The sequence below is a fragment of the Myodes glareolus genome, chromosome 10 (genome assembly GCF_982192425.1).
Source record: "Myodes glareolus chromosome 10, mMyoGla1.1, whole genome shotgun sequence".
Lineage (NCBI taxonomy): Eukaryota > Metazoa > Chordata > Mammalia > Rodentia > Cricetidae > Myodes > Myodes glareolus.
The window spans coordinates 42,163,065-42,593,388 of NC_142035.1; the positions used below are offsets into that span (position 1 = coordinate 42,163,065).

The window sequence follows — 430,324 nt, forward strand, 5'->3', positions numbered from 1 at the left end:
TTGGTGCAGTTCTGTGGTTTCTGCTATGAGTGATAAGACATGTCACCAAGGATTGCCAACTTCATCTGCATAATATGAGGTACATGACTTTGTAAATGTGGTCTGCCACATGATTATAGGGATTCTCTAAATTTGGCAGATAGACTGGAGAATATACTGCAATACCTGAAAGAAGAACCTATGGGATGGAACTGAAAGCAGGCTATGGGGATAGTTTCATGGTCTTTGCTGAAACAACTGAGATTCAGCTATATCCCTAGAAAATATTCACACAAGTAAGAAAAATAATTGCAACAGGAAAAATACATGTGGATGCTGCCCTCTGCCTTAGGTTCCGATTTGGTAGGAAGAGTAAGGATAAATAGGAGGGAGTTGGAAGCTCGCCATTTCCTACAGCTGGTGGAGTGTAAGAGATAAAGATTACTAAAGAGACCTATGCAATGATGATGAGCCCTTCCTGGAACCCAAAAATGTAGGTTACATATGAGTAATTAGTGAAGGAGGAGAGAGCGAGCTAGAAGTGACACCCTACACATCTGATTTTTAAGGAAAGTCTATGATAACCAGCATACGGGGGATACGGGGGATACTCAGCATCCAAATTGCTTTAATTAGGCTAGATTTTTGAATGAGAAATAAAAGAGCCTCTCACAGACTGGCTCACGAGGTTGTGGTACAAAGAAAGAAGCTGAGTGATAAACCTCTTTGAAATGATCAATACAATTTGATTTATTGTATATCAATATAATTTGAGACAGTACGCAAGGAGTCAGTCTTATAGACTGGGCTTTAACAAACCATTGGGGACACTTGGCTATCACCACCTGAAGCCTGTGAACATCAGGTACTGGAAAATGATAGAAAAAGGACAAGCATTGCTGAAGCAGGCACACAGGGAACGGTAATTGACACTTACTTATTGCACCATGTTTGACAAGATCGTGATGTTCCCAGGGAACTTAACCGTAGTAGTACTTTCTCATCAGGACCACCAGCCCCCAAATAATGACATGGAGACTTCCTATGAATTATAAAAGCTTGGCTATTAGCTTAGGCTTGTTTCCAATTTGCTCTTATAACTTAAATTAACCCATTTTTTTTATACTATGTTTTCTCATGTGACTTGTTATCTTGTCTCCATACTGTACATCCTGCTTCCCCAGGATCTTGCTGGAGAATCTGCCTTTCTTCTTCTCAGAGTCCTCTCTACCTGGAAGTCCTTCCTGTTCTCTCTTGCATAGCTATTGACCATTCAGCTCTTTATTACATCCATCACAGCAACACATCCTCACACGGTGTACAAATATCCCACAACCCCTAACGAATGTCAGCAAGGACCTTGAGGCTGCTATGGGGATTTAGCTGAGTCCCGTGGTGGAATGTGATCTTCCGGAGGTAGAGAGGCTTGGATGTAAATTGGGCTAATTAGTTGCCAAAGTATTCAAAGGGGGGAAGGAAAGATGTGGGGGAAAACTTATGATGAGTTCTCTTTGTGTTGCTCAAAAATAAATGTGAGGCAATTTCTGTTGAGCTAGTGTTCCTAATGAAAAATTGACACTAGACCAAATGTAGTGGTAATAGGCCTGAGTAATAGTTCACCCAAGGAGTGTTAAAGGGCATGAGTTACAGATAGTTACAGAGGGATATAGGTAAAAAGATCAAGTTTGCCGTTTGGAGAAGCAGTTGTCCTCCTAACAGATGATGTGTGCAGAGTCACAAGAAAGCATATGGGCAATAGAAATCAGCCACCCATCCTAGGGTCCTTGCAGCAGCCAGATGCAACCAGTGGAGAGGTAAGAGCCACTGCTCACCTCACCTAAATTCTATAAATAACCTCCATAAATTCATATGACTCATCAAGGTGTCCTTTTCTCTGTCACTGGTACCATATCATTTGCCCTATGAGCCAATCTTTCAGAATCACATCTTAGTAGGGAAGGATATTTTGTTTGGTTGGTTTTATTTTGTTTGTTTGTTGTTTGTTTGAGGCAGGATCCCTCTATGGAGTCCTGGTTTTCTGGAACTGGCAATATAGACCAGGCTGGACTTGAACTTACAGAGATCCTCTTGCCTCTGCCTCCCAAGTGCTGAAATTAACGATATGTGCCACCATGCTCAGCCTGTTCTACATATTATTCTGAAACATCAAACAACACAATATCATAAAGGTTGGATGAATAGCGTACCATTGTGGACACTGTTCTCAATCTCTTTGAAGAGTTGATAAACACCCTGAAATTGTCCTTTAGTGATGGAAGTGTCAGGGTACTTATTCACCATTTTCAATCCCTTGTTGATTGACATTTATCCCTGAAGTATAAATGTCCATTCAAGTTTACTCTGTACAGCTGTTCAGGAAAGGTGCAAGAAGCTGATGGAATTGTCAACAAATGACCCCCAGGAAAGATGAAGGAACACTGATGAGGTTCTGACAGTCTTTACTTCTTAAATAGTTCTAATTAAGCACAAAACACAGACTTGAGGAAGTCTGTGGATTGCTGATATCTGAATGAAAGTATGCAGAGGTCCCGTATTCTGAAAGGTTGGCTCATGGGACAAGTGCTTTGGTAGGTATGCCCATTATTAAAAGAACTTTTCTATCTTTATTTTTACGATCCTCTCAGGATTGTATTTATTTATTTATTTAATATAGTTAAATTATTAATTTTTTAGAAATTTCACATCATGCACCCTATCTCTGCTCACTTCCTAGTCCCCCTGTATCTTCCCCTCACCCCTGCACTACACTCCACCAAAAGAAAACTTAAAAAAAAATGACACCGAACCAAGACAAAGCAAGCAAGTAAACAAACAAACAAAAACATGGACAAAACAAGTCTCCCCCCCCCAAAAAAAATCTCTTCACTTTTCCTTCTTCCCCACCTCTTCAACACCTCTTCATTTATCCTGATGCCTTTGGGAGCAGTGTGCCACATAGTGTACCCTTTTGTCAAATCGTATTTACTAGCAAATATTCATTACAATGAGTCACTGGTCTGATTAAGGCTCCTGGTTTCTGGTATACCATCATCACTGGATCCTCATGGAAACTCCTCTAAGATATCCAGTCACTGCTCCCAATCTTGAAGATCCTGCAAGTAAAGTTCCACAGGACCAGTCCCTTCACAAGTTCCAGCAGCTCCTAGATGGAGTAAATGTTAGAGTGGGCAAACCCAAGGCCCATCTGTTGGCCTGGGTGGTAGATGAACTGGTCAGACAAACAATGTTTACATGTGCATGTTGACCACATGGAGCTGGAGTTACAGGCAATTGTATGATGTCTGATGTGGGTACAGGGAACCAAACTTGGGTCTTCTGCAAAAACAGTATATGCTCTTAATTTCTGAGCCATCTCTTTACTCCCAGCTACCATAATTCCAAAGTAATTAATATAAGTTAATATATTAATAATATAAGTATTTTAATAAGTTAATAATGAAGTATTTTAAGGTATCATCAACATATAATGATTTCTGTTTATGACAGATTATAAATCCTACAGTTGTTTGAAATCTGTATTCATAACTGAATTATATCTCTCTTTGAGATTAGTAAATATTGGAGAATATCTAATTTATAGACTATCCAAATTTATAGGCTTGGACATTTCCCGTCACTGAAAAAATACAACCCCCTGATCAGTTTTCTGGGCTAAGGAAAACCTTTACATAGGAACATAATATGAATTCAGAATAAGCTGACAGAGAAAAATTTTGAATGCCTGTTTTAAAAGTTATGTTAGTTTTGCGAAATATTTGATTACCCCGTGTAAAGATATGCCAGTATGTTTAATACAAAGCTGAATGACCAATAGCTAGGCAGGACATATAAGAAGGACTTCTGAACACCGGGAGTTCTGGGAAGAAGAAAGGGGGAGTCATTAACTGAACTCAAAGGAATCAGGACATTTGGAGGAGACATAAGAGGAAATAGCCAACAGGGGTGGAAATTGGAATATGAGGGGTTGGGTTGGGAACAGGATGGAGGGGGAGTGTATTGAAAGAGATGTCTTGAGAGGGGTGTCGTACTGTGGCTCATATGTAAAACAAATGAAAAAAATAATTAATAAAAAAGAAAGAAAGGTAGCATGGAGCTGAAACAGATTGTGGAAAATAAAATTAATTGTTGAAGAAATATATGAAATCCTGTCCATCTTCACTGTTAATAAGAGTACAATTTTTAAATAAAGTTTTCTCATTAATAAAAGGTTTTTTAAAGAGCCACCAGCCACATGACAACACATAGATGAAAAGGAATGTAACGGTATCCTGACTGTCCAGCTCTTCAAGGCCACCTTCTGGGTTCAAGGAAGAAGTCCACACCAAAGTGATGCTGAGCTTAAGGTTTTTTTGTCTGAGGGGTAAAGATTCACATACATGAACTGAAGGTCATGCTTTTTATTGTTTTGTTAACTTTAATTCCACCTCTACGGCTTCTGCTTCTCCTTCATTTCAATTCTCTGTTCCAGTTCTCCCCTGCTTCTCTGTTCACGTAGCTTAAATACATTTTTTATAGGAGGTTGAAGGCAAAAAAGAAAAAAGTTACAAGAGTTACATCTCAATGGTCATAGCACATTCCTTGGGTAAGTGATAATAAGCCAAGCCATTTACCATGGAAATGCAAAGTTTCAAAGGTTCCAGGTTTAAGACTGTGACCAAAGGCTGTGAGCACAGTCCCTGAGAGAGACAAGCGGCAGAAAGATCTGTACACAGTCAGGTCTTGTCAGGCAGACTTGGCAAGCGAAGAATTGGCCTGATTTTTAGGTTGCTTTGTGTTAATAACCTTAGTTAAACATCTGCAACTCCGACTTTGTGCATATCTGTAAAGGTTTTAACTTATGATCCCTTATAGAAACATTTAGTTTAGTTTGAGATGAAATGAGCTAATTCTATGTACTTTGAGTAAAATAAAAAATAGGCTTCTAAGTGTCTTACATTCTTTGTGAGACAATAGATCTAGTTATGAATATGAAACATATCCTAGTATATTTTCTATATATCAAAATCATGCAGATTAATGAGAAGTCATCTTCCTGACCTTCCATGGATTTATGTGCCCATAAGATTGAGATGTAATCATGAGATTATACATATATACATATAAATATATATCAAATAAGATTACACACCACATCAAATAAGATATATATATATATATATACACATCAAATAAGATTACAAATAAGATTGTATTAGGGAAACACCAAAGCTGCTTTTGCACATGTGAAACTACAGAGAGGAACAATAGTTTCCCAGAGTTAGTGGTGTCACAGGCCCTTCCTAAATGAGATTCTCCCTCCCCATCAAAGAATCACTCCACATCTGAACACTAGTTATCACCTGCTGTATACTTCCACAGCCCTCAACAAAACAAATGGGTTAATTTAAGATATAAGAGCTAGTTATAAACAAGTCTAAGCTAAAACCAAGCTTTCATAATTAATTAGAAGTCTCCATTATAACTGACTTGGGGGTCATCCGTCAGCAGCAGGGTATATAGAAAAACCCATGAATGTGGTGAGGGCTAGACTTCTTAGGAAATATTTTTTCTCTTTATTTGGGCTAAACTGTTCCATCTGAGGGGAAAAATAAAGAAACATAGACACTTTCTGATGGCAACTTTCTCTTTACTTTATCTTGAAAAATTCTCTCTGAAAAGTCTCTCCTGCTTCTCTAGACAGCTTACTAATTAGCTCTACATCTCTCCTCTCATTTCTCTACCCAGCAGCTTCTAATTAACTATACCTCACTCTTCTACATTGCCACATCTCTCATGACTGCCACTCCTCTCTTCATGGCTGATCCTTCACATACTCTCTCTGTGTACCACCATTCCTGTCACAGTCAAACTCTAGATAATTATAAGTTGCATTTTCAGGACCCTATCCAATCTCATAACACAAAATAAGACATGAAGTTTCTCTTAAACTAGGAATGTCATCCTGACCAGCCAGTGGGCATCACCTGACCATACATATAGCTCAAATGGTTAGGGTTCCAAGATGGAAAATGACATTGGAATTCAAGACTTAACAATAACAATTAATTATGTGGACCTTGAGTGGTAGGGAATATGTGCAGACTAAAGTTTCTTCAAGCAACTTCAAGGCTTGAATCAGCAACAAACAACACCTTGGAAAATAACCTCATGTATTTGTCTCTAGGGGCAACCAGATATACATTTCCCGGGCAAGTAGCCTGCTTTGAATTTGTTCTGAGGTCTAAAGTAAAGTAAAGTCTGTGTAAAAGTGATGATGGAAGTTACAAAATAATGCCACACTAGCTCAGAATTGAGTATGATAAAGGATTATGCATTTAGGGGTAGACTCGCAGTTCACAGTCCTCTTCACAAATGGGGAACAGGAACTGAACCCAGCAGCAGGAAGAAAGAGCGAGCACACACTTTACATCAACTTTTATAGTATAAGAGGCCACACCCAAGTGGGCTGGTATCTTAAAGGCTACTGACTGAAGGAGTTCCTACGACATAAAAGTCTGTCTTTGTTACTGAGAATCCCAGTTTAGTCTGAGTAATGCAAAATATCCTAGTATTATGTCTATTCATGAAAGCTACACAGCCTAAGCATAAATCGTCTTCCTGACCATCAACAATGGCATCCACTGTGCCCAATAGATGGAATCTTCAGATGAGATAAGCATGCAGGCAGCGGGAACACACCCAAAGCTGTTCTTGGGGAAGAAATGAAGTGACTCAGAAGAGAAATTACAGACAAGAACTACCAGTTTCCACAGTAACTCCACAGGCTTACCAGGTGGGGCTGCCCACCAGGGAATCAGATGTCTTGTGTGTTGATCTGCTGAACACTAGTTGTCACCTGCTGTATACCCCATTGACTCTCTGCATTCTGTGTCATTATTTGGGAACTGGTCGGACAGAGAAACACTTGCTACACATTAATCCCTTTTGATCATGAATTTTTGTTTGGTAAACAGTATCGCAGTTAAGATGTTAAGGAATGTGCTAGAAATAAATGTCATTAATCACCCCCTTTATGGAGCAACTCCATCATGTCAGTACTGAGCTAAAGTACTCAAGTAACTCAAGTGACTTTGCTAGGATGGAGGAGGGAACTCCGTTTTCAAATGAGCAAATGTACACATGCAGGCAAAATAGCTTGAATAATTTTGCATACTTACTAATAATAGCATCTTTGTAAGTCAATATCTTCACATTTCTGCATCAAAATTACCTGGGAAGCCACATAGAGGGTTTTGTTGAGGTTCCCTTGATGACTCCTTAGAGCTGATTTTTTTCAATGCTCTTCTTGGTTTCAATCTACACTATGAGATGAATTAAAATTGTTTGTCTGGACGAGGTTGTTTAGTATTTGCAATGGTTAGAAAGGAGATTTTGAGGAGAAAAACTGTATTTTCCAGTTGATAATTTTAGTATAATGGTTGTGTCTAATGGTAATGTGGACTGTCTCTGTAAGAAATATCCCCATGCAAAAAGTACACTGCTGCCTGCCAGAGGTTCCCAATACAGATAGGCATCTTAGTATCTTTCCTCTTATTTCTCCATACATATTTCTCTGCAGTGTTCCACCATCATGAAGCTATTCTAAGCTTTGACAATAAGTATACACAGTTTGGAGAACTTTCTCAGACTTTTGATGGAAAATAGCTGTCCCCTATCCTTCAGCACAGTTTCACTGGAAACTGTTTGTTGCAAGGAAGAGAATTCTGAAAAAAAAATGTTCATAATTTAAAACAAAGTCACTCTCAGGGCTCTGAAGATAGATAACTTGCTAAGAGCACTTGCTGTATACACATGAAGACCCAAGTTCATTTAATGCCCCGGGCCTGCTTTTTAAAACATTCTATATGGCCACAAACATGTATAACCCCAGTGTTGAAGTGGGTAGTCAGAGACTAGAAGATTCTAGGAACTCCCTTGCTAGCCAGTCTAGCAAAAATAGCAAACTTCAAGTTTAGTGAGAATCTACAACCTTCCTCAAGGAAACAGGGTAGATAACAACATAGGAAGATATCTAATGTCTTCCTCTAGCCTTGGTGTGAGTGCCTATTGGAAAGTATATTTCCATACACGTGTACATTCATGGAACATACAACTTTAAAAGAAAAATCATTCTACTCTTAAAGAAATCTATGTATATATTATCTTGTCTGGCATGTTCAGATAGGCAGACCCATTATCCTTTTGTGCCCAGAGGCATCTAAGTTTCAATACCCAGCAAAAAAGAAAGACGACAGTTAAATGGGTAATTGAGCATCTGTGGTTTATCTGTTTGTTTTGCTTTCTTTCCTTTCTCTAAGAAATGGGAACAGATGAGCCACTGCTTCTATTTCTGCTCCAATAGCATCTACAGAATGTAAGATGACAACAAGAATGGAAGTGGCTCAGCGTTGGTTCAAGCAATAAACTCATTGAGGCTTTAGAATAGAAATGCTCGGCTCTGCTCCCTGTGGCTCCTCTTGGTTTTGTTCAGTTCATACTAAAGATGGGGACACAGCTATAGGGACTAAGGCTATGTTCGAAATAACTTATGCTGAGTTTAAAATATGATTATAGGATAGTTTGGCAAAGATGGCATGGTGACAAATGGTTGTGATAGCAACACTAATAGTGAATAGCAATAATGACTTTGTATTTATTTCATGTGTTCCAGTTTTTAAAAAAGATACCTCTTAATCTTGAGAACTCAAAATTTTAGAATCCAGAAGCACTTAGTCAGTTCAGACATAGGGATTCAACTATTGCTTTCAAGTAACACATTTACATGTATTTGGATTCCTGACAGTCCATTCCCTACAAAGTCTAAATTGTCAAGATTATACATTGTACCCAGCATTACTGTTTGACCCAGTGGGTGCTCAAAATGATTATAGGTATTCAAACTCACTGGTTTTTGATGCATGAAAAGATGCCATTTCTAAACTAATAGTGATCATATGTTTGACGAATACCAGTTGGAAAAAATGAAATGGAATATTTAGAAGTGCAAATACTTTGTTTGTTTATGTTTGTTATCTCTGAGGAGGCTACCAAAAAGAATAGTTGAAGTATCTTCCTCCCTCGCCAAATAAAACAGCAAGCCTTATTAATTTAAAAAGAGTTTCTGGGGTAGGGAGAGGTGCTTGACTATAAGAGGTCAAACACCAGGACATGAACTAATAAACTGCTTTCATGAGGGAGGCAAAGCATTCTTGCTTCAAAGCCAGAGAAAAGGGGTTCTTCTGCCTCTACTGTGTTTTAAAAATGATAACTTATGAAATAGATATAATTCAAAACACATACATTTCTCTAAGAAATTTTACTAAATTATATTTTTTGGCAATACAATTCAATATGGACTACTCTACCCTATTCAAATTTTCATCAAAAGCAAGTGATAAATCCAAGAGCAAGATCAGCAGCAGCAGAGGTGTCATTGTGAAAGCTGTCTATGTCTGCCAAGAAAAACCCTCGCCGCCGGGCAGTGGTGGTGCACGCCTTTAATCCCAGCACTCGGGAGGCAGAGGCAGGCGGATCTCTGTGAGTTCGAGGCCAGCCTGGTCTACAAGAGCGAGTTCCAGGACAGGCACCAAAAACTACAGAGAAACCCTGTCTCAAAAATCAAAAAAAAAAAAACCCTCGCCTTTTCACCTGGAGAAGCTATTTTTCTGGATATTATAGGGTTTCTATCTTAAAAGTTTCTCAAAGACCTGTTAAAGAAATGGTCCTAGTCTACAGTGCTACGGAAAAGATGGTAGAACTTTAGAGAGGTAGAGTCTAGTCAAAGAATATCATTTGAAAATACATATGTATATATTATTATGCATTTTATGTTGCTTATATGGTCTTTGCTGTGGGCAATAAGTCATACATCCAAGGCTCTCCCCAGGGGTAAGAAAAATTTGTACATACAAGGAAAAAATTACAACAGAAAAAATACATGTGGATGCCGCCGTCTGCTTTAGGTTCTGATTTGGTAGGAAAAATAAGAAAAATAAAAGGATGAAATGAAGGTGGATGTTTGCATTTCCTACAGCTGGCAGGCTATAATAGATAAAGAGTACTAAAAAGTACCATGCTGATGACCCCAAAATTTAGGAATCAATGAAGGAGGAGAGAGCAAGGTGGAAAGTGACAGAAGTCACCACGCAGATCTGATTTTTAAGGGAAATCAATGATAATCAGGGGATACTCAACGTTCAAACTACTTTAATTAGGAAAGGCTTTTGAACAAAACACCAAAGAAACTCTTATACCTGGCTCCACCCCTGCCTGGGCCCCTCTACTTGCTTTCCAACCATATGAGATGAACAGACATCCTCTGCTCTAGGTTCATACGGTGCCATCATGGCTCCATAGTAACCAAGAACTGAAACCCTTCACAACTGAGCCAAAACAAATCTTTCCTAAAACATGCTTGTATTTAAGTATTTATCAAGGCTATTGTGGAAATTTGAACAAGACTGGCCCCCATAGGCTCATATATTTGAATGATTAGGGGGCAGGATTAGGAGGTGTAGCCTGTTGGAGTAGGTGTGGCCTTGTTGGAGAAAGTATGTCACTGGGCCTAGGTGTTAAGGTTTTGAATGATCAAGCCAGACCTGATGTCATTTTTTTCTCTTTCTGTTTATGGATCCAGAACTTTCAGTTCCTTCTCCAGCACCATGTTGATTTCCTACCCTGATGACAATGGTGTTGCAGAATATTTGTTTAACTACGCAAAGATGTACTGCAATTGTTTAACTATTTAAAGTTGTGTTGTATTTGTTTAATTATGTAAAGTTGTGTTGTTGTTTTACCTTGTTGGTCTAAGGAACCTGATTGATCTAACAAAAAGCTGAATGGCCAATAGTGAGGGAGGGATATAGCTGGGGGCATAAAGAATAAGTAGGAAGAGGAATTTAGACTTGGGGAGGAAAGAAAAAGGGACACTAGGATCCATCCAGCCAGACGCAGAGGAAGCAGTAAAAGTAAGACATATACAATGAAAGAAAGGTAAAAAGTCCCAAGGTAAAATGTAGGTAAATGGAATCACATTAAAATAACATTAAAAGGCTATTTGGACAAGCCTAATTTAAGACCAAGCATTCATAATTAATAGTAAGTCTATGTGCTTTTATTTGGGAGGCAGTTGGTGGCCCAAAGAAAAAATTACAACTATAAATAGCACCCAACTTAGGGTCCAAATTTCCTCATAGGGCATGAGAAAACTGAAAAACAAAAATGCAAACAAATGGATATGGCTCCTTTAAGAGGAGCTGCTAGGTAGCTGATGTGCCAATTTGAGCAGCTGGCACACTAAGTAGAAAATAGCAAGCTAAGTAAAAATGCCTGCCACAGTGCAGACATAAACTTTGTAGAGCTGGGCCTGTTAAATACAGTTCTTGGTCAAATGCAGTTCTCAGTTAACTCAGCTCTTGGTCAGGCTCAGCTCTCATGGACCCAAGGAGGGAGCAGAGCCAAGTGCCAGAGCCCCATGATGGAGGGCCTAGCTGCTGCTTAGTTGTTCAAAGTTTGGCTCACATGGTCAGAGAATGCTACAGGTACACAGTAAAATAAGTCCAGGCTAACAAAACTTTTTAAAAGGCTGCAGTGTACATATGTCCTTAAGGAAGAAAAAAGATGGATATAGATAATCATAGGAAAAAATAGTTTAAAAATAATTAAGTAGAGTCTTTTAAAAAAAAAGAGTAAAGTAATATAAAAAGAATAAGCCACGTAAATATTGGAAATGCCCAGGGAGTCTAAATCTTGTATGGTGCTTTATTGACTTTGAGTTTTTGAATGCTGATGAGTGAATGTCAGCTACTTAGGGGCGTGGGCTTGTAAAAAGAATTGCTGAATTAAGCCTAGATACTTTATCAATGTCTTAATTTCAAAATGGAAGTCAGAAAATTTATTGTATTGGAGTAGAGGTTATGCTTTTATTTCCACAGGAAAGGAAAGATTGTGGATTACTTCAAAATTAATAGAGATCAGGTTTGATTGGGGAAGACCCTCTGAAAATTTTGGCTACATACATAAAGAAAAGAAACTAGAAAAACTGCAAGATAGGTCATATATGCTAATTTCTTGACTTGAGAACAGCTGTGAGACTGAATAAGATATGATAAATCTTGTTGGTTACAGAGTCTTCATGACTTATCATTACATGCCATTTTTTTATGTGCCATGGGTAGAGGTTTGATTATACAGTCAAAATATACTTATAAAGTTGACAGATGACTTTTACCTGCTCAAAAATAAAAAAAAAATTATCTTTGACTTGTGTACAACGTATAGTCCATATTCGTGTTAATGCAGATATGTATGTTACTTTTGAAAGGTTGGTGTTTTCAGAGTAAGGAGACCAGACACCACAGGTGATCCAGCCTTTCAGATTGCCTCTGTTGCAGTTTTCTCAGAGATAGGCATTCAGAACAACTTCAAGGATGCTAGCTGAGACAATTCAGTCTTACAGACTCTTCTAGCCAGGACTTCAGATAAGTCTTGTACTTTCCCATTGTACAGAGACTAGACAATAAATATTATAGCTGGTTTTCTTAGAATTTGAGTTGAAGGTGAGATAGTTGTAGTTATAGTTTTTCTAGTTACCAAAATCAGAAAACAAACTTATATAAAAGATATAAATTTTATAAGATTAAAGAACATAAAAGTTTAAAATGTTTATCTAAGAAAATGATTTTGTGTCTAAAAAGATAATTTTGGATTGGTAATACAAGTTAGGATAGAAAATAATTAGATACACAACATAGGACTCACCAAGACAGGATAGCTGATAGAATATTTTCTCTGAATTTGCCAAATGCAAATGAACTGGACATTGTAAATTTAATTCTTACTTGATAATTGTTATTATTATATATAGTCTTACTATGTTAAAACTAAAACTTTTATTTTTATTTAGACAAAAAGGTGGGAATATTATAAAATATTTGTTTAACTATGCAAAGATTTGTTGCAATTGTTTAACTATGTAAAGATGTGTTACATTTGCTTAATTATGTAAAGATGTGTTGCTGTTCTACCTTGCCTGCCTAAGACACCTGATTGGTATAATAAAAAACTGAAAAGCCAATAGCAAAGGGAAAAAAATAGGTGGGACTTCTGGACAATGAGAGTAAGTGGGACGAAGATTTAGGCTGAGGGAAGAAAGAAAAAGAGATGCCAGGGAACCACCAGGGGCTGGTCAGATAGACATGTAGGAAGCAGACAACTAGGGCATACAGAATAAAATAAAGGTAAAAATGCCCAAGGCAAAATGTAGATGAATAGAAGCATATTAAATTAAGTTGAAATAGCTAGTGATACAAACCTAAGCTAAGGTTGAGCATTCATTATTAATAAGAAGTCTCCATGTATCTATTTGGGAGCTGGTTGGTGGCCCGGCCCAAAGGAAAAAGAAATCCAACTAGCCAATAGACTAAACCTCTTAACTGTAAGCCAGCCACAATTAAGTGTTTTCTTATAAGAGTTGCCATGATCATGGTGTCACTTCACAGCAATAGAAATCCTAAGACCACTATGGAAATCCAACATTCTTCTCATTTCATCCCTGCTCCATCTTTGTTTTTTCTCTTGCAAAAAAAAATGAGATGAATTTTGAGCCAGGCATGGTGGTGAACGCCTTTAATCCCAGCACTCAGGGACAGAGGCAGGTGGATCTCTGTGAGTTCAGGCCAGTCTGGCCTTCAGAGTGGGTTCTAGGACAGAGTTCCAGGACAGCCATGGCTACCTAAAGAACCCTGCCTCGAAAAGCAATAAATAAATAAATAAATAAATAAATAAATAAAGACAATGAATCCAATCTTCTCCGGTTACTAAAGAAACAACTGTAGGATTTTTTTTTTCTTATTTCAAAAAAGAAGACAGCCTAAGGCCAGAATATAGTGTTTTTTTAATTCATTTTCAAAAGCAAACTCACATATACTGATTCTTTAGGTCCCCACACTTGGACCTGACATATTATAATTCCAAACAACTGTGCATAGTGACATTAAACGGGTTCTTGTGCTGCAAAGTCACTGGGCGCAGGTAGCAGTGAAACATTCCCAAAACAATCACTAGACATGCAGAATGCCAGCCAGAAGCATGGATCACTTTCAGGGGTCTTGCTGCAGGGAGCATGAGGTTGTATTTTGTGTGCATTGAAAACCGTGTAAGTCCAAACCAGCCTCCCAACCTTCGGCCTACAACTTGTCCTGCCTACGAGGAGTGCTGTGACAAAGGCGGAGCGTGACCAACAATGTCCAGTCCAGCTTGATACCCATGCCACAAGAAGGAGCCCACCCCTGACATTGCCTGGAGGACCAGGAACAAGAGGCTGGGTAGCCTAGACACCTAGGATAGAAAGAACCAGACATGATGGGCCAAAAAAAGTCAATGAAATGATTTCTAATAATATTCTGCTATACTTATAGATAGGAGACTAGCATAAACATCATTAGAGAGGCTTCGTCCAGCAACTGATGGAAACAGATGCAGAGAACCAGAGCCAAACATTAGGTGGGGCTTGTGGGATCCTGCAGAACAGGGGCAGGAAAAATTGTAGGAGCCAACGGGATCAAGGACACCATAAGAAAACCCACAGAAACAACTAACCTGGTCCCATAGGGGCTCACAGAGCTTGAACCAACAATCAGGGAACCTGTATGGGTCTGACCTAAGCCCTCTGCATATGTGTTATAGTTGTATAGCTTGGTCTTCTTGTGGAACCCTTAACAGTGGGAGTTGGGAGCTTGCTCTGACATTTTTGCCTGCTTTTACGACCCTTTTTCTCCCAGGGGGTTGCCTAGTCCAGTTATAATATGAGGGGAGGTGCCAAGTCTTATTGCAACTGGATATACCATGTTCTTTGATATCCCTGGGAGGCCTGCCATTTTATGAAGGAGGGCCGAAGCAGTAGAGGAGTGGATGAAAGGAGAGGAGGGAGGGGAAATTGCAGTCAGGATGTAATATATAAGGGGAAAAAAAATAAATTTTTTCAGCATATTAAATTAAAAAAGATAGTTTAAAAGATAGAAAAGAAAACCATGTAAGTAAGAAAGCTGAGGCCAAGGGAGCAAAGAGAAATCTCCCAAAGAAAGTTTTTCCAGTTTCTAAATGTAAGGGCCACATCTTCCTTTCTGAGTGCTGTAGACTTACAAAGTCGGAGAGTCAAAGCTAAGCCATGATGAACATGAACATCCATGATGAACATGGATGCTGTCTATTACCCTACCCACCCACCCTTATTCCCCACTATGGAAACAACAGCCACCATTCAATTCTCAAATCCCAAGACCTGCCTGAAATCCCTGGGTTTAAGCATGGACACAGGCCAGGCAAGACTCAGGTGCCTGGGCCTGTGAGAGTGTAGCTATGTTGGTGTATCCTGTATACAGGTGAAAAGTGCCATTGTCGTTCTAATTGATCCAGTTTGGGGGCAGGACCTGGAGGCTGTCTGCCTAATGGTCCTTAGCCCATGTGCTTATACTGGGATCGGTCTCTGGGGATCTGCACTTGGTTGGCAGTCATTTTATGGTGGATGTGGTAAATCACAAGGGTTATCACAATGACAAGGCCCAAGATGAGACCCAGAATCAGGGGCAAGGTCTCTTCCAGCTGCTCTCGCTCATCCACTGGACATTTGTGCTCTGAAATGAGAAAGAAGAAAAGCAATGAGCTCTAGTGAAATACTCCAAATCCTAGGCCCTCCTAGCAGAAGATAGGAGCAGAGATGAAACAATCTCTCAGGAAAGTCTTTGTAGATTGACAGGTCCTTTTTTTTCTTTCAGTTAGTCTTAATATTTCTACATAATATAAACTAAGTATATACCAATTTACTATGACAATATTCTGTTATTGGATTCCTGGCAGCCATCAAAACATCCGGGTAATTTATTTAATTTAAAAATGTCCTTGACATTTTTATTTAAATTTATAATGCTTGGAGATTAGATATAGCCACTATGATTTTAATTTCCACTTTTAACTTCTAACTAAAAGTCTAGCATACCCAGGATTACTTATGAACACAAAGTGCCTGAGAAGACTGAAAATAGCAAGCGCTGGCAATGACTAGAACATTTGGAGCTCAGCACATGCTGAAAACACACTGTTAAGTCGGCAAAGCGTTAAACTACCTGGTCAAACTGAGAAACTGCTAACGTGTTAGACAGTCTGGGGCTTCCTAGCAAAGACAAATGAACCCAACACTGCCTTCCCTATACCAGCCCCGACAAGTGAAAACACATGGGCATGATGAGACTGAAATGAAGCCTTAGAACTCAGCATTACCTTCCCTCGACCAACATAGAAAATGAAACTAGGTGAACATGCTGAGATTGAAATGAAAATATCTGTAGAAACTCCTGAGAATGGTTACGCTTGGTCATAACCAAAATGCGCATCAAAATGGAATAAACCACAAGTCATAAAGCAGAATATTAGTCAACAATAAAGAGGAATAAAAGATGGCTGAAAAGTACAAAAATGAGTGAATTTCAGATTTCTTATTTTGAATAAAATTTGACACAAAAAAGTACAGATTGTATTATCCTTGTTTCTATGAAGTTCTTGAACAGGTAAAATGAAGTCCATGGTCCTAGAAACCAGAAAAATGTTCACAAACAGGAAGAGGAAGTCAAGAGAACTTTAAGCTCTCATGAGCATTAGTTTGTATCTTTAATCAATGTCTGGGTTTCAAGTATATGTAAAAATGCATTGAATTATGTACTTTCAAATGTTCACTTTAAACATGACACTTGAAACTGCATATACATTTTAAAAGTTAAATATTTAATATATTCATATTAGACTATAATTTTAAATAAAGTACATCTGATAAATATTTACACATGCACAACCCATGTAGCTGGCATTTAGACTGAGAGAGACCTCATCAGTAATATTTCACAACTGGTCATGTTTTCCCTCTCCTTAAAATCCAAAATAATGCAATAGCTTTGTGCATCCAATGCTACCTAGAACAAAGGGTAGGAAACATGAGAGGGGAGGAGAGGAGGGGAAGAGAGAGATAAAGGGAAGGAGGGGAATGGGAAGTTTTGACTCTCTGATGGTCACACCTTGTAGATAACGAGACATTCTTTCACCATATTTATGCGGAGAAATTATGCTTTTAATATCTCTTTCAAAGAACTGCGGTTTCAAGTCAAGATGTGCCAGCAGGAATTTACTGAGTTTCTTCTCTGTGCTAGGCTCTTCTGGAATCTTTTCACCATGCAAACGACAAGCAAGGAGAGCAGAGAAGGCTCCTGAGCCCCAGAAATTATTTCTCTCTAACAAGAATAAATAGGAACGTACACTCCAGTATATAGCTTTTAAAAACTAGCCCTGACTCCTAAGTTTTTCCCTTTCTTTTTTAGAGAGTCTCACTTGATATGTCAGGCTGTCCTTGAACTCAGTTATCCTCTTGTCTCAACCACCTGGAACTAAAGGTGTGCATTGGCATGCCTAGATGATGACCCTTAACTTACCACTCTGTTTTAAACACAAAAGTTATCTCTCATCTAGTGATACAACAACTCCTCAAGGAAAATATCATTATTGTACTTTCTATACATGTAGTAATGGAAGCACCAAGGGACGAAGTACAGTACTCAGGGATAAAGGAAGCCCCATTGGAAAGAAATAGACTGACTCACAGTGTAACTGCAGCATCTTTAGAGGAGAGGGAAAGGAGAGAGGCTGGAATGCTGTTGCAGATTCTCAAAAATTTGTTTTTTGGGGTTTTTTGGGGTTTTTTTTGTTTGTTTGTTTTGTTTTTTTACTTTAGGAAAAACCTGAACTAAAGCCACAAGAAAGAGGAATATGAGACATTATTAAACTATAGAGATACATCATGGAAGGGCCAGCATGGTGGTTAAGACATGCAATCCCAGCCCTTGGGAGGCAAAGGCAAAAGAATGCCTGCAAGTCTGGGACCAGCCTGTGCTACATAGTGAGATCGTGTCTTGAAATCGTAGATTATCTCAGCTATTTTGTTTCAGTAATGAAATGCTAACACATAACAATCACCTCTGTTCTCATCACTCAAAATAATGGTGTTTATGACCCAGTAAAGGCTGTCTGATAAAACTGTGGGCGCCTATTCAGAACAGTGCTTAAGAACACAAAAAAAAAAATCATAGAAAGCTGTGAAGACAATCAAAATTCATCTGTTAAAGGATTTTTTTTATTAATTTGAGATTCAGGAGCGAATGTGTTTCTTCACTGATACATGCATGCTGGCTGTGCTGGACACATGCATGCTGGCTGTGATGATAAAGTTGTGAAAATTATCAGTGTTATTCTCCAAGACCTATGCAGACTTCTATGAGCAGAAAACCAATGGTTTCCATTGGTGACCAAGTCAAAACTACTGAAAATAGCGCTTTTTTTTAACCTTCATTTATAATCAAAAGAAATGTGTATTGCTCTAAATACTGATCGTGGGTTAATAAAAGAGATACAACTTTTCTATTGAATTTTACACAGAGACAAGCAGAAACTCGCTATTTACAAATTCTGTGCAGTAATCTAAATATTAATTTACAGATTACATTACAAGATTGTAATGTAATTATCTTGTAATTACAGATTACAAGATAGGCCCCAGCTCCCTCACAAAGGAAGAGAACATCCTTGGCTTAGCCCAAATCACAGCTGACTCCACGTGGACCCTGCATCTCTGTCCACCTCACAGGGTTTGGAATCCCTTATACTCGGACTGAGCTTGGTTTTAGAGCATACAAAATTCAGGCCTGGGTGTGTGGCACAGGGCAGGGGAAGGTGAGCAGCAGCTCGGTGACTTGGGAAACAGATCAGACAGCACAGATGCCAGCTGCAACAGTCTACTAGACTTCCCTCGACTTAACAATGGCCTCTTGTTGCATTGCATTTTAAATCTGTATCCACTTCCTGAGAACATGGTACTCTTCACTGTTCCCCAATTGAGCAGTAGTAGGAAAGGTAAAATGCCAAACTGTCTGCCTGGGGCTCTCCTAACTTCCAGGCTGTTCCTGAACAGGTAGCTGGGTTGACTTTGGGTAGCTGAGTATCCCTTTGTTGCCTGACAGTCATTAGAGATGAGACTTGATCCTCTTGTATGATGTGTGGGGGCTTCCTCTGCACTCCAGTTTTGTTCACTAAGGAACTATTAGCTTGAATCATAGGTTCATCAAGGTTTATGTGTTATGGATATAGAATAATGAAAGTCTGATTGATCATTAGTTGGATTCGTGTGCTGGGAACACGGCATGCACTGCATATTTCCATCTCTCACTAGACTGTGTGCTTCTCCCATGGCAGGGAAGGTGAATAAATTCCATCTCCAAGAAGAGCAGCCATGCACATGGTCCATCCATTCTCCCCTTGGCCTTCACTACGTCCAATGGGCTTTAGCTACAAGGCAGGCCATAAACCCCAGAGAAAAGATGTTTCTTAATGTAGCTGTCAGTAATAGATGGCATTGGTGGGTAAATGCCAGATTTCCTCCACCCCCTTAGGACTCTATGGCATGCCCCAACTTAGCTCCAGAGGACAATGCCTAGAACATAGAATTCTATGACAGATTGTATGAACCCATGCATGAGCTCCACACAGAAACCCTTAACACAGTTCTCAGTGGTGTTATCTGGAATCACCTCCCTTTGATTGCTTACTCTGGAGGTACTGACAAGCCCATGAAAGCAAGGCCACATTGGGAAACAATACATCAAACACAAGTCTAAAACATCTTCAATTTGCAGACCATCACAGTGCTTATGAGAAGGTATTTTATCAAGGCTTTCTTTGGGGAGGGTGATATAGAGAAAAGAGAAAGGTGTCATCTCCAATATAGCCTTAGCCCCCATGGGTAGCGTCCTCTGGTCTAGCAGTTAGGGAAATGATAAAAATCTCAGAGGATCAGTGGCTCAGAGTTCCAGGACAGAGCATTTGTCTAACATGTCTCTGGGATCAATTGTCAGCACACAAATTTGAAAATAAATAAACAAGCAAAAACCAAAGTGTAAATGCTTGTGGATTCAGGGTTCTCTGGACCTCTGATACTCTGTGTACATGGAGACATTAATATCTTTTGTTTGACTGTTTTCCCCTGAAAAGTAAGAAGGACCCAGATTACTTGTGATCTGTTTTAAATATCTACAAATTTGAGTCTCTAATAAAGGAGACCAGAGACAAGCTTCATGTTCTCTAATGTTTTCCTGACATTACATGTCCAATTTCCCTTTCATTCAAACCATTAAAATACTCAGGATGATTCCTGCCATCCCAGTGAAGAATCTCCTATCCCATCAGCCAGAAATACCCCACACCCTCAAGGGGTTATACTATGAATTAATTGCAGAAGGACAAGTTAATTAACCCCAACTGAGAAACATGGGGTGCTCAGAACAGCAGGCGACAGCGCCATACAAAGTGTGTTTGGTATACAAATGAGCAGAGGTACCCTCTCCCTCAGCTGTTTACTTCTTCACTGCAGGCTGAGACGCTTTAGCTCAGAAGCCTGCTGGCACCAAACTCAAGTTTTTACAAACCCAATTATTTTTTTTAAACAACCCATGTAGGCAAATGTTTAGCCATTTAGAGCCTGCTTGCTTTGTACAGTCCTCAAAACCTCACCCCACAGTTGCTGCCCATTGATAAGGGAGGGCCATGTACGTATACATCCCCAAGCCACAGCAGCCTCTACAGGATGTCACACAGAGGCACCCCAAACTCTTCTCACTCCTGCTTTTTGTTGCTTACTGTTATTTTTTTTCACTAAGACACATAAGTTACTATTCCTTTAGTCCCACAGAAATACCAATCAGTGAAAGCATGATCAATCCCTTTTTAGAAGACAATTATGCATTTAATCACATATTATTGGTTAATAGTTGAGGAATTTGAGTAGCAAAACTATAACATATTGAAATGAGTGGGCCATAATAAATTGTAATTAAATATATAAGCAGCAATAAAATAGGTTACTAATCTACAATGTTCTCCAATATAATCAGAAAATACTCTTGATACTGTTTAAACATCAGAACTTCACCAGCATTAAAATAAGTTCAGAAACTATTTAACTCCACATTGCAAACTTTTTAAATTACAAAAAAATCCATCAAAATTTGTTTTGTACATCATTTCTAACGTATTACCAATATTACTGATACCATTTTGTAGTCCATGTTACCAGTGCATCTCACAGTGTGACATCTACCACCCAGAATGGATTAAAACTGATCTCACTGCTTTAAATAGCAGTAAAAGTTGGCTTTGGTTTTGGCATTCATGAACTTCAATGCATCACATTTTTCTCCTTTAACTAAAGCTTTTTTTCTTTTTTTTTTCTTTTTCTTTTTCTTTTTTTTTTTTTTTTTTTTTTTTTTTTTTTTTTTTTTTTTTTTTTTTTTTGCCTATATCCCCTCATACGGCCAGTCACTGCTGAGCAGGTACTGTTCCTACACTGCTGTCACTGGACACATGACCATGTAAGTTTCTTTCCTCCAGGAAATATCACCCTCCCCTGTCCTCTCTTTCCCTCCCCATCCTTCTCCCTCCCCTCCCCTGTCCTCTCCTCTCTTCCCCACCCACTGAAGCTTATTTTACAGTCTTGATCTCTAGTCCTTCAAACCCTCTACAGGATTCTGTAAATCAGCACCATCACCGTGGGGCCCCACCCCATGGCCTATAAAAGCAGATTCTGCTTACGAATATCACAACTATGTTCATTCCGGTGTGCATTAAAATTAGACTATGTTGGTAATTAAGATCGTTTCTGTAGCTAAGTCCAGTGCACCTAAAGGGACATGAGTGATGAAGATGTCAACCCTCATCTGATTGCTCTCAGCCCCAGTGACTGTCCACTTACCTATTTTACTGATCCTTCTTCCCTTATCTCATACAGTAGGCTAAACAGGAAGTTGTGAAGACCATCAGGTAAAAACCTTCTGACACAGGAATGGACTTTTCACAACAAACCCCTGGCCATTTACACACACACACACACACACACACACACACACACACACACACACACACTTGAAAGTGCATACAACAACCAGCGTGTGGTTGTGTAGATATATGCCCAAATATCCTCTGGCAGATACAGTTCACTTACAAACACATAGACAACATATACAACATGCTGGAAACCCCTAAAAGTCCAGTGCTCGAACCTGAAAGGGCAATCCAAAAGGAATCCTTCCAATTCCCTTAAATGGAATACAGCAATCTTTTCCAATAGGCAGGAGGAGCCAGGAACAAAAGAATGTCGTTTACACAAAGGTGCAAGATCCAGTGAGTGATTCTGATGCCTGCCTCCTCCCGGGAGCACTAAAGCCTGGGGTGCTACACAGGCGAAAACATCCCAATTACTAGCCTGAAATGCCTGGGTAATACTGCAAATTGCCTATGCCTATTCTGTCTGGATTTAGGAAATTATGTGTCCTTAAAGCCTTTAGTAATCTTTCCCATCTGCAACCTTGAAATGGATAATAATTGTTTTCAAATAAAGTATGTAACTAATTCTATGTGATGAATTTTGCTGATTTATAGTGAAGAGCTCTATTCTTTGTTCAGTAGTTGTTTGTTCTTTGTATAAACAAATTTAAATATACATCTGGTATGACTTCTTATCCATAGATAACTATCAACAATCTAAAAATAACTCAGGATGGATGCAACTGGGATAGTGGTGAGAAACGAGTAAAATCAACAATTATAACACCAGAAGTGCCAAGAAACAAAGAAGAGCTAATAACAGCTGACAAGCAGATATCAAAAGCCACTAAAAGTTCCTGCTTGACCTCAGATGTGCTTGTGGTGACAACCCTACAAGACCTAGTATTCTCATAAAGAGTTCATGAGTCATCAACAACCATAATATGTCACATTACATATACTATTTCATCTTAAGAAGGACACTCACTACTACATTTTATAAATATTCCTATAATAAGTAAATATTGGGATTCTGACCTCTCGATCTTTGTTTCCACTTCTAAAAGGCACACATGTGCAAGTCTATGTCAACTGAATATCAGCACATCTATTTAGTCAATTACCTGGACATCTAATTATCTAGCACTGTGTTAGATGTTAATAAGGTCAAAATGAATAATAGCCAATGCCAAAATGAATAACTGGCCTGGGACCTAAAATGCAACACAATGGAAAAGCATTAAGATGAGGGTCTGAATTCTATCCAAGAGCACCACAGAAAGACAGAAGGCTACAGAAAGTAAAAGAGCAGGTGGGGTGAGGTAGGGAGAGAAAAGAAAGAGATAAGGAGGAGGTACCCAAAAGAATCAGGTCTTTCTCTCAAGGAGAATTTATCTCAGATGCTCTAGGAATAATTATTCAGGGGTGGTTGAGGCATTCTGTCAGGTATAGGTTGAGAGAAAGCCTCAATTGGGTGAATGAGAACTAACTTGGGAAATGGTAGTGGGTGACTCAGATGGAGACCTTCCAATATTAAGAACATTTAAATAATTCATTGTGTTCACTTGGTAATCCCCAACCCAGTGGAAAGTACAAACAAAGTAATTAACATCTGCCTATGGGTAATAAGCAGAGTATCAAATTGCCTTGAAATAATTCCTCCCTTAGGAGTGAGAGAATAAGGAAGTGAGAGAGAGTAGGCAGGGCGTGTGTTGTAGAAAGCTGCCCCATTCACTTCCTAACCTCTAAATCTTGTGGAAATTGCCTTTGCAGCCTAGGAGGAATGCAAGCAAAAACATCTGGGAGCCCTGTAAGTCCCTCTTCTCACCCATCTTAAAAGTCAGCCCCATCTCCCTTTCCGAGGACCAACCTAACCTACCTTCACTGAAGACGAAATCGGAGATGATGTCAAAGGGTTGGATGTGTACTGCAGACAGAATCATAGTGACCGTTTTCTGAGGATCACTGGAGGCCAGAGAAATGGACTGCTGAGCCTGACATTCATAGGACATCCCAGCTGGGGTTACCAAGGCAGCGAGGTGATGAGAGTTGGCCGTGTGCTTTCCAGCTGAGGGAGAACCAAAGCATCAATTGGGTTGGATGTGCCCTTGCTGCTTCTAGTCCAGGGAGATCTCTGCTAAGCCCAGAACCTATGCTTTCTATTGGTGCTGTAGTCCTAGAGCTGGAGCTCCAGCAAAGACACCAAGTGGGGATGAAGGACCAAGTGCCCCATTCCTTCTGAGACCTTCCTCATTAGGTAGTAATTTGGGATTTTATTTTGGAAGAGTGTGCTGCCTGAAAATACAACCCTTTTGACTAAAGCCTCAATCGGCAATTCCAAAGGCAGAACAGTGCACACAGCTCTCCACAGCTCGCATCCCATTTTTCTCTTTTTCTGGCTCACACTTGCTATTCTTTCTCTTTCCTTTTCTTTCTCTTCTTATCTTACGGAAAATGCTTGATTGTTTTGGCGAAAGAAAAGAAAAATAATTGTTTTTTCACAATTATCAAAATATAAAGAGGAAGAGATGTTGCAGCATTATTTTGCATCTTCAGAAAAAAAAGAAAACAAAAAACCTCTTTCCAGCATAGAGCCTGATAAGCAAGATAGTGAATTTTGCTTTTGTTTTAAAATACATTTAAATGTATTTCTGGTCTTTAACAGTGCTTGCAGATAGGTACGTTGCTATTTAAGGTGTAGGAGCTCTTCTTCAGATGTTTTTGGAAGACCAGGGTGAGACTGGGTGGAGAAAACTAATGAATTAAGATATAGGATACAAAACCTGTCCTGACATGGCTGTGGTTAAAGCCAACGGTTAATGCCGTTGTGCACAGAAAGACCCTGAAGCCCATTCAACCCTGTCACAGTGTCTTCTTGCATTTTTTTTTAATACATTGGAGCAAAACAGTCTATGATGTAGAAAGAAAATCGCAAAACTCATTGGTGGCCCTTCCCTGACAATGTCACATTTCAGCTGAGTCTGAAGGACTCAAGCTTTCCTGAGGACACCTAGACACTCCCATCTCTTTGACCCTGGAGAGCAAGCAGGCCCCAGCTAGGTTTGATCTCAGAGCACAAATTCCAGAGCTGTTTCCAAGACCCAGAGACGTCTCTGACTTCGCAAGCTTTCCCATCCCCATTGGACTACTTACCACTCACTGGGTCTTTAAAGTGAGTTTTCTCTAAGGTGTCATAGACAAACTGCACCTTGCTCAGCCTCCAAGTCGCCTCCGATCCTTTGGAAGTGTTGTGACTTTCCTGCCAAGATAGAAAGGTTCCTGTGGACAGCTCCAACAGCTTTATAATGGACAACCCCAGAGGCCACTACCACGCTCACCCACGCGGACTTCACCATCCCTCTGAGTTCCCCCTCCCACGCACCGTATTACCTTTACAAATAGCATTTTGAGTGTGTAGGCGCGATCTACCCAGAACACCTGCAGCTCCGATTCGTTGTGACCACAGCGGCCATTCACCTCAGCTCCCCGGGTCAAGGCGATCTCAGCCTGCTCTGTGATCAGCTGGGAACACACACGCCCCGCGCCCCCTCAGCGCGTGGGGCCCTGGCGCGGATCGGGAAGGGTTGCGCTTCCAAACTCTAGCTTGCAGGTTTGGGCGCTCCTGTGCACGCGCGCTCCGGGGGTCCAGGAACATGCAGGTAGATTCTTACGTGCACACCCCTCCAGGAGGGGAGCAGAAAGGGGGTTTACTTTTAAAGCAGGCAGGGCGAGCAGAAGGCGTTGCAAGCTGGAACCCCCATGCAGCATTCGGGAACAGCCTGCAGGGATTGGGGGGAAGAGGCGGGCAACTGAGGTCTTGGCAGGGCCTGAAGGGAGGGTGCCCATCGGCCCTGCAGCCCTAGGGGCAAGCCGGGGAGGAAAAGGTTCCTTACATCCACGTAATTGTTGGCCCACACATCATAAGGTACAATAAATTTGGCTGCAAACTCTGCCATGAGACACGTTGTCCCATTTTCCCGCACCACAAATATGTCTTTCCCAGGGCTCGTGGAAAGGCCCGAAAGATTTTCCACTTCTTGTTCTGCCACGGTTTGGGCTATTGCATCTGAGGAGCAAGCAAAGCAATCTCATCGATTTCAGGCTCAGGTAGCCCGCGGCTTTAGGACACTGGATACAGTTCTCTGCAGGCTTTGGAGTGGCAAAGTTCCCAGCTCGAAGCTATGTGCTCCCGCTACCAAATCCAGATTCACTGCCTCTGATTTATAATGAAAACAGAATCTAAAACAAAATTAAATTCTTACTTACAGTACGACTGTGCTTTAAAAACACACTTGGGGAATAAAAGCTAAACCTTTCTTGCCAGTGCCGTGCCCTCCCCTTTCCTATCGTGAGTATGGACTGTCTAGCGCGCTCTGTCTGGGTGATGCCACACAGGTGTGTGGCTCGCGGGGAGTTCTCTGAAACCGATGGGGGCTATCCCCCACCGTCAGCCCCCAAATACTCACAACGCATAAGGACCCATTTTAAACCTAAAGCTACTGGCTTTTCTCTGTGGATTGGATTCTCTGCAGAGTACACCCCGCACTCCTGGTCCCCAAACGCTACTCACGGAAGAACATCAGGAGAAGCCGAAGTCTGTCTCCGCTGAGAAGGGCTTTTCCTAGGAGATCCATGCTCGCAGTTGCCGCCAACCAGGCAGACGTGTTGCTGCTGCAAAGGCCGCCCCGGGAGGAAATCCCTCAAAGTGGCCGGTAGAGTGAGCTAAGGGAGGAGGGAAGGGGTGCGGACTGGGAGGAGGGAGCGCTAGAGGTCCAGTCGCGTGCTGCACCGGGCGCTGTGGCTCTCGCGCCACGCCGCGCCGCACACTGCAGAGGACGCGCCCAAGGTGCAGGAGCTGTCCACGCTTAGAGTGCTGAAAATGACGAGGTTGTGTTCCAGAACTTGTAATTTGGCTGTCTAGAGGGCCAATGGGATTGGGATGGTGTGTGGGAGGAAATGTCTCCCTAGGTCTGTTTTCTATTCTGCAGTGGTATCCGCAAAGATGAGTCTGTCCTAGGAAACTTAATGCCACCCTCGGACTTACTAAGCCCTCCCACCAGGTACAGTCAGTACTTAGTGTGGATATAACACCACTGGAACCCTGGATCCTGGAGAGACGTCTGCTCCTGAAAGAAAGCGACAGAGCTCAGACTGTTCCTGCTTTGGAGAAAGGGGTAGGCAGGAACAGAGAAGGAAAATGCTATGGCAACAGTTTCTGGCTTTCAGAGACATCTTCTCTATCTGCTCAAGAGTTTCTAAGTTTAAAACGACACCTCCTCAAAAAGGGGAACCAAACAATGCAGCATATCCTTGTGGACCCAGTGGGCTATGAGTCCTGCCCTTTGAGTGCATGTAGCCTGAGTTAGCCTCGCTCATTAAACTGTGATCACTCTGTTAAGAGCGTTGCACATGAACCGAAAGCTTGTGAGCACACAGGGTTATCTGGGGTCTGGTAGGACAGAAATTTTAGAACTGTTCTGTAGGTGAAGACCCAGCGTTATGTAACAGAAACATGCGGGTATTACTCTAAAGCTTCTAGGGGAGCTGAAAGACAAACACCGCTGGATAATTCCTTTATTTGCATTTGGTAGTTCGCTGAATTATTTTAATTACTGCTCTATAAATCAGAATGCACCTCTTTTGGGAGTAGACATGGTGCCCTCATTAACTGTAATGATGTCCAAATATTTCTTTTATTAGAGGATACTGTGTGCGGTCAATAAATAATAATTGCCTTAAACACATGTCATAGCCAATGTCATGTTAAAGGGCAAGCTACAAAGTGTTTTTACCTATATTGTCAGTTTGAATCTCAATGCGATTTTAGAAGCTGAGCAGGGGAAAATATAGGTTATTGTTATACCTTCCCCAGTGTAAGACACTGAGAAATTAAATGACCTTCTGAAATGTCATACGGTTAGTTAGAATTAAAATAGAAAAATCACATGTTTTAACTTTACAGGGATCGTATTTGTTTCTCTTTATATAACATTTTGACTCCAGAACACAGCACATTATGACTACCATTACAAAGCTTTATTAAATGACAAACAGTCTGAAACCTAAAAATATTAGTAATCTAGATTCTTGATATGAATAAAGTGCCGATTTAAGTATAGACATTCTAACACAGTATTTGCTTCAAACTGCCAATACACTTAATTGAATTCATTTCTTTTAAAAAAACATATTAAGAAATAGATCACTAGCAACTCAAATTATAAAGTAACACTTGAATTAATACTGAAGTTCAATATCTTTTGGTATATATCTGCATCTTAGTATTTCATCAAAAAATTTACAAGTCTTGTATAAATGACTACATACACAAAAATGGAGGCAAATGTGACTAATAAGATTTCAGCTCTTAAAAACATAAAATATAGACCTTTTAGCAATACTTTTAAGTAACATTTATTTTCCTGTTGTTCTGTAAGATTTATAAAGCAAGGAAGAATTCATCCTCTGTGTGTATGTGTGTGTGTGTGTGTGTGTGTGTCTGTCTGTCTGTCTGTCTGTCTGTCTGTGTCTATGTTGATCTCTCTCTCTCTCCCTCTCACCCTCTCTCCTTCTACTTCTTTAATAAGGAAAGAAAAGATAGATTTACCATTAGGATGTATGACTTACATTTGTGACCTTCTACAGGATTGAGTTTTTCTTATTTAAAAAATTATAACATTTAAGGCAGTGGTTCTCAACCTTCCTAATGCTGCGACCTTTTAATACAGTTCTTCATGTTGTGGTGACCCCCAAGCATAAAATTATTTTTGTTACTATTTCATAATTATAATTTTGCTACTGTTCTGAACCATAATGCAAATATCTGTGTTTTCGGATGGTCTCAGGTGACCCCTATGGAAGGGTCTTTCGACCTTTGAATGGTCGTGACCTACAGGTTGAAAACCACTGATTTAAGGGATGACTGGCTAGGTTTCTTGAGCAACCAAATTTAAAAACTATTCAAAATAAAATACAGATTGAAACCATCCATATACTTTAACTGAGTACTAACCATTTGCATTGTGTATAGTGAGATAAACAAATAGCAACATAAAAGCAGGAGAGTTGCCTGTAAAAGATTATAGTGATCTCTTTTATGGTGCATTATTGCAGATATTATGACCTTATGCATTATTAAACAATAAACTAAATTCATTCATGATGGTCTGCTTTCATAATAAGATGGTAGATGGGGAAAATTCTTGCCAATGGTCTTAACCATTCTGCATGATTTGTACAATGTGGTTCTTTGGTAATTATTTCTTTACATTTCTTTTTATTCCTGATAGAAATGATTTTTTGTTGACACCAAAGAGTATTTAAACAAGTTGAAAGGGAAAAAATGGAAGGAACAGTTTTAATTTTTTCCTCCTGGGAGTATCATTTTCAAAAAGCAATAATGCAATGTGTATGTGCTTGTGTGTGTGTGTTTGATCTTAGACATGGCTTACACATATGAATATCTATTAAATCAGTTAGCTTATCACTGATGACTCTTATTTGCAATATAAGCTGCATTATTAAATTTTTAATTTGCATCTATATTTAATTTAACAACTGTCTAATTGTCTTGAAGAAGATATATTTGGGTCTTTACCATAACCAGAAAAGTGATAAAAGAAAATTTAGCAATAAATCATACTTGGAGATATTGACAAATCAGGCTAGAAAGGCAGCTTAGTGGTTAAGAACATTGGCTGTTCTTCCAGAGGACCCAGTTCAACTCCCAGCACTCACATGGCAGCTTACAACCACCTTTGATTCCAGTCCCAAGGGACAGGATGCCATTTTCTCACTTTCGTGGCATATACATGGCACATAGACATTCGTGCAGACGAAACATCTATACCCATAAAGATATTAACAAAGGTCTCCAGAATAAATCTGATCCATTGCTCACACCTGGAGTGTGAAAAGGTAGGAGAAATGGTGTTAGTGTGTGCATTTGTATAGATGAGGGATGGGTCTATCTTCAAAATCACAGCTACTGCTAGACGGTATCAAATGCCAGGTGTAAACATAACTCAGACACACTAGTTTGTGAGTTCCAGTAGGTCCTCTGGGCCCTTCAATGGATTCATTCCAATCTATGTACTCATTCATACGAGTTTTTGTGACTCTCCTGCCCTCTGATGATCCCCGCATCATACATGTAGTGAAAGTGTATTTTCAGTTTTGGTGGGGGAAAGTAAGACCACATGTAAAAATATGAATAGCATTAGTGTGTGTGTAGTAACATTTTTGATGCAAAAGGAGGAAGGGTTGTAAATGACAAAAAAAGGAGGCCCTTGGGAAAGAAGGGTCTTGACAGAAGTATCAAATTCACTGAGATGGGAGACAAGGCAATGCAGACAAAAATACATCTTCATGCAAGCAGACAATGCAATGATGGAACTCTTCATATTTTCATGTTTATGAATTTGCAATAAAAAGAAACTAGGACCCAGATCCATCTTGTTTTGTGTACCATAACTCTCTGTATGATTTCTCTGACAATTTATGTACACACACATATGCAAAACAATGGCATCCACAAAACTTCTTCCAAATGAAATAAAACTTTTCAAGTTGGTGCGTCTCTAAAATTGACTGGTGTAGAATCATGACAAAATTCTGAAAATTGATTTACATTACTTCTTAGAAAATGATGCTTATGTGCTTCATAAAGAAAAGGCTGTTCTTTGTTCCAACTGAAATTTGGTGTTGAGATTTCTACCCACCTTAGAGTGAAGTATAAAAATGATACTGCTGTACAACACCAATGACACGTCAGCCACAGTGCACACAGAAATGCAACACAAATCAAAGAGGCAGGATAATTCAGCTAAACTAAACTCACACACTTATTGAGCCAGAAATGGTCTCACATAGCCTTTCCTTTGTTTAGCTCATCACAGAACAATTATCTCATTACACCAATCATCACAGACCTCAAATCCTTTCTAGAACAGAAAGCAACTGGAGATAAGAACTGAAATATAAGTTTTCATCAGAATATTCTGTTCATCTGTTGTCAAACACCATCATATTTAGAAAGGATTTGAAATTGAGATTGGGTTTCCTTATGCACTCAACTTTCCTGGTCTTGATATGATTGCCTTCATTCAACAATTTCTTTGGTCCATCCCACATTTATGTCAAAAGGAGCTGTTTGTCCAAGGAGGGCAATCATCGAAAGAAACAACCAGAAGAATGGCCCTTTCATTGGCTGGGTTTTTAGAAAGACCTGAAGAAATGTCATGTATGAATTCAGTTAAAACAAATGGTTTCACCACAGAGGGTGAAAGAGACATGGGCATGCCAAGCCTAGCAGTGCACTGAAGCAAAGGAACGATTTTCATCTTTGTGCCAGTCATTCTGTCAATGTTCTGGCTAGATTTTAGTTGATTAGGTGGGGCTTCGGGTACCACCAGTGTAAGTCTTAGCCCATGGAGCAAAGTCTACCCTGCTTCAGTGTGTAAGGTCTTAGGCCAAGGATCATAGTCTCACTACTTCTTAATGGCAGGTAAAATTTTGCTAAATTGGGGCAACGTTAAAGCAAGACTTATAGGAGTTTGTGATTTTTGTTGCTTCATCCTTTAATCTATCTCTCCAAGAAATAACTCCACTATGGACCTATGTAAGATTAGGCAATCGGAGATTCATGAAAAATAATTTGTTACCTGGCTTCTGAGATCATTTAAGTGCTTAAAAATCTCCCTCAGGAGGTATCAGTCCCTAGTGAATTTAGTCACTTTAGTTACTCTTAATTGTCTATCTGAAATTATTTTCAAATTACCTTGAAGCTAGGCTAGGGTCGATAAGGAAGGGAGAGAGGATGAGAGTGGAGACACAGCCTTTTGTTCTCTGGTAGAAGCCATTCAAGCCCAGCAACTGGGGGGATATACAGCTTTACAATAATATATTTTACTTTATAACAATATATGACAATAATTTATAATAACATATATTAGTAATAATGTTATTGCAATATATATATTACTACGCCTGTAGTTTGATGCTTTCACCCTAAGCTGATGAAGTTCAGAGCCTAGGAAAGACCTTGTCTCCTAGCACCATGTTGTTGGCTTCCCTACAATCCTTTATACCCCAGAAGACTTGCCAAACTAATAGAGCTGGGAGAATAAGGAATGAATCTGCTTAGATATCTGCTCTCTGGTTTCTGGGTCTCTCCATTCCCTGTTCTGTCTTGAGTAGGTGGACTGGAGCTAGAGTAAGCCTTAAATTGTTGAAGGAGAGAGATCAAGTTACAAAGATTTCACTTCTTCTTTCCTCCCCCACCTGAAACCACCAGCTCTCTGCATCCTTACCTCTAGGAAAGTGCCCCAGCCATTCAGGTCCAGGTAAGAACTCCAAAGGGGTTCCTGAGGTCCTGGCGGAGCTTGGATTTTTGTAGCATTCCGGGCTCCAAGTAAGGGTTTCAATACAGACAATGGATTTTGCTCAAAGACGTGGCAGCAAAGAGGGCCAAAAAGCGCGCTGGGAACTAGGGTGGGGGTGGGGCCTGGAGTCAGGTGGCCCGACGTTAGGTTTTGTTCGCCTTCACTTTTTTTTCTCAGTATCTGGGGACAAGGTTGGAGTGTGGGGCATTCCAGCTAGAATAAAAATCCAGTCTTCCACTTTAAGGAGCGTGTCCAGGGACAAACCAGGGCCCTGCCTTTAATCAAAAAGTCTTCAGCTCAGAGGCAGCTCCTGAGCTCAGAGACTGCAGAGCCCAGAGGGCTCCCAGCAGCCGGTCTCACCCAGTTCTATCGATGTGCCCAGTGCTACTGCAGGACCTGGGAGCTGCGTTGCTGCAGACCCGCCAAAGAGCAACCTGTCCATCCAGACTCGCCCCTTCTTCACTGGATGGAACAGATTACAACTCTGGGCTCTCATAATTTATACAAACCAAAGAGTCATTCGCCATATACCTTTAAATTTTTACATATAAATTCGTATACATGGTTATGAAAACATCGCGTTTTGGATTTGGTTTTCCCTATGTGTTTATTTTTAGCTTGATTTTTTTTTTAATTTAAAAGCGAAGTTAATAATTTCTCAGGCTTGCCCCAAATTGTAAGACTCCCGAGGCACCTCAGAGACCCGAGTCCCTCAGAGTTTTCTTCAGCTCTCCAGTTCAAGATGGGCACCTGTCAGTGCAATTTCCACGCCCAAATCTGTTTTCTTCCCGGGATTTCTCGCGCCTGCCACCCTTCTGTTGAAAAGCCTAACTGTGAATGTTCGGTAGCTGTTCACAGCCCTGTCTCAACCGAAGTCAAAGCGCCCTTGAATCCCAGACCAAGGAAACCAGAGCCAGCTATGCACACCGACGCAGGTCACCCAGAGGTCCGGAGCCCTGCAGCTCTGCTATTCCCTTTGACTAAGCGCACAGATGGGGCACGCCTCCTGCCTGGCGCTCCCAGTCAGCAACACTCCTGGGAGATGCAGGCTGATGGATCACCTCATTTCCCAATTTGATGGGCCGGAACCTGGCTGGGGAGGTTGGGTCTGCAAGCTGGAGGCGGTCTCGGGAACTCTCAGTGCTGATTTTATCTGGGAGAACAGAGCTAAAGAGAGAGCTGGAGCCCACAAAAATTAGGCTTCAGTTTCCGTTCTCTCGGTACCGGTAAGGCGCATGTGGTGTCTGCAAGGAAACTAGAGTGTGGTAGATGTTGCCAGGGAGCCTCCGCATAGGCATCCACTGGTTCTTTCAGGCTCTAGGCTGTGAAAGGCAAGTCCTGGCCCTTCTGATGTCGGGGAAAGAGGCGTAGGCGGAGTGAAATTAGCAAAAATCAAAGTAGAACAAAGATCTGGTCTACACGGGAACTTGGTTCATCCCAGGCCCAGGCAAGACAGGACAAGGATCCTGTGTGTGGCACCATGCACATACCGCAACACCCCGGTTTTAAGGAAGGCAGCCTGAGGGACCTGTGTTGAGTCCAAGTAGCAGTAGAGTATCATGAAAGGCAAGAAGAATCCCTTGTTCGACTCTCCGAGGAATCCAGAAAGTTGCGCCCAGGGGACAGGGTAAGGCCGCTTATTGTTCCAGCACCAGGATGGCAGCTCTAACAGGAGTTGTAAAGGGTGACTTCTAAGATTTCCATCCCCATGACTGAGCTTAAGGGAGAGGAAAGCGCTAGGTTGGAGAAGAAATCAAGCCATTAGAGACTTATGTGTCTGGAGTCTGACTGTAGAATTGTGCTGTTTGGTTTTCTGTACGTTTTGGGGAATCTTCCTCCAGAACTCTGGAGCTCCAATTCCTACAAGGTCTTTATCCTAAATCCACAGCTTTTGTTCTAAAGGGGAGCTTGGAGGACGCCAAGGGAATTAGCTTGGATTCTCCAGGATTCCCTAATTCGTGGACACACAACAGAATAAACTGTCCAGCCAGACCACACAGTTGGGAAAAGCTGCAACTCATTTAGGCCCCTGGACCTCACCTAGCTCAGGGAATTTAGATGAAAGACTGCTCAGAGTCTGGTTCTGGGACTGACATCGTGTTTCCTGGGAGGCTGCTGCAAAGCAGGGTCCTTCCAGGGGGGATTACCTCGGAATCTGCCTTTTTCAAATGCTAACCAAGGAACCTCTGCATATTGCAGTGGGGAAAGCCAGGACTTCACTGAGCCTGAGTTTAGCTGTTGCCAGCTTGTTCAGGAGTTTCCCAGGATTCTCTTCATCTGTCAACTGGGAATTGTTTTGAAAGCCCTGGCGCTTCTATGCACACCAAGACAACATGTGGAACTAATGAAATTGAGATCCATAGCTAGTGATACTCAGGCAGGAGTGTGATTTTAAGTGTCCTGGGTAATTTTCATGGAAGCCAGAAATGGCTACAGTGGAAATAATCTAGATTACTTATGTAATGGTGATTACAGATGCCATGCAAGACAATGTGTACCACATTTAAGATTTGTGCCCTTGACACCCTGACTCATTCTGATATCAGTAGCATGACCTTGAACTAACTAATTCACCTTCATAAGAGTTTCTATCACAAAGGATATTGGGAGGAAAGAGAAACAACCTCAATAAATGTTAAGGCTACGTTTCTCAGTTGCTCTGCTGTACGTGTGTGTGCTGTGGTGTACTACATGGGTGAGCACTGGCCAGGGAAAGATATAGGTGTCTTCTTATGTCACTCTAGGCCTTATTTGTCAGAGTCAGGGTCTCTATCTGAATCTTGAGCATGTGTGCTTCAGCCAGGCTTGTTGCTCTCCAACCACAGCAATCCTGACTTTGCCCCTGGCAAGTCCTGGGGTTCTGAGGATGCAGGAAACCACCCTAACTTTATGAGAGTGCTGGGGTTCCAACTGAAGCCCTTATGGTTCCATAATAATCACTCTGAGCCACAGAGAGCCATTTCTTCAGACCTTCTGCTATGGTTGTGGTATGGTTTGCCATACCAAAAAAAGCTTGGTAGAAACTCAAGCTTGTGTAGAGGCATGGTCACCATTGTAAAGGCAGTGAAAAGTGGTGGGGCATTTAAGAGGATTTGAAATCATGAGAGATTCATACACATGAAGGGACTACTGCTCTTTCCATAAGGGAATAAAAGAGCCTGTCACTGCCCCTTGTTTTGCCTTGCATGTGCACCGTTTCCCATGGGTCTACTTCCTTCTTCTGTTTTCCCATTAGGTGTTGAGCTCCATGTGGCTCTGCAGAAGCTGAACACCATGTTTTTGAACCCCCACAACTGTGAGTTCTATAAACATCTATTTTCATAAACCACTCAGATTCAGTCATTTGCTTATACCAACAAAATAGATCAAGACACTAATTTTAAACCAAAATGGTTGAGGGGGGCTGATATTCTCATCCTTCAAGCAGTCCTCTTCCAGAATACAGTTTCTTGTTTTTGCTGACGATTGACAGCATTCCTGTCCATCAGTTCCAGAATACTGATGTGGAGTATTTTCACAGCTTAGGAAGGCCATTCCTAGAATTACGGTTTGGGTGGAACTGTTTGTATATCTAACATGTACTCAGATGCTTCCGGTCAGAAGGTCCCAAACCCAACAAACACATTGCCAAATGAATAAGGACAGGATGCAACTATAACCAGAGTGCTTGAGAGACAGGGGAGACAGGTAGATCCCTGGAACTCACTGCTCAGTCAGCCAGGCAGCCCAGTGAGCCCCAGTTTCAGAGATGATGCATCCAAGATGGAGAATAATTGAAGAACAAATCTGAAGTCAACCTCTGGTCTCCGTGTACACCCACATGGATATGTGCCTGCACCCACATGCACATGTGCATATGCCCATATGGATACTTACCTGCAACCACACACACACACACACACACACACACACACACACACACAAATTAGAAATAAACATTAATCAACAGTAGTTCTGCCCAGTACAAATGGAATGCATACTACATACACAATGTAAAATATTCCGATAGGCTTAAAATAAAAAGAAAACCATATTATTAACTTCAATAACATACATTAACACAAAATAATATTCAAAAATTAATATTCTGATATCTAATGTAACAAATATGATGAATTTTTTGCTTGAAGTCTTTGAGATCTGGCCTCTCTAATATGGCTCAGCACATTTGAAATGCAGAAAAGTCACAAGTGTCTAGGCCTTGAAATGCCTTCAACTGGAAAGGCACATTGAATTTCCTTGTTCCCTTGGAAACTGGAAATGCACATAAGCCAGAATGTCTAAAACCTTGACTGTAAGTAGTTATGCAAAGATCAAATGTCCACATGGCTGGGTTCTACAGAAGGTTCTTCCTAGCTTCTTGAAGAAGCCACTGGTTGCCTTTGGAGTGTGTTCTCACATAAACAAAGATGAAGCTTTGGTCTCTCCCCACCCCCTTTTCTCTCTCAGAACAGTTCTTTCTATCCACATGGCATCATCTGCATGGAACTCTCATCTCTTTAAGACTCACCTAAATACCACTGCCCCGAGGCTAGGCCTTCATCGGAATTGCAGGTTTGGAGATATTATCCCCACATGTTTTTTGTTTTCATGTGAAAGACAAGAGAGATGTGGGAAACGAAAGGACGCCACTGGTAAGGTTATGTCAGTCATGTGGGATACAGACCAAAGCCTCACATGTTTCTCATATCTTGATCAGCTGGATTTATGTTTGGGAAGGAAGTTTAGTTGCATCTTTTGTTTTGTTCTTGCTCCAACATAAACATCCACTGCCGCTTCCCTTAACTGTGACCTCTTCCTGCAGTGGATTGTTACCCTAAACTCTTGTTTCATGAAATTCTGATAATATTAAACATGTAATTGATTCTTGTTTTAGGGATCGATTCTTGTTGCTAAGATGAAGGATAAGACATTTCTCAGTCTATTAGAAGGTGTTCTTGCTCTTATTTGGACTTGGTGAAGAGAATGTTGAGGTCTGGAGCTGTTAGAAGATGACAGCTCGAAGTAAGAGAGAATAAAAATGGCAGATGGGTATTAACCATTGTGCTACATTCCCAGACTCCATTATTACTTTGAAAATAACTATTGTAAAATACAAAACATTTAAGATAGAGCACTGTGCTGAGTGATTTTTTGTCAACTTTACACAACCTATAGTCATCTGAGAGGCAGAAACCTCAATTAAGAAAATGACTCCATAAGATTCAGCAGTAGGCAGGCCTCTAGAGCGTTTTCTCAATTAGCAACAGACGTGGGAGAGCTCAGCCCAATGTGGCTGGCGCCACTATATGCTGGTGGTTCTGGCTTCTATAAGAAAGCAGACTGAGCAAGCCTCGAGAGGCAAATTAGTAATCAGTACTTCTCCATGACCTCTGCATCAGTTCCTGCCTTCAGGTTCCTGCTCAGTTTGAGTTCTTGTGTTGGCTTTCCTCGATGGATAAAGCCAAATAAACCCTTTCCTTCCCATGATACTTTTGGTCATGGTGTGTCACCACAGTGTTGCAGTAATCTTTCTGCACTCCTGCACCAATGAGAGTGAAAGAAATATTCCTCCAGTGGGCCAAAGTCACAATGGTTCCTTAAGAGCCTCAACATAGAGTCCAGTTTTCATTATTACATTGAATACTTTAAAATCACAAGGTGGGGCCGACAAGCAAGTAAGATTTTACAGATGCCTTCTTGACAGTCAATGGGTTATTAATGACAACAACCCATTATTTCAGCTATTTCTCCAGGTCATTCTGTTCCAGGAACTTGGCAAGTAAGCAGTACAAGCAGTGCTTTAAGCAAATCACTAAATAAACCAGTAAATCAGTTCTAATAACTGGCCTTTTCTCTCTTCTTCTACTTCAACATTCATAATAACCCTAACTCAAACAAGCCAATTTGGGGGAATGTTATTTCTTTAACATGTCCTGTGAACCACCTGCAATCCAAGGTGCTTTGAAAATCAGAGGTCAGAGTTAAACAAATCTACTCTCTGACAACTGGATGCACTTGCTTCTCACAGCCAATCATTCAACCCAATCATTCAGTCCAAGAGAATAAAGTGTGAACTCGACCTTCGCAGGAGTCTCAGCGAGCAAAGCTAATGCTCCTTGTATGAGCAATACACTCTGCACTTACCTGACCACCATTGTACCAACACCATTGTGTTGTGGTTATTTTCCTATTTTCTTTGCTAGTTAAGAACTTTTTGAGGGAAAGGACTGTATTTAGTCCATCTGTATCCTCAGTACTTGTAAGAAGATCTAGAATATAACAAACTAATTTGTAAAAATAGTAAAAAAATTTTTAATCTACACTTCTCTATGAAATCCTTTTATTGCTTTCATAAGCTATGTTAAATCAGCATGGGCATGAGGTAAAAATACTATGCAACCATGATTCTAAAAGTATCTGGTGCATTACCAATGGGTGAGGTCTTATATAATCACTTGTGAGTATTTATCAGAGATTGTCTTTTTTTTAATAAAAAGAAATTCAGTCAGAGGTGGTACACAGTCTTAATCCAAGCACTTAGGAGACAGAATCAGGGGAATCTCTGTGAGTTTGAGGCCAGCCTGGTCTACAATATGAGTTGTAGGACAGTCAGAGTTGTTACAAAGAGAAACTCCATCCTGAAAACCATAAATAAATAAATAGAAAATATTTTGATTTGTGTATTAAGGCTACACAACTTTAAGGCTAAAAGTTGATGTCAAAACACACAAAAAGTTAGAAAATAAATAGATAATTATTGTTGAATTCAATCTCCCTTTATTATTTTAGAACATTTCTAGCATGTTCCCATTTGAATCTGAAAGTATGACGTGTCATGGTGACAGAATTATAGTTTCCCACCATCTGTCCTCATTGTCATTCTTGTCTTTATTTTTCTCTGGACAAGGAGCTTCTCGACTGTTCTTGGCTCTTCCTCGGAAAGTGACTCTTCCTTATGTGTTTGTTTTTATGCCATTTGTTTTTCCTCTTTACAGATGACAGCTATTCTATTATCTGTTCCAACTCCTATACTTTAGTTTTGATTTTAATCTTGGCTCTCTTTTCTGTCTTTTCAGTAAGTTCATCCTCTTTATCTGTCCCTTCTATTTTGAGTTTTTTAGAACAAGTGGAGCCACCAGAGGGGTTGTTAAGTTTTCACTTCGCTTCTGTGTTCCTACTTCTCGACTTTTTCTACTGTCTTTCCTAGTCCGCTTATTTTTCTTGTCCCAGAGACCATCTTGAGTTCTTTTAGGTTGATCAACAAAATACTCGGTATTGCCTTTGCCCTTGGGCCTTTGTCTTTGCTCCTTCCTCACCTGGAAAGCTCTTTCCACACTATTTCATACCCCATAGCTACACCACACCCCTTTCCCATGTGTCTTCAAATGCTACATTCTCACTGAGCTTTTTCCTTGGTATCCATCTACTTAAATAGCACTGCTCTCTTCCCATAGTTACATGTTCCATTCTTCTTCCAGGTTTTCCCCTTTCTTGTCTCCTTCTGCACTTCTTATTAAAAGGATCTGTACTGTTATAAGATACACTATTGATCAAAATCAATACTATAAAAAAGGAAACATGCCATTAGCTAAGCTGTGGCAGGCCATTGATTAGGACTCATTCAGATTGAATAAAGAGGAGAAATTGTGGCTCACAATCAATGAAACGTGTTCATTTATAGCATCCATTATTATCTCATTTGGAAAAAATGACGATTTTATCTTTTTAACTACTTCTCCAGTGTGTTGAAAAAAAAGAGAGAGATTTAAGTTTTGGTTTTTAAAATGATTTTTAACATTTGAAAATATTAACATTTAATTCTTTGTTAAATGTGAGAAAATAAAAAATTCCTATGTTTGGAAAGAAGATCAGAACGAAGTAAACCATTAGAAAATAATACAGCAAATATTTCAATAGAGGATTGCATGAAACGCTCTTTGAAAGCAGAAAAAGGTATCATTCCCAAAGCCAGACTGCAGAAGGCCTCTGAGGGAGGTGCTGACCAAGCTGGTCTAGCGGATATTTTAGACATCTGTCTGTATCTGTAGGCTTTTAAGCACCAGAAAGAACTGCATAGAAGATTAGGAATGCAAGAGTAAGGTCAAAAGAGTAGGAGTGATTCCACATGAAAAACTGCATTGTGTCTGAGAATGTACCAACCTAAAGCAGCAGTTCTCAGTCTTGAGTGGGCATTAGAACCTGGAGTACTTGCCAGACTGGATTCTGTGGTCCTTGTTCCAGAGAATCTGATCTAGAAGGATGGGTCACGACAGCAATAGACTCTATGTGTTCTAACTGCTACCCAACTAATGTGGAGAGAACATGAGTCTCTAACAAAGACATGGTCTTGGTTGCTCACTCTCCAAAGCTTTGCCTTACTTTTCCACTTTATTCTGATTTTAAAAAGCCTAGAAGATGCTATCATGTGACCTCTGCTGCTTCTGCCTCCGTCCCTCCTGTGACCTCTTTACTTTACTCACATGTAGATACTCTCTTGCCCCAGGCCCTGTGGTCTTGCTCGTCTTTTGGCTGGAAATGCCCATCAGTAAAGACTGGGGTTGGCTCTAAAAGATAGAAAACTCAGTTACTGTGGCTTATATCAGTGTATATCTCCCAAAGAAATACATTCAGATGTTTGTTTTGTTGTTCCAGGGTGGCTCCCCATTCCCAGAGACCCTAGCTTCCCCAAACTGGCAAGTTGTTCATTCTCCAAAATTTCATGTGGCTCAACCAGCACAAGAATTACACAAGGCAGAGTAAGAGAATGATCAAGGCAGATGCCTTCAGGCATGCACGTGTGTGTGTGTGTGTGTGTGTGATATTTGTTATAAAACCCAGGGCTGTGTACATGATAGATAAGTATTTGTTCACTTATTCACTGAGCTAAAACTTTATTCCTTGGTTCTTTGAGAACAGGTATTGCAATGCCATCTGGACTGGCCTCAGACTCACAGTTTTCTTGCCCCTGCCTCCTCAATGCTCAGCTGCGGTCTGTTAAGGAAATATCACTAAAGATTCCACTGGGCTCTTTCCAGGATATTCTATTGCTCAGGAAGTAGTCATTTGATTATAACTGATTTCTAGAGTGTCTGGCAAATCTAGTATTTATTCAGGAAACCTACACAGCCACCTGCAGTTCTATGAGCAGATGGCTGCTGAGGGGGTGTTAGTAGACTTCATCACAATAGCAGCTTTTAAGACAGCAAAGATGCCCAGTGTGGCCCACAATGGGGCTCATGAGAAGCAGATTGGCTTCAAATTAATGTAGGATTATTGTATGTGGAAATTATTTCTGGAGATTGATGCCAATGGGTCTCTTCCTTTGCTGTACCTTATCGTCCCTTCCATAATCAAGAAGAATGATGGGAGAATTTTATTTCTTGATCACACAAAGACCAGAACAGGGATTGAGATGGATTCTCCCTCCTGGACTCTGCTCTAGGCAGTGACTCCAGGATCCATGATGTTCTGTCTTATAGTTCTGCTATCTTGTGACTTCAGTGTTGTATGACTAGTGTCATACATTGCTGTAGGAATTCCTACCATCAGTAGCCTTTAAGTTACCCACCCACTTGGGCGTGGCCTCTTATACTATTTAGGCAGATGTAAAGCGCACATCCAGTCTTTTTTCCAGCTGCGGGATTCAGTTGCTATTCCCCATTCCAAAAGAGTACTGTGATCTGTGAGTCTACCCCTAAATAAATAACCTTTTATTCCACTCAATTCTGAGCTAGTTTCTGAGGTTTCTTTTTTAGTGTATTCCTTCTTCAATACATGGTCAGTAGTTTTCAAGTTTCTGAGTATTTGGTTCCCTGTCTTGGCCTGTACTGAAAGATTGCAAGAACCCAAGCCTGAATGGTGCTGCAATGTGAACTCTTATGCCACCGACCTGCAACCCCTTCATTCTGCTCACATCTGGACATTATCCTGCCTCAGGCGGGTCATCATAATGGGGCATGTGTAGCAGAGCAAAACTGTTCACCTCATTAGAGCCAGGGGAAGATGGAGGGAGGAAAAGAAGAGGAGGAGAGAAAGGGGAGAGGGTGAGGAAGGGAAGAGGAAGAGGGAAAGAAGTCTCTTTCCCTCTGAAGGATCTTTCTGCTTCAGACTTGACAGACTGTGTGAGTATATTTGATCAATAGGATATGGTAGGCATGTATTATAATAGCATTATCATAGAAGCTTCCTGTTTTTATATTTAACTTCCAGACCCCCCCCCACAAAAAAAGAGACTTGAACTTGACCTCTAAGAGCTAGGAGGCCATGTGGAGAGGCAATGCCTACGCAGCCACTCCAACCACAGCTGACACATAGTGTTGTAGTGCACATTATTGCCCCAGCTGGGTTTGCAACCAAATGTAGTCATGTAATTGAATGCAGTCCTGTGGATGAGCCCAACCAAATGAGGCAGAAGACCTGGCCAGATGAGTCCAGCCATGGTATCAGGAGAAATCATACATTTTTGTTGTTTTAAGTTCTAAACTTTGGGATATGTTGTTATGTTTACAATGATTAATGAAGCAGCAGAGGATTTTATTCTTAATACAGAAGGATCATTGCAGAGATTTGAGCATATTAGTAATATAATCTAATTTATTCTCTATGAGAACCACTCTGCTATTGTATATGAGGTGACCACAAGCACCAGAACATATGAGTACTTGTTAGATACACAAACAGTCCCACATAAACCCTGTCTGCAACTCGGGCAGTTGCAGAGCGTCAGCGTTCTTTAACTGATGGGAAGGAATAGCATGAATCCCCAGGGAAAGTTAAATTCTGTGCTCCACCCAGGGCACTGCCCTGCCAGTCCTGGGAAGAGGATCCAGTCTGGACATATTTTGGAGGAAGAGCTTACATTATTGGCTATGCCAAGTATGTGAGAAGTGCTTAGAAATTTAACCCTAGTCTGGAAATACGATTATAACATTATTGGCTGTAATATGGAACTAGGGGCAAGACCATACCCCCAAATTCCATTCTGGATTAATTTGAGATGGCTATAATAGATCAATGACAGTTATGTGTATGTGAAGGTCAGTGAGTAGGGTGCCACAGCCTATACATGCTGGTGAGTCCGATAATTAAAGATATTTCTTGCTACTTTGGAGTGAGCCTGCGTTGCTTTGCTCTGCTCCAGTTTTGCAAACAAATGGAAGATATTAGTGAACTCAAATGTTATAATTCCACATTGAGAATTAAATTTAGAAAAGCACATTGTCTGTGAGACAAAGCCCCGTGGCTTTCTTGGCACCCAGCATGCTTAACTAGTGGACTTGGGGTGATTAATGGGCAAGATTGCTCATGACCCACTTATGGGCTGTTTCTTCCATTATAAACCTGGAAGGCTAGCCGGATTCCATCTCAACTGGAAATGCAAGCATCGGCATTAACAAGTTATAAATGAACATAAGCAGAAGTCACAAGCCTCTCACCTCTAGGGGGCGTATTGTTGCTAGAGTGTGCCACACATTGTGGCACCTGCCTGTGTGGCTTTATTTTGTATCCTATTTCCTAAAATCTTCACAATGAAAAGTACATTTCTAGGGTAGATCTGATGGTTTTGGTGATCAGTGTTCATCTCTTGAAAGCCAGTTACCTTGGAGTATTAAGGACTTGTATTGACTTTTTACAGTTCTTGCCAATATAATTAATCCTTGTCATAGGATAGACAGTGAAGGATTTTTGCCCTAATTTGATTTTTTCTGTGATTGTGAAATACAGACCAAAAGTGACCTGGGAGAGGTAAGGGTTTGCTTGACTGATAGGTTACAGCTCATCATCAAGGGAAGTCAGGGAAGGAACTCAGACAGTATGCTGGCCACAGACATAAAGCAAAACCCATGTATGAACACTGCACACTGCCTTAGGAATCGTGGCTTCCTTAGCCCGTTTTTATACAATCCTAGAACTGTCTGCCCAGAGGTGGCATCCCACAGTGGGCTGGACTTTCCATCTTAATCATTAGTCAAGAAAATACATCCATAGTCTTGCCCCAGGCAAATATGGAGGCAATTCTCTCTCTCTCTCTCTCTCTCTCTCTCTCTCTCTCTCTCTCTCTCTCTCTCTCACACACACACACACACACACACACACACACACGTATATGTCGGTGTGTTACAGTTCTGGAGGGAAAAGTATCTGACCTTTGGAAGTCAAGCTATACCTACATCTCTGAAGGGAACGTTCTCCTGGCCATCAGAAGCCAAGCAATACATACAGTTCTGTTCTGGTGGGGGATGGTTTCCTCATAGGAATGTAGTCTCCTGCTCCTCTCCAAGAGAGCTGTTACAGAGCATCTCTGCCCCACTCTGCTAAGGGGGTTTTTCAGCAGAGATGTCCATTACTTCTCTGCCCCACTCTGCTAAGTAGGCTTCACTGCAGAGATGTAGCAATTCCTCCCCTGCTCAGGCAAAAGTTGTTACTTCTCTGTTCCTCTCTGCTGAGTTTTGGGCCCAGGCATTGGCTGGTTTTCCTGCTCAGGGACTGGTTGGATTTCACAGTGAATTGGTCAAGGGCAGAGTATGTTTCTCTCCTTTCAGGGCCAATGTGTGTTCCTTTTATTGACCCTTTTTAACCTTTTCACTTTGGTTTCAGGGCCAGGGTGTGTTTCTTTCACTGGCTCTGGTTTCAGAGACAAAGAGTGGTTTCTTTGTCTATGGTTTCAGGGCCAAAGTGTGTTTCTTTCACTGGTTCTGGCTTCAGCATCAGGGTGTATTTCTTTAGCTGGCCCTCTTGCTTTATGTAGTTGTGTTGGTTGTGTGTGTCTTCTGTCGACTTGAGACAAGATGGAGTTATCTGAAAGGAGGGAACCTCACCTGAGAAAATGCCTACATAAAATCCAGCTATAAGACATTTTCTTAGTGATTGATGGGGGAAGGTCTAGCCCACTGTGGGTGGTGCTATCCTTGAGATGGTGGCTTTTGTTCTACAAGAGAGCAGTGTGAGCAAGCCATGGAGCGCAAGCCAATGGGCAGCACCCCTGTATGGCCTTTGCATCAGCTACTGCCTCCAGGTTTCAGCACTGCTTGGGTTCCTGTCCTGACTTTCTTTAATGATGAACTATTAACCCTTTCTTCCCGAACTTGCTCTTGATCGTGGTGTTTCTTTCATCACAGAAATAAAAACTCTAACTAAGACAAATGTATAAGATAAAACAAAAGTTATCACATTGAAGTTGGGCAAGAAAAAAATTCACAGAAGGACTCTTCAGTTGAGGTTCCTTTTTTCAAGTTGATTCTGTTTGTTTCAAGTTGACAAGTGCTAACGAGCACAATATTATCAGGGAACTACTGATATTTCCCCACTAAATAATCAACTCTAAAACTTTCAGAATTTCTCTTTCAAGTGTATTTTTAAAAATTTCCATACAATGTATTTTGTTCACATTCTTTCAACTTCTCCCAGACACTCCCATCATCTTTGTGGTGTAGCTTGGTTGTCAACTTGACCGCACCTAGAATTAACTAAAACCCAAAAATGGAGGCACACCCTTGAGAGATTTCTGTTTAATTTGGGGTTGAAAGATCTACTCTTAAACTGGATCTTTGAAGTAAGAAGACACATCTTTAATCCAGATCTAATCTGGGTCACCCCTTCTGCTGCAAGTCTATCTAAGGACATGGAAGAAGGAAGACTGTTCTTTGCCTACCTGCTCTCACCCTGCTGGCAAGCTTATTTCTTCACTGGCACTAGAACCTATTTGTTTTTCAGGATTCCAGAGTACACTGAGGACCACTTAGACATTCAGTCTCATGGATCTAGCAACTACTGGATTCTGGGACTTTCTGCTCATAACCAGTTATTGTGAGATTATCCAGACGACAACCTGTGTATCATTCTAATAACTCTGCTTTCTATAAATATATAGACACTCATTCTATAAATTCTAGTAATCTATGGAACCCTAATACAATCCTTAAGTAAAAAAAAAACCTTTGCATTATTTCTTTTTCTTTCTTTTTCAAAAATGAAAAAAAAGAAGGAAAAAAACCACCAAACAAAAAATTTCAAGAAGTACATAAAAACATGGAGACTATTTTGTGTTGGTAACCATTCCTGTGCATAATGCCTTCCCTGGAGTGTCGTTGATATACCCAGAGTCATTCCATTAGAGAAATCTGATGTACCCTCTCCCAGCAGATAACAAGTGCAAACAGTTTCTTGGTTGGGAATGGAACTTTGTGCCCACTTCCTCTTCTCTGAGCCAGCATTTTGAGCTTGAGCTTGTGCAGGCTTTGTGCAGGCTGTCACAGTCTGTGTCTTGCAGGCAGATTGCTATTTCGGTTTGTATGGTTATTAATTGAATGCAATTTATGAATAACATGCTCTTTTTGTTTTTTGAGATAGGGTTCCTCTGTTTAACATTCCTGGCTGTTCTGGAACTCACTTTGTAGACCAGGCTGACCTTGAACTTACTAAGTTCTGCCTGCATCTGACTCCCAAGTGCTAGGAATACCATGCTCTTATGATAGCAAGTATAGTCCTTCCACCACTGTGAATGCTAGCCAGTAGGGGTAAGGCTTCTATTATGTTTGATGACATAAGTATGTGGTGTCTTCAGCAATAGAGTCTTACATCAGGTTGTAGAATGCAACAAATAGCATTGGCAATAGGCTGTAATGGTTTTTTTAAATTGATTTTTATTGATCTCTACGTTTTTCTCTGCTCCTCTCCCTGCCTCTCCTCTTCAACCCTCTTTCATGGTCTCCATGCTCCCAATTTACTCAGGAGATTTTGTCTTTTTCTACTTCCCATGTAGATTAGATACATGTGTGTCTCTCTTAGGGTCCTCATTGTTGTCTAGGTTCTCTGGGATTGTGATTTGTGGTCTGGTTTTCTTTGCTTTATGTTTAAAACCACTTATGAGTGAATAAATATGATAATTGTCTTTCTGTGTCTGGGTTACCTCACTCAATATGATGTTTTCTAACTCCATCCATTTTAGGCTGTAATGTTTGAGAGGGGGTTCTGTGGGACTTCTTTGGCCAATGATTCAAAATGATACAACTCATTCCTAGTATGGGAGAGTTTTATTTAGTAGCAAGTGGTGTTTAATTAGGGCATTGTTTCCCTCATTATATAATAACTCCATTTAAATTTGTGTCATATATGAATATATTTTAGGAATCGTCTACATTAGTAGGTTTCCATATGACTTTTTAAAAGGCCTTCAGCATTAGTTATCCCTTCCGATATTCCCTTCTTTACCCTACCCTTTCACACACCCCATTTAATCCTCCTATACTAGTTTCCCCATAATTTCGCCATAACACTATGTTCTGTTTTCCTTTCCTTGAATTATCTCCACCTACCTTGTCCCTTGCTAACCTTGATGACTATTCCAAACGAAACACACATGTCTAAAGCTTAACACTTAACATCTACATATAAAAGATGTAATGCTTCTCTCTGGGTTGAGTTACCTAACTTGGTACAATTGTTACTAGCTCCATCCATTTACCTGCAAATTTCTTAATTTTATTTTATGACAGCTAAATACCACTCAATTGTGCAAAGATATCACATTTTCATTATGCATTTATAAGTTGATGGGCATCTAGGCTATTACGAATAAAATAGCAATGAACATGGATGAGCAAGTAAATCTGTAGTAGGATGTAGCATCTTTTGGGTATATACCCAAAAGGGATGTTGGATTTTTGTCAAAGGTCTTTTCTGTATCTAACATCACTTGGCTTTTTTCTTCAAGTGTGTTTATGTAGTGGATTATATTTATTACTTTATATATATTGAACATTTCTTAATCTCTGGGATGAAGTCAACAATTATGGTAAATGATCTTTTTTGACATCTTCTTGATTTATTCATCTTGCAAGTATTTCACTGAGTTTTTAAAATCTTAATGCATAAAGGATATTGTTCTATAATTTTATTTATTTTCTTTCTTCCTTCTTTCTTTTTTCCTTTCTTTTTTTTTGAGACTCTATGTGGTTTGAGTATTATGGCAATAGCAACTTTGGAAAAGGAAGTAGGCAATGTTCGTTCAGTTTCTATTCAGTAAAATAATTTGAGGGGTCCCTGTATTAGTTTTCCTTTGAAGGTCTGGCAGAACTCATCTCTCCTTGGGCTTCTTTTGGTTGGGAGAGTTTTAATTACTGATTTGGTTTCACGAGGTGTTATGGATGATATGTATCAAGAATTCTCCATTTCCTTCAGGTTTTCCTGTAATCGGAGACCACGTGTTTGTTTCCTGGCTGTCCAGACCCACATACTCACACAAAAACTATATTAATTACAACACTGTTTGACCTGTGGCTTAGGCTTATTCCTAGCTAACTCTTAAATCTCAAATTAACCCATTTGTATTAGTTCATGTTTTATCACAAGACTTGTTTCTTACCTACTGCTTCTTTCTCCTTCAGCAGCTACATGGTGTCTGCCTGACACTGCCTTCTTTTCCTCTATCTCTGCTTGGATTTTCCACCTTGTTATAGTCTGCCCTGCCATAGGTCTAAATAACTTCTTTATTAACCAATGGTAATAAAACATATTCATAGCATACAGAGGGAAATTCCATATCATCTCCCATTTTCTGTCTAAATAAGAAGAAAGGTTTTAACTTTAACATAGGAAAATAACATATAACAAAACAGGTATCAAGCAAGAATTATAATATTTAGTATATTTACATTTAGCAAATTAAAGGAAATACACTATTATCTATCATATTGTTGTGAGTCTAAAGTTTTATATCTAATTTATCTTTTATCATAACTAAGGAAATCTATAACTATCTGTCTTCAACTTCATCAAAGACCCCAGAAGGATATATCACCTAAGTAAGCAGTAAGTGTATTATAAGTAACTTTCAAAACTCTAGAATTGACAGAGACATCTTGCTGCATGAACAGTCACCCAAAATTCTATAATGTGGGGGCATCTATCTTCAGCCAACAGGTCCATAGTTTTTGGCAGGAAATTTGAAAGACTTTTGTCATAAGTGGTCACTTGTTTGTTCGTTCCCAGATGCTCAGCTCCAAAATGACCACATAGAAACTGTATTAATTAAATCACTGATTGACCCATTAGCTCTAGTTTTCTATTGGCTAACTCTAACATCTTAAATTAGCCCATCTCCATTAATCTCTGTAACACCACGAGGCTGTGGCTTACCCGGTAAAGTTCCCGCATCTGTCTCTGGTGGGGCTTCATGGCTTCTCACTGATGCCATCTTTCTCCCAGCATTCAGCTTTGTTTTCCCCACCTAGCTTTACTCTGTCCCATCAGGCCAAGCCAGTTTCTTTATTAACCAATGATATTTACAGCATATAGAGGTGAATCCTACATCTGACAGTTTTGGCTATATTATCAGTTTGTCCTTCATTTTCTTCTGTGTTCTGCAGAATGGCAGACTCTTTCAGGAAGCAGAAACCCTGAAGGACTGTCTCACTTTCTTTAGGCAAGTTCAACAATAACTTTTTCAGGGAGTCCCAAATGTTTAGTTTATTCAGAATACCATCAAGTAGTCCAGGCAATGTTAGCAAACTCCATAAGTAGCCACTTTGATGCTTATCATCCTCTTGAAGTAGATTTTTAGGGTTCATGGATACCTTTTGGGTGTTCTTCTTCCATCAAACCTACATTAGCCTGGAATGAATCCAGAAGTTTTCATCTTCTGTGGAAACAAAAGCAGAACCTCTTTTCCAAAGGAACATAGCCTTACACTCAAATTTTGAAGTCAAAATACCTTTAAAATATATATGTTGTTTTGGCTTAACAATCCCTATAATCAAATGTTTTTCAGCAGTTAATTTATTAACAGTCAAAAAATCCAAAGAAAACACAATAATACACATAATTCAGATTCTCTGTACATATTCCATCTTTATGTGTGGCTTATTTTTTTTTACTCTATTATTTTATTATTTATTTTATTATCTTTATTCCTTTAATCTATGACTGTCTATACTTTTTCTTCTCTCTCTTCTAGGCCTATGTATATTTATCTAACATTGTGACCCATTCATAGGTCTTTTTTCATCTGAATCTGTCTTTACTGTGTATCTGTAATGCTTTTTTTGGCCAGGAGCACTTTTTAAAATGCTAAGCAGCGTGGCTAGGACTAACACTGCAACTTTGCCTTTTGGTCCCACCCAGTCCAATATGGTGGAGCTATGTTCACTGTCAGTTTTGTGGGCCACACTCACCACCCCAGCTCCTGGGTTACAGCAGGTCTGTGATGTCATTAAGCAACTGTAGCACTATGCTTACAAACTCCATTTAAGTGCTCTATAACAGGACTTTCAGAAAGAGCCAGAGTCATTCTGCAGCCAATATGAACCAGGAAGACATTTCTTAAAGGAACCTCACAGTTTTTGCTGCTAACGCTGAGTCAGGAAGCCTTCTCTTAAAGGAGGCATGCCTCTAATTACTGCTAGCAAACAGAGCCCATCTGTAAATACGTGACTACCAAGAAGCTAAAATTGACTCCTGTTTTTGTGGGTTTAGAAACACTTTTTAAAGCTTTCTTAGGCTTTATATGGATATTTTAACCAAGCGTTTGGACACCATTTGTAAACAGAGATTGCATCTTTGTTTCCTGGCTGCCAAGACCCAAATAATCACACAAAACTATATTATTTGGCCAATGGCTTCTTCCTAGCTAGTTCTTATATCTTAAATTAACCAATTTCTATTATTTTATATTTTACCAAGAGGCTTGTTATTTCTTACCTCTTGCTTCTTGGGCAGCTACCTGGTATCTTTCTCCTACAGTAGCTACATGGCATCTACCTGACTTCACCGTCTTTTCTCTCCTATCTCTGTTTGGATTTCCCACCTTGTTATATTCTGCCCTGCCATAGGACAAAGTAGCTTTTTTGTTAACCAATGGTAATAAAAACATATTCATAGCATAGAGAGGGGAAACCCATATTACTTTCCAGTTTGGTAGAGTATAGACTTTTAAATATAGCATTATGGTTCCCTGAACTTCCTTGGTGTCTATTGTAGTATTGTCCTTTTCATTTCAATTTTCACTATCTTTGGTTTAATTTGTCTAAAAATTTGACAGTCTTGTAGATTCTTTTAAACGCTCAACTCTTTGTTTTATTGATTATTTGTATTTTGTTTGTTTCTATTTTATCAATTTAAGCCCTGAGTTTGATTATTTCTACTCATCTACTCTTTTTGGGTGTTCATTATTCTTGTTTTTTAAGCTTTCAAAAGTATTGATGCTTTTAATATGAGCTCTCTCTGTTTTGTTTACTTAATGTAGGCACACAGTGTTATAGACTTTTCTCTTAGAGCTGCCTTCATTATGTCCCATAAATTTTGGTATGTTGTGTTTATATTCTCCTTTGATTATAAAAAGCTTTTAGCTTTATTCTTAATTTCTGTCTTGACCCAATTTTTATTGAGTAATGAGTTGTTTAATTCTTAAGAGTTTGTGTTCTCTCCATCATTTCCATTGCTGTTGATATTCATCCTTGATTATGGTGGTCAGGTAGGATACAGGATGCAATTTCAATTTTTTTATGTAGGCTAAGAATTGCCTTGTGTCTTAATTGTGGTCAGTTTTAAAGAGAGTTCCATGCACTTTTGAGAAGAAGTTATATTATTTAGTGTTTTGTTGAAATATTCTGTAGATGTCAGACTTATGTTTTTGCATGGTATTAAGGAGTCTGCCATCCCAGAGTAAAGTTAAGACACAGGTTCAGATAGATGATATAATCTGGAATATGGAAATACAATTTCTACATTTTAAAAGCATAATAAATCTCAATTTTTCTCTACTCCAATGTCACAAATTCTTCATGTTTGAGGAGAGTAAAATTTGGCAGTCAATCTTGATACCCTTTTCATATTCCCATTTTGTCTCCTCTGCATCAGTGTACTATTATGGTTGTGGAAGTGACTTTCTAGAGGGTTTCTCTGAGCCCACAAACTTGTTTTCCCCTCAGAAGTGTTGGGTAGTCACTACCCTGAAGAGCAACTTTCACCCATGTGAAGATATAGGTGGAGGATAAATATCTGTTCTTTACCCTGGATGGAACAATTCTGAGATGAATACATGTTGTGGCTCACTGGATCCTTAATGGGACTGAACTCTCAGTGGTAATAACTTCCATCATTAAATTTTTGTCTTTTGATTTCCATGTGTCACCATCTCATCATGCTTCCTCCCTAACAAAACACTTGTTCTCGAATTTTTGTTTGAGAGTCAGATCTGAAGAGCACGCACTGACACACCTGGAGCCACCGATTTGTCTTCTTCAAAACCATAAGTGTTATTTAAATCAAAACTAATTTATGTTGGGAGTGCATTGGTCATGTTCGAATGTATCCTCAGGAAATAAACTCTCCAAGGACAGGCATAATTTTATGTGCATTTTCCTCATGTAGTAGTTGGCACAAATTAATTTATGATAATATGAAAAGCAGGAAGAATATTGGTTTTTTTTGTTGTGCCAAGTGCTCTATTGTAGAACCTACTCAATCATTTTCTCATCTGAAAAAGAAATAACAAAAACCTAGACCAATATGTTGCCATGACAACTAAATGATATCATGTTCTTAGCAAGTGTTCATTGTTGATTATAACTACAAAATGTCAGGTGGCATTTGTAATCATGGTTTTAAAACAATTTTTAAATTGAGATTTTCACATGTGCATATAATGTGTTTTGAGCAGAGTCATCCTCAATTCCCTCCTCTCTTGTTCCTCCCCTATTTCCCCAAAACACCTTGCCCTCTGACTGTCATCTGTATGTCCCCTCCTCCTCTGAGTCCACTAAATACTGCCTGCAAGTGCATAAGTATATAATTATCTATCGGAGCATGGATAGACATTTAGAGACTTCATCCATGAAAAATATTGTTCTTCTCCTTCCAAAAACTATCAGTTACCTTGGGCTAGGACTTCATCTGTCCTGTCCTGCCCTGTCCATGGTGGAATTTTGGCTAGCTTGATCTAATGAATTCAGTCACAGATGACATAAGTTCAAGCGTAAGATGGCCATGTAATGTCCAACAAATAATATGTTGCCACTGATGTCATTGTATCTGGCTCTTATAATTTTCCTGTTCATTTCTTCTGAGATTATATCTGATCCTGGGGTATGATATAAACTTTTCATTTAGAGTTGAGTACTCCACAGTCTCTTATTCTCTGCACACAGCAGTTGTGAGTTTCTTGGTTAGTTCCCAATTACTGGAAAAAAGCTTTCTCTGATGAGGATTGAGCAATGCATTAATCTATGAAAATAAAGACAAGAATCAAGGATACAATTTCATTCTGTGCCCACTTAGCAGGATAATAGTCACAGATTCTCCCCTAGGGCCCAAGACCCAGCCAGTCATAAGTTTTAGGTCCAACTAAACATACAAGGAATGAGTTCTATCTTGTAAAGTGGCCTTTGAACCTAGTCATAAAGTGATTAGCAACATTTGTGCTACTGTGACACCATTGGGCATATCTTTCCAGGCTAGTTATTAGTGGAGTCTGTGAGATGACTGAACCCTCTTCTTGGAAGTGTGTATACAATTTCTGGCACTATGAATGGTAGCCATTGTAGACAGAACTTGCATACCTCTACTCTTCCATGTGCTATGACTCAAGTATGTGTTGTCCTGAGCAACAAAATCTTACCATCAGGTTCTTGAAGGTAACCAAGAGGAATGGTAACAGGCTGCAATATTTAAGAAGAATCTATGGGAACCCATTGACTAACAATACCAAAATAGCTCATCCATTCTAGGCACTGGGAATTTTATTGGATTGCCTGTGATGTCTGGGAAAGACATTGACCCTTTACAATAGGGTAACTCCTTCCAAACTCCTTTTGTATATGATGTGTATGTATATGTATAATGTGTATGCATATATTTTGGGAAGTTTATTCAGTATTAGATGACATTTTCAAAAGCTTTCACTCTTCAGGTCCTTATACACATGCCTTCCTCACCCTACTGTCCCATTAACACAGCAATTAAACCTTCGTGTTCCATTATTACTTTTCCCTCTTCACACCACCAGCATTCCATCTTCCTTTTGAAATCCTCTCATTGCCCATAAAGAGCTTCCTGACTTCTGTGATGTCAGGGTCCTCTAAAGGAACAGAACAGATGATAGAAATATATGTATGTATATCTGATTTAACAGAGTGGCTTATAGGCTGGGATCTGAATAGTTCAACAATGCCCATCTTCCAGTGAATAGGCTGAGAATCTGGCCATTGTTTGGTTCATAAAATTGAATGGCTGAGAAATTCCAATCTGGTACTGGAGCTGTAAAGAATTCCTAAAAAGCCTCCAGTCTTCAGTTTACATTGGAATCCAAAAGGTCTGTTCTAATACTAGCAAAAGAACAGCACAGCAACAAGACAGATGAACATTCCAGCAAGAATGAGAGCAAACAGGCAAAAAAAGAAAAGCTTTCAACTTCTATGTCTTTTTATGTGGGCTGCCATCAGAAGGTGTAGGTCAGATTTATAATAGATCTTCTAACCTCAAATGATTCAGATTTGGGGAGGGTCTTCCCACATCAAATGATCCAATCAAGAAAATTCTCATAGGGTTGTCAAACTGCTCAGTTCTTAGTTGGTTCTAGATGGTGTCAAGATGACAACCAAGATCAACCACCACTGTAGAAATTAGTTCATTTCAGGAAATAACCAGGCTAGCTAAAAGATAAGGCAATTATATTTTTATTTATTATAAGGGAAAAACTCACAAAACAGGAACAAGAAGTCCAAGCTCAACTGTATTATGGGGGAACCACAGAGATAAGGCACCTGGACCATGTGCCTGTTTTTCTCTGGGTCCTAGTAAGCCACACCCTAACTTGGTCCCACCTCTTGAAGATAGTTGGTTAACAAAAGTTTCCCATAACCTCCCTGTTTGTCTAAACAAGAGTAATCCAAACCTAGCACAAAACTATATACACTAGAAACAGATATCAAGTATAAAATTACAAACAACATAAACAATATTAAGCAAGGAACACACAATAAATGTTTTAATCGACAGTCTATTCCAAAGATTCTAAATCTTGCATTGGAAATAGGCTTGGTTAAATCCTAAGAGGAAGGTAACTACTACTATCTAATCTTCAACCCCATCGAAGGCCTGAGAAGGGAGATAATATTCCTTGTGTCAAGCAGCATATGACAGAAACAGTTAACTACCTGATCATCTCATTAGGTGCAGAAAAGGCATTTGACAAAAATACAACACTAGGGCTACAAGGAATATATCTCAAAATAAGAGAGTCAATTTACAATAAGCCCACAGAAAACATCCATCTGCTTGGAGACAAGTTCAAAGTATTGCCACTAAAATCGGGAGCAAGCAAAAGAAGGTTGTCTACTCTCTTCATACAGATTTAGTATCATACTAGAAGTCTTAGCTAGAGAAATAAGACAGCTGAAGATCAAAAAAGGATACAAATAGGAGAGGAAGAGGTCAATGTATTCTTTACTTGCAGATAAGATGATTATAAATATAAACAACCCTAAAGAGTCTACAATGAAACCCCCACAGCTGATGGACACTTTCAGCACAGTAGCAGGATACAAAATTAACATCCAAAAATCAGTAGCTTTCCTATATAGATTATGAATGGCAAATATATTGATAAGCAAATAAAAATAATTATGTGCCTTAGGTATAAGGTAGAATAGTCTCTGACACAATATTGTGTTCCTGTATATATTTGGAGACTAGAGAATGAATGTGGTCTATCCTTTCATCTCTACTATGCTATTGTGTGACCTTAGATTACACCTCTATAGGGTGATGACAGTGTTTTTGATTTGTCTATAAAATGGTAATTAAATGACTATGCTATAAACACGTTAGATTTATCTATAAAACTTAGTATCTCAGCTAGGAATGTGTGTGCATAATCAAAAAATTATGAATAAGGCCCCTTGTATATAATCTAGTACATATAGTCTGCATAAGATAGTAAGTGTACCCAGAGAGTGAATAAGTTTATGTCTTTGAATAGCTGATGTTACCTGACAAAACTGGAGGAATTTTAGATATGATTTTAGCCCCAAGATAGTTTAACTTTGAATTAATCAAAAAGGAGGTTATCTTGAGTGATCCAAACCTAATTAAATGAGACCTTAAAGTGGACTGATCAAAGGAAGTGAGGGAAAAGAGAATTCAGGTTCTAGCCTTGAAGAAACAAGATGCAGGAACACAAAGGTGACGTATAGTGCCTTTAAAAGGCCAGCCTTATCGACAGAGTAAGTTTCAGGATGGGCTCCAAAGTTACAGAGAAACTCTGTCTCAAAAAAACTAAAAAACAAAAAAACCCCAAACAAACGAAAGTCATGTAACACAGAACCAAAGCAAGCTTAGATACTAACAATGACCCCTGACCAGTAGCCAGCAGAGAAGTGTAAGCTGGAGTTCTGCAAGGGCAATAACTGAATTCTTACCAATTATTGAGGTTTAAGATTATGAGTGTTGGGATCTCATAGTCCAGATGATTCATAATATTCTTGTAAGAGTCTGAGTCGAGAATGATTCATGTTATGATGCCTACACTCTAAACTACAGAATTGCAAGCTAGTATATAGTTTTGCAATAAGTCTGTGGTCCTTCATTATACAGCAGTGGAAGACAAATACAATATGAACTTATTCATATGGATGATGAAAGTTGCTATACAAAATAATAAAAGATAAAAGTTTTATAAATTATAATTTCTAAAAGATGTGATCTGTTTGTTGGTACATTCTGCATCACATTCTGTGAAGGACCAAATTAGGTATCAGAACAGGGGTTTTCTGGATTATGGATTTGAAGTCTACCTTTCCTAATAAAAGGAAGTGTCCTTGGAAAAGCAGTACCTGCATGGCTGAAATATAGAAATATGTTTTCTTATAATGTAAATCTAAAAAGCAATGGCCGGGTGTGTTAGACACGAATGAGAGGTTTAGAAAAGAATGAATTTTGTGACATTATTCCCATCAACTCACCTTAGAGAACCAATGCCAGAACAAAGTAAGGATACTACCCAAATCCAACATGATAAGCTAATGAATTTTACTGAGGTTCTTACAGGAATGTGGGTGAGAAGGTACTTATAAAAGCATAAATAATTCAGACAACTGTGTCACCAAAGTCACTCCAGGATGTGTGCTGGCTCTTGAAAACTGGAAACTGTACAGCCTGAAGGCAAATTGTAGAGTGTCCTTTCCAGGTAGCTCAGTGGATCTGAGACTCTTCCAAACAACTTTAGTTTGTCTCTGTTTCTTCTAGTCAGCTCATTGTTCCCTCCTTCTGGTAGGCAGCTCAGTTGGTCTCAACTTGTCTCTCAGCATCATTGATAGTTATATATTCTGGAGTTGGAAAGATCTAGTGAATCTGGTCAGTTTCATGGACTTCCTGAAGCTATGGATTATTAAAAAGCTTTTCTGTAAGTTGGAATGGTTTACCTCCTCCTATGATATCTGGTATCTTTTGTCTTAAGAAGTGTTATGGTTAAGTTTCTCTGGATGTAACCAAGAGAAACTTGGAGAAGAAAGGGCTTCTATCACCTTAAAGTTGTAGTACATCATGAGAGAAAGTCAGGGCAGGGATTCAAGCAGGAACCTGTAAGAAGAAACTGAAGTATGAACCATGGAGGAATGCTGCTTACTGGCTTGCTATCCATGTTGTGCTCAGCCTGCTTTCTTATCAAACCCCCAAACAACCTACCCAGGTGTGGCACTGTCCACAGGGAGATAAGCCCTTCTATTTTAACTTTTAGTTAAGAAAATATATTCGTAGACTTGCCTACAAGCCAATCTAGTGGAGCTTTTTTCTCAATTGACATTCTTTCTTTCCAGATGATCCAGGCTAGTGTCAAAGCAACAGAAAATTAAGCAGTACAAGGAGCTCCCTTTCAGGACAGAATGGAAGGTAGCTTGAATGAGAATAACAATGGCTCCTATAGGCTCAGATGTTTGAATACTTGGTCCACAGTTGATGGAACTGTTTGGGAAGGATTGGGTATGGCCTAGTTGGAGGAAATGCTTCACTGGAAACAAGTTTCAATGTTTCAAATGATTCACAAAGTTCCCAGTGTGATTTTCTGTCTCCTTCTTATGGATCAAGATGTGAGTTCTCAATTGCTGTTCCAACCACCTGTCACCATTTATTTTCTCCACTAACCCTCTGGATTGTATGCACATTTAAATGCATTGTTTTTCTGTTTCCTTGGTCATGGTGTTTTATCATAACAATAGAAAAAAAAGTACAATTAATGCATCTTTAAAATAATTAAGACAAAATGTTTTATATTCCTTTTAACCTCCTGTGTCTTGTGTTTCTTTGGCAGAAAATATATTGAGACTGGACTGATACAGGAAAGATTAGCCTGAATCCTGTGTAAAGATGACATAGCCATTCATGAAGCTTTCCATAATTTTTTTCTCAGAGTTTTGGAGATTTCAAATTCGCTTGTAACAGATTGTGAAATGATACCATGTATTATAAAGACTAGATATATGAAGTTAGTTTTCAATAAATGTTAATAGTCACACAGACATACATCAAACAAAAAATGCTTTATCTTGGGGAGAATTGCTATATAACAGTCTGTAGATTTGGCTGGTTGAAGGTCATCGGTATCCTGAGCAGTGTGCAGGACACATATGGGAGCTTTACAGTAATCATAGGTTCTCGCTTTACAGTACACTGACATCTTACAACAGTGTTAGAATGATTCAATAGAGAAACATAGTCTTTTTAAGATTGATGGTGGGACAGCTATCTATACCTATGCTAACCAATGGAACTGAATTCTCTTATTACATACAATTAGAATTAAGAACAGATCACTGGGACTGGCAAGATGGCCAAGCATGGAAAAGCACTTGCCTCTAAGCCTCACAACCTAAGTTTCATCCCTGATACCTACATGGTGGAAGGAGATAATGGACTCAGAAAGGTTTCTTGTGACCTACACATGTGTGCCACAGAGCACATGCCTACCCACCCAAACCCCATGTAGACAAACTAATAAACAAAAAAAAGCTCTTAGAAGAAAATAGTCAATTTAGTAATGTTTAACTAAGCAATGATTGCTTAGATATGACCAACTCCAGAAGCACAAAAAATCAGCAAAAAAACCCAAATTAAATGCCATTAATAAAACTCACAATATTTTTTTTCTTTTATTTTTGCAATTAGGTCTATGTAGCCTTGGCTGGCTTGGAATTCACTATGTAGACCAGACTGACCTCAAATTGGCAAAGATCTACTTGACTCTGCTTCCCAAGTTCTGGGATTAAAGGCATGAGCTGCCATGCTTGGCATAACTTTTGTCATTTAAAAGACACGACATTAAGAAAATGAAAAGGAAGTAGACAAGGCACAGAATGAGGAAATCATGTTTTTAAGTCACGCATCTACGAAGGGACTCAACCTGAAATGTATAAAGAACATGTACAACTCGCCCATAAAATGACAGTCAACCAATTTTAAAAAGGCAAAGGCTCAGAAAAGATATTTCCAAATTTAAAAAAAGAAGAAAAAAATGGAAGACATAAAGCTATACAGGTATTAATTAGATATGCCCACTGAAGATGTATATATACCAGTAGCCACCAGGGTAATGCCCTCTCTCTCTCTCTCTCTCTCTCTCTCTCTCTCTCACACACACACACACACACACACACACACACCCAGGGACAGTTATTACAATATGGAAGTGGTATTCTTTGTCACACTGATGTCTGAATAATTACATCTGTCCCAGCGTACAGGCTTTCCCCTTTCCTCTCTACTGTTTCCGTTACTGCACAGCCCCCTTAGGACTGCTTATGTCCAATCTCTTTACTCCTCAGTTTTTATTTAGCTGACATCTGTCACCTTTATCAAGTAGTTATGTCTGCTTGTTCCTGAATGTCATGTTTTGATTCCTTTTCGATCTCTCTTAGTTCTTCTTGGATTGGTTCAAATCATTTTCCATTGCTAACTTTGAGACGTAAGCATGGGAAACACTGGAACAAAAGCATTCTTTCTGTAGCAAATTCCATGGCCCAAAACAACTTCCAGAGAAAAGATTTATTTGAACTGACAACTCCAGGTCACAGTCCACCATTGAGGGAAGTCAAGGAAAGAACTGAAGCAGGAACTAGGGAGGAATACTGCTTGCCAGCTTGCTTGCTTATTTTCTTGAACAGCCCAGAAGCACCTACTTGCCCAGGAATTGTGGGGCAATTAGCAATCAAGACAATGCCCCATAGACACATGCCCACAGGCCAAGCTGATTTAGGTAATTCCTCAAAAGAGATTTTTCCCTCCACCAAGTGACTCTAGGTTGTGTCAAAGTGGCAATAAACTAACCAGCAACAAGGAGAATAAAGAGAAAATGCTCCGTTTTAGACCCTCCCCACTTTCTCCCTACACCCCCACCACCCCGGCATCTCTTAACTAAGAAATTCCTTCTCTTCCTAAAAAAAAGGTGTGGACTAACCTCTCCGTAAAGAAACAAAGATTTAGGTTTGTGCTCCAAACTCTTAGATAACTACACCTCTTAGCTGGTGCCCCCTTAGCATCAGGCTTCAAGGAAGTTTTGTTATTTTTGGCATAATTCCTAATAATCTTCAGAAAATGTGCATTTATTTCTGTATAATGAATGATATTCTAATTCATCCCATTTATGTTGCATCATAAATATACCTATTTTCCTATGTGTATTTTAAAGAGTTTTGGACTATGTACATGTAGCGAGGCACATGAATCTTAAGTTCACACCCAGGTCAGTGTTATGTCCACACAACCTTCACACAAGTCAAATCAGAATTTAACAGCTCTTAAAATCTTTAGTTTGGGACTCTTTCACATGTTTATAGTTTGAAGAAATTTGAGGTTTTGTATATGTGACTCATGTCTGTAAATATAACTCTTGGAAATTAAAACAGTAATTTTGAAATATTTTACCAGTCCAATAAAAGTAACAATCAATCTATGACCTGTTAGCATATTGACTAATATGCTAATTAACTAATACTACATATTAACTAATATGTGACTACTTTTAATGAAAGAATGACAATACTAGGCATTGGTAGATTACTGCTTACTGTTTACGACATCTCACGTCTTTCAATGTCTAGCTTCACAGAAATCACATGCATCTGGTGATTTTCATTTTAATCTGTTGCTGTGTCATTTTCGTTTGAATGTACACACACACACACACACACACACACGCACACGCACACACACACACACACACACACACACACACACACACCTCAGCTTTCCACAAAGATGAACTGAACTGGAAGCTAGAGACACTCGCAGGTCCTCATGCAGGCTGCTGAGAACCCAGGATGATCCAAGGGGTCTCTGTCACACATTCTGAGAACCACTTTTCCACACCATTCTCATCACCCCACATCACTTCTTAGGGAACCTGCTCTGACCCACCCCAAGATATTCCACGAGTAGACTTCCATGGAGTCCACATGTGTTGATACAACTAGTTTCTAGTTTAATATGAAGAATTAAGAACATGCACCTTAGTGAACTCGCAGACTCATTTCTTTTGGGATGAAATTTCTTGGGACACAAGATAAGCAGCTGTTGAGCAAGACAGACTTTTGAGCCTTGGAAATATTCTCATCTGCCGAAGCTTATTCCCATTGCATTGTGATGGAGTCTAAAAATGTCCAGTACGAAGCAGCTCAGGGGCTGCACCCCACCACTTATTTCTAAGAAAGTCAGTCAAGGAGAGGAAAGCAGAAGGGGCATTGCCTCCTTTATTGTTACAGGTGCATTGTTTTCTTTTTATGCAGAAACAATGATGTTGCCATTTAAAACTATCTTCTGTTCCTTCTCCTTAATAGAGAGGCAGATTGCTTTTCAGGAAACATTGAAGACAAAGGCTCACAAATATTCATGCCAGATACATCACCTCAGATTTAGGATACTAAAGGTGCAATCACTAAAGTGGGCCTGGGATTCTCCAAACCTTTGAGTTACCACAGAAAAGTTCAAAGAAATATGGCCCTCTGCCAGACGTACAGAAGTGACTTCAAAGGAGAAGCTATTTCTGGTTTGAAACGGTGTGTCCTTAAACAGCACCAACAGTAAAATGAGAATCCCCTCTTTCTTCCACAGCTCTCCTAATGTCAATGGAGTCAGTTGTTATGTTCCTCGTAGCTTTTAGGTAGTTGGCCATTTTATTTTTTGCATTGTTAAGGATCATTGCACATCCTAGGTGCGTGCTCTGTCCCTGGGCTACTTACCCAGCTCTGCACTACTTTGAAAGGGGACTAACAGAACTGATGTAGTTGTGTTTTGTGGAATTGAGAAGATAAACTTAAAAAAAAATCAAAACCAAAAAAACACCTTATTTTAAGATTTTCATACAATTGTAAGTTGTATATTTCACCTTACAGAAAATACTTTAAATAATCCTATAATGGTTAAGAACTACATATTTTTTGAAAATCAAAGGCAACTTTGAGGAGGTGGCATTTGGGGAGGACAGAACATTGTGTAGTGGGCTAGAGAAGATGTGCTACTTGTCTGTGGACAAAGAAAGCTAAACTGAAATGGGTTATGCGAGTGAAGAAATGAAGATGAATTGGAATGCTGTTTCCAGTGATCTGAGTATTATCCTGTAGCTTCTGAGCAGGAATGCTTTACGTCTGAACGGAGCGAGATCTGACAGGACCACCATTTGGCAAAAAGATTCTGTATATGTGAAAGAGATCTGAAGGGAAAAGCTCAAACCTCTGGATGTCAAGGAAGCAGAGAAGCTCCAAGGGAGGAGCGAGAAGCTTCTCACAAAGGGAGGCATGATTTATAGATGTATCAGCAGCTGGGGATGGGATCTGATGAGGTCAAGCAGAACAAGATTGCCCCAAGGTTCAGCACCGGCTATGGATTGCTGAAACAAATGGGCAGGACAGATGGAGAACTGAGCCCTATATTTTATTAATTACGCACATTGTGAACACTGTCTGTTTAACTCTTGACATCTATAAGGAGGAAACCACATAGAGGAGGAAAGAGCAAAGCTCACCTCACAGAGGTAAGAGTCATTACACAAGCAAAATTAAAGGCATGTGATTGGATGAAGCCACTAAGGGAAACCAGATTTCTTAACCTGTGATCAATTATAGATTTACTTCCTGTTTTGAATTACTTTTCCTGGAAGCTCACTGCTGAACCTCAAACCCAGGTGTTGACAGTTCTATATACTTTCTGAAGGATTCTCTTGTGCCCTATATTTGAAATTTCCCTCCTCCTTTAAGGCCTGGGGTTTGAAGATTATGTACAAAACATTTGAAATACTTTGATTCATAAGTTCTCACATGCACATATTCACATGTTATCATCTGTTGAATCAAGAAATGTCTTAATGATCATTGGGTGGTATGTCATATGACTGACAGAATATTTTCATTCTTTGAGATCTGTAAATATGTCCCACGTTGACATGGGGTCATTCTTTATGTTCCTGTAGTTTGGCAAGCTTCTTTCCCATAATGCTGTTCTTCAGCTTTCTAAAACGAAAAACAAACCTACATAGAGAAGTATAACACTGTGTGGGTATTCCTGTTTATCAAGAATGTCCTCTACCCCACCAGAAACTCTGAGTGGAGATACATTTTAGCAGGATACAAACTCAACACATATTCAAGCTTTCTAAATACCAAGAGCAAATGTGCTGAAAAAAAAACATACCATAAAAGCCAATCATAAGCGCCTCAATGAATAATCTAGGAATAAACCCAACCAACAAAGTAAGAGAATTCTTCAATGTAAACTTTAAGACACTGAAGAAACTAAAGAAGATACTAGACGGTAGATCTACCATGCTAAAGGCTGAGCCCAATGAATACTAAGAAATGGCTATCTTACCGAAAGTCACTTCCAGATTCAATGTGATCTGCATTAACACTCTAAATGGAATAGAACAAACACTTCTAAAATGCATACAGAAACACACACGGTGAGGGGGGGTTTGGATAAATGAGAATCAATGGAATCCTGAGTGAAAGACTACAACTGTCACAGTGTCTGATTTTTAAATTATATTGCAAAGTCATAGTAACACAAAGAGTACGGTACTTTACAAAAACAGACACAAGGATCAAGGCAACAGAACAAACAACACAGACATACATCCTTAGACCTACAACCACTTGATTTCTGACAAAGAGGCACCCTTTCCAAAGAAGAATCAAGTGTGAAGTTTTCAGAGCCCTAAATTGGAAGTACATATCCTAGGTACAGAAGAAGCAAGAAACGGTAGAGAACCGGGCACGTCTTGGGGTTTAGCAGAACCAGGATCACTTTGTATGTCTTAGGGCAATAGTTCCAAAAGCTTCAAGTCTCCTGGATTTGTGAAGCTCCACTGTATGAGAACCACATGGTACTGTAGTGACACCTGGTCAAAACTGATGTTGTGGTGAATGAATCTGAAGTTAACAGCGAAGATTCAGCAGGTCTCCATATCCCAGAAGGATGCCAAAATGAACAGCAAAATGAATGACCCTCCCACACAGCGGAAGACAAGGAGCTTCCTTTGTAGCCAGAGCCTAGGGAAGGAGGTTCTAGGAGACCCTAGAAGGCAGAGTTCTCTGAATGGGGATCAGACACTAGAGCAGCATGCCCCGAAACACAGCAGTGCTCTTAATGTTAGAGGAGAATGAGCCACTTTAATTAGGAAGGGTTTCTTTGTTTTTGTTTAATAATTATAGGATTAGGGAGTAATATAAACTTTAAAAGGTGTCTCTTCCTTAACTATGTTCATAGCAAGCCGGGCGGTGGTGGCGCACGCCTTTAATCCCAGCACTCAGGAGGCAGAGCCAGGTGGATCCCTGTGAGTTCAAGGCCAGCCTGGTCTACAAGAGCTAGTTCCAGGACAGGCACCAAAAACTACGGAGAAACCCTGTCTCGAAAATCAAAAAAAAAAAAAAAAAACAAAACAAAAAAACAAAAACTATGTTCATAGCAGCATTATTATAATAGCCAGAACCTGGAAACAGCCTAGATACCCCTCAATCAAAGGATGGATAAGGAAAATGTGGTATATTTACATAGCGGAGTATTACTTAGCTGTAAAATTAATGACCTCATGATATTTGCAGGCAAATGGATGGAAACAAAGTCATTTTGAGGGAGGTAACCCAGACCCAAAAAGACAAACATGGTAGGTACTCACTCATAAGTGGATATTAGATGTAATGCAAAGAATAACCAGGTACAATCCACAGCCCCAGAGAAATTAGGTAACAAGGAGGACCCTAAGAGGGACGCATGGATTTTCCTGGGAAGAGGAGTTAGAAGAGATCTCCTGAGTAAACTGAGGGCAGGATGCGGGAGATGGGTTTGGTGGCTGGGCTGGGTGCTGGAAGCAGGTTGGGGGTGGGACTGAAGGGGAGGGTAACAAAAAGGAGATCTTGATAGGAGGGTGCCATTTCCAGGTTAGGGAGAAACTTGGTGCCAGGAAACTCAGAAACCTACAAGGATGACCCCAGCTAAGACTCCTAGCAATAGTGGAGAAGGTGCCTGAACTGGCCATGTCCTGTAGTCTGATCAGTGACTGCCCTAAGGTCATCAGAGAGCCTTTACCCAGTAACTGATGGAAGCAGATGCAGAGATCCACAGACAAGCACTGGACCGACCTCTGGGAGTACACCTGAAGTGAGGGGAGGGAAGTCAAGGTCATGACAAAGGAACCCCCACAGAGACAGTTGACCTGAGCTCCTGGGAGCTCAAACTCTGGACCAACAGTTAGGGAGACTGCATGGGACCGAAGCAGGCCCTCCATACGTGTGTGCGGCAGCTGTGTAGCATGGTCTCTTTGTAAGACTCCTAGCAGTGATTAGGACCTGTCCCTGGCATTTAGCTGGCTTTTGGAAACCTGTTCCCTATGCTGGATTACCTCCCCCAGGCTTTATGCAGGGGGAGAAGCTTGGTCCTACCTCAACTCGATGTGCCATGTTTTGTTCAAGCCCATGGGAGGCCTGTCCCTGTCTGAATGGATAAACAGGAAAGGATGGGGCGGAGGGTAAATGGGAGTTGAGTGGAGGGAATGAGAGGAGAGGAAAGAGAGGACACTGCGGTTGGTATGTAAAATAAATGGGGAAAAGGTCAATGAAATAAAATAAAAATTTTTAAAAATGTATTCATGTCTATGCGAATGTCTGTCACATGTTTGTGGGTACCAAAAGAGGCAAGAAGGGATCGGATTTTGTAGAGCTGGAGTTACAGGTAGTTGTACGCCTGGCACGGATGTTGAGAACCAAACTCTGGTCGCCTGCAAAAATAGAAAGCACTCTTAAATGCTGAGCTACCTCTGCAGCCCTGAGCAATATATATTTAAAAACAAAAAGTCATAATTTTGCTATGTTATCTTAGCTGTGTTTACGTTAATATTGTTTCAATAGATCAGTGGGTAAATATGTTTCAAATACTGAAAGCAATCTCGGTTAAAAAAAAACTGCTTCAGACTCTAAAACTGCAAGATAGAAAGATTAACTATGGTATAGAATGATGGAAACACAGGGGAGGCATGGTCAGAATAATGATAAACTAGGAGCCTTTTTAAATTTTATTTAACATCCTGATCTCAGTTTCTTCTCCTTCCATTCTCCCCCCACTTACCTAGACCACCACCTTCCCTTCACCCCCTCTCACCCCCACCCCCACCACCAACCCCGCGATCCACTTCTCTTCTGGGATGCCCAACAATGGGAGCCTTAAAAGCAGAAGCAATGGCAAATGGCGGCTGCAGTGCTGGAGACAGAGGGACAGTCGAACGGGGCTCTTGGGAGGAACCACCAGCCTTGAGGAAGAGAAGTGATCAAAATCTTTGAAAACTGGCAAGCCAATTGCGAAGAAAACCTTTTACTAAATGGGATGTTGGTGCTAAAAACACGCAGGCTGATTCCATTGTTTCACAAATAAGAAAACCAGGAATTTGATGGTGTGTGAAAGCTACTCAAATCATAATTATTGGGGAGGGTGGACAAAAGAATCCATGACTTCTCTATGTAGAATCTATGTGTTTTGTGTCGGGAAAATCATAACGAAGATATGAAATAAAGCCTCTTTAGAAAATTATGAAGAGATCTTATATGAGAAAGCAAAGGGTTTCTAGAAAGCATTGAGGACACAAATACTCAGATATAACATGTGTTTTCATTTTTTATTAGAGAAGTTGTAAGTTGAATTTCAGCCTTCATGTTATCATAATTTTCTCTTTCCTCTTCAGAGGAACACACAGAATCAGTTTGTACAATCATATACAACAATTAAGTTGGCATTTTACATCCCAAAAGCAGGACTCTGATTCGGTCAAGGCTACCAGGTCTCTGTGCGCTCCTCTGGGCTTGGGTAGCATGACTGGATCCCAGCATAACACTTGAGGCGCCACCTGCAAGGCAACTACAGCAGGCGAGAAGACCATGCAGATTAACACGGTAGCAAATCGTTTGGATATTTAACAGACATAAAAAGGTTATTTCCTGATATGAAAGTCTGAAAATCTGCATAAATATTTTTGTGTAAAATTAAATTAGTTATGTTTTTTTTTCAAACTAGAACTTGAAGTATCAAGAATGCCCACATAATTCATATACACATATATATAGACTTTTTTTTATTATGCTAAAAGTCTTGATAGTCAAATAATATTTTGTGCCATACATTTACTTAACCAGTATTTATTTGGTGTTAGAGTAACTGTGTTGGAACGGGTTAGTCATAACTGGTGCTTGTGCATCATGCAAAACATTAGGTCTATGATTCCTGGTGACTAGTCTTGTCACGTGGTAATGTTTAGATGATTTCGCGCTATAACCGTGAGAATTAAGGAGTATAAATACTTTGTACATGGTCACATTTACAAACCTTTGCCAATAACCACCTCACAACCCTTCTAGTGTATAGTGAACTGTAACACCTGGAACCTGCAGAAGCCGTCCCTACAGAGCAGCGTCAGCTGTAAACTTTCTAAAACGAGCCTGCCGAGTCCCCCTTGAAGCACTGATGAGCTTGGCACAGGTACACGCTTCTGTGTCTCTATTAGTCTAACAGTTTCTGCAACATTTACAGGAAATTAGCATCTTATGGCATGGTAAAGACATGGCACTTACTGATGAGGTAACTTAGGTATAGAAAATTCTGCAAAGTGATTTGGATAGCAGACCGCCACTTCTGCTAATGAACTGTAGACAGAGTTGCTTCTTCTAGTGCATGCGCTTACTATTAAGGTACTAATGCACTATTTTTTGCAGCAGCTCAAACATGTCCTAATGCATCACAAAGCAGAGCTGTTAACACCAAGCCCACTGACTTGTGATGCTGTCTTTTAGCAAACATGTTTAAGTTGTGTAGCACGGTTCGACTCTGCCTGTCAGGAATAGGAGATTCTTTGTTATTGTTGTTGTGGATACATAGCTATTTTCGGTTGGCCAAAGAAATTCAATAGTCAATTGCTAAACAGAAGAACATTTGGTTATCCCCAGTCTGTGTGGTTTCAGATAACACCGTGTTTGTACATAAAAAAGAAAATCCAACAGAAAACAGCTTTTGTCCGTGGAGTCTGACTTTAGAAGCTGGGCATGATCTCCCGATGGTCCATGTTTTTCCAGCCTCAGTTTGCACTCTGGAGTTTCATACTACTGTTGCTGGTCTGCGGTCCATCTCGGCCTCCAATTTCACCATCTGCTGCATCTCCTTCGCCTACAACACCAGAAACATGGCCTTACACATGGAAATCCCCTTCTGAAGGACCCCACTGGCTCTTGTCTGTTTCCTCTAGGTCTGTCCTCTTTACACCCATGTGACAAGTAGACCGACACCCTCGGAACTTCCTGGGGTATTCTCGGAAATGCAGAATCTTGGAGTTTACTTAAGATCCTTTGAATCTATCCAACAAGATCATTCAGGAAAGTTTAATGTACATAAAAGTCTGAGAAAAACTGGCCTACAAATTTCTGGGGAAGATCTCATGTAAAGAAGTTGGGCCAGCTACTTAGGTGATCAAACTGTTTGACTTAGTGCAGCTAGTACCTTGTGTAGAAAATTCTATAATTTTCCGAATAGCATTGTTTGTGTACAACTAATTTCTCAAACAGTCTAAAATTTAATTAAAAGTAATTAAGACTTGAGTTTTCTGATGGGGATAGATAAGGTAAAAGCAGATACATTACACTGCTTTGTCTGGAGTCCTATCAACATACCATAACATGAGCATGGAGGATTCCAGAAATCTTACTATCCAAACTCTGGAGCTCTTGCTTCTCTGGAATAATTTACTTTTTATGGAACACCAGGATATAAGCCAGGATGAATTTAATATCATGAATTAAGATAGTCACTAAAGCAAGCAGCTTATTCAAGAGGGTCGGCAGAAGCAGGCTCCAGTAACAAGTAATTACTTGGGAACATGGGGAAACCGAGTGATTCACTTCAACTTTGACTTTCCAACCGAAAGCCTAGATACCCAACCCACATGCTTGCACCTTTTGGTGTGGTAGGGAAACAGCCCCTCTTCCCTTTTCAGTGACAGGTCACTGAAACAAAAGACAGGTAAGGATGGAAACATGAGAAAAATCTATAAAGGTACATTGTGGAAGGAAGATTCTGAAGTGCCCTGATGCTACTGTTTATGTCTTTTTTGATATTCCAGCTAAACCAAGAGTCAGAGGGAGGGGCTGGTCAATTCTAGAGCATACTAGAAGTATCTAAGTATCCCAAATGAAGTTCCATAACAAAACCAGTTTCTCACAGACAATGAAGTGTTTTAACATTATGGCTTTCACCTTCATTTTAGTGAGGGTTGATACAACATCGCCACAGAATTTTAGATCTGCGTAAACTTGGGGCTCATGATTCCCTCTACCCATATAATTTCCAAAGCCTGACATATAGTAATACAGGAAAATGAAGAAATGGAGAAAAATATACAAACATGAAAGAATGACACAAACAGTATTATAAGAGATGGCCGTGAGACATTGTCAGCACTGGAAATTAAATGACTTGATGTTCACTGGACAGTAATAAAATTCCCTATATTTTGGCCCCTTTGCATTTAAGGATTCTGTTGAACATAGTATAGAATGCATAATTAAATGCCATTAAAAGACTGGCCTGAGAGCTCAATTCTTACATGAGCAGGGTGACTATCTACTTCTATTGCCTGGGACAACTTAGCTGAGGTCTGGCTATTAAGAACAGACATCTTTCTCCAAAATATTTTGTTTCTGCTTAAAATAGTCAATTATATAGTCACCTTACAAGGGGTGACTAGTCATAAGTGGACCAGACTTAACAGAGAACATAGCAAAAGTCACTATAGTATAACATTTCTGCACATAGACCACAATACTACATCACTGAAAAGCACCAACAGACATCATATATAAATAGTGTTTTTATGTCTGGGTTTTCTTCAAGATAACAACCTGATTCCCAGATTTACAACTGGAAATGTTGGCTAAAACACTACCACAAACAAATGTGACAGCATTTCAGATTAAGTAGGATGAGGAATTCAAGCATGAAATAGCCAGGGCTTTAAGTCTAACCCCTTAAGATATTAGTTAGTTATGACCAGATGGGAGTCATAAATGGAAATCAAATCAAGAATACTGATGTAGCCAGAGAAAAGCAAGGTCTTGCTTATCATCAAAATTTCAGTCCTACCTTGTGTTTGGGACACTGCATGACAGGATTTCAAAAGCTGTTTGTACAAAAATAGTAATGTCAAAATTGAGTCATACATAGAAAACAAAATAAATGAATACTGAAGTGATTTTGAGAAATGAATGCAAAACCATATACAGAAAAGCAAAAAAAGCTAAGAATAAAACACGTACACACCCATTAGCAACAACTTTCCCCAAGCTGACTCAACAAAGGAATAAAAATAACCAAACAAACAACCAATGCCTATTAGTCCCACGTGTGCCTCTCTCCTGTAAGGGAGTAGGTTGTCTGAGCATTAGCTGAGCCCTTTACCTCACTTTATTGAATGATGGTGTCGATGACAGATATTAATTTTTAAGAGCTGAATGTGGCAGTAATGACACTGTTACATGTCTGAAATGGTATATGTCAAGACAGATGAAACACTGGATAGTTGGAGAACTATGGGGAAAACTAAGTCACAAAAAAAAAAAATGCCCTGGCCCTTGGAACAACTGGCTGATGAAGGAAACAAGGCTAACAGGTGATTTTCAACGGCCACAGGATCCAGCATCGAGAACGAACTGTGTGACTCTGTTAGCTGCTACTCCCAGTGCCTCTGACGGTAGTCTAGTGACATAGATCCACCAGGCTTTGTTTTGGGGTTGGTAGGGCATGGCTGGGAATTCTACAAGACTAGGGAAAAATAAACTAGAGAGGGCTATGTTGTATGGGTGTTTAAATTAAATCATCTTTGATCTACACACAGGGAAGAAATTTGGGGCTTAGCAGCACCTGGAAGATTAATTTAAAAGTTTGGGGTTTCGTGAAGATGCCGACTGTTTTGCTGAAGGATCACTTGTTTGACTCTGGGTGGAGTCCTGTTACATGGCTCCAGCCTTTGTCGTCATGAGGAAACAAGTGGATACAGTGGCCCCCTGCACTGTGCCTAGGAGAGTGTTGGAGCAGACAAACTGTGAGTCCAGCACTTCTTGGCCCTGTGTTTAAAAGCACACTACAAAAACCTAGTGTTTAATTTGTTGTGGAGCAAGTGATATTTGCAAATTGAACCTTAATGTAGGACTTCATTCCCAATTCTATGTCTGCAGGAAGTTGCTATTTGACATAGTGAATGCGCTTTCCTTGAATATCATTACAGTTTTACATCTGGATATTTTTCACGTTGGGTGCTTTTGTAAGTTTCTGTGACTCAAAGCCTGAGTTGTGGGTGGTAGATGATCTTATGACACATTAATAGGCATTATGTGAAGTTTAAGAACAAAAAGCCAGCATCTTTACAACATGATTCAATCAATACAACTATCAGGAACCTCATATTTTAATGCAATCTGATGTGGTTTGAATTATCCATGACTTAGTTTAATGCTCATAGTGATTTCTTTATTATGCTTTAAAAGTAGCAACACCTGAAAACTGTATTCTGTAGCTCTGATCTACACCACTATGTAGTGATGAGCAATTTTTAGCACATTTACATTCTTTAGTCAAACCTGTTGCTAAGCGACATGGTAATTTCTAAATAGTTTCCTAATTTAGATAGTTAAAACCTAACTGTGCCTTGCCTTTCATCATGCCCTTCTTTTAAAGCAGATTTTAAACTCTCTCAAAGATATCCTCACCCTCTACTTTCCTTGAACCCCTGAAGTGAGTTATGAAGGTTTGGGAGATGGTAGCTTTACCCTTTCTTACAGTCTTGTATTGTCAGGGACACATTCTAGAATATGCTTTAAAAACGGAAAACATAATGTGTACCAGAATATGATGAATTCTGATGGAGTCAAATGAACTGGACATCTAGGACCAAACACATGTCCAGTTTCTCTTGGGGATCAGGGCTAAGACCAGAATTAAGACACTTCATCCAGAACCATGAGAGGACCAAGTTCTGTCCAACAGAGCATGAGGACTTGAGTCAGAAGCTAGGTTTGTTACCAAAGCTCCAACACAAAAATGACTATGGTTTTGTGTTCTTTTCAAGGGCCTTTTAAAATGTAATTCCTTCTGAAGTATTCTTCAGGGTGAGCTATTTACTCTGAAAAAAAAAATCTTACATGGGATTGCTTTCTAGAGGGGAAGAAATAGAAAAGAAAAATGCATTATTATTTCATCCAAAGCTCTTTGCAGTTTCTAAATGGATGTAAATCATCAACAAAGTACAATGTCCGAACCAAGAATGAAACGGGACCAAGTAAGACAGAAATGTCCACTTTGCTAGAGCTGCAGAGGTTGTAAGGAAGGCCCATGTGGTAGAGAGCCTGCTATACTGCACTGTGGGGAAGCAGATGTGCCCTGGTGCAGGTAACTGGGCAAGTGAAGTCTACTAACCACCGTGTGTAAGCTTCAACTTCTCTATTCAGTGTTTTTCTTTTCTTTTCTTTCTTTCTTTTAGTTTTGAGAAAAAAAAAAACAGTGAGAAGATGCTAAGCTGTTGGGCTGCTTGTTGAGTTATGGAGGCAAACTCAGACCCCACTGTGACACACCGGGGAGAATTCACACATACACTTTTTTAGATTGACACTGGAGAGAGATGGTTCTTTTGGTTGACTTTCTTACGCTAACACCTACCAACTTCAAGCTGCAAAGCTTTAAATGAAAATGGAGGCGTAATTAGCAACCTGTTTGCTCATATCCTCCTTCTTGAAACCCAGCCCTATGACTGATCCAAACGACAGCTCTGCACTCTTCACGCCCCACACCCACGTTCTTCTCCCACTCCACAAAAGGTACTTCTGGCTTGTTTGGATGCAAAAGAGAAAGGACAGCAAGCGCCCAGCAAGGCTCTCTACCTCCTCACCCCCTGTACTCTGGGCCACAGTCCTTCCCAGAGGGCTCCTGGGGGCCACGGTACCACCACCCTGAAGCTGATGGGCTGCCGATGTCTGCTACATGCATGGGGTGAAATACCTGCTCATTCTGCTTCTCTAGGAATTCTAGGTGCTCGAGTTGGACTTTTTTCAGTTGATCCATTTCTTTCGACTGTTTCATCGCCAGCTGAAAAAAAAATATGATCAGTTTCAAGTTGTAGTCTCAATATTACAAACGATGGATGGCTTATTAAACTCATCATTTAACTGAGGGTGACCATACTTTTTTTAAAAAAAGGAATGAAAAATACCACAAAAACTGTTAGGAATTTAAATTCATAAATCATATTGGGCATATCTTCTCCTTTCCTAAATCTTAGCAAATAACTGAACACTTCTGCATGACTGAAATTTGGCTTTATAGCCTACATAAAATGCTGTCACATCATTTCCATAGTGACAGCAGTAAGAGATTGCTTTGGCTTTGGGGGAGGGGCAATGTTGGAATATTTAAGGTACAGAAAAATAAAGAAATTAGGCACCCAGCTTGAAAGGTTTGAAGGCAAGCACAAGTTAGCATTCACAGATCTTTTTCTTCAAAGAGGAGTGCCGAGAAAAGCATAAAATACTCACTCTCTTTCTTTCTTCTAGAAACTTTTTAGTGTTGCTGCTGTTCAGCTCCCTGACTCGCCTAAAAACAATAGAGACAGATAATAGCGTGACACCATACGGGATTCACACACAGCCAGAAGAACCAGCCTTCCCGCACCACATTTTCCGGATTAGATTATTGCTTCCTTTTCCCTTAATCTTTATTGTAGCATTTTCTAAACACACAAAATACTTAGGAAAGCATAAAAACCAACCATGTACAGATCACTCGGGTTAACCAATAATGTTTCTTTATGGTCTCCGGCTTTAAAGATCTTTGTATCTTGTTCAAGTAAATGCACATTTGCCTGCACAAGCTCCTTTGCACCCTGCATGTGCAGGAGCCCTCTGTGGACAACGGAAGTGCTGGATCCTCTGGTACTGGCGTTACAGGCAGTTGTGAACTGCCATGTGGGTGCTGGCAGGCGAACTGAGGTCCTCTGCAAGAACAGTAGGCACTCCTGACCACACAGCCATCTGTCCATAAGTAAAAGGGAATGCTCCATATGAAATTTAAACTTCTTCTGCACTCCTTCAGATTCTATTTTCCCTTCTTCCTCTCATTGGAGGAAGTACTGGGGCTGGCATAGGCTTACTTAGCCATATTTTAATAATTTTAGCTATATATGGATGTGTCCATGAGAAATACCTCTAAGTGTTCAAACTTTCCTGCGCATAAATCACCCAGAGGATCACCAAAGAGAGACTGCTGTGCTCTCCGCCCCAGAGTCAGACTCAAAAGGGCTGAGGGGCCCGGGTTTCAGTGTCTCTAATGAGATCCCACATAGCACTGATGAATACTGCTGGCATACTAACATCATTCTGTGTGTTTTAAGGACTTAGTAGGGTATTTTTGGCTTCCTTCACAAGCCCAGGCTTGCAGACTTGCTTGCTGGTAGGATATGGACAACCTCCTCTTCATCCTATGACTCTGTCTTAAACCCTAATTTGCATTTTTGTACACCAGAGCATGGGACTGCTTTCCCCAGACAGCTGCCCAACCTTGATTTACGAGATGCTGACAGTTCCGCCCCTTTGTGGGTGCATCATGCTGTTAAAACTGTGTCCCTGATTGTAGGTGGGGTGCTTTTCACGACCTCACAGCATCCAAATGGGTGGGCTTCTCTAATGACGATGTCTTTCCAGGCTTTTCCGTTTGCAGTCACTTCATGTGTGTTTTCCGTTTCTCTTTTAAAATAATAATTATCCTTTGAAAATTTATATGTGTATACAATGTCAGTTTCCTGCTACCTTTCTCCAACATCCCACAGTGCCCTCAACTAGTTTCCCTCCAACATCCTTTTTTTATTATTAACATTATTAATAACCTCCAAATTCAATCAGCGCTGTTTGTGTTAATATGGATGTGGGCTGTCCACAGGGGCACGTGCATTTTTCTAAGTAATTCTCCACTCTGCGCCCATTTTCAAATGTACCATTAGCATTATAGAAGCCTTTCAAAATTATTTTCCTCTTTTATTTTTTTTTCCCACACACCACTAATTTGTGCTTCTTCTCTCTTTCTGATCGTTCATGCTGACAGTCTAGTGAGGATCTCATCTGCTCTCACAATTTTCACAAAATTACTTTCTGGATGCTTTTTCTTGCTCCCCCCCCCATTCTAGTACTTTGTGCATTTTGTTATTCATTTTGAACTGGGATCTTGGTACAAACTCTGGTTTCTACCTTTATATCTCCTTTGAGGGTCCACAACATTAATTTTGACATCTTTTAGGAAATATGCTTTTCATGTAAACATCACTGCAGTTTCCATCCATGATCAACAGTGCTTGCGTTTTCATTTTGTTATAAAGATCATATAATTTCTGTTCAAAAGTCTTTCCTGACCCAGGAATGGAATAACATTTTAGTTTCTATTGGTCTTGCTAAGTCTTATGATAAACCTTTAGTCCTCAGCAGTATGATAAAACTGAAATCACAACCATATACATGAGTTGCTTAAGGGGTGGTTGACTTGTTGGCACAGAGATTATTATCATTATTTTAGAAACAGCTACTTGTTGATGTTTTATGATCAGATAATGATAGATAAAAAGTTTCAGTCAACAGATATACATCAAAATAAAGATTTTTTTTTTTAGACATGGTTTCTCCCTGTAGCCTCAGCTGTCCTGGACAAGGCTGGCCTTAAACTCAGAGATCCACCTGCCTCTGCCACCTGTCCCTCTTTCCGGTGCTGGGATTAAAGGCATGTGCCACTACACCCAGCTATAAGACAATATTTTTAAAGCCTGGATAATGACATTAGCAACACCTTAGAGTTTTGAGTGATTTGAAAGTTGAGTACGGTAGCTACCCTACTCATCCCAGAGCTCAATATTCTGAGACAGGAGGATCTTAGTGAGTTCCAGGCTGGCCTCAGAAACACAATAAGACATTGCGTTGCAAAAAAAGAAAAGAAAAATTTGAACTCAGATGAACTTAAGTCTACTTTCTAATATATTTGATAAAATACAATAAAGGATGATTTAATGGCCCAGTCTTCATGGTGAATTTTAGATTTCACTTTGTACAGCCCAAATTTAACAACACTGTTGAAAACAATTCAAGTTAAAGATTATTTCAGTTTTAGTATTTTTAGCATATTTGAGGGTTTCGAACTGAAGAAGATATATTTATTTCTATGTATATAACAGAGTTCCTTATCTGAGAAAGTGTCCAGAGACTGGCACCTCTGAAAAGTTAACAAGAGTCAGAGAGACAGGACAATGTCACACTACAAACAACCGCTGGACGGATGACTAATGACCTTCCTGGAACCTTCTTCCCGGGAGGCACAGACGGCACTCATCTCCAGGTCAAATGACTGTGGAGGGCCACTAAGATGGCTCGGTGGAAAAAAGAACCTGCAACCAAGTCTGAGAAGCTGAGTGTGATTCTGGGGACCCACAGGAGTCAACTGACCCCTGACAGTTGTCATCTGACCTCCACGTGAGCACTTTGTACAACTGTGGGTGCTCCTGTGTGCACTCTCTTGCGCTCTCTCTCTCTCTCTCTCTCTCTCTCTCTCTCTCTCTCTCTCTGTCAGTCTCTGTCTCGCTCTCTTTCACACACCATGCTCACATAAAGTAAATAAATAAATATAATAAAAAGATAGACTACTATGGAATTCCATTTCCCTTTGGTGGAGTATTATATTTAAATGGCATTTAGCAAAACTTCACTATAAAAGATGAGTTAATTGGTAGGATGTTTTGTATTTTGTCATATTTTGATTTACTATTACCTAGCATCATTCAATAGCTGAAAAGAAAAAAAAGCAACTGAGGCAGTTCTGCTCGAAACATCAGCACCCACTGAGTATCCTAGTAGGCTGGGGAGCCGAGTTAAAGCGCAGAGAGCCCACTTCTGTGCTGTCAAGTCTTCTAGGAGTCCTTGGTTCATGGAGTGACACGCGAGCCTGAAAGGCCACACTCCTTTTCCTCTTTGGTCCCCAAGGGCTAATCTGTATTCAGTGTTTTGTGGAGCAGAAAACAGCCTTTCAGTGGCCCCGGCCTTCAGAGAGAAAGCCATCTCACCAGCTTTCATCCATCCATGAGCAGGACCCTTGTTGTCCACGGCTCCCACAGTTCTGGCCTGGTCTTTTGTCTGTGAAACTGAAGGCTTCTGGATACTCAGAGATGGATGATGGGTAGTGAAGTGACTGTTATCTGTGTTCCCTGGCTACACCCCGCTATGGGTAACACAGTTACTGAAAACCACCTCTCATTCCCTTTAACAACTGTAGTGAAGGTTTGCATATAATACCTGGTACCACAGCCTTAATCAGGTCTCGCCCCACCCCATCTGATCTTCCCATCTTCTTTGAGGAAGACCCCTTGCTTGCTAAGTCACATCCACCCAGATTCCTGCCTCAATCTCTCCTTCCAGACAGCTCACCTAACTCATAGTCAAACAGGAAAATCTATGTGGAAGCTTTATACACAATCCCTGATGTCAAAAAACATAAATCAGAGTGAGAAGAAGCCTTCCTGACACCCAGAACCATCGCATCCAGACTTGTTGACACGGGAACTAGAGAGAGATTAGCATGACGGTTTGGCAGAATGCAGGAAGAATGCTATTGAAGTAAATCGATTATTGTCAGGTTTTATATATGTTGTGTGAATATAAATGTAATTTACCAGTGGCAATTACCAGGAAAATATTGGGAACTACTATACTATTGCAGTAATAATTTTCTTCCATAGAAATTGTACTAACAGGACTCTTAGGACACTCCAGTGCTATAGTTCAGATCCATGTTGAGTTTACACAGTCTAATGCTGTTGACACTATCCCAGTAACCCAGACTGTCCCAGTGAGCATCTTCACACTTACCTTTCCCTTTCTGCCTTATTCTTGATAGATTTATCTTGACTGATGGCTTTACTATTTTCCATAGAAATCTTAGCCTGGTGGGCTCGCATCTCCTTGCTTTCCCTATGAAATAAAAATAAGAAACAAATGAATGGAGAGGCATATGATGGCGATTAAGAGCTCCATAAGGCTACAACTGAAGGTTAGTGAGCGCACAGATGGAGTCCTGCTGCTTACCATAAAGTATCATACGCCTTAAAAGGATGCCTTTATGATATATAACAGGAAAAACAACAGACACAAAGACAATGTGTAACAATAGGGCCCAGTTCAAATTTTTTACATGTCTGAGATCCTGGAGTTGCTTTGTCCTTTGGCAAAGGAAGGAAGGAACCCTAGCTCAGGAAGGAGAGCAATGGCTGAGGAGAGCATTGCCACCTAGTGGAGGCATGTGTTGTGACTGATATATTTGAGCAAAGATGCTGTATTTACTCAAAAGAGAGAGAGAGAGAGAGAGAGACAGAGACAGAGACACACAGAGAGAGAGACAGACAGAGACAGAGAGAAATACACAGATGTTCAACTTTACCATGCTCTGTTTGGGACCCAGTGAGATGGAAGAGACAGGATGCTCTAACCTTCACACGAGACCTTCCTGCCGACCAGCAGTCCACGGGAATGAAAGGGACTAAATAGTCACAAGTATAGGAAAGAACAGAGCAGACCTGTATTGACAGCCGACTAGTGACTGTGTAAGTACACACGTGTGTATGACAGACATGTCTATTTTGGATCACTCTTGTGTATAATAAAGGCATATAGTTTAGAAGACTAAAATGGATGTGATTACAAATAATTTTTCACTTATTAGTGATCTCCTTAGGTGTTTGCGCAGAATGTACAGGCAAGGACACTGGTTACCTAGGTCTGGTGGTTTGTTCTACATCAAGAGGGATGGGCAAGGCTAAAATGGGGTTTTAGTCAGCCACCTTGTATCCCATCAGCAGGACAATGAGAGGAACTCTGGACCCAATGCAAATGCTCTCAGAGTTTCTCACAACTTGTTAGTAAAGTGATCTTTCCAGACACCCATTCTTCCTTCCTTTCCTTTGCTTATAAATGACCAAATGTTGCTAACAAACATTCAGTAAATGAGAACAATCACAAAGCAAAAAAGAAATGATACACCAGGAAATGGAGATTTAAAAAAAAAAACCCTAGTACTGCTGCTACTGTGAGGAGGAATGCTCTCACCACAGACTTAATTTTAAGATAAATTAGCAACTGGGTTTGCATGTGTGTGTGCGTGTGTGTGTGGGGGGGTGTGCACGCACGCACTTAAACGACTTTCTAAGCAATGAAAAATTAAAGTTTTTATTTCTTTCAGGTAATATCTAACTTTGAGGCTTATAATTTTTCTCTATGTGGTTACAGACATGATTCGGAAGTGCCTCGTACTCTAACACCTTTAGAAATAGGAGGAGATGCCTACAAGCTGCCACTGTCGCAGCACTCAAAGCAGGGAAGGGATGCTGCTACAGGGACTTGAGGCAAAGCACACATGCAACCAGAAGTGCTCCTGAAGAAAGAAGACAAGACACCCTCTAACCCGTGAAAGCAGATGCGAACTCAGAACTCCACTGGGCGCAGCACACTTCATGACAAAACCAGATCATGCCAGGCACCATTCGACTGTCTCATGGGAGAACTGGAAACTATGGCAAAACCACTTTATTTTCTATGTCAGGATATCTCACCAAAAGTAAGGCTGGAAGTTTTTGCATACAACCATATGATTTATGCGGTTGCCATTTTTTTTAAAGAAGAACCTTTTGCTTTGTTGGTATAAAGTTTGTTTTGTATTGTTTCATTTATATCAGCATACCCCCGACTATGGCATACAGTAAGTACTTAATGAAGAGCAAGCAAGATACAAGCAAACTGGGATGAAAGACGCAAGAAAAAAAAAAAAGACATATTCTATTGCCCAGGGAGAAGTCCAGCTCAGCCCAGGCAGTAGTTCAAGTGCAATATGCCCGTTGCTGAAGTGGGGATAAGCAAATGAACTGATGGGTCTTTGCTACCTCTTGGGCGAGTCTGTCCTCCTCAAGTGCAGTCCCAGCAATGTACAGAAAGGAAGGAGGCTCTCTAGAATGCGTTGCCACTGTGGAATGAAAGCCACCCTAGGAGCTCCACTGGCCTGGACTTCTTATGTCTTACCTTCCTAAGAGAATTTAGCTGATTTTCACCTCTAGCCCTAATTTACTGTTGAGCCCCAAAATTCTTAGAGGAGGAAGACCATTAGTATGCATTATATACAATGTGCAATGTGCAATCTGAGCTAACTTTACATGATTGTGTGTCTTCCTAACACATGCAAGCCATTGGCAGACACTACTTTGTATAAATCGGCTTCCTCACACTAAGTATACAAGATACATTGTACTCGTTTTTGTTCTTACACACACACACACACACACACACACACACAGACACACACAGACATACACACAGTGGGTGTTTGACTCTCCCACCTGTCATGGGAGAGTTTCAGCTGCTGGGTCTGTTGCTCATGAGCGTTGATGAGCAGCTTTCTCAGCAGTTCACACTGCTGGTTCAAGTGCAGATCCCGGATCTCTTGCTCCTCGGCACTATGTGTGTTGATCATTTCTGACCACTCCTTTGTGTGCTGGGCCACAATCTCTTTGACCTGTGTGGGGAAGATGGGATGGGTCACCTGGGACCTTTTGGGTCAGCTATGCACTGATAGCACACGCGATTCATGCAGGCCAGTTTGCTTCGTGGCTCAATGGACATCTATAACCCACACAAGCAACAGGCACTAATGACTGTTTTATTGAGATCAACCTGTCACCCTGGCTGCTAAGTCTCTTACATTGTCCTGTTATTTCACTGCCTGTCTCCTCCTTGGGTGTGTCTGGGTCTTGGTCAGTTCCAGCACATTTCCTCATCTCGTGCCTCACTTCTACTAGACCACAGGTCTGAAGAGAGACCTGAGTGCCCTCTTATTCCTAGATTATAGCTTACTTCATTACCCTTAATAGACACTAGGGCAGAAAGTCCTCCACTTCTCAAGGCCACACTTTGTGCAACGTGGTTTTTCAGTCCCCTTGTAAATGGCGAGAGGCTGTTTCTCCAAATCCTGAAATCTGCCTGTCTCTGCGACTTGTTCTAGCCAATGAGACAACAGCAAGTGTGCCTAAAGCAGAGGTATACAAACAAGATCTTTTCCTTTTTCTATGGCTGGTGCCCTGCAAATGAGCCCAGACTGCCCTGCTGGAGACTGGAAGTCATGCAAGGCACACAACCATCCTGCAGGTAGCAACCCATCAGATATACAAGTGAGGATAGCAGCCCTCAGCTAACTATAGATGCTTGAGTGAGCCCCACAAAATCAGAGCTGTCAACCATTTGAATATAGTCCAAATTTGTGGCCCTCAGAATGATGAGCAAATAAATAATAGTTGTTTAAAGGCATTGCATTTTGACAGCTTAGTACACAGCCAAAGTAAATGGATACCATTGTCAAGACTTCTGATCTACATGAGGAAAGTATCTAAAACTCATGGCATAGTGTATAAAGCACTAATTCTCATATCCAAAGCTAAAAAGAGGCAGAGAGAATGGAGAATGATGCATAGTCCCTGCCATGCAAAATAAATAGCACTGAGGAGGACTCCATCCAGAACAGTGTGACTGGTCTATGCATGTGTTAGAGCCGTAGAGCTGGATGATAAAGCCTTACATCACCATATAAAGCTGCTGTTTTGAGCATGTGCTATAGTTGAGAGCTTTAACAATAATTTAAAATGTATTGTTGTTGAAATAATGTTTGTGTTCTTCCTGAGTCTTAGCATTGAGGTCCTCTCCAAAGGCTCACAGCTTTACTTAAAATCTTTCGAAATCCTAGTTTTATTTGACTTGGGGAAATTGCCAGTAGTTAGGTTCAACTCTTAAAATGTTTTTATCACCCTGAAAGTCCTAGCAAAGATACAGTAAAATGCAAGCAAGTGTTCAGTCCACAGCCTGGTTGCTTGTGTCGTGTTTGGTGTTCCCTCTGTAGGGAAGCATAGTCTGTATTTTCAGCACCTGTGAGGCTTCCTTCCAGCCCCTTTGCTCACTGTTTCACTTGATACATCAGGATCATCAACATAAGTATCGTCAGTCTATTTCTACACACAAGATAAAAAGATGTTCCAGGAAGGGGCTTTTCTCAAAGATGGTAAAGCTGCCTCAAGCACAAGCCTCTGACCCCATCTTCCAAGTCCAACTACCCGCTACTGCTTCTGATACCAGATCAATCCTAGGTTGCTCCTTCTAAAATAAACTATAAAATACCTTCTTCAAGTCACGGTGTAAAAAACAATGGGTGTTCTCTTACCTTAGATTTGTGATCTGATGTCAGGGTCTGAATTTTAATTTCTGTTTCTTTTTTCATTTCAAGACAATTACTTCCCCTGAAAATGGAGAAGTGAAAATGCATGCGAGAGATTAGATATCTTTCAGTCCCCTTGGGCCTCTGTGACAACATTTTCTGATGAAGACAATATAGTCATCAAATGTGAGATGCCATGGCTCATTGGGCGGCATCCGTTCTTCCAGGAATAGATTTATACCTTAGAAATTTATCCGTACCGTGATTACTCAATTCAACCACACACAGAAATACTTCAGACCTAGCAATTATTTTCTTGTTATGGTCTGTTGTCAGAGTTTCCATTTTGGTTCCTGCTTCTCTTTTTTGCTGTTTTGTATTTATTCCATAAAATATTATTAGGAATGAAAACAGTCTTGAAGTGAATTTCTAATTCCCTCATTTTGGCCATAAAGCCAGATTTTTGCCTTTTAAACATGCCAGCAAGGAAGAAAATAGCATTTATTGGCACTACATAGCAGGGAGGGGGTGGCTTATTCTCTTCTGAGTAGGAAATATATACCAGGCGATTGCCCAGAAGCCATTACTGCTGATTCCAGTGCTGGTACTTTCTTCTCCACATTATTGCAGAAACCAGAACAGGACCTGGGCTTCTGTCTTCAGCACGTATGCTCTGGCTTATGATAGCCCAGCTCACAGTGCTTCATTTTATGAACCAAGCGTCCTCGGAAAGCAACACTCTCCCCTGCAAATGGGCTTGCTTGTCACACCCGCTGCTTCTCAGTGACTGGTACTCAGGGTGTTTCTTCTCCAGGCTGTTATTCAGCAAGCTGAAATGTTCCTCTGGCTTCATTCCAGACAAACTTCCACAGTAAATGTAATGATGGGCTTTATCCAGCCTTCTTAACCAGCTGGCATAAGCTAAGGATCCCTGTAATATTAAGAAGTCACGACTGCATAATTATTCCCCTTCGCGCATTGCCTTACTCATTCTCTGCCCTTGCAGAAACATGTATTTTGATTTCTCCAACATTAGCTTTTTCTTTCTCTGCCTTCTCCATTCACCTTCTCCCTGCCACCTTAAACAAGCTGAATGAAATGTTCTTAAGAGACAGTTATCCTGTAGTTAGGCAGGAATACTTCAGTAAAGCGCCTTTTCCCACTTGACCCATGCCCTTCAGCTGGGTATGAAGAGTAGGGAAAACTTCTTCACTGACCATGGCAATGAGGTCTGATTAACCCACACTGTAAACTGAAAATATCAAAAATGCAAGATGCATTTAATCCAAGCAAACTACCTAGTCTGCTGCAGAGGATCAACCATTCCCTGACCCCCTTATGTAGCTGACTGTGTGATGCTGACCAGAAATTATCCCACCCACCGACTAGAAACCCAGGCAAAGGCAAGATTCAGAATTCCGAGTTGACATGTTCCTGGATGCAGATAACCCCTGCACCATGGTAAAGCTGGAAAATCACAACTCAAGCCATCTTCAGCCCAAGGTCACCTGCACATGTTCTAGAAATGAATCCCATTATGGAAATATCCAAATGCTTATGACCAATTTCCCCTTTGACCAACATTCCGGCCACCTGGAAGCACAAAGTCTAGGTAGCAACAGGAAGTTCCCCCTGGAGTAGGCTGTGCAGATGAAAATATCTGATAACTGGCTGTGAAGGTGCTTTCCACAAGTTTTATAGGTCTTGTATCTTAAGTACTAAGAATATTCTCTCTGCAGAGCCTGGAGGCAGATCTGCATCTGGTAGCATGGGCTCAGGAAGAAACCTACAGGCAGGCCTCTTCGGTATCTTATAGTATGATGTAAAGCTTTATGTATGGTGGGACCTGATCACCTCCTCATGAGGATGGCTCCATGGCCATGTCTCATATGAAAGAACCAGTCATAAACCTCACTTTATGCTTGAGAATAAAAATAATGGAATAAAAGTGGGTTCTTATCTAAAGTCCTAGGGATATTACTGTTACAAATTTAGTAACCTAATATCATTCTTGACAGAGAAACTTACTATATAGGTCTTGCGTCTGAAAACTCACAGGAAAACACAGAAAGAGCCCACATCTGTGCACAGAAGCACTGCACTAACTGGACTTAGTGGAGTCAAAAACAGAAAGAAGACATGAATTTGGGAGGGAGACGTGTTGAGAGGAACAAGGCAGATTCAGAGGGAGAAAGCAGAGGATGTATATCATTGTATTTCATTGGATACATTTGCAAAATTCTCAAAGTAACAACAATTTATTTTTAAAAAAGAAAATTACAATACTGCGATCCAGGAAAAACATAGAACATTTGTTGAAAAATGATGTGTAAATAAAAATAAGTATATACTTGGAAAGAGTTAAAAATCTGTGAAGACTTCACCCCTTATAGACACGTTCAACATTTTGTTTCAAGACATCATTGAAAATGATAAAATGACATTTTTAAAAGTTAACGCTGCTGATGCGGTCAGAAGTCTGTAAAAGTCATGCTTATGGTTTGAGTGTCTTCAGAGGCTCATGTTCTGCATGCCTTGTTCCAGGTGGCCTTATTCTTGGAGGCTAAGGGTCCTTTAGGACCAGGGCTGAGTTGGAAGAAGCAGGTCATTAGGGACATGACTTGATGGTTATGACTGCTGCTGGTGTCTGTCTCTCCTTCTGATTCCTGGCCCTCAGTGGTGCGAGCATGCTCTCCCACATGCTGCTGCTGATAAGAACGACCTGCCAGCCTCTTCCACCACAATAGCGTGAATCCAGGAACCAGAAACTTGTCTGGACTCACTTAAAATATACATCCGAAAGCTTTGAAAGCAACAGGCCATGGCTCTGCTTCAGGGACACACAGAAAAATAACGGGGAAAACAAAGGAGGATTGTATAACCACTGTGTCCACACAAACTGCCTGGTATGTGTTTTTCTGGAAAATATAACTGTAATAAAAATGAAGGCGAATCCAAACGTGAGCTCCAAGGTGAGAGGGGCACATAATTATTTGCCACAGGTGTCCCAAGCAAAGGACACTGGCTCCAAGTCTTGAAATTAGAATTCTGGCAAACACAGTCCATCCTGAGTTCAAAATCTTAGTTTTCTAAGTATATCCTGACTGAATGTTAAAGAGAAAAAATAAGGGAGAAAACTAGAAAGACATTTGCATTTATTTTCTCTTTTTCTTTCACACGTGGAAGGTTAGAAAACCTCAGCAGAGATTTAAAACATTAAAAAAAATCATAAAATCCACTGAAGGATAACAAAACTGTGCCCAATATGATGTCTGAAATAGAACATATACAAAATGTATATAGACACATGTACACACATACACACACACACGGTGTGTAGTCTTGACAGTATCACCCCCAAGTTTTTTACTAAAAAGAGGTAAAGCATTGAAGAGGACATCAGCGAGGACCATCCTTCACCAAGTGAACCAAGTCGGCAGTGCCATGCCATGTGTGACCCGTCATCACCTACACTGGTGTCCTGTACCCTGAGAAAAGCTACACTGTGGGGTGTGTTTCTCCAAGACACACAATCTCCCTCTTCTTCCTCTACCTATGAGGAAGCTCTGAAGCCAGAGAGAGCGGTGTTCTATAAAACAACTGAGCAGTAATGTTGCAAAATGAAAATCCCATGAAAGACGGAGAGAGGCTGGATCTATCGGAGAATAAGAAGACAGAGCAAAAAGTAAGCGCAGTGTGCAGTTCCAGAGAGCATGCCAGAAAGAAAGTTGGGAAACTGGTCAAAGTGTTGCTATTTAATCAATGAAACTGCACCAATGTCAACTTTTTGTCTGATTATTATAATGCAATAAGAAGGGATTTTTAATATTATCAAAAAACGAAGCTACATGTCCTACAAGCACATGTTTCAAGATCGCCAGTGACCTAAAACCACAGATATACAGGACTGTAGCATATTTTCCCTATGAACAGACCTATGCCAGTGTTTACTGTGTACATTAGACACAGTGAAATGGTAGTAATGCTAGGTAATAATAGCACAGAACAATTAACAAATAATATGCTGTAAAAGAAACAATTTTTGAACTGTGATGACATGCAGTTAACTATATTTTTGTACCCTTTAAATTACTTATAAAACCAAAGTTATAACTCTTCTCAGAGTAGAAGAGTTAATTTCAAAATTATTTTCAGCCAAATTTTGTTGACTTTTTCCTTTTTTTGGAGACAGGGTTTCTCTATAGTTTTGGTGCCTGTCCTGGAACTAGCTCTTGTAGACCAGGCTGGCCTTGAACTCACAGAGATCCACCTGCCTCTGCCTCCTGAGTGCTGGATTTAAATTAGTTTAGTTATCATGAACTATAGGTTTGGGGAACTCAGCTGAGATCATCCTTACACCACGACTAAGGTGACCGATGCCACAGCCCACTGTGATGACACGGAGTTGGAAATAACCGGACCTCTTATCTTCTAGCAGTAATTCTTCATGATGAAACCACACTAACACTAAGTTCTTCCATGGCCTAAGGGAGCTGAGCTGCAAAAAGTCACACTGCTAGAGGGAGGAGGTGTCAGACGTTAACCAGCACTCTTACCCCTTCTTCTTCATCGCCTTCTCCAGGATTTTTTCATGAGTCGACTTCTCTTTGTCGTACTGGGCCACGATTTTGTCAACTTGTGTGCAGTGTAACTTCTGCATGGTGCTGTGCTCCTGAGCGGGAAGAACGTGCAGTTATGAGCTGGCGTTCAATGGGAGCTGGAAAGGTTTGTCCTGCCAGTCTGGCCTTCCTTTCACCAGCTTCCCCCGAGTGTTTGGAAAGCCGGTGAGTAATAATGCAGTCTGAGAGCCAGGCAGACTTCTGGTCCCCTATCCAACATCTGTTTTCTAATGAAGAGTATCCCTAAAAGGGGAGTCCCTAGCCTCACCCTAATGAACACACCACTTCAAAAGGGAGCCCTGATCACAAGTGGCACCTTGTATACAGTGCTGAAAATCTGGGTAGTCATTTGGGCTCTTCCCTGAAATGGGACAGTGTGGGAAAGTGAAATATGGTGCCTACTGTGACATCATCCCTCCAGTCTCCTAACAGAGGTAAAGTTTTGAACATGAGGACTCATCATGAATTTCAGCTGCTGAGTTCAGAAGCAGCCTTTACAGTATTAATTACTATCAATTACACTGCTTGCAGAGCAAAGAGCAAAGTTTTCACTTTGTAGTTTTACTAAAGTGCTCGATGTTTGCAGGTTTCTGAGGTACTTTATTTGACTTGTTTGATGCTTGACACATAGTCTAAGATCTGTAGATGCCACTCCAGCCCCCACAAGGTGTTCTAAGAAAGGATTGAACTGGAAAAAAGAAAAAAAATTCAGACAAGGTTAAGGTCTTATGGTTTTCCTCTGGAGAACACAGGGCTTCACACTCTGGATAAGGAGGTGTGGATACTGAGTCTCTCTTGGCCTGGGCCAGGAATAAAAGTACTCCCACTTTTCTGACCAGAGTCAAGCCTAAATAGGACCAACCCCACTTTGTTACTTCCTTCTTAGCGGCTGAGGGCATCTGAGGTCTACTTTTCTATCATGTCACTAGTAATATTTCTCTGACTTGTAGTTTAAGACACTGTCTTTTAAGGATGTGACCAACATGGACAACTGAAAAGCATTCTTGACTGTTAATGAAAGTGACCCTGGATTTTTGTCCTTGAGACTTATGTGCTAGGTGGGATTGCAGTCTTCTTCACTTTTTCTGTGTCTAGTCTGATGGGCTCTTAAGAACCATGAGGCTACTTTCCACTTCAAATTGAAAAACTGGTTCTAGAAGTCCGGAGACAGTTAGAAACCTAACAACCAGCTGCATGCTGAGAGTCAAAAGCAATTGACCATGAAGACACAAGGGCTGCTCCAATGGTCATTACCCCGTCTTCCCTGTCTTTTTGTCTTAGTGCCCAACCACTGTTCCACAGGCCTATTTCCAGAGCTTTCTTTTACAAACGGCAGTCTCCTGTTCATGCTGTGATTCATGGTTTCATCTTGTAGCTAACCTTCATGCTTGGAAATGTACACAGGAGACATGCCTGTTTAAAAGGCATTTCCATAATCAACGAGTTTTGTACATGTTGTTCTCAGAAAAATGGCTTTGCTGTCAGTTTGTGGAGAGTAACGTAGAGCTTTGAAAACAGCCTCAGTTGTTTGGGCTCCCCATGGGTCTCCTTTGGACAATGACTCAATTAGATGTCACCCATTCCTGGTATTGGAAGCTTCGTTTGGTGACAACAGATGCCCAGTTGGGGCTCTATCTCCCCCATTATTTGGCGATTTCCTTTAGATTCCCTTCATGTATGTATATATTTTAAAAAGCTTCTTCTGTAATAGGGTCCTATACTACCCCTCAAATGGCCTTTAATTTTAGATGTCTTTACTCATATTCCCTCCCTTATCCCCTTTCCCCTTTCCTTTCCTACTTGAGCCTCCCACCATCCACAGCTACCTATTCTATTTCCCTTTCCTAGGGAGATCTATCTGCCCCTCCCCCTAGTCCCTTACTCTATACCTAACCTTCATGGCTGCATATTATAGCCTGCTTATTGAGGACTTTACAGATAACATGCACATATAAGTAAATAAATACATTTTTTGGTCTCAGTCAATTCACTCAGGATGATTTTTTTCTAACTCCATCTATTTACCTGTGAATGTCATGATTTTCTTTGTTTAGTTTGGTTTTTAACTGCTGAGAAACATTCCATTGTTCCTACCGACAGCCTTCACCCCTATGTGCCAGTGGCCTACCTTTAATCCCAGTCCTAGACAGGATTATAAAATGGGAGGAGACAGCTGTCAGCTCAGCCTCATTCTGAGGATTCCTGGAGGCAGGATCGCCATTTTGGACCGAGGTATAGGTAAGAGCCAGGGGCTGGCTATTTTACTTTTCTGACCTTCAGGTTGAATCCCAATTTCTGTCCCTGGGTTTTTATTAATTGTGCTATGGGTGCCTGAGAGTTGAAAAACTTTTCAGCTCATTGGGGAATTCTTGGGGCCACTTCTTGATATTGTCTTAAATTTGGAATGACTTCTTAAGATTTCTTCTGATCCCTGCCTGACAGGAATGAAAAGTAAACATACAGAGACTTCAGAAGTAGGTTATTGGCTAGGGCTTACACAACTCCGAGAGGAAAAGTGAAAGGCGCTCCCTGCTACGCTCTCCCTACATACACTGGTTTATAAACTGACCTGGGAACAAAGGTATAGGCAGTTAGGAGAGAGGTAAGATGAGGGTCATGCTTGTGTCTAGCTGACTAGAATTAGTTTCTCACTTGTTTTCTGGGCAATGAATGTACACAACAGAAAATAGAAGTGGTAGGACTTCATCGGGGAGCTAAAAGTAAAATAAAAAAGAGCCAACAAAATGCACTCCTATGCATGCAAAAACCACAGTACCTTCGCGTGTTTCTTCTTCAATGAGTTTAACTCTTTCTGTTGTTTCTTTAAATGCTTTAAGTAAGCCTGCAGGAGAGAAAAAGAGGATTCAAAATAAGATCTTTCTTTCTTTTTTTCTTCCTTCCCTCCCTCCCTTCTATTCTTTCTTCCCTTCTATCCTTCCAACAGAGGTACTCATAATAATTATACCCTGTGAGTTAAAAAAAAAACACTTGTTTTGTCAGTGTGCATGGTAGAAGAATATTTGAAAGTGGTCAAAACATTTTACCTTCATTTGCTTTAAATCTTCTATCCTCACTTGAGGGATAAGTTCAATACCTTTAAAAGAAAAGTCACAACAATATCAACATGTATATTAAAAATTAGACTGAATAACAGACAATACGAACTTCCATTCTCAAGCCATACCTAAAGCGTCTAAAGCAGCTTACATACTACAGACAGAAACATCCTACATTCTTAGATACGCACTGAACTGAGCCATTGCCATGATCTGTGTCCCTGTTTCTCCAGCAGCCTCTGATTCAGGCCCACAGATGTCAGAGAGGGCAGATCGCAAGAGAAAGCTCTAAGACAGCCCTTGGACAGGACATGGGAAGAAAGCAGGTAGGTGTACCCCAGGCTCAGGCAGTCCCAGGCGGGCAGGTCTTCTGGAGCTCCCACGTGTAATGGCTTGAGGGTCACTCTATCTGAACGGAGGGGGCTTTGTGGATTCACATGTGTCAGCTGAGAGTGTTGGAGATTTCCTGAAACCTTCCAGGCATTTCAGTGGGGAATTCCCTACAGTCTCAGGACTGTGGGATTGTGCAATTGTGGAGAAGTATCTATAGTTCCCAATCAGCCAGACTTCTTAGCACCCCATAAAGAAGTCGGGAACAATAGTATCTGTTGCAGCTATTTTTATCTCTGTATTCAAAGTACACAGTATCAGTCAACTAAGTTTCAACTCTGTTCCTAACTTAATCATCCATCACCAAAAAGCAAGGCTTTGTGAGCTTCTTTTTGACAAATTTAACCTCAATATTTAAGCAATATGCTATTGAGTATGGTAATGTTTTAAACACAAGGGAAGTAATGAAATCTGACTCCCTGTCTAAAGGATTCTGTCTTGAGATCCTAGAGTAACACACTTAGCCTGCTTGCTAGCTGAGCAAAGCCTGCCTGCCTGGACTCAGAGTAGTCAGGGCAAATACTACTGCAGAAGAATCCCTAATGGGTTGTTTGGCTGTAGATTTTCATCGTAGGTAAATAAGATGAATGTGTACTCAAGGATAATTTATTTCTATTGGAATCCCAAAGGCGGGGATGGTGTATGTAAGAAAGGTAGGTATGGTGTCCCACGCTCTTGCCTTTAGGTTTTACTCATTTTAAGATTTACACAGTCCAGTGAATGTCGAAGCCAAGTCAGCTGGGAGAATCGGTGCTGGGATCCATGATATTTTGTGGTAGGATATAAAGGGTATACAGAGCCATTTTCTGGTATCTCGTGTCTGGTGTCACAAGATCCCCAACCTCCCCCAGGCCTCACAGTGCAGAGTGCAAGAGAGAAGCAGTATAAACAACACGTGAATGTTGCAAGGCCAAGGGCTTTCTAGTCTTGGCTACATAAAGAACACAGGGTAAAGGGGTCTGCAAGGGCCTCAGGTACCTAGCAAGCCCTAAGGACTTAGGCCACACCAGCAAGACTTTCTTCCCTTGTCTTGGTCTTAACCAAATCTTGATACATCAGAGCCTGAAAACCACATACCTTCCTCAGTCACCATTTTCACTGTTGGAGAAATACACAAATGGTGTATAAAATTTTTAATTTCCTAAGTAGTTAGGAAACTCTCATATTTTATAGGACAGAAATTACTCTAGTTACACATGCTTAGAGTCGTGTGGTCAATAGGACATCTGACAGTAATAGAGTGAGCTTATGTGTGAGCTCTCCAGAGATACATAGCTCCTGAGGGCTGGAAATGTGGGCATGCAAGGAGCTGAATGTTCAAACTTACTCTCAGCTCCCTTGCATTGCTCCATGTGGCCACAGGCTACCATGCCGGACAGTGCATGTCTGCTGGCTGGCCAGGCAGGAAAGTAGGTCACATACCATATCTTAAGTTCCAAATGTTCCGGCTTGTTGTAGTTTTACTACTTAAAGCTTTTGGTATTATCAATTTGGCTCCAGAAAACAACTTGCTTTCTCAAACCCTAACCTAGAAACTAGCTAGGACCCCAGTTGCTTGACCCCTTGCTGTTAAACATCACAGAAAATAATGCAGCGTGGGTGTGGTCATCGCTGGCTTTCGGCTGCACAGCTAGGAATTACAGTTTGAAATCTTCACTTCCTCCATCTCTACATCTGTTCTTCCAGGGGGCCACAACACTCCGCACCCTCTTACGTTTTCCTTCTGTTTCTCTTCACTGCTTGCTGCTGACATCAGAACTATCAGAACGTGTGTTTTATGCCTCAAGTCATCAATTTTGATAGCCAGGCCTCTGGCCTCAGCAACTAGGTACCCATGATTGTACAGAAATATTATCATTATTTCTCTAAATCGAAAATTCTTCCTCTAAATGAATGCTCATATACTTTTAAGACCTCTAGTCTTATGTTTCATTCATTTCTGACATTCATTCTGCCTGAGGGTTCTTATCCCCCTACCCCCTGCCCCTCCCACTCCATGCCTAACACAGATACGCTGCTCATGTGTCCACATTAGCATCACTTTATTTTTTTAAATAAATTATCTATTATTACCATTCTATTTTTTCATATCTTGTTTCTGAGTTAGAATCTTTTTTTTTATTTTATGATCATTAGCATTTGCCTACATGTATATCTCCTTGAGGGTACCAGAAGTCCTGAAATTGGAGTTACAGACAGTTGTGAGCTGCCACGTGGGTGCTGGGAATTGAACCTGGATCCTCTGGAAGAACAGCTAGTGCTATTAATAGCTGAGCCCTCTCTCCAGCCCCTCAGCATCAGCTTAAACTCGGGAGCCAGAGTCACTTCTTACCAAGGTCGGTCTTCCCTCAACTCCTCTATTGCTCTTGCCATCCACTTGCAGAGTGTCACCCTGAAGTCTCTTAAAACACATCTGAGTTTTTTTTTTTTTTCTTGAAGCGCCACATCCAAACTACTACATCCTTTCTCCCTGCTTCTTTTCTCATGAGTACCTCCAGTTTCATCATGCCCTCTCTGGTCAGCCATTCACGAGTCATGTGCTTCCTAAGAAAGGACACTGCAGATCTTTCCCAGCATGGCTCCAGGGACATCGTAATGGTGCAGGGTGTGTCTGTCTGTATTAACCTTTTCTCTGGCTAACCCTCCAATCCTAATGTGCTAAGTGCTCTACGACAGTCCCACGTATCAGGGGTCTTGATGACTGGTAGCATCTTTCCTGGTAATGAATCCTGATGCCAACGCTGTTGATGTTGACCTCCACTACCTTCTTAGAGTGATCCCAGGGTTATTTTCAGACCAGGGCAAGTGAATGGCTTCCACTTTCCCTTCAGGTAGCGGCTTTCCCTTGGTTTCTCTACCTACTTCCTTTGACTTGAGCCAGATCTATGTTTCAAGGTCCAACTCAGTGAGGATCTTATCTCTGAGTCCTCTTTCCTCTTCTGTTCTAACTAGTTAGTCCTCACTGCACTCGTCTAGGCTGGTCATTGTAATGGAGACTCTCCTTACTCTCCCCTGCTCATGTGTATCCCCAAAGGTATACAGGCCTTTATCATTTATTATTATTATCTTTATTATTATAATAGTGGTAGAACCTAGTATGGTGGTGGCTTCTTGTAGGCTCCCAAGTCTCCTGAATAATGTGCAAAAATGAAACCGCCTGTAAATTCTTCCTTTTGAGTAAATTGGGGAAAAGCCATTAGACTTAAATTGACAGCTACTTGGTTCCTTCAAATGTAACCTTGTTGAGGAACAAAGATAAGGCAGCTATAAACTCAAGCACAGACCCATTTAGAGCTATGGATACTTTGAGCCTCCGGAAGCTGAATATGCTGTGCTGTTTTCAGGGCTACTTTACACTGTAATTACTACAGTCCCTATGGACTGGTGAATGAGAGAAAAACTTGACCACTTGTATTTTCCACTGCCTCTCTCTGTAGGAGTGTCAGTGCTAATAGTAACCAGGATTGGGGAGGAAATGCCTTAGCTTGGGCCATTACCTCCGTCCGTGATCTTTCCCGAGACGAACAGACAAACGGCTGCAGGGGTCAGTACAAACTGGGCTACTTTTATGCAGGTTGATTTTCTAATTTGTTTCACAAAGCTTGGGGCACACTTAGTTTCCTCCTAAATAACCAGGCTGTTTCAGTTGGGAAAGACTGTCTCATCTTACCTTAAATTATTAGCACTGTATGTACGTATTTGTATGGACATCTTAAGTTCCTTATACCACGGGCATTAATTTACCAGTAAGTCTGTCTTTAAGTCTCATGTTAAATGAAAGTGACAGTTCCAAATGCCTCCATGCAGACTGTCTATAATGAGGCTAACACTGTAAAACTGACAAGGAGTCCAGCAGCACACCTCACCTTTCTTGGCTTCCCGGCCAGAGCCCAGGGCGGCCGTGGTGGTCGGTCTGAGCTCAGAGCTGCTCTGAGGGGTCACGTTTGCTTTGGCTGGGTTGGCTTTGCCTTTCTTGTCATTTTTGGAAGTGTCACTGGGCACATCTGCTATGTCACTCTGCAACAGAAACATCTCCGGTGACTGGAATGCATGCCTCTAGAAGCATCTTTACTTGAATGAGAGACCCTTCAGCTTCTCAGACTTCTACTATCTTTAAAGATTTTTATCTGAAGCTGGGTTGGGTGATGCTCAGCTTTAATCCCAGCACTAAGGAGTCAAGGCAGGGAGATCTTTATGAGTTCAAGGCCAGCCTGGTCTAGTTACTGAGGGAATTCCAGCTGAGGTGAAATCATGTGACCTTGTCTCAAACAAAACAAGAGAAGCTCTTTGACTAAGGGGAGTAATGAACAAAAGGATCCAGGCAAGGACAAACAATCCAACTCCTTTTCAAGCAGGACTTTTTCTTGCCACTGGAAACTGGCTGAATGTGCTCCAACCTGAGCAGTCTAGCAAAGGAACACTGACTTAAACAGAGAAACAGACCCAGGGAACGCTGAATACAAAGTCAAAGAAATGAGTATCTAGTAATAAATGCCACTTTCTTTAACTCACTGAACTCAGTTATTGGGCATTTTATCCTTGATTATAATTTCTAATGGAAAGTCCCTATTTCATTTATAATGTAACAAGTATCCCCAGATGTCTCACATCCCCAGATGTGACTAAAAGGCTCTTTGTGATGGTGGCCATGTTTTATAAAATTTGCTGCATTTTTGTAGACCCTTCAAACTACTCTTAGATTGATAAGCTTGGTTTTGAAAACCTTTGTAAACTTCTTCGATCACCTTTCTCTTGTTTTGCACCTACAGTTCGGAAACCGAGCCCCCAAACCGTTTTTAGCCCACAGTTTCCACTTACAGTTTCAATGCCCATAGCTCTCATTTGGTCGGCTCTTTTTTCCGTGATTGAAAGAAACTTCTTTGGGTCAGATAGAGCATCCACAATGTCTGAAAAACAATCAGTGAACTATAAATGTTCTGTTGAAATGAACACACCAAGAAAATGCAGCTAAATTCTCAAGATGCGGCTGTGAAGTGGTAGGGATCTCATTTTTGGTTTAGTTTTTTGAAGTAGAGTCTCAAGCTGTATTGATCCTCCTAACTCACCTTCTAACGGTTGGAATCATAGACATGAGTCCCCGTGGCTAGCTGCCAGGGGATGCTGACTCATTTATTTGTATAAATTTAGCAAGATGATTAATGAGATGAGCCTAAGTTTCTCCTTCTGTAGGTTAGAGCTGCTATGGCCTTCCCTGAACAGCTACTGGTGAACTCGAAGTAATGGTGAACACAAGGGCACAAGATGTACAGCCTAGGCACTGAATTACAACCTGGGCCAGTACCATTCTAATATCAAAACCACATAAAGACACAACGAAAAAGAAAAACAACAGGCCAATATCTGATGAACATAGTTTCAAAAATGCTCCAGTAAACATTAGCAAACAGAATACAGACATGCATCAAAAAGATAATCACCACGATCACGTTGGCTTCATCTTAAAATGCAGGGATGGTAAACCTATGCAAGTCAATACATGTAATAAACCACATAAATGGGCCTAAAGCCAAAAATCACAGGATAATCTCAATAGATGCAAAAAAAAAAAGCCTTTGAAAAAAACCTAACATGTCTTCATGATAAAAGTCCTAGAGAGAGAATGTCAGCCTACAGGGAACAGCCCTCAATATAATAAAACCATATATGAGAAACCCATAGCCAACAGCATCCTAAATGGAGAAAAGCTTGAAGTAATTCCACTGAGGTCCAGAAAGACAGGCTGCACCCATCCCCTCTCCTTTTTCAATACTAAGTTTGAAGTACTAGCTGAAGCAATAAGAAAAGAGAAGGAAATTAAAAGGATGCAAATAGGGAAAGAAGTCTAACTATCCCCATTTGCCGGTGATATGATATAATAAATTAAAGATACCAAAAACTCTACCAGAAAGCTTCTAAAAATGATAAAACAAATTCAGCAATGTGGCAGAATACTAAATCAACTTGCACAGATAATACCAATAACAAATGCACAGAGGAGGCAATCACTCACCCAACCACAATAATCTCAAGAAAAAATAACATACAGAAATCAGCCTAACCAAGGAAGTGAAGGACCTCCACGAACAAACCTTTAAACATCTTTACAAAGAGATGAGAAAGACAAAAGAAAAGAAAAACTTCCTGTCATCATGGATTGGTAGAATTAAGTGAAAACCCAACCATTTTATCAAAATCTATTTTCAGACTCAATGCAATCCCAATAAAAATCCCCATCTTAGTCTTACAAAAGTATAAAAACTATGTTAGAACTCATATGGAACCATCAGTGACTCTAGGTAGCAAAAGCAACCCTGAGCAGAAAGAACGATGCTGGAAGGACTTCCATTCTAGACCTTAAGATATATTACACAGCCACAGTGGCAATAATAATAAGGTTCTAGGACAAAAGGAGACACATAGACCAATGGAGCAAAGCCAAAGACTGTTGGGGAGTATTATTTGAAGGTGTGTGACTTTTGTTTATGCTGCATTTGTTTAACTCTGTGAAGCTGTGATTTGTTGCCTGTCTAAAACACCTGATGGTCCTAATGAGGAGATAAATGGCCAATAGTGAGGCAGGAGCAAGGATAGGGAGGCTGGCAGGTAGAGAGTATAAATAGAAGGAGTAATATGGAAGAGGGATGAGAAACGAGAGAACAAAGAAAGGAGGATGTCAGGGGCCAGCCACCCAGCTACACAGTCAGACAGTGAGAAGAAGGGAAGTAAGATATACGGAAGTAAGAAAGGGTAGCAGCCCGGAGAGCAAAGTTAGATGGGATAAGTCAAGAAAAGCTGCTATAAACAAGCCAAGCTAAGGTCAGGTATGTATAATTAAGAATAGGCCTCTGTGTGTGTGTGATTTATTTGGAAGTTGGGTGGCAGGCCCCCAAAAGAGTAAAAGCGTAAAGACTGAAACCACTGCCAACAAAAGATCAGAACATGAGCACACATAGTTTCAGCCCTGTGATTGTTGATAAAGGTATCAGAGACTTAAGTGGGAAAAAGAAAGCATCCTCGACAAGTGGTGCTGGGGAGACTGGATGTCCACAAGGAGAATAAGCTTAGACCCACAGTATCACCTCGCATAAAAACTGACCCCTGTCCCCAACTCCCTGTCTACACAAATTTTAGAATGTGATCTCACTTATAAGTAGGCTACTGTATAAATTTCAGTTAAGGATAAAAATGGAATCATTCTGGATTAGCAGAGGGGTATCCTAAACTCAGCGTCAGTGATGAATGTCCTCCTATAAAGAGGAAAATCCAAAGATAAAGTGAAAACCATGAGTTGTTTGATTGATCTTTGCCATTCTGACTGGGGTAAAATGAACTCTTAAAGTTGCTTTGATTTGCACAGCCAGTTGTTTGTTTACTTCTGAGAACTCTCTTTTCAGGTTGCAGGTCCATTTTTCAAATGGGTCATTTGTTTTTCTGAGTCTTGTTCCTTTTGTTAGGGACACGGCTGGGGATATGCATTGCATTTGGCGTGCTCTAAACAAGCACTGGTGGGGAGACCTAGCTACCTTCTGGTCAGCATTCACAGGCAGGTGTGACTGTTGCCTGGCCCAGCCACACCGAGCAGCTAGCAGGATACCGAGCACACACACAAACTCTTGACCATGCAGAACCCGTACAGTGGGCTAAAATCTCCAGATACCAAAAGACACAATGGGGTTCTATAACCTTCCTTTTAAAAAAAAAATCAATCTGTTTGGTTTTTTTATTCTTCTAGATTTAGTCAATGCTGTACTAAGCTGTATTCAAAACAAAGCAAAACAAACAAATAAAAATGCTACTATCTATTTCTGGGTTTGGTGCATCTTAGCATCTATAAGGAGAGGAGAGATGGGACAGCTAAAGCTGCACGAGGAATCCTGAGATGACACATCGGAAATGGCACCTTAATTGCTGACATCCCCCCTCTGGAAGTATGTGCTGTATGCATGTGTCTAGCTACGCTGGACACAGCTGGGCAGCTGCACATATAACCTGTGCAAGCTCATGCCAGACTGGATCCCAGAATGGAGAGGATAGCTGGGCACACAATCCCACCCCTTGCTACGGAACAAAACCCAGGTGTTTGCTACTGAGGGAGGGCAGGAGTTTTTTTGTTTGTTTGTTTGTTTTTTAGAGTAGCTTTTGATAAGTCAACAAAGTCCATAGGAAGCTCGCACATCCAAGGCTAACTGGACAGTACAAGCTGTGTTTGAAGGGGTTTAATAAAAGGAGGATTCAAAGTTGGATGAGTAGGGAAGGGGGTGGGTCTTGGAAGAGTTGGGGTAAGGTGGGTGAAAATGATCAAAGCACACTGTATGACAGTGATAAACAAAACAGAAACCAGGTCATGCCCACTAATATACATATTCTCCACTACACCCATGTGCAAAGCAGCACACAGACCTGAGCAGGAGCTGAGTAGAAGGAGCCATTCTGGCTGTGCATCAAGAACAAAACCCAAAACATCTCTTCTTGGGTTCAGCAGTTAAGAGCACTTGTTGCTCTTGCAGAGGATCCAGGTTCAGTTTCCAGTACCCAAATAGTGGATCACAACCATCTGATTGTAACTTCAGTTCCAGGGGCTCTGATGCCTTCTTCTGACCATGTGTACATGTTAGACACATACATACAAACAGACAAACTACTCGTACATATAAAATAAAATAAACTTAAAAAATACACCTTTTCTTATTCATAAGCTAGCCAATGTCGGGTGTTTAGTTACAATAAAAGGAAATAAAGCAAGAAACCACCGTTAGTGTTATTTCTCTGTGCAGTTGAGTGATTTCATTTTAGTAGCAAGAGAAACAATTTCAACAAAATCTCTACTTTTATTTCCTAAGGCTTGGAGTGGCAGGAAGGTGAGTAGAGAAACAGGGATTCATGTGAATGGGAGAGGGTCAGGGTTAAAAACTGATCTGTGGACCTATCTGGTGCAGGAAAGAAGCTGGGTCAGCCAGAGTCCATGGTGTCTAAGGGCGGGTGGGGGAGGGGCGGGGCTAATCACGAACAATTGCGCATAGCAAAGTTTGTCATCTGTGGGAATTCACCACCACAGATAGCTGACCTGTAGGAGCCTGCCTGAGTCTAAGCCTTAGGAAGGGCTCAAGCTTGGAAAAGACTCAAGAACATTTTCCATATTTTCATAAAAAAAATATTCCGCCCACATGCTAGGACTGCAAATGAAAATACATTTAAAAGTCATGCGGAACATAGCGCTGTGACGCCGCCAACACGCCGAGTTCAGAAACTTCGCAGTGGGTAGGAATTAAAAAGATTTTTGTTTCTGCCTCAGGATGCCGAACTGCTTATGATATAATTATTTCCTATGCTGTTTTATGTAAAATACAGGGTAAGTTGGGGCGATGATTTACATCCAGCAGATTTTTCTTTAGGGTGTTAAAAATAAATAAAATGTCTACAAGCAGGGCGTGGTGGCACACACCTGCACTCTGAGCTACTTGGGATACTGAGGAAGGAGAGAGCATGTTTGAGACCAGTTGAAGCAACTTAGAAAGACCCTGCCTGGAAAAATCTCCATGGTGCAATGCTTGTCTAGCATGTATGGGTACTGAAAAAAGATGGGGGAAAGAAAGAGAGGGTGAGGGAGAAGAAGAAGGAGAATGAGCAGAAGGGAGAAAGGAAAGGAGGGAGGGATGAAGGGAGGGAGGCAGCGAGGACAGGGAAAGACTAGAGCAGTTCACTCAGACTGATGAGTGACCCTTACTGCATGTAGGCCTCTCTCTCTCTGATGTCCACTCTGGCATCTTATCTATTATGGAATAACCTTATCATATGCACTTACAGAATGAACCACTAAATTCACATGAACTTTCTGTAGTCAAATAAACTTTTTATTAAAAATTTTAGAAGCATTAGTATTTTGCCTGTGTGAGGATGTCGGGTCCCCTGGAACTGGAGTTACAGACAGCTGTAAACTGCCATGTGGGTGCTGGGAATTGAATCCAGGTCCTCTGGAAGAGTAGTTAGTGCTCTTAACCACTGAGCCATCTCTCCAACCCTAAAGTTGCTTGTTTCTTTTTAATTTTTTATGAGGCCAAATAAACTTCCAATGATGTATATAGCAGCTTTTTTTCATTTCCGTGATGGAAACTTGATGGACTTGTTTTGATGGAATCAAGGAGAACATCAACATACCAGGGGACACGCCTGACTGCACAGGTACGCTCTTAGATGTAAATGTGGGAGGTTAACTAGACACCAGACAAGAACACTGTGAAGTCAGGATCGGAAATTCAGAAGAAAAAAAAATGGCAATCCCCACATTCACCCTGTGTTCTCCTTTGCGAAAACCACTAAATCTCCAGTGTCTTCCCTTGGTATCTCCACGTCTCTGAGACAACCAGAGGGCTAAGTATGCCACTGTTGAATATCAAATCTGAGATTAAGACGCTGACTGCAGAACCTCAGTCCTGAGATTCCCAGCAAACTGGTAGAAAGGCGGCGGGCAGCGTCACAGGGGAGACTGCATGCAAGACTGTCATCAGAGACAGTTTGCACGATCTTAAATGCTGGCATGGCAGATGCCACATTACAAATGCAGACATTTCTCAGCACAGACCTGTGCACACCTACATCCTTATAGATCGAGTCCACATTTTGAGGCTCTCTTTATGTAAGTGCTTGGCACAAACTAGGAGCTCAGCACATGATTTCTTTTCCCTTTTCTAATCAAACGGCTCATTTCCCAGGAAGAAATTAGAGTTTCATTTGAAATGTGGCCCATTGCAAAGAAAAAGCCTTAAAAATATGTTTTTATCAAATGGATTTGTGTAACATTTTCCACAATGTAATAAGTATTGATTGCCCTTTGAGTTCTCTCTCTCTCTCTCTCTCTCTGTGTGTGTGTGTGTGTGTGTGTGTCTCTCTCTCTGTCTCTCTGTCTCTGTCTCTGTCTCTGTGTGTGTGTGTGTGTGTGTATACAAGTGTGCTGCATGCTTGTGTGGTGTTTGCTCATGTGTGTGGGCATGTCTGTATTTGTCCTGGGGCCACAGGAAGGACAGAGTACTACTCCTTCACGCTTTCCCTTCCAGCTTTGGGGCAAGTTCTCTCATTGAGTCTACAAGTAGGATGGTGACCAGCAGGTCCTAGTGGTTGTCTTGTTTCCTTCCTCCACAGAGAGTTACAGAGCACCTGGGGCTATGGCCAGCTATTATATGGATGCAGGGATCTGAACTCAGGTCCTAGTATGTGTGCAGCAAGCACTTCGACCCACTGTCTTCACAGACCGTATATTCCCTGTTTTCTATCTCAAACATGGAACAGGATTCTTTCTGGCCCCCAGTCCAGGGCTGTGCCTGTGCTGCTGGTAGCTCTGGAGAGTGGTATGGCCTGGACTGCAGCCTCAGAACACATCTGACAGACTCCTGTCTCACTCCCTGACCCACTTGCTGACCCCTGACCCATGGCCCTGCTCTAGCTGCTTTGATGGATTCCTAGTCTGTTACTGTATGCTGCTGCCTCCAATTGCTGCCTTTTTCAAGACAAGCGAAGGGTACAAATAAAGAAATAATTCCTACCTATTCTGAGTGAAACTCTCTTGGCATAGTTTGCTCTTTGAAGCTCTAATCCATCATGTTATTAAAACTGAAGGTTAGTTACACAAAAGCTGCCCACCAGAGAAGCATGAATTCCTAAGAACAATAAACCACCCAACCTTATTCCCTCAATAAAATAATGTATTCTGGCATAGTAAGGGAATTTCATTCTGTCAGTGGGCATACAACCATATTCACATACATTCTGTGTATGTGAGGGGGTTGATTTTTCTATGTGTTTAAGCATATACGTAAACATACTTAAAGAGGCCAGAGGTTGATATGGGGTATTTTTTTCAATAACTCTTGACCTTATTTATTGAGACCAGGGTCTTTGCTTTGAACTGAGAGCTTGCCAATCAGGCTAGCTCAGCTAAGCATCATGCTTTGGGGGGGGGAGTCCCCAGTTTTACCTTTAGAGCACAGGAGGACTGCCATGATGATCTAGCATCACAAACACCCACATTTTGAGCCTTGCTAAGTTATTTTGTGTATTATTAGGATGAGAGCTTTCCTAGAATGCTTAGAGGGAGGGAGAAAGTCATACTACCTTTATTTTACCTGCAAGGAAAAGTTGGAATGATTCTACTAAGATTGCAAGGCCACCAGCCAACCGTGCGGAACTGGGACTTGAACCCCTTGCTAACATGATACAGTCATATGCTGCCTGTTTCCTGCAGTCCAAAGATATCGAGGCTGAGAAGTCTTTCCCTTCCTTATAATGTTATACCAGCTTACTGGAGGCCATGCAGAGTCTACCTATTTAGTTTTAACCAAACTCCTGGGTATGTCCGAGTGTGGGTTCCTACCACTGATCTTCTTAGTAAAGGAGACACAGATCTTTTTATGAAAATAAACTCTCTTACAGGTTTGCAAGAAAATTCAAGCACATTAGTAACTGAGTTCAACAAATCTTTCAATGATAGTAACTGGTAAGATACAGTTTCTTAAGTTGCTTTGCTCACTTTGATTGACAGTATCATAAATATTATATTCATAAAGCATTTGTGAGATGTTAAGTAATATATAATTATGATATTTTGAAATAATACCTAAGGAAATGTCACTTGCTTTCCTCAAAGCCACCAGTATTCTCAGCACAGAGAGGAAAACAGTTGGTCATTTTTGTTGTTTTCAGGCATGGGCAAAATGATTCACAGTCTTGTGCCATAGGACCTCGTCTGTACTGTGGTCTGTGTCAGACATTTGTCTTACCTCCAAACCCATCAGGCACATATGTTTTAAGAACAATATTGCAGAAAATTGTTGGCAGTGATAATGGTTTGTTCCCCTCATTTCTTAGGGAGATGTGTCGGTAGCCTGCTTGGAGGCCATCCAAAGGAAGGATTCTCTGGCCAATCAGCTTGTTGTTGTCATCATACACGGCGATTCTCAGGACGGCCAGGTCAGGCAGGATCACCTGCAGGGAAAAGTTGGGGCATTTCATTGTTTGCTGTAATAAGGCTCCCCAGAACTATGACTCCAGGATTTGGGACCAAACCAATGCTGCTCCTTAAATGCCCCTTCATGATGAAACAAACCACTAGCATTCCTAAATATTCAGCATAAGATTGGTGCCCAAGATACTAATAATAAGGCAACAGGTGCAGGTATTTTGGAAGACACCTCCTTAAATATATTAAATGGATTAATATCAAAGACTGCAACTCCAATTCTTGTCATTTCCCCCCATCTACACCCAACACAAAAACAGAGACCCTGAACAACTGAATGGCTTTTCTTATGTTAGAGTTCATCAGTGGAGCCTGGGATTGAGACTCTTGACTTCTAGTCCTGCATTTGTGGGCCACTTGGGCTACTTAGAGCATTTAGTTTTTCTTGGTTTTAAGAACATGAAAAGTGTTTTTGAGGGACCACTTCATGTATAAAACAAAATTTACGTGCTAATTTTCATTCTCCATGTTTCTTGCGCTCTATTGACACATGTTGGGATGTTGGATAGCGGGAAGGAAGAAGTCCAAGTGTCCTTTCTGTAGCGCCACTGTATGAAATGGTTCTATGTATGAGAGACCCTAACAACTATACCTTAAAAATAAGGTAGATCTGATGAACAGTTTTAGCAAAATGGAAGGGTGTAAAATAAACACACACAAAGGAAAAATCAGTAGCCTTTGTCTATAGCAACGGTTCTCAACCTTTGAGTTGTAATCCCCTGGGGGGGGGTTGTCAAATGATCCTTTCACAGTCGTTGCCTGAGACCATGAGAAAACACAGATAGTTACATTATGATTCAGAATGTTAGCAAAATTAGAGCTGTGAAGTAGTAATGAAATAATTTATGTATGTCACCACAACATGAGAAAGGGTTGGTCACAGCATTAGGAAGGGTGAGAACTACTGGCCCATACCATGGTAAACATGCTCAGGAAGAAATGAATGAAAGAATCACATTCACAACTGCTTCAAAAGCAAAACAAAGCTCTTTAAAATAAATGTAACAGAAATCTTAGCATTCATATAGAAGCATCTAAGACACCAGAGAGCGAAGAAGAAACTATCCTGGGAAACAAAGAGAACCATGGGGAGAGGGAAAGGGGAAGAGAGAACAAAGGAACATGCTGTATAGTGCACGTGGTCAGCACAAATTATATGTGCGAATGGCAATGTCCTGAAGCAACAGTGCACAGCGACAATTATAAAAATTAAAAAGAAAACAAGCTGGATATTTGTTTATCAAAAAAGATATTGTCTGGGAAAAGTTTCTGACTTTCTACAAATGTGTGGGGATTATTCATTACAAGAAAGTATTTCTTCACGGCAGCAGTTGAAAAATGTAAGGGAGGGAAAAGGCACAACACAACGTAATATGCTGCACTGTGACAGGAGAGAAAGGACAGTGGGGGTGGGACTAACCATGGCATTCCCATCACAGGGGAACCACAGTTCAAATCGACCTGTTGTATCAGCCCTACTCTGGTTTCTCTCAGCCAGGCATTCTATTCTAAAATAAACAGTACCTATCTTGTCAGGAAGGACCGAAAACTGATTCTGTTTCTTTCATGACAATTGGATGAAGCAGAAACACCTGGAAAATCTGTGTCCAAAAAAGCAAGAAAATACTTTTTCTTGACATCAAACCAGTCAAGGGAAATTCAGGCATGTTGGAGAGACATCTGCCTGTGTGCAGGTTTTTCAAAGCATCCTCAACTGCAGAGATGAAAAGAATGTCCACAAGAGAGGATGGCTGCTCGCTCTCAGGACCTGACAGGCAGAACTGGGGAAAGACACTGAGGCCCTGAAAACTATGTGCAGGAAACAAAACCAAAACTGAGCAATGGTGCTTCATTACTGAACACAGCACCCACTGCATCACAAAACTGACTTTAGTTTTGCTGTAGCTTTCCGCTTTGCACTACCATCCCTTCCGTGTGTGATGGTAGCCACCATGACCTTGAGGTATATTCTACCTGACTGAAGGTGGCCATAAGGGGGCAGAGCTACAAGAGCCAATTTGTTAAGCACAACCATAAGACAGGGACAGAAGTTTCCTATTGGATGACTGAAGGAAGTAAAGATGGTGTGGCGAACGGCATTCCTCTATCTTGTGGGTTCCATGCGGAAAATCAGCCCCTCTGGTTTCTGAGGAACAGTGACACACAGCTAAAGCCTTACCTTCCGAAACACGAATGATTCTTCATTGTAAACTGGGTTGAGTCCATTGTTCATAACCATGCGAGTCCGGAACTCCTTCCGTATGGTGTCGGTAGGCAATCCATACATGTCCACTTCTACATATGTGCCGATCTTCTTATCGGATAGGAACTGCCCTGATATAACCTGCAGTAACACAGACACAGGGTGGGTGAACAGTGGCCTCTGTGAGCACTGGTGGCATACTGTAAGGAAGTAATGAAAATTTTTATTTGGGGAATGTCAATTAATATGAATATTTGATCATATTCAAATATTCTCTGGAATTTTCTGTATTAAAATAAAGCATTTTGGAGAAATTATTCTTTGAAAGTAAAAGTTCTTAGGTAATACCCTCCAAATATGTCCTGAAAAAGAGCAGGAAATGAACATGTACAGTATCCTATGACGAGGTCACACCCTCAGCATGGTTTTACTGCCCAAGTCTCCAGATCTGTGCAAAGAAGCAAAGGCTGTGGATATGCCCTAAGATCCCTCCTGGTTCTGGGCTCCTATAAGGCTATAAACTAACTCCTGAACTCTTCTAGAAGTCTTGAAAAGAAATACAGCAGAAGAAAATCAGTGTTAGACTCGGCCTGCTAGTCTTTAAAGGCATCACTGCTGGCTAGAGTTGTTCAATTGTAGAGATCAGTATTGAATTTTATCTACCTTAAAGCTGGGAGTAACTTCATTTACATTTACTTTCCAAACAAGTATGTCCTTCATTTATTTATCATTTCATCTAATTTTGAAACAGCTTTTTTTGAAGTATAATCACATACACTAAACTATATGTATTTAATTATACAGTAAGATCAATTTTTCAGATATGGACACGTCTTTAAAACCACAGTTGAGGGAAGCAAGCATGTAAAGCACCTCCATTCACAGCTTTTTGTGCCCTATGCTGTGTTCAGAAACAAGTATTGATTTGCTTCCTGTCATAATAGCCTACTTTAAAAAAAGAAAAGAATTCTATATGAATGCAATCAGGTGAGAGATTCTTTCTGGATGGTGGATTTCACTTAAAGTTGCTCATAAATTTAGTAGTGAAAACTCAGAATACAGCAGAAATTAAGTCCACATTGAGAACTACGTACAATTCTTACAACGTGATGCTAAACATCTTGACTGTCATTTTCTTCTGGATACGTTTGTACACGGATGTGTGTTTACAGAGTCTGTGGTGAGCAGGGACATACCTGTACTGAGCATGTGGCTGCAATAACCCCATCCACAGGGGTTTCAGAGAAGGGATCAAACGTCCGGTCAGGCCGCCTCATGAAATCTGGCTTGAGAAGGTACCTGGCAGGACAGAGGCACGTTTATTCTACTGGTGGCTTGTGCAAAGGCTTAAATACCAGACACTTCCTTTCTCTCTTCCATAACTCAGGAGCTAGGCTTTCAGGCAGATTCTAAGGATTAAAGACAATGACCGTGACCTTTGGAGACCCTTGAAGAACAAACACTAGGCAGCCAACACAGGCCACATGTGCTGTGTCAAAGACAAGAAGACTGCTTCTTTGCTTGAACAACAGAAAGAGAGTGTACTGTCAGAGCTGTCTCCTTTGACCAAAGGTTTGGTTGGCTCCTGAGTCTTTTTCCATTTGGCTAAATGTTTGTCTCTTTTCCTTATAGAATGCATGCTGAACAAGACCCCTGCACCGAATACTTAGGGTAGATAGGCTTTTGGTGGTGTATGGGCACTCTGGCAAGGACACATCTGTCACACAGGCACAGAAATGGAGTGTACAGATTGGGGAGTTGTTTCTAATGCACAACTGTTGAAAGTCCATTATCCTGCCTTGCTTTCCATGATCAAAATTAAAGTATGCGACTACTCAAGTCACCACAAAGAACTCCTAGACAGCATCGCCACTGGACAGCACGGGGATTCCTGTGCATGCATCCAGGGGCCACTGGGCTGTGATCTCGGCTGAGCTTTTCATCATTGCAGAATCTGAGTTCTGTACTTTAACTTCTCAGCATTTCAGAAGAATTAACATTTCCTATTTTGCTACTGGGTTCACAGATTTTTAAGTGTTATTTAAGTAAAATAGAACAACATTCACATCATTATATAACTGCTATTTATAAGCACGTAAAAGAATCCAGAGAGGATGAACGTTTATTTCCAGAAGAATTAAATTCAACTTTACACCCACAGCTTCATTTGAAATGAAATTTGCTTCATTGCCATATTCCTCAGCAAGAAAGCTATACATATTTGATGCCCACATCTCTGGTTAATGCCCGGATGAGCATGCCTACTGCCTGTCTCAAACTCAAAAACATGCGCTATTGAATTTAGAATGAAGCGATCCAACTCTTGCGTATATATGAGGGACTGCATAGTTTGTGGTTAAAAGAAAAACAGCTTAACAACATGGGACAGATCAAAGCTGTATATTTGCAAATATAATCTACCTAGAGACTTCACTTATTTCTATCTACCCTTCAGAACCAGCATATATTCAGCTGTTCCTAGTTTAAAATGACATAGTTTCATTAAAGCTGAAGTAGGGTGTCCTGAAACTAGCTGGTAACAGTTTAAATAATATTACTCACCCGCAGGATCCATTATACTCAAATTTTCCCTGATTCAGTTGCATCGCTAAATCTGTCAAAAGACAAAAATAATTTAGGATCTCATCTCCCTGGACAAAGAAGGTCCTGACAGGGTAGCTGGGAACAATGGAAACCATATTATTCCCAGGTTCAGAAGACGGCTACTGGCTTAGTTTAGGGTCCAGGATTCTCTTCCAAGTTGAAACGGCCTCATATTTAATTTAAATTACACACTGAGTATGTTTTCATAAAGATTACCCTAGAACTGCTCTGCAAAGTGGATTTGGTACAGGAGTCACATGATGCTTAGTTGATGTTGAGAATAGAGATGTACCAGCTGCTGCAGTTAAGGAATGGGCAGTGCCTCAGTGGCACAGAGGGCAAGGAATCTAGAGCCACTGGAGAGCTATTAAGAACATAAAACATGATTAAAAGGAACATAAAATCATCTGGCTAAGCATCCCATAAAATTTGACGGCTTATCTGTATGAGACCTAGAATTCTTCTCATAGGGGTACTCTGGGAGGGCCTGAATTAAAATTTTTCTCTTGTATGCAGAGAAACTTTTGCTTTTTACTCATAATTAAACACAAACATTCTTCATAAAATACACGGTTGCTCAAAACATGAACTGCTTTAGGAGAATGCTGTCACTCATTGTGGGTTCTTGGGCTTTCCTAGAACACTGTTATTGGTAAGGAAAAGCAGGGGCATCATTTTGTTCCAATCCTGCATCATCATCATCATCATCATCATCATCATCATCATCATCATCATCATCACCATAATAACACGAGAGATTCTATCAGGACCTGCATCCAGACTCTTCTAGAGAGGACTGCTGGGATTCTAAGCGGGGATGTATTTGTAAGGAACTCTAGCCACCAGGGAGGTTCTCCCGGAGGTGAGAAATACAACCAGCTCATGTTCACGCCAAAGGGAGGCAGGTGAGCCCAGATCAAGGAGAGGAAGTTGCACAGGGGTCCTCAGAGGAGATGCCTGAGAAAAGGATAGAAATGGTTCCACTGCTGGCAGGTATTGGGAGGTGTCCTCTTAAAGCCAGGGACTATGTATTTTACTTTTATCTTTGTTTCAACCAATTTTAAAATCCATGCCGAAGAATGTATCATATAAAGTAAACATGGTTTGTGCCATTTGTCTATTTTTGTGCCTATTTTTATTTCACTGTTTGTAGTCACAGGATTATGACCAGAGGCTCCTAAGCAAACTTCAGAAATCTGTACATTTATCAAAAGTCACTCCTTTTAGGGAAAGAAGAAAAAGAGTCCCTGTGTATTGGAGAGCTGTCCACAAATATACTTTGGAGGACCGAATTACAGCTCAGTACCTCGGACAACATCTAGCTCTTCCTGCGGCATCTGACAGAATTTATGGTGTAAGTCTGTGGTGTTATGGTGAAATGCTATCGCTACCACCATCAGTGTTTGCTGAATGGCCACAGTGGCCAGAGCACTTTCCCAAGGGGGAAGAAAATCTCAGTTACCACACAAAGACTCGCAGACTCTTCTCACTAAATTCCATCTAGAAACAAAGACACAACCTTGACCCAGAAGGAAGAATAATTAGAAATATTTCAGAATAGGAACTACCATTTGATTTGGCAGCTTAGTCATGGCATTGATGAAAGGGATTAAATTGTAATATTATCTTCTATTATCTTCTATTATGGCTTCATTGGGGTTTTAGTGTTTTACCATAGTATAAGCCAAGAGAACAATGTTTTGCCACATGACAGCTTCTAAAAAAAAAGGAAAAAAAAGGAAAAACTGCCTCAAGCAAATGGAGACAGCTGCAAGGCTGCCCCGTCCCAGTGTTCTTGTGGAATTTGGGGTCACTGGACATTAGCTCCTACCTGGGGTTTGATAGTTCAGTGAAACCATCTGGCAACCAGCGTTCCAGAAAATCTGAGGCATGTAATTACTGGAATCAACTCGGCCTCCCTTGGGGTAAATGCGGCTCATTTGTCGCTTATTGTAACTGGGTAACTTATTAAGGAAATCCAGAAGCAGCCTAGACAAACATAACAAAGAACTAACACAGTGGAGGTGTGGGGCAACAATGACACACAGGTAGATAACACAGGACAATTCCCATTATCAGTGGTGCTCAGAGGAAGATCACAGTCACAGTGTGGAGTCTAGAAATTATTCACATCCAGAGAGGTCGCCACAGCTGCCAGGGTCTTCGTTCACACACATAATTTTATCAGCATGACAATAAAAATTATACAAAACCCCTAAATATTAAAATTACATATAGCTGCTGATCTCTTGTAAAGCCCCCTGCTGCTCCTAAGGAGTACCATCCATCCCATTTAGTACATTAGGATACTTTACAAATTCAATCGCGTGTGTCTTCAAGTAGCCAAGGCCAACTGACTCGTTAAAAGAAGACATGTTATAATGAATATTGCGCTCTGTAAAAGAAAAGCAAAGATATACTCAGAAACTCAGTCACCGAACCTCCCAAAAAGCAAGTAGCTGATACAATCATACCCTGAACCTTACACCCCAAATCAGGAAGTGTTTGTGGCCCATTCTACATGACTGTGCCAGTTGCTCTGAGTTTCATTAGCACTCTGTGCAAATGGTAAATTAAATGTATAATAATTAAACAAATGATATGTACCTCAGTCACTGCTGAGATATGTAGTTGTTGAGAATAATGGATAAAGATAACAATAATTACTCCCCCTACCTCAAGGCTACATTGTACCCACTGACTAACTTCTCCTTGCTCTCCTGCAGCCAGAGATTACACAATATACACACACAGGAATCAAGATAGATACCGTGCTTCTTAAGTATTAGTAATATAATTTGCCAGAGGAAAGTAAATAAAGAAGCCTACGAAGGCATATGGAAAGCTACAAGCTGGCCAGTCATGGTCTTCCACAGCCACCTTGTGGCTGATGCGGAGAATGACAGCACAACGAATCAAGGGAAATGGCAGTAAGTCAGGCGATGGAACAGAGAAGCCGGCAGAGAGCTATTGCATTTAACCTGGAGTGTTACCTTCAGCCACATGGAAACCTTGAAACTTCACAGGCTGCGCGTAGTTGATCATTGTGGACAAGTACGGATGGATATTCGTGGTAGCACCTACGTATTTATAAGATGCCATCCATGCCTGCTCATCTTCTACAGTGACCAGGCCCTGTGAACACAAGAATATGCTGGTTTAAGTGGATGCCTTCAAGGGGACTCACAGATTTTGCGTGAGGCACTAGAGAGTATTTGCATATACATAAATTCAAATGTAAAAGACCTTGCTGCTCTCTTAAAGATTAAAATGGATAGGTCTACTTAATGCAGAAGGAGGTAGCAGGAAGACACTCATCTGTTAGGTTTTTCAAAGGACTTCAAAATATTCAAGAGACTGTACTGGTGTCTCATGGCAACACTGACAATGGTAGTAATATTACCATTCAAACTGATGCACAAAGCTCAAAATGAGGGGCTATCTATCATCTGGTGTATATCACATCACCCACAGGCTATGTAGGCACAAACCCTTGGGTCCCATTGGAAGAGAGTGTCACGGGAGACCCAAAGGTTTGTCACGTCACAACCAGTTTTCAGGCATTGACAGAGGGATGCTGGGGATCACCCTTTGCAGTAGAACTCTTCTAGAACTTTCAGCACACACATACATGGTTTAGGTGTTTTTATTGAAGTGTTTACTCATAGAAAAACTTGATAGCTCGCCATATAGGATGCATTGCTTTGTACAGAGAAAAACAAACTCAATTACTTTATTTCTTAAGAGTGCAAAGCAAAATAAACAGAATCAACAACAACAAAATAACGTTGGTCAGTTTTTTTGTTATTGTTGTTGTTGTTGAGAACTCTGGAGTTATTTTTCTTGAAGAGACTCAACCTAGGAAGAGAAATCGCTGATAGACAGAATGAGCAAACAATGGTCAGTAAGATTACGTTTTTATCTTCGCTAATGACTTAATCTTTGAGTCTTTCAACTGCTTTCACCTGTAAAAGCCTGTGATAGGTTATGTAAACATGCAACTTGCTTTTCTTTCCATCTTTTTCCACATAGGCCCCCAACTCCATCCACCACCATAAACGTCAGCAAAGTCACATCTGTTTTGTCCCAGATATTTCATGCTAATAACACCAGTGCTTTAAGCTGGAACCATGATGGATTCCTGATTTGTTGCCTGTGGGGTCCTACAGCATTTGGACTAAACCCTTATCTTCCTATTGAACCTGAAGGCTTATGGAATTTATCACTGTGTATCAGGTGGATTCCCACTAGTCACAGGGTGAGACTAAAGCTCTGCAGACGAAAATCATTCAGTTAACACACGATAAGCATCAAATGTGTCAGTCTGTGTATGGCTGCATCTACCATCTAATGAAAAGCCAATCTAGGGATAGAGGGTTCTCAGAAACACAGGAAGGTGTTCCTGAATGCTGAATAGTTAGGGAATAGGAGGAAGACATCCCACTCCAAGTGCAACAGGGCCCCCCACACAGCAAGGCAGGATTTCCTGTGCTCTGAATTGTGAGTGAGAAGCCAGAAACAAGGCAATACTGTCTCTGTGATTGCCATCAGTCTCCACGTTATATAATAAAACACGTGCATAAATTTGAACACGATGAACCTTGAAGAGGATAAGAGAAAATAAAAATGCAATATACTTTATCTTCACAATAAGGCCAGGGTCTGCTCCCATGGAATGAAGACCCTGTAAGGTATGCAGTGTGAAGCTAGCCTTTCAGAATGTCAGCAGCATCAGAACCAAGGCTGCTTTTCTGCTGTGCTATGACACGGACGGCTCTGCTGCACTACTGCTCATTTCTACTTTCGCGTTTACTACGCTACCGATCATGTAACCTTCTCCTTTGACTGAAATCTCATTACACACAAGGAAATACCTTGTAGTATTAAACACCTACTTTTAGGGAAATTGTCTTACCTACCTTAGTTATGTTTTAAATCAGATGTAATGGTATAATTGCTATGATTTTTTTCCCTTTGAAGTCACATAACTAGATGACTCAGACATGTCGCTATTATACCTGTAAACACGATCCCTGACATCGCATGGGCTAGGAAGATTATCAACACCCTGTAGAAGATGCTAAGTATGAGAAGGCCACACCTGGGTGTCTCCTAATGAACAAATGCTTGAGAAGTATTTGGTTACCTTTTTGTTGTTTTCATGTTCAAGGTCATCTGAGGTCTAAATTAGAGAAAGAAAATGATTTGTTTACCTCTCTAACGGGCAAATTTCCAAACTCATTAGCCCATACTTATGTAAGTAAGCATATGTAAACTTATTATTCTATTTATTTGTTTATATGGTAAATTATTAATGCCATAAAGCCATCATCATCAAAATCAAATACTGCAGATATGCTAAGATTGCTGCCCTATACTTTGGAAGTTACAATGTTGACACTTTCCTGCTCTGTTGACAGTCTTGACATAGACACTTTATAACATTTTCACTGAGGATTATGGCATGAAGATTGAAAATGGATTACTAATGTGGCCACCTTCCCTTACGTGTAAAGGGAAGCACAAATGGACATTTTCAGTAAGCCAGCATTCATGTTTGTGACCCTGCCATGAACTCAATGTTTGTAGTCCCACCAAAACCATATGTGGTGAAATCCTAATTCATGTGATAGATTGATGATCCCCAACTTAAATGATGGCTTGATTTATGGTTTTTTCTTGTTTTATGAGGGTGTGAAATGATAATCACTCAGTGGAAACTATTTTCAGTTTGATCATTTCTTGGCTAAGGATATACCGTTTGGTGTCCTCTTGTGATGCAGGACAGTGGCTCCTTGTCAGCCACATAATCCCCAGGGTAAATGGCCAGAGCTCTACAGTAAACTATGTTGCTGAGCTATACTGTTCAACCAGTTAAGTATATTAGATGCGTTTTTAAATTTATTTATTTATTTATTTATTTATTTATTTATTTATTAATTAAAATTTTCCACCTCCTCCCCTATTAGATGCATTTTTAATTTAAGTTTTCACCTTTTAGGATGGATTTATCATAATCATATTGTAAGTCAAGACACATCATAATTTGGAGTTGGGGCCTATGGGAGGTAATTAGGTCACAGGGTGAAGTCTTCACAGTAGGGTTAGTGTTCTAATAAGTGATGCTAAGAAAAATCTTACTTACTTTCCCATTTTCTTTCCACAGTGGGAAGACATGCCGGCCAAGAGAGCCTTCAAGAACATATTGGTTGACACCTTGACCTTGGCATCCAACCCAAAAAGCACCAAGAAATAAATTTTAGGTATCTGAACCAACCAGTAAGATATTTTTGTTATACTAGCCCAGCCTGAGACAGGATGGATGAGGAAACATTCTTGGGTCTTACTGGCCATCTGTATTCTCAAAATACTCACAATTCCCGATGATCAGAAATGGATACTATTTCTTTGACTTTTTCATTAGACAAAAAAATAAATCTATCTTCCTACCATGAAACCCTCCTACCTACATCTTTGCCCACTGTTTTCACAAAGCAAACATCCCTACTCTACCAAGGACCACACCTCCACATCGCTATGATCTTATCTATGCTCACCTTCTCAAGGAGTTCCCAGACAGCGGTGCTTCTCTCTTGCAATACCAGTGAGTCCCTTTCCATAGCACTAAACATCATCCGGATTCTCAAAGAGCATCCCTTCCATACCTCACATTTCTTTCAGGCACCAGCCCATCACTTGTTCCTTTCAAGGCAAAGCTCTCAAAGACAGAGACAATGCCTACTGCTTCCTGCCTGTCTGATCCGCTGTTCCCTTTACTCCAAGCATGCTACTGAAACTTCTCTACAACTTCCCAATGACCTTCATGCTACCAATCTAGAAGTCTTCGTAGGCAATCTCTCAATAGCATTCAAAGCCCAGAACTGTCCTCTTCCCTTTGGTTGACTGCTGGTGCAGGAGAATTGTCTGTATTCTGTCAATTATGTTTTAAATAAATGCTGATTGGCTGGGCAGGAGGTGTAGGCGGGGAAACCAGACAGGAAGTGGAAAATGATGCAAGGAAAGCAGGAGAATTCTGGGAAGGAGGAAGCTAATTCCTTCCACTCCTGCCCAGACCACCGAAGCAGCAGGATGTGAGCTACCTCACTGAAAAAGGTACTGAGCCACACGGCTAAAATAGATCAGAAAAATGGGTTAATCAAGATATGATCGTTAGCTAATAAGAAGCCTGACCTAATGGGCCAATCATCATTATAACTTATAGAGATCTGTGTGATTCATTTTTCTCTGGGACTAAATAGCTGGGGGGCCAGGTGGGACAGAAAACCCCAACAAGCAGGCCCTGCTCATGTTACAGGCTGCTGGCAAACCCTGTTTTTCCTTTCTAGTTCCTCTCCTGTGAGCATACGTTTGACTAGGACTCCACTTGGGCCTTCTTTTTCATCTCTCATGACTCATCTCTGCTATTTCCATGACTTCAAACATTATCTCTAAAACTTCCATCTCTTGCTCAACCTCTCTTCTAGATGCAGGTGCTGGTTGCATGAGTGATGATGAGAAAGTGAATGAGAATGAAAGGAATGTAGCATGGCAGAATTTTACTACGTGAATAGGGCTACCATGCACATGGCACCACTGCAAGTTCATTTAGTCTTTGGTAGTACCTGATGAAACAGTTGTTATTACCCTCATTTTTCAGATAAGGAAGTGAAGGCAGAGAGAGGTAAAATAACTTACCCAAGGTTATACAGGACATGAAGACAAGGAATCAATTCTCCTCTTGGTACTTCCACTGCAATAGCTTACATACATCTCCAGTTGTCTGTCCCATTGGAAACTGTAAAGTCCTGTCTCATACAGTATTCCCACTCCAATAAGTGGTAGCACTACCCTGTTCCTCTAACAAGGACTCTAGGCGGTCATCTTGCTTCTCATTCCTTCAACTTTACCATTGCTTATGTCCTTGATATCCCTTGGAACATTCTATTCTCTCCCTTTCTAGTTCATTCACTAGGAGCTCTTTCTGACCAATTAAAAGCCCATCCTCAATATTTTGCACACTTCTGCCCCTGCTTTCCTTTAAGGAGAGTCCACAAAGGACTATCAAAGTCTTCTATTAGATCACACTCCCTCCCCTTTTTAAAGTTTTGTGTGAAACAAATCATGTTTCACCTAAGTTTTGAGTTTCTCATAGAAACTAGGAAACTGCTAGAGCATTTCATTCCCTGCTAGCGTGCCTCTCCTTGCTTCGTTCTCTCCATCTTTCACTCTACCTCACTCGCATCGTCTTTGCTCTTACTGCTGTCCTTCTGCGTGAGATACCACTCTCCATTTCTCTTCAGGGTGAACTCATCTTTCCCTTCTGTTCTGGGCTCCTTCTACCAGTCGCTTCATTCTCTCATTATTCTCCACTTTCATACTTGTGCCTAGTTTCATGATAGTACTAGCCACACACTGAATCATACAATTACTTGACTCTTCACTTTCTATTTCCCACCCCTTCTCCTAAACAATGGGAGACCTACAGAAGCTACCAAAAAGCAAAATGAACGTGTGTTCTGATCTGTTTATGACAGAGTGACCTACGCTGGGCACCTTCCTAATAACATTCTTCCCTACCTTCATGGGTGGGAACTTTCTATACTTCCATCAGGATGGTTTCCTCACCAGCTGGACCACCTTGGTACCGAGGTCTGATTTGGAATGCTGGGGATTTACTTTCCTAATGGTTCTAGCAGGCTAACCCTACCCACCAAATATACTCAGTAAATGGTGGTATTTATAAATGCCTGACCAAAATGGGGAGTGGCCAGTAGAGTCCAATCCTAGGCACACAGCAGAGAGTTTTGTCCTATGCTGTAGGAGTACCTTCCGCTCATCAGCCAATAGCCGCTGAAATACCAGCCCACTGGGGTGTGGTATATTTCTCTTTAAAGGAAGAGCGGCAAGCCTCGACTCGGCCTCTTGGTTCCTGCTCCTGCTCCAGCAACTAGGCTCCTTTCCTGATGGTTTATGTGTATGTAAGTTTACCCCCCAAAATAAATACCCCTTTAAAACATAACTGGTGTGGGATTGATTCGCCATTAGTCCTATATAATTAGAGGGACGACATGATATCTGATTCTGCTGTGACTGTTACAGCCCCAAAATTCCACAAAAAAATGTCACCCTTAAAAATCAGAAAGAATAGGGACGCAAAGCCTCTGACCTTCTTGACACTGTTGGCAACTGCTTCCTTGTGACTGAAGTCATCAGCAGACAGTTCACTTCCAAATTTGTACTCAGGGTGAGCTTCTTCTTCTTGATCAGCTGTGTAACAGATGGGGAAAAAAACCTATGAAGTCAACCTACTCCCAGTGCTGCTTAACAGACAGGAAAGCAAGCAAAAACTATGGAGTTCAAGTACTCCCAGTCAGACCCTGGCCCATAAGCTCTGGCAAATATGAGAGAAGGCTCCCGTGACCTACAGCATCCAGTATTTGGAAACCACCCGCCATCACTATGGAGTCTCTTCTTCATCTACAGGTGCACTAAAGAATGAGCGCACTTATTTTACTGGGCTATATGATAACAAGGAAGTAACACAAGCTGTCTGTTCCATAGCTGGTATACAATGGTATAGTTATTATTAATGTTTTTCTTGTTAATTTATTCTATTATTTCGGCACTTTGTCTTACTGGATTATGGATCAGTAATTGACATACAAGCTTTTAGTTATCTTCTTTGAAACTTAAGATGCATTAAAGAACTAGTTTTTCTTAATATTCTTTTCCTAAATCTTAGGACTACTGTTGACATATATGTAATAATGTATATAAATATATAACAATACTTTATTTAAATATCATTTTGCATTAATTTAAAATTTTTGAAAAATACAACTATCTATACTATATATCAAAAGACAGCTGCATTAATATCTAATCTGTCACTTACCTGCTCTCCTGAGCATGGGCAGCCCTAAGATTGCTTTGACAAGTGAGGTAGAGACAAAGTGATACACCAGCTCCATGCATAGCTCTTAAATAATATAACAGCTCCTATTTCCTGCATCTAGGGCCCAGTGTGAATTCTATAACTTAATCAATATGTTATGAGATACTGAAGCTACTATAGAGGCTCACAAGACCGAACTAAGCTCCACAGATAGTTAAACCTATGAGAAACCTGTCTAACTTGTCTATAAATCTTAAAATAATGCCAGCTCCAGATCTTCATCTGCAGGCAACTGTATGAAACACCCAAGGAAAAACAGCCAAATGAACCCCTGTGGCTCACAAAATCATGGGAGCTAACTATAAGCCACAGTCCCGAGCCTCCAAATTTGGATGGTGCAATGTAAGATACAACCATAATAGGAACTAACTGAATGATACTAGAGATCTTTGGCCTCTTTAATCCCACTAGGCACAGACAAACATAAGAAAGTCAAGTGTTATGTTTTTCCTCTGGGGTTGGAGTTAAACCCATGGATATTCACCTGATTGATTAATGGAACCTCCCCCACAGTCAGGGTGTTTAATAAGGGACAGTGAGTAAAATTAGGTTATTCTGACAACTTTAAGTCCAGTCTGTGTGTCTAATCTCTTAAAATCAGACATAGTTCAGCTGTGTGGGTAACAATGTTTCTATAAGTACTTTTTTTCAAGTCAGGCTATACATCTGTGTTTCTGTTAAACCAATGCAAGTTTAAGTCATTTGGGCAGATAATTGCTAGATACACAATCAATGGATCATTCTCTGAAAACATTCCCAAACCTTCAAAAGGCCCATTGATTGCTGTTATTACTAATTATATTATTTTTTCAGTGCAAGGAACTAAACCCAAGGGTTTGCTCATACGAGGCGAATACACTACTTCTGAGGTACGACCCCAGCACCGATTTTAAACAAAGCATCATGGCTGGCTATATAGACAAGGTAAAATAGGTGATGGCAAATATTCAAGTATTTTAAGCAAGGCTGCCAGGAAGTCTGGTGGGAAGGCCACTTGCATGCTAGACCTGTGCTGTATCACTGAGCTATATCCAGTGTAGATCATTAATTAATAAAACCTGTAATATATGCTTTGACTGTCAAGTTCACTGTGTGCACATCAGCCAATCATGTCATTAGGGTTCTCTTACTCTATATTGCTTGTCTCACTAACAAGACTGAAGTTCATGTTTTTCTTTATAGAAAAAGATTATAGAGTAGACCTTGCCAACGATCCATTCAACCCTTGCTTGACAAGTGACTCAATATTGAGTTTCAGTGAATCTTTTCTGAAGTGCTCAGTGCACAGTGGGAAGGGAGCCACTAATATCCACTGTCTAGATAAACTGGAAATAATAGTATCTGAAAAAAATACCAACCCCCTCAAAAGAGTAAAACTAATCAAAAAGTACTCCTGAATATTAAGCAAGATAATGTTATACCTATTTAAAGAGATCTGTGAAGAGAGATTAATATTTTTCTTGTTTCTAATATAAACATTTTTGTTACATGTAGCTTGAAATTATGGCTCATTGCTCTATTGTGTAAAATGTGCATTTGCGTGCATGTGCGTGTGAGAGTGACGTCAGTGTGGAGGATGTTCATGTGTGCTAATGAGACTACGTGAAAGAGGTTGTGTATGTGCCCACATGATGCCTGTGGAGGTCAGAAGACAGCCTTGGCTGTCAGTCCTCACCTCCACCTTGTTTTAAGACAGGCCCTCTTGTGTGTTTTCCACTGCTTTTGTCAAACTAGCTGGCCCACAAAGTTGCAGAAAGTCTCCTGTCTGTACTTCCCGTCTCCAGGGGAACTGCAGATGGTCATGACAAGCATATGGCTTCCACGTGGACTCTGGATGTTTAGACATCCTCATTGCATGACAAGCTCAGGTCCTCACTGCATGACAAGCATGTACCCATGAAGCCATTCCCCAGCCCCACAGCTCACCGCTTTCTATCTCCTCTTCATTGTCATCTTCTAAGATGTTCGCTGGGGCGGCTGACTCTCCGGCTTCCATCATGCTCTTCAGAGCCTCAAGCTGCTCTGTTAGTCAAATCAGACAAGTAGACAGTGAAGGATGCCAGACTCCTTATATAAAATGGGGGGTTTAAGATCCGCACGGAGGACAGGAAAAGCAGTATATTACATGGGCACCTACTCACTATGCTCATATCTTACACATTCTATTGCGTATGTCTTTGTAAGGACTGTGAAGCCAGCATGTTATAAACACAGGAGGGAAGTTTACTGGACCATGGGTGAATTCCCTCCCATTTCTGATTGCCAGGTTTGGAAGAGGAACTAGTACAGAAAGAAAGATATCAAACGTTCATAATTTAGAGAACCTGGTATAGACCAAGATTAGGAGCAATAACAATGACAGGGCAGAAAACTGACTCACATGCTAGAGATCAACAGAACCTCAGGATAAGAGTATTTACACGTAATACTGTAAATTACTGGGATTTATCCTGGGTATTAAATACTGGGATTAGTATCCTGGTAAATAAAACACAGTAGCAAACAACTTTCTATGCATTTTAGAAATGGAGAAACACATAAAAGGAGAAAGTATACTATACAATTAAATTGTCAAAAATAAAAGCAAAATAAATAGAGTCACTTTTTTTTCTTTTAGTATACATATAAGTCAAAGGTGGACCATAGTCAGCACTATAAATATTCTGGGAGAGGGATTTTTAGATACCACCAATGTGAGTGTAAATTAATTCAATTGTTATGAAACTGTGACAAAGTATGTAATAATACACTGTTTTTCCTTTTTTCTTTTCCTTTTGTATTTTAGCACATACACATACGATTAGACATTTTCCTCTGCATGGACCAGTTGTAGAAATTAACGATAAACAAGAATGCAGTGACGTAATCCTGGAAAGTAAATGTTATCTACATTCCACCCCCCACCCCTTCTCACATCTACAGGGAGCTCTCAATCACACTTCATCCAGACAGCTCAGGTGCCCAAAGATACAAGTGCACTTGACTTACTTTTTTCCACTTCAGGTTTCAGCCTTTTATTTTTGATGAGTATTTTTCTTTTGAGGTCATTAGGGGATGGTAAAGGCCTGCCTGGTTCAAGCTAGAGATATACAGGAAAAGTTCAGTTAGTGACTTCACTATTTTTCCGGCCCAGCGGAGCCCTGGAGTCATACCAGGCAATGTCCACTAGATGTCAGTCTGCACAGCTCTGCTTTCAGGCCCTTCTCACATCAGTTCACTGAATCCAACTTTGAGTAACGCTGCAAAGTTGGAACCCCTAATTTTCTGGGGTATACAGACAGGACCCAACTTCCCAAAAGGGTAGGGTCTGACATGAATGGTGCTGGGAGGTGGCAGTCTTGCTGCATAGGAAGATAGGTGCCTAATTGCAGGTCCATCATAAAGGACAGGGTAACACTTGATAAAACCCCGGAGCTCCCCTCCATCTGCACCGTATCATAGACTAAGCCTGTCTTTTAATAGACCGACTTGGGATTTTAATAGGTTCACTGAAAGATGGGACAGGTTTGAATTAATGGAATCTGAACCTCACTCTGGCTTCATTTCTTTGTACTTTACAACAAGTTAAGTCTGTCTAGGTTATTTTCTGTGACTAGTGGGATTGTTCTATCTCTAACTATTCGGTCCCCACCCATCCAACTATACTCTTACCTATGCATCTTTCTACACAACTTTTTTTATCCTATGTATGACAAGCAAGTCCTTTGACAGAATGCTGCCTGCTACCGGCTGTCCAGTGGAACTGGTTCTGTCTCTGGGAATGCATACGTCCCTTCATTAAGAATCTAATGGCCTTTTCCCAAAAGCAAGCCTCTTCTCTTGCCCAAGAGAACAGGAAGAGGGTCCGGGCTAAGGAAACAATGGTAATAAAATGAATTAAAGATGACTCTCAGTATGGAGTCCCTCAGAATCAGCTTCTTAGACAAGGATTAGTATACTGGCATACTGTAAATTGATGTGAGAGCTCGCTCTTGCAGACATCAACAGAGGGGTGCAAAAATAAGAAAAAGAAGAGGGAGCCAGTGAAGGATGTGTTCCTTAGATGCTATCACTGTGGGCACCTGTGTGGTACACAGGGAGTCCTGCTGGGGAGCCCAAGGGACAGAAGAGAACAGGTGTCCAGAAGTAGCCCCTGGGAATCCAGAATGAGGGGATGGTGGAGGTGTGCGTTCTCAGACACTCTGGCCTGTCTCCCTTATGTGAGGAGAGCCTGACCAAGGACCAGAGGTCACATTGAGCCAAAAGCTGTAGGCACAGTCAGGCAACAGTCAAGTCTGGGGTGGGGAGGGGGGGTGCTGGGAGGGACATGGGAAGCACCTGCTCTGATGCTTCAGTAGGCTGCAGAGTCAGGTGGGGGGCAAAGGATGCAGCCTTGCCTCCCCAGGGCATTCAGCGGCCACACCTACCTTTGGGAAAAATTCATCGTTAAACCAGCAAGATTACTCACATAGCAGCAATAGCACCCTGTCATCTACTGTCCTGTCCTTGAATTACTGTCTAATGCTTGCATGTCCACAGGAGGTCTGAATACCCCCAATAAAACACTTTAACGTTACTAAGCCCTCTTTCTTGTGATATCTTGCTACACTGCATCTTGTCCTCTGGGACATTATGTATCCTGACAGAAATCCAAAGAACTCTCTGGAACAATCACACATACATTCAGACTTCATAAAGCTCTTGTATGGACCGCAGACTTAATAAAAGCCCCTTCATGAAGAAACTGGCAGGTATACAATGAAGCTCAAAAATGGCCATGTGACTTTGCCTGAATATTTATTTTGGAGTTGGGAACTTGAACTTTGGGCCTTATGACATCAGTTTGGAGGATTTCCCACAGCAACAGGCTCCCATGAGGTCTGAACCCTGGGTTCCCATTTGTTTACCTGGAGGGTTTTAAAAATACACCTGCATGGGCTGGGTCAGTTAGAAACCAAACACTGGAGGCAGGGGTCCTGGCGCAGGTGTTTTTACAGGTGTCTGAAGCGACTCAGCGTGGGGCCAGAATTGGGAAACACAGAGAAGCCTGGACTCGGGACTTGAAAGCTTTATGAAATTTAAAACATGAGACCTTAAGAGCATCCAGATTACAATGAATCACATGTTTACTTTATGTTTCTCTCAACATCCCTCTGAAGCACGATAAAAGCTTTTTTGTACCAGGGAATCTAAATAAATATGAAAATCCTTAGTATTTGTTCTCCAGTGCTTCTTGACCCCTGGAAAACACATTTCAAAACAAATCCATTCATGCTGGAAATATGGCTTGCTAAAAATACATACTGGATGTGATTCGAGGGCTTGTTTCAACAGGAGATCCCCAAATAGATCTTCACAATACTTGGACATCTTGTACTGTTGATATTTGCTGGGGAGAAAGAAGTGGCATTTGTAAAGTCAAATGTCCATTAACTCTCCAAGAATGAGACAGCCATCCCTGTAACTAAAGACACCCACTTTGCAAAGTTCAAGGCTCATTTCATAACAGTGACTGCAGCTATACTTCTAAGTACCATACAGACTTTAACTGGTGTAACTTAAAATCCAAAATTGACAGAGAAAAATGGAAAAATACCTCCTGACTTAGCGCCAAATTTTCCATCTCAAAGGAACTTTAAAGTCGGTTTCCCATTTTCTGACCGTTTGTTTGGAGAAAGCATTACTGAGCCCCAAGAAGATGACTTCTTGGTGGGTAGGGCTGGAATAACTATGTCCTCGCTGGAGGATTATTTGCCGCTTAGCCCATCCAACAGGAAATTACTCAGTTATTTAAAAAAAAATATGAGAGGCAGGATGAGAAGCCAGGGATCTGAAACACCACCAAGTAGGGACACGGGAAAGAAGCGGCTTTCATACCTGCAGTGGTTTTCAAAGGAGAGGATTACAGGATACTCTGATGTGACAAACGCTGTTTCCTTGATGGCTTGGATCACATCCTTTAAAGACAGAGAGTACTTATGATAGAGAACAGATTGAAGGTACCTGACACTGTTCAGAGACCACTAACAGAGCATTTCAAGACAGTCAACTTTAACAGTTTTGACCTGGAGGACACATCTGCCTACACAACTCTCCTGGGGAGACTCAAGAGGTTTAGGTCATTGCTTTTCAATCAATGCTGTCTTTTATTTCTCCAGTGCTATTAAATGGCAGTACTTGAGTGACCTGCCAAGTCCTCGCTTGACAGTGAGCAGAGCCACCCCTTTCTGTAGTACTTGGGTTTGAATCCATGGCTTGGTGCACGTGAAGCAAGTGCTCGACCATTAAACCATGCCCTGAACCCTCATCAATCTCCTTTAGGAGAACATAAAGTATCTATGAGAATTTTTATCAGAGCCCAAGATTCAGTTCCTCCCTCCTCTGGGGAAATGTGTTGGTAATAACACAAGGGTTTCAGCAAGCTTCTAATTGGCCGTCCTCTGAGTTTGGAGTCATTTTGGACTATAGGTCTTCCGTTCCTTGTTGGTCCCAATGTACTGGTGTGACAACTGCAATATCTAGTATTTCAGGTGAGCTTAGTGAAAAGTGGGTCTCCTTCTGTGGTCATATAGCATGTGAGGCAAAACAAGGGAGGGCTCTGGCTCTACTTTTACACTGACACCTACTCTTAAGTGGCAGAACACCTCCTTATACCTTGCATCATAAGAAATAGAAAAGCTGTGTCCAACGGCTGACCCACAAGTCTGTTTTAGAACAAAGGACTTTGAACCAATGCTTCTCCAATCAGAGTATCACACTATAAAATGTCCTAGTTCTTACTAGTCTGTAGCTAAGCATAAGGCAGGTTGCGTCACTCAGCACGTCAGAAAACATTTTTATATTAATTGTCCATGAAAGCACAGTTGAAATGATAAACCTGAAAGTATTTTATTAGACAGCCTTATGAATGCAGCAGTCATTTGAGTATTATTTCTTAAAGTTTCTTCACAGGCAAATATGACCACAAACTTAAACATCTGGTATAAGTGGTCAGGAGCTACTCCAGGGGAAAAACTGTGCCTTAGCCTTTGAAGTCTGCTTTCCTTATAGGTGACTCTTCTCCATGCTGCTTTCCCACTATTCTTGATATTTGATAGCTATATAAAATTCACACTTTGTCCCTTTAATATACTCTCTTCTTAAGAAGCGTAATCTTGAATTGTTACTAATTAAAAGTCACCAATACTTTGGCTAAGACATGATATGGAGGGAACGTTCCACGTACAGAAAAGAGGCAGCTGTGGTTTTGAAGACAAGACACTGGTGATTTCGCTAGCAGGCAGAGCTAAGAGTCATTGTTCCAGACACTGTTACTATCTCTCCTGAACTACACAACACAGCAGGCTAGCTGATGTTAGCCAACACAGAGTTTCTTACCTTTGGTGGGACACCATGGACATGAGGAAGAAAACATGAAAAATGACCCATAGAGATCATCCGAAGGTTCTAAGAGATGTTTGTTTATTAACTAAATATCCCTTTCGGTGAGGAGCCCTAGGGCGGGGTGGATTTCTCACTGGGCCCAGTACTTAAATGAATGTGCTTCCTGACGGTCTGTGAACTGTGGTTTGTTCCTTGTTTCAAATCTTTTAAAAGTATGGAGCCCAATTTGCGGCATGGCTTCCAAATTTAGAAGATGTTCACACATCCACAATACCAACCTCGTTATCTCATATTTTAAGGCTTATATATAAAGTTTATTTATGCTACTTTTGAGTCTTTCTGAAATAACAGAAAGCAAGCAAGAAATAGCTAAGATTTTTTAAAAAATGGTTTTATTCATTTTGATTTGAGAATAGTTCTCACTGTATATCTCAAAATGCCCCCTGCCTCAGCATCCCAAGTAACTAGGCCATGTGTACACCCAACTGTGCCAAAAAAAATTGCTTGGGTGTAAAACTAGGTAGACGCTGCTACTAAAGGGCCTTATTACCTCACAGTCATCATTTGAAAGCCAGAAAAATAGCACAAAAGGAATATTACATGACTAATAATATTTTGTCTTGACTTTCTCTTTAAAATGAGAAGAACAAAACATGAAGGTGTATTGCTTGAGAAAATGAAAAAAGAAAATTGTTTTCTTGTTTTCTGCGTTTGCACAACAGTCTGGGAGAGCTATGGCTGTGAAATTCTTAAACCCACCTTAAACAGGATGTCCGTACACATTGCCTTTCCATGAGTTATTATCGGTTCCTGATCTTCACCTTTTCCATCCCAGCAGTCAAGCTCCACACACCTAGAAGCACAGTCAGATTACCACACTTAGCCTGAACCGGAAAATCAAACACAAAGTCAAAGACACATTTTCTCACAGGTCAGAACACTGTATGAGGAACATGGACATGTCGTGGATGCACAGGTGAAAACTACATTTCGCTGCTCACCCTGGTGTCAAAAAAGGGCTGTGGGCAAGAGTTTGAGACTGACTGGATATAATAAATGGCCTGGTTCCCAACAAAATCATATTTAGGACCAAGTTGCAATAGAAGACAATGGAAAATTTACAATAGAGGCTGGGGTTGGATGATATTGACATTGATTTATAAACTCACTGGGTAGAATAATGTTACTTTCACCGTGTCAGGAAATTTTCTTGAGCTGGACCTGGTGGCACTGGATGGTAATCCAGTTTCCTAAGAGTTTAAGGCCAGTGTGGACAAGTAGGTGAGATTCTTTCTCAAAATAAAAAGTGAACTAAAGCCTGACATAAGTGCGGAGTCCTTGCCCCACGGGCATGAAGCTCTCAAAGCAGTCCTCAGGGCCAAGCAAGAAGCACTCCTGCTGTCTTACAACTCAGACACAGATATTGAGACAAAGCACATTAATGAAGTCAGGATGGAATTAATCTCCTCTGTAGCACTTTGTAGCACAAAACACAGTGAGCTTTAAAAAATAAATATTTCCAAAAAATCATAGTACAACTACATTTCTTATTTTTTGCGATATATGAACCTTAAATATTTGCTCCTTTCTATAGAAATTACTTTCAGCCATCTCTCCTTAGAAAACTAAACTTCTGAGCTTTACGCAGCCACATTTTTTTATCTTCATTTTTGTATTTTAGGCAGTGGTAAGGATTGAACTCAGGACCTTGCACAGGCTAAGCAAATGCTCCACCACCAAACTAAATTCCCAAGCTTTTTTTGGTATCATTAAATAAAACTAAATTTGTAACTACCTAGAACTAGTAGAAAACTTAATATGGCTTCTTAAAATATATCTGTTTTCTTGTTTTACAATTTTGAGATCATATTTTAAAAATCACAGTAGATGATTGTCTTTTGACCCCTAAGATGGCTCCACAATTTTATGTGATACCTTCTTTTCTCACTCAACATAAAGTGAACACACTCTATTAAAGAGAAATGTAAATGTCCTTTTCATACTGATTACTATTTCCAATTTCAACGAAAAGCAGATTACAATAGTCTTTCCTTATCCATGGTTCAGTTATCTAAGGTTAACAGTGGTTTGAAATATAGAACGCAAAGTTCTGTTTTAGATTGCACAGCACTGTCGAGTGGTGCACTGCCTCATTCACCAGCCAAGTGTCCTGCCTAGGAGTTGGATCAATCCAACGCCCAGCACATCACCCTGTATTCACTGCCACCTGTCAGCCTCTTAGTGGCCTTCCTTGCTATCAGAATGTCATAGAACTACAGGGTTTTTATTCAAGGAACCCTTACTTTCATAATAGCAGCCCCAAGTTGAAAGGTAGCGATACTGTCATTATTATTACAGTATAACCTTGGAAAAATATTAATATCAGTGCTGTTAAACTCTCTGTGCCCAATTTGTAAATAGAACTTCATCACAGGTATTTACATATGGTGAGGAGAAAAGATATAGAGAACTAGGTATGAGCCATTGCTTAGCAGATCCACTGGGCATCTTAGAACACTGGGGATTGGAGGAATAAAGGGAGGTTAATGACATGTTTAAAGGTGCCACATATAGACAAAGCAAATCGCCATCATGAGTTCCAGACCTGCACCCAGCCAGGAGAACTTGTCTGTACATCTCCACTGAAGACTTTCCTCCAAACTGCCGGCCGGTGAGATAGGTATTGTGGGAAGAACTGATGAAGTAATGAGCCAGGGGGTGATCCATCTCCTGGTAAAGTTCTAAGCGATCTAGGAAGACTGGGGCATTCTCATCGGACATCAGATATCTGCAGAACCCATCACTTGATATGAGGCCTGGGGAGAAAGAAAATCTGAGTGGTACCGCGGCTCCGAAGATCTTTCATTTTGCCCAGCCAAGTTGAGGTAGTAAAAAGTCAGAGCAGAAACAACGCCATAGTTTTTCCCTAGACCCGACTCCTTTCAGAACTTGAACAAAATACACAATTCCACATTAAAAGAAGCACAGTCTGTGACAGTTCTCCAAATGAAGAAACTATGCTATGAACCACAGCGATGAGGGACCGCTGGCTCTGCCACGACCATCCTCGCCTTCTGCTGTCCATCTCCTGGTTTCTCTGGTCATGTGGGGAACAACCTGGCCCAGGATCATGATTGGTAACTGAGAACACCTGTAACAAGTGTGGCGTTAAGTCTAAGTCGCCGTTATTCTCATTAGTTGGAGAAATGGTTGCCTTTCGAATTTAAACAATATATTTTTCACAATTATCTAAATGTTAAAGTCTGACGCTGGTGAGAAATACGGAAATATAGGTCCCTGCTGATTTCAGTCACTTTTCTGAATGGAGCAGGGCCTACATGGCAACTGAAGGGTAGATAAGCAGTGTTTCACAAACGCCAGAAGCCTCAGCCCTCTGCTTTTCCATGTAACCATTTACAAGTTATGAAGATAATCTCGTTCACATCCACCGAAAAGCTCCACCGATCACCTAAAAGACAGCTCTGGGCCTCATGCTCAGCTTACTTAGGTCTCACAGCTCGTTCTGCAGGTTTGATGTTGGTGAAAGAACATCTGTGCGAGATGGCATCACTGTGCCTACAGGCTGTACCACAACTCCATTTTCCTACTGCCAAAGAACAAGACTACCCCAGTTCCTGCAACATTCCCCAAATGGTTTCTCAGGTTAATTAGATGTGTGTTTAACCAACAGATCATTTCCAGTGTTTTCAATTTTACAGAACAATTATACCACTGTGTGCATCTGAATCATTCATGCACTTACGTGCACACATGTGCATGTGTGCACACACAAAGAGTTTATCATTAGCTGAATAGACGGTAATCCACAAGGAATATATATTATACTTTGTTTTTTCAAGACAGGGTTTCTCTTTATATCCCTGGCTGTCCTGGAACTCACTCTGTAGAACAGGCTGGCCTTGAACTCAGAGATCTGCCTGCCTCTACCTCCCAAGTGCTGGGATTAAAGGCTTGTGCAACCAAGCCCAGCTCTTTCTCTCTCTCTCTCTCTCTCTCTCTCTCTCTCTCTCTCTCTTTCTCTCTCTCTCTCTCTCTCCATATATTAATAATAATAATAAGTTTGTTGCTGGATATGTAGGCCATTTCTAATAACAACTGAAGTATTACAATAAAAGTTTCTATGCTTCTGTCCTTGGCATATTCATTCATTCATTTATTCATTCAAATAACAAACACTTTGAGACACTGGGATGGGTGCAGAAAAAAGAACTACATTCCATTTTTACAAAGTCACATATTATGGGTAAGAGAAATAAATATATGAACAAATAATTATAATGCCATATTGGAAGTACAAAGCTAGAATGGTGAATGAAAAAGGATGGTGGGACACTGGTTTAAATATGTGGCCAGTGAAATCTTTTTAAGATTTCAGAAATGCATGGGGACAAGATATACAGCCCATGGAGACAAGCCACACAGACACATGGGAGTGGGTCTTTCAGGCAGAAGGCTGAGCAAATGCAGAAATCTTGGTGCAGGAATGTGTATTCTCAATTCATTTAATAAGTGCAAAGTGGAATGAGCAACTTCTGGGGAAGGAGCTGGGCAATGATGCAGGAGAGGGAGTCAAAGACTGCATCTATTAGGGTTTAGTCCTATGTTCTTGAGATTTTTGGGGATGGGAAGCTTCGGTGGGGTAGCAGAGTACAAAATACCATTGGTTAGGCTTACTCTGGCTGCTGTATGGAGCACAGTACTGGGTTTAAAGCAGGACAAAGATGTCACAAGCCAGTTGGCATTGCCCCTGGAAAGGCTGTAGGCTTGAACGCCTGAAATGGTGAGAACAAAGAGAAGTGGACCTCACGTGCTTTGGTGACAGATCGTAAGTGACGTGAAAGAAATAAAACATACAGGGTGATTCCAAAGGTTCTGACTTGAAAAGCTAAGCAAGTAGTTCACCCATTTCTCAGACTGTGAAAGAAGAGGGTTGGAGACAGGACAACCAAGCCATGCTGCAAACACACCGTACAATGTGCAGACAAGCAGGCCTACTGCAGGCTCCTGGGTTATTGCAGGATTTACTCTGAAAGTCCTATGTTTACAGAAAACACTGGAAGCTAGAGGTCTGCATAGACACCCGCTCCTCACAGAAAGCATGGAAGAAGCAGAAGTCTAGCATGGGACAGTCACTATTTGGAGACTGTGTGAGATACTCTCTAGGGTACACACCTGCAAGAGGAAACGCTGAGCTACCAGAGAGGCACATTTTCTACTTTTTGAGCTACTCTCCCAATCCCCAGGTAGTTGTGAACACTCAAAACCCTATGAGAAGTGTCTTTTGAGCTGTATTCTTACATTCTTCATTAAGTCAAAGAGAGGCTTTAATTCTCTGTTATTTGTGAAAGGGAGAAGCTGCATTTTTTTTTAAAAAAAAGCTGGTGTCAGTTATAATCAGGTCTTGAAAGGACCTGAGGATAGCAAAGACACACACAAATTATTACATCATCAGTTGCTGAGGAACGGCTGCTCTTGTCTGTCCTTTGAGCAGACCACAGCTGCCTTAAAGGTGCGGAGACATGAGGTACTTCTTATTCAGTCTTGAACTCCCAGTGTTACAGTTTGAGTGTGAAATGTCCCTCACAGGCTGGTGTGTTAGGACTCCTGGTCCCCAGCGGGTGGCCCTGTTTTGGATGCCACAGAACTGACTGGTGGAGATGTGTCACTGCGGGTGTGTCTGGGATCTGGTGTTTTGTTTGCTAGTCCTGCTAGGATGCGAGCAGGTGCCCCACACTCCTGACACCATGCCTTCCTGCTACAACAAACTAAACTTTCCTGAAAATGTGAACTCAAATAACTTTTTGCGCCCACCTGAGTTGCTTCTGTCAAGTAGCCTGGTCATAAAAACAAAACAAAAACAAACAAACAAACAAAAAAAGAGCTGCTTAGGGATGCTTGCTCTGGGCTGCCAAGTGTCAGGCTCCTGGGCTCCCAGGCTCCCAGGCATGCCCCTGCTGCAGGGATGCACTTCAGTTGTCTCCATGCATTTTCTTTGATTACTATTTGAACAACGTATTGTTTCCAAACCAAAATGAAAGGGACAAAGATCCAGGAATATGGACAACTTGCTGATACGATTCTTGACTAGTGTCCTATCAGTGTGTTTATCTTCCAACATAAAGGGTCAATTATCAAACTAAGTACTAAGTTTATTCAGCTTAGCAAAAGAAAGGGGAGCAAAGGCAGGTGCACGTTCTTATGTGACAAATTCTTTTCAAAGACTGCACATAGACACTTCCTTCTTAGTACTATGCAAAATTAAAACTTAACATATATGCATATACAGCAGATTATCACTACAATGTCCTTATCAACACAGTACATTTTGTAGTGGTATACTTCAGACAGTGTGGAATCACTCGATAGAACATACAAGTTAAATTAGTTTAAAAGCAGGAAAAGAATAAATTAATTACTAATCTTTGAATCTACAGTGCCCCAAAGCATTTAAGATATTTTAATTAAAATTCGAGGGTTTTAAATGTACATTTTCTTGTCTTAGCAAAAAACAAGATTTAATTTGTTTTTTATTTCATTTATATTACCTTTTTTCTTCAAATCTTCGTCAGGCTCATACATCTCAATGATCCGCATTGCTCTTTTCGCATCATAAAATGGAAATAAAATCTCATTCAGCCGAGGATCTCGTTGGTGCTATGATGAGAAAATAACTCCATTTAGACCCACGTTCCTCATCCTGAAACAGACTTCTAGCATATAATCTGTACAAGACCCATCTAGACGCTCGTATTAGTAATTACGGAGATCAGACTTCACTGCCTTCCTGGCTCTCTCCCTGAACTATACTACATAAAGTTCGTCTCTGGACTTATGCTGTTGGAGCTGCTTGGTGAAAAAGGGGGAGCTGTGTGGTTTCCTCCCGTTCCAACTTTGAAGAAGACATGAAAGCGTGAGAACAGCAACTGCGCTGCCGTCTACTTCCCACACCTGAGGTCAGTGACTTCCTGAGGTCAGTGACTTGTCACAAACAGGTGCAAAAAATGAGAGTGAAGGATCTCCACGGTAGTTAAAAATCTGCTATTGAGGTTACCTTTAAAAAGTGAAAAGAAAAAAATAACAAAAATAAGCAACCATATCAGGTACTAAGTGGCCCAAAGCCCCAAAACAATAACAACAACATCAAAACCCCCAAAACTTGAATGTCCGAAAAGTTGAAAAGTAAATAGTTAAGTTTTAATCACTTTTTCTGCTAGTAAGAGGCTCTTGAGCACTCTACAAGCTTTGTTGTCTTGGGGTCACAGTTTTCCAAGATGATATAATTGTAACGATGAAAATGAATCAGCAAGGAATCATTGTAAGTGTATAGTATATAAAAAAATTAAAATACAGCATCTCAGGGCACCTTCTCTCTACAACTGCACGCACTCTGCTCCGGAAGTCCCCAGCAGAGGGCACGGAAGAAGGCTCTGATGGAAGCTGCTGACAGCTACCTTTCCCAGTCAGCACGCAAGACGCTTCTTACATGGAAGGAGCAATACACTTGCTGCACTGAGGCTGCCCTGTCTTCCTGGAATGGCAAGAAGCTCCTTTACCTACTCACTACCTAACTAAGCTATGTGTGTGCATGCTTATATGTGTGTGTGTGTGTGTGTGTGTGTGTGCGCGCGCGTGTGAATATGGGTATGCACATGTCACGGCACGTGTCTGGAGGCAGTGGATCCACTAAACTTTCTCACGGTTCACTGAGGATGACAGGATTGCATTATGTCCTCTCCCAAATGAATAAAACTAAAACGTAAGCTTTTAGAGACTGATGGGTCAATAAGCTGATGTGTGCAAGAATTGCTCAACGTATCATACTTTGGCAACAACTTTTTACCCAGATGCATGCACAGATTTGCAGTGATATTACTGGAAAGATGCTTAAGAAGCAACTGTTCATATGGCCCTCTTTTTCTCTGCTGTGGGATGATCACCTGTAAAGGGGGCTATGTGCAGAACAATACCCTTGGCCAATGGAACACTTGATTTTAACTGCTGAAGCCTAGATGTCTCGAGACTCCCCTTGTACCGTTTAGCTAAAAGTGTTAAAGTGAAAGCATCAGTATTGTTATTGACAGTCTATCCTGATGAAGCATTCTTCTGTTGAAATATTACTGACTATGATCATGTCTATGCTAGACTGGAAACTGTTATGCTAATAGCAGGGCTTGATACTTTAGAGAATAGTAATGAGATCTGCAGAGAAAGGGAAACTGATGTGGACAGTGGGATGCCAGGCCAGTGAAGACTTGCTAGAGCCTGTAAGAACTACTACACCCCATAAGGATCGGATACAACAGACCCCAGTATTCGAGGGTGCTGGGGGCTGCAGACCCCTGACCCCTTGACTTTCTTTGCTTACTGGAGTGCAACTTGTTTTCCTGTGCCTACAGCTGCTGTGAGCACAAGGCCCTCATGAGTTCCTGATGGCAGGGGGGTGAATTCTGGTGGGTTTTACAGTTGGAAATCCCAAGAACTGGGGCGTGGCTATCAGTTAAGGACCCCTATATAAGCTTCCCTGGAGCACAATAAAGTTGGCATTCTTTTATCAACGATGACCTGTGCCCTGTGTCTCTGTCTGTCTGTATGAGTGTGTTTTTAAGTCTCCAGCCTAGTTCCTGGCTTGTGTACCTTCCCTTAGAGCAGACATTGTGCATTACCCAAGGGGATTAAGGTCTCCCCTGCGGTAAGAGGAATTATTTAAAAGCATTCAAAGAAATAAAATCCTAACCACTCTCTAGACATCTTTCCTTGAATAAACCAGAACTAAATAAGATAGATAAGGGATGGAAAGGGATCTTTTCATACCCCGACATAGTTACACTCAGTTATCCTCAGTTTCTTCCCTAGTAAAATTAAGTCTTTTAACTTAAACAGGAGATCACTGTTGAGTATTTGGGAAGAGAACTGATGGGGCAAATCCATATGACTTAAGAAGAGGAAGAAAAATGGGATACAGTTATGGGGGAGAAAATAGATACAATGGGAAAGGGGGAAGGAAATTCAGACATTTCTGGGTGTTTTCACACATGTACATATTAACATGGTGCTGCTTAAAATGTGATGTGTGGATGGCAGGAGCGGCATCACCATCACCTGGGAGAGTTTAAAGACTGTGGATTCTGGGGGTCTCTCCTCAGATCTCCTGAAACTGAGTCCCTGGGTGGAACCAGGAATTATTTGGGGTGCAAGCAGATCTAGAAAGCTTTCCTGGTGATTCTGACTCGCTCAATTTAAGCATTCCTACTCTAGGTGTGCCTCTATTGCTTGCTCAGCCCTGTGGGCTAACTCTCCAGCACTGCACAGATCAGGTGTGGCGGAATTACAGGCTACTGTGTAATTGCAGCACTTGGAAAGCAGAGTCCGGAGGATCAGAGGCTCAAGGACATCTTACGCTACATAGTGGACTGGAGGCTGGCCCTCTTAAAAATGAAGGAAGAAACGAAGAAAGGAAATAAAGAAGGAAGGAAGCAAAGAAGGAAGGAAGAGAGAATAGGAATAAAAAGAGGAAAAAGCTTTGATTTAATCTGTAACCACATGCATTTTAATTAATGACAAAAAAAGTAAGAAATTCCCAACTAACTAAATAATGCAAGGCAGGACTAATCATTTGACCTGTGCTCCTAATTAAGCTTTCTCCATTAAAATGTAATTAGAGGGCATCATATTCATAAGATCATCTGTCTAGTAGAAGGAATAGCCAGGAAAACAGCACAAATCCATATTTCCTCCTCAGTGTTATAGTCTTAGCAAAAGACATTTAAGTGCAGATAAAATAAAATTCCACTTTGTCTTTGTACCTGCTCTGCCAGATAACACAATTTTTCTTTTCCCTCAAATTTTCACAGTTTACAAGGTGACAAAGCCTGGTCCCTCTGAATAATCTAGAGGCAGGGAAACAAATGGTAAGGTTTGCATTTTTTCACCCTAGTGAGGAAGGATGCTGTACACCATCACATCCAGGTAACCTCAGAGTAACAGGGTGCAGAAGAGTTCAAGTCAGAGACAGCACAGCGCGGCAGGTCCTCACAGCTCTGAGAGACCATCAACTTCCACTCAGATAAACAACAAGCCCAACATTTCACTTCCTGGCATCCAGAGCTTTCTAAAATGAGGTTCTAAATAGCTCTGAGGAGTTAGTCATGGAAAACTATGCCAAGCAAATGAGATCTACCACGGGGGGCCCCCACAACTCTGTCCTTAGCTTTACTGAGAAAATGTGTCAACTGCCTTTGGTACAAGTGCACTGGGGGAGACGGATGCAGATCTAATATTTTAAAATGGTATAGAGAGTGAGCTGAACATTCAGCAGGGCTGGGCTCACATAGAATGGAATACTCTCCCCTCTTCCTCTCTCTTTTATCTTCTCATCTAAGAACAAGGATAGTGTAAAGAGAACAGTATTAGGTACTCTCTCAGAAACTTCCGATTAAAGCATGTAAAAATCAGCTTCAACTCTAATGTGCTCATCTGTGTGGTGATGTGTGTGAGGGAGCAGACAACCAGCGATAAAATAAAATCATGCTATGTTTTGTCTTTGTTTTTAGTCATCTCCATATAAGACCCATTTCCTCTTTCTGACTTTGGTTTCTCCTGCTCTCTGGGCAGCCCTCAATTCTCCATCAACTTCCCTAGCTGTTATTATGCTTACTGGAGGCAAAATAGAAACGGAGGTGGCACTGAAATCAATTTATCTTATTAACAACCGGGGGGAAAAGCGAAACCACCTGACCCTGGAGACTGCATTAGGCCTGCTACACACAGCTGAGGTGATCGGAGAGCCCGACGCTGGCAGCTCCCAGCATGCACCTCCGCCAGTTCTCCACAACTCTAGCTTGCTGTTCTTCATGATTCTGGTGAAGAACGTTTCCCTCTAGCCACTGGATAGACCCCAGAGATGCTGTGATACTAAAACTTTAGCTGTGAATGTGAACTTGTCTGACTAAATTCTTTATGGAGAATGCCAAAATATATTTATTATGCTCAGATTCTCCCCCACTCCGCTAAGCACCCCAAAAAGTCATCCTAGTCAGCCTAGACAGTGCTGCACAACATCCACCGGCACATACGTTGCCTGGGCATCTTGTTAAGCGCAGGTTACTGACTCAGTATCTGCATTGCTAATACGCTGCAATGGGGGACACTAATGCTGCCTGTCTGGGGATTCAAGCTATGGCCATCTGTGACTAAGAGGCCCTGGAAAGCAGATGAGAAATGAATTCAAAGCTACCACTGGGGGAAGAGAGGCACATGCTCTACACAGTAACTAAGTAAAGGACTAAAGTTTTCTCCCTTTTCGATCTCTTGAAGGTAGAGATTAGTATACTAATTAGAAAGAGAGAGTGAGATTTACAGGCTGGGCGATGGCAGAAGCCAGTACGCTACTGGCTAACTGGAAGGGGCTTTCTTTTCCTGGGTCAGTACCAGTCAGTGAACCTTGTTGTATATGCACCTATTGGTTCTTTGTGGTTATAACTGGTTCTCAGGTACCCTGAAATTTGCATACATGGTGACCAGGGCCTTGTTCTTCCAGTGTTCCTCATTTTCTCTTGTCTTGCTGCATGACGCTGGATCCCACGTAGCCGTGAAACTGCCTGTTGAGGTCCGTAGAAAACGTTGAGGTCTGATCTATTTAAGGTCACAGACCTTTATGTTCCAAACCCTATTGCATTCCGGATGAGCTCTGTCTCCTTGCATTACAGGATTTGAAGTTGCCATGCCTAAAGCTATTTTGATTCTGGAGAAATTGGTGGGATAAGACTAGAACTGTACATAGAATCTGCAAGAAGCCAGTGGGGGGCTGGGGACGTGGGGCGATAGTGGAGGGGAAAGAAAGCCCTATTTGGAGATGGCAGTGTGATTGAAATCCCAGGGCAGATACTGTTCTGGAATGTCCTATTGCCTCTCTAGGACCTACAGAAATCTAGAATCACGCCGATTCCACCAGTCTCATCTAAACATACAGGGTATTTCCTTGCTTAAAGAGAAGCCAAAGGAAAGGAAATATAAAGAACAAAGCCTGTGACGGTCTACTGCAGCAGCGACAGAGAATGCTTGCTTCATCATAAAGAACATGGAGGGCAGAGCCAGGCAAGTATGAGAGACCTGTTCTCTTTAAATACTTCGGTTTAAGAAGTAAAAGCTTATACATTTTATGAGTAAAAATTTTAAAATCCTTTGAGATACTGAAATTTGATAACTAAGTAGACAAAGAAAATCATTTGTGAGAGGAAATGAATCCTACAAGAGGTGCAAGAGCAGCACCTATCCTCTGGACTTTAGAATTGGTTCTGAACTCTAATAGCGCAGGGCAGTAGGAAGCACATGCTGGCCCAGGAAGTGCTGATGAACTGACCACGAGCTAAGGTTTCCTCCTCTCTCTCTCTCCAGGAAGTGCTGATGGACTGACCATGAGCTAAGTTTTCCTCCTCTCTCTCTCATATGTTTTCCACCTAGAAAGCCAAATTCCCACCCATCTTGCCAGATTTAAGATTATCAATGAGCAAAAGTACATGAAAAAGCTACCAGAAACAAATGAAAACAAACAGCAAGAAGAAGGAGGAGGGGTTAAGGAAATGAAGGGGACCAGTTAACTTCGGAGAGCTGTGGCACAAGAATATGGCTAATATCTGGGTAAAGACTACAATCGCAGTATTCAGATGACTCCAGTGGAGAGGACTGGAAAGACTTACAACATTTTCAAGTGAACAAATACCGCATTGCCCTGAGCAGATTCCTCAAAGGCAGAAGCATCTGTGTGGGTATATGAAATCCCTCTCTTTGTTGGCTCAGTGCATGCGTGCCTGTGTTAACCGTTTCTGACATGTAGCCCTATGAACTGGAACCCATGAGCCTGCACACATCAGGAAGAGAAGACCTTTGGCAAGGGTGTGATTTGCTTGTGCAAAGTGGCAAACCAGGGACTCCCATTCTCTTTTCTGAGTCATTCCCTGGTGTCTAACCTGATGCTTCCTCCCCCTCCTCTCTGCTGGGGATTGAACACAGGGGCTCATGGATGCTGGGTATGTGTTCTTCCACCACACAGCTCCATCAGCCCAGTCCTGTCTCTTCAGGCATGTCCTTGTTGTATGGTATGATTGTGAACTTCTTTCCAAATAAGACCGTGTTGCCCACTCCTTACTCACATTTTTCTGACTATGTATGTGTTTGGGAAAAGGTGAATTTTTCTTTTCTGATTAAAAAGAGCCTCTGCGGGTTTTGCTAAAAAAAAAAAAAAACAAAAAACACTTTGTACATGAAAAAAAGTTCTTTTTGGTTATAATAACAAAAGTTGTGACTTTTACTTGTTCTAAAATATTTTTCCTTGTACTTAAGCAAATTTTGTTGTTGGCTTAGTTGCTAAATGAATCATGTTCTACATTCAGCTTGGAGCTTGTTTTGAAAATAAAGAGTGAAAATTTAACCTGCAATCTAGTTGGCCTAACGCTATATTTTGCCTAGGAACTCAAGGGTCAAATTTTGAACCTACATCTTTGTCTTACATGCAAACCATTAAAAGACAAAAATATAGGTTTCTAGTCCATGCAAAGGTTTGAGGGGTAGTTAGCAATGGAGAATCCAAATATAGTATCATAAACTCAGTCTGTCCTCTTTCTATTTATGAGATCAATACAGACTCAAGGTACCTTAAAAAAATCATCTTGCAAAATAACACAGACACATTTAATTCAATAAATACATTACAAATTTCACACATACACACGGAACCAGAGCTACACATCACAGCGAGAAACCAACAGGAAGTGGAGCGCAAAGCCAGCGTGGAGGAGGCACAAGGACACACGGGCAGGCGGGGGCTGATTTTTGCACCTGGTCAAGCCATCATGGAAAGATCAGCGGGTCAGAGCCAAGCGAGTAAGGGTGCGTGACGCAAGCATGCAGTGAGGACACCGGGGAGGCAAGCCACGGCACACAGACTCATGGAGTTAATGTATGAAAAAGCTTACTTCGTTTAGAAAGCTCACTAATTGGTCTACCGTTAAATAATCAGTTTTGTCTCCATTGCTGAAAAGAAATGTATTAGAAAAAGTAAGTTTCTGTATATGATGCTACAGTAGGTACGATTTACATGTTGACATTTGCGCATAACTCTAAACTCATTTCCTAACCCTGAAGGAGGTGAGTTCTCAAGAGTGGTCAGGGACTGTGGTGGGGGCAGGAGGAACCCGAGAACAGCGACAAAGGAAAGAAAGCATTCCCACTAGGTCACAGAAATTGCCTGTAATATGCAGTTCTTTAGCAACTACCGAAAGGCATTCCTTCAGAAACAACATGTAAGTCATCCATTTGAAATTAACTGGAATGAATGAACTTCTCAACCACATACTAACATTCCATCCAAATCGAATCTAGTTAGTTCACATAATGGGTTAATACCTAAGGGAGCAGGTTAAAATTGTAGGTCGTTAGTAAAGCCAATGCTGGGGAGGGGGGGACGTTCCAAGTGCTGTAATTAATCTATGTCAAAGTTTCTTTAAAGAAAAAAAAACCCTCTGAGTGGATTTCTATACTAATAAATTAAGGGGTGAAAAATGTAATCCTGACTAGATATACTAGAGCTAGAGACATATACTGCTTAAAGATTACAGCAAAGATGGTTTCAAAATTTATAGGGGTAAAGATAGTACTGCATAACACTTCCTCACAACGAGAACTTACATTTTTTTATAAAGGTCTTCTATGTCTGTCCGAGGACAAATCTTTTGTGTCAGTTCATAGAACTTTTCATAAGTAAATGCGGCAGGCTCAATTTCATCGTTCTGTGGAGAAGAAAAAGGACAGTCATTGAAGGAACATCTTTCCCCTTCTTAAAGAGCGGTGATCTATAATGTCCTGAAGGAAAGCCCTGGGCACAGCAAATCAGGCTTCCCCAGCCATCACGATGGCACGGATGACACTTGAGACACTTGGTGACACCTGCCTCCAGCACGGCTTTCTCTGGGAAATCTCTCATCCATCGAATATTCAGACATTTTTCTCTCTCTCCTTGAGGGAGAAAAGTAAGTCCATAGTGGATATGGGATAATCAAGTCCAATATTTAATGATACCTATTTTGTGAATTTTTAGAGGATCACAGAAAGGGGCGAGAGCAACCAATGAGGTTTACCAGCCACACTGAAATGGAACTTTCAAACAAGACTTTTAAACAGAGTTGGAGACACACGTCTCTCTTGCAGCACACAAATTAATTTCAATGACTTGAATACAAAGGGTCGTGAACATAAATGGATGAGACAGAAAGGAATTCTTTATGAAATCCTGCAAGGCTGTGCGGAGGAACTGAATTTATTAGTTAATAATTCATGCTGATGCTAGGCTAGGCTAAGGCAGTGTGGCTGGGAGTTCTAAAATAAACTCCATAAACTGTAGAAAGAACAGCTTCCCCCTTTTCATCTCACCTTAATAAAGTTGACAAAAAAATCATCTTGAAGTGAAATAGTTGGATTTGAAAACACTTTGAAGAGTGTGACCATGGTCAGTGAAAGCGGAGAAGGAAAATTAACTGTTCTCTGTGTCATTGGCTCCAGCCGATGCCAGTTTAACACAGTAACCTAGCTTATCACCGACGGGTGGACAAACAAACAACAGTGACAACGGGTTTAGGAATATGGTTAAGTCGGTGAATACCTTTCCACTGGGCAGACCCAATTCCTTGAGGGCTTGAAAGATCACCTTTTCCGTTTTCCCTGACGCAAAGGTTCTAGTAATACTAGAGCAGGAGAGAAAAAAAAAAAACAAAAACGGGTTACTGCTCATTCTGCTTTCTCTGATGCAACAGTCCAAATACCTTAGAGATGACTGGTTTAGGGAGAAGAAAAAAAGTAGAACTACCTTTTAGTTGACAGTGTTTTACATAACCCCACATTAACTCTTCTCTCTGGTTACCAGAGCCAATTCTAGTCCTTTCGGTGCTTGCGAACAAGTGGGCATTGGACAAATGCAATGATCCATTTGGATCCTAAGAAATGGTGTTCTTAGGAAGAAACAGGAAAGTGCCCGATGGTCTAGTGGCTCTGAATGTGCATATGAATGAGATTTGCACGTAGGGAAGGCCTGTGGCTCCTGTTGTCCTGGCCCGCATGCTCACGACAGTGGACACCCAGTACCAGACGTATCTTGGCTGTTTTCATCTAAACTTCCTTGAGACACCCTGCCGTGCTAGCCTTCTAAAGGTCTGGTATTTTACCAGGATCCAATTAATTATTTCATCAGAATCATGACACTTCCCAAGACATGGTATTTGTGAATATTTTGGTACTAAATTGTAATAAAAATGCTAGTCAAATTTTAACACCTTAATGGCCAAACTTCCTTATGTAACAGGAGGAGAGAAAACCCTACACACATTATAGATGTGTCAGAGATACTTACAATGAAAACTGTCTGCGTGGGAGGTTAGGGAATATTTGTTAGCGAGACACCTTGTGCACATGGCTATCAGTTTTGTCTCTGCCTATCCAGGGGGCTTGTTTGCTCATAGAGTAAAAGCCCAGGTCATGAATTACTATGGTCCTTGAAAGGCTAAATTTAGATGGGCAGGCTTCACTGAAGATGAAGATGACTTTCAACTGTGAAATGTGGCTTTTCAATGGAGCATTAGCGTCTCACACCCAACCTTTATGTACACCCCACTGTTTCTGTTCAGTGAATGCAAGCACTGACAACCAGCTCCTCTTGGTGAGCGTGAGAAAGCACCGCTTCAGCTGCAGAGTACAGCTTACCGAATTAAACCCAGAGGAAGGAGCTTTAGATAAATGCATCCAGATGTGTCTGTTTAAACCATTATAGTTTTATATTAGGTCCATGAAGTCTCCAAGAAGTTTTTTTAAGTGTTCTTGAGACAAATGTATTCACGCATACAGGAGGCTAACAGGGGAGCGCAGGTGTGCCCGGTGAGCAAGGAAAGCCGATAATGGCTTTCTAGCAGGGTGGCATTGTCTGTATTTTCTTAAGTCTGGAGAGTTCATTCAACTTTTAGATACCGACTTGGAGTAGATACCATTTGACCTTTCCAAAGTGGCTACTCAATGTGACTTTATCAAAGTATGTATTGATATAATAATTGAGGGGCCACAGCAAGGTTAGGGCAAATAATCTGTGTGTGGCAATCTTGGGGGTCTCCTGGCCTACTCAAGGCTGCTGGATTAGACAGGACTGGTTATGACATGGTGAAACTGACCACTGTGGCCATGAGGTAGGAAGAATGGAGTCCACGCCATTCCTGCAAAGCAGAAGGAAGGCACCATGGGGCGTGAGGAAAGTAAGGAAAACAGTCTTTTGGTGAGCATCTAGCTAAGTGTCAAGAAACAGAACTTAGAACAAGAAGGTCAAGTAGCAGAGCAAGGAGATGGGAGAGAGAGGTGCTGACTTCTCAGACGTGAGGAGAGTCTGGGCAGCCTACAGACACATTTTCTCTCTGTATGTGAGAAGAGAAGAAAACCAGAATGGAAAACAGGCACAGTGGCATCAGTGAGACTATTTCCCTAGAGTAATGTTTACTGCCTTTGTCCAGACACCTTTCCAAATCATTACTGAGTTTGAAAATCCATCTACTGTGATTGGGAGGCTGAGGAGGGAATCGGAATTCTCTGGTTTCCAGAAAGATGTACTTCAACCATGGTTCTGAGAACAACTCACTAATCACACACAGTTTGAGACATTTTAGACACCATGGGAGTATTTCTTGGCAACATACATACTTATAGTATGTTGATAAAGGGACTGTGACATTATAATAACCTCTATATAGTTCCCTGGCCAAAGAGGTCTGTTTAGTGCTTCAAGCTACCAGGTGCTCAATGGGATTTTTTTTTCCTTGAGACAGGGTCTCTAGCCTAGAATGGCCATGCACTCCCTACAGCCTCGCAGTTCTGGGACGAAGGCATGTGCAATCAAACATCGATTTAGGGAAACCAAGGCTTTGGACACAGTAGGCAAGGTCCCAGGCAACTATGCTACACCTCAAGTTTCTCAATGAGATTTTATTCAGTCAAAATAAACTGTCATTCCTTCCCTTAAAGGAATTTACAAAAGCAAGCACACTGGAGCTGTGCTCAGTCCTGCCACAGCTCTGGCTAAATTCTGTATTCCAGGGCTCTCTGCAAACGACTAGGGGAATATGAGCCTAGACACCAAGGGATTCCACTTTGTGCCCATATGTGGCCTTCAGAGTTTCTAAGACTTTTGCACACCAACTTCTGACACAGTCACAGAAGACTTCCAGTGAAGGACCAAAGCACTGCCCTTTGGAGGGTGCTGCAGCCTCAGGACATGGACGGACAGACCGTGCAGACCATGTTGCTGATATTATTATAACCGAGGCTCCTGGCCTTTCCTTTACTGGCCCCTCCAGTCACTGTTCACAAGAATGTGGGTCTCCATCACTCAACTCTCTAGCCATAGGTCACATTCTGGGTTACAAGGAATGTGAGACAGCAAAGTTATTTTCCAAGCGTGGTCTAAGTGGGAGGATGAACTTCGGTAAGCAGGTGCGTTTGAGAGAAAGGCAGGATGTGCAAGGTCATAGACATAAAAAGAAAAGAAACAAGAGGCAAGGAGCTAGGCCCCTTCCTCCAGCATCCCTGCAATTTCCTGGGTACTATAGTCTGATTTAATGCTCAAGAGCAGGGCCCTTTCCCAAGCCACACAACGACTACAAAGCCAGATCCCCTTTTTAACACAATGTGCATTATATTAATAGTTTCCATTTTAAAACCCCAGAATGGTGGTGAGGAAGTGACATTTTAAAAAGTGTTTATACTTCACATCCATTAAAACATTCAGAACAATTTCCACTTAATGCTTGGAAGACCATCTACCAGGAGAGTTATCTGCCTTTCGTTGGCTTGATATCAATTCTACATCAATTCTAACAACCTGACCCCAAGTCACAGGTGGCTTGTGTTAAGCACCTATTAATAATGAAAAGGGCGCACACACACACAAAATCCACGTCAAAAGAGCTAGGCCACTTCTAGCAAAATGGTGGAAATGATTTTGGATGTGAACATGCTGCCCAGGGACCCAGAGAACCAGAACTGTGATGTGATGGGCAGAAGGCAGACGAGCGGAACCAGAGCTACTGGTGAGAGGCGCCTGGATCATAATCTTCCCATTTCCACTCATCTGTTTTTTCAGTCTTTATCATGGAGAAAGAAACTGAAGCATAACAGATTTCTGTCCCTCACACTACCATATATACTCTCTAAAGCATGGCTATGCATTGTCTGTGTGGCAAGACTTCTCGGGAACAGTGAATAACTACCTTTCTGTTGCCCATATTAAGGAAAGTTTTCAATAAAATAAGGATCCTTCTGAAATGTCTTTGGTAACAGCTTCCCCGCAGGGGTGCTCACAGGGATTTTTTTTCCTAAAAATAAACTTCTAAAAAGCTGACTTGTTTGAAAAATATTATTGAAAACCTTCCTTCACTTGAGCAGTAGCAAGGCAGCAAAGAACCCTATATATGGATCTGTTAAAGACCACAACAAACGTTTGGGGTCTGCAGCCTGGTAAGCAATCATGAAAGGTTTAATAGAAAAGATACTGCACAGGGGTCATCCTCATGGTATCTATGTATTCTAGTCTCCCATAAATACGTATTGTAGATAGGTCACCTGGGAACTTGAGTTCATGATCCCCATAGCTATAAAACTGAGAAAAATTATGATATCTAGGGTGTTTCTTCTCTGTATGACGATGTAAGGGGTGACGGAGACATTTGCACAGGGGTACAGAATAGAAGCCTTGGGTAGAACGAAGTAAGTACGTAGATAGAGAAGCGGGGAAATAACCCTGGAAATGACCAGGAGTAGCCAGAATGCCACAGGTGAATTGCATCTACCCATTCAAACGTTCTGCACTTGCCGACTTGTTTGTCTTGTGTGCTAAAGATGGATCAGTCTCGGACAGCCCTCTTCTAGGTTTCGTTGTTTGTCAGTCTGTGTCTTTACTAACGTCATTTCCAGAGACAACATTAACATGAATTTGAGTTGAAAAATCCTGGGAGGCGTGGGCTGGTATACAGGGAGTCTCTGTTTGCTTCAGGCTAAAGGGCACATATCTCCTGGTCTCATGTGGACAGACGATGCCCTAGGGCTGAGCCTAGCTTCTTTGATGTCCATGAATGCTTACATAAACATCAAGTCATATGACCCTGGAGAGTTTCGTCAAGAATTTCCATAGCTACCCTCACAAGACCTGACAGAGACACACAGGCCATTAGCAAACCCTAAACTGTGAAAGGAAGTGAGACACAGAAAAGAGGGAAGCGTAGGGACTCCTCCCAGAATGATATGCACCAGAACTATTCAAGAACATGTGGGGAAGACATGTATGGCTCACACTCTCTTCCTTTTGGGTTCCATCTGCCTTTTGTTTTCAGTCACTGTTCACTAGGGCTGGTGAGGGAGGAAGCTTGTCCGACGTGAAAATCTAACGGAACTTTACTGTGCTGATAGGAGGGTCCTCTGGGAGGTGGTTTTGCTGTTCTTGCGATTGGGACTAGCACATTATAAAGGTGCACATGAGACAGTTCTCAAGTCCTCTTCAGGTAAGGGCCCACCTTGAGGAAATCAGTCTGCAATCTGGAAAGCCCGTGCTGGCACCCTGGTCACGCATCAGCCTCCCAAACGGTGAGAAATGAGCTTCTGCTGTATATACGCAGAAGTCTCTGGTACTCTGCTGCGGCAGCTGAATTTAGGGAAAGCCCCACCTTCTCTAGGGACCAAATGAGCAGCAGCCGTGGATGGGGAGGTGTTGGCCAGAGGCACTGACTTGCCAAGGTGCATCTTCATATTGGGGGGGGGGGGTCCTAGTCAGAGGGAGGGAGGTAGCTGTTGCTCAGATAAGTGGGGGAACACAACATGAATCGTGAAAGCCCAGTGATTCACAGATTAAAATTCAGTGCTACATTTCAGACATCCTTTACCACAGTTGTTGCTTCCTGTTCTGGGGGAGGTGCAACTTTATTTCTACTGCTGATGGTTACAAATTGAACTACGAAATGACAGAACCTAAGCAGTTACATGATAGGAGGCTGGGTCTGGGGATGGTGGCAGCGAGGGGAGCTGCAAAGAATGTCTTGCTTACCTTCTTACTGGAATTTTACCACTCGTGTTGGTCAGAAACGCCAGTTTCATCCAGCTGGAAAACAAGAGGAACACTGCCTCAGAGCGTCCACCAGCACCCGCTCCAGCTCATTAAGAACTTTGAAGAAAACCTTCTTCATACAGAACGTCTAATCTAAAACTCAGATGATTATGAGACAAATTGAGGGCCCTCAGATTTTATTGCACTCAGTAAAATTTGAATTGAACTCAAGTTACACAATATTTTAATGTGTCTTGGTAACGCTTACAACATATTTATCATAAAATATCTATCATCTGGAATTTAAATTTAACCTATAGAGACCTGTATTTGAAAATCTGACACCCCTAGGGGAATTAGAACTTGAATGTCTGTACTGAGCAAACCATGGTGCCTGTTCACGCTTGTGCTGGCTTTCCTCTTCCGTGAAACACCCAGGTGACAAGAAATGCCAGTGTCTAGCCTTGTTCTGAGGACCAACGGGGATTCACCACTCCCTGCTCCCAAAGGTAGGATGGATAATGTGTGGGAGCCTTGCTTAGTCTTCAGTTCTCAGAGACTTCCTCAGAATGGTGGGTAACTCCGCTTTTCCCAAGTCCTCGGGACATGTTGGGAATGAGAACTTTCCCATACATCTTGGATTCAAGGCTCTTCTCAGCCAATGACTCCTATCTCTATTATTCCTAGGCTCTAACAGTCTGCAGAGCATGGTGCCGTTGCAGAAGTTTCTATCTTAGTTCCAGAAGCACAAGTTGCTATTTTGTTTGGGGTACACTTTAGAGACAGAGTGAGTGAGGGAAGCAGAATGGGCAGGGAACTGGCTTACGCAAACTTAGGTTTCAATTAGTTTTTACATGACCTCATAGGATATGCACACTTGGTGGTGTAGCGGCTGGCTCTGTGACCCCGTTTCAGTTAGCCATGGCAACAGGAGTACAATCTTACAGGCATGGGGACTTCCTCTGGAGAGGACGTGGGTCTGCATGGTGGCTAACCAGCCTGTGGCCGGGTAAACAGAAGCTCCACTGCCCAAAGAGCTGGTGTCTGCACATTGGCCACTCAAGTATAAGTACACTTTCCATTCACGGTAGGGAAACAGTCTCTAGGATCTCACTAAGAAAATAAGCACAGTGACTGAGGGATGGGAGGCAGCTGCACAGCAAATGGGAAGACGAGCTTCGACAGGCTTTCTGCTTTCATCCACATGGTGATCTGGTTCTTGGGTGGAGGACGTAAAGTCAAGGATTTGCCCAAAGTGGCAAAGCTGAGGTTTACAGCACCTGCTGAACATCTAGGAGACAGGAGCAGGAAGTGCCTAAAGGACTGATGGCCCCCAGAGTAAGGCGATGAATCAGTGGGTTGCTTTCTTTGTGCTAGGGCCTTGTGTTCCAGAGGGGGAAGACTGTCTCCACAATGTCCACATATGCTTGCTGTGGTACCTCACCGCTACCTGCCACCCACAGCCCCTACGAAAGCAGGCAGTCACACACAATTATAGACCCATTGTTATCTGGGATTTCTATCTGAGAAACTGTCACTTGACCCTGGGCAGGGTTACAGCTCTATCAGTGTAGGAGACCACTTGGGAGTCCAGGAACAGTGAGCTGCAGTTAGATCTTCAGGCTTTGACTGAATCACTGGCTGAAATTTAGAAAGACATTTCAAAGAACCTTGAGATCCATGATTGCATCATAAACAGGATGTGGTATTGCTCAGGGCAGGACTTCCTGCTATACCTCAGCAGCAGATGCTTTTTCAAATGCTTCTCCTGGTTACAGCCTCAAATTGTCGGTTTGACGCAGTGGAGACCTGAGATACCCTAGCACCCAGACAGGCACGCAGAGGTACCTAGCAGAAGATGGAGTTTAGGAGGCATAAACCCAATGCTTGTAACCCTTAGAAGACTGAGTGGCCAGTGGCTTTTGAGCATCAACCTATTTTTTGTTTGTTTTTGATGCATGTTTTGTAAAGAAGAGTCATCACATGTGCCTTGCTAAGTGGTATAAATACAGGCGTGTGCATCACCTTCCAAATTCAGGGGTACAGAAGGAAAGGCAGGCCAGGACTGGCCCGATCGCATGCGAAGCAGTCTTTACCTTGTGATCAGAACACTTGGGAGACAGTTCCTAAGAACAAGAGGGATTGCAAACAAAACTCACTGTTTCTTGAGGCATGTCATCGGACTGACGTTGTTTGCCCTGAAGTTGTGAATGATTGATCTCAGGCCTTCTACCCATTGCTGAAAAAAGGAACAAAAAAATCCCAGTGAGCAATCTTCTGCAGCAGGTACAGTGTTTGTACTAGACAGGCCGCCTCCTCTGTGCAATCAAACTACAAACTCTCCTGTCATCCCCTTCTACCACACAGCCATCTATATTTTACATGGTTGTATTTTATTCTTTAATATACAGCTTTCATTCTTCCTGTGGCATCTACAAGGCATGAAAGAAAGACTGGATTGCCTCAAAGAGATGCCACCCACTGGTTCACTTGCTAAGCTTCCTACTTGCGGCCTGTTTAAATATAAGCCTTATGATTTTAGCTGCTCAGCTCTTTCTAAGCAATCTGTACAGTACATGCTGATACATTTACCTCCTCCATGCTACATGGCAATGTGAGGAGGCCCTTCATTGCAGCGTCTGATTCATTCTGTCGGGGCTGCTTACACAGCTTACCTGTCTGCATTTCCCAGCACAGCCTTAAAAAGTAAAAAGCTTTCTTGCCTGCTGCAAGGGCAGCCAGAGCAGGCAGGGATGTGCTCACATAATTTCTGTATAAGGACTCGGGCCTCAACTGTAGTTCATACCATCACTCCACGGGTTTACAAGGAAAAGTGAAGACAGATGGAGGATGTCAGGGAAGAACTTCGGGTCTGTAAAAGCGCATTTTACTGGAGAAGGCTAGCCCATGCACGAAAGCCAACACTGCTCTTGGGTCCAACATCTGATACTAATGAATGGCCCAAAAGAGTGACACCTTGGCAGCATGCTTTGTAACAAACTGACGCTTAGGAATGAACAGAGTTAGGGCTCCTCCCAAGACCATCCCTTCCCCCCTTGGGTTTACATCTATTGCCAACGGAAGAACCGTATTTTGGATGGGTGGTAACGTAAATGTGAGCTCTGCTGTCATTGATCACATGATGCCTTAAACTCAAGTTGAACAGATCTAACTGGCTGTCACAGCTAACATGCAAGTGTTCCAAAGCCATGGCAAGGCTTCTAGGCACCGTGCTGAGAGTGCACGGGAGAAACATGGTTGTCACCACAGAAGTTCCAGCTGCACAGCACTTCCCAAGAGCACCAGGCTTCCCGCCACGAGGATGGGAGATTTCATCTGTACAAGGCCTGGGGTGCTGACTGAGTTATATGGGTGTGGGGTCTGGGTTTTGGTATTTGCTGTCTTCTCATTTTAATTTTGGTAAAACATACAGAACCTAAATGTTTCTCTCTCAAGGGCATTAGATAATTCAGCAAGTCCTGCACCCACCCCCACCATCTGTGCCTTTCCCTTGACCCCCACGAACCTCCATTCTGATTTTTGTGTCTATGCAACAGCACAGACTTATGCTAGGCGTCCCAAACCAGAATGATCACGTAGGATCTGCCATGTTCTGACTGGCTTCCTTCTCTAGGCATAATGATCTCATTTAACCTGCAAATATCATGGTTCATCCACCCCCTTCTTCCTTCGATGGACACCTGAGCACCTTTTTCATTTTGGATACTGTAAATAATGTTATAAATTATTTTGCATAAGTGCCCATAGGATCACACGAGAATTCTTTTAGCTTTAAAGGGAGATGCCACGCTGCTTATCCTGACAGCTATGTCATTCTACATTTGTACCAACAGTGCACGAGGGTGCTAACTCCTCCATCCTCTCTAGAGCCTATTTCATTTATAGGTGCCATCCTGTTGGGTGTGAAGCTAATGGCTTTTGCTGCCTCTGAATGTTCCAGTCATTGCTAACAGTTTTCTGATAGGAGATAGAGGACCTCTGAGAGGCATCTTTCCTTCTGCGGCTGACAAAGGCCATTTTTTCTGAGAACTGCAAAGACCATCAAAAGCTTCAACAAACAGGTGAGGTCTGGGTACGGAGAGAGAAAAAGAAATGAGATAGGAGCTTTAAAGAATCGCTTCGTTTCTCATCATCAGACCTCTGGTCCTCTGTCAGGCTAAATATGGACTTGGTTCCCGGGAGATTATCGAATATCCTGTTATTGGCCTAACAAACCACGGGCCCACACAGTTTCCCAGGAGCAGACAGAAAAAGCACAAATAATTTGGGTGGCATTAACTGAGGGCATTTTCTCAACCTGAAGGTTTGAGTTATGTTCCAAAACACAGAACAAAGTCCCCAGTTTCCTAGGGCAAGTGGCCGGGGCAGGGAAAACAACACTGCTGTTTTTGATCGTGCTAATTTAGTTGTTTCTAGAAATAACCTCCAGACACTGGGTGGGGGTTGGGGGCATTCAGGAGGCTTAAGCTGCCTTCATCCATTTTTTTTGAACACAGCATTGGTGAAGACTCTTGTTTATTAAGAATGGAAAGGTGATGACCTTTGGGGTCACCAGAAGACTCATGCAGTAGCAAACGCCACCAACATCCTCAGGGCCTGTTCAGCACTGGGTATGGAGACTGTGCTGTATCCATTTTGCAAAGATGAAAGCAAGACCAAGGGCCTTGCCCAAAGTCACAGAGCAGGGGCAGAGCAGAGTTACAGAGCTCGTGGCAGGCCTTCCTGTTGGGGTATTTTCACTCACTCAATGGCTTGGTCCACTTCTTCCTGCCTAACGAGGGAAAGCTCTTCCGTGCCTCCCCCAGCTGCCTGCCACTACTCAGGTCAAACACATAGCATACTGAGTCCCGGTGACTAAAGGAAAAATGTTAATGCTGGGCAAACATTCTTTTCAAACATTAAATAGAGAGATGCCAGTAGGTGTCAGTAGAGTCCCAGAGTTTCCTTGAAAGTTTTGCTAGGCGTGAGTTACAGGCATACTGATGCTTTGATTATTGCCAGATTAACAGTTTTAAAATGGTGATTTAAGATATAACTGTTTGAATTGCTTAAAATAAGATTGAATAATTTATCAGCATTACACCTCAGAGCCCTTGGGTAAGAGACAGGCCTGTTGTGGCGTTAGGCCTGCCACATTGGGCACTTTCTCATACTCTTGTCCTGAGTAGACACAAGCAACCTGGGTGCAACAGAACTTAGCCACGGCACGAAGCAGCACCTGACCATGAAAGAGGGGTGTGGTTTCTCTGCTTTCCTGGCAGACTGTAGCTTCACTAAACTCTCTCACCTTTTAAAATTTAGTTTTATTTATTTTATTTGTGCTGAATATTGAGGCCAACACCTTGAGCACACTAAACACACATTCTACCACCGATAACCCTTCATTCTCTCACTCTTTAATCCTTTCTAAATTAAGACTTACTGTGTCTCTTCTCAGGAAAAATAGAATCCTTGAGGAGACATTTGAAGCACTTTTCTGGGCATGTAGGAGAGAGAGCAGTTCCTGGGGACACTGGGCCTATCTTGTAGCACTCCTTGACCTTATTTTCTCCACACAGACAGTCAAACAGCACCCAACCTCCTGGCAAATGTTTGGCCCTTCCTCCTTATCTATCTTCTTGCTGTACAACACTATATTTCTGAAGGCTGGGAAGACCGAGATCAAAGAAACAGCAAAAGCGGTGTTTGGTGACTGCCCATGTTCTGGTTCACAGAGAGTGCCCTCTAGCTGTGTCTGCACATTGTGGGAAAATGACATGTGTCTCCCAGGGCTCCCTTTATTTCCCTCCAAACTTCCCATTCTTGCAATCTCATCTTCTCCTAAAGGTCACATCCCATAATGTGACTGTCTTAGGGACTAAAGGTTCAAAGCATGAACACAGTGGGACTTACAGCTTTAAGGAAGCCTATGTTGTAAGTATGCTGCAACAAAAGCAACTTAAGGGAGAAACCTTTATTCTGGCTTAAAATTCAACTGCAGTCTATCAGGGCTGGGAAGCCAAGGAACAAGGACCTCGCTGGTACAGCTGGGTTCATGAAGCAGGAAGCAGAGGGTAATGAATGCTTGCTAATGTTCAGCTCCTTTTCTTCAATGTATTCAGTCCAGGATCCTCCTGTCCCACCCACAATTAAGATGCCTCCCCCGTTAATTAATGTAGTCAAGACAATCACCTACAGGCAGGCCCAGAAACTCCTGCTCTCAGAGTCTAGATTCTATGGTACTAACCATCACAGATGTCACACAACCCTGGACTGAACCTTCTAACACCTTGAGGCAAGTAGCCCTCCTTCGGGGTTGTTTCTCCGTGTATTTTGGTCACAGTCATGGTTGGGAAGGCAGGGGAATACTTAAGAAATTTTGGAGCAGGTTTCTAGAGGTGGTGATTTAAGTACTTCCTAGGTCCTTATCAGAAATTCCATACGGGTCCCCGTTATTCTGCACTTTAACCCTACAGATGACAACTTTAACATAAGAATCACTATAGTATCCATATGCTAATGAGAGAAAAAGACAACTGAAAGGAATATGATTGCTGGAGAATGAGCCGGAATTAAGAGACTGCCGCCTTATCTATCAGGAACTGAGACTGTCTTATATTAATTATAACTCATTTTCCTTATACATAATTTACGTATAATAACCACTAGGCTTTTGAATCAAGTTGTTCAAATGAGAAATAACCATCCTCAGATAGAGTATTGCCATTCAAAACATTTCTATATTTGAAATCTTCATTCCCTGGTTTTCGATAAAACCTTTCAAGCACCCATTTCCCCCACTGCATTGCCGAAGTCATTTATGGAGAGTTTCAGTTATTACCATGGTAGTGCAAACTGCCACAGGCAGCTTGGTTAAGGAGATGCAACACAGTCATGGAAATCTCAGAGCTGCTAGTTTCTAGGATCCTATGGGCGGCATGGGTCGGCCTGGAAGAAGCCTGTTGTGTACAAAATTAAAACAGCAGCTAGTATGAAAAGAGTGGGATTCTTGGGAGAATGCTTACCAGACTACACAGACAGAAACCAGAGAGCGGTACGCGCCCCAGGATGGTGGCAATGATCAGACTATGATTTGGGCCACTGACTCCAGGCAGCAAGAGATTCCAGGGACCAATGACCAACAGTTCAGATTCTCATGTCACCATAGCCCTCAGCACAGGACTGAGGTCCAAGAACTAAGAAACTGCAGAGGGTAGAGGCTGAGTAAATAGGAGCCGAGTACAAAAGTTTATATGCCATAGACCAAGCACTAAATTGTGTTACGACCTAAATACCTTATATTCATGTATGAAACTATAAGACTTTAACAACAACAGCAATAATAATAAAGTTAAAAGAAAAAAAGAAAACCATATCTACTTTCTCCTGGCTCTACCACAGAGAAATTCAGGCACTTGGCATAACTCCCAAGGTGCTGGAACTCCTGCATGCAAATACACAGATGACGATGGTGTCAAAGGCAAGAACAAACCAGGCAAGGAAACCTGAAAGTCACCTCCAATGATGGACATGAAGAAATAGAGGAAGATGACAGAGTTGGGCTATGATGATGGAGCTAAGGCAAGGCCAGCTGAAAAGATTCCTGAGTTGCGATAACAAACAGCAAACCACCCCGAGGCAAGGGACCAGGAAGGTAGGAGAGGTCGGTCCTTAACCAATCCTAATCACAGAGGCTCTTGGGAAATGACTGAAATTTTCACCATGTGTCTGAATTTGGATGGAGAGGTACAAGAGCTGAAGAGAGTGACCAGAGCCTTTTCCTTGACACGGTCTGAAAGTCTCCGAGCCATAGGCAGTCTTCGTCCTTTCCGGAGGGAAGCTGGAGAAAGCTAAAGAGGAAACAGATGCCTACACCACTTTCTGGGCTGGAGGATGAGTGGCTGGGTGGGAAGCAGGCTATGCATATGGGTGGCATGTTTGTCAGACAGAGCTGGCGAGGCTTGGGTGGTATTTAGATACTCCTGGTCAGGATTAGTGCAGTCACTCAGACAGTCAAAACAGCCAGTCAGTCTGGCTGGTTATCTTGACAACACTGGAGAGTCAGGTCAAAGAGGACCTTTAAATAGTCACTAGAGAGGGGAGGGCAAACACCACAGTGCTGTTCTCGGTAATTACTCAGGCAAGTGTCACTTCAGATGCCATCTGTCCACTGTCATTACTCAGGATTTTTTCATTACCTAAGATTGATTTCAAAGATATCTTGTAACATGTCCTTTTGAATCTACAGAATCTTACCCCACTTACTCCACAGACTGTTACATGTAAAATAGGAGAAAGAAAACCTAGGCATAGTCAATATAATATGTAGAGGTTTTATGCTTGCTTTTATCTCCTGACTTCAGATTAATGTGTTAATGCTTCAAAGTCTGAGGTACACCTATATCCCTACAAAGCCCCAAGAGCATTTGAAAGAAAATGAGGTGATTCCATGTATTTCATACAACACTCATCCGACATTCATATGGAGTGCTCCAAAATATTTGAGGAACTTTAAATTTTGAGAAAACTAAGCGCATCAATCTTCATATGTTAGAAACTACCAGTTTCCTTGGGAATATATTTGTCTCAAGTGTTGATACTGCAGCATCCTGATGATGAAGAATGAGGAGGCAACTGGTGTGTTCAAGGCCATACATGAAGATGCATCCCCATAGAAACCTCACCTCTAGTGCCCAAGGTCACATTCCTCCAGATAATGCAACAACTGACACTGTTTGGGAAATTATTTTAGGCCAAAGTAAATGTTCTTTTGACCTGCAGATCATGTTACCTGCCCAGTTTCTTTCTATGTTTCAGAAAATCAGCCAGAGGTTCTCTGACGGGTTCTGTCCAGATAGCCAGCACCAACCTGTTTAGTCCAAACAAGTCAGATCTATAGGTAAGCCTATAAAACATGACTTTCAGCATAAGAGGTATTAGATGTGATTTAAAAAAAAAAGAGCCTCTGTCATTGGATTTTGTTATCTAAGGTTCTATCTTTTAAGGAAAGGTCCCCACCACACACTCATCCAATAGTGGGAACCAGAGGGCACATTGACAGCAAACAGAATGGTTATGGCACAAATTAATAAATGAGTGCCAAGACTGCATCATTGTTTTGGTTCTGCTGGAATAATATCTGGCTGAATGATACCTCCATAGCATTGTTATTCTGTCTGCAGGGCAGCATTTCCGAAAGATTTAAATTGGTACTCCTTCAACAGAAAAAGAAAAAAGGAAGGAAAGAAGAAAAGGAGGAAGAAAAAAAGGAGCAAAAGAAGGAGGGAGGGAGGGAGGGAGGGAGGGAGGGAGGGAGGGAGGGAGGGAGGGAGGGAGGGAGACAGTGTGAAATAGCTGAAATCCTGTAACCTTCCTAGCTGAGCTCCCCATGAGGGTATGATGGAGGAGGGTTAACTGTCTATGTGTTACTTTCATTGGTTAATAAAGAAACTGCCTTGGCCTTTTTGATAGGCCAGCCCTTAGGTGGGTGGAGTAGACAGAACAGAATTGTGGGAGAAAGAAAGCAGAGGCAGGCAGACGCCATGACTCTCCTCTCCGACGGATGCAGGTTAGAATCCTCCCGGTAAGCCACCACCTCGTGGTGCTACATAGATTATTAGAAATGGGTTAGATCAATATGTAAGAGTTAGCCAATAAAAGGCTACAGATAATGGGCCAGGCAGTATTTAAATGAATACAGTTTTCGTGTAATTGTTTCGGGTAAAGCTAATCGGGCGGAAATGCAGCCCACCAATCCTTTTACAGAGTGGCACCCAACGTGGTAATGAACTCCACTTAAAAACCTGTGAGAGCTTAAAAATAAGGGAAAGAGAGTTTAACACAGATTTTGCTGTTTGTCCTGCCGCCGGTACAAACTCCGGCTATGGAGCATTTCTGGGCCCGGATGTTTGTGTGCCCACTTGGGGTCGGGAAGAAAGTACTCTGAGACCATGCTTAGGCAGGCGGGAGAGCATGGCAGATTTCTGCCTCCATACAGAGAGATGTTTCCAGGCTGTGCAGTGCTCTGCGTGTCAGATTTGGCTGTAACTTGGATGAAGAGAGTTTCTGTGTTGCACACTCAGTCTCAGAGTTAAACTGCTGAGTGCGGCTCCAGTGTGGACCTGCTGTGTGCCTGGAACTGTGAGGGGCTCTGAGGCTGGAGTGGCTCTGGCTCCACTTGGCCATGCTAAATTGTGCTGACCTCAGGGAGGAACGATTGTAATTATCATAATAAAAGCGCAGTTAAGGTTTAAACTGGGCAGGAAACAGGCGGTACCATATTGCCTCTACATGGTGCAACTTAAGTTTTTAAGAACTTCTTAGCATATTAAGAAGTGCTCCTGGATACCAAAAATATTACAGATTCACAATAGGACAGATTCAGACATACAAGACCTATAAATGGGTCACAATGTTGGATGACTGTACATAGGCTTGGGAGAGAGAAGAAAAAGAATATAGAGAATGAAGTTAATGCCTTAAAAAAAGGGGTAAAGTCTTTAAAGAGACAGATTACAGATAGTTATAGATTAAAAGAAATAAAGGAAAATAAGCTACGTAAAAAATGGAAAATTCACAGAGAGTCTGGATTATGTACATTGTGTTTTCTTTAAAATTTTTGATTGTGAAGGAGCTAAGTACAGAGAGACATTTCATTATATGGGCTGCCAAGCTAAACCAGAATGGATATCATAAGGGTATAATGACTTTCAAATTTGGGTCTAAGGATATGATCCTTTGGAGAGGGCCTTGTTTTGTTTTCACAGAGGATGAGACCCGGTGGATTGTTTCTATCCCAATATAGTATGATAGACCACGTCTTCCTGAAAGGTTGCTGTGAACACCCTCAAAAAATTATTTCACTCAACTGCCAACTGAGACGAACCCAGCACACAGGTTATACCAGGAAAGTCCTGATTAACAGCACCCCCATACAGCAGGAAGAAGTTTGCAGAGAAATAACTACGCCCATATTCCCAAATATTGTTTATAAATGTTTTTTTTACATTTAAAGGGGGATATGATATAGATATGAATAATTTGCATTGGTATGGATTTTAAGGTCAATTCTGTTATATGTATATGTATTTCTGATATTGATTAAGGTATTGTGATTGTGTAGTGCATTTAAAAATAATGTATAATTAGGGAATATAGGTTGTTAAAGGATAATCATTAATAATAGTCAAGCTTATAGTCATGTTAGTTAGATTTTCTAGATATATAGAGATATATTTCAGTTAGATAGGCATTCTTCATATCTTTCAAAGACTACAGAATATGGCATTTTAAATGTTTTAATAACTTAGGGCTTTTCATGACAATGAGATATGTCTGCTCCTGGCAGCACCATTCTACTTCAAGAGGAAGTTGGGCATCAAAGAGGCTCCTTATAGAGTCAGTTAGCCATCTGGGCAAGAAACTGCTCTTGCCTGGACTGATGCATAAACTGGACACAGAGAGCCCACAGAGAGAGGACTGCTGAACTTGCCTAAAGGTGAGATGGTCTTTCGGGGTTCCTGATTCATGAAAGAGTCTGCGAGACATTCTGCAGGACACAGCAGATAGTGACTAAACTGTCTTTGAAATTTCGTGCTTCATGGAAAAGTTTGCTTGATACTATGGGCCTGAAGGCTGAAGATGGATGCCCCAACGGTACAGAGGAACTTTGGGTGACTGTACAGGCAGCAAGATGTCTCTGTCATTTCTAGAGTTTGGAAGTTGCTTATTTCTTGTTTGCTTAGGTAATATTATATCCTTCTGGAGTCTTTGATGGAGTTGAAGAATGGTTAGTTATAGTTAAAGTTTTCCTTAGTTATGATAAAAGATAAAGTAGATAGAAATATTGTAACTGTAATTCTTGCTTGATACTGTTTTGTTGTATGTAATTTTACTATGTTAAAGTTAAAGCCTTTCTTTTTTGTTTAAACAAAAAAAGGGGAAATGATGGAGGAGGGTTAACTGTCTATGTGTTACTTTCAATGGTTAATAAAGAAACTGCCTTGGCCTTTTTGATAGGCCAGCCCTTAGGTGGGTGGAGTACACAGAACAGAATTGTGGGAGAAAGAAAGCAGAGGCAGTCAGACGCCATAGCTCTCCCGAGATGGATCCCGGTTAGACTCGTCCCAGTAAGCCACAGTCAAGTGGCAACACGCATTAATAGAAATGGGTTGAATCAATATATAAGAGCTAGCCAATAAGAGGTTATAACTAATTGGCCAGGCAGTGTTTAAATGAATACAGTTTCCGTGTAATTATTTCAGGTAAAGCTAACCGGGTGGCGGGCGGGGACGCAGCCCGCCGTTTCTTCTACAAGGGTAAGAGTGCCTGCCTCCAAATGTGCTCTCTTGATCAACAGTGTTACGATGGTAGATGTCTCTAAGCGCATAACTCCCACAGAATACCAACCTTTATCAAAGTTATTCACTTAAGCACTGCAGTAAAAGCATACTGGTCTCACTTCTGTCTTTACACTGGTGAGAAAATTTTATAGCCCTGAGAGCAGCACAGCACAGTGTTAGAACTCAAGATCTCGAGCAGAGCCTGGCATCAAGGGTGCAAAACATCAGAGATGGTGCAACCTGGGCAAGTTCAGCACTTGGGGTCACATCTCTTCTACATCAGGAGGACCATTGTTAACACTCATTCAGTTTCGTTGTTGTGATATTAGATAATATGCACAACACTTTGAAGAGTGCCTGACACATATCTAAAATGGTTAGGACTAGAAGTGTTTGGGATTTCTTCAGATTATGGAATATTTGTATATACAACATATTTATAATATAATATTATAACATTATCATATAATTATATTATATATTACAATAATATAAATTACACTATAATATAAATACAATATAATATTACATTATATTTATAGTTTATACTTAGTTAGGTTTTCATTATTGTGATAAATCAACATAATCATAAGCAACTTGGGGAAGAAAGGGTTTATCCCATCTTACATTTCCAAGTAACAGTCTGTCATACAAAGGAAAGGAAGGGCAGGAACTCAAGTGGGACAGGAACCTGGAGGCAGGAACTGATGCAGAAGTCATGGGGGAAGTCTGCTTACTGCATGCACCCTTAGCTTGCTCAGGCATGGCACCTCTCAGTGGGCTGGGCATTCCTATGGCAATCATCAATAAAGAAAATGCACCATGGCTGCCAGGACAATCTTGTTGGGAACTTTCTCTGTTGAGGTTTCCCTTTCTAAAATGATTCTGTTGGTGCGGGACAAATGTCTATATTATGTCAATTATGTTTTAAATAAATTCTGATTGGCTAGTAGCCAGGCAGGAAGTATAGGTGGGACAACCAGACAGGAAGTAGAGGCAGAGCAATGAGAACAGGAGAATTCTGAGAAGAGGGAAGCTCCCTCTGCAGTCCTGCCCAGACACAGGAGAAGAAAGATGTGACCTGCCCCGCCAAAAAAGGTACCAAGCCATGTGGCTAACATAGATAAGAATAATGGGTTAGTATAAGTTATAAGAGTTAATAAGAAGCCTGAACTAATGTGCCAATCAGTTTATGATTAATGTAGACCCCTGTGTGATTTTTTGGGGACTTAAGGACTGAAGAAATCAGGCAGGATAAGGACTGGGTGAGACAGAAACCTCAGGCAACATTCTGTAGTTTGTGTCAAGTTCACACAAAATTAGCCAGCGCATCTGAAATGCAATATCTTGGGGATGGGCCATCTGTAAGTATAACGTTCATTTGTGTTTTACATACACCATAGTCACATACCTTGATGGGAATTTTCCACAATATTTCCACTGCACCTACACTGTGATTATAACCTGTCACACCAGGCATTCAGTCCCCTTTCTCATTCACGCCTCTACTATACTGTAGAGCACGTCAGATCTAGAATTTGGGAATTTAGGATGTTCACTTTATATTAGTATTAGGGGTCAGTACAATTTCTGGAAAGTATCGTATTTTCAGCTTTGAGGGCCATATGTGTTCTTCACTGCATAGTTTTCATGCTTTGTTTAACAACAGATTTAAAAATAAATAAGTTCAGCTCTTCAATCACTGGCTGTAAGGGCTGGGCTCCCAAACCCCAAAGTAGGATTAAATTACTTGCTCCACATAGTACATAAAGCTCAGGGGCAACTTACCTGTATCTTAAGTAAGGTGGCTTACCCACACTTGTATACTTGTGAGTTACCAATCATACAAATGCATTTATGTATGCCTATATGTATGTGTTAGTGTTTGTGCGTGCATGCACATAGACACACACACACACACACAATGGCAGTTTTTGTAAGCAGTTACAAACTGGAGCTCTATGGAAAATAGAGAAGCACTTTAAAGCTAGTGACATTTTTCTTTCCACAAATCAATAAGAAAAATGCAAATTTCACAGTAGCTTGTGTGTCCATGAGTCTAACTCACGCTGCACCTCCTACTGGAGGAGTCTAATAACCTGGGGCGAAATGAGCTGCTCTTGGAAAGCCCCTAGATTCTGCTCCTCCACTAGTAAACTCCCGAATACAATGGTGGGGGGCATCAGCAATGAAAAGAACGTCTCTCATGAAGACCAGAGCATTCCAAAGGGAAGTACTCCAGAGGCTGGACACTATGCAAAAAAAAAAAAAAAAAAAAAAAAAAAAAAAAAAAAAAAAAGCTCATGCACCAAGAAAGTCTCCCTCAAAGGTCACAGGAATTTGGTGACATTTAAATCCAGGACCGTGTTTTAAAGACTAGCAAATGAATGTGCTGAAACATCTAGTGATAAAATGGGATACTTTATGCTCATAAAGAGCAGGAAGCCAACTGATAAAAGGACATACTAGGGCTACAGGCAGGGGCTGTGGAGGCAGGATGGGCTTCCTCTCTGGATGAAGAAAATGCTTTCGAACTAGATGGCGGTGTGGTTTACAGCACTACGGCGCAGTAAACAGCACTTCTTCCGTTTGAAACAGTTTTGTAGAAGCAGATTTCATTGCCGTTGTAAGAGATGACGCAGAAGCTGGAAAGCTCATTTTAAGAGACTTCCGGTTTTGTTTGCTTGTTTGCATGCTTCTGCACTTCCTATGCAGAATGCAGCGCTAACTCCAATCTGTGCTTTCTAATAACAGAAGATGTACCTAAGCCAGGAGACTAGCTCACTAGTACCACAGATTGATTGGCAGCCAAAAGTAGCAACTCTGTGCTACTATTGAAATGAGAGCTGGTGTGTGGGACTCACTCCCCGACAGCAGATAACTGCAAGTTGGAGATAACACAATTTCGGCACTAAATGGGGGCCTTTGGACTGCCGTGCCATCTGAGACACTGCTCACTCTTGGAGTGTTTAGGCAGAGACTCCATCTGGGTAATACCTTCTTTCCTTCATTCTGACAACCTGGCTGCCACTTTTGTAGACCCATCCAAATGTCCCTCTGAGAGCCTGGTCTCCCACCATTTGGAAAGATCCTTCTGTGGACAGTGTTTGGTTCATTACCAGTGTTTGGCACTAAACAATTTTCATTTACATCTGTCTGTATTTTCCTATATGCCTTTTCCTTGGTTTTCCTTATTCTGTTTCTATAGGTATTCATTGTAATAAACCTACTAACCTAGGAACCATTTTTATCTCACTTTGTCTGTCATTTGATTAGGAAAGGAAAAGCTTGCTTCTCTTGTAGAAATTACTGAGGTTCAATGTTATCAAGTAGGGGAATCTAGATCCCCTTTATTGATTCAGAGCAATCTCTTTTCTCTAGTGTCAACCAGGTATAAACCCGAACTTAATATTCTAATGCCTCACAAGTCTTCCTCCCTGTAGCTCACGTGAAGAAGAAAACCACCGATTTTTTTCACATTCTCCCACAGGCCCTGTCATACCTTGATGTACAGAGGAAGTACCTGAGTATTTTGGCAAAGGGCAGGTTTTGCCTCAATAGCTCTGGGATTAGCTCCTAAGTGACACGGCCTGTTGAGTTCTGACCATACTTTGAGCAGTGGGGTTCTTGCCCTATGGTCTTACCATACAATCATCTCCTCAGAAGGTAAAGCATCTGTGGTATTCTTCTTTGGGCACAAGTCTCGACCTTTCAGCACCACCTCCACAGACTCTTCAGTCAGTAATGTGGCTTGGCATTCAGAACTAGCTACGGTCCTAGCCAAACTCAGAAACAAAATGTTTACTCCAGTCTTTTCACTTTGGCATTGAAAATGCCAACTGTCGGTTTCGGGAGACTGAAACACACACACACACACACACACAGAGAGAGAGAGAGAGAGAGAGAGAGAGAGAGAGAGAGAGAGAGGAGAGAGGAGAGAGGAGAGAGAGAGAAACATGTTGGCACACACACTCTCTGTGCCTACTATGTTTGAGTCTCACGTGGGGCAATGCAGTGAAAAGACTTAGTGAGTATTGTTGGGTTGGCAGAGGTTCAGACTTACAAGTGAGCCACTTAAGAACACAGCAGGTACCAGGCAGTGGTGGTACACACCTTTAATCCCAGCACTCAGAAGGCAGAGGCAGGAAGATCTCTGTGAGTTCAAGGCCAGCTTGGTCTACAGAGTGAGTTCCAGGACAGTTTCTTAAACTACACAGAGAAACCCTTTCACCGGGGGCAGAGACAGAACAAAGCAGGAGGCACAACTCACACCAGCAGGTGAACATTGCTTTCCTCAGGTTTCCATAGGAACGTGGGACATGAAGGCTAGTGATGGAGTGGATTCCCATAGCCATGGTTTTCATATTTAAGTGTGTAGCACAATTACCTGGAGGGAAAATTACATCACTAGAACATGAGTTTCTGGTTCAGAAGGGCTGAGACCAGGTCTAGTAAGGTCTTTGGGGGCTCTGTGGGAGCTACGAGGGCCCTAAAAGCCACTAGCCTACCCTCTACAATTGAAATCACAAGTTAAGAAATGGCATTGTAATGTTTAGGGGTGTAGCTCAGTGGTAGAATATTTGCTTAGAATACAGAAGACTCTGGGCTTGATCTCTAGCACAGCACAAACAAATCAAACCCAAACTAACAAAAACTCCTCTAATAAACAGGATTTTAACATGGGATGCTTTGAAAGCAAGCAAGGACGCTCTGGAGTCACAGGAGAAGCTGGTCAACCCCCAGGTGCCTTTTCTTTACCTGCCTAGGCGACTCCATGTGCAGATTGGCAGAGTAGGCAGCTCCACATGCTATAGATATTCTTACACTCTGGGGATGTGGTAGTTTGAATGCAATTAGTCCCCATAAGCTTATAGGGAGTGGTACTAGTAGAAGGTGCAGCTTTGTTGGAGTGGGTATGGCCTTGTTGGAGGAAGTGTGTCATTGTCGGGGCAGGCTTTGAGGTTTTCTATGCTCAGGATACTGCCCAGTGTTGCAGACCATTTCCTGTTGCCTGCAAGATATAAGACCCTGAGCTACTTCTCCAGTATCATGCCTGCCTGCATGCCTCCATGTTCCTCACAATAATAATGGGCTGAACCTCTGAACAGTATGTAAGCCCCTCCCCAAACGTTTTCCTTTAGAAGAGTTGCCATAGTCCTGGTGTCTTTTCACAACAATAGAAAACCTAAGACAGGGGGTTTTAAGAATTGCTGATCCAGGACTGAAATCTACCTATATCCAATGTGTCTCGATCATCACCTACTGCCAGGTCACCAGGAAGCCTGTTAGAACTTTCCTAGACTCTACATGCAAGTTTCTGATTATTAGGCATGGAGGGGGCCTGAGAAGTCACATTGCTCGAAGCCCTTGGCTGAGGCCAAGGCTGGAGGCCGATTCCTTGGAGGTCTTCAAGTCTTGAACATCCAACAGGAACTAGACTGAGCTCTTTGAGGCTCTGCAGGATGTTAGCAGAGCCAACAGAAGGAAGTTAAGTAGAGAACCTGATTTCGTCTTCCTAGTAAAACAAAGACTAAATCCCTTCTCCGGGAACCTCGGTAGTAAGTCTTCCAGTCAACATAATTCAAGTTCAACAAAGTGCTTTTAACATTCAACTCAGTTTCTTAAAAACGATATTTTATTGCCTGCAATAAATTGTACACCCAACTGTCATTTTGCGATCTAAAAAAGAACACGTACTATTTTTCATAATTTGATTTCTACAGGAGTTAGTCATGTGTTTATTTGGTGACTTAGTCAGAAAGTATCATTTGTGAAGTTCACCAAATATTTACAACCTGAAGAAACTATAACGAGCGGTATGGAAAATTGTCTACGCTCAGTTCCAGCCTCTGCATTCGGAACCTCACAATAACAGCTTATTTTTGTAATCAGAGGAAAATTCAAGTTGCTATAAAATGACAGAATTATTTGTGGAAATGTTAAACGAGGGCTGCGCTTGAGTCTGGTGCACAGCACAGAGACTGGGGATTCGAGCGGCTGTGCAGCACCAGCTGTAACTTAATGAAAGACATCTGAACTCCTCTTTGCAGGAGACTGAAACCCTTCTGAGCAAGCTGGGTTCTGAGAAAGAAAGACAAAAAATTACGAGGAAACCAGAGTTGTTTTTTTTAAATAAATAAGTTGTAAGCTTGCTATTAAATAATTTGCATAGCTTATGATAAAATAATGGGCAAAGAGATGAAGAAGGCTTGGTGGGAAATAAAGAGCCTTATTACAGTTGATTAAAAAATTGGCCAAAGCTTTTAGCATGAGGATGCTTCTCTTCTCAAGTGCCTCTAGGTACAAGACAGATAAGACACGCCTATTACCTGGCTGCATGCTGGGTTTGGGGTACAAGTGGTAGCAATGTGTTAGCCATTCTTTTTTAACAGAGAGGGGGCTTTCCAGGAGAGGAAATTAGAACCACATTTCCTGATTGGAAGAGCAGAAAGGATTTAGGTAAGCAGGATAGAACGATCCAGGTTGGGAAGAGGCCAAGACGGCAGGGTCAAAACCTCCAGTCTTGTCATGGATTCTTAGTGGCAGCAATCTCATTACATCCTGAAAAATGACTCTAAAAATAACACCCTTGAATTGTAGATCATTCTGTTCCCCCTTGGACTGCCATCAAATCACATTTTCTCAGTTTGCTTGTCAAATACCATTTTCCTAGCTCTCCTTACGCTAATCTGTATAAAATCAAAGTGTAAGACTCTGAGGTGATATAGCTGCCCTCCCCATCCCTCATTTTACTTTCAATGATGCTGGTGACTCATGGCTGAAAACATTAAATGAAAATTGAAGCAAACTACCTAAAATTATAACTTGCACACCTTCTGGTAGGAGAATCAAATCTCATACTGGCCCACTCTGTACACCAGGGATCTGAGTCACCCCTTTTAATAGTGGATTCACATCACGTGCACCGCCCTCTATAGGCCTCATAGCTACCTCATTATCAGATTATTTGACTTAATAACGTCCTCAAGCATCAGCGTACTGATGCTGGCAATTTTATCACCATCTATCTTTAAGAGTTATCTATGGTTGTTATTATGTAACTACTTTCTTCATGTATTAAACTATCAAATGTATTTATGGGGGTGGGGAGAAGAGGTGTGGCTAGAGCTCGGTAACATTTGTGACTTCAGGCATTCATGGTGGTGAGATCTTGGAACCTATTTCCCCCAAATTAGGGCAAGACTACTGTATATTTTAACCACCTGGGTTAGAATTTATTGACGTGGTCAGCATAACTACCTTCGAAAAACAAGCACTTATCAAGTACTGTTCTGGAAAGCAGGATAATAAATAAGGAAGGGCTGAAGTGTTGTGCAGGGACAGAGTGGCAGTGGGACTTGTGGAGAACCAGGAAAAACAAACAAGCCTTCCCATAAACATGGGAAAAAGAAAACCACCAGCAAATCCCCAGGAGGGCAGGCAGGGAAGCCGAGGCTGGATTTCAGATTTACAGAGAATTGGAGGCCTTGGAGGTTCCCAGGTCATGATAGCCCTCACCTGAAAGGGTTTATCTTCAGCTGCTATTCTGAGGGTGGACTACAAGGGGCAAGGTCAAGGTGAAGACACTAATAAAAAGATGCGTGGCAAAGAGGAGGTAGAGAGAGCTTTGGTCAGGACCGCAGTGCAGAACAGTGCTGGAAGGAGCAGCTCTACCCTGGATGCTCTTGGGAGGTGAAGCTAGTGTAATATAGATAAGAGCGGGGTTGGAGAAGTGAGAGGAAGGTGTGGTGATCATGGCAGAGCAGCTGAGATGACGACTACTGTAGATGCAACAGGAGTGGCAGGTGAAAGTTTTGGCTAGGGACTCGTTTAAGATACCATATTAGGGAGGAGAAAGAGAATGGCGCCCAAACCTTCTCAGCCAGTGAGAGTGGCAAGATTAGTTTGTTTATTCAGCATTGAGAGCGGATGAAGAAGGCACAAGCTGAGCTTCCAGCATGCTTGTTTTCTTTTAATAAGAAGTTCATCTCTGGAAAAGACACATCACATTTTTCTTTTACAGCCAAACGACAAGAAAATACCTTACAGGGATTTGAAACCTGAATTGTAAGAAAGCTGAATCATCCGGATTTTACCAAATCATTAAAGAGCCACATAAAATGAGGAGAAAAAATATTGGAGACTCTCTTTGAAAAGAATATAAAGGATTTGTTCAGAGTCTGAAAACTTCTCTTAAGTGAATATTGGTCCTTTCCAGAGTCTGGATTAAGATAAAGTTGGTAAGATAAAGTTGGCTTCAGTTAAATGTTTAGAGAAATGAATTCTTCAGAACAGTCAGACTGGATGTAGGATAATAGTCTAGCAGCTGAGACAAGACTCAAGCATTTCAGTGTCCCCTCATAATCAAATACAATGCTGGAAATACTCTGCATGCACCCCTCTTTGGTTAGAGCAAGAAATGCTGGATGTTCATAAGACAGTCAAAGCCCATTGGTACCCAGAAACTGAACTCAATCGAGAGGCCACATGCTGATGTTCTAAATCCTTCTGCCCCAACCTTGAAGGCCTACAATGAATCACTTATATTATTTTCTCAATGTGTTTACATCTATTATAATAAAATATTACATAAACAAATTAGGCAATGTAGTGAAAAGAAAAATATATGTTGTTGTTTTAGAGCTGAAGGCTCAAGAATTTTTTTAAAGCGAGTTGCTACTTTTTTTTCTTCTAAATTGTTACGTGGACTAGACAAACAACAGACTAAGGGAAGAAGTCACAGAGCTTTGGAATTTGGTCTCAATTGTGTGCTGCTCCATGTGTATCCTTACTGTCTCAACTGTTCGCAAAATTTTTCATCACGTCCCACCAACAGATCCCATTTAAACTCTGCAGCTCTAACAATGGAAGTATGGGCAGCAACTTGAACACACTTATTTGCTTCAAGAGAAAGCATTCAAGATCTGTACATATTGATTTAAAAATGGAGTCTTTGCTGTTACTGGCTTTTGTGGGAAGCTCACACAGACATCTTTCCTGTGTGCTAAGTGGGCCATTAGCACATCCTGTGACCCAGTCTTTGAGGTATTTGGTTGCACTCATGCTTGAGTGGTACCACCGAATCATGCACACCTTCCCAGGTATCCTACTCAGCTGTCTCATTGACCTGATGTGATGGATGGATTCTCCCGTATTTCTGACCTGACCCAATCACACTTACATTTCATATTAATCCTCTCACTCAGTGGCTTTTATAATCTGTTAGGGGTGCACATACCCAGAATTGGGAATAAAATTACCCTTTTATGTAGAAAATATTGTCAATCCTGAAGGTAGTAAAGGTCCTGATCTTGACTAATATAGCCTTTTGACTCTTGAAAGCAGAATATGGGCATCATGATCTACCTACATGCATATTTGCTAAAAGAATTGGTGAAATTCGGGGAAAATTATTACACGTACTTAGGGGAAAATGTGGTGCTCAATGCTGTCAGCAAGCACTCATTAATCAGAGGAACATGATGCAACAGACTACCCATCTGGACAAGGAGATTTGTTATTTGTATATTATACCATTAGGGAAGTATAAACTTCTAAGTAACAGTTCTGAGAAGCTGAAATATTTTCCCCCTAATAACAGTAGGATTAAATAGCTGTGAGTCTGAACTGAAAATCAGAACAGAACTATTGATAGTCTTTATTGTCTGGAAATCTGCTTTCTAGAATGCTACTAAAAGAAAAACAGTTGAGGTTCATCTTTGAGTATATACTATCCACCTTATCAGTACTCTATACATAACCTAATCATTTGTGAATATTCCAGGAGGAGATTCTTAAACACAATAGGCCAAGATTGGCAGCAACCAGATTATTGGAGATAAAGTCCTAAGATTCACTGATTTGAGGCATCTTCCTAGGACTGTACTTGTTTGAGGCTTAAGGTGATACAGCCAGCATCACATCAGAGAAGGCAGATGGCCCGAGTTTCAGGTTGGGTTGGGGTCTAGCTTCCTGAATGGTCTCTGGAATTCCACTGTTTATCTCTTGTGTCTGAGAGATGAGACGGTGGGAGTCCCAAGCCGAGCTCCCTCTAGAGCTTGCTCTCTGACTTTGGGATCCTAACAGCTGCACGAGGATGCAGTGCACAGGGCGTTTTCAAAGCAGTAACTCTGGCAATGCTCACAATCCCACAGTAGATATTTTTGTCCAATTCCCATTTTACAGAAGAAAAAACTCGAGACAAAGAACGGCAAATACTGTGTCTGTGTTTCCAGTTGGTAAGAAGAAAACCCAGGAGTTCTGCTCAGCTAAACTGAACCCAAATACAGATTCGGGAAAGAGTTACAGTGTTTCTTCTCACGGGAACTGACAACACAAGGTGGCAAAACCCAGACACACAAGTTTACAAAACCATAGTTTTGCCAATTTTCAAGTAACCAAATATCTGTATCTGATTAGTTAGTCTTTCTCTTCACAGTTAACCAGAAAAATCCCCCAGATTCAGTGTTGCTAAGGCAAAGAGCAGCTCGAAAGACCTTTACAGCAAATATGCAAGTCTGAACTATAAGACGTGGCAACACTGTTTGTCTAGATCAAGGTCAATAATCTATTCAAATTAGTATCCCATCAGAGCAGAGTAATAAGAACTTGAGACCTGTAAAAGTTGTTCTCCCAAACTGAGATGACGTGAAGGATAGCATGACACCTACAAGGTCACCACCACAAGGACAGAGCCAAAGGCTGTTGTGCAACTTGGAGAGCCCATTCCCAGTTCCAACGATATAAGGCTAGAGCCTCTCAAACTTCTGCACAAACATTAGTCGCCTGGAAGTTCCGGTTACAAACGTAGATTCTAAATCAGTGTATCTGGGAGACTAGTGTGTAATGAGGCCTTAGGTCAGACCAATGATTCTGGATGAGGCTTATGTCATGCAAGTGACAGTGGATGAGCCCAGTGGTCTCAGAGTGAGCAAAATTAAATTCTGCCACGCTTTATACCCAAAGTAAATGCTTGGGTTATTTCTGTTTCTCCAAATGTCTTTCTGGTACATTTCCTCCAAACTACAAAATTCAGCATCTCTAACAATGCCTTTCTCACTAAATCTACATTGAGTTTCTCCTTGTGAGATTAAGAGAAGATGAAAGGCCTCACCCCACCCCAACACAAACCAATGTCTCTATAATGGAAGAGTAAAGGGTTTGGTGTCCTTCATATAAATACATATGTTCAGAGGTCAAGTCCTGGTGTGGGAAGTCCTTCTGTATATGTGTTGCTTTTGTTGGTTAATGAATAAAGAATCTGCCTTGATCTGTGATAAGGTAGAGTAGAACTAGGCGGGGAAAACTAAACTGAATGCTGGGGGAAAGAAGGTAGAGTCAAGGAGACGCCATGTAGCCACTAGAGGGCAAAGACAAGAGCTGCCAGCTAGAACCTTGCTGGTAGGCCATGAGCTTCATAGTAAAATATAGAATAATGTAAATGAGTTAATTCTAGATCGAAGAGCTAGCTAGCAATACACTTAAGTGATTGGCCAAGCAGTGATTTAAATAACATAGTTTTCGTTGTGATTATTTCAGGAGTCTGGGCAGCTGGGAAATGAACAAGTGGCCTCCTACAACAAAGTCCCTGTAAGCAAAACAGTTACAAAAAAAGATTTAAGTTTGAAGCTTCTTTAGTCAAAATCTCTGAGAGTAGCTTGCTAGGGCAACGGTTTTTTCGGATGACATAATGCAAGATGGATCTTACCATAATACATCAAGAGCTTTTTGAGGACAAGACTTTTTAAACAGCTGAGTTTTTACGCAGTTCAATATGGTAGCCATGGGCTGTCACAACTACTTTGCACTTTTAATGTAATGGGTCTGATGTGAAAATACACACTAGATTTCAAACACCATGAAGAAAAGAATGTGAACTCTGTCACTAGTAAACCTTATGCTAATATATCTTAATAACATACTTATATCTTATCAATATTTGGGATATGTTGGGTTAAATGTCATATTTTACAGAAATAGTTATACCCATGTTGGTTTCTGACACTTGGGATAGAACCCAGGATATCAAACATGCTGGGCATATTCTCTACTACTGAGCCACTCTTAGGTTTTTTATTATACTAGAGCTTTATCTATGCCATGCATGTTCTCTCCCGCTCAGCTACACCTCAACTGTATATGTGGCTTACATTCTGTTTCTGGTGGGCTTGGTGCTCAAACTGTCATTTTCAGAGTTTGAAAGAAAAGGAGCCTCTTGTCCCCCAGCTCACACCGATTGATCCCATGGACACCTGAGCACATTCAAGTTATGGAAGGCCTGGGCTAGCTTTCCCACAGCGTCGCACCAGGTGCTGACTGACTTGAGTAACAGCTAACAAAGGCATTGTGCTTGCTGAATTTTCTACGCAAATATGCCGGCAGAGTAGTGGCATTTTAAAAGAGTAAAATGATCATATAATTCTAAAATTTCTATTAAAAACTACATTAAAGGTAAGAAGTTGCACACACACAATATAAACTCGTTGGGAAGGGGGGCCGTTGGGATGTTACCTTAGTTACTTCTGGGTTTTCAGCTACCATGTAAGTGAAGCCAATGTTCACCAGATCTGTACCACTGCAGACACACAATATCCGCCCTTCCAGATCATTTTCAGATTTTCCAACAGCTTCAAGAGCAGCCAGGATTTTGGGATCCTGTAGATGTATAAAAATAGGAAAAAATATGCTGGATTGCAGCATGTGGAGAAAGACACGGTGAAAAGAAACATATTTTGGGTAAAAATATACCCTAAAGGGAAATGGTCCCTACCCTATTTAAAATCCTAGTGAACTAACATTATTATAAACCCTGGAGAGATGAAATTTCCAATATTACAGAGTACCAGAAGCCCTTCAGAAGGGCTTTACACTTTTCTTTTTAAACTTTAGAAATCTTGGCTCAATAATGTTTGTGTTGATTTTTAATATAAATCTTATTTATTTATTTTTTTTTGACTGAACATACGTCTTTGTTAGTACCTGGTGCTCAGATGGTTAAAGCCACCATGTGGGTTTCAGGATTGGCCAGGGTTCAATGGAAGAGCAGTCAGTGCTCTGAACTGCTGAGCCACACCTCTAGTCCCTCTGTCTGGGTTTTTGATTGTCATTATAAGACAACTTAGCAGAGTCCAGGAAAGACCATGACTGGTTTGTATTTGTGTCCAAGGGGGTCTCTTGTCACAGAATGCAGACTTACTTAGCATGAATAAGCACAACACCACCACAGTACTACCACAGGCTATTCTTATGAAAAGAAGGTGAGATTCTTTTTTTTTTTTGAAGGTGAGACTCTTAAGCAGCTTAGATATAAAGACCAAACACTTTCATTTCTACAATCTATGCATCCTCACAAGAAGGAACACTGTGAAAGTTTATCCTGATTCCTACATAAAATACCACGTTTGTTTTCCAGAGGAAATTCCAACATGCACTTATGCAGAAAACTTAGCTAACATAAAGAAGACCAGCCGCAAATTAAGTAAACAAATAGGAAAAAATTTTTGTTTTGGACATCTGAAAACATGCAGGGCAGGTACACTGAAGGAAATAAATACTGTGGTAGAATCTTCTACGAAGAGACACCTTTTAAATTCCTAACATCATGATACCTATGGCTTCTTATTCAAACAAACCAGTGTAGGAATATCCCTGACTTCTGTACTCTGGTAGATTTTCCTTTCAGAGGTTAGCCAAGCTTTCTGTGTGAACGAGCGTCCTGAGTGCACAAGTGAAGAAATACAGGATACCTCAGCCTTATAAATCTCCACATTCATCAGCCACACATAGAAAGCAAATTACTGATAGCAAGAGAATGGGGAGAGGTTTTAAAATTAATTTCCAGATTAAGGGATCTGTCTCTCTGACACTGATACCATGCAAAGGTTTTGGTTCCCGAGGACTAAAATATTTCTAATATAACTGAAAATAATGTAATCCAAGTCTCCTAAGAATTATAGATGAAATGGCTACTCTGTGTCCATCCTTAAACCCAAGTTGATAATTTGGGGTGATTAGAAGTGAAACAGAATCCTGGAGATCACTTTTCAAGTTTTGTAAAATCTATGTTTCAAAGCCCATCAGGACCAGTAGGATGCTTCAAAGGGGAAAAGGGCTCACTGTTCAAGCTTGATGACTCAGGTTTGATTCCCAGAACCATGTAAAGGTGGATGGACAGAACTAATTCCACAGGAACATCATGGTCTATGCACATTCACGTCCCCAACACACACGCACATGCACGTACAAACACACACCACACACAGACACACACACACACACACACACGCATGCACGCACACACACAAATTATACCAATCACATTTACCTTTGGTATGGCTGCCAGCCGAATACTGTTGATGAGGGAACATTCTAGCACTTGTCCTTCCTGAAGAGAGAGCATACACCCCAGCAATGAACTTAAATTCTGCCAGCCTCATGGCATAGAGTGCTTAGCAAACATTTCTAAAAATAAAATCAATGCTGTACAGAGAAGGAGCAAAATGCAAACCAAGTGACAGTAATGATTTCTAATGATCGGAAAGAAAAGACTCAAACTTCTTATTTCACATATATATGTATATATATATATATATATATATATATATATATATATGCAACCTGAATGAGTAATAAAATATTTACAGATTGTCATTACATTTATACACATAATAATGCCTATATATTATTAAATATGTAGATATAGAAAACATTAAGTAGAAATAATTCCAACTTTTATACAATTCCAATTACACCTTTCTTGGTTTGGGCTCCAATATTCATTAAATGTGAACAGTGTGCCACACATCCAATTATGCCCCAGGGTCTAATGAGTTGAACTCTCATTTAATGTGCCTTTTAATTTCAGCTCGAAAATTATTTTCTAGAAACTATTCCTAACTCTCAAGATTAAATCAGACCTACTTTGTCTATTTTTTTATAACAAAGTAAACTTCTCATTCACAATGCTCAGTGACTAGAAACTCTTTTAAAAATGCCCAATTTTGTTCCTCCAGTAGAATCTCTTAGGGTTCACCTGCATAATGTCTTTAGTCCCCCAGCGTCCTCAATGCCTGTGACAGGAAAGCAAGTAGTAAAAACTCTCCAAGGAATGAGTAAGCATCGCATCTGTGCTCTCAGGAGGAACTTGGTCTACCAATTGAGAAATGAAATGGCTTGAGCCGGAAGGCAGCCTGCTGCTCTTATGCCTTACCTTGCCTTCACTCTTCCAGGTCAGGAAAAAGCCAAATTCGTCCACTTTGAAGAGGCAGTTGGGTTCAAACACGAAAGATTCCTGTTAAAAAGAAGTGTGATGGGTTTCATGACTTAAAAACATTTTGATTCAATAAAAATTCAAGTATGTTTGAGTGTCCAAATACAGGGTAAGGAACAATCACTGTTTGTACCTGGATCCTCACCCTCCACTTCTGATGACGCTGGGGACCATTTTCATTTAGGGCACTGTGCGCTCTTTTTCTCTATCAAAAGGCTGATCTGTGTAACAGAAAGCCTTCCTCTAGAACACACACAAGATTACTGACATTGATGCCCTGGGTTTATACAGGAAAGAGTTTCCCGAAGGTCACGGGAGAGAAACTCCTGAAAGATAATTGAGAGTTTCTTGTTTGCCCTCCAGAGAGAGGACACACTGCTGCCTGTTACTGATCCATACCAACACTAGCAATGAGATGCATCACCACAAGCCCTCTGGGGCTTCTGATGCACGATGCATTGAGTACCATTGCTGTGGACTTTGACTCCAGAAACTCAATGAAAACCACAGAATCAAAGCTTCAGTTGAAAAGGAGTACTCTCCCAACTCACACACCCCAGCAGATCCGCCCTATGTGCCAATGCATTCCTGACCCACCGCATTTAGGAACACAAGGAAAATCTGTCAGCGAGAGAAAAAGAGTGTTCGGGAAATGAACCCAGATGTTCTGCGCCCTCTGTTTGCATAATTCCATGGCATGGCTCTGTTCTTCAACAAATCGAGGCATTCTTCTCATGAACTAAAGAAGCCAACTTCCTAGATCATGGCAAAGCCAACAATTAGGAGCTTGTCCTTTCCGCAGTAAAAAAGCATCACTAAATAAATAGCAATTACAGGATTAACATTTTAAGAAAGGCACTTCAGACGCTTAGTTTCTCAGATCCAAATTTATCTTTCTAAATTCCAGGAAAACAGCAACATTCATCAAGGCAAATCCAACATCAAGAGATGGCCACCATAAGATGGCAGAATCAGGGGACCTGGCAGCCCTGAATGAAGCCAGCCTTTAATCTGTTTGTGTAGTTTTCTGGCAAAGAATCACTGTAAACGTTCGACTCCCACTCCAGGCAATGGGAACTCCACATCAGTACTAGGAACCGCAGACAGAGCAATGAATAAGACAGAGGCAAAGGTAGGACCTGTGCCTTTCGAGACAAAATTCAGTTCACCATTGTCTATTTACTTGCTCCAAACAGACCCTTTCTGTCTCAGAAGCCTACCTAATCAATGTCTTTACCCACACCTTTTGGAATAGTTGCAGCAATTAAATGAGCCAGGGATGCAAGGTACACAGTGTAGAGAGTCACAACTCAGCAAGCTACATCCTATGGCATTGTAACCATGGTAGCCTATTATGAACAAGCATTTGGCAGTAAGTGTGTGATTTGACCTTGAGTGGTTGATGATTCCTTTCTTTTTGAAATGCTTTCCCCCTCCTTACCCTGACCACGCTCCACTCCTCTAAGGTTACTTCCTGCCTTTTCCCTGCATATCCTTCACACTTGGTTCTTGGACTTCACATTTCCATTGTGCTCCTAGATTTCTGTAAATCACATGGCTTCAATACAGACAGGTTACTGCTGCCTCCCATGTTTACAATAGCAGCCCTGTTACCTGTGAGGCTGAATCAGATATTTAACTCTCCAGTTGCCATCCCCACTTGGATGCTTCAGAATTAGCATGTTCAGATCTGATATTCTGGCTCCCTCCCTCCTCTCTGAGCAGCTCTATTGTCACAAGCTGTCCTTACTTCAACAAATGTCACCAGTGTATCTTGCTTATCACCCTACAGACTTACTCATTGAGACTGAGAGCCATTTTTGGCTTTCCTTCCTTGTTTTCTGCTCGTGATCATTAATAAGTCTACTTTCACAGTGCTTAGGTGATAATGCCCAGCTAACTTCATCTCTACCATTATGCCCCTGGTTCAAACATTTTTTACCATCCCTGTGAATTCTTCCCACTTCTACACTGTTTATCCAACAGCAGCCATGTTGATTCCTTTTCATTGCTTTTAACCAGTTCTCTAAAATCCTGAACTAATGAATCCCTATTATATTTAGAAAAAATTTCAACTAAAGTTGGTCTAATGAGTCCTAGGAACATCCAGGTCCTTTGTATCTTAATTTAGCCACTTTCTGCCGTGTGATCTTGTGGCTTACTACCAACAAAACAGTTTTCCTTAAACACCTTTAGTGCTTTCCAGCCTCAGGACCTTCTAGCTTCTGAGCTTTTAGCTCTCTAGTGCCCTTGGTGTATCTGGCTCTTCATCTTAGCATCTCCCACTTCAATGACTGATTGAGCCCCCTTCAGAAGGAGAGGCTCCCCAATCTCCTTACTATGTGTCTGACTTCCTGACAAAGTATCTTGCTTCCTTCTTGCTGACACTGAATGCTGTCTGCTGTTACGACATCTCCTGACTGGCCCCCACACTAGAATGTAACCTCCACGAGGAGCGCCCTTAAAGTGGTCTTGTCTATCTTTAAGTTTCTTTCACTTCAAATACTTATTTCAAAATCATCCTAAAACTAACTCACTCATGAAAGGATGAATGTACAGATAACTTTCTCAAATAAAATATTTTGCTACAGGCCAGTAAGTAAAAATAAAAATAAGAATGAACAAGATAAGAAAATTGAGCAAAAAGGAGCAAAATACAGTAGAAGGGTAAAACAGGGATAGAGGATAGCTGCTGGAGGATCCCCCAAGTAGACAACAAAACCCTTGGGGTCCTCATCAACTAAAATAAGATTAAATATTTATAAAGGGCCTATCTGGCTCATGAAATAAAAACCTATTTGTTATTATGAGAAGCAATGTCCAGGGTAAAAGTCATCCCAGGGCCTCACCTAAAAGTTCTCCCTGACTAATGCTACAATAAAAAGCCTTGGCTTAGCCTAGAGGCTTCCTGACCAAACATCCTAACTTCGTATGAAACTTCAGAGCACGGATCTGAGGACTAAGTGACAACCAACTGAAAGGAATCAGCGCAAACCTACTTAGGTTTCTACCTCCTACCAGCAAGCCAAGCCCTGGGCCTCTACTGGTGGTAGACAATCTCTATGCTTTCTTGCCTACAATAGTTTTATATTTCATAGAGGTACTTTCAGACAAGAACTCAGGCTATGGCACCCTGGCCAGACCATAGTGATATCCAAGACCCATAGCCAGGTACATTGTCTACCACCCAGAAAACTGTGGAGGAAAGGATGTGAAAAGGAAGCCAGGCTTTGTCTCCTTTGCAAATCTGTTTGTTTCCCAGTTAAGAGGTAGTAATTGAATCTGCTGATAAAAAAACAAACCATAGCAGGAAGTCTGGGTTTTCATTTCTCTTATGCAAAGCTACCCCCTGGAGAGTTCAAGGACTCAGTTGGCTAACCAGCCCAACTCTTACTTTAGGCCACAGGGAGTCTAGGCTGGAAAGGGCCAGGAATTCTTGTGGAAATTATGAACAAGTGGCAGCTAGAGGTCACTTTTCTTGAGAGAGGCACAAGCATCACTCTGGCTGCCAACACTGCTGTCAGAATTCTATTTCTGGCACCAGGATCCCTGGTCAGAAGGCATGCGCCACTCAAGGCTTCTGGAGACAAACACTTACCACCTCATCAAACATGGAGGGCATGATAAGCTATTTCTTAGTGGATGCTCTCTTCACAGTATGCCAGAGCACAGCCTAACAAAATATTCAAAGTGATTTAATACTTTTCCATTCTTTCAATTTCAAAAGATATTCTGTCAAGTAAAATTTAATTCCCTTTCTCCTTCAAAGGAATTCCAAAGAACTCAGCCAGCTGAATAAAAAGGAGGGTAGGTAGGTGGCTACACAGATAACAGATACTTGAGTGCATTTGTATCTGTACCTCATGTGTATGATTACACATGCACATGCGTGTGCATGCATGTGAGATCCAACAACTGATGAACTGGATTTATGTCGACTGCCTATATATTGATATAGGGTCTCTTGCTAAACCCAGAGTTTGTCAATTTATCTAGTCCTGCTAGCTATCTTACTCTGGAGATCCCCATCTCTGCTTCCCAAGAGTGGGTGCTGGGGAACCAGAATCTAGTTCCTTACACTCGTGCTGCACATATTTTACCCACTGAGAAATCCCCGTAGCCCCATAACTTTGATTTCAAGGTAGACTACAGTTCTTTCTTTCCTGTCCTCCCTTTCACCATGATTACCCAAATTAACTTCTAAAGTCGATGTTTATATTGTGGGCTTTGAAAGACAAACTATGATAGTCATGTCTTATTTCCAGCTAAGGCCAACTTTTCTGGATAGGCTAGTATGTGGTATAATTATACTTTACATAAACAGGAATGGTGCACAACTTCTCTTTTGTATTTGTGACTGGAAAGATTCAGATATGAAGGAGTGAATGGAGGGAGGGCTTGGTATTGCATCACAAGTTTTACACAGCTGAGATAGAGGACTATGATGATTTGAATGATAATGTCCCCATAGACTTGGGGGTTTGGATACTCGGTCTCCAGCTGGTAGTACTGTTTGCTTGGGTTTAGGGGATGGCCTTGCTAGAGGAAGTATGTATAGCAAAAATAATAAAAAGCCAGAAACAGATATTGGGGTTCAAGCTGAAGATTAGAAAAAAATCCAACCACTAGAGAGACCTTTTACCTTCACCAAATCTTCAAATCAAAAGGGTAAGAGCCTGTCTCCACTAATCCCCAGACTCCACACTCTAGTGAGTTCCTGTCTCTTCCCCCTTTATTCCTCTCTTTTCCCAGCCAAATTGCTCCTGTCTCCACCTCCTAGTGCTGGGGTTAAAGGTGTGTGACTCCCAAACACTGGATTAAAAGTGTGAGCCACCAACAAGTCAAGCAAAGGACAGACATTCATAAGTAAGGATAAGTTTCCCAAATATCATATGTACTCACTTATAAGTGACTTTTAGACATAAAACAAAGAAAAGTCAGCCTACAGTTCACAATCCCAGAGAACCTAGACAACAATTAGGACCCTAAGAGAGACAGAGACATACACAGATCTGATCTACATGGGAAGTAGAAAAAGACAAAATCTCCTGACTAAATTGGGAGCATGGGGACAATGGGGAGGGGAGAGGAGAAAAATATATAGCTCAATAAGCACAATTTTTAAAAAGAGTAAAAAAGAATAAGACTCCATGTATTATTTGGGGGCCAAATGGCAGGATCCCAAAGAGTAACACTAGGCCTGCACCTTCCCTGCTATGAAAAACTCATATCCCTTTGGTACCATAAACTCAAATTAACTTCAAGTTTCTTTAACTTCTTTCTTTACGTTGCCTTTTGTGGTGGGATTCTGATCCATTCAGCCAACAACTTTTAGGGCAGCAAGCTCTAGGACGTGGTCTTATCTGCCTGTGACAGCTTAAAAACTGAGGGAGAGGGTCTCACGGTGTCTCCTGCGCTCTTGGGTGACCAGAGCGGAGCAGGCGCTAAAGAGACAGCTTGTAGCTGGTGCTCGTCACCCCGGGCAGAGCAACTGCACAAAGGCAGCTGGATCAGCAGCCACATCTGATTTGTTCTCCATCTGTAAATTTGTCTTTTCACTGCACCCCTTAGACAATTAGTCTCTAGATCCTTGTGAGTTCTCCCTTGAGCCTTTGTTATGGTGTTTCTTCACAGTGATCAGAAGTTACGAATGCAAGGACATTCAAAGGAAGTGGCACTCTACAGTGGTTTGGGGACTCCAGCCTCCTCTCTACAGAAACCAGCTGAAGCATCTCGGAAGTCACGCTGACTAACCTTTTTGACCTTAAGCTTTCCTACCTACCTAAAAATGAATAAAACTGGCACTAAGCTCAAAGGACATTCAAAAGAAATAAGCGGAGTCTAAGAAGTTGGGAAAGGGTGAATAAACTAGTGACTGTGATTATGAGAAAATACATGCAAATGAGTTTATGATTTTGTATAAGGCCTTTCACAAATACTACCTCACTTAACACTAGCAAGAACTCTACCAGGCTTTAGTAGATTTGCCACAACAGTGCAAATGTGCCACACAATCACCATGAACCCACCTCAGCTGGGAGTACTTGGAATGCAGTAGACAAGAGAGGAGCACAAGGTTGATTGTGATTTTAATGTCTAGTGGTTACCACCATAGTCAGCTCATCTTTACATTGGGGAGAAGATGTTCACAGCCATTTCTTCAAGGCCATAGCCAATGAGCAACAAACCCAAGATTTGGGCCAGTTTCTGTGATTCTGAGTCACTGTCACTTTTGCTGTCTCAACCCTAGACAGAAATCCTTTGTGCATCTATATCACATTTTCTTTATCCATTCATCAGATCGACACCCAGAGTACTTCTGTTTCCTGGACATTGTGAGCAGACGTGTAAGAACACACATATGCGGTTACCTCTGTAGAAGGATATAGGCTCCCTTGGCTATAAGTTCAGGAGTGGTAGTCCACCTTTTTTTTTTTTGATACTTCCAGACTGACTTTCTAAAGTGACTGTTCTACGTTATTTCCCCACCAACAGTGTGTAGATCTTCCTTTCCCATTTCCTTAACAAAAATTGTCATTCGTATTCCTGACAGTGGCTATTCTGACTAGGTGAGATGGAATTTTAATGGAGCTTTAATCTACTTTTCCCTGATCGCTAAGGGCTATTGAACATGTTTAAGAGTATTTATAATCATCTGTATTTCTTCTTTTAAGAACCTCCTGTTCAGGTTCACACCCTGTGTTTTGTTTGGATTGTCTTTCTTGAAGCGTATGTTTTTATTAGTTCTTTGCATAGTCCAGACACTATCAGTTATATAGATGGGAAAGATTTTTCTCCCTTTGTGTGGGCTGCCTCCTACTCAACTGACAATCCCCTTTGTTGTAGAGTGGTTTAGTTTCATGTTATTTCATTTGCCAACTGATAGTCTTACCCCAGTGCTGCTGGAATGCTACTCAGAAAGCCCTTACTTGTGTCTCCGTGTTGAAGTAGCCTGCCTACTTTTTCCTCTAGCACTTTCAAAGTGTGAGGTCTCCTGTTGATGTCCTTGATCCATTTGTCAAAGTGTGAGATCTCTTTTTGAGGTCCCTGATCCATTTGTCAAAGTGTGAGTTCTGCTGTGGATGTCCTTGATCCATTTGTCAAAGTGTGAGATCTCTTTTTGAGGTCCCTGATCCATTTGTCAAAGTGTGAGGTCTCCTGTAGAGGTCCTTGACCCAATTGTCAAAGTGTGAGGTCTCCTGTAGAGGTCCTTGATCCATTGAAAGTTGAGTTTTGTGCAAGTTCAGTGATAAGGATCTAGTTTCACTCTTGTTGAAGATGCTGTCTTTTCTCTAATGCGTATATTTGATATCTTTGTAGGACAGAATTTTTAATGAGGGAGTTGAGTGTTCATAATTGTGCCATAAATCATGTAAAAATTTTATTCAGATACTAGCACCAGGAAAAACACCCCAGTGACCTACTTGTTCATCAATGTGATGGATGCTGTGACTTAAGACCATTCCTTCTCCTCCATGCTCTGGCATCAGGACACCTGAACTGCACCTGCAATGCACCTCTTCCAACTTCTTAGGATATTTGCTGCTCATAATAGATGCCTTAATTAAGTATATTTTTCTATGTTTATGTTTTCCCTACAATCCAAAGTCAAGTCCCTTTTTTTACCTAGCAGTATGTATTTTTACAATATAGCTTCCTTTAGACGGTGACAGAAACATACAAGCATAAAATATCTTATGATCACTAGAAGCAGCTCGATGATCAGACAAATCTAACCCAAATGTGATGATGAGGAAGAAACATACTTCTTCATTACTGACTAGAGCTAAAAACATCAAGTACACCCCTCCCAGGTTACCTCGAGGTACTAGAGGATTTGACACAGAAACTGACATGGTGGCACATGCCTGTAATAACAGCAGTTGGAAGGCTAAGGCAGGAGGATTGAGGTGGAGGCCAGTCTGGCCTATATAGGCAGGCCCTGCCTTATTAAAGTAAAACAAAGGCCCAATATAATCTTAACAAAGTAAATATTTGCCAGTTGTTACTATAACACACTAATAATTCTTAGTGTTACGAACAGAGATTATGTATTATCAAATAAAAAATAATGTAAAAACTACCAGCCTTATTTTACAGATGAGAACTCTGATCCTAACTGAAGTCTGGCCAGCTGTCTGGGAGAACACAGATAAGAGAAGGTGGGGCAGAGCTGTATCTGCATTTAATAAGGGAAAGCACTTCTGTTTTGTGAGTCAAGTCAGAAAGAGCAATATTCCTGGGTGTACATATTTCCCCTAACCAAGAATACATATCTGTGTATAATAAAAGCCCAAAATTTATAAATTATTGTTGAATTCCACTCACTGAAAGTTTGTATTCTTTGTAACGATCATCTTGAGTTTGTTCTTCCCCACCCCAGATGACTTTCCTCCCAAGCCAGTCTCTTGTCAACTTTCACGCCATGCAGTGGCTGGCACAGAGAATAAGTCACCGGACATCATGTCTATTCATTTCCTCAAGATTAGAAGTAGCCGGTGCTCTTAATTTTCAGTACTGTGATCATCCACATGAGCCCCTAGTAAAACTCAGCCTATTAGAAACTTTTCATGGCAGGAGGTAGGCTCAGGGAGTTTACAGCTTTCACAAGGTCCTCAGAGGGTCCTGTTGCTCCTTGAGGTGATGAAGAGATAAAGGACTGACTGGGTGAGGAATATTAGGTAGTGGAGCTGCTCCTAGATAGCCCAGTGATGTAGTTGCCTTTGAGTGGTCCATGTTCTCAGATGTAACCAAGGTCTTGAACACAATTTTTTTTTTCCGTCTGCTTGTGCTTTCTCTACTGGGTTGTTACATCACCTCTACCCTTGAAAAATCGCTCAACAGAGTTGGAACTTCCTTCTGCTTCATTGATGGTTAGGGACAGTGAGCTAGAGAGAGCAGTCCTGTTAAGGAGCCCATGCCCTGTGCCTGACAGGGTGCTCACACTCAGAGTGGGAGAGCAAGCCAATGGGTTACATAACAAGTATCAAAATGTTTTTCTGGCCTTCCATTTCTCATAGAAACAGAAATGAAAGCCTCTCAAGAAACAACTGTGAGCCTCTGAGTGCTCATTTTTAGCTAGGTCTGTGAGACACGGAGGATGCTCTTGCCTGGTGTCAAGAGGAAGACATAATCCGCTCCTTTATTTTCACCCCTCCCTCAGAAAGGCAGCATTAGCTTAGGTGGCCACTGAAAGCAAGGAAAGCAAACCACGCTTCCTGAGCTTTTGAGCTATGTTTGTTGGAGATATGAAGTTGGTCTGATGCTGTTTAGCAAGGTGCTACGTTCTGGATGTGCCTGACCAGGTATATTCATATATTGTGTTCCCGTCCCCTAACGTGATGGTAACTGGAAGTGGGGACTTTGGGGAGACAAATGGAACAGAACCCATAAAATAGGCTCTGAAAATACCCCTTATCCTTCTACCACACACAGAGTCAGCCATAAAGTACCATCTACACATTGTGACATCACTGCCAGCAGATGTCAGTCTGCCAGGGCCTTCATCTTGGACTTTTCAGCTGCAGGGATGTGAAAAATATACTGTTTGCTAACAGCTTTCTAGTGTGTGGCATTCTGTTATAACAATCTGAAGAGACCAAGATACAGGTCTTGGCAGTGTCCTCATTTTGTGGGACAGGGGTGACCTCAATGTGATTAGAATCTGGCAGGGAAGGGAACCCTCAGTTTCATTACTGACAAGAAACAAACTGTCCTCAAGGGCTTATCGTGGCATCATCAATAGCAGTCGATTTCTGTCTCTCCCTTTACCAGAACAAAGATGCTTAATCTCTGCAGCTTAATTGCTAAGGGTAATCAACTGGGGAAGCCAGCATCTCCAGGTCTGTTCCTCTTTGTCCTTCTTTCCCCGGAGCACCTCTGGCATGGACATTGTCAGGTCAATGGATGCTCAGATTCCCATCCTTGCTACAGTGGGATGCTGCTGCGGGTGGCCCCCTGATTCTCGACAGAAGAAGCATAAAGAAATGATTGCTAAAGCACTCGACAACTCCCTGTCCACATACAGAAGACAGAGCAACCACGAAACAAGCCTGCAAGCAACACAGTAAGTTCCATCGACTTTCAAGAACAGGGCACTTGTCACCTTATTCAAAACTAAGTAACTAAGGGAAGGGCAAACTGAAGGGGGCACCTTATTCCAAGCTCTGGAGGCAGGTAAGTAGGATTTGTAATAAGCATTCCAACCAACATGAGAGGAATATGTCCTGAACCTTCAAATTCTACAACAGATGTATTTTTAGATGTATTTCTAATATGATAGAAAGCCGATGAACCCCTTTTTATGGCAAGCATCTCTAATTAAAATGATTTGTTCCAGAATAACACATTATACCAAGTAATTAAAACCACTTGTATCTGAAGAGGCGGCTATAACAAAGAAGAGTTCCCACTCCTGCCCTGTGGACGTGACGTATGAAAGGGGGCACGCAAAGACCGGACTTCCATGTCCTTTTCACAGAATATACTCGTCCCTTCTTAACCACATGGCCTTTGAAACTGCTCTTCACAGCAGCTCCACACAGAGCCCCTCCCTGGCTCTTTGTTTTCCAGAATAGCTCCCACTGGGTCTCAAATCCACAGCCCCCACTGGAGCCTGGGACGGATGCTGGCTCTGCACCTCTTCTTCATGTCTAAGCGAAGGTACAGCAGACACTGCCACCACCCAGGAGCTCATGGTGAGCAGTCAGCCCTGTAACACAGCAGCGGGGTCCTGGTGACTCCGGATGCGACCTTCCCAACAGGAGAAAGCACTGCTGAGTCCTTAGACCACTAAGTCAGAGACACTTTGCGAAAGGAGCTTGAAGGAAAACCTGGCCGCATGCCTGTGACAGAGGAAGGGAGACATCAAGAAGCGGCAGCGGAGGCAGCAGAGCATTCTGGGCCACGGTCCAGCAAGAACATGCAAAAGAAGAGAAGAGCAGGACTGGGTCCCAGGGTCTCACAGAGCAGCACTTCTTGTAGAGGAGTGGCATCAGGTGGGGGCAGAGGGCAGGAGCCTCTCTGGAGAAGCCTCAGGTGGGACAGGACAGGCCACCTCTTAGTTATGTAGTGGTTGTTTGTTCACTCTGAGCACCCAAAGGAACTATGTGAGAAGCAGTAGCCCTACGCTGCAGAAGGTGAACTATACACCCCCTGGCAAGTTTCTCTTAAAGGGAGGTTCAAGTGACCCAGCTCTACAGCAGCCATGGGGTTTATCTTTGGCTGGTTTCTTTCGATATTCAGCCCTGTAATGATTTCAGCCACATAAGGCTGATACTTCTGGGTCATGCTGCTGCAGGCAAGCCCTCAGGCAGAAGTGCCTACTGGCCTCCGGGGAAGTTAACCCCTGCCCCCCCCCATCCACGTATGACTCAGCTAAGCCCTTGCGCACATGCGTGAGTCCCATCACCTGCATATGATGTAGCCACGTCAACTTCCTGTGTGCATGCACTAGGCAGCTTTTAAAAACTGGACATGCCATCCTCCCTCCCTCCCTCCCTCCCTCCTTCCCTCCCTCCCTCCCTCCCTCCCTCTCTCTCTTTCTCTCTCTCTCTCTCTCTATACTGACTTCCCAGGCCTGTGCACACCCCCTCTAATAAACTCCTAAGCAGGTTTGTTGCGTGTTCCGTGTTTCCTTCTCACTCACACCAGGTAATTTCAAGCCCCAGTTCCCTGGTCTCCTTAAAATTCTTCAAGACTTAGGAATCATTTAAACTGTCATAAATTTGTATCAGGGATCTGTAACTTAGGGATTGGTACTTCACAGTAAGTACTTCTTAAATGTCATCCACGGGTTAGAGCCTGAACATCTTGCTGGCGTAGAGTAATAAATAAGTCTCTGCTGCCAGAGCTCATGTGTCCTGGAAATTATAAAATAAAGAGAAGCCAAAGAAATACTCTGTAGTAATAAATGCAAAGATTTAAAACACGGAAGCGTGAGGTAGAATAATCAAGAAGGTTTAAAGTAACATCATTTGGGCAGGAAGCAGGGAGGGAGGGAGCGCGGAGAATGAGAATAAAGGCAGAATACAAATGCCTAGAAGTCAGAACATGCCTGCCATGCTTGGGGAACAGTAAAATGGGTGGGTTACCCAGATGATTTACATACCACAAAAAGGACCTGGAAAATGATTTGTAATTAGGTATGAAACTACTGAAGATGCATACTGTGATTTACATAACACGGCCCAGCTGATTTATGCCCTATCATGGCAAAGCTAGGTGGGTATTTTTCAACTAAGGAAACTGGCTCTTAGTGAGGTTAAAATAGACAACAAGGTCACACCTCTGTCCAGCAAAGCCAAAATTAGGCCCATTTCTGTGCAGCTCCAAGCCCACCCCTTAACTAACTCTGTAGTTTAAGCTTGTGGAGAGGAACCTTTGGCAAAAACTTTACTCCAAATCCCATTTACTGTGAGAATCTTTTCTTTATTTGCCAACGCCATCCAGGCAGCTTTTGGTGAGCTGGTGAGCTCATCCCTGGCGAGCAATGGCAGCCCAGGAGCATCCGTGCCCCTCCCCAGAACCCCAGGGGTCACTTTCACTATTGAGTGAAAGTCAACTTGTGAGAAGACACACTAGGCAGGAGACAGAGCAGGGGCTGGGGAGCTGTTCTCAGGAGGATGATTTAGTGGGGAAGGTCAACGCAAACTCCTGGGAAGTGTCTCTGCCCCCCCACAACACTTAGCCATATGCTTTGACAAAGTGCACTTCTGAATCATCACTCATTATGTGTGGCTTTCAGAGAAAGAATATTAGGAATCACATACCTCTTAATGATTTACTAAGATCACTGTCGATTATTAAAAAGATGGGCGCCCTTGCTGAAAAGGTATTAAGTCGGCTCCCATCAACAGAAAGGAAACATTATGTTCATTTTACCTACCTTTCCCTCCCCGAACAATTAGCAACGGAAAAATCCCTGGGTAAGGCTTCACTCCCCTTATGGCTCATTTTACTGATCATTAGGGAGCTGGTGGGTGCTGCCAGGGGCGCTTAGTGGCAATTACATAAAAAATAATTTCTTTCTGTCCGTATTTTCCTAAAAAGATTGGATTAAAAACCTGGCGGTATTATCATTATGGTCTAGAATACCTAAAGTAAATGTTGAGTAACAGAGTTAAAGAGGTCCGTGGGGCCTGGATGTGGCGCGGTGGCGAAGTGCCGGCTCGGCAAAGATGAGGCCTCGGGTTCACAAAGGTAGGCATAAAACCCATCTGCATGCAAACAGATCTTTGATTCTAGCTTCTTTTATTGAATGTTAGGAAGATTGCTTTTAATTATATATTTTTGCATTCATACTTATCATGCGAAAATGGTTCTGTGCTGGCAGCCATTCTGTGTCATAAGGTGTAGCTGGGATTCGAGTGTAGTCTCCTTACCAAAAGCCAGTTCTGGACCATGGAGCCACTGTTACTCTTCAAATAGCCCGAATCTTTCTTTCTTATCAACTCTGGAAAATAACCTCATTTAGCCCTCACCACTTCATAAGCAACCTGAGGTTTTCAAGGCTGATGTCAAATGCTGTGTGCACTCTGTTCTTGGCACAGAAAAAGGCTCACCGGAATCTGTGCGTCCAGGGTTTGGAAGATGGCTCAGTTGGTAGCGAGCCTGACTTGTAGACATGGGGATCTGAGTTTGGATCTCCAGAACCCAAGCAAAAAGCCAAGCACAGTGCATGTGCCCTGGAACCCCAGTGCAGGAGAGGGCTGAGACAGGGGGTTCAGAAGCTCGCTGGACAGCCAGCCTAGTTGTGAGGCCCCAAATATATGAGCCTACTTCTACCTTGTCTGATGGTCAGAGAGTTTGAGGTTGCTCAGAATTGTTGACAACAACCAGGACTATACGTCCTGACCTAGGGTGTGGTTACTTGTTCTTTTTGACATTCAGATGGCCCACACAGGCAGATCCACTCTACCCTGACCAGTGGTAAGGACGTGCAAGCACACTTCTGCTTCTTCTTTTGTAATGGGAGGTTTAACCCTGAGAATGGCTGCCTTCTGGAGACTTTGTCTAGGGTTGGTTCACTGCCTAAACAAAGGAATGTTTATCTCATAAGTTAACTGCTTGATGGCTCAAAGTATTGAAGCAAGCACCTGTTCTAAATGTCCTTTGTATCGTGTTAAAGCAGTCTTTTGTCTTCTTCCCCCTGCTGTATTGGGGTATAAAAGAGTATGGAAAATTAACCATAGATGACTTTAAGTACTCACTGGAATTCCCTCCCCATACTATCCTATGTTTTCTGTTTTATTATTTTTACTCAGGTCTTCTTGCCCTTTACTGAGTCTTCTAATCCCCATGTCCCTACCCTGGTACTTTTGTCAAGGCTGGCCGCCGACACCTAGTCGAAAGGATGACTTCATGTTAAGGGAGAGACCCTCTCAGGAAATGAGGCTGGAGAACACTTAAATAAAGACACTCAACGTCTGCCTCTGATTTACACACGCGCACACACACACACACACACACATCTACACTGAAAAGTACATATAATACATGCATGCATACAACACACACACTGAAAAAAAAATCTGTATGTACCAAGGAAAATAAGTTTGTTTATTTCCAGGAAATTTTTCTTTCTTTATCATGACTTCCTGCTTGAGGGAGATTAGCAGTAAAGAGCTTTAGAAGCATTTAATTTTCTATCTCTTTCTAGTTAGTCAAAAATCCCTCATCTGGCCATTGCCTCGTGGTTCACAGACTTGAGCTGCGTCTGTCCTTGGAATCACTGGGACGGTTGTCGAAACACAGACGGCCAGAATAAGCAAGCCCACTAAATGTCTCATTCTGGAAGTCTCGGGAGGGCCTCAGAGTCGGCTTTCCTAACATGTGGATGCTACTGCTGCTGGAGGTAATTGCATTGCACTTGGAGACCCACTGCAGACTGGCTGGCATGGAGCCTCAGCTCAGACTCTGCCCAGTCTATGGGACCTTGAGCAAGGAGTTCAACCACTCTAAGCCCCCGTTTTTGCAGACCACACAATAAGGCTGAAAAACCTAATTAGCAGGGCTGTGATGAGTCTTACATGAAATGTTTGCATACCTTTCTGAGCACTAAGTCCAGATCTAGTGGGAATGGGTGCTCACCCAGCAAGGTACACATTTCTCCTGAAAGGACTAAAGGAGAAAATGCCCATGGTGGCTAATAGACACATTGACTGAACTGGGAGAGGCGTGCCCAGAGATTTGATACAGTATCTCTCTGCTGTATGGATGTGGGGGTATTTCTGGGAGACATTAGTCATTGTGCTGGAAGATTGATTAAGATGGTTACACTCGCTAATGTATGGTACCCAGATCTTGTGGAGGACCCACAGATCAGATGGGGAGGATCTGTTCTTTCTCTCCAGGTCTTAGCTACTGGTGACCTGACTCTTAGACCTTTAGGTTTGGAGGGGATTCGGACACACTGGCTCTCTGCTCTCAGACTTCTGGTGTTTAGACAGGCCTCCAGCTTGTAGAGTCTTGATATAGGAGGGTCTTCTGACAAAAGGTCACAGACTTCACAGCTTCTGGTTTCAGAAGCCAATACCTCATAATAAACCTCTTTCTATGGACTGCAAATATGCTACCAGTTCTTCTGCTAGAGAACCCTGCCCGACTAGTTCAGTACCTCCTCTAAAACCTTCCAGTGACAGAAATTAAAATTATCCCGCCTAAATTTTAGAACAGAATTAATTCACGCAAGATCATATGGGAAATTAATAACACATGCAATTTTCTTCAAGGATTTAAAGTTACTTTTTGCTTTGTTTTCCAAGGCACGGTTTCTCTATGTAGATCTTGCTATCCTGGAACTCGCTCTGTAGACGAGTTCACCTGCCTCACAAGCACTAGGATTAAAGGCATGCACCACCGCCCGGCTAAAGTTACTTTTTATAGTGCCATATATTTCACTGGACTGCTTATCCCCTCACCCACGAATGAGTGCTATTAATCCCATAGCTAAAGTATATGCATTAACAGAGCCTAGAAAATGAGCATGGAAATAAAGCCGGGTGGAATTTGAACTTCCTCCAGTCTGGAGAGCAGAGGGGTGCACTCATCTCTATAATTAAAAGCATGCCCTTGCTACCATTACCCTGTTCACCTGTAGCCCAGACATTCGACCTGAACTAAGTAACGTCAAGCTTCTCCTACTTACACTGCAGGCTGAAAAGGACCCAGAGAGAATCCAGCTCTGTAATTTTGCCATTAGAGTTTTAATTAAATTCTTTAGCACAGCTCAGTGGCACGTGTGCAAGGCCCGAGTGGCAGAGCTACTCCCTTACATTTTAATTGTATTGACTCACTGTTTACAGACTTGCTTCCTGTTTTGTTTCCACGAGTTCTGTGTAAATTAAAATCATCCCAGACTTCCTTCACACTTTCCTAATGGATGCGTCTCGTCTCGCCTCTTCCCATAAACAAGCTGTCCTTGCCCCCTGCGACTGGCGCGGATAGCTCCCAGTACCGACTGTCAAACTATTCCATGGCTGAGATGCTTGATTACCTGATGAGATACAATTACCTCCCACCTTTAAAAAGAAAAGGAAGCTCAAAGAAACCGGAGAAGAAGATGAGACAAACATGCAAAAAACAAGGACAGGAGTGACTTCACTCTGAAGCAAAGGCTGACACAGAGATGTAAAGGGGAAAGGAAGAGAAAGGGCTGAGTTCAAAATGCATCAAAGACAGAAAATGCAGAGGTAGATGTAAGGGAGTGAGGGGAAAGCACCCCAGCGTTATCATCAAAACTGACTTGTTTTTCATCTCTGTCATCGTTTCTCCTATCTAGCCTGCCACCTAGTTCTGAAAGCACCATTTACGGGTGCACTGCGCTGACTTCCTGTGTGCTCCACAGCTGCATCTGTGCTCAGAGGAAAAGGTACAGCAGTTGTGACAGCATGTCTCACCACACCTAAAACATGCATGTGCTGTTTGTTTTTATTGTTTGTTGTTTGTTTACAAAAAGGTGTGTTGAGCCAACCCTCCACCTGGTCAACTGACCTAGGTCTGTGGGAGCACCTCCTTCACCCTCCCTGCTCCCAGTCATTTGCTGTTTGTAATGTATTCTCCCATCTCCGGTGCGGAGGCAGGGCTGCCTGTGACTTGCTGTGACCTACACAATGCACAATGTTGAACTTAGGAACAAAGCTGCCCTGGTGCTTCCAAGAGGATTTGGGTGATTTGGGTGAGATGGAAGAGTGGTCATTTGCAGCAAACACTAAAGCTTTAGGCTTGCCCAAAGCATTGATGCTCAGAACTACTAAGTACATAAAGACCACTTGCCATCTTGTTGTGTTTCACTTAACCAAATTAAAAAAAAAAAAGATTTATCTATCTATTTATTTATTTATTTATTTTGTTTGCAGTGTTCTGTTTGCATGTATGCCAGAAGAGGGCACCAGATTTCATTAAGGACGGTTGTGAGCCACCATGTGGTTGCTGGGAATTGAACTCAGGACCTATGGAAGAACAGTCAGTGCTCTGAACATCTGAGCCATTTCTCCAGCCCCCACTTAACCCAGTTTTATCCATGTTTGCTGCCTAAAGATGGGGAATAAATCATTCAGCAGAATCGTATTACAGAAACAATGAAAATATTCCTATGTACAATTTTTAAAGAACAATAATGAGCACTCTTAATTGCGCCCACACACACAGGTCTAACATCCTAGTATAAAAATAAACATAATTGAGACTTTTAGGACCATTTTATAGTAGAAAGATTGATATTTTTTCTTTGTAGCTAGATCAAGTACCTCCAAAATACAAATCCCTGTTAGTACTAAGTACTTCATTTAAGAAAACACCTGGAGTGTGAGGCGAGCTGACATTATTGATCCACCAAGGTGATTAGCAAACCTTAGTGCCAAGTAGAAAAGGTGAAGGTGCAACTTGATATTTGAAACTAAGCTCATTTTTATAACTAAAGATAGTAAAATATGATTTGATAAAGCTGTGATGAACTAATACCTCTGTACAAAGAATATTAGAACATTTATAAGTGATGAATGAGCCTTATTAGAATAGCTTAGGGCTGACGAGGTGGCTTAATGGCTAAAAGTAAGCACTGTTCTTGCATAGGGTTTCCAACATCCAGGTTAGACCGCTCATACTATCTGAATCTCCAGCTCCAGGGGATCTGACATTCTCTTCTGGCCTCAGGGACACATGTACTCATATCAACACAGATTTACCCATACTCATAGCCAAAAACAAACAGAAATCTTACAAAAAAGAATGGTTTGCTGGGGTAAACACTGACTAAACAACAGTACACAATGTGACGACCTAGGCATGGGATGTGTCTGTCTATACTTCCACTACCTTGAGACAGACCACGCATAGGCACCCAATTCAGTATGCATTTTCAGTTTTAAGAGAAGTATACCAAAATGCGGTTTGAAGATATAAATGAATGAAAAAATATAAGACAGACTATAATAGACATTTTATGCAATTACAGTTTCACTGAATAAGAATTTTGTTTCTACAAAACATTTTTCTAGAAGAACATTTTTACAACTCTGAGTGCATATTTTTTTCCCTCTTCACTGAATAATTTTGTTCTGTGTAATAACGTGTGTAAATTCTTGCTTTGTGTGTGAATGTTTTCTGTCTTAGGTCACTAATCCTTGCAGCGGTTTGCTAAGCAACAAAAGTTGATGAGACTAGTAACAATAATCCAGTTCTTTCAAACCCTTTCTCTTTACCTTCCTAACACCTCCCCCCTTCCTTCCCTTTCAGACCTCATCAACAGATTTGAGATCACAAACCAGTCTCGTTCCCATCCTAAGAACCTTTGTAACATTCCCTGTCCGTCATTCCAGCCTGAGATTTGTAATTCTACCACAAGGAAACCATCTCTGCTCATTCCTGCAGTTTTAGGCCCTCCCTTTCTTCAAATTCTAGGATTGCTGGACGTGTGGCTTAGCATTCTTTACTATGTCTCTCATTTAATATTATACACACTCTCTTGCCCCACTCCGGAGTGTCTCCTTCCATCTCTAGCTCTAGATTTGGGGGAACTGAAAGTGGGGCTAGAAACTTTGGGTCTTGAAATCACTCTTAGGATCTTATGAGTAAAGAAGCAAGATGTGCGCAGCAAAACCCACAGTTGTCCTGGATTTCTGTCAATCAGTTTCTCATACCGAGAAAGGCAGCTGAGTAAGTCAAAGGTGTGGGAGGCAAAGGCATTTATACCAAACCTTCAGAGTGTGGTTCAGGGGTCCCTTAATGAAGCTAAGGGAAGCTCAGCAATAGCTCTTTCCAGACTGTGCTCTTACACTGACTGCTTGCCTGGGTTCTGCAAGAATTTGTTCTGGGTAAGCACTTGAGACAAGAAACCCCACAGTGTGTCACGTGTGATGGAATCTTCAAGCTGAAGACATACATACACATGCTGAGTCCTTATGCTATCAGACTATGACCCTCTGGGGTCCATTTACTGTTTACATTTGAGGGGAGACCAATGACCTGAAGGTGAATGGAGCGATTCAAGGCCTTAACTTGTAAATGTCAGGGTTATGGCTCACACCATAGTCTATTGTCTTCAGGATCACTTATTTGCCAGAATTTTCCAAACCATGTGAGTCTTTCTTTAAATGTCACATGCTTAGATGACGAAGAGCCAGTTCTGAGCCCTAAAGGCGGGACAGCCCAGATAACATTATCAACACTGTTATTTCAAAGGCTGGTCTGGAGGAAGGAACTGACCTGGGTGTTTTGACAAGAGCCTGGCAGGCATTAGCACTTGCATTTCTGAGTTGTTTAAGAGTTTGGGCCAAGTGATGTAATGCCAAAGTTCTACAGCCTTTAACATAGGAAGAAAAAGTGGTTTGGCTGTGAAGACAAGAGAGATGATTGAAGGAAGACGGGCACAAACCCTGAATAAGGGTAAAAAACAATGCTTTCCAGACCCTCTTCCTTCATGCCCCCATTTTCCACCACAGTGCTGCTCAGATAATTGTCTGTGAGTTCGGGGGACATGGCTGTGTTAGCATTTAAAGGCCCAGAGCCGGGCGTGGTGCCACAAGTCTATAATTCCATTACTCAGGGTGTTGAGGCAGGTGCAACAACTTCCAACCAGGACTTTGAGGCCAGGCTACACAACCTAACAAGGACACATCTCAAACACACAAACACACACATACACACATACACACATGCACCAAACAAAAAGCTAATGCCATAGCAGGTCAGAGGAAGGATAAAGACTCAAACTCACCTTCCTAGAAGTCCTGGTGCTTCCCAACCTGCAGGTCCCCAACTATGGTTTGGAATTTGAATATCCCCAAGGTAACACTACTGAATGGTGTTAGAACGTTGAGAGGTTGTCTTGATGGGATGTCCTGAGGTCACTGGGGTATGCCAGCTCCAACATGCACCACCTTAAGTGTGATAGACTGAACCCAAAACTCCAGGAAGAGTTTGACTACTGCTATACTGCTGCTCCCCATATGTAGCACAAGTTGGTCTAGAACTCGCTATACAGACTTAACCTCCTGAGTGTATAAATTGGAGATGGGCAATTTACCCATTACCAGTTAACTATATGGTTATGTTATAATGATGGAACCTTGACTAACATCAACATGCTATAAATCATTCCTTAAACAGTCCAGAAAAGCTGTCTCCAAGATGTAAGTCAGATCATGGCAGTCTGTGTTCAAAATAACTAGTTCCACAGTGTTGATTCCATACTTGAGTATGCAACAGCTTTCTCTGAGGGCTGAGATAAAATCTAAATGGCTCAGCCCACGCCTGAAGTCTCTTTAAGGCGGCATGTTGAGTGGGCTCAAAGCTTTGTTGGTACTGATCTGGGACCCTCACTTTGCAACCTCTGCTCCACAGGAAGCAACCGCCCAGCAAATTTCCAAGTATACCACTGTTCTTGATTCCCAGTCCAACTTTGGTCCCATTGTTTAATATTCTCATCCATTCTGCCTGCTGGCCTTTCATCTACAGGCTCCATGTCTTAGAAGGCTTTCTGGTTAGCTCGCGATCAAGATGGTTCCATCTTATCAATCAGCTGTCGCATCAAGTCACCTCCTGAATCAAGTCTCCCTTCCTACCTAGCCCATACCATTGCCCCCTCCTGTAGCCCTGAGTGTCCACCTCTGCTAGCACGCCTTTCAGAGCTATAGTTAACATTACCGGACTTTTACTGGCTTATTTGTGTCCACCCATTTGTTGTCCATTTCCTGCCACTGAAATATCAAGTCAACAATGTCTGAGACTTTATCTTGTTGACTGTATTATCTCAGTTTTGCGAACGGTGGCCAGTCAGTGCTGTGGGTTAAGTGAACCTATCCTATTTACGTATAACTGGCAATGCCTTCAGGAAAAGGCCTGATATCTCTTCTGAGCTACTCCAGATCTCATCTGAGAAAAGGTTTTCTCATTTCTTTCTCAGAACCTTGCCATGATAGCAGATGTGATATCATGGCACCTCTGCAAAGTACATTTGTGGATCACATAGGGTCACGTATACCAAAGGGTTTTTTTTGTTTTTGCACTGAGAAGCTGTAGTGGGGACTGTTGTGGCCAAGGGAACTACACAATAGCTCATACACAGTATTCAGAATGTCTGATATATTCATGCCTACAAATACTGCATCATAATTCGAAGAGCTTGAAAAAGTTCTTTCTCCTGAAAGTTTATTTGTCCCAAACCATCCTGTGAATCTGATTTTGAAACTTCCTGGTAAATCTACAACATTAACAGCTTACTGTGAGATCACCATCCAGCAACCATCACATCAACATTCCCAAGAGTTCTTCCTTAAGGCAATGGTCCTCAGTTATAGCTGTGCATTAGATTCCCCCACACAGATTTTCCTTTTTAAATTCTGTTCATGTCTGAGCCTTAAGCCAGAGAGAATCTTAGGGGGAAGCAGGAATCTGCATGGGAAAGGCTCTCCAGGTACTGGCAATGTGTGGACAGGTAGAGGGGAAGTTTCAGAGGACTGTCTGTGTTCCAACCTCAGCCTCCAGATCTCCATCTCATGACCGGGAACGGGAGAGGCCAACACCATCTTTAAAAAGTCTAAAATAGCTACATGCCATACAGCACATTCTTCTTAAAAACAGTACTTCAGTCTCTAAAAGAAAACATTTCTGATCTCTGCTGGTGCCCACCACACACTGCAAAGGCCCTGGGGAGGAGGTCCTAGAGGACCTGTTCTTAACCCCACCAGGACACCAATGATCACCCTGGGAGGGAGGAGGAGGAGGAGGAGACTACACTTGTTCTTTTTATAAGCTGTTTTACTGCCTTCTTCCATTTACTTTCTATTCACCTTAATCTTGGCTAAATGTCCTTGTCTACAGAGTTTCCTCCACTTCAGGCAAAAGAAAAAAAAAAAAAAACAACCATATCCACAAAGGTACCCTCCCTCTGCCTGCCTACATTTCTGTTGCCTTGCTTCATAACTGCCCGATTTCTGTGTCAGTCAGCACAGCCACCTTCTCCACCAATATCTCTCTCACCAGTCTCTAACTCCAAAATTCCCATGGATTTTTATGCCTGTCCTCAAAATCTCCACTGTTTCTCCATGTGTCTAACCAGTTGTCCAGTTGCTCCTTCAACCCACCTCCTCTCTTCCTGGTGGTAGACAGGGAGAATCCAACCAGTCTCTTTCCAGTCACTAACCATACCAATCCTGGTCACCACCAAAAGAATGTCAAAGGCTCCCGGGGCATTTAGGATCTAATCCTAGCCTTGGGCTAGAAAGTTCATCTCTGCTTGGGTCCCAAACCACATTACTCTCCGCCTCCACTGGATAGGTATTCTCCAGGCACACACACCAGCCTTTGCACAGATTACCTTTATTTTAGCTGTGCTTTGGCTGTGTGAAGCTTCCTTTTTAAGGTCTCCAGCTCAGCCCTCTGAAGCCATTGCTCCATCCTTTTATCCCATGGGAGTACATCCTACCCGAGTGTTTCTCTCATGATGGTTGGGAGAAGTGGAGGGGTGAGGGAGGAGAAGTGGAGGGGTGAGGGAGGAGAAGTGGAGGGGTGAGGGAGGAGAAGCATAAGGAACCACAGGACTGGACTTGAAATTTCATACTGGAAAACAAAGTGACATCTGAACTTTGTTGTGTTTTTAAAAGACAGGTTATAATAATGGACTAGAGATTGAAAAATATAGAACTCATATCCCCCCCAAAAGGGTTGTAATTGAACAAATCGTAATTTGTAAATTTTACAAATTATAAATTACAAATTGTAATCTTCAGTTCCATAGAACAAACTGAGCGAGATTTAGTTCCATTCAGAGTTTTTAAAATTTTTTCTTCAATAAACTCTAAAATAGAGAATGTATTACAATTCACTTTCTTCTTGACTGCCTTCAATTATTTTGTATGTAAAAATTATTTTATGCATTGGCAATCATCAGCCTTAACTCCCCTGAGCATATAAACCTGTATTCTCCCGCAGTTTTCCCAGCCCCTTTTACTTCCCAATGCCCACTGGAACCTTATACTTTTTGTTTGTTTGTTATTGCTGTGGTTCTGTGTGGTCAGTAGTAATTAAACAGTATATTCAGCTTGATTCTAAAAGTGGAGCAACTGATAAGCACTATCGTGCTGACCATCGCGTGTTCTGTGAGCGCCTTTCAATGACAACATCAGGTGCTGCTCCTCTTGGAACCCAATATCCTGACCTTGTAAAGTATGAGCTAAACTAGCCAAAGTTCGGAAGTAATAAGGATAACAACATATTTTTCAATGTCATACAGGCACTATTTAAGAGGTCCTTTCTCAAATGATTATTTTGTTGCTGTTGTTTTGTTTTCAAGACAAGGTTTCTCTATGTAACAGTCCTAGCTGTCTCAGAACTCACTCTACAGATCTCAGAGATCCACCTCCCTGCCTCTGCCTCTTGAGTGCTGGGATTAAAGGCATGTGCCACCACTGCCCGGCTCAAATGATTTATTTTTATAAAAAAATGTACTATTATTTGATCTGTTGTCCACAACTGTATCAGTTATAAAAGCAGGGATTTGTTTGTTTGCTTTAAATAAAGAATCAAGTGATTTGGGTCTAGTAGTAAAAGAATGCCCTCAGGACCAGCTGTCCATCCTGGAACTGTCCCTTATTTGGATTTAGATGTTAAATCAAATTACTTCCAAGGAGCCTGTGTTGGGAAAGGCTCTGTCATGTGGGCTGCCAGGGCAAGTCCTAACTTGCATGCTGTGTTCCACAGGGTGCCCTGGACCCCTGTCTGTGCTTTCACCTGCTTCTGCCGCTGCCCCTTCAACAGCTGCTTCAGGTTTTCTGGCAGAACTTGTTGCCACCAGCTGCCTCTCCTTCTATTCCCGTAGGAAAGGAGGCCTGGGGGCAACAAACAGACCAGACAAGAAATCAAAATGGCATCCCTCATGTTAATGTACCACCTTACCAAATATAACTCTGTGTTATCCTACCTTCTCAGAACCCAAGGGAGACAGGCAATAGCCAGCTCTCCTAGACAGGCTAGTTTCTGAATTTATCCTCACATGAAAACGTGACCTGAAGTAGTATAATAGCAAGCAGTCATTTTCCCATCCTTACAAGGAAGTGACTGCAAGGCCCAGTGCTTTTGTCTTTTCTGTTTCTGCTTTTTTTGGCCCTTTTTGGTCTGCAAAGCCAGTCTTTCTACTAGGCTCGGTGAAACACTGATCTTAAAACACAGAATGAAGTGTTGCTTGACTCTAGAATTAAACTCCAGCAAGACAAGGAGCACAGCTCAGTGGGAGAGCGCTTGCCTTTGATGTGTGAGGAGCACAGAGAGGGAAGGGGGGATTAAAACAATGAAGACCCTTAAACTAAGCCAGTGTGATTTTTGTCTATTGACACCAGAATAACAAGGGCAAGGCCTCTCATGAATGAGATTAAGGAAATCTGCAGTATAGAGAGTGGACTGGTGGCTGAGACCCCTGTTCAGGCTGTCCCTAGGAAGAAGTAGCTGGAAGACTTAGCAGATTCAGATGAAGGGAAGTGAGTGATTTCTTTGCCATGGGAGGGGAGCAGCATTTTTTAAACTCTGCTTGTATAGTTTGATATAATTGCCTATATAGTCCAATGATATGGAGTCATGAGCTATAGGAAGGTAGCTACGTAAGTTTAAATTTAAATTAACTAAAATAAAATAAAACTCAAATCTTGAAACCCACCTGCCACATTCCAAGCCCGTGATGTGAACACATGGCCAGTGCTTGCTGTCATGGGGAGCGTGGGCTCTGACCAGATTCAGCACAGAAGTTCTGTAGGAGAATGCCAGCTTAAGACAGCAGACAAAGGACAAAGGCAAGGGCAAGACTCTTTTTAAAATCAGGAATTTTAAGCAGCAATGCTGCCCTGTGAGCCAATGTAAGGTGAAAGGGCGGAAAGTCTGAAAGAGTGTTTAATTCTGGATGAGGGGGGACTAGAATCTTCTCTCCGTGGTTGAGATGGGGATTTTCATCTTTTATGAGTAATTAAGAGTCATATCTATAAAAAGATAAAAAGAACGAACTGAAAAATAAAAGATTCTAGAAGAGTGACTAATTGTAAAAAGGTATGGGGATGACGTGACCTAGAGGGTAAGGGCACTTGCTGCCAAGCCTGACAACTTGAGTTTAATCCCAGACCTCCACAGATTCCAAGGAGAGAACCAAGCCCATCATGTTATCCCCTGGTATATATATATATATCTCACACACAAATAAACTAATAACAGTTAAAACATTTTAAAGGCAGATCATGCGCCTTGGTGGCAAAAGACAACAGCTCCTTCACCAGGAGGTTTAGGTAATGGAACTCACACAGAGTTTGGGGCCTTTATCTTGAAGTGCTTTAAGTCTCCTCAGCTGCCACCACATCTTTAGTCAATGTCACTTTCAAACACACAGCTCTCATGTGTTTCTGGGATTGTGTGTCAGAATGGGTTTTAGGAGCAGAGCAATTTGGAGCGGCAAGAGAAGGAAGCTGAGACCAAAAACAACTTCAGGTGCGGGGGAGGGGGCAGGGGAGGTATCATTAAGAAAGTGTGAGCATAGAATGCTGGGAAACACAGACAACACAGAAGCCCAGGAAGAGGAGTCCGAGGAAGCCAGGGAGGCATCTAAGCTGTTCACATGTGAAAGCCCTGCTGCCCTTCTCTCCTGCAAAGGAAATTCTTTAAACCCTTATGTTAAATATTTTCTTAGTCAATGAAATATATTTGGCACATAAGTAACACATTAGTCAAGTTGAAGGAATAGATGTAGAATAAAAATAGAATAGATGAATTAACAGAAGTAGTAAGACAATAGAATTGGATGCTATGGCAGATGCTTTTGCAGAGTTCAGTTTTTAAGTTTCTGTGGCCTCAAAAGAATTCCTCAGGAATATAGAAAGAAGAGCTTAAATGCAATATACACATTGACAATTATTTTTAAAAATTGAGTAACTATTCAGCATTTTTCCCATGTTGAAGCTGATTTATTATTGCATCTGAAATAGAAAAAATTATGTTCCTTTACAAGACAGCTCCTTATGTTATGACACTTCTAGATGCTTGGCTTTCCTTTTCTCTAGTTCCCGTCCTTCCCACTGGCAGGCAATGTCACATCTCAAGGTTGTTTATGCACGAACCAGAGAAACAACCTTTTTCTGATTGTATTTTTACAAGTGAACATTTTAATGGTTAGGACTCCAAAAAAAAAAAAAAATTGCATCTTATGGAACTGGAAAGTGATAAGAAAATTTGGCTGCAACCCAGCTTGAAACATTATTTGGCTTTCTGGTTTGATGTGTTACTGGAAAAAACACCATTTTTACTCCATAAAATTAAAACTCTTTGTTTCATCCTTCACTGTAGCAACTCACGAAACCACGCTCTGAAAAGGTACGCATAGCCAGACTGAGCTTAATACTTGTTGGGCCCTCTTGCTTCCAGGTTCACTTTACCCTCATATTTAGGGAAAGCTGAGGAAATGCACATGCTTAGAGAAGCATAAGAAATGAGGATTTTCTAAATATGAGTTGCTATGATTCAAAACCAAAGGGAGTCATCACAAGAAACAGAAGAGCAGGAAGGATGGAGCCGGTCCACCCATCAAGTCCTGTTGTTCCCCAAGCAAGGGCCCATTTCTCTTGTATGCATCTGTTTACCTGGCACCGAGAAAGATCAAAGCTTCCAGTCTCTTCCAGGGGACCCTCTGGCTTATGAGAAAACAAGCAGTGTTTTTAAATTATCTTCCAGATTTCCTAAGGCTGGAAAAGTGCCTCAGAAATCTGAACATCATTCGGGTCACTTTAACAGTCAAGACGTGATGTCTCACACTAGCCCACACCACAGGGCCACTGAAGGGGTTGGAATATACTAGCCCAAAATACGGCCCCTGGTCACTCGAGAGAGTGGTAGACTTAGGAAGGTCATCTCATCTTGCAACTTCCGCTTTCCCCACTTTGCCAGAAGCAGGGCACACAAACATATCTGATAAGACAAAAAATAGGTCAAAAGATCCTCATTCCAGAGGGGTCCTCCCTAGCTCAGAGAAAGGAACATCCATTGTAGGAAGACAGACACAGAAGAATCTGAACCGTGTTGCTTGCTGAATCTTTCAGTTTACTGTCATTGCAGAGATCACACACCCTTTCTGATCTCACTCCAACATAACTGTCTACTTCCCAGAGAGCATACAACATTTCTCTGTATCTTCGGTTCTCCATTTGAGTCTTTGTGAGGTTCCTATCCTTGTATCAAACATACTGCATGAATTCTTATGGTCCCCCCTCAACACTTTTTTTTAAACACTTCTTGTCACGAAGTCTCGACTATTGTCTATCAATGAGAGAAAACAGATAGTGACTTTTGTCACCATTACTGCCAATATTAAGTTGGTTAGTGGTACCCAACTGAGATGAGTTGATCAAAAGGAAGCCTTGAATAGAACTGTTAATCTCTGACCTTCTTTGCCTAATTGTAGCAAGAGAATATAGCGATTTACCGAACTTATTCTATGTATAAAACAGTTGAAAATAGTAAGTTATTTAAATAATACATTTTAGGATTTAGGCATTATTCTGGCCCCTGTCACCTGGCAGGATGAACCCAGGAGGTACCCTACCAGCCTAAGGTCCTATGCTGCTACATCACTACACAGGTGCAAAGGTTCCTTTAAGAGACAAGCTCGGCCCATTCCTAATCTCTTTCCAACTGTTCCTCTGAAGGGACAGGACTTTTCCTGTCTCTTCTTCTCTTTCTCTCTTTTTCTCTCTCTCCCTTCCCTTTCCCCAATAAAACTTCCCTCTTAAGTTCTATCGGCCTGGCCGTGTTTGTTCCTCACTCATCGTGGAACCGCCTGCCAGGGTCACACTCCTGTCGTTTTACAACAATATGTATCTCATATTGTTTACTCCAACACTTTGAGTCTGTAGAATTACAGATCCCATATGAGCTTCAAGAATTACCAAGTCTTATTCTCATTTCAATTATCAAGAAAAAAAATGAGGGGGGGATTTCAGTTGTACACCACATGTATGGCCTGCTTGAGGCTCCATGTTCAACCACGAAAGAAGAAAGAAAGAAAAGGAGAGAGGAAAACAACTAAGCAGATTTGGTTTTATAAAATCCTTTATGAGGTTAAACATTACAGCGAACTTGATAGTTAAAAGCATTCAGCTAGTACCTAGGAAGAGGAACATGAGTAAAACCTAGCCTTTGACTCAAGAAATGCAGGCTGCTTTAAAAAAAAAAGTCACTATATTCAATCAAACATAATGGCAGAGTCACACATGAAGGAAGCCTTCTGGTAGCACAAAGGAGCTGTAACTTACTGAGTGGGTCAAGGAAATAACCCACAAGTGAAAATTTCTCATCTGAGTACTGAAGGATGAGGAAGAGTTCACCAAGTAAACAAGGAGGAACAGGTATATCTCAGGAGGAGAAGACAGTCATGAGGATTGGTGGTGCTGAGCACAGAGGATACGTGCAGGAACTGGTGGGAAATGAGACTGTGGGAAGCAGGGACGTGTCAAATTATGGAAAGCCTTTGTGTTTTCTTCTCTCTCTCTCTCTCTCTCTCTCTCTCTCTCTCTCCCTCCCTCCCTCCCTTCCTCCCTCTTTCCCTCTCTCTCTCCTAAAGGGTGCAGAGCATGGAAACCATTTTAACAGAGGAAAAAGGGTACCCAATTTAATTCTTAAGAAAACTTCCAGGCAATCAGCAATTGATTCTGGTCACCGGCTGCTGCTTTATCTCAGAGTGGCAGACCTTTACTCCATTTGTGGTAAAGTTACAGGCATCTGAATACTATCGTTTCAATAGCTGAACTCAAAGTAAGAAACACTGACCACATTTTGGTTCAACATTTGTGTTTTCAATTTTGTTTTCTGAAAATGTGACCCTTATAATAATCTATATGGTGGAAAGAACAAGTCACATCAGCCAGTGCCAGCGAGTCCCTGGGGCAAAGGCATTTCAGTGTCTGACATTCTGAACCTCAGGGGACTGGGCACCCGCTACCACATTTCCATGATTTGAAAGGAATCAACTCTGGCTCTAAGTGAATTAGTTTTCCCTTTTCCTCTGCCTTAGAGAAAACACCACTTTCATCATATACCCTTCAATAGGCCATCTCAAATTCCAGCATTTAAGGTAAGGCTCCACTCACCTTCCCAGCTCTGCTAGCACATTGGTGGCCTCAATGCCTGGCTGGATAGAGAGCCTGGCGCCACTGATATTTTACAAAGGCACCAACAATAAACCATAGCAGCAGAGGTATGCAAAGCTCTGGTCATAATGGTCTGCACAAATGAAACAAGCAAACAAACAACTCGCGGCAAGACCCAACCACTGCTACATTTATAATGAATAGAAAGGTTTACGAGAAAAGCTTGCCAAAAACACTCCGTTAAACCAAACCGTTACGGCATGAACCCTATCTGTAAAACCAAAACGGTAGCAACGACCTTATAAGGAGCTTGTTGGTGACATTAAATAACACACATGGAGTACTGAGAAGGCAGCTTGGCACAGGGAGGTCCCTCAGCCAATGGCACTCATCACTGCTATTATTTTATCAGGTCCATGGTGACCATTCAACAAGTTGCTGACGGCATATTATTATTCAACCCCATAACTTACCTTCCCTCCATTGTAATTTGCAAACCTCAAAGATGTTACTTATATGATAGAAAGTCCAGTACTGTGATTAAAACTGGATAATTATTAGACTGTTTTGAGAAGGGGGAAAAATAACAGTACTTTGTTACCTCTTCGTATCGGTCAAAAACTGCCCCTTCTTGCAAGAAGGACGGCACTTCCTTCTGCCAGTTAAATTCATAAGGTTTGGCCATGCTGGTATTCAAGACCTGGGGAAGAGCAAATATCTCATTAGTATACAAAATTAAAGCACAAGGGCTTGTCAAAGCTCAGACATTTTGACTTTATTTTCTTTAAATGTGTGGTAAAGGTCCACATGTTGTCTTCCTTCAGATGCCCTCCTATTATCTGACCCTAACATTCCTCCTCCTTGTCTCTAAACCTGAAGAAACCCTTTACATCCTGTGAAATTCTGCATAGAGAAATGGTCCTATGGATCACCTCAGGAACCACACACAGGAAACCACTGTCAGCATGATATACGTTTTTTAAAAAGCAGTATAGTGAAGATGGGGTGTAACTCAGTAGACTTGTATGCTTAACCTGTGTGAGGCCCTGGGTTCAACCCCTATAAACACAAAGAGACAAATTAACTTTCTAATGAAAAGAAATGTGGAGAGGCAGAAACAGTGGCACACACTTAGAATTCCAACTACGTGAACTGCTGAGTCAGGAGTTCAAGACCATCCAGGGCAACCAAGAAAGACTTTTTTTATGGAGAAAAGGGAAGGAAAGGAGAGGGGTGGAAGAAACTCAAAAGGATATAACATACAGCAAGAAGCTTTGGCGGCTGGCCAGAATGTACAGAAAGAGGCAAGGGATTCCCTGTAGAGTTTCCTGTGCTCTAGGATGTTCTAACTCAAGCCAACTACCCTTTGCACGTTTTACCTTTGTTTGCACTAGATTATCTCTGATTCTCCCAGGGTCGACACAAGAACCCAGACATAAGCACCCAGAAAGGGGTGGGGTCTCTGCCTTCTCTACTATTCTCACTAGTGAGATATTTACTTCCCACTTAAGTTCTCATTCCATCCACATGGCCTCATTACATGAAGGCCTCTAGGGATTGGGGTAGCTGAGGGAACACAGGGACCAGAGGATGCTGGCCTCTGGCTCTGCTTTCTAGGGAGAACAACAGCCATAATGGTGGACGCCATTTCTGGTTTAATTTTTTCAGAGGTCTAGGGATGAGAACAAGGAAAGAGGTATTTGGTGAAAATGGCAGTAAAGTACCCCAGATTTGTTTGATTTTAAAATGTGGGGATGCCATTCTCTGAAATACTTCCTAGGGCCTGATAACAGGGGCAACAGGCAGCTTATTTTACATAAATGAGACAATGAAAACAATGACCTCGCACTAAAAGGTATTGACCCAAGCAATTGATGCTTAAAATAAGGAGCAAATCAAGGTATGTCTAACAATCTAACTGGGTGCAGAAAAACCCCAAACGAGAAATAGCTACCTTTTGAAGAGATGGGGAAGCGGTGGTCCATTGCTCCCCTTTTGCAACCACCTCAAGTCCCCCAGCTAAATGGTTACAGTCTGTAGCAAACTCTCAGCTTGGCTCAGAAGTCCTCCCCTACAAAGAACCAGAAGGTTTCACTACCTCCTCATCCTGCATCCTGCTAGAAAGACATTACCTCACTGCACAGGTCCCAAAGGAAAGGAAGCACCTGAGGAGGGTGGGGCTTTCAAGGGAAGGACCATCAAAGAGCTGGCACAGCGAGGCAGCCTTTCCGGTGTGAACACATGGAGCAGCTCCTGGAAGGAAGCCAGTGGGCTTTGCATGGGCCCATTGTCTGCGTTCTTACACAACTGGACAGATTATTTTACACAGGCAACTGAGGACAATTTCCCAAGACTGCAGAGAGCTGAGACGAAGCAGGCTAGGAGGGGAGTCCAAGATGGGATGGCAGAAAACTCCGTCTAAAGAACAGAACGAGAAACTGGCAGCTTGTACAAGAGCACAGAGGACCCAAAAGGGACTGCTCAGAGGCCAGATACTCCAGGGCATGCATAGCAGCCATGATGACAGCCTGACACCATACAGCACAGCTCTGTAAACTGAGTAAGAAAGTTGCTTGTTTGTTTGTCTTACTCTATCCAGCATCTTTTCTTAAACCTGCTGGATTGCTAAGCTTACAATGTGATTTTAAAATGTGTCCCTTGGACATAACGTCATCTTCGAGGCTCGCCAGGCTGCCGTCACCTAATGTTCTCTGGAAAAAATCCATAGCTATGTTGAAGATTCTGCAGACTGACAGGCTGACCAGGACTTCCTGATGATGGCGTCAGAATGCTGCAGGTGCAAAGCCAAATTTCTCTCAGGCCATGTTGATGTTGAGAGCCAATCGTCATCCAACTCTTGAACCGACCTAACATCCTCTGACTATTAGAGCTACTGTCTGCAGACTATTGGCTTTCTCCAGCTCTGAAGCTGAGAATGCAATCAGAAAGCATCTGAACCCTATAATAGTACTTTTCTCACTTTGCTGTAACCTATCCAGCTGTGAACTCCACCAATGTATTTGGTAAATACATTGATATATGACTGTCTTTTGTTCTTTGTCCACTGATGTTCATACATCCACTTTGAGGGTCGGGGATGCCATTCATGGCAAATAGAGTCCACATTTCTAAGGAAAGGCTGAAGTCACTTATATCTGACTGAGGATGAACCACTTTTCATTCTTTATGAAGTAATTACTGTATTTGGCGTTGATACTGCTACCTCAAGCGTGCAGGATTAACTACAAAACACTGCTCCTCACTCCAAAGTCCTAGGGTTGTTCTGACCTATTTTATTATTGGGCACATAACTCAGTTTTAGGTATTGGATAGACAAAGGACAGTATATAAAATCAGGTTTAATCCAGGTACCTGGCTGACACGGTGGGCTACATAATGACCCCATCAAGCATACTCACATATTAAGGGCTATGAACGTTACCTTACAGGGCAAAAAGCATCTTGACATGGGAAGCTAGTTCTGTATCATTCTTGTGAGGTCTATATCAAAAGAGCCATTATAAGAGGAACATTAGGCAGAGACAGAAAAAGAAACCATGTGGCCACGAAAGCAGAGACTAGAGCAATATGCACATGGGTCAATGAGTGTTGGAGGACACCAGAAGGTGAAAGAGGCCAGGAATGGATTCTCCCTACAGTCTGGGGAAATGTGGCCCTGAGGACACCTTCACTTCAAACTTCTGTAGGAGAAAAATTTCTGCTGCTTTCAGCTACCCATCTGTGGTGACTCTTTACAGTGGTCTAAAAACACATGCCCTGGCTTCTGGAAGCTGCACAGGGTTTCCAACAGGTCTATCAAGTTGTGACGGGACTGGGAATGCAGCAAGTCATGAGTACAGGCAACACCTCTGATGATGTTACTTGGAGTGTTTCTAGAGTCCATGTTATCTCAACAGCTTGGTATGGAAACAATCAATAGAAATTTGAAATGAGCCCTGTGACATCCCCCAAGCCAGCCAAAACTGTTGTCATTTTGTGTCTTTTCTTTGTGAACAAAACAGTAGTACCCCTTGCTTTGACTCGACAACATCCGGTTTTCAATGGACAACAATACTGCAAGGTCCCAAAGGAACTGGCGGGTCTATTAGCAAACCCAACTGCATGTTGGATGCCAGACTCAGTACACAAGGCAATTCTCTGCTCTCCTCAACACTCCTACAACCCATGCCCCCTACCTTAAACCCCTCCATCCCAGAGGCTTCGCTTCCCTTCTCCCAGCTTCTCTTTCCTATATAACCCTGCCAATTGGGCCATGTGCTCTCTTGCTTCTCTCCCTCTTGGTCCTCTCTCCTCTTCCTCTCCACCCCACCTCCCACCACCCACTATCCTCTCATTGCCCCATTCCAGATGTCTCTGGTTGTGGCCCTCCTCATATCTGCAATAAAAACCCTTCTCCTCAAACATATCTTGGAACAGTCATATCCATTTTCATTCAAATACACCACGCGGCACATAGGAATTTTACTAACTGCAACAGTTATCCTTCAACTTTAACCTTGTGATGAAGACATTCCATGGGAATTAATAACCCTATCCCCATCTTAGCCATACAAAGTGAAGCAGACCCAAATAACCACTAAAATCCATGGTAAAAAAATATCTAAGATTATTTTTCAGAGATGAGAAGTTGACACAGAATTTCCACTGACCACAAGTGAGTTGACTGCTTGAATCTTTAAATAATAACCTCTTGTGTTTTTAAAACAGACTAGGACCATCCTGAACTCTCTAGTGCCTGGCTTTACTTCAAGTTGGAATCCAATTCAACACTGACATATCATTAATGATAATTTCCCCATTTGCTAAAAATACCTCCATCTTCATCAGGCCATTAAATAGCTTTTCAAAAAGCACACATGGAGTGCAAGACTAAGAAAATGGTACTAAGCAATAGTGTTGAGAAGTGAGGGTAAGGGCATTCTTGTATACTTGGGGATAATGAATTTTGCAATTAATTCCTATGCCCTTGAAAGGCCCTAGTAATGAGTAGCAATTTCACCAGCGGGATTTCTTCTAACTCAAAGCATGCAAAGCCTGTGGACAAAGATACTGTTGTGCCATTTAAGGTAGAACAATATTGGCTGTCTACAATCGTAACCAACCAATCACTTAAGTACACTACATATTTAGATACTCTGGGGCCTAAAAACAGGGCTGGAAGGTATGGTTGTTTGCTTAACAATGGCAAAGCAGAAGGTTTCCTAAAAATATTCACAGCTTTTGTCAAGCAAATATAAATGTGCCTAACATGTTGTTAAGCAAATAAAAGAGCAAACATGATCCAAACTATTTCCTGTTAGTATAGTTTGAAGGTTAAATGTCTCTCAAAAGCTTGTATGTGGGAGGCTTGGTCCCTAAGCTTCAGGAGGTGAATGGATTCCCCAGGCTTCTGACCTCATTCATGAATGAATTCCCACATCTAGATTCATAGCTTGTTGGGTTTGGAGGGGCTCTATTAGAAAACTCAGCTGTTTCTCTGTGCTTCTTTGTTCTGCCCCACAGGATGCCTGCTGCCCTAAGTCCCGCCCCATCACACACTCACAGCTTTTGGCCAAATGATGCAAAGTTTAATGAAAGTGTAAGCAAAAACAAGGCTTTCTGCCTTTAGGTTCTCTCTCTCTCTCTCTTTCTCTCTCTCTCTCTCTCTTTTCCTCTCTCTCGGAAGTAAAGCAGTCGACATGGTGTACACAGACACATATCTAAACACAAACATGAGGTAAGAGAGATGGTGATCAAGTTTTTAGTGATTTAAAAAATACTTTCCTTTATTTTAAAATATAGAAAATTCTACTCAACACAGATTTTATATTTAAGGAAAAACATTCTCTAAACTGAAAGAAAGATGACATTTAACAAATTATTTCTTTTCAAAAAAATCTGTTTTTACAGTGTCTGTATTTTCCACCAGAGTTCTTGGCAAGAACAAACTAAGAAACGACAAGTAAAGCTGTCAACTGCTTCCTTTCCTCTTCTGGGCTTTAAAGTCTTCACTGTCAACGGGAAGGCTCTCACACATTGGCTGTGAGTAATCATCATTCAGCACCTAGCAACGGGTTCTTCGGTGATGAAACTTGCAGTAACATTTCAGACAGCTATATTGTACTTGAGAAAAAAAATATATTCTTTCAGAATTTCACATATGTATGCAAGGAAATATGTCCGTATCTACCTGATTCCCCCAACTCTTCAAAGATCTTCCCCAATGCTTCCCCTCTTCACAAATTCCATGTCCCTTCCATACCCCTCTCTTTTTAATCACTCGATTAGCGCTGCCCATATGTGCATGGGTATGGGATTATCTACTGTAATACGGTCATCCAATCTGTGACCACAGCCTCAAAGAATGAGTCTCCTTTACTCAGAAGCCATCCAATAGTTCCTCAGGTAGTGGTAGGACCTCAAGAGCACTGCCCCTATCCAATTCATGCTAGAATTGTGGACGGCTTGATCTGCTGCAGCTCTTACATAAACTATAAGAGTCAATGTAAGAGTCAATGTAAGAGTCAATGTAAGAGTCAATGTAAGAGTCAATGTAAGAGTCAATGTAAGAGTCAATGTAAGAGTCAATGGCTACTATGGCTATTTCATGTATTGCTCCCCATCCTCTAGCTCACACATTCTTTTTACTTCAATGATGCTCCCTCAACATCATAGGGTAAGGGGTTGTTTGATAGGAATGTCTCGCTTAGGACTGAACATACAGAGTCACTTATTCTCGGCTTTGGCTAGGACCGCACTGGCCGATGCCCACTGCAAGAAGAAGCTTCCCTGTCAAGTGCTGAGAGGCTCTGCTATTCTTGCTTTTGGAAATAAAACAAATTACAATGGTGTTCTATATGACTACTACAAAAACCTATAGTTTCTGCCATGATGAATCCCATATGACGTCCAGTTGGATGGAAAATAATCTCCCAGTGTGCACAAACCCACGGCCCACAGGAGTGAAATGAGGCTAGAAGGTGAAAATACAAGTATTTGCCTCCAGCTCTTCCACCTCAAAACTGATCAGAAATATGATCAAAGTGTGACTTGATTTGTGATAATTTAAAAATCTGATGAATGTATTTAAAATTTTTTTAATTTAAAAGAACTGTCTTTACACATGCATTATGTGAACTTCATGATCATAATATAAGCTTCATTAGATGAGGATGTTCCACGGTGAGCAGGAAACATGGGGAGTTAAGAACAAGCTTGATTTGAATACAGTAAATAGCTGCTACCATGTTATAGGGAGCACACAGGAATAACACTCCTTGCCCAAAATAAGGCTCACAACTGACACTCCTACAGCAAAAGACAGATTATATTCAAGGCATAATAAATGCATTTAGAAAGTTTTACAAGATATGGAAATGAATACCCATAGAAATGGGAGAAAACTGTGTTTTACACACGGGTTTCATTCTAAGTGGGCAGCCATATAGCAATTATAACAGCTGAGTAATGGGGTACAATCTCGGTAAGTTATCAAACCATGTTTTTTCACATTCTTTCTGTCACCTCCGTGTCTTCCTTCCTTGTTCCTGTGTATGAGAGTCACCACAGAGACAGGAGAAAAGTCAGATACTGACCTTCCTGCAGTTTTCCTCAGCTTACAATACATAGTATGCCAAGGTGCCACATGTTAGGGCTGTGTGCTCTGAGCCCAGCAATATAGTTAGTCCGCGATGATCAGTTTTCAAAAACAGAATACAACAAAGTGCAACTGTTCCCCAAAGGGAGCTGATTCATTTCCCCTGACTGCTGGGATGTTAGTTGGTTGACTGTAACATTTCTCATGCATGGCATCATCGGAGTTTTATCTAGGCCTCCCAAATCCTCTTCAACAGGTTAAATGACTGAAACTATTAAAGTAGTTGTCCATGACGGAGGGTTTCTAGTCTGATAACCCACTGCTAATCACTTCTTGCCTGGAAGTTCAGTCCCTCGGGAAGATGCAGGTCATAGCTCATGTTGGGGAAGCACAATGGTGAGGAAGAAGGCGCTCTGCAGAGGTCAGGAGAACCCAGCCATAGCACTCCTGCACAGTTCCTTCTGAGCTGTGCACTCCTAAAAGCATATTAGGTCCATCTCCGGCTTAACAGTATTTTGGTATCGTAGAAATTAAACTGCCATTTACATATAAACCAATCCCCTTTATAGTAATGAATGACAGAAACAGAGATGAAGAAATTCATATTTAATATGATACAAGGAAATATAAAAGAACAATCAAAATGTTCACACATAGCCATATACAACATGATGGGCCAATCAGAGATGGCAGTCCCATCAGAGTGTAATAGAATCAGATAATTCATATAATTTAGTATTAATAAAGCCGCCACATCAATACAATACCACATATTGCTCATATGTTTGTGGTGATACTAAGTTACTTCAGTTTGTTATTTCAGTAACAAATTTACTGAAATGCCAGTCATGTAAAAGTATAGACATAAAATTATCTGTACTTCATAAAAGTTGACAATGACTTTTCTATCTTATGTATTTAGCACGTAATACTTTTTAATTCTTGAGGGATAGAGTGTTCCTACCAGCAACAATGGTTACCGTCTGTGCTGGACTTCACCTGTGCCTGGTACAGCCCATGGCTGCCATATCTCATGACTACAGCAGGAGACCATGTGGAGTGACTGACCTAAACCACGTGAGTCTGCATTAGTGCAGTACAGGATGCCAAAACCACCTAAGAGCACACTTCCCAGAGTGAGACACAGATCTCAGAACATGGCACATGACTCTCCAGATGTAAGAATGAAAGAGAATGTGTGTGTAGGAGGAGCTGAGGAGGAAGGAAGTATATAATTATGCCTGTCCTCTAACTCACTAATAACCAATTAGTTTTTATAGAGCTTCCACCTATTGTAAATATTTTTCAAAGTCAAGATACCACTCTGTCTCTGAAATAAATACATCTTCCTGTCTGTGGGGTACAGTAAACACCGGCAGCATTTTATTATGTCTTAGTACTTAAGATGAACATGGTTAACCTCAGCGGCCCTGAGAAATGAAATTAAGTGGCTCTTGGATACTTGTAAATCTTGAAGAACTTGTAAATCAGTGAAGAACCTGATGTAATTGGGTTGTTTGCTGTTTGCTTTGGAGGCAGAGTCTGACCATGTTGCCCAGTCTGGCCCTGAAGTCTTGGACTCAGTTCATCCTCCTGCCTTGTCCTCCTGAGTATTTCGGACTACATCCACATGCCATTGCCTCTAGCTTAGAGAGGACTCCACCCTGACACCCTTCATGCTCCTACCAAGCCCTCCTAAAGCCCCAAACCAAACAAATAAACAAAACAAAATCAGAAGAAGTCCCTCAAATATTCAGGTGCAGCAGGGAACTAAGGTGGATATCAGCCATCCATCCAAACAACTTCTCCCTTATGGGTAGGTGTTAGTTACACACAGCTGGGAGAAGAAGGAACATGGACCACCTCGCTTTCACAGTTGGACATCCTACTAAGTTTGGGGAAAAGTGAAACAAAATGCCCATGTGCATAGAAAACCTTCAGCTTGGGGAAGAGGGTACAAACACATTATACAAAAGCTCCAGGTTTGCTTCTTTGCTTCATTTTGTTTTGTTATTGTTGCTGTCGTTTGTTTTTGAGACAGGGTTTCTCTGTGTAGCCCTGGCTGTCCTGGAGTTCACTATGTAGACCAAACTGGCCTTGAACTCACAGAGCTCTACCTGCCTCTGCCTCCGAGAGCCGGGATTAAAGAAGTGGGCGACCACATGGTTCCAGGTATGCTTAACCAGGAGTTTCAAGAACTCCTGTGCTTGGAAAAATAAGGGACTTCAGGATGGAGATCGTGAGAAAGCCAGTTTTGGTTAACATCTGCCTCGGCTTCAGTTTCCTCCCTGGAGAGCCCTCCAAGCTGCTAGTAGTTCGTTCCGGATACCAATATTAGAGTGAGCATTGAAACTAGGAGCCTACAGGGGAAAGTCCAAAGAAGACTTGGGCGCTGTTATCTGACCTTAAATCAGTGCTTCTCAGAAGACGGTACTGGATGGTTAATCCTCACTGTCACCGTCACTGGATTTGGAATCACTTAGGAAACACCTTGGGGTGTTTTTGAAGGTGTTTCCAGAGAGGTTTTACTGAGGAGGGAAGATTCATCTTGAACATGGGTAACACCACGGGCTGGGTGCTGAACTGACCAAAAAGAGAAAAATGAGCAAGTCCTACACATTACCCTTTCTCTGCCTCCTGGTCTATTGAGATATGAGGAAGCCCAGCCATATGATTCTGCTTCCATAAACTTTACAGAATCTTTCTTTCCCACCACCATAAACTTTACTTCCCCAAAACATGAACCAAAACCAAATTTTCCTTCCATGAAACTAACACGGGTACCTAGACAGCAACCACTAACTGGGGGCTTCCTACCCATGTATAACTGTAGGTCCAATGGCCTTTTCTAAATACCAATCCTGGAGAAAGGGGCCCTGGAGTCCAAGGCATATGCAGCTAGGCAGGAGGTTCTGATAGAGACTAAAGCTTGAGAGCAGCTAGTGGAGTCTTTACCTAACAGAAAAGGAGGCTGAGAGGAGAGAAAAACCCTAGATGGGGACCAGGGACTAAAGTCCAGGAAAGTCACCAAGATTTGCCTATAATGTGCATCTTCCCAGCCCGAGGAATCAGGCACATGGTGACTGAGCATAGGGAGCTGCTTTCCGATTGACACCATGCCAGTACTGAGGTCCTGAAGTTACTGTGCTATTCCTTTAAGCATGCCTTTCAAGCTTCCTTCTTAAAGGTGAAAAAGAAGTTGTGTCCTTTTGTTTCAACTGTCAACTTGATATATTCTAGAATGACCCTCACTGGAGGACTGTGTAGCTCAAGTTGCCTGTGAGTGTGTCTATGGAAGATTCTCTAGATTATGCTAATTGAGGCGCTAATTACTGGTTCCCCTTACAGAAGCAGAAGCAGAGGCAGGTCACCTCCAGCAAGCTCACTGGTAATCCATAGCCCCTTCTCTACAGGGTTGCACTGCCACACACAGTATTGCAGTATGTTAACCAGCGTCTTCACCTACCATGAACTCTATGACGTCCTAGACCGTATTTGGATCATAGTGTCAATATATTGGATCTCAATAAACAATGAATGGTTACCTTTCTCTTTGGATGAACTCCAACCAACCCTAAATACAAACCGGGAAGAGGAAATTAATATTCACGAAATGACATCAAAGTACCTTTAATGTAGGAACCTGTTCTTCCCTCCTGAGTCTCCAAATGTCCCAGTATTCTGTTCATAAAGGACAGACCCTGCCGTTTGCCTGAAATGCAGTGTGCAAAACAAGTTTCCGTTCGCCATGTGGCTCTGTAGCTGACTGAACTTGTGAATAACATCCAGGCTGGATGTCTCCTCTACAGTTTTCGAAGCCCCACACTGCACCTCAGCCCACTCTCTCTGAGAGTATAGACCTCACATTGGCACCTGAGTCCTGAGGAAGAGAAATAATACCCTCACCTTATCCTTATGGAAGGCCTAACTTTCTTGTCCCCTTTAAGAGGATATCCTATCCCCTTGTAAGGCCTTACAGACCTCTGATGCTCATCTCTCTCAACTTTACTCTTTTGCCCTTGAACTATCTGTCTCCCATAATTAGGTAAAATGCCACCAACGTGAATAGTACTTCTTAAAAAAAAAAAACGATTTTACAGGCTCAACTTTTGCTTTAATTATCAGAGTATTTCAAAGGAAAGGTTTTAACTTTATCTTTCCTTGAATAATCTTTCTGATGCTTGCCTTAGGCATGAATATGTGTTAAGTCTGAAGACTACAAGGCTGGATTGCATAAAACAGGAGTAGGCTGTGGACAGGACAGGCCCAAATTCAAGGATTCAAAGGCTCCTTTCTTTTAAGAACTATTTTCTTATTAAAATAAGCACACACAATGGACTATTAAATTTAACCAAGATTCCTTGCAGTTCCACACTGGCTAAGCTGTTTTATAAATAGGCCATGCTATTATTACAAAGGAATCACAGGAGGAGAATAAAGTTTAGGACTATGCATAGTGGAACCGAGTCCGGGCCATATATGGGGAAAATAGAATATGTAGGCACTAAATGTGTCCAAAAGCAACAGTTGTCCCATGTCCATACCCAAAAAGGTATTTCTCTGTGACTGGAAAATAATCAGTTAAAGACATATGGCAAAAATAAACCTGAAACTCACCCCACCAGAGGTTGCATTGTATGTTCAAAATGGCATAATCTGAACCCCTCGAATGTTTCATTTAAACTCAGTGATGGAGCTGATAAAAATAAAGACAGTGAGAAGAAAGTACATGGAATTTTTAACTCCTAGGGAAGTCGTTTCTACTTTTAAATTTTTTAAATTACAAACAACTTGATTTATTTAATTTTGGGGTGTGTGTACGTGCGCACATGTGTGCATTCCCATGAGTGTAGGGGATTGTGGCGATCAGTCAGATCTCCTGGGGCTGGAGTTACAGGCAACTGTGATATCCAAGTTAGACACTGGTGTGTTGGTGAGGTTTCAGGGTTTTTGTTGTTGTTACTGTTGTGGTTTTTTTTCCCCAGATCTCTTGACCCAGAGCCAAGGCCATCTGAAGAAAGGGAACTTCAATTGAGAAAATTTGTCCATATGGTTAGCCTACAGGTTTGGGGCATTTTCTTAATTGATGATTGATATGATAGGACCTAGGATACTGTGGGTGGGAGACATCGGACACTTAGGAAGTGATTCTGAGTTGTATAAAAAAGCAGGCTGAGCAGGCCATGGAGAGAAAGCTAATAGACTGCATTTCTGCAAGGCCTCTGCTTCAGTTCTGCCCTAACTTCCCTCCACAATAGGCTACAGTTGGGGGCTGAAATGAACGCTTTCCTCCCCAGCTTGTTTCTGGTCATTTGGTGTTTTATTACAACAGGAGACAAACTAGGAGGGCTGGAAACTGAAGGCGGGTTCTCTTTGCAAGAGCAGTATTAGGTTCTTAACTCCTGGGCCACCTCTCCAGTCCCATCTACTTTTTAAATCTAGGCAAATTCTTAAACAAAACAGAAAAACCTTTCTCTTCTAGCTTGGTTTTAGCCTTTGAATGCATAAACCTGTAAAGAGCCTAGAAGAAAAAAAAATACAAAATCCTTTAACTCAGTTCATTTAAGGGCTAAATATTACTTTAAATGATGATCTTCTGGCTTCCTTCCTCTGGGTCTGGCATTGCTTTTTAACTACTCTTTCAGTGGAGCTGGAACAGTCACCACTGAGCTAAGTGTTCATATATATGTGAGTGAGTTAAGAATGTTCCTCTCAGAACAGGCTGCAGTGGTGTCTTGTGCATTCCAGGCTCAAATCTCTTTAAGGCAATATGGTCACACAGTCACTCATCCTGTCTTTCCCTTCATAAGGACTTCACTGGATACAGAGAGGGGATGTGGCGTTTTGACTAATGGCTCCCAAAGGTACATATATTTGAATGCTTAGTCATCAGGGAGTGGCACTATTTGGTAAGATTAGAAAGATTAAGAGGTGTGGCTTATTTCTTATTTGAGGAAGAGTGTCACTAGGGGTGGGCTTTGAGGTTTTAAAAGCCCATTCAAGAGCCAAGAATCTCTCTTCCTCTCTGCCCACAGATCAGGATGTAGACGTCAGCTACTGCTCCAGCACCTGCCTACATGCTGTCATGGGCCCCACCATGATGATAATGGACTAAACTTCTAAAATTGTAAGCAAGCCTCCAATTAAATGCTTTCTTTTACATGGCCATGGTCAGAGAGTCTGCTGTATCCTTAGTGAACAGTGAGGTGGCTCTGTTCTAGCTTTTCTACTTTCTTATCTTTTAGAAGGGACCTACTCGAGAAACCTATTAAAATTGCCTCACAATTTTATTAGATGTTTTTGTCTAGAAAATATAAAAGCATCTTGATTTTGTCATTTCTTCAGACTTCACCCCATTGTGAAGGTCCCCATTTACATATAAATTAAAACCTGCATGCTTTTCTCTCGTTAGTGGGTCTTATTAATTTGGTTCCTAAGAAAGCCAAACCGATGACACATGAACTAAGTGGAGTTAGTGGGAAATTCCTTTTCCCTGACTCAGGAATAGGCATAACAACTAGGAGTGGGGGCTGCGGCTGTGGCTACGGCTGTGGCTCTGAGACAGGGTGCTTGCCTAGCTGCACCAGGTCCCAGGTTCCTCCCTCAGAACCACAAACAAGCAGCAAAGCCCCGGTGTACCCAGCAAATGCTGCTGCTGGCTTGGTATGATAGCCCAGCAGGGAGACTAAAACCTGGTCTTCCTCCTTCACTTTAGACACATGGCTCCCACGTTTGTGTAACGAGCTAAACACTCCAGTGTGACATTAAGAAAGTGAACGAGAGACAGCCAATTTTTACAGTTCTATAAGCAATTTGTTCACAGCTGTAAAAGTGGGTCTAGCTATAATTATATATTAAGCTATTTCCACAATGAATATTAAGCCTTCCAAATTGGAAACAGACTGACAATGACAAACGGGCTCTGAGTCTAGCTCTGATCCATTGCAGCCATTTGCTAAATGCCGAGGGGGCATCTAACCTCTTTAGGGTTTCGGGTGTCCTTGTTTGTACATGATATACTTTCCTGAACTCTTCTAGCTTAGCTGGACTAAGCATTATTTATGATTGTGAAGAGATTAAAGTCTATGTGTGTCAAAGTTATTTAAGACCATACATATCCTTCCTGGAATATATTTATTTCCCAAAGAGAAAGCCACACTCAGATGGGTCCAAGTCAGATGTTAGACAATGTGTTGTCCTTGTGTATTGAAGAGCAAACCGCAGAGAAATGACAAGGTGACATTCCCAGAACAGCCCTCTAGTATCAAAGCACACTTACAAGATGCCAAACATTTCCCAATCCTTGGAAGGTCAACAACCTTGAAATAATTGCCCCTTTCATAAGATCTGTGCTTTCATCGGAGTGTTTTAAAGTGTGTTTGCTTCTCCAGCTTGTATAGGAACTAAAAAACATCCTTCGTTCTAACAAGGCCCAAAGGCAACAGGAAGGCACCAGAGGTCGGGCCCAAGTGAAGTCCCTCCCAAAAATTTGTATCCTATACTATTTTAGTAAAAGCCTTTGACATTTAATTCAAGTCAGGCTGGGAAAAACAGAGTAAACCCTGGGTTTCTTGAACTAAGTTCGCTGCCCCCGGTAAGACAAGGGCTTGATTCCCTCAAGTGTCTGTACGAAAAAGCAGTGTTCCTGGAAACCGCTTTGGTCCTGGTGTCATCTGCGATCAATTATTCTGTTTCTTGAGGGAAAGAGTTTGAACAAACAGACTCTAAAATGCCACAAGGCTGCAGGCCAGGAGGACAGAGTTGCAGTATGTTAGACAAGCCAACTTCCTGCAGTTACAACCAGAGAAAGAGCTGGAACAGCACTTATCTTGGGAGTGCTGATACCAGGACCACTGACTGCCGTCCTTCTAGGTTTGAAGTTGCCCCTGAAGAACACTCCCATCACAGGCGGAAGGAAGGCTTTATTTGACTAAGCCTTTTCACAGACTCCATTCCAGTCAGAAACCATCTGCCCAATAGCAAGTTGTGAAAAATAGAGTTCAGAGAATTCCATGTCCCTCAGAACTAAAATTTAACGCTGCGGTGGCTTCTCCTTCAATGTGCAGCCCCCATTCTCAATACCAGTGTTCCTGTAATACAGTGAAACACTCTGAAGGAATGGCCTCCAAGCAGCGTGACTGAATGTGACCTTTTCCTGTCGTTCACTTTAAGATGCTTAATAACAGGGAGCTAAATGAAAACTAAAGACTGCTTCGCTGCAGAAGGGAATGTCTGGAAGGCCACCCCCTCCAGTTCCCTCCCTAGGCATCACCTGAGGACAGATTCTTGCAGCGTCTACGTCAAAAACACGCAATAGAAAAAAATTTTATATTATCCCTGGGGAAAGGCAGTTTATTTTAAATGTACTCATAAAATAACTATTCATTTGTTAAGAATCTCTTTTAAAAAACTGCTTGTTTATAGAATGTTCTAAAATTTAGAGAGAAATTTCAATGTGAGGGAGAAAGAGCAGGCTCTACACATCTGCTGCACTGCATTAACTGGCCCTCAGTGCTAATTGAGGGCTAAATATCTGTAGTGGACACTATAACAAAATTTGGTAGTTGCCTACATTTAATACTGGTAAAACCACAACAGCATTCAACCATTACATGTGTTTTAGTTTTATTCTTCTCTTTTCAAAATCAAAGGAAATGACATCCAATTTGACCATAACTTGAATAAATCAGGTCTGGTGGATAATACATCTACTGTCATTAAATGTTTGTGATACTAAAAGTTTTGAAAGGAATGCTGACAATTAAGATATATTTTAACCACCAAGGTTGCATCCTTCTTATGGCCCAATTTGTTTAAAAAAAATAAAAGGGGTTGTTACTGATTTTGTCATTTCCTAACCACTGACTTAATTTAACTATCTTAAAACATGGGATCCACCTCAAATGTTCTGCTCAAATGCTTTTGAGCACCTAGGCCTGGAGTCTTCCATCTCGATCGTTATCTTGGCTACAACTCACCTTAAGTTCCCTGATTCTTAACTCTCACCTTTTGCTTCTCTCTTGCACATTCTCTCTCTGCAGCAAGTGCTGCCCAGCCTTCTGTTCTTTATCTTTTCTTCCTTGCTTGGCAAACAAGTGCCATCACCAATCTCGTCTCCCTTTTAGAGCTTCAGACCTTGTATGCAGTGCATTCTGCGACATTGTAACAGAAAGCAATGACAAGATCTTTGGGGATGCTGCTATGCTTTGGATTAATGTGCTGCTCCTAAGATTCAGATGCTAAAGGCTTGGTCCTCAGCTGATTAGCCTCTCGAAAGTGAAAGAATTTTTAAGAGGCAACGGGTGGTGGTCGCACATTTCTTTAATCCCAGCAATCAGGAGACAGAGGCAAGTGGATCTCTGTGAGTTCGAGACCAACCTGGTCTACATAGAGAGTTGCAGGACAGCCAGGGCTATACAGAGAAACCCTGACTCAGGAAGGAAGGAAGGAAGGAAGGAAGGAAGGAAGGAAGGAAGGAAGGAAGGAAGGAAGGAAGGAAGGAAGGAAGGAGAAAGAAAGGAGGGAGGGAGGGAGGGAGGCAGGGAGGGAGGAAAGAAAGAAAGAAAGAAAGAAAGAAAGAAAGAAAGAAAGAAAGAAGGAAGGAAGGAAGGAAGGAAGGAAGGAAGGAAGGAAGGAAGGAAGAAAAGAAAAATTTAAAAGAGAATTTTTAAAGAAGTGTGTCCTGGTGTGAGGTCTTCAGGTTACTGGGGCATGCTCTTGAAGAGGACAGTGTTATTCCAACTTCATCTTCTTTGCCTCTTTCATTCCAGGCCAGTAGTTGAGTGGTTCTACTCTACCACATAATCACATACTGCCTAACAATGACCCGAGGAAGTGTGGCTGATAAGTCAGTCATGAACCAGTCTACAACAAACATGAGCCCAAAAGCTTTCTCAAGCTCTGTAACTTGATTATTGCAGGTACTTGCACCACAATGGAGAGACATGCCAGAGGTTATTATACAAAGCAACCATGAGACAAAGGAAACTGTCCTTCTCATATGACAAACACCTAAACTCTCAGTGAACTTCACCTTAAATGAGCTAGTGGTGAAGATATAGTGGCTTAATACTTAATCAGTTTTCAAGAGTGCCCTATTTAAAAGACATGACAATCTCAGCCAACCAACAGATGCCATCATTTAAGTATTTCATGGCTCCTGTGCTACAATCTTCAGAGGCCTATGAACAGAACAGTGACCTGAGGAACAATATGAAAATGAACCATTTTTGTCATGCAAGGTAAGGCTCTAAAGACTACAGAGTTCAGATGAGCTCTTCCTGTAATGGAGTGAGAACCAAAGCCAGAAAACTTCTGTAACATGAGGGGCCAGCTTGTTGGGGTATCCGTCCCACCCGGTACCCCATAGCCGGCAAGTCCCCAAAGAAAATCAATCACACAGAGATCTCTATAAGTTATAAAGCTGATTGGCCCATTAGGTCAGGCTACTTATTAGTCCTTGTAACTTATATTAATCCATTATCATTATCTATGTTAGCCACACTGGCTCAGTACCTTTCTCAGCGTGACAGCTCACATGTTGCCTCTTTGGTGGTCTGTGCAGGAAAGGCGGAGGGAGCTTCTGCTTCCAGAATACTCCCAGTCTCTTTGCTCCACCCCTACTTCCTGTCTGGCTTTCCCGCCTATACTGCCTGCCTGGCCAATCAGCATTTTATTAAAATATGATTGACAGAATACAGACAATTGTCCCACACCAAACTTCAGGCAAGCAGGCCACTGTGCCACAACCTACCAATGGAGCCGAGGAGACTCATCAAGCCCATAGCCTGACTTCTCAGGCCAAGTCAAGAGAGACTTCTTCATGTATTTGGAAGAGGAAATAATAAAGTCTGTCTTCAACCAATAGTAGAAATCACAAATAAGGACCAATGATCTCAGGATCACATAATTTTATTTTTGTAGTTATTCATTTACTTATTTTGTTTTTTACTTTTGCAGTGCCAGGGCTGGAACCTAGTGGCCTAAATATGATAGGTAAGCTCTCTATCATATAGGCCATGAGCCCAGCCAGAAATGCAGACTATAAATCATCAGGAAACTAAAATTATTTTACAATGAAGTGAGCTGTTTCACAGAGCAGATACTTCCATGCACTTAAGAACGTGGAGGGTCCCTTCTTAGAAGTGACCAAAAGACTGCTTGTTGGGTGACTGCTGGATTAATTCGCCCTTCTGCTGTCTTTCAAAACTAGCCCTGGGTTAGTACAAGCCACTGTGACTACAGGCGCCTTATAAACTCCTGTGAATCAGCGTCTAATCATTCCCTCACCACAGATACATGGTGAGCTGTGTTCTGCTGTTTATTCTGGAAAGAATATTAGTGACAGCTCAGGAGTGAATAGTTAGCTGCAGAATGGCTGGCTCTTGGGGAATGCCTGCCTGATTTCCGTCTGCATACGGCCTTGGAGCTACTAACGAAGACAACTGCCTTCTTCTTACAGAACTATCATCTTCTTGGTTCCTGGTTTGAAAGGGACTTGAAACACTCAAAGTATTAAGAATAGCACAGAAGGCAGCGGGCAGTATGGCTCACGCTGAATACACCTCTTGAGCCTTTTTCTACTCTAAACGAGAACTGACAACAAATGTAAAGTCAAAGCTGCGAGCTTCAGATTTTCGTCATTTTTAGCCGTCTCTGTGCCAGTCTCCAGAAGACAAAGAACTCTGATTTCAGGATTCCAGCCAACATTAATTCTGGGAAGTCACAGTTTGTGTGCCAAATAGTAATCATTTTGTTTTATAAACTGAATACAATATCCCAAATTAATACTTGTCACAAACCATTACATGCAGCTGCATCGGGCCCCCATGCCCAAAATGGGTATCTTAAAATTAAAAAAAACTACACAAACTGTTGAAGGTTCCGATCGTCTCAACTCATTTCTGAAACATGAAGTCTGTTAAAATCAAGACAATAGTCCCACCGACTACAGTCAAATGAGCCAGCACAAAATGAAAACATAACTTAAAAGAAAAAAACCCTGCCTTTTCCCCCAGCTTAAAAATATGAAAATTTCTGTTGTTTGGCCTAAGTGGGGGGAATACAAGGGATCTAAAAAAAAAATTAGATACAAGATAAATCACAAAATGCAGATCAGTCACGTGTAGTCCCGTCTCTCTGGCAGCTCATGTCGCAGAGTGACTCTGTGAAGGCTTTATGGAAAGATCACTGCTGCATTTGTATAATACCAACATCTATGCTAGCATACAGAGATTCCCCCCAAGAGTCTGAAATATTAGGAAAGCCTAAGGTTATTAAGATTTTGGCATGACTCAACTAAGTTTTCTCCAAATATTACAACCATTTTCACATCAGATAAGTAGTGGGAGATGAAAATGGGGCTCATAAAGATAAAATCAGGAAAACAGCTTCTCTGCTTATTAGTTCTAAGAGAGCAATTTTTAAAGTATCCTAACATTGTGACGGAGTTATCAAACGGCTCGTTCTGTATGGGCACTTTCCCTTCGCAGAGGACCGAGATGGAAACATAGGTTAAGGTCTCAGGAGATAGCAAAATGAGCTAAAGTTCTTCACATTAAGTCTAATGCAAGTGCCAACAATACCTTCGGTGCTGTTCACAATTGCTCCTCTCTCCTGAGACCTGCCTGGGCCACCTGAGTGACAGTTTAGGTGGAGTCATGTCCAGTCTGTGGGTTCATGACCCCGAGTTTGCCATCTTAAGTTTTCTAATTTTTCTAGGAAAAATTGTAAAACACATCCAATATGATCAGGAAGCCAAAGCCTGGGGTTTGGCAGTATGTGAAATTCATTGTCACATGTTTTTCATTGTTTGTTTGTTTTCCCCAAATAAAACCATTTTTAAGCTAATTATTTCCATGTGTGTGTGTGTTTTAAAGTTAATTTATGTGTGTGTGTGTGTGTTGTCTTTCTATGTATGTTCACAATCTTTGTTCAGTGCCCATGAGCATCAAATCCTCTGGAACTAGATTTATAAATGGTTGTGAACATTATGGGTGTTGCAAACGGAACCTAGGTCCTCTGCGAGAGCAGCAAGTACTCTTCTCTACGGAATCATCTCTCCAGCTATGAAATCCCACTGATCAAAGACATGGTGGAACATTATGATTCTTGGTAAAAGAAAGGTACTGCCTCAAGTTCACAGAGGGCCCATAATCTCAACATATCATATCACCAAGCAAGATACTATTCTTTGGTTTGCAGACAAGATACCTGGCAAGAGCTTTAAGGGCCTTGGCTCATAGCCAGAGGTGCAGGAAGATGACCGCAGAAGTCTTTTCGGTTAGATGACATACAGGTCTCAGGAGATGTTACACTAAATAAAGAGATCCGCTCAGAAATTGACTCGTACCACACTCCAAGCACGCTAGTCCTGATTAATCTCTGTAGAATTTTAACAGTGCTTCAGAATGTTCTGTCCCAGAAATCAGGATTCATTATAACCTTACTGGTAAGGGCCTCAGGTCTCTTACTCTTGTAGCATTTTGTGGTTTTGTCTTAAAGCAGATGTAATACCTCAAGACACCGTCAGAGTTTATTGCAAAGAAATGTGTCATAGGCATCTTAAGACTTACAGAACTGCCACTTCCTCTGGAATAAAGGCAAGTGCTGGATTATGCTTATGCCTAGATAACATTGACAGAAACCTCCAGCCTAAAGAAAGCAATAAGATGCAAGGACAGAAGCCAAAGAGCACTTCCTAATGGCTCCCTTCCACATAGACCATAAGATGCAAAGCGACAATGGCCTGAGTCTTCAGTACAAGTTTTACAGAGTCTTGTTATAGAACGTTGTCCTCTGGGAAACACGGCCGCCATTTTCATCTGTTCGGCTGTGCCTGCCAGCAAGACACCACCATGCGTAGAACTGTTTATTATTAACCTTCCTTCAGAGAAGAAAAGTATAGGGAAGGTTACTGGACCCTCACCTGAGAGTCAGGCTCCTCTCTTTTCTAACACTTGTATGCAAATCTGCCTAAGTTCCAATGGGCTCCTGTAATTGTGGAAGCCTTAGGACAGACTAGTGCGCTTGAGTAACTGAAGGGCACTTCTACGCAGTTGTGGGGAATCCACAGCAGGACTCATGACTTTCTGGGGTTGGGACACCCATGCTCCTATAGCAAGCCTTCATTTATGCTCTTTATGTAAGCCTGATAAACTTGTCAGTTCCCCAGGGTAAACCCCAATGGAATCATATTTTGAATTGTGTGGTGATAAATTGTCAATTGGAATGTGGTGGATATTATACGGGAGGGGAGAGACATTGCTACATCTCCCCAAGGAAGGAGTTTTCACAAGAAGGTGTGAATGCTTGTAAGCAGAAACAATCTACAAATGTATATATTTCCAGTATTTTAAATTATAGCCAAATGATCCAAATACAGACATCCAAGTTCAATAAATAAATAGGGGAAATGTCTACTATAAACTCCAGGATATTTCAAACACCTGCCAATACAATGAGCTGTTTATGGCATCTCATAATTCCAGGACACAGGAAATCAGCTTAATGCAAAAACGCACTCAAATGAAAAAGAACCAATTCAAGACCTGACTTACCTAGCTACTGTGGGGACACAGAGAAGCCTACAAACCACACTGGAGGAGTTTTTCTACCAGAAACAGATACACCTATAAATTTATACAGAAGAGGGTTCCAAGGTAGAAGGGATGAAAAACAGAAATGCTCTCAGAAAAAAAGGATGCTCCACACCACTTCAGAACCATCCCAGGCACTCCCACTGTCTTAGCAACTGCACAGCATCCTAACCTCCACAAGAAGCCCTGACTAGCCTTGGATTTGGGCATAGCCATACCATCACGGAATTTATCTGCTGACTCATCAGCTCTAAGGAGCCACACTTGAACCAGTCTTTGCCCACGCCCTCCCCCACACTAAGAAAAATAGATTAGAAGAAAGACTACACGGTGCTCTTCCTGAATCTAAAGTCAAGAGCCTTTGTTACTCATTTTATCTGGAAGCTTCAGGCAGGAAAACTGATTAGTGAATCACCCAGAGAAGCAACTGTCTTCTGTAACAGTAATGTATTTAACTGCTTTGCTGACAAAGGGGAAACCCAAGGAGCCATTTCTCTTTCTCAATAATAAGCATACATACATATTAAGACAAATAAATTTATTATACTAAAGAATCTAAACAGTCTTCTACCTTGCTTATGAATTCTAGCAATAGGAAGACTATACTATACTAAAGTGGTGGGAATATAGCTGTGTTTCCCAAGGGCCACAAAAAGAAAAAAGAAAAAAGAATTTAGTTTTGTCTTCATTTCAACAATGCTTACCAGAGCCTGGTGTTCCTCACAAAGATACCCTGAGTCAAAAATACCCAAATAACCTTGAAAATAAAAATAAAATAAATCCTCAGATAAGTCTTACTGGTCTGTTTAAAATAATGGCATTGTGGACTGAGTATAAATTTTCCATATTTATTACAATGTTACTTTTATATTTTTTAAAATGTTACTCCTACCACACCTCCCACAAAAGCTTCTTTTTCTCAATTGCTATCTTCACAGCAAACAAAAGAAAAGCAATGTGAATGTTTCAGCTGTTTTACCTCATGGAAAACCCAATTCCTGCCTCCTGCATCTTCTTTCCCAAGTGGAGCTGCATCAGACCAAGGCATGTTGATTTAATAACTGTGGATTATTTCTGTAGTGCAACAGAGTTACTGAGTTTTTCCCACAAAGGACCTAAGCACAGCTATTTCAACTTGACCTAAAAATTAAGTTTTGTGAAACCTTAAATAATATGAAAACTATGCAACAATGAAGGGGCTCCCTCCTTTGACAGGAGTATTAACCTGGTGGATGGCAAGAAGTACAAAAAAGGCCTTTTGATGGGCACCCTTGGATCTTGTATCTTTCGTGTGGAAGTATGCATTTCTGTACACAGAGCATCACTGTGTACAGTTTCAGCTGCAGCAATGAGTTTTCTAATGAAGAATCAATCTTAGATAAAGACTCCCCACATGGGGAAGCAGATAAGCAATCAGCTTACAGGTCATCGGACAGACAGCGTTTGCCTCTCTTCCCCCTCTCTCTGGAAGCCCAAATAATGACTACCACTTTGGTTCTTTGTCCTTTACTTATGAGTCCTCTCCTCCATTGGGATCTAAGCCTATCTACACAATGCACTCAAAGTTAAGTAGTTTCTAGTCTCTTGCCTTGCTTCTTATTGCTTCCCCCACTGTTAGGACTTTACTCACCTGGGCTTTCCCTGGTGACTCACAGAGGCTCTTATAATTCTGCTTCTAAAGCTTTGCATATCCTATCCCGTAGGGCAGTGACTGTTTTTCTGTGCAGAACTGACTCACTGCCTTCAGGTCACTGTTTAAATAACACTGCATCTGAGAGGTCATTCCTGGCCACTCATTAAGGACATCATAGCATCACTGGAATGCCTCCTTTACTGGCCTATTTGTACCCTATTTTTCTATTTAACCCATACATTCAATAAGTTTTATGCATGTTCAAAGTGTCTCTCAACCAGAAGAGCAACTTCACATATTTTGCTTTCCATTTGTGTTTTGCCACATAAACATGCATGGCACAAAGTTGACAATCACACTGTCTTAAATGGAACTGATGATCATCTGTTTCTGACCTTTCTGCAATGAAGGAATCAATAAGGCAATGTCTCTGTAACAGTGCCCTAAAGTGTGGCTGACCCAGAGAAAGAAAACAATTAAATGGAGCATTAAAATACGCAGTATAAAAGAATAAAATAAGATATGAGAGTTAAATATGGACTCTTCCTCTTCTGCTAGGTAGTCGCTTGTTAATGATTTCACTGTCCCTGATAGTCAAGCTATCATGCAGCCTTCCAGAGAAGATTGAGCAAAGATCCCACACTCAGGACCTCAGATACAGCAAGGCATATAATGTGGGTGGACAATCCATCTCAAGGGACCCAACATTTATAGGCATGAGAAGGCAGGTGAGATGACTCTCACCAGGGAAGATTAGGGCAGAAGGGCTTTGGGGAGCAACCCATGCATCTAGCACGGAAGCAGAAAGAGCTGCGCTATGGAAGTAAGGTGAAATTAGAGTCTGCCAGATTAGGAGTGATAGGCAGACTGGAGACACAGCATCCTTTTCTTTTGGAACCACTTCATACACTGTAGAGGTCCAAAAATGTGAGCCTATTTCCACCTTGTCCGATGGTCAAAAAGTTTGAAGGTTGTTTGATATTTAACAACAACCAGGGCTACACATTCTGTCCCAGGATGTGGTTACTTGGTTCTTTCGACATTAAGATGGCACATACAGGTGGATCCACCCCATCTTGACAAATGGTCAGTGAAGGGTCCAAGAATAAGAATATACAAATGTAGATTCCAGAAATAGGAATGTAGAAATAAAGAAATATAAAGTTGTAAGCCTAGAAGAATGAGAACAGACCGTCAGCAACTTTCTCAATAGCTTAAGGATTAACTATTAATAATGGGTTACTCCACTTTACAACCCATAGCTCTATTTACAAGGCCAAAGCATCTCTCTGCAAACTGAGAGCTAGCCTACAGATATGAGCTGAGTCAATTTTTAGGAAATAGATATATAACCTCTGGGTTACTCATTATCCCTGATATGTGAAACTGGCAGCCTCAAAGGGAAGAGCACAGGGCTTCAGTAAACACTACCAGAAACTACCAAGAAAGACAATAGATTAATTACAAACACTAATTTAACTAAAAAAACCTCTGTTAATGCAGATTGTAAAGTAAGGCAATCTGTATTACCTCAATACTGTAAAAATTCCTTTGTTCAGACATAATGCTTGGTCCCCCTACTGTAAAAAGGCGGGTTCAGAAACCAGTCTTTGCCACAGCCTTACAAAATCCATCTCTGGCTGTGGTCTCAGCTAGCTGATAAGCTTTTTGTGCCCCACAAAGACTTTTTTTTTAAATTTTTTTCCAGGATTCTGGTTTCTAGAATATTTGCTTCTGGTTTATTATCAGACTTTGGTGGTCTGTCCCCATCTTTGCACGACTCCCCTGGACCCAACAGTCAGGAAATACAAGCATACTTCTGCTCCTTCTTACAGGAGGTTTGACCTAGGGAGTGACTGCTTTCAGAATATTTGGTCAAGGGTGGTTTCACTGCCTAAACAAAAGAATGCTAATGACTTGATGTCTCAAAGTGTTGAAGCAATTAACTGTTCTGGTTGTCCTTGTATTGTGTTAAAAAAAAAAAAAAGTCTTTTGTTGCCTTCTTCCCCGGTTTGTGTTGGAGTATAAAAGTGGCGGAAAACATACTATCCTATGTTTTCTATTTTATTATTTTACTCTGTCTCTGTACTCTTTCCTTATTTTTCTGATCCCCACACCCCTACCCTAGCAAGAGAATTTTTTATTGAGGCTTGTCCCCGATAATACACACACTGCCTCTATCCTATCCTCACCTATTGGAAGGCTGGCTTCCGATCACAAAGGGTCAAGGATGGAAGCCATGGTGTTTGAATATGGCTACTCTCAGAGGTCTGAATGGATTCTGCTGAGGTTAAAGAAGTGAGAAACAACTGTTATTTGAGACAAATGGGATCTCTAAGTGTACAGAGGCTTTGTGTGCCGTCCCCCTTTCATTCAGCCCTTACAGAAACGAACTACTTGTTCCAATCAAGGGGAAAGATGCAGCCCTTCTTCTCTGTCTCTCTCTATGCATGGCAGTGTATTACTACAAGAGCTACACCACTGTCCCTTCCCTGTGGTTTGCTCCTTTGCATGTTTCTGCAGCTCCTCCCATTAACATAGGGAAACTATTTCTCTACATAGGTTTACACATGTGCTCAGCCATATGCCCTACTTAGATGCATGCCAGGTCCACTAGAGCATTCTTACTTGCTTCTGTTTGGAACCCTGTAGGCTATGGAAGTCTATAGCCTCAATTATTCAATAATCATCACAACTATGGTCCCAAATCTGTGAACAAGGCCACCTCTTGTCATCTATTCCTTGTTGAATTAGATCTGAATAGCCAAGTTACCCAAACAACTAACCAAGTTATGAAAAAAAAGAAAAACATGATTGTTTTCTAAGTACATACAACTTTAGAGTAGTTTGTTATGTTTGAAAAGTGAGCTTATGTATTTTCAGCAACAAGGAAGAACAAAAAGAGAGATTTCTGTAGACTCTAGCAGAACACCCATTCTCATCAGGTTATACAGAATGATATGATAAAGGAATACAAAGAAGACCCAAGCTGGGTATGGTGGCACATGCCTGTAAGCCCAGTACTTGTATTCAGGAGATACAGCCACAAGGATTAGGAGTCCAAGGTCATCCCCCTGATGTAAGGAATACAAGGCTGGAATGGATTGCATATAACCCCATCCCATAGCAAAGAAAGAAAAAAGAAGATCCAGAAAAGGAGAAGGGGTTTCCAGGAAGGGGGGTGTACAAGTAGAAACAAGCAGAATGATCCTGGCAGAAATGTAGGAATAGAGAATATTAGAATTCAATCAGGTAGCAGTGTTTTATTTTTCAAGCAAGCACATAAAACTATAATATCACTTTTCAGATGATTCACACATTACTACGAACATATACCTGTTCACTTTAGCACGAGCAGTCTGACAGAGAAAGATCCCAGTCTTCTTTATCTGTGACCCTTTTTTCTTCATTCTCCACATCCTGTGCCTAGCAGTAACAGGCACTTGAGCAGACAACCAGAGAATATCAAAGAAACGGGTAAACAATTGAATGAGCAAAGAAATGGTGGCCATTATTTCCCATGAAAACAAATTTTCATGCCTACATTCTATTCTCAATTCTATTTGATGTCAGGCTTTGTGTTTTCTCAAATTATTTTTATTAATGGATTCTCTTTCCTTCCAAGTAATGAGTAAGGGGAAGACCATGAGATTTCAAGAGTGACTAAGACTCTGAGTGAGGGCATCTGGATTTTATCACAGCATTCTGTAGCAGGGAATATCTAACGGCCATTTATAACATTTAGCTGGATTTTTTTTTGATGTTGTTATTTAACTTGAGGATCTGATATTATTGGTAAACCACTGGCTATATAAATAACAGTCATGGAACAGTTATTGAAAGTCTAGTGTGTTTAATGCTTAAATGTCATTTTTTTCTTTAAATTAAAAAAGTACTGATTCTCTCTCTCTCTCTGTCTCTCTCTCTCTGTCTCTCTCTCTCTCTCTCTCTCTCTCTGTGTGTGTGTGTGTGTGTGTGTGTGTGTGTGTGTGTGTGTGTGTAATGAGGTTCAGGAATGCATACATGCTACTGCATATGTATTGGTCAGAACACAACTTTGTAAAGTCAGTTCTTTCCTTCCACCTTCACATAGGTTCATGAAATCAAACTCAGATCTTCAACCTTGCGTCATCAGGTGACAATGTCTTTACCCACAGTCCCATCTGCCAACCCACTCTTTTTTCCCAAATAAATCAAGTCAGAAGGAAAGTCATACATTTTCTATGTGCAGTTTTCTAAGAAGCCTAGCTTTCAACTCATCTTCAATTTAATTAAGGAAAAACATTCACATCAACATTTCACACTAAATAGACTATCAGTTTAAATATAAGAGTCGATACTTCCTGAGGAAAATTTAGGCAATAAGATACTGTGTGGTAAACATAAGAGTAAAACACTTTAGAATTCAGTTTTATTTTAACATCTATTTAGCATCAGGGCTCAAATGTGTTCCTTTGAAATTCTCTTAGACCGGAGCATTCTATCATTTATACCTAATAAGCCATGGACTATTTTGAATACGCTAGTGTGGCCAGCCAGCCTAACACACGTGGTTCATAGCTAAAAGAACACTAATCCAGAAACGTTATTTTACAGTCATCTAACTTGGTAATTTCCAGATCCGGAGCCATGTGTGAAAGTGTTAAAACTGCAGGGTCTCCCTAGTCTAACCCGAAGAAAGTGGCCTTGGGACTGATTTGCATACAATGAGGGAAACTGAGGCCTCAAGGAATTGTATCACAGCACCACTGAACAGGGCTGACTGGGATGAGGATACTGAGGCGATGAAACTCTGGCTTCTTCTACAAAATTTAACAGGTCCTTTACAAAGGAAAGTTCCTGGGAAAGACAGAGACATGATTTAATATGAGAAATTATTCCAGAGTAACTTTCAAAACAGCATCTATTATGGAATATGTGATATGCTTTTTTTTTTTTCGGCCCATGGGACAGCTGTCTCTTTACTTTACCCTAGCTCAAAGTCCTTTGCTGAACCATTGCAAAGTATGCCTCTGGACCTTTTGTGATCAAGAGTGCATGGCAGTCTGTGAGCACCCTGCTACAGCACCACCTTCTGTGGAGGTTGAAGACATTCTAACGGTTGAATTTACTGCGGCGGGATCACTGAGAACCTACCTGTGTTTCCTCCACGTTATTATCTTTCCATGAACTGAAATCTCATTAAGGAAAAGGGAACAAAGACAAGAAGCACTGAAACACATGTCAGGGTCATAGAATCAAAAGATCAGGCCACAGCAAAGGTGCTGGACCATACTGGACACTCAAGCAAGGCATCAGGGCTTCTCTGTCAGTATATCAGTGTTTTTAAATCCTAGAGAGAATGTTTTACTGGTGCTAATGCCAACTAAGAAGGGATGAGGACCACACTGATACTGGACAGAATTCTGGCATCCCTCCCTGTCTTTAGTGTCCCATCTCTCCCACTCACTTCGTTTTTCAGGCAAGCAAAGAACATGACATCCTTGCCTTCTTCTTCCTCTCAACTAGGAGATATGACAGGAAGAGCCAGTGTCTGGGTCCATTACTAGTAATTTCAACTTTGACAGGACACAGAGGGCACCAGAGGGCTTTCAGATGCAGTGAATCCCCTTCTCGTGGGCCAGAAGGTCAGTTGGTATGGGAGGTCCTTTTGTTTTTGTTGCTTTTATTGGTTAATGAATAAAGAAACTGGCTTGGCCTGATAGGATAAAACAGAGTTAGGAGGGGAGAACTAAACTGAATGCTGGAAAGAAGAAGGCAGAGTCAGAGAGAAGTCATGGAGTCACTGGAGATAGATGCTAGGAACTTTATCCGGTAAGCCACAGCCATGTGGCGATATACAGATTAATAGAAACAGGTTAAATTAATATAAGAGTTAGCCAATAAGACGCTAGAGCTAATGGGCCAAGCAGTGATTTAATTAATACAGTTTCTATGTCATTATTTCAGGGCTGGTCAGCTGGGAACCAACAAGTGGCTTCCTACTACAGTCGGTGGCCCACTCAGAAATTCTCTGAAGATATGACCTAGGTTGCTAAATAACTGGTACCCCTAGAAGTCCCACAATGTCTGGATAATGCTAATTTAAGGGCACAGAAATCTCTTGGCTTCTCCTGGCTCCCAGCAGCTAATGAAGTTGGTCTTCATCTCAGCTGGGTTATAAATGCTTTTCCATCTGCACCATACAAAAGGAGGGCTGGCTAGTCAGTCAGCTTGCACCAGCAAAACACAGGGACCCCTCCAAACCTCCTAGAGCAGAACAGAGTACAATAAACTGGCAAAGCCCCAAGATGAAGCACTGCGAGGTCGTCAAACACAGTGCTTTCAAAGAGCTTCTCACAATAAGGAATGTGTGAGATCAGTGACAGCAGTGAAAAGATATCAGGTGATATGCGATACCAACTAGGCAGAAGGATGCCCAGAAACAAAACGCAGTAGCTTTCCAAATATTCCAACGCTAACCCTGGTTTTCATCTCAGCAAAGATTTCTTGTCAAGTTCTTCCTTTTTGTGCTCTCTGAAATGCATTTTAGAAATTCTTTTTATTAAGTCGGCATTTGATATTGAGATACAAGGTGATATTCTAAATCATATATACTTTGTAAATGAAATCTTGTTTGAATAATAAAATACAAATTTTCATTAAGTGATTACTAAAATGACAATGAACTCCTAGGAAATGTCTTTTAAAAAAATCAGCGCTTGGATTTGTTGATGCCTCTAATTTCTGTTTCACCTATTTGCCCATCACCTTTTCTATTTTCCCCAGTACTGTCTATTTTCCCAGTCCCAGTCATTTCCCTACGTTATAACCCTATCTAACCTCTGAAGTCTAGCTCAAAGGTACTTCCCTCTTCAAATTCTCTAATTCTCCTTTTCCCTAAGTCCCATGGTACTCTCTCCCCGCCTCTCTCTGGCACTATAATTATTTTGAGCTCACATTCATGTCTGAAATAATTTTGGGGTGCATAGGAAAGAGAATCATTTTCACATGCTGTCTATAACTCCCTAAACAATAGGAAATACTAAATATATACTTACAGATAAAAGAAAAAAAGACAAAATACACAGATTAAAAACTAAATTAAGAAGAGATTCGTTTGATTTTAGGTTGAATTCTGCCGTCTGTCCTTAGAGATTTTCTTGTCCTCTAATCAGAGAACAAACATCGAAATTTGTCCGGTTTTATAAAGCTGTTAGCCATTTTGTTCAACAGGCATCAAGTGAGTGAGAGACCCGTGGAAGTCAGGCCACCTAAGGACACATCCGCTGCCATCTGGTGCTCATAGTGATTACTCAATTACTGCCTGAGACAACAGTGGAAGCCCTGCTATCACATCAGCCAGCTGTGGGAGCCTAGGCAGTTCCCCCTGGCTGGAAGCAAGAGGTATTAGGTACTTGTTAGAGTGGTTTCAGTAAGTATCATGAAAAGTCACCAATGCATGAAATAATCATGGGTGAATTAAGAAGCAAGTGTCCTTGCTTGACTCTTTGCTTCATGTGTAATCTTAAAACTACATAGACAAGTATTTTTATATGCATTTCTTGAGTAAAAGTACTTGAAAGCTTGGATTCTGGGTGCCCTGTCTAAGTAATACACACCTTCATGGATCAGGTCATTGTTTTAAATGCAGTTGGAAACCATGTATATTATTTAGTTTTCTGTTGCTATCATAAAACACCATGATTAAAACAACTCATAAAGGAAGGGTTTGTTTGGCTTTCGGTTCCAGAAGGATGAGAGTCCATCATGGAGAAAGGTAGCAACAAGCAACAGATGCTGTAGCAGGAGGCCACTTGTTTGTCCTGGCCACCCAGAACTAAAATAACCACACAGAAACTCTATTAATTAAATCATTGCTTGGTCCATTAGCTCTAACTTCTTATTGGCTAACTCTTACATCTTAATTTAACCTATCTCCATTAATCTGTGTATCGCCACATGGCTGTGGCTTACTGGCAAGATTCTAACCGGCGTCCATCTCAGGCAGAGGATCCATGGCTTTTTCCTAACTCTTCCTCTTTTCTTCCAGCATGTCATTTAGTTTTCCCCACCTACCTAAATTCTGCCCTATCAACAGGCCAAGGCAGTTTCTTTATTCATTAACCAATGAAAGTAACACATAGACAGAAGGACCTCCCACACCAAGACACTGTAGTTCAATTGCAAGCTGAGGGCTCACATCTTGAACCACAAGCAAGAAACAGAGGAAAAGGAGAGTGTGTTTGTCTTTTCGTTCATTCTCAAAGCCAGCTTACAGAGATAAATTTCCTCCAACAAAGTCACACCTCTTAAGGCTCTCCAAACAGTGTCATCAACTTGGGTCCAAGATTGAAACATTTGAGCCAATAGAGGATTTTCTCATTCAAACCTCTGCCTATGAAAATGCCAATAGCAACTCTTTCTCAGTTTGAGTGCAATGAAATCCATCAGCATAAGAATGATCAACCCCTTCCTTGTATCACAGAGCATTTAAGCTCATAGGAGGTCACCAGCATATATTGAAGACTCACAGCTCCCAAGCCACATTCCTCCTGTGCTAGGGAACGAAGCTGCAGTCTGTAGGTCTGCAGTCATTTGTTCTGACTCTAAGCATGTTTCTGTTCTCAATATTCAAATCGTCCAGAAGGCAAGATGGAAATATTTTCTCTGAATGGCTGTGATATTTAAGTGAATAAAAATAGCACTGGGTGACCGTCTGAGGCAGTGGGCATGTGGTAGGTGGATAGGGTCATGCACTGAACCTGAGGGGTCTGCTTCTGGTTTGTTCATTCTAGGGACAAGAGGGAAAGAAGCCTGAGAATACACCTTTCAGGAAGCAGCTCGATTATTCCCAACAGCTCTCTGCACTGTGCGCCAATGCACTAAGCACACAGGGTCTATTCCTCCCAGGGCTGAGGCTGTTCAGTCTTGTGCCCAAGCACCGGGAAGTACTCCCTCTCCCTTCTCTTTTCCAGTGATAGTGGGCTAAGAGTAAGAACGGCGACATTTCTAAATTCTCACAGAAGGAAACAAAGCTGCTCTTTTCAGAAAATCAAATCATTGTCCTTAGAGCAGAATAGCAAAGTTCTCTCCCTCTGCCTTTGCCTTATCTCTGGAAAGAACTCAAGGCTTAACAAAAGACAATAGGGAGGGACCACTCAATATTGTGTTGCTAAGTAGTCCTTTCTAGGTTAAACATGTTTACTAGTCAGAAAAGCTGAAGTTTTTACACAAAGGGCTGTAACCCTGGGTGGCTAACATGCCACGTCTCTCCTCTTTCACATGGCATGGGATGGGAAATGGGAGGGGTGGGAGGGTGAGTGTGTGATAGTCACACACACAGTTGAGAAGCTAGTTTCCAAGAATCTGATGCAGAGCGGCTCAGACTTTACCACGGACCAGATTACAAGTGGTCCCTTAAAAAGACCATAGTGACTTAGCGGGTCTCCGATAGCAATAGAAGAGGCAGATTTCCAATGCGCTCACTGTAAAGTGCCAGCTCATGGCCATGATATGACTAGAACAGAATCATTTGGAACCTGCATCTCACTTTCTGGGATTCCTATCACAGATCACTAGATTGTGGTAAAGATCCAGAGGCAGAAAACTGTGTGCGAGGAATACTGGGAAGAGCAAGACTCGGGAAGGGCACAGGCTGGCTAAGAGCCACATGACCAGAAAATCTGGTTTTCTCAGTTCTTCGCTTTGTAAAGTGAGGCACTAATCTCTCTCTCAAAGAAGAATAAAATGTGTAACTGTACACACAGCCCTGTTTCTACTAGGAGCTCATAACCCACTATTCCTTCACAGGTCAGCAATGCCCACGGGTTCCTGCTTCTCTGAAGCCCACACTTGGGCGTCTAAAATCTGAGAGGAAGGGATCCATGTCGCTTTCCAACTTTCTGTTCTACTCCTTTGGAGCGCACCTCAGGTGAACTGGAAGCGAAATGTCCATGATGATGGCACTCTCACCAGCCTGGATTCCTCAACAGAGGAAACAGCTGAGAGCATTTGGCTGCCCCACTGACCCCTTCTGCTGTCCAATATCCTCAGATGCAAGGCATAATCCTGCATAATCCTGCGCCATATTTCAGCCATTATACTAATGTGACCCTCTTTCTGTTATGATTACCGAGTTAGTTAGGACCTTGGCCGGTGAGGGCCATGGGAGAGAGTGTAATGGATTATTAAAAATTTCTGCAGGATCCCCGGCAGGCAGGAGGCAGCGGGTCCAAAGAGCAGCCAGTCCCAGGCAGGGATGGCACATGAGACCATGTGGCAGGTCTCTGAAGGTGGCTGGTCCCCAGCAGCAAGCCACGTGGTGGCGGGTAAGAGACAGACAGATAGGCACGCCATGCAGAGTGGAGTTGGATATTTATTTAGTGGTTATGGAAGGGAGGGGAGAAGAGCAGAGGGGGCAGAGAGAGAGGGGGGGGGAGAGAGAGAGAGAGAGAGAGAGAGCTCAGGGTGGAAACTGAAGATCAGTTTGCCTCAGTGGATGTGGGAGGGAGTGGGCATGGCTTGTCTCTTAAAGAGACAGATCATTACATTGTAATGAGGCAAACATGGCATGCAGGCAGAGCTTAAGTGAGGAATTTATTGCGAGAAGGGCAAAGGGGAGGGAAGAGGGAAAGAGAGACACACAAAGAGAGACAGAGAGAAAGGGAGAAAGGGAAGGAGGGAGGGAGAGAGGCAAAATCCTTCCTGCCTCTTCAGAAGAACAGCAGGAAAACAGCCGGAGTTGGCCGGACTTGTCTCTTGAAAGGAACTTTGCACCTTCATAGTGATGCAGTAGCCACAGGACCCTGGGCTGGCTAGGTTCATCCTGCCAGGCAACAGGGCCAGCATAATGCCTGAATCCTAACACTTTCCTCAGCAGCTAACTCACTCACAGAGGAAACACTTCCCATCCCTTTCTTTTCCCCCTCCATCTTCCCTCCACATCTCCTGTACTCTCTCCTGGGGTCCTAAAATGTGGTTTATGGGTTAAAATATAAGCTTGGGCAGGGAGATGACAGCGCACGCCTTTAATCCCAACACTCAAGAGACAGACAGGTGAATCTCTTGTGAGTTCGAAGCCAGCCTGCTCTACAAGAGCGAGTTTTAGGACAGGGTCCAAAGCTACAGAGAAAACCCGTCTCGAAAAACAAAACAAAACAAAAAAGCAACCAACCAACCAAACAACAAAAACCCAAAAAAACTTGGAAGTCAGATCACATCAGTCCAAATTCACCTCTTTCCTTTCTGTATGTAGTACTGAACAAGTGAGCTGCGTCCGTTATTTCTTTGCCAGGTTTTTGTGCTAAAACACCTGAGCAAATCAATGTAGAAAAGGAAGGTTTATTTGGGGCTCATTATTTCAGAGCTTTCAGTCTAAGGCTGGTAAGACAAAAGCAATCTGACAAAGGGAAGCTGTTTGCAGCAGAAGGGGAGACAGAATGGGTGCCTAGATAAGATTTCTTCTTCTGTCAACCACCAGAACCACCAGTTCTCTCTACCTAATTGCCCCTCACCTAGGAACTCTTTCCAGGACTGGCTAGCCTATAATGTAGGGGAAGTTAGCTTTCTCAGGACTCAAGCACTTCTTAAAAGTACCACCTGCTGTGTGGTGGGGGTGTGGTTACACTTTTAACAGTCTTGGGGACAGCAACAGAAAGGACTAGGGCCCTGGTGGAAGGGAAGAGAGAATTCAAAGGAATCAAATTAAGCCCCTCCATGCTGAGAATGGAATCTATGGGGACAACCCAGAGCCCAGTGGCCTTCCTTCAAGGACAGGGCTGGTTTAAACCTCTCACAATCAAATAGTCACATCTTCTGGCCTTTGCCTATCATAAGATTGCCACAGGCACACTGGAGAGGAAATCAGATTTTTTTTTCTGTGCCCAGTTTGGCAAAAGTATAAATAGATCCATTTTTCTCTATCAATCTCTCTGTACTGATTTCTTTTGAAATACAAGGAAATGAAAGCCACAGGTTTCGGTGACTGGTAACAGGGCCATTTTCTATTCAAACATCACATGCGCCTCATGTTCCCAGATCGCTCTTCTGTCATCTGTGGAAAAAACCGACCATATCTCTGCTCAACACTGGGTATGGCCAGGAAATACTGAACATTTAAGCAGTAATTGTGTCACGAGGACTGAGTAAGGTAAATGGTACCTCATTTTCTTCTAACCCATCCACCACATGAATAGAATCTCTTTTAATAACATGCCTTCTGTTTCAGACCCACCAGGTAACGCTATTTCATAAGAAATGCAAGTCTCTGTCTATAGGACTGCAGAAATAACTATTACCCTACAATGTGATGCAATTTAAAGAGTCATTTTTGTATTCAGAAATCCAAACTGAAAGTGTGAGTACCTGACTTTGCAAACTCCATTTTAAAGAAGGGGCTTCATCTTGAGCTGGGGGTGGGCGATCTCAGCTCCAGAAGTGTGTTGCCATAGCAAAAATTTGAACAGATACCCTAAAAATGGCCAATTAAGAAGATAGGGAGTAGGGTCATAAAGTTTAAAGAGGTCCAGATGTTCTTGGGAGGCATCCTCCCCTTGAAGATACCTTGTTCGTTATTAATGGCTCTTTGTTAGTTTTCACGGCCAAAAACTGACCAATGGTTTCAGGGAATACCTTATCCTACGTCCTCCTCACCCAATCCCATGACAACAGGACACAACTCCCCTTATTGCAGCTTTTTCCCTTTAAAACTTTGCCCCTTCCCTGGGTTTGAGGCTGAACTTCCCTCACCCACTGCATTGGCATGGTGGAGGTGTAGCCCAAACTCGAGTTTGAATATTATTAAAAATCATCATGTAATTTGCATTGGAAATCTGGCTCTGTAAATTCATTTGGGGACCAGAAACTTGGGCATAACAAAAGAACTTTTCAAGCATTGTTTGTAAAGTTCTCCCTTCTTACAATTGTCTGGATGAACACTACAAGATGAAAAGGGGTGAGAGAAAAAAAAAGGGGATTAAATGAGTTAAAGAGATTTCTAAAATCTTAAAGACACTGACTATGTCTTCTGAAAATCGGAATTGTATACAAAAGGCAAGATGGTCAGTCAATGAAAGTTATTTATATGATACCCTCCGCTGCCCTGAAGACAGAACCTGTGAGGCAGAGGAGAAGCCCTTAGGGAGAGGGGTGGCTGCTGTCACCAGGTAGTCCAGCTGGGTACGAAAGAGCAGAGGAAAAGCCCAAGGCACAGTTCTTAGGACAGGACAGAGCTTCCCTTTAAGATTTTTCGTGATTATGGATAGAACTACCCACTCTAAGTGTCTATTAACAAAACTTAGTGGAAGTGGCTTTACCGTTCTCAATCATACACATACAACACTCACACACAGTTATAATTACATGCTTCTTTTTTGAGGCCGGCTTGTTACAAAGCTGAAACTGGCCTCCAACGTGCGATCCTCCTACCTCTAACTCTGCAATACCAAGGTTATAGATGTGTACGACGATGTGTGTATCATATATGCAATTTGCAACATGTATTTACAGGTATAAGTTGAAAGGTTCAGAATCTCATTATGTAGAGGGCAAAGGTCACGTCCCATCTCTGTCTCAGAAGTAAGGCACTCGTCATAAGAGAAAGCCTGCCCTGAGTTCCTTCTTTCATCTTTCTTTTGCATTCTGCTCTTGCCGGATACAGATCAGAGGGATCACAGTTGCTGCCCTGACAAGGCTGCCACCAGGAAATACTTCCTAAAAGAACTGCCTGACCTCAAGAAACCACCGCACTCCAGAAGTCAAAGTGGGCAGGAGTCCAAGGGAAGTATGTGTACCTGTTCCTCTGACATTTAACATGCCCTCTCCTCTTTGCAGAGACGGGAACCGCAGAAATGAAATGCTGGTGTGGAGCAGAAACCATGAAATGAAAATTTCATTCCTTGCAATACTATATGGATGGCAATCTTCCCTCCACCTCTTCTCTCCTGAGCTCCTCAGGACTCTAAACTCTGTAGCTCTCTGTACCTGCCCCTTTCTCATTCAGTCTAGGGTAAGTCTGTATCACCCTTTCCTAGACTGCTGCCAAAACCTCCAAATTAAGAACTCAGATCAGTTTTCCTGGGATTCTTCCTGCAATCTCTACCCAGAAGGCCAACAGCAGTTCTGCCATGCCACCTGATCAAAGCCTGTCACTGGCTGTCATGCACAAGGTAGAAACCATATTTAGTACCACAGTTTGACAGACTTACATAGCATCTCTCTCTCTCTCTCTCTCTCTCTCTCTCTCTCTTCACACACACACACACACACACACCACCACCACCACCACCACCACCACCGCCACCATTTGTTTGAATGACATTAACCTCCAAATAAAATATTCTATCATCTTCTTTGCTTTTCTGAATTCTTACCCATCATCTGTGACTAAAAAAGTATTGCTGATTCTGGGAGAACCTTTCTCAACACACACACACACACACACACACACACACACACACACACGTTCTGGAATCACACTGCCAAACTGAAATGACAGGCACAGTTTCTGAGGGCTATGTCATCATTGGTAAGTTATCTAATGTCTCTGTGCCTCAGTCCTGTGTTAGTGGGGATAATCATCGTGCCTAATTCAGTAGACCTACTTTGAGGATTATGAAAGCTGGTATATGAATGACTTAGGTGTCTGATGTCTTATGAAAGTCACAGTGTCCTCAGTCTGGAGATTATCCACCCCTGATGCTTCTTAAATGGAACTCTATCCTCACTCTTCCTAGGTACTACTTGATGGGGGTCTAATATTCAGTGCATTATTTTTTCAGAGGATTAAGCTCAGCTAACGATTCCTACCTTCCTGTAGAGTTTCCAGCTTTCTCGGAACTATCTGGATACATTTCTCCCTATAACCTCAAAGCCTTTCTTAAAAACAAAATATAGAAATCACCAGGTAGCCGGGCGGTGGTGGTGCACGCCTTTAATCCCAATACTTGGGAGGCAGAGGCAGACAGATTTCTGTGAGAGCGAGGCCAACCCAGTCTACAGACAGTTAGGGCTCCACAAAGAAATCTTGTCTTGAAAAACAAAAACAGAAGAGAAAAAAAGAAGAAAGAAAGAAAGGAAGGAAGGAAGGAAGGAAGGAAGGAAGGAAGGAAGGAAGGAAGGAAGGAAGGAAGAAAGAAAGAAAGAAAGAAAGAAACCACCAGTTATATATGCAAGAGAAGCAAACGAAAAGAAAGAAACAATCTTTATTGCCAGCACTCACAGGAAAGTCAAGTTGAACACTAAAAGTGATCCAGCTGCAGAGACTGTTCATTAGACCAAGGGACAAATGGGTCTTGGCCGAAGTCAAATAAGCTCTCCTTATTTCAAATTTTGCTCACTAACAAATTTGCCACAAAAATTCCACACACTCAGGAGCAGAATATGCTCAAACAAAATATGAGTCCCTGGGGGAGAGGGTTCTAAGGAAAGAGGAAGTCACGAGGACAGAGACACAGAATATTAACAGTGCAAGATCTGCAGCTACTGTAACATCTTGGTAGGCATCAGTACCTCAGTATCTTGACTTCAGATGGCCATCAGCATACTCTTTAGCAGACCATGCTTGTGTGTTCATTGAAACACTTGTGATGAGTTCAGACAAGGTCTTCAAATGACATACAGAACCTTACTGCAAAAGGTTGCAAAACGTTAAAATTTTTCATATGCATCAAATCAAATCTGTAGCATGAATAATAAAAACCCAGAGACAGATATTGGGGTTCCACCTGAAGATCAGAAAAGTAAAGCAGCCAGCCACTGGTTCTTACCTCTAGCTCAGTCTGAAAATGGTGATCCTGCCTCCAGGAATCTCAGAATGAGACTGTAAGTGAAAGCTGTCTCCTCCTGTCTTACATTCTTCTCTAGAGCTGGGAATAAAGGTGTGCACCACTACTGCACAGCTTCTATGCAAACCAGTGTGGCTACTGGGATTAAAGGTGTGTGTTACCACTGCTCGGTCTGTATACCTAACCAATGTGACTGTTTCACTCTCTGATCTTCAGGCAAGCTTGATTTATTAAATACAAATAAAATATTACTGCACAAATCACATTGTTCTAAAATCCAGTGTGGCCATGTTCTAGAGGCCTGACTAACTCAGTTACCCTACACTGTGACCTGTGCCATTAGGCACAGACATTAGAAAGAATGGCATAGCATTTTCCATCTCGGCAGCCTTCCTTGGAAGAACCTCACTGGGCCATGAAATAGTGTATGCAAGAAGTATTACCTTCACATGATTCACAGAATTAAAGAATAATTTCTGGAGGCAAGTAATCCAGACAAGCATCATCCTAATTATTAGAAACACTGAATTATGGACGCACATAAGTATCCATATCTCCTGAAACAGTAAGCCTAAATGCAAAGGAAAAAATAACACTCAGTAGTCATATGCAATCTTTGTTACTAGACAGCTCAGAACCAGAGCTCTTTGTGAATGAAAACTGTGAGTCTGAGAAAAGGTCCATAATTCCCTTGGATCTCAGCTTCCTTCACTGTTGGTGATAAAAGACTGACTACTGATGGGGTTGTGAGACAGTGAAAGCAATAATCAGGTACGTAGGGTGGGGCTAGCAAAAACAAACATACTGGTTTTCTTTTCTCCAAATAGTTCAGCTGAACCTGGGGAAACGCAGCATGGTCAGGGATCTGCTTTTAAGTAACTCATCAAGTAGATACCCAGAGATAGCGACCATCTATCTCCCTTTGGGACCATCTATCTCCCTTTGGGAGAAACGGAGACAAGTTCTCAGAGAGGAGTGAATCCAAAGCTAGGTAATTATATCCTGCCCAATAAGGAGACTAGAAACCTGAGACTAGAAACATCAATTCTCTTTTTCTTAGCTGCAGGCTAATAGTGCTTCCCCTATGGTAAATGATAAACTAATTTCTATGGTGAATCACCAAAATCTGCAGAGGAAAAACTCTCTGTGAATAGAATACAAGGATTCTATTTTATATTTCAAGGAGAATCTGGATGGCCTTCATTGGCTGTTCAGCTCTAGTCTGGAATCAAACAATGATTCATCAGAAAATTATTTGCATCATTTGGAAACATCTTGAAGGCTAAAGATGGCCCCTTGTTATGTTCTCACTGCACAGAGTCTCAATGCTAGAGTGGAAAGAGTCCCATTTCTTGAGATGTGTGCAATTATTTGGCTCCAATCCAAGTATATGACAATAATCAGGCTATAAAACGTTATTAACCATGAGTAAAGAACACAAACTTTGAATCACCCAGGTAATAGAGGACATTCATATTTCTTCATTTAAAAAATATTATGAGTAGGAGACAAAGCAGAGTTCCTAGCACTTGAATTAATTAAAACCTATCTGCAATAGCTGACGTGCAGCTCAGCAGAGGAGGACTTATTTATCATGTGCTGCCAAGTCCTGGGACTTACAAAGATAAAAAATAAAATAAAAAATAGATATTTTTAAACAATGAGGAAAAATACAAGTCATAAATGCTACATACAAACAAATGAGAGCAGCGTTCATTAGGAAGACATGGGATACATTTAACAACACAGATGAAACTCAAATGCACTCCACTAAGGCTGACTTGATGTGCACTGTGTAATTCCCTTTATAGGACAGTCTTGGGAAAACAAAGCCGAGGATGATAAAGACCCGAGCTGTGCTTCCCAGGAAGTAGTGAACACATGAGTAGACAATGGGAAGGCTCTGCCGTGGTCAACTGCTCTGTGTCCTAAGAGCGGCAGAGGCTGGAGGACACAACACACTCGTCAACACACATGTAGCTGACATGAAAATACAAGCACGGCTATCTGCACATTTAAAAATGAATCTCTGATTAACAACCATCAGTTCTAACAGGGCATTAAGCTGCCATAGACGGGTGGTTTATCTTGAACAGAAGCCAAAGAGTCTTTCGGGAGAACACACTTTCTATAACTGGCGTATGGACAATGCCTTGTCTTCTAAATCCTCTGTTCCAATCTTCCTCAGTTAGAGGGGCCACAAAGCTTAACACTAAACTGTGAGCCATCTTCCTTCTGATGCCACTGTAGACAACCAAACTGTAAGAGCGGATTAGTAGGAACAGCAACCGCCGCATGTCATGAACTCAGAAGACCAGGAGTGACCACCCCATTGCTCCTTGTCTGTCATTTCCGGCCATTTTGAAAGCATCCCAATCCTTATATTAAATCCTCTCGGCTGGAAACACCAAGAGTGGTCTGTTCTCTTGCTTTCATCTTTCTCGACTAAGATAAATGCCACTTTAAAATGCCCCATGCCTTGGTCCCCAACAGTAAAATAATCCATGAGTCAGAAATATTCCATGGACACAGCTCTTTGATTTACTAGGTTTTTCCACGGTTGCCCACTCTTATCTTGAAATGATGACTCAAGTCAGTTTAGCAAGGTATCTTTTACAGTGACAGCTTCAGGGTCATCAACATAACAATAGTAGCACCCTTTGCGCCAGAAACAAGCCTTCCAGGAGCCTCAGCAAAGGCTCAGGGTTGAACTTTTTCATTCTTACCAGTCCGGTCTGGATACTCTGTCAATTCCCAAGCCAAGAACACTCTATTCCCAGCTCTGGGAGGTCACATCTCATGGAAACAAAACATAAAACCCTTCACCTACTAGTCAACTGTCAGCAAATTCATAGATTTTCTGTTGTCTATTACATGATTCTTTAAATCATCATTTCTTCTCCATTAGCATGTAACTGGATTAGTTAAATTTCAAATAAGCACTGTAGACTTGTTTAAAGAAGAAATTTCCCATGAGGCTTGGCAAACATAGCCTGCAGTCTTAGGAATAAACCTCATTTTGGGATGCCTAGGGACGGAGCAGACTGCATTGTGACATCTCCTGGGATGACCTGCGAGCAAATTCACCCCCTTTGCCTACCTGCTCGGATGCTTACATAAGCAGAACGTTTTGGACATACTGTGTGACAACAGGTTTCAAAGGGAAAGCATTCCACAAGGATAAGGATCACCAATGCAGGGCAGAAAATGCCTTGTGCAGGAGGTACCCAGTGCGTGCTCCCTAAGGAACGAATAAGAATTATGTGCAAACTGGGTTGAATGGAAGAGAGTTTGTGTGAAGTAGATGTCATTGCCTATGAAGTTGGAGTTTCTGGAGGGGGTGGAAGGTGAAAGGTGGCCCCTTACACCACCAACTTTTGTTAAGAGTACCTACATGCTCTACCATAAAAGCCTTCCATCTCTAGCGCTCAGGTCCAGAAATCCCTGAGATGCTATGAAGGAAGAGTGTGTGAGTAGACCCTCCCACCCCTAGGGAGTGAAGGATCTTGTTTAGGGATGGCCAGCATACTGGGAATACATCTTGTCTCACCACACTCTTCTTTGGAAATTCCTCCTGTCTTCAAATTCTAACTGTTTAATGGTTCTCCTCAGAAGGCATTCTCTCCAGGATTTCCACATCCTAAGTAAAAATCCCTTTCCCTCTTAAATTCATTCATATGACTACAACAGATACAAACATTGAACACTCAATTTCCAGAACTGTCTCCATATCCCTTCATTTTCTATGATGTAGGTGAGACCCTCATAGGTGGAATTCACCTAGATATAATGCTGGCTTGGGCCAAATGATGCATTAAAGGTAAACAAGCTCGCCAAGAGGAGCCGCCAGCCTTCTGCCGCCTTCATAGAGCAGCTCTGTCTTTTCACCTGTAGTGGGCACAGAAGTGCGTGAATGGTCCCAGCTCATTAGAGATGTGGCTTTCATATGATGCGTAGCCATAGGCAATGCCATTCTCCTAAGATCAATAGCTTGGGAAATTGCCATTGATTATGACAGGGTAATCGTTTTATTATCTTTTACTTACAGGATCAATTATACAATCAGAAGCAAGTATAGGAATAAATGTATTCAATTCTAACCAGGAGATCTATTCACTTCCAATGTAAACTCTTTGATTGTTTAATTAACTAAAAAACTAGTTTAAAGTCAAGTACACATATGAAGAACATTCAAGGCTGTGAAAAGGCACCCACAATATAATGTTTATTGGGAAAATCAGGATAAATACACATACTATGCTTCCTCAGCTTTGAAAATGGTTACACAAATATATCTAGACATACTAGGAAAAAGTACAACAAAATATTCTCAGTACTTACACAGAGCTGTCAGAAGTAGGTAAGCATTTGATTTCTTTCTTGTAGCTTTGAGTTTGGAACATGCTTTGTAACACACTGCATAGAGGTGACCAGTGAGGTAAACATCCCCAACAGAGCTGCACATCCTATACTCAGTCAATAAAATGACTCATGGATCTCCTCTGTTCTTCCTGTCTTGCCTGAAGCACATTTTTTTTTTTTACATCGGTTTGATGTGCTTCAATGCTCAGAAACTGCTGCAGTGGAGCACAGGGGTGGAAGCCCGCCTGGGCTCCAAGGACCAGGTAAAGAACTAATTTTAGAGATGGCCCAAAAGGGACAAGACTTACCTGTCCAGTAAATAATTTGGAGAGAGGAGGGTGATGGCTTTATGTTTCTCATGCAATTTATCCTCTTTTTACTTCTAAAAATAAAAAGTGTTTCTTTCTTCCTTCTAAGGCAATGTGTTCTGTTCTAAGAAAATTAAACTGTTTGAACATATCTTTTAACTTATTTTTATCTCCTGAAGGAATTTTTATTTGTAAGACACAAAAATGATAAAAACCAGACAAAGATCCAAATTATATAATGATTATCTTTCTCTGAACATCTCTGAAATAAGAATATGAATTGATTCCCTCTAGCTTTGCAGACTGACTTCTAAGATGCTGCTAACTCGACTAGCTATTGTATACACATGTGCCCATATATGCAGGTATAATTTCTATAAGATAAGAGAATGATTATATAGCCATGTTTACATAAAATGTAAAGCTGTATAAACACATGCTCTATAAAATTCAATATGGCATCAAGATATATGTTAGATATGTTTATTTGCAGTTTGCATGTTCAGGACACACAAATCACATACACACTCTAACTTCATACTGCCAAATTATGCAAATTATAAAAATCACATGTGATGCCTTTTACTTTGAAACTCTGTTTAGGATCTAGATAGATGATGGTACTTCCAGAAGACCAGAGTTTGGTTCTCAGCACCCAGGTAGGGCAGCACACAATCACTGAAGCTCCATCCAGTGGCAGAACTGGTACCTTATTCTGGCCTCAATAGGCACTCTCAATCACATGGCACACACATACACAGACACCACACAGACACAGAAAGATAATCTTAAAATACACTTTAAAAACTTTCTTTAAAGAATATTATTTTTACCATTAAAACTATCACAGCCCAGTAACCTATGGGTAGTGAGAAGATGCCTTCAAAGTCAAAGGTGTTTTCTCTGTTTCTCCTTTTAGGGGTGATTCGAGGTGTCTGTTGTCTTGTTGTTGTATAAGTCCTCTCATTACCTACAGGTATTGTTTCATTAAATAAAAACAGTTTCTAAAAAAAGTAAAATGAACAGTAAACTTTATTCCCACTATGCCCCAGGCCACCTCTGTAGTGGCGAACAGAGAGCACTTCTGATTCTAATCCCTCTTGCGCGTCTCTGTACAGTCCAGATCAAGGATTATTGAACAGAAGTATAATATGAGACACAAGTTGAACTCAAAATCTTTTGGTAGTCACACTGAAAACAATCAGGACATCACAGATGAATACACAACATCTCCTCAGTATACACAAGGCCTGAGTGCGATCCGTAACACACACACACACACACACACACACACACACACACTAGAGAAAGAGGGAAGGAGAGAGAGAAAAGAGAATGGTAACAGTAAAAATTGATGTTAGTTACACATTATTTATCCAAGTATATCCAAAGTAGTAAAATACAGTATAGTGTGCAGCCATTATAAAAGTGTGGTATTCTGTACTCATTCCTCACGCTGTATAGAAGATGGTGCATATTTCACACTTAGCGCATATGTCGATTTGCCCACCACATTTCAGTGGCTCAGTAAACAAATATGGCTCATGGCTGCTTTGTTGGAAAGTTACTTCTAGAAAATATACTAAAATTCCTCACTCTTGATTTGTCAGTTCAGGAGCTATCTTTGACTCTATGCTATACACTGCCTCCTTTTCTGCTCCCCAATTTGCCAAGGATCTTTTTTTCCCCCAAAACTATGTTTTCAACAAAAATTAGAGCAGCTGTTCTTAACCCATGGGTCGTGACCCCTTTGGGGGTCGAATGATCCTTTAACAGGGGTCACCTAAGACCATCTGCATACCAGATATTTACATTAGGATTATAACAATAGCAAAATTACAGTGTGAAGGAGTAATGAAAATGACTTTATGGTTGGGGGGGACACTACAACACGAGGAACTGTATTTAGGGGTCACGGCATTAGGAAGGCTGAGAAGCACTGGTCTGGAGCCTTGTATTCACACCTCTTTATTAGCTCACCATGGTGAGACGGTCTTAAGAAGGATGAGCAAGGGGCCCTGCATTCTCCTCCCTTCCTTTCCCTTCCCCTAGTGGACCGCTCCTTTCCACAGCACAGTTCTACGAGGAAGACTCTCTTCCAAGGAGTTTGAAGGCTTTATCAGGGGACACTTAAACACCTCAACAGCCCTAGAAATCTTTGAGTTAAAACACAGTGGGCGTTCTTACTGACATTTTTAAAAAATAGGACATTCAAAGGTCTCATATATATAACTTTAGGTAAAGATTTACCAGACCTATAAGGAAAGAGTCATGGTTATACTTCATCACAAAAGCAACATTGAAACAGATTCTAGGATTAACTCCATATTACAGAAGCAGCGCAACAAAAGTTATCTCACAGTTCAAGTCCACAAGGCAAGTGAACACACTCAGTCCCACATCTGTCACTTTAGGACACCATATCAAAACAAAGACACACTTAAGACTATTTAGCTACCTCATCCTTTTTAATGGGAAGTCTCTGACAAACAGTGAGTGAAGGGTGCTGCCACCAGAAGGAGAATAACTATTGCCTCAGAGCAACGTCAAGAATTTCAAGACGCAGGAGCGATATATAAAACGAACTCCAAGTGCCCGTTTAATTGTCTTTCAGGCAAGCTCACATCAGACCCATATTATAACAAAGCTGCAGGGGTAACCTTCTTCTTTTGGTACTGAGTTCAATCCTACTTCAATGTGCAGCCATCCCCAAGGAGAAAAAGCTTGGTTATGAAGCTCAGCATGTGGACCGTGTTCCACTGATTTCAACTTTGCTTTTTCCCTAAACCTTGCTAACTAACCTTGCTAACTAAATACTAAGAGTCACATCTCATCAAAGTCCCAAAGTTAAATCCTTAGGAAAATGGATTTCTGAAGAAAATCATTCTCGAGTAATTATACATGTGTATTAGACAACATTTACATAAAAATATGAATAATGTTATTTAATTTTCCAATTCAGGAAAACAAGCTGCTAGCGCTGGGATGGTTAAAAAGATATGTTACTCAGGGGAGATGATGATACAATGTTAAATATCTGTAATGAAATATAAAGGCCACCAAAACAAGAACAGATGCCTCAGCAGATGGTGTGCAGTGTGCCTATCCAACATTCTTGCTCCTCATTTTGGAGAGTGATAACGATGATCTCAACTAAAATTCTGTGCTTCCTAAAGCTTTCTCACAATGGTGACCCTGTTTAATCCACTGCAAAGATTGCTGAGATATGGAAGACTCTTGAATCTTCTAATATGATATAATTCCCCCTGCTTCTATTTCTTCCTGCTGGGAATATACATGTGATACCCAAAGATGGCGAGTCCATCCTGATCATGAGGATAAAGTCCAGGTAAGAAGGTTAGAGAATGAATCAAGACAGAGTGTGGGTTCCTTAGGTTCACCTGGCTCTTACCCCAGTTCTGCATGACCTACCTCTGATCCAGATGCAAGAATAAATATGAATCATTGTGCTAAACACCACGGCTCAGGGCTCCCTCTGAGGAGTGCCCTAACAATACTAGAACCTCGATGTGCCCCAAGTCACAGATATACAGGAACTTCAATAACTGACCATGGCAGAAATAACATTCTCTTTTACGATACTATTTTTTTAATCTTAAAAGTGAGTCCAGGGGCTGGAGAGAGGGCTCAGAGAGATGACTGCTCTTCCAGAGGTCCTGAGTTCAATTCCCAGAAACCACGTGGTGGCTCACAACCATGTATAATGAGATCTTATGCCCTCTTCTGTCATCCAGGAATGCATGCATACAGAACATTAAAAACATAATAAATAAATCTTTTAAAAAAAATGAGCCCAGAACCTCAACAACAACAACAAAACCTAGTGGTCTGGCATATTTTCAAATGTAGAAAGTTAATATTGTGCTAACATCAAAATCAAGGGATGGTCCTCACAGATCTGTGCACCACCCTATAGTCCAGGGATGAACCAGCTGGCCAATATCAGGTATGTGATGTGCTTTTGTAAGGAATGTTTTACTGGAACTCAATAGCACCGTCATTAGCAGACTGTCTGGGGTTGCTTTGGTGAGAGTGACAGAGCTGAGATATTACAACAAAGACAGTGAGCTATATATTAACTGGTCACTTACAGAAAAAAAAGTTGATTTTCAAATCCATAACTATTTATGGAACAAAACCTAGGGCTATTCACACGGAGTAGATAAGTTCGATATATAACCTTCTATCAGTTTAAACATTATCTTGCTCTTATATTTATGCTGAACAGGGAAAAACTAAGTTTTCAATGTTTCAATGTCTTCAAAATTATGAACAAAGAAAATAATGCCATGGAGCCGGGGAGGTGGGGGGAGAAGACTTCTTAAGGCTGCTCTGATTGGCCATGCACAGTTCAGCATCTGGCAAGTTCTCTAATGTATGAAAATTCAGAATGTCTAAAATGTCCTTCGACTGACAGTAATAAGAAATGAAATAGAGGCCCACTGGAGAAAATTTTACCACGTGACGAGCAGGAATGAGCTCATCTCACCCCTCCTGATGCTGGGTTAGTATATCCATCTTCTGTCTGCCAACCCACACACAGTTTGAATCACTTGAACCCATTTCTGGGAGCATCGCTGACTGGGTACTGGGTTTCTCTCAATGAACCTCCAAATAATCTATGAGGAATTTACCATGTTCACTTGTGCTGCTGTTAAAATATTATGCAAGATTTCAATGTTTTCGTGTTAGGTATTTTCTTTTGAGGCAGGGTCTTACAATGTACTCCTAGCTGACCTGGAACTTTCTGTGTAGACTGGGCTGGCTTCAAACTTGTTACAGTTCTCCTGCTTCTGCTTCCTGAGTGCTGGGAGTGTATCTGTGCACACTAAGCTTAGTTTGGAAAAATATTTTAAGTCTTACATGACACTTAAGTTTCAAAAATTCTATTGTCTAATCTGAGACCTATTTATGTTGGGATCTAAATAGTGAAAATTCTAACCTCACTGCCAAATATAAGCTGGGAAACTATTACTGCTAGTGCTTGGTCCTCAGAAGCTTTTAAAGCACAATTTAAAATAAAAGATATAGACCTGGAAAAATGGTAATAGTTTTCCTTAAGATTTAAGTCCCATTGAAATAAACAGAAACTGGTCTACAGCTACCTCACTAATAGCACCGCATTTCACAGAGACCCAAGCCCATGTTATTTCATGGGCTGGAAATGTGACAAGAGCTGGGTTTCTACCGAACCCGATAGAAACCGAGACTGGTATTCAATCCCTGTGTTCTTAAGTTCAAGGACATGACTGCTCCTCTGCTCAACTATGACTATGTTTGCACCAAAAAGCCTCCACTGGGAATTCCTAACAGGAAAATAATTATCCTTTTCACTATGTCCTTCTAAAGCTCCCTCCTCTGAAGAGAAGCCCAGCACGTTGGGCTTGCCAAAGAAGTGTGTCAGTCTACAAGTCTGTGTCCAAAGTTATGAGCATGTTCTCCGTCCCCAGGGCCCAGAGACATGCACATGGGCAGCTTACCACACACCCAATTATGGTCAAAAATCACATCTAAGCTCTGGCTCTAAGAGCTAGAGATGCTTTAAATGGCAGATGGCAGGCCTAGGTTCACGTGACCTTAGCATCAAGGAAGAAGCAAAATATAACTAGAAAAGCCATGCAGAGCTAGGAGTACCTGAGGCAGCCAGCCTGTGTAAGGAAAAGCATTGAGAGGCAGGCACAGTCCTTTCCACAGCCACTGCGTCAGGGAATAGCAAGGCAACACAGGAGGGGTATGTTTTCCACAGCAACCACATTAGGAATGAGGACCAAAAAGGAGCTGGCTGGTGGCACAGATGGCTTCCAGGCTAGGGAAGTTCAGCAGGATACACCAGCCAGCCACAAGGTACAGATAGGAAGGAAACTCCTGGGAACCTGGGGCAAGGATGGAGTAGGAGGAGTCAGGACAGGAATTTGCAACTCTAAGAACACCCAGCCAGACCTCCTGCTCACTGGAAATGGCCTCAGGCTGGAGGAAACTTTGTGTGGAGCACTCTGCTGGCCACTTATTCAAGAACATTTCCCACAACATTGCCTGGTGGGCATTGAATCCCATTGTGAGCCAAGGGATGAGTTTCAGCAAGGCTGGTGAGTCTCAAACCTACTTGCTATGCCAATCTGCCTTCCCCAGACAAAGAGAATCAATTGAATGGACAGCTATGGAAAAAGCAACTTTGAGAGACTGACATAATCATAGGTGCTGGAAAGCCCCACACTCCCCAACCTTGGAGTTGAAACTAAGGAGAGCCAATGGCCTGAGACCCAGAAGCAGTATCTATGTCTTCATCCGAGTTCAAAGAACTGCAAAGCAGCAATGCTGGTGCCCAAGAACAGAGGGCGGTTACAAGGACTCTGGCAGGGTGTGCATGCTTCTCCCATTCTGTCATTCAAATAGACTTGTATTGGATTAGGTCAGCAGTTCTCGACCTTCCTATAGCTGTGATCCTTTAATACAGTTCCTCCTGTGGTGACCCCAATCATAAAAATTTTTTATTGCTACTTCTTAACTGTAATTTTGCTACTGTTATGAATTGTAATGTAAATACCTGTGCTTTCCAAAGGTTCTTTTAGGGTTGTGACCCTTAAATTGAGAATCACTGGATTAGACAGTGATTCCTGCTCACAGTAGGGAGCATGACCAGCACGCATCTGGTTTCTTTTGGGAAACACCCACAAGACATTCTCAGAAACCATGCTAACCAGATGCCTGGCACCCCTTAGCCCAATCAAGCTGTCACATAAAATAAATATCGCTGAGGACTTGCTTTTTAGAAGCTGGCATGGATAGAGTATTACAAGTCTTTCAGTTGAGTGACATATGGAGCTGTTGATGGTTATGAACCCCATTTCTCCTGTGACTCTTCTGAGGGCTAAATACAGTCCAGTATATTTGATAAATTGGGCATCTGGTGTCAGCCTAGACAGACCTGCTTCTGCTAACTCAATGTCAAATCAAGTCTATAACGAATCTTATTGACAGTACTTGCACACGGTTTAAATGTTAAAATGTTTTGGGCAAAGCACTATTGAGATTGAATTTTACTATTTTCCTTTTGTCTTTTAAAGATGTAGCTAATATAAACCAAAAGGCTTATGTGGCTAAGCTGCACTTTTAGAGAGTACTACCTGAGACAAAGTGTGACCGAGGCACTGCTGTAGCCATTGATCACTTTATGCCAGTATGACATACTCGGTAGATAGGTGACCAAGATGTAGCTAGTAGGAGCTAAAGAGAAACCTGAAAGCAATCTTTCTGAGCAAACAAACAAACAAATTAATTAATAAATCACACTTAAGGAAAAAGGAAGACCCACACAAGAAAAGTGTTCTACCCCACTACCTCGTCCCATCCTATATTTAAAGGAATTCCGTAGCCAGCAGAAGACAGAGTGCATGGAGCTTTGACAGCCATTTTACCACTATGAGGATGTAAAAGCCAGGGTCATTAATTCTAGCATGGACTTGCAATTAAAATAAGACATTCCACCTCCAAATTTTGTGTTAGGTAAAAAAAGTAAATATACCTATTAGTGGTTCTGAAATATATCTATTAGAAGTCCATTTCAGGGTTAGAATGTTCATGAGGTCAGGGTAAATTCTTCTATTTGGTATACAAAACACAAAGCCAAATAACAAATTCTAACTTGCCAAGAGAACTGCAATAAAAAGCAAATGATTTGTGTTTGTGTGAGAGGCACCAAGATTAATCATCAATGGACTGCTCTGTGTGCCTCAACCGGCCACAGCATCTATTCCCAATCTCACCATAATCATCAATGGACTGCTCTGTGTGCCTCAACCGGCCACAGCATCTATTCCCAATCTCACCAACTATTCTTTTTTTCCACATCAAGAATCTACTCCTGTTAACCTGGTATATTAAAATATAACCAAATTTGGATTTCATTTCAACCAAATAAAGGAGCCTCAGAGTCAAGAGGACTAAGACGGCTTGGAAGATAAAAAGTGCCAATGTCAACCACATGAATGTTGGCAGGGTTCAAGTGTATACATTTCACATGTGCTTTAATCGGTATATATATGTATATATAATATACAGGATTGGTGGTTACAGAATTGATTACAAAATCCTTTCTTCTCATAGGTCTTATCATCAGACAACTATATCACAGAACTCTCTCATACTGTGGGTGAACATAAGCACACAGAATTGCAGTGATGGCTCGAAATACACCATGCGGACGTCCGGCAGACATTCCTCTCATTTTCATAATTAGCAGAGCTGAAACACGAGAGACACTGTCCACACCCCGGTTTCTCAAGAGCCAGCACATTAATTCTGTGCCGTGGAGCAGTGATTTACACAACACAGAGATCAACAGTGTCTCCTTGTAATAAAGCAAAAGTCGAGGCAATCGAATAGTCTGGATCTGAAGCACTGTCTACAGGCCACATGTTAAAAGCTCCTAAGAGGATATGCATGTAAAGTAAAGGATAAGCAGGCTACAGTCCACGGCCCCAGAGATGACAAGTAACGAGGAGGGCCGAAAGAGAGGCACATGGATTCCCCTGGGAACGGGAAATAGAAGAGATCTCCTGGGTAAACTGAGATAAGGGTGGGTGTGGGAACATGAGGAATCAGGAGAGATGGAGGAGAGTATTGAAAGAGTATTGAAAGAGGAGAGTCTGTTTTAATGAGGAGGCATTTCAGGGTTAGGCAGAATCCTGGTGCCAGGGAAACTCCCAGGACGACCCCAGCTAAGACTCCTAGCAATGGTGGAATGAGTGCCTGAGCTGGCCATGTCCTGTAATCAGATTGGTGACTACCCTAACTGTCATCGGAGAGCTTCATCTAGTAACTGATGGAAACAAATGCAGAGATCCACAGCCAAGCACTCTGCTGAGCTCCAGGCATCCTGTTCAATAGAGGGAGAAGGGATTTTCCAAGCAGGGGGTGGGGGATTGGTCCAAGGTCATCACAGGGGAGCCCACAGAAACAACTCACCTGGACTCATAGGAGAGCACAGCGTCTGGACTGACACACAGGGAGTCTGCAGGGGGCCAGTCTAGACCCTCTACATATGTGTGACAGTTGTGTAGCTTGGTCGGCCTGCGGTGCTCCCAGCAGTGGGGGCGAGACCGACACTGACGCTTTGGCTGGCTTTGGGAAACCTATTCCCCATTAGTCCGACCTCAACTTGATATGTCATGCTTTGTTGACGTCCGTGGGAGGTCTGCCCCGTTATGAGCAGAAACAGAGGAGGAGTGTATGGAGTGGGGAGGCGAAGGGGAGGTGGGGTGAGGAATCAGGAGGAGAGGATGAAGGGGAAACTGATGTCAGAATGTAAAATAAATGAAAAAAATTAATTAATAATAAGACAAAGCTCAGTCCTGAACCCAAGCCTACTGGAAGGTGGAAGAATTCAAAAAAGTGGGGCCCAACAAAGGTCAAAGGGGACAGTGTGATCCCAGTCCTTTATCTTCTTCACTTTTACTTTTTTGCTTTCTACTCATGAGGTAAGCATGACCCACAAACAATAGGGTCAGCCACTCCCAGACCAAAACCTCTAAAGTCATGAGCCAAGATAAATCCTTTCTCTTCACAAGTGGATTGGCTCAGGTTATCGTGACAGAAAGCTGACTAATACAGAGTTAGCCATAGTGTTTTTGTACAAATTTTATTAGCAGGAACTAGAGGATGCCTTTGCAAGCTGCTTCCTATTTTACGTAAGTCCATGGCAATGATTCCAGGCCTGGAAGTAGGAGTGGGAAACCGGTCATGGGTGCCTGGAGCACCCGCCTCCTTAGGACCTCCAGATGTGACTTATCCTAGAGTTATTTCTAATTAGGCTCTGCAGGAACCCTTTGGGATTTAGAGAACTCAGGTGGCCTATGAATGAACTAATGGGAGTAAAATTACTTCTTTGAACCAATGTGGCTTTAAAGTCTAGGGCTTTTTGCAACTCGGGGCACAGGCAATAGACTACAATAGTTCTAAAGAATCCTGTGATTCTGTCATCCGCAGAAACCACAGCTATGTCAGTGCTACACTATGGCTGTTGTAGTGTCTTGTGGCACTACTTTGAAACATTAGGAGCTGCATGAGCTAACTGCTAGATATTAAAGTGTTTAATGCATGAATCTAAAGATACAGAAATACTAATCTATCACAATTTATAACACTTTTGTGACTGGTTTACAAGATAATTTCCTTGGTAATTCTATTTTTATTTTACGCATTCCTAAGTATTATTCTAAGGAGGATCCACAGATTTCCCCAGAAATCAATGACTCCATGGACAAAAATGTCAAACACTCCCTCAGCTCAAAGGAATCAATTCACCTAACAGAGTTCAGATTCGGTCAAATGAATACATCGGATCAGATGACAAGACAAGGCAGGAGAATTATTTCACCTTTCTAACTTATGTACTCTCACACAGCAGATACCAAAGTGACCACACCTTCAAAGTATGAGGGCAGATGATGGAGAAGGCACAAGTTGGAGAAATCAACTCTGTTCTCAGTGAGCCGGCCTCATAGGAAAAGAGCAGCAGCCATGGCACCAGACAACTGTTCTAGAGCGATTTTACTCCAGACATCTTAAGGGCTGTCTTAAAGATCTAACAGTAACAGCCCCAACTAAATGCCATTCAAGGTTCCTAGCCAGAGGGATTTGAAGTGAGTTCTTGGCAAAACTGGTCTGGGAGAGAAGCCGATATACTTGCTGGAGGGATGATACTAAGACCATCATAAGATCGTTATGAGACACTGTAGGTCAGCTAGAGCCGAGTGTTGAGAGACAAAGAGGATGGTGATCCAGGACTCACAGCTATGTTGTCTCAAGCAATGGCTCCATCTGAAAGTGTTTAACCAGAACAGCTTAATGTCACCATGCATTATATAATTTTAAAAAGTCTTTTCAACAGTGGCATAATAGTACAGAGAAATGTTTCTTAAGACTAAGTAAAAAGGCACAAATTAAATTACATACACTTACACACGGATGACTATAATTCTTTATCTGTCCTCATAGTCACACCTGCTAGTTTCCTGGGGGCTGCCACAACAAATCAGCACAGACTGGCTGGCTTAAAGACAAAATAACAGACACTGATTCTCCTGCAATTTTGAAGGCCAGATGTCCTGAGTCAAAGCAATAACCCTGACAGTCACTCTTTCTACAGAGGTGCTGAGGGAGATTCCACTCCCTGCCTTGCCAACTTTTGTCCTTGGAGACAGTTCTTGTCTTGAGGTCACATCAGTGCAATCTCTATTTCCATCATCACATTGCCTTCCTCTCTTCCATGGGTCTCCCTGAAACTCTCTCTGCCTCTCCTTATATAGATAGAGATGACTTACTCAGCACCCCCAAAATTTAAAAAACCTTTAATCACATGCTTTGTCAGACATGGATTGCAGGCAAAGTTTGACCTAATACCTTTTGTGACCTTTTGTGACATGAACTTATGGTTCTTCCAATTAAGAAATGAAATCTATCCTCTTACCTATATTCTGGACTATCTCTGGGGCTTTCTTTGTTTCTTACCATGCAGAAGAGGTGGTCTTGTACCCTTGGTCACCTGGCTTGTTTCAAAGGAGCCCACTTCTTGTGGCTGTAGACAATTCATCATTTAAGGCACTTGTTGCTCTTCTAGAGAACCTGGGTTTCATTCCCAGCAGGCACATGGTGGTTCATAACCTTCTTTAACTCCACTCCCAGAGGATTCAACAGCCTCTTCTGGCTTTCATGGGCACTGTATGCACATGGTGCATTACATACTTATAGGAAAAGCATCCATACATACAAAATAAAAATAAGTGAATGAAAAAATAGAAGAGCCCCTTTACTGTCTTGTTGTCTCTTGAAACTGTGCCTCAACTACATGAACAGACCTGGAGCACCTTTATCTGAGAGGACAGTAACCCCACCTTCAACCCAATGAGGTGGCAGTTCCAAACAAAGCACCTACTAGCCAATGCACCAACTGACATGCAATGAGCCTGCTGAATCAGCTTGGCTTCTGCGCTTCACAACTAGTCAGAACCCGCTCAAATTAATGAAGAACAATAGATAATGTTCAAATCCATTCATAGAGGTACTATCGTCCATTTTCCTCACCGAAGGAACAATAATGACCACTACCGCTTACTGTCAGTTTTTAAGCCCGGCAAGACTGAGCGCCTACCATGCTACTGATTCAAAACGGAACTTCACTTAAGGGAAAAGTTAAAATTTTCAATGAAATAACAAGAAGTTACTTAAACACTCATTTTATTAATTTTCACATAAATTCAAAAAGTGCTGAAGATACTGGCTAAATGGAAGTTCTACCAGCAACACGAGGCTTCAATCGAATGTGGTAGACTCTCTGTGCTGTATATGGCCAGTATTAGCTACTTCTCCCTGTGCCAAAAATACTTGATTGCCATCTTTGAAATTTGAAAGCACCTAATCTCAATTGGATTCATAACTGTGATTAAACTCGCTGTTAGATTAAAATTTTTCCATGACTATATCTGTTTCCTTACTAGCAGAACTAAATGGACTGGGAGTTCAAGTTTCTCAAAAAATATTTTGAAAATGTCATTTTGTTCTCCGTGACATTATATGGCATTCTTTTGTAGCATTTTAATTGAATTCAATTTGCAATGGGAAATGAACCCAATTCTCTTGGGGGTTTCTGGAAAATGTGGGAAAGTTCATCTCAGCAGAGAGAAAGGACAGATTCACGGCTAGATGTAGTGGCCGCACTGAGCAACACCCGAGCAAGCTCCAGCTAACACCTTAAGATGAAAGGTCACAGAGACGGACAGAGCATGATTGCTCACAAGGGACAATCCCTCATTTACGCGATAATGAGCTTCCATTCAGCACCAGTTTTTGGCTATAACCACCAAAAGCTCATGATACACAGATTTCAGTCCCCCCAGAGATAAAAATAATACTTAAGTGTATGCTTCCGTTCTCAAATGTCACATGGATAAATTCAATTAAACCTCACGGGAACCCATGAGATAACTGTTAATAGGAACTTTAATTTCATAGATGAGAAAGTGTAAACTCATTAAAGAGCACACAGTTAGGAACGGCATAGATGGCTCCGAACTCATGGAGAGCCACTCTTAAGCTCTCCTCACAGCTCCACGTTGTCTCCTAATAGCCAAGTTCCAGACACTCTCAAGCAGTCATAAGAGGTCTTGAGAATTATCTGCTCCGACCTCCCACTGGCCAACGTCTCTCTCGACTGTTCAGGCACAGACTTTGGAGGCCAAGCTGCATTCCAATTACATAAAAACTTCCAGATGCATCTGAGGACCTTAGCAAATACAAAACTCACTCAAAACCCCCACTGAAGTCACTTACTGGTGGGAAGTCTTGCCTTGTCCTAAGAGAAATATCCTCTAGGTTAATTTGATCAGCCATAAGGAATGGCTAGGCAGTAGTCCCTTTAAATAAAATCTTCTAACCCATTCATCCCACCCATGGACTCCTTTCTGGGATCATCAAGTCCATTTTTAACCTTTCTTTCTAGAATTTCAATTCCATTAAAGACTTTGATTGTTCTGTGAATCTTCTGCAAATCTGCAACATCTCTCGCTAGGGAGAACCATAAACACATGACACCAGTTAAATCTCCTTTCAGAGCATCAGCAAATACGTATTAATGTACTACATAATACATAATAATAACACTACAGAGAGCATATTTGTGCTACAAAGTAATTGAGGTATTGATGATGCAAAATTCAAATATGATTAAATACCTTGTGTTGATTTCTAAATTTGTTTAGCAAGAAAACAAAACAAAACAGCGTTTCCAGCTTGTCAAAACTCACACAATTCTAATTCAGATCTCAGAATGCTACATGCATGAGAATTACTGGGAGACTACCGGATCCCAGGCCCAGCACTTCTGTTCCTGGTAGGGCCTGGTGGAGGTGGGGGTATATGCGAGCCTGGATTTGTAGCAGGCATTGCAGACACTGAACCACTACACTTTGCTAAGTACTACTCTGACTCCCTACCTCAGATAGAGCATGAGGAAGAAGGACCCCAACACGTTTAAAAAAGCCAGGAAACCTAAGCGTGCCCAGTGAAGAACAGGTGTTCACTGATCTCAGAAAAAGGCTGAACTTCAAGAGGACCAAATGGACTAGTCCTCTTGAAGATCAAGTGGATTATCATCTTCAAACAGACTTGTCAGGGGACCCACAACTCATCCCTGTGTTTTCATTTTCCCTGAAAGATCTTGTCCCTCATCCTTGGGAAGTTTGGAAAAGGATTCCATCCCACATTCCCTTTCTTAAAACTGATTTTCTCTTAATGGCAATTGCTGTTTTAACTTCTGAACTGCCTTTGACTTGTGAGCCCTGGTAAGTCTCCCAGCTGTGTAAGTCTGATAGTACAGTCGCCAAATTCTTCTGGCACAAAACTGGGTCGAAAGCTTGGGGGCACATCTGCTGTATTCAGCTAACAACTTCTCTTGCTCTCTCCCCTATACCTGACTCTCTTCTCATTCAGATTTACTTTAGTCTGAGGGTTCTGATGACCTGACGAGTCCCTGCTGCATGCTTCTATCCCTTCTCTTGCAACCTTGTTCATATACCATGAAGCTCAGCCTAACTTGATAAAAAGAAGCCACCCCATGAATAGAGCTGAGCCATCACAACTGGAGCTCCCCCAGACTGGCCAGCCCCCTACTGACTGCAAGTGTACAAGGAAGCACAAGTGAGCAGAGCCTAAGGAAGCAAAAATACTCAGCTGATGCAGAAATTTCTGACAGAAAGGAAGGGTTTATAGTTACAAACCAGGGTTCTAGAGGGAAGACTATATAGCATCCCTGTGGACGTAGCTAACTAATTTAGTCCTGACAGCACAGACCTACATTAGCCCAACTCTGATTTTACTGTCAAGGCGACATCCATATGCCTTTTTCCTACCAAGCCCTGCTCTCTAGGGCAGAAGCTAATTCATTTCAGGCTTTGCCCTGCCCCACCACTGCCCATTTCTGAGGCTACTCCAGGCATCTCTTGACTCATCCCCACACAGCCCCGTCTTGGACATCCGTATGCAGCGTTGGTCCGCACTGTTCATTTCCTTTTCTTTCACGCATGGCCAGTTTTGCTTCTCATTCTGTTTTTGGCTCATTGGTTTCTCTTTATAGGTTTTGAGTTATATGTATGCTGCTACTGCTTGCAACAAGAAAAATAAAAAAACATGACTGGCAGACTGACTTTCCAATTCCGGCTTCCCCGACAGCAGGAAATGCAGAGGGAATATGAGTAAGGGCAAGATGAGCAGGCAGAGGGGAGGGGCGACTGTATTTCCTGAAGCCAATCAGACAAGAAAATCGAAAAATTAGACAACTGTCATTCAAGAAATGTCTCCTTTGAAGTTAAACAATAAGCCTAAAACCATCAGAAATATTTTAATTTTTTAATTTACTTTCTATTTTGCTTATATTTCATGGAAAACTATCTAGGTCTGAATATTTCTTTTACAGGTTATTATCTTTCCTTCTACGACCCAAAGAGGAGGGAAATAGAGGACAGTTTCTCACTGGTTCAGGGGTTGTCTGTGAATGCCACAATCCTCAGCCATCAGGAGGACACACAGTAACAAAAATGATGTGCAGTGCTCCACCAGAACCGACAGTAAGGGAAGACATAGGTGGCCAGGATTGTTGGAGAGAATTCATATTTTTGCCTTTCCTTACTCTCATACCATTATGTGAGGACCTCAACAAAACAAAAATACAATTAATTAGTAAGCGAAGTGACAGGCCATGTAAAGACAAGAAAGTGTCGATGGCAAGCAAGAACAGAAAACAAAGTTAGAAAATCAGGGTGATACGTGCTACAGAGTAGTCAAAGCAGAGAAACCAAGGGACCAGAACCTGGTTATAGTGGGTGGGCCTGCCTTACCCACTAGCAGTGGAATAAGAACGAAGTTTAGAAATAGTGCAGAATACTTCATTATGCTTCTGAGACAGCAAATGAAAAAAACAAAAAAACTGGAGGGGCAAAGCTATGTACACCGGGCATGCCTGGGTTCAATTCCCTGACTGTTCAGATAGCAATACAAGGGCCAGCAAGATAGAAAAGGGGTAGAGAAAATATCATTTTTTTTTCACTGTTTTGAGACAGAGTTTCTCTGTGTGGCCCTAGATGTTCTGGAACTCACTTTGTAGACCAGACTGGCCTCAAACTCATAGAGATCTGCCTGCCTCTGCTTCCTGAGTGCTGGGATTAAAGGCGTGCACCACCTCCACCAGGAGAAAAATAGTATTCATAAGAGTATATCATAAGCTGCACATGACAATATTACTGCCAAGTCACTGAACATACAAACACAGCATCTTCGGGGACATTCCTTGACATCTTTCCACTTTTTCTCCGAGAGCACAGTCATAAGTACTCTGAACCATGCCCACAAGAAGACGCTGAGCAAACAAGCATTGCTAAGCTTTGTGGTTGATTATCACTAGATCACATTCCTTTTTTTAAAGTCCAGGGTCTCACTACATAGCTCTGGCTGGCCTGGAACTTACTATGTAGGTTAAGTATTCATGAAACAGTCCTTCGTTAAACAGGTCCACAATCCATCTGCAAACTGATAGGTATTAGAAGGCAGATGCAACCCAAATTATAGCAATGACTAGCAAAAGATTTCCAAACAGAAATATTTATAGTGGTCAGTTACCTATGAGGATTATTAGCACAGGGGACATGAATCAGTCCATTGCATTATGACTTCTTCACTATTTTCTTTTAAAAACTCGTGTACACATATTACTTTTATTTAGAAAATAAAAATGTTTCCCTGTCAAAAGGTCACCTATTCAACATAAGTGATCAAGCTGGCTATGCAGAGGTACAGGAGGGCACATTTTTAAGATGAATCAGAAAGTCCTTTAAATATAATCTGCTATTGAGTGTCACCATTTATAGCCCAGAAAATGGACTAAAGGGTTCGGTAACGAGGAACTGCTAACAATTTCCTTTTTCCTTTTATGCCCTGGAAAATCACAGTGGCATGGAATGTGTTATGAAAACCAGTCAAGACAGCCGCTCTCCAGAAATGTGGCATTGCCTGGTGACAGCGCCATCTGTGCAAACAAATAATGCGGCGAGGTGTGGTTTGGAGCTAAAAGGCCATGCTCTCCCCCAGCTCTGCAGTGCACACAGAGATGTGCACATAGAGGATGACTCTAGGGTAGTTCTACCCTGCCCCTCCCTATCCAACATCAGCAACAACCTTCATCAGCCCACACAGTTAGCTTGGGCTGTGAGGAAAGCGCACTTGGACCTGGAGGAACCATCCTCCTTAGCGCCAATCTGTTCGCCTAACCTGAAGGGGACAGCAAACTGTTCCACAGTTGAATGTTAAAACAGAGCATGTTGCTCGGTATACACACAGACAGCTAGCCCTTCTTATACCAGTCTCGTCTCCACCCACCCCAGCACCTCCATGCTAACTCAGCTGCTGCACACTGTGGCCTGGGCCACACTGGGCACTCACTATCAGGCCCAAGCCCATCATTCTCTCTAGCCCAAACCCAGTGACAATCAACATTGCTGCTGACATCATTCACAGAGTGTGGTTCTCCTGCTACTGTACTCCTGATGACCGCCTTGCTCGACGCTGTCCAACACAGCACGGAAACAAGTGCTCTCCAAGGAAAGCTGAATCATCTATTAACTGATCATTAAAAAAAAAAATAAGAAAATGCCAAGCATACTGACCCATACCTATAAATCTAGCACTTGGGAGGCTGAGGCAGGAGGATTGTCGCAAGTTTGAGGTTAGCCTGAGCTGTGGAGTCAGACCCAGTTTCAATACTTCAACACACACACACACACACACACACACACACACACACACACGCACATATACTCACACAATGAAACAAAAAAGGGGGAGAAACAATTTTGTAAACCTCATATAGTATGACATACTTTGGTGGAAATAATAGTTTACATCAAGTTAACCCACACCAGTCAATCTTCTAGAATCAGTTCAAACAACTCCTCGGCCATTTCCCTATCTTTAGCTTCAGACTTCACAGACATTAGGACCGTTCATCCTGGTTTTTAACTACGCAATTGCATTGCACACTTTTTAGCGTGCTGTTGATAGATTCTGACTTAGGCTTCTGTTTACAGGTGGAAATATCTGGCACAAAATTTTATAAAGCATATGAACTGAAGAGATTCACACCAGCTGTGCTTAACTTCTGAGACCTCCACAAGACCAAAGCCGTCAAATTCTACCCCGGAATTGAAATGGTTCATGACTCCCTACCCCTAATTTATGAGCTATGGACAGTTGAGGGCCCCTGGAGAAGGGAGAGTCAGTTTTCTTTAAGGGTGCAGCTACTGGCATGTCGACCACACAGCAGGCCTGGTCTCACATCCGTGAGTATATGAGCACCGCAAACTAGAGTCAAAGGGTTACTAATTTTTTTTTTTAAAGAGGACATGAGTTTGGGAGATGGGAAGGCATAGATGGATTGGGAGTGGTTAAGTTGAAAAGTTGGGGAGAATAGGCTCAAAATAAACCATATAAAAATTTCAAATAAAACAAAAAGTATGTGAAAGTACGGATTCACTCATCATCTGATAAGTAAACAGAAGATTGACTGGAAGTGATGATCTGAACTGAGACTTCCTACTTCACGCCACACTGCAAAACACATGTGCAGGCAATGCACTGGTGAGAATTATCAGTGAAAATCTATGAAGTGTTTCTGAAAGCTCAGGACAGGGTTACCTCACATATACAAAGATATGCATACTGTACATACTTACATACCAGGTATAGTATGAACTATACATGAAAACCCGGGTTAGGAATGCAGAGACATGATTCCTAGCATTTAACCTCTAGAATGCATGAGTATGTGTGTTTTGACATGAGCGTGGTCATTTGAATAAAAGTATAAACATCTTGATCATGGGGGGATTATATAGGCTTAAAAACATCCAAAAACTAGATTTCTTTTCATTTCTTCCATATGCAAGCCATACAGAAATAGAACAGTGAAGGAAAATACAGTACAGAAATGTTGATTTTGAAAATTCCTATTTAGCCGTTTTTCATTCTGTCTCTCTCATGAGATGATGTGATGATCTATATTTGGAGGATATAGTAAATGTATCATTAAGATGCTATTAATGGACCTTACTAGAATAAAAACTGTCTTTGAGAGTTTGGAACATGGGATGGAGTATCACAACACCCGTCGGCATGCTATTGAGGAAACAAAATAAATTTGACTTATTTATGTGAAAGAAATTATCTTATTCTTTGTGTTTTTTTTTTCAGGTACACCCTTACCCAAAATCATAAAACTTAAGAAATCTTGAAAAGAAAGAGCATTCAGCCATTGATCTCATGTGAAACTATGAATTTGCATACAAGCCACACAGCATGCTCCCGCTTGCCTGGAATAAGTGCCTCAAATTCCAAACGAGTCCAGGAAAGTCCAGCCTGGGTGTCTGACATTGCCCAGCCATGCTGTTGCAAGGGCAGGGGAGCACTTAGCCAATGTCTGATGCCTACATCAGAAGAGCCATCTCTATTCACGATGCACAGATGGAAGATTAAATGCCGCCTAATGCAATTAGCTCTAGTCTCAGAAAACAGCTCACCACAGAACTCTTTGATAAATGTCCTGAGATTCAGATTTTTAAAACAAAAAACAAAACACAAAGGGAACAAGCTAGATTTAAGAAACGGTACCAGGGCTCTATCCCCTTAGAGTATTATATAACCTTCAGGCGCCTGTGGGGATGATGTCATTCTTGCTGGACGATTCTTCCTTGCTCTGGGAGGGAGGGAATAGCAGGAAGAATGTCAGGACTAAGGGATCACCGACAGATACCTGCAGTTCATTTGAACGCTCTTTGGTTTATCTCTGCCAGCATATCTGCCCAGCATGCCATGGTGCCATGGTGCAAACAGGAAGAAGCTGTGGTTTAAAAAGTCAAGAAATTAAATTATCGCTTGTAAATCATCTCCCTGGGCTCATGTTTTAAGTTTGGTCTGAACTTGTGGCACTAATTTGAACACTTTAGACCCCTTGGGAAGCGAGGCCTTGCTAAGGGAAGTGGGTTGCTGGGTGTGGACACATGGTTATGACTCAGCTTCTAAATCCTGCCATTTCCGCTTCTTGGGGCTACCACCATATAAAGTGTCTCCACCTTGCATTCCCACGAGCATGGACTTTGGTATGACTGCCCCACCATGATGGACATGAGACCCTCTGAAACCATGAGCCCAAATAGGCCTCCTTTCTTGTTTCTGATTGGTATCTTGTTACAGAAATATAAAAAGCAATTAATATACCCTAATGGAAGGGGCAGTCACTAGAAGAATTCATTAGAAGCTCACAAGATATTGGGAAAGTCAGACCTGGGAACATTTACTTCCTGAAAATATAAGAAGTTGTTCATTCAATTATGATTTTTGCAGTTCTCCAAGTGTGTATTAAACACACTTCAATAAAAAATTTACATACAATTAACAGAGAAGCCAAGGCATCTAAGCAACCAAAATATTTGGCCTGGAAACCCAGAGGCAATTCCAGCCTGTTAAATCCCCCCTTTGAACTCTACTGGGAAGGTAAGTTAATAACAGGATCCAGGCTGCTGGAGAAAAGTGCCAAAAGCAGCAAAGAGGAGTTTAAATTTCATTCTTCCTCAAGAAGAATATGCTCAGGAAGTGAATCTTGCCTAAGCCTTTCTTGCTCAAGTCATGATGTAAACCAGCTGGTATTTGTGAAGAGCATTTATGGGATTATTTGTCCAACATCCCATCTCTGTATCTCAGGACTCATCGAACCAGGGCTAAGTGGACCCTGGTCCCATAGAGGCTTTGAGAGCAATGAATGCCATCTGTTGTCTTCCAAGAGATTTTAGAAAGCAGCTCAGCCTTCTAAATGCCTGTGATACAATACAAACGTGCATTGGCCGCCAGAAATGAGGTTTCCCGTTGAACAGAGAAGTCTGGTCTACAGGAATAGTCAGTTATATTATCTATAGCCACAGGGGGAGCTCAGGTCCTCTCAGAGATTTCTGGAACAAGATCATAGGCATCACAACGTGCATGGCCTTATGAGAAACAGAGGTTTGTGAGATTAAAAACTTTCAGCCTCCAGCGCTACCCTGTCCATCAGATGCTGTCAGTTCTGTCTACGGGCATTGACTTGACGTTGTCTTAGCCAGGAAATGCACTCCTTTAAAAACTGCATTCAACCACCTCTCCCCCCGCCTAGTCACCACTATCTTCAGTTAACTCTGTTTCCCATACCTGACAGGATTGGGACCAGGTGGGTTTCAGAATTCAAATTGTTATTTAGGCATATTTGCATATACAGGAGACAACTAAGATACCTAAGTCTAAACATCAAACTCATCTGTCCTTCATATAAGCCTTGTGCACGTAGTTTGAGTATAAGCATGTATAATATCATTGGATGTCTGCAATCTGAATGCTGTCTGTCACATGATGTAAGGGTTTGGAATTTCCCAATTAGATCATGGCAGTGCTTTAAAATGGTGGAGATTTTGAAGCTTTTTAGATTTGAAGTTTCTGTATTCAGTTGGCTAAACAGGCACTAACTCCTGACTCTCACTCGAGAGCTATACTCTCCAGACTCTGTCGGTCCTTGCCTGTGGATTATGGCCTGGACGACGCTCCCTCCTACTGCCTCAGTTACACTGTCTTACAGTCACGCTTCCTGTCCTGGCCTCCTTCCCTCCATCATCCTCAGTTTGCTAATTCCTCCATGTTCTGAACTATTTTTATTGTTCTTTTTTTATTTTTATTGTTCTTATAACTGATTATGGCCACTGAATTGATCCAGACTAGAGAAAAATTTCACAGTCACACTGGCCAGCTGTCATTCCTTACGACCTTAAAGGAACACTTTAACACTGTCCACAAACCCATCTGAAATATGTTCACTCCATTTCCTTAAACCTCTAACCCAATGTTTCTCATCCTGCGGGTTGTGACCTCTTTGGCAAACCTCTCTCTCCAAAAATACTTAACAGTATGATTCGTAACAGTAGCAAAATGACAATTATGAAGTAGCAACGAAAATAAATTTATGGTTGGGGGTCCCCCCCAGCATGAGGAACTGTATGGAACGGTTGTAATATTAGGAAGATTGAGAACCACCTTGCTAACCTCTCTTTCCTGTGGCTTTATCAGTAACAACATTGCCTCTAAAGGGACACAGGTTTGAGCTCTTCACCTCCCCAGCTCCCAACCCTGAGCCAGACTACACTGATCAGATCCCTCCTTGTCAAGAACAACAGCAGCTTTCAGGTTGTGAGATACAAAGGTTACATGTTGTGAGCCACAAAGTTACCTTCTTGTCCCCACCAAGGAATAGCCATTTAACCTAATGAATGGCTCTCTCCTTCTTGAACACTTTTTTTAATGAGGATTCTGTGTTTTCCTAGCTGTTTTCTGACTACATCAGTCATTTGTCCTCAGACCTGACCTCTTTTCCTTGAAGTGATCCTCCTGTATGCATTTTCCCTTGCTAAGTGAACCCATGTGGCCCAAAGCATTAAATACCATCTCTATTTCCTTTACCCACCCTCCCAGTCCCAACTCTTGTATATCCACCTGCTTCCAACCAAAGATCTAATGGTTTACTTGGTATTTCCACTTGCATACTTAACAGATGCATTAAACAGCAAAGTTTAAAGGAGAATAGTTTTTAAAAGACTCTAATTTCCCTGTAGGCTCTCCAGTCTCCACAATTGCCTTACCCACTGCTCATTCTAGCCATCCCAATGTCTCTTTCGCCATGACCTTCCCTGTCCAGTTCATCTGCAGAATTCAGGTTAGTTCCAAATTCTGCCTAAACTCTCCCCCTCCTCACTGACAACAGACTCCTAACAAGATTTTCTGTTCCCACTCATATCTTTAGCTCTACATTTCTAATTAATTTATCACTGCAAGAGTGATTTACTAAAATATGAAGCTGATCATGCCTGTTAAAGAATACTTGTTTTTAAAATAAGCAAACAGGGAACATCAACATTCTTCTTACTTCTTACTTAGGTAAGAAGTTCTTACCTAGTTCTTACTTAGGTAAGCCATTATTCCTAATGGCTATTAGGAATAGCCATTTAACCTAATGAATGGCTCTCTCCTTCCTGAACACCTTTTTTAATGACGATTCTTACTTAGGTAAGAACTTAGGTCTGGAAGGTAACAGGTTGGCTACTGCCGTGGCCTCCCTGTGTTCCTTCCTCTTACCGCTGGTATCACACTAAGATGGTCATGCCTACTCATAACCTTTGTACATGTTCTTCACTCTGTCTAGAAAAGTCTCCATAGTCTTCGCTTTCCATCATTTCAATATCAGCTTCAAGGTCACCTTCACAGTATAACTGTGTTTGACCCCAAGTGCAAACGAGTCACCTATGTATGCTGTGCATGATCCCATCATCCCAAATGTGTGCCAGGTACATGCCACACATTCAACACATATTTACTAAATGAATAAATAAACAATAGATACAAATATAGAAAGCAACCAAGTATAAAACATTAGTGAACAGGGAAATAATTTTTTTTCTAGGTCAGTATCATTCTGTTTAATATTAAGCCATTAAGAAGATGAAATCGGTAAGTCATTTCTAGATGATCAAAATAAAACTAAACAGATACATTTTATTCATTCCAAGTAGACTATAATTTGGCAAAGAGGTAAAACACAATATGCTTTCCGTTTTAGCACCACCAGCTTTTGACAATATAATCACCGTCTTTGGTGCTCTGGGGGCGTAAGTGACATCTGGGGATTAAGAGACTCTTTGATGCTCGAAAAAAGACATTGTCCTCACTATGCTGCATGCAGCTTTGACAGCAAATACAGCACAACATGCCAGCCTTCCTCTCAGATTGCTCTTTTAAACAGCCGGAAAAGAAACTGGCCAACGTGGCTTGTACGGCACTACGCAAAGCACAAAGTCTACACCATGGAAGAAGGTCTCTCTTTCCTCCTTTCTTTCTTGTTTTCAATGCAGTAAAAATGGCTTATTTAGAGTGAAATTTTATCCAAAGTACAAAGTAGGAAAACTACATATATCATGCATAATTATATGTATTTAAGCAACAGCACATATATTGTCTAAATTACCTGCTGTCATAACCATATGTTTCTTTAACTTCATGTTACAAAAATTCTCTTTTCTTCTCCTGTCCTTATGTACAGTGTCTTATGCAGGACTTGCTCCACACAAAAACAATCAGCTATTTTCAATGCTCTGGTTTCCATCCAAGTCAGATTTGCTTGGTTGAAATACGTAATCTATGAACTACAAATTGACCTTGATGCCTAAACACTGCATCAAACAAGGAAAAATTATTTACTAACTTTACCAACTGCCACAACCACAGTAGCCGAATGCTTTATAGACAAAAAGGATTCACGCTTCTGACACTTCTGTTAAGAAAAATTCTCCAAATTTGGTTTTAATGAAAAAGATGCTTGCTGAATGATGAGCCAAGTTTGCAGTGTGATCAGTCTAAATGATTTTCTTGGGTGTTCTTGATGGCTGTTTCTAACGCTGCACACATAATGAAGGAAAGATCCAACTTAAAAACAGATTCTGAAGATCTTTTTTAAACCTTAAATCCCCTTTAATGGTCACGGACACTTTGTACTTGCTGATGTAAGGTCTCATGAGAAGCTGGGGTCATTGTTCCCAAATTGAAAGACAGATCTCTGTTTGTCTATCATAGCTTCATAGCTGTGGAGTGTAGATGCTATACACAATAAAAATTCAGTCGGCAACTAGCACAGCCTAGCAATTAGAGCCTTACTCATAAATTCAGGGGTCCCTTTGACCCCCTTACCATCCTGATAAAGACACATGCATGCACACATGCACACACATGTGCAGACATGCACATGAAACGAGGGAGAGAGAGACAGGGAGAGAGAGTGTGTGTGTGTCTTTTCTTTGTTTTGCTTTTCTGTTTTGTTTTGTTTGTTTTTCGAGACAGGGTTTCTCTGCGTAGCTTTTGGAGCCTGTCTTGGAACTCTGTAGAGTTCTGTAGACCAGGTGGGTCTTGGAGTCTTTTTAATGTGTATTTGTGTGTGGAACATACATATATACCTGTTCCTGTGTACACCCATGTGTGTACAACAAGTGTGAAGGTCACATATTAATGTCATGTGGTTTCTGTCATTCTCCACGTTAGTTTTTGAGACAGGTCTCTCAACACATCTGTTAGTCACTGAACGTCTGGAATGGCTGGCCAGCAAGCTCCACAGATTCTCTTGTCTCCATAACCCCCTCCCCAGCACTAAGGTTACAGAGGTAAGTCATTACACCTGGCTTACAAGTGTGGCGAGGACCCTAAGGTACTCGTGTTGTGCAGCAGGCACTTTACCCACCAAGCCATCGCCTCGGCTCCCTTGGTGCCTCCTAATTACATTTCAGCAAGAGACCCAACATCCACGCCGTGGCGGTGTCTGGGGATTAAAGCAGTTTTCTCCCATCCACCAGAAGCTATTGCTTCGCCTCCACTAGATGAGGACTTAAAGGACCATCTGGAAAAGCTTAAAGAGTAGATACTGGGCATCTCTGGCTGTAATTTCTTTCTAAAAAGAAAACGCCACATAGTCCCTGCAACTCTCCAAGGAACAAAGCAGAGGTTAAATATTCTGGAAACAAGTGTGACTCACTCCAGCAACTGAGTCCAGCAACACCGGCTGTTCTTGTTCCTTGCTCTGCCTTCCACAGTTCTAGCTTCTTCCTGGTTTAATGCCTGTATCTCAGCGTTCCTAATCAAAGTAGAGTTTTCCGAATAGGACTGATGTAATTGAAGATGACAGCTAAGCAGCCGGAGCACGCGCCAATCACAGCGATGTCTAATGTCTGGCTGTCACTGAAAAGGAGAAGGGCTTCTTTCGCTCTTTCTCGAAAGCGAAAGGCTCCTAGAACAGAGGCTCTTAGAGGTCTAAGAAGCAGCTTAAAGGCAGCAGGTAGGAGGTAGATTTTTCTTCAAAAAGCATTTATGTAGAAATCATAAAGGTTTCTGGAGAGTCACCTTAAGCAAGGGAGTCTTTTCGATTGCAGCGTGCCTGTAATACACCACATGTACCAGGAACCTGCACCAGAGCTGCTGCCTTCTCCTGAGGTAACGGCTACAGCTAAGAATCAGCACAAGACCAAATAATGATGGAAGCAGAAGCAACAGCAGGCACAATGAGCAAAATAGCACGAGGAAAAAAATATAACTGGGAGATTCACATTTCAGCATTCAAAAATAACAAAAGATATAATAATTAAAATAATAATAATAATCAAATAGTGTAGTATGGCGAAAAGAATAGAAATATTCACCAACAGAAAACAATTGGGAAATCCATGCCGCTATGCCCAGTTTGTTCTTGGAAGGGGTTCCAAGATCACTCAGCAAGGAAAGAAGTCTGCTCAACAATGATCCTGGGACTAGGCATTCCAAAGCAAATGAATGATGTTGGGCCTCTACATGTCCTATCCAGATGGATCAATGGTCTAGGTACAACACAACCTACGAGCTAATGACCATAAAACTTGAACTAAGACATAGTAAAGCTAATAGTAAATTTTCATGAGCTCTAGATTCTTATAAGGCAAGTGTGCTAATTAGCATATTCACAATCAACAAAAGAAAAAACAAATCTTAGCTTATAAAAATGAAAATCCTCTGTTTATGAAAAGATATTTTCAAAAACATAAAAATGCAACCTCAAAAAAAACCAGAAGAAAAGACCCCCCCCCAACTACATCTAGCATGTCTATAATAAACCTATACAACTTATTCAATAACCCAGAGGCAAACACACCACTTTAAATGTAGGCAAACGATGAAAATGGGACACTTGTCCAAAAGAGAAACACTGGTCCAAGAAATAGTCAGCAAGCAAGTACAAGGATGCAGGATATGACTAGACAGTAGAGAATAAAAATCAAAAACTAGGGCTGGGGGTGTTTATCTGCCATGCACAAACTGGACAGCAGGGTTGGGCACCTGAAATCCAGCACTCAGGAAGTAAAGACAGAGGATTAATTCAAGGCTATGCTGGGCTATGCAAGAGACCAATCTGTGATGCAAAAGATCCTGCATTTAAGATAAAAAAGAAGGAAAGATTACAACCGTGATACAGTACTGTTTCTTGCCTATTGGGATAGCTACACTTTTATTTTTGAAAAACAAAAGGCAAACCTCATGGCTGCTGGCAGAAATGAAAAAGTAAGCAGGAACTGTAAAAAACAGCCCTAGCTCCTCCAAGAGTTAAAGGCTTACATTTAATTTCATCCCTAAGGAGATATTCCAAAGAACTGAAGATTGTAACTCATATCTACGACAGCCAGAAGATGGACCAGACAATCCCTATCAGTGGATGGACAAACATACACATATGATGAACATTACTGTTTAGATATGTTAGAAGGGATGAAGTATGGATACATGTTAGCATATGAATGAACTGTAAAGCATCATGTCTAACAAAAGAAGGTAGGCACAGAAGGTCCCATACTTCATGATCCTATTCATATGAAATGTTCATAGTGGATAAACTCACATAGATAAATACAAACTGGTGGTTGCTGGGAAAGGCTAGAAGGAAAGGACTGGGACCTAGCAAGTGCTTGAGGGCAGTGGATTATCTTTGGGAGTGACAGAAGTGTTTAGAATTAGGGTAGGTGTGTAAAAATGTGAATTATTCAGATGAAAAGTTAACATGTATGATGTGAATGACACCTAATTTTTTTTTTTAAAAAAAAAAAAGCAGGAACAGGCAAAGCAGGTCAGGTTTTCCAGATGGACTGACATAAACCAGCCCCACAGAGAGGTGTGTCAGTGCTGGTTAACGGAAGAGGAAGGCACAAGGAGAATAGGGAAATGCATGACATGAAGCTGGGTTGGAAACAGAGATGGCCTGGACAACTGAGGAGAAGCATTTGTATGTAGCCTGAAGCACAAACGTGTCCTTGTGCAGAGTCCCAGAAGGCAGAGCATCGTCACTGGGATAGAAAGGAACACCGAGGTGAGGACAGCACGTACCCTGTGCTCCTCAAAGACATTCCTTTACAGGTGAGATGCTCTACTTGACGACAAGAATGGGCAGATGAAGAGAGCTCATTAGAAATCAATCCTGAGCTTCATGATGTGACCTAGTTCTGTGCCAACATCCAGGGGAGAAAAAAGAGGCAAATGGAATGAAGAAACCAAGCACTCACTGTAGGGCAGGTCCTAGAAGCGCCATCTCACACCAGTGCCATCAAAAACACTGAAATCAATGGCGCTGTGTTCACCCTATGCTCAAGCAATCTGAGGTGGAGATTCAGGACTCACATTCTTCTTCCAGTTCTTTATAGATTCCCTCCAGGTGACAAATTTAAAATCACTGGCTTTTCAGTAAACTTAATTGCATTAGGAAACTAAGTTTGGGTTCCGTTTTTCCATAAGTTCAGAAAGAATATATTTGCATGTCCCAAAGGAAAAAAAATGTGCTGGACATAAACAAGGACTTCTTGCTTATTTGCCATTGAGTTGCTCTTGTCTCCCTAACTGCAAAGTCATGAGTTCTCTAGAACCAGAAGAGCATGTCACACTGTCACGGGGAGCCACTGGAGTTGTCCTCTGACTGATCTAATTCTGCTTTGATGACACCTGACTTTCCAGAGAGGCCACAAAAAACGCAAAGGAAGGAAACAGCTGATCTTCCAGGTGTGGGAGCCTAAGGTCACTGATTGGTCCTCTCTTGGGAAAGTTTACATCAGTCCTCAGTCCTGGGCAAGCTGTCTCTTCCCACCTGAGGACAACAGAGACAAGACCTCTACTCTTCTTTAACTACAGAAAAGCAAGCATGAAACCCAACAATATCTACAATGTTATAAGACATTGTTTATTTGTGTGTGTTGGGTTTTTGTGTGTGTGGGGGGGGTGTATTTGGGGGGGAGGTATACTCGCTACAATGTCTAAGGTCTTAAACAAGTATTCCATCATTGAGCAACAGCCCCAATTGTAGGCTTTATTTTATTTTTATGGTACTGGAGATGGAACCAAGACTTTGTACATGCTAGGCATGTGCTCTACTACTGAGCTACATTTAGCTAATTTTCCCTCATATTTTATAGAAATAGACCAGAACCATTTCACCTGTTGGTAAATCTATACTTCAGGGTAGACAAGATTGAACATCCCACTTAAAATGGGCAAGGTAAAATGGGTAACAGGAGAGAGAACCGGGCCTTTGGAGTAATATGTTCTTACTCGCAAGTAGCCTGGCAAAGACCACAGATCAGCCACATCCCAGTGACTCCAACTTCAGCATGTCATGGGCAGAGGGTGACAGTTGCTCAAGGAAGCTATAAGGGAAAACCTAAAGTTTTGGAGGATTTCCCTGTGGTAGGCTTCCAGGCCTTCACCTGTGTCTTCAAAGCCTGAGAGGAAACGGAAATTGAAGCAAAGCTCATGGTGCACATAGCCTCTTGCATGCTCCAGTCAGAGACAGGACAAGCTTAAGCCGACGCTGCGGTGCAAACCTGACATTTTGTTTTCAAATACATCCTGCCATAATTTTTAGTTGATGCATCTCTTCTCCAGGGCTTTATTTTAAAATAAACCAAAGTTTTTTTGTGAACAGCACGTATATTCTTACAGTTTGCAGGTATAGCATGTAGCTGGCAACTAGATTTCTGTGCCTAACATTGCATCCCACTAGCACTGATGAAAATCTAGCCCTTTCATGCATTTCAGAATAAGTTCCAGGGCTGAGGGCACTTTACTTAAAGGTTTACATGGTTGACATTTCCATCATTCCTAGGGGAGAGTGGTGACTCTGCCAAGGAAGGTGAGCCAAGGGGACATCCACTGTGCAGCTCCGGTCAGTCCCAAAGTTGTGTAAAGGTGACACTTCCAAGTATGGAAACTCCTGTGAAACCAGAGGAGCAGAACCTGACACAATGTTGACCTTGACTCCTATCAGCAAAAAGTATCTTTCAAAGGTCACACTGTTTGTTTCCTGCCCCTTTCCCTTCCATCTAATCAGCCTGGAAAGGGTGGACAAGGAGAAAAAGAGATGGGGCAAAAAGGAGCCACCACGGGACGGCAGGGAGAGAAAGCCGACCACTAGCCGAACTGAAAAATTCTGTCCTCTGAAGACAACCTGTACGGGTGATAAAGTATGTCCTTATAGGGAGAGAAGTGAGGAGAGAGAAATCTGCCCTCCTCTTCATTTAGCTGCATCTTCTCATAGTCCACAATTCCTCAACAAATTACAAAAAGAAGAAAAAGATTTGGGATTTGTCCACTGCTTGGGAACAACTCTAAAAGCAGAAGGAAGGATACCGAAAGACAAACGGAGGGACACAGCTGGACATTCAAACCATAAGCGCTGTTAAGATTTTGTCAAGGACCACCTGGCCTAAGTTACTGAGCAACAAAAGGAGAGACCGGCTGTGCAGAATTATGAGTTTTGGAATAATGTGAAAACATTCCCAGAGCATGACTAAAGGGGCCACGACACGTACGGCAGAGCAGGAAAGACCCACTGACAGAAGCCATGAGGCGTCAGGTCCAAGGCCAAGTCATAAAGTGATGGTACTTCCGTCAACTGGAAAACACCCCAGAGCTCAGCTCAGCTGCTCATGAAGAGACAATCCCAGAGGAAAAAATATGCTGTGTGAGAAGGGAGATTCTCAGCCAGCCCATGGCTACTCCAGCCTCTTGCCCCAATGTCAGCAGTCAAGGCCTTCCCAAACTGTGGACTGCAGCAAGAAGAAGTATCAAAGAGATCAGTCACTGGTGTTATTCCAAACTCCACATTCTTGTTTTAAAGCAATCTATAACTGAAGCAGACCCCAATAAATCTTGAATTATGGTGATACTTTATAAACTACAAAAATCCCAGGAAACTGGCCAGCCCTTACCTTTCCTGCATGAGAATTACCACTGCTCTCTTCAATGTGTCTTCCTGCAAACTTTTCTAGAACCTTCCCCAACACACAACATGTACACATACATATTTTTTCGGCCCTAAAATACTGTCCTTTCTGTTAGTCTTTCTATATGCAACTCACATTCTACCCAAAATTAATTCTAGACGACTCCATGCCTGAAGGTTATCAGTAACATCTCACCCACCAAGTCCAGCTTTTGTATCCCCAGTTCTTGCCTGCAAGGCGCTCTTCAGGCAACGACTGAACCAGAGTGGCTCGGCTCAATTCAGCTGGAGAGCAGTACTGGCTGACATCCTTCCTGAGTAGGTTTCCAAGCTGAGAGAGTCCCCAGCACAGGAAACTGTTGAGAGTGGTAAGCCTTATACTACACTATCGCTGCCACCATGAAGTGGTGCTGTACAAATTGGTCCACTAAAGCCAAATATCACATTCTGAACCCTTAAAATATCACAATTTGGAACTGAGATTTGATATATGGGGGGGGGGTGAGGAGATGACTCGACTGATAAAGCACAAAGGTTTAAGCTCAATCCTCAGAACCCACATAAAAATGTCAGGCATGGGTGAAGTGCATTTGTAATCCCCAGTACTGGGGAGGCAGAGACACGTGGGTTCAGAGAGGCTCAAAGACCAGTCAGCTTGGCCTGCTCAACAAATTACAGGTTCAGTGAGCAACCCTGTCTCAAGGAAAAGGTAGATGGCATGACACCTACGTTGTCCTCTGGCCTACATATGAATATTCATAAAATGTGATGTACTTGTATAAAAGTACACGTGTATGTGCATGTGAACACACACACACACACACACACACAAGATGCACATGTATTAAAAATTATGACATCTTAACAATGTTTATACTGATTAAATGCCAAACAATAATAATTTGGGTAAGCTAGGCTAAATACATCCTTTGTATTCATTTAACTGACCGTGTTAGACTTCCCAGCCTTCAGCTTTGGCTGCTATGCTCTGTTTGTTTTCTTTACTGAGACTAGAAAACGAAGTGTTTTAAATTGACATACATAGTTCACATGGTGGGCAGCAGTGACCTCAGAGCTCAGGCAGGCAGGCAAACATGAACTTTTGTGTCATTTTGACTTAATGACAGTATCCTTTGCTTTACAGAAGCTTCTCAGTTTCAGGAGGTCCCATTTATTCATTGTTGCTCTTATTGTCTGTGCTATTGGGGTTCTACCTAGGAAGTGGTCTCCTGTGCCCATGTCTTGTAGACTACTTCCCACTTTCTCTTCTATCAGGTTCAATGTGGTCAGACTAATATTGAGGTCTTTAATCCATTTAGACTTGAGTTTTGTGCATGGTGATAGATATGGATCTATTTTCATTCTTCAACAGGTTGACATTCAGTTATGCCAGCACCATTTGTTAAAGATGCTTTCTTTCTTCCATTGTGTAGTTTTAGCTCCTTTGTCGAAAATCAGTTGTTCATAGGTTTGAGGATTAATATCTGGGTCTTCGATTTGATTCCATTGGTCAACATCTCTGTTTTTGTGCCAATACCAAGCAGTTTTCATTACTGTAGCTCTGTAATAGAGTTTGAAGTCAGGGATGGTAATGCCTCGGGAAGTACTTTTATTGTATAGGATTGTTTTGGCTATCCTGGGTTTTTTGTTTTGCTATATAAACTTGATTATTGTTCTCTCAAGGTCTGTGAAGAAGTTTGATGGGATTTTGATGGGGATTGCATTGAATCTATAGATTGCTTTTGGTAGAATTGCCATTTTTACTATGTTGATCCTCCCAATCCAAGAGCATGGGAGATTCTTCCATTTTCTGGTATCCTCTTCAATTTCTTTCTTCAAAACCTTAAAGTTCTTGTCAAATAGATCTTTCACCTCCTTGGTTAGAGTTACCCCAAGATACTTTATGCTATTTGCGGCTATTGTGAAGGTGATGTTTCTCTGATTTCCCTCTCTGTATCCTTGTTCTTTGTGTATAGGAGGGCAACTGATTTTTTGGAGTTGACCTTGTATCCTGTCACAGGACTAAAGGTGTTGATCAGCTGTAGGAGTTCTCGGGGTCGCTTATGTACACTCTCATATCATCTGCAAATAATGAAAGTTTAACTTCATCCTTTCCAATACGAATCCCCTTGATCTCTTTATGCTGTCTTATTGCTATTGCTAGAACTTCAAGCACTATATTGAAGAGGTATGGAGAGAGTGGATAGCCTTGTCTTGTTCCTGATTTTAGTGGGATGGCTTTGAGTTTCTCTCCATTTAATTTAATGTTAGCTGTTGGCTTGTTGTAATTGCTTTTATTATATTTAGGAATAAACCTTGTATCCACAATCTCTTCAAGACATTTATCATAAAGGGGTGTTGAATTTTGTCAAATGCTTTTTCAGCATCTAATGAAATGATCATATGGTTTTTTTTTCCTTCAGTTTATTTATATGATAGATTATGTTGATAGATTTTCGCATGTTGAACCAGCCCTGACTCTCTGGGATCAAGTCTACTTGATCATAAGGTATAATTTTTTGGATATGTTCTTGGATTTTGTTTGCCAGTATTTTATTGAGAATTTTTGCATCGATGTTCATGAGTGAGATTGGTCTGTAATTCTCTTTCTTGGTTAAGTCTTTGTGTGGTTTTGGTATCAGGGTGACTATAGCTTCATAAAAGGAGTTAGGCAATGACTCTTCTGTTTCTATTTTGTGAAACACTTTAAGGAGTATAGGTATTAACTAACTCTTCTTGGAAGTTCTGATAGAACTCTGCATTGAAACCATCTGGTCCAGGGCTTTTTTTGGTAGGGAGGTTTCTGATGACAGCTTCTATTTCCTCATGACTTACGGGTCTATTTAAACTGCTCACCTGGTCTTGACTTAATTTTGAAACTGAAGGTGCCCAAGAAAATGCATGTTGTTCCCTAAGATGTTTGTGAAAATGTTTTCAAAGGATGAATAAAAGAGATAAAAACAAAGATAATTAAGTCAGGCTGGGGGCATTGGCTCAGTGATGTGGTAGTGGTAGTGGTGGTGGTGGTGGTGATGTGGTGGTTGTTGTTGATGTTTGGTGATGGTGGTGCTGGTGATGTGGTGGTTGTTGTTGTTGGTGGTGGTGGTGGTGGTGATGGTGGTGGTGGTGATAAATATTAAACTTGGACTTGTTTCTGGAAAGAATAATTTTCAATCATATAATCACAGAGATCATTATTCATGGCAACAATGATTAAAGAAGACTTTCAAATACTAAATTTTTCTAGTTCTAATTTCCACTAGCTGAAAAGTACATAGGTGTTTTTCAACACTTCAGTCATTTAAGGACTTGGAGAACGAAGGGATAGTTCACTACAATCTCAAGGGGAGAAAATGAATTTCATGTAATTTCGGAAAGGCTTAACTTTCACTGGGAAAGAACAGAAGAGATGCAGGGGTATAACTGAAACTTCCCAAGTGGAGCCTCTTCCACCAGGGCAGCATCTTCTGCAGAGGGAGACAACAGCAGTTCTGTCTATAGCCAAAGGCTGATGGGGGAAGGGAGTCACCCAGCTTAGCTGCCCCTAATGAAGAAGAATCTCCAGAGCTCTGGGCTGAGGATCTCTCCACCCCACCTCCTAATCGGGCTGGGCAAGCAACCCTTAGCTTCACTTACTAGTGTCCCCTGAGAGACCTGATTAATGAATCACTTGTGCAGAAATCGTCAAGTTCCATACATTTTATTGATGTTGGGATTTGTTGTTGATAAATGATCTTGCTATATAGCCCAGGTCGGCCTTGACCCCATGATCCTCCTGCCTTAACATCCCATGTTCATGTTCCACCACACCCAATCTCAGCATGAGAATCCTGACATGAGTACTAAACTCAGAATATAAAACTGGAGCCTATAGACTTCCATGGCTGTTCTTGCTGCCACATGAATCACAGCGTCTTTAATGTGTAAGGGTTTGAAATAAATGCAGCTCTACAATCCAAGAAGCAAGCAATATTCTGCTCCTGAAAGACATTGCATTTGCTATACAATAAAGACTTAAAAAAGAGATCATAATAATAATAATAATAATAAAAGACAAAGATACCAATAGCCAAGGTAACATATGTGAGTTAGAAATTTTTGTAGAAAATTTCAATAAGAAAAGAGGAAGGGGATGGGGGGACAGACAGGGGCACTGGTGAGCTACACATATACTGTTAGACATTCCAAACGTAATTAATAGTTAATGAAAACAATTTAAAATAATCCAGAAAGAAACAACACACTCCGAACTTTAGTTTTTTTCAAGAACCACATTTTAGTGATTTTTCTGAACTAGTATCCCATAGGAAAGTTTACCAAAGTTGTTTTTTATTTCCAAATTTAAGAATTCTTTGGTTTAATTAGACATAAATCTTTAACAACATAAAAATGAGGATAAAATTGGTCATTGTGTTCACTGTATTGTTTTTCTCTTATGTGTATGGGGTTTTTGTCTACATGTATGTCTGTGAGTCACTCGTATGCCTAGTGTCTACAGTGACCAGAAGAGGGCTTTACTTCCCCTGGAACTAGAGTAACAGTTGTGAGTTGCATTGGGGGTGCTGGGAATTGAACCCAGGTTCTCTGGAAGAACAATTAGTGTTCTTAATCACTAAGCCATCTCTCCAGCCCAAATTGTATAGGTCTTTAATTTTTAAATTTTATTGACTAACACTGGTAATAAGCTAAGTTTGATGTGGTATAAATAAGCAGAATCTAAAACATACGACAAGAACTAAAATACACTCTGATTGCACACTGTGGACACAAAAGGCACTAAAGAGCACTGAACTACTATGTACTAGGAAATAACTCACTGTTGGAGCCAAAGGGCCTAAAGCAACATTCCAAAACACGATCAGCAATGCTCAGATGCCAGTTCTAAATGCTTTTCTTTTTTTAAAATTTATTTTTATTTATTTATTCATTTTTCAAGACAGGCTGACTCTGTGCAGCTCTGGCTGCCCTGGAACTCACTTTGTAGACCAGGCTGGCCTCAAGCTCACAGAGTTCTTCTTGCCTCTGCCTCCCAAGTGCTAGGATTAAAGGAGTGCACCACTACACCTGGCAAAATCATTCGTTTTTTTTTCAAAGAATCATAATTCATAAGATGTAACCACTGAGTGGTACTTAAGTGAGACCAAATGCTTTTCTTTTTAGGGGTTCCTGGAGGGAAATAAAAAAGAACTCTTGTCTGCACTTGAAGGCGAAAGGAACACAAGGATGTCAGCTGGCAGCCAGGGAGTCAAGTCCAACCAGGGGTTGTGGGGATAGGGAGGGATAAGCCCCACGAGATATCTGCTGTTCTAAGGCCTAGAGCCACCCAACGTTGGCATCTCATTAAATGCCAAACGCAGACCATGTGACACAGAAGCATTTCTCCTTGAACCCAGAACATGGAACAAACTATCCCCCCATTCTGGTGCTGCTGTGATTTCTTGATGCTCATATATATATGAGCAGAAACATGACCCATCTATGGATAAGGTAACTGAAATATGGGAAGAGTGAACAGCCCAAAAAGATAAGATGCAAACAGAATAGAAAGCAAAGGGTGTACCTACACGGATTCAAAGTCTCCAAAATTACTCAGCATCCTGAACTGGGCTGTGCCTACTAAGACAAGCTTATGAGTCACCCTTTGGGGATGGTAAAAATATAATACACTAGACTGAAAATAGATAGGAACATTCAATAATAAATCTACTTTCTTGATATTCTTATGTCATTAAAGACTGGTCATTTGGAGATGGGTCAAGTTATGTAATTCTTCCTTCCCCTCACACAGAGGCCGAAAGAAAATCAGCCAGGGTCAGTGCCAGGAGATAATGACACATCTGGCTTGGGGTGCAGTCTCCTGAAGAAGACTGATACTAAAACGTGGGACTCTGTGTGCACCTGTCATGAGGACCAGGGGAGACACTGGTTCATGGGAATCACTGAAAGATGAATTCTGGCCTCTTAAAGGAGGAAATGGCAAGTAGTACCATGTTGTAACAGCAATTAAAACACAGCCATTTGATGACGGCAGTCTCTCATCTCGGCTGGGACCAGGGACTCTTACAACGCACCAATGTCCATTTGTAAAGAAAACCAATGGGCCATACAGACAGAATTCTGGTGACTTGGGCATCCCATGAAGGATTGATAGTAAAGTCAGAGGGGCATACAAGGAACTGACTGGCATCACTCCCACAGGCAGGTGCCCCCAAATAAAGGCTTCTCACTGGTGAGCAAGGAGGGCTGTAATTTTTGATGATGGTGGGAACCTTCTAAACAGAACCTGGACTAGATGTAAAGTTACACAGCTGTTCCCTCGATGCTTTCTAAAGCCAGGCAGCACTGTCACAAGCAACAAGAATACAGTAAGGGGCTGAGTCAGTCGCCTAATCAATGAGGCGAAACCCAGAAAACGTCACCTGCCAAGGAAAACAGTCCCGCACCAATTTTAAGAGACACTGGATGAAAAGATTTGTCTCACGGATCTCAAACTCCAAATGCCACCAGTACAATTCGTCCCCAGGAGTTCCAGGGTGGGTACTCACCGGGCAGCCGGGAACAACAGCAAGGGGCGTCTACCTGGTCAAACCCTGTGTGCAGTTCCCTGCAAAGAAAGCAGCCGCAGACAAAGCAAAAGTCAGTGTGAAGTTCCTTTGGAGTCTCACATAGGAAAGCAGCCTTTGGGTTCACAATCAGAATCCAGTTCATGTCTCTTAAAGCACATCAGGAGGCTGCATTAAATTACTAATGACAGTAGATCTAGGCAATAAAGGTTTCAAGTGACCAAGTCAGAAACATTCACTGCTCCATGCTGCATGGCTTTCTTTCCACATGCTCTACAATGGTAGTATCTCCCACCAAGCCCTTAATTTCGTAAACTAATTAAGCAGCAATTGAACAAATTGCTATAGCAAATTGCTATCAAAGATCTTGGCAAATAATTGGATTGTCTTTTCCTGATTAATAGGAAAATGACCTCAGATGACCTGTAACTGCAAGGAACCTTTCAAATGCCCTTGGATGAATTGTCATTGGAAGAAATGTTTCCAGGTACTACAGTGCTGAGCAGAACAGATTTGCAGGGGAATTGTATTTAAAGATTTACAATGAATTGTATCTATAAGCAAAGAGCCGACTTTCCCTGCGTCCATATTTTCTTTATTGACAGGATGTTTCCATCAAGCCCGGGTTTGATGCTTGGGTTTTGGTTCAGCTAGAGTTTAATCTTGAGATCTTTCCAGTTTGTAGCAGGAAAATTCCTGGTGGTATCAGAAGCACATGGGAGTAAGAGGAACCCCTGGGCACATGGAAGGCAGGTAGAGGAATAAAAACTGGTAACCAAGAAGCGGGAAAATGGTGTCTATGACAGTTTGAATTTGAATCTTGACCATCACGTTCTGTGGATGGAGTGCCTACAGCATGGCAGGAAGGGACAGCAATAAAGACTGTGTCACGATACAGAAACAAATCTAGAGGGACAACTATGAATATAAATCCACAGGTCACAGGATTCGTTTCAGAAGAGTGAAACAGCGTAGTGCACTTGTGACCCCACTTTGTTTAAATAAACATCCCCAGTCCATATGCAAATGCCTGAACATGAGCATTATCTGAACCCATGACCAGAACCTGAACCTAAAAAAGTGGAATGGAAGGGAAAGTAAAGAAAGGGGGGAAGTGGGGAGACAAGGGGACAAGCATTTGGTTTAAATCTAATATTAAACTACTGTATGTTATTTTTACCAGAAGACATATTACTTTTAAAGGTGAAATTTGCAAACTATGGAAATTCACGCCAAACTATACATGGAAACATTTCATTTGGATTAGAAAATGTGGAGCACTGTATGCATGGAATTTATTGACTCAGTGGATATCCACTAGAAGCCATACTGTAAGGATGAGTTGAACCGTGATGGTACTGGCTAGCTTCATGTCAGCTTGACATGAACTGGAATGGTAAACCTCAAGTGAGAAAATACCCTCACCAGATCACCCTATGGGAAAGACTGTGGTGCGTTGTCTTGATTGATTATAGATGTAGAAAGACCCAGCTCACTGTGGGTGGCGCCACCCCTGGGTAAGTGGCGTAGGGTGCTATAAGAAACAGGCTGAGCAAGACATGGAGAGCAAAAGAAGAAGAACCCTCCCATGGCCTCAGCGTCGGCTCCTGCCTCCAGGTTCCTGTCCTGAGTGCCTGTGCAACTAAGTGATGCACTGTGACGTAGAAGTGGAAGCAAAGTAAACCCTTTCCTCCCCAGGTTGTTCAGAGACATGGTGTCCTAGCACAGCAATGGAAGCCCTAACTAAAGTAAAGACACAAAACTCACACATAAATTCCGAAATGGTGTGCCATGACTATTCCTATTTTGTACGACAAAACTACGAAGAAGAAATACTAAAGCTCCCACAGATGCCAGGCTCTAGACAACACTGGCTGTGTTGATACACGGCGCCCTGATCAGGGTTAAGCTTGATGGTGTTGCCTCCCCCATGGAACATATTGTATTTTTTGTATTACATGTATGTTTGTAATTGCATATGAACATGAGACTGTAGCTGCCAGGAGGGTGCGGATCATGTGTGTACTGAAAAGCATCATCTGGATCCCCTGCACTTAGCACAGGCTCTGGCATTTAAAAGGAGCTCAGGGGCGGGGGTGAGGGACACCACTGTTGAATGAAGTAAATAATGAAGTGGTCCACCCCGAACTGAGACACTAAACTTCATAACTCTCTTCTGCTTCTTGGGACTATGAAACAAGCCTAGGTCCTAGGAAGCTCATCAATGAATTTCCCTGCCAGATCTATCATTCTGTAAACAAAGACTTACAGACTAGACATGCTGTTTTCCACTTTTCCCCTGTTTCCCCTGGGATACCAGCATAGCAGGCGGCCCAGGGGAAAAGCATTGTCTTAAATACCTTACAGACCAGCTCATCGCAGCCATTCCAATACTGGCATACCATGACCATGTTATGATCTGGGAGTGATAGCCCCACTGGTCGGCTTTCTCATTCAGGGAGTATAAATCTGGGTTAAATGTGGTCTCTAGAAAAGGAAGTGCTGTCAATGTGTGTGTGGGGGGCTAAGAGGACAGATATCAGCACTGTCTGTGTGTCCTCTCTCTGTGGTTCAGCCTTCAAAATAGAAGAAGTATGTTTTCCTATAATGTAAGAAGTCACTTAATAGTTAAATAAAACACCCAGATCTCAACATCATAATCATCCTAGTAGAACAAAACCTGATATACATCAAACACTCAATGAGAAGTAACAAGAGCAAGAAGACTCATGGGAAAAACAAGGAAGGTGGCCTGCTATCTCACACCACATACCAGACAGTAAGTCCGTCGTCACAGACAGAAAACTACAGCCCCCTCCTACTGCCTACCTCCAGATCCCCACTCTCCTGGACCCTTGTGCCAAGTCCGCTTCCTCACTGAACCCTGGAATTAGGGATCTCCAAACGCAGGCTTATCTCTTCAGCAAGGTTTACGAGCATGAAGGAAGGGAGGACTCTGCCTTCCTACTCCGCCTATCCTATAGCCACCATGCAGCAAATGCCTACCCAGAGAGCCTCTAGCCTTCCAAATGTCCCTCCTGAAGTCTAAAACTGCCAATCTGAGAAAACCTCCTAAATGCTACAAAGAAGTGTAATAGCCCCTGCATCAGCCATTGGCAGTGGCTAACCACACTGAAGTATGAAACTGGGGATTCTTCGCAGGGGCTGTGGGAGGCATTTCATGGATGTTTGAAACTTGAAATCAGTCTAAGAGCTTCGCATCAGCAACATAGATCTTTTTTTTTTGGCGAATATCCTTCATGTATTCATTCTCTTTGGCTTCTTACCAAATTTCCACAAACACGGTGACTTAAAACACCTTTATTAATTCCTGGTTTGGTCAGTCAGAAGTTGGCACACCATTATAGGGCTATGTGTTTGGTGTCTAACAAAGTTGGTGTCCTGCTTCCTTCCTTTCCAGAGGTTCTGACCAGTAATCTAATATGCCTGTCTCTCTCTGTCTGTCTCTGTCTCTGTCTCTGTCTCTGTCTCTCTCTCTCTCTCTCTCTCTCTCTCTCTGTGTGTGTGTGTGTGTGTGTGTGTGTGTGTGCTCGGAAACCAATGGCCAAGACATACTCCCCAAGTCAGTGAGTCATGGGGTGGAGAATCCCACCACTACACCTATGCCTGCCATACATCTACTATCTGTGTACCTCAAGCTATGGTAGAAAGTGATGTCACAAAGAAAGGTAACTGGCTGTCTTAGGGTTACTATTGCTGTCATGAAACACCATGACCAAAAGCAGCTTGGGGTGGGTGGGGAGATTATTTCTTTCAGAGTTCCATATGACAGAGCGTGGGCAGGAACTTGTGCAGGGCAGAAACCTGGAGGCAGGAGCTGATGAAAATGCCAACCATGACAGGGTGCTGTTTACTGGTTTGTTCCCTGCAACTTGCTCAGCCTGCTTCCTTATGAAACCCAGGATCACCAACCCAGGCACATCACCACCTAATAAATGGGCAGGGCCCTTTCCCACTGATCACAGATAAACTGCTCAAAGTTGAAGCCGGGTTTGATCTTTAACCATCTCCCCATTATTCTCCCTTGAATGACGCCAACCCGAAGAATACACTAATGTACCAAGTTCTAAACCTATATAAGACATTGCTCTCCTTTATCTTAGATGTTAAGAAATTAGACACCAAGAAAATTGACATTCAGGGAAGCATATGAACACATAAAAAAAGATAAAGAAAACAACATGAAAATAAAAAGGAAAGAAGACTTCCAGAACATGTGTGCAGAGAAGAATATATATTTGTTTTATTAACACATAGAATCCAAAGAACAATATGGGCTTTTTTTTTAATTAAATGAGATTATAAACTAATTCAGCCACTCTTTCATTCAACTAAATTGGTTAGTGGAAATTTCACAGAGACAACACATAACAATAAAGAAAAAGTATAAAAATGTTTAAAAGTATGTTTCACATATCCATTAGCCCTTAGCATGTTGAATGTTAAAATATATTTATTTTATTTTATGTGTATATGTGAGAGAGTGTATATATATATGCATCACACACATTCAAGAGCCCTTGGAGGTTAGAATAGACTTTGGCTATCTTGACACTGGAGTTGTAGACAGTTGAGAACTGATACATAGGTGCTGGGAACTGAACCTGCATCCCCTAAAAATGAAGCAACTGCTTTTAACTACTGCGCTATCTCTCCCAATTTTGCTTCATATAAATTCTCATCCATTATGGCCTATGGGCAGAATGGATAAACTGTGAATAAATAAACACGGTAAAAGCTCGTCCTGCTGGGAAGGCAGAAAAGCCTTTGGGTTCCTTTGCCATTACAGAGAAGATCATGGACCTCCTTAAGGTACAGACAAAGAAGACGCCCAGTTCAGTAATCTCAAACCTTTTCCCATTCAACATGCCCAGCCCCAGTGAGAAGAGCATGGCCGGGTACCACAGACGCCAAGGAAGCTCACCAACCTCAGCAGCTCAGAGGTAGCACTGGGTCACCGCAGGAGCCATGAAGAGGAGCACAACATTAAATCAGAACATTTGCATTCAAGGTGGATGTGCTCTGGGTGACTCACTCCCCCCCAGGTTAGGCAAGTCTGTGTGTCAGGTGGCATTGACTCAGGGACAGTACCCAAGGACCATTAGCATCCGGAGGCCCTCTGCACACAGGGAGTGAGAGCTAGAACTATAGGTTAGTTGGGCATCTTCAGTTTCTACTCTCTAATCTCAGTTCCTGTGTTTTACTGGCTATTAGCAGAAATCAGGGAAACACAAGTTTATTTTGTCAGAGAAATCTCGCTTTCACCTGATGTATTGTGCTAGCACTTTTTTGTGGTTTGGGTTTCCACGGGGTCTCTAGCTATGTTATCTGACTTAAAAATCCCATGCAATGCAGCACAGCATTCATGTCTGTCTGAGGTGAGATATAAATGAAGCGTTCCCAGCTTCCCATGATCCTCAGTGAACCCCACAGAAGATTCCAGCAGGGTCTCCGTTTCACAAGCCTGGATGCTTGCCAACCCAGGTAATTATTCTCTGCCTCCCTAATTTCCCCAGGCAATTTTAATTGAAAATGGTATTATCTTTTATCCGTTGCTCAATTCTAATCTGCTCCGCAGCGTCCCTGTGTCCTGCTTCTGGCTTCCACCGTAAGCTCACTGAGCTGATCTCTTTTTGAAGCTTGAATTTAAAAAAAAAAAAATTTCTTAAGTTCCCAAGGGTGGGGGGAGGAGATTCTATGATATATATGAGCCATTTAATTAGTCTCAAAATATTCGGCTGAATACCACTGGCATGCAGTATAAAATATGCCCTCCTGCTAACCTTAGGAAGTTTCTTTTGTGAACAGAAACCTAAAGCTTTTCTTTCTGAAACACACACACACACACACACACAGAGGCTAGAGACAGAGATTGGGAAGGACATTGGCATGATTTTATTCTCTTAAAATGATTGTCAAAGCCCTATTCATCTCCAGACAACCTGCTTAGCAGTTAGCAAAACAAGAACATACCACTTAGAATAGGAATGTCCGAACAACATTGAAAGCTGCAGTAGAAACGTGCATTTTGGATGGCTTCCAATGGCCATGCTCTGAAACCAAGGCTCTCCAACGGACCCAGGGAAGACCACAAAGGCAAGTAACATATGCAGTGTTAAGCTTTCCAACATCAATATACAAATGCACAAAGAAGACGGAAGACCACTCAGTGTTAAAACAAAGAGCTGTTGAATAACAACAACTAGAGTGAAGGCTAGGGGGTGATGCAAGAGAAGCTAACCACAAAAGAACACACATCACATAAATTCCATGTATAGGACAAACTTGAAATAACCTCAAAAGAATATACATTATATAATTCCATGTATATGACGAACTTGAAATAACGTAAATTATACAGATGAAGCACAAATTAGTGACACTTCTTGAGAAGGAGAAGAGAGAGAAGGAGCTGGCCACTGCCCCTAGGAAATGACAGCACCCGAGACCTACACAACGGAAGTCCTCTGGGCTCTGTCTGTATTGGTAGCTCAGGGAGCGGCACAGGAGCTTAAGCTGCACTGAAAACACGTACGTAAAACTGTGAAATCTGATGAGCTCAAACTATTCTATAAATTTCACAATTGCGATTCTGTTCTGTGATTTTTAAGGCTATCACCAATGGTGGGGGGGAGGACTAGAGAAAACTGGGAAGACAAGATGAAGGCCGAAGCTCCATGACGAAGCACTTGCTTTACACACTCAAGGCCCGCTCAAAGTCTGAGGTTTAACCTCCAGCCATGCAAAACAACAAAGGCTAAAGAAAATGAGTTCAATTTCTAGAACACATTATATTTAAGCCACTAGCTGCCAAATATGTTCACATAATCAGTACACATGGAACTGATGTGAAAATGAAGACAGCTTACGTTGGATTCGGGGCACTCCAAGCTTTTGGACTTCATGTGCTATCTCTCAGTTCAAATTACCCATATTTGGAATGATCAATAATCACATGTGACTTGGCTTCCAGTACTGAGCAGCAGGGCACCCACTCCTCAAACCCCTTCAGAGGCACATCATCTGTCCCACGACACATCTTTCTTTCTGGAAGCCTCTTGCAGAAACGCTTCATGATGAAAATCTTAAAGCCTGGATAGTCACCAGAAAGTGTGATGACATCCAAGAGAATAACACGGGTAGTGTCAACTTTAATCTGCACTGGATTGCAGTTTCAGGGCTTTATTTTTTTGTTTCTTTTGTTGTTGTTCTTTTAAAGGGAACTATTTTCCAGTCTCTTTAGAAACATCACACTAGTAGAGTTTCAGGAACTACGGTATGTTAGCTAGGCTCAATGATTGTGATTTTTAACCTGCAGAGCCTCTGTCACTGTGTCAAGCCTTTCCCCTTGCTCTCCCATTCCCCATCCCCACCCCCACTTTAGTGGCCGAAGATAGGAATTACTGACACAGAAGAGCCTTGGAACTGACACAGTCACTGGGGAAAAAGAAACAAGGGATCGAGTATATGATAGAAGCTCTGAAAAATATATAGAATTAGGCCAAATCTCCTGGGAGCTGAAAAGTAAAACAGGAAGCAGCCGGGTCTGAGCAGAAGCTCCTGGGCTCAATCTCAAAAGACCAGAGCACTTACCATCCCCCTGGCGAAAGAGAATGGAACGAGAAAACATTATTCCCAAACAGAGCCTTGGGGAGCAGAAAGAGAAGGGGTTTGGGAGTCAGAGTGAGCTATCTCTGAGAATACAAGTCAATTAACCTCTCCTGGACCTAGTTTCCTTGTTTGCACAGCAGCAAAATTATCTCCCAAACTCATTGTTGTAAAGTTAAGTGGAATAGTACACAAGACAGGCCTATCACATGCCTGCTGCCTGGAGTGGGCATTCGATTACAGTCCTCCCCCACTCCTTTATTTCTGCTGTCAAATCACTACGAGAACGGAGAAAATGATCTGTGTAAATTAAACTAAGAATAGTAACATGGGAAACTCAAGAGCTATTGCTCCAGAAAAACACCAGAGAGAAAGAACCGTTTCACTGCTGCCTGTAGTGATTCCCTTCTAAGGCTGCTAGGAAACGTGTTTCACCATCAATCTAAGTTTACGGATTCTTCAGTCAGGGGCAGAGAGGAAGCATATGAAACACCTGAGGATATGATACAAAATCAGCTAGAAACACAGAAAACACAAAATCATGGCCTTGAGATTCTTTATGGACACATTCTTCACAAACAAAAAATGTCTTCCATCCTGAGAGAAATATAGAGTATGGCAGAGCTTACACTAGTTTTTTTTTTTCCTATTTAAACTTGAATTGGTATTTATATGATTTGTTTGGCTTTGCTTTTTTGCCATACACTCTTGGTCAACTATCTGTATCATGAGAAAATATTTCATGAGCTGGTCCATTGTATCTTAATGATAATTTGTTTTTTATTGATGCATTTTAAACTTCTCAAAGCCAAGAACACAGCTACTAGTACGAGACCATCAAAACAGGTACCATAGTGAAAAGAAGAGCCCAAATGTGTAAATAGACAGCAGTCAGTTCTTCTTTTGTTCCCTATCCACCATGTACATTGGTCTTGGAAGTAACTTAAGCATCTGCTTTAGGTATGGTTCAAACATATAACAGGCCCTAGTCTGTATCAGCATCATTTCTGCTGATACAAACCGGCCAGCTAGACTAGAGCTTCAAGTGATATGAGACAGCTCCTAGGACAGCAGGGGAAAGATTCCATTGCTGCTGTTCTGACACCAATCAAGCAGCCCGAGATGCTACAAGTAATACCTGAATCAGGACAAAGTCACTATAGGGAAACCATAGCAACTGAAATCAAATGAAATGGAGAAGCACTTAGATGTTCTCATCCACGAGAAACATTCAGGACTCACCAAAGTCTAGATTCTGAAGAAGAGTTTTAATGATAAAGATAATAAATTCAAGAAAAATATTATTGTGTATTCATTTGATAAAATTCATTCTTTCTAGTGTAGTTCTGCAGTTTTTATTAAATATATATAACTCATATAACACTCAACTAAGTAACAAAACAATTCCTCTCCTGCCCAAACAACTTCAAGTTGCTCCTTTGTGTCCCGTCCACTGCCCTAATTTCCACACAACCATTCAATGGCTTTCTCTTCCTGATGTAAATCCTTCGAGACTAATTCAAGGGTCTTTCACCCAGCATAACACACTGTGTAACTTATCTAAGAGAATGTATTCATCAACACTTGATTCTTTCCCTCTGCAAAGTGGTTAACTCATTGCATTGCATAAAGAACAGCCTGTTTTTTTCATTTCTTTATCCAAAGATATCTAAGGTGTTCCCACTTTCTGATGCTCATAAAACAACGAATATAAGTTTAAGTGAAAGGTTTGGGGTTAAACACATATCCATTGCATTTAAATAAATACCCATAAGTGGCTCTTCTGGATTAGATGCCCAGGTGTTTAACCATGAGAAACTACTAAAGTATTTTCCAAAGTAGTTGTACTATTTTGAATCCCCAACAATGTGTTCTGTATCATCGCCCACTGAGTACGACTACTCTGTGGGATATAGAGTTCCTTCATGTTTTCATCATGGTAGATATGAAGGATCAGAGATGTCTATATAGGAAAGGGCTTACTGCACTATCATAAGGTTCTGAGTTCAGATCTAAAGCAGTCATGTGAAAATCAGGTGTGGTGGCATGTGTCTATCATCCCATTCCTAAGAAATGGGAAAAAAGTAGATCCAGGAGACTTGCAGGCTAGACACCCTGACAGAAGAATGAATTCCAAGTGTTGTATAGACTCTGAAGGCCTCCTAGCCAACAGAGTAAGTCTGCATCTGGATAGAGACTAACATTACAGTTGGGCTGGCTAGGCACCTGGCCAAGGGACCACACATGGTAAAGGCAGATTCACTTACCACAGTGCTAAGGAGATGGGGAGGTAGAATTATTCCTTGAATGGGGAAAACATACTTTTTTTCCTTCACAGAAAACTAACCTCTGTGCAGTTGTTACAGAGCTGTGTAACTCGGAGTAGTGGCCAAGATCCACAGCTTTCCTACCCTGTGACTTCTCTTTTCAACTCTAATTAAACTGTCCCCAAGCTTCCTTCTAAGCCCATTCGTAGGTATTTAAACACTGAATGAGAACCTAAGTTTCCCTAGTAACATGTAGCACCCCAGATGGGGGCGCCACAAAACTGCTGGTGACACGGGTATGCTGAGAGTCGTTGTCTCAGAAAAAGAGGGTAAAAAGGGATAGAAGAAGACACTCACTGTCTACCTCTGGTGCCACTGGTAAAAGCACACACACACACACACGCACACGCACGCACACACACACCATACATACACATATACAAAGAATAGACATATGATCACTTGATGTGGTGTAATTATTAAGATCTACCCTATTTCAGAGTGCTCCATTTTTAAATCACTAACACAGTCTATCTTAAGCACAGACCTGAGTAAATCCACACAACTGCAATCCAGAGATGGCCTGGCACTAGGAGAAAAATCATTTCTACAAATTTCCATATATTCATTCATATCTACAGGTAACAATCACAAAATCTTATATCATATGAACAAACTCTAATGCAGTCAAATTCATTAGCATAGTGAACCAATAGTGATGTAATGATACACTACACACAAGACACGGTTCATAATATGAGGCAGTTTTCTAAGTACACTAATAAACAAACTTAACACAAAGGATTACCTGGTATTTTATAAATCTGAGATTCAAAATTATTCCAGCCAGCAACAGTATATTTACAAAAATAAGTAATCTGATTACAAATTTTCAACAAGCTCTCAACCCCTGTTCTGACACATTTTATACTTCAAATTAAGAACACCAAATGTATGACTTAAGAGTGTTTAACTATGCCTGATTCACTACCGCTTGTGGAGATAGTGCCTCATTTTCTGCCACTAAGATTAATTTATAAAATCCTTATCTGCTCCGTGGATGGAACAGGAAATTAAATGCTTTGCCATGAAAACAACTATTAAATTCACCCAACAAATATTTATTGTGTTCCTAGCAAGCTAAAAAGGAGAGTTAGTGACTATTACTATAATATAAGTAGGGCCCCTGGGATGGTACTGAGGACACAGTGACATCTGAGCAAAAACCTGAGAGAAGGACAGGAATGCATTTCATAAAAATATGGAAGAGGACTCCATAGGACAGTTCAGCAGGTGCAGGGGTCTTGAGGGCACTGTGTGTGGTGAACAGATCAACAAAGGAAGACATAAAAACAGAACGGTTAAAGCTAAATCACGAACAGGTGGTCACTGTCTCTATTGGTTGAATAGGAAGCCATACATATTTTCAACAGCACGGTTAGGTGATTTGACCTATGGTTTAAAGGATTTAGCTTGAGAATGACCTCAGCATAGAAATCAGTTACTATGAAAACTATGACAGCGTGGCTTGGTCAGGGGTAGTCATAGCCTATTATCTAAAAAGCTGTAAATTTAGTACACAGAATTAATAGAGACATCAGGACTGTTTCCTGGACTGAATTTGGAATATAATAACTGAAACTACTTCAAAGCTGAAAAGTAGCAACAAAAATGTTGAAGAAGCTACATCCACTTAGTCTGAGAAGCAATTAATGATTTAATGTGGTTCTTGAAGAAGTGGGAATACAGAGGCTACCTCAATGAGGGGCAGCTGATCTTCGAAGAATGAAGATGTAAGATAAGAAGCCAGACAGTCACTTTCAATAGCTAACTCTTGGAACATTTGCTGTATATCAAGGAGAAAGAGGGTTCTGTATAAAGATCAAAATCAGGATGCCCTTTCCTCTCCTCTGCCCTTAATGACTTTGGTCCAACAATACTCCCTGTGGACCGCTGCAGGCTGAGCTAGACAGGAATTACCCAGATGAATGCGTTAACAATGGATAAATAGGCTTATTGAAATGTAAATAGGTGAAGATTAATGCAGTCAAGAACATGAACCACACAGGAAGAGATAAGACACAAAATAAGAAAAATAATTTCAAAAGTTTCATACACTGCATAAATTGCTTGAAGTAACAAAAATGTGGAAGAGCTACACTTCCAAATACAGGTTTTTATTCTTTTCTCTCGAAAAGTTAAGGAACTGTCGAGATTAAAACCATTCTTCATGGAGCCAGAGGGTAGCTCAGTGATTACGGATGAAGTTCAGTACCAGCAACCCTGTGAGGCAGCTCACAAGTGACTGTAACTCCAGATTTGACATCTATGGCTTCTGTGGGCCATGAACTCGTGAGATGTGGAATGTCCTTCTGGATATCTGTTGCTTTATTGGTTGATGAATAAAACTGTTTTGGCCAATGGCTTAGTAGAGAGAAGCCAGGTGGGAAATCCAAACAGAGATAAAAAGAGAGAGTGGGCAGAGTCAAAGAGACGCCATGTAACTGCCAAAGGACACAGATGCTGGATAGAACCTTACTGGTAGGCCACTAGAAAGGGGTTAGTTCAAGATGTAAGAAATAGCAAGGAATGCAACTAAGATATTGGTTAATTAGTATTGTAATTAATACAGTTTCTGTGTGATTTTTTAGGTCTGGGCAGCTGGGAAATGAATGAGTAGTCTCCACCTACACTCATGTGCACATGCCCACACGTAGAGACACAAATAATTTAAAAAGTAAAAATATTAATAGTTAATAAAAACAATTTTATGAAGTTAACCTAGTGTTTCAAGGTAGTAAAGTAAATAATGCTTCAAAAGAAATCCATATTCTTTTGAGGGACAAGAGAAACGATAATTATCAATGACATTGAATAACTTCTCTTCATTGTTTAAAATTTTCCATATGGTATATTTGACCATATATTTCTCCCCTCTCAGTTCTCACTGATCCCCACTCACCCACCCACCCATCAACTTAATGTTCTTTCTCTCTCTTTGAAAAACAAAACAAAGGGGCTGGAATGTAGCTCAGTGGTAGAGCACTTGCCTAGCATGCACAAGGTCCTAAATTTGAACCGATTCTCCTGCGAGAAAGAATTTTAGCAAAGGCGGGGCAGGCAAATCTCTTGGGTTTGAGGCCAGCCTGGTTTATAGGGTGAGTTCCGGATGGCCAGAGCTACACAAAGAAATCTTGTCTTGGGGAAAACACACACACAGACAGACAGACACATGCACGTGTGTGTGTGGAGAAAGAGAGAAAGAGAGAGAGAGCGAGAGCATAGAGTCTTGTTTGCACTGGCCAACTACTCCTGAGCATGAGGCCTGCCCTGGAGTGTGGCAGGATTCTCATTCCATTGAAGAAAACTGGTTTTCATTATCCCAGCAGCTGGTAATTGCAAACTGCTATGGGTATTTTGTCTAGCTTGAACTTCTACAGGGATTTATGCACGCTTTCACAGCCTCCATGAGTTTATATATGCATCAGCCTTGTTGTGCCTGGAAAACACTGTTTCCTTGAAGCCATCCACTACCTCTGGCTCTTAAAAAAAAATCTTTCCATCTCCTCTTCCTCAAATAGTACAGACATCCCATTTAGGGTTTAGTGCTCCAAAGTCTCTAATTCTTAATATACTGCCCAGTTGTAGATCTCTATGTTGATTATCATCTGCTGCAAAAAGTTTTTCTGTTGAGAGGGGAATGATCTATGGGTATAGCAATATGTCATTAGGAGTCATTGTATCGCTATGTTCCTTTCACAGAAAAATACTAGTAGTTTTTCCTGTAGGGCCCATGACCTCCCTGGTTCTTGAACTCATTTACAGTATCAGGAATGGGACCCCATTTCATGCAGTAGCTTTAAATTCAATCAAAAAGTGGTTGGGTAGTTGGTTGGTTGGTTGGTTACTTTCATAACATTTGTACCACACTGCATAAGAGGGATAACTTCTCTTTAGACCTCTGAGTTCCTGCAGTTTGAGGTCCAAGGGCAACAGAAAGAGCTAGAGTCCTGCTAATGTGGTTCTTGGGGTTGCACTAGAGATGTGACACTAAGTATGTCCATTTGAAATCAAGTATCTAAAATACTGTCGAATCTCCCTTACACAGTGTTTCTAACCCCCTTACAGTACGGCCTACATGCTTGGTGAATGAGTGAATAAAACCCTCCACTACTGAGGGGCTGGAGCACAGAAGCAAGGTAAGGACATACATTTTCACATCCCCCCCCCCAATAGGCCCAGTTTACTTCCTTGATTATAATTCTGGGGTGTGACACAGTAAAACTTAAAGCATTAAAAAGAGCAAGCAAAAAGTCCTGCCTATCTGGAAATGTTTTAACAACATTGAGGGACTTTAACAATAAGCAGCATGTAACAAGAGGACAAGAGGTCCACTAAATCCTCCTGTCTCACACTCCACCAGGTCAGAGAACGAAACTGCTGTCACAGCTGAGAAGCCATGGGAAGCTGAATGAGGTTCAAAATAACCTTCTATTATTTTCAAAGGTGGCCTTCAAGAAAAATAAAATGTTAACTCAGATTTTGATTTACTGATCTAATAATTCATAGCCTGGGCTTCGATTTCAATTTATCAACACCCTGGCCCCTCTATTGCTCATGATTAGAGTACAGTGTTAATCACTCCTATCTGTAGAACAGGGATACCAGAAGACAAATGAGCAACCAAAAATATCCCATTAATATGCCCACTCAGCCACATGGCAATATCCACTCCGAGTTGAAAAGCAGAGCTCTGTCTAATAGCACAAAGCCCTCCAGTTATTTGCATCTTCCACGCAATCGTTCTGGAGGCTGAAGCTGCTAGCTAAATCATCTTGATCTTATTTAATTTGCCATTCTCCTTTCTCATTAGTTCTGCTACAGAAATAGGACCACAGTTTCCTTTCAATAACTCCCTGACAACTTAGAACCGGGAAGAATCAATTCACTTTGTTAACTCCACTCCATCATTGAAAGCCAGTAATTATAAACCATTTAATTAATGCAAAACCTTCTCTCTTTTATTATTATAGCAGGATAAATATTGACCAAAGGTGCACTCTGTGATTTTCCTTCTGTTTCACTGTCCTTTTACTGTATTTGTTTGGAACTAAGGCAATGTATTTTACAACAGGCATTCCCTAGATAAAGCTTTGCCTTTTATATAATCGTCGGCAGGCACTGACCCAGAACAAAGCAATGTCATATACAACAAAAGAAACTTGAATCATGTGAGGGCTACATAACATGCATTTTTGTTTTATGAAATATAATCTGAGAATAGTGTGTTATATGATATGGGGAACCATATTTGAAATACATACTTTCTCCAAGAAGATACACAGATTCAAACCAAGGTGTAGAAATTTAAAAAAAAATCCAGGTTTATAGTATGTATATAAGGCACTTGATTCAATTGTGAAAGGTGATTTTTCTCTCATTTTGTTTTCCCAATACTACATGAATTATTGAAATACTAAATATAATAATACCTGTTTTATTTTATTTAACTGTTAAGTCTGTTTTTAGAGCAGGATTTAGAGGCTGTTTACTAGTAATTGTGCTCTGTGCACGCTAATTTGCAACAGTTAAGTTCTCAAAGTAGTCAGATAAAATTGGTGGTTTGTGCATATTTTGTCTACAATGAAGGATAAATTGTGTAAGAAATAAAATATGTCAAAAATTCAAAATAAAGAGAAAGGTATAAATAAGGTAAAAACTTGAGCCTGCACCAACACCTGTGGAGAGCTACTGTATCTATCAGGAGTATTCAGTGTAAGCTCACTCGCACTGAAGGATGGCAGATCTCAAACAAGGAAGCACTCTTAAAACGGTATAAAGTTTGGTTTTTATTCCTGTTTATGACATGCGACTTTGATAATGTATTCTCTATAGAAAAGTCCTAAGGAGGTACCAGGGCCCTCTAAACCAATGCTGGCCAACGGAAGTATGATATGAACCATACGTGCATGTTTAAAGATCTTAGTTACCACCTTAGAAAAAGAAAAAACCAAGTAAAAATAATTCATTTTAATTTTCATTAGCCCAATATATCTAAAGTATTAGATGAATGATTATTACATATGGAATATGAAAATTACTAAAGAGATTTTAAGGGATTTTTTTCCATGCTAAGCCTGAAATCAGGATGTAATTTAACCTGGAATCATGTCTCAACTTGAACTGGCCTCATTCTGAATGCCAAATGGTCACATTCAAGTGGCAGCTGTAACATGGGACATCATATATCCTAGAAACTGATAAACAGGTAGCTATTGAGCTGTGGGTTAGACACAGCCGAGTCTCAGTTACAAAGTGACTGACAAAAGAGAATAGGAAAGAGACATGAAGTTCTCAGTCCTAAAAAGCACCCAGGTATTTTTCAAGCTCCTGGAGTAACCCAAACCGAATGCTCCTCTGATTACTCGACCCCCAGGCATGTCACATTACTTCAGTGTGCCAAGAGTTTTTTTTAAATAAATTACTTTATATCTGTGGTAAATGTTAACTTACTGCTTTTCTTAATACTTCAGAATCTTTCTTTCTTAACATCTTATACTCCCTACAACAGCTTTGCTGCTATATGCAACTAATGAATTTCAAGTTAAAATTCAAATCAGAACAGTACCTCTAGTCTTGAAATCAGATCAATGTATCTTTCTAAAATAACACCTCCACTTACCAAGATCCTACCTACTAAATGTTTTGCTGGACATCACCAACCTTATAATGGTGGTGCCAATAAAATGCACAGGTCAAAGAAGTATTCGTCTTTCAAGGCCTTTGTTTGAATAACAATGGCCATTGCCTTTTTATTCTTGAACTGGTCCCCCAGATGCTGGATTCTAAATACCGAATCCCGCTTTTCTCAACTAGGAACATAAACAATCAAGATAACAATTGCCATGTACTAATGTGATTGCACAGAGCACAGGAAACCTTTTCTCTATCCAGAAGGCAGGATAAATTCCCAGAACAGCACCCACATTACCCAATCCTGCAACCCAGGTGCATCTGCATAGTCAACAGTCATTGTAATTGCAAATTAGAGGTCACCCCTGTAATACTGGCCCTCCTATTCAATTCAGAGGGCACTCTGGTCCCCAAAGTCATTAGTGCAAACTTGTTTCAATTACTTTTGGACTCTGCCTACACAGAGTTCTCTGTTGGGACCTTTGCTATTCCAGGCCTCTGGTTCTCTCTCAGAGTCTGTCCTTAGGAGAAGAAGGCTCTGCTTGCCTCTGTAACTACCTGAATTTCTTCTGCAATCTCTTCCTGCCCATGAAGGGCAACTACTGTATAGAACTATAACCCCTGCTTTCTACACAACTGAACAAAGCTCAACCATTTCTATTGGAAGTCTTAAGCAACTCAAGCTCCCTCTACTAGATAAAGAAAACATTCAGTTTCTCAAGAACCTCCGAACTTTTGGATAAACTTTACTGAACCATGAGTTTGGGAGGAAAAGTAGTTTTGAGTTCCTCAAACCAGAGTAGAAATGCCAGGAGCTTCTTCTTCTTTCTGCACAATGCCCACTGCACCTGACCCTTGGAAGACAGCCTCCCTACAGACACAGAAGCCTTGTCTGCTGGTGGTCACTTGTGATCCCAGCACCTGAGAGGCAGAAGCAGGAGGATCAGGGTAATTTTCATCTACTTACCAAATTTGGGGCCAGCCTGAGAATAAGACTATGCCTCAAGAAACCAAAAGGGGAAGGAACAAGAAAGGAAAAGGGAAATGGAGGGAAATAGAAAAGAAAAAAATTAAGAAAATGCTTGTCTGCATTAGAAATACATTTATCTAATCTTATCTTAAAAAAAATTGATCTCCTTGATTTCCAAAGTAGTCAATCCTTCCTCCAAGACAATTTTGTAACCACAGGCCAAGAAGATGATCTGAAAACAAGTTTCCTAAGACAATACTAGGTGAGGTTTTCCAGAGAAACAGAACCAATAAAATATATACATCTGTGGGTAAAGAGGAGGGGCAGAGAGAGAAAGAGAGAAACAGACAGAAGCCAAGAGACAGAGACTGGCTGACTTCTGTGGTTATAGGTAAGGAAGTCCCAGTCTGTCTGGGGCAAACTGATAAACCAGACATCTTAGTGATGTGATCTGAACCACATTCCAGAGACCTGAGAGCCAGGGCAGCTATCCAAAGGCCCAGGAATTGTGTGCAGTGGAATCCAGCATCAGGGAAAATCTGATGTCTCAGCTCACATAGACATGGTTTACCCTCCTTCCACCCTTTTGTTCTTCACTGGCCCTCAATGTGGACAATGCATGGATACGAAGGTAAAGATGAGAATCAGAACTTGGCCACCGGATGACATGCTAATGGCCTCCAGAAACAATTTCACCAACACATCCAGAAACAATGTTTTGTCAACTTGTGGTCAACCTATAGACCAGTTAGGGTGGGTAGCACATGAAGTTAAGCATCACAGAGACCTGGCTCCTTTTTTTTTTTCATGTATATGAGTGTTCTATTTGCATGTAAGTCCTTAATCCAGAAAAGAGCAACAGATACATATAAGGATGTTTATGAGTCACAATGTATTTGAAATTGAAATCGAGACTTCTGAAATAGCAGCCAGTGCTATTAACCACTGAGCCATCTCCCCAGCCCTGACCGGGCTCCTTTTAAAAGGCACCCTCAGACCAGATGCATCAGCACAATCCAGAAGACTGTTAGAATGTGGGGTCTGAAAAGACTGATCTCCAGAGGTTCATGTCTGACCACAAGACACAGGTGACTTTAAAAATAATCAGGTAGTCGATGGAAACAACAATATTTCATTTAACTGTCAGTTTGCTAAGAGTGATATTTTATTTTTAAATTATTTTTTAGCCTAAAACTGGTATATTATTTTTCTAATGCTACAATAAAATACCATAACTAAAGCAACTTATGGAAAAGAAGGTTTTTTTTGAAATTTAGATGCCATCTAGTAATTCTTGCTGCCAGCTAGAGCAAAGACATGGGGAGAGGTCTGGGATCCACTCAACCTCCTTTTGGAAAAACAATGGCCATTCCTGGTTATTCCTCTTCTGCTGACATCCAGAGTAAAAACTCCACAAAAAAATAACTTCCTTCTTTGAGGTCAATGATTGAGCTCACCTTAAACTTAGCATATCACTAAAAATCATGTTGCTCCCATATGCCCCCTGGATGCAAAAGACTAATACTTCTCTTGGCTTCTCCTAGATACTCTGACATCTGTAGCTGGAACTGCTAGCTCTTACTATTAGAATTAGCTCATTTTTATGGTCCAATTTTTACTAAAAATACTGTTCACAGGGGTGCCTATGTTATTAATAATTTCAAGATGGTGACAGAAGAGTGTGAAGTCAACCACAGGGCCCCTATGTGGTCAGGATGTTGCTAAGTTGCACAGGTCACATATCCATGAAGTTGGCACTGGAAAAAAAATCATCAAGGATAGACTATGAAAGACCTCCAAAGACATTATTGCTGGCATTGATCATTTTTAGAGAACAGAGACAGTAGTGTCTTCTTTAGCATAGGCTATGACATCATAAGGTTACGACTGAGTACAACATAAGAGCAGAGAGACTGCAGGCAGTTATTCACAGCCTCCTGCCTTCTATCACCTTCCCAAACACCCACAGAGTCATTCATGGTGCCCAGCTCCCCAGTGTGTCCTCAATGGCTCACTCTGCTGATTCTACAGCATCAGTCACCTTACTGAGTCACACAGTTTAGGCACACAATAATATAACTCAAAGAGACAGAGAATGTACTTCCAGATCGGGGAGGATAGCAAAAGTGTCAAGATCCATTTCAAGGGAACATATTCATGGTAATGGCTCAGCGGTCTGGTAAGGGATAGCTAAAACTCAGAAGAGCCTGACATATAAATCAAAGAACAAGATGGACAGCCAGTGTCACCCCAAATTCCAAAGATTTTATTGTTTGAAGGAGCTAGACACAGACCAGACTACCACAGGAAAATGGGTATAGCATCACCTGGACCTGGATGATGCTTCATTCATGCAGCGAGAACCAGGGAAAGCATTTCTCAGGTGTGGTTGTGAGGTATGCTCCCAAACAGAAATCACCACAGAACTCTGACTTGCCAGACAACTGGTGTGACTAAACCAGGACAGGACAGTACGAGAAACAGCAACTAGAGCTTAAGTAAGCTTGACTGAACCACAAAGCCCATCTGCTGATTGTGCTAATTTGTTCACACTGGGGGAATGAAATTCCACAGCCTGAAAATTTAAACGTAGTAGAAACTTACTTCTTACCATGCTGGAGGTTAAGTTTAAGATCAAAGTGCCAACTGATTTGGTATTGGCTAAGGGCCCAACCTCAACTTCTAAATGAGGCTTTGAACAATGTATCCTCACACGCTAGAACCAAAACAAGGGGTAGATGCTTTCTTAAGTCCTTTTATAAGATGATGAATTGCATTTGTGAGCGCTCCACCCTCAAAACTCATTACCACCTTTTCATACACTGGAAAATGAGTTCAGATGTCAATTTCAGAGACATGCACAGAGTAAGAAGCCTTCTCAGGTTATGTGTTTTACTACTCAGACTCCTTAAGGTATACACATTTCTTCAACTGAGAAATTACTATCTATGTGAGATGTATTTATCAGAATTGCATTTTATACAAAATTACCAAATTAACTTCTGCAGGATGTAAAATACAGTAATATCCTTGCCTTTGGGGACTTCTAGAAGTTTAGTGGCCTGTTTTTGTTCTCTGCAGGTTGCGTGACTTGAGGCAGTTAACCAACATCCATGAGCATCAATGGCCTACTACTGACAAAGAGGAAGAAAACATAATAGTCAAATATCTCAATACGACATGTCCAGACTAAACTTAATGTCCCCAAACACCAAACCTACATCTGTCCTTCTAGACCAGTAATTTAGTAGTTGCTTTCTACTATGCCTGGGATCTAGTCTATTAGAAAATCAAATGTCTCATTGTTCTAAATATCCAAACTCTGAAACTCTGTAGCCAATCTAGAGTCTATTGCTAGCCCCACCCCAACCCCACTTAGACTCTTGCTAATGATTTTGTGAGTTCCTGCCTTCACCCTCCTTCACCTCCAATTCATTATTAACATAGCAGTCATAGCACTCTTGTGAAAATGAACTGCTACTCCAAGCAACAAGTAACAAGAGTCATTACTTTGATCTAAATCAATGGTTCTCAACTTAGTGAAATTTTGCACCTGAGCAGACATCTAGCAACAGCTAGAGACACTGTTAGTTGTCACAGACTGAGGTGGTACAGAAAGGGAGATGTGGATCAAGGTCCCAATGTTCCTTTCAGCACCGGAGTAAAACTTTACTGCCCAATGGACTGGTGCAGGGTTAGGAGATTAGGTTAATTAAGGTCTAGGTGCAGTGCCTCCCAGTCTACGGGGCAAGTGGTTCTAGATGTTATAACAAATGTAACTGTGAGCAGGCTAAGCAAGCCAGGGCGGTGAGCCAATAGGCAGCACTCCTCCATGTCCTCCATATCAGCTACTACCTCAAGTTTTTGCCCTGAATAACTTAGAAAATGGCCTACAACCTATAAAGAGAAATAAACCCTTTCCTCCTAAGTTTTTATTCATGGTATTTTGTCACCTCAACAGAAAAGTAACTAATATAGGCAGGGTTCTTGAAGGTATTCTAGAAATATTTAATGAAATGCAGGAATAAACGTATTAATGTTGTCTTTGAGATGGACCTGAGTTGTGTTTGAGAGAAAGCTACCAGATTCCATGTGAAAGAGTTTGGCTTTAGATTTATTATCTGGCTTGTATTCAGAACTAGTTTGGTACCAAACACAGAGACTACAAAAAATAATTCCCAAAATGACTCCTAATGCTATCCTAAAATGTGTAAAATGGTCGTGAAGAGGAACCTGGCCCAACCACCCGTGAAAGCTCTTTCAGGCAAATTCATGTAATATAAAGGGTGAAATTTCTGGGAGCTCTTTGTCTACAGTAACTGCCCCATTCCAAATGATGGAAAACTCAAATTGTGTCTTTTAGAGGCTAAAAAGAAAAATATTTAAAAATCAAAACTGCTCTAGAAACTGTTATTCACCTTTTGTAGGCTGATTTTATGATTTTCCCCGATTTCCTACAATAACTAACATTCTATGGGTTGAAGAAATATTTATGGCCCCAGGAGCTGTGGCTTGCACATGGGTCAGACAAAACAATGAAGGGATTCAGCCATTGTCTTCTAAAGGTTTACAGTTTGACTATTTGGAATTTAAACAGTTGTGCTGCTGATCTAATCTGAAGCACAGCAAGAAAACAGAAGAAAGGCACAAGGCTTGCAGTGTTAAAGGAGGAATACAAAGTGTGTGATAGAAATCCTCGGCAGGGCGGTAAGAAGCATCAGGACAGAAATCCTGCTGCGGCTGCCCAGTGCTACCTAAAGAGAGTGCACGGAGGTGACGGGGCTGTGTATGGGGAGTGGTAAGTTTCCCAATTTGGCTGGAACAAGGGTCACAGTGGCAAGAAGTGGGTGGCTGTGGCCAGAGCACAGGCATTTACACGCCCGATTCAAGTGGTTCAGGATTGACCTAAAAGGACAGGCAGAGGCTGGAATCAAATGCTCAGAGGCAGCAGGGCTCCGTTGGTTTGTCTAGGTCAACCTACCCTAACCTTAGTAGGCAGAGTAGCCAAAGAGGATTTAAGTAAGCAGGCTTAAACGAGAAGCATAAGACAACTGCATTATCCTAAGTAGGAGAAAGGACCTAGAGAAAATGACCAAAAGAACAGTCTGCAAAAGGCTTGGCCATTTGTGGGAAATGAGAGGAAGGCAGTGGTTCATTTGGCATAGGAAAAAGTGCGGGGCTTTCCCACACTCAGACGGCTCAAAATGGTTGGTCAGGGAAGCCGCAGAAGGGAGCCCAGTGGATGCCATGACCTCCCGGGCTATTCAAGCCTCTCCATAAAAATTACAATGCCCAACATTTTTTATTGGGTTTATCAGTTGGTTTCAGACAAGTGGAATCAAAGGTACACGATTATTTTTTCTACAAATGTTAAGAGTGGCCCTTTCCTGCAAAGAGCCTCACCCCAATTAAAAGCGTCTAAAACGCAAACGGGGGTTTCTGGAATAGGTTGGCAGAGGTTAATCTGTCATTTACAGAACAAAACAACCGGAATAGGTTATGACAAATAGGCTTTAAAAAAAAAAAAAACTTGATTTTTACTCTTACCTCATGATCAGTTGTGTAAAATGTGAGGTCTGAATCCAAGATATTATCAAATGGCTTTAGGCTGCATTAAACTGATCTTTTAACAATAGGTACTAGAGGGCAACAGACAATAGAGGTCCATCCACCTATGCCCTGTACAGTAGCATTTACTCAACAGAATCTGCTGAGCTCCTATTGTGCCCTGGGTTCTACTGAAGAGCACGGAACATACCCATATAAAATACAACTGTCCCACTGCCATGCTTATAGTTTAAATGGAGGAGACAGAGTTAACATGAAACAAGAAGTAATTAGTAAATTGAAAGCTGACAAGTGTTATATTAAAAAAAAAATTTAAGTAGAGGACAGGGCAAAATGGTTATAAGGAGAAGATTGCCATTAAGCAAAGGTTTGGAGGTGAAGTCATTAGCCATGTCTGTGAGTGCAGCCAGAGAGAGGATTCCTAGAAGAGCCAAGGCAGAGACCCTGAGGTCACAGCACACCAGTGTCTTCCAGAAACAGAAAAGAAGTCATTTTGACAGAAAATGAGCAGAGAAAGCCTGAGACGAGGAGAACAGGGCAACGATGAAGTGAGAGGGTTGGTGCAGAGAACGGAGCTTGTGTGTGGACGGTGCTGGTGGCAGAACCCAGAGTCCCACACAGGCTAGGCAAGGGCTCTGCTACTGCACCACTCGAGCTCTTGACTGAGAGCGAAAGCAAAATGAGAGCCTACAGGATGATCCGGGGCAGGACACGAGAAGTTGAGGCTATAAGGAGCAGGTGGTTCTGAGTGCTAAACAGGGAATAGGTTGCAGCCAGGAAACCTAGAATACAGACCATAATCCAGAAGAAGAAGAACAGAGAACCCCATGCAGGCTAACATGCTGGCAGGAGAAAGTGGGTGCATTTGAGAGCAAAGTGGACAAAATTAACAACAGCATGCATGGTGTGAGGAAAAGGCAGGAGTTAAGAGCAACCCACAGAGCAACATTGGAGAGTAAAATTTTGCTAAATTTCAATAAAATTGCAAAACATAACATTTCTAGAACGTGTTATCAGCCAGTCAAACACTGGATTTCTGTTTGGCACCTACTATTTAAGAGGAAATACATCACAGGAGATTTATCCACAAAGAGCTGAGGACCACAGTCTGCAAGTTGCACATATGTGTGGTCCTGTGCCTGCAACAAATGCAGAGTACTGTGCAACAAGAGCAAGCATGCACAAAGTAAGACAGGCAGCTGCCAAGGCACCTCACTTACTAATGGAGGCTGAACCTATAGCGCTACCCTCTATGTATGCATCAAGAAATACATACAGAAACTGGCACACACAGATCAGGGGCATTGGTTTATTTCTTTAAAAGTCAACTTTGGGTCTCAATCAATACTTTTCTGCCTTTCTGGTTCTCAGCTGTGGACTTTCTCTGAGATAGAATGGCAGCTTACAACCCTCATCAGATGGTTTCTTTTGAAATAAATTTAAATGTCAAAACATAATATGAAATAAATGGTGATAGTAGTGTAATCATTTATAGGACTAAAGAAGCCACAGTGACCTTCCAAATATAGCATCTTCAAAGGAATCATGGAGTGTTTGTCCATCATGCTGGTGGTACTTCTCTTAGAACAATTAAAAAAAAAGGGGGGCTTTATAAGATGAAGGAAACTGCCCAGTGATGGTACAGCACACCTTTAATCCCAGCACTCAGGAAGCAGAGGCAGGCGGAACTTTCTGATTTCCAGGACAGCCAGGACTACACAGTGAAACTCTGTCTTGAAAGACCAAAAACAAACAAACAAAAAATGAAGTAAAACCGCCTTGAGTTAAACGGAGCTAAAGAAAACAAGCAACTATAATAAAATAGAAAGTTCCAATAAAAGCAATCGAAAGGAACATAAAAAGGTGAGTCCCTTCGCAATCTCTGCAGTCACGGCAATGGCAGTGTGGCAGCCTGCAGCATAGAACTACTTTCCGCACAAGAGCACATGGGACAGGACGCTTCTCACTTCAATTGCACTGCTTCTTTGAAACTTCCCATATTCTGGTACATTCCGGCGGCTTTAGATATTTGATAGGTAATGTTGCCTCTTTTAAAGAAAATTCAGAAATAGAAAATGTGAACTTGTAAAAATGATGGAAAATGGAAGGTAGTTTATATGGAGGCAGATTGTTTGTTGTACAGTTATATACAACAGACTTGATTTGGTTCATTTTCTAACTAGTTTAACAGCTGTGTGTATGTGTACATTGTACGCACGTACACAGGTATGTGTGCATATGCTGCCCACTTTAATTTCTGAGTTCTCAGTGAACTGGGAACTTGCTGGTTCCTCTAGATTGACTGGCCAGTAAGCCCTGGAATCCTGCTGTCTCCTCCTCCCCATCACTGGGATTAGGGACATGCACCAACACACCTGGCATTCCACAGGGATACCAGACATCAGAACTCAGGTCCTTGGGCTTCGCTGGCAGGCACTTTACCAAATAAGATATCCTGCCAGCCTTAATTTAACAGTTTTAATTAGAGGAACCCACTAACCTCCAGTGAGATTAAAGGTACATATATGTACCTATATACATATATGCATGCATGCATGCGCACACACAGGCACACACAGACATACGAATGATGAGCCATGAAGTCATTAACAATTAATCATTGTGACCAAAGAAAAACAACAATTTCATATGGTTTAAGCTAAGATTTTCATAATATATCAGAATGGATCAGTAACCTATCTATATAACCTTGAATGAAGACAATGGTCTTAAAAACATACATGGACAGAAAACAGAGATTCCATTTTTACTAATTTCTATTTTCCCACAAAAATTTTAAACATCTATGTACGAAATTAACAAAAATTGTTTAACATGTACTCTTCACTGTCTAAATGCAACTGTGCACGGGAGGCAAGAAAAGTAGCGGTCAGGCAAGCAGCTCTCCATCCAGGTGTCGCTAGCTTGACAGTCTTCTGCCGTTTTGCTTCCAAGCTTAACAGTTAACAAACTGTACCACCTTAACATCTAATACAATAAAGTCTTACTTAACCACAGAGCATGAAATAATTTCATTTGCAAGAAAGTGGATGGAATTGGAAATCATTGTGTTAAACAAAATAAATCATATTCAAGAAGACAAATCTTAGATTTTCTGACATATGTGGGAATCGTTTAAATACACATATAAGATATGATGGTAGAAGATGTACTGTTTGTGCAGAGGAAACGACCAGTGCAGGGGGGGGGGGGCGCGGGGGGGACAGAGAAACGGAGAAATGACGATGACAAAAGCACATGACTCCTGTGTACGGAAATACAATGGAATTCATTGTTTTGTGCAATGGGAATACACTAAAAAATCCTGACAGATCTTTCTTATATTTTACCTGCGGTCACAGAAATGTCTCCTTTACCGCTGTCACAACGTTCTGATCACTTGAAAAGACACCAAATTGCCCTGCTCTGCACTGGATAAACACTTCAGGTTAGCTCTCTGTAATAATCCAGGCATGTCCAGGTGCTCGGGTGCATTAGGATAGTGGGTGATAAGGCAAATTCTTACCAGGCTCCACTTCCAGACTAAAATGAAGACTACATTACCTTAGGCACTCCAGCTTGGCATAATGGGTAGTCACCATCAAACCAACTTCAAAAGCTTATTTTAACTATGAGGGTGCTAAATGCAAATGGCTGGTCTCCTGAGGATGGCGAAGAACTCTTAACCCCTTACACACTCTAGGTGGTTAAAGTGAGAGCTGTCAGCTAGCCAGAAGAATGGAGCCTCAAAAACCCAACTTTTCTTTTATCATTATTTTTTATTATTTTTATTGAGCTATATATTTTTCTCTGCTCCCCTCCGTTCCTCTGCCCTCCCCTTCTACCCTCTCCCATGGTCCCCATGCTCCCAATTTACTCAGGAGATCTTGTCTTTTTATTTGTCCCATGTAGTTTAGATCCATGTTTAGATCCCAGGTTTTCAAAATGATAATTTTACTTCTGTAAAACTTCCCCAACTAATGATGGACTCATTTACAGAAAACTTAAATTTTGGACATTCCCCGCGTTGATGCCATGAATGACACGCTGCGTGAAAAGAGGACACACACGGACACACACACACACACACACACACACACACACACACGCACACGAAGACTAGCTCCCCTGCTGCTGCCAGCACCATCCTTAAATCCTACCACTCAGTACTGCCCTTCTGTATCCAAAACCATTTCAGGAAGTCATCCCAAGAGCTAAAATTCTCAAATCCACCGTCTGCTTCAACTTTTTCTAGCAAAGGGAATAAGATGAAGGGTATCTTTTACAAGGACATGTGACTATTATTCTAAGACACTACAGAAAAATGATTTGTCTTCACTTTTCTTAGTGACAGCGAGACGGACTGAATGTTTGTGTCATACCACATTCTTTGCAGTAGAACTTCTGGGAGTCATGAGACCATAAGCATCACTACAGAACTAATGCCCTTATTGAAAAAAAGAAAAAAAGGATTAGAAGTTAGGCATCCCATCCTTCCTTCTAACTCCATCACACATGATCTGTAGGATCCATGACCTACAGAACTGTAAAGGCAAATGTGGGTCCTTTAAATATGCACTCTACAGAATTTTGCTAGAGTAGTCATATACTTAGGGTTGACTGAGAAGAAGAGCAGAAGGCAGGAGGGGCAGGGAATACAACCCATTAGTCCATGGGGGAAATGCTTTCAGTTATCAGCATCTTTAAGGATTACTCTAAGATACCCGCTGAATAGTGATCAAAATGGCAAAAGAAAAGGATGGTTGGCAACTCAGTATCTTATGGCAGACAGGTCACAGCACAGACTGACTGCAGAAGTTCATCAGATCAGCACCAATGTTTTAAAAAGACTAGTACAGTGTTATGGAATGCTATTTATACCTAGTCTATTAGTCACATGAAGGCCCTTTACAAATGGTAACTTTTTAAACAACTCTGGCAGCCTCACCTTGGTCAGTTATCCAAATTACAGTCATGGTCATAACCTTCAAAGGAGTGCTCCGGCACCATTACATGCAGCACATGGGCATGTGCTTAAGGGCCTCACTCCCAGTAGACTTACCATCTTCACAGGTCTCGCCACAGCATTTGGCAAGTCCAGGGCTGCTGAACAAGTTCAAGGATATTTGTTCAATTATTGCCAAGGACTTGATGGTGTTGGAACAAGATTTTAGCAGCAGATGATCCGCATGGAACCATGTTCCAAACTCTCTTTTAATGGGATAATTCTTCGGACATCTGTAGACATTTTTTTTCCTGCCAAATTTGTACCTCAGGTCCTCGGGAGACAGAATGAACACAAATGTGATCTCGCACCCACGGATGAACTGACAGAATGGAACTAATCCTCATGCTCGATGTGGGAACACTAGAAGGGCTCTGTTCTTCAGGGGCTCTAGAATGTTCCACCTTGGTGCTAGAAAAAGCCACTTTCCCCACGCACGAGAGGAGTTTTGTTTGGTGCCCTGTTCATATAAAACTGAATATGGGCAAGAGGTCACCCTAAAGAACTGATTTCTGTGTGTTCTTCTGCACAGTAACACATGCAATTATTTCCTGGGAGATTCTTCGTGTTCCAGATTCAAACAGTATCATCAGCTTCATAATGGAAAACCTTTCTGATCAAGGTCTAATTCTGCTTGTGAGATTTAAACCTCGAAGCAAGGAAAAAATGTTTTTGACAACAGTGAACATCATTCCAGATAATAAACCATTGAGAAAATAGGACAGGAGTTTTTTGATGATGAATGTTTGGGCCATATAACTGTTATGCTAATACGTGGCTCTGTCCAGAACCTCCCATTTTACTTTCTTCAATGCAGATGGAACATTTCAGCAAGAAGATTCCAAGGCAGATGGCTAATTTCTGTCTAGCATTAGGATGTGGAGTCCTAAACAAGAAAGTTGAAGCACAGCATACGCCCGCGTTTCCCAATGAGTAACGCACATCTTTGTTTACTAATAACTCCTGAACATGGCTGTCTTCATTTTCCCAGTCCTTGTGAGAGAAGGGTATGAAATGGCAAGTAGAATGTTACATTCATTTGATTTTACCTGAGAATTTTCATGCTGGATGGAACCTGAGAACATTTATTCTAACTTCAAATTTTGTGGAAGAAGACACAGAAGTATAAATAATTGAAAACAAGAAAATTCATATGAAATGTTCCTTCATAGCAGGTTTCTGTTATTCACTAAAATAAGCATTAATTCAAGGAGACAAAATGGCCTCAACCAAACTGCTAACCTTTGGTGCATCTAACAGTATCAAGTATCTCATGTAACTCATCCCCTTCCTCAATGAAAAAACTAGGCAGATCTGCGGTGGGCACAGACTCATGTCTAGCAATACACAGGCCCAAGTTTGACTCCTGACTTTAGAAAGAAAGGGAAATCTGGGAAGATATGCTGAATTAATTTCCTGATGGTGCTCTAACAAAAACCACAAAGTAGTGGCTGTAAACAATACACATTCATTAAGTCTCTTACAGTCCTATAGGTCAGAAACCAACACATGTCTCACGGGGCTAAAATTCAGGGTGTCAAGGGAGCTTCTCTATGAGTTTGAGGCCAGCCTGGTCTACAGAGTAAGTTAGAGAACAGCCAGGGTTACAAAGAGAAGCCCTTTCTCAACCCACACCCCCCACACACACACAAAGAAAGGAGAGAGAGAGAGAGAGAGAGAGAGAGAGAGAGAGAGAGAGATTCCTTCCTTTCTCTAAGGTTTAAATGCCACCCCTCTCCTTGTCACTGGGCTTCTAGAGGTTGCTCACATCCCTTAGTTCGTGGCCCTGCTTTCATCTTCAAAGCAGCAGTAGTGGATTCTTTCTTTTCCTCTGAGAACCCAACCACTAGCTCTCTCAAATCCCTCTCTCTGTCTCTCTTGACACAATCAGCTAAGTTCTTGATTGTTCAAAATTCATCAGGAATACATTACCCAGATTATCTAGAATATCATCACCTCCACCTCAGATCCTTTACCTTAAGTCAGTGGTTTTCAACCTGTGGATCGCAACCACTTTGCGCGCGGGGGGGGGGGGGGAGGGGGGGGGGCGCCCGGGTGTGTGTAAAATGACCCTTTCACAGGGGTCGCCTAAGACCAAGGGACAACACAGATATTTACATTACAATTCATAACGGTAGCAAAAATTTCAGTTACGAAGTAGCAATGAAACTAATTTTATGGTTGGGGGTCGCCACAGCATGAAGAATTGGATTAAAGGGTGGAGGTGTTAGGAAAGTTAGGCATTCTTGTCAAGTTAAGAGTGACATTTGCAAATTTTAGGGATAAGGATTGAGTATGTTTGGAAGATTATTATTCTCTGCCTACCTCCCCATATTCCCGACACTTCTTAAAAGACCCCACAAACCAGAATCCATCCTATTTACTCTCCCCTCTAGCTAGTGCTTAAAGATCATACAATGATATTGTCAGCTTCTTTGGGTTTTCTGCTCTTAGATAGTAATCTCATATCAATTGTATCTTCAGCTTTTTCTTTTTTTTTCTCAAAAGCACAGTATCTTTCCATTCAGGACTTAAGGTGTTTTCACAAGGTAGGACAAGGCCAGTAACATTGTGTGACTACAAGAAGGACACCCTTCAGCTCCAAACCAGGAAAAGGGCAAGTGGACCCTCAGGCAGCTTAATTAACAAATGGGAGGGTAGAGCCAGGAACACTCTCGGTCCTCCCCTGCACCCTATCCCAATATATTTGACTGTGCCCTAGGGTATGCCTGAAACCATTTTGAAAGCCTGTAAAAATAAATTCAAATTTTCTCCTCTTATCCCACAAAGCCTTCCATGCTATAACGCAAGCTCATCCCCCATTTTCCTCTCATATCCACTGGTGCCCCATTTCCCACACCAGCTTGAGACACTGAATCACACACACTGCTTCTAAGCTTGTTTTCAGGGGGAACGTGTGTCAAAAAGACTTCCTCTCTTGAAGACACTCTGCCCCTCAGCCTGCTGCTATTTTAGACCCAAGGGATGAGTCACTGAAATTCATACCAGCACCCTGCCCTGGCTCAGGCTGGTCACAGAGTCTCTGCTTGCCGTGTGACACAAATTAGCAGCAGTGTTTTAAGCAGCCATGACACCTTTAAGAAACAGGCTGTACAACAAATCACCTAGCCATATGTTTTATCCCTAGGAACGCTTCAGCAGAGACAGCATTCCATATGAAGGGATGAAGATGACATCATTTAGCTCTCCGATTCCCTGCTATTTTTTCCCCTAAACCTTTCCCCAGTTCTCCATTTCACACCCAGGAGACAGGATTAGTCACTCTCTCGACAGCAGGTTGCCTTTACATTTACCTGAGATGCTTCCTGTTCTGCTCCGTGTCACAATGGTGTATAAGAAAGTCTGGTTTGAAGTCTCCGAGGGGTCACACATCCATCGTCTCCATCCTCATTGGGTTTCTTACTTGGTCCCAAGGTCCTGACAGGGGCTCTTTGAACCTTGACCCCTGAGGACTGATTTTCCTTGGTATTACAATTTGAATGTGAAATGTCGCCCACACTTTCAAAGGTGTGAACACTTGTTCCCCAGCTGGGAATTGACCTTAAGTGGGATTTACCTGGAGGAAGAGGGTCACTGGTTTGGGGGAGGGGGCGTTGGAGTCCCATGAGGTTTCTTTGCTGGGCCCCATTTGCTGTCCATTCTCTACTTCTTTATTGTGGATGCAGGGTAAGAAGGCACTACATGTTCATGGCCCTACAGCTTCCCGGGCATGAAGAGTTGTGAGCCAAAGAAAACCCTTCCTCCTTAACATGCTTCTTGTTGGTATTTGATCGAAGCAAGGAGAACAGTAATTACTGCACTCTGTTGCCCTCGTTGACAACCCTATTACCCTTTATTCATCTCGATGGTCCTTAAACTTTGCATAGTGTAGTACCAGGGGCTCACAGGCCAAAAAGCATAATGGTTCTAATATCAAAAAGTATCTCAATAACAATTCCTTCATGTTACAGTTTCCATTATTTTCCTTAGATGTTGCTACTTGACCATTAGTGATGGCCAGGAAGAGACTAAAGGAGATGACTATTAAGGGAAAACACAGGTGTTATCTACATTTAATTAAGGGACTTGAGTCTATGTTCATGTATTGGAATTTTATATACTACATGAAATAGCATAATTGATGCTGCTTCATCCAACATAATAAACAATGCCCACATCCACGTCCTTTTGATTGTATCTTTACACAAACAGATAACATACATATATGCATTATTAACATAAATTTGTTGTATTTTTTCTAAACTTATAATATGTAAAAATGTCCTACTGGAAAAACTCAGAGAACGAAGGAGGAAATGGAAAATAATGTAACTATTTTGAAGCCCAACATGGCAGTTTTCTCATGCACCTGAATACAAGACCAAGCCATTCCATTCTTGGATATTTACCCAAGAGAAATAAAAACAAACCCAGGTAGAAATAAAATGCTTATGAGGACTTTGATCCTGACTGCCTGAAATTGGGAACATACATGTCTATACATAGGTAAACAAACTCACATCTGTGCCCAAGTGAGTACTACTCAGGAAATTTTATTTAAAAAGGCAACATATTACCAAAAACATATGAAAAACTACAGAACCACAATGCCCTAAAGCAGGAAAGCCAGACAAAAAGAATATATGATTCTATTTAGCAAAAGCAAAACAAAATCTATAGCAACTATCAGCCAATCAGTGCCGGACGAGTAATGATTTGAGTGCTACGCAGTGAAGAGAGCTCAAACAAGGTTCCAGGAGCAAAAGAATGTCTTCCTATTGTTACTGTGGCCATGGTGACACTGGTGAACACACGAAAGGTCAAATGAACGCTGACAACAGATGCACACTGTTGCATGCAAATTACCATTCCATCATGCTAATACTTTTTTAAATGGACTAGTGAACTTTTCACCAGATGTGGAGACAATGTTAGGAACGATCTGGTTTGATAGGAATACAGGCTTAATGATATTTATCAAATTCAGTTTGAATGATAAGGTGGGGGAAGGAAGAGAATCCTCATCTGGAGTTTATTTCATAGGTTTTAGAATGCTGATAGATCAATACTTATGGCAATTGCTATAATCCAATGCCTGGGACACGGGCCTACCCGGGGTGCCTATGACATGGTGGGCTGTGCAGAGTGACGCCTTGGTACTCTCTGGGTTGGAAGCACTGAGTGAGCTATTCGGCTTAGAGGCACTAGCTCACACTGATACAGATTCAGATTACCATTTCTTCCACAAAATATGAAGATGACTTGGAGCAACTTATTGGATCGGGAATCTTTGAGAGCACCGTTTTTTGGAACTACAAGTATTTGGAGAACACAGCTTGCTGGAAGTCACAGGAGGCTGTGAGGGATAGCTGGTACATCACATGACCTAGAGAAGGAGACCTGGATGCGGCAGACCTCCCTGGCTCCTCATGTGCCTATACAGCCCCTCAGTGCTCCTGAAGCCCGACTCTACTTCACCTCCTGTGGAGTTGTCTCAAGCAGAGATTTCAGGACCCTCTCCCCAGTGCCTCTGCCCGACAGGATAATACGCCCTTATACCAACTTCCCAAGTGCACCTCTCACAGCTAGTTCCAGAACCACACACGGAAAGCCCAACTGGATATCTTGGTCTCCTGTACCAATGTTCCAGATGTAGAATGGTCATACCCATTAAGTAAGTAAAAAGAAGTCTCATTAATTTCTTCCACCAACTATACTTTGTTTCAGTAACAGTAAAGCAGTCAAAAGAAAGTTTAAAGTTTCTCAGAAAGCAAGCCATGACTTCTTCCGGTTCCTTCAGTATTAGTGAGTTTATTTCAATTCTTAGGATACTATGCAAACTCTATATTTCTGACATCATTTTGTTGTTCTTTAAGAGCAAAAATGAATCATACTGTGCTCTGCTGCTAAAGGACAGAGTCGTGGTTCGAACTATATTTCACTTTCCATTGTCAAAGGACAAAGCCAAACCCAAGAGAATCCTGAGGGGAAAGCAGAAGGCAAAAGACGCGACTTCACTGAAAAACAAGAAAGAATTTCACAGTTGAGAAGAGAGGCAGGAAGTCATCTGAGGAAGGGAACGAGCATGCAGAGACATCAACCAAGAACCAAGAGGAGGAAGAAAAGCATGTGGATAAAAGTTTGCCTCAGATTGAAGCAAAAGCCAATGAGTACACAGTCAAGTGAGCCTGAAACGTGAAACGCTGTCAAGTAAATGGAAGAGCGGGTGGGAAGAGGGGTTATCAAGCTAAAAAAGACGGCCTATTTATTGTTTGTACTTTGTTAACAGAGAATTTAACAAAAGATACAGCAATATGTGATGATCTGTGAAGGGGGAGAAATCCCATTTAATATAATTCTTGTCTTGTCTGCTGGGTGAACAACCAACTCAAATGGAACTAAGATTACAACCTGAAGGGATCAGATTTTTCTCCACAGGTGAAAATAAGAGGGGATGGGGGGTGGGAGTGAAATTATAACCCTCTGCCCAAACCTGCCAACAACAACCACACCCAAATTCATGGAACGGATGAATATGTTATCTTACAGCCGAAGAGGACTCTTCACACATGATTAAATGATGGCTTTTAAGATACGGGAGTAATCCGACATTTTCTAGGTGAGCCACCGTGACCACAGAGGTCCTGGAAAAGAAAGAAATGAAAGGGAAGACAGGCGATGTGAGGCTTCAGTGCAGTGAGCGAGAGATGTGAAGGCAGGGGACGCAGGCATGACGCCCCCAGAGAGCTGCTTCTCGCTGCAGAGAAGACGCAGTCATGCAGGCCTAGTTTAGACGTCCAAGCTCTGGAACTGTAACGGTGGTGCTGGAGTTTCTGTCTCAGTAACTATCATAAAATATTTGGACAAAAGCAACTAATAGGAGAAAGAGTTTGTTTTAGCTCTCAGTTTGAGGGACAGTTCATTCACTGTGGTGAGGATGTCAAGGCGGCGGGAGCTTGAAGCAACTGGTCACGTCCCATCCACGATCAGGAGAGAGAGGGACCAATGAAAGTATGGTTTCTAGTGCTCAGCTCATTTCCTCCATTTTACACAGCCAAGGCTCTCCTGCCTAGGGAGTGCTCCCACCACAGTTAAAATGAGTCTGCTCACAGCAATGCATGGTAACCATGATAACCCCCACAGGCACATCCGGGGCCCCTGCTCGCAGGAGCTTATCTATCAGGCTAACAACACAAACCGCCGGTTTATGACAATTTCTCACAGCATCAACAGCCAACTGATACAAGAGTTTTACAGATGCTGGGTTGAACTGCAGAGCACTGCAGCCCAGGAGGGCAGCTATCTGTGCTTTGCCAGTTTGTCTAATTAACTAGGCGAGGAGTTGCAGCTGTTTGTACAGAACTAGAAACTCATCACAAGGCAGATCCAAGAAAGTGTGTCCTAAACACCGACCGCTGTGACTGGTTTCCTTTACTGGGCCAGCCCCTCGGTGTGATTCATACCAGCTAAGGAACAGAAGACCGATAAATCAGTAAGTTGGCTTTTCTTCTGACTCAGTTTTCCTCTCCTGAAATACCTGGCTGAAGCCAAGTGCTCCGCTGTGGACAGAGTGCCTGCATCTCTGGACTGGATGTGCTGCAAGCAAATGTGCTCCATCACCTGTTCCCAAGTTGTGGCGAAGCTGACGTGTGGCGTCAGATCTTTCTTACACTCTAAATCACCAGCACAGCCGGTCAACTTTATAAACCATTCTGGAATTTATTTGAGAAAATCGCCGAGTTCTTGCAGCTGGAAGGGATTATTAAAGTGCTAAATGTTAAGACTATTACTGAAACATGGCCAGACACATGGAAATAAGTTTGGGGGAAAAAAATGAAGAGAAAAAGAAAACTGGAAAAATAAAAATGCTGATATAATCCTTCTGTTAATGTTGTTCTCCAGGCGACAGGCTGGAGGAAATTGGAGTTATCTCATTTATGAAGACAAGTGGTTTCTCTCCACACTGAGACAACTGGCCAACAGTTACCAAAAGGTGGTTCTCCAACACATTACACAAGGAAAGTCAGGAAACAAAGAAAAAAGGTAAGAGAGAGCTCGTGTCCACAGGCTTTTACAACATCACTGAGAAGGCATGGAGGTCAAAGTCAGTATACCCAATAATTAGAGAGCAATTAACAGTCCCAACCTGCACTGAAGCGCGATGCTAAAAGGGATATTCACTTGCACACGATACACTGAAGAGAGCAGAAGGAATGGGCTCTATAGCGGTGAGGAAAGCTTCCCAAGGTTAGGGTCTAGGGTAAACCTTCAAAGGCAGACTGGATTTACAAAGAAGAGGGGAAGGAGAGTCAGTCTCCACTAGTTCAACAGAGAATCAGCTCAGGGACTTCTCTCCTGTCATAGAATCCTGAATTTTTAGTTGAGTCTGAAGACATAAAACTTACATAAGTCATGAGTCTTTGCTCAATCAAATTTATAGCCCACTCAAAAACACAAAGATGTGAGAGAAGATTAATTAGTATTTCTTTCTATTCCGCTGGGGCTCAACGTTGGAAAAGGAAATGGTCACTATTTCCCATAATTCTCTACTTCATGTGACATAAGACACGAATATACAAATGAAGGCAGCGGCAGCTTCTGAGAATATCACTAAATATTTAAATAATGGTATTTATCAGATACTGACATAAGCACAGTAGGAAACACAGATTTATCACCTAAATTTATTTGTCAGAAAACATGCATTTGCGAGTTATTTTGTCAGAACTAGCCTCAGTGAGCACTGATGGAAATTGCTCTCAGGGAAAAATAACAATAAATTAAGAACTTGGTAGATAGATAGATAGATAGATAGATAGATAGATAGATAGATAGATATGGGTTTTCCTGCCAAAAAGGTATCTAATTATTCATTGCTGTAAAAAGAAGTAAGAAAAAAAGTAATCTCTGAGCTTAAAAAATTTAATGAGTAACCCTTAAGTATCTGGTCATTTTGGATGAATAAAGAGAACCTATATACTTTTAGAAACTGGCAGATATTTCCTTGCATTCCTAGGTAAAATAATAAACTTTCTAGATTAGATACTTTTGAAAAATCCTTATAAATATCTATATAGTAGTTTGAAGAAGACAGTCAAAGGACTGAGACTCAAATGCAGTGGACTTTTCTTGTTGAAAGGAGCCGAATTAACCGACTGTTCTTGGACCGTTAGTCACCAATAAAGCAGATTGCGGTTGTTGGAGGGACTGTATGGCTTTATTGAAGATGGAACTCATTCTCCACCAAGAGTGCTAAAGACATTCACGAAAAGGAGCCACCCTGCATGCCCCGCCCCCAGCACAAAACAACAGATGCCTTAGGACTCTTTTACAGAACAGAATTTGAGCACTTCAAAGCCCCTGGAGTAATTTGTTGGTACCAACATAGTCTTCCCTTTGGCCACTGCCTTTCTGCTACAGTAATTGTGGGCACTTGCCCTTTCTAATGAGTTATTTTGTGGCTAGCTGAGGATTTACACAGCTCTCTGTCCAAAAGGATCTGCCGACTTTCTCTTGGCAGACACACTGTAACATGCCGAAGGACAAGACAGTCCCAGAAGCCTGGCATTCTGCTTGTGAAAAGACTACATCTGACACCGACTTAGGGCAAGCTGTGCCAAGAGATGACTGTACCTACTAGAAACTTCACAGGAAATAGCCAGTGGAGTTTTTCTCCACTCCTTCTAGAGACACCAACTGATAGCTGGAAAGATGGCTCAAGAGAACATGGTTACCACCAGGCCTTCCCAACAGTATCTACATTAACTCACCAATTATACTGCATAATTTAAGAATCAATAAAGTCACTGGCTTCCAAATTACTTCATGTTTGAAATTTTCATAAACAAGGCTGACGGGGGTGAGGGGGATATGAGGTGTGTTGCTTACTAAAGAGCCTGAGTGTCACACCAACCTCCGCTGCCTGCTTCTTACCCTTCCAGAGTTCACAGCTATCTAGGGAGAGTATTGAAAGTTGAAAGCTCAAAGCCCAAGTAAAACAAGTTGAGACTTAGAGGGGGCGTCTTGTTTTGTTTAGAATAAAAATCAACTTCCCCAAACTTGCTGATTACATTGGAAAATTGTGCAGTGTGCAGGAGGAAAAAAGAGCTTGCTGCAGGCAAAGTCTCTCTATTTAAATTCACAGAGAGCCAAATGCAGCAGCTGCAGGCCAGGCTGCCCAGAGGAGGTTATGAAGAGTCAGGTGTTGAACACAAATCAAACAACACAAAAAAGGCTCCTGGTGAGTAGGACATAACATGAGGAGGGAACAGAGGTAGCGGATGGACACTTGGTGGGGCCATGGTGATAGCAAAAAGATAGCTGAGCTGAGCATCAGGTTAGGTCACCAAACCTGACAAGTGCTGAGAAAGACAGCTATGAGTTACATCTTCCCGGTTACATCACTCACAAAGGGCCAGCGCTGACACTGGTGGCTTCACCTCTGTCATATTTACAGTCGCTTGTTCACAACTACCGTAATTTCCGAGTGTGGAAGAGATGGTGTCCGTGAACTTAAGAATAACGCTCTATGTAATTATCTTATTTCCTGCTATAGTTTCTTGCTGGGAAAAGTGGGGTGCCTGAGCTGGCATGCGGCAGCACCATGCCCCGCCTCACCTGTACCTCTGGTAACTGTGAGAAGCCGTGGAGGGAAACAGCAAGGCTGCAGAAAAAGCCTCCAGAACAGGTCCTCTCTCTAGCAGCTTTATCTGCAGACAGGATGGTAAAAACAGGTAAGCGTCATGAAGCCTTGCCCACGTGTCTCCTGCATTGTCTTCTCCAGCGACTGCTCCTGCCCTACAACGTGTCTGTCCTAGCCTCCAAGCCCCTGGGCAAGGCTGCACAACTAAACCCTCCCTGAAGGACCTATCTTGAAAATCCTCATCTGGTACACAGCAGTGAGTCTGGCAACACCGTGTTCTCTGCAGAGCTCAAATCCTTCACATAGGATTGCTCTCTAATGTGTAATTGTCTACAATGTTTCTCCAACAGGAAAACTGTCACTGGCGTCCCCAGCCACTGTCCCTTTGCAGCTGTAATAGGAAGTTGTAAACGTTCTTCCCAGACCCTTAGAAACCCTCTCACAATGTTGGGCTTAATCCACATATAAACTGGCAGGGGAGCTTATTTTGATCATCGTTCGGTACGCGAAGGAATACAATAAAGTCTTTTTTACACAAGCAACCTTATAAGGTTAGTCATGGTTCAGACGAAACTAAAGGATTTACCTTTCAGAATTTACATGCTTTCCAAGACTCTAAGGTCTTCCTAACAACAACACAAAGGATGACACATGAAATTAGCACCAATCTGGTGCTAATTATTCTGTACGATCTTTAACTTTCATACCTCAGCACCACTCCATTCATGGATATGGATGACGTCCATGAAAAACATCTTATACAATAACCAAGTCTCTCAGACAAGGAATAAATAAATCTTCAAGATGATACAAGGACTATTTTCACTCTTTTCACTCAAGACACTTTGAAAAGGCAAATCTCTTAATATAATTAAACCAAAAAATGGGGGCAACGGAAATAAAACACTGGATCCTGCCCCATTCTTCCATTAATTATGAACAGCAGACAAAACTAAACCTGTTTTGCGGTCGTTCTGACAGATGAAAGTCGCTCCATGTCGCCTGTGCTCTCTTGTATCTCACTAACCTATTCCCAGGAAGCAGTATGAGAGAGAAATCAATTTGTAATAATCGACCTTATTTCTTAGAGTGGTTTTATAGTCACAACAAAATTCAGCACAAAGGACAGATATTTCCCATATGTCCCCAGGGCTGCCCATGCAGGGTTCAATAATAAATGTAAGAATCCCATCATTCAAGCACAGGGCATCCATGAGTGCCTTATGGAAAAAGCTACCGGAGTTACAGTCAAACTTAGGGAAATTTTACAACATAAAATAATAAAATAAACCTGTGTCAGATTAATGCCATAAATACCACGAAATGATAGTACCTAATATACTTGGTGAAAACTTGACAAAACTTCTCTCATTAGAAATCAAAGAAAAACAACCCACAATTGCATACTCTCTGGAGTTTGGGTGGCTCGTGCAATTTAAAAACACAGTATCTACTTGCACCTGTTCACCAGAAGAGCACAGAATAACTTATATCAAAGCTGCTCCTGTGTGACATTCCCATAATACCACTTCTCTGTACACGTTCTTACCTGAGAAGGAGTAAGCTTCACCCAGTCATGTATGGGCTTCTGAGAGCATGCCTGAGACAGGTGCAGAACCCAGGGCAGGCAGAACTCTGAACAAGCTCCCTCCCGAACAGGAGGCGGGGGCAGGAGCCTTGGATGAACAAGCCCACACAGGCAGTCACGGCAACAGGGAACAAAAAAGTCCCACCCCTCGGTCACAGAGTGAGAGGCTGGGCAAACACTGCCCTTGGCCACAAGACAGAAAGACAGTGGCTGAGAGGGACTCTTTCAACTATTCTAAGCGGAACCAGCAAATAGAGCAAAAGCTTTTCACAGGCTGACTGCCGAGGAACACTGCCTGGGAAGGACTGAGCAGCCGAACCGGACCAGAAGTGCCTCTTGGAGAGAAACTGCTGTCCCTTACGAGAAGAAATTTGAAAACTACATCTGCATTCTTAGAAAGAAAAACGACCTAGCCATTCTGTGCTGAAGGCTACACAAAACTCTAGCCCTAAAGGGAAGAAGGCTGCAGTGTAAGAAACGGGGCAATGAGGTAACTCCTCCGCAAGCTGTTCGGAATCTCTCTCTGAACTGTCTATCCCCTTCCGTCCCTTCCTACTTTACCTTGCGGGTGTAAGAAAAAACGTGAGACCTTTAAGCTCAAAGTTCCCAGTAGCGAAGCTATCAAGGAAATAAATGTGAGCTCAAGTCTAAAAGGAGCTCTCGAATTAACTTTCCTGCATGAATGTTCAAGTGTTGAGACTTTTGCCCTATAAGTAAATCTCATCAGGAGCACAATTCTATGTCAGATTAACAAGCTAATGCACGCACACATACAAGTCCCCGGATGTACCCATCTACAAGTGTCAATTTTATTTACAATAAAAATTTCAGTATTTCCCAGCTGTACCAAACAAGAAAAAAAATGTGTAACAGTATTCCAGGTAAAATTTTAGGATAATCAACCTATACAAACATAAATGAATTCCTACATTGCAATATTTCTAGTGTGTGATAATTGCATATTACTGATGAATCCATTAGATGGGGAGCTGTATGCTTTAACTCCCTGACTCATTTAATCATGAGCCTCTTTATTTGAGAATACTCAGGGAGAACTGTATTTTACAACACCAATTCGGGAAAATGCTTACAACTCTAGATTTCGTTTGCTAACTTTCAGTTCACCATGCTCACACCATGATGAGTTTCCAACCACTGAGGAAAATCACTGAATTAGGTTCCTCATATGTCCCAACTGTCAATAATATCTGTAAAACAATAGTATGATCAATTTCCACATCTTTACTACTTCCAAGCCTGGGTGTTTTCCCCCAGAATGCAGGCAGATGAAAAGGAAGCACACTGCACAGATGCTGGACAACCCTGTCTGAGCAACCTGCCAAAGTACTTGATAAAATGCCTGACAAAGGAGCTCATGGGATTATTCCACTCACAGTTTGAGAGTACAGTCAGTCGTGGCAGGAAAGCCACGTGACAGTAGCTGGAGCTAGCTGGCCACACTGTATCCACAATCAGAAGAGCACAGCAATGAATGGCGATACCCACTTAGCTTCCTCCTTTTTATGCTTTCAAGACTCACGCCCAGAAAATGGTGCCACTCACTAGGTGCCCCTAGGTGATTCTAGAGCCTGTCAAACTGATACTAAATAGTAACCAACAACTACCAACAGCTTTATAATGGCGAATTTGAAAGGTAACGCAGCATCCACCCACAAGAATTTTGAAAGTGTGCAGTTGCCATAGTGGGCGTGAGGTTGAATTATCATAGCCTGCTCTCCTCGAACCCTGACGGTGAAATTCCCATCCAAACACAGTACTACTTACATCCTTCTGCGCACCTTTCAACCACGCCCATACTGGTGGACTCAAAACAAAGACACTGAGTCAAGGTACCTCCAAGAAGCCACTTGTCAAACCTGACTCCCGCCACAAGTACTTCATTTATCTCGGGTCTCACCGTCCTGCAGTCCTCTCACAAGCCCACGTGCCCACACAGCTACTGTTCTCATAGAAAGGGGACATGAGTTTGGGGCCAACCTCCAGAACATGGGTGCTGATGCAGTCAACTCTGTATCCCTCCTTCCCCCACCTAAGAGCACAGTGCTCCGCCTGGGAGACTCTTCCCAATCACTCTCCCTTACCAACAGAAATCTCAGGGGCTGTGAGTGGAGTTCCACAGTAGGGAATGTGCTTAGCGGGCACAAGTCCTGGGTTCCAGCCCTAGCACTAGTCCTTTTTTTCATTAAAATAATAATACAGGAGCTAGAAAAATGGCTCAGCAGTTAAGAGAACACATTGCTTGTACAGAGGACCCAGGTTTAGTTCCAAGTACCTATATGTTGGTTCACAACCTCCTCTAACTACAGTTACAGGGAATCTGATGGCTTCTTCTGACCTCCTAGGGCACTAGGCATACATACGACAAACACATACACTCACAGGCAAAATACTCACACATCAAATTAAATAAATAAATATAAAAATTGAGCAAAAGATTAAAAACCTTTTTCTTCTTTTTTGGTTTTTTTCGAGACAGGGTTGCCTCTGTAGCTTTGGAGCCTGTCCTGAAACTAGCTCTTGCAGACCAGGCTGGCCTCGAACTCACAGAGATCCACCTGCCTCTGCCTCCTGAGTGCTGGGATTAAAGGTGTGCGCCACCACCGCCCAGCAAGATTGAAAACTTTCTAAACCTAGTTGTACTCGTCTAATTTTCAAGTAAAATACATGTAATAAGCTCAAGTAGTGAAAAGCATTTTTATACCCGAATCCACCACCAAAAATAGAATTCCGGCGTGATGGACCACAACATCTATATCCTAAGAAACCTAGTGATATGTACAGACTTTAGATCTGGTTAATTTTGGTGTGAGCTATTTTTTACTTGCAAATTTCATAGCAATACATTTTATTTTAAAATTAACTTAAAGCCCATCTTTTTGATTTTCTGAGACAAATATTACATCATTAATTCACAAGTGTGTTCTAATGAGTAGAATAATAAACTATCCTATTTGAAGACTACTACCAGATATTGAAAATAACATTTGGTTTAAAAAATGATTAAGGACGAAAAGAGAGCGAGAAACGCTAAGCATTAGGGGATGAGAAAGGACTGAAGGCAGCTGAGGCAAAGTCATGAAAGAGGATGTAGAGCTAATTATTTTTCTACTTCTAAGTCTGTCATGGACTTTTTGGTTTTGATGATAAAAACGTGTATAAGATGCATTTGACATTGAAAGTATGAAATTTTAATGTGAAGCTCTGATATTTCATTCTGAATGCCTATTCTAACTGTGAAGAATTTCACTGAGCTGCATGGACTTTTGGTCTAGTTAATATTGGTGTATGATTTAGTCATTTATTTACAAGGGTATTTATAACAAAGTTTGTAAAATTAAACTATATATATTTGATACACCCCTTAATATATAAAATTTAAATATAAAATTACAAAGAAATGATTAGGGAAGATATGGGACATTGAGCCAACAGCCTACTTTCCCAGAATCTTACTCATAGTTTTTAATCTGTAAAATAGAATTAAAACCAGTTCCCTCACAAGGGCCCACGAGAACCGAGAGAGGAAAACACAGAACCTGAAGCTTGGGGTGTACGTTGGGCATGTGCTGCAGGGCTCTGGCATGCTGAGCCGTGCTCCAGCCTGCTTTCTGAGGGCAGCCAGCTCCATAGAGAGGAGTTCACACACAATCTCTCTGTATTGCTAAGGTACAGCAGGGTGCCATTAGACTGGATATATAGCCCCGCACAGTGCTGAAACTGCTTGTGGAAGTACCTGAGTTCACTTAGGATGTTCAGGCCACAGAAGGTGTCAGTAACGATTTCCCCATCTCCCCGACTGTGTTTTGGGTTGCAGCTGCTCCTATCTCTCCCTGCTTAGGTGGCCAGGTCCCGGGTTCCCAGATAATAGTGAGTGGTCCCCTCCTTGATTCCAGCAGTCATGGGGTTCTTCACCCTATTGCTGCATTTTCTTGCTCGCCTTGTTTGTATTTTCCTTTGTTCTGGCCTTTGCAACATAATCTATTTAAATATGAACCGAAAGCCTAAGATCTATGGTATTCTGAGCATAATAAAAGCATTGCCCATCTTGCCAATATGAAAAATGAGGAACACGATCAAGCGATTGGAGAAGAGGGAAGTGTGGGAGCGGAGCGCTATCTTCATCTCATATCTTGGCATCAATAAATATTCTCTAAAGCTAATAAATTCTGTAAATGAAGGATTTCATACTGCTGTTCACATTTATAACAATTTCTACCACAAAAAATCCTGAAAACTAAAAACACAATATAAGAAAATCACAGGAAAAACAGAAATAGAAAAGAGGCTAGTGAATAATTTGGAAATAGCATCAAGGTGGGAGTCGCTTTGTTGACCCGGGCCTCAACTTCTCTGTTACAACCAAGGACGCTCTTTGCCTTGCCCTTGACTTTGCAAAACCTCTACTGTTGGGATTCACAGAGAGGGATTTCTATAGACAGGGTTTCACTGTTTAGCCCTGGCTGTTCTGAAACTCTCTCTGTAGATCTGGTTTCAAATTCACTGAGATCAGCCTCGCTTGCCTCTGGCCTCCCGGGTATTTGGGTATTGGGATTAAAGGAGTGTGACACAAGGCCCAGTTGAGAGAGTAATTCTGATTTCTCTGCGTATCACCTAATTTAACAGCTATTCCTCAGAGGCTTAATCCCAGGATTTAAGCCACTTCCTTCACATAGTTAAGATTTTTTTTTTTTAACCCCTCTAATCTTCGTCTTCAGAGTTTCAGGGGAAAACTAGATACCTTCACAGAGAATCTCTTCACACAAACCACCACCTCCCCCATGTTCATTTTCTTGTTTCCTACACAGGCTAGTGTCAAGCTCACACTGTAGCTAAGGGTGACCTTCAACTCTTAGTCTCTTCTTGCCTCTGCCTCTGAGTGCTGGAAGTGCTGTGACCACGCCCACTCCTCCACCCCCAATTGTCTTCCTTAAGCCTCCTCTGGTAACCCCTTACTTCTGCTTTCCAGGCTGAGCAGCTGGCACAGCCTGGAGACAATACCTTTCTGCAGCTCTCCCAGATCCAAGCTTGGTGATGTCAAACCAGTAACTAGTCACTTCAAGCTGGCTGCTGCAGGGATAATTCTACCAAAGAAAATGACAAATGGTTCCAATCAGGCTTCCTCAGTCCCTCTCGGGCTACCTGTAGCCTCCGGCAGTACACCACTCTAAAGGCCAGTGCTTCAGACACGACACAGAAGCAACAGCAGTTTATAGAGTGGTGTGGAAAGTAAGAGTACAGTCATTTTTTCATTTTCCCCCTAGGGACAACACATCCCTTAGGCTTTTAAACAGTGAATCGATTTGGAGGGCTTAATTGCCTTGATACTCCTCTTCCACAAGGTACACCAGGGTTACTACAAACACTACAGGATCTGTGAGCACAAATGAGGCTCTGTTTCTAGACTGAATACCATGCTGCCCTGTTCTCTTGGTTATATGCACATAGCATGTTTGGCCCCAGTAGTTCTAAATAGTACATCTAATGTGGTGTCCATTGTTCTCATAACTAGGAAACTTAAGAAAGCATAAGGATATTTATTTATTGTAACATAATATATAAAACCTTTCAAAAAAACAATCACATCTCTGCCTTCTCTACTTATTTGTTCCTCTCATCTCAAATACAAAAACATTGGAAAAATATTAATAATCGCATTATTTTCCCTAGCTCCCAGCTGTTTATAGATTAAAAAGGGAACAGGTACTTAATGGTGCCCTTGATCCCTTCAACTTTGCAAGGATCAATTGTAAAAATGACATCCAATATACTCAAATTCAACTCGGTAGGACCGGAAAAAAAGAATAAATCATCAAAAGACATTATTGTACAGCATGGAAAAGCTGGTCTAATAAGCACAGCCAACTGGTCTACCTGAGCCATCTACCGAATGACCATGAAACAAAACTATTTTACATAAGGAAAAACAAGCATACCAAGGAATAATCAAGCACCAGTGTCACTCTACTTCTTTATGCTCCATGATCTACACATCTCACTGCATCACTACAGAGCAGTGTCACTAAATTCTACAGATGACTACTGAATTCTATTTTACTAATAATTGTCAGTAAATAGAGGAAAATCATTAGCTTTGGAGAACAGAGACCATGAGACAACAAAAATTCTTCCTAAATTCTCTTACCTAGGGTGTTTTGGGGAGACAGGGGTTCAACACAAGGTTTCACCGTATAGCCCTGGCTGTCTTGGAATTCCCTCCATAGATCAGGCTGGCCTCAAATTCAGAGATTCACCTGCCTCTGCCTCCTGAGTGCTGGAATTGAGATTACTTGCTAATTTTAATAGATTTATTTTCATCGTTATTTACGTGTGTATCTGTGTGTGCGGCTGCTTTTGGAGGCCAGAAGAAGAGGTCAGATTCCCCTGAAACTGGAGTTAGAGGGAGTTGTGAGTCACCTGGCAGGAGTGCTGGGAACTGAACTCAAGTTTTCTGTAAGAGCAGCAAGTGTCCTTAATACCCGCACCAGCTTTCCAGCTCCCACCTAAACCCTTGACTGCACTTCAAGAAAAGCATGCAGAAGGCTGGAGTTGATTTTTATTTCTTCATTTGAATCACTATGATTGAATCACTATGATAAGTTTGTTTCTCAGAATGTGACTTTTGGATTGGCAATGTTTGTGTTACTCACAGCCACAGTATGCAATAGGAAGATAACAATTGTCTTTCTGACTCAAGTGTTTAATCACATACTAATGTAGGCCTACATTGATGCTGGGATGAAGCTCAGAGGTCTCTCTCTCCAGCAAACCGTCTGAAGACTGGCCACTACTGAAAGTTGCCACATTAGTGAGTTCCCGAGAACAATCTGATTTCCTACAAATCAAAACAACTCTGAGATTCCATTTTACACCTGTAAGAATGGCCAAGATCAAAAACACTGATGACAACTTATATTGGAGAGGTTGTGGGGAAAGGGGAACACTCCTGCATTGCTGGTGGGAAAGCAAGCTGGTACAGCAGCCCCATTGGATATCAGTGTGGCAATTTCTCAAAAAATTAGGAAACACCTTCCTCAGGAAACAACAATACCACTTTTGGGTATATATACAAAACATTATCAATCGTGCCTCAAGGACATGTGCTCAGCTATGTTCATAGCAGCATTGTTTGTCACAGCCAGAACCTGGAAACAATCTAAATGCCCTTTGACCAAAGAATGGATAAGGAAAATGTGGTATATTTACACAATGGAGTACCACATAGCAGAAAAAAAAATAACGACAGCTTGAATTTTGCAGGAAAATGGATGGAGCCAGAAACCATTATTTTGAGTGAGGTAACCCAGACACAGAAAGACAATTTATCACATGTACTCACTCATAGGTGGTTTTTAAACATAAAGCAAAGAAAATCAGCCTACAAACCACAATCCCAGAGAACTTAGACAACAATGAGGACACTAAGAGAGACTTACATAGATCTAATTTACATGGGAAGTAGAAAGTAGAAAAATACAAGATCTCCTGAGTAAATTGGGAGCATGGGGACCTTGGGGGAGGGTTGAAGGGTGGAGGGGAGAGGCAGGGAGGGGAGCAGAGAAAAATGTAGAGCTCAATAAAAAAAAAAAGAATCTGATTTCCTAGTATGCTCTAATCGTCAACACTTAAGAGTGGAAGCAAGCTGTCATTCACACAGCTCCTCTCTATACTGCAAACCTCGAAGACTTCTCCTCCCACACAGATAAAAGGGGAAAAAAAAACCAGAAGTCATCTCCATCATGGTTCTGAAAACAGACTACAATATTATTTTTTCAATAAGCAAAATGTTATTATAAAGAAATCAGCCTGGAGTGACAAGATGGCTCAGTGGCTAGGGTATTTGCTAACAAGCCTGCAAGCAAATCACAGATGACCTGAATTCAATCCCTAGAACCCATATGGTGGACAAAGGGAACCAGCTCCCTCAGGTTGTCCTGCACACATATGTGCAGATATGCACATATACGCATACACAAAAAAATAAAAATAAATGGTAAAAGAAATTTTTACTAATTTCATGATAATACTTCTCTATGCTCATTCTCACTTCTAAGAGCTGAAATGGTTTCTATTTTTATTATTTTTGAAATTATGTATATGCACATGTATGTGTGTGTAGGTATGTACATATGAGCTCAGGTGTCTGAGGAGGCCAAATGCAACCAATTCTCTTGGAGCTGTAGTTACAGTCTATCGGACATGGTTTTTGGGAACTGAACTTGGTTCCTCTGCAAGAGTAGTATGTCCTCTTAAAGGCTGAGTTATCTCCCTAGTTCCCAGATTCTGTTTTTTTCTTTAAAAAAAAGTTTTCCCAAACATCAGTTGCATAATATGTTCAATGTGAATTTGTCATGTCCACTGTGTGCTGGCACTGTACCATGGACCAGTATACACTAAAGAATAACAGACTATGTCTCTACCCTCGATGATCTCACTACTTAAAACAGCTCCTACCTCATGTCCAAAGCAGGACACATTGTCAACTACCTCTGATCCAAAACCTAGCCCTTGCATAGCAGACTCTATAAGCCAGATCTAAATAAACCACAGCAAAGTTGTTAAGAGAACTGACGTGGCCATAATCCCTTATTGGCACTCAAAAGGCAATAGATGAAACCTGCCAACAAAATGGTGTGGAATGTACCACCAAGTGATGATATAACCAGTATTCCTCACTTCCAGGATACAGTGGGGCAGCAGCCACTTGTGATACGGAGCCTGTGATAGCTTTAGTATGTATACACAGTCAACATATCTTCTTGGAATATGGCTACCTTCTCTTCCTAACCATGAGCTACTTGGCAGGTCTAAGACCTATCAAAAACTCGCTGATGCCCACCAGCTTACTAAACAGATGGTGGAACTCATTTTACCTGACATGCAAGCCATATGTCACATCTCACACCTGCTTACAGCTATAATATAAAATATTGATATTAAGTATCTATAATAATAATAATAACCTTATCTTGGAAATAGGAGCACTCATCAAGAATGAAGTCAGTTTTATTCACCATCTTTCATTTGTTAATACTCTGTCAAGCTGAGAGCGTCCCATTCCTAGAATCCACAGGGATAGATGATTTATTGTCTACAGAATCATCTTATTATAAACTCATATTAATCATAGAAACTGGATGATCTGCATAATATACAGAATTCCACAAAAACATAATCAGGGGTTGGGAATGTAGTTTAGTTGGTAGTGTTTGCTTAGCATATACATATATCCATCAATGCATAAACCAGGTGAGGTAGCACTTGCCTAAGATCTTAGCATTCAGGATCTGGAGACGAGACGTTCAAAAGTTCAAGATCATCCTTGACTACATAGGGTGTTTGAGGCAAGCATAGGACATATGAGACCCTGTTACAAAAAAACAACAAAATTACACACACACACACACACACACACACACACACGCACGCACTCTATCTATCTAGGGAAATTAAATGATCAATCAGCAAAACCTTCAAATGAGGATCATCAATTCACTGTTCACAAGAAAGCGTCTTAATTGCATCCACAGTCTGTTCTTACTGAAACCAACACTAGCAGGAAATTCCTTCCCATCACGTTTTCACAGGAAAACATGCTAAATCACAGCATTTATCTTAAACTGACACATGAAAAGACACAGTTTACCTTTTCAGCATCATCAGTTTAGGATAATCCTGCATTAACCACAAACACCATATATATAAACGGTCTTATGTGGTTGACAGATTCAGTGTGGAGAGCCCAGAAACCCTTTACAGGAAGTTGGACCAGTCACTCTGATCTGATGACATCAAACAGTTTCAAAACCCCCATCACGTTCCCTTCCTCCCACACTCTCTCCATTCCAATTCTGGTTTTGACACAGCAGCATCTAATTCACATTAAACAACACAACTTTATTTTCACTTTATTTTCAACACAAGCCACAGGGTTCTTATTTGAATACATTTATTTGTGCTTAATAAGCAATGGGAAACATTGACTGAGAGCAGAATTAAAATTTCCTCTGAATGGCTGTCCCGTGGAAAGTACATTAAGGATTCCCAAAGGGTAAGGCTGAAGTGGCAGCTTTGTGATTTGCTTTGTCACATAGGATCCCTCCATCTCACTGGAGATGAAGACAGTGACTCCAGAGAATTATCATGAAGATGTACGTCATGTAACAAGAATTCGATGGCAAGGAATATCGCCTACAAAATTGCTAACATTTTATAAATACACTGAGAGAGTAATTACCTCCTAACACAGCCCCCAGCCTATGATTGGAACACAAGGATAATGGGCTTCGTCATGGCTTGGGCACACACGTGAAGAAAACCCCTTCTTTTTTAATTAATAAAATAATGAGACATAAAGGACGCACGTCAACCCTCCAACCTGGAAGAAATCAAAGGCATTATCCTGAATTCCACACCATAGTTCTGTTCCTTCCCTTACTAAGAGTCAAAATTGCTTCAGCATAAGGTTGAAGCTCAGTGGCAGGAGTTTTGCCATCATGGTTACGGTCCTACTTTCTTATTTATTTATATATATATATATATATTTATTTATGCATTTATTTATATAATTTATTCTTCTCTCATATATTGCATCCCGACTATGGTTTCCCCTTCCTCCTCTCCTCCCAGCTCCACCCTCCTACATTCCTTCTCCCCTAGAACCACTCCTTCTCCTTTCCCATCAAGAAAGGGCAAGCCTCCTAAGGATATTGACCAAACTTGGCATGTCAATTCATAATAAAACTAGACACATCCCCTCATACTAAGGTTGGACAAGGCAATGTAGTAGGAGGGAAAGAGTCTAAAAGCAGGCAACAAAGTCAGAGACAGCCTCTGCTCCCACTGTTGGAGTCCCATAAGAACACCAAGCTTCACAGCCATAAAATATATGCAGAAGACCTAAGACAAACCAATACAGGTGCATGATTGCCAGCTGAGAACTCTGGGAGCCCCTGTGGGCCCTGGGTAGTTTATTCTGTGGGTTATTTTATTGTAGGGTCATGACGCCTCTTGCTCCTACAACCCTTCCTTGCCCTCTTCTGCAGGATGCCCTGAGCTCTGCCTAATGTTTGTCTGTGGGTCTCTGCACCTGCTCCCATCAGCTGCTGGATGAAGCCTCTCTGGGGATGATTATGCTAGGCTCCAGTCTCCGAGTACAGCAGAGTATCATTAAGAATCATTTTATTGACTTTTTTGTTGATCATATTTGGTTATATCTTTGGTCTCTGGGCTAGCCAGACAATGGTTCCTGGTCTTCCTGGCAGTCTCTTGACATGGGTTACCTTTCATGGCATAGGTCTCAATTTAGAGCAGTCATTGGTTCAGTCCCACAAGTTCTGTGCTGCCTTTACCCCAGCACATCTTGCAAGCAGTACTTATTGTAGGTCAAAGGTTTGGGGGCTGGGTTGGTGTCCCAATCCCTTCGCTGGAAGGCTCGCCTGGTAATAAAAGATGCTAAGGTGCTATTTTCAATCACCAGAAGCAATGAAGGGAAGGGGACCCACCATTCCTTACCCACTTGACATTTTTGTGGATTCCATATAAAATATTCCCCTAAGGCTCTTGTGTTCAAGGTTTATTCTCCACCTACTGGTGCAATTAAGAGGTGACTAGATCCTGAAGTCTCTAACCCCATCAATGGATTGCCATCAACTAGCTCATGCTTGCATAGGCTCTTCATAGAAGGTGAGGCCTTGTTGGGAGAAGAAATCGTGGAGGTATGTCCTGGAAGAACATCTCTTGTTCCTGGTGTCACTAAGCTCTCCTCACATCTCTGTGTTCTCTCCTCTTGTAGAACAATCTTTCTGTACACTATGAAGATATGTTGCTCACATTGATTTAATAAAGAGTTAAATGGGCAAAAGCCAGGCAGGAAGAGGTCAGGCAGGACAAGGGAAGAGCCCAGGGATGAAGAAGGGCAGAGTCGCCAGGAGACACGGGGAGAAGCAAGATGAGCATGCATGTTAAAGAAAGGTACCGAGCCATATGGTAGAACTTAGATAAGAAACATGGGTTAATTTAAGTTCTAAGAACTAGTTAGCAACAAGCGTAAGTTATTGGTCAAACATTTACAACTAACGAATCTCTGTGTAGTTATTTGGGAGGTGGGACAGAATATTATGCCTACACTCTCCCTCCATCCATCAGCTGCCGGGCCATTATTACATGAGTCGCCTCTTCACCACACACGATACTCTGCCATTACTCATTTTCAAAACAAGAGGCCAACTAACTCTGAACCCAAACCATAAGCGGAAACAAGCCTTCTCTTCTTTAAGCTTATTACTCTCAGATATTTTGTCAAAGCAATGGATACTGTTTTATGAATTTTGCCACAGCAAATGTAAATTAAAACCATTTTACATGGAGGATTTTTAAAAATTGGCTTGAACATAAGATACAAAACTCTATCTTCTCTTTTTCACTTTCTTCATATGATTTTTCTTTATATTTAATTTCTAAGGAAATTCTTCTATTTGTGCCTATATCCTAATATAACAACCTAAAATGAATCATAAAGTACATGAAGGAAAATCACCTCACATTAATGCTTTGTGCCTTGTTCACCCCACTACATTTAATGGACATTTTGAATAAAATAATGAAGGACAGAGGGTAACATTGTATGGTTACATGGACCAGGGACCTGAGCGGTTCAACCAAAGCCATATCCACTCACTGTGGGCTAATCAAGTAACTTGATCACTTAGTCCCATTACTTATCACTTCCCTAGAACTCAACTAGGGCTCCTGAATGCAGGAAAGACAAAGGACCCTGAAGTTAACATAAAGAACAATGGATAATGCTAAAAATTAATGCTGATTGTGACTGTAACCTTCAAGATGTCCAGAGCCCAGGAATCCTGTTGAAAACAAGATAATATGGTCTGATTGCTTTTGAATGTCACATGTACCTGCAAGAAACAGCTCTGTAAATTGTCAGGGCAATTTATGTGCAAGGAATTCAAAGTTAATTTCTAAAGTCTAAACCCTTGTTTCCTCCACTCTCAAGTCTGTCAGATTAGACTTTTATTTCCTACATATGGTATATGACCTGTACCCACACCAAAAGAAGTTCTTCAGCATGAGTGTGAGACAGGCTAGCAGAACTTTGATGTGGGATTTCCCTCTGTATGCTGTGATTACTATTGTGATAAATAAAGGAACTGTTTTGGGCCTATAGCAAAGCTATAAGGGAAAACTAAGCTGAATGCTGGGAGAAAGGAGGTGGAGTCAAACAGAAGCCATGTAGTCCCACCATTGGAGCTAAAGGGAACTTTAGCCGGTAACCCACAGCCACGTGGCGAACACAGATTAATAAAAATGGGTTAAATTAATATGTAAAAGTCAGCCAATAAGAAGCTAAAGCTAATGGGCCAAGCAGTGATTTAAATAATAAGGTTTCTGCGTGCTTATTTCGGGCCTGTGCAGTCAGGAACAAGCCCTCTTTACTACAGAACTAGCTGTTTGAATGCAAACCTCTTGAATATTTGCATATCACAACTTTTTTGTGAGTTAACTCCATCATCTAAGAATGGCATTATAAATGCATCATCATCAGCCAGGTGGTGGCGGTGCATGCTTTTAACCCCAGCACTCAGGAGGTAGAGGCAGGCTGATCTCTGTGAGCTTGAGCCCAGCCTGGTCTACAGAAAGAGTGGTCCAGTCTCCAAAGCTACAGGGAAACCCGGTCTCAAAAATCACCCCACCTCCCGCCACCAAAATGCATCATCCTCATGGGGCTGTTGAGAACTACATGCAGTATATAGCTAATGCCATTGCTGATGTTAGCTTTCTAAGTAATGGCCACAGGTATCCTTTATATGACTTCTTAAATCTATGGGAGATAACTGAAGACACAAGAAAAATCTACAAAAAATCTTTCTGGTTGGGCAGTGGTGGCACACACTTTTAATCCCAGCATTCAGAAGGCAGAGCAGGTGAGTCTCTGTGAGTTTGAGGCCAGCATAGTCTACAAGAGCTAGTTCCAGGACAGGTTCCAAAGTTACAGAGAAACCCTGTCTCAAAAAAAAAAAAAAATCTGTCTGGTGGCTATCATAACTGTAAAACTTTATAAGCATATCCTGACATTACAAGGTATATATAAATGAAACAATTAGCAGGGTAAGACAAAAGAAGTCATTCTATGAACAAAAGTCTTCATTCCTGGTATGGGCTTAAAATGTTCTTTCCTAGTTTAGGACTTACAACGGACATTGCCCTTCTTGGTCCTATAGAATGTAGAACACTAACGTGAATCCCAGCCAAAGTTAAGCTATGTTCATTTTGAGACTTGACCTTTTTCTCAAACCATGCAATCACCATGAAAGCCTAGGTTGACCTACTAGACAAGAAGACACTGCATGGAGAAAAATCACCCCATCCCAGACAAGCCAGCACACAGCTACAACCAGACAAGCTACATCCTGTGACTGACCCAAATCAGCAGAAACATCTATCAACCCACAGCTGACCTTAGATGTGGTCCGTGATCCAAACAAGGCCACAAGAACCATGGGGCACATCCAAAGATTTGATAAAAGGCTATGTTTTCCCCCAGCAACGAATGATTCACAATACTTTCCCTTCCTACTGATGAGCCCTTCCAGATTAATACCACGCTGGGAGCTTCAGACACGATTCCCTTAACCCGGCCACAGGATAAACAGCCTAGTAGCTGTTCTAAGGCAAACTTGCCCAAGTGGTCAGTGTGACAGGGAAGAAATGAAATCTGCATTCAAGAAGGCAGGACAGAGGATGGGGACCTGGGCTCTAGACAACCCTACAAAATCATGGTGTGCTTTTACTCCAAATTCCTTTACCATGGACTTGCATCACCAAGCAACCATTACATTGTACTTGGCTACTGAGAACAACCAAAGTCAACCCTAATTCATCACAGAAATTGGGTTCCTTAGAATAAGCTCTTGGAAGTTAACCCTTGACCTTATGCTTCCAGAGCCTTCCATCAGCATCTTTAGCAAACCTGAAAAAGCTTGTCCCCAACAGAAAAAGAGGCATTGCCTTTTTCTAGACACGACATAGCGGTGGCTGGCTTTCCTCCAGTCTCCAAAACAAAGAAAGAGCACCTACTCAAACATCACTTTGCTAGAGGGGCTGTAGCTGATTTCCCTGCTCATTTCTGATGAAGAACAGAGAGCTGGATGCAGGAGGAGGGAGGAATGATGAGTGAATTCTACCCGGTGCACATACCCATCCACCCAAGTAGCATTCGTGAAATGAAAAATGTACCTGGGCTCCCATTTTCAACTCTTCCTCTTGGCTCTTCCTTAAACATCTAATTACGAAGAAACTTATGTGTTTAGATCCTTTTTCCCTCTCTGGGGAATCCAGAAATCAAATCACTTTGCCAACACGGCCAGCAGAACAAATCGTTTGTGTTGTGGCTGAGCCATACGGCTCCCTTCACAAACAGCAGCGGAGCCTGCCCAGCTTTGCTCTCACAAAGCCATTTGGGGGAAGATTTTTATGGCAACAGAGGAAATGTTTCTACCAAAACAACACCTACAACTTTGCTGGAGATATTTTCAGGAGGTTTCCCCTACTGCCGTTTAAGACGTTCGAATGTCTAGTTAGAAAGTCTGGCTCGCAGTGAGGCTGCTGGGCCCCACAGGAGGATTTCTCGGCCAGTGATTGAATGAGCAACCTGGAGCAGGTCACTTAACCTGGCAAGACCTCTGGCAGGTCATAAAACAGAAATCTCGGCCCTTCCGGGAGTCTAAGAAATGAGGCAAGGATGCACTTTTAGCATCCAGGTTACATAACAAGAGCTGAAAGAAATGAAGGGCACTGGAAGGCAAATTGAATGTTAACGTAACCTTATAGGGACTAGTGATATAGTCACTGTGGTCTAGTGAAGAGACTCCATCTACCTCAGGACCAAGAGGTAACTCCCAAGCTGCCTGAGAGAGGCAGACAGGAGAATCAAAGCCTCTTGAGACAAAGCCCTCAGTTGTTCCCCCCATGTTAACCTCTAACAGTTAATGTCGGTAAGGAACACCCTCACCTGCTTTGGAGCTGCCTTCTGCAAAGCCCAAATCTGAGCTCAGCTCCTCCCTGCGCTCCACCCTGAGCCTGCCTTTCCTTCCACAGGCTGGATATCCCAAGCACTCCAGAGTGAGCCTCTGTTCTATGATCTCTAGCTTAGCGTCCGTATCCCAGGAAACCCAAACTGAGACAGCACGGATGCATTTACTGTTCAGGTGAAAAAGTAATCCCCACAAAGGTTAAGAAACATGTCGAATCACACAAACCATGAGTGGTATCGCTAGAACTGGAGCCCAAAATCTTAAACTGTCATTCTCAATCATTTGATGGCACTGCCATCATTTTGTCCAGAAAATAAACTAAGTCGTTGGATATCATCCTCACAGTAGGCTGCAAGAAGCAAATTAGCACAGGGAGAAAAATATTGTAGAAATATAAATATAATAAAAAAAAATAAAAAGACAACTTCCAGGCTACCAGTGCAGCTCAAAGGTCGAACACATTTGCTCTGGGTACAGTACCCAGCAATGAGGACAGAGGGAGAGAGGAGTGGGTTTGATAATGGGGTGTGATGTCAGAGCCCAGGAACTGAAGCGACCTAATGACAACAGCACAGGCTTCCAGGAAGTGAGGGCAGAAACCACGCAGTGACATAGCCATTCCTCATGCACTCAGAGGAGAGAGACAGAGAGATACCCTGGCTTTTCCTCCACTCCAGCTTTCACCAGCGCTCATACCCACACACCTACTCAGGTGCCAGAAGACATGGAAGAGATCTAATGAGCAAAACTGTGCATAAATAGCCCAAAAATATAGCAGAAAACTAATCAGCAAGAAGCATAAACACTCTGAGAACAGAACTGAATGAAGTAAGTCATGAGTCTTCCTAAAGTCTCTGAAATGGTAAGCAGCCCCAAGCAAAGGGTGGTCGGACGATATGGACTCTCACAAGCCATGGCTTTTCACAAGCACCGGACTTTGCTATTGCTCAGTTTAAACCCTGAGATCTGAAAAAGATGCTGGCAGGCGTGGTGGCTCACGCCTTTATTCCAGCACTGGTGGGACAGTTCAAAGACAGTCTCTGCTATGCAGCAAGCAAAACTCTGTCTTTAAAAAAATGAACAAATAACATAAAAATAAAAACAATGGCTGGGATACAACTTGGTGGCGGAGCACTTGCTTATCACGAAAACAGGTCTGGGTTTTATGCCTAAAAGTGTGTTTGGGGATTCTAAATATTTCCCATTATTATCTGTTAAATAAAATTTTTAAAATCTAAAGCATTTTTACCGCAAACTAGTTTATTTGATAGTGCTTAAGTAAGTAGAATTTCATTACCCAAATTTTACTTATTCAGCTCAAACTTTTCCTCTCAATTGTCACCTAAATTAGCTGCTGATGCCCCCGCTATTCCAGAAGGCTAGCTATACCTTTACAATCTCACATGCTATTCAACAAAGTCGGAACTAGAACACAGATGCTTCTTGGAAATCCTATGCTGACTTCTCATGCAGCAGATATCCGAGAAGAGCGGGAAGGGAAGGGAAAGGAAAGGAGAGCAAAGAGAAAACAGATTCCCAAAATGGGCAGCCACCGTTAGCAAGCTTTGCCTACTCTCTAATCATCCTACGTTAAAAGTCTATTGCGCTACTGTCCCTATAGAGGGAGCGTGATTTGCTCTTTCACGGGGACTGCAAATTCCTTGTAGTCCTTCCACTCTCCAACAAAACTTCTTTGAGGTCATTAGAACCCAAAGGGCTTGAGACAGGGATATGAGGGTGAGAGCCAGCTTTGCTGCCAGCTCCCTGTTTGGCATTACAATGGCCAATTATCTTCTCTGTGCCTCTGTTTTCTCATTTCCTTCCGACATGATGCAACCATAACAAGATGGTCTCCACAGTCCATCCTGTCCCGAGTGGGATGATCGCACAGCAAGACGACAGAAACCCTTTCCAGAACCAGATAAACTGATTCTTGCTCGACAATGGCCCAGATGTCTGTTTGTGAAGCTGCTTACCAGAATTAAAAGTATAGTCGTTGGTGGTGGCAGAGAAAAAATTCTGATCTCATTTCTGACTCGGTTGACTATGACCTCATCCAGCAGTTCCCACAATGGGTCTAGGGTTATCTGAAAACTCAATTCTTCTTCTTTCCTATCCACACCCTCTGCTGCATAACCATCAAGGGCCTTATCCTCTGCCACCGGCCACATTTGCCTTCGAACAATAGGATATTAGCAAACACGAAGTAAGCAAAGGCTTTGGAAGTCCTTACACAGCAAGCTTGGGCCCCTCCATCCTTGCTCCTGGGTCATACCTAAGCAAATATGTTAGATCTAGAAAGTTCAAGGACGAGGACACACACTGCAGTATTAAGTCACCCCGGTCTTACTAGCTAAAGCCATCCTACAGCAGCAACAGATAGCCGAGTCACAAGGCACACAGGACAACCCAGCCTATGTCAGCAGACCCTTGTCAGATAATATGAGCTAAGGCCAGATGAAGCACAGGTCAACTCCTAAATGTCTAAGATGGGGACACTTTAAAAAAATTTTTAATATTTTCAGGGCTGGAAAAATGGTTCAGCAGTTAAGAGCATTTGATCTTTCAGAGGTTTGGTTCTCAGTACCTATATGGTGGCTCACGACCATCTGTAATTCCAGTTCAAGGAGATACAACCCCACCTTCTGATTCCTCATGGGCACCAGGTAGGTAAGGCACATGGTCAACATACATACTGCATGCATACATGCAGGCAAAACACTCATACTCAAAATAAAATCAATAAGTCCAAGTAGGCTTTTAGCTTTTTTGAAATAGGGTTTTTCTGTGTTGCCCTGGTTGTCCTGCAACCTGCTGTGTAGACTAGGCTGGCCTCAAACTCAGGGATCCACCTGCCTCTCTGCCTCATGAGAGCTAAAACACATGCACCATCATGCCCAGATAATTTTTTTTTTGTTTTGTAGAGATTTTTTTTAAAAAATTTTGTTTTTAACTATGTGTGTGTCTATGTGGACATGTGCCATGTAAGTGACTGTGGGAGTCACAGACATCAGATGCCCTGGGCTAGGGGTGAGGCCAGCTTTGAGCTGCCTAATGTGAGTGCCAGGAACTGAACTCTAGTCTTGTGCAAGAGTGGGATGCCATGCCCTCTTCCCCGCTAAGCCAGCTCTCCCGCTGACTCCCCACAGACACTTGCTCGGTTGCCTTCCCGAGTTCTGTGATTGCTCGTTATGCAGCTTACTATGGCGATACGTAACGGAGCGCATTCCTGAGCACGCACTCAGCCCACCTGTAAGGATTGTTCCAGAATTGAAGTTCGGAGTGGTGTTATCGCGTGGACTTTAAATGCATCAGCACTTCCAGGGCTCTCAAGTCCCAAGATAAAGAAATTGGCTGAATTTTGTCTAACCTACAGTGGGTTTTTACCACAGACCTCCATGCTCGATTCCAATCAAATTACCCCTCAGCCTCACAGCCCAAACCTAGGTTGAACTTCTAGCCAATCTCCTTATTGTTTATACTACGCATTTCATTTTCTCTTGCAAGATGGTTAATGGTCCCTTCCAAACCAAAACAACAAAAATTACCCCACAAGCACCGTGACATCACAAAACCTAATGCTCATAAACACATATGATAGAAATTAACGGTGAATGACCAAACAGCGAAAATCCTCAGACAGTGCAATTGTCTGCTCAAATAAATAAATCCTAAAATTTCACTATTCTCATTTGTCTTTGCTGGCCTGGCAGAGACTGACTCCTCAGGTCCTCTCTCCTGGACTCCCAGCCCGTGTGTACTATGCATCTGTAACTATCAGCAACTACTGCCGACAGCAGCAAACGGGACAGGACCTTCTGCTCAGACGCTCTCCAGATGCTGGTCACATGCGATGCGAACCTGGAATGACAGTTCCATGTTCCTCTGAATCAGCAGGAGTCCCCTCCAACCTGTCAAACTTCTGCCAACCATTGTAGTTTTCCTGCTGGCTGGGGCTGAGAAACACTGAACGCCCTCATTCTCAGTGACCACAAGGTGGCACCATATAAGCTAGTAAATGGAAACACCCCACTATATTTTGACACTCATAACTCAATTTCAGGAGCTCAAAATTTGTAATAAGTTCAGAAATACAACTCAAACATAAAATTTGACCTCTACAATGTGGATTTTCTTGTGCAAAGTCCCCAGCTCTTAGTCACATACAAAACTGACTTCATTCATTCTTCATGTACTGGCTGAGATAGTGTTTCTCCAAAGCCTTAACTGGGACCCTCCAGACCATGATGCAAGACCCACCCCTGCTAGAATTGACCCGGCATTAATGTTTTCCTACAAATACCTACCATTTGGTGCTGACTCCATAACGAGAAAGGTCCTTGCTTGGGGCCTTGTAGGTGGTGAGAGATGAACAATACTGAATGAGGAACGTGTGTGGCTGAAGGGAGAAAAGGACAGTTGGGAGGGAAAAGGAACAAGTAAGATGGGCACTGGATATAAATATGACGGAGCTTTCTTAGTGTTCTATCTTTAGCCTCTTCTCTACCCAACCTCAAGAAGAGGTAACTACAAACCCTAGACAAGAAGGGAGAGATTGGCTGGGATAGATGCCTGATCGCTGTATCAGCCAGCCGAGGGGACCACTATGAATTTAGAAACAATGTAGAGCCAGACTGCTAAAAGATTTTATTTTGTTTCATTTTTAATTATGCATGTATGTGTCTTGAAGCAGGCCGACACATGTATCGCAGTGTCTGCAGAGGCCAGAAAGGACACTGAATCCCTTGGAAGGAGAATTACAGCCGTTGTGACCCAAGGTGGCTGCTCACTTGGAACAACCTGGGGATCGTGTAGGAGAGCATGGCATGCTCTTTTCCCCTAGCCACCATTCAGCCCTAACGTTCTTAAGTTAGGGCACTTATCAAAAGCATAAAAGACAATTAAAAAACAGAAAATGACCATGTATTTTCCTAATCAAGGGGGGAAAAAACCAAAACCCTTTTACTTTCTGGAGATAAATACTTAAAGTCATTTGTTGAGCATGAAGAGCTCATTCCCAGACTCCAGCTATGTCATGAAAGACACACAAAGAAAGACGTTAGGAGTCCAGTGAATCCGATTTAGTATATCACATCACTGAGGTCACCAGAGAAATGCTTCTACTTTCACCTTGGACACGAAGTTCCCTATTCCACATCTCTAGGGGGCTGTCATCATTGAAAGGGACAGACGGAAATGAGAGCTGGCACTAGGTATGTAAGAACTTAAAAGCCTGGTGTATCCTCTGATTCCAGAACGCAACACTCGGTACTCCTCGGTGCTTTCAGGGCGAGCCGGAATAGGTGATGCCAACTTAAACAGCCTCTAGCAGGCGTCATGCACTCGACTTAGGACCTCCTGGCTGTGTAAACATGCAGCCTTGTTCCCCAGGACTGAATAGCATTTGAACTATCCTTTACAGCCCCCGCCCCCTAGTCACAGCAAGGGCTGCATAGGATTTTTCAGTACTAGGAAAATTCAAAACATTTTAAGAATTGGTTTAACCCTAAAATCTAAAATTAAGGAAAGGTATATCCAGAGACTGTTCTATCATTCTCTCTCCCTGCCTCTTATCCCACACACCCGTGTGTGTGTGTGTGTGTGTGTGTGTGTGTGTGTGTGATTTCCCTTCCATCTGAAATCCTTTAAAAACTCCATGTAAAAGTATAAGCCATCGCAACTGGCCACCAGCTGTCAGGAATGAGACAGCAGGCATATTGTGTGATTGACACTCCCTTTTGTGACAAGACTGTAGCGCAGTAACTCTACTTCTCTGGGGAATTCTATACTTTGGAAACATTCCAAAATTCATTTCTGCCTCCTACGGCCTGATTTTCTGTATGCATTCTTTCAAAAGCCATTGCTGTCCCCTGGGAAGAAAGAAAACTGATACGAAATTAAACAGAAGCAGCCTTCTGAAGGCCTCTCAGGCAAGGCCTGGCAAATAAAAGTGATTTCTCCACTTTGTTCCCCCTTTCCTCTCCACACAAAGTTAAATCCCTCAAGGTTGCTTATTATTTTCACTTGTAAAAGTGCCTTCAGGTAGGCAAATCAACGTCCCTGCTGCAGAAGGAAGCCCAGCCAGCTAATCCCCGGCGCATGAACCACAGCGACAAGAACTCCCACAATGCACAACTGCACCCGCCCCCATTTTCTTGCCAATGCTGCTCCTTAATTGGCCATGAATAGTTACAGTCAGCCCCAGCAATTTCTGCACCCTGGATAGCATAATCTCCTAAAGCATCAGCTGCAAGCTTACAGTCCAAATTTTGAAAGAGCATCCAATTAACAATCATAATAATAGTGATGAAAGAGATGCCAAACTGCTGTGTGGACTCCAGCGTTCACAGTGGAAGCCCGGCTAACTGAACCGAATTATTCTCCCACTCTCCTTCTTCGGGATCAGCCTTTTCTATTTCCATTTTTCTTAATATTTTTTCTTTTGAGACACTGTCATTATGTAGATAGACAGGTTGGCCCAGATCTATCATTTCCTTTTTTTATTCATTTTCCTTAATCATGGCCTCTTATAACCAGACTGGCCTCAGATTTGCGATGTACTCTAGGATGACCTTAAACTTCTTACCCTCCTGCCTCCACTTCCTAAGTGCTGGGATTACAGGCACGCAACAACATACCATGTCTCCTCTACCATTTCTTGAATGGTCTTTTTAGTAAGGAAACTTTATGGAACTAAATAGAACCAAAGGCTGTGATTTCAAACTTCATATTCCATTCACTAACTAACATAGACTGAACAGAGACACTATCTGAATATAGAGATAATTGCCGATGACTGAGCTCAGGGAATTCACAAGTCCAACCAAAGAGAAGCCGCTAAATGAATCTGTTGCATCCATGCAGCAAATGTTTCCTGCATGCTTTGCCACACTATATGCCACAGTGACAATACTGACATGAACCTCCCTTGCTCTCATGGAACATTATCTTGGTGGCGGCACTGAGAGCAGACATAAGAAAATGGTCTGGATACCGGGAGGTCCTAAAGGCAGAATTACAAATCTCAAAGACTGTAATGTTAAAACAGGAAAGTGAAGATTAAGTCATAAATCTAAAGACATTGTAAAGAAAGGGACCCAGTCAAGGAAACAATGTGTCGAGGCCCTGGTGGGACAGGCACAGCAGGGAGTGAGGGACAGCACTTGGCGAGGGTAGCCAGCAGGGCGTGACCAGGGTGGGTAGTAACAGAGGCAGAGGCAACGATGAAGCTACCATGACAGACCACAAGACCCTTGTTAGCGCTTTGGCTTACATTCTGAATGAGGCAGGAAGCCACTGCGGGTTCGGAGGAGAACAATATCATCAGACAGATTTTCAAAGACTCACCCAGGCTGCTTGGTGGAGAATCCTCTGCAGGTGGTTGACAGCATGCACAGAGCGGCTAGCCGGAAGGTTCCTATAGAATCCAGGCAAAGGAAACCAGGGTTAGACCAGAAGGCAATGGTCAAGGTAATCAAAACTGGCTGCATTTGGGACACATTTTCAGTGTCAATTAGAATCAAATACCGACGAGCTGGGTGACAGTATTTGAGGGCAGACATTGGCTTTGTTTGATTGGGTTCCTCTGTTTTGTTTTGGCTTGGTTTGATTTGGTTTGGTATTCTCTGCTAAACTGCGGCTTTCACTTACGTCTTGGACACTGCCCAACAAGTTTTGTGTTTAAGGCTTGGTCCTCAGCTTGGTACTAACGGAGCCAAGTCACTAGGTGGCTGGGGGTGTGCCACCAAAAGGATTATGTGACACTGCCTGTATCTCTATTTCCCAGATGCCATAGGAGAACAGCTTCTCCAGCCAACACTCCTGGTCTTGCTTTCTGACTCACAGGAACAAAGGCAATGGGACTGAGTGATCATGGGACCAAACTTCGGAAACTCTGATTCCAACTAGAACGGGCATTTGTCTAGCGAGGAGCAGCTGGCTGAAGAAAGGCTCAGCAGAGCTTCAAATTTGTGTCCACTGGGGCTGTTGGCCACGTGGCTTGTGGTTCTACACTAATTTATATCTCCCATCTCTATACTCAAATAACCCATAGTCAAGACATTTCTCTGTCTTTCTTACTGAGAATCCAAACATTTTCATATTCATTTTCCCTTCCTCTCATTCCCTCCCTTCCTCCTAATCTCCTCCCCTCCCCTCCTCCCTCCCTCTTCTATTGCCACCCCTCTGGGGCAGAGCACAACCACATCCCAGATGGTTTTGACAGCTCTGGCCTCTATCTCAGAAACACTACCTTATCAACCACAGAGCAAATGATGACCTAAATCGCATATTTTATGATATGATACCAACACTCAGTCTCTGTACCCTGTCTCCAAGAGAGCTTTCTATAGCGCTCTACCTGGGGCTCCCTTTCCACCCCATATGCCTTCATTGCATTGGAGTACAGAAGGGCATCCTGTCATTCTCAGTTTAGGTCTCCTGTAATACTCTCCCAGCCTAGAAAGGCCTCCCCTGCCTCTCTTGCACAACTTTTCTTAAGGGCATTTATCTACGCACTCTGCCCACATTCTGGCCTCTACAAATCACCCCCTTCAGGTTCCATACCACATGCTCATTCTGCGCTGCTGAGCAAGTACTTGATTTGAAAACACATGCCAACTGGTATTGACTTTACAGCCTCTACTTAGACAACAGAGCATTTCATACATGTTAGGTCTTGGGAAGTGACAGTGTCCAAAAAAGACAGTCTCACCTCAGGTCAAGCTGGACTGTAGATGATTTTTGATGGTTAAATAAAAGACAACATTCCTCAAGAACTTTTGAAATGGGTTCACATTTGCAAGAGAGTTGCTTCCCTTCCCTCTGGCAGAAGGGACATATGGTTCTCCACTGGCATATGCCTGCGGTTGTATATCAAAGTCCAGGAAAGCCTCTGGGCTCCCCCAGTCCCTGTTCACAGGTACCTGTTAGACATTTCAAAGCTCCAGCGCTAGCATCTCTCCTCCTCCTCCTCCTTGGCCATGAACCACAGGCCTGCCACAGCCCAGGGCTTTCTCCCCTTTAGCTCCCGCCCTCCTTACAATCTGCTAGCCTCGCTTATTCTCTCTTGCTACTCTCTTTGGTCTCTCTTCCCTTGCAGACAGCCCTTGGTCATGTCCAGCCTGCTTTGTTTTTCTTTCTGCTCTAGATTCTCCCAGATGCATCTGGTTGTTCCCGTTCTTATCCACACTATCTGATCACAATACACACACACACACACACACCCCAATCAAGAAGGAGCCCCTCATGTACAATACACAGTGATTAAATTACTTATTTTAATGACAATAAATAAGTTAAAACAACACTGCCCCCTCTTTATCTGGCTGCCTGAAATTGGATACTGAAAATCCCTAAGAATCCTGAGTATCGCCCTTGAGTAAGACAGAACCAGAGTTATTTCCTACTCCATCTTTCTGTGTTCCCTCTGCCATTTTGATTCATCCACTAATGTTCTCTTTAGACAAACAGTGTGCCACAGAAAAACAAAACTTACAACTAGGCTCATCTCAGAAGACTGGGATGACAGGCACATGACATCTGAAATCATAATCAAGCCAATACTAGGCTCACACTTAAACAAGTCACTGGCCTTACGGGACAATAGCTGAAAAGGAAATGCGCAGTTCTGGGCTGCTGGTCATCACAGCTCCGCCGTCAATGAGATCTCAGGGCACAGACAAGGGGTCACAGGATGACAGAGACAAAAAGGAAAAACAATGGCTTTTAGTCAGCCACTTACATTCCAGGCAGGAATCCCTGCTACATTTCAAAACATCACACTTCCTCCATCTTGATATACTATGTCCGTGGGGGAAAGACATCACCGACTCACCTCTACCAGGGGCAGAGCATGCCCCAAGAAACTATGACTTTGTTTTCCTCAAAAGAGACGTGGTCTCTAAACCTGTCTAAGTCTTTCCTTTATTAATCCTTTCTTTCGCAAGGCAACTACCTCCTATGTTTAACAGACATAAATAACAAATACTTGTGTATACCTAACCCAGAAGAGGACACTCACATTCCTTTGTTTTCTAGAGCCCAGAGTAGAGGATGGGGAGAACCTATGGTTCCTCTCGGGAAGTGACATTTGCACTTAGGGCTGAGAAATCAGCTCCAAGTTGCCAGACAGAACAAAGCAGGAAATGAAAAGAGAGTCTTCTTTCTCAAGGGCAGAGAAGGACTCTGGGCAAAAAGAAGAACACGCTGGAATTGTGGTGCAGGCCTGCCATTTCAGCCCACGAGAGTCTGAAGCAGGATGACGGCAAGTTCAAAGTCAGTAGGGGAATCACCAGAAGACGTCGTCTTGAAAAATACAATAACGAAGAAAGGAAAGAAGGGAGGAAACATTTATACTAGAGAAAATAATAATAATAATAATAGTGATGATGACAGCAACGAAAGTGGAAATCCAGGAAGAGAATAGCTCCAGACAAGTTAGAAATCAGAGGTAAGTATGGTGGAGCTCTCTGGTCCAGTATAGCAAATGCTGAGTTGGATAGGCAAGCAGTGAGTATTCTTCAAATAATCCTCAGTATGCAAATAATCCTGTGTCTCCACTTCTCTGCCAACACTGAACATGGTTGCTTTAAAACAACATGCCTTCCAGAAGCCCCTCAAAATAAAAAATCCTCAATAGCACACACTCACCCCTCCGACCACAGATGACTACGGGCCAGACAAAACAAAGGAGTATCTCTTGGGAGCATTTGAAGGAAGACATAGTGCTCACAAACAGTTGGTGATTAACACTTAAGTAGAAGTTTCCAGAATAATGGGTACTGAGGGACATGGTAAAGTAGGTGCCAAAAAAAAGGGAGGGGCGAGTGGCAAATTATCCGGCTCTCTTCCTGTTCAGATTGCAACTCTTTTTCTTCTCCTCAAACCTGGCCCTAGGGCCAGAATGCAAAGGGACTTGTCCTCCAGGTCTCCCAAGTCCCATTTCTTCCTTCCTTCCTTCTTTCCTTCCTTCCTTCCTTCCTTCCTTCCTTCCTTCCTTCCTTCATTTATTTATTGAGTTTTTCAAGACAGGGTTTCTCTGTGTAACCTTGGCTGTCCCGGAATTCATTCTACAGACCTGGCTGGCCTAGAACTCATAGAGATCCACCTGCCTCTGCTGGGATTAAAGGCGTACACTATTACCACTCAGTCCAAGTCTTTTTTTTTTTTTTGGCTTTGTTTGTTTGTTTTTCAAGACAGGGTTTCTCTGTGTTACAGACCCAGCGGTCCTGGAACTAGCTCTTGTAGACCATGTTGGCAATGAATTCACAGAGATCAGCCTGCCTCTGCCTTCTGAGTGCTGGAAATCAGGCATTCACAACCACCACCGGGCCCAAGCTCCATTCTTTTTCTTAAAAAAATAATTTATTTAACTTTATTTTATGTGCATTGGTATGAAGGTATCAGATGCCCTGGAACGAGAGTTACAGATAATTGTGAGCTGCCATGTGGGTGCTGGGAATTGAACCCAGGTCCTCTGGAAGGCATGCCAGTGCACTTAGCCACTGAGCCGTCTCTCCAGCCAGCCCCAGTGCCATTCTTCAGGATGTTGGTGACTTCTGCTTTTACACATTGACGATGCCCCCCTTGGCACCTAGCCCTCATACTGTGCGAAGCACAGTTCACACGGCAGGGGCAGCACAGCAAGTCTGGAAGCTCTCCAGCAGACATCCTCACTGAACGCAAATGTTCGTGCTCAGTGAGTCACCTCAGACATTCGGAACGCAAGCCAGTCAGTCTCACATGAGGCAGGCCGGCCCAGCAGAGATCAGTCAACCCACAGACTCCTGAAATGGTGGTGGCTGTTTCAAGTCAGTAAGTTTTGGTGTATTCTGTTTGGTGTATTCGGCAAAAGAGGGCCAAGGCAGTGAAAGACCAGAGCAGCAAACAAGAAAGGTAAGGACTGAAACAGAGTTCCTGTAGGACAGAGAGCCGGAGCATAATTCTAGAATTTGGCACTGAATCTCCAAAAGATCTGATTGAGTTGTTGGGCAAATCAGGCTTCTTATTTTCATTAATAAAAGAAGAATGGACTCAAAAACGAAAACAAAAAAGCTCGAAGACCTTCATACTAGAGTTGAAAAGAAAATCCCTAAAGCAAGAAAGCAATAAATCTCAGGAGGAGACTGGAAGGGAAAAATGGAGAAAAGAAAGAGAGAAGGAGGTCACACAGTTTGAGTTACACCAACACGGAGGTCATCCATAAGCCAGACAAGTCGCATGCAGGGAGGAGGAGCTCAGAGGAAGAGGACTATTGGAAGCCCAAGGTACCAGTGGAGGTATATTCGGACTCTGCCTCGCATCAGCAAGAAAAAGAGAAGAGAGAGAGAGAGAGAGAGAGAGAGAGAGAGAGAGAGAGAGAGAGCTGCTCTTTCCAAAGTCCCCCGTTTGATTTGAGCACCCAGGTCAGGTGATTCACAAGAACTCCAACTCCAGAAGATCCAATGCTATTTTCTTGCCTTAATGGGTGTGTGCACACATAAACACATACACATATACATTTAAAAAAACAACACATATTGTTCTATATTTAGAGCACTACTACAAGAGGGCAATGTTTCCTATTAAATGTCCAAAGACTTTTTAAACACTGTTTCAGTTTTTTTACATTCCTTAATAATTTTTAGAGTGTGCACAAACCATATTATCTTAACTGATAATGACTGTTAAGGATTAGATTACCATTTTACCCTTGGCCTCAAGTCCAGGCATTCCTCCAAAGGCCACTGAGCTACAACTAAACATGCTTCACTCCATCTCAAAGCCATCAGGTAACCTCATAGCCCCCAGCCTCTCCTTCATCTTCCTGCCAAGCTCACTACTGTCCTTCAAAACGCAGCTCATGGAGCTTCCTGTCACTCACAACCTCCTTGCCTTTTCCTGACAGACTTAAATATACCCTCACTTAGATATACATATATCCCACTATATACTATAGTACTTAAAAACTCTTGTGATAATTACTTGTTTAGACCTCTGCTTTCCCACCATATTGTGGTTTCCTTGAGAGCACACATCAAGTACTATTCATTACTGGGTGCACAGTGCTCAGCAAAATAGTCATGAGGGTCCCTGCAGACTGACCTGTTCTGTTGCTGTAGAGACTTCTTCTAGGTGCTTGGAATGCTCTTCATAGTAGCTTTAAAAAACTCTCACAAAGTGGATTGCAATTTACTAGAAGGGTGGGAAATTTTAGGAACTAAAGAGGAAAATATATACTTATCTAGAATTAGAATACATGAGATAAATCTGAAATTTCCAGATGGAGATAGACCCAATATATCCTTCTGTTTCCCTGCATTGCATAGTTCCCATCTTATACAGCAAAGTACATTATAATTAGCTGTACACATGGTTATAATAAAGCAGTCTCGCATTTTCAATTTACTGCTCATACAGGGCTTCCCTGTAGAGGGGAAAAGAAAACATTCTAATTACAACTCAAGGCACCTGTTTCAAACACCTTTCGGAGGGAGTATTCTTTCTTATGGGAAGACGTCCTACATGCCAAGTACTCTGTGGCTCTAGGTCAGGTTACACTTCGTTATTCTATGTCTTCATAATGTCTCTGGCTCTTGCATTTCACCCAAGTGTTTAGGAAAGAAAAGCCTCTAAGGGTCCCAGCAGGAAGTAGATGGGAACTTGAACACACAACTAAGGGGGTGGGGTGTAATATGGAAGTTTTTACCAGGTAAGGCAGAGCTTAGGAAGTTAACCAGGGAGCATGGCATATCCTAGGTCTGAAAGAGAGCAGAGGTGGAGGAACCCACAAAGCACACGTGACAGGTGTGTCAGCTTCCAGGAAGAGGTTGTATTTTCATCTGTCAGTGTGCTAGTAAGAAATCTGAGGGAGCAGGCGCCCCAACCTAACAACTCTCCCCTCATTAATCCCCTCTAGAATCTGCCAGAACGCCACAGATGTAGCGATTAACACCTAGCCTAAGGAACTGGAGGGTCAGATGAGTGATATCCTATGTTGGCAGTCTCGCATTTACTGGCTTCCTAGTCTCACTCTTCCTTAGGAAGAGCACTGGGCACGCAAGTGTAAAGCCCTGCCCAGGCAATCAGCATATGGCGACAGCAGGTACCTGGCAGGCTTGGCTCATATTCTTTTCCTGAGTGTGCACGCAGAAGCTGTTAGTGACCCACCCAGGTCTCTTCTAACTTTCCAAGGACTCAGTTTCCCTGTGTGGAAGAGGTGTTATTCTATAGCCAACACCCTCCTGTCAGAGAACCTTTCGAGTGCAAATACCAGTGCTAAGGCTTTCTAAAGTCCTCAGGCTACAATCAGAGATTGGGAAACAAACAGCCCATCTCTTACTGCCCAGTCTGACAATTCGACAACTAGGAAGATTCTGCTGCTTCCTAAAAGCCCCCAGCACCCAGGAAGTCGCTTACTCCCAGTAGGATCAGCTAACTAGCCCTATCTCTGGTGGCCCCTCCTGAGTACTATTTATACTCCCAAGTTTGGTTCAAACCAGTTTTAGAAGACACCAAACTGAGGGAATGTCTATAGTGTTTACTCTGAAGTGAAGAGAAGCATGTTCAATGTGGAACCAGAAAGTCGGACTTCTCAACAGCTGCCTGGCTTCAGCCGAGCTCCGCCCGTCAGAAGAGATGCCAGGACTCAGCATTCTCAACTGTCATGTACCCGCTCAGCATAAGACAATCTCAAAGTCCCTGTCTAGCTCCCAAGTTTACTAAAGTTGTACTAGAGAAACAGAAATGCCGAGGCTGACGTGCAAACTGTAACAGAACTCCACTCTTTGCAGTAATTCCTAAACCTTAAATTTGAATGGAAAAATGGGGGTGGGGTTGACTGACTGACTGACTTTTGGATGACAGTAAAATAAACATTAGAAATTAAAATTTTGCCTATTTTAATTTGTCAAATGGCAATTAGATGTGATGCTTCAGCTAAATTTTCTCGATTTCACGACATAAAAAAATAATTTTCATTCATGAATCTCCCATAAGCATCTCTTGACACTCTTTTTGTTGCCTTATCGTTGGAGATAAACTCAGGGTCTAGCCAGCACCAAACAAGTACTCTGCCACTGAAGTACAACACTAGACCTACTTACACTTTTTAAACCCACTTTAATTTGGGTTTGGTTTGGGTAAAGTTTTCTGGTATTTGGAAGAATCCAGGCCAGGTCCTCCTACATAGTAAGAAGGCATTCTATCAGTGAACAACAGAACATCCTTAGCCCTGATATTTTGGTACTTGTTCACATGGTGAAGAAATGGGAGGTTTAGGCTTATCTGCATCGTTCTGTCAATGTCTTCGTTCTCTGTTATTCCTTCTTAAAATGAAAAAGAATATAGTAATCTCAAACTCTATAAATTTCAATTATTTCAGTTCTGGTCTTGGACTTTATTACATTTTACCCAGTGCATTTTTCTATAGCAATGCCCACCTACTCCCTGGCAAAGTTGCTGGATCCAATGCATCTCCAAACTACTTCTTAAATAGGAAGCTTGGGTGCTAGACAGACAGTGGCATATGATGGCATATTCCATTTTCAGCTGTCGCATTTAAAATAATAGCAGAGATCATTCCAGTGACCACTCACAAGCACGACAGGTGCCAAGACTTCTGAGTACTCCTCGAAAACAAACTACAGGCAAACTGAAAGCATGATGGATGCTGGGGAGGACACTGAATAGGGGGCAGAAATGACTATAAAGGATTCCAAAGTTCTTACATTGCCGTCTTAGCCAGTGCACTCATAACAAAAGTACCATGCATAACTACATGGGAAGTCAGAAAACAACAATGGGCTTTCTGGACGTCCTTCGGGGGCTTTGGGAACTCTTGGGTCCTGGGACTCAAGAGGCTGTGGGTGTTAGAAACAGGAGAAGCAGCATGGGAACCAAGCACAAGTTCTAAATTTGTGCTTTATAGGCACGTTATCTGAAAAATGGTTTCCTTCCAACTTCCTCCACCATGAAGGATGGTCGCCTGTTTCTCTGTGATAGTTGGGGGGCGGGGGGAATGTGATGTCATACAATGTCATTTGCCAAAAAGTTATATATTAAAGTATCACAACTATAAATTTGAACAAAGTACAGGCACTAATTTTATGTACATAAAAATCATAAAATTGTCAAAAGCATTAAATTACCAAGACAGAAAATATTAAGTTACTTTAGAAGTGTTCACATGAGTAACTCTGATCTACCAAATTAATGATATCAGTGTTTCTCAAAGGTGGATACATAACAAGAGTGCCTGGGAACCTAGAAAATTCTAAGTGCCAGGACACACACACTCAAGACCAATCAAAACACCTCTTCAGATTGATAACTAGCAACAACATTATTTGAGGAGCTACTCTTGTGACACTGGCATGCAGACAAAATCGAGAACTAACCTGGATTGCACTAAATAAATGCTAATGTGACTTAGGCAAAAGACCCTCCTGTGCCCTTCCTTCACACATGCTCATCTTTAGCCTGAAGCTGTCTCCTCCACCTGTGTCTAAGCCACCCTGGAACTGATACCTACGTCTACAAAGGAGATGAGAGTGAAGAAGAGAAACCCATCAAGTGCAGAACATTTAATCCACGTTAAACATGGAGAATGAGAATGGCATCCATGGTACGTTACCAGAATGGCCCATGCAGTAAAAAGGAAGCTGCCTGACTGAGAGCGGGCTACACATGGCCATTGGCATGCTCAACTTTGGCTCCTTTCCAGCTGTGATATCATTCAAACATTCAGCCACTCACCTAAATGTTTGCTAGCCATGTAACTTGGGCCTACATCACCTTGAACTTATAAGTGAGCAGGGACAACAGAATCTAAAGAGTAACTCCCACTCAGAAACATGGAAGCACATGCAAAGCGGACTGAGAAATCCATCACACGGCACCATGATCTACGGGGAAAGGGTAGACATTCCAGACTGCAGCAGCAGCATAGGCAAAGGCCTGTGAGAGCAAAAGTGTGCAGTCAGGAAGCTGAAGTCAGGAAAAGAGAAGGGAGGCCAGAGAGGTCAGAGTCGTGAGACCCTACAGGGCAGCAGCAGGAAGGACCACACTCGGGTCCTCCCCACAAGACTGGGCTTCCCAATGCTACTGACAGGTTAGGTGACTTGTACAGGATTACCCTGGGTGTGTAGGATGTTCAGCAGCATCCTGCCCTACTCCTGGACGAAGCAGCAACTTGTTTTACTTTGGGTTTGTTAGTCTGTTTTACAGTCAGTACAATATGACACTGTAGTACCCTCATACAGTCCAAAGTGTTTCCAGATACCACAAGACACTGGGAGAAAAATTGTCTGAGAGTCTGATTTGCAAATCTTGTCGATGACGGACACCTATGCCATGGTGAGTTAAGACTAGGATGAGCCCTAAGTCAATGGGATGTGTTTAAGACAATGGTGAGGTGAGATGTTTCATTTGGGTCAATCAATGTTCAGAAAGAAGTCAGAAGCTGCAGAACTCCCAGAAGCCCTCGTGGTGCATTACAGGAAGGCATCTAGAACTGTGCAGACTCAATGAGCCCAGGGTAGCCTAGTGAGAGAGAAATGTGAATTTGGAAATAGGGCTCCCCGTTTTCCTCTGTGTTCTTGGTAAAAACACCAAGGGCAGAAGGTGCGGTGAGGTGGGCAGCTGAAAACTGTCTTATACCTCAGGATTTTGCACAAATACAAGTGACTCTAACTTTAAAAATATGCAATGACTCATGCATCCTAACATGCTTGCTTTGTAAATAAGAAAACAGGCACATAGCTGGGTATAGGGGTATAGACATTTAACGCTGTTAACTCAGCACTCTGGAGGCTGAGGCGAGCTCACCTTGTCAAACTCACTTCCAACTGGACGACGACATGGAACTCCTACATTTGCTGCTGAACATGTGCCTTTCTCACGGTAGGCAAAGGTTAGTGCCATTGCCTTCACAATGTGGTACTTTGGTGTTTGTTTTATTTATTTAAATGACGAGTTAAGACTAGTGTTCAAAATCTTTCCAGTGTCTGCATGTGCGAGAAGATGGCAACATGCCTCATGGGGAAAGGCACATACGTGGGCAAAATACCCTAGAAAGAAGCAATGCCGTGGCTGTACCAGCTCCATGATTTTCTCATGGTTAATAACACCAGCTGTACCAATTATAAAAGAATTTTTGAATCTTTTTATTCACTTGGAAAGCTTTTAGAATCTGGTGAGTGTTACATGATCCAGTAACTGTATAATAAGCCAAGGAAAAAGTCATAGCAGTCACCTAGTCCCAGGGCCACCTGCCTGAGGTCCACAGGTCACCAGGGAGTCAAGGTGGCACAAGCTGGGTGGGGAACATGGCTGCACAGTTGTCTTCACTACGTGTTTGAAGGTGAGGACATTATCCAGCTGCGAACAGAAACCAACAGCCAGGGCAGTATTCCGAATCATCCATCCATAACTTACTTTTTCATGGAAATTTCAGTTAGTTTCATTTCATGTTAGAATTGTTGCAGATAACTAAACGTTACAACAAAGTAACATCATTTCACTTGTTGCCAAAATGTACATGCTATCATGGCACAACTTTATTTCAGATTTTAATAACCACACTTCAGCATAATAATCTTTTGTAGCTCTGATTTGCCTTGTTATTTAAACTAGGCATGAGAGAACACACCTACAGTTAGAGTATTAGAGAAGCTAAGGCAGACAGATTACAAATTCAAGACCAGCCTGGGCTACACAGCAAGAACCTTTGTCAAATGTTAAAAAAGAAAGAGAAAGGGTCAGTGAGGTGCTTCCGCAGGTACAGATACTTGCCTCCAAGCCTGATCCCCAGAGCACAGGTAGCAGAAGGAGAGAAATGACTACTGCAAGCTGTCCTCTGACCTGCGCACACAGACAATGGCAAGTGCACATACACACACACACACACCTAAATGCAACTTTAAAAATTTAAGAAAGAAAATAAAAAGTGAAGGGAAAAGTTCCTTAGACTCTAGAAGTCAAAGATATCTATTCAACGCTTCTCATTCTATAGACAAATGACCATGAGAAGGAGAGGAAAGGAGCTGCTGAGACCCCACCACCAGTCAGAAATAGGCGCAAGCCTGAACCATTATAATACCTAACAAGGGTTCTGCTTGTTTCCCACTCACTAAATCACAAGAATAAAGAGCACCTCCTCCCTGCAAGCATGGCCAACACATGCGGATATATGAACCCCAAAGTTAAACACTAAAATGTGAGCTTTGTAAACATAAGCAGAGGAAAAAGACAAAGACCAAAAAAAAAAAAGACATTGATTCATCTTTACTGATTGATAACAGCAAAGTTAATATTTATTCAGCTTTAGTATGCATCAGGTACTTTTCTAAGTAATTTATACATATTACTTCATTTATCTTCCAAACAGTTTTTAGGCATAATGATGGACCTAATTTCAACGATGAGAAAACAGAGGACTGGTGAGGTTAAATGGGTACCCAAAGATCCTGTCTTAGTTAGGTTTCCATTGTTGTAATAAAACACTATAACCACATGCAACCCAAGGGGGAAAGGGTTTATTTCACCTACACAATCCATCACTAAGAGAAGTCAGGACCAGAAGTCAAGGCAGGAACCTGAAACAGGAACCAACACAGAAGCCATGGAGGAACGCTGCTTAATAGCTTGCTAGATCAGTCCATTTTCTTATAGCATCCAGAACAGTTTACCCAAGGGTGGCACTGCCCACTGTGAGCTGGACCCTCCTATATCAATTATCAATCAAAAATTGTCCACAGTAGAGTCTGATGGAGACATTTTCATCAATCTTCCCATATGATTCTAGCTTGCATCAAGTTGAAATTAAACTATCCATCACAATTCCCGCGAACAGGAGGCGGTAGCGATGAAGCCTGCACTGTGTGAACTCTTACCCAGAGCTTACGCCCTTAAGTGCTCAAGGCACTGGAAAAACTGTTCTCATTTTTCCATTTGACAGGTGAAGAAGCTATGGCTCACAAAGATTCTGTATCTCATTATCAGGGACCCAAGAGAAGACTAGAACCCCAAGTTCCAGTAGGATGGCTGACTCGACCTCTGGTTTGGAATCTGGTCTGAAAAGATAAGAGAAAGGAGGGGAAGAGGAGGAAAGTGAAAATGGGGTTATCAGCAAACCAGCCCCAAGGTCAGTAGATGGAGGAAAAAGCAATAGCTAGACAGAAAGCAATGCTTGTGCTCAGGTGTCCCCAGCAGCATCTCAGACCCAGAGTAGAAACCAGTCAGGGCTCCTTGAACCATGGAAAACCATCAAGACAAGCTATTAATGCCACCCCAAAGTGTCTTCTAATTTAATGTAATTTCATGCTGCTATGAGTCAGCCAGAAGGCACACATTGAAGGGAAGAGGCTTAGAGATGGTGAGCTGCCTTCCAAAGAATTCGTTGGAGATTGCTTTCATGGAGAGTTGCCTTATTTCCCCATTTCGCATCAGCCCGCCAACATTTTGATGGACACAATGAATGTTCTTAGTTCAAAGATGCACTGAGCATGCTTTCCTTGCTTGGGCTTCACATAATTTTCATATCTGACCTTATAATTTGGCCTTTTAATTTCTATTTATCCTGAGGAAAATAATTGCTCCCTGTTCCCCAAATAGCTGCCTTTGTGCAAGATCAACAATATTTCCAACTTCTAATAAACAAGATCAGATAAGTTTGCTCCTAAGCCAGAGAACTAAAGCCATCACATGTATGCATGATCCATGTGTATTGTGGTGAAACAATCCAAACACAGTCACATCTGCTGTGACTTCTCCGACAGAGCACAACACCCGCACGGGCTAACAGTGCTGCCGTAGCTGATCCTCCTCCCTGCATCAACAGTTACTCATTTGCTTCAAATCGGCAGATGATGCACTAATGAGAGTAACTGGCCTTCCAAACTCAGAAGAGGAAGGAATAAGCAGCCCTCTAGAGAATGCACGACGCTAAAGGCTACAAATGTCTTTCTGGCCTGGGGAGTGTGGATGCAATCCTCAGAGACAGGAACAGTTTCCGTTTGAAATCACAAGCCTCGGACTTACTATCTGTGGTTTTCAGGAATGCCTTAAATAGAGTTGGCTTATAAGGCTCAACCCAAGCAACGCATTAAAAACCCTCAAAGATCAATGAAAGTTCACACCTGCTAGAAGCCACACTTCCTCAAAGACAATAAGAAGAGCTGTGATGGGCACAGGCTGCAAGGCATCTTTCAATTGAGTGGCAACACGAGTGTAAGAAATTCATCTCCTTCTAAGCTCACCACCACTAGAAACATAATTTTATGTTGAAAATATAATACATACAGAATATTACAAAGAGATAAGAACAATAAACCAGAGACATCAAAAAGAGCCCCTGAGGTCATATATGGTAGTGAAAGTCAAAACCTCACATCTATGTATGTATAAAAGGACAGTTGTCCTAATAAACAAGAAAATTACTTCTACAAAAAGAAAGGAAGGAAGGAAGGAAGGAAGGAAGGAAGGAAGGAAGGAAGGAAGGAAGGAAGGAAACCTGTTTGAAAAAATTTTCTTTTTTCTTTGGCATCTAGCTCGTTGTATTATATGGTCACTAAATCAGAATGGTAAGATTAGGAGGTTAAAAAAAAAAGTTAAAAGAGAGCTTTAGAAAGATGTTTTATTGCCAGACAGTGGTGGTGGTGCATTTCTTTAATCACAGCCCTTGGGAGGCAGAGACAGGCAGATTTCTGTGAGTATGAGGCCAGCCTGGTCTACAGAGTGAGTTCCAGGACAGCCTCCAAAGCTCCAAAGCTCAGAGGGAAACTCTCTCTCAAAAATCAAACAAGTAAACAAAAGATGTTTTATACAAGATGTCACATAATTTAAATGCTGAAATGAACAGATTTCACTATCTCGAACCTTCAGTCGAACATGATGAGAATGAAAGACAGACACAGTAAGACCCCATCAGTCACCCAGATGTCCCTACAGCTCTCTCCAGCTCCTAAGTGTGGGTGTGTGTAAGCACAGGTAGGGAATTAGCAACCTCCCGCATCACTAAGTCTAGCTTCTCCTGAGGCAAATACTACTTGAAGATTTCAGAAGAAGCAGCTCATTTAGGAAGTGATTCCAGGAAATGCCAGGAGGAGAATGGAGAGGCGAGACAGGGAAAAAAGGCAATACAGACTAACATATCCAGCAAGCTGAGACTCTGGGAAATGCTGTCTGACACCCCTGGGGAACCTGGAAAATGGTGGCAAACTCTCCCATCCATCCATCCATCCATCCATCCATCCATCCATCCAGAGGCAAGGGGGCTGAAGTCTGACATACCAACTCCTCCTATCCATGGGAAGGAAGGGAGAGACTTCTCAGCCCTTTCGTGTATAGAGTGGGTAGCAAAGAAACAGTTACAAATGAAGGGAGTTGCAAATGGTCTTTAAGATATCCAGCCCCAAGGCAGGGAGCAAAGGACTATATTTGCAAGTCTGGGTTCATATCAGCAACAATATACATCCATAGCCACAGAAATAGCCAACAAGTCAAACATCTCAGCGTCCTTCATGTGAATGGGTAAACAAAATGTGGCCCATATGTACAATGAAGTAACATCCACTCTTGAGAAGGAAGAAAATCCTAGCACATGCTAACAACATGGATAAACCTTGAAGACATAGCTAAGTGAACTATGTCAGTCACAAATAGACAATCCCAATGAGTCAATTCATGGAGAAAGAAAAAAATAAAATGTAGCCAAGAGCAAGGAGGGGAATTTACTTACAGAAAGTTACTGTTCAATAGTCACTGTTTTCTTTTTAAAATTAGAAAGTTCTAGAAATCAATAGTGATGATGGAAGACCAATAATCTGAATTTACTCAGTGCTGCTCAACAGTTTTCTTAAAAGTACCCAACACACATGCACACACATGCATACATGTATCATACACACACACACAACAATAATAAAACAGCTAAAGTACAAGAAATGATGTGTGCCTTAGTACAATAAAGGAGATGCCAAGAGTTTCACATGATCAGAGGACCTACAAAGTCTACAACACAATCAAAGACTTAGAAGAAGAAGAAGAAGAAGAAGAAGAAGAAGAAGAAGAAGAAGAAGAAGAGGAGGAGGAGGAGGAGGAGGAGGAGGAGGAGGAGGAGGAGGAGGAAGAGGAAGAGGAAGAGGAAGAGGAAGAGGAAGAAGAAGAAGAAGAAGAAGAAGAAGAAGAAGAAGAAGAAGAAGAAGAAGAAGAAGAAGAAGAAGAAGAAGAAGATCAAGAGAAATAGGTGAGGCCCAGGGAAAAACCACTGATGGGAAGCAGGCTATGAAACAATAAAATACAGATATACTCAGATTTTTAGGTTTTTTTGCTGTTTTTTTCTGGTTATAAACATAATCTGCAGCAAAAGCTTAAGACACACACAGAGGAAGCGCTTCTTACTAATGACCCCCTGGTATGATGGTGCTCTCAGGATGTGCAGCACAGAGCCCCACGTGCATAAGGGACATCTGGAGAAAGGCTTCCCAGTTCCAGCTGCCAGTCACTGGGTTATGTTGCCACCAACCTAGAGCCCTGGTGCTCTGAATACACAGGGTAATAGGAAGCCCTATGTCCCTGTCTCAGAATAACTTGCAACACAAAAAGTGGACCACACATACACCCGGAGCATCAGCAGTACTAGGGAGCCTAGCATGCAGTGTCTGGACATTCTGGATATGCCCGTTTATCCAGACCTGCATTTCATCAAGACTGTGGGGTGTATCTCATACACCTAAGAGTTTGAGAAGCACCATATTAATGCAGCCTCTTGACCTTTCCATCGTTTCTGAAGAGCGGCAGAGAGCTGTTAGACCTTTCCGAACTTACTCTTAAACTGTGAAGCTTCACAAGTTGTTCCTACTGTGCCTCAGTCACCGGAGCCTTCTTACTGTCACTCATCCCCCCACCCCCACACTTTCCCCTGCCGAGAACACTACCCCAGTGTGTATGATGACCCCCGTCATCACTCCTGTTCCAGGACAGGTAACACCCCCTCAGATGTTCTCATTTTATTCTTGTTGCTGTGATAAACACTAGGACTGAAGGCAGATTGGACAGAAAGACTTCATTACGTCTTACACGTGGCAGTCCACTATGGAGGGAAGCCAGAGCAGGAACTCAAGTCAAGAACCTGAAGCAGAAGGCAGAGAGGAATACTGATTACCTGCTTGCCCACCTGCCTAGAGCTGGCACTGCCCACGCTGTGCTGGATTCTCCTATATTAATTAGCAAGCAAGAAAACGCCCCACAGATATGCACACAAGCAAGTCCCATCAAACCTCCAAGTAACCCCCCAAGTTCACTCTTTCAGATATTCTAGATTGTGTCAACAAGACGGCCAAGACTGGCCACCTCATCAGGGAAGACCTTGGCTAGCTTTCAAATGAAGAAAGATATTTGGCAAAGTAGAGATGCAATATAACTGTACGCATATATATATACATATATATGTATATATATAAATTTTCAGATAATGTCAACTGAAAGAATACCAGACAAATATGACAGCAAGCAAAATTATTAAACAATAATTTGATTTCATTTGCTAGAGTTAAAAATTCTATCATAAGGCAAGCTTAAAAGAGCAAACTGGTTTTCTTGCAAGAATGAATGCTTCTTTTGTTATTCAATTCAATATTCCTGGATCTTTTTTTTAGACCTCTAAAAAAAAAAAAAAGAAATGGCATGTTGAGACTCGCTCTGAATGTCTTGTGTTCCCAAGGATGCCGGTTTGCTAGGCTTAATATCTTTCTGTCCTCATCTCGTACCAACTTTGTGAGCCACAGCAAGGCCTTGTGAGCGTGATGCAATTCTAAGTGTGTCAGCCCTCTTGCCTTCGGAAACAGAAATGAAACCACACTGAAGCAGCATGCAGTCATGGCGGAGGTCATTCAACCTGGAAACTATCACCTGCTTGCACGTGCGCGGAGGGGGTACAGAGAATTAGAGAAGGAAAATGAACTGATTTAGGAAGTAGAAGGAGGCCAGATCTTTTCAACACACAGGCACACATGAAAATCTGTGCCTAGGAATTCTGCTCCTAGGAACGTATCCTAACGATCCACAAACATGTATATGGTCAGTGAGAGACACCACAGCCTTACCTGTAATTGGAATTAAAAACGAAAACTTATACTACTAGGCTACGAGTTAAGAAAGCCTTTGTTGTTCACATAAAATTGAGCGAGCCATTGACAGGGAGGCTCCTGACACTGCGCCCAAGCACACAGAGCAATGCCACAAATGTGACCGTGGGAAACAGAGACCTGACTATAGCGTCCTTGCATATATGAGGGGAAGAGACACAGGATATGGGAGAATATTCGGCAAACACCACTAGTGACTGTGCCTGGACAGTGAAAACATGCATGCTTTACTTCTTACACTGATCTATATTTTCCAAATTTTATATCAGGGAATAAATAACTATATCCTCTTTTAATTGAGTGTCTGTGTATATAAGTGTAGATATAAGGTATATTTATATGTGTAAATGCATATGTTGAATAGACACTTATATTTAAATAACCATAAGTACTTCCCCTTGTTTTTCAATACATGTCAACACCTATATTTGACTATCTAATAAGAACAGTCTTCATCCCACAACTGCCAACTTCTACAAAATGAAAAATAAACTAAGAAAACACTATTTTACTCTTCATATCAAGTGGTTAAAAAAACCCAATAGAGCCTTTCTTGCTTCTCACCACGCATACCCTTGCCACTTATACACTGACACTCACACAGGCTCAGAGCATGGTCCTTAGCAAGATGCCCTGCCCCTCCCTCTCTCTCCTATGGGGCATTCTGTGGTTGCCTACGAGGTGACAGTCACTGGCGGCTCAGCCAGTGGCCTACAGTTCCACTCCCCTTGTGTTAGAAGCAGAGAACAATCCCGAAGGCAGTACAATGGCACCCCTGTGTCCTCCCTGCTCTGAATGCAGAAGTGCCATCAAGAGACACACCTGACCAGGAGTTGGGGGAGCCAGGAGGAGGCAGGCTTTCAGATACCCTTGGAAGAAAGCCAGCAGTCTGGGCTTAACATTATTATTACATTATAACTCCTATTCCTTATAAATCATTTATAAGATTTAAAATGTACCTTCTGGACAACGGTCAACACTTCCATGTTACATTCTTTTAATATAAACATTCTATAATTACTAAACTTAAAAACATCTGATGCTATTCAAAGTCATCAATTGCAAAGGTAATACTTGCCAACTAATAATGAATAGTAAACTTTGCATAAGGAAATGATATGTGCAGACAGAATCTCTGCACACAACCAATGTCAAAGGGGACCAGGAATATCCCAGTCCTTTATATGGGGAGTGGTGGGTGGGAGCTCCCTCCAAGTCTCCTGCCTCAGCACCATAGCTGCTCCCTCTGTGTCTTCTTCCTCTGCCTCTTTACCATTTCCCTTCACTCAAGGTCTGAAAAGAATCAGAAAAGAATCCCATTAAAGAGGGGTTTTCTTTGTTGATTTGGTTGAAGTCACCCATCCCACTCTGAAAGCTGTGTTAGGATTCCTTAAGTATTTCTTTTAAAACTAAGATTTAATTCTGCAAGTGACTTTATATATTTTTATTTTTATTTATTTTGAGACAGGGTTTCTCTGTGTAACAATTCTAGCTGTCTTGGATCTAGCTCCATAGACCAGGCTGGCCTCGAACTCACAGAGATCCTCCTGCCTCTGCCTCCCGAGTGCTGGGAAGAAAGGCTTATGCCACCATGCCTGGCATCTCACAGGTTTTTTTCAAAATGATTATTCTGTAAGAGGCACCTTCAAAGCAAGAATCTTCACCATGGAAACATGAACTATTATACATTTATACCACAGGGATAAGCAGTAGTAAGGTATCTTAGTAGTTATACATTATGGGCTCTTTAGTAGGTGCAGGTGCCCGCTGCCAAGCCTGAGAAGCTGAGTTTAACTCCAGGACACACATAGTGTAAGGAGGGAAATGAATTCTATAAATTATTCTCTGACCTCCAAGTGTGCCATGGCCTCTGACCCACACAGACAGACAGACATAAGCACACATGCACACATACATACATACACACGTGCACACTAAGTTTTAAAACTGATACCCTGTTAATAATCTAGTGATAAACAGGTAATAAGAATTATACATTTTGGTATGCTGCAGATTTCCTGAGTCCCCTATTAAGACAAGGCACTTTTAACCAGCCCCACTCTTTATGCTTGTGATCACTCCAAGGCATCATGAATAATCCTTTCTATGTTTACTAAGGAAATACCTGTCATAATTCTTGCTTATAAAGGTTTTTCCAACTCATAAGAATATAACGGCTATGTAGCCATATGCTTAATTATACAACTATATTTTTACTGTTTCTTCATTTTTAAAATTAAACCTTGTAAACTTTATTTTTAAAAACTGGCATATAATAAAAGCAGCACACATGAAAATTAAATTGGTAAACTTTCAGTCAGTACCAATCAACAAACTTCTATATAGTTAGAATGGGCATTCAAGATGGAAGCTGCAGAGGATCATATTACATTTTACACATACACTCAGGCACACACATATACATTTTTAGCTTCATAATTCCTTAGATCTGAGTAGTATTCCAATATATGCATTTTTCATTATTTAAACATCTGTTGATAGACAACTAATTTGATTCCAATTCTTTGCTATAGTGAATTATGCATCAATAAATGATGGAGTGTAAATATCTCTATAGAATCCCATGGAGTTCTCTTGTGTTTCTTATTTTTAAAACAGGTAGCAAAATACTTCAAAACTGAGACACTGCATTGACAGGGGCAGGTCACGCTTCCTCATTGAACCACATTTATAATTCAATTCCTGCCAATTCATGTTGGCTTTTAAACTGCGAGTCAAATAGTCCTTTTAACTATACTCAGATGCACAATAATTGACAGCTCATTACAACAAGTGGTCTCCAGAGTAAAGTATTGGGGGTAGTGGTGTGTAAATGCTTTAGTCTCTACACATGGGCCAACATTAAGACAAACAAAAGCCACTCTTACCTTAGATAAACTAGATTCTTAAACACTTGCACTGAGCAAAAATCAGTATCCTTATTTCTGTCCAAAATATTGCATGTTGAAATCAAAAAATATACATAAAATTAATCTGCTTTCTTGTGAAATATACTGGCATTACATATGGGCCATCATTAAAACAAATAAAAACCTCACTTTCCTTGGGTACACTGGATTCTTCAATGTTTCTATTGAACAAAATCAATATCCTTATTTCTGTCTTAAATATTGCAAGTTGAAATCAAAAGCACGCATTAAATTAATCTATGTTTTCTTGTGAAACATACTGGCATTTTAATTTCTATGTGTTCACATCTTTAAAAAAATAAATTAGTGGATTTTTGTTTTGTTTTGTTTTATGAGACAGGTTCTCCTGTGGCCCAGCCCGGCCATAGACTAGGTATTTATCCAAGCACAACCTTGAACTCACAATTCTCCTGTCTCTACCTCCTAAATGCTGGTATCACCACACCTGGTTTCATCAGTTAGTAGGGCTCAACCCCAGAGTTTGGAATGGCAGGCGGGTACTCTATCAACTGAGCACCTTTCTGGCCCCCAGTAACAATGTTTAAAATAATGGAATGAAAGATACCTAAATACGTAACAAAAGGACATTCCTAAAATAATCACTAAAATCCAAATTTAGCTAAATTACACAAGCAGGGTTTCAGAGGACATCACCAAGCAGAGTGAGAACTGGGCAAACGGCTCTGTCGGCTTAATGTGTTCAACGTGAAGCTGTGGCTTTTATGGCAGTGGAGAAACAATAGCAATGCTCATTTTTCTGAATTTTCAAAGTTATCTACAACAAGCACTTTTTTTACAATAAGAAAAAATACAACAATGTTTGTTTCTCTTTATTCTCACTGGCAAATAAAAAAATCATCAGAAAAAATATTTTACTGTTAAAATACAGGCCTAATCACAATCAGGAAGGACCAATAAGCACAATTTTGCTTATTGTTTTTCTTCCAGGGCAAACACTGACAGAAAGAAAATATTTAAATAAATAACATTTCTTTTCAAACATAGAGGGGAAAACAGAGAGAAATACTGATAATAAAGTATACTATTTTCACCTAGTATTCTCAAGTCTGATACTAAAGATATAAACCTGATTAAGGAATACTCATTAAATATGATCACCTTGACATCAACAGCTGGAAAAATACAGAGCAAAAGATAACCTTGAACTTCTGACCTCCGGCGTCTACTTGCAGGATTGCATGTTTGCATGTCAGCATACCCAGTATACAGCACACAAGGGTTAGAAACCTAGCCCAACATCACATTTAGAAGACTAATGCTCTACCCACACTTGTTAGAGCACCAATGTAGGGCACATGTCCTTCAAACCTTCAATACAGTGCCATTTCTGCCAAGGACTCACCTTTGCCTTTCCAGGCAAAACAAAAACTCTCCCTGGAGGGTTTTAGAATATCCCAGTAGCACACTTTACAAAGGTGTGTTCCTGAGTGGCCTACTTGTGCTAGGAAATGTGAGCACACACCACTTCCTACAGTTAGAGCACACAGAAGCTGGCCCCGGCTCAGAGAATTAGCAGATCTGATTGATGCTACTGAAGTTGAAGAAATGATGAAAAACTGAACAAAACAGGAGTGGGGCCATAGGGAGCAACACATAAGAGGCGCCAGGAAGGAGGGGCGGGGAGGGAGGGAAGAGAAGGAAGAAGGCTATGTGATGGAAGACCTCAAAAGGAAGCTCAGGATCCAGCCCCTAGAGGTCAAGTAAAAGGTCATGAATTTAGAGAAGGGAAGGTAGGGAAATAGGAGAAAAGAAGTTAGGGGGCAGAGCAAGCTATGCAGGCAAGAATCAACACCCCCAAAGGCAGGCAGAGCAAGAGTATGGAGGGAAGAGCCACTCTAGAGCTGCAATGGAGTGCACGTGGGAATTACTCCCTCTGAGGAGAGAAACCAAGGGAAGGACAAGACACTGTTGAGGGAAGTCTAGCAAAGAAGCATGCATGACAAAGGAGGTCTGAAGAAATGGGGATCTAAAGTCAGTCTTCCCAGAGCCACGGCATCCTCCCACACCCTCTTCTGCATGGACTTGCTGCAGCCTCATCCAGCAAAAGGCAAGCCACACAAGGTAGGCACTCAGAAAAGCACTGGATACAAGATGAGGTTGTCTTTCTTGGGGCAGCGCCCAGAGCTCTGCCTCTGGGGCTGAATAATCACACCGCTGCCAGGCGACCAGTCAGTTAAGCAGACCGCTAAAAGGGCAGATTGACAGGTCCAAGTCTGACTGGCTCACTCCCAGCTGTGGCAGTATCTGCAAACACCTCTGGGTTCTCAGAGCTCCCTCGTCTGATCTCCCTAACCGGCCGCCATGAGCTGAAAACTCAAGAGCAAGAATTCTCACAGCACCTAAAACAGCAGCGTGGCTTTGCTTTAAAAATGGAGGCTTCCTAGCAAAATAAGAAGTCTCCTTAGGAAGCACGACAAGATGAGATATAAAACTTACTTCCCCGAGAAAACATGAGCAGATGGCTGCCAACGAAATCTTTAATTATCTTCAATTCATTATGCAGACATTAACCTTGACAAATTAATAAAGGTGAACTGATACATAAACTTCTGAGCTTAGGTAATTTAAACAGTTCCATCGCAGCAAGGGTACAGCAGTGGATGTTATCAGCCCATCCTGAAATGGGTGTTTTTCTCATCCTTCTTAAAACCAGAGGCTGAAATCACAGTGGAGTGACTAGGTCCTTTTAGGTTTTTACTTTCCTTTTGGACACGGTAAAGGATGTGGAATAAAGTTCCAAGCTATTAAACTATTTGTGACGTACACGTCATCATCATAATTGGGGGCACACTTTCTCCTGACCTTTGCAAAACTTTTCATTTCCCAGATGTGACAGACAGGAGGCACATTTGCAGCACTGGTAATGACGGTTCCTATGGGAACCTGCCAATTATAAGATGAACATGCAAGAAATCTCTTCTTGGCTATCATTTAGGACCCACCCCTTCCCCAACGCACTTAAAATACTGCAGAGAAACTTAAGGCTCACACTTGGGTGAGAATCCAGGTGCACTAAGAGTCTAATCTATAGAAATCTTCACTGAAATAATACTAAGAATATAAACAATTGCCCACCAGAACCTGAAGCCGTGTGTCCAGAAAGAGGCCCACAACCACGCTGCAGTCCTTAGTTTACAACTAAACTTTTAGATACCAATGACATTAAGCCATGAAACACACAGCTGCTTCAATAACTTATAACTACTGTAAGTAAGGCGCCAAGCCCTTGCCAGCTCACCAGACTTCAGCCATCTGGAGACTTCTGTTTAATCTTCTCACTGCCTAGCATAAAGGCCTTTATAAACTGCAAAGGAATGCTTCCTAAGGGTGGCACTCAGCTCACACCATTCAAATGCCACTGAAGTACTTCAGTAAAGAATGCATGAAAGCATTGGGGGTTTTTTTTCCCTCTAATTATAAATCACTCCTAATGATATCCTGATTTTATTCTTAATTTAACTCACATTCTCTTTTCTTATACAGGTGGTTCCCAACTTACCATGGTTTGAGTCTATGAGGGTAGAAACACAATTCAGCAGAAACTGCATTTTTAATTTGCACCATTTGGCTGGGTTCCCTAATATCCTCTTCCCTGAATGAAGACAGCGGCAGTGAGCCCAGGCTCCCTGTTAGCCAGGCCACCTACAGTAAATGTAAGTACCCCATGTTTAATAGTGTACTGTGTTGCCAGGCCATAAGAGGAGGAAACTGGAGTAATTACAGGCATGGTCAGCCCACAGTATTTTCAAGTTTAAGAGGCTATTTCAAGAGGTAACACTATTGTAAATCAAATGGTGTCTACCCATGCTAAAGCAAATTAATTCACTCATTCAGTTACCCATCCATTCGGCATATCTGTGGATTTCTCCCAATGTCTTAGCCTTCCACTATGCCCTCTGCAGCCACAAGTCATTTACACCTTACTACTGGTCATATGAAATATAGTTTAAGGAAAATTGAGATGTGCCGTGGTTGTGTAGCAGTTTACTTTAAGACTGAAACACTCCATACTGCGGGAAAGCTCCTGAGACAAAAAGCAAGCAACTCAAAATAGCTTCAGGAAGTTCCTGAAACTGACCAGATTCACTAGGTCCTCCCCTCCCCAGGAGTAAACAGTAAAGAATACTCTGAGTCACTCTCAAACAAGCCAAGTTGCAAAGAAGACATGGTTGGCAGCCTAAAAGAAGCAGAGATAAACTGCCTAAAAGAAACAAAGACCAGCGGAGCTGCCTGGACGAGGTTCAGAACAATCCAGTCACCTGGAAAGGTCACTCTCCAATCTCTTTGATCTGCCTGCAGGATGTGCAGTGTGCTCCAGCGTCCCAGTTTTCCAATTTCTGCCACCCATGATGGCGTAGGCATTGGTGATGCAGCTGTCTCTAAGTCGTTTCTGCACTGTAAGTAACTCCAACAACTCACTGACTTACCAAGTTGAACTTTGGTTATATGTGTACTTTGGTCTGGTCTGGGAGCCCTATCTGGGGTGGGTAGACATGTGTGTGGTATGTGTATGGTATCTTCCCAGGAAAAGTCTGTCACACAACGGCCATATGTTTGAATGACACAACAAGTTTTTTTTAAGATATTACCTTAGAAAAAAGGAATATAAAATATATTAGCTATATAAGAAACCATAGTTTAATCAGATTAAAAGTATAATGACTATTAATGTGTCCTCACCTGTAATCTTTTAAATATGCGACTAAAAGTTCTGTGCATGATGACTGAGAAAAGGACAAAGCCACTTTCTTGGGTCCCTTACCAGTCTACTAGAGGACAGAAAGCAAAGAAAGAAATGAACGATGAGCAATGGTATATGATTTCAGATTATTCACAAGATTTTGTAGTGAAAACAACACGGGGTGGAAAGAGAATGACCAAGAATGGGTATTTTAGATAAGGGAGCCCCAGGCATCTCTATGGAGGGAGAAGAGCAGAAAGACACCGCTAAGAACAGGCAGTCTAGAGCAGGATGCTAGGCACAAGTGTGAAAGCCCTGAGTGAGAAAAAAGATGAAACAAGACTGCCATAACAAGAGGACCAGTGTAACTAGGGACAGGGGGCAGGGGACAGGGGAGACGGCATAGAAGACGAAAGGGGACAGGATCCTTTATTCCTGGTTAGAAGATGCTGCTAAATGGCTTTGTGTGAGGTTTCAGTGCTATCTGTGAATTAATGTATCCTGAGCTTATTCTGATTAAATAAGTAAAAGAGTAGATAAATACTACATATAAAGGTATGGACTGCAATCCTCTTTATAACAAAAGAAAGCACAATGAAGGCAGAAGTATTGCACAGTCATTAAAGTGCAACATATAAACCTGGTGGCTGCAGACCGTAGAGTTCCCTATGTGAGAACTCCAAAAGAATCCCAAGGAAAACTATAGAGCAAACAGGAGAGTTCAGCAGGTTGTGGAAAAAGAAGAATGATGGGCACACACGGAGCAAGAGTACAAAAAGTCAAGTAGAAAGGAAAACAGAACCAGACACGGAATGGAGGACTACCAAACTTGTAATTTACATTTGTAGCATGATTAATAAAAACCCAGAGATAGATACTGGGGTTCAACCTGAAGGTCAGAAAAGCAAAACAGCCAGCTGGCTTTACCTCTACCTTGTCCGAAAATGGTGATCCTGCCTCCAGGAATCTCAGAATGAGACTATGTTTGAGAACTGTCTCCTCCCGTCTTATATTCCTTTCTAGGGCTGGGATTAAAGGTGTGCACCACCACCACCACCCGGTTTCTATGGCAAACTAGTATGGATACTGGGATTAAGAGTGTATGTCACCACTGCCTGGTCTGTAAGGCTGAACAGGGTGGCTGTTTTACTCTCTGATCTTCAAGTAAGCTTTATTTATTAAAATACAAATGAAATATCACTCAGAAAAGAGTGAAAGCCATGTACATAGCAGTCTAATGTCACCTGGAGCATAACATCAGAAACACAACTACTTATAAGTGATGAGTGTTTACACAGTCACATTTTCAATTATCAATATATATTGTCCATATGGAGGAACAGACATGCACAAAACCACACTCATACTTTTGCTAGGATACCGGGACTATGGACAGCTTTCTAATTTCCAAACTTCTGTAGTATTTTAAAGTAGTATTAACTATCTTCTAAAAACAAGCATACTATAAGCCTAAAAACACCAGGTGCAGAGTCTAAAAATCACACTTTAACACTTCAACTCAGTGACTGGAGAGATGATTCAGTGGTTAAGAGCACTGGTTGTTCTTCCTCAGGACCCAGATTCAATTCCCAGCACCCACATGGCAGCTCACAACTGTCGGTAACTGTAGTTCAAGGGGACTGAGACCTTCATCCCAATGCACATAAAATAAAGTTAAATTATTTAAAAACTGTAACAAGATAAATTTCATGCTGAACAGCAGCCTATTACACACAAGCATGCGACAGGATGATATCCCATGAGATTTGAAGAATGATCTCATCTTCATTACAATAGATTTACATTTTAATTAACACTGTGTACCATTTTCTAGAATTTATTATGCACAGAGCATGACAGTATGGCAGCACCTTCATTTGTGAACAAAATACAATACCTAATTCACAAAAATTAAAATGTCTTCACACTGCAGCTGTATAAGAACCTTCAGAACTGGAACTGCTCAGGTTCTGATTTATTACTTAGAGGTTCACAAAAAGAATAAAGTTTTAGGAAGTTTTAACATCGACCACAAACTCACAGATCTCAGTAAAGGTTCACCTCTCAAAAACAAGGAAGTCTCTAGAGGGAAGGGGTATAAAATAAAGTCCATCACCTTTGTTCAAGCGAAAACCCTCAAACGATACAACTGATGATTAGTGCCTCAGCATGCATGGCAGGGAACAAGGGATCCAGTGAGCTCTCCTGGGAAATCCAGTCATCAGGTGGCTTCACAACAAAGCATTAGCTACCAAAGGCTTTTGCCAAGCTCACCTTCTCCAGGCAGCAGAGCCCTGCCCAGGCCTATCACAAGTTAGTTAGGTAAGAAATGTCCCTCTAGAACAGTACACTTAAACAGGACCAAATATCAAGACATGGGCACCTTAGGAAGCTGTGCTAATTCTCCCCAGGTCTCACCAAGGGTTCTAGAAAGCTGTCCCTGGGAAGACGCAAGTGGCCACCACACCAAGTAACTTGGTATTGTCCTTCCCTTGGCTAGCCTGCCATTACAGTTACTGCTGTGGGACAATGGTTTTACCCTGTAAAAATTTGTTTCTTGCACTTGTTTAATAAAATGTTGACTGGCCAGTAGCCAGGCAGGAAGTAGCCGTGGATCAACCAGGCAGGAAGTAGAGGCAGAGCAACAAGAACAGGAGAATTTCTGGGAAGAGGAAAAAGTCAATCTGCAGTCGTCATCCAGCCACAGAGGAAGCAAGATGAGAATGCCTGGCTGAAAAAAGGTATCAAGTTACGTGGCTGATGACACAGACAAGAATCATGGGCTAACTTTATATATAAGAATTAATTATCAAGAAGCCTGAGCTACTAGGCCAATCTGTTTATGATTAATGTAGAACTCTGTATGTTTCTTTGGGACTGAATGGCTGCAGGACTCGGGGGACAGAAACCTCAGTCAACAGTCATCACTCATACCCCTGTTGAATATTAAACAGGAGAAAGGGGGCTCACATATAACCTCACTTTTAGTATTTAACACTCCTCCCACTGCAGTGTGCTCAGTCTCCCACCACCCTCCCTGACATACTTCAAATCCATGCCCACCTCCAAGCTTCTACTTGGACTGTTTATTTATTTTTGCAACTTCTTCAAATTGGGTTGGTGTCCTGTTCAAAACATCCTCTTCCTATCTCTCCTCAGAACCTAGCATCTGGTCACCTCCATCTGAACAGAATACTTATTTCGAAGGGTTCTCTATGAGTCTCAAATACTTCCTGGGGTCAGTGTGGTGGTACCAGCCTTTAACCACATGACTCAGAAGGCAGACAGAGGCTCTCTGTGAGTCTGAAGCCTGCTAGTCTGGTGTAGAAGAAGAGAAGGAGGGGGAGAAGAGGTTGAGGAGGAAACATCTCAGGGTAATTCCCTCCCATTCTTGCTGTCCACAAAGCTATGTGAGGTAGACATGCCAGGCTAGTGCTTGACATTCTCTTAAAAGGGACACCAACGACTAGCATCCACATTAATGCAATGTCGGTAACAACCTGGAGGCACTGAAAACTGTCCAAAATCAAATGAGAGCTTAATTATGCTTGATATTGTTTTAGTAATTTGGAAAATTAAATTACTTAGCAATTTAGATTATTAAGAAACAAATAAAATTAAGCATTTTAGCAATTTTGATTATGAGAAAGCCCAAAAAAACCCCACAAAGATAATTAAAGTACCCAACAAGGTATGATTTCCTCCACAATGTCCAGCATGTCCTTCCATTTATCTAGACATCCACACCTACAACGCAGCCGGAAAACTGATGCCTAGGACAGCAGGCAGCCTTCGAATGCAAGACACAAGCGTGGCACAGTTGCACAATGCGAATGCCAAGTCCCCTCTCCCCCTCCTCCCAGGGAGGTCCTCAAAGAATGTTCCCTTGGGGAGCTGCCAGAGTTTTGTGTCTGAGGAAGCTGGGAGGTGCCCATGAGCTAACACAGCAGAGTTCAACTCTAAAATATTTCAGGCATTTTAATTTTTATTACAATTTAAACCGTATAAGCACAGCCCGCGGGATAGAAGAAAACTTGCGTCCCAAACTTCACTTTTGTTTTAATGAGTCCATGAATTTTCCCTCTGTACACAGGACCTCACTCCCTGCCCCCAGGCAGTCCTCGCTGTTGCTGTTGCAGGGAGTTGGCAGAGATTTTTGAGCCTCCAGTTCCTTCAGAAAGGCCTGCCTTTGTGGAAAAGGCAGAACCTTATATTTAACACTGAGAAGCTGAGTTAAAAAATAAATAAATAAATAAATAAATGTAAATAAAAAGAGGAGGAGGAAATAGTTCTAATTAAAGTGAGCTTTTTTACATGCAAATGCAGTTTCCTTTGGGGAATTGGCAAGTTCTTAACAAGGAATCCCCAAGTCAAACTTAGTAAGCTTTTCCTCCCATTTCAAGCAGTGCTCCTGCCCAGCAACTGTACAGGGAACAGGCTATGAATGTGCTCTCGGCCTGACTTGCTGTTTATAGAGGAAAGGACTTTATGACGTGCTTTGTGATACTCAAAAGGGACACTGCCATCCCTGAAGAGCAAGCAACACAGGAAAGGGTTTCTACAGGTCTCCAAGACTTATCTAAACTGCTTATCAAGGTTAAATACATTTTACACGTTACTCTCAAATACTGAGCATGTCAAATCAGACAATAAGAAGTGGTCATAACTAACGGGAAGTATAAACACTCAAGGATAATTTTTTTATACCAGAATTAAGGAATAAATAGTCAGGAACATCCAAACTAAGAGGCCTTTTTAATTTGGTCTAAGTACAGTCAAAGAGATGTCTGCAGTGGGGGCTGAGGCAGGAGGATCACAGATAAAGACTACCTAGGGAGTCAAAGCGAGTCTGGGCAATCAATATAGCAAGACTCTGTCTCAAAATAATTTTTAAAAGATTTACTTTTTAAAATTATGTGTATGCGTTTGTATCAGTGTATTATGTGTACTAGAGTTAAGGTGCCCACAGAAGGCAGAAGTATTTGATCTCCCGGGAGCTGTCGTTTCAAGCAGTCATATGCCACCCAGTGTGGGTAGGGTACTTCAACTTGGGGGCCTTCTGCAAGAGCAGGACTGAGTCTTAACAACTGAGCCATCGCTGTAGCCCTGTGAAAATGAACCATTTTTAAACAGCTGATGATAGTGCTCAATGGTGAAGTGATAAGGCACAGAAAAGCCCTGGGCCCAATCCCCAGTGCTGAAGAAAACGTTTCCATTTGAAATATGGAGACCTGGGTGTGCTGACACAGCCTATAGACCCTGTTCTCAGGGGACTGAAGCAGGAGACCTGCAAATTCCATGCAAAGCTGAGGTATCATGCGAGACACTAGCACAATGGGATTTTTGTTTTTAGATAATCAGCTTTGGGGAAAAGACGATAGTAACACTTGTCAGGGATGATGGACAGTGAGAATATTAACTGAAAATTTCTCTCCATTTCAGTAAAGGCACCGCAAAAGCATAAATCCCGTCCATTAATTATTCCCACACGGAGAGATCCTAAAGTTCGAGTTTCATTGTGGCAGATCATTCCCTCCAGCAGGGTGTTCCTACATAAACATAAATAAAATACTCTTAATGAACTACTGACTGTAGAAAATTGTTTACATTATAAGAAACCTGTTTTTTGTTAAACCTTTTCAAAGCAGACAAGTATCTGTGGCTTTGGGCACTGAACCCCACAAGCTAACACCAAAGTTGTCCAAAACTGAAGGAATGTGGGTGGGGGAACCTACTGAGTGTAGCATTTTATCTCTCAGAACTTTCAAGGTGATCCTAGAAGCTGAAATAACCTATCAGCTGAGTTAGCTTGGGGCCTCCCTTAAAGGCAGGAGAACCCTAGCACTCTGAGGAAGGTGGGCCTGGTATGAGGAGGGTGGGTCTGAGGAAGGTAGGTCTAGGGAGGTCCTTTCAGCATGGCCCAAATATAATTTCCTTTAAAAACATAGTAATAAAAAATAGGATTTCTAGAAGCTTTCTTTAGGAGCAGTTTGTAAAACCAACTGATGATTGCTTAATGAATATAGGTAAATAGAGAGATTGAAAAGATTATAAAAATGATAGTGAAATACAAAACATTATGATGTATTAGCTGTGAGATTTCACTGCTCAGTCTTTCTCATTTTAAATCATTGGCTGATGGAAAGTACATTTGGTACTTCAAACGCCAATATACTAATGTGGAGAGTAGAAAGATTTGGCACTCTCTAGATTGCCACATGCAGAGCAGATAGGAAAGAAATTAAGCCAGCTTAAACACTGCTCTCAAAGTTCTGGTGCCCAATGAAAATAAATGAATCAAAGAATCCAGGCCTAGCAAAGAGGAAGGCCACCCTCAGCTCATGGACTTCCTGTTTATCCTCCCAGATGCCAGCATTGCGTAGCAACTTCAAGAGAGTTAAAATGTGTACAGATAATCTCAACACTGTTTAATCTCTTTATTTTGCCCCATGTTGAGATAGTGTAGAGAATCAATCATATTTTCCAGGACATTCCTATGTATCATAGCAATAACATACATATCATTTGAAAGATATTTAAAACCTACATTCTCAAGTTTCAAGATAAACACTAATTACAGCAGAAGTTTTCTCAGTCAAAACTGTGCTTCACATATATCCAACTGTCGTTTTGCGAGGTGTGCTCTTTTAAAATATAAAATTCCAAACAACACCACCATATTGCATGTCAATCTTGAACAACGCACTCATTTTATATGCGATTTCAAATCTTTCCACAAAGGAACATACCGCAAAAGGCTGATCAAGAAGATGCCCACCTGCTAACCATAGAGAACCTCGGAACCATCTTTGCTGGACCTTGCCCAAGACCCCCAATCCTAGAGTCACAGAACCTTAAGACCTGCAAGAGTTTAGCTGGCTCCACACCCAACACTCCTGAATGCTGAGGCTGGAATTGCTAAGTGGCCCACGCAAAGTCACAGAGCTACTTAGGGATATCATAAAGTCAGAGAACAATCGCCAGACGACTAAGATCTAGAACCCATGGCTGAAAACTCCCTGGCAAGAACAAAGAGACAATGTTTACGTGAGAGTGAACTCAATCCATCTGTGTCCGGCACACAAATCTCTCTCTGTGCTGTATGAGGCTGATGCAAAAAATATTTGTTATTCTGAGTCCTGCCCCAATTTGATAAGCTCTAGAACATGTATGTATACGGTGGGCATATGGAGGGAAAGGGCCAAGGATGTTAAGTCAAGAAACAATAAGTAAACACCATAACACTCCCCCAAAAGCACCATTTTAGTTCACAGTTTGACTCATTTTAAGACAAGGCATGAATTCTCTACCAGCAAAATGGTTAGGCTGTTCTTTTCAAACAACAAAAAAATCTTTTTTACTTTATTTTTATTAACATTTATTCTTATTAACATTTTTTAGAAAAGAGGCCAGAAGTGTAATAAGTTCATTTTTAACAAATCAACTGGCCAAGGGGAAAAATAATCCAGGCACAACTATGTTCTTACAGTACCAGCATGTTATAGACATTTATGGCTCGGGGCCCAGAGACATGAATAAACATTTTGTTCTGAAGGGGGATTATGATATATTGGCTTAAGCAATAGGGAAACTACTTATCTACAAAGAATGTGTGTTTTCAAATTTGGTCAGGGCAGTTATTGTGAAAGGCAGTTAGATGCAGTTATTTTATTGTTATTGTTGCTGTTATATTTTGTTTAGGGCATCTTACATTTCTGGGCTCAAACTTGAACAACTACTTCAATCTCCCTTTTACCCTCCTCCCTACTCCCCCCTTTCCTCCCTCCCTGTCCCTCTCGCTGTTTCTCTTTCCTAGAACTGACTTTCCTTCCCCAGTGTACGTTTGCTTCACAAATGCGTACATTTGGGGTGGCTCCACGTGCCTCGGTCCACTGGACAATGGAGAGCTGTTTAACTGGATATAGAAAAATTGCCTTTCTATAATATTAACTGACTTTTCTTTATGATTTGGCTACTGTATCAAGAGAACTATTTGAAGGGAGGACATTGGTCATTTCTGATGAAACAATAAGACACTGTCACCTTAAATGTTTAAAGTAAAGGCATTCAGCAGCGCAGCAGCCCATGCTTCATATCTCACACCAAGACATGGCACGGTGTCTGTTAGCTCAACCTTTGCACGTTGGCTGAGCTTCAGTTCTCATCTTTGACAGCCCCCTTATCATGCCTCCTTCTTGACACGTACGTCAACTGCCATCTGAGGTGGTATACTCGCTTGGTTTTCTTCCTGGCCTGCGATTTTTCTCTTATCTCTCATCTTTAATATTGATTCTCCCTAATCGTCCTGCTCTAGAGCAAGTTCCCTGAGAGTAAGAGCTCAGATCCCACGGCTTCCTGGACACATTCACCTTCCTTGCCTCACCCACGTACACCTCTCATATTTGCCCATCTTCTGCCCAGACCTCGATTCCTGTATCTAGTCGATTACAGGTTCTACCTAGCATCACTTGAACATCTATCTAACGCGAGTCTCAAATCTTACAGATCCTAAACCAACTTCCAGACTTATGCCAGAAAAAAGTTCTTGCTCAACGCAGTCATGCAGAATCCCTTGCTCTTCTGCTTTGGGGTGTTTAAAGCTACCATCACCACCCCTAACAGTCTTAGGGGGTGTGCCCGAGATAACACAGAGATCTATCGTAGCACCTCAGGACCTCACCTCAAAGACCACCTTCTCAGGAACTCTCTTTCTGTCTGTGCTTCCCAAGACTGTAATGTGTCCCTTTTCTCTCTGATATAACTACACGCCGCGACTTTGTTGTTTTTAGTGTTCTAGAATATAACATCAAGCTTTTTAAACTCCTGGTGAAGCCCCAGCTCCATCACCAATAAGGCAACAATCTATAATGCCTGGATGAATAACTAAATACTCCTTGTCTCTTTCCACTGACAAATATTCATGACCTACACAGTTGTAAAGATACAGGGACCAGATCAGTAAGACCGAGGCCTAATTGCAATTGAGTGTGTTTGTCTGGTATTTCCTGCTTTCTAATGGCTGTACAACATTCTGCCATCTGACTCTACTTGGCATAATTATTAAACCTTTGGCTTGTCACAGGCTAATTCATATTTTTGGCTATCACCAAATTTCTGAAAATAATCACTTTCTTTACATGGCTATCTGATTATAGCCTCATACTATATTTCCTGAAAAAAAATACACACTTAAAATGTTATGCACACACCATTCACCTTCCTTTCAGCAATTCTGAATCAATGAATGCTAACCCAAACATACTAAAGCAGCATTATTCAGAGAGTGGTCCACAGCCCTTGCCAAAGGGCAAAATTCATCACTGGTCCACAAGGTGGTAGGCAAAGGAATTGAGAATAAACATTTAGCAAGGCAATTATTTTTTTCTTCTTTTTAGGTAAGGTCTCCCTATGTAGACCAGGTTGGCCTAAAACTCACAAAGATTCACCTGTCTCTACATCATGAGTGCTGGGATTAAAACTGTGTGCCACCATGCTCAGCCTTTCATGTATGTATGTGCGTGCACACAAACATAACATAATACACATATCAACACATACATAGAAGACTTCACTTCCATGCTTTTCATTTTCTTTTTCTGGGTTATAGTTTATGGTTTTTAAGTCAAAAACAGACTGAGAAAAATGAACTATTTACCACAGCTTGAGGAAGGAATGATATTTTATAGTCCTGAATTACAGAATCATCTTCTTAACTCTCACTTGAGTCACCAAGACTATACCATTATTGCTTTAATTTGCATTTTAATTCTTATGCCTGTCTGTGGTCTCAAGGCACTGACCACATTTTCAATACTTTTTTTTTAGCTATCTGTTTCATGTTTCCACATAACTCTAATTAGGTACTTACCTTGGAGAAGATTTACTTTAAAAGTTCTTTGGACCTGAAGGGTATTAGTTTTTTGCTTAACATAAAAATTGCAAATATCTTCCCAGTATATTGTATATATTGCAATGGCCTGAGGTGGTTTTTCACTGTCCCAAATTTATAAAAATAAAAATAAAATGCTTCAAAGCCTTTGTAATCACAAAATTGAGGCATTCTTCCACTGTTTCTATGGTGAGATACCTTCCCACTATCACATCGAGACTGTAAGATCTCTTTACATCTAAGCTATACTTACAATCTGCATTGTTACATGCAGATTTGACTCCTTGGATGCTTTAAACAGGGTGGTAGAGCTCCTGCTGCAGCCTTCCAGATGACACCTTTCATTAAATAATTCATTCTTTTCCTACCAACCTGAAATATCACCCTTATCAGGTACTAAATTAGCACAAGTTTATATCTAAAAATAGATTCTCCAGATTTTATTCGTCGGTTTAGCATTGTGTGCATACCCCCTGCCAACGGGGCTTCATACACTATAAATGCCAGGGTGCCGAGTGGCTCTGATGTAGTTTTCCTCTAATCTGCAAGGCAAGACAGGTTCATCCTTCTAGATGAATCATTTTGTCAAATTCCCTAGTTCTGATAGGAGTGGAACTAAATATATGATGTATTTGAACACAATTAATATTTTAATCTAACTGCACTGATTCTGGCTTCCCAAGAATAAGATATTTCTCTTTACTAAGTTAAAACGGATTTCATGTCCTAAAACTAAGTTTTGAATCTTCCTCTGCTTAACAGCTAGACATTTCTAGATAAATTCTTGGCAATTCTTGCACTATTTTGTGTTTTGTACTGTGATTATTATTAAAAGTGAAAACTTTTACTTTATATTTTATAGTTCAATTATCAATCAATTTTTAATTAATTTATTTACTTTTTTCTTTCTTTATTTTGTAATTTGTAAATAGTTGCGATCTACCATATGCATTCTGGAATTAAACTTAAATTTTTAATTTGACTCAGGGCCTCTCTATGTAACCCCAACTGGCCAGGAACTCACTTTGTAGACCAGCCTGGCCTGGACTCAGACTTAGAAATCTGAGTGCTTAACCCTTGAGAGTTTTAATTAAAGGTATGTGCCACCATGCCCAGCTACTTATTTAATTTATAAAAAATAAATAATAACAAACAAAAACCCTACAATCTTAAACAACAATGATAATATTTGCAATAACTTTTTAGGTAAGTTTAAACACTCTATTTTTTTTCAAATCTTTGTTCGTCCAGTTAAGAAAAACCAATAATAAAAAATAAATAATAACAAACAAAAACCCCACAAATTAATCAACAATGATACTATTTGCAATAACTTTTTAGGTGAGTTTAAACACTATATTTTTTTCAAATCTTTATTCTTCCAGTTAAGAAAAACCAAACACATGTAAAATGTATCTCAGGTATCAGCACAATTGAAAACTAATACACTAAGCATAAGTGTAGTCTCCAATAATCTAGTAAAATATATAAACCATGTGGTCATATATTATTTTGTAAGATGGGAATTGAGAGGTCTTAGAAGGGGACATGAATACAACAGAAGGACAAACGGCACAGCAAGTGGGAAGCCTAAGGAAGTTCTCCACATGACAGGTACAGTTTATTTTGATTGCTGGATGTTAAGATGGGAAGATATCAAAGTGACAGTATTCTAGGAATAGAAATGTATAAATATCCAAAGGAGGTCAAAGTTGGGCTGAAGCAGAGAAGGCAAAAAAGGGAACAGAGCAGTAAGCAGGTCATTTGGAACACAAGATCCACCTCACTCGTGTCTGACAGAAATGGTGAACAAAGCTTTGCTTTGAGGAAAAGAATCTGGAGACAGATGCAAACCCAAGGCAATTTTGAACGACTGAGGCACAAAATGGAACAGTTTAAAAATGAGATTCCCAAGATTCAGACATCCATTCCCTTCATTGAACACGGGGTCTGAGGGTTGGAGAGAAGGCTCAACAGTTAACAATCCTGGCTGCTCTTCCAGAGGACTGAGGTTTGGTTCCCAGCACTCACATGATGGCTCACAAACTGTAACACAAATTCGAATTGGTCTAAATAAAAACCCAGAGTCAGATATCAGGGTCAATGCTGAAGATCAGAGAAGGAAAGGAGCCAGCCAGTAGAGTGACTTTTACCTCTACCAAACTCTCAGACCAAAATGGGCAAGATGCTGTCTCCACGAATCCTCAGACTGAACACCATGTTTTCCTGTCTCCTCCTGCCTTATATTCCTCTCTCTGCCCAGCCGTATCCCTTCCTGTCTCCACCTCCCTAACGCTGGGATTAAAGATGTGTGACTCCCGAGTACTAGAATTAAAGGTGTGAGTCACCCCACCTGGCTCTCTTTCTCTTTTAGACCAGATCATTTTCCTGTAGGCCAGGGTGGTCTTTAACTCACAGAGATCTGACTGTCTCTGTTCTGGGATTAAAGGTGTGAGCCACCACCACTGCCTGGCCTCTATGGCTAACTAGTGTGGCTAACTCCACACTCTGATCTTCGGGTAAGCTTTATTTGTTACAGCACAAACAAAATATCACCACGTACAACTGTCTGTAACTCCAATTCCAGGGGATCAGATGTCCTGTTCTTACACGTGGCACACAGCTGTCCACGTAGACTAAGCACTCATACAGGTAAAAATAAGAATAATAGTAAAATGAAAGGAAGGGTAAATGTCTGCTCCCTTAAGGCCAGATGTTGTGACTTATTCAACAAACTAACGAAGCAGAAACAACACAGGCCCTGTCCTCAAGTCCTGACATTACAACAGTGCCTTTTTTTTTTTTAAAGCCACCCATCTCTCAGGACACTTTGTCCTGCAGCTCAGCTAGTGTATGAGGAAGTCCCCGGCAGCCCACAGGGTACTTCACTCCAGGCTGTTTACAGCAAGGTGCAAATATAAGAAATGATCCCCATCACAGAAGTGTATCCTCTGGCATCCAATCAAAATCCTCCAGGGCTTTCGTCTGAGCCAAACTCCACCCGACCTGCACGTCTGAAGCCTTTACTGTTGTAAGCACTCAGAACTGGCTTGACTTGATGTACAACAGTAGTAAGTGCAGCGATCTAAAGGTCAGTTCAGATCAATGAGGGAAGCAGCAGTGAGAATGGGAGAAACTGACGTCCTGCTAATCGACACTGCGAAGACGCAGTCAACAGGAAAATGGAGACTGATTAAAATGACCATTTCTGTGGGCTTTTTTCAGCTTTCATTTCTTACCATATTCACCCTCATTGGACAGAAAAGGATTTTCTGAATAAGTCGGTTTTCCACTCCTTAACAAAATACCTGAGAAAACTTAAAGGAAAAAAGGTTTCTATTGGCTCGTAGTTCTCAATGTTTCCAGCCATCATGGTTGCTCCCTGAACCTAACCCCCTCGCCCCACACTTTGCGCCTAGAGCAAAGCAGCACACTATGTTGGAAACACACTGCATTAGAAGCTCATTACCATATGATGAAAACACAAATGTTAAAGTATGCAGTGGGGAGGCAGAAACAGGTGGATCTCTGAGTTGAGGCCAGCCTGGTCAAGAAGAGTGAGTTCCAGGACAGCCAGGGTTATAAAGAAAAACCATATCTTAAAAAAACAAAAACAAAACAAAAAAAGCATGAATTGGTGATCTAAAACTTCCTATCAGGCTCCATTTCTCACAAAACACTGAGGCCTCAGAGTCATCATCTATATTCAGTTCTAGGAGGAAAGATGGAAGACAGGACACAGGCTTTCCTAAGCACTGCTTTAGATCTGACATACTCGGCTCGCAATCTGTTGGTGAGGCCAAGTCATCACAAGGAAGGTTACTTCAGCAGCCCCCACGGCTGGACATCTGGACACTGTTCTAACTCACATGTCCCTGGGGTATCAGTTTCACTGCAACGCACATCCCTGACACTTACGGAATGTGAACAAGCCCCTAAAGACTTTATCTCCAGAGCAGGCAGCCTAGCCCTGGCAAAACTACGCTTGGGATAAGGAGTTTCCCGATGGGGGACACACACAGCATTGCACAGCAGCTGCAGCACTGCAGACAGGATGCAGACAGTCGTGCAGCTACTGTGTACACCAAAGCAGGGAGGAAGCATAAAGAGGGCACAGACAATATGCCTAAGGATTTACAGCCTAATGTAGAACAGAATACAAAGATTTTTGTCCCAGAATGCAAACAAAACAGGGACAGACCAACCTAGTCACAGGGATCAGGAATTCAGGGGCTGTTCACAGACAGTAATTTTGATTAGATTGTGAGTGTGAAAAACAAAATTATAAACATGACCCCCACAAAAGATACAAGTTGTTCCACAACTAAATCGAAGTGGATTGTTTGAAATGTATGCCGTAAAGGATGTTTCTTCCCATAAGGAATGCCAAGAGATCCAATCTGAGTTATAACTGACTTAAGGAGTCACTGATGTACTGTTATACACTATGCGAGTGTTCCACCACAGAGCCACGTCCCAGCTGAGGAAATGCTGAAATTTAAAGGACCGTATTTGGAACAGGCCTTTGTAGTGGAAGGCTCTTACCAGCTCAGTATGTAAGAAGTATACTGACTGTAGTATCATAAAGGAACTTCCTCTACTGTCTGCAGTCACTCAGTGTCTGTAAACCTTGGCCTGGGAGATGTATTCACCCAATGTGACGACAGGACTAATTATTAACATGATAGAGGTCTAGTGGAGCGGCTGTATCTTTTACATTGTGAATCTGCTTCCTGTAAGTGTGCAGATTCAAAACCCGGCCAAGGCCAAACCAATTGAAAACATATTTTCAGTTTTCATTCACAGTTCTGGTTTCATAAATCCCAGCCTACAGCACACAAGAGAGACTAGAATTTCTCCTTACTAAGGCCTGTCACAGACTCTAACCTTACCCTGCCTTTCTGTCTTCTAATTAGCGCCCCCCCCAAAAAACCCTACTGACTTATACCATATCCACCAAGTTCGTGTGATCCTCCTCGTCATTCTAGAACCACCCTGTCTCATAGTCTAAAGAAAAGAATACTACATGGATAGGCAAGAAGACTTTGGCCAAGATAGGCCTTGCTGGGAATTAAGTCATGCCTCTGTAATCAAGTCTCCATAAAAGTCCAGAAAGTTTGCACTTGGCTGAATACTTCCAAGTTGCTGGAAGCAGGCAGGAGTAACCAGGGAAGGCACGCAAGTTTCACGGCCCCCTCCTCGTCTCTCACCCTAGGCATACCTTCGTCAAGAGGCTGCAATGGTCTGGCCCTTGTCCTAAAGGTTCAGTTTCCAGCCTGTTGGGTTACTTGGAAGACATAGATTTTAGTGTGTGTTGGGGGTGGGGGGTTGTCCATCACTGGGAATTGCCTTGCAAGGAGTTAAAGAACCCTTTCCCTCCCAGTGTCTGTTTCATCAGGGCCATGAGATAAGTGGGTTCCCTATCATGTTATCTTGCATCCTCAGAGGCCCAAAGCACTAAGACAAATGGACCATAGAGTGAAATTTCCAAAACTATAATAAACCTTTCATCCTTTTTAGTTGATTTTCTCTGTAATTCTGTAATAGTAACGGAAAGCTAAGTAATAGAGTCCTCTAGTAAAGATTGCGCCCCTAAGTAGCCACCTTTCTCACAGATATGTGGCTCTTTATTTCTGAATGGTGCTCAGGACTGGTGTTGGAGAATGAGAAAAAGCAGCTTTCCTATGGACACAGATGCCCAGCTGTCTCGAGTTATATCTGGTGGCAGAGCACATACATGAATTATTTATGGTAGCAAATATATAACAGATAGGCCTAACTTTGCTGTTAAATGGGATTAGCATTTCAGCTTTAATGAAGATCAATGCCTAAAAACCCGAGTCCCGAAAACCACACTTGTGTAATTCAACAGTCTGCCTCTCACACTATCGGCTCTGTTCTAATAAGAGCTTATCAGACATGAGCCTCATTCTGGAACTGATCCACACTTTGTGTCTATCATCCTTGATGTCCAAATCCACAGAATAAAACAGTAGGGAAAACGTAATCACCTTCCTAACTTCATCATAACAACGGCACAGTGAGTAGTTGGCCTATCGCAGACACGTGAAGGCCGGCTTGGGCGCTCATCTCTGGTCTCCGCAGTTCACAGGTGGAGCACACTCGCGCGGTGCTCACACGCCAATGCTGAGTTAACACTGCTGGTTCCGTTCATCGTAAATAAGGCAACTACTTCGACTCCTCTGCTTCCAGTTCCAGGATTAGGAAGTGATTCTTCCCCGCACCCTTTTTTCTGTTATCTAGTACATGCTCTGATTTTCCCTTTCACTACCTAGGGGTAGATGGATGGGTTGTAAGATGTGGGCAGACGCTTCAGGAATTCTCAGGCAAGCAGAACTGAACTTGTGCCTAGTGGAGATGTACTAGGATGGACACTGGAGAGGAATAACTAAGCTCCTGTCAGCATCACAAATATGTCATTATAAACAAAACAGGGAAGGTCCCCACATCATGACTTCTCTGCCCAGAAGCTTGCAGAGATCCACAACCTCACCATCCATAGCACACTAGGGTCATGCACGTCATGACACAAGGCCAGGATGACCACTGTTTTTTTGGAAAACCCTAAGATCTGAGGAATCCATGATTTAGTGTGCCAGCTTGATCCAGCAACCACCCCGTAGCACGCATGCCTGGATCTTCCTTGGTATCCTCAGATGTCTTCCTGAACATACACTGTCTTCAGAATCAAAGCCCCCAAACATGACCAGGCAGGGTGGGAACATGGCTGCCATCCCAGTAGAGGTGAAAGCATTGTGATTTAGAGGCTAGCCTGGGCAACACAGAAAAACTCTTTCTCAAAACAGTAAAAACTAAACAATTAAAAGGGGGTTTTGTTTGCGTGTTTGTTTGTTGTTGCTTAAATTAAGCCCCAAAATACTCTCTGGAACCTGGACAATAAGCAGATGTCATTCATTCTGCAGAGCGAAAGGTGTCAGATAAAAGCTAAGGCAACTGTCAGGGTAACATTAATTCTGTCTGTGAAATTCAAACATCTGTCAGAGATGATGAGATGACAATAAAACACTTTCAGAAACACCCCCACCCTTGTTATAGTCACTAACACTAGACAATCATAACTCATGCCCTGAAAAGAGAAGTCCTACCCCCAAAAAAAACTACAGCTAAGCCAGTTTGTGTTACACATCCATAATCCCAGCACCACAAAGACTGGGCCAGGAGCATCATGGGTTCAAGGCGACTTTGAGCTATATGAATGAGAAATGAAATTCATGCCCTGGCAATGCTGAAGCACGCATGGGCAGTCCATACATGGCAGTTCTGTTGAACTTGTCCATATTGGGCTTTATCGTCTAAGTTGATGAGGACAACTGACCAGGTCTCTTCCTCAAGAGAGCATCAGATCTCAATACAGAGAGTTGTGAGCCACCATGCGGTTGCTGGGAATTGAACAGCAACCTTCGGAAGAGCAGGCAGTGTACTTAACTGCTGAGTCTTTATCAAAGCCTGAAAAAGGTGAAGATTTGACAAACTGTATTGGCCAACACCATCTTATCTTTCTAAATCTCGGTTTCCTAGAAATACTTCCCCCAGGGAAAAGGAGGGACCTATTTAATCAAGATGGGCTTGATATGTTTCAATATAAAAATGTGTGTACTGAGGGTCTTTCTTTATAACAGCTCACACGCATGGGCGCTGCAGCCATCAGCTATTCCTGTAAAATAGTTATTCTTCACAAAGCCTGGCAGACACGGATTGTAAATTGAGTAATTTGATGTTTTGATTCAGCTTCCAGTGGTATATATTAAGGGCATTAAAAAAAATGACTTCTTAAACAGTTCGGGTTGTAATTATTGAAAACAACAAAAAAAATTAACCAAACGTTAATTCATTATTTTTTTTAATGCACACACACCGTTTTAAAGAAACATTGCAGTATAGGAGTCTGTGTGACAGAGACACCGCCTCTTCCTGGAGGGGAGGGGCTGCAGAAGACCTGCTCTCCACTGGTGACAAGGCTGACGCACAGCCGTGGTGGCCTCGGTGCTGCATACTCCTTTCCAATCACAAAGAGAAGCCTGAAAACTAGACTTCAGATAGCTCCTCACAGACACGTAGAGGAAACAGCCAAAGACTTCTGTTCCCAATGCCTTGATTTCTGAGAAGCAAATGGATAAAGCCAGGTGGAAAACTAATCAAAGGCAATGAGTTTTTTGCAAAACAGAAATTAAAACACTGACTGCACACCTATTCCAATAGTAAAGTTCCAAAAATGTTGTTGAATTCCGTCACATCAATGGATAAATGGAGACACAAATGTGTCAGACTCCACTTCCACCTCGATTTCCCAGTGGGAACACTGAGTAGGGAGCTGGGCAGGGGCAGGGCCAGGACTGGGCGGGGCTGGGTGGCTAGAAGGTAACAGATCTTAAGCCTCCCCTACCATCTTTTCAATTTTCACTGCCAATGCAATGAGCTCCACTCATGGCCTTTATTTTTCTTAGTTAAGAATCTTGACCAAGACAAATATGTCAGGAAATTTAAAAGATCAAAGTTATGATTTTATTTTATACTTAAAGTAAATGTTTGATATAAAAACCTGAATTTCTGGGGGCTGAGAGATAGCTCAGCAGTTAAGATCAGTTATGGCTTTCCCAGGGGACCCGAGTTTAGTTCCCAGCATCTGCTTCAGAAGACTCACAACCACCTGTAACTCCAGTTCCGGGTATTCAGTGCTATACTCTGGCTATAACAGGAAATCACACTCATGTGCACATAACCCCCAGACACACACACACACACACATATACACAGCATTAAAATAAAAACAAACTTTTTAAAAATCCCAGTAACTAAGGAATACCAAGTAAAACCTTTTTCTTCAATTATGTTGACTAAAGTATTTTAATATTTTGAGTAAAGTAAGTAAATGGTTTAGTTTAATGCAAGCTAATCATCTTATGCTATGTTATTTCTAATCAGATCCAACTGAAAAGGACAATGGAATAATGCCCATAGGCTTGTACTTCTGACTCTGACCCTGAACCTGGCCATTCAAATGATTTATAGGTTCTGAAACAGTGTCTGAGATTCTGACCCAAGAGATCCTGAGGACCGGAAATGATCCCGATGAGTCATTTCCAGGAGCGGGCACTCCAGAGGAGTGTGTAATTCAGGAGCCACCTTCTTTGCAGGCAGATTCTTTTTGAACCTGTAAATGAACAAATCCCCCACACCATCTTACCAAAAGGGCCAAGAACCCAACCCCGCGACCACGACAACCTCTGCCAAGAGCCCCCAGTTTGAGTTCCACCCTCTGGTCACACTTAGCTCCAAACTCGCTTTCATTAAAGCAGCACAATTTCTGAACGGGGTCCCTGGTAAGAGAGCTGCATCTGGGGCCCTTCCTCTCCTGCTTTTCATAGCGCTGGATGTCAGCCAGTATTACGATGACCCACAGTGTGAGCAGAATACATGGGGAGGGCAATAGCTGCCTATGCTCTTTTCTAAAATTAAAGTTGCAGGCAACCTCTGTTAGCATAGAAGCTGGGGCAGCTTGATGGGTGACATGCGAGCGTGAGCCATGACATGGGCTTTGGACCAAAGGATGGCATAGTAGCCAGCTGAGATGGAGCTGCTTGTCAACTTTCAGTAAAACAGGCCCAAATAGTAGTATGACACACAGGATTTACTTAGGGTTCACTAACAGGAAAGAGTGATGGGGTAATTTAATGGAAGATGATGGACTATATTTCTGAAAGTCTGCAGTAAAACTCAGACTGCAATCTATATATATTTAAAGTTTTGCTTAATAAAACGTCTTTTCAATGGTCATCCCATAGAAGGTACGTGAAAAGATGAAGACATGTATAATCAAAACTATAACTATTTTCTGGTTTCAGACACTCCATAAAGAAAATAGGGTGGAAATTAAGAAAATAGTCCAATAAAATAATCAATATTGAACATCACATTTGGAGAACTTAATGTCCTGGCGACAGCTTTAAAGCTTCAATCCAGTGTCCAAGAGCAAATCAGAAAACACAATAAATAAGATGTTGTCTTAGTCAGGGTTTCTCTTGCTGCGACAAATCACCATGACCAAAACACAAGTTGGGGGAGAAAGGGGTTTATTTGTCTTATACTTGCAGATCACAGTTCCTCATTAAATGAAGCGAAGGCAGGAACTCAAACAGGGCAGGATCCTGGAGGCAGGAGCTGATACAGAAGCCATGGAGGGGTGCTGATTACTAGCTTGCTCAGCCTGCTTTCTTATAGAACCCAGCATCAGCAGTCTAGGGATGGCAACACCCATAATGGGCTGGACTCTCCCCCATTGATCACTAATTGAGAAAATGCCTTACAGCTGGATCTCATGGAGGCATTATCTCAGCTGAGGCTCCTTCCTCTCCAATGATTCTAGCTTGTGTCAAGCTGACACACAAAACCAGCCAGTACTTATGGCTCAATGGTTAAGAGCACTTGCTGCTCTTGCAGGGGACCAAGATTCGACTCCCAGAACCAACATGTCGGGTCCTATCATCCCTAACTCCAGTTTCAGGAGATCCAACACCCTCTTCTGACCCCCTAGGGACAGACACATAGAATACATATTTTTCAAAAAGAATAACAAGCATATATTTACTTGCAGGAAAGCTTTGATTTTTCAACTATCTCATGATTATTAGAAATGGCTGGTAGTAAAATATACCTTTGATTAAAGTAAGTGGGAAAAACGGATAAATGACCATTACTAATACTAGCAATGTGGTATGTCTTATGAACAAAATTCTTTGTAAATAAGAAATCCGAGAGGAAACAACTCTTTGAAAAATGGTTTATTGGTTCAAGCTCTGGGAACCACAGACACGAACTATTAGATGCAACCTGCTAATGCTGGCTAAGTGATCTATGGCTGGGAACAGCTTCAAAAAAAAAAAAAAAGCAATCCCTGGATTATTCCATTGATTTTACCTAAAATTTCCAAGAGACAAAAAGAGGTCATATGAGGCCAAAGCCCAGCTGTTACAATAGGCAGGGAGAGTCACACGCCAAGTAAATACAACCTCAAGGTCTCAGAATATGACTTACTGACACTCCATCCTCACCCCCCACCTCAGACACCACTGCTGGAAACCTAACCCAGACAGAAAATAAAAGGCAGGATTTATGTCATGATTTGAAGTGAGTCTGTACAGCTGTACCAGGTCTATTTCAAGCCAAACCAGCACAAATATCAAACTAAGGCCCCTCTAATGCTCAAGACCCAGCACTGAATCCTAGCATTCAGGAAGGGAAAGGGGAAAACTTTCCAGCAAGGTAGCAGATGGGAAACCTTATCAATGCACTCTGGGAAAGGAAGCAGTCAGCATAATGTACAATAATCCTTATTCTTGCAGGAGTCAGTAGCTGTAAAAGAAGTTAGCAAGCCAGGTGAGATTTCCAGGGGGAAGCAAGCGACAGCTGGGGGCTGGAGTCACTGCCAGCCACAAGCAGCTGGGCTAGGTGGAAAACCCCCGGGGAAGTGCTGCCTCTCGCACACGGCAGTGCTGATGCCACAGACAGATGGATGATCAAGGACTGGATACATAATGGGCAGGGAGGTCCAGGAGCTGAAGAGGCCAAAGCAGATGCAGGGCTTGGTTGAGATCAATGAGAGCCTTCAGAAGGCAGCCTCTACCTTCCCTTCCCCTACACACTGGCTCCTCAGAAAGGCTCAAGGGAAGAACTGCATCAGAGCCTTGTACACTTCCTTACACACCCCTTGGCGGGCCTTAAGCACGACTAGAACACGTGGCACGCTCGCCCCTAAGGACGCCACTAAAATCAGAAAGAACTCACAGCAATAGCTCTTGTCCTGCCCTGCCCTGCCCTGCCCTGCCCTGCCCTGCCCTGCCCTGCCCTGCCATGCCCTGCCCTGCCATGCCCTGCACAATGGTACTGATCCAGAGAGAGCATCAAGAAGGAAACTGAGGATCATAGCTGAACTCAGGGAATCTAGGCCAGGAACTAAGTAACGGGACTATACTGGATAGTGTTATGTCAACTTGACACAAACTAAAGTCATCTGAGAGAAGAGGAACCTCAACTGAGAAAATGCCTCCATAAGATCAGGCTGTGGGCAAGCCTGTAGAGCATTTTCCTAATTGGTGATGGATGGAGGAAGACCCAGTCCACTGTGGGTGATGCTATTCCTGCACCAGTAGTCCTGGGTTCTATAAGAAAGCAGGCTGAGTAATCCATGAAGGGCATGAGTCAGCGTCTGCCTCCAGGTTTTTGCCCTGTTTGAGTTCCTGTCCTGACTTCCGTCAATGATGAGCAGTGGTGTGGAAAGGTAAGCCAAATAAACCCGCTCCTCCCCTACTTACTTTTGGTCATGGTTTTTTATCATAGCAATAGTAACCCAACTAGGACATGGACTAAGCCCCAAATCTGGATTAACACATTTGAACTCGAAGTAGAAACTGCACCTCGCTTACAGTTTCAGAGATTCAGTCCATTATCATCATGACACAGGGCATGGCGGCATGCGGGCAGAATTGGTGCTGGAGCAGCTCAGAGTCCTACATCTTGCAGACAACAGGAAGTCAACTGAGATACGGGCAGTATCCTGAGCATAAACAACCTGAAAGCACAGTGACATACTTCTTCCAACAAGGCCATACCCACTCCAACAAAGGCATACCGCCGAATAATAGCACTCCCTATGAGATTATAGAGGCCAATTACATTCAAACTACCACACTGTCAGTACAGGAGAGAGAACTGCCCATGATATAAACAAGCTGAAGAAATTTATGACCGCTAAGTCAATATTCAAACCAATAGAAGATGTCTGGAGGAATCCTTGGCGAGAGACAAACATATTCGGGAATGACTAATGCCCCGCAGAAAACAAATACAAACAGGAAGACATCAAGCAATCAGCGACACACACCTGTCAATAGTAACTCTAAATACCAATAGACTAAACCCCCCAATCAAAGAAAGATGAGCAGACGGACATTAAAACAGGATCCATCTACTTGTTGCCTAAAAAATGTGCCTTCTCATCATAGGCAGAAACAATCTCAGGGTGAAACAACGGAAAGGGAGGGGTCTTCCAAGCAAATGGACCTAGAAAGTCAGCCTGGGTCACTGTTTTAATAACTGAAAAACTAGACCTCAGGTCAAAATTAGAAGAGATGGAAAGGGTCACTTCATAATGAATGAGGAAAGAATTCATCAAAAGAAAATTACAGTTCTAATCAGATATGCACTGAACAAGGGTGTGCCAGTAATTTCGTAAAACTAAGGCACATTAACTGTAACGCAGCAACAGCAGGTGATTTCAATACCCAGCTCACAAGCGACAAAAAATAGCCAGGGAAACATCCAAGTAAAATGACAGCATGCATCAAATGGACCTAACAAGCAGCTACAGAGAAGCCCACCAACCATTGCACAACACACGTTCCTTTTGGTAGCCTATGAGAGGTTCTCTGAAATAGATCATCTACTAGGACCTGAAGCAAGTCTTAATACGGGGAAACTGAAACAATTCTTTGTATCCTGTCTGATCACAAATAAAACACAGAGAAAATCACAAATAAAACGAGAGAAAGTGCAGAGTCGGCACAAACATGGAGATGAATGGATCACTGGAGAAACCAAGAGGGAAAGCTTGGGATCCCTGAAAATGAGAGTAGAACATACCAAACCCACAGAATTCAATGAAGGCAGTGCTAAGAGGGGAGTTTATAACTGTAAGTGCCTACACTAAAGAATCAGAGACTTCAAATAAATAGTGTAATCTATGCCTTAGGGCCTTGGAAAAACAAGAAAAAGCCAAACCGTAAACTAGTAAGGCAGTAACTAAGATCAGGATTGAGAGTGGTGAAATGGAAATGTTAAAAACAACACAAGGAAATCAATGTAAGGAAGAGTTGCCTTGATAAGAGGTAAACAAACTGGCAAGCGCTTAGGACATACTGACCAAAAAAGACCCAAATTAATAAAAGCATAGAATTTATATTTTTCCTCTATATTATTGTAGTAGTAATTAAAAAAAAACTACTGAGTTTAATCCCAAATGGATTCAATGGTGCATTCTATCAGTCAGAGCTTCAAAGAAGAACCAATGCATCTCAAACTATTTCATCAAATAGGAAAGGAAGAATACAAACTCAAATGATACAACAAAAAATTACACACCATTCTATTTGATAACCATAGATAAAAATCCTCAACAAAATACTTAGCAAACAGAATTTAAGGACAAATTAAAAAAGATCTTGCTTCTGGCAGTGGTGGCGCATGCCTTTAATTCCAGCATTTGGGAAGCAGAAGCAGGTGGATCTCTGTGAGTTAGAGGCCAGCCTGGTTTACAGAGCAAGTTCCAGGATAGACTGACTACAAAGCTACACAAAATAAAACAAAAACAACAAAACAAAAAAGCCTTGCAAACTAGTTCAACCACTGTGGAAATAAGTATGGAGGTTTCTAAAATGCAAATCAATAAGCCTATCACGTGACCTGCCTAGACCACTCCTGAGTGTTTAACTGAAGGACTCCAAGTCACAGAAATGACACTTGCACATCCATGCTACGGCAACGCTGCTCACAGTAGCTGTTCTGAACCCTCTTGGTGTTTGCCAAGAGAAGAGATGAGGAAACATTGATTCACCGACACACTGGAGTTTTTATGGCTATAAAGAATGAAGTTAGGACAATTTCAAGACAGAACAATTGGAAATAATGATTATGCAAATAAGGTCAGTCTCCATAAGACAAACATTGCCTGTTTTCTAGTCTTTATTGATACATAAAGTCAAATGTACAAATGACATGAAAGTAGAAGCAAAACTGAAACAAAGGGAGAGGAAAAGGTTGAAGAGAGAGGAGCAGGGCATAGCAGACTAGGAATGCCCTCAATGTACAGTATACATGAACATGGGAAGGGCCTTAGGTGGGTGAAGGTGTGGCTCCATTGGTAGAGTATTTGCTTAGCATGCAGGAGTGTCCTACGTTTAGGCCCCCAGAACAGCATAAATGAACCACAGTGGTACTGAGTGTCAACACCATGGCAAAAGTGATCTACGCAGAATAACGGGCACCACCACTGGCAGCCCCGACCTTGGGGTAGACGCGGGAGTGCTGCTGCTCATGAATTCTGGTCAAGTAGACGTGTGAGACTGTCAAAGGAAAGGAAGGGAGAGAAGGAACGAGGGACAAGGAACGAGGGAGGAAAGGAGAGAAAAGGATAGCAAAAGGAAAACGATCTTATGTGTCTATGTATAATGTCTAAAATAGAAGTAAGAGAAAGGAGGGAAGAAAAGAGGGAGGGAGGCGAGGAGGGAGAGGGGAAGGAAAGAAAGAGAATAAATCATCATTCTCTCTATTCCTTCTCAATTCTTCCTGTCCCACAACAAGCTGTTTCCCTTCCAACAAAGAAAGAATGCCAAACTTTACAAAAGAAATTTATCTAACTTAATGAGTAAGCATCCAAATGCTGGAAAGAGGACAGAGAGGAAAATCAGAGTCACTTGGATTTATGAGGCAGGCTTCCAAATTTATCTGTGAAAAGACGGAAGGTCAAAGAAGGGAGTGTATTGGTAATAATTGGAGATGTTAGATGGCAGAGGTCAGTTAAACAAACTTTAGTTGTTTGAACTTCAAAATCACACTTCCAACAATCTACTCAAAGAGCTAAGAGAAATTTTCATTATTTTACAACCATGTGTAGAAATTTTTCACTCCTACAGCCATAATTTAAAGTCCGATTTTACTAGATTGGGAATGATCTTTTGTGAACTTTATACATTACATAAAGTAGCAACTCATAATTGTCACGTCACAAAATCGGGCACTAAATCCATTTGAAGTAACAAAAATAAAGTTCCCAGGTATGATGCCACGCCTATTTATCTCACAGTGAAAATTCCGACTTCTTTCTGCGGGGGGTGGGGGAGATATGCCAAGGCAAAAAGATCTGTGGTCCAGGTTTCCTCTGAAGCAAATGGCAGCCATGTGGCACAGTTTTGACCAGCGCACTGCCGCAGAGAATGTGACAGGAATGCATCCTCTTCTCTCTTCCCTGGGAGATTCAGGGCCATGTCCCACCTGGTGAACTGAAGGAGGTAAAGAAAAGCAACAAATCTGGCTTTTGGGTGGCCTTGCTGAAAAGCTGTTTACCTCCCGGTGTTTCGTGATAGGCGTGACCGATTTCTATGTGGTTAAGGTGGGATTTCACAGACCAGTGGAGTCTAAGATGCCACGTATGACTTGCTCTTCCCTTTGCTGTGTTCTCGGAGGCTGCCCCACTTCTGCTGTGATGCTCTGCACAACTGTCCAGGGATGGGTACATAATCACTGCCGACCTCAGCAGCAGCTCGGAAAACTATATATATATATCTTATATCCAAAGGCCAACATGCTGCTAACAAACCCTCAAAAGCAACAGGCCAAGTCCACCAAGCTATGCTGTGCCCTCCTGAGCACCATGGGATGGAAAAGAATGATGATCAAAGGAAAAGTATCCAAAATGCTCTTCCAATGGCCAAAGAAATGTGAAACTTCAGGTTTCAACAGAGGTTTCAACAGAGAAACGCAAGTATGCAAGGACATGACTAGATTATGGCACAAACAAAACATCACTAACAAACGCAAGAGCTCAAAGACACTGCTGAGGGCTTAAGGGATAACCTGACTCAAAGGCCACTTCCTGCTTCCATGGGTCCCAAGGCACCAACCTTCTTTAGAAGGTAAAATTCTGTTTTTTAATGTATGTGTGTGTGTGTGTGTGTGAATAAACGTGTAAACATTCCATACACACTCAGAAGCCAGAGAACATCGGCACTGGGTATCCTCTCTTGTTCTCTGCCTTATTCCCTTGATTCTCACTGAAGCCCCAGTAATCTTCCTGTTTCCAGCTTCCAACTCCTTCCACCCTCAATGCCCCATACACCCCCATTTTTGCCTACTACTGGGGTTATAGGAGGGTGTGGCCAAACCTGGTTTTTTACATGGATACTTAAGATCTAAACCCAGACCCTCAATCATGTGCACCAAGCACCCCTACCCATCTCCCTACCCGCAAACCATCTCCTGTCATGGACTATTACATTAACTATGTAAAGCTGTGCTACATTGGTTTATGTTGCATTTGTTTAATGATGTAAAGATGTGTTGTTTTGCCTGCCTAAGACACCTGATCGAGCTAATAAAAAGTTGAATGGCCAATAGCTAGGCAGTAGAGGGATAGATGGGGGTAGTGGACGGAGAATAAGTAATAGGAGGAATTTAGGCTTGGGAGAAGAGAATGAGGAGAGGTAGCTACCAGACAGCAAGACACAGAGTAGGATGTAAAGAATGAAAGAAAAGTAAAAGGTCCCAAGGCAAAATGTAGCTGAAGAGAAACAGGTTAAGTTATAAGGGCCAGCAGGACAAGCACAAGATAAGGCTGAGTATTCATAACTAATAATGAGTTTGTAGTGATATTTTTGTGTGTTTTAACAAATAAAACTTGCCTGAAGATCAGAGTGCCGAACTTAGCCAATAGAGGCCAGGCAGTGGTGGCACACACCTTTAATACTAGGACTCAGGAGACAGAGGCAGAACCATCTCTGTTAGTCCAAGGCTACCCTGGGTTATACAAAATTGATCCAGCCTATAAGGGAAACATAGCTCACTCAGTGATTCCAATACCTGAGATCCCACACCTTTAATCCCAGTACTAGGGAGGTGGAGACAGGAGTGATATGGCTGGGAGGAGAGAGGAATATAAGGCAGGAAGAGACAGGAGCTCACTGCAGTCTGAGGACGGGATCACCTCTTCGGTCTGAGCATTGGTAGTGCTAAGAACTCTCCAGTGGCTAGTTGCTCTGTTTCTCTGATCTTCAGCATTCACCCCTGATAGCAGACTCTAAATTTTTATTATTAATTCGTGTTACATAAGTCTCAGTGTCATGATTTGGGAGTTGGTTGGTGGCCCAAAGAATGCCTACCACAATCCCCGAAACACAGAGGACATAAAATCCCATAGTGACTTCTCACTCCTCACATTGGCACAGTGTAAACTTCTAGAGCCCAAGAAGCTGGCAGTAACTATCAATAAATGTTAAATAGCTAAATAAGTAAATCAATGTATAGATTACTTTTTAAGAGGCTTTATAAACAATGTACAATCTTCCAAAAGAAAGAAAAAGTGAGTTGCATAAACAGTTCAACTGAAGCAGCACAGTATTTTAATTGCTGGATGTCTCCAGTAAGAAGGACTCTGCACCCACAGCAGCTAGTCACCACCGAACACTGTTTGGCACTTTCCACCTAGCTTTTCATTTGGTCTTCACAGCTCCACAGTCCCCAGCATCACCCTGCAGATGGGCACATATTTAGAGGAAGCTGAAGAGAATGGCTGAAGCCATTTACCTGGTAAAAGGCAGACCTAAGGAAGGTCAGTGTTCATGTTCCGTTCCTCCGCACCTCCCGCTTCGGTCTTTTATTAAAACATTATTTGCAAACTACACATCGACATTAGCCCAGGAAACATTTGCAAGAACCTTCATGTAATATATGGACCCAAAAAGCACAGTTAGCATTTGCCACATCCTAAGGCAGACAGACATTGCTGCACATGACCCTGACAGGGATTTACCAATGTATCTGAGCAACCATGGCATGCTTATGAAAAAGCTACGTGTCCAACCTAGACAAGCCTAAGGTTTCAGTGTCCCTGAGAGGTAAAGGACCCATTAGAATCTGGATCTTAACTGTCTCCCATTGAGTTCAAGTCTTGGTCCACTCCCCTCAACAACTCCTCACCCCTACCCTCCAAAACACCCCCCTCCCCAGGGCACTATGCTGAGAGTTTGGAATCCTTAAGAAGGCGCATAGTAAGAGGTTTTCAGATCACTGGTCTGTGTTTAAAGGGCACAATGGAACTCTAATACCCTCCTTTCCTCTCCAGGTTCCCCATTCCCACTCCCCTTCCTTCCTAGTCAGGACAACAGACTTCTTTGATCAAGCATTCCTGCAGCGTCCTTTTGTAAGTTGCCAGGTATGTCAGGTATTCTGTCACAGTCGCATACAGATTGCACAGATCCCTCCTCATATACGATGCCCAAACACTACAGCACCCCTGTCACAGTTGGAGAACAGACACCAAGACCCTGGAGATCTCTGAACCTGGATGGCCTTACAGATGAAATCCACCATTCCTTAGCTGGTTGACCAAAGCGGTGGGAGACAGTGAATTCCACCGGGCCAAAATCAGGGTGGGGGAAGTCACCAAAGAAAGACACATTTCAAAGGCCTATGGAACCACATTTCCAACGCTTTTCCTTGAATAAATGATACCTCGTTAAAGCTGATGAAAACCTCAGCGGAAATATTTATCCAGTCAACATGGTAGTGACAGAAGCTGTTAGGATAACACGCACACAAACACACACAGTTCAACAACTTCATCAGTGCTCATGGGGAAGAAACAGACTCTCCACCCCCGAAACATTTGCTAATTATTTTGACACAATATGTGCATTCTACGCGATCTGCTACCGAAGGGAAGCGTGAACGGCAACACATTAGCCAGAGCCGGCTGCTCCGCCACCAGGTGATGCCACCCTGCAAGTCTGCAGCAACGAGGAGCGTTTCTCCAGGTCGGCAGCTCCGTCAAAATAAATGCCAAATTCCCGTGTGGATATAAAAACTGAATATGTTAGAAGCCAAATTTATTTGAAATTATTAAATGACAAGGCATATTTCCATTGTTTTCTCCCCCTTTCTGTTAGGTATCTCTACTTTTAAATTTTTCCACACAGGGAAGCTTTTTATAAAAAAAAAAAAAAAAAAAAAAAAACCTCAATTCAGGGTGATGTGAGATTTTTGTTTGTTTGTTTTTTCTTGTTGTTGTTTACCTCAATAGAATCTTTCTTTTAAGAGATACACTTTCTTTCTTTTCTTCCTTCCTTCCTTTCTTTCTTACATTTCAATACTTTCCCCACAAAACAAAGCGGGAAGACATGCTCTCAAATGGCACCCTGATGCTAAGAATCCTTCAGCGGAGTTATTTCTCTGTGTCTTCAACCTCCAGCAAAGGCAGAGTGATTTTAAAAGGTCGAATCACAAAGAACGAGGAGGAAGACGGCTTTCAAAGGCAGTATCTGGTGCTCGCTTCGGCAGCACATGTACTAGAATTGGAAGAATACAGAGAAGACAAGCATGGCCCCTGCGCAGGGATGACACTCAAAGCACTATCCGGCAAAGGAGATGAACTCTGTTTTCAGCTTCCTTGTCAATCTCAAACTACAGGCTTCCTGGCCAATTGGATCCTTTATGAAAAGCTCACCTTGCAGCCTGGAAAACAGGCCAATGGCACTGATGTTCCCCTTCACCTTAGAGCCTGCTGTGGGACAATGGTCTTAGACCCTGTCACTTACATTGTATTGTTTTAGTAGAATGCTGATTGGCCAGTAGACAGGCAATAAGTATAGGTGGGGTGACCAGGCAGGAAGTAGAGGAGGGGAAACCAGAACAGGAGAATTCTGGGAAGAGGAAAGACTCAGTCTGCAGTCGTCACCCAGATGCAGAGGAAGCAAGATGAGAATGCCTCACTGATAAAGGTAACCAAACCATGTGGCTAACACAGACAAGAATTATGGGCTAATTTAAGATGTAAGGAAGAGTTAATAAGAAGCTTGAGCTAACACGCCAAGCAGTTTATGATTAATGTAGACCTCTGTGTGTTTCTTTGGGACTGAACGGCTGTGAGACTGGGCAGAACAGAAACCTCTGTCAACATGAGCCCACACCAGAAAGAAATGGTTCCGTGTACACAATAAAATCCTGAGGTCCATGTGAAATCAGCTGCCACTCAGGATACCAAGACTGGAGTCAAAGACACGTGTCTTACTGTAACTCTTCTCACGTTTCAGTTGTCTTTCCTTATTTCCTTCTCTGCATCTTAAAGTAATTAGCAATGACTGGCTTATCTCAAAAAGATGCTATAAGCAGATAATCTACAAATAAATATAAGGAGTTATACTTAGCAGACCTCTGATTACAGTGGACAGCTTTCTAGACATACAAAGTCTTAACATGAAAAGAATTCTTGGTTGGCTTGGGGTTTTGTGTATATGTGCTTGCTTGTTTTAACTTTTTATTTCGCTCTTATTTTATGTGCACAGGTGTTTTGCCTACACACTCCTCTGTGCACTACATGAGTACAGAGCCTGTGGAGGCCAAAAGAGGGCATCAGATCCCCTGAAACAGGAGTGAGAGGCGATTGTAAGATGCCATATTGGTGCTCAGAACCAAACCCAGGTCCTCTGGAAGAGCAGTCAGTGTTCTTAATCACTGAGACAACTCTTCCGCCCCTTTGTTTGTTTGTTTGTTTTCCTATTTTTATTTTATTAAATCTAAATGAAAGACATTTCACCATGAAAAGACAATTTTTTGGAAACTCTTGGAAAAAATGTACCAACAAGAAGCAATGTGCTGTTTCTCCTTCTGGCCTTGGCCAGATCAGCTGTATTATGAACAGACTGGAGTACCACTATTCCTTCATGTTTTCCAATTTTCAATAGCATTTTCAAAATCATCATGTGATACGTTTATGAGCTCAAAGTTAACTTTAAGACCCTTAGGGAATAAAACTGAAGAGATGGCTCAGTAGTTAAGAGCACTCACACTTCTTACCGAGGGTAGGGAGTTCAGTTCCCAGCTCCCACATCAGACAGCTCACGACTACCTGTAACTCCAGCTTTGGGGCTCTCCAATACCACTGGCCTCCGTGAGCACCTTCACTCACTCACAAAAACCCACAGACCACTCAAATACACAAAATTCAAAGTAAAACTTTTAATTAAGAAAACTCTTTGATGCTACCAAGATGTAATTCTATTTTTATTCATATCATAGGGTAAATTATACATGTTTATAAATTTTGAAGCATGGTGACAAGTAACATTGACCAAAATTAAATTTATAATTTTAAAACGATTTCTCATCATGTGTCACCAGAATGTATCTGATTTAAAAACAAAATAATGTTGATTATTTTGAAGTTATTTTCTAAATCAATAAACTAATGCATGTATTTTATAGCCATCTATATCTGAATTGTAAATAAAGGAAAAAACTGAGCGTGTTTTATACTTTATGCCATTTATCCTTATCCAATTATTAAAATGCATTTGTTATATTTCTGTACTGGCTAGTTTTATATGTCAACTGAAACAAGCTAAAGTCATCAGAGAGGAAGGAGCCTCAATTGAGAAAAGATTCAACTGTAGGCAAACCTGTAGTGTAACATGAGGGCCTGCTTGTTGGGATTTCTGTCCTGCCAGGTTCCCACAGTCATTAGGTCCCAAAGAATCACACAGAAGGTCTCCATAAGTTATAAACTGATAGGCCCATTAGCTCAGGCTTCTTATTAGCTCTCATAACTTAGATTAACCCATTATTCTTATCTATGTTAGCCACATGGCTTGGTACCTTTTTCAGCGGGGCAGGTCACAACTTTCTTCTTTGGTGTCTGGGCAGGACTGTGAGAGAGCTTCCTTCTTCCCAGAATACCCCTGTTCTCATTGCCCCACCTCCACTTCCTGTCTGGTTTTCCCATCTATATTTCCTGCCTGGCTACCAGCCAATCAGCATTTATTTCAAACGTAATTGACAGACTACTGACAATTTTCCCACACCACTGTAGAGTATTTTCTTAATTAGTGATTTAAGAGGGAGGACTCAGCCCCTTATGGGTGGTGCCATCCCTGAGCTGGTGGTCCTGGATTTTATAAGAAAGCAGGCTGAGTAAGCCACAGGGATCAAGCCAGTAAGCAGCACCCCTCCATGGCCTCTGCAACAACTCCTGCCTCCAGGTTCTTGCCCTGAGTGAGTTCCTGTCCTCATTGCTTTTGATGATGAACTGTTATATGGAGCTCAACTCCCCATGATGCTTTTGACCATGGGGTTTCATCACAGCAATAGTAACCCTAAGACAACTTCATACACAGCATTACATTATGTTATTACACTGGGACTATAAAATACACATTTCTATTTACATGTATGAACACACATTTCTGTATATGAACATTTCTGTGTGTTCATCATATAAAAAAGCATATACAAAGTACAAAAAATAATGTGAACAGCCTGCACTAGCTAAGATTTCTAGCCGAGACACCTGCCCATCCAGTTCTAGCATTTATCTGCCTTGATCAACCTGACCAACTAACTAGTTTGAGCTAACAAGAGTTCTGAATTATTTTTTTCCACTTCAGTGGCCTATTATTTAACCAAATAAGTAAAGAATAATTGCAGATTAGAAATGTCATTCCTCCTACTGTATCAGTCATCTTTCTCTTACCCACCCGGACACCAATACAACAATCACCTTGACTGCATCAATTAGTCATTTATTTGTTCCTTAGGAACTTTGTTACAGAGCAGGGAGATTATAGAATGTAGCAGCTAGCAGACAATGAGTGTTTCTCAAGGTTTAATACTCCCGAACATCTCGCTGCTAAAAACCTAATCTCTAAATTCCTTCCAAGAGAAGCAGAATGGGAACTGTCCTGGTGTTTCAGATTTTCACCGGAACTCTTGATACGCCTGACAATGAGAGTTGTTCTTTTGCAGATTCACAAGTTTTGTTGCCCGTGGCCAAGTGAAACTTAAAGGCATCCACACTTAGGAGCCCACAGAGCAGTAAAAGAATCTTCAAAGACAATCTAATTGTTCCTATTACCCGAAGCCATCCTCATAAATGTGGCAATCCAATCTGCAGTGAGAAAGGCTGATAACCCATTGGCTATCTGGATGCCCATCTGCTCGCAGAGACTCATGGCTATGGTCCGAGTGAGTGTGGAGCACTCACACCTGGCTGGTGTGTCAACAGAGGCCTGGGAAAAATGGAGATAGGCTGTGCTTCAAAGTCTGATAGTAGAAGACTTTCCCTATGGGCCAAGTGTATTATTCTTCCTGAGATAGATAATCATTTCGGTGATTCTGTTAAGAGCCCCACCCAAGTAAGCTTCCTGAACAAAGATACAAGAACAATCCAGTGAAGAGGAGAGGTGCTAAATTCTGAAGTGGTTATCCGGACAGGGAACACTTTGACCAAAGTCATAATCCAATGACCTTGCAAGAAATTCCAAAGGATAGGTCGGGGGATATATGAGAAAGAAGAGTCAACAGCTCTGCTAAGTGCAGCAGCCTTGGCCCGATCCTGTAAGGACTGCCTTTCTTCCTTATGACTGGTGACCAAGCCTCGGTCAGCTGGAAGAACAGATATTAAGAGAAGATATAATAAACCGGAAGAGAGAATGGACACTCTGACTGACATCTGGGTACATTTTTTTTATTCAAAATTAGGTTGCCCCAAATATATTATGATGACTCAAAATTATAGGGTATGCCAAACATACCATCCAGCGGAGAGGATGGAGAAAAATAAAGATATTTTCTCCTTGTTTTGTAATGTGATCCAGTCAACAAACCAGTTACACTGAGGATCTACCCTGTAGATTTGTTTCCATGAAGTTGAGTCACAAAGAAAACTGAGACGACACTGAAAAAGCAGAAGTTCAATGCATCTCAGAAGCGTTCACCCCACAGCCCAACTCCATCAAAGTGACCTTCCAGGGAGAGAGACTGAACATCGCACCCAGACAGTCAAGCTTGCCAGAAGAAATCCAATTATTCAATCAATCAATCTCTACAAAGAGACTCGTGCGTCCTTTGGGTATGAAATACACGAAGGATTTGAAAAAGATCAGGCAAAATGGACTTGAACAGAGAGCTCGCAGCACAGAGAGCAGCCCCTCCAGGTAATAAAAACAGAGACCTGAAAGAAAGGGCAAGCCCAAGCCTTCGCCTATCTCCCCCTCCACAGGGAGGAGAATGGTGTGGCTTGCTTCCGGAGAGTCAGTTAGGGCATGGCCAGCTACCAGGGAATTCTCCCAACTCCTTTCTTAGAGCCTTTCCTCATATCCTGAGAACCTCCAAGGTGAGTATTTTCATCAGGGATACAGTACTCAACTTGATCAGAATCACTGGTCGGGTTGTTAGGCACCGGCAGCCTGGATGACCTGGGGAATGGAACACAGAGGGAAAGACCCTGAGGGGATCTGACTCCAGCTTAACCATGGCAACGCGCTTCCTGTGCAGTCCGGAACCAATGATTTCAATGAGACTGCTTCCTTATCCACAGAATGAGGCTATCACCACACACCTCACAGGACAGAAAAAAAAAATCAATGAGGAAGGAATCAGTATTGCCCACGGTCATTTGGCCTGTCAGGGACAACTCTGGGTGGCCATGACACACTCTCCTACCAAGTTTGCTAAGCCTCCTCCGGAAGTCTGCCCGGAATCCCAAGCTTTGACAAGACACTTAGAAAATGCCAGTTCCCTTCCCAGACATCGATGCTGTACCTGAGAGTGACTCCAAAGAGCCATTTTCAGCTCACGACCATGGATTAGGACATGTATCCTCTTGTGTCTACACAAATGAGTTTCAGATGATCACATTTTCCTGAGGCTTTGCCTCCCTTGAAAAGAGCAAAGTGAACTACGGAGAGGGGTGAAGAATCCCAACGATGACTTAATCCCCACCACCTCCTATATTCCAAACTGAGTCATGCGATGGACACACTGGCAAACCTCCCTCAAACAAAGAAGCTTAACTGTTAAGATCTTTTTTTTTCTTTTCAAAATTAAAAACAGCAATTCCACTGTTCTAAGCTACAATAACCAAAGAATCACGTTGGCCCTGGGACTGTAACACCAACCTACGGAATGGAGGAAGATTCTTCAGAAAATGAACTATTTCCAGCAAGTAAATCTGTGATGCTTAAGGTAATCCCTCACTGAAATGCTCAAGTCTTGGCGGTTTTTGGCATTATTGAACTGTGTAGTTGATGATGTTATAGGGATGGACGTCTACAATCCCAGTGGGATTTATCTCTTCAGATCATCAGCCATCCTAAATAGCAAAGTCATAGTCAAGGTCAACATACTTCCCACTGAGGAAAGGAGGTGTCAGCAAGGTGGACGATGCCCATTTCTGCTGCCTCACATAACCACATGGAATTTAAGTCTAAGACAAAACTTGATAATTAATGTTAAAAAATGCATTGCTTAGATACCAATTATAGAAACAGCAGAATGCATAAAAATCCAAACTAGGATATAAAAAAAGAAAAAGAACTAAGCAGAGATGTAGAAAAGCAGCATGTGGCCTCTCTCCTCATCTTATATATTAATTTTAGGGCATGTAGAAAAACCTACTGTGTGCTAGCCACTATATGCTTCTGAATCAAAACCTGGAGCTTCCCTGTGACTGAAGTCTTTTACCTCACAGTTTACACCGTATTCAAGTGAATTCAAATGGCAGGAGCTGCTCAAGTGAATCAGTACCATTTTCCATTTTATACATATACTGAGAGAAACTACATGTCCTATCTAACCTCCTTCCGTAACGCAGCTAAATCGGGCTCTGGAATAAAGTACATCATCTCTACACAATCGAATTCTCTATTACTTAGCAGTCCGATATTTTAGAGCTTACTCCAGTAGTAAGGTTTCACAAAACATCCACATATTCCTTTGTAATTTAAAGCATAATAATATAATGCATTCTATTTATGATGCCTTTATAGTCAATATACTGAATAGAAATCACTTAGCAGGTGTGTTCCCTATTTTATAACCTCAATTCCAGAAATATCTTATTCCTATATCTGTATTTCATATAGAAGTAATTAAATAAAATACCACACTCATAACAACTCCATTCTGTTGAATGTGTTCCCCCAATGAGCACCAAATCACAGAAACTGGTATACACTACTTAGTCAAAGTCTCACAATGATTTATTTCCCAACAGAAATAGATATTCCCTAGACGATCATGAAAATGCTAAGAAAAAAAAAACTTTTATAAAATACCCTAGAACTTACGCTAACAGCAGAGAAATCCTACAAGTGCGTGTCATTTATAAAATTATAAACGAGGCAATAATTTGATTTAATAATCATGGAAAATGATTTAAGACCATTTAGTATGGTTCCTTTCAATTCCTGGATTTCTCAAAGATGTGAACTTAACACAGTAAAAACACGTAAGAAAGACAAGGACCTACCTACACTCTACCCACCAAGCCTTAGGAAAGCTTCTAAAAGTGCTGTAAGGCAAGACTTTTGAGAAAAGGAGTTCATGCTCAAAGGCCAACATTAATATTCTGAGGCAAGAGACAATGTGTGTATTTAGTAGCTCATTTCACCATTCTGTTCTAAATTGCCAAGCACTTCCCTTCATATACCTTCCTTAGCAAGCAAATATAAAATGCCTCCTTTGTGTCTAGTATTGTGCAAGGTCAATGAGGAAACAAAGAGTCAACTTCAGCCTGAGGGAGTGCGCACACACACACACACACACACACACACACACACACACGAGTTACCATCTCAATAGGACCCTATTATATGCTGCTGCTGTGTGTGCTGTAACAAAGCGCCACAGACTATACGGCTTAAACAGAAGAAATTTTATTTTCTCGCAGTTCTGGAGGCTTGTAGTCCAGGATCAAGTCCAGGCTGTCTTGTTTTCCACTGCTGCCTCTTTCCTTGGCTAAGACGGCTACCTTCTCATCGGTGTCCTCATGTGACCTTTCCTCTGTATCCACGCAGGCACAGATACAGCAGTGTGTGCTCAGGTCAACCTTATTTTGAAGCCTATCTGTCCTGTAGATCAATCACAAGACCTTGAATAAATGTTATAATCACTCTGTGTTCTCAGTATCAAATGATGACTATGCCTACCCTGCAGGATTGTGGAGAAAATGAGGTTGCATTCCTAGGGCCCAAGGCACATAGCACACTGGGTTCAGAGCTGGGTCTCAAAGTAACCCGGGAAACCATGTTATAAAATACTGTGATATTACAACTCTAAATTTTAACTCTCAAATATTATGATTTTACAAAGCAATGACTCTAAATGTCACAGAATTACTTCATTTCTCCAGTGTGGCTTCTGGTACATACCAGCTCATACCTGCTGCCACTTGAATGCTAGAGTGTGTGTGTGTGTGTGTGTGTGTGTGTGTGTGTGTGTGTGTGTGTATCTGTCTGTCCTATTGTCTGCCTACCTATCTGTGTGTGTCTCTGTGAGTATGGGTGTGTATGTCTGTCTGTCTGTGTGTGCATTTGTCTCTCTATGTGTTTCTGTGTGTGTATCTATGTTCATGTGCCTGCATGTGTGTGTCTGTCTATGTGTATGTTTGCTTGTGTGTCCATATTGCATGGATGTGTGTATCTATCTGTGAATGGCTTGGGCATGTGTTGTGTGTGTGTGTGTGTGTGTGTGTGTGTGTGTGTGTGTATGAATGTTTGTGTGAGTCTGTCTGTCTGTCTGCCTGCCTATCTGTGTGTGTCTCTGTGAATATGGGTGTATGTGTATGTCTGCCTGTCTATCTGAATTTTTCTCTCTGTATCTACAATACTGCATGTGTGTGTGTGTCTATATGTATGTTTGCCTGTGTGCCTGTGCATGGGTGTGTGTGCCTTTTACTCTGAGAACCTCAGGCCTGTGAGACAGGAGGGGGAATATAGGATGCAGGGGCTTCTCAGCCCTGTGTTCCTGGTATTTCATCACTTGTGCAGAATAAGTGCTGCTCTCGCTCCACTGGGGGATGGGTGAGTTTCTCTTAAAATATGATAGACCAAACATTTTGTTGAGATGGAACATATACCTTCCAAATAACTGATGTCACTTCTTCCCGAAAGCTGAGAGCAGACATCTGCGGCTATCAGTTAATGAGCAGACTCTCACTTTCCAATCTTTATGACAACCCTGTGGGCTTGCCCTGTTTGCAGAATCCAAACTTAGAAAACAAGGGTTGGCCTGTAACTGAACACTTCAGAAGAGCGTGTCTATACTGAGTTACCATCAGGATGGACATTAATACCCAAGTCATCTGTGTACTTTGAATTCTTCCTTTCCCTTAGGAGGCTGGAGAAATCCTCTGCATGCTACTTATGACAGATGGAGAGGAGCTTTAGCCAGTTACTGACTCCCTCAAAGGGAACAGAAAACAGACAGAATGAGGCCAGGCTCTTGATTCTACAAGGGCCTCACATATCCAAAAGGCTCTAAATAAAAGGATATATTGTATGCATTCCCAATTGCTGTTTGTAAAGTATAAACTAAAATCCTCTTAAATATTGTCACCATTGAAACTTGAATAATGATCTATTTAATAATTAGCATCCTCAGCAGTACTTTCTCTATACAAAGCTAAAAGAGATTTGTTAAATCAAAAGGATGTGAATTGGAAAGACACAAACACACACACAGACACACACACACAGAGAGAGAGAGAGAGAGAGAGAGAGAGAGAGAGAGAGAGAGAGAGAGAACGAACTCTGGAACACGAAAGACACTTTCAAAAATAATATTCAGTGGAATATTCCCCTTCGATTTAGTGCATCTCCATTTGGCAGTGATATGTTCACAGGTCATTATGAAACTAAAGTAAAATGCAAAAAGTAAGTACAAAGCATTTTAGATCACCCTAAACCTGGCCAAATAAAAATATTCTCTTTAATAAATCACCTTCCTGTGAAATCCCTGCAAGTATGAAATGGGGAAATTTCTCTAGCTTGGTGCTGTAAGGAAATACACAATACAGAAGAAGCATAATATATTGAAACTGAGCGCATAATACTGAGAAGACACACAAGCCTGTGGCCTCCAGGAGTAGACGATAAACTGTCTCCTGGGAAACATCACTGGGCGTGGTTTGCTACGATAACATTAGAGTTTCGGTTAGAGAAATAATGAACACAGAGTTTTCAGATTACTGATCACCTTTCCCAAAATGGCTATTCTGCCATCTGTCAGCACCCTGTCATTCTTCTATAATAAGCGTATAGACGGCTTCAGGTTATTAACTGTGGTACTCCTTTGGCTTGCTTGTTCACTGCTTTCCTAATTTACTCCATGGGCAGAATTTACAATGATTTAATACTCACTCATTTAAGAGATGCTTATTTAGTCCCCAATATACACCATTTTTGTTTCTTCTATGACATGCACAGTTGACATGGAGACAAAGGTGCTGGACCCACCTTCTCTGGGGTTGAAAACAAAGGTGGTTTTGAGGGATAATGAGCGCCACCCAGAGTCTATGACAATCTGGACAGATTCAGCCGGGAGGAGGGCGTGTGGTTCAAAGTCAGCAAGTACACAGCATCCACAGCATCTAGGTTCTTGGAGTTTAATAAAGCTTAATATGGGTTATATAAATAAAGGAGCTAAAATCTCACTGCAGAGTTCAGGCCAAGGGTGGCCTGCATTTAGAAAATAAAGGAAACAGAAATTAGTTCTAAAAGTAGTAAGGAGTTGTGGAAAGGCTTTATAAATAATGCTACAAGACGCTGGGCAGTGGTGATGCATGCCTTTAATCCCAGCACTCAGACAGAGGCAAGTGGATCTCTGTGAGTTCGAAGACAGCCTGGTCTACAGAGTGAGTGCCAGGTCAGCCAGGACAACACAGAGAAACCTTGTCTTGAAGAACCAAAATAAATTAATTAATCAAATAAATAAAACAACGCCACAAGACTTGTTTTGTGCCAATTTCTTTAGCTGATGTGAAGGATGAAGTCAGAGGCAAAGATGAAGTTACGTTTCTGTGTCTATCTTCCTGAAAACCATAAAGCCCTAAGTGAAAGAAGGAGAAAAAGCAGCATCACTGTTAAGAATAGCTGGTGCTCACTTCAAAGCCAGTAGAATGCATGACTAATGGATGAGGGACGGAGGGTGGGTTATACAGCTGTAACAGCCAGGGCTTCAAATGAAAAGGATATTGTTATGATTATGGTTTGAATTTGAAATGTCTGCCACAGGCACATGTATTTGAACCCTTGATCCCCAGTTGGTGCTGCTTATTTCTGGAGGCTGCAAAACCATTAAGAGCTGGGACCTCGCTAGAGGAAGTTGGTCACTGAGGAACAGGTCTCATGCATTGCAGTCCAGGTTCTAGACAAAGGCTCTCTAGGCTTCCTGATCAGCATTGATGTAAATAAGCAGCCTCACGCTCATGCAGCCCTGTACCTACCTGCCAGCTCTGCTACCATGCTTTCCTGACCAGAAGGGACTGTACCTTTCCAAACTGTGAGCCAAAATAAACCACCTCTTCTTTAAAGTGTTTCTTGCCATGCGTTTGGTCATAGTAGGACAAAACCCACTACAGTCATAAACTTGAGCAATGGTATCAAGAAAGGAAAAAAGTGGAGAAAGACCTATTAAGTGGGCAGGTCGGGGGGGGGGGACCCTCTAAATGAGCAACTTGGTACACAAAGATTTAGAAACGGAGACAGAACACACATTTGGAGTGAATTTGAGAGTTTCTGTTTGGGGCACTCTGACCTACAGGCACCCACGGGGCTTCAAAGTCAAGATCTCTAGCAGACAAAGGACGCTTCCGAATCTCAGACAGAAATTTCCTGCTACGGGAGTTTGCAGTAAACAGTTAGCTGACAGAACGTAAAAGTAAAGGGACCACCTCCAGCGGAAGGAGTTTTGGGGTGAGCCAATGCTCACTCTGTAGTGCAATCGAGAAGTCTCCAGAGAACACCAGGTTAAGTGCTGAGTGATGAAGGCTATTCACGAAGCTCTGCCCCAATAGAATGAGAACTTTCTGTGTGAGGCCAAGTCAGCCCTTGGAAGCAGGGACTTCAAAATCTATGGCAGCAACTACAAAAGTGACTCAATCAAGCGCCATTGGTTTCCTCTGAAATGAGGATGTTACACCTGAGTCACCAACTCTGGGTCCACACGGCAGCGCGAGTCTTGGATCCTTTGAGCTATAAACTTTGGATGTAAGGAAAGAGAAACTCCTTCCAGCCGCCCGATTTTACGATTCTAATCAAGTTTCATTGCTTGCTCATGTAGAACAAATGCACAAACCCAACAGAGTGGCTTCACCTTTTCAAACAATAGGATCAGAAACACAAGTAGCAGATGGAGAAGATATCTGCTGTCTTCATTGCTCTGCTGAACAAATGAGACTCAAAACAGAGTTTGTTCGTGTCCACCTCATGATGCTAATGATTTCGTTAAATTGACTTCTTTGAAAGCAGATCACTGCTAATAACTTAATTCCCTCCTAGTCTCTTCCCTGGGTACCTAACATTTTAGATAAAATATTTTAATAAAATATTAAAAGCAAAGAAATGACACCCCAGGTATCCAATTGGATGGTGACAGACATTATGAATCCCTTTTACCTGTAGCCCTCGCCTATCAGATAAAGGAGATAAAGTCTGCCATTCTATGGTTTTACCTAAGAAAGATAGTCTATTCCAAATGACACCTAAAAACTCTAAACAAATGCTGTTCCGAGGATGGCCACAAGTCTTCCCAAAAGCAGCCATATGATATCATGGAACAATCTCAACTTTCAATTTAATTGCTTCAGCTAAAGTTTTACTTTTTCATAAAACATACTTCAGGTTTTCTGCCTTCACCTGAAATCTAGTTGATGTGGCTCCTACTCTACCAAAGGGAGTCGGTGAGTTCTGCCTTCACCTCTCCAGATCACGTACCAACTCCTTTCACCATGCCTACCATTGCTGTGACTTCTATCTGGGTTCATCTATCTCGGTGACAGAGGCAGGTATGCACAGACTCCTGCTTTTCCTGCTGTGATATTACAGGGTCACTGTGTCCCTACAAAGGCAACAGTTCCTGACAGTCACAAATGCCCAGTCGTCCTTGCTAGGCCACCCTCTAACACTCGCCCTCACTGTGTTCCTATACTTAGCCACATTTTCTTTCTTCCTTTCTTTTTATTTTTTGAGACAGGGTTTTTCTGCATAGCTTTTGGAGCCTCACTCTATAGAACAGGTTGGCCTTGAATTCACAGAGATCCACCTGTCTCTGTCTCCCAAGTGCTGGGATTAAAAGCATGCACCACCACCGCCTGGCATTTGCCCACATTATCTAAAACGGTCCCTTTTGAGAGCCTTCCCCAAAGGACTTGGGTGACACAGATCGTCTAATCAGGTCCTGAGACACAAATTCGAAGAGTGAGTTTTTACGGATATTGTCAAAAGAAATTGTCTGTAAACTGTGAAATACTATAAGGTTTCCATGAGCAAACCTAGCACAGACGTAAGGTTTCCATGCCAAGGGAATCCAACTGACTCTTGCCATATTTCTACAATTCACAGTGTGCTGTAAAAAATAAACATGCAGAAGGCATACAATCAGGATCTGAATGTCACTGCCAAGCTAACCAGAAGCTTGTTTTAAAATGGGTATCTGGAGGAACAGATGAAGGATTCAGACCCATCTCTGAAATGCAGACAAGATTCCATCTTCCTGCCTCAAACTCCCATCAGGATATCTTGACCCCGATGGAGAGGCTTTAAGGTAATTCTAGCTCCTGTGGGCAAGCCATTAAGTTCTGAAAAGCAACGACTAAGTGGATTTATATTATTGTTAATAATTACAGTTATCAAAACTGTCACTTCTAAAAGAGTCCAATATCAGTGACCTAGATTTACTGTGTTTTTTTCCAGTAAGTCTTGAAATGACTATGCCATGTAGTTTCTAAGGTACATAGTCCTTTGTGTACAGTTCATTTCTCAAACTAATGAAAATTATCTTCAGGTACCCACTAACGAAACTTAGTAAGAAGGCCTTGCCATTGATTCCTCAAAAATCCCTTAAAGATATGAGGGACACCTGTTTTTCTTGTTTTGTTGCAAGCTTATTTACATTTTTGTTGGTTTGGTGGGTTGGGTTTGGGGAGTTTATGAATTGAGACGTGAGTAGTGCTTATGTAACCTAAGCTGGCTTCAAACTCAAGATCCTCCTGCCTCAACCTCCTGGGTGTTAAGCTTATAGATAAGTACTACCAATCCTAGCATAGGGGATTCTTTGATAACTCCATACAGCTGTTGTTCGGCATCCACAGAAGTTTGCTTCCAGGATTCCACAGATACTCAAGTCCCTTAGATAGAACAGTGTGGCATGTGCTGACATATCCTCCTTTATACATTAAGTCAGCTCATTACTTAAGATGCCTCATATAGTATAAATAGTTACAATACTGTATTGTTCAGGGAATAACCCTCAGAAAAAAATATCTAGGGCTGTGGATGGAGCTCAGTCACAGAGGGCCTGCCTGAAATAGCTACGAACATGTTCAGTATAGATACTTTTCTTCCCCCTAACAATTTTGACCTGCAATTATTTGAACACAGGGACTCAGAACCCATACCACGGAAAGCAGACTACATTAGCAAATCTAAATTTACCAATAAGTTCAGAGAGGCATTTTTAGCCTCCAAATTAGTTTAATTGTCCAAGGTCAGCATCAATCTGCATTATGCACTGGCTCCGTAGGCCCCGACTTCTCTGAAGACAATTCCATGATGCTCGTAGTATGTCCCTGCTGGAAAATCTCAAAGCTAACCAAGATGATCAGAAAACAGACTTTTAACTCCGATTCTACAAAATATCTCTTTATTAAAGGGCTTTCCCATTAGTCCCTCAACTAGAGAATACTTTTTTAATAAGTACTGTAGTTTAAGTACATGATCTGTTTCTAAAATCATTTCCGGGTACACAGCAGAAAACTGAAGGCTAATTGAATAAGTAAAGCTCGGTAGCAATGTAGGCTAGGTTTCGGGTAGAAGATCCATTCCTATGCAGAACCTGAGGCTCTGGGAGACAGAAACTCCACCACCGGGGACCTTTTTAAAAGGCAATGTGACAGTGTTTTCTCTGAATTTTAAAAGTGCATGTGCCTTTTTGGCCAAATAATTCTATTTCTTGGAATTCAGTAATAAGGAATTTTCACACATATTCATGAAGACCAATGAGAAGAAATCTTCTTTCCCCACACAGCTGTGAGAAAAGAGTTAAATCCTGGTGTTTACATACTACAAGATTCTATGTCACACCAGGCTGTCCACAGTGCTACAGAGATGAGAAAACCAGTATGCAGACAACGAGATTGCCATGATATACAGTTAAGAAGACAAAGCAAGCCACGCAACGATAGATGTGGTATGATCCAGTTTATATAATAAGAAAAGGCATCTGCATGTACAGTATGCTCCAACTTACATAACAAGAAAACCACGTCTATGTATCTGAGCATGTAAATGAATGGACTAAAGGGAGAAGAGAGAGACACTTGAAGCTGTTGCCAATGGTTATATCTGGGGAGGGTGTAGGTGGGAAAGAGTACTTTATATATTGCTACTGTATTTCTGCATTGTCATTTCAACTGGAACATATGAGTACATCACTTACGTCATTTTAGAAACCAGTAAAAATAAAAACTTAAATTCCAGCGAGGGCGTGGGTGGTCTATTCAACTAACAGAACATCAATCGAAAAAGGAGAACCCCATCGCAAGGGACTGCACTTTTATTTGACCCAACGTGATCTCCCATTGATGAGTGAGAAGGAAAAATTAGGGCAGATGCACCTTGAAACACTCACCTGCAGAAACAGATCTAAATTCTCTATGCTCAGGGTAAATATAGCAACTGTCGATTCAGGAAGGGACATCCCATGATTGACATAATTCAAACCAGTGAACAAAGCAAGAGAACTTCTATGACCCATAATAGGGGAAGTTAATCATTTCTCTGTTCCAAACTGTTCACATTTCAAAGCATTGTCAAGAAATAGGATAGAAAAAAATGTCCCACCTCTCCTGACACTGCACGTTTACCAATACCTTAGAAAACGAGGAGAGAGGAAAAGCCAGAAATTCAGAGTCTAAACTCTATACTCACTCAAAATAAAGGACTATACAACAAATGTAAACCCTCCCCCTTTAAAAAGTTTTTAAAAGCAAATAAAACTAATGGCATTTTCTAAGACATGGTGCATGTGAGAATTTACCCCTGACACAAGGATCAACATGGGGGCTCTCAGGCTGAATTCCTGCCACAAACATGTCAGGTTTGGCACCAACATGGGTGCTGTGCATGCCAGTGGAGGCCAGAGGTCGACGGTCATTCCTCATTTGCAACAATCTTGGGCTTTGTTTTTCCTGACAGGGTCTCTCACTGGTCCTGGGATAACTGATTGGGAGGGGCTGGCTGTCCTGCTAGCCCCATGTTCTGCCTGGCTCCAGCTCCTGAAAGTCTCTGCGATAACAAGCAAGCAGCTTTGTTACATGATTCTTGAGATCTAACTCAGGTCTTCATATTTACGTGGCAAGCATTTTACATACTGAGCAATCTCCGCAGCCCAATTTCCAAGCACTTTTTGGTTTATTTACTTATGTATTTTATGTGTATGAGTATTTTGTCTAAATGCATGTCTGTGCACCATGTAGAAACTTGGTCCCCACGAAGGCCATCAGATCCCCTGAGACTGGAATTGCAGGTGGTTGTAAGTCACCATGTGGGTACTGGGAATCAAACCTGGGTCCTCTGGAAGAGCAGCCAATGTTTTTAATCATCTTTCCAACCCCATCTGATCACTTTCCAGTGGGAAGATTTCACATATCCAGGAGTGTATATTTTATGTTCCTTTTTAAAATGTGTACGCAGTGGCAGGCCCCTTTGACAGCTGCTCCGAGAAAGGGACACACGTGGGTCACCACGCCTAAGGTCCCTGACACCTGTTCGGCAGCACCTGTGTGTGCTGTTGACCTGACGCCTAAACCAGAGGCTACAACAGCCTCACTGATACCATAAAACTGCCAGGTGAAAAGTGGCTCTTGGGTGCCAACCTTGCATTGGTAGCAACGCCCCCCACCCTTGGTTAGCATCTACTGAACTTCCCTCTCTCAAACTTCCAGCCTAAGCCACTGCAGAGACAGAAGAACGTAGAGCGAGATGAGGAAACAGAGCTTGATCCTCAACTTGCTATTCTGATTCCATCTTCGCAGAAGTTGCCAGAAGCTTGTCTATACATCTCAGTCCAGTCACTTAAAATAACTGTCACATCATGTTTTATGGCTAAAAGGAGAAGGAGGAGGAGGAAGAGGAGGAGAAGAAGGAGGAGGAGGAGGAGGAGAAGCACCCTCCTTTCCGCACCATGCACTATCCTAACTACAGGGAACACAGAAGCACGGTTGAAGAGTTGGAGGGAGTTCCGAGCTAATATGCTGCTTGCCTATAATCCCAGCGCCAGAGAGCCTAAAGCAGGAGGATTTGTAGCTCAGAGCAGCATGTGCAACATAGCCAGACCCAGAACAAAACAAAAATGGTTTAGGGGTCAATCCACCTGGATTTTCATCTCAACTCTAAGCCCTATCCCATTATTAACCCCTCAAATGTACGTTCTCTCCAAATGCAAACATGAGTCGGTTACTATTCCATAGTCCCAAAAAAAGAACCCAGGGGAGGAAGTGAACGAAGGGGCAGATTTCAAGGTCTCAACAAGCATCTGGTTTCGGGTTTTTGTTTTGTTTTTTCACCTTTACGGTTGTTAATAGTACCCTGAGCAGAGAAGTTGAGTGTTCCCACCAATGCCCATGGGAAAAAAAGGAGCCACGATGTGCCCCTAAACATCAGCGGTCCCCAAATTCTTCTCATGGATGTTTCTGTCCTTGCAAGGCTAAATGACTTAATATGGTCTATTTTAAAGCCTTGCTGGGGGACAGAGGCCCTGGGGAAAGCATCTGGCTCCCGCATTACAGTTCAAAACCCTACACTCACAGAATCTTAAGGCTACTGGAGCTGAGTAATGTTGGATTTCTCTATTCAAATGCAGTCGCAGGGTGAGATGAGTCCAGAGGAAGATCTGGCACTAGGAGGTGGCCAATGGGGTCACTGGAACTTTCCCTGATTGCAGGATAGAAGGGTAAATATCCCTTATAAGTAAATATAAATATAAATAAGAGCTTCCCCTGGGTGGACTTTAACAAATAAACTAGCGCCTTCTGCCCCTGATGGAAGAAAGTAAGAATTATGAGCAGTGATCTTGGTAGGATCTTAGTGGGAGAAGAGGCAAAATGGTGGTCACAGCAACATGAATGTTGTCACCAGCACCAATCATGCTATACCAACCTCAGCCTGGGGTTGGGTCAGAGGCAGGGTGGTGAAGCATTCTTTAACACTAGAATCAGCCGAGGCCACATGGCTCTCATGGGACAGGGTCAGGACTGAAGCTCAGGGATGACTTCTTCCAGCACCGTAAGATCTCAAATGTGCCATTTCAGGCTGAAGGCAACCCCAGAACTACTCACCCAACAACTCTGATAGGAGTCATGACTCAGGTCAAAGTTCTTCACATTGTGGGGGTTATGCACCATTTGTGCAGCCTGGTGAGTCCTCCAGACTCTTCTAAGCATATTTCAAATGTGTAAAATTAAGTACTATCAATAAGCACCACAGACACTAATCATACTTATCAAAATCATAAGTTTTAAAGTGAACTCACATTGGGCTAGAGAGGTAGCTCTGCAGCTGTGTTTCCAGAGGACCAAGGTTAGGTTCCCAGCAGCCACACGGTGGCCTGCTAACAACTCTCTGTAACTCCAGTTCCAAAGGATACAATGCCCTCTACTGGCTTCCTAGGGTACTGCACACACATGGTACTAAGACATACATGCAGGCAAAACACATATACACATACAATAAAAAAATAAATGAATCTAAAGTTAACAAATAAAACAACACGAATTCACGAGACACGCACTTCTTTTCATGCCATTAAATGCCAAAGGTTTCCAAGGAATGGCTCCAGTGTGGGCTGTAATTGTCACTTGGAAAGAAGTAAAAATGAAAGACCTTGACCACTGTATTCACTTAAGGTGAATCTGAGTTACGCTGTTTTTCCTGCCTCTAAGGAAATGGCTACTTTAGTTCATCTGTGCTAAGGAGCTCAATAACATCCTTTAATTGTTTAAGAGGAAAACAATGCTTTCCAAGGGTGGTGGATACTGAAGTAACATTTGCCTGGAATCCTCAAGGGATCCTGTGAGAAGAGCTGTGAGGAGACTCCCACTGGAGAGAAGATACCGCTCTGTGGTCACATGGTGGAAGGGATTCTCATTGCAGGCTCTGTGAGGAGCATCCGAGAGAGGTCTTTGAAGAAGACTCCTCTTCTGATCTACGTCCTAGCCACCTATTTTGTTTCCATATAGGAAAGGAAAGAAGAGGCACCGTTGAAACTGGGAATATTTTTTTAAAAAATTTGGACATTCATTCTCCCAAACAAAACGATCTCTTGGTTAAGCTTTGAAATGGAGGGCATTACCACCACCCTCTAGGAACTCTGGCTACACCTTCCACAGGACCACAGCATCCAAAGGGAGGAAAACCCAGCCAGGCTTTCAGCAAGTGAGGTTCACGATCATGAGAACTGGGTTGACTTTTTGAAAGTAGGCTTACATACAAGGACGATGCAAGATTCTCACTCATCCGTTCACCGATGTATTAGTACTTGAGTCTCCCTATACCACAGGCGAATTACCCACTCTTATATTTGGTGGGGGTAAAGAACCGGAGGCATGGACACTCCAAGTCATAACTAGAAAACAGTATCACAGCTTGAGGAAGCAGCTCTGCTCTAAAGGGGAGGCTTTATCAAAGGAAAAACGATTAAACAGAAAAACAAACACAAAGGAACAGAAGCAAGGTTATTCTATGCCCTGCGTATAACAGGGGAAAAGGAAGCGGACGTGGACAGGGCTCAGCGTTAAGCAGCATCCTTGCAAACAAGGTTAGCATTGGAACAGGAGCTGCAAAACCAGGTGCCTGTCAGTGCTGGAAGACGTCCTTATTTCTCAAGAGGTGAGCAGGTCTCTTCCAGAGACACATTCACTCAGGAAGTGAAAAGGAACTATTTACAAAGTGCAGTCTGGACACGAACTGCCAATAGTGGTCACTAAACAGCCTCATGGGCCCTTGACCTCATTCTAAGTATCAAATGCAGAGCTTCTTGCTTTTACGGAACTCACAGTGATAGCGTTCTCAAGGCCTGGGTCATTCCTGCTAGGAAACATGCTCTTTTGTTCCTACTCTAGAAGTGGTCGCAGATGACATTAAGGATGACCTAATCTGCCTCATAATTTTCATTTTTCAGTTAATATTTAAATTTTCCCCAAAATATTTGTGTTTACTATTAGGGCATTTGTTGAAAGTGTGAAAATTACAAAAATTATTCCTTCACATAGCACTATTACCTAACTGCTCTGGTCCAAAAATATGCAACTTACGTACAACATAAGATTTTATAATTAAAAAAAATCCAATGTGGCAACTAATTATTAATGTTGTGAAAATCCACCAAAAATTATTTATTAATTATGACATTTGGGTTTGCCACCTGCATTTGAAAAACCAGGGATGACAAGCAGACACTGTCCCCGGAAGCTTATATTCCACCCTGTCACAACTTAGCAAGCCACTTGAAGTGGGTTCACAGACACCTCAGCTGTGTATAAACCTAATTTTACACAAAGGGTAGGTAGGCATGAAAGCAAGGCAAGCATTTGGTCATTCGATTACCAGTAAATCAAATTTTAAAAGAGATTAGTAGCAGCCTAAGGAAATACCATGTTCACTAGGATTGCCAAATTATCTCCCATGTTGCCCAAATCAGCAGTATACATTGATTGACCTAAAGGCAACTGGATACATTGTTGGAAAGAAAACAAACAAACACATTAGCACTAAAGGGACTCTGTTGGAGATGGAGTGAATTATTTCAAGGGTGATACAAATCTTTAAAATCCACCTCTTCAAAAGCTCTTTTGAAACCTTGAAGGGTTTTTTAATTCCTGTTATTTCCCTATCTGATATGACAACAAGCACACTGCCTGGGTTCCGGGGCATGCAAGTTTCACGTCATTCACATTTCCCAGCATCACAGATAGAAGGCTTGCAAAAGAATATTGCAGTACGAAGCCCTTCTGTGTGGGTGTGCATTTGTAAAATAAAAGTAGAATTATTCCAACAGATGTAAATGTGTTCCCTGTGATCAAATGGAGTCTTTGAAATTCTGTTTTGACAGTTACTTGTAAAACAGCATTTCCACAGCGATTAATTCAGAGCTTGGTAGTGATATCATCAAAGCTAAATCAAAACTAAAGTTCTGATGGCTGAGTAGCAGAAGTTGGAGGGAAGCACAACCAGGGACCTAGCACACAGCACCTTGCAGCGTAATGTGTCATGCTAAGACACACTAGCTCCGTCAGCAAAGTTTCGTGACCATAAAAACGCTCAGAAACGCTATTTCATTTTAAATGTAATTTTTTCTTACAGTTGCTCCCCCAAGATACCGGTCATGTGTAAACGTCTACAGTTTTAAAAGATGATATAATAGATCAATACACCAGTTGAAAAATATGCAAGACTGTTCTGTGGGGAAAAAAAAAAAACCCCAGCATGCTAGATTACATAACACAGACAGTCAGGGATTACACCACAGGATTCTGGTGAGCTGAATGTCTGATCCTCGATATGATTCTGTGACTTAGGTTATCAAAGTTTGAAGGGTTCAAAACATGAGGTTCTCAGTTCAAACACATCTCTTAAAAACCACCAGTCCTGAAAACACTAAAAAATAAAATAATAATATAAAAAAAATTCAAGTTAACATTTTACACACACACCATTTTCCCCTCTTCCTCACTTTCTGGGCTCACAGGAGTATGCCCAGGTCAAGTCACTGGTTGCTCTTGCTGACCATCTCTACTTTACAATCTGATTTCTCCTTAAAGGAGAAATACAATTCTTTTTGAAAGCATTGTACATCTGCCTGCGTTTGTACGTTATTGCCAACCAAACCACTTAACACATATCTCCACAATGGAAAACTTAAGTTTATGGCCCACCATGTATCCCACTCGGGCTTTTAAAAATGGCGACTGTCCACAAATGCTTTGTCCCAAATAAATCTCAAGCACCTTGCTTTACAACAATAGGAAGAATCGCTGTAGGAAGTTATTTTTTTAAAAAAAAAAATCATATTTCAAATGCAGGCACATTTGTGGAAATATAATGGACAGTTGCCTTTCTTGAAAAATGCTGGTTTTAAGAGTCTAGACTTGTTCATTTGGAGAATTCTATGTTTTCACACTTCGATTCAGTAGTTGACAAAGTCTAAACTCGGAAATTTTGTACAATATAGACTGGGTATAATTGACTAAGAAAAACAACTTTAAACTTCTGAAAATAAAGCAACCTTCATTTACATGTTTTCAGGAGGCCCAAACACTGCTCAGAAGGAGCGCTTAGCCTGTCAGTGTCAAGTGGAAACGCTCTATCATTCTTAAGCTGTCCCCAGAAGACGCTGAAGATGCACACGCACACACATTTACATGCGTTGCACAGTGCCAACTATTTCCAACCAAAATAATCATATACACGTCGAGCCGAGCTATTTCTAGCGCAGAAGCGGGTGAACGTCCGGGTAGGCAGAGGAAACCCAGTAGCAGATGATTGCCGGGGAGGCGGGTGGCGGCGGGGTCCCCTGCCTCCCGCGCAGGGCGCCTCGCACCCCGCACCTGCACCGGGTCCCCGGCAGGGCATCCGGGGGCGCGCGCGCGCGTCCGGGACGCACCCGCGGGAAGCCGAGTAGCCCGGCGGGCCGGGAGCGTCTGGAGCATCCCCGGGCGGGACCCGAAGCGCCTTCTCCTACCTGTCACTTCGAGGCGAGTCGCTGCCGGGGATGCGGCCGCCGCCGCCTCCGGGAGCCCCGCTGAGTGTATGCGCGCGCGCGCGCGCGTGTGTGTGTGTCTGTGTGTGTGCGTGTGTGTGCGCGTGTGTGAGAGCTTGTTTGCGGCGCGGCTCCTTAGCCGCTCGCGCGCCGCCACCCCCTCCCCGTCGCCGCGGCCGCCGAGCCCCTCTGGCGCCGCCCCGCCCTCCGCCGCCTCCGCCCCCCACCGGCCTGCGCCTCCCAGCCGCGCTCACCTCGGCCGCCCGCTGCCCGGGGCGCTGCCCGCCGCTCCCGCCGAGCCGGGCCCCGTGCGGCCCCGGGCGCGCCGCCCCTGCTCCCGGCCGCGACGCTGCCTCCGGAGCCCAAGCCGTCGCCTCGCAGCCCCAACCTGCCCAGGCTACGGAGCATGCCCAGTGCGGCGCCCGGCGGGGCTGGGGGTGGACCGGGGCCGAGCGGGCCGGCCCTGGTGGGGGGGGAGCGGGTTGGTTGTCCCGGGGTCGCCGCTGCTTTCCCGTTTCAGGGTCCGGGGACGCGCCCCGCAGGGACTGAGTTAAGCCCGCAGCGGGACACCACGCACTGGTGGCCAACGACCCAGCGGGTGCCCTGCCCGGGAGGAGGGGGCGCGGGCCAGCCAGAGCCGGGAGCGGGAACTGCGCTTTCGTCTATGTTACATTGAACAAACACGGAGAGCGTGTACACTGCAGCAGGCACTGCGAGATCGGCATTTTATTCACTGAGCCCGAGAAACAATCTGCCGGAGGAAGTACTACAACAGGCTTACACTGAGCCAGAGAGAAAGTGATTTCCAAAGTCTTCCCCCAAGTGGTCCTGAGACGTGCACCCCACTCCACACCCAGACTTTGGTACCAGGGATGCTAGGGGCCGCTCCGGCCAGCTCTCCCAATTCGCCCTAGCCCTGCAACCGACACCCGGATGTCCCAAGTCCTGCTCAGGCGGTCTGGCAGTGTGCAACCAGGGACACCCTTTGTGAAGACCCTGTGCGAGCCGCTCCGGAACTCCCCGAGGGCTTCCTCCAACCGAGAACAGTCTAGCTTCCTCCCCGCCCCCTCCCTCCTGCCTAACGGCGGCCACCAAAACCCGGAGACGTGGCACCTGCGCACTGGGGACTGGGGCCCATGCTCGAGGCAGAACTGGGCATGCTCAGCTGCCTGAGCTGGTCTGGCGGGTCAAGAGGAAAAGGCTTGGCTTGAAGAGTAGCTTAAGAGATGGGGAGGAGAGGGGCAGGCTGTTAGGGCAAGGGGCAGAGCAGGCACTGTAGGCACAAGCCGTTAAAAATGCAAAACAGTCGTTACCCTATTTCTCTTTGGCAATTTCTCTCAGGGGTAAAAGGGGACTAACCATCGAAAGTTGTTCAACTAGTGTGATGGCACATGCCTGTTATCCCAGTTAGTAGGGATTTTGACAGCAGCCTAGACTATACCGTGGGTTCAAGGCCAGCCTGAACCTTGTCTCAAAACAAAAAAGAAAAAACAGTTTGCCACCTTAAGGGAGATGGACTGAGAGCCACTGAACACTCCCTAGCTAAACACAAGACTTCAGTTTTAAGTGAGCCTTGAGAAGGGTTCTGAGTGAGAGAGAAACATTCGCGGTCCTAGATCAGTTTTTCCTGTAAGGTTAAAAAGACACAAAAGATCCCAAAGAAAGCTGGTACTTGACTGGCCAGGGGTCTGGAAGATGTGTTGGTTTGGGCCCATGTCAGCGTGGTAAGGCAGTGTTGCGGGGGGGGGGGGTGGGGGGGGGGTGTCCAGTGGTTACAACATAAAGCAGTGCTTCTGGGGGTTCAGTGGATACGACATGACGGGAGTAAAACCTGGTGCTCAGCCTTTCTGACGACTCATTCCGGTATTGGTGAACTTAAACTGAGACTGAGTAGTAAGGGGTTAGGGCAGCATTGCAGGCCTATTCTCCCTATGCATGAAAAACTATGGCTCAGAAAGGGTAAGCCAGTTGCCCCAGGTTGCACAGCCAATAAAAGATGCAGTTAAACTCAAGCCCAGTTCCTCAAGTCTTCCTTTGTATATCCTATATTCCTCAAGTATTATCCACAGGAAGGTGTGCTAGAAGCTACCATCTGTGTGACTGACAGTTCTTACCAGTAGAACTTCCTACATAAAGCACTCAAATGTGGCCAGTTCGTCTTTGATGGATAACAAAACCGCCAACACATAGTAGCTTAAAACAATTAGTGCTCACCTTTCCATGGATGAGCTCCTA

The 430,324-nt window shown here is 41.9% G+C and overlaps 2 protein-coding genes, 1 non-coding gene and 1 pseudogene across 11 annotated transcripts; 2 read left to right on the forward strand and 2 right to left on the reverse strand.

Moving 5' to 3' along the window:
* Positions 1–13,854: 13,854 nt before the first annotated feature.
* Lamp5 (lysosome associated membrane protein 5) lies at positions 13,855–27,017 on the reverse strand. The gene is made up of 6 exons (XM_048455423.3): positions 26,459–27,017; positions 25,782–25,954; positions 25,279–25,410; positions 25,042–25,147; positions 23,768–23,956; positions 13,855–15,611 (listed from the first exon to the last, which is right to left on the reverse strand). The coding sequence occupies exons 1-6, from the start codon at positions 26,520–26,522 to the stop codon at positions 15,433–15,435; spliced, it is 843 nt and encodes a 280-aa protein (XP_048311380.1). The 5' UTR covers positions 26,523–27,017; the 3' UTR covers positions 13,855–15,432.
* A 31,522-nt stretch (positions 27,018–58,539) lies between these two features.
* On the forward strand, positions 58,540–58,642 carry LOC125413909 (U6 spliceosomal RNA). Its single transcript, XR_007236087.1, has one exon. It is a non-coding gene; the product is annotated as a U6 spliceosomal RNA (small nuclear RNA).
* An 8,731-nt stretch (positions 58,643–67,373) lies between these two features.
* On the reverse strand, positions 67,374–428,363 carry Plcb4 (phospholipase C beta 4). Of its 9 annotated transcripts, none has more exons than XM_085696768.2 (40): positions 428,344–428,363; positions 350,183–350,252; positions 286,389–286,447; positions 205,226–205,324; positions 174,956–175,036; positions 174,071–174,130; positions 172,258–172,401; positions 149,566–149,645; positions 147,407–147,460; positions 141,944–142,025; positions 140,974–141,074; positions 140,262–140,319; positions 132,837–132,945; positions 128,876–129,086; positions 127,030–127,123; positions 124,765–124,844; positions 124,192–124,276; positions 121,897–121,987; positions 120,835–120,930; positions 118,120–118,220; positions 114,100–114,135; positions 111,947–112,088; positions 111,264–111,348; positions 110,785–110,909; positions 108,912–108,963; positions 107,546–107,648; positions 106,326–106,490; positions 103,908–104,112; positions 95,956–96,044; positions 95,004–95,154; positions 90,736–90,785; positions 90,468–90,533; positions 87,629–87,744; positions 83,079–83,154; positions 81,211–81,386; positions 78,698–78,799; positions 74,339–74,396; positions 73,806–73,892; positions 70,899–70,935; positions 67,374–68,930 (listed from the first exon to the last, which is right to left on the reverse strand). In XM_085696768.2, exons 4-40 carry the CDS (start codon positions 205,307–205,309, stop codon positions 68,842–68,844), a joined length of 3,621 nt encoding a protein of 1,206 aa, XP_085552894.2. In that variant the 5' UTR covers positions 205,310–205,324; positions 286,389–286,447; positions 350,183–350,252; positions 428,344–428,363; the 3' UTR covers positions 67,374–68,841. The 9 variants fall into 9 exon arrangements, with proteins under 9 accessions (XP_085552894.2, XP_085552893.2, XP_085552895.2 ...); XM_085696767.2 differs by lacking the exon at positions 428,344–428,363 and adding an exon at positions 428,072–428,229; XM_085696769.2 differs by lacking the exon at positions 428,344–428,363 and adding an exon at positions 428,072–428,229 and having other exon boundaries at positions 286,287–286,447.
* LOC125413908 (U6 spliceosomal RNA) lies at positions 405,607–405,690 on the forward strand (annotated as a pseudogene).
* Positions 428,364–430,324: the final 1,961 nt, after the last annotated feature.

What these genes read in the sequence shown, in the direction of transcription:
- Lamp5 (XM_048455423.3), bottom strand. Translation starts at nt 26,522, where the DNA reads ATGGATCTCCTAGGAAAAGCCCTTCTCAGCGGAGACAGACTTCGGCTT. An exon ending in GCTTCTCCTGATGTTCTTCC is followed by an intron (nt 25,955 to 26,458) that starts GTGAGTAGCGTT and finishes CTTGCTCCTCAG; the next exon opens with ATGCAATAGCCCAAACCGTG. An exon ending in CTTTAAAGACCCAGTGAGTG is followed by an intron (nt 23,957 to 25,041) that starts GTAAGTAGTCCA and finishes GTTCTCCCTCAG; the next exon opens with CTGGAAAGCACACGGCCAAC.
- Plcb4 (XM_085696768.2), bottom strand. Translation starts at nt 205,309, where the DNA reads ATGGCCAAACCTTATGAATTTAACTGGCAGAAGGAAGTGCCGTCCTTC. An exon ending in ATGACATGCCTCAAGAAACA is followed by an intron (nt 147,461 to 149,565) that starts GTGAGTTTTGTT and finishes CTTGTTTTCCAG; the next exon opens with CTGGATGAAACTGGCGTTTC. An exon ending in TAGAGAAGCAGAATGAGCAG is followed by an intron (nt 70,936 to 73,805) that starts GTATTTCACCCC and finishes TTGTACAAACAG; the next exon opens with CTTTTGAAATCCTGTCATGC.